At 35.6% G+C, this 412,371-nt stretch overlaps 1 protein-coding gene across 10 annotated transcripts; it reads left to right on the top strand.

The window, feature by feature from the left end:
- The first annotated feature begins 36,450 nt into the window (after positions 1 to 36,450).
- On the top strand, positions 36,451 to 409,419 carry EPHA5 (EPH receptor A5). 10 transcript variants are annotated; one of them, XM_020893703.2, is made up of 18 exons: positions 36,451 to 37,637; positions 67,707 to 67,771; positions 114,605 to 115,268; positions 216,712 to 216,867; positions 220,808 to 221,143; positions 289,903 to 290,027; positions 296,976 to 297,135; positions 307,150 to 307,255; positions 345,924 to 345,989; positions 355,286 to 355,353; positions 356,635 to 356,760; positions 357,473 to 357,658; positions 373,630 to 373,691; positions 375,484 to 375,693; positions 378,793 to 378,942; positions 391,911 to 392,104; positions 396,570 to 396,725; positions 404,827 to 409,419. In XM_020893703.2, exons 1-18 carry the CDS (start codon positions 37,478 to 37,480, stop codon positions 404,930 to 404,932), a joined length of 3,096 nt encoding a protein of 1,031 aa, XP_020749362.2. In that variant the 5' UTR covers positions 36,451 to 37,477; the 3' UTR covers positions 404,933 to 409,419. The 10 variants fall into 10 exon arrangements, with proteins under 10 accessions (XP_020749362.2, XP_020749363.2, XP_020749364.2 ...); XM_020893704.2 differs by having other exon boundaries at positions 307,153 to 307,255; XM_070458344.1 differs by lacking the exon at positions 36,451 to 37,637 and adding an exon at positions 37,929 to 37,949.
- The last annotated feature ends 2,952 nt before the right edge of the window (positions 409,420 to 412,371 follow it).

Here is a 412,371-nt window from a genome sequence, read left to right on the forward strand (position 1 = left end):
CTATCACTTCATGGCAAATAGATGGGAAAAGAATGGAAACAGTGATAGATTTTCTTTCTGGGGACTCCAAAATCACTGCAGATGGTGACTGCAGTCATGAAATTAAAAATGCTTGCTCCTTGGAAGAAAAGTTATGACCAACCTAGAGAGCATATTAAAAACCAGAGACATTACTTTACCAACAAAGTCCATCTTGTTAAAGCTATGGTGTTTCCAGTAGTCATGTATGGATGTGAGATTTATACTATAAAGAAAGCTGATCATCAAAGAATTGATGCTTTTGTGTGGAACAGGACTGAGTGACTGAACTGAACTAAACTGATGCTTCCCTTTTTAAATGTATTTCTTTTGACTGTTCTTCATCCCAAAACACTGAAGCAGTATAATGTAGTGTTTTACATTCTTAGTTCATTCAAGTTTTTGCTTCGTTATAGTAGAACTCAAAAAAGTAATGAAACCTCATAGTGTGGGTTGCTATCACAGCAGGATCCTCTATGACCCACCTCCCAGAATATTGTAAATAAAAGCAAAAATAAACTAATGGGATCTAATTAAAATTGAAAGCTTCTGCACAACAAAGGAAACTATAAGTAAGGTGAAAAGACAGCCTTCAGAATGGGAGAATATAATAGCAAATGAAGCAACAGACATAGAATTAATCTTAAAAATATACAAGCAGCTCCTGCAGCTGAATTCCAGAAAAATAAAAGACCCAATAAAAATAAAAGACCCAAAGAACTAAACAGACATTTCTCCAAAGAAGACACACAGATGGCAAACAAACACATGAAAAGATACTCAACATCACTCATTATCAGAGAAATGCAAATCAAAACCACAATGAGGTACCATTTCATGTCAGTCAGAATTGCTGCTATCCAAAAGTCTAAAAGCAATAAATGCTGGAGAGGGTGTGAAGAAAAGGGAACCCTCTTACACTATTGGTGGGAATGCAAACTAGTACAGCCACTATGGAGAACAGTGTGGAGATTCCTTTAAAAACTGGAAATAGAACTGCCATATGACCCAGCAATCCCACTCCTGGGCATACACACCGAGGAAACCAGAACTGAAAGAGACATGTGTACCCCAATGTTCATCAGAGTACTGTTTATAATAGCCAAGATATGGAAGCAACCTAAATGTCCGTTAACAGATGAATGGATAAGAAAGCTGTGGTACATACACACAATGGGATATTACTCAGCCATTAAAAAGAATACATTTGAATCAGTTCTAATGAGGTGGGTGAAACTGGAGCCTATTATACAGAGTGAAGTAAGCCAGAAAGAAAAACAACAATACAGTATATACTAATGCATATATATGGAATTTAGAAAGATGTCAATGATAACCCTGTATGCGAAACAGCAAAAGAGACTCAGATGTATTGAACACTCTTTTGGACTCTGTGGGAGAGGGCAAGGGCTGGATAATGTGGGAGAATGGCATTGAAACATGTAAATTATCATATGTGAAATGAATTGCCAGTCCAGGTTTGATGCATGAAACAGGGTGCTCGGGGCTGGCACATTGGGATGACCCAGAGGGATGGGATGGGAAGGGAGGTGGGAGGGAGGTTCAGGATGGGGAACTCATGTACACCCATGGCAGATTCAAGTCAACGTATGGCAAAACCAATACAATATTGTAAAGTAAAATAAATAAGTCAATAAATTTTTTTAAAAAGTAATGAAATGTACCCACAGTTTTATTTTTAAAGTTGCAAGTGAACATTGTCCTATGTGGACCAGTCTGTATTCATGTTTATTCTTTTTAGGAAATATGGACATTTATACATTTAGATCTTTAAAGCTGTGTGAGCATCAATTTCATTTATTCCTTCACTAGTGTAAAGATCAATTTAAAATATTTCATCTTGCTTTATATTTTGATTAAAGCAATGCCTTTTGCTCATTCTTAAAATTAAATCAGGAGCTTTGCCTTCCTTTGAGATGCAAAATTAAAACTATATACAAGACATCAATAATTTAGAAAGTCATGAATATAGTTTTTACCAACAATTCATTCTAAGTATTTTCTTTAAACAGACTTATTGGTGTTCAACATAATTCTTAAATTGAGTATTATTTGCTTTTGCTCCTTGCAAAATGTTTACATATTATCATATTTTCTAGTAACTAGTAAAAGTTTTTCATCTGAAGCAAAAGAACATAATTAATATTGAGGATCACTTCCTGCTATAGGCTGAAAGTTTGTGCACCCAGAATTTCAAATGTTGAAATCTTAACCCCCAACGTGATGGTATTAGGAGATACCACCTCTGCGAGTTAATTAGGTCAAGAGAGCAGAGCCTTATGGATGGAATTAGTGCCTTTGTAACAGAGATCCAAAGGCATCTCTTGTCCCTTATGTGATGTTAGGATACAGTGAAAAAACAGCTATCTATGAAGCAGGAAGAAAATCCTTGCTAGGCCCTGAATCTGCTGGCACCTTCATCTCAGACTTCTCAGCCTCCAGAACTGTGAGAAGTAAATGGCTTTGTTGTAAGCCACCCAGTGTATGGTATAAGTTAGAGCAGCCTGAACACTTTCCACCTGGGGGGGGGCGGGGGGGGAAGTTTGTTGACAGGAGGAAAAAATAATAGGAAAAACCAGGAACCATAAACTAATGCCAAAGAAGGAAAGTTAATTCTTGGTATCAGAGAACTGATTCAACAAATATAGACTAAGAGATATTTAATTATATTTTTAATCTGATTTTCAAAATTATACTCCTATATGTTCACATGTACTCCCCAAATAGAGTTTTAAATCACCTTCACAATCCAGTTTTTGAACATTAAAGAGGATTGGAATGGTGGAAATAAAGGGATAAAAAGCATTTCTCATAGTCTTCAAAGTTTTGTCTTATTATGAATCATCTGAATAACTACCATTTTGGAGGACACTCTAGTGTCTGCTGAGAACACTGTTGTTTTGTTGCCTAAAACATGGCTAGCAGGTGGTAGAGATGAGTAAAGGACAGAAAATGGAACACGTGCCACTTGAGAGGAAATGGCTTGCACTAGCTAGTTCTAAAAATTGTTAAATGGCAACTCGGCAATATGTTGTGTTAGAAATTGATAGCCAATTCTACAGTGTCCTAAAAAAATTCAAGTACATTACCAAGAAGCTGTAAGAATTGGTGTTTATATTCTCTACAACACTAAGCTAGTAATATTTAATAATAATTAATGTTATTACTGAGAACCTTTCACTCTCAAAAGCTGTATAAGCTGGCAAGGTGGATTAGTGACACGTTTCATTTTTGTTATATGGAGACCCTATAAAATTCAATTCCTCCCTGAGTCGACTCAGCTTTTCACTTTAATATAAATAAAATTGCGTACGCTGATGCTTACTGAGAGTTCTCCTTTGAACGATTCTTTAAATACTCAGTTGCTGTCTAATGTCCTGGATTTTTTTTTTTCCTCCTCAGGAATTGCTCCAGCAAGGCTGACTTTGACTCTGAGTCAAAGCTTATTTAAAGTAGAAATTAATCAAACCGCTACTTCATGGACAGTAATACCAAAATGTCTTAAAAAGAGTGATAGGAATAGATGGAAAATCAAATTCCAGTGGTCACCATTCTTTCACATTGTCAATCAGTAAACAAACTGCTCCATATGCTTCATTATCTAAGATATTTTTTACTACTATCATCTTACTTAGAGTTAAATTTTTAATTATACAAATTTTAAATGTAATATGTTTTGGGTAAAAGTTTGACAAAGGATACAACAGTAATTGTAAGATGTTTTCTATCAGCAAAATTTTCTGTATGGTATTATAAAGAGAGTAAGTATTAAGAAAAACATGGCGTTGGTTTACAAACTTCTATTGGAAAGATTTTTAATAGCACTCAGGTGTTAGGTACTCAAAACATAGTCATTAAATGCCTATCATATGCCAGAACTCTTATATTATTATTTGCTCTCAGAATTTGACAGCAAACAATGATGTATTTTCTTTAAATTACAAAGTCTCATTTCCATTTAGTTCTTGAACCAAATTTTTTCTTTTCTTTTTTAGTTGCACCACATGGCTTGTGGGATCCTAGTTCCCTAACCAGGGGTGAAACCTGTGGCCCTGACAAGTAAGACTACCAAATCATAACCCCTGGACTGGCAGAGAATGCCAATGAAGCAATTTCTGAACAGGCTTGTTGATTAGTATATGGTCTTAGCAGGAGATAGGATCTGAAGTAAACTTAACTCTAGTTATCACAGTGTACCCCTCTTCTCACTATGAGCCACTGTGCTCAGAGTATTCTAGTGAGTTCATTGTGTTCTTTATTTGTCCTTGACATGATCTTTTTATTTTGATGATTTTGTTCCTAACTGGGGTTAGAGTCTTCCCCCGTAGCTTGGATGGTAAAGAATCCACCTGCAATGCGGGAGACCTGGGTTCAGTCCCTGAGTTGGGAAGATCCACTGTTTGGAGAAGGAAATGGCTATCCACTCCAGTCTTCTTGCCTGGAGAATTCCAAGGACAGAGGAGCCTGGTGGACTAATGTCCATGGGGTTGCAAAGATTAGGACATGACTGAGTGACTAAGCACTAAGTTAGAGTCTAATCCTAAATTTTAGCCTATTGATTTCATCTAGGATTCAGAAATCCTCCCTGGCCAAACCTGATAGTTAGTTCACCCAGAATTAAGATCTATCTGATTCTGAGAACCATTACTGCCTAGGCAATTTGACCACTTACTATAATGCTTGCTTACCTTTCTGACTCTTACTTCTGTTTTGGATAGAGCTCATATTCATCTAAACCATTTAAAGCAAACATTATCAGACTAAGGTATGAAGTCTAAATCTAACTCTCCCTGTTTTTATGAATTTTTTTTATGAAGTTTTCTGCAGCACAGCCATACCCATTTATTCACATGTGAATGTTTTCATGCTACAGTAGAATACTTGAGTAGTATGGAACCCAAAGCTGGAATTATTTTTGTCTGACTGTTTACAGAAAAGTTAGCTGAGCCTTGCTTTAAAGCTTCTATTGAACAGTTGTTGACTGTGAACATGATCTTTCTGACAACAAATTAGCATTTTTACTACCAATCTAAACATTTTCTTTATTTTACCTGCCTAATATCTTCCTGTAGTCCCAACATATCTCCAGAGAAGCTTGCCTGACATATAACATTAAATTATCTCCTTATTGTTCACTGTGAAATGTTTTCTAATAGGTACTCACAGGCATGATTATGGTAAGAACAGTGAGGTCCACAGAGAGACTATTTTTTTCATAGGAATTGATCCTATTTCTTCCATTTCTCAGTGAAATAGAAACCATAAAATCTAATTAACTAATCATGTTAGATTAATAAATATTCTAACAGAAATAACTTTGTGCCTTTTATTACCCTCTTTAGTTGCGTTTCTTTTTTTGCTCTTTTTTCCTAAACAGAGTTGACTTGAAATTGAAGATTCTAGAATTTGGACTGGAGAAGTCATAGTTTAAGGGCTTCAGTATTAGAAACCAATGAGACTAGGTTTGGCTCCCAGCTCCCCTGCTACTATCTGTAAATATATTATCATATTACATCCTGAAATTGTAAATTACTAAAAATAATTTCAAAATAGAAATATAGGGCATTTTCTATGTGATCCATAACTTGGGCTTCAGGGAGGCTATTCAGCTTTTATTTTACATTTTCCAAAGCTTATCTGAAAAACATGATTTTATATTTTAAATACACACATAAATAGATTTCATATATACAACATTTCAAAGGCTGTAAATCATCAGGACACACTTGTCATGATTTGTAACATAAATATTGACCAGCATCACAGGGTCTGGCACAGTGTATGTATCAACAATACCAAATACTTTAAATTTTCCAGAGAATCCTTTTCGTTCATGATTCCATGAATTTGTCAATGGTTTTCTCTTAATTTTGTCTTATATTTTCTCACCCTTCAAGCCAGTGCTCATAAATGTTGTCTCGCCAGCCCAACCTACGTGAGAGTCAATTCAGAGCTCAGAGAATCTAAGCAAGCCAAGTATAAAAAGTAATATTGATTCTTTGGTATCACTATTTTCTCAATTGTATATTGCTACATCTCTCTCATTCTCTAGGTCTAAATTCTGAAGATTAGATCTAAATCAAGTATAGATTTAAGTTTGTTTTTATCTCTCTTCTCTTTGGTGTAATATGTCTTTGAATGTACAGCCAAATGGATAAAACCGATGAACAACCAAAGAAGCAAAAGTAACTTTTGGCCATGGCCTGTTAATTACTTCCCCTTTGAGTAGAACTGGACAATCTCCTTTCCTGTTAAACTTCACCAATCTCCTTACTTCAATTAATATGGGCACAGCAATATAAAATATATTGAATCACAACATTTTATCAATTTCAAGACAAATTAATTCCTGCAATATCTCTGGAATTGGAGATTTATCTTAATATAAATGGATGGTAGTCTGGTGTTGTGGCATAGTTTGAAAATATGTTTTAATTTTCAGGTGCTACATAAAATAATTCTATAGTTTACAATCAATGGCATCTTAGGACTGAATACATGTATGCATATGTGTGTGACAATTTTTGGCCAAGTCCTATAGAATGTAAACTTTGTAATGAGACTGAACCCTATGTCTCTAACATACTTGGCACTTACTAACTATTCTATATCATTAGCAAAATGATTAAATAAATGCTACCCATAGTAACATATGTGTATGCATGTGGTCTCTTTGGAATGCCAATGCCTGCACTTGAGTAGTCTAGTTAATCTTGGAACGTGTTCCCAGCTCTGCATCTTAACAATATAGGCAACTCTCCAAAGCTGAGTATGAACAGAGGAAACTAAGGTCAGTCTATAAATTCTACTTAAATTTTTTTTGTGAAAATGAGAGAAACCTTCAGCTAACTAAATTTGGATCTGCCAAGAATTTTGCAGAGAAAGTGTGATCTGTGTTATCAGGAAGTGTATGTATAATGTCTAATAGCAGTTGTATGAAAAATACTCTGTTGTAAGATTACCACATTTGGTTAATAGGGCAAAAATGTCGTGTTTTGTTTTGTTTTTTTTCTTTTTCTCTGGCTCCCAATTATCATTAGTCTTCATAAAGAACATATCTTAATTCATAAATTTATGTGTTGATGTGTGTTACAGGCTAAATAACAGTCTCCCCAAGATGTCAACACATGAATCCCCAGAATATGAATATGTTACCTTATATAGTAAAAAGAACTTTGCAGATATTTTTAAAGTTAAGAACTTTGAGATGTGGCTATTGTTTGGATTATTTGGGTAGGTTAAATGTCATTACAAGAGTCTACGTAAGTAGGCAGAGAGAAATTTAACTACAGAAGAAGCATGTCAGAGAACAAAGAGATAACATGATAAGGGAAGCAGAGGTTGGAGTGATACAGCCACAATCTAAGGGATATAAGTGTCCCTCAAGGATATTCTTCCTTGGAACCTCCAGAAGGAACTAGCCCTGCAGGCAACTTACTTTAATCTTATAAGTCTCACTTCAGACATCTGACCTCCAGAACTGTAAGAGAATAAACTGGCACTTTTGAAGTCACTAAATTTGTGACAGGTCTTTATAGCAGCAACAAGTAAACTAGTACAACGTGCTACAAAGTTTTGTTGTTAGCACTCTTCCAGTTCTATATACCCGTAGAAGATTCCATCCTCACCTGGATCTGTAGCCACCATTTATAAGCAATTGATGCCTACCTTCTGTCTGTGGGGTAAGGCATCTCCACCTTGGTTTCACACAAAGTTTTAGCACGAAAGTCCCAAATGGAGATTGTCTTTCACTATGTCAGTGCCATCCTCTATATTATTTTTTTTTCAGTGACTGGCACAATTCTAGGGTGTTTGACTCATTGTTTCTTCAAAAATCACATTTAATCAAGCACCAATCTAGGATGTCACATCTTCAGGTTCTTACTGATGGTTGTTTTGCTGGTCTGTACCCACTGTTGGCTCTTAAAAAACAATTTTACAGTAAAAGCTGTGAGGCAGAGATTGTATTCTTCTATGACAGTACATCTCCAGATGGTCGACAATGAAATCAGATTGATTATATTCTTTGCAGCCAAAGATGGAGAAGCTCTATACAGTCAGCAAAAACAAGACCAGGAGCTGACTGTGGCTCAGATCATGAACTCCTTATTGCCAAATTCAGACTTAAACTGAAGAAAGTAGAGAAAACAATTAGACCACTCAGGTATGACCTAAATCAAATCCCTTATGACTATACAGTGGAAGTGAGAAATAGAATTAAGGGACTAGATCCGATAGAGAGCCTGATGAACTATGGACAGAGGTTCATGACACTGTACAGGAGACAGGGATCCAGACCATCCCCATGGAAAAGAAATGCAAAAAGGCAAAATGATTGTCTGAGAAGGCCTTACAAATAGCTATGAAAAGAAGAGAAGCAAAAAGCAAAGGAGAAAAGGAAAGATATTCCCATTTGAATGGAGAGTTCCAAAGAATAGCCAGGAGAGATAAGAAAGCCTTCCTCAGTGATCAATGCAAAGAACTAGAGGAAAACAACAGAATGGGAAAGACTAGAGATCTATTCAAGAAAATTGGAAATACCAAAGGAACATTTCATGCAAAGATGTGTTCAATAAAGGACAGAAATGGTATGGACCTAACAGAAGCAGAAGATATTAAGAAGAGGTGGCAAGAATACACAGAAGAACTGTACAAAAAAAGATCTTCATGACCCAGATAATCACGATGGTGTGATCACTCACCTAGAGCCAGACATCCTGGAATATGAAGTCAGGTGGGCTTTAGAAAGCATCACTATGAACAAAGCTAGAGGATGTGATGGAATTCCAGTTGAGCTATTTCAAATCCTGAAAAATGATGCTGAGAAAGTGCTGCACTCAATATGCCAGCAAATTTGGAAAACTCAGCAGTGGCCACAGGACTGGAAAAGATCAGTTTTCATTCCAATCTCTAAGAAAGGCAATCCCAAAGAATGTTCAAACTACCGTACAATTGCACTCATTTCACACACTAGTAAAGTAATGCTCAAAATTCTCCAAGCCAGGCTTCAGCAATACGTGAACCACGAACTTCCAGATGTTCAAGCTGGTTTTAGAAAAGGCAGAGGAACCAGAGATCAAATTGCCAGCATCCGCTGGATCATCGAAAAAGCAAGAGAGTTCCAGAAAAACATCTATTTCTGCTTTATTGACTAAGCCAAAGCCTTTGACTATGTGGATCACAATAAACTGTGGAAAATTCTGAAAGAGATGGGCATACCAGACCACCTGATCTGCCTCTTTAGAAACCTGTATGCAGATCAGGAAGAAACAGTTAGAATAGGACATGGAACAACAGTCTGGATCCAAATAAGAAAAGGAGTATGTCAAGGCTGTATGTTGCATATTTAACTTATATGCAGAGTACATCATGAGAAACGCAGGGCTGGAGGAGGCACAAGCTGGAATCAAGATTGCCAGGAGAAATGTCAATAACCTCAGATATGCAGATGACACCACCCTTATGCAGAAAGTGAAGAGGAACTAAAAAGCCTCTTGATGAAGGTGAAAGAGGAGAGTGAAAAAGTTGGCTTAAAACTCAGCTTTCAGAAAACTAAGATCATGGCATCTGGTCCCAGCACTTCATGGAAAATAGATGGGGAGATAGTGGAAACAGTGTCAGACTTTGTTTTTTTGGGCTCCAAGATCACTGCAGATGGTGATTGTAGCCATGAAATTAAAAGACACTTATTCCTTGGAAGGAAATTTATGACCAACCCAGATAGCATATTAAAAAGCAGAGACATTACTTTGCCGACAAAGGTCCATCTGGTCAAGGCTATGGTTTTTCCAGTGGTCATGTATGGATGTGAGAGTTGGACTGTGAGGAAAGCTGAGCACTGAAAAATTGATGCTTTTGAACTATGGTGTTGGAGAAGACTCTTGAGATTCCTTGGACTGCAAGGAGACCCAACCAGTCCATCCTAAAGGAAATCAGTCCTGAATCTTCATTCGAAGGACTGATGCTGAAATTGAAACTCCAATACTTTGGCCACCTCACGCGAAGAGTTGACTCATTGGAAAAGACCCTGAAGCTGGGAGGGATTGGGGGCAAGAGAAGGGGACGACAGAGGATGAGATGGCTGGATGGCATCACCGACTCAATGGGCATGAGTTTAGAGTAAACTCCGGGAGTTGGTGATGGACAGGGAGCCCTGGTGTGCTGCGATCCACGGGGTCACAAAGAGTCAGACATGACTGAGCTTCTGAACTGAACTGGTGACAGTAAAAGTGGGACTCTTCTTCAGAAAAATTCTTGACTAAACCCTATTCTCCATAGAATAACAATGAGTTTTAGAATTTTGAATATCAGAAAGGCACAGAACCCACTCAGTCTTTGTTTCCACTCTCTAAATTTAAGAGATGTGTTTCTAGGAAGGCTAATATAAGCTTCCAGAAAAGTAGAAAATGTATAGCCTCCCTGAGACAGAGATTCCCTGACTCTAAGTCAAATCATTGTTTCAGTTCACTCATTGAGTTTCTTTGTGTGTGCTAAGTCGCTTCAGTCATGTCCAACTCTTTGCGACACTATGTACTATAGCCCACTAGACTCCTCTCTCTATGGGATTCTCCAGACAACAATACTGGAGTGGCTTGCCATTCCCTTCTCCAAGGAATCTTCCAGACACAAGGATCAAACCTGGGTCTCTTACATTGCAGGCAGATTCTTTACCCTCTGAGCCACTAGGGAAGCCCCATTGTGTTTCTAAACAATCTCAACCATCTAAAATCCCCATATTCTTTCATGAATTGTTTAGAATCTTCCCAATTTTTCATTTCAGCTCTTTAATTTTTAAGATGATGCATCAGCAAGTTCAAAAACTGAGATAAGCAAGTGGTAAGCCCTGTATGTTCTTTTTTGCCTGTGGTCCAGGTGTCACTTCATTTAATCTTGACCTATTCTAATTATTTCCTAGTTGTATCCTGTAGTATCCCACCTATAACCTGGACAGATTTGTATTTGTACTTTAATTCTGTACCTCTGACCCTCAGACTATGACTCAGACTCAGTGCTTTCACTTTTACTTGGTTTAAGTAGAATTGTTTTAGCTCTTTATGATTTAATTTTGAGTGGCAGATCACTTGGCTGGCATTATGTTTGAATCTCTTTCAGTTCTTGGCATATACACTTTAGAAGCAAGATTTGTTTTAAAAATAATATAACATTCCATATGAACTGACAACAATAGGAAAGGGATCATCTGGACATGCCCCATCTGTAACAGAAACTCATGCCTCTAATGCATATTTAGGAACTACTGATAATTTTTCAAAACTTCTATAAATCTGGGTCATTTGATTGGAAGATTTGATATTGTTTACAAAAAGTGATTTTCCTGTTGATCATGAGGAACATAGAAAGAATATATTCAGCAGTCACTTTTTTCTTTAATTTTTTTATTATTGGAAGAAAAGAGAAATGAAGTACTGCAATTCATAGTAAATTTGTACCTGTTATTGAAAAGGATTTGATGGCATTACCTGTTTGGCTTTGCCTCTGACCTTCAGTATATCCTAGAGTTTCAGAAAATAGTCTTTCTCTAAAAATGAATGAAACTGAAGCCAAAGAATTTCAAGGAAGAGCTTGAGGCCTCAAGGGATAGGCCTGTATACAGATTAGCATGACTGAAAGTTGAACAAAGGGGCAGCCCCAAGCTTACTGCTGACCTTTTCCCTTCACTCCGTGGCATTTATATGAGCTTAGACTGCAAGTATTCCAGAGATGGCAGAAAGCAGATCTGGACACAGTTCAAGCTATACTGATTCTTTTCTGCTCCAAAGAAATTAGCAAGTTATGTTTTTCTTTTTTCCCTGACCCCTGATATAACCAAAAAAGAAAAAAAAAAAAAAAAAAAAAACCACGCACAGAAAAAAAGAACTGTCTCAAGGTAAATATGGGAAACTAAAGATACATTCTATATTCTATATTAGCAAATAAAAATCTAGTTTTTGATAATAAGCTACAAGCAATTAAGTTAATTTGAATTTAACCCTCTTCATTTTATAAAATGGAAATTCTTCTTGGGAAATTATAGGAAAAAAAATTAAGAAACACCAGAACAAAAACTATTAAAATGAAAAGCACTTTTACATTCAGTGATGATATTTCCAATGAAACTCAATTATTAAGAGACCTTTCTATACAAGTATTGTACTTCCGTAATATGAAATGTGAAAGTGTTAGTTGCTCAGTAGTGTCTGACTCTTTGCAACTCCATGGACTTTAGCCTGCCAGGCTCCTCTGTCCATGGATTTCTCCTGGCAAGAATACTGGAAAGGGTGGCCATTCCTTTCTCCTGGGGGCCTTCCTGACCCAGGGATCAAATCTGGGTGCTCTGTGCATTGCAGGCAGATTCTTTATTGTCCGAGCCACTAACAAAATGTTAATAGTAGCAAAATTAACATATCAAGAGTTAGTCATATGCTACCATTTGTGTTGAACTCATTAATTTCTGGAAATTTACTAGCAATTAATTTTAAGTCTTTAAGTTTTCAACAAATCTGTATTAGAGCAAAATTAAATTATATACAAATATACAGATATTATAACACATACATTCACTCACACACAGTCATTAATCTTGATGCATGACAGAAAAACATAAAAACCTCTGTAGTAGATGCCACTGATTTCCTATCCCACATATCTTCACCCTGACTGAGTTCACCAGCAGTTTTAAAAGCTTTCCTTTTGTCTTCTGAGGACTATTTTTATTTATTTATTTTTAATCACTCTATTAAGAGATGTTTGACATATAAAAACCTGTACATATTTAATGTATGCAACACCTTCAGTTTAGGAATAAATATATACCCATGAAATCATCAATGCTCACTGTCAATGCCATAGACACATCCATTACTTTACAAAGTTTCCACCCATCCCTTAGATGATGATGATGATTTTGTATGTGCATCACAGTGAGAACATTTAACATAATACCTACCCTCTTAGTAAACATTAAGAATACAATACAGTATTGTTGAAGACTTCAGTGGTATATAAGAATGTTCTTGGACACAATTAGGAACAACTTGTAAGTTTTAGGGAGTTAATTTCTCTCTGTTAACCTTGAAACAATGGGAAATGGAGTGATCAAAGAATAATAAGATTTTCCTTCCCTGAAGGGATGATTTGTAGCCTGTTCCATACAGTTTTCTAGAGGGTCCTTAGGGATTTGAGTGCACATAGCTTCCAGCAGTAACGTCATTAACCCAGGCTTCTCTTTCCTGCCTAACACTCTTATCTGCACTTCCTGATCCTCTCTCACGCATTCTATACTCAAGTACCTGCCTTGTGTTTAGAGCCATCCAAACTTGACATAGGCTGCCCTGCTGGCCTAGATGGTAAAAAAATCTTCCTGCAATGCAGGAGACCCATGTTTGATCTTTGGGTCGGGAAGATCCCCTGGAAGGAAACGGTAACCGCTCCAGTATTCTTGCCTGAAGAATTTCATGGACAGAGGAGCCTGGCAGGCTATAGTCCATAGGATCAAAAAGAAAATGGACATGCCTGAGGGACTATCATTCACAAAACTTGACTTAATGGAAAAGGGCAAAGATAATTTGTTCATTTGAGTTACCTCTGTTGCTGAAACAATCAGTAATAGAAAACCTGGTGAAATTGAATTCTTGCAGGACTGTAAGATGACTGTAATAGATTGACTGATTTTCAATTTAATTGTTTTACATATGCAGATTCAAAAGTGTTCTATGTAGAATACCTGTACATTCAAACTAAATACAACTACTTTACGTTAAATATACATTCATGTTCAGTGATGTAGAGTAACTACTCACTAAAAAAATAACTAGAGATTCCCTCCATCTAATTTTAATAGGATTTCAACTGCTCATATTTGTAAGTTTTCAAAAAAAGGAAAAATAATCCTAGAAAATATACTTCTGACTCATAACTAATATCTATTTAAAACATGTGTTCCTGGTTTAATCTTCAAAGTTACTCAACTATCTCCAGTGAATTCTGTTCAGAGTAAATTTTATTTTCAGTTTCTCTCTTCTTGCCATAGAGGATAAAGCACTTTCCTAAGGGGGGGAGGGACAAACTGAGGTGATCCATATACCTACCTTGAAATACATTTTTCATTAATTCTTTTAAAATTAATTTTGGATATTTATTATATCCATAATACAAGATCACTTACAGCGTATGAGAGTCAGATTGAGCTGTTGGGATTGCCCACAGCCCAGCTCATTTGAGTAATTGTTAAGTAGTGTAACACCCATACTTTTTATTGGCTAATGCTATAAGGTGGCATCTGTCATTGGCATCCACATATAAACTCACCATTGCTATAGCATCTGTTCCATCACACAGTGTTCTATTTCTGTGTCTCACACATCTAACTAGAGAAGAACAAATAGGCTATTTTAAAATAAGTTGCCAGTGTTTCTAAATGAGAACTCAAGTCATCTTTGCATGAAATGTATGTGACAGGACAGGAATAAACTATGATGTGTGACTTTAAGAAATATTTTTAAATGACTTAATTGATTTATTTATATTTATAGTTTAAGATTCTAAGTTAAGTAATTGGAGGACAGGTTTATCATCTTTTTTAATCATTTTTTTAAAATATGTGTAACAGCTTTCATTTTGGATTGAAGTAGGATAAAAATGTGATGAATTTTTTTGAAACTTGGTAGATTCAACATAGTTAATTCTCTGTGCCAAATACTTCTGAAGCACGATGAATTAGAAATGAAACTTGAATTCATCTCTGTATTCATCCATTCATTCAAGAAATGTTGATGGATCATACTATGTGCTGGGACATAGATATAAAATAATATTTTCAAGAAAACAGTGACAAAAGTGCCTGGTTTCATGCAGCATATCATTCTAGAAGAGGAAGTCAGAGAAATAAGAACAATAAAAGAGTTAATATATATCAAATGGCCAGGTGAAGGGAAATAAAGGAGGATGTGGGGATGAAATTTGAAAAACTGACCTGCTGGTTAGTTTCTAATTCATTGGAAAACTGTTTCTCAAGTGCAACTTATCACTGAAATCAAAGATTAAAGACAAATATAGTCACTTTTTCCATTTAGAAAAGGTGATTAGAAAACATCTTGAATGGTTAAAGGTTTAGTGCTATCCTGGCAAAATCTAGTTAGAGAAATCATTCCTAAGAATCAAAAAACACATGAGTTTGCAATCCAAAAGCAGAGTGTAAACGTTTGTAAAAAATCTCAAACAGGCCAATCTCTAGGAAAGCTTTCTGTTGTGCTTCAACGCAAGCATTATATTTTGATGCAAACCCTATACATAGCTTACAGGACTTAATGGAGAAGAGTGTGTTTTCTTTGTTTAAGAAGTGCAGCATAAATTATTACCATGATGTTAAATTATTCCTTTTACTGCTTTACAAATATTTGAGAACATTTTGCATGAGATAAAATATGTCCAAATATAAATGAAGGCCACTCAATGTGTGAAAGGTAGCAGCATTTTGTGGCACATGGTGTGTCGCTCAAAGAAAGAAAACTCATGACAGAATTCCATTTAGTTATGCAGTATTCATTTCAGACTAAGTAAATATGCCAGAGAACAAGAGCTTTCAGTTTTTATTGTTGTCCCCTGAATGTAAAACACTGCCATTGTTTTATTATGTGTGTATTTTAATTAAACAGTGGCTAAAAATAGTTCTTAAAGTATAGAACATATATCATATGTAATCAAGGAATCATGTCATAGGTAAAGCAAAAAAATTAAATAACATTATATTAAGCTATAGGGAATGTATTCTCTGAAACAATAAATAAGTAAGTGAATCAATCAATGGAAATATTTGAGCAAATGCCACCTCTCACCATAATGTTTAGATATGATCTTTTCTTTCAACAGGGTTATCATGTAGTTATAAAGAAGCAAAGAACATTAACATAATGGGAAAACACTAGAGAGATGACAATCAGGTATTGTATTTAGGACTGAATCTGCATACTCTCTGATGGTGTGTGTATATCTTTGTCATAAGGGTCCAGAGTCCAAAGTCATGGATTCTACCACTGCATTTCATAACAGGGTGATTTTGAGTTTCATCTCTAAACAATCTAATACATAAAAGAGAAATCAAATATATGAAAGAGAAATGGGGCTTCCTGGTAGCTCAGCTGGTAAAGAATCTGCTTGCAACACAGGATTCCCAGTTTGACTTATGGGGTATCTTTTGATTCCTAGGGGTCTGACTGTAACCCTATGGACTGTAGCCCTCCAGACTCCTCTGTTCATGGGATTTCCCAGACAAGAATACTGGAGTGGGTTGTCATGTCCTTCCCCAAGTGTTCTTCCTGACTGAGGGATTAAACCCTCATCTCTTATATCTCCTCCACTGGTAGGTGGGTTCTTTACCACTAACCACCTGAGAAGCCCCAACATGATGTATTATCCAGAACAGATTAACTAATTTAAAAAGCAAACCACTAAACCTCACTAGTTTTACAAAACTAGTTTATTTTTCACTTAAGAAAGGGACAGATCCTCATGGGAGTCCTGCCCTACGTGGTCATCTGGACTCCCTGAATTCTTCCAAACGGTGGTCTTGATTGCCTTTAAATCCTTGAATTCCTCTTCATTCAGTCAATTGATGGTTAAGAGCATAGCCTGGGCATTGAGAACTCAGGAAAAGTGAAAGTAAAAGTTGCTCAGTCTCATCTGACTCTTTGTGACCCCATGGACTATACAGTCCATGGTATTCTCCAGGCCAGAATACAGGAGTGGGTAGCCATTCCCTTCTCCAGGGGTCTTCCCAATCCAGGGATCAAACCCAGGTCTCCCACATTGAGGGCAGATTCTTTATCAGCTGAGCCACAAGTGAAGCCCACGACTGTTGGAGTGGGTCGCCTACCTATCCCTTCCCCAGCTGATCCTTTCAGGGATTGAATCAGGGTCTCCTGTATTGTAGGTGGATTCTTTACCAACTGAGCTATCAGGGAAGCCCAAGAACGCAGGGGAAAGTGTTCATTGTTTATTCCCAAAAGGAGAGCTAATTACTTCTTATTCAGTTATCTGGACCTGAGTCAAGTGGCCATGCATCACTGAAAAGGAGCCTGGAAAATATAGTACAGTTGTGTAAGGAGGAAGAAAGTCAAAACAGAGAAAATATAGTCAAAGATATATTTACACTAGATATAAGTAGATAGTATTAAAACAAAGGAAATTTATTCAAAAGAATATATGTGTTAGAAAGAATAATAACATATATAAAGTAAATAGCATAAAGAAAACATAAAACATCCAGTGTCATCAATGCTATTGTTCTTATTTTCGTATCCTTATTTAAATGAATATAAAAGTTGTCATTATTATTAAAAAGTTTTTCAGTAGACATCATCAGAGCAATATTTTCATTAAAAAATATTCTATCTTTTATTAAAGTATTACCTTTTGAATTGAATTTCATATTTTTTGGTTTGCTACCCACTTATAGAGTATAGCAATGTAGACCATGGCATTTGGATAATGAAATTATTTTTAATCATTTACTTTTTTCCATGTTCTCTAAGTGAATAATGCTGGTTCATTATGTCCCCATTCAAAAATGCAATATGTGTATGCATCTGTGTGATTTTTATTTATTGAAAAACTTTCCTTTCTTACTAATTAGAAACAATAAGAACTTAAAATGAGGTATTTCTTTTAATTTAAGGCAGAAGTGTTATGAAAATAGCAACTTGCTACCTGGAAGTATTTGGAAGTATCAATGATAAAAGCACGATTTACAGTCAATAAAACAATGTTCTTTAAAGATGATGTAGTAGTTGTTAGCATAGCCAGAATGAATCCAAAAATCACAAATTTGACTTATGGTTGTTGTTTAGTCTCTCAGTCATGTCTGACTCTTTTGTGACCCCATGACATGTACCCCTCCAGGTTCCTCTGTCCGTGGGATTCTCCAGGCAAGACTACTGGAGTGGATTGCCATTTCCTTCTCCAGGGGATCTTCTCAACACAGAGATCGAACCTGGGTCTTCTGCATTGGCAGGAGGGTTCTTTACCACTGAGCCAAGGACTGTGGCCTATAACGACCCATGAAAAATCAGTCAACAGTCCTATGCCCTAAACATTAATGAAGTAACAGTAACAGTAATAGTAGTAATAATAATATAATAAAACAACTACATTAAAATCACTCTGACACAGAAGACTCCTCAAAAACAAGATTCATTAGGAAGATCTAGGAAACACTGAACAGAATTATTGTTGATTGAATTCAATAATTAAAACTAAATAACTATTGGTTTTATATCCTGGAAAAGCACTTCTTAGAGTTCCTTTCTTAAGGGCAGTTATCCCTGAGCCTGGGCTACTAGGGAGTAGTTCCAGTCTCAGAAGGAAAGGTACAGCCATGTGCACACATCCCTTGCATCCCTTTTGCTCTGTAGGAGAGGTCTAGTGAGCCAGGGTCTCTCTGGAAATTTCTGGGCTCTGATGGGAACACACCCTGTCTGTTAACCTGTATTCCCGACCTAGGGGCCCCAGGGCGACTGATTCTCCCGAGTGGGCCTTCAAGTGGTTCAGATTGGCAAGAGCATGAACATCCACCCAACTGCTCTTTTCCTACCTCTCACAGAGCCAGCTTTGTTCCACCCATTGGCAGGCTGGAAGGAAGAGGGGCAAAGCCCTTCCCCAGTGGGATTTGGGGCCTACTTCGAGAGGAAAGGCCCCTTTGAAGAGCTGAGCCCAGGAGGGCACCCACTCATGCCAAACACACTCCCGCTGCTTTCTTCCTCATTGGCAGTACTGCTCTCAGCCAGCAATGTCTGTGCTAGGATTGCAAAGGAAACGGGATTTTCATGCCCTCTCACTTGAAATTTGGGGCGCTGAGCAGAGCTGGAGGTCTCCCGTTGTATCAGCAACATTCTGGCTTCAAATAGAGGCTGGCAAGCACACCGCAGCTTGCTGTCTCTTCTTCCCTGAAGGAGGCTCGCATTTCCGCATCCTGCGAATTTCACTCTTTTTAGCTTCTTTTCCAATATAGGCCATTACAGAGTATTGAATAGAGTGAGGATTTTTGCATCTATGTCATTATTGATATTGACCTATAATTTCCATTTTTTGTGATATCTATCTGCTTTTGGTTTTGGTATCAAGGTGATGGTGACTTCGTAGAATGAGTTGGGTAGTGTTCCCTGAAATTTTTTGAAAGTTTCAGACAGGTAAGTGTCAACTCTTCTCTAAATGTTTGATAGAATTCGCCTTTGAAGCCACCTGGTTCTGGACATTTGTTTATTGGGAGATTTTTAATCACAGTTTCAATTTCATTACTTGTGATTGGCCTGTTCATATTTTATGTTTTTTCCTGATTCAGTCTTGGAAGTTTGTGACTTTCTGACAATTTGTCCATTTCTTCTAGATTGTCCATTTTATTGGCATACAGTTTTGTATAGTAATCTCTTATGATCCTTTGTATTCCTGTGGTGCCTGCTGTAATTTCTTTCATTTATAATTTTATTGATTTGAATCATTTCCTTTTTATTCTTGATGATTTGGAAAAAGGTTTATCAATTTTGTTTATCCTCTCAAAGAACCAGAATTTAGGATCTTTGCTGTTGTTTACTTCATCTCTATTTTATTTATTTCTGTTCTGATCTTTATAAGCTCTTTCCTTCTATTAACTTTGGGTTTTGTTTGTTATTCTTTCTCTAGTTGCTTTAAGTGTAAGAATACATAGTTTATTTGAGATTTTTCTTGTTTCCTGAGGTAAAACTGTATTGCTATAAATTTCCTTCTTAGAGTTTAGAACTGCTTTTGTTGTGCCCATTATATTTTGGATTATTGTGTTTTCATTATCAATTGTTTCTAGGTATTTTCTAATTTTCTCTTTATTTCTTCAGTGATCCATTGATCATTTAGTAACATATTGTTTAACCTCCATGTGTTTGAACTTTTTTATAGTTTTTTTTCCCCTGTAATTGATTTCCAATAGCATAGCATTGTGGTGGGAAAAGATGCTTAATACGACTTTAAATTTCTTAAATTTACTGAGGCTTGATTTGTGACCTAAGATGTATTACATCTTGGGTCACAAAAATTGAGAATGTTCCATGTGTACTTTAAAGAGTATAATATTGCCATTTCAAAATCGATGGGCTATGTCAATCTTTTGTTTTGTTTGTTTTTTAATCTCTTGGCTGACCTGAGGAGCACGTGGGATCTTAATTCCCTACCTGGGATCGAATCGTTACCCCTTGCACTGGCAGGATGGAGTTTTAACTACTGGATCACCAAAGAAATCTCTATGTCAGCCTTTTAATTACATCCAATGAGATCTAAATATAATGATGATTTGAAACAAAAATTACTAATTTAAAAGAAATGGTGAACAAGTACAATACTGTATGGTCATTACTTCTTTAGATTGTGTTTAACCCTAATTCCTCCATAATTTTATTCAAATGCATCCTTTTTATATAAGAGGTCAATAAATATACTAGCTAAAGGAGATATAGGAAAGAAGCTGCTTGACTCAAGAGCCTTATCAGTCTTAGGAAAGAATCCATATGGAAGTGAGGATCAGAAAATTAATTACCTTCAAACCATCTGAACTTGTATCTTGTAACCCCAGGCTATGTGTATCCCAGTTGGAAGACAAATGGTCTAAGAAGACTGCCTGAAAACTGGGGACAATCCATAGAGGGTTTGAATATGCAGACTGATACTGGTTCCTTGTTTAGTCCCCCTTTTTTTGGAGGGGGAGTCACATGTCAGAGAAACATGCAAGAGTGCCCTGTGTAAAGAGTAGAAGTTCCACATCCTGGATAGACAGAGTCACACTTAATTTTCTATTTGCTGAGCATTTTCTGGAGTATTGATCCTTGTATGTACACAGTAGAATGAGCTTATACATTGTGCATTTTATAGTTTTAATTAATCAATATTATACTCACAAAATAGCAAAGTGGCCTAAAAAGATTTCTTCCAAGTAAGATTAATTATCCAAACATGAGCAAATATCAGAATATGGAAGAACTAATACTTATCAGTCAGGTTCAATCTTCTGGTTGACAACCTCACATGACAAAAACAGTGATTTATGACAAGAAGTTTGCAAAACACTCCTAACTCATCAAAAAGTCAGTTTTAAGTATAAACATAAGTCTATAATACAAAATAAATTTAATCATTTATAATTATCTGTATTTTGTGATTGTTTACAATGTAGTGCATTTTGAATAGTAAAGAAGTATGTGTAAACAATTTTTAAATAAATATGTTTGGGGATATTTGTCCAAAAATATTTTAATGGTGGGTTGTATTGTCAAAAATCTTTGGGGACTAACTGTTTAGAGAAAGCTCTAGGATTAACTTTTCTGTATTATAGAAAGAACAATAGCTTAGTACCTACTTACTTAGAAATTTTGTCAGCTTTATTTCCTCTACATTTTTCACTAAAAGACAAATAGAAGAAACAGTGGGAGTCTGGGAATAGTCAATTATCAGTAAAGCTTAAGATAACATAATTGTGTTACTCTATATGTATAAATAGCATAAATAATACTTTGAATTTCAGGTAATTCATACATAAATAACTAAAGACAATGATTTTCTTGAACAATAGAACATAAAGATTGGGAGAAGGTACATAATTAAACACAATTTTCTTTTAGGATGAGTCATTTCCCCACACCATTCTTAGCTAACATAAATTTCAACAGAACTTACAAAATATTTGAGTCATGAGCCGAATACATCTTTGTCTTAAGCTGGCATTCCACAGAGAAGCAGAGGCCTCTGAAGACACAAACAAATCTTCACCAGTTTTACAAGTTGGCTTTAGTTATATTCATCAATTCTTTCACAGATACAGAATTTACACTTAAGAATTATGTCTGTGTCCTATAGCTTTGACAGGTGTTCACATTAAGGATAACATAACCATCAATTTATTTGCTTCAGGGTAACAAATATGGTACAATTAATATTTTCATTTCACTGCTGGTCAAATTATAGAAACTTTATTTCTGTAAGCTGTGTGATCTGAAATACTGCTGTGCTTTAATATAATCCATAGGTACCTAAAATGTCTTCTAATTGAGTTTCTTATTTCAGATCTGACAGCTACAGTTCTGACAGAAAGAACACAAAGAAAGTGCTTTATAACTCAAAGTAAAATTCCCACAACTTAGAACACCTAAATACCTGAAAAAGAACCAAAATGAATAAATTAATTTGTCCGCACTTATTAGCAATTCCCAAGCTAGGGTGTATATGAACAGATTGGACTATAAGGTTGAAGCTGAAACTAACTTAAAAACAATGAAAAATTCAATTCCAGAAATGGCTATGAAAAAGAATTGTAAAAATGGATTTCTACTAAGCACACTTGCAGTCATGGTTATAGTAATTTTACCAGCAGTTGTGTGCAAATTTGAGTAGTAATTATATACATGCACTATTTCATTAGAATTTAATGCATATCTTTCTAAAATATGTTATTAACTAAAAGTTAACTGCTTTTTGCTAAAGTGAAATTTTGAGGTGATTTCAGTCTCTCACAGGGATGGAACTCAGGTCTCCCACATTGTAGTCAGATGCTTCACCCTCTGAGCCAGCATGGAAGCCCAACTAAAGGTTTATTTTTTCTTCTCTGCTTTTTACTTTTGACTTCTATTTAAAATCGATACTCAGGATACCATCAAAAATTTTTCAATAAGCTAAAAGGAAAAATGTATTCCACTCAAAACAAACAAATATAAACCAAGGTCCAAGTATTAATGTAGTTTTTGATTTTTAGATTTACTCTTTGATATTACAGTTATTTTGTGATTTCATTAAAGTTAAGCTAAAAAGATTAAAAACAGTTTGCCTATAATTGTGTCCTTTCTCAATTTAGCTATTCTTCCAAAATATAATTCATTAAATACTGTTTAGTGAGAAGACAGGATAAAGTAAAGAATAGAGAGAAAGCACATCATATATTTATTAATAAAATTTGTGTTATTTTAATATATTTTGTGTTGCATGATTGAAAAACTTTGGGTCTTCTAAACGCAAAGATACTTATAAGTTGGCATTATTTTCAGAATTTTGCAAGTAAAAACAGAGGAGTCCAGCAGGCTACAGTCCATGGAGTCACAAGAATCAGACAAGACTTAGTGCCCAAATAACAACAATAATACCAAGATCTTAAGAGTTTGAAACATTCCTAACACATCCAAAGATATATGAAATATACATAATTCCAACACAGAGCAATTATCACAATATCACAAAGTATGATTATTTATGAAGATATATTCCAATGAATAAGAAGGCTAAGACCATTTTAAAAAAACCTATTTAACTCAATTCATAAATATGGTTTTAATATACATGCTCCTCAGATTTTAGTAGACACTAGGCAACAAAAATTACTAGCGCATGTTTCCACCACTAGAGACTTTATATGGTGCGGGAGTTCTATCACCGAATCTAAATGCTACCTTAAAAGTAACACAAAAATTCAATAATAACATTTCAAGGAGAGAGTCATTCATTCTTTAAGGTTGTGGCCAATTGGTAAATAATTGAATAAGTGACAAATGTGTGCAGATCATTATAAAAGGAGAAGAGAGTTCATAGGCAGGAAGCCAGAAGGATATTACATACAATCACATCACTAAATTCACCTATATTTTGTCATTTCCTCTTATATTTCCATCCTTTAAAATGTTTCCTACATCATTTTCAGACTTTCTTATTTGGAAGGTAATTTTTTACAAAAGAACATTCATGAACCAACATTTTCCTTAACCAACAACGTTAAATAGTTTCCCTTATATTCAGCTTGATTATCTTAAATTTCAATAAAATAATTTAAGCGCCTCATATTTATTTAAATAACATTATATTTGGTCTAATGTATGATTTTATTTTATGCTTTCTGGGGTTTCCTTTCAATTCCATCTTTGTTTTACTAATATTTCCTTCTTCAGTGATTTAAAAATTAAGGTGCTATTTTCAATTCAACAAAAAAAATTTTGACAAAAAAAACTGAGTCATATTAATATTAAAATTAAACTGTGTTTAGACTCTCTTACTCATTTTCCTTACTATTCTTCCTTGACATTTTCCTCAGTCATATTTATCTTGAGGTCACAAGCAACATGTTTAAAGAATAGATTTGTCTTTTAAGATTCTTTTTATACTTAAAACATTCTATTTTTGGAGTTATAATTGCAATACTTATTTAAATGCATTGAAACCTTATACTTTTCAATAGGCCTCAGTGTATTTATACATTTATCTTGGTTTTTAAATACTGAATGTTCATAGCTGTTCCTTAATTCATATTTTGCTCAGCAGGTAAAGAATCTGCCTGCAAGCCAGGAGAAGCAGGAGACGTGGGTTCGAACCTTGGATCGGGACGATCCCCTGGAGGAGGTCATGGCAACCTACTGTAGAAGTCTTGTCTAGAGAATCCCATGGACAGAGGAGCCTAGTAGCCTAGGGTCCACAGGGTTACAGAGTCAGACGCGACTGAAGCAACTTGGCATGCAGGCATGCAAAACAAAAATGAAAAACAAAACAAACACATAAATTCCTTAGAGGAAAGTCACTATAGAAATACAGCAATAAAGTCATTATAGAATTTACCAATAAATAGTTTTCTTATAAATCAGAAATCTCAGAAATCAGTGGTCAAAAGTCAAGTACTTCTCTTTGGAGAGGGAAGAAAAGTGAAAGTCGCTCAGTCCAGTCGGACTCTTTGCGACCCCATGGACATACAGTCTATAGAATTCTCCAGGCCAAAATACTGAAGTGGGTAGCCTTTCCCTTCTCCAAGGGATCTTCTCAACCCAGGGACTGAACCCATGTCTCCCTCATTGCAGGAGGATTCCTTACTAGCTGAGCCACAGGGTAAAAAATAATAATCACTTGCCAAATGTGGAATATTTCAATTGAAAAATTTTACAGACCTTATAGAAAACAGGTTTGCAACACCTAGTGCAGATTGAAATTTAATTCTGCAATCCCTCAATTCCATTTCTAAGTATGTACATGTAAATAGACTCTTATAAACATGTGCAAGAATCTTTATTAAATTGCCAACAGTAGGAAAATGGAGAACTAAATTGTGTATTAACCCATATATCAGAATACTGTAAACCTACATAACTTACTGAAAGAGATTAATATTATTGACATGTATAGGAGTTGAAGATATAATGTTGGCATCAAAAATACAAACTGGAGAATACTACATATGAAATGCTGAGTAATTCTGAAATATTTAAAACCACATTAACTATATTGGTTTTTTTTTTTTTTTGGGGGGGGGGTTTTCTTTTACTTAGTTATATACATGTGTATAATTTAAAGACACACACATGAAGCTTGTCAATAAAACAGTGGTTGGTTGTGTGTCTCTGCTCCTCACATTTGTATCTCTAAAATCAACAATTTTCACCCTTTTAGCTGATTTTTTTTGTATATAACACTATATCTCTAAATAACATAGATGTACTTGAGCATCTCAATTTATTTACAGTTCGTACATTATCAATGTCACAATAATAAAGATTTTGGTTTATTTACTAATCCCCCTCCATAACCATCAAATCACATCCTTCAATCACTTCTACTATCAAAATTTTTTATTAGATCTACACTGTGCTTCTCTGCTGGCTCTGATGTAAAGGATCTGCCCAGCAATGCAGCAGACATGGGTTCGATCCTTGAGTTGGCAAGCACCCCTGAAGAAGGAAATGGCTACCCACTCCAGCATTCTTGCCTGGGAAATTCTATGGACAGAGGAGTCTGGTGTCTACAGTCCGTGAGATTGCAAAGAATCAGACACAACTTAACAACAAAAACAAACAAAAAGGTCTACATTTGCCATTTGCATTATTCTTCCTGTGTGACTGCTTTCATTCAATAGTTATCATATAATTACTTATCTTTTCTTTAAACCTATGTTTTCCCTGAATAACTGTCTTGTTCTTTCTACCTATCAGTAAAATAGCTCCAAAAAATTTGTGAATTATATTACTCATCTCCTTGCACTAAAATGTATTTGGCATTCTATCAATTTTATCTCCGGAAAGAAATCTTTCTTCTTGGAATTTGTAAAAATAAGGTAGCTAATCAATTTTTTCACCATTTGATTTATGATTCAACTATCTTGGGCCTCTTACTTATCATTAAGCCACTTGTCTATCTTTCAACACAATTTTCTGTTGTCTCTTTTCCTGTTCTCCTGCTCATTATGACTTTGTGTGTTTTTTTTAAATTTCTGTATAAGTAATTTTAGTAGAGCTTTAGAAGTAATCTAAAGCAGATGCATGCTATCTATCTGCTACCTTTATACAATGCACAACTTCATTGGAATTTTTAATTTGACTTTAAGCAAATCTGGGAGCTGTAAAAGTTTATTCATGGGGAATTAAGGGTATATGAATATTTCATGCAGTTTTTTTGTAATTTTTAAAAGTAGTTTTAATGTCAAATTTAGGTTTCAAAAATCGTATTAAGATGTCTGATCTATATCATGGAGCTCTTGAATTTTCATACTGTTGTATTACTACATGATAATAAAAGTTTTAACCCACTTGAAACGATTAGATAATTCCAAGAGGGAAGATGGACCTCAATTAAAATTCCCAATACAAAATAATTAAGAGAGTTGATTTTTGCTTTTGTAGTGGTTTGCCCACAAAGGAAAATCTTTGCCCACAAATAAATATGAATTTTTCCATAGTGTGCATGGAGAAACTAACTCATAATCCTATGCTCACATGTATGATGATGTTTAAAAAAGATCTCTTTCCCTTTTCCTCAGAACAACCGCCTGACATTTCAAAAGATAAGAAGTACTACTCAGCTTGAATGAACTCAAAAATATCTCTGCAAATGTGTTTGAACTCATCTTTTGAAATGTCAGTTTGGGACAAAGTGATATGATTTACTCATTCAGGTACTGAAATATGTATTGAGAGTCTAAAATTTTTTAAAAGGAATTGAAGAATGTATTTTGAATAATCAAGGAAGTAAACAATTGTGTGACTATTACTTCATTAAAATAGTTATCTATTATTATAATACTTAAAGTTTAAATAAAAGAAAATTATTGTAGAATTTGTATATGAAAATATTCATAAATTTTCTAAAAATTTTCCTACAAGTATACTTTTCTATTTCATATTCTAGTGATTATTTCACTTGCTGTTTTGTCTAATGTTGAATATAATTCTTTTTATAGAGATTTATTATAATATTGGCTATTATTTATCTTGTTTTTGTTGAGTAAGTTGGAGGTGCAATGGGAGTAACTTTAAACTACATGTCTTTAAAAATTAATGATAAACATGGAATAGCATATGGCTCAACAATTACACTCATGAGCATTTACTCCAAAGATGTAAAACTTATTTTCACACAGGAACTTGTACACAAATTTTCACAGCAGCTTTATTTGTAGTGGCCCAAACCTGGAAACCACTCATCTGTCCTTCCTTCAAAGACTGAATGGTTAAGCAAACTGCGGTATATCCATACCACAGATTAATACTAAGCAATTGAAGGGAATGAGCTATTGAAGTACTAACAACTTGGATGAATCTCAGGGAAATTATGCCAAATGAATAAATATATAAATATTTTCATATTTTCAAAATTCCTATTTAATAAATTCAGTCTTAAGAGTAAAAACTATTGATGAATTCTAAACCAAGGGTTTGATTTGTGATGTATGTTCCTGCTTAGTCCTTTTGACGAGTCACTTGCTTTCTCAGAGGCCATCGGTACTGACAGTTAAGTCTATTTTCAATTTTAGCCTAAAAGCCCTGATAGTATATTTAATGGAATCAACTAGTTTTACTAACAAACATTTTCATATTTACCTTATGTCCTTTTGTCACTTTAAAATAGATAATATAGGTAATATATCCTTATAGCTTAATGTTTTTATAAAAGTTTATAAAACTAACATGAAGGAAACATGAAGGAAAAGGGTTACCTCAAAAGTTGGCTCCATATAACTAGGAAAAGCTCTTAGATTTTTTTTTGAGAATGTGGCATAAAATGGGCTGAAGAAAATGACTTTGGGAGTGTTCTCCTAAGCTGAAAGAATGCTCACATTAGCTGAAAAAAATGGAAGTTTAGGTGCTTGAAAAAGGGGGAAGATGAAGCAGAGTGGAAAGAAGGAAGCCAGCAAAATAGACACACAGAAAGAATTTGATGACAAGTATAGCTCTATAGAAATTTTGTGATATTTCAGGCCATAAAAATTTAGGACATTGAAGTAAAATACCAAATTAATTCATTCTGTGAAAAAAATCATTACTTTTCACATATTTTAAGAAAATTAGCTATTCAAAGCTACACATTTTGTAGCACAGTTACAGTGATGTTGCCAAAAGTGAAGTAAGTTCAGTTCAGTTCAGTTGCTCAGTTATGTCCGACTCTTTGAGACCCCACGGACTGCAGCACGCCAGGCCTCCCTGTCCATCACCAACTCCCGGAGTTTACTCAAACTCATGTCCATTGAGTCGGTGATGCCATGCAACCACCTCATCCTCTGCCATCCCCTCTCCTCCCGCCTTCAATCTTTCCCAGCATCAGGGTCTTTTCAAATGAGTCAGCTCTTCACATCAGGTGGCAAAAGTACCGGAGCTTCATCTTCAGCATGAGTTCTTTCAATGAATATTCAGAACTGATTTATTTTAGGATGGACTGGTTGGATCTCCTTACAGTCCAAGGGACTCTCAAGAGTCTTCTCCAACACTGAAGTTCAAAAGCACCAATTCTTCAGCACTCAGCTTTCTTTTTCTTTTCCTTTCTTTTTTTTTTCAACTTTCTTTATAGTCCAATTCTCACATCCATACATGACTACTGGAAAAACCATAGCTTTGACTAGATGGACCTTTGTTGGCAAAGTAATGTCTCTGCTTTTTAATATGCTGTCTAAGTTGGTCAACATTTCTTCCAAGGAGCAAACGTCTTTTAATTCCATGGCTGCTGTCACCACTTGTAGTGATTTTGGAGTCCCCCAAAATAAAGTCTGTCACTGTTCCCACTGTTTCCCGATCTATTTGCCATGAAGTGATGGGACCAGATGCCATGATCTTAGTTTTCTGAATGTTGGGCTTTAAACCAACTTTTTCACTCTCCTCTTTCACTTTCATCAAGAGGCTCTTTAGTTCTTCTTCACTTTCTGCCATAAGGGTGGTGTTATCTGCATATCTAAGGTTATTGGTCTTTCTCGTGGCAATCTTGATTTCAGTTTGTGCTTCATCCAGCCCAGCATTTCTCATGATATTCTCTGCACATAAGTTAAATAAGCCGGGTGACAAAATACAGCCTTGACATACTCCTTTCCTTATTTGGAACCACTCTGTTGTTCCATGTCCAGTTCTAACCGCTAATGAAGTAAACCAGGTGGAAAGAAAAGATGAACAGAACTGCAGTCAACCAAGTGGGGGCGCTGGAGATTCAATCAAGAAATGGATTGAAACAGTCTACATCATGGAAATTATGCCTTCCAGAATTGTCAGAATACTCAGAAATATTGTGGACATGCCAGAGAATAATTAAATCAAACAAATGATCACCTGTAACTAGAATAGAATAGGAGGAGGGGCTAACTCGGAGAAGGAAATGGCAACCCACTCCAGTGTTCTTGCCTGGAGAATCCCAGGGACAGGGGAGCCTGGTGGGCTGCCGTCTATGGGGTCGCAGAGTCGGACACGACTGAAGCGACATAGCAGCAGCAGCAGCGGGGGCTAACTGAAATAACTTTATTATATAATTTATGGTATTGTAGTACAAGTTTACTCATTATCACCATATTTCAGTTTTCTATTCCTATTTCTCCTCTTTTATTTTTTCTTTCTGTGTGTGTGTGTGTGTGTGTGTGTGTATAGGTGCATACACATTTTCTTCTGGAAAGTTTTCCTTCAATTTTTCACTTGTTGCACAATAATAAATGCTATTGGTACAAAAAGAAAATGAAAAGATATGAATTATCTCACCAGTCATATACAAATATCATTAATGGGACATATCATATTGAAAAACTACTTTGTATATGCCTTTATAATTTCAACTATACTATCTTTTTGATGTACATAGATATTCTTCCAGTCATTTAAATGGTTCCATAGTATTTTATTACACAGATGCATTTAGCATTTTTTATTGAACATAAGTATTTTTATTTTTATACATTAAAATAACTTTGTTTAATCATTTATTCCATTTAAATTAATACATTTCCTTAAATTTTAAGAAGTATAATTATTGAATGTAAATCTACCCAGATTTTAAAGGCCACAATAAAATTGTGTAACCACCCTATAAAAGATATTCTGGATTCACTTCTCACCAGTAGAGTATGAGAGTGAGTACTTGAGACTATCAACACCCATTTTACCTAGGAGCCTCTTCCATGGATAGTCAACAAAAGCCTGGTTGCAAAGGTACCCCTTATTTACTTATGCTATTGAGCAATTATATCAATCCCCCCCCAGCAAACTATAGTTAATTATATTATAAAATATGTTCTCATATGAGTGGATTATTATGAATTTCAAGTCAGTATATGCGTTGAATTTAATAAAAACATTTCTCTGAATATGAAAAATAATACAGTTTATTTTTCACATATCAGCAAAGACTTCTGGAGTCCAGAAGGTGATAAGAAAAGTGGAATTTTCAAGCTTGTAACTTTCCGGAGCACACCTTTCCTACTTCTTCAGCCCTCGAGAGTCCTTGTTATTTCAGCGTCTGTGTCTTCACATGACGCCAGTTATCCAAGATGCTGGAGGCAATCAGTGTGGTTCTTCATCAACTTCAGCAGCCCTGGCCTCCCTAGTACACTGCAGTCTGGGAAACCTTCGAGAAAAAGCCAACCACAGCCAACAATAAGAATTGGTAGCTCTTTGGAATCCCTATAATTTATTTGAATATTTTGTTCCTTATTCTTCATTACAGGACCCTCTGTTAACACTCAAAAATACTGGAAGATTTTCTGTTTTCCGTGTTCATTTTTCTGTGGGAAAATAATGAGCACTGATTATGATTTGAACCTGTATAATAAGTGAAGTTTCTGATGAGTCATGATTTAATGCAGTGCTAAGAAAAGAAATAACATATATTTACACTTTAATGAATTAAAATACTATTAATTCATTTTAAAAACTAAACACCCAACTGATAATCAAGTAGATTTAAATAAAATTAAATCTAACTTTGTTAGATAAAACTTTGGGTCATTAATAGAGAAAAGGGATTCTAGGACCTTAAAAAGTCTTAAAAAAAATTGCTCTTATGTTAATTAAATTAAAATGTAACATAAAACAATGAATATATTAGCATTAATTTGGTTGTGAACTTCAAGAGATACTATTCATTGCCTAAATATATTTTAATCAAGTTTTATCTTTGGCATCAAAATAACTGACATCACCATATATCTATCCTTTTCAGGAATTTATGGAGCTCAAAAAGTAACTTCATTTGAGTATCTTATAGTTTCATTAGAGTTTTTAATACGTTTCTAAATCTTAGAATTTCATATTTAAAATCTACCAAGGGTTAAATTTTACTTTGCCTTCCCCCCCAAATTGTTCCAAAGAAAGGATATAGCTAAGTGATACAAATATTTTAAAAATCATGTAAAAAATTGCTAAGATTACATAATATTTTAGGAAACACGTTCTTTGGTTTATGAAATTTTGTTTAGATTATTTTTATAAACACTGCTGCTTGTGTTTTCTACCATGGTTTACATGAGCTTCCTGCCATTTGGCAAAGATGGCACGTCTCAGTCTTGTTATTTTCTTGATTCGGTCCATTCTCTCCACTGTACACATACAAGTTGTATATAGGTGTTTCTGTATATGAGACAGTCTTTTTCTCCACGTAGTGCTCATTTAGGATCCTTCCTTTCTTGTTTTCTCCTATTTATCTATCTGGCCTATTTGGGTAATTCATTTTAGATTCAAATAAATCTGAAAATTGGAATATTTTTATGTATTAATTGTTTCCATTAATACAGAATTCTTGGGTAGTCCTCTTTTTTTTCCTGATCAAATGGTTATCAAATTGATTCTTTACTTGTACAACATTACATTTTTCTCACACAGAATCAGTGCCATGAGTTAAAATTACCACGTCTTACCAGCTGTTGGACTACCTAGGTTACTTACCTCATTCTGTTAGTTTTGACTTCATCAACATGGGACTAACATAGGCATGATGGAGTGTTAGCATTAAGTAAAATAATTAATGTAAAACATCACATGATGCTTTATCATAACAAATTATCAGTAAATACTAGCAAGTCTTCTTATTAAAATTGTTTCTCTTGTTGTACCTTGAATGCAGTGAAGATATATTCAGGTTTATTAATACATTGAATTTAACTACAGTACCTTCACCTATAGAAACTATAGGCTTCATTAGCTCAGTTGGTAAAAATTCCACCTGCAATGCAGGAGGTCCCTATTTGAATCCTGGGTCACGAAGAGCCACTGGAGAAGAGATAGCCTACCCACTCCAGTATTCTTGGGCTTCCCTGGTTGCTCAGCTGGTAAAGAATCCACCTGCAGTGCACAAGATCTGGGTTCCATCTCTGGGTTGGGAAGATCCCCTGGAGAAGGGAAAGGCTATCCACTCCAGTATTCTGGCCTGGAGAATTCCATGGACTCTATAGTCCATGAGGTCACAAAGAGTCAGATGCGACTTTCACTTTCAGGCAATGCCAAAGAATGCTCAAACTACTGCACAATTGCACTCATATCATACACTAGTAAAGTAATGCTCAAAATTCTCCAAGCCAGGCTTCAGCAATACGTGAACCGAGAACTTCCAGATGTTCAAGTTGGTTTTACAAAAGGCAGAGGAACCAGAGATCAAATTGCCAACATCTGCTGGATCATCAAAAAAGCAAGAGAGTTCCAGAAAAACATCTACTTCTGCTTTATTGACTATGCCAAAGCCTTTGACTATGTGGATCACAATAAACTGTGGTAAATTCTGAAAGAGATGGGAATACCAGACCAACTGACCTGCCTCTGTATGCAAGTCAGGAAGCAACAATTAGAACTGGAAATGGAATAACAGACTGGTTCCAAACAAGAAAAGGAGTACGTCAAGGCTGTACATTGTCACCCTGCTTATTTAACTTATATGCAAAGTACATCACGAGAAATGGTGGGCTGGAGGAAGCACAAGCTGGAATCAAGATTGCCGGAAGAAATATCAATAACCTCAGATATGCAGATGACACCACCCTTATGGCAGAGAGTGAAGAGGAACTAAAGAGCCTCTTGATGAAAGTGAAAGAGGAGAGGGAAAAAGTTGGCTTAAAGCTCAACATTCAGAAAACTAAGATCATGGCATCTGGTCCCATCACTTCATGGCAAATAGATGGGGAAACAGTGGAAACAGTGGCTGACTTTATTTTTCTGGGCTCCAAAATCACTGCAGATCATTACAGCTATGAAATTAAAGACACTTACTCCTTGGAAAGGAGTTATGACCAACAAAGACAGCATATTAAAAAGCAGAGACATCACTTTGGCAACAAATGTCAGTCTATTCAAGGCTATGGTTTTTCCAGTAGTCATGTATGGATGTGAGAGTTGGACTATAAAGAAAGATGAGCATCAAAGATTTGATGCTTTTGAACTGTGGTGTTGGAGAAGACTCTTGAGAGTCCCTTGGACTGCAAGGAGATCCAACCAGTCCATCCTAAAGGAGATCAGTCCTGGGTGTTCATTGGAAGGACTGATGTTGAAGTCGAAACTCCAATACTTTAGCCACCTGATGCAAAGAGCTGACTCATTGGAAAAGACCCTGATGCTGGGAAAGATTGAGGGCAGGAGGAGAAGGGGATGACAGAGGATAAGATCGTTGGATGGCATCACTGCATCAATGGACATGGGTTTGGGTGGATTCCAGGAGTTGGTGATGGACAGGGAGGCCTGGCGTGCTGTGGTTCATGGGGTCGCAAAGAATCGGACACAACTGAGCAACTGAACTGAACTAAACTGAACCATTCAGCATGTCACATTGTTAAGGTCATTCTGGACATCTTTTTTTTTTTTTTTTTTTCATGAAAGCTTAGAACAAAAGTCAGATTCAAGCAGTGATCTGGGTTGACATCAGTTACTTTCACCATTTAGAGGCCATAGCAGTTATCCAGAACAATTAGAAGTGCAAATATCATTGCCTTTCTTGTGCAAAGCAGTTGTATGAAGTAAAAAAACAAAACAAAACAAAAACAAAAACTAATTTTCATGCAGTGTCACCATTCAATGTAAGTATGCTGAGTATTTCTAAGTGAAGAAATCAACACATGCTCAAATATAAGATTTCCTTTGAGACTGAGGCCCAAGAGAAAGCACTCTCATTGTCTTCTCTGATTAACCTTCATTAGACAAAAAAAATGGCTTTCATTTCTGTCACTGGGGTTCATGTTACAGCTGTTCATTCTTTCAAAGATATGTAATAAATACTATTAAACAATCATGAGAAAGATGGCTGCTATTTAAGGTAGAGAATACAAAGGATTTTGCATTCTGTATTCTCAGCCCCTTAAGGAGAAGATAGCATAATTCCCACCTTAGGGAACAATGTCTCAGGTTTTCTTTGGCATACCTAGTCTAAACTCTCTTTATCCCAATATATATATTGAATACTTAGATAATTTGTTCCGGTTTTTCATTCAGGAAGTATTGTCACTGTGTTGACTGACATAAAACATAAGCTATGGATATTTGGGGGAGGAAAACCAAATCGTTTCTTTCTTAGAAGAGAAAACATCAGTCTTGAATGTTTGACTCTCCTTGGACACTGAGCAGGGTTTTATATGAGAGATGTGTGTGAGGGGAAGAGGTTGGGGAAATGTTAAACATTTTTAGGAGGTGAAACTTCTGTAGAATGGAGTGCTAGATGTAAAAGCAGAGAAGCATGAGACATTTTAGGGAATACTGAATTGAAAATTTTAGTGTAAAATAAAATAGAAAATTTGTTTAAGCTCTTTGGAGTAGAAGGTTTTCAAAGAAAGGCTGAAGAAATTTGGTAATTTTGCAGTCAAAAGTAAATAATTGGAGGCAGATGAATAGAATAGTAACAGAAATGCCAAGAATAGAAAAAGAGAAGATACAGGACAAAGGAAGAGAAGAGAACTTGAAGATCATCTTCTCCAAATCCCTCATTTTACTGGATACAAGTCCTGAAGAAGTAAAACAAACTCAAAGGCCCATTCAAGTGCCTATGTTTCACGCACAACATTATGATGTGTTCATTGACTTTAGATAACTTCCTTGATAGTCTGTTCGGATATTTTTAAATAGCTCAACTATAAATTTAGGGGGAGGAGCTTACATTCTCAGTGGTCTTCAAATACAAACATAGACTTTAACTTTGCATCTCACTGTGAAGCTTTTTGCCCAACTGAAAGAATGATTCACTGACATTCCTCTAAATTTGCTTCAATCATTTGGAGAACGTTTTAATAGAAAGAAGCTGTTTTTAGATTTCTGGTGCCAAAACATTTCAGGGGAAAAAATAATCGAAGATGAGCTTCCACCTCTTTCCAAAATTGCATCACCGCCGCTTTATTCTTTCATCTTTATTGCAAGTATTTAAACAAAAAACAAATGTCATCAGCTAATCATTATGAGAAATTTATTGTGAATACAAACAAGGCGCTGGATATTAAAGTTGATGAGCAGACCTGTCTTTTTTGGGTGTGGGTGAAAACCCAGTCTTTATAGTAGTTACTATGAACCAAATTAAATGAGATATCTTTCCTTCTAAAATCACACTTTTTTGTAGAAGTTTTATTCGCAGTCTTTTTTTTAATGCTAGTATACTAGAACTGCTCTTCAGATGGACCTTTTTGAAAAAAATTAATGAGAAAATTAAAGAAAAATAAAGCAAGAGTAGACATAATAGAGATGAAACATGGAAAGTTGATTGCTTTCAACGGTTTTTCTAAATTATTTGTGTCTCAATGCAGCAGAACACAAGAAATTATTTTCACTGGAATTAATTTCATAAATCTGCATATCATATAATTCCTAAAACATAAAACACTCCATCAGTGAGATTGATGAATTAAATCATCACTTCTTAAAGTACGCGGCACACCACAATTCTCAATCGCCAAATTCCTTGCCTCCCTGAAATCTCAATCGTAGCTACCGTCTCTGTATTTGGACAGTCTGCCATTTACTTGGAAGAAAACGTTGACTAATTATCTCATTCCAGCCGCCAAAGTATTGAAAGAATAGAGCGGGTCAGTAGCAGTAAGCGGTTAAGGGTGTTAAATAAACTAGCCACGGACTCGCAGAGCCTAGGAATGCTGGGCGGTGTGACAAGGTTGTTGATGCCACAAGCCTGCGGTGGGCAGCAGGCAGTTGGCCAAACCTAGGGCCCCGCTCCTCAGAAGGCTGCCTGCTGAATTGGGGCTGGTTTCCCTTCAGCCTCCGGGGATCCCGGGTCTTGGCAGGCGTCGTCAGGAGAATTCTTCGCCCTAATTATCCGCGGAGGAAGACGCGACTCTCCCGACACCGCTAGGCAACACTCACCGCGGCAGCCGCCAGATCACTTCCCTCCGCGGGTGTGGGACTCCGTCTAAGCAGCTCGCACTTACAGTAGATTCTCACTGGCGAGGCTGCGAGCCGCCGCGGGCGGGGGAGCCGGGAGGAGGAGGAGGCGGGAGGAGGGTGGCAGGCGCAGAGCGGGAGGCCGAGGAGACGCCGGAGCTCCAGACTCAGCAGGAGCGCGCTGTGGCGGTGCAGTTCCGAGCTCGCCAGCCTGGCCGCGCACACGCCGCCTCCTCCCCGGGCTCCGGGCCGCCGCTGCCGCCGGTCCCTCGCTCGTCAGTGCTCACCCCGCAGCTCTTTCCTTCTGCTGGCGTCTTTGAACTCTCCGGATCTTTTCCTCCGCTCGCCTTGCTCGTCTTTCCCCCACCCTGTCTTTTCCCCAACTCCTCTTCCTTTCCTCTTAGCCACCCTGCTTTTTTTCTCCTCTTTTTTATCGAGAATTTCTTCTTGACTTAAGATGACTTGTCTTCCTCACCTTCGTCCATTTCAGCCCTGAAGACTGAAAAGGAGCTTTTATCTCCCTCTCCCCTCCCTCCAGTGGCATTTCAAAGACCTCCATCCTTAAAAGTCTATAAAGAGGCACAGAACGGGACGCGGGACCTTCTCGACACCCTCGAGTCCTGTCCCGAATTGCACTGTCCGCCGTCACTAGTATTTCATTTAACCCCAGCGGAGAGGAGGGTGTGGGGCTCCGGAAGCAAACTTCAGCAGTCCGGGAAGCCCCGCGGTCCCCGCACTGGGGCGAGCCGCGGGCCCGAAGGTGAAGGAGCCTACGGGGAACGGGGAGGAACTGCGAGCCTCTCTCGCGTCCTCCGCAAGGCGAGAGCCGTGGACTGAGCGGCGCGGGACAGCGGCGGCGGAGGCGGCGAGACAAGATGCGGGGCTCGGGGCCCCGGGGCGCGGGACGCCGGCGGCCCCCCAGCACCCCTGCGTCCCTGGCCGGCTGCTCCTCCGCACCTCGCAGGGCGCCCCTCTGGACCTGCCTTCTCCTGTGCGCCGCGCTCCGGACCCTCCTGGCCAGCCCCAGCAACGAAGGTAGAGCCGTGGGGGGTGGGGACCGCGGCGACCCGGGGCGGAGGGGCGAGGCGGGGCCTGGCCGCGCGGGTCCTGGCGGGCTGGACGCGGCCGCCGCGGCCGAAATCGCACCCCTCTTCCGGAGCTAGCAAGGGTCGTCCGCTCTCTCTTAGCCTTTTCCCTCCGGTGCTCAGCCGTCTCCACTCGCATTGTTTGACTTTAGCCGTGGAGCGCTCGGCGCGGAACCTCCCTGCGGACCTAGGCTGATTCGGGGGGCTGGGAAGTTGGAAGCCGGAAGGATAGAAGGCTCCGCTACCCGCGCCGGGAGGCTGGGTGCGGCTGGGTCCCACTTGAAGCTCGTGGGGAAGTGGCATTTCGGGCTTTTAGGAGTGGGAACCGTTTGAAGCGCAGTGACGGGGATCTCGGGAGCGGTGGGGCTTTTAGAAACCGTTATTTGGGGCTGGGGATGGGGAACGTGGTGGGGGTGGCTGGGGATGGGGAACGTGGTGGGGGTGGCTGGATGGTTTTATTTTGGGGTAAAGTGCCTTCTGGGAGCTGTTATTTAGGGCATCGCCAGCTGCTATTCTAGGGTGGGTGGTAAGAGCTTTTATTTCTCGCCGGAGGGGGGATGGAGAAGGACGGACAGCGCCTCACACTGTGGGGGTGTGCCGCACTTTGGGGGTCGTGTGATCGCCCAGACGAAATGGAAAGAAGTCTGGAAGGTGGGATGCAGCTGGAGGCGGAGGGTTCGGGGGAGGGGAGTGTCGCCGCCTGGAAGGTGATGCTGGAACCCACCGAATCGGGTTTCCCTCACGTTTCCGAAAGGGAAAATCTCCGTTCGGGATCCTAGAGTCCCCAGCTCTCCCTCCTATCCCCCATCCCGCGCTCCGGACCCAGAAGACTGTCCCCGCCTAGCACGCGAAGAGTAGGGCCGGCCCGGGAGCGGCACCTGCGCGGCGCTCCTGGCTCCCGGCTCTGAGCTCAAGCCGCTCGGCTCGCCGCCCTCGGCCTCCGGGTCCTCTCCCGCGCCCGGACCGCGCAGCCCTCCAAGGTGGGGGCAGCATCTCAGATCCCATGTGGTTAAGAGAAGATGGGGTCTGGGTGGTCAGCTCCACCACGAAAACATCAAAAACCTACCACCTCGGCGGGAAGGTTGGGGTTTCGATTTGGAGCCCCGGATGCCTCGAGTGAGGCACAGAACCTTAAAAATCTCCTTCCACTCGTGGGTCAGGGGACGCGGGACCGGAAAGATGAAGCAGCAGCGGCGGGGTCGTGTGTGTCCTCGTGACTTGCACGGGTTGTGTGTGCCTTGGCTGTAGGGAAAGGGGCTGAGCTGGTCTCGGAGCGCTGCCAGCTCCCTAGGAACCGTGTGAAAAACAGGAAGGATCGATCCTCCTCTCTCCACCCCATGAGCTTCTGTCTTTACCCTCCAAATTTGTTTTAAAAAATCTGATTTAGGGGTTATATGTAGCGCGGTCTATCTATCAATCCATCTGTCTCTCTGCCTACCTAGCCATCTGCTTACCTGCCTACAATACCCCATGCTTAACACAAGAAGTCTGCATTTTTAACCTCCCTGGTAAAGTTGAAAAAGTGTTTTCTGAAGTCGTGTCCTGATATGTTAGAAGCCCGGAGAATTATGACAGGGTTAGGTGTCCTTTTATTAAGTGTCTTACTCTGTTGAAAGGGGCGACCTGCTCTGGATTTAAAGAGTAACAGTAATATCATTTTATTCTTTCGTGTGTTCTCCTTACGTTTCTTTCTTCCTTTTCCCCCCTTAGGTATGATGAGGGAAGGGGCTTATGCAGAGGTGTAAAGGAGTAGTAGCTCTTGGTTAGGGAAAGGGAAGAAATGAAGTCTCCGGGAGGGTGGCGCTAAATGGGAGTAAGGGGCCAGACTGCAGAGAGAAGAGGCAAAAGGAAATGGAGGGAAGCGGGGTCTTCTGTGGTGTTCTAAGAGGACCTGGAGTCTTGTGGAAGGTAGACGGGCTGATATCACGGACTTAATACCCACAGGTTGAGCTGTCCTTTCCCAGCGAGTGGAACAGCAGAACTTGGGTATCAGTGAGATGGGGATGGCAGGGGTCTAACCAACAGTGAGTGGTACTTTACCAACCAGTGTTCTGAAGACACTAGAAATAAAAGCATGTCTGTTGTTTGGGGCACATTTTGTAACTACACTATTTTACACAATTACAAATAAAATTTTGTTATTTTACATGTACATATATATGTATGTATGTATATATTTGTATGTTTCATCTGTTTCATCCCTTCTCTGCCCAACAGTTTTCTGTTAGTGTAATGCCAGACCTTTACTATTTATTAATATGTTCTTTTTGTTTCTCCATGATGCTGCTGTTCTAATCAAAGAACAAGAATATAAGATATTTATAAGAGCAGTTTATTTTTTTAGAGGTTCAGATTGGAATTTTCAAGTTTGCTTTTGATTGTTTCTGAAGGAACTTTGAAAGAAAGATTTTATGTGTGCACTGACTCCTTTAAAAACTTGTTCTGTACTGTGCTTTCTGAAACCTATAGATGCTTTGTGACTTCTCAGACTGTAGTGTATATATCCATCATATATGAGTATGTTCCCATTATGTGATGAAAAAATTCAAGTCAGGTAAATAAATGGAAGTTTACTTGTATAATTGGTACTCCAGTCATGTTTAAAATTTAAGTTTGGTTGACATAAATCAGCAAAATTGAACAGAAAAAGTCAAATTTATATCTAGACTCTTGGACTGATATGAAATAAATGTTCAAATACACTGGGTAATAGAAATAAGAAGAAAATTTACTCTTTAGCCTGAACTCTCTGATACGGTCAATATATCTTTAGTTGTCTTACTATACATGTTAGGCATGAAAACGTGGAAGAAACCTTTGAGCTACAGTATAATACACAAGACTTTTATTGTAGAATAATTCAGAGGCATATATAAGGCAAAACATTTCTCTAAGATTAATCAGGCAGGACAAATATTAGCAAGTGTGTCAACAAGTGAAAAATTTAGTAGATTTAGTAAATAAAGGAAGCATGTCCACTGTTATGAATATTGGAGGTGGCCTTGAACTTATCTAGTAACTGCCACTTTTTGCTGTTGGGAGATATATTTGTAAACAAGCATTATTTGACAAGTGCTTTTCGCAGCAGGGATTCTTGGCCAATTACTGCTGAACAACTCTGCATTGAAAATGATTCACCCGCAGTGAATCAAGCTTAATTCATTGAAGCTACAGTTAGTAATGTCCCAGTAAAGTGCTTCTGACAGTTGTCAGCAGTTTGTATTTGAAAAGTCCAGTTTCTTGTCTCTGAATGTTTTGTATGTTTGAGGAAGTGGGATGGAGGGACTCTGAGGGAGAAAAAAAAAACCACCACATGAGGAGAAAAATTGAGGGGGGGTGCTGAACTGTTTGAAAAACAATCATAAAATTGTAGATGCTTTCAATGGAAATAAAGAAAAGGAAGAAAGTTTGTTTGAGGGTTTTTTCTTGGTTTCTAATAGGACCAGGCCCATAAAACGATTGGCCGACATAATAGATTTGTAAAACTAAATGGCTTTGTTGTGTGGTCTTGTCATCCGGTTGTAATTCATTTCCTTTTAGATAAAGAGGCAGGACCCCACAGAAAAACCACAGTAAAATTATTCCCTCACCAGGATGCTGCTGAAGGAAAAAAGAGAGCCATTACCCCTGTTTGAATCACAGATTGTTGGAACTAGGAAGGCACCGTGTAGAGTTTTGGCTTTTTGCTTTATAAACCTTGAATAGGGAGCAGAAGGTTGGGTCTTGAAATTTTAAGCCTTTTTTTGAGGTAGACAAAGATCTTCTTGGGTGTCAGGGTGACATGTAAGAGAATTTCATATCCTTATATAAGGTGGAGAAAAGGTTGAGCAATTTCTGCATTTCTAATGGGTGTTCTCCTTTGATTGAAACTCTTTTTATTATAATATTGTCATCTGTAAATATTATTAGTTCTTTATCTAAGTCCACATAGGATATAGTTGGTATGGGAAGAGGATTCATTTTTTTTTTTATGCTTATAAATGTGTTAGTTGCCATTATTTATGTTATTAACATTCTGCTTTACAAAATGTGATCCTTTGGTGTTTTCTATATGAAATATCAAAATGAGGTGATATAGCTATTTATATACAAAACAATCCCAAAACATTTAATTAAACATTAGACTTTATTCATTGTTGCTACTGCAGAGAAAATGTCATTGCTTTAGTTATTTTCACTACACTTTTGTTGATTGACTGACTTGACCACTTGAATCTCCTTTGTTTGGTGTGCCTTTTTTAGGTATTTGCTTGAGTGACCAATTTATTTCTCTTTCATTTGGAAGAAACCTTTTTACCTTTGACTATAAAAAGAAGATATGACAAACATGATTGTTTTAACTAATTATAGTTATTTTTCCTTTTATGAGTCAAATGTTCTTTTTAAAAAAATGTGTTCTTAATATCTTAAAAAACTGCTGTAAAAATTGTTAATGATTCTTTATACTTTATTTTTTCAATTTAAATTAGCAGATATATTTTATTTTATTAATGAATAACTTGAACTTAAGTTAGCAAAGATATGTTATCATTCAAAGATGATTATGATATTTTTAGTAATCTTAAAATACTTTTACTATAGTTTTCATGAAGCAACAAAATTAACACATTCCAATATTCAGCCTTGCTTGTAAATCATCAAAAATTGATTGCAGTATTTGTCCTTTTGTTTTCTTTCCAGAAACAGTGACATTAACTATAAAAGCAATAAAGCAATGTGAGAGCTAAAAATGTAAATTGTTACAATATAAATTCAATGATTCTTGCTGTTCTAGTATCTCTGGCGGGTCAGTATTTATCTATAGAGAATAATCCCTACTGGTATGCTCTACTGGGTAAATGCATATTTAGTCATTTAATCAAAATGTATATAATCAGTTGGATAGATAGTGATTTCTTCAAAGGTGTTATCCTAATATATTGTATACATAAACACTCCTAATGCTATTTTTAATTGACATTGAAAAATGTACCATATATTCTATCACAGACTAAATGGTAAACTTACACTTTTTGTACATGTGTACAAAGGTTGCTAAAAAAATAATTTTTTTAAAAATAAATAGATTTAGTACATAAGTAGATAAATAAATTTAAAAGTTCATATTTTTACAAAAAGTTTAATAAAACATAACTTTCAAATAAACAAAATAAATTTATTCAGTAAGATATATTTAATATAGGAATGAATAACTGGAGATTCTCTGATCTGTTCATAACGCTTTTCAAAGTATTATTATATAGGAATTAGAAAACTGGAAGATTTGATAGTTATTCAGTGTGAAAATCTTAACTGAATTATTGGTTCTATTGAAAATGTTTAAATCAAAATGTAAATGACCCATTTTTAAGTATTTGTTTTTTAACTTCCAAAATAGCAAGAATACTTAGGGGGTCTCCCTTTATCGTATTTTTACTTTTCCTGTTTTAGTTTCTGACTCTCTAGATGTTTGTTTATTCAGAGTTAATGAAATAGATTTTAAAGTGTTTGAACAAAACGAAAATTGACTTTTGAATAAGAAAAATGGTTTAAGAATTTTAAATCCAAATTTTGGACAACAGCTCATTTTTTTATGATACATTTTGGTAACATATACAAGGTGTTGTAACAGAGAACTTTCCACAGAAATAGTAGGATCTGATGTCATAAATTGTAGTAGAAATAGCTATTTATAAATCAGATTACAAATAGTAGTACAGGTATTCCTGAGTATTAGAGTTCAATTGGAATTTGCATTTTTCTTTTGACACTGTAGTTTCATGTGTATAGGTTTTGTTCATTTCCCTCATTCTAGTCACATAAAATAAGAAAAGGCTTTAATTTAAAATTCATATTAAAACAACAGTAGAAAACACTTAATGACTTAAAACATAATTCTGGTCAACAAATCTCATGAGAAACAGAGATTTTAAAATTCCCTTTTAACTTATTTCATTATCATCTTAAAAATTTCTTAGCCTGTATAATGTTATTTAAAGCAAAAAGTAAATAAAAAGAAACCCTGCAAGGTACATAAGAACTGTCTGGTGAAACGTGGGAATTTATGATCTTTCATTTTTTTTTTCTAAAAGTTCAAGTTTGTTGTCTAGTATCTCTAATGAGAATTCCATGTGTTGCAAAGCTATAAAATAAAACTATAATTTAGTAAGTGCACTACTTGGAGTTTTTGAAAACTCTGAGGCTTAGCATGATGACTTTTATTACCAGCTGCCATTTTTTGTTGGTATAATTTTTAATGACTTTTTAATCTTTAGCAATTTAAAGAAAACATAAAGAGACCCTTTCTGTCATTTAAAAAATGTTCAGAAATCCTTTTTAAAAATGTGTGTGACTTTGTTTTTAGGGTCTCATTGACAAGCTTTATTCTAGGTTTTTCTTTTTTTTTTTTTCTGTAGATTCCACAACCTTTAGTCTCTGATCAGTGTGTGTGGTACTTTATTAATATCATCTAAACTATTCTTAAACTCAGAATATACAAAACTTCATTGATCAGAAGTTGACCCTAGGTCATGCATTCCAGTGATTCAGTGTTCTTGGCTTTATTGCTGTGCATTTATTAAGCAGAGTGCAGGAACTTGGCCTGATGATGGTGGTTTGTGCATATGGACTATGTGTGGGGTTTGGGTTAAGATTGTTGTGAAGCCTCTCAAAAGAAAGGGTAGGGAGGGATGTCAAGATGGTATCACTATGAGCTTGGTATTAATAAAAGTACTTGGGTTTTATTTTTTATAACACTAAAAAATACCGTACTTGCAGGCAAACACACACACAGATACACAAATACACATCCTGTTTTGACATTTGTTTTACTGACTCTGAAGATATAAACCCCAGCCTCATGGAAAAAAGAAATAGCTTTAGTTGATTTTATTTCATTCATTTAGTTCTGTTTCTTTTATTTCTAAGTTCCACAGTTTCGTTGAGTCATGCCAAATACTTGTGGCATTCAACACCCCACAGATGAAATAATTGGGATTAAAGTGTCTGTGATGATTCTAATTCTGTTACAGTTGCTGGACTATTGCCCAGGCTGTCTTCTCCATCCATCACACACATCTTTGGTTCTAACTAACTGGGCTCCTAACTTTGTTAAGTAAATGATCTTGTTTAAAAAAAAGAAAAAGAAAGAAAGAAATCAAAGAGCCAAAACTGGAGGGTTGAAATGTTTTGCATATGCTTTGTGAGAAAATGTTCCTACTTGGAAACATGTTTCCGGCTAAGTATTGGAAGATTTAGAGAAAATACAGTCTGTTCTTTCATTCAGAGATGGGTAATGTCTTTTCTCTTCTATGATAATTTCACACTCTATTTTCATCTGTCACATCTCCTTTTCCCCTTTCCCACTCTGTTTCTCTTTCTTTATCTCATTTTCCTCCTTGCTTTTTTTCTCTCTCCCTCTTTCCTTCCCTCCTCTCCTGTCAGATACTTCATTTATGCAAAGTCAGAGCAAAATAAGGGAGTACTAGCTCATTCATGCCTGTGAGTTCCAATACCTCCAAGGGAGTAGGGGTGATCAGACAATATAGTCTTCTGTTAAATAAATCACGGGACACAGTTGCTAATTAGAGAGTAGATTGTAGCAAACCAAGTTGTGTATTTTTGGCAGGATTCTTAAGTCAGAAGTGCAGGAGTTTAGGGTATCGGTCAGTTTTGTGCTACTTCTACAGTCTATGGGGTTGCAAAGAGTCGGACATGACGAAGCAAGACACACACACACAGAAACACACACACACACACACACACACACGCACACAGTTCACTTATTTACTTTGCATTGACTGTCTCTTCCTGTTCCAAGACGCTTGTTAGTGTCTTTTCTGTGGAAAGACAAACTCAGCAGGTAGACCAGGCTGGCACCAGTTCAGCACAGCAGTCTGCAGCAGGCCGACTCTGAGCCAGGTTGTAGCTTTTACCTGTGTGCTGCCTGGACGGGTGCGGCCACTGCCCGGTTTTTTGGATGATGACAGAGGTCTTGCTTCTCTCTACACCCTACGCAGTGTAGTGATGCTGCCGTGAAGTCTCCTAAAGGAGGTACAACCAGCCTTCTGAGAAAACGGGAAACTATTTGGGAACTGCTGTGTCTTGAAGGATTTTAAACATCATATTTGATTTTTCTGGAAGTGGGGGTGGAAGTAGCAACAAAAGAACCATTTAATATGGCAGTTTTGCAGTCACCTTTTTTTTTTATTCAATCCTGCAAAATGAGGCAGGGAAAGGATTAAATGGCATGGAATTACAGAAACATAAAGGAAAATATAAAACCAAACTTCTGGCTTTGAAATTCAAAAAGAAACTAGTTTTGTTTTGGGATTGTGTTTTTTGTATTTTGTGGGTTTTTTTTTTTTTTTTTTCTCCTCTCCATCATTTACTGTCTGAATTCTGTGGACACTTATTTTGTTATTTATTTATTTATTTAGCCTCAGTTCATTTATCTGCTGTATGGTACTGCTTCACATAATTGTTGTGGAGAAGAGACAAGCAGAGATAATTTTCTAAGTGATGACCAGTACACATGTGCAAGTTGTGGGATTATGGCTGGTTAGAATGCTGCAGAGTCCGTTTATGACACTGCTTTTCTTGCCAGGTAAGCGGTAGAATATAGGGAACATCTGGAGCAGCAGTTTAATGGATTTAAGTGTATACTGTGTGAGGAATCATCCTTAAGGAAAGCAGTACAAAAAATGTTAGTTCTGCAAGTGTAGCAGAAATACGGACTTAATGAATACTTTGCTGTGCTGTCAGTGGCATGGAAGTGACCCATGTCATGAGGGCCCTGCAACTTAATTTTAATGAACTTTGCAGTAACTGCTTCTCGCCAGGTAGTACAAAATGGGAACAGGTGAAGACCAGGAAACAAGCCCTACCATGTATGAGTGAGTGTTCTTGAACTATCCATGTCAGATTCCACATACTAAAAGTTAAATGTTAACAATTTTCACTTGTGAAAATAATGTGCAGAGAATGTATGTTGCTTAGTAAAATTCCTAGAGCAAAACAGGTATATAACAAATGTTAGTTGCTTTGGTTTCCCCACTCCTAAATGTGATCTATTTAAGATAAGTTTTCAGAATCTCAGATTAGTGTCTTCTTTGCATTGGAATGGAATCTGGGGCAGGAAAACAATCTAATAAATGAACTGCATATGCAAATTTTCTGTAGAGCTAAAAATCAGTCACATGATGTTGTCCTAATTTTCAGCTGGTTTGCTGATTATTTAATATTGAATGATGGGATTTGGTTAGGAAGCAAAGGAAAAATCATCAGTTCAAAGATCATGGTTGTAAATGTTGCCTTTTACCTGATTATTCCTAAAGGAGAGGTCAAATTTTTCTTTTTTTACATTTCTTCTTTTTTAAATTTTAAACTTATTTATTTTTAATTGAAGGATAAATGCTTTACAGAATTGTGTTGGTTTTTGCCAAACGTCAACATGTTTCTTACTAGCCACAGACGTATCAAGAGATATATTCAAATGTTTAGATATTTACTACTGGCATAAAAAGTTATATATATGTATTTAATATGTATATTTGAATGACCTTTATGATATTATTAAAGTGGATAATTGAGAGACTTAAAAGCTTCCTGAAACATGTCTGACACTATAGTTTGCCACCTTTATTTTGGTTTGAAATATATAATTTTCTGATCTGTTTGATTATACTCAGAGTTTAAAATACTATTTGAAAACACTACCTTTCACATTTTCATAAAGGTTTTAATACAATTCTGTGAAGATTTATCTTTTTTATATTGGTAACATAAACAGATATAAGAAAGTTTAGAATGCATTGTATTTTGATTTCCTTATGAAATGTATATGTGTATCTGCATGCATAAGTACACCCACCTATATAAAATAATTATAGTTAATGTTATTGATATACCACATACCAAACATTGTTTTAAGTGGTTTATATGAATACTGATTTATTTTTCTCACAACAAGCCTAGGAAATATGTATTATAATATTATTATCATTATTCCTATTGTACGCATGAGGAAACTGAGACAGAACAGTTAAATAACTTGCCCAAGTTTACAAATCCAAAAGTGGTAGAAAGAGATGCAGTAGAAAGAGAAAGAGACACGAGTTCGATCCCTGGGTGGGAAAGATCCCTTGGAGGAAGGCATGGCAACCCACTCCAGTATTCTTGCCTGGAGAATCCCAAGGAGAGAGGAGCCTGGTGTCACAGAGTTGGACACAACTGAAGCAACTTAGCATGGTGGAAATCTGCGTTCAAACCCAGACAGTCCAACTCCAGCTCTGCTCTTGTCAACTCCTCTTAAAAAGGGGAGACTATTGACGGGAAGTCCAGATACCCAGTGTCTCTTGCCCTCACCATCCAAATAATGGCCCATATCACAGACAGTGGAAAGTAAAGGTTCATACAAAAATTCACGTGGAGTCCTGAGGCTGTTTGTTTGCATGTTTAATCATCCTTCTAATTCCACCCACCGCTGCCTGACAAAATACTTGATCTTGTCATCCGACTCTTAAGCACTGATTGACCCCCATGTTGACATCTCCCCTCCCTTACCGACTAGCACAAGGTAAAGATCCTTTCCTCCACATTACCTCTTTTTTATTTTAGGCTGCATATTTTTTAGTTTTTAAATTGTTTTCTCTTGCTTTCTTGTGTAAGCAGCCCAATTCTCAATCCCCAGCCCAGGCTACACTCTAGCTGTATATACCTGTAATCCCATTCAGAAACTACAATATTGTATAGTAATTAGCCTCCAACTAATAAAAATAAATGAAAAAAAATAATAATAAAATAAAGAAACTCTCCCAACAATTTTTTCCCTCCTTATATACATAGCAATATTAAATATTTTATAATTAGTTTTATATAGTTTATGTTATTATAATGCTTTATAGTTTACAAAATGTGCTAACCTGCCTCATTCCATGAGAATCTCATAAAAAATCCTGTAAGATAGATTAGATAAATCATTGCTATAAACACAGGAACTGAAACAAGATAATTTGATCTAGTAAAAAATTAGAATCAATTTCAAAGCCAAAGTCTCTTAACTGAAGAATTCAGCATTCCACTTTAAGAGGGAGTGGGGGAGGCTGGTTTAAGAGCAAAAACTCTGGCATCTGGCTGAACCACTTAGAGTTGTGTGACCTTGAAAACCTAGAAAGCCGGAAAATCTCCTTGTGTCTATGTATTCTTTTCTGTATAATGGGAATACAAATAGAGCTGTAAAGATTAGGTTTATGTCAACAGAGTGGTGTATAAAAGTTCTGGTACACATCAAGCATTATATAAGCGTTAAATATTCCACATGTTAAAAAGCAGTGTGGGTTGGCACTCTGACATGTGGCAGGCTCTAGTTTTCTATGTTAGTTAGTGCTGTCTAATACTTATTGAAAAGCAGAGACATTACTTTGCCAACAAAGGTCCATCTAGTCAAGGCTATGGTTTTTCCAGTGGTCATGTATGGATGTGAGAGTTGGACTGTGAAGAAAGCTGAGCGTTGAAAAATTGGTGCTTTTGAACTGTGGTGTTGGAGAAGACTCTTGAGAGTCCCTTGGACTGCAAGGAGATCCAACAAGTCCATCCTAAAGGAGATCAGTCCTGGGTGTTCATCGAAAAGACTAATGCTGAAGCTGAAACACCAATACTTTGACCACCTCGTGCGAAGAGCTGACTCGTTGGAAAAGACCCTGATGCTGGGAGGGATTGGGGGCAGGAGGAGAAGGGGACGACAGAGGATGAGATGGCTGGATGGCATCACTGACTCGATGGACATGAGTTTGAGTCAACTCCGGGAGTTGATGATGGACAGGGAGGCCTGGCGTGCTGCTAATCATGGGGTCGCAAAGAGTCGGACACAGCTGAGCGACTAAACTGAACTGAACTGAACTGAACTGAATACTTAATGTAAATGGAAATACCACAAGAGAAGCAGTTGATTTCAGTTCAGTTACTCTAGCAGCCCTTGTTTACTCCTTGGATAAAGCCTTCAGCATTTCTTCAGTGTCCTCAGGATAAAATCTAAACTCCTTGAACCTGAGTTCACAGCTCTCGGTAACTTGTTCCTGGCCCACCTCTCCTGGCGCTTCCCTCCAAGTCCTTGGACTCCAGGCTCCTGTGGGGGAGCCAGGCTCTCAGTGCAGTTAGGTTCTGGGTGCCCAGTAGGAAACATTTCCTTCCTCAACCTAGGTAACTTTGGTCTTTATGCCTAATTGTAAATTATAAAGCATTCTTTATAATGAACCCTGGGTCAGGAAGATCACTTGGAGAAGGAAATGGCAACCTACTCGAGTATTCTTGCCTGGGAAAACCAATGGACAGAGAAACCTGGGGGTCTACAGTCAAAGGGGTCTCAAAGAGGAGGACAGGACTGAGCAACTAACACTTTACACTTTCACACAGGAAATAACTGGGATGTTTCCAGTGGTCACTATCTCTTTATGTTGTAACCAGTGGCTGTTTTTCACCCTCTTTCTTATGACAAGTTCTCAGAATTCCTATGACTTGAGCCACAATCAACCAACATAAAAACAACTTTTTCTGCTTTAAGAATGACTTATCTTACCTCTAGAAAAATGGTTAATGTAAAACATCTGTTTCTTAATGATTTAAATTTCTGGGGAGGAGGTGAAATTTACTTTCATTTGTTTTAGAGTTCCTGGATAATTTAGACTGTCACTTACTTTATGAAGAACTTTAGATTTGCAACTTGGTAGGAATTCTTAAGATTGCAGGGAAAGGAGTAGTAAAATGCATACCATCAACTTTGTGAACTGAATAACTTTAAAAATAGATTTATAAAGAATAGAGTTTAAAATATAATGATCAATAGCTTTTTAAGTATAGCTTAGTGAAGGTCTAGTTAGTGTGTTTAATTCTAACCAGTGTCTATTTAGGATATTTAACTGCCTATCCCCCTTGAACATATTTTTTATTTACTGTAAAAATTCTAAGAAATATATCAGAAGTGTCAATGGGTTAATATTGTATTCTACTGAGCTATGAATTCTTTGAACTGAATTTTTCTTCTAGATGTTAGGGATAATAATGATAGCTGCTCTGAAAACTATTACCACATAATCTCCTTTAATTCTCACAACAACCCCGTGAGGTGGAAATTATTACTTCAGTTTACTACGATTGGGTTGGGAAGAAATTAAGTAAAATTGCCTTGGGTCCTACAACAAATAAATTGATAGCAAATAAATCAAGTGTGTTTGGTGTGGAATCTCTTAGTTGCACCCACAATCTAGAGATTATATTTAGTTCAGTTCCGTTCAGTCACTCAGTCATGTCTGACTATTTGGGACCCCGTGGACTGCAGCACACCAGGCCTCCCTGTCCATCACCAACTCCTGGAGTTTACTCTAACTCATGTCCATTGAGTTGGTGATGTCATCCAACCGTGTCATCCTCTGTCGTCCCCTTATCCTCCTGCCTTCAACCTTACCCAGCATCAGGGTCTTTTCCAATGAGTCAGTGCTTCACATCAGGTGGCCGAAGTATTGAAGTTTTAGCTTCAGCAACAGTCCTTCCAATGAATATTCAGGATTGATTTCCTTTAGGATGGACTGGTTGGATCTCCTTGCAGTCCAAGGGACTCTCAAGAGTCTTCTCCAACACCACAGTTCAAAAGCATCAATTCTTCGGTGCTCAGATTTCTTTATAGTCCAACTCTTCCATCCATACATGACTACTGGAAAAAAACATAGCCTTGACTAGATGGACCTTTGCTGGCAAAGTAATGTCTCTGGTTTTTAATATGCTGTCTAGGTTGGTCATAACTTTTCTTCCAAGGAGGAACTGTCTTTTAATTTCATGGTTGCTGTCACCATCTACAATGATTTTAGAGCCCCCAAAAATAAAGTCTGTCACTGTTCCCACTGTTTCCCCATCTATTTGCCATGAAGTGATGATACCATATGCCGTGATCTTAGTTTTCTGAATGTTCAGTTTTAGGCCAACTTTTTCACTCTCCTCTTTTTACTTTCATCAAGAGGTTCTTTAGCTCTTCTTCTTTTCCTGCCATAAGGGTAGTGTTATCTGCATATCTGCAGTTATTAATATTTCTTCTGGAGATCTTGATTCCAGCTTGTGCTTCATCCAGCCCAGTGTTTCTCATGATGCACTCTGCATATAAGTTAAATAAGCAGGGTGACAATATACAGCCTTGACGTACTCCTTTCACTATTTGGATCCAGTCTGTTGTTTCATGTCCATTTCTAACTGTTGCTTCCTGACCTGCATACAGATTTCTCAAGAGGCAGGTCAGATGGTCTGGTATTCCCATCTCTATAAGGATTTTCCACAGTTTGTTATAGTCCACACAGTCAAAGGCTTTGGCATAGTCAATAAAGCAGAAGTAGATGTCTTTCTGGAACTCTCTTGGTTTTTTGATGATCCAACGGATGTTGGCAATTTGATCTCTCGTTTGTCTGCTTTTTCTAAATCCAGCTTGAACATCTGGAAGTTCAAGGTTCACATAATGTTAAAGCCTGGCTTGGAGAATTTTGAGCATTACTTTGCTAGTGTGTGAGATGAGTGCAATTGTGTGGTAGTTTGAGCATTCTTTGGCATTGCCTTTCTTTGGGAGTGAAATGAAAACTGACCTTTTATAGTCCTGTGGCCACTGCTGAGTTTTCCAAATTTGCTGGCATGTTGAGTGCAGCACTTTCACAGCATCATCTTTTAGGATTTGAAATAGCTCAAGTGAAATTCCATCACCTCCACTAGTTTTTTCTAGTGATAGTTCCTACAGCCCACTTGACCTGGCATCCATGATGTCTGGCTCTAGATTTATGATCACACCATCATGATTATCTGGGTCGTTAAGATCTTTTTTGTATAGTTCTTCTGTATATACTTGCCACCTCTTCTTAATATCTTCTGCTTCTGTTAGGTCCATACCATTTCCGTCCTTTAATGTGCCCATCTTTGCATGATATATTCCCTTTGTATCTCTAATTTTCTTTAAGAGATTTCTAGACTTTCCCACTCTATTGTTTTCCTCGTTTTTTGCATTGATCACTGATGAAGGCTTTCTTATCTCTCCTTGCTATTCTTTAGGACTCTGCATTCACATGGGTATATCTTTCCTCTTCTCCTTTGCCTTTTGCTTCTCTTCTATTCACAGCTATTTGTAAGGCCTCCTCAGACAACCATTTTGTTTTTTGCATTACTTTTCCTTTGTGATGGTCTTGATCCCTGTCTCCTGTTCAGTGTCACGAACCTCTCTCCATAGTTCATCAGGCACTCTGTCTGTCAGACCTGATCTCTTGAATATGTTTCTGACTTCCACTGTATAATCATAAAGGATTTGATTTAGGTCATACCTGAATGGTCTAGTGGTTTTCCCTACTTTCTTCAGTTTAAGTCTGAATTTGGTATTATGGAGTTCACGATCTGAGCCACAGTCAGCTCCTGGTCTTGTTTTTGCTGACTGTATAGAGCTTCTCCATCTTTGGCTGCAAAGAAGATAATCAATCTGATTTTGGTATTGACCATCTAGTGATGTCCATGTGTAGAGTGTTATCTTATGTATATTTAGTTAAATATGTGTAAATATTTTTATTTGTATTTTTATGCATACCATCATTCTAGGAAGGGATCATATTTTACTACAAAACTGGAAGTTTAGAAAAAATCAATTAATGTAAGAATAATATGAGCAAAGTATATGGAGACATGGAAAACTTGCATCAAAAAAATCTCATTATCGTTAATGCTAAAGCAATTGAATAGAAAACACGTTTTGATTTCAGTTTCATTTTCTGGCAGAAATTTTATCATTTCATCAGGAAAAAGCAGTTTTTTTGCTGACTCTGGATTTTGAGAGAAGTTGTTCACAGTGTTGTTTGTGTTAGGTTATTGAACAATGCCATGAACAGTAATTCTTAACAATTTTCAAAATATGCAGAACTGATTTTCATTTAACAGGTTCTTATGTAAGTCATTGTTGAAACAAACCCAAGGGCAAAATATTGAAAGCGATTTTCAAATTTCTTTTTTTAAAAATAGCTGCAGAATTTCTCATTCAAAAGAAGTAATTGTGGAAGCCCAATGCATGAAGCAGATGGCGACAGAGTTGTCGGGTTTCCTGGTTCTGTTTTTAGCTCTTTGCTCCCTTCGTCTGCTTGTGCCTCTGAGACATCTCTTTAGAACCACAGGAGCCGTTGTGAGCTCAGTGTGAAAACCACTGTGTTAAAATAAAAAAAGAATGTTGTATATAAGATCAGTGTGCTGTGATTCTGACTTACAGCTTTCTAACAATCTTTCTAAAAAAATAAGTTATAATGTCTGGTAAAGTTTGCTTTGAGCCAATGGTTCCTAACCCAGAGGCACTCATTGGAGCCAACCTCAAAACATGGTTAAATATGTCATGTCTGCAGCCTCCTATGCTCACTGAATCAAACTTCGTTAAAGCAAGTCCTGTGGAAATCTGGATGTTTGGAACATGATAATCTGTACTTTTAGAATATACATATATATATACTTCAAAAAATGCTATATAACTGGTTTCTATTATTAATCTCTAAAAGGAACTTATGAAAATATGCTGAGACTAAAGGTCATGTATATTATTATCAGATAACACTATGTACAATAAGGACATGTGAAATGTTAGAGAATTGTAAAAATAAATATTGAAGTTCAAAATTATTCTAACTGTGCTTTGGCACAAAGTCAGTGATAGAACCATTGATATCAGAACTGATCCCCAAAGTGTATGCTTTGATTAGTATTTCCCCTTTACATTCCTAAGTAATATTGCGTTCCTTTTGAATGTGTTCATATAAATCCCCGAATGCCAAATGTTAATTCAGATAATTAAACCCTAAGAGAGTCTGAATCGCAGAATACAGCAGGATTATTTCACAGGTAATATAAATTCAAGCTAGTGTCTATCCTCAGGGCTAAGCAACTGGAAGGTTGAATAATCAACAAGATACTTCCTGTTGTATGCACTGATGTAAAACTCCAAGTAAAAAGTGAAGTGAAAATTTTAGTTGCTTAGTCATACCTGACTCTTTGTGTCCCCATGGACTGTAGCCAGCCAGACTCCTCTGTCTATGGGATTCTCCAGGCAAGAATACTAAATTGGGTAACCATTCATTTCTGTGGGAGATCTTCCCAATCCAAGGATCAAACCTGGGTCTCTTGAATTGCAGGCACATTCTTTACCATCTGAGGCACAAGGGAAATATCCCCAAGGACGAGAACATTTCTTGGTACTTAAGTAGATGCTTAATAATATTTGTGAACAAATGAATGCTCATTCATTGCAGGTGTCCATAGAACTTGAATAGAAGTTAAAGCAGTGAACTAGACTTCTTCCTATTTATATATTATTTGTATTACATATAACTAGGTTGAAAATAATAAATCTCTTCAACAGTAACTTACAATGTAGAGGGTTAAAAAATGTTTGAGGAAGAGGTTTCAGGGTAGATGTCTGGTGTTTGGGTTCGGTGGCTTAATGTCTTGTATGTCGTTCTGTCTTTTTTCACTTTACTCACAAACCTATTTCCTCATGGTTGACCGAAGTCTGGTGCACCTCCAAGCATCACGTCCAGTTCAGAGCAAGAGGAAGGGAAAGAGAAGAGTCAAGAATTATCTCAGCTGCACTATTCCTTCAGCTGAGACAACAAAACTTTTCCAGAAACTGACAAGGGAAATTTCAGATCTATGTAACAAGGCCCCACAGTTCAGTGGAGGCTAAAATTATAGAAACATGAGGATTGTTATTTGCTAAGGCCAGTCATGACCCATTTTCTGGTAGACACATTACCCTCCAAGCACAAGTGGGATTCTAATACCAAGGAAGAAGAAAGGATGTGAGTAATTAATGGGCATAAAATAACATCTGATAGAGTACTACTGAAATGAGAAAATACTTTTGTCTTATTTCATTTTAGTTATCTTTTTCTTTTCCTTTATACACATTGTGAAAGGAGAAGTAGCCAACTACTAGGGTTATATTTTGACCAAAAATGCATTTTAGGCACCAGATTAACTAGGCAAGAATTATTGCTACTAGATCATCAATCTTAGAACTTGTAAAGATACATAATTTTATGAAATGATTTAAAATTACTTTCCTGCTGTAATAAATCTTTCTAGCTATTTTGAAATTGATAATTAAAGCTGGATACTAAAATGTTTGTGTTCAGCCACCTAGTTATTGGACACAGTATTTGCCTGTACTTCTTTCTGTATTGCTCTATATTTTGACTTGCTTTTGAGGACAGATTGTTATCCAAGGGTTTATTGTAATATAGATACCATTTTAGATGACAAAATTTTATACTGTAGAGTTTACATCAGAATTCAGTTTTAACTAAGCCATAAGACTGACATGGGGATAATGACTCAAGTTGCCAGCAAACATTTGGTCCACTTTTCATTTCACAATAAGACTACTAGGCTGTAGATTTGTTTATGCAGTTTTGAAATGCCATCACCTTAAAATTCAAACTGAATTTGTGCAGATTTCTCTCTGTTTTAGTACAAGTTCAGATCTAATCATCTTATCCTACCCTGAAGGCTGGAAAGCTAATTGTTATATAGATTGTTTTGCAATTTGGTATACTTCAATCAAACATTAGGAGTAATTAGGGACTAGGGTAAGGATTCATTCCAAATGAGTCAGCTTGCATACATTTTCCATTTTATGTATGCTTTTTGATATTTAAGAATAAGGTATATTTTGACAAACTTATACTCTGTTTTGTCCCAATGACATGCTTAAAACATAATGAATAATAAAATAAAAATTAGGAAGACAGGATTCATCTTGCCCTTTTGCTTTCCAAGATCTTTCACCTTGTTGGTGGGAATTTGATACTAAATTGTAATTTTTCCAGGAAAAAACTAATGTCTCCTGTTTATACTAATAGATCTGAGAATTTCTATCTTATCTACAGTGCCACTAGAGCATTATGGGAGATGCTGGCTCCTGTAACATGTTATTCAAAATTCATTGATTTAGTAAAAGTCATTGAATATATATAGAAATTAAGAATTTCAAAGGAGGGGACTTTTGGACTCAGTAAGTCACACTGGGGCAGATGTGATCAGAAGTAAGAAAAGGCGCTCCAGAGTTAGATAGATTTAGATTCTGGTTGTGTGTTTGTTGGGGATTCCCTGATGGCTCAGCAGAGAAATCATCCGATTGCATTGCAGGAGACACCGGAGACAGAGGAGGTGCGGCTTCTGTCCCCAAATCAGGAGGATCCTCTGGAGGAGGGAATGGCAACCACTCCAGTGGCCTCAGACCCCTGCCCTGTTTAGCTTTCCTCAACTGCAGTTTCCTTGTTTGTAAAGTGGGGAAAATAGCATACCAAAGGATCATTGTTAGGAGTAAGTGACATAATGATTATTAATTACAGAAACATATAATTTCATTAGTATTAGTCACTGATACTACAAATACGAGAGCTGAAACCCTGAGAGTAAAATCACTTCTACAATCTCACAGAGTTACAAACCAAAACCATAGGAGTGATGAGTATTCTTTGTGCAGTGAACCATTCTCAAAGTGAATTTGAATGTGCGCATTTATTTCAAATGTTGAGGATTTGAGGATTCCATTTTCTAAGAAAGAGCATCATATATTATTTACATACATTGTAGAGTGGAATTAAGTGAGCGTATTCTGTATTATGACAGATTCCAAGCCTGTTATGTCATCTAGTTTGACTTTAATTTTTAGAATAAAAACAATATGTAAAATTAGACAAGTTTGGTTACTGGACCTGACAAGGTAGCTGCTGAAAACCATATGGTTTTGCTCTTTTCACGCTGTGTGTCCTGTGAAGGGAACAGACTGCTCATTAGTCATAATTTTACTGTCAGTGGATTTCATAGTTACCTTTGCATAAACACTCTGTATGGACTACTTGTGGATATGAATTTTCAGTCCCTCTCTGCCATCTCGCTGAGTTTACAATTTTAGAGTATATTAACAATTCAAAACCTTTAGCATGTGTTTCTGATTGATTTCTGCTTCCTTCTGGGTTGCATGCTTCATAGTATCACTGTGCTACTGCTTAGTTTTCAAAGAGCAGTGGCTAAAAGTTCTTTGTTTATGATGATGAAAAATGTTTTGAAACAAAATGAATAGAAAGAGGCAAAAAGAACAAAATGAAAAGAGGTGCATCTGTTTTAATAAACAAAGGCAATGAGTGTTGCTCATAATCAACAATGAGTTGATAAGATTTAGAAAGACAAAACAATCATCTTCTTTGATATCAATTCAAAGATAATCTGATGGTTTAAAATATCACTGGAATTCTTCAAGTCAAATATCTTTAAGTCAGAAGTATTGAGACATGACAGAAGAAGAACAGACTTGTGGAATAAGAGAGACTAAAGTTTGCCTCCAATTTCTTCTACTTAGCAGTTGTATGTGAGGAAGATGTCTTGCTCTGCAAATTACAGCAAATCACTTCCCAATGGATTAAACAGCGTCTGATTATTTCCCATATAACAGAAGGTCCTAAGAGAAGCAGACTTCAAATTTAGGTGGATTAGCAACTCTGAATATAATCTGGACCAAATACTTCTCATCCCTTTGCTCTTCCAACCTAATCTGTAGGCTTTGCTCTCCTGCTGACTTTAGATGGCTGCATAAGTTCCAGGGAATATACCCATATCCAGCTACTTTTAAGGCAGCCTGGAGTGTCCCTTTCTTATATTTCCTTCATAAAAGCTCCTTTCACTTGCAGATCACCTTCACAGCTCATTGGACAGAACTGAATCAATAGTAATACCACATAATTGGAACTGAAATAAGTGCAGAATTGCTAAATTGTGGAAAGAGAAAGAGGGAAAAGCCTGATTAAAACTAAAGAAGAAAATAGAGACCAATTATTCTGGAAGAACTTACATTAAAAACAATAAGACACAACTACAAGCTTTGAAGTAGGAGAGTGTGGAATGACCACATTGGTGGCTTAGCAATGTCTTTCTGGATGCAGTCTTTTGTAGACATTTTCAAGGATCGTGCCTCTCTGCTAAGAAAGCAGTTAGGAGATTTATCAAGTTAAAATTATGGCAAGGATTTGACTGGGCTGGTTCTGCTGTGGAATGAAATAGAGCAGGTAGTTCAGAGAGTTATATGCAGGATAGAGTTAGCATTGGTAGGGTTTGGTTACTGATTCGGTATGGGGGCTATAAGTGAAGGAAGGCAAAGGTGACTCACAGATATCTAGATGGAAGAGCTGATTCTATGCCATTGCGTTCCCTGAAATAAGAGACAATGGGAGGAGGACCTCTTATTGTGTGTGCAGGGAAGATACTTTGTTCATTTCGGGACAGGTTGAATTTGGAATGACCACAAGTCATGTATGTATTAATAACTAATGGATAGTTTTACAATTTGGTTGGACTTTCAGGAGAGAAAGAGATGAAAAAAATATATGGATTTGGACAGTTATTCATATTACATTACAACTGAAGACATGGAAGTTCATCCCTCCTCTGTAGGGATCCTTACATAAGGATGTGTGCTATCACCTCTAAAACCAACCAACAAACAAAAATGAAATATCCTAGCCATTCTCCATCCTGAATAATCTGATTCAGGATGTATGGACTGGTGCCAAGACATTTGTTCTTTACAAAAGGTTCTTTTCTTATTCCCATTTTAAGTCCGAGTCAAGCATCATTGACTCGGACTTAAAATTTGGAGATGGAAATGGTAAATCACTCCAGTATTCTTGCCTGGAGAATCCCATGGACAGAGGAGCCTGGCAGGCTACAGTCCATGGGGTCACAAAGAGTCGGACGCGACTGAGCAAGTAAACAGCAGCAGCAAGAATCATTGATATAGAGTGATAAGACAGTCTACAAAAATAGAGTATTGATCACAGCCAAGGTTTGAAGGATTGATAGAGGAGGAGTAGCTTATCATGGAAACACATAGCCAGAGAAGTAAAAGAAAACCACAGAAATGCACTGTCACTGAAGATGAAAGGTGAGAGAGTATCATGGGGAGTCATGACCATATCCTACCAAAACATAAGGAACATTAGTAACTCACAACCTAGTTATCACAACCTTCAAAACCAATCTTATAGCTTGTAAGATTTTTCACAAGCCATGTTTCATAGCCATGGTTCCTGTGCAAATAGATTCATTTATAACAAGTGTTTTATTTCATGGTTTTTGGGTGTCCTAGGAGATAGGTGGGTGTAATCAAGGTATTAGGTGCCCAGGCTCTTAAATGAGGAACTTGATTATGGAAAGCCATAAGCAAGGCTCATGGTCTGTCATAAAGGCCTCAGGTATTGCCTCATGATTTCTTCCTTCCTTGATTTCCCTGCTAGGATTCTGAATGAGACTGCAAGCTGCCAGTGTTCTGTTGAGGTTTGTGCATTTGCATTCACAGATGTGTTGACTCTTTGCATCCCAAAGGACTGCAGACTGCCAGGCTCCTCTGTCCATGGAATTTTCCAGGAAAGAAATACTGGAGTGTGTTGCCATTTCCTACTTCAGGGTACCTTCCTGGTGTGGGGTTCAGATCTGCATCTCTGTGTCTCCTGTATTGGTAGACTATTCCTTTATCACTTGCACCAACTGGGAAGCCTTCTAGGTTTGTTGAGGTCATTAAATAAAAGAATATATATATATATACATATATATATATATATATGTATATATATATACACACACATATAGATATAGATATGTCTTATATATATATGATAAAGTAGAGTGCATGATATATCAGTTCAGTTCAGTTGCTTAGTCATGTCCGACTCTTTCTGACCACATGGACTGCAGCATGGCAGGCTTCCCTGTCCATCACCAACTCCCAGAGCTTACTGAAGGTCATGTCCGTTGTGTCGGTGATGCCATCCAACCATCCCATCCTCTGTCGCCCCCTTCTTCTCCTGCCTTTAACATTTCCCAGCATCAGGGACTTTTCAAATGAGTCAGTTCTTCGCATCAGGTGGCCAAAGTATTGGAGTTTCAGCATCAGCATCAGCGTATTCAATGAATATTCAGGACTGATATTTTTTTAGGATTGACTGGTTGGATCTCCTTGCAGTCCAAGGGACTCTCAAAAGTCTTCTCCAACACCACAGTTCAAAAGCATCAGTTCCTTGGCACTCAGCTTTCTTTATAGTCCAACTCTCATACCCATACAAGACTACTGGAAAAACTGTAGCTTTGACTAGATGGACCTTTGTTGGCAAAGTAACGTCTCTGCTTTTTAATATGCTGTCTAGTTTGGTCATAACTTTTCTTCCAAGGAGCAAGCATCTTTTAATTTCATGGCTGCAGTCACTGTCTGCAGTCATTTTGGAGCCCTCCAAAAATAACATGTCACTGTTTCCACTGTTTCCCCATCTATTTGCCATGAAGTGATGGGCCCAGATGCCTTGATCTTAGTTTTCAAAATGTTGAGTTTTAAGCCAACTTTTTCACTCTTCTCTTTCACTTTCATCAAGAGGGTCTTTAGTTCTTCTTTTTCTGCCGTAACGGTAGTGTCATCTGCATATCTGAGGTTATTGATATTTCTCCTGGCAATCTTGATTTCAGCTTGTGCTTCATCCAGCCGGTATTTCTCATAATGTGCTCTGCATGTAAGTTAAATAAGCAGGGTGACAATATACAGCCTTGACATACTCCCTTTCCTATTTGGAACCAGTCTGTTCCATGTCCAGTTCTAACTGTTGCTTCTTGACCTACATACAGATTTCTCAGGAAGCAGGTCAGGTGGTCTGGTATTCCCATCTCTTTAAGAATTTTCCATAGTTTGTTGCGATCCACACAGTCAAACCTGATTCATAGTAAACACTGAATAAGTTCCTTTTTCTCATATGCTTCCTTCCCTTTTTTCATAAAAAAGATTACATAATTATGTGGCTGAGAATTGTAAAAGAAATGAATACTCTCCCATTCACTGTAGAAATACAGTTATAGAGCCTTGCTTTCAAGCAAAGATGCCAGAAATTGTGTAACAACTCTCAACCTAAGAAATAATTCTTACCGAATTTACAAATTTGTTTTCTAATGGGAAACACGTGTTTTCTTTCTCTGCACTCCTTTTGCCAACTGTTCTTTGTTCCCTGCAGCAGTTGTCAAATTATAAAATTTTACCCAGAAGCAAGAAATCACATCTGTGCTGAATGGGACCTTGTAGAGAGACTGGGCAGCTGTATATCTGGGGTTTATTCCCACAAATTTGTTAAGTGTGTGTTGTAATTGAATTCAGTAGCTTTTCTGATATTGTTAAATGAAAATAAAAAAGCAGGTATCCATCAGAACTTTACTGTGTTCAATGGGACTTTGATTCAATGCATTTAGAGAAAGAGAATGTCATGCTACCTGCCACTAATCCAAAGTATTTTCTTCAGCTCTGGTGGAAGTCTGACTACCATTGCAATTGTGTTTCTTTGTTAATATGAAGATCATAGGAAAAACAGAAACAATGTAAGATTAAGAATATGTCTTTTGGCTCTCCTTTTACCTTCTTGCCCTCAGGGAATCACACATTCCTTCAAAGCATTACCCATGGGTGGTGATGGGACCAAGTGTCCTTGAGCTGTCTTTTGACTGTTCAAAGTCCTAAAATACATTCTGCTCAAGCTAACATTTTCCTGGAAAATCCAATATTTTTTTTTTCTTTTTGTGGCTAATATTAGAAAGATATTAAGGAGGAAGCAATGGAGTCAAGAGTACTACACAGCAAGTTATAAATATTTGAAACTTAAAACCATTAAAGAGCATATTTGAATAATTAATTACAATTGCTCCTTAATTTTTAGAATGTGTGAAGTTGAAGCCTTAGGATACTTTTTGTGCATATTCCATTTTACTTCTTCTGCCCTCCCTTGTCTTGAATCCTAACAAAAAGAATGGACTAGCAAGTCTCTGGCTTTTCTGCATGTCACTTCTTTAAGAGCTTTTCTCTGTTCAGGAAAGCATTAAAATCATTAGTGTGTAGTAATAAAATTAAAACATATCTAATATTAGTTTGAATTAGTTTCTTTTATAATCTGTTATTTAGTGAGGCAGTTAACTGATTTTTACTTACTAAAAAGTTCCTATATTTGTGAGTCTTTGTTTTTCCCGTGATAACTTTAGGTATTTGCAGTAGACTGAATACTTACTAACCTCTGTAGAGTTATTTCTCTTGGAGAATCAGTCTTCTTAGTTACTGATTAGAGTACCAACCAATATGCCCATCTTCATTTTAAATGTACAGTGACTGAGGGAAAATGACCTTAAAGACTCTCTCAGTTTGATAGTGTGGCTTTATTGTAAAATCTAAATAATTGAATAAAAACATTTTCCATAAAATTTCTGATATCTAATTAATGTCCTTCAGAGTAAATGTGGTATCAAACATTTCCTCTAATTATATTCATTAGTGGTTTCTCCCGGACAAGTTTTAATTAAGTTGTACAATGAAGATCAATACTCATTGTGTATTCATTGCAGTTTACAACAAGCATATATACTGTTCAGAGCAATTTAATTACTGTAATTGTAGTACAGAAGACTGGGCTCCATTACTGCCAAACCCTTTTTTAATAAATTCAGTAATGAAATTGGAAAAGGAAATTCTGAAAGTTCATATTTATTTATATCCTATGTCTAAACTGGTGTTATGTTAGTAGCTTAAGTAATGGAGGATATTGAAGCACTGATAATATTAGTGGCATAAAACTTTTTCATGCATACCATCGTGAATGTTCAGAAATTATTAAAATGTAAATAATTATACTTGTAATAATTATTACATTGGTTACTGAAATAATTTAGAAGTATTGGGTATTCATAATGCTCTTTTTTTCTCTAAATGAGGCTATAATTTTTATTGCTTTCATTTCCCTAGATAGGAGTAGTATTTTGATTCATAAGGAATTCTTCCAAATATGTTAACTTCTGTTAATGAAGATCATGCCTCTGATGTATTGTGCAAGGAATTGTGGAAGTGGACATTTTATAGTAACACTGTAGGTGTATACTAGGGTCTTTCAGCTTTGGTATTGGTGAAATTTGAGCCAGATAAGTCTTTCCTGGAGGGTAGGAGAATTTTGCTGTGCATTGAAGGATGCTTACTTAGTCAGTTGCATGCCTGGCTTCTTCAGAACCATGCGATGCCAGTAGAAAATGTTCCCCTACTTCCCAGTTTTGACAATCAAAAATATCTCTAGACATTTTTAGATACCCATGTTGAAAACTACTGGTGTGTGTTGATTCAGTCACACCCTCCTGATCTGCCCATTGACCAAATGATCCATTCATAAAACAGACAACTGTACATATGCTCTGAGTGCAGGCTATTTTCATAGGTGTGAGTAAAAACATGGTGTACTTTTAAGGGAACAAAACAGTTTTGTGTATTCCATGATTTGGAGATTAGAATTGGGTGTTAATGAAATATTCAGTAATATTACCTCACCCACATTTAGGAAAAGGAGAATCAGAGATGGTTTCCTGGGAAGGCAGTTTCTAAAATACGTTTTGAAGTACAAATGAAGAGTTAGCAGTTCACAAAGGGAGAAGGGTATTTGAGAGAGCTAAAGCAGCATGTGCAAAACTTGGAGGTTTGCGAAAACTCTCATACTCTCTATTTGTATTTATCTTTCTATCTAATTGTATGTAGATCTAATTTTAGATAGTTATTTTCCTTGAGGCATCAAATTCCAATTTACTCTGCATTATATGAACAAAATTATAACATAGTAGTCTGCAGGTAATTACCTAAAACACCTAATTTTTCTTTTTTTCCCTCAATTTCCAGTTCAGTAAAAATGGTATATGTAAATATGTGCTTTGCATTATGAATTTTATGAAATCATCTGTTTCTAGGAGGAAAGCAATTTTAGGCAGCACTGAAAAGTGACATGCATGTATTTCCCATAAACCTCCTAATCTATTTATTTGAAGAAAATCTTTTGACAAGACCAGCAAAAGAAAGGCAGCATGCATTCCTATTGTAGTTATTTTCATGTATTCAGTAACACGTCCCAATATTGAAAACTCCCAATAAATGATATTAGCATCAGAGCTATTATTTTGAGGTCATTCATTTATTTTCATATATGTATATTTTCTAAACCACAAAGTGTAAAAATAGTCATTTTGATTAAGGTTAATTCAAATGAGAGTAACTAAATTTTAGACACATGGAATTGTGTTGATAATAATGAATATTTCAAATTGCACATATTAAGAAGTTTACAAAGAGTGCTGTGTTTCTCATGGCAGGCTAATTAGGAATCCTCGAATTCTTATGCACATTCCTTTGTCGTCACAGAATTAAGTTCAGTTTAGCTGCCTTCACAGTAGAACACCTTTAGTTAGCTCATTTGCTCTACTTTAGTCCAAACAGATATGCTACTGCTCAGTATCAAAGGTGAATAAAATGACTCATAAAGATGAATAAACAGAACTATTTAGGTTCTGCACTCCCCTGATATTTAGTCATGTCTAGACACAGCCCTAATGACCCAGAAAAGACTAAAATGAGGACAAGGACATTTCAGTTTAATGTAGCCTAATTCCCATAGAAACCAAAAGAGCCAACAGTAGAGTTAAAAGAAAAAAATTCAAATATACCTGAAAAATTAGATTTAGTGGGGTGACTGGAAGGTTTGCAAGGTTAGAAGGTGGTGGAATATTTTGAGTTTGTTTGGTTTTGGTTTTTGTTGTTTTAAAACAACAGTTTTTTTGTTTGGGTCAATTTCCTCTAAGCAATAATTATTCTGCAAATTATATAAATAATTTAGGGAAAAAACCTTATTGTATGTAGGTTTAAGTTAATACAAGCATTCTGTAGACATACATTTTTATTGTTAAAGAGCTCAGAACTTAATGAAAATAGACAGTTGTATGTTACAGTATTGAGTATATCTGTGTTTTTTAAGGTTTTTAAGTTTTTTCTTATTTTGCATTAATAATTTAATATAGACTATTACCTTTGTGTGTAACATATGTATGCTTGCATATGTAATATGAAATAAAGCAATGGATAATAAGGGTCATTGTTGTTTCATTGTTAAGTCATGTCCGATTCTTTTATGACCCACAGACTGTAGCCCACCAGACTCTTCTGTTGATGGGATTTTCTAGGCAAGAATAGTGGAATGTGTTGCCATTTTCCTTCTCATAATAAGGGCTAAATGCACATAATTTCTGTAGGACATTGGAACATTCCATTTCTGCTATGATCCAGATTTCCTTGGTCATAATAATTTTATTTTATGTTCTCTTGTACAGTTTTATAACGCATTTCTCAGTCTATCAGTTGTTAAACCCTTAGTACCCTAGGCTTACCCTTGCAGATAAAACTGTCTTTTTATTTATTTCTTTCCTGATTATTTTTTCAATTTTAATTGGAGGTTAATTGTTTTATTGTGTCGATTTCTGTTTTACAACAGTATGAATCAGCCACAAGTATACATATATCCCCTCCTTCTTGAGACTCCCTCCCACTCCCACCATGAACCATTTTTTTGAGAATTGCGGGCATTATAAGATACTGACTCTTGAATGCAGTTAAGGAAGCTTCAGTAGCTCTGACCAGGGTTAGCCTAGTTGTTTCTTTTGGGTGCAACTACCATCCTCATTCAAAGTGGTTCAGCTGCAAAGCACGCCAGGTAGATCCTTTTAGTTTAGGTATAATATATTTGAAAGATAATGTTCTATCATCTAGGTCTAAAACATTTGACCACATTAATACCATTTGTTGTTGTTCATTCTGACTCATTGCGACTTTATGTACTGCAGCGCTCCAGGCTTTCCTGTCTTTCCCTGTCTCCTGGAGTTTGCTCAAACTCATGTCCGTTGAGTCAATGGTGCCATCCAACCATCTTATCCTCTGTCTCACCCTTATCCTCCTGCTCTCAGTCTTTCCCAGCATCAGTGTCTTTTCCAGTGAGTCAGTTCTTTGCATCAGGTGGCCAAAGTGTTGGAGCTTCAGCATCAGTCCTTCCAATGAATTTTCAGGGTTGATTTTCTTCAGGATTGACTGATTTGATCTCCTTGCTGTCCAAGAGATTCTCAAGAGTCTTCTCCAACACCTCAGTTCAAAAGTGCTTAGCCTTCTTTATGGTCCAATTCTCGTCCATATGTCCATAACTACTGGAAAAATCTAAACTACTTTAATTTCATAGGGATAGGTGATAAACCTGTTAAAATCTAAACTCCTTGAGTATCTGTCTATGTATGTATGTGTGTGTGAGTGTGCAAGTTTGTGAGTGTGGGTACGTGTGTGTGTACATACTCTTACATTCCTTCCTTTTGCATTGATGACTTCTGTCTTGGGAATCATAAATATTTTAAAGTACTCAGCCATAATTGAGATATGTCTTTCAAAAATGTAGCCAACAGTTCTGTAAGAAACACATTTTGGATTATGGTTGTATATAAGTAGAAAGTATCTTTGGGAGTGCAACAGGCACTTAACTATAGCAACAACCTTGAGAACTGCTACAATTTTCTAAGCTTGGTAAAGTCTGTAGATTTATTTCTTAATTAAATTTGCAATTTGGATTACAGATTTTGGTTAATATCACAAAAATGTTACAAGCTTGGGAATAGTTTATTGCTATTTAATGTAAATTATTTGTTAATTGCTTCATAACAGCTTTCCAGAAGAAAATAGAGTATACTTAGCTGCAATTTTATGGCTGCAGTTTAATCCCAAGATCTACAGTCTTTAAAAATAAGGACATGGTCCTTTTGAGTTTCCTGTGGACCTTTCATCTTATTCTTTTTTTTTATTAACTCTTTCCCTTTATTCTTGTTTGACCAGAGAAAAAAAAAAGAACATTTAGAGTAATGACTTGTTTGTATACTTTTGCTATAATTGTTCTCCAAATAGTTATTCAAAATCTCTTGTTCTCTTGCATCCTAATAATGCTTTCTTTAAATTGTCACTCTTGTATTCATCATAATGAATACTTAATCTACTTTCAGTTATGGAAACAATATGTGCTTTTAATAACTTTATGGAAATGGTGATGTATTTTTGTATAATTCACACAGCTTTGTGTTCTTTCTTTTTTAGTGAATTTGTTGGATTCACGGACTGTCATGGGGGACTTGGGATGGATTGCTTTTCCAAAAAATGGGGTAAGTCTTTCTGAAATTTTTCCTACAGCTTAAACTACTTGAATAGACATCATCTTAAATATTGTATAGTTGTATTCTCCGGACATTCTTGTCATTAAGAAAAGAGGAGTGTATATGTGAAGAAGAAGGAGGAGACTTCAAATTAGGTCTGATTGGGGAAAGCGGGGAAATTGAGAAGAGATTTTAGTGAACGAACAACAAATGTATTATTTTCCTCTCTGACTGTTTCTCTATAAAAAAAAAAAATGTGAAGTTTTCAGCATTTAGGAGAGTTTTAGGTTGAAGGAATCAACCTAAAACTAAACATTTTTAGTTTAGTTGATTCTAGAATCAACATTTTTAGAATTGATTTATCTGAAAAAGAAAACAAATAAATAAATAAAGAGATTTGCTGCAATATGCCCTTAGCTTGTTTGTATTGACTTAGGAAGTAAAAGTTGATGTGTCAATCAATGACCAGTGTTGAATCAAACGCTGGGAACAGTTTATTATGATTCATTCACTACATTAGGGAATTAAAATATTATAAGAAATTCCTTTGCATTCCATTGTGATTAATATCATTAGTCATCATTCAAAGGTTTTCTTTTAATTCTTGAATTTTTCTCTATTGAGAATTTTCAGAAAAGATGCTCATTGGAAGATTTTTATAACCCACCATTGTTTTAATTAGTAAATTATTGTATGGTATACATTAAAAATAAAGTCTTTGGGGTGAAAATTAGGTAAGGCGTTTTAAAATATAAACATATTGATAATATTTATAATGCTAACCATCTAAAAACACATATTATATAAAAGTATTCCGTATCTTTTGCTTAATGAAAACCACATTCTTTTTTTTTTTTTTGAAAACCACATTCTTATTATCTGATGGAGAATGAAAACATAAGTAAAATACTGTGACATAAAATCATTGTGTTACACAGAAAGCATTAACTGTATTGTGTGACTGTTATATTGAAAACAATGTAGACTTTGATGGAATATTTTTATTACTTAATGACTTTAAACAATTTGAATACTTAAAAATTATATAGTATATACATGAATATATTTTTAAAATTATGCATACTAATAATATTTCATATGACCTTGAAGGTTAATTTCAATCTAATTAAGGAATCAAATATCATAGCGAATCTGGTTATAATAACCAAAATAACCAAAACTTAAAATCTTTTTCCACTTGATGAATATGTTATGTGTATTTGTCGTTTATTTAGAACATTCAGTTCAGTTCAGTCATGTACGACTCTTTGCAACTGCATGGACTGCAGCACATTAGAACATTATTTCTGTGGAAATAGGATGTGTGTGCTAAGTCACTTCAGTCATGCCTGACTCTTTTTGACTCTGTGGACGATAGCCCGTCAGGTTCCTCTGTCCATGGGATTCTCCAGGCAAGAATACTGGAGTGGGTTGCCATGCCCTCCTCCAGGAGATCTTCCTGACCCAGGGATTGAACCTGAATCTCCTGAGGCTCCTGCATTGCAGATAGATTCTTTAGGACTAAGCCACTGGGGAAGACCTGGAAATAGGACGAGTAGTATTAATTGTTCTAATGCCTAATAATACATATGTTAACATCCTCATCTCTGTGTGCTTTCTCTTTTTCATTAAGTTGGTATTTCCTTTTGGTTGTTAAATATTATAGTTACATTTAGAGGTATAATATAAATAAAGTAATACAAATAGATTGTTATGATATTAAAACATGAAGGTAAACCATGTGAAAAAATTCTTATTTAATTTGTAATTGAATATAAAAACACTCAGTTTTGTATTCAGTATAGCCAGTGCCAATATAAAGGTATTCACTTAATCTGTCTTTTATTTTTCTTATGTTCTTCCTTTTTCCATTTTTTTCTTCCTTCTTCCCCTCACTGGCCACCTCTGAGTTATTTTCTTTCTTTCATCTTTAAGTACACCTCCTATACAGGAAGATGTCTAGCTAACCTCCATCTATGAGAACCTGTAAATATATTTTGTTCTCTGTATTTTTTTCACATATCAAAGATGATTTATTGCATAAATATTTTGAATTGCCCTTTCTGAGAAGAGGCTGACATATTGGGATGAAATTAAATTTTTTAAAGCCTCAGAAAATTTGTCACATTCTCTTTGAATTTAGTTTTGTATTTCTCATATTTCCATTCAGTAGTTATTCAGAAAAGTTTGGACAGAGTGTAACTGTGAGGGTAAATCTGATGTAGTTGTTGTTGCAGCTAGATAGTTTTAGGGAAATGACTCAGTTTTAAATGTGATTTCTGTATAAAGCACAATTGACTTCTTTATGAAAACATTCTCTTTTGATTTGGGAATGAGCTATTTCCAGGCATTCTAAAAATCTCGTCCTTACTTTTCATTTCTGTTATAATTGTTTGTATATTGCTAATTTTGTTCAGAGTTTTTCGAAGAGTATTTTTTTCCAAAATGCTTGTAATTTTTTGAGTGGTTTCTTTTGAAACCACTAGCTAATATAACCACACTGCTAATGCCTGGTGTTAATATAGTAGAAAAAGAAATTAAATTAGAAAAACTTAGTGAAATGTGCACTTATCCAAGTATGAGGAATGTGTGTGGAATCCAGGTGTTACATTTTGTGTTAAACTCACCCGAATGCAAATTGAAGAAACTTTTAAAATTATATTTTCAGGAAAATAAGATAAAAGTACAAGCAATTTCAATAAAATTTGCTTGTACTTTTTATATATTGTTATTAGGTTGAGTCATTTATGAATAGATAATTTAGCTAACTGAAATATAGATCATTGACATAATGTTAGCAAAAATTCTTTAGTAAAGATATCCAAAAATTTTCTCTTCCATAAAAGTCATGAAAAAAACTGAAAAGTATTATAAGAATCAGCTTTTCAGGACTCTGGAAATTTACCGAACTCTTGGAGTAGTTCTGGGAACAGTCAAGAGAAGGACTAAATCTTGGTAGAACCGTAAGTTTGTGGCATTTTAAGGTAAGCTGTGCTCTTTCCTGCCTCTTCAGCTCTTTAAAGTAGCCTTTAAAACAAAGCAACAATCTGCCATCAGGGTGAAAATGGTAGTCGGGCAGGTACTAGAGGGGGGTGAGTCAGGCAGGATACTCTTCAAAGCCTTGATCTCAGAGGATTGCCATTATATATAGCCCAATAATGCCGTAAAAGAATACTCTCCTGAGACTGTCTTGACTAGAGTTCCTCCAGTCTCAAAGGCTTTACTTTACTAAGTAAAGAAGAATATTCTGGATTTTTTTTTTTTCTAGAACATTTTCCTGAACTTCAGACCTTAGGAAAAAATATTTTATTCTTTTATTTTTAGACTAATCAAAATAATACCTTAAATGTAGGCCTGAGAATTGGGCAAGTAACTTAGAAGAAACACTTACTCATCCCTGTAGTCATGTACACACACCATACACTTCTTAGAAAGCATCAGTGCACCTGTTGTCCTCTCTCTTCTTTTTTTTTTTTTTTTGCTTTTGAACTTTTAGATTTCTTATGGCAAGCTCATATTTACCACTATACAGTGTTTCTAAAACTTGGCTCAGTTCCTGGCATATCACAGAACTTCAATAAAATATTTGTTAGAAGGATAATCTTTTTTAATTTATGAAATGGGTCATACGTTACTGATATGTAGTTCTACATGTAGATTAAATAAGTGTGACAGAAAGTAGAGCTGGGCAGTGTTGGCTCCCAGTACACATCCTTTCTTTGATCTTTCTATTTTTGTACTGGGATCCACTAGTCCATCAGGTTTTTATGTTTCTTTGTTTTTGACTCTATCTGCATGGATTCATTGTCAGCACTTAAAGACTGGGCGATTTCATGTAAAATCTGAATTTCCAACTTTTCTGTTTAGTTGGAAGCTTCAGAAAGCCAGGGCTGGCAGATTTCCATGACCTCTTCAGCCCAAAGTTGAGCAAAGGCTGCTATTGGAAGACTAAGAAAATTCTTCTGTCTGACTCAGATTCCCCCTGCTTCTCTTCAATTATTTAAGCTGATAGTCTGCAATATTGACATTTTCATGGAGTCGTTTTTCAATATTGCACAAACATTGGGATTTTGTTTCAGGAGGGGCTTTATTTTTTAAATTTTTCTCACTGTTACCTGCTGAGAGAGTTTCTTCCTAGTTTTGTTTGAGTACTTATCTTAGGGCACATCCTTTGAAATTTGGCTTTAGCTTGTACTTTGTAACCACAGTGTTAGACTCTGTGTGTGTGTCTTCACCTTACAGTAGTAATTTGGAGTCTCTTTCCCTTTTTCTTTTCTCTTTTTTTTTTCTGTACATGTACTTTGTTACAGAAAAGTTAACTTTTATGTATATTCACTGCATTCATTCATTCAACAGATATATATTAGGCCCTTAGCTTGTGGCTAGAACTCTTCCAGGCACGAACTATCAAACTATGTGTGACTGACTTAGTTTGTGCCTGGTTTGGTTAGTTAGTTATAGTACTTGTTTAGTTTGGTTAGTAGGTTATATATGTATACATACTAGAGCTATTAATAGTTATAGTAGTGAGAATGAGTCAGAGCCTAACTTCTCTTCTCTGCTATAACCAGGGTTATTATAGTGTTAGGGCAATGTGATAACTGAAATGTTTTTTATTCTTTTCTCTCTATACTTGTACAGAAGTGGCAGAAAGATTACAGTTTTTGCTCAAGGTCATGCAAGTAGTTTGTGACACAGCTGGGAGGAATATGTATGTGTTCGGCACATGTGATAACATGTCATTCTTTCTCATTGTCTTGCCATAAAAAAGTACTTTTATTTATTACATAAATTTATTTGGTACTAACAATGACAGTGTAAAAAGAGATAATTAGTATTTTTTTGCAGATGGAAAAAATGAGGCTGATTCAGTGTAACTGACTTATCCAGGGGTATTCAGTTGGAAAGAGATTGAGACCATTTTAAACCCAGGTCTTCCAGGATACTGATACTCCTACCAGGAGGTGAACTCCTCCAAACAATTAGGTCTCCAGAGACATAAGTTGTTCTGGATAGTTCTTAGACTTCCAGTTTATATAAAAGAGGAGTTGATGCTGAAGAGAAAATTCACCTCAAAGAAAGTTTTAAATGAGCTAGAGTGGGTTCAGTTGTTGCTCAGTTGTGTCCAACTCTTTGCAACCCCATGGATGGCAGCATGCCAGGCCTCCCTGTCCATCAACAACTCCCAGAGTTTACTCAAACTCATGCCCATTGAGTTGGTGATGCCATCCAACCATCTCATCCTCTGTCGTCCCTTTTTCCTCCCACATTCAATCTTTCCCAGCATCAGGGTCTTTTCTAATGAGTCAGTTCTTTGAATCAGGTGGCCAAAGTGTTGGGAATTTCAGCTTCAGCATCAGTCCTTCTAGTGAATATTCAGGACTGATTTCCTTTAGGATTGACTGGTTGGATCTCCTTGCTGTCCAAGGGACTCTCAAGAGTCTTCTCAACACCACAGTTCAAAAGCACCAGTTCTTTGGCAATCAGTTTTTTTAATAGTCCAACTCCCATACCCATACATGACTACTGGAAAAACCATAGCTTTGACTAGACAGACATCTGTTGGCAAAGTAATCTCTCTGCTTTTTAATATGCTGTCTAGGTTGATCATAGCTTTTCTTCCAAGGAGCAAGCATCTTTTAATTTCATGGCTGCAGTCACCATCTGCAGTGATTTGAGAACCCCAAAAAATGAAAGCTCTCATTATTAATTGGTATTAATAGATCATAATACATTTGAAAAAATGTATAACACATGTGTGCATGCTAAGTCATTGTGACCACATGGACTGTAGCTCAACAGGCTGCTCTGTCCATGGAATTTCCCAGACAAGAATACTGGATTCGGTTGCCATTCCCTTCTCCAGGGGATCCTCCTAACCCAGGGATCAAACCTGGGTCTTCCACATCCCAGCTATATCTGTAATTTCCTCTGAATCTTGGAGACCTGTGGGAATCTCAGCTTTCCTGCCTGTTAAGCAGGGATGAGTGGCTATTATGTCATCTATCGTGTAGTGTTGTTGTAGGATAAGATAGGATAATGTACCCAAATGGACCATGTCATCCCTCAGCCACTAAAGAAATAGAAAAGATAATGGTTGATTAAAAAGCTACTTCTGTATCCCTGTTTTCAAGACAGAATCAGAAAGCAATATTTTGGTAGTTAAAAGGAACAGACACTCAGCTCTCTCTTTGGCATTTGACAGTTCAATGAAATAAGTAACTCTTCGCAGTTTTTATACCTTAGCTCCCAAATGTAGGACTCAGTACTCCACTTCACTTAGAATAAAATAAAGAGCGGATTTGTAAACTATTTTTTTTTCTCTGGAACTGGTCTTTATTGTAGACAGAAGCAAAAAGAAACAAGCAAAACGGGGTGACTTCTGGCTTAATTGATGTAAAATATCAATGCATTTGTTTGCATTTGTTGCTGCTGTTGTTTAGTTGCTAGGTCATGTCCAACTATTTGTGACCCAATGGACTGTAGCACGCCAGGCTCCTCTGTCCATGGGATTTTCCAGACAAGAATACTAGAGTGGGTTGTCATTTCCTTCTGCAGAATATCTTCCCAACTCAGGGTTTGAACCTGTGTCTCCTGCATTGGCAGGTGGAAACTTTACTGCTGAACCACCATGAAAGCCCCAGAATATGCATAGTTACTCTCAATTCTAGATTTCACTGCTTATTTGAGTACATATTTTTTCCTACATAGAACCTTTTGTTAGCATTTTATTTTTTTTTTTCATTTATTTTTATTAGTTGAAGGCTAATTACTTTACCATATTGTAGTGGTTTTTGCCATACATTGACATGAATCAGCCATGGATTTACATGTGTTCCCCATCCTGATCCCCTCTCCCACCTCCCTCCCCATCCCATCCCTCTGGGTCTTCCCAGTGCACCAGGCCCGAGCACTTGTCTCATGCATCCAGCCTGGGCTGGTGATCTGTTTCACCCTTGATAATATACATGTTTTGATGCTGTTTTCTCGAAACATCCCACCTTCACCTTCTCCCACAGAGTCCCAAAGTCTGTTCTGTACATCTGTGTCTCTTTTTCTGTTTTGCATATAGGGTTATCATTACCATCTTTCTAAATTCCATATATATGCGTTAGTATACTGTATAGGTCTTTATCTTTCTGGCTTACTTCACTCTGTATAATGGGCTCCAGTTTCGTCCATCTCATTAGAACTGATTCAAATGAATTCTTTTTAATGGCTGAGTAATATTCCATGGTGTATGTGTACCACAGCTTCCTTATCCATTCGTCTGCTGATGGGCATCTAGGTTGCTTCCATGTCCTGGCTATTATAAACAGTGCTACGATGAACATTGGGGTGCACGTGTCTCTTTCAGATCTGGTTTCCTTGGTGTGTATGCCCAGGAGTGGGATTGCTGGGTCATATGGCAGTTCTATTTCCAGTTTTTTAAGGAATCTCCACACTGTTCTCCATAGTGGCTGTACTAGTTTGCATTCCCACCAACAGTGTAAGAGGGTTCCCTTTTCTCCACACCCCCTCCAGCATTTATTGCTTGTAGACTTTTGGATAGCAGCCATCCTGACTGGCGTGTAATGGTACCTCATTGTGGATTTGATTTGCATTTCTCTGATAATGAGTGATGTTGAGCATCTTTTCATGTGTTTGTTAGCCATCTGTATGTCTTCTTTGGAGAAATGTCTGTTTAGATCTTTGGTCCATTTTTTGATTGGGTCATGTATTTTTCTGGAATTGAGCTGCAGGAGTTGCTTGTATATTTTTGAGATTAATCCTTTGTCTGTTGCTTCGTTTGCTATTAGTTTATCCCATTCTGAGGTCTGTCCTTTCACCTTGCTTATAGTTTCCTTTGTTGTACAAAAGCTTTTAAGTTTCATTAGGTCCCATTTGTTTATTTTTGCTTTTATTTCCAATATTCTGGGAGGTGGGTCATAGAGGATCCTGCTGTGATTTATGTCAGAGAGTGTTTTGCCTATGTTCTCCTCTAGGAGTTTTATAGTCTCTGGTCTTACATTTAGATCTTTAATCCATTTTGAGTTTATTTTTGTGTATGGTGTTAGAAAGTGTTCTAGTTTCATTCTTTTACAAGTGGTTGACCAGTTTTCCCAGCACCACTTGTTAAAGAGGTTGTCTTTTTTCCATTGTATATCCTTGCCTCCTTTGTCGAAGATAAGGTGTCCGTAGGTTCATGGATTTATCTCTGGGCTTTGTATTCTGTTCATTGATCTATATTTCTGTCTTTGTGCCAGTACCATACTGTCTTGATGATTGTGGCTTTGTAGTAGAGCCTGAAGTCAGGCAGGTTGATTCCTTCAGTTCCATTCTTCTTTCTCAGTTGTTAGCATTTTATATTGAGGTTCTCAAACTTGTTCAGTCTCAGCTCATTAGAACATAATTCTAACAGTAATACTAAGATCAGGACTAAGGAATAAGGAATAATAAAGTGGTGTTGAGAATTAATTGATTTTATGATTGACTCTATTGTCATCCCTCTGTTTTTTAATGTTTGTAATAAGATTTTGTCTTAAATACTTGTTATTTTTTAAGCCATTTGCCTTATTTAAAAAATTAATATACTTAGTTTTAGGTTTGCATAAAAATGAGCAGAATGTATGGAGAATTTCTATACACAACCTCAATATTCCCCTCACCCTTTCCCCACTATCATTAGCATGTTGCATTAAGTATGTTTGTTACAATTGACCAGCCAAATGTTAATATGTTATTATTAGCTAAAGGCAATGGTTGATGGTTTATATTAAAGTTCACTCTGTTGTACATTCTGTTGTTATTGTTCAGGGGCTCAGTCACGTCCAACTCTTTGTGATCCCATGGACTATAAATTCTGTGGGTTTTAACAAATATATTACAACATGAGTTTACTATTGCAGCGTCGTGCAGAACATTCACTGTCCTCTCTGTACACGCTCTGAAGATGTACCTTCCTGCTAATTACATTAGCATTATTTTGTTCACCTTCTGGAACATTTAATATTGATTAATCTATATAGCCTAAGCATGTGTGTAAATAGCATTGTTTCCTGGAAAATTTTAGTAAGTGTTTCCAAAACATATTTTTACAAGAATAAAATGAATGGTTATCATGTTTGTTTCTAGTGGATTATGCTCTTAGGTCTCAGAAATTCCACTCTTGCTCTTTTTGCATCTGTTGTTTTTACAGTAGATCACAGGCTACACCTGCCTCCCTGCTTTGTTGGAAAGTCTTTTCCCCTGGGTTCTCCGTGCTTCCTGTACACACAGTGGGCAAGCCATCACATTCTCCTGGGTATCACCTCTGAACCTTATTGCAAGCTCCACTTTTGTATTTACTCTCATCTTCCATTCAAAGAGGATAAACGTTCTTTTGGAAATCTCTTCTTGTGCTGATCTTAAGGGTTATCAGGATCATTCACAATAATTTGTTCATTTGAGAGAGGTTTCAGAATATTGACTTAAATCATATTTGTACTAAAATGGTGATAGAGTAATCCTCTCTGCCTAGGGCAGAAAGAACAAGCAGTAGTCGTTCATAGAGTCACTTCAAAATCGAGGTTTATGGCTTTTCTTGTTTTAATGTCTCTTTGTTCTGTTTTCTGATTTCTTTGAGACAGAGAGCCTGTGTATTTACTTCTAAAGTTGAAAATAATTCAAGTTTAGATTATTAAAAAATGGACTGTGAATCCATTGTTAGTATTTTATGTGGATTCTCCTGAATCAAGAGAAAAACTGGATATTCTGTTCTGACACTCAGATTTTTATTAAAAAAAAATTTGGTTTTGTGCATTGTTCCTCCTCCCCAAACTTGAGGGAGAATGATGAGGAGAAGTATTTGAACACTGCAAATCTCAAATATTTTGGTTATGATCAGGGTGAGTTTTGCCAGAACCTTGTTTTGGCTTTGCTTTCTACCAAAGGAGAAGAAAGATAATGACAAGCATTGAGGCCCACACTGAGTGTGGGGAGGCTAATAAAGATTATAATAATGCTGAAGTGTAAAAAAGGAGCACATTAGTGAATATAGAAAAGCTCTTTATTTGGGCAGTGATAGAAAAGAATTCTAAAGGGAATGGGTATTATACTATATAATGCAAATGCCAGTATAATGAAGAACAGTCCTGTTCCAGAGTAGCTTTGTATTCATTATTTTTTAGAAAAACGAAAAGCATACCCAACCCGTAAGGTAATTAAGATAAATAATTTAAGGAATTCAAGATAGTCAGTAAGCATACACTGAAGTTTAGATGAAGCGCAATTTTACATGTAGATTTCCCACATGGAAACTTAGCAATTATGAATAAAGTTTTTTTTTTAAATGTCCAGCTCTGCTTTGGCATAGAAACAAATGTTGTATTTCGTCTTTGATATATACAATTATATTGAATAGATCAGCAGTAGTCCCAGTGTACTCTTGCAAAGTAAGATTGTCATGCATGTTTTAATTGTTTAGTAGATGTTGTTCTGTTTGTACATTTAAAGTCATTGTGTGTGTGTGTGTGTGTGTGTGTGTGTGTGTGAGTTGTTCACAGTCATGTCCAACTCTTTGAGACCCCATGGACTGTAGCCCGCCAGGCTTCTATGTTCATGGAATTCTCCAGGCAAGAATACTGGAGTGGGTTTCCATGCCCTTCTCCAGTAAAGTCACTATAAAACAGTGCAAATATTTTCTTCTTTACAGGCTCTCAAAACACTGCCACATTATAGGAAAACTCACAAATATAAACTGGAAAATGACCTTTATTCATAATACCCTCTTGTTAATCCTTTCTTTTTACCCTAACTGCAATAGACTAGATAAAGACCTCATGGCCTTCAAACTGCAGTTTGAAGTCTTACTTCCTTGGGAACCTGTGGTTCAAAGGCTAACTAATCATTCCCCTATTAGCCAATTGATCATGCTGCAAAATTATTTTTGCCTCCATCCTAACCCCTATCTGGGCTTCCCTGATGGCTCAAATGGTAAAGAATCTGCCTGCAGTGCAGGAGACCTGGGTTTGATCCCTGGGTTGGGAAGATCCCCTGGAGAAGGGCATGGCAACCAACTCCAGTATTCTTGCCTGGAGAATTCCATGGACAGAGGAGCCTGGCAGGCAGGCTACAGTTCATGGGGCCTGGAAGAGTTGGATCAAACTGAGTGGCTTACATTTTCACTTCAGCCCTTATCTATTTTTCCTCCAGATCACAATGTATACAGTTGTGTTATCCTTATTCATCACCTTGGCTAACTTTCTATCCAAACACTTAATTCTTCTGATCCATTTCTTTTGGATGATGTTTTCTACCGTTCTGTGTAATAATCAGGGAGGGAATATAAATGTGAACCTGGAGTAGGAAATGGCAACCACTCTAGTATTCTTGCCTGGGAAATATCATGGACAGAGGAGCCTAGTAGGCTATAGTCCTTGTGGTTGGAAAGAGTAGGACATGACTGAGCACCTACACACACACACACACACACGGAGTTTCAGATTATTGCTAAAGTTTTATATAAGTTAAAGTTAGCTTGCCTGTGATATGAGACAGCTGTGCACACACTTGTATCAAACAGTCATTTCCCAGTATTATTTCTTCCTGCTTCATATTGGGTCCACATATTTTACTTTCCCCCACTATGTATATGGAGATTTCTGGGCGTCAATTTAGAGGTTTCTCTGTGAAATGATGGGCTCCATATGAAATCTGAACCTACAATCATTTTCCTTCTGAAAGAAAATAAAACCTTGTTCTCATTGATATGTGCTCCATTTTCTATATGTGACTATAATGATTTTTTTTTACTCTCATCTTCACATTCATTAATGAAGAGGTTAAATAAAACTGGGTTTTGCAGAGGTCCCCAAGGCCCAAGTACCACGTATTTTCCAAGTGGTTTGATTGCTATTTATCATAACTTTTTTTTTCCCCCTACCCATTCTTCAGCTGTTTTCAATTCATGTGACAGTGCTCCCATGCAAGTCAATTTGAATTAATTTTGCAAGCAAAATGCTTTATGGTTCTGAGTACATAATCTGCCTCTCCCACAGAGAAAAAAATATACTGTAATCATCCAGCATTCCTGTTGATTATTTCCATTAAAGGCAGCAGGGGGAGAGAGAATGCTCGAGACTCCTCTCTCATTTGAAGTTTTGTGAGGTCTTTGCTATTCATTGCCTTATTCTCTCTCTCTCTTTTTTTTTTCTCCCTTTGTGCCATTCAGTGCTTGTACTAATGCAGAAAATGATGGTCCAAACTGTTTAGCCTGACATCTCTGTCTTCTGGAGCCTGGGGCTGCTTTCTTTTTGATCTTACATCCCACCACTCTTCCCTCCATATGATCTGACTTCTGTCTTTTTAACTCCCAAAAGGTTTAATGTAAATTTGTACCTCTTGAACAGATTACATTCAGTATTCCACCTTTCACCCTCCATATAGCCCATCTTAATGCTAGTAATTTTTCCAAGCCCAGTTTAAGTTATACAACATGAAGCTTTCTATTATCACTGCAAAGGTGATCACTTCCTAGTCTGAAAGAATTCAGCACTTCCCATGTATTGAATACACTAAAAATTAGATATTTACAGTGTTACCAGTGTTTGAGTGTGACTATTTTAAGCTTCTCTAGTGTAAAGACCTTTCTGTTGTTACTTGTAGCATGCTGTCCTATGCCTTAAATATATATTCACATTAACAGCATTTGTCACTGACAGATACATAACTAGGCATGAATTTGTAGGAAACAGTGGTCATTCAGACCCAGAAGGCTGTAGATTTTTGTCTAAAATAGAACAGTAAAAAGAGACATCGAGGTTTGGATTTAGACAGTCTTATTTATTTGGCGTTATGCAGCTTGAACCAAGAATATTTTTATTTTACAGCTAATTTTGCTGTTACTGTTTATTTTATTTTTTTTGCTGTTACTGTTTAGTTGCTAAGTCATGCCTGACTCTTTGTGACCCCATGGACTGTAGCCCGCTAGGTTCCTCTGTCCATGGGATTTCCCAGGCAAGAACACTGGAATGGGTTGCCATTTCTTTCTCCAGGTGATCTTCCTGATCCAGGGATCGAACCTGTATCTCCTGCTTGGCAGGTGGATTCTTTACCACTATGCCACCTGGGAAGCTACAACTAATTTCACCAAAAGACTGTTATGTGCCAAACAGTGAGATTACATTGATACACAGGACTCACTTCCTTTCTTCAACTAATCAGTGGATAAGTTTGAAGATGTTCAGTAGCGCAGTGACATAGCGAGTCTGTAGAAATTTTCTGGGACACTCTATATTGAGTTCATTCCAGATTACCAACTTGTAATACGTATTTGCCTCCTTAAAGGCATTATGGTTAACATGGAGACTTTGAAATCAGCTGCTCTAGATTCATATTCTGATACCACCCCTCACTACCTAATGTGTAGCAAGTTAATCTCTCTGTGTGTCTCTTTCCTCATTTATAAATTATGTATAATACTACCTACTGAACAACCTTCTCGTAACGTTTAGAATGAGACAATGATGTGATGCTTAGCACAATGCCTGGTTAACTCAAAGAACCCAAGATCAATTTGAATAGTTGAAAAAATGAAAGAAAAGGATTGGGCACGCTTTCATGAGCTAGGAAGTGGTTGCCGCCTCTCTCCGGTTCGTACTTTTGACTAGGCACTTGTTCATTTTTCTCTCAGCACGCCCGATTTCTTCACTTCACTCGCACATGGCTTTCGAGATCTTCCCTGGTGGCTCAGTTGGTAAAGAATCTGCCTGCAACAGAGGAGACCCTGGTTCATTTCCTGGGCCGGGAAGATCACCTGGAGGAGGGATATGCTACCAACCCAGTATTCTTGGGCTTCCCAGATGACTCAGATGGTGAAGAATCTGCCTGCAATGTGGGAGGCCTGGGTTCGATCCCTTGGTTGGGAAGATCCCCTGGAGGAGGGCACAGAAACCCACTCCAATATTCTTGCCTGAGAGTTCCCATGGACAGGGGAGCCTGGTGGGCTGCAGTCCTTGGGATTGCAAAGAGTTGGACACAGCTGAGAAACTAAACACGCACATGGCTTTCACCCAATTTCAAATTTGAAGGACCAGCTCAGACTGACTGGGAATCTTCTGAATTGCATATAGAAAGATTGTGATCAGTACCATTCAGTTCTGTCAACCATCACTGATTCAAATACGACCAGCTGGTTTGAGGAAGGAGAGTAAAATCAGTAGGCTTGTAGCTGGTGACCGTCTCTGCTGGAAGTGTGTGTATGCTCAGTTACTCAGTCGTGTCTGACTCTTCGCAACCCCATGGACTGTAGCCCACCAGGCTCCTTTGTTCATGAAGTTTCCAGGAAGAGTACTGGAGTGGGTTGCCATTTTTTATTCCAGGGAATCTTTCTGACCCAGGGCTCGAACCTACATCTCTTGAACCTCCTGCATTGGCAGGAGGTTTTTTTTTTTTTTTTAAACCACTGAGCCACCTGGGAAGCTTCTATGAGGAAAGAAGCTTCAAAGAAAACAAAAATGTTGATGTCATCTCAATTAGTATCTTTTGGAAATTCTGATAAGGAAGTATCTCCCCAAGTATTGTTTTCTCACATAAAATTTATTTAGGTATAAAAATAATCAGTAATATGAACTATTTTATTCCAAAAATTTGCAGTGAAATTAGTTGTTCCAGTGCCTAATTTCCATCATGTTTATGCAGCCTGATTTCTACAATGCACGTGGATTTTACCCAGCATTCAGTACTATTGTTTGCGTGGTCTGTTTGCTTTCACTGCTCTTTCATACTCATAATTAATTGCTCTATTTGACTTATTTAAAATCTTACTATTATAGGTCCCGTTATTCTTTTATTCTAAACTTCACTGTAACCAGTGATTCTACATCTTTGGTTATCATGATTCCGTTCTGTAACACAAATATTGCTGTGCCTCCATGCTACTTTCTGGTATACATCTAGTTATTACGAGTAAGAAGACTAATAACATCCTGCTAGCTCATCGTTTCCTTAGAGACCAAGAAAATCACCCTTGTGTTTGCTGACCTGGTTATGAGAGTCCCTATGCTGCATCATAAGCCAGGTCTCTTGCTTAGAAGTTACAGATACAAAAATACGGAAACAAAAGAGGAGGGCAGTCTTTACTATTGAGTAATAGCCTTTACAGCCTTTGACATCAATTAATGCTTTTCTTATGTGGGATTACCTTCTGTGATTTCAACACTTCCGCAGTGTAATTCAGAATGTTTAATGCCATAGGTTATAAATCTGAACTTACTCAGAAAACATGTTCCAATTCAGTGTTATTTCTGAACAGTTGATCTAGAGCATAGATAACGGAAATGTACATATGCTTCATGAATCCTTCATGTATTCCACTCCGCATTATATACATCCGGATGGGACAGCTGCCGGAACTGTTGGAGAAGTTTCATTTTAAACAGAGTTTTGTGCAGTTGGGCATGAATGAACTTTTAATTGATTATAACATGTAAATATGTAATAAGCTGAAGACTCACAGGCTGTGCTTTGATTACAAATTATTTAAATAATGGAGGATTATTCAGTTTGTGTCACAGATAGCTCCAGTCTGCACAGTTAAAGGCAAAATGATGAGTATAATCCTGAAAGATAAAGTCGTTTCATTAAACAAGCTTCCCTGGCTTACTGTTTGCTTTATTTTGATGCCAGATTGAATAATGGGATTTTTAAAGGTAATTTAACAGTGATACTATATTGCATTTTTATCATCTTAGAATTTTGGAATTCTTTTATATTTGTAAGATATACAGATTGAAGTAATTATGATAAAAATACCATATAATTTCAGTCCTAATGTCAGCAAAATTAAAGTGGTTCCAAAAAGTGTTATTAATATGGAGAGTGAAAAGTAGCTATAATGTCATCACATGTTGATAGTGTTTTCTTGCTAGCTAGCCAATCATCAGTAATTTTCATGGAAGCTTTATTCATTAGTGCCCTGAAATTTATTCCTGACTTATACATTTAATATGTACTGTGTATTTTTTGAAAGTAGAAATGAGCATGCAGATACATTGTCATATATGCTGTCAGTAAAACGTTGAAATTAGGATCTTTTATGGAACCTCTTTGCATCATCAGATGGAAAATTAAAGACTTACAGGAGAAAAATAATAAACCACAGGATTTTATAGTTGAAGTTCTTCACATTACTTGATAAATATGATCAATATTTCCAATATACCTAAAAGAACTGTTTTTTTTTAATGAGTTGGTTTTTTTAAAAAAATTAATTCATATAGTATAAGACTATTAAAATCTCCACCACATAACGAACAGCACTAAAAATGAAAACAATGGTAACAGCATGAATTAAAATTGCAAGTTGTTCCAAACCTTAGTTACCTTAGTTTATTCACTCATTAAATAAGAATTGTTCGTATTGTTGCTTTTGTTCAGTTGCTAAGTCATGCGTGAACTGCACAAACCAGGCTTCTCTATCCTTCACTATCTTCTCTTTGAGAGTTGGCTCAAATTGATGTACCCTGAGTTGGTGATGCCATCCGACAGTCTCATCCTCTGCTGCCCTCTTCTCCTCCTGCCCCCAATCTTTCCCAGTATTAGGATCTTTTCCAGTGAGTCAGCTGTTCGCATCAGGTGGCCAAAGTATTAGAGCTTCAGCTTTAGCATCAGTCCTTCCAACGGATATTCAGAGTTGATTTCCTTTAGGATGGACTGACTTGATCTCCTTGTGGTCCAAGGTACTCTCAAAAGTCTTCTCCAGCACCACCGTTCAAAAGCATCAATTCTTCAATACTCAACCTTCTTTATGGTTCAGTTCTCACATCTTTACATGACTCGTGGAAAAGCCACAGCTTTGACTAAACGGACCTTTGTTGCCAAAGTGAGGTCTCTGCTTTTTAATATACTGTGTAGGTTTTTCATAGATTTCCTTCCAAGAAGGAAGCATCTTTTAATTTCATGGCTGCTGTCACTGTTTACAGTGGTTTTGGAGTGCAAGAAAATAAAATCTGCTGTTCTTTCCAGTTATTGATTTCCCTTTAATGGCCATGAAGTGATGGGACCATATACCATGATCTTAGTTTTTTGATGTTCAGTCTTAAGCCAAATTTTTCACTCTTCTCTTTCACCAGCATCAAGAGGCTCTTTAGTTCCTCTTCACTTATGTCATTAGAGTGGTATCATCTGCATATCTGAGGTTGTTGGTGTTTCTCCTGGCAGTCTTGATTCCAGCTTGTGATTCATCCAGCTTGGCATTTCACATGATGTGCTCTGCATTAATATTAAATAAGCAGGGTGACAATATAGAGCCCACCTGAGGGCTCTGCTCTCTTGACTGTATCTCCTGAAGGCCCTCCTTCCCAGTAATATCAGCTCAGGATTTCAACTTCCAGAAGGACAAGCTGGACTTAGAAAAGGCAGAGTAACCAGTGTCCAAATTGCCAGCATTCATTGGATCGTATAGAAAACAAGGGAACTTCAGAAAAACATCTACTTCTGCTTCATTGACTACACCAAAGTCTTTGACTGTGTGGATCATGACAAACGTTGGAAAATTCTTAAAGAGATGGGAGTACTAGACCACCTTACCTGTCTTCTGAGGAACCTGTATGCAGATCAGATGCAGCAGTTAGAACCTTACATGAACAACTGACTGGTTCCAAATTGGGAAAGGAGTACATCAAGGCTGAAGAAGGGCTGACTCCTTGATTGATGTGCTTTTTCCTAAGTTGATATTTACTTTAGTAGACTGAGTAGATTTAATAGATTATCTGAAACAGAAAATGCATATGTCAATGCATAGGTTAAGCCAAAAGATTCTATACTCAAGTAAGTTTCAAAAATATTAAATGAAATAGAATTAAGCATATTTCTCTACTTTTTGCATTATACTAAACCTTTAGAAATGAATGATCATGCTGGTCTCCCAAATAATTTCATCAAGAAGCATTTTACTCACTATTAAGTATGAACATCTTTAGGAAGAATGTTCCGTGGAACACAATTTAGGAAAAAACATTTTTTAAAAGAACTTTAAAATAAACATATCTGGATGCTGTGACAACAGAAATAAGAATAAAGAAATATATGTTTCCCCCTTTGTCATAATGGTTTATGGGACATTGCCTAAGAATCACTTCCTTATGCATGATGAAATTCTAAGGTACCATAATAACAACTAGCTAGTTTGTCCCTGGAAATTGCATTCTATACATAGTTTTTGGATGGGTCACGTTAGACTTATTTTCCATTCTTATTGTGCAGACTAGGTGACCTAGACATGCAAGCCATGGTTGGAGAGAACTTCAGATCTGCTTTTTTCCAAATGTCAGAGAAATTCTATTTTCACTTACATAAATGAGACACAAAATTATTTATTTATCTTATGCTCTAATTATACATCACTATAATGTCATCTGTTACTACATGGTAGAATAGAGAATGAAGCCATATAAAAACCCCACAGTTTTACTGAATGCATGTTTTCTAAAAATATGGAGTAACTTTTCCCTCAACTTGAGCATCACATATGCACACATGGACTTTCTAAATAACACTTTGATTCAAAATTATGTGAGTTTGCATATAACTTTGAAATCATGCTTTTGAAGTTAATTTCTTGAGTAGTTTATTTGTTCTTCATTTCATCCAACAAATATAAATCCATCAAACTACATGCCTAGAATTACACTGGACAATCAGGATACAAAGTAACAAGATTTTCATTGACTTTTGAACAACAACTATAGCTGGAGCCAAATACATAAAGAAGTTCAAGTCTTGTAATGAAAGTTTTTTACACTGAAATTTGAACTCCATATTAAATGCATAACATTTCAATATTCTATCAAAATAATGAAGTAGCTAACAGTGATGTTTTCTGTGGACTCTGGTAAGCAATTTATGTATTTGGTGATATGTTAGTCTTCTACTGTGATCTTTATAAAACCTCAGAGGTTCAAAAGTGTTTTTCATTATTGCGATAAATTCATGTTTTATTTCTCCATGGCCAGTGACAAATTTAAATGTCAAGCCTTGTTTGACATAATGCCTGTTTTCCAAATGTAAATTGTTACTCAAAGTGTGACTTAGGTATATGGTCACTTTTATTGAAATATTTTCTTTTAATAAATATTAAAATAACTGCTAATACACCTGCATACTGCGATTTGGATGTTATCTGTGTCACATTGGTGATGCCAAAATTAGATTTACTTATTTTTAACCATGAATTGAATCAGTTGTTATGTTGTTGATGGTTTCTTATCATGTAGTTACAACCACGGAGACAATCAGATTTTTAAATTTAGCTCATTTTTGCAGTGGCCTCCTTTTGTGAATTAGGTCAAGTAAGTCAATTACTAAATCTTTCTAGAGATGAAAATATTGGTATACCTCATAGAAGAACTGGGAGAATTATAAGCACTGTTTAAATGCTTGATGTCTTAATATTTCTGACTGTCATAGCTGGTATCACTTGATGATTGGAGGACATTAGGTCAAATCCTTTGTTACATAGTATGTGATTACCTCTGTACATGACAACAGGAGCATATGGAACATATGAAAATCCTTCATAGATGTGTGTTTTCTACACACTCAGGTAAAATGGCAATTAATCATCTTTTATTACCTGATATTATGTCATATATATTGTATTTAAATATTAAGAATGTGAATAACTCTTAAAGAGATGGGAATACCAGACCATCTTACATGCCTCCTGAGAAACCTGTATGCAGGTCAAGAAGCAACAGTTAGAATTGGACATGGAACAACAGACTGTTTCCAAACAGGAAAAGGAGTACGTCAAGGCTGTATATTGTCACCCTGCATATTTGACTTATATGCAGAGTACATCATGCAGAATGCCAGACTGGATGAAGAACAAGCTGGAATCAAGATTTCTGGGAAAAATATCAATAACCTCAGATATGCAGATGACACCACCCTTACCACAGAAAGTGAGGAAGAGCTAAAGAACCTCTTGATGAAAGCAAAAGAGGACAGTGAAAAAGTTGGCTTAAAACTCAACATTCAGAAAACTAAGATCATGGCATCTGGCTTCATGAGTTCACAGCAAATAGATGGAGAAACAATGGAAATAGTGAGAGACTTTATTTTCGGGGGCTCCAAAATCACTGCAGATAGTGATTGCAGCCATGCAATTGAAAGACCTTTGCTCCTTGGAAGAAAAGTTATGTCCAACCTAGACAGCATATTAAAAAGCAGAGACATTACTTTGCCAACAAAAGTACACCTAGTCAGAGCTATTTTTTTTCCAGTAGCCATGTATGGATGTGAGAGTTGGGCTATAAAGAAAGCTGACTGCCAAAGAATTGATGCTTTTGAACTGTGGTGTTGGAGAAGACTCTTGAGAGTTCCTTGGACTGAAGGGAGATCAAACCAGTCAATCCTAAAGGAAATCAGTCTTGAATATTCATTGGAAGGACTGATGCTGACCCTGAAACTCCAATACTTTGGCCACCTGGTGTGAAGAACTGACTCATTGGAAAAGACCTTGATGCTGGGAAAGTTTGAAGGCAGGAAGAGAAGGGGATGGTAGAGGATGAGACGGTTAGATGGCATCACCGATCCAATGGATTTGAGTTTGAGCAAGCTCCAGGAGTTGGTGATGGATAGGGAAGCCTGGCGTGCTGCAGTCCATGAGGTTGCAAAGAGTCGGACACAACTGAGTGACTGAACTGAACTGAATCAACTTATATACTGTATATGGTAAATTAGCAGTTTCAGAAAAAAAAATAGTCTCACAAGTACAATGATTCTCTTTATGTGGCTCTTTTTCTGTCATCTCAGTCTATTGTTACATTTAGTAGATTTCCCTGTATAACATTACTCTATATCTCTCTTTTCCATTCAGTGATTTATATAGGAGATATTATACTATAGAGCTTCATATCATAAAGGAAAATCCTGTTTTCTTAGTTCAGTTCAGTCACTCAGACATGTTGTTAGTTATCTAAATCTTAAGTATCTTTAGTACCACAGTTAATAAAAATAATCATGTGCAATAAACACTGAACTTTGCAGTGGTCATTTCATCTGTAATTTTCTCTTTTTTACAGAATTTGTTTATAGATGTCTGTTTATGAAGTTTCTTCCTTTACACATGAAATTATTTTCAATACTTTGTGTCTTTAAAGACATCTGTTGTTGTTTAGTTGCTTAGTCATGTCCGATTATTGCAAACCCATGGGGTGTAGCCTTTCCATGGGATTTTCTTGGCAAGAATATTGGAGTGGGTTGGTATTTCCTCCTCCAAGGGATCTTTCCCACCCATGGATCTAACCCACCCATAGATCTTACCCGATTTCTCCTGCCTTGGAGACAGATTCTTTACTCTGTTGAGCCACCTGGGAAGCCCCCTTAAAGATATATACCTTAAAATTTGTGAGAATGTTGTAAGAGAGGTAAAACCAGGGTTAATTTTGTTAGGGCTTTAAAAGGAAATGCACTGATTGGTAGCAGTAAGTGAAAGTTCTTGCCCCCACCCTTAGTCAGCAAGTCACATATTCATTAATGGGTGGCAGCCACATTCTGCAGTAAAAGAGATTGAATAATGACACATTAAGCTAAAAGCATTCACTTTTTGGTTTTGGAATATCACTAAAATTATTTTTGTATTTGAAATAATTCAATAATTTTTTTTATTATTTTGTAATTATTTTAGCTCTTTCTATTTAACTTTTCCTGAAGCATAACAATTATTTCTATTTTACTTTTACCTCTACATGTTATTTGACCAAATTCTGTTTTCCTAGTTTCTGATCTGCATCATAGTTAGTAAAAATGAAGTATGAGATTAGTTGTTAGATCATAGATTATTTTTTTGTCCATTAATCATTAGGACTAATGGTGCAAATATATGCATTTTTAGCATTTTCTAGTTTTACTTGGAAGTTAGCAATTTTATCAAATCAAGCCTTAAATGTTCATTGCTTATTATAATAGTTGCCATAGTGCTATTTAGCACATGGTTATTAAAACACATAATTCATTTGTTTCTAAGAGCAAGATACTCTGTATTCAAAATCTTTGATGTGATTTCATTAAGAATTTTTTGTTTTATTTTTCTGTCACTCATAATAGACACAATCTATTATATAAGACAGAAATATACTTACCAAGCAGTCACTATGTAGCTACTGACCTCAGTCTTTTTTTTATTGAAGTAGAGTTGATTTATAATACTGTGTTAGTTTCAGGTGTATAGCAAAGTGATTGTTATTTTTTTCAGGCTATATTTCATAATATGTTATTACAAGATACTAGATATAATTCTCTGTGCTATGCAAGTAAACTCTTGTTGCTTATCTGTTTTATGTATAGTGGTTTGTATCTGTCAATTCCATATTCCTAGTTTTTCCCTCCCTCCTTCTCCCCTTTGGTAACCATACATTTGTTTTCTATGTCTGTGAATCTATTTCTGTTTTATATATAGATTCATTTGTATTGTTTTTAGCTTCCACATATATGTGATGTTACATGCTATTTGTCTTTGCCTGACTGCACTTTGTTTAATGTTCCCTAGGTCCATCTGTTTTTGTTGCGCATGAATATATTTCATTCTTTTCTATGGCTTAGTGGTGTTTCATTTGTGTGTGTGTGTGTGTGTGTGTGTGTGTGTGTGTATGTGTATGTGTGTGTGTACACTATGTTTTCTTAAGCCAGTTGTCTGTTGATGGGCACCTGGATTATTTCTGTGTCTTGGCTACTGTAGATGCTGCTGCTCTGAACATTGAGGTGCATGCGTCTTTTCAAATTAGAGTTTACATTTTTTTCTGACTATATACCTAGGAATGGGGTTGCTGGTTCACATGGTAGTTCTATGTTTAATTTTTTGAGAAACCGTTTTCCATATTGGCTGCACCAATATAGGAGGATTCCTATACCAACAGTATAGGAGGATTCCCTTTCTCCACTCCCTCTCCAATATTTATTATTTGTAGACTTTTTGATCATGGCCGTTCTTACCTCATTGTGCTTTTGATTTGCATTTGTCTAATAGTCAGTGACATTCAGCATCTTTGCATATGCTTTTTGGCCATCTGTATGTCATCTTTGGAGAAATGTCTATTTAGATCTTCCCATTTTTTGATTGAGTTGTTTGTTTTTACTGTTGAGTTATATGAGTTGTTTATATATTTTGAATATCAACCTCTTGTTTGTTGCATCATTTGAAAATATTTTCTCTCATTCCAGAGGTTGTGTTTTCATTTTGTTGATTGTTTTTTAAAAAGTTTTTAAGTTTGCTTAAGGTCCATTTATTTATTTTACTGAGCTCAGAGTTTTTATGTCTAAGTCTCCATGGAGTGGCTCTTCTGAATATAAACAGAATTCCAAAATCCTAGAGCCTTCTGCCACATATGGATATTTCAAAAGGCTAAAGAGACAATATTTCCTTTCTAGCACTTATTACAAACCTGAAATTATGTTATATTGTATTATATTAATTTTATGATTGTATGCCTCCTATGATAGTATGTTAAGTATGTCTGCGTGTGTGCTAAGTTGCTTCAGTCGTGTCTGACTCTTTGCAACCCCATGGGCTGTAGTCTAGGCTTATCTGTCCAGGGAATTCTCCAGGCAAGATACTGGAGTGGGTCACCATGCCCTTCTCCAGGGCATCTTCCCAACCCAGGGATCGAACCCAGGTCTTCCACACTGCAGGTGGATTCTTTACCACCTGAAACAACAAGGAAGCCCAAGAGTACTGGAGTGGGTAGCGAATTCCTTCTCCAGGATATCTTCCCAAACCAGGAATCAAACTCTGGTCTCCTTCATTGCAGGAGGATTCTTAACCACCTGAGCTCTGAGGGAAGCCCGATATTGTGTATATTAGTTATTATTACATATTTTGATATAATTTTGTGAGACTTAGGACCTAGGAGCCCAACTTCTTTTAATAAAAAAGAAGATTTTTTATTAAAATAAGTGAAAAGTAGAAAAAAACTTTTTACTTGGAATATGATTTCTAAGATTTATATCTAGGTTAGTTACAAGTTATATGGGAGAGCTACCTTTTCATAAGCTAAAGTGACTAAACCCATGTTATGCAAATCATTTGGTAATAAATTGACATATAATGACTCTGTGCCCTTAAAATTAAATCTTAATACACTCTCTGACAGTTCTCAGCTTTGCTGAGTTTCTGCACGACACACCAATCACTCTGTTCTTATTAATAATTTAAGTTACATGAACTTGAAGTTCAAATACTATGCACAGTTTACCTCAGAAGCCAGACCAGGTGCATTCTGGAAGGTATCATTTATTCTGTCTTTTTTATAGACAAAACCTAACAAGTATCTCCTTGAATTATATAATAGTTATGCCGCTCATCAACCAAATCATCAGCTGATGAGTTTTAAAAATTAAATCTAAAGCATTCCCTAAATCAAAACCCATAAACTACCTGTTATTATCACTATTATTTTATTAAAATAGAATTCTAATAACAAAAATAATGAGAAGCACATAATCCTCAAATAATAATACATTAAATTGAAGAAATTGGGTTTTGTGAAATACCTCTGCATTTTTCTCATTTTTTTAAGAATTAGTGAAGATTTTGTCATGGTCCATTGACTAATATTTGGACATGATTTAAAATTTGTATTTTCATTTACAGACTGGAACACTTCACTTCTTGTCCATGTTTAAAACTCTTCCATGTTTCCTCAAACTTGAATGTAAATTCACCCAGGTCCATATGTGAACATATAAGCAAATTAAAGTGCAAATATTTATCAAGAAAACCTTTCATTGCTATGGTGTTTAGCTTTCTTTCTAAATCAGTGTTTGTACCCAGAGTCTAGTTGGTAGATTTAATTGAAAAACTTTACTTTGTTTACAGTTCATCTTTGAAGAGTATACTAAATAAAATACCATTTAGGGTTGACTCTAACCAAAAAAGTTACTTTTCTGTAGAATAAAGCAATGCCAACACAATACAGTTACACAGGACTAATATGAGGATGCCTAGAGCCAGTTGGGCTCACTGAATTATTTTAACCTTAAGACTCACATCTAAGGTTTAATCGTACTCTTTAGGCTTCAGCAAAATAGAATCTAAGTGAAACTTTAATCTGAGAATTCAATGGACTGTAGCCTCTCCTTTGAACTCACACTACTGATGGTAATGTTAGTGCCTGATGAACTCCCTTTTTTGCCCAGATCTCTAACATGCCCAGAAACACATCCACATACAGATACACTGATAGACATGACCCGATACTGGACAAAGGAAAACACTCAGAAAATGTCTAGGACTAAATATGTTAACATGCTAGGAGTCCTAATAAAATCATCACATGCTGGAACCCTGTGGAAGGGTTTTCTGGGATTGACTCAGTATTTGAATTCTTATTCTTACCCCTCATTACCTGACTTTGCTTTTGGTTCTGTTTTTTTCCTGTACTATGATTTTTGAACCTTTCTCACTTTTTGGTGTCCTCTTTCATTTATTCAACAAAGTAACACTTATTATAAATCTATTTTGTATTAGTACTGTGTACACTGTAAATGGAGAACTGAAAGACAAAACTCCATGCTGCACATAGTCTAATGGAGGAAACAGGCTGTAGCTATTAATTCATAAACATTATCATTCACTTACTATGTGTCAGTGACTGTGTTTGACATTGCAGAATCAAATATGGATATCTTATCTCCACTTTCAAATGGCTTAAAACCTTGATTTTAATATATTTTTTTGTCCCATCCTTCTGGCCACAGCAGCAGTAGCCGTCTCTGGGTCTTAGATGTCTTCCAGATTGGTGCGTATTGTCATGGCCAGCATAAGTGAGAAAGGAGGCAATTTGTGTAAATAAGTGATGTTTCTCAAATGGTTTTATTTCTTTTTTGTTGTTGTTTAACCTCATAAAACTTGACAGCAGTGTTAGTTATTCAAACTGGGCTATATCCTGATTAAGGGGAGGGTCATTTTTCTAAGAATTATGTTAGCAATTACCCTATTGCTTTTCCTAATGAGTTTTGATAGATCTTGGGAAAATGGAGACTTGGTTCTTAGTGATATCCATGTAAGCACTCAAGTGTACTCCTCCTGCTCTTTCTTCTGCCTATCTGTAAGAAGGAAAGACAGTATCACCTTGTGTTTTTTCTACTTTGTTTCCACATATTTGTAAGTTTATACAATTCCATTGTCTGATTCCTCAGGTTTCCTGGGTCATTTTCTGAATACATTTCTTTCAGTTTCTCCTTATTGCTGAAAGTCTGAATTTCTTTTCTATTTAAGCATATCTTTAAACAAACAAAACTGCAGCCAATACCATAGGCCACTTTCATTTCATAGCAATATATGTATAACTATTCGAGTACTGAAATATTATTTTCATTTTCATTTTTATTAATAAAAAAGTTACATAGACCAGCAGATAGGAGATTTTGAGTGATCATACATTCTATATAACTGTCGAGACAAAATGTAAAGAAAATAGATTGAAAAATTTAAAAATTAAAGTGTAACATATCTTTACTAAAATGGCAGTTGTTTTCTCACAGGAAAAAAAAATGATACTGTGAAGGATATCACATTAATTTTATTTTTAAAGAATGAATTTTATTTTTAATATTTTTCAAATAACAATATCCATTTAGATTATAATTGAGTCAAAGGGAACACATTTTTAAAATCCAGCTCAACTTCTTTCTTTGTATTTCTAAATCTGAAGTCTGGACCTCATCTGGGCCTCGTTGAGTACAGTTCAATCACTCAGTCATGTCTGACTCTTTGCGACCTCATGGACTGTAGCACGCCAGGCCTCCCTGTCCATCACCAAACCTTGGAGCCTACACAAACTCATGTCCATTACGTCAGTGATGCCATCCAACCGTCTCATCCTCTGTTGTCCCCTTCTCCTCCTGCCCTCAATCTTTCCCAGCATCAGGGTCTTTTCAAATGAGTCAGCTCTTCCCATCAGGTGGCCAAAGTATTGAAGTTTCAGCTTCAACATCAGTCCTACCAATGAACACCCAGGACTGATCTCCTTTAGGATGGACTGGTTGGATCTCCTTGCAGTCCAAGAGACGCTCAAGAGTCTTCTCCAACACCATAGTTCAAAAGCATCAATTCTTCGGCGCTCAGCTTTCTTCACCGTCCAACTCTCACATTCATACATGACTACTGGAAAAACCATAGCTCTGACTAGATGGACCTTTGCTGGCAAAGTAATGTCTCTGCTTTTTAATAGGCTGTCTAGGTTTGTCATAACTTTCCTTCCAAGGAGTAAGCGTCTTTTAATTTCATGGCTGCACTCACCATCTGCAGTGATTTTGGAGCCCCCCAAAATCAAGCCTGACATTGCTTCCACTGTTTCCCCATCTATTTCCCATGAAGTGATGGGACCAGATGTCATGATCTTAGTTTTCTGAATGTTGAACGTTAAGCCAACTTTTTCACTCTCCTCTTTCACTTTCATCAAGAGGCTCTTTAGTTCCTATTCATTTTCTGCCATCAGGGTGTTGCCATCTGTGTATCTGAAGTTATTGATATTTCTCCCAGAAATCTTGATTCCAGCTTGTTCTTCATCCAACCTGGCATTTTGAATGATGTGCTTTGCATATAAGTTAAATAAGCAGGGTCAGTGACAGTATACAGCCTTGATGTATTACTTTCCCTATTTGGAGCCAGTCTATTGTTGCATGTCCAGTTCTAGCTGTGGCTTCTTGACCTGCATACAGATTTCTCAGGAGGCAGGTAAGGTGGTCTGGTATTCCCATATCTTTTAAGAATTTTCCACAGTTTGTTGTGATCGACACAGTCAAAGGGTTTGGCATTGTCAATAAAGCAAAAGTAAATGTTTTTTTGGAACTCTCTTGCTGGGCCTCATGCTAAGACAAAATATAGTCTTGATCATTTTATTTAGCTTTCTAGAATGTCAGAATGTCTGCCAGAGGCAATCTCAAAAAGGAAATTTAGGAATTTAAATATGTTTAAAATTCTAAAGTTAAAAATATATATATATATATTTATACACACACACACACACACACACACACACACACATACATATAGCTAATGGTGATAAGAGATACCTCATAAAAATTGAGTTGAGACTCCTCAGAAGTGGGCCTGGGATGCTGGAGAAAGCATTTCAATCAGATGATAGAAGAATAGGCTGCATCATGAAAGCGAGGTTTGCTGTTTGTTTTCTTAGTGCAGATGGTTTTACATTTGGAGGATTTGAAAAGAAGAATCTATTTGACAAATATACTGAGAACTCGAGTATTTTGCTGAAAGATCCAAAAGATGAATATATAGTACTGTTCTCTCAAAGAACTTTTTGTTTAGTTTGAGGAAGAAGGCACACTATAAATATCTATGATTTGGTGTATTATAGTCATCTACATTTATTGGACATTTTTACAGAAATCTGGCTAGAAGTTATACTTACCCAAGAGAGGCTGTGTATGTGATGAGAGGGTCAAGAGCAATGAGTCTGAAGTAATGATGCCAGAATCATAGTTACATAATTCATTAACATTCCTAGTTTTCCCTTCTAAATAATAATCACCTACTCATTGGACTGTGGTGAGTATAACATGTGTTAAAGCATGCAAAATATTTAAGAAAGTTCTAGACATGTTTTTCGTTCTTTGTAAATCTTAAATGATGGTTATTATTTCATATTTTTAAAATACATATTTCTGGGTCTCTGGATTCTGTAGGTCATGTATACTACTCAGGAAGTCAGCATTTTTAATAAACCAACAGAGGTGGTAATGATGTAATGGATGAATAAATCAGTGTTTGAGAACCTCTGTTGTAGGTTGTTTAAATTGATACAAAGAATAAGAAAAGTAGGAACTGGACAGTAATATTTTCAATTAAAACAGGAAAAATGAAGATACTTATGAATACACATAGTTTAGAAGGAAATGAGAATAATAAAAATTAGTAGGCTTTACATAGAGAAATATTAAGCTAACGCGTATTATTTATGTAAGTATGACCCTATTAAGTCGAATAGGAATTCTGTGCACATATATACTTAGGAAAACCTGGTGAATATATATACACACACAGATACACCTATATATGCATACACACACACATATACATACCTAAATGAGACTCAGTGCATCTCTTGCTGTTAAATTCTGTGAGCTTTAAGGTATCCTAGGTCAGGAGAGGAGAAGGACAATTGCACCCCACTCCAGTACTCTTGCCTGGGAAATCCCATGGAAGGAGGAGCCTGGTGGGCTGCAGTCCATGGGGTCGCTAAGAGTCAGACGCGACTGAGAGACTTCACTTTCACTTTTCACTTTGCTGCATTGGAGAAGGAAATGGCAGCCCACTCCAGTGTTCTTGCCTGGAGAATCCCAGGGACGGGGGAGCCTGGTGGGCTGCCGTCTATGGGGTCGCACAGAGTCGGACACGACTGGAGTGACTTAGCAGCAGCAGTAGCTAAAGAGAAAAATTAGTTAAAAAATGAGTTAAGATGCTTTAACTAGAAAACAATTACCTCAGTCATTATTTCTTTTTCATTTAAAGGTACATTTTCAAAACCAGGCTGCATAAATAAATTCAGTTATTTAATATCAATATAAGTTTTGTAGTTCTGCGTTCTTTATGGTTACTGATTCTACTTAAGTAGAATTTTGCATTCTATTATAAATACCAAGGCATTTAATGGCTTTCCTCTAATAAAGATAATCTAGATTTTTTTTAAAAATGCTTAAATATATGTTTGATAATAATTGATGAACATTGAAAGAATTTTGGCCTCTCAAATATAACTTGTAATCACCTTCATAGACATAGTTTTTTAGTTATGTATAAGACATTAAGCTATTTGTAATAAATCAGTGCCGATGCCTCTAAAGTTAGGCATTATCAACAGATGTACACATGAAAACATCTTGCAGGTTGTCAATGTGATCAGTTAATTTTTTCAGGGCCCCTTCATGGCAAGCTTCTGTGACTAGGATGACTATATGTTTAACTCATTTATGAGTTGTACTCCCTTATGAATGGAATGTCTCAATATGGGAATACATTTATCTTCTTAGGAATATAAGTGTATACTTTGCCACTGAATGTGAGGAAAATATAAGCTATCAAATTGAGGGCATATCAGTTGTTCTTTAAATATCATGGCAGAAATGAGGTATGTCAGTAGTAAGGCTATATGAAACCATAAAGTAAATACTTAGAGAAAGATCATAAAGAAAATGTTTCTGATTTAATGATGCCACAAGGTGGTCAGCTCTAAAATACAGCTCTAAATTTTTATAAAAATTAATAAATTAAAAATATACTGAGATTTTCAATTAAAGCAAGAGATTTAAGGGCTTCCCAGGTGGCTCAGTCGTAAAGAATCCACCTGCCATTGTAGGAGATGTGGATTCAATCCCTGGGTCAGGAAATGGCAACCCACTCCAGTGTTCTTGCCTCGAAAATTCCGTGGATAGGGGAGCCTGGTGGTCTAGAGTCCATGGGTGCCAAAGAGTTGAACATGACTGAGCAACTGAGCATTGAGATCTAGACAACTGTTTCATTTGCTTTTAGAAAATTTACAGTATGTATTACTTTGTTACATTTTGTAACAGTTACCTTTCTAGTATTTTTCTTTGGATATATATGATGTCCTTTTAGAGTTGAAATTAAATATGGTAAAAATTAGACTCTACTGCTTATTGGATATATATTAAAGAGCTTGCTATTTAATCTTACAACTTGCCTTCTTCATTTGTGCCAATGAACTGGAGTCATTATGGCTCATATACTTCTTTTTGGGGGATAAGTGAAAGGCAATCTCAGTCACAGTGTTTGAGCTTTACATTTAGTTCAACTATTTAGATCTTACCAAGATAGAAATTTCAACTACCATACCATTATAACTTAAACATTCCATTTTATGTGAACATAAAAGAAACTGGTTAGAGCAAATCTCAACATCACCTGAATAAATCCTGCTTTTGTGTACATGAGTCACTGAAGTTTTTAAATGTTATGTTTTGGCCACTAAATACAATTTTGCAGTCTTCTGAGGCTTCCATGGGCTTGTCAGCTGTCACTTTTCTGTGATAATTAGGAAGTGAAATACACAGATAAATGAAATTCACAGTGATTTGGGCAGCCCCCTATTTCACTAGATTCAATTCTCTTCACTATAAAACCTTTCCTGGAGCTGCCAAGTCTTAACAACATTTGACAGAATTGAGTTTAACCTTTTCTTTCTTTCCTTGCCATCTTCTGGTGAGAGTTATTATTGAGAGGAAAAAAAATAGTGGCCAGAGCAAAAGGCTGGCAACATTTCAAGGTTGACATGCCAAGTGTTCTTTGACTAAGTTGCTTTTAGAAGAGGGAGGGAGAAATAGCTCACTCGAGAGTTCTTTCAGTTCCATTGCTGTAGATCCCTGCAAGCCACTGAGTAAAGCAAAGAGTCAGTCAAATGCTTTTGGAATTTCCATTCATTCATTCATTTTTCATTCATTCATTCTTACGTATAAACAATGATACGTATTGAATTTGTACACTTCTCCATGAATAATTCTAAATAGTGGGGATGCACTGATAATTGAGAACAGGTTTCTTTGTCATAAAATGAATCCATTGGAGGAGGATGCATATATGTAAACTGGCAAGAGAGTATAAATTAGGCATTATGAAAAATGTGTCAGTGGGGAAGAGTCAAAATTTAAGCCATTATACAGTATCCCACTAAGTTCCTACCCCTAAGCAATTATCAGTCAGCACCTTAATTGAATTTCCCAACATATGATCTGTGTATTTCTACAGAATGCTCAGGTGTGTCATAAATAGAGTTCTCTGGAAATAAAAGCATGGAGAGTAGTATAACATATAAAACTAAATAAGATAATTTATTGCATAGCTTTACTATAATGATGTGAATACCATACAGATTTATTTTATATATGTGTATACAGTTCTCAAAGCTTTCAATATTAACTTAAAAACAGATACAGTAGGAAGAGCTTCATGGTTGTCTTGCAAATAAACACTTGCTTTCCACGAAATACTTAGTGGGATTCTAGTTGCATCTTTGTTGTTTAATCACTGAGTCATGTCTAACTCTTTTGGACCCCTGGAACTGCAGCATGCCAGGCTTCCCTGTCTTTCACTGTCTCCTGGTGTTTGCTCAGACTCATGTCCATTGAGTTGATGATGCCATCCAGCCATCTTATCCTCTGATGCCCCATTTTCCTTCTGCCTAAAGTCATTCCCAGCATCAGGGACTTTTCCAATGAGTTGTCTGTTTGAATCAGATGACCAAATTACTGTATCTTTATCTTTAGCATCGGTCATTCCAAAGAATATTCAGGGTTAATTTTGTGTAAGATTGACTGATTTGATCTCCTTGCTGTCTCAAGAGTCTTCTCCAGTACCACAATTTGAAAGCATTAAATCTTTGGCACTCAGCCTACTTTATGGGCCAGCTGTCATATCTGTACATGACTACTGGTAGTCATGTACAGAAAAATGTACCTTCGACTAGATGGACCTTTGTGAGCCAAGTGATATCTCTGCTTTTTAAGACTCTGCCTAGGTTTGTCAAAGCTTTTCTTCCAAGGAGAAAGTGTTTTTTTAATTTCAAGTCTGCAGTCACTGTCTGCACTGATTTTGGAGCCCAGGAAAATAAAACTGTCAGTTTTCACCTTTTCTCCTTCAATTTGCCATGAAATTATGGGACTGTATGCCATGATCTTAGTATTTTGAATGTTAAATTTTAAGCCAGCTTTTTCACTCTCCTCTTTCACCCTGTATCAAGAGGCGCCTTACTTCCTCTTTGCTTTCTGCCATTAGTGGTATCATCTGCATATATGAGGTTGTTGATGTTCCTCCCAGCAATCTTGATTACAACTTGTGAGTCATCCATCCCAGGATTTCACATGATGTACTCTGCATATATGTTAAATAAGCAGGGTGACAATATATAGTCTTGACATACTCCTTCCCTAATTTTGAATCAGTCCATTGTTCCACGTCCAGTTCTAACTGTTTCTACTTGTCCTGCACACAAGTTTCTCAGAGGATAGGTAAGGTAGTCTGGTATTCCAGTCGCTTTAAGAATTTTCCACAGTTTGTTGTGATCCACGCAGTCAAAGGCTTTAGCATAGTCAGTGAAGCAGAAATAGATGTTTTTCTGGAATTCTCTTGCTTTTTCTATGGTCCAGTGGATGTTGGCATTTTGACCCCTGGTTCCTCTGCCTTTTCTAAATCCAGCTTGTACATCTGGAAGTTCTTGGTTCATGAACAACTGAAGCATAGCTTGAAGAATTTTGAGCATTTCCTTGCTATCATTTCACAATGAGTGCAATTGTATAGTAGTTTGAACATTTTAGTATTGCCTCTCTTTGGGATTGGAATGAGAATTGACCTTTTCCAGTCCTCTGGCCACTGCTGAGTTTTTCAAATTTGCTGGCATTATTGGGTGTAGCACTTTAACAGCATCATCTTTTAGGATTTGAAATAGCTCAGTTGGAATTCCATCACCTCCACTAGCTTTGTGATGCTTCCTAAGGCCCCACTTGGCTTCGCACTCAGGGATATTTGGTTCTAGGTGAGTGATCACACCATCGTGGTTACCTGGATCATTAAGATCTGTTCTGTATAGTTCTGTGTATTCTTGCCACCTCTTCTTAATATCTTCTGCTTCTCTTAGGTCCATACCATTTCTATCCTTTATTGTGCCCATCTTTGCATGATATATAGGCTCTATGTTTTATTCAGTCTTTCTTTGCATTCTTCAAATTGGATTCTTTTTATTGAACTAGACTCATGAATTTAGTGTATTTTTCCTGTTCACTTGTACTTTTAGCACCATATGATTATATGGGTTTAATAAAACATAATTCATAGCATTTTTGTTTATATTTAAATTGTTTCACTGTATTTAAAATTTTCATGTCCCTGTCATCATTATGTATTTGAGATCATTATATAAATGAATGAGTATTAACTTTTGTATAATGGCATATAGTAAGAATATAGCATTTTATTCATTCTTAGGGAGGCAGTGGTTTTAAATGTTTGGCTGGTACAACACTGGAAGTATCATCTTGGCGTATCTGTCTCCAGTCACATGTGAAAATCCTAGTTTAAAAGTGTTACATTTATCATGTATTGCCAAACAACTCCATAAATTTGGCTACCAATATATTCTCCCTTCAGCAGCATGGATGAGTTCCTGTTTCCTATAACCTTTCTAAAACTTGATTCCTTATCTGCCTACATTTTCCCAAATAAACACACATTTATAATACAAAAAATATCCTGTGTTCCATATAAGCTGCCACAAGTAAAACGGGGAAATACTATCAAAGAGTCTGAGATTTCCAAGAGTAGGGACTGTGTATTAATATCTCGTGAATTAAAAAAAAATTATAGAAGTAGGTTTAATTTACAATGTGGTGCTAGTTTCAGGTGTACAATGAAGAATCAGTTGTATATGTGTACACACTATATAGTAGATAATATGAGAACAGACAGCTAATGTGGACCCACTATATAGGACAGAGAATGCTGCTCAGCATTCTGTAATGGCCTGTGGGGAAAGAATCTACACAAGAGTAGACATGTGTGTGGTGAGGGACGGGGAGGCCTGGTGTGCTGCAGTCCACGGGGTCGCGAAGAATCGTGCACAACTTGACGACTGAACAACAAATGTATATGTATGTACATGTGTCAGTTTGATACCTATTCATTGTATAACAAACAGAACAATCAAAGGAAGTAAGTGACAGTGACCTCATGCAATTATGGATATATCCCTTATTATATACAGAGTCCTGTTTATAGTCCATCTATAAGTAGATATGGAAGTCTCAAATATTAGTAAGATCCTTTAGGCTATAATTCTAAACTTAATTAATATAGCTCTTTATATATATAGAAAATTCATATTTCTGTACTATAACTAGATTTACCTGATGTCTGTATTTCCTACGTTTATGTTTCCTCTTATATTCTGGCGAAAGGGGATTGTGTTGATAAGCAGAGAAAAAGGCAAGTGAAAACTTGGTTTAATTTTAAGATTAAAACCCCAATGCAAAATTAATTTCACTGTTCTCATTTGTGGGTACTGACCTAGGGAAAAAAGGCCTCAAGATGATTAATGGTTAATATAAGAAGATGCAGGAAAAATACTGGCAGAAGATCCAAGTAGAAAGAACAAATATGAAATTTCTGTTTCCTTCTGCTGTAATTTCACTGACGCTTTAAATGGTTTTACAGAAATTGTCTAGAATTCTTAGCTTTCTCAGAAAAATCCATTTCACAGTAATTCTCAAATTAAAAATTCAATAATAATAAAATACAATAAAATATTTAGATTGAGTTGATAGAAAATTTCTATAAGTATGTCAATCATTATCTTCAACTAGCAAACCCTGTTATATTAATACTCTATAGTTTAATGTAGGCCAGAGTTAAATTTGAGTTAAACTAATGATAAAAAACATGTAAAAATGAATGCTAAAAAATTGGAATTGTCATTTTAGAACTATCAAGAGACAATTAAAATTTTCATAGTAAGTTTTTACTAAAGTGTATACTTTTACTTAAGTAGCTGTTTTTTGTTGAAAGAGTTTTGGCCAGAAAAGGCTCAACAAATACAAAGGAAGAAATTTCAGTAGGTCCATGGCTGTTTCTTCTTTTACTTCCACCTCAAAGAGAGCAGCCCTGGGGTTCTGAAAAATAAAGCTGTTCCATATGGAAGCTCCAGCTTCTGACTGTACAATAAAGTAACTATAGACACCCTCCATTTCTACACCTTCCTTAATATGACTGTTGCAAGTGGATGCTGTAAGCTTTAGTACGTATGATGGCAACATAATCACTTAAACTTGAATAAACTCAAAGCTCCAATGTGGCTGTTTTCCAACAAAAACTGAGATGGAGATTTGTGTTGAATAGCCAGTGATTACAAGAACATGATTAACATGAGACATGGAGTTGATTATGGGTGCTGTTTGTAAAGCCTGCACCAGAAATGTAATATCTATTGAAAAATGAGGGTGGTGTAAAGATCGGGACCGCAGACAACGTTGTGTTTTCTGGTATATGTTTTAGGCTGGATAAATCATCCAGTGTTGCAAATGGTTTACTAAAATCTTTTTTCCTTTTTAACTTTTTTTTGCCAGAATAGTGAGTGTATAATTGTATCTGTTTTGCCTACAACATTAAATGCACCAAAGCTAAATCTATTTTCATTAAACTGAATTCCAAGTGAAACAGTTTTTTTCCTCATTTACCTAAACTTTCATATTGCTTCAAAAAGAAGGTTTCCCCATAGAATATTTAGTTGTCTATAACAGGACAGTATTTATATTGAAGAGAGTAGTAATGCCACTCTAAAATTTTAAGTGTTACTGAGAACATGTATATTTAAATAACACTTGAAGGACCATTCTCTAACATCTCACAGTGACTGTCAGAAAGGAATTCTTCATTGTGCGTCTGTGTGTGAGTGTGTGTGCACCGTGAAACCCTGAAACGCAGGAGAAACATGTGACTCGTTAGATCTTAAAATCTCCCATCTTACTAATGCAAGTTTGTCAACTGAGATCACAGTCATCTTTTTGTAAAGATATGAACTCACAGACTAGGTGAACTTTTGCAAGAGTACACAAAAGATTATTTATATTACTACAGTTTTACAAGTTATCAAATTTTGGACTATTTCTTGGTGTAACAGGACAGAAAACATACAGGGTAAGATACTATCACATAAAAACAGAAGTGTCTCAATACATTGTATAAAATGGAACTAAACTAGATCAGTGGCTTATAAATCCATTTCTAGCAGCTTTTTAAAAAATTTTACATGGCACAAAATCACAAATATGCCATATTTAATGGGAGATTTTAATTGAGTTTATTAATTTGCCAGTTTTGGGCATATGTATTCACTTAGCTCATTCTGCCTTTTAAAATTATAATTGACCAATTGATATTTGAATTTGTTTTTGTAAGTAGATTTTTCAAGAAAAAAGTCAATTATAAACTTGATTTATTCAGATATCTTTTATTATTTTATATATGTGAAACTGTTTAATATATATCTTCTTAAAACTGGAATGACAAATATAGAAGCAGTCATGATATATACCTTTTCTTTTTTGTTTTTAGATAATATTCATTACAGTATTTTATAAGAAATACCTTTTTGTTTAAGTGATAAATTTCTCTGTGAATACTTACCTGATATTTTGCTTTTGCTTTTTTCTTTTTTTTCCCTTTATTTTTATTAGTTGGAGGCTAATTACTTTACATCATTGCAGTGGTTTTTGTCATACATTGCTTTTGCTTTTTTCATTCTCTAATTCATTTCTTGTGCACTTGGATATTTTTTAAACAATAAATGAAGAGGGACGTCTCTGGCGGTCCAGTGGTTAAGACTTCACCTTCTAATGTACAGAGCGCAGGTTTGATTCCTAGCTGGGGGGTTAAATCCCGCATGCCTTGTGGCCAAAAAGCATAAAACAGAAGCAGTATTGCAACAAATTCAACAAAGACTTTAAAAATGATCCACATTAAAAAAAACTTTAAAAAATAATAAATGAAGAAAGAATCTGTATGTTTCCTTTTTGAAAAAAAATGCTGACTGCAACATTAGAAAAAAATATGAATTGTTTTTCCAGGTGAAAAAAAATCTCTTCATGATTCTTATTTAGTGTTGTAGACAGATGCTCAATTGTCTATAAATTTCCATCTGAAAATATCCATATAAACTTGAAAGTTTTCATCTCTGTCTTTCTCAGGTGATTTTGTTTCACAAATTGAATTTGAGCCCATAAATATTTGTACTATTCTGTGGGCAATAAAGTAATTGACTTCAGCTTTATTTCATACATAGAAAATTAATTGAGTCATTTCTAGCAATATTGCTATTTCATACTCATGAATTTTAAAGATGTTTTAAACAACACAAACACCTATTTGATGCAATCTTTTTTCCACTAACATATTATTGAGGAAATGTAGCAAGATTATTGATTCAAATGATTTTCACTGAAAGTTGATACATTTTGTCATATTCTATTTTACTGAAAAGCAATAGCTTTTAGATTTAATTTCTGAAACAGAAACTAATACTACAAATATCTTTCTTTTAAAACCATCTTGTCCTGGTGATTATGCATAAAAACTGAGATGTTTCTGTTGCTCAATGGACTTGTGTTGTCTTGATCAAAATCTCACTCAACTGAGCAAGGAAGGATGGGTGCTAGAAGTCCACAACAAAGGCCCACAATTTTATGTTATAAAAACCTAAATACCTAGTTTATCAGGTAATGAAAAACTCTCTCTTATAATGGTTAGAATTGCTTCATGTGCATATGTGTATATGTGCATATGTGCATATGTGTATATGTGCATGTGTATATGTTATACATTAGAATTTTAACCCGTCTAAAGGAGAAAAAATTAATATCAGGGAGCTCTGATCTGAGAGGTTAATTTGGCACTAAAAACATATTGGTCTCTCTAGTTCTGTTTACTCCTCTGTAAAATGATGTGGTTGTGTTCTGTATGATTGTATCATGCATATAGTGCGTAGTGAGAAAATTAATCTTCTCAAATGTAGGTTGACTAGCTGCAGCTCAGATCTGTTGTTCCTATATTATAATATAGCTTTGAGGTTTTCACACGTTCCATGATTATCTTTAAATTATAATAAAGTTTCTTTTAAAGCATTGTGTTATCTCCCAAGTGAAAATTTGGTTTTCTACTTGACTCTCGCTGTTTAAGCATTTGGGCAGCCACTGGACAGGCAGGAGGCTTAGGGACTCATATGTGTGTCCAGCATGCACTGTCTTAATAATACAGTGTTTCTTTTTAATGATGAATGGCTTCTAGTGGACGGTAACATATCAAAGGTAGCAAGAACAGACAAAAAAGTCTGTCCCAACAATAATAGGATTCTCCACTTTTTTTAACCATTAATAATGATCCTGAGTCTCTTATTCTGTGAGGATTTTTCTATTCTATTTTCTCTCAGAAGAAATGTCCTGGGTTGAATGTATTAGGTAATGGCAGATGTCAGCATGCATACAGAGACAGATGAGCTCAGTTGTACATCCAATAGGAAGGAAAAATGTAATGATTTTATATAAGCATAGCAAGTCTTATAAAATGTTATGAGGAATAATATTTTATATTGTTTAGTTGCTAAGTCATGTCCGACACTTGCAGGCCCATGGACTGTATCCCACCAGGCTTCTCTGTCCATAGGATTTCCTGGGCAAGAGTACTGGAATGGGTTGCCCTTTCATTCTCCAGGGGACCTTCCTGACCCAAGGATTGAACCTGTGTCTCCTACATTGGCAGGTGGATTATTTACCACTGAGACATCAGGGAAGCCCAGGAAGAATATTAGTAATCATTTATCGTAATGAGAAACTGAGGAAATAAGAAAATGAGAAAGTAAGCAATTCATTTATGTTCTTACTTGAGTATATTTTACCTAATTTCAATCAGTATAGAAAAATTGAAAAAATGAAATAATGAATCTAAAAAATTTGATATTAAAAGTATAAATTATTATAAAAACATAGAGAAACAAAAGATCTCTGGTTTGTTTGAAATTTCTTATTTTTTATGTGGTATTTCATCTAAATTTTGAAAGAGCAGGAAGCTTCCAGAAATTCTAGACTTTAGGTAAACTTATGATGCAGTAGTAATTGGAATGTGTTGATCACTAGTTAAAAGGGGTAAAATCCCAGAATTCTGAATTTGAGCACAGAGTGAAACCATTTCCCAGGCACTTTCTAAGATATTGGATAGGTGCTACTGTTTTAAAAGCAGCAGTTAATTAGTAATATGAAGCCAGGATATCTTCAGTGATGTTAGCAAACATTCTGCACATACAAAGAAAAAAATGATAAATGATATCTTAACAGTTTTTTGAAGAAAATGAGAAGCCTAGAATTAATTTCTCATGGAGCATTTCAAAATTCATTGTACAGGATGCTGTGATATTAAAGGATAATGGACAGTTCAGTTGCTCAGGCGTGTCTGACTCTTTGTGACCCGATGGACTGCTGCACGCCAGGCTTCCCTGTCAATCGCCAACTTCCGGAGCCTACTCAAACTCACGTCCATTGAGTCAGTGATGCCATCCAACCATCTCATCCTCTGTCATCTCCTTTCCCTCCCACCTTCAATCTTTCCCAGCATCAGGGTCTTTTCCAGTGAGTCAGCTCTCCGCATCAGGTGGCCAAAGTATTGGAGTTTCAGCTTCAGCATCAGTCCTTCCAATGAATATTCAGGACTAACTTCCTTTAGGATGGACTGGTTGGATCTCCTTGCAGTCCAAGGGACTCTCGAGAATCTTCTCCCACACCACAGCTCAAAAGCATCAATTCTTCAGCACTCAGATCTCTTTATAGTCCAACACTTACATCCACATGTGACTACTGAAAAAACCATAGCTTTGACTAGATGAACCTTTGTTGGCAAAGTAATGTCTCTGCTTTTAATATGCTGTCTAGTTTGATCATAGCTTTTCTTCCAGTGAGCAAGTGTCTTTTAATTTCATGGCTGCAGTCACCATCTGTGGTGATTTTTGAGCCCAGAAAAATAAAGTCTACCACTATTTCCACTGTTTCCCCATCTATTTGCCATAAATTGATGGGACAAGATGCCATGATCTTAGTTTTCTGAATGTTGAGTTTTAGGACAGTTAACACTGTATTCAAAGACGCTTTTATGTGATAAAGGCTTGTTGCAAAGTTATGCTTTGGACACTGCAGAGTAAAGCTGGAAGCAGTTGACCCCTAGCTATGTTTTAACATTGCTCTGCCAAATAAAATGATTAAGAGGGTCCTAATATTGTTTGACCAAAAAGGAAAGAAGGTACAGTGCCAGTAACTGATATGCTACATCCTAGGCTTTTAATCTGTATAGAATGATGAAAAAGGCTAGTGAGTGAAAAATAAAAACTGAATATGTTAAAACATTTTATGCTAAAAGTATCTAATTAATCAATACTAAGCTCTTAAGTTATAACTGGGAAAATATAATGCTAAAGAAAGCTAGTTCTACAGGTTAATATGCAAGGCTAAGCTGAAAGTAGTTGTATGATTAGAATAAAAATAGTGTCTTAAGTTCCTAGAAGTTTTCACTGAAGACTAATTTTCAAAAATATGAGCTTATAAACATTCCTTTATTTGAATTTATAAAGTTCAGACAATTTACAGAAAACAAAATTTATTTTTGTTCAAAGTTAAAAAAAAGCAAATCATATAGTCATTTATTTACCATGTGTGAATTATTTCAAATTTCATATTAACATATCTCTGAACTTAGGAGGAATATATATATGTTTGATATTAATTCATTCATTATAAAATATTTACTGAGTTTCCTACCCTGTGTCTTATGGTATCAGATTCTGAGATATAGTAGAGAAAAAGAGAATTGTGTCTTTACCTTCATATCTGTTTCAGAGTATTAATATATAGAGAAAGAGGGAGAAAGAAAGGAAAGATAGAAGGGAGAAAGGAAGAAAAAGAATTAGTCATGGTTAAATCATGTCTGAAAGAAAATGTGAATTTAGTTTCAACAGAGTGGAGTAAAATTAGTGTAGTGAATCAAGGAATCCCACACACAAATCCAGACTTCATGGACAGACATGCGAATATGAAGGCAGAGGCAGAGACACGGGATGGACAGAGGAGTTGCTCAGGGTGGTATTTTGTGAGCTTGAGAAAATCTGGCCTTTGATTTTTCTCATTTCTAAAGTAAACAATGGAAGTAGATCTTTTAAGGCCACTTATGATGTTTTATATTGGATATTAGATGACTGGGATAGAGAGTTTCTGTTCTCATTCTAGATTATGTAACCAATATGCCAGTGGTTAATTCTTGGTTTATGCATCTAGATACTGTAAAAGCTGGGACTAATTCTAGGACTTAAGGCTGATAATCTTTCCTTTATACAAGATCAGTTAAGTGTGTATATACAGGCCTCTGCTACAGTACTTCTGATCACTGTGCTTTAGCCTCAGTAAATTAATCTCTATGTAAAACATATAAACACACAATAATAAAAACAGAACTAAATACCAGGTGTCCCCATAACCTGAAAGGTCAAAATGACTTCGTTCACTTGATGATTCTTCATTTGTATTTGGGGGCATAGTGTAAGGGGAGATTTTAGTCTTGGCTAAGTGTCCTGAGTCAGTATTTTAAACTGTGAATGCACACAAGGTGTTGTACAGGCAAGGGGCTTGGAAATGAAATAAATGCTAAGAATATAAGCGACAGTATGAGTTTGGGGGAAGAAATCAAATAGGCCTGTGAGAAGCAGGCAGGGAGAAAACAGCTCTTAATAGCTTGCGTAGGAAAAGTTGGTAACTCCATGATACACATATGGATATGAAAACCAGTCCTTTTTCTTTTCCACTTCTCTGATGAATGTGGCTGACTTTTGATGCCTGGCCAAACATGGGATTAGAAGGAAACTGATTTGTTTTCAGTGGCCAGTGGGGAAAGAAGCAAGCCCAAGAGTTTGAGAGAGAAATTAAGCCAGCTCAAGCTGGATGTGTAATCAATTCTTTAATATTAAGTCAAAGGAATAGGAATGAGGAGAAAACAAACACAGAGAAAAGTCTAGGTTTAGAGGGTGGGGTTTGAGGAGTAGCAGGACAAGAGTAGAACTAAACCCACTAAATTATGTGCAATGACCACGTGTCCAAACTGCCCAGGCACCTCACTTACAGTAATCAGCAAATACTTTTATTATGCTATGGAAGCATAGGAATTCCAACAGAATTACACTGAAAATATTGCATTTTCTGTCTATGCTCTTCTTTTTTTTTTCATTTATTTTTATTAGTTGGAGGTTAATTACTTTACAATATTGTAGTGGTTTTTGTCATACATTGACATGAATTAGCCATGGATTTACATGTGTTCCCCATCCCGATCCCCCCTCCCACCTCCCTCTCCACCCGATTCCTCTGGGTCTTCCCAGTGCACCAGGCCTGAGCACTTGTCTCATGCATCCAACCTGGGCTGGTGATCTCTTACACCATAGATAATATACATGTTTTGATGCTGTTCTCTCGAAACATCCCACCCTCACCTTCTCCCACAGAGTACAAAAGTTTGTTCTGTACATCTGTATCTCTTTTTCTGTTTTGCATATAGGGTTATCATTATCATCTTTCTAAATTCCATATATGTGTGTTAGTATGCTGTAATGTTCTTTATCTTTCTGGCTTACTTCACTCTGTATAATGGGCTCCAGTTTCATCCATCTCATTAGAACTGATTCAAATGAATTCTTTTTAATGGCTGAGTAATATTCCATGGTGTATATGTACCATAGCTTCCTTATCCATTCATCTGCTGATGGGCATCTAGGTTGCTTCCATGTCCTGGCTATTATAAACAGTGCTGCGATGAACATTGGGGTGCATGTGTCTCTTTCAGATCTGGTTTCCTCGGTGTGTATGCCTAGGAGTGGGATTGCTGGGTCATATGGCAGTTCTATTTCCAGTTTTTTAAGAAATCTCCACACTGTTCTCCATAGTGGCTGTACTAGTTTGCATTCCCACCAACAGTGTAAGAGGGTTTCCTTTTCTCCACACCCTCTCCAGCATTTATTGCTTGTAGACTTTTGGATAGCAGCCATCCTGACTGGCGTGTAATGGTACCTCATTGTGGTTTTGATTTGCATTTCTCTGATAATGAGTGATGTTGAGCATCTTTTCATGTGTTTGTTAGCCATCTGTATGTCTTCTTTGGAGAAATGTCTGTTTACTTCTTTGGCCCATTTTTTGATTGGGTCATTTATTTTAAATTATGGTAATTCGTTGACATGACATTTGCAAAAGTGTCTAAGAATATACCTGTTGTTATCTCAAGTTCTTGGAGAGTGTTGCTTTCTCTTCATCCACTTGTTTCTTCTTTGTAAATAAGATATTTGCTGAAGATGGCAAGATGTCTTCTTTGTATTAAAAGGGAAGACAACTTCGAAGAATTCAGCATTTTATTTCAGCTAGCCAATCTAAAATAAAGGAAATATTTTTGTTTGTTTCTTAGTGTATTTGTCTAAATAGGAGCAGCTATTTATTGGAAATGCATCTATATTACCTTTTTGAGTCTCTGAATGGCTTATGGCCATAATTATTTAAATTAAATTATTCCTATTCATTCATTAGAAATAGAAAATGTGAGCCTTCATTTATATTTTGGACACTTGAAAAGAAAAATAAAATCCCACCGTGATATATTCTAACATCAAAGAAAATTACAGTTTTTCTCTTATTAATTGAGAATATTCAGAGGAGAAACATGCTTAAGCACATACTTAGAAATTATCACCCGAAGCAGTACCTATTAAGCTGTCTTGTCAAGTGCTGCTTGGCTTGCATTTTTAATAATATTTGTGGTACCTTGGACTTTGTACAGACAAAGACTGTTAATTTCTTGCCTTATTATCTTGCAAAATGCTACTATTCCTTTTACTTGTCCAGTTCTTTTGACTTGCTAGCAGGGACCTGTTGGACTATATGATGCAGAAATAGGTCTTTTATAAATGATTCAAGGCCAGGGATTAGAAATATGTTTGTGATTTGCATTGGAGAACTCTTAAAAAATAAGAGAATCTAAAACAGAGATAATGTGGCATTTTGGTTTTCCATTTTCAGGGAAGAGTTTTTTTGATGCTCTTTTCTGATTTATTAATTCAAAGGAAATACATTTAATCTTCTTACAATAAATTAATCATTTTTGTTATTTTCATTTGGTTAGTTGAGATGCTTTTTTCCATGAAATATTAAGCATGGCATTTAGTAACCATTTATAATAAAGAGCATTGATACCTGGATGGCTTCATAAAGAAACTGTAAATAGTTTAATGAGAGACAAAGCTGATTAATAAAATCAGAGGCAAAGTACGATTTATATACACTGTGAGAGGGGGCAAAAGTGAGATTAAATGAATGAACGAAGGTTTCATGTAACACTCTAATGTAAATGTTGTTAGGTAAGATACGGTCTTGATGTCTATCTTGTGATTTGAATGAGCTCATCAGTTTTCCCTCATTAACACCTTTTACTTGTCTTTCTGATGGCAGCTAGAATTCTGAGAGGGGCCATCGAAGGTTACAATTTATGTGCATCCCTTGTGATGCCATTTTTCACATCTGTGTCAGTTGAACAGAATCAAGCAGTAATGCTCCATTTAATTTCATGTCTAAAGAAATGAAGTTCTATGAAGTTTATTATCTATAATATTTAATGTCTGAAATCACATTTTGGATTTATTGAAAGTCAGTATGTACGGTTTCATTGCTGTCTGTGTTTCAGGATAATTTTTAAAGATTTACAACAAAATTGCATGTACTTTTATTCCCATAGATTTTAGACAGGCTTAAAATATTTTGTTATAATAACATCTTTATGAAGAGTAAAAATCTGATTTACACTGTATAAAATGTGGTATGGTACACTGACATTCTCAGAACTGTAGTGTTGATAGTTTGCTAGGAGAGAGAGGTTTAGATCTCTTATTTAACTGAATAGTATTTTGAAAGCTATATAAATCGTACTTAATTTTTCTACATCCTGTATATATAACCATAACTTTTAAGGTCATTGTGCATAAAATAAGCTTTAGTAAGAAAGAATTAATGCATTCTCAGGTTATGTATAACAAAAAATCACAGTGTTTGAAATGACAAGTTTCTCCATATTGCTGCTGCTGCTACTGCTGCTAAGTCACTTCAGTCGTGTCCGACTCTGTGCACCCCATAGATAGCAGCCCACCAGGCTCCTCCATCCTTAGGATTCTCCAGGCAAGAATACTGGAGTGCCATTTCCTTCTGCAATGCATGCATGCGACCCCATAGACGTCAGCCCACCAGGATCCTCCGTCCCTGGGATTCTCCAGACAAAAATACTGGAATGGGTTGCCATTTCCTTCTCCACCATATTACTAGTCTATAATTTGCATATCTCTATTTTCTTTCTGTCTTTAGGTTTATATTTGTGGGAACATGTATGAATAAACCCTTCATAACACAATTTGGGGGGTTTCCCTGGTACATCAGTTGTTAAAGAATCTGCCTGCAATGCAGGAGACCCGGGTTCCATTCCTGGGTCGGAAATATCTGCTGGAGAAGGGATAGTCTACCCTCTTCAGTATTCTTGGGCTTCCTTGGCTCAGCTTGTAAAGAATCCACCTGTAGTGCGGGAGACCTGGGTTTGATCCCTGGGTTGGGAAGATCCCCTGGAGATGGGAATGGCTACCCACTCCAATATTCTGGCCTGGAGAATTCCACATGCAGTCGCAAAGAATCAGACATGGCTGAACAACTTTCAACGCAGTTTTTAAGAGTCCTACCAGATTGGTTCAATGAAATAAACTATTAATTTTAAGCTAATGAATTTTCTTTCAAGTTTTATTACATTGTTGTGTTGTTTGAGAGTTGAGTGTGGATCAGTCATGTTTTTCTCCCTTCTTTTCTTCATTTGCTGCTTTTTTCTCATTGTTATGGTTTTAAAAAATTGTACTTCCTTTTCTACAAACTTTGTTCCAAATATGCATATTTCCCTTTCACTGCTTTTTGTTAATCATATCCCATATTGAATTTTATTTTTGCTCTGAAATACATGGATTTTTCTGGAGAATATCATTCACTTGTGTTCACACCTGAGTTACATTTGAGACAATGACTAATATATTGCTGATTTATTTAATTTGAAAAGGGAAATTATTTTTTTAAATTTTCATTGTATATCTCTTTCTCTCAATACTGTATATTGAGGCTGCAGAAATTTTACATCTGAATTAATTTTCTTTTATTTTTCTGGTTATTTTCTAATCATCTTTTTACTTTTTTTTTCTATTTTATATTCTACAGTGGGAAGAGATTGGTGAAGTTGATGAAAATTATGCCCCTATCCACACATACCAAGTATGCAAAGTTATGGAACAGAACCAGAATAACTGGCTTTTGACCAGTTGGATCTCCAATGAAGGTGCTTCCAGAATCTTCATAGAACTCAAGTTTACTCTGCGGGACTGCAACAGTCTTCCTGGAGGGCTGGGGACCTGTAAGGAGACTTTCAACATGTATTACTTTGAGTCAGATAATGAGAATGGGAGAAACATCAAGGAAAACCAGTACATCAAAATTGATACCATTGCTGCCGATGAAAGCTTTACAGAACTTGATCTTGGTGACCGTGTCATGAAACTGAATACAGAGGTCAGAGATGTAGGACCTCTAAGCAAAAAGGGATTTTATCTCGCTTTTCAAGATGTGGGTGCTTGCATTGCTCTTGTTTCAGTGCGAGTGTATTATAAAAAATGCCCTTCTGTGGTACGACATTTAGCTGTCTTCCCTGACACAATTACTGGAGCTGATTCTTCACAGTTACTTGAAGTGGCAGGCTCCTGTGTCAACCACTCTGTGACAGACGAACCACCCAAAATGCACTGCAGCGCTGAAGGAGAGTGGCTGGTACCCATTGGGAAATGCATGTGCAAGGCCGGATACGAAGAGAAAAACGGCACCTGTCAAGGTAAGAGTTTGCCTGCGGATCTGCAGGGGCTGTCTGCTTCCCTTGGATCATGTTTATGTATATCTTCCAGTGATTATGAGCAAATGACCTTTTACTTTGCTAATTTATGGAGATTATTTCTCTTCAAGTTTGATTTCTCTCCTCTCAGAATTTTAAAACTTATGGCAATGATGAAAGATTTGAAGTTATATTCTACTGGATATGCATAATTAGTACTCAGAGAGTGTCTTACTTGCAGTGTAGTATTTCATATTCATTTTGCTTGCAGGAATTTTATTTTTGAGCAACTCACTTCAAGGGATTATTTCTTGTTTATCTGCTACTCTGTCATGACTCTGTCTCTCTGAAGAGAAAAATAAACTCTTGTTATGTGAAATTCAAACGTAAACTTCGATGAGACTTTTGGCATGCCTTTAACTGCCTTTTAAAAATTCTTTAGGTATAAGTTCTGCCATATGAACTTCATTGGACATATGTGGAAAGTGACAGGACTTAGTTTACCATGTTCTTTGCATATAATAGCTATTACATACTTGCTTTTAAGAATTTACAGGCTAACTTTAAATGCATAATAAGTAGTGCTCAAGAATGTAACTGTTTGGAGAAAGAACCAATACAGAAAGGTCATTTCAAAGCAGTTTGCACTTGGATTTTTTTTCTGTTTTAATTTTTCTCTTAAATTGAAACTTGATCATGCATGCTTCTTTTTCATTTGAAAATACTCTGATTTTGTCCACAGTGTGGTGACTTGCCCTTTAAAACTTGGATCTTTCTCAGTGGCTTCATGAAACAGGATAGTACTTTATGTCAAAGTGAAGAACAGCTTATGAGGAAGAAAACATTTTCCTTAGAGGAAAAAAAAAATAATCCTTATGAACCTCAACTTGTTTTCACCATGATATGCACATACCAAATAGGTAATGAGAGTTAATGTGTCTTAACTGAAGAGAAAACCAAATACTGAGAAGTCCCCTGTGCCCATTGGTAGCTTCAGGTGCAGTTTATTTTCTAAATTCAGTATGTAATGTGGCTCAGCCTTGCTCACGTTTCTTCAGGCTTGACTGTAGATTGACTGTAGAGCCAGGGAAACAACACTAATCTGTAAACCAAACTGACGTTGCTTATTTGTCTCTAGAAATGCATTGCACCGTATTTGCATCAGCTCATGTTTGTATTATCATCTACAATTAAGTGCATGATTATTTCTCCATGTAATCTACAACTCGCTATTCCTTTGTATATAAAGTTTTATTAAATCAAAATTATTTTTCAGGTATGCCTTTAGATTTGTCAAAGAAATGAATCAGATTTTATTTAGGGTTGAATTTAAAGGAAAGTTTTAACTAACATTACTTTAACTTCTCTTTTTGAGCAATCTTCTTGGCATGGGTGAAGATATATGTAACTGTAGAATCAGCAGTGGGAGTTAAAGATAACCCATTGACTACATTGCATTGTTTTCCCTAAAATGCTTACAAAATCTTATTATTTCTAAGAATTTGTTTACCAGTATTAAAAGGCAGCATGCTCTATTTGATTATCTATTTATATCATTTTCATGAATGATATGTGGTAACTTTAGTTCAGAACACAATGATCTTTGTCTTCATCCAGATTGGTACAGGGTATAAAGGACCTTTGCATTCAGAGGATGATTTTTTATTGTTGCTGGGGTTAAAATATTCTGCAGGTGCTTATCATGAAAATACCTGGGGAAAGTAGTATTCTGACAGGATGCTTTTAATGCATGAATCCACTGCGTCTTTCTCCTCTCACACTCTTAGTAGTTGAGGAGTAGAGGCCTGAGAGAAAAAGGAGAGGCTGCTTGGTAGAAGCTTCACTCAACTGGATTCCATCTTAATGTGCTTATTACCCTCCTCTGGTAGGAGGGACGAGGGCAACGGGGTCATGAAGGCAGTAGACTACACAGCCCCTCGCAGTCCCTGCCGCAGAAGATGTTCTGCACAATGTAGTCTGTGTGAACAGTGCCTCTTGGTGTTTTCCCGTGTACCAGTGATATGTGGCCATTCTATGAGGCATTTCAAACATTTATTCTGTAAATAATTTACTGAGTGAATAAACAAATGTTGAAGGTTTGTCTTGGAAAATTAGGGCATCACAGATGGTCCCATATAAATAAATATATGTATTTAAACCTATTCAAAATATGTATGCGCAAATGTAAATGTATGAGTGTGTGTGTGTCATATAAAATTCCACTATAACTCTTTCTTCAGTTTTAATGTGCTATCCACAAACCTCTAAGTGGGGATCTTGCTGTTTTGGAAATATCCTTGGTAGGTCAGAAATCTAAGAATCGTTCTTGACATATCCTTCCTGCTCACTTCTCAGTTTCAATACCTCACAAAGTATTTATAAATTTCCCACCCAGCTCTCATAAAATCATCCACTCTTCTGTTTCCTTTTTTCCTCCAATCTGTAAGCATATCTTGTTGGAAACTTTATTTTTAAATAATGAATAGCTTCTTATATAGTTTTGGGTTTTGAGCCATGTGAGTGTGTCACCTGTACAAAAACACAAATCTGGTATTTGCACAAACCTATCTTCCCAGTCCCTTCCTACTCCCAAGACACTTAAAGTGCTTCAATAGTTTCCTTTTTTTTTTTAAGGATGGACTGGGAGATTGGATTTGACATAAACACACTACTGTATTTAAAATGGATAACTAATAAGGAAATAAGGATCTGCTGTATAGCACAAGAACTCTACTCACTACTCTGTAATGGCCTGTATAGGAAAAGAATCTAAAAAAGTGCACACACATACACATATACGCAATAACTAGTTCACTTTGTTGTACACCTGGAACTAACTCAACATTGCAAATCGACTATACTCAAATATACATGTATGTATATACATATATATATATATACATATATATATATATACACACACACATATAATTGTCTCCTTCAAATAAAGTTTATAAAATAGCCTAAGATCCTGCATGGCTTTGCTCCTATTAGCTCTCTTGGTTCAGTTCAGTACAGTTGCTCAGTCACGTCTGACTCTTTACGATCCCAGGAATTGCAGCATGCCAGGCTTCCCTGTCCATCACCAACCCCTGGGGCCTACTCAAACTCATGTCCATGGAGTCGGTGATGCCATCCAGCCATCTCATCCTCTGTTGGCCCCTTCTCCTCCTGCCTTCAATCTTTCCCAGCATCAGGGTCTTTTCCAATGAGTAAGTTCTTCCCATCAGGTGACCAAAGTATTGGAGTTTCAACTTCAGCATCAGTCCTTCCAATGAATATTCAGGACTGATCTCCTTTAGGATGGACTGGTTGGATCTCCTTGCAGCCCAAGGGACTCTCAAGAGTCTTCTCCAACACCACAGTTCAAAAGTTAGTTATCTATTTTATAAATACTATGTTAAAATTATTAATTTTAAATAAGTAATTTTGTTTACCTTTGTTTACCTTTGTTACCTGTAGGAAACATCATTGGTCACAAAATTGACAAATGTCTTTTAAATTAATCTTTACTTAGTCCTAAGATTCTCAGGCCAAATTTTCAAAGTTTCAAATATTAAATGGTATATGATTGGCATATGATATATTAACTGTTATAGAGGTTATCTTAGTGACTTTTGTAGACCTCAAAGGATCACATGCTAAAATGTGTTTATTTATAAATATAGCCTTATTACATACTTACATTTAATTACTTGGTTTCTTTGATAATCAAAATATGTTGTGATATAATTAAGGCTATAAATATAAGAAGCTGAAGTTGAGTAAACCTATTGTAATGATTATCGTATATTAAGATTTCCTAGGAGGTGACCAGGTAGTTGCTTTCAGATCATTTTCATGTTAGCTGATACACAAGGAGGGCATGATAGACCTGACCCACAGTCTCTTAGCAACTAAACCTTCAAGAAGCAAAATGCTAGGCAGCTCATTAACATATGGCTTCAACCCAGAAGACAACCAAGAAGTGATTCAGGAGTCCCTGTCCATTAATCAATAGCAGATCATGATCTGTCATCTCCATGTCTACTTATTTAATTTCCTTTATAAGAATTTAACTACCTTTTCCATAATTATCTGATTTTAACAAAGTAACCAAATATGCTGGTTTCTGTTATCAACTTAAAATATAGAGTGCATTTATTTCTTGAAGGCTTACTTATATGCCTAAATTTTCTATAATAAACTGCCTTAAGTATTCAAATTTATTTGTTTGAGATATTCTTTATTTCCAGGTACTAATAATATATTAAATCCATTTTACAAGCATGTTTTCATACTTATTATTTATTGTTATTTCTGAGAAAATTCATGCCATTTTTCCCTTAAGAGTCATGTGAAATTTTTCTGAGTACAAAACTGTTAGCAAAAACCCATTTTGGAAGTTTCTGCTTTTTATTGAAGTGAATATGTTTGACAGAAGTAATTGAGTTCGCATGAATCAAATGTTGCCTGCTGAGTTCTCTTGTGATTGTGTTGCTGACTTACTCAGATGCCAAGGCAAGACCACTAATCTTCATCAGTTGCTAGTGGAATGAAGTAGTAATTTGAAATTACCTCTAGATAATTATAGTTTCACTTATATCAAATGGAGGAAAGAGATTTAGATTGTGGGTCACTGCCAAAACCAGTGAGTGAAGAAGGTATATAGTGCATGCTCAAATACAGGGTAAGGGGGGTTACATGCCAAGGGCTGTGGAGAAAAAGCACTTATTAATTGTCCAACTGGGAAATGATTGCACAGCAAGGAAATGTAGTGAAAATACTGAGCTCAAGAAGGAGCCTTGATTCAGAAACAGTAAAGATACTGCAGGGAGTAGTATGTCGATCATGCAGACTTCTGGTGCATATTTATGTTTGAAACAAAATTGGCTGGAAATTTAGAGTATTAGGTGTTCGTGTAATTATGCATTGGAGAGCCTAGTTATTTTTAATTAGGCATGTTACCAAAAAGCATCAAAGGGGTTGAACTTTGGTCCTTTTTGGTATGCTCTTTTATGCAACAGAAGGAAACTAATTTTGATTTAAAAATTTTAACAAAAGGCTGTGATTTTGAAATCACAGAGTGATTGGTGTCAATGGTGTGTGAGTCCATATATGTGTGTGTGTGTGTTCTATTGCTGTGAACCACCGCTAAGACAATTAAGTGATTAAGTCATTTCATCTATTTGCAGGTATTGTGCATGAGAATAATAGGTTTTCTTTTTATCTCCTCACTTGAATAATTTTGGACTAATTCTATTAAAATGTTATGGCTTTTTTGTTAATATTATGTTTAATATTAAAATGTTAGTGTGCTTCCCCCCCACCTCGAATCAAGGTTTGAAAACACTAGTACTATTGGTATTTGGGGCCAGAAACTAGTTGTTTTGAGGGGTTCCTGTTCACTGTAGGACATTTACCAGCATCTTGGCTTCCCTGGTGGTTCAAATGGTAAAGAATTCTCCTGCAATGCGGGAGTCCTGGGTTTGATCCTTGGGTTGGGAAGAGTCCCTGGAGAAGGGAACAGCTACCCACCCCAGTAATCTGACCTGGAGAATTCCATGGACTGTATAGTCCATGGGGTCGCAGAGAGTTGGATACGACTGAGCAACTTTCACTTTGGCCTCTGTCACTAGATTCAGTAGGGTACTCCGTTCCTGATTTTTAATAGCCAAAATGCCTCCATGTATTGCCAAATGTTCCCTGGGGGCAAAATCTCTCTTAGTTGAGAACCACTAACTGAAATATATTCCCTCTGCCTATGTTAACAGATGTGCTGCTGAAACTAAATATATTTATAGACTGGTTACCTATGCCAAAGTGGACAATTTTCTAAAGAATGAAAGAAGTGTACATTTCTTAAAATGGGTGTACATTTTGAAACTTGCCTAATTTAACTTGAATATAGAGACATGGAATATCTGAAAATATGCTGCTGGTGAGAGGCAACATACTCTAGTTTCTTAAGCATGCAGATTCTGGACCAGAATACCTGGATTCAAATCTTGCTGCTTCCGTTTATCAGATATATAACCAATGTCCAAGTTATTATTCCTTGTTTTCCTCATCTCTGTTAATAGCTACCTCATAGCAATCCTATGAGACATTATATGAAAATTATTTAGAATAGTGCCTAGAAAATTGTGCTTATTCAATAAACAATAGGTATGTCTTAGCTCTCTCATTAAAAGTAAAATTATTTACAGGAATATGTATCTGTCTATTGGAAAATACATGGTAGTTTCGACTAAGAAAAATTCTTTAGTTTGTTTAAACTAGAGAGTGTATCCTTGAATAGTATCATTTATCAAAGGATGATCCTACATTTTAATTTATTAGGTGGTCAAAACTGTGTAAATATATTGTAACCTCCTTTATGAAAGATTTGCTCTCCTGTTTGATATTATCACTCATTCTTTAAGTTATTGTACTAGGCACTGTAGTCTATGTATACAGTTCCTATATCCTACAAATGCAGACAGATAGCTTACAAACATACATATGGACTCACACCTACAGTCACAACTTATGAGAGTTGTTACTGGCAGGGTGAGTGTGTAAGTTTAGAATGGTGGTAAGAAAATGTTTCTCTGAAAGGGTGATGTTTAATGTCGATGTGGAAAAAAAGCTGTATGAAGAGGACAAACCCAGAGGGATCGGGTGGAGAGGGAGGTGGGAGGGGGGACCGGGATGGGGAATATATGTAAATCCATGGCTAATTCATTTCAATGTATGACAAAAACTACTGCAATGATGTAAAGTAATTAGCCTCCAACTAATAAAAATAAATGGAAAAAAAAAAAAAAAGAGGACAGGGTACAGCTTAACAAGCAGAAGAAATCTTTCAATGCAGAGATCAATCATATTATATTAATTTTGGATATACCTCTTTTCTTTCTGAAGTCATATTAAAATGTATTTGCATATTAAAATCTGAGAATAAAAGGGAATCTACTCCCTGAAATTACCTGCTAAAAGAGGCTATTCATATACATATTATACTTACCTTAAGGACAGAGAATTCCTGGTAATACCTAGGGTCAAATAGATGCATATCAAATATGAAACAACTCAGTTTATTTCTGAGTAATACTGGTGAATGGCAACTTGCAAATTATTATACCAATTGAGAGAATAACACCTTTTGTTTTTTAAGAACTTAATGTTTCGTTGGTTCAGCAGTTGGTAACTTGTGAATCTTCAACTATGTGTACATAGTTAAACAAAAATAGAGATTTGGCAATGAAGGGAAGGACATAGATGCAGTACACACTCCATAATCCCTCCGAGACAAACTTTTGACATTGAGTTTGCGTTCCTACTTTCTCACTCATACAAAGGGTATACTAGGCAAAGTCTTGAGTCTCCCTTTCCTATCCCATATATAGAATAAAGATAAAAAATAGATGCTATGGCTCAGATTTGCAGTAATAGTAATAACTACTTTGTACATTTTATTTTGAGTCAGTCTCTAGAAAGTCTTATGATGATAGCACATTCCATATTGTTATTGTGCAAAGAAATTTTAGTATTATTGATCAGGAGCTCCATTATGACCTGTTGGATGGAAAATTATTATATTTATGTTCAAGTGGTTCATACAAAAAAATCTCTTGATAGAAATTATTTCTTTAAATGATGTTCATTGAATAGACTGCTTTTGTTATAAGAAATTAATATAGAAATGTATAGAATTAATACAGAAATACAGACATAAATTAATATGGAAAGGTAATTCCCAGAAAAAATGTTTAATGATAAAGGCTTTATATATTGCCATATATGAATTGTTATATTCAGAACTGATTTAAAATCTATAATTTAAATAATGTGCCGGGAAACCAAAAGATAGTCCTTCTGTTTTATTGTTTTTTTTTTTTTTTTTTTATTATACAGATAGCAGCAGAAGGATTGTCACAAAGTTTGATAACGTAAATGAGTATAGCTGTCATGGGAAAATTTGTGTGTACAGGAAAATTTAATGTTGAAAACTCACAGAGAGTGATTTAACAAATATTTCAGTGTTCTTAGATTCTTCAGAGCAAGAAATTAAAAAAGAAATGAATGCAAATGACAAGAAACAAAGTAGCCAAACACTGGCATAAAATCATTAAGTAGACTTAAAACCTCAAAGTTGATCTGAAATGATCAGGAGATTTTTGCTTGCACTAAATAGAGGGCTTTGGGTTTGAAGGTGATACAGCCCTCAGTTCAAATCTCACGCTTCCATTTGGTAGTTATGTGACTGCGGCCAAATACAAAGTCAGATTGAGTCCAACTTTCCTCCTAGATGTAATGTTAAATAGTACAAAAGGGACCTGCAGAGATAACCTTTTGATATAGATTGTAATTATATAACTTTTGACAGTTTCAGACCTAATGAAATTGTTTCCTTTTTTCTTTCTGATAATTACTTCTTGACTTTGGAATGCCATATTAAATATCAATGCTTTCTACTGTTATTTATCGTCAGTAAAAAATGTTGGTAAATTAGGGGAAAAATCAAACCACAGCTAACTAGAAAAAAGGGCACAAAACGCCACTTATGTCCAATTCATTCCAATTTATGATTTACATTTTTGGAGTGTTTTTTTTTTGTATTGGCTTGTAGAAGTTATTCACATGATTTAACATTTCCTCCCACTGAAGAGATTATTGGGACCAGCTTTTATCTAATTCTTCTTTTCTATACACTTTTACAGTGCAACACAATAATTTTAATAATTTGAAACCATATTATTGCTGGGCAAACCTGTAAGAGATTCTTATTCCATTGTGTGGTGCTGGTCAGAGCTCCAGTATTCTTTTTAAGCGCCTTAGTTGACTGTAAAGTGTGGCCCAGATTAAGGAGTATCATGATAGTTTGGATTAAGTTTTGGTGGCTTTTAGTGTTTTGTGTAAATTTGTACTCTAAAACCTCATCCAGGGAAGGCCACAGATTTTGATTCCTAAAGACCAGTTTCTCTGCACCCCCCACCTCAAGAAGAGGTCCTACACTCATAAACCTCTTTGGCTGTCTTTGTGTGTATGACAGTCTTTTACCCAGTGTCTTTTTTTTTTTTTTTCTGTATTCCAATAAAAAATTATTTACATAAACAGGTGACAGGAAGGATTTGGCTCATAGGTTATACCTTACCAATTCTCTGATTTATACCCAAATATGCTGCTGTTCCGTCATTCAGTCATGTCCAGCTCTTTGCAACCCCAGGAACTGCAGCACCAGGCTTCCCTATTTTTCCCTATATCCTGGAGTTTGCTCAAACTCATGTCCATTGTGTTGATGATGCCATCCAACCATCTCATCCTCTGTCACCCCCTTCTTCTCCTGACCTCAGTATTTCCCAGCATCAGGGTCTTTTCCAATGAGTAGGCTCTTTGCCCCAGGCGGCCAAAGTATTGGAGCTTCAGCTTCTGCATCAGTCCTTATGATGAATATTCAAGGTTGATTTTCTTTAGGATCGAACTTGTATAAACAACACAGAAATGATAAGCATATTAATGCTTTGTCTTATTCTAACTTTTCAAATTCTCTTCTCTTTCTTCTCCCCCTCCTCAGTGCCTTCTTAAGAGTGTAGCCGGTTCTTCAAGGTTTCAGACTGTGAAGGGTTTCCCACTTGACACAAGGTTATGGTCTCTTTTCCTGGACTCTGGAATGTTAAAAGACAAGTCTACAGTTTCCCACACTCATCCTCAGCCCTTCTGGCCTGCAGAGAGGCAGGATAGGATCAGCATTAAAGGCAGCACTCCATGCTTTAGCTCCCTCTGTCTTTTCTGCTGCCTGTGGATTTCTATTCCCAGATTTACAAATTTATTGCTGTCTTAACATTTCCCTCATTAAAACAAAGCATAGCAAATGAGTCCTGCCAAGTGGCAAAACAATTTAGTAACAAGTTTGATATCCTTTACTTTATTCAAGAGAAAATAATCCATGAATTGTGGGAGTACAATGCCTCACCACCTGTGGGACCCTTCTCTTGGATTTTGAGCATTGTGAGATTTTTTAGAGCATTAGAAGAGGCAGCATGGAAACAGAAAATGAGTGGCTAAGAGATCTGGATTTCCTTACAAGGCTAGCAGGTCATACTTTCTAGGGTAAGGTGGACTGACTGAAGCTGGGTTGTAGGACACTGGTCGCTCTTTGTTAGGTTTCTCATAAGTGCAGGCTGATTAGGTTTAGATTTGCGAAATGTGCTCGGCTGCTGCGTTGTCCTCCATTTTTTGGGTCCCGGTATATAAACTGACTTTGTGTGTATGTGTGTGTGTGTGCATGCGTGTGTGTGTGTATGCGTGTGTGTATGTGTGTGTGTGTATGTGTGTGTGTGTATGTGTGTGTGTGTGTGTGCGTGTGTGTGTGCGTGTGTGCTCAGTTGAGTCCAACTTTTTGTGACCCCATTGACTGTAGCCCACCAGGCTTCTTTGTCCATGGAATTTTCCAGGCAAGAATACTGGTGTGGGTTGCCATTTCCTACTCCAGGGAAATCTTCCCCACCCAGGAATAGAACCCGTATCTCTTGTGTCTCCTACAGTGGCAGGAAGATTCTTTACCATTGCCTCACCTGGGAAGCCCCAAACTTTGTTCCAGTTAATTTAGTAATTCTAGATGTTTGTACCTAGAGCGTTTCTACCTTTACTTAGAACTTCATGTTGTTGGAACCAGGAGACTTAGGTGAACTCTTAAGTTTCAGTCTGTATTTCCCTAAGTATCCAATGCCCAAATATAAAACTTTTAATTTTGAAAAATTATTACTGACCTATAGGAAGCTAAAATTAGTGAAAGATATATAGGTCCCAGTCTGAAACACTCTCCACCTGTCAGATGCAAAATTCATTGGTATTAATTTTATGATAACATAAAAGCAGTTCCTTTTTTCAAATATACATTTCATTTATGTTTTAGTCAACACACTTTATTTTAGTGACGTGTTAACTGCTGAAAAAAATCAAACATTTACCAAGTAAAGTAACTTTTGAAATGAGAATTGACATTTTAACATGGAAATGGATAGAGAAAAGGATATCTTTTACTTCTTCTGCTTGTTTCTTTAGAATTAAAATGATTTGCAGAACACTGGGAAATAATTTTTCCATTTCTGTACATTCTTTTAACATTCCTTTATCAGAAGTCTTTCAAACTTCTTCAAAAAATAATTATTTAAAAAATTCATTTCAAGAAAAGGACATCCTGGCTTTGAGAAAGGAGTATAAAAAAATTTCTGAAATTTGGAAACAGACTAGTAGTCATACTGTTTCATTTAAAACAATTTCAGCATCAATCATACTGAATGTTACCTGCAAAATTTAATTTCATGTCATTAACCAACTTGGTAATTATAATAAATATTTCATCCTGAATAAAGAAAACAAAAGACAGGAGTTTAGAAGTGCTATGTTAATATGTTATTTATTGAAATAAGAATAGTCATATTTTTTCACAGTACTAAAAATGGAGCCATAATACTGATGAAAATCTTCCTATACTTGTAAACTCTTCATTATACCACAATAACTAAAAAAAAATTATCCCTTTGCAGAAAAAAAGAACTTTAATTTGGGGGTGGGAACAACATATTTAAATTTTAGCACATCCAGTGGCATTACTTTAGCTAATCAGGATTTAACGTATTAGTTGTAAATTTTGTGATCTTCAGTAAAGTGGTAAATTGTGGTTCAGAGGTTGGAAGTAGGGAGAATATTAACCTGCCTAGTATCACACAGCCACTACATTTTAAACTTGACATTAGAATGGTACATTAATTTTAGATTCTCCATTCAACTGTTGTACTTTGAACAGTATGTAGACACCCTTAACCACAAACTGATTTGTAGTTTGTAACCACATATAGCATCCATGGTAATCCTAAGTAAAAATCTCTTATTCTTCTTAATGCCATATTTCTATTACAACTAATACGTTAAATATTTTCTGCTGTACATGTTTAGATTTATGTAGTATACTTCCTGTATGGATTAGCCTTGAAAAATCTACTTAACTGCTTTGGAGGGTTGCACAGAAAGCTGACTGTCTCTAAGCAACTAATAAGATGCTTAGTTTAATTTGTAGGTATCAATCTGTCTATTTGATTTATTTATATATCTAGTTTATACTACTCACAGGAAAAAAGATTAAGTATGCTGTTTACCTAAACTATAATTTATTGCCTTTAAATTAGATTGTACATTAGTCCAGAGGGACATGCCTATTGTTATAAAGCAGGAAGGCATGGAGTCACTAGCCCCAGAATAGTTTTTCTCTAAAATTGTATCACTCATTAGCTTTTACATTAAAAATATGAATTATAGCTATTCATGGCCTCATAACTGGTTTTCTTTATGGAGATGCTTTTGTATCCTTTATTATTTCTGGTCATGGATGTAGAGCACATCTTATCCTCTAGTATTTGATTCTCTTTGTTGTTTAAATCTTTGTCTTCATTTATGGCTGACCAGTAGGGTTCATCCTTAAGAACTCAAGTGATTTGTTGATGTGCTTTGATCTTTTCTGAGCTTGAAGATATCCTGCTCATTCGAGTGCTGTTGATATATAGTTCTTTAAAAAGAAAAGGAAAGGGAAGAAAGAAGAGCCACAGTTTGGGGGAAGTAACAATTAGAGCAAATGATAATTTGACTGATGGATAACTCCATTTCTTTGATGGAATTGTTAGCAGGAGTCAGACATAGAGAATGAACGCTCCAAAGTTCCTGCTGGGTGATTGTGCGGGAACCTAATAATACACTGCTCCGTATGCATAAGGGCTTTTCCTCTGATGAATTCTGAGTGCTGGGGAAAGGATTCTGTTAGGACATTTCTTAAATAAAGAACAGGAGTGTCAAAATTTTATTTTCCATTTTATGGATTGAGAAGTAACGTGATGTGGTTTCCCCCAAATTTCCCAGTATTCTCTCACGCTTCCCTGTAGGCCACTAACTCTAGTTTTTCACCTCACAATCGGGGAGCAACATATTCACTGGCTCCTGTGAAAGATTTCCCCATGTTCACCTAGTCACAGTATTTTCCAACGCTAAAAGCTTCTTTTTTTAGAACCAGACTGACCCGTATTATTTATTTATTTAAAATTCTCTCTAGAAGGTTTTGTGTGTCATCTGTTTTTGCTCTTTTGGTTCAAGCATGATTTAATATGTCAACACTGGTTTGCTTAACTGGCTTTGATTGTCTTCCATACTTTACTCAGAATGAGGCAGTCTCCTTTCAAGCATGTTGCTGCCCAGATAAATGAAATGTCACAACAGTGAGGGCTCCTTGTTTTATGACAGCAGTAGCTTTTTCTTGGACACAGTCAGTGGCTGGAGAGAGAGGGTGGTGAGAGCATTGGCACAGTGATAGTAGAACCCACTTAAGTCAGCCTTCCCTCTTCGGACCCGAACAGACAAGCAGCAACAGACAATGCACTTAAACTTAGGGGAACTTCACTCTTAATTCGGGTGAAATGAAGTTAAATCCAAAATAGAAACGTTTCCCCCCACTATGGACGAGTGGAAAAAATCTGTTAGTAGTTGCCTCAAAATAATACTCAAGGATAGCACCTTATTTTTATGGTTTGATTTCTTCCATGCTTTATTGCCAGGTCCTGAGATGTTATTGCTCTCAGTACATAAAGTTAGAAACTAATCCACAGGAAAAAAAAATGTTTCCACTGTCTTCCACAATAAAGGTATTGTTTATGATTTTGAAACCTGGTTAGATTTTAAAGATTGGGGGCTCGCAAAGCTTAGTACTTGGCACAGAGCAGATCCTCAGTACATGCTAGTTAGCCCTAAAAGTTGAAAGTGATTTCAGTGAAAAATAGCCCTAGGCAAAGTGCTGGAGTTTTGCTTGCTTGTGTTTTTTGAACTAACATTTGCTTGCGTTGCTTTCATCACCCTGGGATATCGGGCTATCCTTCTAGGAGACTTGGAACCCTGGGAGTTGGGCGCATTCTGACCAGTCTGCACTGGGGCAGCTTCTCAGGTCAGGGCCTGTAAAGACTAAGGAGGTTTCTGAGTGTGAGTGTTTGTGAGTGTAAATGTGAACTTTTACATTTCAATTTAAGAGAGAAATAAACTGGGCCAACCAAGCCTGTGGCAAAGAATTAAATGCATGTTACAGGAATGGAGGAGGGCACGATAACCCACTGCAGTATTCTTACCTAGAGAATCTTACGGACAGAGGAGCCTGGCAGGTTAGAGTCCACAGGGTTGCAAAGAGTTGGACACGATTGAAGCGACTTAGCATGCTTGCAGGGGAACGGAGAGTCCATTAATAATAAACTTTGATTAGGGACTGAAAGAAGAAGAAATTAATCATTCAGGAGACAGAGTTAGGAAAAAAAAAAAGAAAAAAAAATCTGAATTTTAGAAAAATCTGATGAAGGTGAAAGTCTTAACCAAGGACAACCTGTATCATCAAGGGGAAGACTGGCCAGAGCAAGCCTGTGATCAGATCTTAGAAGAAAAGTTATTTTCATCTGAAGTCAGAAGATAATGGAATGCAAACTGAGGAAAAAAAAAAAAGTAAGAACCTTGTTCCTAGAAAATACAAAAGTTGGCCAAAGGTAATATTTTGACTTTCAAGTCTGTGTGAAAAGCAATAATATACTAGAAATAATAGAGATTCCAAGAAATAAGGCCAATAAATGACAAATGACAAAAACTGACAATAAATGACAATTCTGAATGCCAGAATTGTCAGAGTATCTTAAATGGGGTGGTAAGGAAGAATAAGGGTTGACACGTGTGCAGAGACCTGCTGTGTGCCGGTACCGTTAAATGTTTTATTCACATTCTCTCTTTTGAGCTTGACAGCATCCTGTGAGCCGTAGTTTCTGGGGTAACTGAAGCACACAGAAGTTAGTTTGAACTAAAACTAGAAAGTGGGAAACTGGCATTTTAATCTCGGTGTGTTTGTTTCAAATCTGTGTTTTCCCATTTTCTTTTATGTTCTCCATTAAAATGCTTTTGAACTGCACTTAATTTTCTCACCCTGACTCGAATCCCTTGTGGGCTAATCTCACATCTATGTGAGCGACCCTGCACATCAGAGGTACAGGCGCCCTGGAGAGACCTAATGGTCACCAGAGTCCCCTGGAGGAGATTCTTGCCCCCATATTCACACCTCAAACGGAAGATACAGAAAGGCATTTGGAGGGAGAAGGATTTGTAGCAACAGGGAATAGAACAAATAAAGCAAAGCAAGACTGAGTGAGAAAAGTGAGAGGAACTTGTAAGAACATGAAGCTCTGACCTTGGAGAGTAGATGCCCTAGAATCAGGAACCAAAGTAGGCTTGATTACATATTTTCTATGTGAATATTGATGAGATGGTTAGATAGCATCGCTGACTCAGAGGACATGCATTTGAGCAAACTCCGGGGGGTATAGTGGAGGACAGAGGAACCTGGAGTGCTGTGGTTCATGGGGTGGCAAAGAATCTGGCATGACAGGATGACTAAACAACAACATGTGAATATTCAAATAGGTGGAAGAAAAAACTTTTTGGAATAAGCCTAATTTATATGCTGAGAGAGAGCGACAGATTGGGTTATAGGTTGAGAACTATAGATGCGTTTTTAACTTTTGCTTTTTGCATACTTGTGCATGTGAATTACTTTGCCTTTTGTCTGCTCTCATAAGTAGTATAGAAAACTTTTTTCTCTTTAATGTTTTAGCTTTTGGAGTAAAGGGCTTCCCTGGTGGTTCAGATGGTCAAAGAATCTGCCATCAATGCAAGGGAATGGCAACCCACTCCAGTATTCTTACCTGGAGAATTCCATGGACATAGGAGCCTGGTGGGCTGCAGTCCATGGGATCACGAAAGGGTGGAATATGACTGAATGACTAAAACTTATTTGGAGTAAAGGGTCATTTTATTGAAGTTTTGTTTGTTTTGCTGCTTTTATTTCATCTGGGGATGGGGTAGGGAAGGAAAAACAATGAAACTGTATTGTATAATGTGAGTGTGGAGATTTTGTAAGGATTCAGAATTGGGGAAAACCTCCGCACCTCATGGACCTGTGTGACCTTTGAACTTCCACATCCACAGAAAAGAAACTAAATGATTCTCTGCCTCCCCGCCACTTCTGATATTACACAGTTTTCAGGTAAAGGATTCTTACTGGACACTTCCATTTGAAGTATATTCATGTCTTTCTTGATTTTTGGAAGTTGAAATGAAATGAAATACAGAGCAAATACAATATAAAAATTTAAAAATGACCAAACATATCTTCATAAACAAAATAGTACAATTAAAGTAATTGTTACTTCTCTGTTGACCTATCTGAATTAAACAGTGAGCCTGATAATAAAGGCAAAATGTCCTTATGTTCTAATGGGTGAAACAGAAATGTTCTGGGAAAAAATAGCATCTATTCATACATTTTTGAACCCCACTAAATGCCAAGTATATAGAAGCAATATAACTCTGACAGATAAAGACCAAAACGGAGGGGATACCTTTGTAACATAGTTTTTAAATGCTTATTAGAGCTTGTTGATTTATAAATGCTAGGTATTTCAAATGTTTTATATTTTCTGTATAGAAAGGTCAGATACACAACTAAATATAATTTCGATCTCCAATAATCCTCACATATCCCCGACCTTTCCAGCGAGGTCTTTCTTTGGTCCTGGAGACCAAAAGATTTGTCTTTGTATTTGTATTCTGTCATTTCAGCTTCTTTGCTACTAAAGTGAATATATCCTGTTTAAACTCAGGAAAGTACTGACTACATTAGCTCTGACCGTTAATTAAAACACATTTGGAACATATTTTTTTCTCACTGAAGTGGTATTTGACCTTGAAAAACTCTGAGGCCCAACTCTCAGACAAGATTTATGTTTTTTCCTCCAATTCTTAATTATATCTTTTTCTAATACAAGCTGCTCTGTCATGTATTGTTTGTTTGGTTTTACTTATGACTAGTTCTACTTATATCCTCTCTTAATTTCCTCTTTTTCTCCTTCTATAATAGGTTTTTCTATTACAAAGTTATTTCCTTCATTTAAATACCTGTACTCTTTGAGAAGCTGTTAATTCTGAAGAGAATGATATTTTGGCTTTATTATTTCTTTTGCCTTACTCTTCCATAAAAGGAAGGATGTTTGGTTTTGTTAACTTAGAACCAAAGGACAGAGAAGGGTATTATTGTGATATGTAAAGACATAGCCTGACATATATATTTGTTTTGTGTGTGTAGGAATTTTTCTCTACAATAAATCCATCCTTTCTGTTCCATCATGGAGATGGTGATAATCTTGTCGATGATGTTAAGATAATAATGATAACATGCCCAGCACTTCTATAGCAAATTTTATGTGGCACAGAGTCTCCTGAATACTGTTTATTTATTATATAATTTGTTCCACAAGTCTTATGAATCATGTATAGTTTTTAAATTTTATGGAAAAGCAAGCAGACTGAGAAAGTTTATGTAACAAGGGTGACAGTCAGCAAGTAGTGGAATTGGATGAATGCCCTGGCCATTTGTTTCAGCCTCTGCTGTTAACTTCTGTACCACACACTTGTTGGGGAGAGACTGGCATACTGTATTTTACAAGCATTTGTTTTATCGTCTCTCCAAAATTTTCTTTGATTTTTCTCATCAAGAGATAACCAGTTCAAAAGAGTAAAGAGCATGTATATAATTATTACATGATTGATAAATATGTAAATAAACTACCTAACAATATTCTCTTAGGATGTTTTTTTGATAAAAATATCAGGAATACTTAAACACTTGATGATTTTCTCTCAAACGGGAATAGTTCAAATGCAAAGAATTTCCATCAAGAATGACACTGACATATTGCAAACTCTGTTTAAAAAAATAAACATACACTTATGACTAAGAGAGCAGCATTTTCACTTAGAAGTATGTTTATAAAGGTAGTAGAGACTCTTTTCTACTAGATACTCAGCTTCTGCTCACATGTAGTATCTCTTGTCCACCACTCCCCCTAATTTTAAAGGTACAATAGAGAAAAGGTTCATGTGTATACATATGCTTTGTCACTTTGGAGCATTTTTTGGAGGGGAGTAAGGAAGCTGTGTGTTTCACCTAAAAATCTAAAAAGATCTTTTTTCTATTATCAACCTTTTGAAAGAAGTTTTTTTTATATAGGGATTTAAAATGTTATTTTAATTTTAAAATACAACTAAATAATAACTTAGATAATATGATTAAAACAAAGATTGTCATTTTTAGTTGAAGATGATTTATCTCTTCTCAGGCATCACTATAACTGTCTATCCAACACAAAGAATGAGGTATTATATTTTGAATAAATTCACAAGAGTTTATTTTTGAAGAAAACCTTCCCACTATAAATTTTAGTTATACCTTATCCATTTAATTCATTTTATTATTTTAAGAAGAAGGGGAAATTTCTTCATTGCACTAGTCAAAGGATTGGATTTAAACTATAGGAATTTACTGAGTCCAGTTAACTTGGTCATATATTGATATTTTAGCTAGATATTTTTTTACCAAATTAATGTGTTGTTAATATTCTATATAATTTACTCTGTAAGTAAACAGGGTATGTTTATTTATACTTAGCATATTCTATTTTTATGCTATGTATCTTGTATGTTATATTATGTATATAATCTGCATTTTGGAAAATGCATTATATTAAAATATAATCTTATTTTTTGTTATTTTATGTAAAAAGTAACATAATCTTTTTCATTTCACAAAATAAAACTTTACATGTTCTGAAGGGTGATAACCATAAGCCATAGGGAAAAGTGCTGGACCACATTCAAATTAGCCTTATTGTTCTATAATATCTTACTGGAGTAAAGGTTAATTAGTACCATAGGCTATATGCATTATTCATCACTGCAATCAGGCTTTTATTCTGCTGGGTCTTTATCATCTGCAAATTGTTGTTCTTCTTATAACAAAACCTTGATAAACTATTGTCATATTTAATTTCACTTAACTATATTGGTGATACATACATTAGTTCATGTACTTTAAATATTCTGAAGATGTCATTCCCATCTAAAAAAGCATAGGAAGATTAAAGACTAATGTCCTTTTTTTTTGTAGGAGGACATAAACTTTGAAGACAAGGAACATAAATTATTGTTGCTTATTGTGGGTTCTTTTTTTAACATTTAATTCATTTTTTCTGTATGGTGTGGAGAAAGATTTAATAACATCATGATTAGTGGGAATAATTTCTCATTAAATACTGATCTTTAAAATAAATTTTCCTCTTATATTTAGAAAATTAATTAATTTCCTCTCTCTCAGCAGAATATAAACTCCCTGAGACCAGGGACTTTCTATAAAAGTAGCACAGAGAACAACGACTGACTTTTACCTTAAAACATACTTTTAATTGACTTTAATGAAGATGTGTGTACATTTGCAATTAAAAATATATCTGTACACATAAAAGTTTAGTAGCACTTTTCAGTTCAGTTCAGTTCAGTAACTCAGCCATGTCCGACTCTTTGCAACCCCATGGACTGCAGCGCGCCAGGCTTCCCTGTCCATCACCAGGAAGAACACCTCGCTTCAGTTCTAGTTCCTGTATTTTCTCTCCTTTTATATAAAGGAGACGAGGCAGGAGGAGAGTGGAGGTAGTTGCAGAGATAGAAATGATGACCCATTATGTAATTCAAAGCTGTAGAATCAACAGAAAGTCATCTAGCACTAGTCTCAATTGTCATTTCCCTTCATTCTACACCACTGCAGACTGAATCTTCAGTAAATACAGGTAAATTGTTAAATTTCTTCATTTTTTTCAGAAATTAGATGCTTGAGATTTCCTGTATACAGCACTGCTGGGAATCAGTTGCAGGAGATGTTGGAATGCAGTTTTAGCTTTTCCTCTTTCCCGAGAGACTTACACAGGTTAGTTTCATAGATATCTCTGTGACCTTCACTTGTCTGGAATCCCGTTATCAGAAAATTTCGGCTGAAACAAGGCACTTCAGTTTATTGCTTTTTGATAATTTGTTCATAAACAGATTCTTTGTTTTTCCCCATAGGTGATGCTTAGGAAAGTCTTTGAGATTGTTTTCTTTTCTTTTCCCAGTTGCCAGTCATTTCTGATACTCAGACAATAATAATTTAGTGTTTGTCCTCCAGAGGAATAGAAAATTAAGATAAATGTTTTCTGAGTATGAAACACCCATTTAAAAAAAAAAAAAAAAAGAAACACCCATTTTGCTTATCTAGTGCATAATTTTGCATCTAATTTAGCTTAAATGTATAATTTAAAATGGAAAGTTATACAAGGTGTAGTTAAAAATACCTATGCCCCTTCCTTAGCTTAAAAATAGAATCATGGCATTTGGAAAATTGGTCATAAATTGTTTGTCTCAACAGAAAATTCTATGCATACCTATAATTTAGACCTATAATCACATTAGCCATCTTTGTTTCAATCTATTAAATTATTCTTTCTTTCAGAATGCATCCAGAATTTCTTTTTATATTATTTTTCCTAAATAAAGTTGGAAATATTTACTGCAACTCAGGTCCTGGTTTTTGAAATATAGTCTATATTCAGGTTCATATACTCACATACTCCCACCCATGTACACACCCACATAATCAGAAATGAGTATTTGCCACCAATTAAGCTAAGCTTTGTTACTTAGAAGAGCTTGTTTAATGTCTATGAATTACAAACGTTATTAAACCTGTTGAACATTTATGACTTCAGCATTTAATACAAAGCCCATTTAGAACTGGTTTGAAATAATTACTATGTCAATAAATTAACTATTTCTAGCCTTTGTTTCATTTAAGGAAGTAAAATGCATTGAAAGCATTTTCTCACTGAAGATTTTAAGTAGAATTTTAGCCCACTGCAGATAAATAAGCAAGAATATAAAGTGTTCCTATGGCTAATGTGGGCTTTCCTGGTGGCTCAGTGGTGAAGAATCTGCCTGTGATGCAGGAGACGTGGGAGACTTGGGTTTGATTCCTGGATTGAGAAGATCCCCTGGAAGAGAAATGGTAACCCACTTCAATAATTTTGCCTGGAGAATCCCGTGGACAGAAGAGCCTGGAGACTACAGTGCATGGGATTGCAAAGAGTCAGACATGACTGAAGAGACAGCACACACACGTGGCTAATGTACTTCAAAACTCATAACCTTTAGTCCACATAATCTATATAAACGTATGGAATGAAAGTTGTACATTAAGTTTCAAGAATTTTAGATAAATGAATGAAGACAAGGACAGTTAATAGTGTTTCAGAATCCTTGACAAAAACATGACTGTGCGTAAGACACTTTACTTGCTGGAGCCTCAGTAATTCATTTTGTAAAGTGACAAATTATTTTAGTATGGTGCTTTACAAAATGGTTATCTTGGAGATTTTCTTCTGGACTTTAAAGATCTTTATTAGGATGTTTATATTTTATGTTTTGATTACTACAAAAATCTTTAAAAGGTGTTTTAGCTCTTTGGGGCTTCTGTAGGGAAGGAGCAGAGAATTGGTGGTTTATAAACAGCAGTCATTTATTTCTCACAGTCTGGAGGCGGGGAAGTCCAGGATGATGATGGTGGCAGGCTTGGTGTGTGATGAAAGCCCTCTTCCACATGTAGACTGCGATTTGTCCCTGTGTCCTCATGGAGTGGAAGGAACCAGAGATTCCTCAGAAGCCTCCTTTTAATAAGGCATTAATGCCATTAATGGGGGCTTCCCCAGTGGTGCTAGTGGTCAAGAACCTGTCTGCCAATACAGGAGACTTACAGAGATGTGAATTCAATCCCTGGGCTGGGAGGATCCCCTGGAGGAGGGCATGGCAACCCACTCCAGTACTCCTGCCTGGAGAATCCCATGGACAGAGGAGCCTGGCAGAATACGGTCCATAGGGTCGCAAAGAATTGGACATGACTGAAGCAGCTTAGCATGCAGGCACACTATCCCGTTAAAGATTGCTCTACCCTCATGATTTAAGCACCTCCCAAAGGCCCCACCTGAAAATACTATCATCTCTGATGGTTAGGATTCCAACATATGAATTGGGGGAGGGGACACAAACATTCAGACTACAGCAAAATGTTATATATGAGTATGTTCTAAATCTGAGTACTGGCAAAACATGCATGTTCTCCAGGTCTACTTATGCACTTTTTTCCAAGTAAACTTTTATGCATATTTAATTAAATATTAATTGGGGCTTCCCAGGTAGCACTAGTGGTCAAGAATCAGCCTGCCAAAATGCAGAAGACATAAGAGACACAGGTTCGATCCCTGGTTTGGGAAGATTCCCTGGAGGTGGAAATGGCAATCCATTCCAATATTTTTGCAGAGAGAATCCTATAGGCAGAGGAACCTGTCGGGCTGCAGTCCGTGGAGTCACAAAGAGTTGGATATGACTGAGCATCTGAGCATAAATGTTAGTTATTCAGAGTAAAGGTAATTTGTTGCATGAAATAGCAAAATCCAAATGAAAATAATTTCATTGTATCAACAGAAGTTTCATAGCATTTTAAATATAGAATAATTTTGAAAGGATTGATTCATCACTGTGTTGAACTTGAAAGTTCCCTGTGTAATGATACAGAGTGCAGTCAAACTTAGTATTTTCTTTGTAAATAAAATATGTCCTAATCTGTCTAAGCTAAATATCATAATCTGTCATATTAATAGTATTGTGAATTTGAGTTTTATTGGTTCTGCATTTTTGTTTGTATTGACTGTGAAATTATTAGATGTTATATGTATGTTAATAGCAAGTATAAGCTAATAATTTTATTTTTAGCTTTTTATTTTTTTTTTATTTTTTATTTTTTTGTTAGTCTTGTTTATCTCACAAGACCTACAAAAATTATGGGAGAAGTGCTCTATAGCCCTCTGCAAGGGCAGGGGGCGGGGGAGAATGACCCTAACTCTATTTTTGGCTTTTTATTTGTATATATAAAGTGAAAGTGTGAAAGTGTTAGGCGCTTAGTCATGTCCGACTCTTTGCTATTCCATGGTCTGTAGCCCACAAGCTCCTCTGTCCATGGTTCTTTAGGCAAGAATACTAGAGTGGATAGCCATTCCCTTCTCCAGGAGATTCTTTTTGACCCAGTGATTGAACCTGGGTCTCCTGCATTATGGGGAGAGTCTTTACATTCTGAGCCACCAGGGAAGTCCATAAATAAAAAATAAAGGAATTTTTAAAAAGTTAAATAAATGCTGAGAGATTGAATTTAAGGGAGAAGTATTCAAGCTCTATAACTCTGCTAACATAAGCTTTATCTCTTCCTGAAAGTGCAATCACTGGATTATTTTCAGGTTTAATACTTTAGCTTATATACATTTATCATCATCACTGAGTAAACTCCGGGAGTTGGTGATGGACAGGGAGGCCTGGTGTGCTACGATTCATGGGGTCGCAAAGAGTCAGACATGACTGAGCGACTGAACTGAACTGAACTGAACTGATATTCTTTTTAGGATTTTTTCTCAATAATAAATGGAGTGAATTAAATTTTTAAATGAATGAAGGAATTCTCTAATCGTTGTTGTACAATTATTATTTGGCCTTGCTTACGTTACTTGCTCTTTAAATGAAAATCACTGAACTGTTTTTAGCACTTTGAGGCATGTGTGTGTCTTCATTGTTAGACTAAATAATGATAATAAGTCCTATGGTTGTTGGTTTGAATTCACTATACTCAGAAAAATAAAAATTGATCATTTCAGTTTTCTTGATTGATTCATATTGGTTGGAGATCAACTCTTGAAAAAGTGGAAATGGTCAAATTTGAATCACCTTGACTGGAACTATTAGGTACTATATGTTTAATCCAACAGAGCTGAAGACTCTTTTAGTCAGACATGGGGGAAAAAAAAATTGATGAGAAGTAAGAGAAATTATATTCCTGATTCTAAAGTTAGGAAATATTTTGAAAATAACAGTAACATATAGCAACATAATCTAAATGTAATTATACTCATTTTTCCAATATTTGTATATCTCATAATATTCATATATCTTGCATTATTTAGGCTGCACTGCCACAACCCTAAAATGGCTGTGTGAAATGGCTCTGTACATACATCCTTCACCCCATTATGTACAGTTCTACATGAAAATACTTTTGTCTTCTAGTTTTTCAGTTAATGAGTTGTAATGGTTTATTTACTAAATCGTGTCCAACTTTTGCGACCCCATGGATTGTAGCCTATCGGGCTCCTTTTTCCATGGGACTTTCCAGGTAAAAATACTGTAGTGGGTTGCCATTTCCTTCTCAGGGGATCTTCCCAACCCAGGGATCGAACCTGGGTCCTCTGCATTGCAGGTGGGTTCTTTACCTACTGAGCTACCAAATACCTGGGGAGAAAAACACTGAGGACATAACTAAGGAGATGAAACAGTAGAAATCTACATCCTCCTGCTAAATTGACTATTTAGTTATTTTTTAGTTAAAGAAAAAGGAATTCCCATAAGAATTTTTTTTAATGATCTTTGAAAAAAAATTTTGAAGTTCCATACCTGCTAGCTATAAAAGTATGTTTTATAAAGCAGTTTCTATCTTAGCAGTTTTATGTAGCAGTTTCTCTCACATTTCAAGATACCAAATAAAGTAACTGTTTCCCACATTCAGCTGTGTTTTCTGGTTTAAGGTCTAATTGAGGATCATGTTAGTATAGGGTTTCATTATATCCAAAAATATGCTCTTACTGGTGTTAATAGTAAGCTTTAGTATTTCAAACCAATATGGAATTCTTTACATAAGAAAGCTATAATTATAGGTTCAGGAATAATGCTAGAATGAGTAAAAGCCAACATTAAGGGCACTTTATGTAGTTTTTCTTGCATATTTTCTTTAGCTTGTTGCCAAATTGTTGCCTAAGTTTTAATACTAAATATAGGCCATGTATTTTTTGGTAAACTTCAAAGACCTGGTTTTCTAATGTATCTGTATTGTTCCCTTTTTTATAAAACATTCAGAAAATGTACACATTTTTCATTGCAAACAGTGAAATCTTTACCTAAATAAAACTGTAATTTACATACATTTTTTATAAATGGAAGCCTTTTCAAGTTTTGCGTTATGTTAATTGATGCTAACATTCTGCACTGAACAGATATTGATGGCTCAGATCACCCAGGGCACGTGTGGGTGAGGCAGTATCTGAGCTGTGGGTCTGTTTCCCCCTACTTCCTGGGACTGCCCAGGTGAACTGCCACTGTCCCCAGCTCCTTCCCCTGATGATGGCAGAGAGTCTGAACACTGAGTTTCTGGGTTTTCAGTCTCCACCTCCACCAGTGCTGTTTGTTACTGACCCTTCCATGGGAGAGACGGAAGAGGAGAAAACCACAGTTATCATTTTTCTGAACGTAAAAGTTTAGAAGTAACAAGTCTGCTTGTTATATGAGTTATGTATATATTACAAAAAAAACCCTCCCAAAACCTGACGGTTGGAGTGGGGTTATTTTAGGAAGAGTTTTGTTGGAGAAAATCATAAATAATCCCAAAAGAGTTAAACATTTAGGATGGGTGTGGAGATTAGATAAAAGATAGTATTAGAGAGTTAGAAATTAGATATACATATAGGTATATTGATATACAGAGATGTCTCAAGAAGTAACCCATTTTGTGTAATTAAACTTATTTATAATTAGCATATATTTAATTATTCAACAAATATTGTTTGGGTGTAATTAAGTACTAAATATTCCACTACAGGAGATATAAGATGAACAAAGAACAAAACGTGCCTAAATTCATGGAAATTATTTCTAGTGCAATTGGTAACATACCACTCTGGTGTGAGAGAAATGTGAAGGGATTTTTTTACAGGTACACTTCAGTTTTGACCCTAAAGTATGTATTTTCCCTGTGACTTTTTTTATTTAATAAAGAAATTGTGGCTGGATATCTACTGACATTTTAGAGTCTAGGTAGTTAGTTGTATTTCTTCATTTATAATGTAATGTTTTTGTCTAAAAGTCTACTTTTTAAAGCAATCTATTTTATTTCAAATTAAAATATAAATAATAGTATATATGCAGAATTTGCTTAAAACATTCCAGCAAAGGAATAGTAAATAAATTGGGCTTACATTATAGTAACTTAAATTAGCTGACTGTGGGAAGACTTTTCCTGCTGTAGTCTCTAAACACCACTCTCTTATGAGCTTCAGGATGCATAGTAACTTCATGTGCTACTGTCATATATACATGAAAAGCAGACTTGTATTATTTTTAATACAAATAAAATGATGTCATTGTCACTGATTTGTAAAAGTCTTTGAAGTGAGCTGCCTAATTATTTCATGAATGAACATAGATAAAAGTGTTAAAGAAGATACCTTGCAAATACTGAGGTCCAGTAGGTTAAAATGGTCTTTTAAAAATAAGAATTCTTACAAATTTTGAGATTCAATATATATTCAGTTAATGAAATTTTACTCTTAAGTAAATATATTCAAATTATGATGGTTAGCAAATTAAACTTAAGTCTGTGATCAGCCAATAAAATAATAATAATTAAAAATACACCTTACCTTCAGATATGATTTTTAGCAAATGTTTCCTTGATTAGAAATAAAATGTACATGCAGACATTCTATTAGCAACAGTGTTAGAAAGATTTATATGTGGTCAAGAAAAATAAGATTTATTTTCATATTTCTGTGGCATGTAAAATTTATCTCTTTCGGCGTGGGAAGAGAATGTCATTCAAACTGATGGACTGGGAGCGAGGTGGCAAGGGACTGAACATTTGCATCAAGTATGAAGTCAAGACCTAAACTCCCAGCGGTGTTACTCCAAATGCCTGCCTGTCCTAACTTCACGAACGTTTCATGTGTATCTAGGGTGAGAGATCTCCCAAGTGAATAGAGTTATCGAGTAAGTGACAATTTTTAGTAGAAAATAAAATATGTCAAAGTCTGTGGTGAATAACAGGACATTTTAGTTCCTTAGTTTTATTTTTTACATTCAGTTATATGAATAGTTTATGGATAACACTTAATATTGGATGAATTAAAGTTGATGGAGATAACTGTATAGGTACTAAGCCTCTTCAGGTGAATAATGACACACTCCGTGTACCACATACTCTGTACTTGTCTTATTGTTATACTTGCCATTTTTTACCACATGGATGGAGAGCTCTGCCATGGGGCTGTTGCTAGAAAAAGTTTCGACCACAGTTGGAAACTGTCATGCCCTTGATTAATTTTGTAAAGTTATTTCTAATAGAGTTCTCATTATCTTAAGATACTGGCAATGAAATTGCTATTGAGTTTTTAATAGGGTCATGTATTTAGAACTATGTCTGCTTATAGACTAGATCCTTTTCTTTTATAAGGTGAGGGGAAGGGAAAGTGGCATAATTCATGTGAGGAAATAACCATTATAATGTTAAATATAATGCTTTCATCCTTTTGCAGAGACTTTTATGGGGGAAACTTTGAGACCCTGAATAGATTTTCTAATTGATAATTTCACAGTGTAGTAGAATATTCAGATGAACTGACATCTCCATATTGAGTTGATGGAAGTAGTAAGTGAAGAGAATAGATGATTCCTCTGTCATAAAGTTGTTGAGGAGTAGGGTTTGGCAGGCTCTCACCCCCACCCCTGCCAGCTACTTTGGATGGCTACTCAGCTTGGTAGTAGCCCAGACATTTAGATTGCTGACCATCCAAGGTGTTAATCAGTAGAGATGCTGTAAAATATGGCCTGCTCAATTACATTGGGAAATAATTCGTCTTGTGATTTCTGTTGAACTTCTCTCTCTGATCTGCTCACTTGTTCTAGCTTGTATGTGCTTTATGTTGATTGCTGTCTCCTAAAAGTTCTCAGTTCTTTATATTGTTTTCCTGGATTTATCCTTTTCTATGGCTAATGATGGTCTTTTCACAATTTAGATCTTCCTTTTTAGGGACAGTGTTTATCAAGATTATGCCCATGTACCAGGCACTTTGTCTTATCCCTAAATGGGAAACACTGTCCGATAAAACCAGGGATTTTAAGTGTTAGAATTTCCCTAACTCTGATCTTGAACTGAAGGTGGGATGCTAGAGAATTCATCTGAAGTTTCATGGGATTTATAGGAAATGTCCATTGGGATGGACTTTCACAGAAACAGTATCTCTGGAGCATTACTGGAGCGTTTTGCCATGGTGTACAGTACTTTCTGAGAAAATGATTTTTAATGGCTGGACAATATTCCAAAATATGAATATATTTTAGACATTTAGGCTGCTTTCTCTTCTTTTTGGAATAAAATTTTAATAAACCTACTGTAACAACTATTTAACTGTGTTTCTAATTTTTCTTTTAATTTAGAGCTTTAAGAGTATGAATGTATTTGCATATTTTCAAAGTTTTGAAATATATTCAAATCCATCTTAAAGGATTGTTGTGGTAATTATTATTACACAAATAATAAATGAGAGTGAAGGACACACTATTTTACTTTTCTTTATTTCTACTTTCTTACACACACATGCTTGTCATATTCCATATATATAAGCTGAGAGAAACTGTGCCAGAGAAATAGATTAATAGCCACAATAGTTATATAAGCTTTGTAGCTAGTATAAGTCACAGAAGTTATGTTTATAAATTTCTGTTGCCTTTCATTGTTACTAAAGTGGTAAAAGTTGATAGGCATGGCTTTTGGACTATCTGAATTTTTCCCTTTATTTCACATATTATTGGGATGTTTCATGCTTGGAAGCTTTAGATGTGGTTAGGATTTAAAGTAAAATATTGAGTTTTAATTCTTTTTCTAGTCCATATGTTTACCTATAGAATGTCTACTGTGGAGTTTGAGTGACATATTAAAGTGATAAAATAACTAAAGTAAGTGTGATGACATTATCATATAATAATAAAATTATTATATCCATAAGTATTACTTGAAAATTAATTTCAGAATGGTTTTGGAAGAAAAATCTTCTGAAGACAAAAGCAATTATTTCTTTGTGCTCTTGGTTTGAGCCTAGAAGTAATATCATTATTTAGGGATAAGATTTAAAGAGAAGCATGAGAAGTTCATCACCCAGTCAGTAAAATCAAACAGAAAACATACTGGGAGGTACAAAACTAAGTTTCATATTTATCCTTATTGAATAATTATTTACTTCCTTCCCTGCTAAAAACTTATTTTCTTTAAAGTCCTAGAAATGGGTCACATTTAACTTATGAAAAAGGATTCACACTTTATTTTGGCATATTCACTAAAATCATCACTAGGATCACAAGTTATTTCTAAAGTTTAGTTCAGCTACTGGACCAGAAAAAAGGTTAGAGAAATAAGCATATCCTAACCCTATCACATCAATGTGTGCTTCAACTGCAGTATATTTATTAATTCAAAAATTAAAAGCGTTAGTGATGAAGTTGATATAAAAAGCATAAATTATATTAATTACTTTGGAGGGTCATATTTTTAACATTGGGTATATATAACATGATTTTGGAAGGCTTGTTCTACTTTATTGATTTTACAATATAGAAATGATGTTTGGAAAGGTAATCTGACTTTGGACACAAATATTAAAATAATATTGCTGCTGCTGCTAAGTCAATTCAGTCGTCTCCGACTCTGTGCGACCCCATAGACGGCAGCCCACCAGGCTCCCCCGTCCCTGGGATTCTCCAGGCAAGAACACTGGAGTGGGTTGCCGTTTCCTTCTCCAATGCATGAAAGTGAAAAGTGAAAGTGAAATCGCTCAGTCTTGTCTGACTCTTAGCAACCTCATGGACTGCAGCCTACCAGACTCCTCCATCCATGGGATTTTCCAGGAGAGAGTACTGGAGTAGGGTGCCATTGCCTTCTCCATTAAATAATATTATGCAACTGTAAAACCAGAATTATGGCTACATAGAGAAATAAAACTAAAGGAAAAAGAAAAGACAAAAGCAGAAAGAACTAAAATGAAACACTAATACAAACTCCTTGTGACTAAAATACATATTTGTAGTGAAAAGCAAGATATACTTAAGACCTCAAAAATCAACCAAGTTGAAAAGTGAGTTCTTATAAGTGCTACAGTTTAAAACAGGAAGTAAAGATTGGAAACAAATAGTAAAAATGCTTTTTGAGACACTGACCTCTTTACATACGTTGAAATTATTCATCCTTCAGTCCTGTTTAAGCCTTGGTGCTTAATAAGAAAAAGTAATGGAACTTATATATTGACAGTTTCATTCACCATCTCCTGTCAGATGCATGAGAAATCTCCAAAATGATACTATAACTGTATTATTCAAATTGTATTAAATCTATTTTAAACCTATTGATTTAGAGCATTTAGGCAATATGAAATTCTTGAATTGCTTTATTTGTCAGTGAGCCATACTTTGCATTTACTTGCTAAGTGGAACATATTGCTTGCAAGTGGGCCACACTGTGCATTTTAATCACTAAGGGATCATTTTTAGTTATTTTAAGATAAAGTTCCTACTCATATTTTTTCCCATTCCACTACTCCAGCAAATCTTCCTGTTTCTTTCTGCTCCTCCCTCCCTTGTCACTTTCTCTCATGAAGAAATGGTTTTAGAAAGAAAATTTCCCTTGAAGAGTAGGGGAGGGGGAAAAAAGAAAGTGAAGAAAATTGGGAGGGAAAAGAGGTGGGAGAGAGGAAGGGAAAGGGGAAAAGAGAGTGAAATCAGTGAAGGTTGTGGTCTTCCTTATTTCTGGTCATATCACAGTCTTTTCAGAAATCATGGCATTCTCTCATTGCTTCTTTCTTTCATTCCTACCGCCTTTTCCTAAATAAATATGGATCATAAATTCCAGTTATTATTAAAATATGATAAAATCACTGGATTTTATGAACTTTCTTTGTATTGGTTTTAACTGAAGAAATTATGGCATAGCAACATATTGAAAGTAAGATTCATACAGTGGTTTAAAATATAGATAAGTGTATACGTGCTCTGTCACTAAGTCTTGTCTGACTCTTTTGCGACCTGGTGTACTATAGCCTGCCAGTCTCTGTCCATGAGATTTCCCAGGCAGGAATACTGGAGCAGGTTGCCATTTCCTTCTCCAGGGGATCATAGACATTTAAATGCTGCCTAGGAATACTATGATTTGTTTCAGAGAAAGCATATTACGGAATACTCATCACTAGCTATGTGTTTCACCTGAGAAGGTGTTAGGCTGTCTGTTCTTTTGCTTATCTTCAGCCTTTGTTATCTTAGAGCAGTGAAACTTAAATAATTGATATGGGTTATTCTGAAAAGGAGAGCTAAGATATTAGTTTATTTCAAGGCTCGGGGAAGTAGGATCAAGAGAACATTCATGTGTCTGTGTATGAGCGTAGACAGGAGGGACATAGCCCAGGGCAGCTGCAGCCAAACAGCAAAGCTAAGACTACATGACTGGGTTCATAAAGCTAGGTGCTGCCTCTTGAATTGCAGTAACTCCATGATCGTTAGTGCTACAATGAGATTGAAAAAAAATTGGTTGATACTTCTGATTTTAAGGTTTTCTGGATCTTAAAACTATATAAGTTGCCTAAGGCACTGATGCTGATGTAGTTTGAAATTAAGGATATTGGTGGAGGTTCAGTCTTAAACTGGGCTCTGTTAGGGAATGAAGCATATCTTGAGAGTAGGAAAGAAGCTGAATTCATGGAGCATTTAAGTTGCAGTCTTGCCCAATGGTCTGGCTTGTTTTCTGGTCTGTAGTGTATACCTGTAGGCCTACCCTCAGACTGAATGGAAATTTCTCACACACACATATACACACACACACAGACTCATTTAGTAAATACTCTGTTGATGACTTGGAAGTATGGGGCTGTATATATTTTGGTTAGTTAGAAAGGGAACTTTCTACAGCATGTAATATTTTGACATTTTGCCAAATGTTTGGTTAAACTCTACACTTAAATGTTTTTAATTAAAAAAAATTAAACTTTTAAAATTAAACCCCACTAGGACTAGAAGATGAAGGTGTGCCAAACGAGAATTGGAAATGATTGTATTAGGCACTGTGTACTAAATTAACTTCCACATAGTCAATTTTGAGTTCAAATGGTAAACTTTCCATGCATATTAAATATAAAGAAATTTTAAAAAATTACTTGTATATTCCAATAAGTGAATTATTTAAGGTGACATTTTTTTTCTTTCCTGTGTGTACTATATTCCCATTTTCATCCATATTTTGAACAGGAGAATAATGTATATCTTTAATCAGCAAAATCATTCTATTTTCATTGCTTTTCATTCATCTGATCCCAATTAAAGTTGTCCCAGAAATGCTCATATTCTCTAAGGAATTGAATTTGAAACCTCAAATACAACATTGTTTTAATAACTTAAGGGGAGGAAAAGTTACTCTAAGTTTTGCTATATTAACACATTAAACTTTCTCTTTATGATCCTTAAATTATACTTCTTAACTTACAATGGTACATTTTTCCCTCTTCATTATAAATCATTCTTTTAAAAGGACATTTTGAAAATAGTTGGGCTAATTCCTATATAACAAAAATAGACATTGAAATTCGTGATAGAAAACCAATTAATGTCACCTTTACAATATATTTACTGCTTTGGCTTTATAAACATTTTGGAATGAGTTTAAAAACTTTTTTTAAAAGTACTTATTTGAATATAATGAGACTAATTTGAATATGTTTGTTTTACTTTATTTAACATTATAATAATATTGTAATAGTTTCACTGGCTACTAATCTTTCTTCAAAGTGTATATCTGTGATATGCATTTATGATATGACAGTTTCATGTTCGCTTAGAAATTTACATGTTTGCACAGTTATTCTCTGAAATAAAATTGGTGATTTGAATGCTGCTTTTCAAACATATAAGCATTTTAGCTCTTTTTTATACTTAGAAAAATTAAGAAAAATTAATGTTTTAAATGTACATCATGATATAGGAAAATAATCATATTTAGTATTAGAATATATGTTGAATCTCAATGATTAACATAGTAAGTTAAAGCTGATGGTCACTAAAGAAACCCTTCTCATGATCTTAAATATAATATAATATTTATAAGATTAAGAAAATTCAGAGGATAGATTTATTTTCTTTCATTACTTGTAAGAAACAGTAATTTCTTTAACAAATGAATATATTTTAGGATATCATTCTTATTAATATGTTATTTCTGCTTTTTAAGATGGGTACTTTGCTGAAATAATTCTTCTGTAAATTGAAAGACAGTCATTCCAGGCCTTCTGTTGGTATTTTCCTTGAGGCGGAATAAAACACAATATTAAAGCATGATGATTAGATATGAAATAAAAATAGGCAGATTTAGTGTTGTGCTAAGTCACTTCAGTCGTGTCCGACTCTTTGCAACCCTATGGACTGTGGCCCACTAGGCTCCTCTGTCCAAGAAATTCTCCAGGCAAGGGTACTGGAGCGGGTTGCCAATTGCTTCTCCAAGATTTAGTGTTAGCAATCAATAAAACTATTTCACATTTAGTATTTAGTTTGGTATTTAAAACATTATTGTGGTCCAAATATAATATATAATTACTTGATATTTTATGACATATCATGAGTAAATCTAATTTTTCATAGCACAAGACAGACTTTTCCATATTTGTGTTAGACACTCAGCCATGTCTACCTCTTTGTGATCCCATGCACTGCTCCCATGGAGCCTGCCAGGCTTCTCTGTCCAGGGTATTTTCCCAGCAAGAATATTGGAGTGGGTTGCCATTCCCTTCTCTAGCGGATCTTCCCCACCCAGGGATTGAACCTGGGTCTCCTGAATTGGAGGCAGATTCTTTACTGTCTGAGTCACCATGTATGGGGATTATTGAATCAAGCACAATATTTTGGTAGTTATAACTATGTTAGGAAAACTAAGATCATGGCATCCGGTCCCATCACTTCATGGCAAATAGATGGGGAAACAGTGGAAACAGTGGATGACTATTTTTCTGGGCTCCAAAATCACTGCAGATGGTGATTGCAGCCATGAAATTAAAAGACGCTTGCTCCTGGAAGAAAGACTGCATATTAAAAAGCAGAGACATTACTTTGTCAACAAAAGTCTGTCTAATCAAGGCTATGGTTTTTCCAGTGGTCATGTATGGATGTGAGAGTTGGACTATAAAGAAAGCTGAGCACCAAAGAATTGATGCTTTTGAACTGTGGTGTTGGAGAAGACTCTTGAAAGACTGCAAGGAGATCCAACCAGTCCATCCTAAAGGAGACCAGTCCTGGGTGTTCATTGGTAGGACTGATGTTGAAGTTGAAACTGCAATACTTTGGCCACCTGATGCGAAGAGCTGACTCATTTGAAAAGACCCTGATGCTTGGAAAGGTTGAGGGTAGGAGGAGAGGGGATGACAGAGGATGAGATGGTTGGATGGCATCACTGACTCAATGGACATGGGTTTGGGTGGATTCCAGGAGTTGGTGATGGAGAGGGAAGCCTGGCGTGCTGCTGTTCATGGGGTCACAAAGAGTCGGACACAACTGAACTCAACAACTGAACTGTGTTGGAGTCCCCAAAATTTTGTATGTCTATTTCTCATATTCAAGCAGAGTAAGTCTATAAAATGTTTCTATGCTTATCCGTTAGCAACTATTCTTAGACTCACACCTTAACGAGTACTTTACTTTCCCAATAAGATCTACTTCTAGCAAAATTTGAAAGTTTTTGAAAAAGACACTCGTCACTTGGAAGTTATGTCACACTTTCTCTAGAGCCAATAAAAAGATTGTGGAGTCAGGAGCACAGATTTTTGCCTTGACAAAAGAGATGGTCTTTTCTTGAAATATAGAATACTTGTGTTTAAAAATAGAAATATATTTTCAGCATTGATTATTCATGATTATAATAGATTTCCATTGTTTTTGTGCCAAGACTTTGAAGTATGAAAACTGGTCAGTACTTCATGATACCTATGAAAAGCCATCAAAAAGGAGGATTAATTTATCAGTTAGCAGAGGATCAGAACAAACTACAAATGTAAATCTGAAAGAATAGGACAGCTTCATGTGATGAGAACATAAATCATAAGAGATTCCCCCTGTCTACCTTCACCATAGAAACTTTCATTGATCCATATTTTGTATTTCACTATGGATAAGTGGAATATACTACTCAAACTCTGGTTAATAAGCACAGTCATAGTCTATATTTAGTGCTTCTTGCAAAATATGCTTATAAACGTATACATTCAAATGTTACATGCTGCCTTTTGTATGAATCACTTTAAAGCATGTTGCATTTTTATTTCATTCAGTTTCGATTGAAGACTGTCATACACCAACAAGAGTATAACTATCATCCATTTGTACTTGAACATTTACTTCCTAGCAGAGCCTTTCTCTTTGTCCTTTTTCCTTAATAAGTTAGAAACTCAGAGAACCTAAATTCTGATGTTTTTCATATTAGCTTACATGTGGCAGTATATCAGATGTTTAAAATCTAAATTTTTGCTGTGATGATGTGTCAGTTTTACATATGGTCATTTCAAGACCAAATATTAAAATTTAAAAAAGGAACATAAATGTTCTGTCATAAGCTTGTTGACTGAAGGAAGTAGGGAGTTCCTAAGAACTTCACCTTTGGTGGTGAACATTCTACCAAGTTAACCCATTATGCCTCATATATTGAAATACTTTAACAACCAAACTGTTTCAATAAATGCAAACATAATTATCTATAATAAAGCAAAAGTTTTTTTTTCTTTTGCTTTCATAGCACAGTAGAAATCAATATTTTCAAGCTTCTGTTAATTGCCAGAATTTAATGAATGCACAAATAGAAAAATGGACTGAGAGTGGGTGAGTGGGTGTAGTCAATGCGTTAATTCTTTTATATTAAGTATGTTTGACTAAGAGGATGATTATTCATAAATGTACATTCCTGAAATTCCCATTAAAAAATGAACCTGCATTATACTAAATAAATGAATAAATAAAGGAATTACCCCCAAATAAAGAAATGTTTAGAGTCTGTGTTCCCAAACCATCACTGTGTATTTTAAGTGGTTTTTTATGTAGGTCACTGTTTTGATAGGAAAAACAATTCTTAATCATTAGTGAGCCATCAACTGCATTTTACTCCCATTAAAGATGTGAATGGTGTAACAGAGACACTCCCTGCAAATGACAGAAACAGGCCTTGATAACTGGCAGATGTCTGTAGCCGCCTAAGAGATTTAGGGTCCCTACACTCAGTGCTGCTACTCTGAATTAAATTGAAGTAGCACTATTCTGCCTCTCTGGATTCTCATCAATGTTTTTTTTTTTTTTTTAAAGGAATGACATAAAAAAAGTAGATGGGTGGACAGAGTGGAGAGCTGGCTTGAAACTGATTTAGGAAATGCTTCACCGTTTACATGGCAGCTTTAATTTCTAAAAATATTTTGTTTTTAAACAAACATTTAAAAAAACAAACAAAAAATGTTCTGTTACAGAAAGGTGTTTCGGAGAAGTCTCACTAGTTTCTTGGAATGGGTTTTTGTGGGACCCTTGAAGTGTCGCTATGTGCATTGCAACTGGATATGACGAGTGTTAAGTGGTGCTCTGCATAATATCTGTATGCATCTGCCAGAGAGAATTGTGTGTTTAATATACACTGCAATTTAATCCATTTAGACTGTTATTATATTATGACATGTACATTGAACATCTTTGTTGCATGAATGGAATCGCTAAACAGAAAGAAGAGACACTATTGTTTTCCATGTTACACAGTCATGATAAAATAGGGGCAGAAAGCTCTTAATTACCATATTTCCATGTTGTAAAATAGGGCCCCCACAGAGGTCTCTTTGTAATGCAAAGGATAGAGAAATTATGAAAGAAAAGTTTGAAAGGATATTTTGAAGGAAGTAGAAAAATTAAGGATATAACCTAAGAATTGGCTCAATTGAACATTACAGTGTTTCTAACATAATCAAAATTGAAGTAAAGATCGTTAAGGGCAAAAAAAGATGAAGATAAAATTAGGCTTCTAGTTATTGTTACCAAAATACAATAAGAAATAAAAATTGTTCATAATTTATTTGAAATTATTAATTGTAGACTTCTTAATTTGAATTAATCTTTTACTCGTATTCTGCTCAATTTTATTTCTATTTTAAATCAGTCTTTTAAGTATGTTTTGGCTATATTTTCACTGCCGAATGTACATTTATTGTATATGTGCATTAATTACTGTTTAGAATTCAGTTAACCTTAAACAATATCTTGTTCTTTTAAAAAGTTATTGTTTTCTGCTACTGATTCTTTTGTCTTGCACATATGCAAGTTTTCTAAATTGTCAGTGAGTATTACTTAAAGTATTATTTATGAAAATAACATAACTATAGATTCCTACATTTTTAGAAATGGAAAGTGACCAAACATATTGAGGTAGATAATTTGTAGTGTGAGCAAAGTGACAATTACAAAAGGCCATATTAGAAATCCCTTATTAGATTTTTCTGAAATATAGTTATAAGTTCAGGAGTCTTTTATTTATACAAGAGTAGAAGTTGATAAAATTAAATGCATTATAAAGAGGGTTATTGAAATAAAATTAGATTGAGTATACTAGACACCAAATTTAAAGTGCTGTTTGCTCAAAATAGCTTAATACCTATGAAAACAACCCAAAATATCTAGTCTTTTTTCTTATGATAATGTGAAATCTAGTTTCAAGGAGAAACTGATTGTGTTTTTCCTCCCCTTACAGTTGAGGAAATTAAGGTAAACCTTGAAGGTCCACAAACATTCACAAACATTCAAGGTTATTTTGAGAGAACCCAAAAGGTCTTCAAAGTCTGTAAGAAAATCACTTGAGAAACACGACCTTAAAAGTTAAAATATAAACTTTAGTCACTTAGTGCCAATGTAATCTAAAACATAAACCCAAAAGTGGCCCTACTTTTAGAACTGAGTTACATTAATTTCTCTAAATTATCATTGAAATAAAACCTCCAAAAATGTTACATTGAAATTATGAACTTCCAAGCTTATTTGATGACAGTGGAGAAATACCACCCTGCTGTTAATTCCTGTCTAACGTGTCTGGTTCTTTCAGACAATGATGGCCAGTGACTTTCAAACTTGACTCAAAATTCCAAGTAATCAAAAGAATCAAGAGCTCTCTTGTATTCAGTTGAAGGTACTGACTTTCTGATAACCACCTAAATAAATCACAGGTATTGATCAGGTTAATTATGACCATTGTCAAACTGAATGGCCACCAGAAATGTCTTGTGATATTACTCTCTGGTGGGAGTCAAGAGAAATATTACTGTTTTGAGAACAACAAAACCATTCTTTTTAGACCCTTTTATCTCTAATTTGCTAGGATATCAATCTTCCTTAAAAATTATTTCCTAGAATGGTTTTTCCCTCCAACCTTTTGTGGTTCATTCTACCCTGTCTTTTCCAAGAAATATACCACAGATCAATACATGTATTTGGCTTTTAACATAATGGAGGTGGACGGACTTGATGATGAGTTGAGGAATTGAAACAGTTTAAATCAATGCAATGTGTCTTAATTTCAGTGGCCTAATGATCCTGTTGCTCTCATTTTCTGCTGTTATACAATGCATATATTTATATACTTATAAGAAATTAGAAGTTGACCTGTGATTAATGAGTCTCTCAAACAGCCTAAATTCAGAAACGTATCTGCCCACTAAGGCGTGCCATTCCTTAGCACATTGTACTTAGTCTAACCCTGCCTGACCTTGCTATGAATGAGGCATCCCAGCAGAGGGACAGTGGGCACTACCCTTATCTTTTGTTTTGAAGAATTTTCTAAAGAGAAATTTGCTTCATACCTAAATAAGCTTTGGCACCTGGAATAAAGTGTTATGTATCCAAGCCTGAAACCTGGGTTTAAGTCCCAGCAATCACTCTACAATTGCCAATACTCTACAATTATTTTCTTTGTAAAAAGGAAATAAGGATAGATTCCCAAATGGATTCTTCCCTACTGTGCTCAATTTATAAAGGTGTTCAATGAAAAAATATACACACATACACATGCACCACACACACATACTTATCTAAAATGAAGACTAATAAAAGAATCAATTGGGACACATAACATACATGAAAAATGCTAATAATATTTTGTTTTTCCATTTTCCATTTCTTTTTTACTAAACAGTTATGGGAAATTTAAATACACATCAAATGTAACTTGATGTAGGTGTGATCTGTTATCATTATCAATAAATGCATTTATAACTATGCTTATACAAAGCTAGTGGAGGAAGATGGAAACAGATTTTCTAAGTGGCACAGTTAAAGAAGAATTTTTGGCTTGGAATTTTTAGAATTATTTCAGTAATTAAGATGTGAGAACACTGCTATGTTTCTTCTTAAGCTCATATTACCCAGCTGTTTACAGCTCCTTTGCTCTTTATTCCTCTTTGAAGTCCCAGCTGATTGTTAGAATTCTGTTGACTTTTTACTCTCCTCCTTGAAATCTTCTTGACTGTCTCTGCCTTTCACCTCCTCATCAAACCTTCTTGTATATTATAGTTATCTCTGGTTTTTGGCCTGTGTCTACACACACATTTCTCTATTACTCTGCCAGGTGGGTTAATGTTTTATGAGATAAACTGTGTATATTTATGAATTTGGTTTGGTGATTTTATTTTTCTCTGTTCTCTTTACTGTAGTAATCTAAGTGCTTAGACCAAAGGGTATCTGTATGCGTGCTAAGTTGCTTCAGTAGTATCTGACTCGTTGTGATTCTATGGAGTGTAGCCTGCCAGGCTTCTCTGTCTGTGGGATTCTGCAGGCAAGAATACTGGAGTGGATTGCCATGCCTTCCTGCAGGGGATTTTCTGGACCCAGAGACTGAACTGGTGTCGCTTATGTCTCCTGCATTGGCAGGTGGGTTCTTTACTGTTAGCGCCACCTGGGAACTAAAATAGAACCATCATAGAAACTAAAATATTTGCTGAATGAATGGTGATAATAATAATTAGAAATTTAATATTTATTAAATAATTATGGGTCAGAATTGATAGAAGCATTTGAGTGAGTGAGTGAAAGTCACTCAGTCATGTCCGACTCTTTGTGACCCCATGGGCTGTATTGGCCAGGAGAATGGCCAGCATACTGGAATGGGTAGCCTATCTCTTCTCCAGGGGATCTTCCCAACTCAGGGGTTGAACCAAGGTCTCCTGCATTGCAGGCAGATTCTTTACCAGCTGAGCCACAAGGGAAGCCCAAGAATACTGGAGTGGGTAGCCTATCCCTTCTCCAGGGTATCTTCCCAACCTAAGAATCGAAACAGGGTCTCCTGCATTGCAGGCAGATTCTTTACCAATTGAGCTATCAGGGAGCTAACTTTAATTTTTCCATGATATTAGTTATAGATCATCATTTGTGCTTCATAATGATCCCCAATATATCTTTTTTCAAACATTCATAACAGAGTTTATGAGAATGGGATGTATAATTACAGAATGAGAGAAAGCCTATATACCCCAGTATAAATAATCTATGAGATATGTTCTGCCAAAATCGCTATTACCATGACACTTTCCCAAGTCTGTTTTCATTTTTATCCCCAATAGTCAAGCCTGGAATAGTCCATATAAATTTTAATGTGTTGATACATATGTCCTGTTTTTGGAATCTATTTCTAAGATTTATCACAACTTACACAAGAAGAAACTACAGGAAATGAGATCTGCATTTGCCCAAATGAAGAAAACAAACAGAATTTCTATTAGTAATTTTTTTGATAGAGAAAATGAAGGAAAGTTCCATATGCAGTTGGAACACGGAAAGCTGTATGATTACTGACCTTAGTAGTTGAGACATGCATGCATGAATGCTCAGTTGCTTTGTTGTATTCAACTCTTTGTGATCCCGTGGACTGTATTCTGCCAGGTTCCTCTGTCCATGGGATTGTCCAGGCAAGCAAACTGGGGTGGATTGCCATTTCTTCCTCCAAGGGATTGTCCTGATGCAGGGACTGAACCCAAGTCTCCTGTATTGGCAGGTGAATTCTTTGCCACTGAATATTTATTTAGACCTTAGCCAGTGCAAAGGAACAAAAGTGGAACTAGTTCCTTTTGTGGGCTAAACTTACTATAGGGCTTTGTTGGTAGTTAAAATTGAGCTGAGAGTTGAAGTTAAAAGCTTATTTGCTAAATTTTACCCGTACTCTGAAAACAGAATTAGAGATAAGAATATTAATTAATATTCTTGTATTAATACTGGAAGTCTTCTAAATTATAGAAAATTGTTCCCTGTGAGACTTGGATAACACATATGTGCATAATTGCACATATGTATATACTTGGATGAGTTATTTTTATCAAACTCAAATATATTGCCAATGAGAGAAATACAGCTTAATCCTTCTAATTCAGTATTTCTCTTTGGCCTGAACTTGTTAGATGTTTATTTTTGTGGAGAGGTGAAATTACGTTGGACACGCTGAGGCTGTTTCTAATCCTGCTGAGTACTCCTGTTAGTGTTCTCGGCATGCGGCTGGACTTCCACTAGTGAGAGGGTGAATTGTCCCCTGCTTAGCCCTGCCACTCACGAACATTTTATTGACATCATAACAGTTCTTGCAGGATCTCTTGAAGCTGTTCCATTTAATCTGACTGGTGGTGAAATAGCACATATCCACACTTGGGCATCAAATTGGCTGTATGCTTTTTCAAAACTGATGTGTCAGTAGAAAGATGTGTTTCATAGGAGAAATGGCTACTAATATCTTATCTAGAGTACAAGTCTTTCTGACATTGTAAAATATCAATAGGATTTGGTGAAGTCTGCACCCATTCATCAGCATCAGGGTGTTCTTTTAGTTACATTTTTGAAAACTGTAGTTGGATTTGGTTTAAGAAAGGTAGTGATCTGAAAAACAACATCCTAAAGTTTTGGCAATCTGTTACATCTTTTCCATTTTTTTTTAGATTATTTGATCAAAGTTTGTGAAAAATAAAAAATAGTTTCTAAATGAATATAATGTGAAAATGTCAAATTAAAAGCATTATCTTCAGATGTTATTCTTTTTTTTTTTTTATTTGACAGTCTGAATATAGCATATATCTCTTTGTTAGCATTAATCTGGCCTCATGGTTTTGAGTTTAAAAGATCCATGCTAAATAATCAATTCCTGCCAGTTGTCAGAATATTTGAATGATTCCTTAAGAGCTTGATGAAGTAGCCCAGCTTTGAACAGTGTGTCGAAATAGCATACTGTGTGAAATTTAAAATAAAGCAAATCTTGTTTGCTTTGAAAAAACAGGTGATCAATTTCCTCTTAACTTTTTGTTTTACATTGATAGCTACAGACAGATAGGTGGGCATTTTTTTAGAGTGAATTTAGGATCTATGAACAATGGTACATATTTAAAACACTATTTTCAAATCAGTGTTTTGAATTACGGTGATGTGTACAAATAAAGCCTTTGGACATTTATTCCCAGTGGATCCCAAGCTGATAGACTTTGTTTATTCATTCTGAGTCTGCGAAACCTGCACGCATGTGTCCACTGCTGTTGAAGATGCACTCAGGAAAAAATGGTTGAGTCACAGAGTATGTTGAGTATTTTAGAAGGACGTAGAAGGACACTGACGAAAATAGACACCTTTGTGTTAATGGGAATGAATTCATGTTGAGACATAAATAGACAAAGCATAAAAACAATCTGTATATTAAATTTAACTTCCTGAAGCGGACAAAAGCAATGTAAAAAAAAAAATCCATTCTTTGTGGTAAAGAGGGAATGTGCTGACATTTTGTTCCTAAATGTGAATTTCTCCCCATCTCTGAAAGGTGAGCACGTGTAGAAGCATAGATACATTTTGTTAAATTTTAAAAATTTCTTTAAAATGTATTAATACTGAGAGTCCAGAGATCCAGGATACCTACATAACCTTAAAACAATTGTTGACATGAGGTAGATTCTCACTAAATATTGACTGTGTAAAAAATAATCAGATGATTCATCTAGTTGTCCTTAAAAGGCTAGAACTTTTTATCAAGTAAAAAGAAAACTCAGCATGGAAATATATTTAGTGATTGAGAAATCTCCGATCATACATACAGGGTAGTTCATTTTTAAATGTGGACTAAGTGCCAGCATTGCTTGGAAAAAAACTAGTCTGGAGCTTAAGAAGGAATCAAATCTAGGGTATGTTTTTATTATAATTATCTGCATATTTATGTTACCAGTGTTTGTTTGCCCAACTATCAGATTTTTCTCAAAGGCTATTTTTTATGTATATTTCCTAAAGTATATCAAATTTAAATAAAAATTAATTTGCACATTCTTAGTAGTCGTTATTTGGTGAATAAAATGGAGGTGACTGTGGTTGATATCACAACCAGTATAGCCAAAAGGACAGCCAACTGAGTAATGAAATCTAATGAAATTAACGAAAATAGTAAAATGGAAATCATATGGGTATTATATTTTAATATACATCCTTATATGAGATTTCAAGTGAGAGTATGTGTCTTGGGGATTTGCAGAAATGCAAATTTCAGAGATTTTTTTCCCCCCCCCTCATTTTCTTGGCATCTTCAAAGGATATATTACATTAGATGTGCAGGGATACAAGAAGAGTACTTTTTGAAATGAACATTGAAATTCCTAGGTACATAATAATTTTTCTCTTATACCAAAGACAACATCTTTTGCTAAGAGATACTCTTACTGAAAATGTAATGAAATTCACTGAGGATTTTTTATTTTTTAAACATATACTTGCTTTCATAGCTTCTCAGAAATGTACCTGATATATGAAATAAAGTTTCACTGGAGTTTTCTGTTAGGATGGTGCATATTTCCATATTACTGAAAGATTTTTCATTTGGGGAACAACAAGTTATTTACATTTTTAGGCAGCTGTGTGTCTCTTTTATAATTGATTTCAAAACTTTGGAGTTCCTATATCTGAACACTTGATTCAGGCACTGCAGTATTTATACAGCCAGAGAGATTAAGGGAGACGGCCTAGTCTTTCACAAATATTTATTTAGCACTTTATGCAAGGTACTGTGGTCCACATTTCTTCCCATGCAATATTAAGAAATTAATTTCAGCTTATTCTTTTACCAGCTATTTGGGCTGGGCCCCAGATTGCCTTGACACAAATCAGAAACTAAATGTAAAGATAAATTGAGGATTACAAAAGATTCTTCTTAAAGTAACTAGAACTTCAGTGGTATGCAATGTGATACAATAATAATTCCTGGAAATGCAACAATTGAAAAAAAGAAGTTTAGAAACAAACAGGACAGTAGGTGTAGGAATCAATATAAAGTAACAATCATTAAAGATACAACTCTTGCAAGTTTGCCTGTTTAGATCAAATGACCTTTCAATGCTGAAAAGGTCTCTAAAGGCAAGAAGGTGGCTTCCACATCCCATTGATTAATTTACTCATTCATAGTCTTATGACAGTTTACCTACTTGATCTTTTTGTTTTAAGTTTTTAATGTAAATTTGTAGTGTAGTAGAACACAGATATTAAAATGCCAGCTCATCCTTAAATGCATTATTGAGATTTTTAAACCTACTACATATCCTCAGAAAACAAAATCTATTAATAGAATACCTAATATTAATTTGAGTCATTTGCCAATTATTATTTTCACCTTTTCTCCAACCACATGTTTTTACTACATCAACAATGGATAAATGTCCTTGAAGCAGGGGTTATCTGGAACTGTGCAAACAAGCAACTAAGCATTACATCCCTGATTTTGGATTCATATTGGTTATTTCTTAAAATATGATTTTTCTGTTAATTGTGAAACCTATTTATTTAGGTAAAAAGAAGTTTGTCTTGTGCTTTTCTGTATAACACACCTAGAAACACATTGTGAAAGAAAAAACATGCGGAGAAAACCCTTGAACATGATTAGTATTTTTGAGAATCTTAATGTTATGATCTGACACTAAAGGACTCTCCACTTTCACGAGTATTTTTGTCTCATAGTGTGAATTAATCACTAATTGCCTTTGTGTGATGAGTTGAAATTGGTCCTTTCTTCCTCATCACTGCCTAAGACATCTCACCTCCCACTTCTTAAAGAGGTCGGGGCACAGGCCTCTTCTTGAATCCTAAATGGGATTTGTCAGTCAAGCGTAGCAAAATCTAATCTCGTCCAAAGAAAAAGAAGAAAACGGACCAGAAAATGATCTGATTTTCCGATTTCATGGCCAAGGTTACCCTGGGAAGTGATGAAAGTGGCATTTAAAGTCCGTAACTAAGGTGGTATGCCAAACTTAGCAGTAATAACAGATAAACCGTGTGGAAAGATACTGCTTTAACAATTTTACAGTTGCTAAGTGTGAAAATTGTAATGTGGTCAAGCTCCAGGAATCCATGGCAGTCAGTTCAAAGAACTGGAACAAAGCTCAACTAGAAAACATTCTTTGCTCCTGTAATTTAAATACTGATGAAGTCAGCGTCTGCTGTTCCGACATTGGGCTACAGGGCCGAACAGCTTCATTAGTGATGTTGGTGTTTTGATCCCCCCTGCTCTGAATGAAAATATAGCATCACTACAGAGACAGGTAGAAATGTACCGAGGCCTGAATCACTGCTCAGCTTGTTTAAGATGAGCATCATTTACAGTGTTGTGTGTTGCAATTCCACTAGTTTGTAGGAGGAAAAGAAAATTGCCAGAATATCCTTGCAAGTACATACTGGATAAATATTTCATTACAATTTTTAGCATGTAGTTTATTAACCAACTAGCTTCTGATGTTCAGAATAATTGTACTATCTGAATGAGAGTATCTACATTCTTAGGACTCTGAAATTGCAATCAGAATCAATCAGTATCACACATTACATTACTGAGTAGTAGTTAAATCAGTATGAATGAAAATAAGGAAGAATACTTTGGTTATTTACTATTGATTGTTGTTTGTGCAATATGTATATCACGAAAATGTTAAACTTCTATGAAAATGCTATGTATGCAACATGCCATAACACATGCTTGACATAAATAAAAATGTAAGCATTGTATAGAACACACACACATTTAGAAGTTATGAGAAGTAGTGATAATTCAGTATAGACATCCATAAACAGTAAATCATTAAGAAAAAGAATATGTTTCTTATCTTGTTCTTTTTCCTGCCATACTCTCCTCTGATTAAGGAGATTTGATTGCTATTTATATAGGATAAACATATATCCCATTTCCAAGAACTGTTGTGGTTTACACTGTTGGCTCAATGTACTTGTGTAAAGTGATTCCTTTCACTCTTAAAAGGGAACTGATTTAGATAATAAATTGCATGCTGACTCCACACCTTTTGTATAGCATTCACACATAAGTAGCTGTTGCCTTTTCTGAGAGTAAATGTAATGTGTTGTGTAACTTAGTAGGAATCTTCACATGATGGCTTTTTTTAAAAGGCTGTTACTTTTGAATTGATTCGTTCATGTTGCACTCAGGAGAGTCTTCAGTAGTCATTCCTTTTAATAGTAACTTAAAAATTACTGGGTATGGGTGTCAGAAAATAATATCTGTTTCAATCATTAGAGTTCACAGAACATACACTCAGGGCCTCAAACATTTTTGAAATGTTATTAAACTATTAATCAAGAGAAATATCCATTTTCACATGTCAAAATGGATTAATATCAGCAGTTTCTTATGCTTCCACATTGATACAGTGACTGGAATGATGAAAAATAGGAGCCTCTTTCTCTCTCTCACCACCCATGAAAAAAAATCCTGAAGAATTCACAACTTGTGTCTGAAAATAACTACTTTTATTTTTTTCTTTCCTTATGTTTCATTAAATTCAGTAAAGCACATAAAAACAAAAATTTAACAGTGATTGTTATTGAAATATTCATCTTTTATGTTTTGAGAAAAGTTTTAATAATTTTTGTGTATTTGTTTTAAAATCAAATATCTTAAACTTATAACATTTATCTGTTAACACTAGCACTATTTAGTCATATACACAGTCTTAAATGCTTTAGTATACTTAGTTTTATAAATAAATATAAAGTCTGCCTTTGGGGCTTCTGAGCAGTAGAGTTCAAAGACACCTTAGGGGATTATTTCTATCCCTTAAAGACGGGATTATTTCAATTTTTGTGTGTCTAAAGCTAAATACTCCTGTTTTCAAAGTTTTAGCATATATATGATTTTTTAAACTTAATTATTTTTATGTACAAATTAAAAATATACTCTAACCTTGATCTAGTTGGCCTATTCATCTCTTCTGTAGCAAGACATACTTTAAACAGGAAATTTAATTCAATGTCTTGTCTTTTCTATTTTCGTTATGGTTTGAGGGTTGTCCTAGAGATTACAGCGTACATCTCTTTCATGTTAAAATAAAGTATTTGTTACTTTAACTTTCTTTCCAGAAAAAAAGATCACCTTACAAACTTAGCACTGCTACTCTTTTCCAAACTGCAGCCATTGCTGTCTTTTTAATTGATTCTGTATTTCAGACAACACACACTCTTTTGGTTATATAAATATTAATTTAAAATTTGCCATATACTTACATAGTTTGCTATTTATCATCATTCTTGCATCTAAGTCCTTTCATTTATAATCATATTCCTGCTGCCAGAGGAATATCTTTTAAAATGCCTTACGATCTGGGTCTACTGGCACTAATTTTTCTCAGTTTGTTTGCTTGAAAATCACCTTGAATACTGAGAGTGTTTTTTGCTGATTCTGAATTCCAGCTTTCCAGAATTTTCCTCTAGACTTGATGTCATTCCATTTTCTTCTTGCTCCCATGGTTTTGATTGAAAATTCAGTTGTTAGTGTACTTTTTCTCATTTGAATGTAATCTGATAGTTTTCTTTGACTGCTATTCAGATTTATTTTTATCTTGACTTTCTGCATTTGTACTTGGTATATACATGAAGAACTGTGAAAGATCTGCTATTTTTAATTCATTTTCAAGCCAATATAATTATCTTGCCAGAGTTTCATGGATACTGGTAGAAGACAGGATACTCCCAGGTCAGAGACAAAGGACTTTATTATCCACTGCATCACCCTTAGCTAGACTATTAGCATGATGCCAATTCCCTGAGCCTTAATTCCCAGATAGAGAAGCAAAGTGCCAGGTAACACCTGCAGAGGCAGTGGGTTGCATTTCATGTGAAAATCATTGTGTTGAGGGAACATGAGAGTTTATAGCTGTACATTTGTTACACTGGAACATACAGAAAAGCCTCATTCTGCTCTAGTGTGAGGCACTTACTCTATTATTCAAGGATGTTTGCTATACAAACATCTAAAGCCAGTCTTGAACAAAGCCAGTCAGTGCTTCTGCTTGTAAGACTTACAAAAACATGAAGCATAGACAGTAATCTCCCTAAATGTATAACCTTATATTTTCTTGCTTGAAATTAATAAACTTTGTTGAAGTTATGGTTTCAACATGTCATTGGTCATGTTTGCAAATTTCTTATCCCTTTTATTCAATGTTACTTCTGACTCATTCTATTTCCCCTCCCTTCTTCTGATTCCACTTAGAAGTGTAGTAGTTCTTGCCAGGGTATTATGTTTGTCTCATCCCTTGTCTTCTACATTTCCCATTCTTCTCTTTTTTCAGTCTGGAATTTTTTCTGTTTATTTATGTTCCAGTCCATTGACTCTTTCTTCTACTTTGTCTAATTTACTGTCACCCCATCCAATTAAGTTCCTATTTTTATTATACTTTAGCATTTTAAAATAAAATTTCCACATTTCTATGAAAAATCTTATTCTTGTATTTTCTTATTGAACATATAGTGTTTTCTATAGCTATTTATAAATAATTGCAGTTATTTAATATCCATGTCTGCTAATATCAATACTGTAGCCCCCATAAATCTGTTGATATTGGTTGTTTGGGGCTTCATAATTCATATTATCCTATTTTGTGGTCCTGGTTATTTTTGATTATGTATATTTTGGGTTATCCTTAATGTCTCAGTGGTAAAGAATTCACCTGAAATGCAGGATATGCAAGAGACACAGTTTTGATCCCTGAGTGGGGAGGATCCCCTGGAGAAGGAAACTGCAACCCACTCCAGTATTCTTGCCTTGAGAATCCCATGGACAGAGGAGCCTGGCGGGCTACAGTCCGTGGGTGACAAAGAGTCGGACACGACTGAGCAACTGAGCATGATTATTTGATTTAAAGGATGAAAGTATTTTCCTCTACAGAGAATTGTTTGCTTTTGACCCAGGATTTATGGTCCTAGTAATCTAAGATCTCAATCCATTTTCAGAAATTGAGGTAATCTGAAGCTGAGCAGAATTCTGTATGAGAATGTCCCTGACTTAACCTAGATTGAGGCTTTCAAGGTCACTTTCCAGTGCAATGCTATTTTCCTGGGATCCCTCAGCCCCTGTTTTTGGGTTGCCCTAGATTCCAATTTCTCTTTCCGTAAGTCTATGTGACTATCAAAAGGACCACTTTACCTTTCAATTAGGGGATCAAAATTACTGCTAGGGACAGTATCCCCAAACATCAAGAGTTACTCTTGAGTATTTTGTTCAGTTTTTTAAACTCTTAAGAGGGAAAATTAGCCTAAATTACCTATTTCATCATAATTAAAAGGAACTCCAAGAGTATTTTACATGTTTTCTCTTACCCAGAATGTTGTATTTACTACAACAATAGGGGAAAAAATTAATGTATTATCAACTATTTTAGACCATGAAATATGTCAGAGAGCCCAGTCAATGTGCAAAACAACTTCCCTGTCTCATTTGCTCTTTTTTATTACCTCCTTTCTTTTGTTCACATCACCAGAATAATAGCAATAAAGTCATTCTTGTTCTTTCTTTTTTCTCCACTTGCCTTTGAATCGTCATTATTTTGTCCAATTGATGTATAGGTAATTGCAGGCAGCTGAGAGGTCAAAGGGTATAAAAAGTCAAATTTATCCCAGAATGCCTTCCTCACTGCCGTCTGTTTACTCCTGTGTGTTTGAAAGGCACTCTTTCCCCCCACTCCACAAACACCTACACAGACTTCTTTCTCTCCTTCTTTCTCTGTGTTGATTCATCACGCCAGGCATTTGTGAGCATCTGTTATTACAGTTTTCACGGTGGTGAACGCTATATTTAAGGTTGCAGTGACATTTCCATTACAGAACTGTTGCTTCCAGTCACATGGGGACTTATAAATGATTATTCTGTTAGGGAAGATGTTGAAATTTTTCAATAAATGCATTATGCAGACAGGTTACTTTGCAAGTTGGGAAACATAGATTTGAATTAGTAAAAAAATTTTAAAGTGTTGCCTACTAAAAATAACATTCTTTCTGGTGATTGAAAGTTGCTCAGTTGTGTCTGACTCTTTGTGACTCCGTGAACTGTGCAGTCCAAGGAATTCTCTAGGCCAGAATACTGGAGTGGGTTGTGGTTCCCTCCTCTAGGGGATCTTCCCAACCCAGGGATCAAACCCAGGTCTCCCACAGCACAGGTGGATTCTTTACCAGCTGAGAGACCAAGGAAGCCTTTTGGCGATTGGTAGAAGCTTGATTGATTTTAATAATATTGCTGTTTGTATTTTGTAGAATCAGACTTTAGGGAACTTGAAGTTCTTAGACATTTTATTTTTTTTCTTAATATCCAGATAAAACTTGGAAAATCAGTGCTTTACGGGTACTTTAGTGTTATGGAGTTAGACTTTCACTTGCTAACTTTGAACACAGTCAGAACCCTGACATTATAAAACATTTCTGCAAACCAGTGGGCAGATGCTAAAAATCTGCAGGTATGTTTCAGTCAGGAGATACTGCACTACAGAGCAAATGAAGAAGTACAGTTTTGTATTTGTTAAAAACAAAGAAGAACCCTTAAAAATAGCTTGTTTATTTTAATTAAGGGAAAAAAATGCATGCACAAAGAGCTGTATCACTTTAAAAGCAAGCGCACCCCCTTTTAACCACAATCCTGTTTTCCACATAACTTTTCTTGATGCCTTTTATTATGTTCAGACTAGAAGGAAATATTAAGGATCTTCCCTAGAGCTCATATGGTAAAGAATCTGCTTGCAATGCAGGAGACCCAGGTTCAGTCCCTGAGTTGGGAAGATCCTCTGGAGAAGGAAACAGCAACCTGTTCCAGAATACTTGCCTGGAGAATCCCATGGACAGAGGAGCCTGGTAGGCTACAGAAGGAAATATTAATGATGGGATACATAAATATTTGTTCAGTGTACAGTATAGCTGCAACTTGATTAATTTTTAAATCCTCTAAGCACCTGGACCACGAATGTGTGTGATTCATGGCAGCCAGAAATGAGTACCCTAACACTCCTGAACTCTTACTCCTCTCCATTTATTCATAAAATGAAAAATAAAAGAGTAAAATAATTTAAAATGTTTACTCAAGTGATTTTGGGGAGGATGGGGTTATTCAAATGAAGCATGTTGGCCTGATCCCACTCAGACCTCATTTATTTATTATTTACATATTGTTGATTCCTAATTTCAGTCTGCGACTCTGAGTTCAGTGGCTGTGACAGAAACCTGATGGTTCAAGAGGCTGTAAATATTTACTATGTGGTCCTCACAGACACCTCTGTTAACGTGCCACTGGGTAAGGTGAATGCGGCATTCTACTGTTCCAGTCCTGCTCTACCGTGAATTGACTGCTACAGTAGATATGTCAAATTCTACCTTCTGTCATGAGACTCTTGTTATGTTGTTGCCAACAGACTTTTCTGTTCCAGACTGTGAGTTGGTCCTAGCAAATGAAATCCTTGGCCTCACATGGAAGGTTATGTGTGATCTATAAAAAAAAGTAGTAGCTTATCTATGGTGCAATGTAATGTCCTTTGTCAAATGGAAAACACCTAGTATTAAAAAATATTTTATTCTTTCCTTTTTCACCTTCTTCTCAATCACAATCACTCAGTATGAGCTCTGGAATTCGTGGTTTTGTGCTTTCTAGTTTATTCATATCCCCTTGTGTAAAATTTTTTGCCACTAGTTATCTTCTATAAACCTCATCTCCCTTCAGGACTTGTAGGTCTAAGAAATGATTGATGCCAATTTGTTTTGTTTTTGATAAGCATTATTCAAGCCCTGGCATCATGGATTGATCGCATCTTTCTGCTTTGAGATGTATTAGTCAAAACAGTGATCTTTGTAGTTATCTGACCAGAATAGTGGGTTACTTTGGAAAAATGGAAATCCCATCTGTTTGGAAGCTGCCAGATACATGGGTACTACCTTCTATGAGTGATTCTATTTGAAATCCTATCCAAATTGTATAAGCAGGGAGAAGAGAAATGAGAAAAAATAAATGAGAAAGTAACAGGTATACACTTATGAAAGAATCACAAATGCCTGGTTCTTTGACGTCATATCACTTTCAATTAGAAGTACCAACATTAGCAAGGCAGAAAAAAACCAATTCTTGGAAAAACTGTGATTCTTTGATGACAAATATATTAATGGGAACAATAGCACCTGCATAGGTTTATGCCTACAGAATTTTTCCATCATGACCAAACTTTCTGTTTTTGTCTGAATGGTATTTTTCTTAAAAGTAGAAAAAGAAAGATTGAATGAAAGGAGGAAAGAAAGGGAAGATTGAGGGAGAGAGATTGGTGCAGGGGGTAGAAAGGACAAGGAGAAAAGGAAGAGAGGGAAAGGGGAAAGGACGAAGGCTAAAGAGAGAGAGAGAGAGAGAGAGAGAGAGAGAGAGAGAGGCATGTAGTTTTTCTCTCATTGTTGTCCCAGGCTCAAGTCATTTTCAGTCTTTTTGTTGAGAAGTCTTCCTTTCCTGACTGAACAGAAATCAGTAACCAAACTTGACACATTTCAGTATAATGACTAAAACTTGAAAAGAATTTTTTCCTGAAAGTGACTGCTATCTGCTTCTAGCATGGGATGGGTTTGAGGCTTAGAAGCTCACACCATTACAAAGACAAAAAGAATCAAGAGAAAAAAGACATCCAAGAGGGATAACTGGATTAAGCACCCTTGACTTTCTATCCTGCAATGTGGCAATCTGAGGAGCCTCAGTGAAACCAAGCAGGTGTTAGATATATTACTGCAGTATTTTAATTATTGTATGATTAGTAATGTATGAGGAACCTGCCAACTTAATTCGTGTTTGCAGGAATCTTTTGCAAGGCTTCTCTTTTAAAAAAAAAAATATGAACCTGTTGACCTGCTTTTTGATTTACCATAATTTTTCAGGTTCTCAACATATTAAACACACACTGAAAAGACACTCTAGGCACCACACTCAGGGCAGAGTAAGCATTTCAGAGAGGACAAAATGATTGTTTATTGAACTATAGAATTGCCAGTGACAAAGGTAGACCAGTGTCAGATTCCATTTATTCATGTGAAGTGTGCAAGACAACTCGATTTTTTTGAAAAGAAATAAATTTTCATGATCATATTTCTTCCCTCTGGAAAATAGAGCTTTTAGAAAACTCCTCAGGATTTGAGATTATATTCTTTGGTCTATACAGTGAAATACAGTGTTATCACATCTTGTTGCTATTCATTCCTTTATGACATTCATGATAAGTGAATGCAAGTTGCTGACATTTGTTTCACTATGATTAATTTCATGCATCGTACTGACTTTGTCAGTATCTTCTTCCTGTCAGTTCAGTTCAGTTCAGTTCAGTCACTCAGTCGTGTCTGACTCTGCAACCCCATGAACCGTAGCACGCCAGGCCTCCCTTTCCATCACCAGCTACCGGAGTTCACCCAAAGCCATGTCCATGGAGTCGGTGATGCCATCCAACCATCTCATTCTCTCTCATCCCCTTTTCCTCCTTCCCTCAATCTTTCCCAGCATCAGGGTCTTTTCCAATGAGTCAGCTCTTTGCATTGGGTGGCCAAAGTATTAGAGTTTTAGCATCAGTCCTTCCAATGAATATTCAGAAATGATTTCCTTGAGGATGGACTGGTTGATCTCCTTGCAGTCCAAGGGACTGTCAAGAGTCTTCTCCAACACCACAGTTCAAAAGCATCAATTCTTTGGTGCTCAGCTTTCTTTATAGTCCAACTCTCACATCCATACATGGCCACTGGAAAAACCATAGCCTTGAGTAGACGGACATTTGTTGACAAAGTTATGTCTCTGCTTTTCAATATGCTCTCTAGGTTAGTCATAACTCTTCTTCCAAGGAGTAAGCCTCTTTTAACTTCATGGCTGCTATCACCATCTTCAGTGATTTTGGAGCCCAGAAAAATAAAGTTAGCCACTGTTTCCACTGTTTCCCCATCTATTTGCCATGAAGTGATGGGGCCGGATGCCATGATCTTAATTTTCTGAATGTTGAGCTTTAAGCCAACTTTTTCACTCTCCTCTTTCACCTTCATCAAGAGGTTCCTTAGTTCTTCTTCACTTTCTGCCATAAGGGTGGTGTCATCTGCATATCTGAGATTATTGATATTTCTCCTGGCAATCTTGATTCCAGCCTGTGCTTCCTCCAGCCCAGCATTTCTCATGATGTACTCTGCATATAAGTTAAATAAGCAGGGTGACAATATACAGCCTTGACATACTCCTTTTCCTATTTGGAACCAGTCTGTTGTTCCATGTCCAGTTCTAACTGTTGCTTCCTGACTTGCATACAGATTTCTCAAGAGGCAAGTCATGTGATCTGGTATTCCCAGCTCTTTCAGAATTTTCCACAGTTTGTTGTGATCCATATAGTCAAAGGCTTTGGCATAGTCAATAAAGCAGAAATAGATGTTTTTCTGGAACTCTCTTGCTTTTTCAATGATCCAGCAGATGTTGTCCATTTGATCTCTGATTCCTCTACCTTTTCTAAAACCAGCTTGAACATCTGGCACTTCACGCTTCACATATTGCTGAAGTCTGGCTTGGAGAATTTTGAGCATTACTTTACTAGCATGTGAGATGAGTGCAATTGTGCGGTAGTTTGAGTAGTCTTTGGCATTGCCTTTCTTTGGGAGTGGAATGAAAACTGACCTTTTCCAGTCCTGTGGCCACTGCTGAGTTTTCCAAATTTGTTAGCATATTGAGTGCAGCACTTTCACAGCATCACCTTTCAGGATTTGAAATAGCTCAACTGGAATTCCATCACCTCCATTAGCTTTGTTCATAGTGATGCTTCCTAACACCCATTTGACTTCACACTCCAGGATGTCTGGCTCTAGGTGAGTGATCACACCATCATGATTATCTGGGTCGTGAAGCTCTTTTTTGTACAGTTCTTCTATGTATTCTTGCTACCACTTCTTAATATCTTCTGCTTCTGTTAGGTCCATATCATTATCTGTCCTTTATTGTGCCCATCTTTGCATGAAATGTTCACTTGGTATCTCTCATTTTCTTGAAGATATCTCTAGTCTTTCCCATTCTGTTGTTTTCCTCTATTTCTTTGCATTGATCACTGAGGAAGGCTTTCTTATCTCTCCTTGTTATTCTTTGGAACTCTGCATTCAAATGGGAATATCTTTTCTTTTCTCCATTGTTTTTCACTTCTCTTCTTTTCTTAACTACTTGTAATGCCTCCTCAGACAGCCATTTTGCTTTTTTGCATTTCTTTTTCTTGGGGATGATCTTGATTCCTGTCTCCTGTACAATGTCACGAACCTTTGTGCATAGTTCATCAGGCACTGTGTCTATCAGATTGAGTCCCTTAAATCTATTTCTCACTTCCACTGTATGGTCATAAGGGATTTGATTTAGGTCATACCTGGATGGTCTAGTCATTTTCTCCACATTCTTCAGTTTCAGTCCGAATTTGGCAATAAGGAGTTCATGATCTGAGCCACAGTCAACTGCTGTTCTTGTTTTTGCTTACTGTATAGAATTTCTCCATCTTTGGCTGCAAGGAATATAATCAATCTGATTTCAGTGTCGACCATCTGGTGATGTCCATGTATAGAGTCTTCTCTTGTCTTGTTGGAAGAGGGTGTTTGCTATGACCAGTGCATTCTCTTGGCAGAACTCTATTAGACTTTGCCCTGCTTCATTCCATACTCCAAGGCCAAATTTGCCTGTTACTACAGGTGTTTCTTGACTTCCTCATTTTGCATTCCAGTTCCCTATAATGAAAAGGACATCTTTGTAGGGTGTTAGTTCTAGAAGGTTTTGTAGGTCTTCATAGAACCATTCAACTTCAGCTTCCTCAACATTACTGGTTGGGGCATAAGCTTGGATTACCATGATATTGAATGGTTTGCCTTGGAAACGAACAGAGATCATTCTGTCATTTTTGAGATTGCATCCAAGTACTGCATTTTGGTCTCTTGTTGACTATGATGGCTACTCCATTTCTTCTAAGGGATTCCTGCCCACAGTTCTCCTGTCAGTAGGACACCCTTATTGAACAATCAATTGGCTATTTTTAATAAATTAAATTGCAGGAATGCTCGCAGATTAAAGTAGTTTTTCAAAAGCACTTATTGAAAAATATATAATAATCACATGTGAATTTTATCATATAATAAGGTGCAACAGTAGTTAGCTTACTGTTTGGGATGTTATATGGCTGTAAAATGGAATAAAAGGTATGGTCATCATTAACATGATACACAGTAGCAATGAAAGAGTGAAGCATTAGCAAAGTGAGTCAGATTTTGAAAACAGTACACTTTCAAGAAACTTTCTTGAAAAGTTTGAAAGGTTATTTTAAAGCTGCCTTGTTTCTTCCAAAACTCTTTATGATATCATTTATTTGAATTCTTTTCAGTGTTCTCCTGATCAAATTTAAGCTGTTTTTAAACTTTTGGAGCAGTTGTTAGAACATGCAATTCCCTTCATCTACTTGCTGTGCGATTTTAACAAACTACTACTGAGCATGATTATAGGAGAAAATGAAATTATACTATGTTTCTTTCTTACATCTGCCTAAAAATAATTAGGGAAGGGTCATTTTTATCATACTGAGACATTATTTCTGTCTTCTTTTATGCTGACACAGTAAATGCCTATCTTCATTCCCTTAATAAAATTATATTTGAACAAATGCTTTCCCCCATCTTTCTTATTTCACCTCCATTTCCTACTTCTTATTTTTCTTTTTCTCTTCACTCTTAACGAATTTTATTTATATTTTAAAGAAACTTCTAGGAGAATATCTTTGACTCATTCCTAGATAGAATAATGATGGAAAAGAAGGACACAAGTGCCATCATCCATAATTAATACCTATCAGAGCTGTGGTTTTATTTATTCTCTTAATAAAAGAGAATACATTTTTAATCTTTCCTAGACTCATGGTCATTCATCCAAGCTATAAGCACCTAGTAGGAGTGACAAGAAATGCTCTTTGGTAAAGCCATTTGTCACTTCCTGCGATCCCCTGGAGTAGCAAATGGCTGCTACTTCTAGGAGAAAGATACTATTATCCTTATTTAGAACTCTGAGACAAATTCATTTGTGGGTTCTGAGATATAACAAATACGTAGAAAGCTCCGTATTTAACATGATACAAGTTAGATGTGGTTTGAAAGTAAAAGAAGCATTGAACCCTTATGTAGACTGTAAGCTTGAGCATATTTTATAGGTTTTTATTTTTGGACATTTTTTAAATTTGGGAATGTATCCTATAGGGTAGGTAAACATTCGCTTGCAGACATTACTAAGTTTCTGGGAGCTAGTGCCACAAGACACAGCATAGTTTTGACATCTGAAATAAACTTGGATTTTTCTGTCATGTATTTTCACTAAATATCTCCTACTTATCATGTTGTTATGTAATAACTCCAAGATTTAATGCTGCATCTTAGTTTTATTCCTTAAATTTAAGATGATAATGTTCCAATTTAGATAGAAACATATGCTAAATTGAGTTTCAGAGAATCATTTGGAAAATAAGTGGTCCATATCCCAGTTTCTTATAACTGAAAATAAATTTTGGTTCACTACTTTGCTTTATTTCGACCATAGGGAAAATATAGATATTCATTCTCTCTCGTGTGAAAAATATGCTCCAATTTTTGAATCCCAAGAGTTTTATGGAAAAAATGTGTCCCTTTAAGTCATAGTTTGACCCAATTAGAATATGAAAATGATTAATTTACTTACCATTTAAAGCATATAAAACTGGGTTGTCATCACAGAAACATCCTTCTAAGATATGCACCAGTTTTACATATCATGAGAAATCAAGTATAGAATACTTGAAACCAAACTTCATTAATTTCAGTTTTCATTTTCCTTTGGGTGACATGCATTGCTGTTAAACTGGGATAAAAATGTAAGATTTTTTATAGATTTCTCCTTCTAAAACATCTACTATATGAACAGTGGATTTAAATCTTTTATATTTTATATTTCTTTTTTAATTCAAATTGTAAGATAAAAATGTCTCATTTTATGTGGATGAAATTGTTGAATTAAGTTTATGCACTTTGGAATTGTTTGTAACTTGATTCAAAGCCAAATTTAATTTATTTCACCAACATTTAAAATATAATTCAGCAGCTTTGCAACAATTTAAGTAAAATTTCTGTCTCAAAAAGTAGAGTAAAATTGACTGCTCAAAAAGCTGTTGGATTAATCTTTCTTGTGTGTGTGGGAAAATTGCTTTTATCTCAGATAATTAGTGAAATATATACGGTTTCATTCATTTAATAGCTCAGTAGGAATGAAACTTCTATATTATGGAACTGGGAATTTATTTTCCTTGAAGATCTTGTCAGATGCAGGAATTTTCTTGCCAGTCAGTATGGAGTCAATTACAAGAGATTTTGATGCCTGTCACACTTCACAAAAGTTAAATGAACTGGAAGAAGTCAGATCACAGTGATAAATTGTTATCTATTGCTTCAAAAGAGATTAGGAGAAGGCAGTTCTTGCCCCCAAACACTGTGGGACAGATATAGAATCTAAGTAATAGGAAGTATACCATGTTACTCAACAGGGGCAAAAAATACAAACAATAATTCATATGTCAATGCACTGATTAAGTATTAAGTATGTTAAAAGTCCAGTCCCATGACATCATGGCAAATAGATGGGGAAACTATGGAAACACAGACAGACTTTATTTTTTTGGGCTCCAAATCACTGCAGATGGTTATTGCAGCCATGAAATTAAAAGATGCTTGCTCCTTGGAAGAAAAGCTATGACCAACCTAGACAGTGTATTAAAAAGCAGAAACATTACTTTGCTGACAAAGGTCCATATAGTCAAAACTATGGTTTTTCCAGTAGTCAGGTATGGATGCGAGTTGGACTATAAAGAAGTCTGAGCGCTGAATAATTGATGTTTTTGAACTGTGGTGCTGGAAATGACTCTGGAGATGGTGTCTGGAGAGTTCTTTGGACTGCAAAGAGATCAAATCAGTCAATTGTAAAGTAAACCAAGCCTGAATATTCATTGGAATGACTGATGTTGAGGCTGAAGCTCTAATATTTTGGCCACCTGATGCAAAGAGCAACTCACTGGGAAAGACCCTGATGCAGGAAAAGATTGAAGGCAGGAGGAGAAGGGGATGACAGAGGACGAGATGGTTGGATGGCATCACCAATTGAATCGATGTGAGTTTGAGCAAGTTCTGGGTGATGGTGAAAGACAGGGAAGCCTAGTGTGCTGCAGACCATGCAGTCACAAAGAGTCAGACACGACTGAGCCACTGAATAACAATGATAATAGTCATGAAGTAGTTTGATATTTTATTGCTATTACAGATAATATTGATTAGTAATTTTAGTTTTTATAAAGCATGTTTCTCTACAGACCTTCATTACACATTTAAACTTTGAAAAGACAAATGAGACTTTGCTTTATAAATATTTTATATAAAATAATAATACCTAAATAGGTTATTTTTATTCCAAGGAGCAAGGTAGGTAAATGATAATATTAGAATATTACTTAGAATTATTAAGAATTAAATTATATCCATGTGAAACCATCTGTAAGAATTAGGCTTCCCTTTTCAATTCATGAGATCAATTATTTGATTACACACATTTCAAAAACTAATTCAAAAATTGTCTTTTGAGTTTGAAAAAGCTTTTTTGTACCTAATTGATGATGGTGGTCGTTGTTCAGTTGCTCAGTGGTGTCTGACTCTTTGCAACCCCATTTACTGCAGCACGCCAGGCTTCCCTGTCCTTCACCATCTTTCAGAGCTTGCTCAAACTCATGTCCTTTGAGTCGATGATGCCATCCAACTATCTCGTTCTCTTCTCCTCCTGCCTTCAATCTTTCCCAGCATCAAGGTCTTTTCTAATAAGTCAGCTCTTCTCATCAGGTAGCTAAAGCTATTAGAGCTTTAGCTTCAGCATCAGTCCTTCCAATGAATATTCAGGATTGGTTTCCTTTACAATTGACTGGTTTGGTCTCCTTGCAGTCCACGGGACTCACACGAATCTTCTCCAGCACCACAGTTTAAAAACCTCAATTTTTAAGCACTTGGCCTTAATTTATGGTCCAACTCTCACATTCATACATGACTACTGGAAAAGCCATAGCTTTGACTATATGGCAAAGTAACGACTCTGCTTTTTAATATGCTGTCTAGGCTTGTCATAGGTTTTCTTCCAAAGAGCAAATGGCTTTTATTTTCATGGCTGCAGTCACTGTCTGCAGTGATTTTGGAGCCCAAGAAAATAAAGTCTGTCCATGTTTCCATAGTTTCCCTATCTACTTGCCATGCAGTGATAGGCCCGGATGCCATGATGTTCATTGATGATGGAAGCAATGCATTTAGACCTCTCTTTGGATTTCCTTGGTGATCCAGTGGTTAAGAATCTGCCTTGCAATGCAGGGCACATGGATTCTCCTGATCAAGGAACTAAGTTCCCACAAGCTACAGAGCGACTAAGGCCATGTGGCACAACTAGAGTCTCTGTGCACAGTGAAAGATCTTGCATGAAACAGTGAAGCTTCCATGTCCTGCTACTAAGACCCAATGCAGCTAAATAAATAAATATGTATTTTTTTTAAAGAGTTATCTTAGTTTTGTCTTATAAAAGTTTTGAAAATTAGAAATTTTGAATATTTTTCTTCTATAAGGTTTATGCAAAGAGCCTATTTACCATGATATATAAATAAACATCTACAAAGTAATGTGAGCACAGAATGAGAACAAAAATTTGCCTGTTTAAAACTGTATGTCTCATCTTAGGACAGAGCATGCAGTGTATCACAACTTTTAAGTGACATGCTCAGCATATTTTTGACAAATTACTGAAAATATTGATGAATTGCTTCATGACTAACATACTCTGTCATATTTCAGTTTATGCTTTTCTGAGCATTTTCATATTTTAATAATTCTCTGTACTAGCTATTTTATTATGTGTATATTTAAAGTAAAATCCTAATGATTAGTTCAGTTAGACTGACTTTTCTGGCCAAAATGTTATTTTGCTATTTTCTGACTCTTTTTCTATAAACCAGATGTTATTGACATTTTTCCTAAATCAGTCATATCTTTTTTCTTTCATTGGACCTATGCTTTATCCTATCTAGAATATAATATACAGTTTAATACTGTGGTACTATTAGTATTATTTAAACCCTCAACCCATTATTAAACAATGGAATCCTTATCATACTCCCTTGACATTTTACATGTACTGAATTTTCCTGTAACTTAAAATAAGATAATTTTAATAGTTTGAACAAATTACACAATAATTAATAATAAATTTCTGACCTAAGAAATTTATAACATTAGCTTTGATGGGCTGAGGAATCAGATGGATATTCATAGTCTAAATAGACACGGTCAATAAATGAATTTATCTGTTTCTCAGCATTCAGAAATTGAATTTTCCTGAAGATCTTTTTTGTGACATAATTGTCTTCAAAATTATTCAACTCTGGGCAAATGGCCACCCTTCTATTCTGTATGTGATTTTAACCTCACTATTGCATCCTCCATGTCCTGCAATTTAGTACATTCTCTCTTGTCATTATCCCTCGTAGATAAACATTGAATATCTTTAATAATGCCAAGGAGAGCAGAGCAGATTATCCAAGATTGTAGTGGCTTCATTAGCAATTATATATTAGTAGAATAAGGAGAAAAGATAGAATAAAAGAAATCCATTACTTGATTTTAGTTCACATGTAGAAATTCATGTTTATCATTTTAAAATCATTTTGATGAGCTTTTATAAAAAAAATTAGTATTTTAACACTCCCTTTCCAAAATCATGTTTAGTAGTGCAGTTTACCATGCTTCCCTGGTAACTCAGCTGGTAAAGAATACACCTGCAATTCATGTAGAACCTGGTTCAATTCCTGTGTCAGGAAGACCCCCTAGAGAATGGATAGGCTACCCACTTCAGTATTTTGCTTGGAGAATCCCCATGGACAGAGGAGCCTTGCCAGCTATAGTCCATGGGATCGCAAAGAGTAGGTCATGATTGAGTGACGAAGCATAACACAGCAGTGTGATTTACCATGAAACTGCCTGTGGTGTTTGAGTTCTGCCTCACAGCAAGGGCAAGTTATTTCCTAGCACTGAACAAAAGAACATAACTAAATAAATTCAGATTTTTGAATATTTTAAGGTATATCATAAGAAACATAATTACAGACTTTGTCTTGGTGCCATTTCCATTGAAATAAAAACAAGAATTAAGGACAAACTTTCTGTTATAAACTTTAGAATCCATATGACCAGTTTATTGCCTACAATGGTCTCTTTTCCAGGAAACATATGTCTATTTAAGCAAGTTTTATTTTAACTGATGTGATATAGCTCTCATCTAGAATAATCTCTCTTCAAAGATGTGAATATTGCATGTATAGTAGAAACATGGGCTTCCCTGGTGGCTCAGTGGTAAAGAATCTGCCTTTAAGCTGGAGACCCAGGTTCGATTCCTGGATTGGGAAGATCCCTTGGAGGAGGGCATGGCAACCCACACCAGTATTCTTGACTGGAGAATCCCATAGACACAGAAACCTGGGGGCTCCAGTCCATAGGGTCACAGAGTCGGACATGACTGGAGGGATTAAGCAGCAGCAGCAGCAGCAGCAATAGAAACACCTCTCTCAGTCTTAGTCAACCTGTGTGATTTATCTGAGACCATATTTCAGATTGTTGGCAGAAAATTATTCATAAAGTAAATAATATGGTTGTACTTGGAATAACATTGATATTTCTACCTTGGATGACATCATCAGTTGCTTTATTACTAGGCTACATGAACAATCTGAAAGTATCAGAAGGGGAAAGACTTTGTAGGTTCAAGTTTTCATATTAGCTTTTTTTTTCTTAAGTTTAATAGAATTTCAAAGAGGTAAAATAATTTCCCTTCAGAACCCTTGTACACTGTTAGCAGGAATGTAAACTGGTACAGTCATTATGGATAACAGTATGGACGTTCCTTAGGAAATTAAAAATAAAATTACCATATGATCCAGCAATCCTGCTCCTGAGTATATAGCCAAATCACTATGTCGATGATATACTTTATTCCCATGTTGCTTGCAGGATTGTTCATGATAGCCAAGGTGAGAAAACTACCTAAGTGTTCATGAATCGATAAAGAAGTGGTATGTGTATATAAAATGGAATATTATTCATCTTTAAAAAAGAGTGAAGTTTGGATTTGCAATAACATGGATTTTGGTCCTTTAATGGACTGGAACCTGGTGGTCTGGAGTAGACAGTGAGAGAGTGAAAGCAGGAAAGAGGCTAATATTTCCTGGGTTACGCAGCCGGCTTTCGCGCTCCAGGGAATCAGCCAGAAATAGAGAGAGAGAGAGAGAGAGAGAGAGAGAGAGAGAGAGAGAGAGAGACACGGGGACCCAAGCTCTGATGGAGCAAAGGTGTTTTAATCAGCATGGTGTGGGCATATATACTGTCTTACAAGGTAGTTATTCTCAGCAGAGATAAAGATTAAAATTCCAGACTTGAAAAACACAAGGCAATCGCTATTAAAGAAATAACAGGGTACTTATCACCATAATGAGAAACTAACAAGGAAAATGCCTGGATTCCTCAGCCCCAGGAAAGGCGTGCCTCTCCTCCTAATTCCTGAGTATTCAGGAATTAATAAGGACCAAAGGATTCCTGACAGATCCAAAACAGCACACAGGACGCCTCCTGTTAAATGCTTCCTGACAATGGATGAATTGGGAAGTCATTACACTGAAATAAGACCGAGAAAGAGATGTGACACGGTATGACACGGTATCACTTATATGTGGAGTCTTAAAAAAAAAGTTAAACTCATCAAAACAGTAGAATGGTGGTTCCCAGGAAAGAAGGAAATAGGGAAAAGTTGGTAAAATGATATAATCTTACTGTTATGAAAAGAGGGTCTAATGTAGAGCATGGTAACTATAAATGATATCACTACTTTATATAATTGAAATGTTCTAAAAGAGCAGGTCTTAAGAGTTCTCACTCCCCTCCAAAGGGTAACTATGTGAAGTAATAGATGTTCATTAATTTGTGTTAGAATCCTTTCACAACATATACATATATCAAATCATTAGGTAGTAAATGTATTGCCATTTTGTCAATTGTATCTTAATAAAGCTGAAAAAGAGAATGCTTCATTTTGTTTTAGCACTGTATTATTGCAGATTAAGTGAAAACAGAAGATTTTCTAAATTAACTTAAACCTATGTAAACAATTTTTACCCAGGTGTTCTAAATTTATTTTTGTAAGCAAATTAGTTTACAACTATCAGGCATATGGATGGTATCAGTGTGATTATCATATTATTGAGCTTTTATTTTGATTTTTAAAAATCTAAATAATAGATACATTTTTATAAATGTAAATAAAATACAACTTTTTATTTCATCCAAAATTTACAATTTCCAAAGAAGTTCATACAGAGCTTATTACTTTCTTAAACTAACTTTCACAGATTAATAGAAAATATAGTACTTAGTTGGGCATTTGAGCCACTTATGTTTATGAGTAAATTAAGCATGTTTACATATAGGCACTTCGTGTGAATTATCGTAATTTCATTACTGATCTTTCTAGAGACATTTCTTAAATGAGGTAAGGCTGAATGTCAGATGAGAAGCATTCATTCTTGTTAGCTAAATTCCTCTCTGTTGCTTTAAGGAAAACCCTGACAGCTCAATTATATGATCGATTATCACAGTTTTAGGTGTAACTCTCTGCCCCTCATCAAATACTAGAAATATTTGATAATATTTGAAAATACTATCTAATGCACTGTTACCTTATCAGATATTAGTATAGGAATGACAAAAACTTAAGTTCTAATTCATACACTTCTTGTGTATAACTTGGAGTGATCCATTTAATCATGCCATTCCAGAGTTTCTAAATATTTAAATAAGGACAAAAATATTCATCCTGCCTACCTTATTTAGTTATGATAAAATGAGGCAGTCTTAATAACTTTCAAAATCTGTGTACCAGTAAAACTAATGTGAAAGTGAAAGCGAAAGTCACCATCCGACTCTGCAACCCGAATTCTCTGGGCCCAAATACTGGAGTGGGTAGCCTTTCCCTTGTCCATGGTATCTTCCCAACCCAGGGACGGAACCCAGGTCTCCTGCATTGCAGGTAGATTCTTTATCAGCTGAAGCACGAGGAAAGCCTCAGAATACTAGTGTGGGTAGCCTATCGTTTTTCCAGTGGATCTTCCTGACCCAGGCATTGCAGGCGGATTCTTTACCAGCTGAGCTATCAGGGAAGCCCAAACTAATGCAAAGCATCTTCCAAATGGAAATACAATATCATATATAAGTTGACTTTTAGCAATTGTTAAATTTTCCAAGAAGCAAATTTTCCAAGGATAAAGAGGAATTGTCTGATCTTGGGTGCTTTTACAGAATCATTTGTCTCACTGTTGATTTTGTGTTTAGAATGAGGATCTGAATTAGAATAATTGAGGTTGTAGTGGGAAGAGGTTGATATTACTAACACATGAAGTTACAAAGGGGAACTTGACTGAGTGTATGAGACAGAATGAGGAAAGGTCAGAATGCCCCCTTTTTAAGCATATGAGGATGGTAGTGTGGTTGTACTCTTGACCAAAATGAGGTAAACAAAAGCACAAGATAATTGAGAACTGGAAAGAATAAATTATAACTGACAAATGGCTATTAAAATGATGAAAGTGTAAGAAATAAAAGTGATTCTTAGAGAGTCCATTACAAAAGTATGCCTGAAACTGGAAAAGTTATCAGATCTGACAGTGTGAATTTGTAAAGTATGTATGTAGAGGTTGCACTTGTTTTATTAACTATGAAATTTTTAGATAGGGAGTGTAAGAGAGAGAGAGAGAGAGAGAGAGAAAGAAGACCAATGACGAATGCAGATAAAAATAAAAGTTATAAAGGAAAAAAAAGGTGTTAGAAGAATTTACTGATGCTCTTAAAGGGTTAACCCTAAATCCAGAAGACTGGAAAAAGAATTTCAAAGTGATGGAGTAAATGAAAAGTACAAAAGTTCAGTAGTGTAAAGCTACTTAGGGATTGTCTATGATATTGAAAATTTCACATTGAAGAAAAGATGGCAATGGATGTTACCTAACTGAATTGAAGATGATAGTATTACTAAAATATCATTAACTTAAGAAAATATTTAAATAAGGCTCTTTCCATAGAGAATAATGATAGTCTAAGTGTCTTCGAGAAGCTTTCATCACTTCATGGGAGATTTAAAAAATCACATTAAGCTTCATTGCTAATGAATCAATTGAAAATAAATGAAAGCTTTTCAACTTTTTAAAATGTCATCTTTATAGAAAATGTTATTTAATTTATGCAGAATTTTAAGAGAAATCCAGTAGCTTTATTTTAATGGCTTATTCATTTGTTTAGCCAACATAGGTTTATTAATCACTACTTTGTGTCAGTTACTCAAGTTTATTTACTTTTCTCCTGTTTCATAGCGTATAGTGAGGAGAAATACTAGAAGACTAGACCAATACATATGCACTTCTGAGCTGTTTGATAAGTGCTATGAAGGGAAAGGAAAACAGGAGGAATTCTTTCACACTGAGACACCAAAGAAGGCCTCATTGAAGAGATGATATTTCAGTTCAGACTTCAAATATGACACAGAGGTTGATTTGCCCTATAAAGAAAACTATACAGATAACCAGCCCAGGTTGGGTACATGAGACAAGTGCTCGGGCCTAGTGCACTGGGAAGACCCAGAGGGATCGGGTGGAGAGGGAGGTGGGAGGGGGGACTGGGATGGGGAATACATATATATACTTTGCATCATTTAGACAGTAATCCTATGGTACAGGCTTAAGGATCCATTAGAATTAGCTTTTGCTGAAAACAAATGAAAGTTCAAAGGCCTAAACAAGTTTCCTTGCTTAAATAAGTGAACTTGTTTTTGTCTCATGCAAAAAAAGTCTGGGACTCATTTGTTACCTCTTTGTCATCAGGTACCAAGATCCCTGTCATTACACAAAGCCATCCTGCCTGTATTGCTTTCCCTCTTCTTTTAATGTTTATTGGAGTATGGTTGATTTACAATACTGTGTTAGTTTCAGGAATATAGCAAAGCGAGTCAGTTATACATATGCTGCTGCTGCTGCTAAGTCGCTTCAGTCGTGTCCGACTCTGTGCGACCCCATGGATGGCAGCCCACCAGGCTCCCCTGTCCCTGGGATTCTCCAGGTGAGAATACTGGAGTGGGTTGCCATTTCCTTCTCCAATGCAGGAAAGTGAAAAGTGAGAGTGAAGTCGCTCAGTCGTGTCCGACTCTTAGTAACCCCATGGACTGCAGCCCACCAGGCTCCTCCGTCCATGGGGTTTTCCAGGCAAGAGCACCAGAGTGGGGTGCCATTGCCTTCTCCACAGTTATACATATACATATACATACACCCACTCTTTTTTATTTTCCCATATTGGCCATTACAGACTACTAAGTAAAGTTCCTTATGCTCTACAATAGGTTCTTATTAGTTATCTGTTTTACATACAGTAGTGTATATATGTCAATCCCGATCTTCCAATTTATCCTCCTCCTTTCTCCCCCGGAAACCATAAGTTTCTTTTCTACATCTGTGACTCTGTTTCCATTTTGTAAATAAGTTCATTTGTACTATTTTTTAGATTCCACATATGAGTGATATCATATGGTAGTCATCTTTCTGTGTTTTACTTTCTTTAGTATGACAACCATGTTGCTGCAAATGACATTATTTTTTTTTATGGGTAAGTAATATTTTATTGTGTATACACACACAGACACACACATGCATATAAATATAAAAATAAATAAATATATACACATACATACACACACACACACAAACACACCCACGCACCATCCACATCTTTATCCTCTTCTTTGTTGTAGGATATTTAGGTTGCTTCCATGTTTTGGCTAAATAGTGCTGGGAATAGTACAGTGAACAAATAGTGCTGCAGTAAACATTGGGGTTCATCTATCTTTTTGAATTATTTTTTTTCTCCAAATAAATGCCCAGGAGTAGCATTTCTGGATCCTATGGTAATTCTATATTTAGTTTTTAAGGAACCTGCATACTGTTCTCCATAATGGTGGTACCAACTTATATTCCCACCAACAATATAGGAAGATTCCGTTCTTTCCACACCATCTCCAACATTAATTGTTTGCAGAATTTTTGATGGTGGCTATTCTGACCCATGTAAGGTGATACTTCATTGTAGTTTTGATTTACATTTCTCTAATAATTAGTGATGTTGAATATCTTTTCATGTGCTTTTTGACCATCTGTATGTCTTTGGAGAAATGTCATTTTACATATTCTGCCTATTTTATGATTGAGCTTTTTTTTTATATTGAACTTGCATTCTTAAAGAATCTCCAGTCTAATCTAAGACCTCTGAATTACCAACCATCAGACCTATATTTAAGCCAGGAAGAAGGAGGAAAGGGCTGAAAGAAAAGAAAGCATGTCTTCCAATTAAGTAAGCCCTTTTTAAAGCACTTTCTTGGAATCACCACACAATTTATGCTTTCAGCTGTTGAATTCTCCCCACCTTGGTTCTGTGAGAAGAGCTGATATATGTGGCTTTATAGCTCGGCACACTTTACACCCAATGTCTGGATTCTGTTCCTAAAATGAAAAGAGAGAATGTTTAGGGAACATAGAGCTGTCTGTGTCCACCATGCTCCTATTCATTTCAGTCCAGTTCAGTCGCTCAGTCGTGTCCACCTCTTTGTGACCCCATGGACTGCAGCATGCCAGGCCTCCCTGTCCGTCACCAACTCCCGGAGTTTACTCACACTCACGTGTATTGAGTCGGTGATGCCATCCAGCCATCTCATCCTCTGTCGTCCCCTTCACCTCCCTCCTTCAATCGTTCCTAGTGTCAGGGTCTTTTCAAATGAGTCAGTTCTTTGCATCAGGTGGCCAAAGTATTGGAATTTCTGCTTCAGCATCAGTCCTTCCAATGAATATTCAAGACTGATTTCCTTTAGGATGGACTGGTTGGATCTTATTGCTGTCCAAGGGACTCTTAAGAGTCTTCTCCAACACCACAGTTCAAAAGCATCAATTCTTTGGCACTCAGCTTTCTTTAGAGTCCAGTTCTCACATCCATACATGACTAGTGGGAAAACCATAGCTTTGACTAGATGGACCTTTGTTGGCAAAAAGTAATGTCTCTGCTTTTTAATAAACTGTCTAGATTGGTCATAACTTTTCGTCCAAGGAACAAGTGTCTTTTAATTTCACGGCTGCAGTCACTGTCTACTATTGCATGCTACCGTTACGCATTGCAATTAATACACTAAGGGCTTGGCCTTAGAGGTTTGGTTATTTATATAAAGTCAGATACTGAAGACAATCACTGAAATTGTGATTGTCTATCAATCTATCATCTAGAAGTTACCTTATACCCATTTCAACTTTCTATTGAGATAAGCTATTATCCTAATATAGTATCTCAATTTAAGGTGAATTTCTGCTATTTATTCAGCAGTTTATACATCATATCCTGGATTTCTGTCTGACCATCCACTGAAAGAATCGTTAGTTCTATGTTGACCATGTTATTCCTTTGCTCACCTGTACAAACACACACAGACACAAATGCACGTGTTTGCATGTGCATAAACAATGGCTCTGTATTTTCCACCAGCTGATTTTTAAATTTGTATTGTTTTCAAAGGCCTTCATCATCATATTTAGAATCAACTGTTTACAGTAGTGACCACAAACTCTATGATCTGTCATTCTGTTTCTTTTACCTCTTTTAAAATTGTACCTTTTTTTCTGTTGGTAGGCATGACTCTAATTATAACTGCTCTATACATTTTCTCTAACTGGCTAAATTACTCTTGGGTTTCATTTTTGCAACAGTTTGTACTAATTGCATTAATTTTCTTTTTAAAAACTCTATGATAGACTTTTTACCCAACTAGAATGTAAGAAATATGAAACCAGAGTTATTTTGCTATGCAATTTCTGTTTCATCTGGCACCTGCCACAAAAATAATACTTAGTATTGTTTTTAATTGTTTATATTTTAATTTATTTCTTAATTATCTTCTTTTATGAAGTGTTAATCTTGAATATCAATGTTTCTAGATTTGTATGATTATAATGTCATTTTGAATTAGAAAAGTTTGGTTTTTAATGGTAGAGTTTAGTTTGTTAATAATACTTAACCAGAAATGTGTAAAAATGGATCACTGAATTCCTTGGAAAAATTCTGTCATTACCATCACTATATTCTTGTAACCTATGGAGTTTAAATTGAGTATATTTTAGAAGAGTAAGGGTAATATATGTCCTTATCATAGTTCCAGTTTTACATGTGCAAGCATACTTGTGTAATTCAAAGGCTGGAAAATTCTTGTCTCAACAGAATTTTGTTAAGCCATGATATCTATTAATAAGCTGTTATATTCATTCATTGTGTATGTATGTGACATATGCACAATGAAAAGTATTAATATTTCTAGTGAAAAGACCAAGTATACTTAAAACACAATCTTTTCTGTTTCTCTGGTTATCTATTTGAAGAGTATGCATAACCTAATATGCTATATCTGTATTTGTATGCAATCATTATGTAAATGCTTGTCAATTTTATGTCAATTGATGTAAAAATGATGTCAGCGTATGAATATAGTTACTATTTCATGTACACCTAATTGGGAAGAAGTATGCTTTGAAAAACTATTTCAAACCCTGGAACAGTGCTTGAGTATTAGGAAGGTTGTGGGTTTCTATAAGTGTGCTTATTAGCATTCTGCAAGTGTTTTCATAAATATTTATTGAGCACCTATTATGTGTCTGATGGTTTTTAGTCACTTTTATTATGTTATATGATATAGCACTTTAATTAAAAAAAAACAAACTTACATTCCTCAGGAAACCATTTTTGAAGTTGTGAGATGGTTTAATTAAAAATATTTTTTTAAACACTAAAACCTCAGAAATCACTCTCACAGTTACCTGATTACTTTCTCAGACCCGTCACTCACTTGACTGTTTATCACTGACATTGTAGCCAAGACGTTAATTGTAATTGCACAGTCACCTGGACAGTCCTGTTATTTGAAGTAGAGTTCCTCTGCTGTGTTGGGCTCGACAGTATATTATTTCCAAGCATTAGTGCCAGGATGCTCTTTAAATCGGCTGTGGAACTGGGGAAGAAGTGATTTACGTGCTTGATTTAGTGCTGCTTTTGCTGTCCGCTTCAGGCCATTTTCCTGTGAATAGCAGAATGTGAACAGATTAAAATTCAGATGCAACCAAAGATGGAAAATGTAGTGTGAAACAAAAGGAAATGATATTAATTCATGTCCTGCATATTTGTTGACAAGGATATACTATGTAAATCACTGGGTGTTCTGAATTAGTTATTTCCCTCTTGAGATTTTTAAATTAAACATTAAAAGGTGAGTTTTGATGAATGGATGTCTACATAGATTACATTTCCTACCTTTTTTTTTTTTAAGCAACCATGGAAACCAAAGACTTTTTACTTCTTCTTAAGGATAAAAGGAAGTTAGAGGAGAGGTGACTTAACCACATTGCTTAAGGGTGCATAAAATGTACTTGAGGAGAATAATTACTCTAAGATAGTAATTTTTAACCTTAGCAAAAATTAGTGCCAAAATTAAAGCACACTGCTATTTTTTTCTTTATCCAATTTTGGATTAATTAGGCTAAATGTGGAGGCTGCTCATTTCTTCCGTGGTGTTTTGGCTTACAACACCTAGTTTTTTTTTTTAGTCAATGTGCAATGCTTAACTATGTTCCCCTTCTTATAAATATATTTATTTGCAAACATCCACAGCAAGATTATATCTCCTAATGTAAGAAACGGCTTAGGAAAACATTTGGCCATGCCATTTACTGGTCTAATGATTTGTTTCAAGCTTATTATAGCTTAAACTTCCACCAACATAATAAAATAGATAAGCAGATAATACTAAACACTTGAGCATTTATTTAATTTACTAAAATGTTAAAAATAAAGATTCCCAGAACTTTAACCCCAGCACATCCTAGTGCTAGCAGAGTTACTACTCAGATTTTCATATCAAACCCTTGATGTTATTGATTGAAAATATAAGTCTGATTTTATAAAGAAATGGCTTTCTTCTTAAATTGTTATTTCATAGGAAAACTGAAACTTCACTTCTCCTGAATCTTAACCCTTTCTAAAAGTAAACACTGTCTTCTAGTTATGTCTTTTGTATGCATGTCTATGTTGGGTGTGGTTGTCTCTCTGTGTGTGTGGGAGGGGAAGTCTGTGGCTTTGTGGGTCTCTATGTTTCTCTAATCCAGTATATAATTATATTTCCTTAGTTTTATGAAATTTAAGTAGTTGGAAATATTTATGTATAATTTCACGACTATTTTCCTACCATCATAATTTTTCATGTTTGATGAATAAATATCTAATATATTTATTTAATTGAAGTATAGCATTTCACTATAAATTGTGTCTCCTTTTTGTACCATTGCAAGGAATAGCACAATAAATATCTTAATACATGGCTCTTGGCATATTTGTGAGTGTTTCTTTAAGAGACATATATAGAGGTGGAATTTAGGCAGATACTGCCAAATTTCTCTTCAAAGTGTGCTTGTCCTTAGCATTATATACGAATTTTATTTTTATCACTTGCTCAAGTGTCAGTAATATCAGTATTTTAAATGGCTGCAGTCTGACACCTGTGAGTTGGTAGCTAAAACATACTTTCCCATGTACACGTAAGAAGGCACATATTCTATATTTGGCGGCAGTAGAGGTTTTTACTGCTCTGAAATTCCTGTTAGTATATTTTGCAAATTTATTATCTGAATCAATTGCCTTTATCTTATTGAAGATAAAGTATAAGATAAGCAGAAATAAAATGACACAGATCCTGCATTTTCCTAAGAAAGTTGAAGTGAGGCAGAACTTTCATTTGATGTAGTTGTCAGTTATGTGATGTGATCTATAAATATGTGAGATACAGCTTTCATTGCAAATTGATATTATAGATCACACTAATTATATTCTCCTAAATGATTTTGAACTATTACAGATATTTTTTCTAAAAACAATGTGAATTCACTAAGGAGAGAAGTACTTCACAATTAACTTGTCTTATTTTAGACTTTATAGGATGTAAGTCTCTATAAAGTGTACATCTCTAAACAAACAGGAAAAATTATTCTAAGAGCATTATCAGTTCATTTCAGTTCAGTCACTCAGTCATGTCCAACTCTTTGCGACCTCATGGACTGCAGCACGCCAGGCCTCCCTGTCCATCTCCAGCTCCTGGAGTCTGCTCAAACTAATGTTCATCAAGTCGGTGATGCCATCCAACCATCTCATCCCCTGTTATCCCCTTCTCCTCCTGCCTTCAATTTTCCCAGCATCAGGGTCTTTTCAAATGAGTCAGTTCTTTGCATCAGGTGGCAAAAGTATTGGAGTTTCAGCTTCAACATCAGTCCTTCCATTGAATATTCAGGACTGATTTCCTTTAGGATAGACTTGTTGGATCTCCTTCCTGTCCAAGGGACTCTCAAGAGTCTTCTCCAACACCATAGTTCAAAAGCTTCAATTCTTCGGTGCTCAGCTTTCTCTGTAGTCTAACTCTCACATCCATACATGACTACTGGAAAAACCATAGCCTTGCTTGATGGACCTTTGTTGGCAAAGTAATGTCTCTGCTTTTTAATATGCTGTCTAGGTTGGTCATAACTTTTCTTCCAAGGAGTAAGCATCTTTTAATTTCATGGTTGCAGTCACCATCTGCAGTGATTTTGGAGCCCCAAAATATAAAGTTTGTCACTGTTTCCACTGTTTCCCCATTTATTTTCCATGAAATGATGGGACCAGATGCCATGATCTTAGTTTTCTGAATGTTGAGTTTTAAGCCAACTTCTTCAGTCTCCTCTTTCACTTTCATCAAGAGGCTCTTTAGTTCTTCTTTGCTTTCTGCCATAAGGGTGGTGTCATCTGCATATCTGAGATTATTGATATTTCTCCTGGAAATCTTGATTTCAGCTTGTGCTTCATCCAGCATGGCATTTCACATGATGTGCTCTGCATGTAAGTTAAATAAGCAGGGTGACAATATACAGCCTTGACGTACTCCTTTTCCTATTTGGAACCAGTCTGTTCCATGTCCAGTTCTAACTGTTGCTTCCTGACCTGCATACAGGTTTCTCAAGAGGCAGGTCAGGTGGTCTGGTATTCGCATCTCTTGAAGAATTTTCCACAGTTTCTTGTGATCCACACAGTCAAAGGCTTTGGCATAGTCAATATAGCAGATGTTTTTCTGGAACTCTCTTGCTTTTTCGATGATCCAGTGGATGTTGGCAATTTGATCTTTGATTCCTCTGTGTTTTCTAAAGCCAGCTTGAACATCTGGAAGTTCACGGCTCATGTACTGTTGAAGCCTGGCTTGGAGAATTTTGAGTATACTGTAATGGTCTTTGTCTTTCTGGCTTACTTCACTCTGTATAATGGGCTCCAGTTTCATCCATCTCATTAGAACTGATTCAAATGAATTCTTTTTAATGGCTGAGTAATATTCCATGGTGTATATGTACCACAGCTTCCTCATCCATACGTCTGCTGATGGGCATCTAGGTTGCTTCCATGTCCTGGCTATTATAAACAGTGCTGCGATGAACACTGGGGTGCACATGTCTCTTTCAGATCTGGTTTCCTCGGTGTATATGCCCAGAAGTGGGATTGCTGGGTCATATGGCAGTTCTATTTCCAGCTTTTTAAGAAATCTCCACACTGTTTTCCATAGTGGCTGTACTAATTTGCATTCCCACCAACAGTGTAAGAGGGTTCCCTTTTCTCCACACCCTCTCCAGCATTTATTGCTTGTAGACTTTTGGATAGCAGCCATCCTGACTGGCGTGTAATGGTACCTCATTGTGGTTTTGATTTGCATTTCTCTGATAATGAGTGATGTTGAGCATCGTTTCATGTGTTTTTTTTTTGCCATCTGTATGTCTTCCTTGGAGAAATGTCTATTGAGTTCTTTGGCCCATTTTTTGATTCGGTCATTTATTTTTCTGGAGTTGAGCTGGAGGAGTTGCTTGTATATTTTTGAGATTAATCCTTTGTCTGTTGCTTCGTTTGCTATTATTTTCTCCCAATCTGAGGGTTGTCTTTTCACCTTGCTTATAATTTCCTTTGTTGTGCAAAAGCTTTTAAGTTTAATTAGGTCCCATTTGTGTATTTTTGCTTTTATTTTCAATATTCTGGGAGGTGGGTCATAGAGGATCCTGCTGTGATTCATGTCGGAGAGTGTTTTGCCTATGTTCTCCTCTAGGAGTTTTATAGTTTCTGGTCTTACGTTTAGATCTTTAATCCATTTTGAGTTTATTTTTGTGTATGGTGTTAGAAAGTATTCTAGTTTCATTCTTTTACAGGTGGTTGACCAGTTTTCCCAGCACCACTTGTTAAAGAGGTTGTCTTTTTTCCATTGTATATCCTTGCCTCCTTTGTCGAAGATAAGGTGAGCGAAGTAAGCCAGAAAGATAAAGACCATTACAGTATACTAACACATAGATATGGAATTTAGAAAGATGGTAACGATAACCCTATATGCAAAACAGAAAAAGAGACTCAGATGTATAGAACAGACTTGTGGACTCTGGGAGAAGGCGAGGGTGGGATGTTTCAAGAGAACAGCATTGAAACATGTATATTATCTAGGGTGAAACAGATCACCAGCCCAGGTTGGGTGCATGAGACAAGTGCTCGGGCCTGGTGCACTGGGAAGACCCAGAGGGATCGGGTGGAGAGGGAGGTGGGAGGGGGGACCGGGATGGGGAATACATGTAAATCCATGGCTAATTCATTTCAATGTATGACAAAAACCACTGCAATAATGTAAAGTAATTAGCCTCCAACTAATAAAAATAAATGGAAAAAAAGAAACAACAACAACAACAACAACAACAACAAAAAAAGAGAATTTTGAGCATTACTTTGCTAGTGTGTGAGATGAGTGCAATTTTGTGGTAGTTTGAGCATTCTTTAGCATTGCCTTTCTTTGGGATTGGAATGAAAACTGACCTTTTCCAGTCCTGTTGTGATAGCTAGGTTGTTTTAGCAGTCTTTCCCCTCTTGCCACTTAATTATAGCCAGTGCAAAGAGAAAGTAAACCCTAAACTACTTGAGAGTTAATACTTTGTCCTGTTGTTGTTTGTGGTCCTGGAGCTTAGAATAGTCATGTCCCTTGATCATGGGTTCCTGGTATGTCTGAGTTATTGTTCTCTCCCTTTTTATTTGTGCCTTTGTTACATTCAAATTTGTCCTAGTTCTGACAGTATATCAGATAGAAGTATTTTGATAAATGAGATAATAACACCTGTCATCAGTGGAATACTTACTCTATGGCACATAATTGGGCCAAATATTGGTGAGTTCATAACAACAAATAAATGAGGGAGATAGCAGTAGATATTTTTTATTATATTTTATATGAGGAAACTGAAATTCACAGAGGATAGTTTGTCCACTAAATGGCAAAATCAAAGAAAGAAAAGTATTGCTCATCTCTATAACCTCTCTGCTTAAGATAGCAGTCAGCTAGCAAGAGATTTTCAAAACATCTTTGTTTGAGAGAAAGATATAGAAGAGCAGATTCAGAAAAATGTTATGGCACTTGTTCAAAGCAAAGAAATAAAAAAATTTGACACGCTATAACTGATAATTCTTACAGTATTCCTTCAATGGTACATTCATGGTTTATTCATGCCAAGGTTCTTCTCTTTGAGAAAATGATGAGTCTGTATGTTTTAATAAGGTCTTTGTGTTTTTATTTCTTTATGTTTTTCATTTGAGGAAGTCTGAATTTTTAAATGTGAAAACTTTAAGGCAGATCACTGCTCTTTAGAGTATAGTAAAGAGCTTTCTAGTGTTTCCAAAGTGTGTAGGAGGTTACTTGAGTGGCCCGTAGATGTCTATCTGTACAGTTTAAGAGCAGGAGGAGACTTGTAGCAAATAGATTGATAACTTCTGTAGATAGCAGAAAGAATATATCATACAAAAATCTTCTTTCTTAAAATATGAAAAGCTATATAGCAGATTCATAATAGATTTGAAATCTGTCTTTCTAGATTTTGTCATTATCATTTCATTGCCTGGGACAAAATAATCAAAAACATGTGAATGAATGGATGAGTGAAATTAAATCATTTCTCTTTCTCAGACACAGTCATAAAGGTGACTTTTAATATAAGTCATAGCATTTCCTGCCAAATTCCACTTCACTAATACAGCTGTTCGAAGACATATCTAGTTAATAGTCTTTTAGTAGATGGAAAATTGTATAGTTGTAAGGTTTAAAAAATCTATCGACTTCAAATACAGGCTCTTAAAGCTCAGGATACATACTGTGGAACTCTACATGGAACTTAGAAGATAATGTGGTATGGAAGTTTCCTTAAGGAAGGAAAAAGTAACGGACGATGCCTCATAAAAAGATGTGACATTTGTATGATGTCTATCATTGTGGAACAGAACAGAACTTTGTTGGATGGATTAGATATTTTAAACACAAAATTCAGGTGCCTTTCCTTTGCTTTGTAGAAATAGCTAACAGCTCTGTAATATTTACTTATGTCTACAGTATTTCAATTGTCATACAATGTGTTTTTTTCCTTGGGAAAATATTTGTGTGAGTACTTGAAAAACTTCTTTATTGATATGGAAAATTACCAAGATTTTATTCATAATTAAAAACTTTAACATTTCTACTCCATTTATTCTTAGGGATTCTTGCCTACAGTAGTAGATATAATGGCCATCTGAATTAAGTTCACCCATTCCCATTCATTATAGTTCACTGATTCCTAAGAGGTCAATGTTCATTCCTGCTATCTCCTGCTTGACCGTGTCCAATTTACCTTAATTCTTGGACCTAACGTTCCAAGTTCCTATGCAGTATTGTTCTTTACAGCATCAGGTTTTACTTTCACCACCAGGCATATCTATAACTGAGCATATTTCTGTTTTGGCCATACAGGTTCTTTCTGGAGCTTTTAGCAATTGTCCTCTGCTCTTCCCCAGTAGCATATCAGGCACCTTCTGACCTGGGGGGGCTCAGCTTCTGGTGTCATATCTGTCTGCCTTTTCATACTGTTTGGAGGTTCTCACGGCAAGAAAACTGAAGCAGTGGCTCAGCTATATATGCTGAGTGTGCTGTCTATGTGTCTGCAAATATTTAACCCTTTATCTACAGGTCATTTTCTGATACTCCATTTGGATAATCCAAGTAAAGCTTGATTGGTTTCAACCAGGCATACTGATACACACACACACACACACACACACACACACATATATATACACACAACAAAGCTTTGATCTCCTAGGAACTTATAGTTTGGAGAGAAAATAAGATACAGAAATAATTACAAAACTGAATGATGTGACAAGTAGTATATAAATGTACATACCACAAATAACATAGAAATACCTCTCTGGTATAAAAATATAAAGCAACAATAATGTGTGTGTGTGTGTGTGTGTGTGTGTGCGTGCATGTGCCCGTGCATAGTCATGTCTGACTCTTTGTGATCCCATGTACTATAGCCTACCAGGCTCCTCTGCACTTGAAATTTTCCAGGCAAGAATACTGGAGTGGGTTGCCATTTCCTCTTCCAGGGGATCTTTCCAACCCAGGGATTGAACTCATGTCTTCTGCATCACCTGCATTGCAGGTGGATTGTTTACCACTGAGCCATAGGGGAAACCCAAAGTATATGATGGTTTAACATTTGAAACAATCACATCTTTGTCCACCTAGTCTTCTTTTGGTAAGACAGCAAAGCATAGCACAGTATCTATTTTGTTCTCTATATTTTGTATCTAACTCCTTTCTCTTTGGACAGAGTCACTTCAAAACATTTTATCTTTTAAGAAATTTTATTCATACCAAGGCGAGGGTGGGATGTTTCAAGAGAACAGCATTGAAACATGTATATTATCTAGGGTGAAACAGATCACCAGCCCAGGTTGGGTGCATGAGAGAAGTGCTCGGGCCTGGTGCACTGGGAAGACCTAGAAGGATCGGGTGGAGAGGGAGGTGGGAGGGGGGACTGGGATGGGGAATACATGTAAATCCATGGCTAATTCATTTCAATGTATGACAAAAACTACTGTAATGATGTAAAGTCATTAGCCTCCAACTAATAAAAATAAATGGAAAAAAAAAAAAGAAAGAAATTTTGTTCATACCTATTTCAGTTTCCCTTCTCTAAATTCTCTTTGACAGTAGCACTCCAGTTGTTTGATAGACTTCCCTAAGTACTGCTGTTGTTGTTGTTTAGTTGTTCAGTCATGTCTGACTCATTGCGATTCCCCGGACTGCAGCATGTCAAGCATCCATGTTCTTCACTATCTCCCAGAGTTTGCTCAAACTCATGTCCATTGAGTTGGTCATGCCATCCAACCATAGTCCCCTTCATCTCCTGCCTTCAATCTTTCCCAGCATCAGGGTTTTTACTCTTGAATAAGCTGTACGTATCAAGTGACCAAAATGTTGGAGCTTCAGCTTCAGCATCAGTCCTTCCAGTGAATATTCACGACCGATTTCCTTTAGGATGGACTTCTTGTATCTCCTTATAGTCCAAGGGACTCTCAAGAGTCTTCTCCAACATCACAGTTCAAATGCATCAGTTCTTCAGCACTTAACCTTCTTTATGGTCCAACTCTCACATCCATACATGACTAATGGAGAAACCATAGCTTTGACTATACAGATCTTTGTTGGCAAAATAATGTCTCTGCTTTTTAATATGCTGTCTAGGTTTGTCAGTTTTTCTTCCAAGGAGCAAGTATCTTTTAATTTCATGGCTGCAGTCACCATCTGCAGTGATTTGGGAGCCCCCCAAAATAAAGTCTGTCACTGTTTCCATTGTTTCCCCATGTATTTGCCATGAAGTGATGGGAGTGCATATCATGATCTTAGTTTTTTGAATGTTGAGTTTTAAGCCAACTTTTTCACTCTCCTCTTTCACCTTCATCAAGTGGTTCTTTAGTTCTTCTTTGCTTTCTACCATACGGGTGGTGTCATCTGCATATCTGAGCTTATTGATTTTTCTCCAGGCACTCTTGATTCTAGCTTGTGCTTCATCTAGCCTGGCATTTCTCATGATGTACTCTGCATATAAGTTTAATAAGCAGGGTGACCTTATACAGCCTTGATGTACTCCTTTCCCAATTTTGAACCAGTCTGCTGTTCCATGTCCAGTTCTAACTGTTGTTTCTTGACCTACATACTGATTTCTCAGGAGGCAGGTAAGGTGGTCTGGTATTCCCATCTTTTGAAGAATTTTCCAAAGTTTGTCACGCTGCAAATAATATAATCAGTCTGGTTTCATTATTGACCATCTGGTGATGTACACATATAGAGTTGTCTCTTGTGTTGTTGGAAGAGTGTGTTTGCTATGACCGGTGTGTTCTCTTGGCATAATTCTATTAACCTTTGCCCTGCTTCGTTTTGTACTCCAAGGCCACACTTGCCTGTTATTCCAGGTATCTCTTGACTTCCTACTTTTGCATTCCAGTCCCCTATGATGGGAAGGGCATTTTTTGTTGTTGTTGTTGTTGTTAGTTCTAGAAGATTTTGTAGGTCTTCATATTCAGCTGAATGTTCAAATTCAGATCTTCATTGCTAGTGGTCGTGGCATAGTCCTTACCCATCAAAAATATAATGCAAGAAAAATACAGTGAAAGCAATGCAGACTGCAGCAAAATATTTGATGTATTTACGATTATACTTGGAAAGGGAGACCAGGTTGTTTTCTGAGTCAATCATTTTGAGTTATATATTGGCATTTCATAGTTCAATATTTACTCTGAAGTTTTCTAATATTTTTGTGGTACTGGCTTAATCACCTTCAACTATTATGATATAGAATCAAAACATCCACCATTTCTCCCCTTCTTTGTTCTAGGTTAGGAAAAAGACACCTTTGAACTTGACAACTTGCCTCTAGGTATTAACCCTCTTACTCAGTAGCTTTCTTTTTCTCAGGAAGAGGTAGAAGCAACTAAAAAAATCAAGAGAAATCTGCAAATTCATCAAAGTTATTTGGAACATCTTTTTTTTTTTTTAATCTCTGTAAAGCCTCAGTTCCACATTAATAGCTTCTGGTCTTTGATATCCAAACTATTTCATAAAGGAAAATATTGTACAGCATCAGATTTGTAAGCTCAACTTAAAACTGTTTTTCTGTTTGCATGTTTGGTTATAAAATGTGGTTTTCATCATACAGCAGAACAACTGTGTTTCTATTAAAACACATTATTTTATCCCAGCTAGGTGGACATCCTGCCACATGCTGTTTACAAAGGACGACAAAGAACTGTAGGAAAATTAGCCAGTCTTCTGCATTACAAGAGCAAAGGGAAATGAAATATCAGGCCAAGTGAAAATGTATTCCTGATCTCTGTTTTCATACTTTGTTCCTTTTAAGCTCAAGCTCCAGGTCACTGTGACAATGTATGATTTCAGTTTATTTTACATGAAGAACCAGGGGACAGAGAAAAAATATTCAGTAGTCATTTTATGCTTTTTATTACTTTTGTGGTCTCCTATATATAATACATACTTTAATATAATTTCTGCTATATTATGTTGTTTGTTTGTTGTTTTATTTGTTATTAGTCACTCAGCCATGTCTGACTCTTTGTGACCCCACAGATTTTAGCCCAACAGTCTCCTCTGTCCATGGGGATTCTCCAGGCAAAAATACTGGAGAGGGTTGCCATGTCCTCCTCCAGGGGATCTTCTCAACCCAGGGGTCAAACCCAGGTCTCCCGCATTGCAGGCAAATTCTTTACCATCTGAACCACCATCATGTTATAGTAATTTTTATACTACATACTATGTATGTATGTCGTGTATTGTATTAAATATATGTTTCAATTATATATTTTGTGTTAGTGTAACTACTGATACTCTTTGATTAAATATTAAGAATAGAGAAGACAGAGTATGAAAAAAATTAAATCCACTATCTGATCCTAAATTAGCAGCCACCTGATAATGCTTTTCTTTTATATTCTTTGCCTCTTTCTCTTAATCATGCTTTTTTTAGACTCCCTTAATATACTCTCAATTCCCAGGGTATCACTTATAGTAAGTGATTTAAAATAAAATGTGGGATATGTGAGACCACCTTATTCATACTGTTGTATAATTTATATTGAATCATTTCAATTGCAATGAATTATGAGAATAGAAACTTGAAATGAAGATTTAAAGAAGGACTGATTGCACAGTGTAAGGAAAGCATTATTGGCAGAGGACAGTGGTGTGATATGAACAGTCAGATGTCAGTCATGAAATAAGTAGGGCCTCTTCTGGTTCCCTTACACTAACTCAAAGTCTTACGTTTACATTAAGGAAGCTTGGAGGTTTCTGTAATGTAAATATTGGATGAGCTGGATGATACTTTAAGTCTGTTCTCTACGAACCATAGGGCTCAGATCATATGTTATTAAAGTCTCCATACTCTGGAAAACTAATTTTGATGGCAGAGATGATTTGCAGAAGGGTCAAGCTTGCTCTTTTAATTATATTTAAATACAGAGAAGTCTTTTGCTTACCAGTATGAAAGATAGATGAAAATGATGAGGAAAGTAAAGTGGGTTTGACTTTGAGCAAGTCAAGTGCAATTATTGAAAATATGTCTGTTTACATAGTTCAACTACAATTATCAATTACTCAGAAAAGCCCAGGAGACTGGGTGGAGGAGCAGAAAATTCTTACCCTTCAATATTGTTGAAGAACTGGGACAAAAAAGAACCTGACCCTATTTGGAAGATACAGAAAACATTAGAGGCAGTGCTGGGACAGAGTTCAGATTTTTCAACATTCCTAGCAAATATAAATCAGTTAGTGAGGTCTTAGAACTTTTTCTGTTGGCTTGAATTCCAAAGATGGGTGTTGTGAAAGTTATAGCTATTCGTTAAATAAAAAGAATTCTCAGATGAAATTTAAAATGAAGGGAAAAATTAAGTTATGTAGTGATTTTCAGAATCAGAGCTTCACAACAAGCTCTGGTAGCTCTAAATCTAAGAAGTACAGACAGTGGGCTAAAAGCTGCTGCTGAACTTGCTGCAGGCTACAAGTACTTTATAACATGTTTATGGCAGGGAATGGGAAATGGATTCGTCAGGGTGGAATGGTAGCTGGATACACATAGAATAGGAAGAGAAATGTTTACTTTTGCTACCCTTTTGGGCAAACCTAAGCAACAGTGACTCAAATGATTAGGACCAGAACAGTTTAGGTTTGCCTTTTCTGTGAGACTTACTTCACAAACTCAGCTTTCTTTAATTTGCAACTCTATTAAAAAAAAAAAAAAGTAAATGTAAATGTTGGAAGAAAATGTTGTAGGTTCTAGGGTATGAAACAAAAACTTACACATTTCAGGTTTCACCTTTTGCTTTTACTCTCAAAGATAACATGATAACTATAGTATATAACCCTAAATTGTGTGATTGAAATTTTCTAAAGAGAGTAGAACTTAAATGTGCTCACCAAAAACAAATTTTTAAAGGTATCATGGGAGGTCTTGTGAGAGTTACTGTGAAAAATAAAATTTACTATAGGAAAAATGATCTGGAAAGCCCAGTATAGAGCAATGCCACATTTAGAAGCCCAGTGGTATGTGAGATAACTGTTACCCCTGGACAGTTACTGTCTTCAGGCGCAACTGTGTACTTTACTAGGGCTAAAAGCTAAAGGAACTATGAAAAGAGATTGAGGATGCAAGAGATTTTGCTGATAATTTAAGGTAGACTAAGAATCACAATAGAAGGTTTTCAGATGTTTCAGAAGTGAGGGCGATGGGATCTATAAAAGGCAGGATGTACATAGTTACAGAGAGAAGACAATTCACGAGGTAAGAGATAAAATGGTAGGTAAAGTGGGTAATATATAAGACAAGACTTAGCATGTAGTAGGCACTCAATAGGGGCTTCACAGGTGGCACTAGTGATAAAGAACCTGCCAACCAATGCAGGAGACATAAGAGACATGAGTTTGATCCCTGCATCAGGAAGATCCCCTGGAAGAAGGCATGGCAACCCACTCCAGTATTCTTGCCTGGAAAATTCTACAGATGTAGGAGCCTGGCAGGCTACAGTCCATGGGGCTGCAAAGAATGGGACACGACCAAGGACCTGAGCACACACACACACACACACACACTGAATAAGTGTCATTTTAACTTTATTATATGGATAAGAATAAAAAGTGGTTTCTCACTGGAATTTTTTATTCTCAGAACAAACTTGTAATACATATTAAAATGATTTCAAAGACTAAACAAAAATTAATTATTGAGAAACCTTTCCAAAATTTTTGAATGGTGTAACAGTTGATTCAGTCAATGCCCTATTTCAAGACATAGTTTTAAATACTTTAAAGCAAACATACAAAATATGTGACATATTCAAAAGTGCTCAGAAATCTTCATGTGAAGTACTCATCCAAAATACATGATTTGTCAAACCTAGGAATGATTCCATTTAAACGCTAGTTTATATACCTAATATGAATGGGAAAGAGTTTATAAAAAACAGAGACTTACCTACTATTTGTGTGCTTAAATAAATGAAAATCTATCAAGAATATTTAGTTTCTCCTTAAGAATAACAGTTGTAATCTCTTATTGCTTCAGACGAGAGCCCTAAAATGTGGGTAGTGCAAACACACATGACATAAATCATCAAAATAAGTTCTCCCAAATGTCATGTTTCTTAACCACAAATTACTATAATTGTTTAAACCACATCATAATTTGAGAATCCCTCTTTCTGTACAGGCTCAGGGCCAAATTTGCATGGCAAGCTTGATTACAGGACTGAAGACTCAGTTCTAGTAAACCATCGTACATCTGGCTTTTGAAAAGTCAGGATTATTTCCCACCAGGTTTCACCAGCAGATTGATTTTTAAGTTTTTCATGCAGGATAGATTTTGAGAAAAGGTATTCATTTACTCTTCATACTTATGATATGTTGATGTTTAAGTGATTACTTATAAGATCTGTATAAAACACTACAGTCTTCATATTTAAAATGTTTTCTAAAAGTTTATTAAATTAACATAGTTCAAGACATTTATTTCTTATACTTATTTTCTTGACATTTATTTCTCTGTATGTTTACCTATTACTGGCAATGCCATACTTATTGATACGTAAACTATTATGTATTTATAGTAACTAGTGTTAATGGTGACTTTAGTACATTTTTAGAAAGAAGCTTTAGTACATTTTTAGAACATTTAGTTATTTGTAGTAAGAAAAAACACAAGACAACACAAGAGAAGACCCTACACATGGACATCACCAGATGGTCAATACCAAAATCAGACTGATTATATTCTTGGCAGCCAAAGATGGAGAAGCTCTATACAGTCAGCAAAAACAAGACTGGGAGCTGACTGTGAAATGGATCATTAACTGCTTATTGCAAAAGTCAGATTTAAATGGAAGAAAGTAGGGAAAACCACTAGATCATTCAGGTATGAGTGAATTAAATCAAATCCCTCACTGTTATACAGTGGAAGTGTGAAATAGATTTAAGGGATTAGATCTGGTAGCCAGAGTGCCTGAAGAACTATGGACGGATGTTTGTAACAATGTACAGGAGGCAGTGATCAAGACCATCCCCAAGAAAAAGAAATAAAAAGCAAACAGGTTGTCTGAGGAGGCCTTACAAATAGCTGTGAAAAAGAGAAGCTAAAGTCGAAGAAGAAATGGAAAGATTCAAATGGAAATCAAATATCCATTTGAATGCAGGGTTCCAAAGAATAGCAAGGAGAGATAAGAAAGCCTTCCTAGTGATCAATGCAAAGAAACAGAGGAAAACAATAAAATGGGATAGGCTAGAGACCTCTTCAAGAAAATCAGAGATACTAAGGGAATATTTCATGCAAAGATAGGCATAACAAAGGACAGATACGGTATGGACATAACAGAAGCAGAAGATATAAAGAAGAGGTGGCAAGAATACACAGAAGAACAATACAAAAAAGATCTTCATGACCCAGATAACTACGATGGTATGATCACTCATCTAGAGCCAGACCTCCTGGAGTGTCAAGTCAAGTGGGCCTTAGGAAGCATCACTATTAACAAAGCTAGTGGAGATGATGGAATTCCAGTTGAGCTATTTCAAATCCTGAAAGGTGATGCTTTTAAAGTGCTGCAATCAATAGGCAAGCAAACCTGGAAAACTCAGCATTGACCACAGGACTGGAAAAGGTCAGTTTTCATTCCAATCCTAAAGAAAAGCAATGCCAAAGAATGTTCAAACTACCACACAATTGCACTCATCTCACATGCTGGCAAAGTAATGCTCAAAATTGTCCAAGACAGGCTTCAACAGTACATGAACTATGAACTTCCAGATGTACAAGCTGGATTTAGAAAAGGCAGGGGAAGCAGAGATCAAATTGCCAACATCTGTTGGGTCATCGAAAAAGCAAGAGAATTCCAGAAATACGTCTACTTCTGCTTTATTGACTATGCCAAAGCCTTTGACTGTGTGAATTACAACAAACTGTGGAAAATTCTTCAAGAGATAGGAATACCAGACCACCTTACCTGCCTTCTGATAAATCTGTGTGCAGGTCAAGAAGCAACAGTTACAGACTAGTACCGTATCAGGAAAGGAGTATGTCAAGGCTGTATATTTTACCCTGTTTATTTAACTTATATGCAGAGTACATCATGTGGAATGCTAGGCTGAAAGAAGCACAAGCAGGAATCAAGATTTCCAGGAGAAATATCAATAACCTCAGCTACGGAGATGACCCCACCCTTATGGCAGAAAGCAAAGAAGAACTAAAGAGCCTCTTGATGAAAGTGAAAGAGGAAAGTGAAAATGTTGGCTTAAAATTCAGTATTCAAAAAATTAAGATCATGGCATCCGGTCTCATCAGTTCATGGGAAATAGATGGGGAAACAATGGAAACAGTGACAGAATTTATTTGCTGGACTTTCAAATCACTGCAGATAGTGACTGCAGCCATGAAATTAAAAGACACTTACTCCTTGGAAAAAAAGCTTTGACAAACCCAGACAGCATATTAAAAAAGCAGAGACATTACTTTGCTGACAAAGGTCCATCCAGTCAAAGCTAGGGTTTTTCCAATAGTTATGAATAGCTGTGGACTTTATAAATAAAGCTGAGTGCCAAAGAATCAATGCTTTTGAACTATGGTGTTAGAGAAGACTCTTGAGAGTCCCTTGAACTGCAAGGAGATCAACCAGTCCATCCTAAAGGAAATCAGTTCTGAATATTCATTGGAAGGATGACCCTGATGGTGGGAAAGACTGAAAGCAGGAGGGGAAGAGGATGACAGAGGATCAGATGGTTGGATGTACCAATTCAATGAACATGATTTTGAGTAAGCTGTAGGAGTTCTGGGAGGCCTGGAGTGCTGCAGTCCATGGGGTCGCAAAGAGTCAGACACAACTGAGTGACTGAACTGAACTGAGGAAGAAGCTTTAAGTATCATGATATATTGAGTATTTTTGAAAAGACAATTTTGCATTTTTCTCTGTTGATTTTTAGCTTCATTTTTTATAAAAATACCATAATGAACTGGAAATAATTTATGTTTTATAGAGAAAAAAGTGAAAATGCTCCCCTTGACAATGTATTACTTAATTTTGACTGTCTTTGACTTAAAAAAAAAAAATGAAAGGTACAAAACTATGTGGCACTTTGTTCAATCAAGTATGGGTTTTCCTTCAGAAACCAAAAGGAGCAGTGGAGAGGGAAAGTGAGACTGAGTTTCTTCTTGGGAAAGGAGGCTGACAGAGCCAGAACCTTTTCAAGAATAAAGATCCAGAAATCCTTCAAGGATAAGGGTATTAGTAGTTTGGGGAACAAACTTATCAATGAACATAATGGGGTCTGAATCTCAGCTTTGTTCTTGGTTATATTTCAGGGGTAAAGTTTACTTTTAAGTGTAAAATGGAGATGATATTATTTATTTGCCATGAATTTCTTGAGAGTTTTAACTGAAGAAATGAAGTTAAAATACTTCTTAGTAAATTTCCCAGAACTTTGATGGCATACTAATTAGTAAATAAAAAGCTGAAAGCTATGCTTTGAGTCTCTTGGTAGTATCCTTGTATCCTAAGCACCCAGCCAAAGATAATCAACACCATCCGGAATTTTGTGTATTGGATGCTAAGTGTAGAGGGCCATCTTCTTTTCTTCATGCACACTCTTCCCAATAGAGATTATATTCAGTTCTGTGGTCTTAAATACTCTTTGCTTCAGCCCAGACTTATCTTTCAAACTCTAGATACATCTATCTGGCTGTATGATTGATACCTCTGCTAGAATGTCTCACCCTTCTCAAATGTAATATGTCCCAAACTGAATTTCCCATATTCCCCTGAAAACCCGCAGCATCTGCAAAATTCTCTATATCAGATGAGAGCAGTTTCACCTTTCTAGTCCTTCAAATCATGCTTTACTCCTTTCTTTATCTTATTTCCCACATCCAGTTAATTAGAGAATGCTGTTTTCTCTACTTTCACCAGTCATTTCACACCACTTCCACTGCCAACTTGGACCAAACCAGCATCATCCTTCTGATTGACTGTAGTAGTAGCCTCTTCACTCTTGCTTCCTGTCTTATCCATCCTGAATGTTGTACTGTGTAATTTCTCTGAGTAAAAGGGAAAGTTTTTACAATTGCCTTCAAATCCCTATGTGCCCACCATCCATTTGACCATAGCCCCTAATACACTTACTTTTACTAACTCTGTCCCAGCTACTACTTCTCTTCTTATGAGGCCACTAATTCCATCATGAGGGCCTCATCCTCATGATCTCATCTACTTACTTACCTTCCACAGGCCCCAGCTCCTAATACCTTCACATTGCAAGTTGGGGCATTAGCATATGAATTTTGAGGGCACAAAAAATACTTAGTCCATAACAAATGCTGCCGTTTCAATATCAATTTTGCACATTTTATGCTGGAAAATATTTCAATGTGTAATATGCTCATGATATTAAAAAATGGAAAGAAAGAAAGAAGGAAAGAAAGAGAAGCAACACAAAATGTGAGGTTCCATAACACACTGCACATGCTTTCCTCAGCCTCTTTCATCTGTAACTTTTAGGTTAGTCATTCATACTATTCAAATTGTAGTTTCTTATAAGAAAGTGTTTCCCTAAAATTGTAATATCATGCTACATTAATTGTAATAAAATTAATATACCCTACATCTCTAGAAGCTCACAAAGACAAAGGTTATCTAGCTACTGAGATGTTTTTGTTGTTTCAGGGAAGGAAAAATTATCATGGGTCCAACTTTAGCCTTATAAAAGTTTATTCCTAAATGTATTAAAAAAGATAAACCTTACAATTGCTGGCAGTTCCTTAAGTTTGAAATTCTAATGAAGTGAATATTTTGAATTTGTTTAGCTGAAGTTGAAACTATTTTCAGACTTGCCTATAGTGTGATAAACAGCTAAGTCTAAGGTGAATGACAGTCAAGACATCTGTAAGATATTCAAGACAGAATCAGGTGGAAGAGGCCTAACACCATCACCGTCATGAAACAAGTAGTGAATATGGTCTTGCCAATAGCGGTCTGGGTTACCTGAGGCTGCATGGAATACACTTGAAATGTTCTCCACAACTCTGAACCCTTGAGAATGGTTAATTAAGTCTATAGTGACTGTTATCCAGGAACAAGAAACATGGTGCCTCAAGGCCTGCTGTCACCAGGATAATGGTGAGAAAGCTTAACCGTGTTAAGCTGAACTTAACTTGCTTAACTTGAACTTAACTTAACTTAACATGCTGAACTTCCAGAATCTTTACTTACTGGCTGGTTGTAAGAACTTAAGCACCTTGTACCTATAAAATGGATGTATTAATAGCACTGACTTCATAGTGTTATTGTCCTAATTAAATTATCTGGATCTGTGTAGAGTTCTACTCACTGACTGGCACTAGTGGGCAGGCTGAATATGTCAGTTTGTTTTATTAGTATGGCTACTGTAATTACTGTTTCTGTGTCGTATAATTAAAAAAGGGAGTGTTTTGTGAGATGGTGGCAGGATGGTAATCATACAGTGACAACGGAGAAGAATATGCTTTAAAACATAATCTAAATTGGATTAAGATTGTAATCTAAAAGTCTAAACTTCCATATTACAAAATAAAGAACTTGCTCTGTAATCATCTTGCGATCAGCCATTTAGTTATTATCTTTCTGGCTTACTTTTTCTTCATGCTCTGGTTTCTGGAAAAAAAAAAAAGCCAAGACCCATTGTGGTTTTGAAATTGAGATCACTGGATAGCTAAGACATAAAAATAAACTGTGGCAGTGATTGAGAAATTGTAGCACTGATCACATTAAGAAGAAAAAATATGTGCGCTAAACATAGATAAATGAAAATAGTGTAATGTATAATGCTATGCAATGTTTTTCAGATTTTGTCTGCTTGAAATTTCTGGAACTAAGGTATATTATTAAAGGACACTCTTTACCAAATTATTTTGGGAATGCATTATTTTCCATTCTGTGAATAAAGAGCTGTGCCCCTAATGTTGACATCTAAAATTGTTTAATTTGAGACCCAGTGGGACACTTGAACACTGAAAATCAGGGGCAAATAGATGGCTGCTTTTGCTAAATTAACTGCACTAGCCAGTTGCTTTTAGTAATTCATAGACTTTCAGTTTAAAAAGACAGCATTTCTTAGATATGGCTTGAATATTTGAAAAATGCTCGATTCAGTTGAATTCTCAATGTATAATTTGGAAAACCTTTTGAACAGCTGTATGTCTTATGTATCCTTTATACTTCCTTCATTGTATTCATGTTCATATAAACTAGCTACGGCCTAGATCCAAGCACACTTCCTCACAAATAATCAGGGTAAGTTTTAAATATTTCTTTTGTTTTAATACAAATTATAGTTTTCAAACACTTACTGCAGTTAATCTCCTTCTAAAAAACTGCGTTATTAATGTTTTAGTTAAACACAAATTGTAATCAGTTTGAGGAGTAGTTCTCTGACAAAACTGAGGAGTAAGTTTTCCTTTGTTGTAGTTGTTGCTTGACTTTTAAGGAGAAAATTATCACTGATTCATTTATACTACATAAGTGGTTTATTCTTTATTTCAAAAGAGTGCATACTTAATCTGTACTTTTTCATCATATCAAAGGAAATATAATTTTGTTACACAGGTGTTATTATCTTCTGAATTAGTTGACTGAGATGTAATGCCCAGTGGTACAAGGCGAAGTGTTCATAATGGAAAGCACTATTTTTATCTTAGCCATCAAGGTAAAGACCCTGGGCCAGACCTTGCATATACTTTCAAAATAAATGCTATATTGCAGTCTGTTCATTTTAACAACATAGATACTCCTTTTTAACTTAAAGAAGTATTAACTTCTTTAATATTCTTTTTAATCCCTGGTTAAAATTTAATATCTGATTAAAATTTTAAATTAATTTTATCAAATTTTTAATGAGGTGGAAAATGTATAACCAAGTATCAAGTATTTTACACATTTAAACTCTCATACATATCCTACCACACTGTTACTGAAGCATACTATTTGGGAGAACAAAAGGCTCAACATCTTATCCATTGAAATTATAGAGATACCAAAAAGTCCAGTGAATTAGTAATTAAAATACAACTTTAAAATTTTCTATAGCAGTTTTTTATTGGAGAGAAATCCAGTTAATCAAAAATTAAAGGGAAATTATAATCTTTGCTTTGAAAGATGCCATGGATTCTGTTATTTTCAATAAATGTCCATCCTTATATAGACAGGTTATAAAAGTCTTTGAAGAGTTGCTGAGGTTCTATAGCTTTTATTTTAGTGGAGATTCAGTGAGTTAAATACAAAATGGTCATTTTGCTATTTACAACTCTACACAGTTTGGGGGTCATCCGTCTGTCCATTTCAAACCCCCAAAGGGCTTCATGGATTTGTTACTATATCCCAAGCATATCCATGTTGCCAAAATGGAGAGATATATTATCATATCACTGCATAATGTCTTTTCATGAATAATTCACAGGACTCTTGGTATTTAAACTTGTGAAACTGAAATTAGTTTAGAATAACAGTTTAATCTTAGAAAACCATATCCTGGTTAAGGGATAATTTTAATTAAGTAATAATTTAATTAGTGTAATTTACTTGAGGATTAAAAATATTCCATCCCAGTTTATTTAGTGTATAGATTTTATCTATACATACTTCCTCAGTATGTATTTGAAATATTTTAAATTTTAAATTTTTTATTTAAATTTTAAATATTTTAATGTTACTAGCTATTAGTTATGAAGTATGTAAGTTCTAAAATTAGAAATAAAATAGGATATGATATTGGTACATAATACATTTTTTACTAAATCTCAAGATACTCTGTTCTATTGTGACCTCTAGAGGAGGTGCCTTACCCTAGACTATGAGAGGAAGTTAAGTTCAGTATTAGTATTGATCACTGACCCTACATTATACAGTACTTCTATAAATGAATAGATTAGGAAACATAAAAATCTGAAAGTAATACAATCGTAAACAATTTCTAAAGTCACACATATATATTTTATTTATAATGTATAACATAAAATATATTTTATAAATATATAAAATACATTATATACAATTTTATATAATTATAATTTATAATATATGTGGATACATCTTACTGAGAGACAAGTTTTTTGTTTACATACACATACAGACATACTCATAGGATGTGTATACACATACATAGTGCTATAAAAAATATTCAGACTACTAGACAATCATACTCATCTTCCATACTAGTAAGGTTATGCTCAAAATCCTTCAAGCTAGACCTCAGCAGTACATGAACCGAGAACTTCCAGCTGTTCAAGCTGGGTTTAGAAAAGGCAGAGGAACTAGAGATCAAATTACCAGCATTTGCTGGATTGTACAAAAATCAAGGAAATTTCAGAAAAACATCATTTGTTGTTTCACTGACTGCATAGAGCCTTTGGCTGTGTGGATCATAACAAACTATGGAAAACACTTAAAGAGATGGGAATACCAGACCTTCTTGCCTGTCTCTTGAGAAACCTATGTGCGGGTCAAGAAGCAACAGTTAGAACCTTATATGAAACAACTGACTGGTTCACAATTGAGAAAGGAGTATGCCAAGGCAGTTTATCATCACTCTGTTTATTTAATTTATATGCTGAGCACATCATGCGAAATGCCAAGCTGGAAGAGTTACTAACTGGAATCAAAATTGCTGGGAGAAATATCAACAACCTCAGATATGTACATGATACCACTTTAATGGCAGAAAGTGAAGAGGAACCAAAGAACCTCTTGTTGATGGTGAAAGAGGAGAGTGAAAAAGCTACCTTAACTTAGTATTAAAAAAAACTAAGATCATGGTATTTGATCCATGCAAATATGGTCCATGCAAATAAGATCCATGGTATTTGATCACTTCATGCAAAATAGGAGGGGAAAAGGTGGAAGCAGTGGCAGATTTCTTCTTCTTGGGCTCTAAAATCATTGCAGACAGTGACTGCAGCCATGAAATTAGAAGACAGTTGCTTCTTGACAGGAAAGCTATGAAAAACCTAGGTAGCATATTAAAAAACAAAGACATCACTTTGCCTGGAAATGTCAGTATGGTCAAAACTAGTCAAAACTATGGTCTTTCCAGTAATCATGTACGGATGTGAGAGTTGGACCGTAAAGAAGGTTGAATGTTGAAGAATTGATGCTTTTGAACTGTGGTGCTGGAGAAGACTCTTGAGAGTTCCTTGGACTGCAAGGAAATCAAATCAATCAAACCTAAAGGAAATCAGCCCTGAATATTCATTGTAAGAACTGATGCTGAAGCTGAAACTCCAATACTTTGTCCAGTTGATGTGAAGTGTCAACTCACTAGAAAAGATCCTAATGCTGGGAAATACTGAAGGCAATAAGTGAAGGGGGATATAGATGATGAGATGGTTGGATGGCATCACTGATTCAATGGACATGAACTTGGGCAAACTCTGGGAGAGGTTGAGAGACAGGGAGGCCTGGTATGCTGCATGCAGTCCATGGCATTGCAAAGAGTCAGAGATGACTTGGCAACTGAACAACAACACATAGAGGATGCTACTTTCAAATTGTCATTTTGAGTGTCTTTTAAAAATGTGTGCTAGGTTATGCTAGTGGTAAAGAACCCGCCTGCCAATGCAGAAAACTTAGGTGATGCAGGTTCGATCCCTAGGTCAGAAAGATACCCTGGGGAACACATAACAACCCACTCCAGTATTCTTGCCTGGAGAATCCTAAGAACAGAGAAGCCTTTTAAAGGGCTACAGGCCATAGGATTGCAAAGATTTGGACACGACTGAATGATTTAACACACAAATATGTGCCAGTCAATGTATAAGCAATAGCCACATGACTGAGTTATTTAATGGCATGATGGCGATGATTAGGTTTTACTTATATTTATATGTCCAGTACTGTTTATGACACATAGGCTTGGCTTACTACATATATTGATTGAATGAATATGTAAAGGATATATAGCAAATAATTTTATTCTTTATATATGAATATAGATATTTCTTTGAGCTTCTATCTATACTTGGTGAGTCTAAATTATATACATTCTTACATATTTATATACTATATATAGAGAAATTTAAAGTAGTTATCAACAGTATTTTTATTTTTCTCTGGTATTGTTTTCAATATTCTGATTAGCTCTATTGCTTTCAGTCATTGAAAGTTATTTAGAAACTTAATTCTAAATTAGGATCTTTCTCATGTTTCTCTTTGTAAGTATTCAAGAACTGTTATATAGTTTAAAATCTTATTTTAATGAATTAGTGTTTTAACACAATACCTATTTTTTTATACTGAATGTAAATTTCAAATGTAAGAATGAATCTGCTATTATTGTTAAATTTTGGTGTAAATGTTATTGGAAATATTTTGAGTTGTAATTTTCTTCTAGCATGTTGTTTTATGCTGTTTTTCTTAAAACATCTTTTAAATTTTGCCTGAATTATCTTGTGGACACTTTATTTTGAAAAATCTATTTAAATAGCAAATTTGACATAGCTTATATCCTCTGACAATTTACATATCAAAGAATGGTGGTAAAAACCTTGTTCATAGTGATTTTTTGTCTTTCTTAATAAAGTATAATGGGATAAATCCAATATGTTTTGAACTTTACTTGTATCTTGAACTCTACAGACAGCAGTTTCTGCATTTTTATTCCCATTGCCTTATATATATATATATATTTAAATAATATATTTTAATTCTAATGGAGAGAATTCTAATATTATAAATTACTAAAACAATATTTTTTACATTAATTTAAATTATTTTTCCTGTTTCCCATGCTTATTGAGTATTGATTTCAAATTGCAAAATTGATTCACTTAAGAATCCCAAGAGTGATTAATCTTTAAGACTGAAATATTTTGGAAACTTTAAAAGTAATTTAGTTGAGAATAGTTGAAAAAATCCTAGCTTATCAACTCTCCATTTTTGGTAATTTTGAAGACTGAAAGAATTCCTAATCACTAGGCAGCACCTTTTCACACTTTTAACAATTGGACAGCCTTTATTCATTTGAATTAGAGTAGGAAATGACAACCCACTTCAGTATTCTTGCCTGTAATATCCCATGGACAGAGGAGCCTGGTGGATTACAGTTCATGGGGTTGCAAAGAGTCAGACATGACTGAGTGCACACACACACACATTCATTTGAATATTGATGACTTGCATCTTATGTTTAAATCTGAAAACTGTATTTTAATTGATGTCTATAGCATCCTTGTTCTTAAACTGATTATCTATGAGAGTTAGTGTTGGTAGTTTGTACAAATCTTCTAAAGTAGTGAGTGAAATTGTAATCCTATATTTTTTTACTTGCCAGAGCTTAATATTTAGACATTTCTCATTAAAAAATTTTTTTTATGTTCCTGCCATACCATTTAGACCCTGAGAAAGAAACATACTATTTATACCCATAAATACTGATGAATATATACTCAATACAAAGAACTACGCTTCGTATGATGAAAACCAAATGAACAGTTTTCAGTCTCCAGAATGTTTATACGAGTTGGGAGCAGATGAGAAAATCTACACATAAAATTTTGTCAAAATAGTTTCTATCTTCCATAAAAGAAACACTAAGCAAATGGTTCAAAGGTCTAAAGGATGTGTAAGGAAACATGTAATCATGGATTTAGCGCAAGCATCTTAGGAAACATAGAACTTAAAATGAGCATTGAAGCATGGACAGAATAGGAACTTTAAAACTAGTTTCCATTCCTCCAGAGGACTGCTAAGATAGCCTCATGAAAATTTTAACATGGGGTGTGTTTCTTTGGTCCTGTTCCTTGTTCAACTTGAATGGACTTGCATAGTATTTTCAAATATTTAGGTAATGTACAGGAGTTCTATGAAACAACATTGCTCCAGAAGCTTCCTTTGTTTTGAATGAATTATATCAAGTTGGAATTTAGAAAAATTTTACTTCTTACCTAAATAATTTTTGTTGAATATTGTCAAGATTAAAAAGTAAAAAGTAAATTTTACTTTTTTTTGACTATTATTTATTTTCTGTCTCTTAAATGTGTTGTTGCTTCAGAATATAGTGTAGATTTTTTTTTCCCCCATCATTTTTTTTTTTCCCCCATCATCACACACATATTCCCTGCCACAGTGCTTGGCAGAAAGAGCACCCTCAAAAAATAAATACACACAGAGTCTTCTCAGATGTGTTCAGATTAAATGCAAGTCTCTTATCAAGGACTACAAGCCTTTTGTACCATCCCTGTTCTCTCAATCTACACTTCTTGTCTTTTGACCTGGAATGCTTTTCCTTCAGTATTCAAAGGCAGATAAAGAAGTTTCTCAAGTTCTGGAAATTGCAAGTCAGTCAGTGTTGATGGAGATAGTGAGTGTGATAGGAGATTGCATTTAAAGGGTTTCTTAAATATTGGTTGGAAACTTGTAGGCTGTGCTAGTATTTTGTAGTTAAATTAACAGGAGTTTCCAAAAAGAGGACATGGTCAAAGGCTGTGGAGAAGTATAGCATCAGAGGGCTGCCTTCTTAACAAAGGGAGTGGTATTGTTGTGGAGTGTGTCAACATGTGACTTAGAATGAGGAATTGGAGATGCATGTGTGGAAAACTGATTTAAGAAGTTAGGTTCCGCATGGAAACCAAACTGTTTGGTATTTTAATTGCTATGGGGAGAAATGAAGTCAAGATTGATTGTGTTGTTGCTGTGTGTTTTGTTTTTGCTTCACTTTCTTTCCATTGAAGGGTTCTGGAAATTGTATCAGGCTCCTGTTAATGACAAAGAGAGGGAGGGAGGAGAAAGGGAGAGGCCAAGAGAAAGAGAGAGGGGGAGGTTGAGAGAGAGAGGGTAATTGAGAGTACCCCTGATTTTGTAAAAGGGGGATAGTAGACACTTGGAAGATGACTCTAAGAGAGAGTACAGATGGGGCTCCAATTCAAATGAGGATATTTTTATTTGCTAAGAGCAAAGACATGTGTTAGTTGCACAGTCATGCCCAGCTCTTTGCGACCCCATGGACTGTAGCCTGTTAGGCTCCTCTGTCCACTGGATTCTCCAGCCCAAGAATATTGGATTGGGTAGCCATCCCCTCCTCCAGGGGATCTTCCTGACCCAGGGATAGAACCCAGGTCTCCTGCATTATAGTTAGGTTCTTTACCATCTGAGCCACCAGGCATATTACCAAGAGCAAACATACATTTCCCTTTTAATAGGAATAAGGTCCAAGTACTTACAGATTTGACGATTTGGTGGTAGAAAAGTAAGAAATTTCCTCTCTGATGACTTCTAGTTTCTCAGCACACATGCGTGTACCATGAGAGTCACAAAGGAATAGAGCTTAAAAGGAGTTAGAAGAAAGAGGAACAGCTCCAGAATACTCATGCTGATTCTGAGGACTGATGCTAACTAAAGAAATAATACCAAGATTGAAGGCAGGAGGAGAAGGGGACGACAGAGGGTGAGATGATTGGATGACATCATCGACTAAATGAACATAAGTTTGGGTAATGTCCAGGAGATAGTGAAGAACAGGGAAGCCTGGCGTGCTACAGTCCATGGAGTTGCGAAGATTTGGAGATGACTAAGCCATTGAACGACAAGACAATTGTGTAGCAACATTGCATGTCCCACTTGGATTTAGAGCCATGATTTGAAGGCAATGGATAATTAATGATTTTTTGATATTTTTTCTTGAAATACATTGAATCCTACAGTTTTCCTCTCTATACTTCTACTTGGATTTTTTTAGCCACCTCAAATTAAATGATACTTTAAACATAATTACTATCTCCCCAAACACATTTCATATCTAGTGTTCTCTCTCTGAGAAAATGGCACCAGTATTGGCTGTGAAGTTTAAGCCAAACACCTTCGAGTCATTGTTAAGATTTTTCACTCATACATCTGATCTATTAAATGTATGATGAAATCTTGCTGATTTTACCTCATATTCATCTCCTGAATTTACCTACTCTTATCTATCATCACTCATGGTGATACTAGTGATTGGAACCACTCTTGTCTGTTTCCAGACCAATGCAACAGAGACAGAAGGGCCAAATGCCTCCATCCATGCTTCTTGTCAATCCATTGCCCATGCTAGAGAGAAATGGTCTCTTACACACTACTTTGATCTTACTATTAACATTTCCCTGCTTACAACATTATAATGACCTGTTTTGACCCATTAATTAAAAGTTCCAAATATTACAAACCATGATGTGTTTCTGACCTGGTATCCTCTTCCCTAACATCATCTCTGCCTCTCTGTTGCCTCTGTCTCCCTGATCAACTTTTTAGTGTTTTCCATCTTCCTACTTGTTCTCCTCTCCTTTGAAAAGATTTTACCCTCTAAGGCACTGCAGTACTCCTCCTCAACTTGGATAATTTTCCTGATCTTTACGTATCAGTGGAGACAGCTTCCTGAAGTGTTCTTTGGCATTCCAGTCTAAATTAGGTGTCCATATTCACTTCCCTGCTCTTTCTCTTTCCTGCATAATCATATTTATAGTTACACATGCGGTGGCTTTAATACTCATAAAGGCAGGGCCAAATCTATCTTTTTCACCTTTGTAACCCAGTGGTAAGCAAAATTTCTGGCTCACCACCTGCTGAAAGCATTTTGTTCAACTTCTCTACTGAAGAGAAGGATACGATTTTCCACTTTTTACTTACATTTATATCATTTCCTATTTCTGAACTTCCCATGGAGGATTGAAAAGCAGTGTTATATATGATAGTATATAAAGTTTTTAAATTAAAAGGAATTCATTAAAAAGAAATGACTTTTGTTTCATGAATGATAAATGAGTTCCAAATATGCAGAATGTGTGGATTGACAGTTCATGTCTTTGAAAGAAAATTATGTTTGAAGTGAGAATGGTTATACTGAAAAGGATAAAAGAAGAAAAATTGGATAACTTAGCTAAGAATGGTACTGGCTGCTACAGCAATCCTATTATAAGAAAAATAATATTTTAAATCTTCTCCTAATCATTTAACTACAAGAATGTCCCTAATACTATCAAAAAGCTCTTCTTATCTTTCAAATACCTTCACATTCAGTCTGAATTTATAAGAGCATTAGGTTTTACTATCGCTATAATTAGATCTAGTGAAAAATACCTTCTCATTTTTGTCAATTCCTGATTATTCATGGTGATGGCAGAAAGCCTTAGCATGGATTACTGAAATCCCAAATCATTTATAGCACATGAAAATTAGCCCTATTTCATTATGTCTATCAGAATTTCCATGGAAATACAAATTTACTTTTAAGCTTTAGCAAATGTTCATTGATGCTTGAGTAAATTCTCTTGAGTATATATAGTGGATTTTTAGAATAGGAAAAAAAAACATAAATAGTTGATTAGTTTTAAGTTAACTAAGCTCCAAAAAAGTAATCAAACCATCAGTTTTATGGTCTTCACATGGTTCATAGTAGACAATCGGAATATTTGTTTGGCTTTATTACTCATTGAGAAGAAAGAGAAAGATAAAAGCTTAGGGAATACAGAATAAGGAAACTTAGTTTGTTAACATTTACTTACCTGACCACTAACTTAACAAAAATATCAGAGATTTTCTTCATGTGATTCTGCGTAGTTCAGTTACATTTTTCTTGCCATGTCATTCACTCTGGTGTGCATTACATAACAATATGTGAATACTTTCTGTAGTCAAACACTGTGATAAGTATTGTAAATGCAAAATTGAATAAGGCACATTTTTCCCCTTTGTAGAGTATTATAATTTTTGTGGTATAAACATGACTGATACCAGAATAGATGAATGTTGGATTAGTAAGGATCTCAATGAAAATTTCTAAAATGGAGTAAAAGGGGGAAAAAAAACAAACCCTGAAGACTGAATCCTCTTGAAATTATTATAATATATATTAATAGTAATGTGAATGATATACTAGCTCAATCATGCGTTCTCTCCATTCTAATAGAATTTTGTGAAGGTTTTATCATTCCCTGTTGGCTAAGTGGGTAAAGAATCCGCCTGTGGTGTGGGAAACACAAGAGATGTGAATTCAGTTCCTGGGTTGGGAAGATCCCCTGGACGAGGAAATGGCAGCACACTGCAGTGTTCTTGCCTGAAAAATCCCGTGGACAGGGAGCCTGGCGGACTACAATCCAAGGATCCCAAAGAGTTGGATACGACTGAGTGACTAAGTACACAGTTAGTTGACTTATTAATTTAACAACAAAATTTTGAGCAACTATTGTGTACCATGCCATTCTCTGAGCATAGTGGAAATTTTGTTTTTTTTCAACATAAGTTGTTTTAATAATAGCATAAATGAAAGTTATATTCAAAGCACTTTGTTTAAATACATATGATTATCTTTATAATATTTATTGTAACATAAGAATCATTGTAAATATATTCTGATCATGTTTGACTTAAATACTTTAAATAAATATTTGATTATCTGAATGAATAGCCTGTTATTTATGATTGAGAAACTTATGAAAAAAATTTGAAATGAATGAAAGGATGGTGTTACATGAAATCTGTGTATAGTAGTCAAAATAATGACATTATTCACAAAGCAAACACTGCATCTGTTCCAGGGAAAAGCTTAGTCTCTTATTTCTTTTGACAGTGTGCAGACCTGGGTTCTTCAAAGCCTCACCTCACAGCCAGAGCTGCAGCAAATGTCCACCTCACAGTTACACCCATGAGGAAGCTTCAACCTCTTGTGTCTGTGAAAAGGATTATTTCAGGAGGGAGTCTGATCCACCCACAATGGCATGCACAAGTAAGGAAACCCATGGATCTTTGGTGATGCTAACCTTCACCAGTTTGAAGAAATAGTATGATGGAGCCTGTTACATTCTATTACTGTTTCCACTAAAACAGGCATAATGTTTAATTTGCCAATATAGGATTTCACCAGAATCCAATCTTCTTGAGTAAACATTAAGAAATTCAAGTCTCTTTTATCATTTACAGTGGGAAGCATCCGTTTTCCCTTATTTCAAGTTCAACATCTGGACCACAAATACAATTTTTTTTTTTCACTTTATGATTTATTTGAGTGCTCATGGTGGCCAAGCATGACTTTGACAAATCCATTCCCCTGTTCCTGGTAAACCGGTTTTTTTTTTTTTTTTCCTCTTCTTGCAAGCCAACTTTCTGATCACAAAAATATCCAGTACATGGTACTTCTATATTCTTATTGTAACCTGCCCCAGTAAGCTACAAAGAACAAAAAGAAGATCATTTATAAGACAGGAAACACTTAAACGCACATGGAGTGCTGAGGGCTGGCAAATCAAATTAAGAGTCAAATATAAAACCAGCTGTCTACTAGGATGTTCAAGTGGTTGTATTTTTTAGCAGTGAGTGTCCTTAACTATTATTAAGTATATGGTCAGATAATCTTAGAATAGATGAATAATGAACATTTTATTCCAACATTTGCAATGGGTATCTCCATATCTGTCAGTGTTTTGGTGTGTTTTTTTTTTTTTCCTAGTGTGCCACATATTTCTGGGAAGGAAACAAATTTACATGTTAGTTTGCTTGATGACAATACTTCTTTAGTTTTTCTATCTTTGTCTCTATAGCAAATCAAACAAAAACAAATGAAAGGAAAGAATAGTGAATCCCAACTCCCCTTATCATTCGTTTTCCATGATGTCCCATTTTGTACTCTTTTAGATCCCTATAGGTTGTAGTTGCCATCAAAGATGAAGACAATTTTTTTGAAATTTAGTACTCTCTGGTATCATATATAAAGACATATGGTTTCTTTACTTAAATAATCACAACTGAAATTTTATCTGAATTTCAGTGCCTGAATTTCATAGTGTCAGTGAAATGTATATTCATTATTTCTCAAATCATTGATATTAACTTCACATTATTAAAGATCATTCTTTATCACATTCTGATACTTTTATGGGTTAGATGGTTACTAACTATAAACAATTCCTCTTCACATAGGTAAATGACATTAGTGTATACCTTTCTTAAGAGGATACATTTGAATGGAGGAGATATAAAGTGTGATTGAATGTGATGCATATTGGTTGCAGTGGAAATTGTTTCAATTATTCAGAGCAAAGTAAAGCCCAAATAGTGGGGGGGAGATGTTGGCCGACTGTACTTTGGTGAATTAGAGAAAATCATATCTTGACTTATTTCAATTTCATCGATTTTATAGGTATTCTTTTCTTTAAGTAGTCCAACCATGATCAGTCCCTTTCTCAGCATGAATAGGAGCCTCCCATTCTGTAAAATTACTAGGTTTGGGAATGGGTGAGACCCCATGCTCTGGTGCCAAGGACTGCTTAGCTCTCGTTTAGGACCTGAGGTTTATATTTTCTCTGTATCCAGGTGTGTGCATTTCTAATACGGTGTCTCAGAGGAACACTCATTTGTATGCATTTCTCAAAAAAGACAGGGAGTCCTGTAGAAGATCGTCCTAATGAATAGTCTGTGAGAGTGTGTGTTCTGTTCTTAGTTGCATTCACAATACCACAAATACCACATATGATGATACCCTTCAACAGATAAGATCACTTGATTTATGTCTGTTTGGCTCTTTGGTATTAAATTTATGGTTTCAACTTCTTTTAGTATTTTTTTCTGGTACTCTGGAAAACCAAATGCAACAAACCTATAGGAAAAGAAAATCAAACAAAATTCAGATTCTAATGAATCTGTTCAAACTGAGGGTGCCTTTCCCAGCTCTACTTGGGTTCATAAATCACGATGTATTAGCAGGATGGTGGAATGTCATTAAGTTATTTTTCAGTGCATCTCAGTCTGAGCCTTCACTGATTACCTCTTCTTTAGGGCTCCCCTTGAATAGATAAGTTTCATTTTGACTTTGAGAGGCATCTGTGCCCCAGCTCACATGCTGAGGGCCTATTGGTAGCAGAGTCAGAAGAAGAGTTAGACCAAGATACAGTTTTACAGATTTAGAGGAAAGGTGGTAACTGTGGGTATAGTTACACTGGCAGGAAAAAAAAACTCAGAATTTTGATATCTTCTGAAATAGACCTATTCCAAGTATATTTTACCTTTTTCTCACAAGGGAACCTGTAACATTTTGATCTCAAATTACATTTTTGCCATAATTTTCCACTATTAAGTAAGCTAAAGGCAATAGTAAAAAGAGTTGTATTTCCATCGTAAGTACTTGTTTCAATTTAAAAGTGACTTTTTTATTGGAGTGTGTGAGACTGTATGGGAAAATTCACAGGATTCAACCACAACTACAGCAAAGGTAGAGATTTTTTAATCAAAACTGGTGATTTTTACATTATGGAGTTCTTTAAGTGACATTTTATGAATACTAGGTAGCTTTCTTATTACTTTTAAATTTAGTCCTCAGCAGTCATGGCTTAATAAATGTTAGGTAGAAATTAATATTTACTTCTATGTTTAGAACAGACAGCACATATTAAGATAACTAAGCTATGTCATCCTGAGTAGGTTAATTTATGCTTATGAACATTCATAGTCCATTTTATTCCCTATTGGGAAATCCTTGCTAAGTAATTCTGAAACAAATAAAATGTGTTTTCTCTTCAAGAGCATCTGATCATATAATATTAACAGCGGACTGAAGCTGTAGGTCTGAGTCTCTACAAATCTACTCTAGAGTCAGACAATATGCAGTTAATTCTTTTGTAGACACTATTTTTAGAGCATTTTTAGGTTCAGAACAAAATTGATAGGATGATATAGAGATTCCCCATATATCCCTCATCTGCACACATTCATGGCTTGTCTCATTATCAACACCCCCAACCAGATTAATGCATTGGTTACAATTGGTAGGTAACCAATTTTAGTTCTCTTTAGTCTGCTGTTATTTCAGAAATACAGTATTATACACATGAATAGCATTTGATATTATATATAAATTTATTATGCTGATTTTTCAAGGTCTGAACACATTCATTCTTCTTCTTATTGTATTTTGGAGAATTATTTTTAAAATAAGTTTTAGATTTTCAGTTAAGTAAAATGCACAGTTTTGTCAAACCACAATGTTAAAACCATATCAAAGTAAGCAAAATTTTATTACAGTTTGTAATGTTGATCAACTACTTAAATTCCAGTTTTTTATTGTCATATGAGGGAGGCTTCAAATTCTGTTGGTGGCTTATCAGTAGATATGCAACTTACTTTGAGATAAACTAAGGCTGTTTTTGTTTTTCCTTTTTACTTTCTGTAGAATTTGTAGTCAACAGCCACATTAATAAATCCTCTTTCTACCTGTACTCATTGCTTAGTAATCCTTCATGTTTAATTCCTAGCTTTCAGGGAACAAGTATCATTGAGGACTTAATCACATCGATCCCCAAGGAGAATTTTTCCTTGGACTTGCCAAAGAACTTGCCAATATTTGAATACATAATTTTATCTACATTTTTTGCATGCACAGTTTTATTCCATAGTTCTTTATGTATACACTAAGCAAAACATCTTCTTTAACTGAACTTGTTACATTGCCAAGATAAGTCATTTCTATAGTATTTAAACCCCACTATTGTCCCTACAAAACTATAACAAGATTTTTCAAAGATTATTACAAATTGATAATTCTTGCATTCTACCCTGCTTAAAACAATGATTGCAAAGCTATTTTTTTTTTCCTTCAGACCAGAAATTTGTGTAGTAACCATTGCCTAATTTTATCATCTCAAAATTTGTTTTTTTCACTTTACTTTGCAAACCAGGACCCCCCTCAGCTCCTCGGAATGCCATCTCAAATGTTAATGAAACTAGTGTCTTTCTGGAATGGATTCCTCCTGCTGACACTGGTGGAAGGAAAGATGTGTCATATTATATTGCATGCAAGAAGTGCAACTCCCATGCAGGTGTGTGTGACGAGTGTGGCGGTCATGTCAGGTACCTCCCCCAGCAAATCGGCCTGAAAAACACCTCTGTCATGGTGGTGGATCTGCTCGCTCACACAAACTATACCTTTGAGATTGAGGCAGTGAATGGAGTGTCCGACTTGAGCCCAGGAGCCCGGCAGTATGTGTCTGTAAATGTAACCACAAATCAAGCAGGTAAGTGTGATGTCCAACCAAATCATGTACCTTAGGACACACTCTGTCAGTTATCTCCCCAGCTCATGGCTAAGTTGCCTGAGATCTGAAAAAGAACTTCCCATTATCCAGAGGGTTAGGTCTTAGAATAGAATGAATACATCTTGAGATGCTTTTTTTTTTTTTTTAAGTTTTAGGCAAATAAAAGCTAAAGTTTTGTAGCAGACACATCCATGGACAGAAAACAAAAGATAGACTTTATTTTTTTTTTTTTTTAATTTTTATTAGTTGGAGGCTAATTACTTTACATCATTACAGTAGTTTTTGTTATACATTGAAATGAATTAGCCATGGATTTACATGTACTTTTTAGTTGAATTTTTTCATTAAAAAATATATTTATGGCTCAAATCCATTTGTGAAAAAAATTTTTATCTCATAATTTTGAACAGTGCAATTATTATAGCTCAGATCTACATTTTTGTTGTTTTATTCACTTCAAGTTTTTTCTTTAATTAAGTTAGCATGTAATAAGGCAGGTTTATTAGTTTGGCACTACATCTGAATTTTCTTTGCATATTAAAATAGGGTTTTCTTATTATTTCTATTATTATTATTGTAAATGCATAAGACAACTTTTCTTTGATAAATCCATTTATCAAAATTATAGTAACTGTGAGCCATTGTACAACAACCATACATATGAAAATATACATATGTTCCATATGAAGAACTTGGAAATATTAAGGAGTAATTATTAAGGAGTATGGAAAATAGTGCTGCTTAAATGACTAATTCCCCTAAAATTTCTGCTCAAATATTTAATTTTAAGTAAATCCATATAGAGGAATTCTTGTCTGGTAAACTACAAATCAAGCTATGAGTGAATTAATAACTCATTCTATTATGTGGCAAGAACCATTCAAAGCCTATGAGTAGTTTATAACTGGTTTTTGTCAATAACAGGTGCCTGTGTAGGAAGGGGTTTAAATGCAATGTTCCTTCTATTCCTTGGCCTCAGCTCTCAGTTCATGGGAATAAACCGGTCACCCCTTAAGTACCTCAGGTGGACTTTGCTTGGTGAAAACATCTTGCCAGTAGAACTCATAGTGTGATGGGATGTGTTTGACTGGATTAGGTCAGACTTAATTCCTGTAATGTTAGTATAAGTTTGTAGGTAGTGGAATGATCTGATTGACAAGAAAATGTTGTCTGTAATCAAGTTTTGGTCAAAATAATTTGAATTATTGGGTGTGTCAAGGTAAATGAAGTGGTTATCTCTTGAGAATAAGAAAAACACATATCATTGGCTTCATAGTTGTTTTGACTAATAAAACTGAGAGGAACATTCAAAAGTAACCCAGAGGATATAAAGATATTTGAATTATTCACTAAGCATCATTCTAAGCACTCATGTTCTCATCCATGTTGAATGAATCCACAGCCTTTTTTTAATCCCGTGGAAAAAAATAAATAAACACTGTACACCTCTATGCCACTTTCCTCAGTGAAATTTTTATATTTTACTCCATTTAGTTCCTAACCTAAGGTTGAACTAATAAAAGTTCGAAAAAGAGGTAGACAAAATTAGTGAAAATTAGGTTTTCCTTCAGTATAGACTCAGCTTTGGGCATACTAGCATACATTAATTTTTCATCACAGTATCTAGATTCCACAAGTGCTCTGTGAATGTCAACTGTCTTCTCACATCAGAAAAATACTGGGATTAAACTTTGGCTTTCAACCTTCATATGCAATATCTTTCAAACTTACTTGGTTCTAAGTGTGAATCTTCCATTAACATACTGAAAGCATATTGAACAATCATGAAGAGTTGTCATCCCCTGGGAGCACATTATTTAAGCTTTCCTAACCATCTTTGAATGATGTTTCTCTGATGAACTAGATAACTATTTTTTAAATGATATTATTAATAAATATTTGCCCCAGGTCTTTTTTACTTACTGGCCTGTTAGGACTGCACAGTATGTTTTTTGAACTACAAATACTTTAAATATCAAGAAAGAATAATTTTTATCCAGCTATTCAAGGCATGGCTATCATGTAAAACAAACATTTGTATTCAGAGCAGAAACTTTGTTGACTTTTGATTTGCTGTTTTTCCCCCAAGTTTTCAGAGTGTACATACTGTAAAATCCTTACAAACCTACCAAAAAAATAAAAACAAGATAGAGATTTTCGCAGCATCTGACATTTCAGACCAACTAAATATCAATTTCACAAAAATTATTGACTTCAAGTAACTCTTAGATTTAATGCAGTGGTGCTGGACATTTATCAAGAACCAACATTATAGAAAGTGGGCTACAGTAGTTGGATTTAATTTCTGAATATTTTCTCAGCCTTAAATTACAGAAAGTTATCTGGACCATAGGTGGTTTTTATACAAAACTTCTTTTAACAGATTTCAACTTTAGTTTCAATCTCTATGGAATGTTTTTTGAGAAATGCATTTGTTTCTTAATTTATTTGTTTCAAGTTTATAATTTGTTCTGTCATTTTCTGATTGATTTATATTAGTGACATCAATGTGATATATGAACAGCCCAGATTCAAAATTATGTTTAACATGTACAAGAAAAAAACAGTAATTTTTCAAGATAAGAATCTTACATTAATCTAGAAACTGAAATTGATTAGGTAACCCTGGCTGATCGGTCTATAAAAAGAAATAATGATTTTGTGCTGAGGATAGTGATTAAATGATTAATTTATGGATGTTTATACAGCATTTAAGACATTTTTCCAGCTATTAAATCATTATGGAGTCTAGCATTTTGCTTTTGCGAAAAGTCATCTGAATTCAAATGATACGTTTTTGCATGTAAATTAATAGTCAAGTCAAAAGATGAAGTTTTAAGGAAAGCTAAATACTACAGTTAGTTGGAATTTATGGGATGGGCCTTGTAGAATTCAACAAATAGTACCGAGATTGACAAAGAATTGCAAAGTTGTTGTGGGAATTATCACTGTCAAGAAATATAAACACACATGAAATGGGAAAATTGAGGGGGGAAAAAGTAATTTACAAAAAGGTAAAGGAATATTGTGTGTGAGAAGGGGAAATGATAGAAAAAAATGTGAATACATAAATTATATAAAGAACTTTAATAGTCCAATTGCAAAGTGGATAAAATCATGGATATACAAACCATATTTTATTAAGCTCAAAGTTAGAAAAAGAATAAAGTTCATGGAGCTCCTCAAGTTTCTTGTGATTTGGAAAAATTGATGCATAAAATTTTTTTTTACAAAAAATGCATTTAGATTATTTACATGACAACACTTCTATTGTTCATTCCTATTGTATTATCATTTATTTTGTCTTACCAGTGTAGGTCATCAAAAATATAACTGCTGGATAGATGGATAGGTAGATGGAGAGTGATATGTCAACATAATATGAAAATTAAAAATCCCATTGAAAACAGTTACTTTAAATGTTTCACTATCAGCTCACAAAAGTGTGCATTTATCATATTCCTCTATAAACTTATTTTTTAGGATTTTACTTTAAAATAATTTTGCACTGGGCATACTTTAATCAAGAACTAAATCATGACACTCTTTAATATATCAAATGTGTATTTTATCCCCAGGAACAATAAGCTTATCCCAACTAAAAAATGAAAAGTATTCCTACTTTAATAAGCCAAGGTACAGAATCCTAATTCTGAGCTAAAATAGATCAAATTTTAATTGTTTTGAATTAGTCTTAGACTCTTCAACTTTTTCATCAAAGGGCTAGATTAACATGATATGAGTTACAAAGTGTAACAAACACTTTGGAGGGAATGTCCCAACCTGTCCCAGCTATCAGAAATATCACTAAGAAAGGTGAGTCCTTTATTTTGAAAGGTTTTATTTCTTGATTCTTCCAAAGGTATCTGGGAGCATGATAATTCCATTTCAGGTACTTTCAATTTGATGCAATTTGCATGGTTGTTCAGAATGATGTCTTACAGGATGTGGCAATGCCCAGGGTTCCTGAAACTAAATTATGCCATAGAGTTGGAAATTTAAGAGAATGCTGATGGTAAAAGCACACAAGTGTTTCTGAGAAGAGGGAAGCAAACATTTTCTGTTGATCTCTGTTTATTGAGGTGTTGAAAAGTAAGTTCATTGTCACTTGCTCAGTCATTGCTATGATAATTCTGAGGGTCTTTGTTGACTTTCTTCCGTGGAGAGAACTTACTGGCTATCTTTGTAATCACCACTACATTAAATATATTGTTGTTTACCAAGATTAGTTTGTCTTCTATACAGACTGAACAAGGTAATTTAAATTTGCATAGGTAATACTCAATATTTTTACTTTTATATATATATATATATATTTTTATGGTGGCACTAACTGCTGCATCCCCCACAGATCCACTAGATATGTGTGTTTACTCCTTTTGGTGGGAGGAAGAGTAAAAAGAGGAAGCTCTATGATTTAATTTAGTTTGGTCATTACTGTAGTTTCACAGCTTTTACTGCATGGGGCTCAGAGACAAAGAGATGTTTTAGAGTTGAAGAGGAAATCTTCCAAGTATACACCTATGACTGGTGAAATAAAGAATTGAATGGCGGCATCAATGTGCCAGTTGTAATGTGGGCTCAGGACAAAATCTCATTCATTACATTACCATCATGACCTCCACTCAGATCATGGTTTCTTAGGGGTATTTTGGATCCACAGACATTAGTGTTAGCTCTATAATCTGTTAAAAGTATATTCTGTATGCTAGTAAATCTAAATTTAGATCTTGAAATCTAAAATTTACAATCTGGGTGGTAACACCCCCCACCCCTCATTTATCTAGAACTGGCCATAGATTTCCCTCAGATAAGCTGAAAAGGAAAATGTACAATATTAATATATGTTACTATTGCACAGTACTCCATAAGCACAGTTTACTCTTCATTTAATAGGGTCAGTGAGCTTACTCGGGTCTGGGTGTTGGTGAGACACCATGACTAACACTAAATTTTGATTTGTATTTCTTAGACCTTGATATCATTAGTGGTATAGATGAGAGGGTCCATTGTTTCAGTTGCTTAATGCCTTGGTGCTAGACTTTTTACCATTCACATTTTCGCCTATTATGAAATCCATGTCCACTTTCCTTCAAGTGGTAAAGTGCTGACACTTGGTCTCTGCCGTATCTGATCCCTAAGAAATTAAGAAATCACTCCACTGCATCTCCAGCCTCTATGTTCTTAAGAAAAGAGAAATTTTAGAGATTTTGATAATAAAAGTGGCACTGTTCTCATCGATTTATTTTTTATAATTATGGTGAAGAACATGTCTTCTGAGTCCTTTCTGAAGTTGTAATTAGTGGATAGTTTCGTAGGTCTTGGCAAATAAATCCATTTCAGTGTTCTTATTTTAGTAGGTCATTTAATTCCTTCTTCGTTAAAACAAGGAATTCCTAGTATCTGAACTATAAAAAGATAGTTCGCCTTTCAAATCCAGATCTTGGCCAACTAGTTGAACAAGCATTTAGCATTTGTGCTAGCTAGCTACCTAGAGAAGCATGTTGGATCTCTAATCATGCATTTATACCAGCTTCAATTTCACTCCTCTGTAAGGAACACATAAAATCCATTTTCACACACATATTCCATATGCTTCTGCAGATTTAAGTTATAGAGTTTTGTGAGACATATTCAGGAAGTTTTTTGTCCCCAGCATTGACTGCATAATTGGCTCCCAAGAGGATGTTGGGATCTTGAGTTCAGGTGGAGTAAATAAGTTTGAGCAAGAATACATCCTTCTGTCACTTAATGATCTTAGATAAGGTATTGAAGACATCAAGGAATAGCTTCCTCAGCCAGGTGTGGAAGAACTTAATGGTAGCAAGAGAGACTCAGTAAGTTTTAGAAGCTGAGAATACTTTCAGTCATCTATTTTCTCCCCCATATCCACATTCCAGTGCTCAGGATTTCATGTTTTCCAGTCAGTGGCTTCATTTTCTCATAAGGCAAGGCAGTATGTCCATAATTTTAGTAGTTCAGGAATTCTGTGGTCTAAGACTTGGTTTTTGATGCACAGTTCTGTCATCCATTTACAGCATGAAGACTCTGATCATCTCAATATGAATTGAACAGAGAAATTTAAACTTTGAGACACTAATTTTATTTCTTAAATTCTGCAGTGCAACCAGACTCATCCTGTCCTTCCTATATTTCTTGTTTTTCTCATACTTTTATAGTACTGAGTGAAACTGAAGGTCACTCAGTAGCATCCAACTCTTTGCAACCCCTAAGACTATAGCCCACAAGGCTCCTCTATCCATGGAATTCTCCAGGCAAAATACTGGCATGGATTGCCATAACCTTCTCCAGGGGACTTTCCTGCCCCAGGGATGAACCCAGGTCTCCCTCGTTGCAGGCAGATTCTTTACCATCTGAGCCACCATGGGCAAGAGTACTAAAGCAGATGAAATTTGGTCACCAAAAATATCTTCAAGAATCCCTTTATTTGCAGTGACCAGACGTGGTAAGACATAGCCACTATATGCCTGCTGTTGTTAGATTAAAATTAGCAACATCCTTTAAAAACTACATAGGTTCTTGCCACACTGAAATTTAACCAGTCAAACCACAGGTCCAAACTCCCATTCTTTTATTGCCTGCAGCACTTCTCTTTTGGGAACGATTTTTAGGTTTTAATGTGTATTTTCTTAGTTCTAAACAAAATTTACTCTGAGTGGTTTAAACAGAAGAGGCCTGTAATAAGGGGTATTAAGTGGCTTATACAATCATTGAGAAAAATAGATTCAAAGATTAGGGCTAAGTTTCAGGAGAAATGCCCAGTACTCTACCACAGATCTGGCCTGAAGAAGCAAAACATGGCCACTGCCGCTGTCAAACAATAAATGGCAGGTACTTAACCTTATTGCAGTTGGTGCTGCCATTAGTAGCATTGCTGCTTCAGAATCTCAAACTTGAAACTGCTGAAAAATCTTCAGATTTGCCACCATATTCAAACTATGATATCCATGAATTTGTTCAATTTGAATGAAAATTTCTGCCTGTAATTGTTAACCAAGTTACCTCCGTTATTCTGAAGAAATATGTTTTTTTTTTCAAATAGTTAAGATTTGTCCACCCTATCTTTCTCTCTCTCTTCCTTCTTCCATTCCTGCCTCCTGCCCTTTCTTCTTTCCCCCTCCATCCTTCCTTTCTTCACTCTTTCCTTCCTTTCTTCTTTATTTCCTTCATTCTGTATTTTCTTTTTACTTCAGATGATGAGAGTTAATGATGATATCTCTTAACTCACACATTACCATGTTTGAACTATGCAGGTTCAAACATATAAACTATGTGGTTTATATATTGATATTTTTTATGTACTGCTTCTATCCCAAATCCATTTGCCATTTTCCTAAACAATAGCCTTTGCATGGATTGCTTATTTCTCTGCATAAATATTCTTATTAAAAATTTATTTAGCATCGGATGCATAGGTTTTTAATTTCACATAATAGTTATATTAAATATCTCATTCTGATAACTCATTTTTTTCACCATAATAAAAATGTTATTTTTCTAGATCTACTTAATGTTGTTTTTGCCATCCAATGAGCTGTCATACACACACTGCCCTTTACATACCAATTCACCCAGGGACAGAGACCCAGATCTTCTGACTACCCAATTTGTGAGCATTCTTTATCCAATTTAAAGCCTTAATATAGTGATTTTCATTCAGTTAATATCTATAAAACAGAATAATGCTTAGTACATAATAAGGCATTGATAAATGTTACTATAGTAGTTTATAAAAAACTTTTCAACAGTGTGAGTTCATGGAAAATTTTCTCAGGTAGTGCTAGTGGTAAAGAACCCACCTGCCAATGCAGGAGACGTAAGAGATGCAGGTTTGATGCCTGGGTCATGAAGACCCCTGGGGGAGGGCATGGCAGCCCACTCCAGTGTTCTTGCCTGGAGGATCCCATGGACAGAGAAGCCTGGCGGGCTATAGTCTATAGGGTCACAAAGAGTTGGACATGACTAAAGTGACTTAACATGTATGCACAGAAAGAATCCTATGAGATAAATAAGGCTTCCCAAGTGGCTCAGTAGTAAAGAATCCATCTGCCAGTGCAGTAGAAGCAGGAGATGCAGATTCTATCTCTGGGTTGGGAAGATCCCCTGGAGAAGGAAATGACAGCCCACTCAAGTATTCTTGCCTGGAAAATCCCATGGACAGTGGAGCCTGGCAGGCTGAAGTCGATGGGGTCACAAAGAGTTGGACACAACTTAGTGACTGAATACACACATGAGATAAGTAAGTTTTAAACGTTATGAGTGTTATATAGACAAACTCATTGGTGAAGTAAAATGAGTAGAGAAAAATACTTTAAAGTGAAAAATAACATAGAATCAGTGATGCCTCAGGTAACAACAATGACAAAAACCTACTTCAAGCTTATAGGAATAATTAATGAAATTTCATTTTTCCAATGATGACTCTATCTTCAATGATTTCTTAAAATACTGAGTTTTATATTAGCGTTGAAATTTTTCAAATTCAGTAAAATATCCAGAACAATTAACATAAGGAAATAAGCAGAGAATAACAGCATCAAAGTAAGAGCAATGCTTTGTATATAAGAAACAGTCACATAATTTTTGTTTTTATCAAAATGTATTTGGACAGATAGAAAATTTTTAGCTCCATTATTTCTATTTAAAGATGAATATTGATTTGTCAGTTCTTGAGGTTTCTAAGGAAGACTATCTAGAGACAAAATAAATGTTTTCTGTAATTACATATCATGAATATCTCTTCATTGGTGTCATACTGATCTGTGACCAGGTTCATTTACTCGTTATAGCTACCAACAGAAATCCTTTAATTTTGCCAGCTGCAACTGCCCATTCCCATTGAAACTTGGCTTAAGTGAGGCACACATTCTGAGCTTTTCCTATGCTTATTTCTGCTTGGAAAACAGTTCAAAGATGAGACACTAATGTAATGAATTTGTCCATATTTCATCTCTGGTTTATTTAATAAGGATTAGCAGATGGGGGTGGAGTATTTTTAGAAGTCATCAAAATACTTTTTTGGTTCACTGACAAGAATCTTTCTAGAGACTCCTCTGGTTTCTAAAAAGACACTTCAGGGACTTCTGTTCCTTCTCTTTCTCTCTTTGATCTCTTGTGGTAACGATGACAAAGATGATGATCGATGATGGCTAGCATGTTTCAGCACTTACACTGTGCGTATTGCTATGCGAAGAACTTTATTTGCATTTTCTTATTTAATCCTAGCAATATCTTCATGACATAATATTATTATTATTCCCATTTTTAGGATGAAGAAACTGAAGTTTAAAGATGTGAAGTGATTTGCCCAAGGTCACAAATCTAGTAAGTGAGGGAATAGGAATCTTAAACCAGGAAATTCTTACTCTAGAACTAGTGTGCTTGAATCACTAGTCAGTATTGCTATTTCCTCTGCCTGAAACCTGTTTCTTACTATATGTCATTGTCCTAGATAGCTCAGTCTTCAGATCTGCTTAAATCATTGTCTCCTTAAGAAAAGTTTTCCCTGATCTACAGTTTGGGCTTTCCTCTCTATTGTAACCTGGAGTACAGGCAATATAAGTATTTGCTTTCTTATCTGTTTTACTGGAATCTTCCCCTGGGAGTCATAATAGTGCCTAGAACCTGTGTTTCTTAAGATATTTCAAAGAATAATGAGTTCAATTGTTTATTATTTTAACTAATGGTATAATTTCAGTTATTGGTATGGTGTGTAATATGTTTACAATTTTTTTTTTGAATTCTTCAAATGCCAAAATTTTTGCTTTCTTATTTATGTTGGGTGCATCTCCCCATCCTATCTCTTAAATTAAGGATCCAGACACAGAATCCTAATTGTAATGCATAGGTTTAGGTGTTCCAAAACTCTGAAATAAGACATTATTATTTAAAGTCTATTGGCTAGCTGGCTTTCCTACTTTCTTAATCTCTCTTTCTTTAGACACTCTATAATCTTGACAATAAGATACACTGTGAATGGTTGAACTCATTCCAGAGAGGAATTTTGTATAATGAATACTACGCTGCTTAAGAGCAACGCATGGTGTTTTCAATCTATAGTTTGTATTTATGGACTCATGGATTGCACAGCCTGGATTTTTTTATTCATTGTATCCAAGGGAGGGTCCAAGAATCTGCATTTTTAACACATACACACACACATCCTGCTGCAGGGTGTTTGGCCCACACTTGAGAAAAATTACGCTTATAAGAGGTTGATATTTGTTTCGTGTTCCTCCTCTCTAGTGAGATGGTGATACCTTTTAATCTGGTTTCCTTGATGTTGCTTTTCTAAAAAGCTCTAAAGCTGTTTAGAAAATACCTGCTGACATTCTGTATTTACACCAGCAATGATTTTGTTAGTACTATTCTCTTTCTAGCTAATGTAGGTACTCTATTCTGCTTACTACTCACTTGGAAGCTTTTAAACTAGCTTTGTGTAATTCTTATTGCAAACCCACTATCTAGTTAGCAGAATCGTGCTCAAAATTCCATTTCAAGTGTGAACTATCAAGTATTCTCATGGTCCAGTACAGAATTGTAGCAACTCAGCATTTGAAATGTTCACTCATTCATATCATTGGCATGTATGCTAAGAACAAATTTGTGTAAAGATGGATATTGTAAATTGATATGGATAACATATCAGTTTGTTTAAAACCTCTCTCTGAAGTGCTCTTGCTCTTAAGTCCTTGTGATCAAAATTCTGAAAGCATCCCCAATGACCTGATGTAGCATAAGAGTAAAGACACAGATGTGAAATCATGTTTAAGTCAAGCATATGCATGAGTCCTCTATTAGGTTCTAAATGAAGTTTACTTAGAATACTAAAACTTTTTTTGCACAGCGTGCTGAAATGACTTGTTCATGTGATTTTTCTGAAATTGACTGCCATTCATTCAAACATTATTTATTCAACATCTCCTGCATTTATTATACTCTGTTGAGCATTCTGAAAGATATAAAAGCAGATTAAAAAGTCCATCCTACTCCAATCTTAGAAGTTTATTTTTCCTCAGAAGAAGTAAAGAATTGAAGAATAAAGTCTAATAAAATAAAATGGAAGAGAATTGATGATAGCTTGCCTATTAAGCTCAACAGCAATAGCATCAAATATGAATTAACTTACTGACTTCACAGTTTTCTCTTTATTTTGCTTTCTTTATCTCATATACATATCTATAGAGGCATTTATTCAAATCCACTTAGGATATACAGTTGCATTTATTTAAAAAAATGATACACTATTTTGTAACTGCCCTTATGTCTATTTTAATAGACATGCCTTGTTTGGTGAACATAATACCAGCATAATCAATCTTTGCTGATAATGACCTATTTTTGAATGATATAGTAACACAAAATGAACTGAGAAAAATATCTTAAGATTTTTGACTATTGGGAGTATTTTAATTTATTCTGTTATATCTAATTTTATTAATATTTGACCGTCCATTTAATGCTTTATTGGAATTCGGTCAGAGCAAATTACTGATTCTGTAGCTTGGCACAAAGACACCAATATCTTCTTTGTCAAAACAAGCATCAAGCTTGAGGAATTTATTTGAAGATGTGAAATGTTTTCCATTAAAATTACTTTGAGTGCTGGCTTTTTGATCTCACTTTTTACGAATTTCTTCCATTAGTAAGAAAAGAGAGGCTAGTTTGTTGAATTTTCAAGCCTGAAAGGCCTGAGGATATGACCTGTACTGCAAACCGATGTTTAAACTGCAGCTCAAGCAATGATTTCTCTTAGGCTTGTGATATGAACCAAAAACAAATACAGTATTATTCCAACCAAGGTTTTCTCTCTGCTTTTATTATATCTATGTATTTAAAGTATATGAATTTAGAGGATGTCTATCTAATTTTTAAACAATCGTTACTTTTCCCTAATGAAGTAATAAATGATATTTAAAGGTGAAAAATTTCATTATTTTATAAATTACTAAAATTTCAGGCTATAACTTCTGTCATCAACCATCTACTCATATTAATAAGACCTCACTTGCTATTACTTATGCTTAGTTAACCCTTTATATGCTGAGATATAGAAAGACATAGTTGTCTTTCAGAAGAGTCCTTTGTAGACAGTAAATCAGTAGTGTTTTAAAGTTATTATTGGTAGTAATGGACATGGTGGTGGTAGTTTAGTAGTTTACAGTATTTCCCCCTTACCTGTAGAGAAGGCATTCCCCAACCCCCAGAAGATGTCTAAAACCTGGGATAGTATGGAGCACTGTACATATGTACTGTGTTTTTCCTATATGTACATGACTATGATAAAATTTAATTTATAAATTAGGCACAGTAAGAGATTAATGGCAATAACTCTTAATAAGAACAGTTATAGCAATATACTGTAATGAGTTATATCAATATAAACTCTTTCTTAAAATATCTTATTGTACTATACAAATCTTTTGCTTTTTGTGATGATATGAGATGATAAAATGCCTCTTTGATGAGATAAAATGAATGACCCAGGCATTGTGATGTGGCATTAGGCTGCTATTAACCTTCTGATGATCTAGTTTAAGGAAGATCATCTGCCTTAGGTAGTCCTGGATCATTTAGCCTTAAAGATGTGGATTTCTGGATGTCAAGAGCAGAGGATGTCAATGGGTGGAGATCCTAGGTGGGATGGAGCGGGTCGGTGCAAGATTTTATTAATATCACACTACTCAGAACAGTGGGAAATTGAAAATTTATGAAATGTTAACTTCTGTAATTTTCCATTTAATATCTTTGAACTGATGTTGACTAGGGGTGTCTGAAACCATGAAAAGTGAAAAGGTAGAAAAGGTTGTGGGGTGGATACTACTCTATGTTTTTTTGGCAAACTTTACACCATTACAATTTATGTATAATGATAAGGGGCTTCCCTGGAGTGAGGATAAAAGGATTCAAAGAGTAAATTAATAATTTTAAACATTTTCGAATAAGATGTTAATATCAATAGTCTTACTGCATGCTCAGTCATGTCCATTTGGTACACTTAGAGGGAGCTAAACAGTCAGTTTTAATTGGGATTTAAGTCTATTTTTCCATGGATTTGGACTAGATATATTAGTGACTTGCCTCCTGAAACTATGAAATCACACACTTACGTAACTGGTAGATATCATGTAGTGTATATTTTTTCCTCTACTTTCTAAAGCACTATTGTTATTTCTAGTCCTACCGTTACTTTTCCTTTACAGAAAAAAAAAAAAAAATCTATCCCTGTATGTCACTGTGCTGCTTTTGGTGAAGATAGTATTCACAAGCTTGGTTATTACAAGATAGCAAAGAAAATAAATATTCTGTTAACCATTTAGAAAATCGCTTGCAGACTTCTTTAGTTACCTCTACATGAGATGAGGTTATTCAGCTCAACATTGTATGAACTTTGAAAAGAACTAACCATACTGTTTTGAAAAAAAAAAAAAAAACTATTATTTTGTTAGAAAGTCACATCAATGATGCAACTAGACTCTAGTTTAACAACAGTCTACTCTCCCTTAATTTTCTTATTTGTTTTTGTCTTAGTAATATCAATGGTTTTTTTTATATTTAATCAGAATATATTTTAAATTCTTAATTGAATACTCCTTAAACTTACTTTAAATATACTGACAATAATGGTCATGATGATTATAGCAAAAACATGTATCACTAGATGCCAAGTTCTAGTTTTATAGAGATATATTAACTAAATTTTCTAGCAAAATATCTAAAATATTTTTGGTGAAATTGAAGATAGAGACAGGGTTTGCCTTTTATCCCTGAATCTGGTTCTCTTTACCAAATAGCTATTAAATTTACATTCTTCACATTCATCCAGTCCTGACCTTTTGTATTGAGAAACTCAAGGTATTTCAGATTTTCTCTAATCCAACCACGGCTTTGGTGTTTTAATTATCCGATACAAAGAGTTTAATTATCCTATATATGAAATACATCCTATGTGTATTTTTTTCTTACATAATATTTTCTAAAATACAAACAATCAAAGTTATCACCCAGTATATTATTTACTTCTCACACCAGCTCATTGAACTATGTAACTCGTATCCCTATTTTACACACTATTTCCTATTTTAACAGATTATAGTTTTAAACTCATAGTTGTTTGACTCTACAGCAACCAAAAGGCTGCAGATAACGTAAATTCAACTAGAATGCACTTAAGCAATGCAGGGAACGTATGTTATCATTGAAAAGCACAAATTTTAGAAATGATTTGATCATGGATCTCGCTCCATGTCGCTGAGATTTTTAGAGCCTGATCCTCTTCTTGGTCTGTTTTGACTCAAGAGAAAAATGGCTGAAGCAATGCCAGACATTAGTTGTGTATAACACACCATACAAAAAGGAAAGAAAATTTCTCTTCCTCAATTTATCAGCCAAAAGTCCTAGACTTCAAGTGCAAAGGACAGAATGAGAGAGAGATACCACAGAATCCATCTCTGTGATAAGGGGTTGGGAATAGACAAGCTGTCTCATTCCCCATGGGCTCCCCTAGGGATGTCCTCAGGGTCCTTATCACGAACCCAGATGTACAGTCAGTCCCATCAAAACTCTAAGAAAACTGTAGCACAGTAAAGGGTAGATAGATGGATTTGAGGATTAAAACTCACTTATTTTTATATACACCTATATGAACCCATAATTCAGTTATTTCCAACCCATTCCATTGCTAACACTTTGATCCAAACCACTGTTATTTTAAATGATTATGATAGTCTCCTTATGAATGCCTTTGCTTACCCTTGGACTTCCAGAGTTTATTTTCTGCAAAACAGCCACAGGTCTTTAAAATACATCAAATGATACCAGTTCCCCGCTCAGAATTTTCTCATGACTCCTTGGATCTTTCTCAGAGTAAATGACACAGACCTGAAGGATCTATAGGATCTTTCTTTGCCTATAGGATCTTTCTTTGGCTGACTTCATCTCCCTGTGCTTTCTCATTTACTCACTTTATTAGATATGCTTGCCTCCTTGTTAATCACTGAAATTTCCATGCATGTTTACACCTCAGGCTTTTTCCCCTTCCTGTTACTTCTACCTAGAACCATCTTCTCCAAAATTACCATATGGCTTCCTACTTTAGCATTGTTGTTGTTGTTCAGTTGTTAAGTAGTGTCCAACTTTTGCAACCCCAGGGACTGCAGCACACCAGGCTTCTCTGTCTTTCACTATCTCCCAGAGTTTGCTCAAACTCATGTCCATTGTGTTAGTGATGCTATCTAACCATCTCATCTCTGTTGTCCCCTCCTTTTGCCTTCAGTCTTTCCCAGCATCAGGGTCTTTTCTGGGGAGTAGGCTCTTCGCATCAGGTGGCTAACGTGTTGAAGCTTCAGCATCAGTCCTTCCAATGAATATTCAGGACTAATTTCCTTTAGGTTTGACTGATTTGATCTCCAGGCAGTCCAAGGGACTCTCAAGAGTCTTTACCAGCACCATAGTTTGAAAGCATCAGTTCTTCAGCACTCAGGCTTCCTTATGGTCCAAGTCTCACATCATACATGACTACTGGAAAAACCATAGCTTTGACTACATGTACCTTTGCAGGCAAAGTGATGTCTCAGCTTTTTAATACGCTGTCTAGGTTTGTCATAGCTTTTCTTCCAAGGCATAATAAATGCCTTTTGTATAAATATCTCTTCAGAAATGTCTTCTGACCATCCTATTTATAAATGTGTGCTTATGCTAGTGCACATGCACCTGCACTCACACACATCCTTCATCTTGACCTTTCTTACCCCCTTCTCAGTTTTATTTATTTATTATATTTGCACACAACATAGCACTTTCTAACACTATGTAATTGACTTTGTGTATTTTTTTTGTTTCACCCTGAGAATGTAAATTCTCTTAAGTGCAGGAATATTACTACTGTTTCTTGCCAAGAAATGCACCTGCATGTAGAAAAAATATGAGAATTATTTGTTGGAAGAATGAATGAACAAACAAATGACTGAAAATCTTTTTACAAATAGGTATTGTCTTAGAATACCTGCTTGGGCTTAGAATAGGTATTCTAATAATACCTATTTGTACCTATTGGACTTCCCTTGTAGCTCAGTCGGTAAAGAGTCTACCTGTAATGCAGGAGACCTGGGTTCAATTCCTGAGTCAGGAAGATTCCCTGGAGAAGAAAATGGCAACCCACTTCAATTTTCTTGCCTGGAGAATCCCATGAACAGAGGAGCCTGCCAGGTTACAGTCTGTGGGGTCACAAGAGTCAGACACGATTGAGCTACTACTAAGCACATTGTCTTAGAAAATTCCAGACTTTATACAGCAAAATAGTTACATCTTTCTAATTCTCAAACCTGCTTTAAAAGATGTCATTTGATTGGGTGATAGCATGGGACGCCACATAGGAGATAGCCCCTAGATCCCTGTTACCTTTACTTTGTTTGGGTAGCTCCTACTCAATATTTATTTCTCAGCTAAGATGACTTCTTTCAAGAAGCTGTCTTTGAATCAACAAATCTGAGATAGGTGCTTCACTTCAGTGTTCTGAAACACTTATCACTCTCATGCAAGTATGCTTTCCTTTCTCATTTATTCACCTCCCTAGACTATATGCTCCTTGTTGTTGTTTAGTTGCTAAGTCATGTCCAACTCTTGACGACCCCATGGACTGTACCCCGCAGGGCTTCTCTGTCCATGGGATTTCCCAGGCAAGGATACTGGAGTGGGTTGCCATTTCCTTTTCCAGGGGATCTTCCCTGACCCAGGGATTGAGCCCATGTCTCCTGCTCGGTGGGCAGATTCTTTGCCACTGATCCACCTGGGAAGCCCATAAGCTGCTTGAGGGCAGAGATTGCGTACGTTTACCTACGACTGAAGTCTCACGGACTGGTGTAGTTCCGACATACAGCAGGAACTCATACATGGTTAGATAAATAATGAAATTAGTTGAAATGTTATTAATTTTTAAAAATCGGGTTATTTTTATAAGTCATATTATTAATAGAGAACTGATCTCCTCTCGATACTAATACCAAGTCATCCTGACTCTTCAGGAGCCCCAAAACAATTTTTCTTTCCAGATGAAATTACCCTAATTTTGCCAGCATTCCTATTTTGTCATAATCTCTGTTTTAAATAATATTTCCTGTTTTTTTCCTTAAAATAGTGGAAATACTTCTTCAAGTGTACATTAATGGACTTGAGAATTTAATTATTTCATAAGTTGTTACATCAAAATCTTTATTAGGTAAAACTATCACAGCTTTTGGTTTTTCAGTTCTTGTGTGATTGTAAATTGTTATTTATTTAGATTAAGTTAATAGAATGTCTTAAAAGTTCCTGGTTGTCCTTTGTGTTGCCTTATCAGTTCCTGGAGACAAATTTCACATATCTTCTCTGTTTTCTTCTTCTGTTTTTTTTTTTTTTTTAATTTCTAGACATGCTAGTCATTTTAAATTGGTTCTGAATAGAAGAAAAGTTGTAGAAAAGAATCTATATGTGGAAAGACAGATGATTTTTGAAACTTAATTATTTAAAATGAACAAAGCTGAATCCCAACCAATGCACATTTGCAAAACTCCTACACTGTGTATTTATAATGAGTTACTACTTTATTTAGTATATGCTTGGATTTTCTTTCTTATTTTTCATGATACTCTGAAACTACAATTTTTTTGGTTTTCTTAGAATAGGTGAAAGGCAGTGTGGGGTCTCTAAGTAAATTCCCATTTCATATTGTTATTATCTTAATGGAGTTGGAGTTTTTAGATGAAGGAAAACAAATAGAATAATGAATAATTTGCTTAACCTTAATTGCTGAGAAAAATTTATAGACAGATTTTAAACTCAAAATCAAGAAGCATTTTTCCTTATTTGCTAAATCATCTTTAATGTTTACATTTTAAGGGTTGTGACCTTTGCTTTTTATTCCTTCTTAGGATCTCTGTACATATGAGCAACAATATTAATACCAAAAATATTCCTTCCCCTGCCAAGAGAAATCTATTTGTGCAAAATAAAAAACTAAATGACAAAAAAAAATTCTACAAAGACTTATATATGATTTATATTGTAGGTGATTTTTTGGCAATGTCTGACTGGACTTACATTTAACTGAATAGACTTATTTTAAATGAGGACAGTAGAAAGTGAAATAATTGTCATATCCAACTTAATACTTGGAAGATTTTATGCTGTGATGTGGATGTTTGGAATCCCTATTCAGTGCTCTTCACACTTAACCTTGTGGATTCTTTGATGTTCTTTCTTTTTAATGGTGCAAACACTGGTATAAAGAGCTTCCTATTACTTAAAAGATTCTTTATGAATAGCAGTGATATTTCTCATAACTTTTGTTATGAGAAACTCATGACTGTGACATATTCAGTAAGTAAAATCCAATTTAAGTAAAAGAATTTTCTTCACTGGTATCACTGAAACCATGAATTCCATGCCTAACATAAGATTATAAGAGATTGATTTCATAAAGTTTTGTCTTGTGAATGTCATTACTAAATGCCCAAGGGAAGAGTCGTCTGTCCTGAATGGTCTTCCAAATAAAAAGCTGCCTGGGATATAGAATCTGTGAGATTCTCAACACATCCATGAGAACACATACATTGCAAGTGGCAGAGAGAGTTTATCTTCTTTAAAACAAAACAAAACAAAAGCTGTTACCAATACTGTTTAGTTTCAATGCAAATATAAATTATATGCCTATGTTTGCATTCATAATATAACTTCTTTGTCAGATACTGGATTAAACATTAGTAACAGCTTCAGCAATAGAAATACAAACTGATATCTCTGTGTACTATACACTGTCCTCCTGGGAAAATATTAAAAAATATATTATTTACTTAAAAACAATGGCTACTAAGTACAGTTTTATATTCTCAAGATTGCATTAATTATCATAAGTTTTTTAGAGACCTGGCTAAAGAGTTTGTTTCCTTCTGTCTATATGAAGGCATAGAGATTTCTGTTTAAGCTTCCAGGTCCTGGAATAAAAATAATAGCTATAGTAGAATATAAAAACACTTAAAGCTCCTTCCATTAAGAGATGAAAGCTCTTTTTCCAACTGTTCAGTCTGGGTGGGCTTATGATATTCCTTGAGTAATAGAATGTAAGACAAATGAGGTGTAAATTCTTTAGCCCAGACCTCTAAAGACTGGTAGCTCCATGCCCCACTTCTTGAAACCCTGAGATCATACTTTGCTGAGGAAGCCTGTTCTAGCCTTCTGGAAGATGAGAGCACCTTGAGAGTGCGGGCTCTGCCCTTCCCATAAGAAACCCTAGACTTGAGAACGAGGATGTCTGGGACAAGCCTAGTGCCCAGACATTCGATGAGCTGAATGCAGCCATGTGACTAAATCCAGACAAGACCTGCAGAAGTATCACCCAGCCAATGCCTAGACTTGTGGACATAGTAGATCATTGTTGAGCTAAGTCGCCAAATCTGGGGGCTCTTTCCTTACAGAAACTGGAAATTAATAAAATAACCAGCATCTGTGGTATACTTCAAAATGCCTTAAAATGCTCTGAATACATAATGAATGTCACTTCATTATCACCTTCATCATTCCTCATTTACTGAGAAAAATTTTCACATAGAAAAATTGAATCCACTTACATAGAATTGTATGTGCTTAGTCGCTTCAGTTGTGTTTGACTCTTTGCTACCCTGTGGACGGTAGCCCAACAGGCTCTTCTGTCCATGGGTTTCTCCAGGCAAGAATACTGGAGTGGGTTGCTATTTACTCCTCCAGGGAAGCTTCCCCACCCGGGAATCAAATCCACATCTTTTATGTCTCCTGCATTGGCAAGTGGGTTCTTTACCACCAGTGCCACCAGTAGATAAATCAGAATTTGAACCCGGACAGTTTTGTTTCAGGAACATCATATTAATCATTAATTAATCATTATATTAACTATTAACTATTTATTAACTATATATTAACTATTAACTAAATATATTAACTATATTATATTAATTAACCATTAATTATTCATTATATTCATTCTCAAAAGATAATTCAGAAATCAACATAGGTGATTTGTTCTTAAAATACAACAGACCAAACTTCTCTGGTAGCCCTGTTTTATGTAAGAATTGTACTGTTTATCTGTTTGCCTATCGGTCTGTCTACCTGATACCTGGTTTCTCTGATAGTTCAGTTGGTAAGGAGTCTGCCTGCAATACAGGAGACCCAGGTTGGATTCCTGGGCTGGGAAGGTCAGCTGGAAAAGGGATAGCCTACCCACTCCAATATCCTTGGGCTTCCCTTGTGGCTCAGCTGGTAAAGAATCTGCCCGCAATGCGGGAGACCTGGGTTCAGTCCCTAGGTTGTGAAGATCCCCTGGAGAAGGGAAAAGCTACCCAGTCTAGTATTATGGCCTGGGAATTCCATAGACTATCCATGGTGTCGCGAAGAGTCCAACATGACTGAGCAACTTTCATTTTCACTTTTCTTTCTGTCTACCTTTCTCTCCATCAACTTCAGTGTGCACATGTCCATTCCTCCCATAATAGGCATGCTCTACTTGGTTAGCTGCATAATTATTCAATATCAATTACATTCTGTCACTTTATCTCTGAAAGTCTAGCCTGAGTTACTTTTATTAAAATATATCTGCTTGGCTTCTGTCTCATAGTCCCTCTACCTGACTATTGATCTCAAAAAGTCATTATTTAACAGTTATTTAGTATATTCCAGGCACAAGGCTAAATAATTTGCATTCGGTAGTCATTTAATTCTCTAGCATCCTACGTGGAATCTTCATTTGAAGCTAAGAAAACTGAAGCCCATGGTGTTTAAGAATTATTCAGTACTATAGTTATTGATGAAACTGAGATTTGAGTCATGTCTGGCTATCTCTAGTCAGATAAATTCATATTTGGAAATAAAAATATATTATAAAAATATGCATTTCAAATTTGACTGTATAATATTAAAATTCTACATAGATAAATATAACTCTGTACCCCTATATACTTAATTTCACTAAACATATTTTATCACCAGAATCAATGTACATATCTGTAAATATGTTATTTTAAAAATTAAAACATGTTTATTTACTTTCAAGATGTTAACATTACAACAAACAATAAAACTGGAAAGGTCAAAAAGACGTTATTTATGAATTTCTCAGGCTGAAGTTCAAGGTAATTCCTCACAGAGGGTAGATTATTTAAAATAGGATTTGTGTAGGGGTTTCTATTGACAACAGTAGTTCTCAATAAAACCCATTTTCTCTTTAGTTACCAAACAAATAATTTATGTTGACTAGAATAGCTGAATATTTTAGAATCATCAAATACATTCATAGTTGATTCTTCTAGTTCAAGATACTTAATTCCTTAGATTTCTTTTATAAAAGTTACACAGTCCTCAATGTTGGTTCTAATAGTGTTAGTGTTTCTTTCATCCCCATTCTAATAAAGAATAGACTGAAAATGCTTAAGCAGGTGAATTTGGGGTTTTATTTTATTTTTCCTATGTTTGGAAAATTTTGTAATGGTATGCTGTATACTTTCCTCTTATCTTGAATGTGAGAAGTTACAAGAAGATTTGCAGATAATCATGTCTTAAAAGTAAGCCATATATGACTAATTAAGATCACTGATTCATTCCCTTATTACAAGCAAAAACCTTATCTACAGTTAATCGTTCTTACTTATATTGAGCAGTTGATATTTATAAGTTGATTTATAAGTATATCAAAATACTTATAAGAAGTATGAAAATACCCAGAAAGTAGTGATTTTTCCATGATATATCACAATTGAGGAATATTTGGAAAGTAGTTTTCTATAAATTAGGGTTAATTTTTTAATTGCTATTTTGTTTTTCCTTTGGTTTTCATTGTAGTGATGGAGTATGATAATTGGCAAGTATAAGATCACAAATTTTGAGTTGGAGCCCATTTGTAAGATACAGTATTTCTCCTAATTTATTTCTAGATAAAATCTGAATTAGGAATTAAAGTATTGAACATGATTATTATATTCCTAGGATATGCATGGTACATAGTTGGCCCCTATTTAATCTCCAGTGGCAAGAAACACAATAACTCGGATTTCTGATTATGCTCATCATTCACCTTGTTTGCTGGAATTAGAATGTAAAAATGTAACTGATTCCTAGTCTCTTGAAAAACCAGATGTGCAAATTCACATGCATTTCCATTGTTTGGCCTACACACTTGAAATTAATGAAAGAGAAAGACTTTTTTTTATATTTAAGAGAGTAAATTCATATTATGAATATAGTAAGTCACTTATTGATGGTGATATTAATCTCATATTCTAAGTGGAGCAAAATGGGCATAAATAAATCTTATCAGTGGATGGCTAATTAAATAAGTGATTGAACAAATTCATGTATATATGATATTTACATTAACCTCATTTCTATTAATACATGTAGTCTATAATAATTTTGATACCTACTATTAGAAAGACCTTATTCTAGGCAGTTTTCAAAATAGGGAAATCATAATCCTGTCTTCAGTAAGTTCTTCAGTTACTCAGTCACGTCCAACTCTTTGGGACCCCAGCACGGCAGGCCTCCCTGACTTTCACTACCTCCTGGAGTTTGCTCAACTCATGTCCATTCAATCAATGATGCCATCCAGTCATCTCATCCTCTGTTGTCCCTTTGTCTTCCTGCCTCAGTCTTTCCCAGCATCAAGGTCTTTTCCCATGAGTCGACTCTTCGCATCAGGTGGCCAAAGTACTGGAGCTTCAGCTTCATAATCAGTCCTTCCAATGAATGTTTAGGTTCTTCAGTGGGTATAGAGTTTAAAATGAGTAATTATATACATACATACATATATATATATGTGTATATATACACTGTATATACACACACATAGATACAAGTAACTATAAGATAAAGTTAAAAGTAGTTCTATTAAGGAGATTAGTAAATCATTGTGGACTTTCAGAAGAAATAGTAATCATTTCCAGATAATAGGATAAAATATCTCCTATTTCATGAAATACTGTTTGAATAAGGTCATGAAATGTAGGTAGAATTTGGACATATTGAGGTTGAAAAAACATGCTAGACTGTGGAGAAGCATATTGAGTAAAAGCGGAGAAGTATTGTAAAAGATGCATGTGAAGAACTTCAGGTGGTCCAGTTTGATTGTACAGTATGTGAGACAGTGGGATTATAAATTTGGAAAGATAAGTTGGTGCATGATTTTGGAAAGCTTTGATACCAGAATAAGAAGATTTAATTTTCTATGTATTGAAGACCCATTAATATTTCTTCATATGAAATTAAATTCATTCCTTCAAATTTAAAATGAAATAATTGAAAATAAAAATTTAAAAAATGAAATATTATTAGAATATTAGTTTATATAGTCATTTATCATGTTATTGGGACCTCCTTGAAGAAGATTTTTCTTAAGCAACCTTCCTTATAATGAATCTAAATAGCATGCATTTGTATGTTACATTGGCATCTCAAATAATCTAGGACCCTGATGAAATAGATATAGTGTTGGTCAAAGTATCTACATTTGTAATAATTATGCCTACTAATTCTGATGTAGTAGGTGTTGAGCTATGCTTAGAAAACCACTCTTTTAGGCCATGATACTCCTCATTAAACAGAAAAACAATCCATTGTAGAAAAGCACATTGATTTGACATTATGAATTCTTGTATCCTCTTCTGGGATATACATTTAGAAATGATTGTTAGCAAATATTAGTTTATATGGGCTTCCCTAGTTGCTCAGATGGTAAAGAATCAGTCTGCAATGTGAGTGGCCTGGATTTGATCACTGGGTTGGGAAGATCCCCTGGAGGAGGGCATGGAAACCCACTCCAGTATTCTTGCCTGGAGAATCTCCATGGACAGAGGAGCCTGACAGGCTACAGTCCATGGGGTTGCACAGAGTCGGACACGACTGAAGGACCAGGCACACATTAGTTTACATATAGAATATATTCTCAAATCAAAGACAAATCGATTTTAGCAGCAGAAGACATGGAGGGTGATGTTATTATTTATGTAATATGTAAATTATAAAGTTCTCACTATGTTTCCATAAATTCAACCTTTCAGTTCTTACAGTGACACTATATATAGGCATAACGTTTTCTTCATTTAACAGATGAGGACACTGCATTTAGAGAACTTGCCTAAGTCATGTATTAAATCCAGTACACACGCCAGGCAGGCTGATACCATACTCCATTCCATTAACCAGAGCAAGATGCAGTTTCTCCAGTGTGATCCTCCCTCTTCCATTCTTACAGGAGAAATGAATATGGTATGTTTATTTCAGTTCACAGATGAAATTACATGTAGCTTATTAAAATAGTTTAATAGTAGTATTAGTGTATTCTGGAGGTCAGTTCTATGATTATCATTTCTCTCCATTCTTTGTTGGTTTCACTGATTTACATTACACCCTAATAAAACAATGAAATTTATCATGTGAATGATATTTATTGCTACAGTGAGATAGCAAATAGACTCTTGGGATTATGCATTTTCATGTATTAAGCAGTTTAATCAGATTGAGAGGAACAAAGTAATGATTTCATGTATATCAATGTGCTTCCATTGCTTGGAATGGAAAGGAAATTTTCATTTATTACAAATCAAGTTTGAGAATGTGGGTAGGTGGCATATTATAAATCAACTAATAATGTATGTTTATTTTACATGCTTTTTTTCCTCCCATAGCTGATGTACTTCAGTAGAATCATATTTGACTAATATAATTGTTTTTATGCACCTTTTATGTTGATTAAATTTTTAATTAAACATTTCCAAGACCCATTAATTACTTGGCTCCCTTCAAGCTCTCCCATCAGAAGTTAAGCAGCATATGTGATTAGTTAAAAACACAGTGTTCTTGTGACACACGAATCAGTTTTAACATTTCATCAGTGATTCTAAAACAAAGTGCATGTTTTTCCTTTTTACTGGTCTTTGACAAATTGGAGAAAACAGAACAGCTACCACACTATGTTTAGACTCATAGAGTATTTTATTCTACTATTCCCTCCTTTCCTATTCCCAAGAAGGGAAAGAAGCTTGAAGAGCAGGAGAAAGCAGGATTCAGAAACAGAACCAGAGAAACTAATGCTGTGAAGTCTGCCAGGGTGGGCACAGGCTGTGAAGACCAGACTCTGGGATAGAAACTCCCTTGGCTGTCTGAAAGTCTTTCTTTGAGTGCCAGACTGGCAGAGCCCTGTTCAGCCCACTCTTCATTGTCCCTATTTTCAAGCAAATTTGCATAGTAGTTATTCATACTGATTCATGGTTTTCCTTCTAACAAGTTTCTTTCTCCTCCCAGCTTTCCTTTGGCAGCCTTTACTATCCATTTGAGTAGGAAAAATAATGCCCTTCTGAATGGCCCTGAAATCTGATCTTTCCTTGAAGAGGTGGGAAAGAAGTCTTTCCAAATTTGATTCATAAAAATAAAGATGTGTAGTTTTGTTTTTTTTTTAACCATATGAGGTCTTTAAACAGAACAAGTCCTAGACTTTTAGACTGAGTTAACATTTGTCTAATGGGTGTCTGACATTGATCTGAGCTTCTAAATACACACTGGAAAGATTTTACATTTGATGAATTACCTTTCTTCCATGTTTGCAGAGGGTCCTTTGAACATTGCATAGGGCCAACACTTTTCATGATGCAGAATTTGTTCTTTGTCTTTCAGAATTTTCTTCCTGTCTAGTATTCAGTTGTTTCAATACATATGAATATATAATATTTTTCTTTTTGGTCATCATTAATTTCTTAATCTCTTTTTTACCATAAAATTTATGTATCTTTATTTCCAACACTTCCATTGCTGCCATACTTTTACAGTCAAATACATGAGATTAAAACATTCTTGACATATTTTATAATTATGCAAATGCCCAGGAAATATGAGCAACAATTAGCAAGCCAATGACTTCTACTCAAACGATTGCTCACAACTGCTATTGCTGAGAGAATTTAGTTTTATGTTCATATCAAGTTCTTGAGTCACAATTACATGACCAAGGTTAGCTTGATAGAAAAAGCAATGATGTGATCACCTAATTCTATCCCTGTCTTATTCTCTTTTTCTCTACATGTAAACCTCAGTTAAATGTTTTCTCATTATCGAAAATTTTTGAGTGACCTTGGTGAAATTTTGCTTTAAATATAAAGTTACAGCATCTTTACACTTACCTGTTTTAAAAAAATCTAGAATCTGAAGTGTTTTCAATGTGATAGAAAAGCCATACTGTTTTTATGTAATAAGTATGCTGTTCACAGTCATCTGAATTTAGATATTATTAATTCTATAACTTTAATAATTTTTTCTCAAATAGCTGGTTATTTCTAAAACATTCTGTGCCTTTCCAAGGCAATTTTATTTGATCTAAAGTGTTGGCAGAGAATTAAAAATCTTAACATTAAAAAAAAAACTTAACATTAATTCATTTTCACATATTTTGGAAAGAAAGTTAGATAACAGATTGACAGGAGTGTTTAAAATTTCATTCTTAGGAGGTGTAGAATTTTACTCTGCTACTTATATAATTTTTACACATAAAACCACTTAGGAATATTTCTCCACCATTATGTTAGTATTATTAAGTAAACATAAATTTTCATATCTGCTGATACGGTACAATTAGAAAAATAGCTTACATTATGAGTATTATGACATGATTAACCATGAAACACACTTTTGCAAATCTGTGTTCATTTAACTTATAATACTTCCGTGGAAAGAAAAGACATTTGAAATGACAGCACATTTTTTCCTTTACAGTTCAAAGATTATTCTCATCTATTACCACAAACTTTCCCCTTAAAATTTTTCTGAATTACTAGAACCATTGTTTATATGCATAAAGGTTGAAGAAATAAGTTCCTAAAAACTGTTGTTCAGTGAAAATGGAAAACATAGAAAGGAAAAAGAAAAATGAACGTCCTAAGAAAACTTTTTCCTTTTCTGGAGGGAATTTTTCTTTCTTCTTATTTAAAAATATTTAGTATTTTACTAAAAATATATAAATGCTAAATAAAACACAGAATTAATATGGTGCAACAACTGGTCTTATTTATGAATCACTTGAGCACTCTAATTTCCTCCTTGCTTCTGCTGTACTTTCTAATTTAAAGACAAATATTAGTCATTTTAGTTTCTTTGTTTGCATTCACAGAAAATGACACTGTTTAAAAGTTGTTTTAAATGAATTCGTAAGCACTAAAACTTTGCTGTCTAATTTTTAATTTATGAGATCTCACAGCCATGGAGTATTGATTTCTTTTGCTTTATTTTGTTTTATAGCTGGGCAAGGTGGTGTACATTGTTTTAAGCAGTGGTCTTCTCTGTCACAAGTTTATTTGGAATAGCTACCCCTTCCCTCCCTTTGCAACTGTGTATATGTGTGTGTGTGTCTGTGTAAAGTAATGAAGAACATTGCAGATAAGTTTTCTGACATACCTTGACAATTAAAAATTTTTATGAATTACATTTTCACTAACTTTACGAATGGGAATGTTAATTTATTTGATATGACAAAAATTCAATATTTCATGTGGAAAGAAATGTATATTAATCTCTGTTTAATTAATTGTACGGTAATTGATTATGAATTTTAACTGCTGGCAGACTAAGTAGCAAGTACTGAAGTGGTTAAAAAACTTATATATAAAATATACATAAACAAGAACAACAGCATTTTGAAGAAAATCTGAAAGTACATAAAACTTTTCAATAAAATTTTGTTTTTTTCCTCTCCATACCCCGTTATCCTAATGAGTCAAAAATATTTCACTGGATCTTTTTCTCAACCTACTCACCTCATCTTTACCTGTACAATAATTTTAAAGAAAGGAGATATGAGCTTTAACTATCAAAAGAATGTGACTTTGTGATAGATATGTTAATTAGCTTTACTGTGGTGATCATTTCATAAAGCATACATGCATCAAAACTTCACATTGTACACTTTGAATATATACAATTTTTATCTGTCAGTCATGTTTCAGTAAAGCAGAGAAAATATCGCTAAGTTAAAAAATAAAATGACTGTTGGAAATTTACAGGAGAAAATGATAATAATTAAACTAGAATAAAAAAAAAATCCTTCTTGCAGCAGTCTTCTGAATGTCTTGTGTCTACTTCCTCTTTCAGACACCTTCTGTTCCTGCTCACATTTAGGAATCCTTCCTTCTAAATGACAACAAAACCCAGTCAGTCATAAATATCTGATGTTGCTGATTTATATGTATCTGACCACAATGTCAGCCCTACTTAGATTATTCTGGGATTCTTGCTAGACAGGGGGAAAATGAAATCTCATATTAAGAGCTCTTGAATGTGGTTATGAAAAGTTGCCATCATTTTAATAATACTTTTGATAAAACAGTTTTTAGCCATGCTCAGGACTGTATTTTATTTGATTTCTATTTTATATTGTTTAAAATATATAATTTTATATATTTGCAATTTCATAACTATAAATTCAGTTGTTATAGAAGTGCCATTTTATTCTCTGAATGTCATATTTAGTTGTAACAATTATATTTTTAAATATGCCTTTTGTGAAAACTTTGAATTAATATGCCTAGTATATATATAGATGGTGATTTGAGTATAGTTGGCATTATATTCTAAAGACAATTGTGGTTTTTTATTTTTTTTCAATCTTGCTTAAAAATTTTTAAGTACTGTGCCTTTTGGATAGTCAGTGTATGTAATGCAAAATATCGCACAGAAGCAAGCTATTTTTCACTCAAAAGTGATTGAAGCCACCTGTTCCTATTAGCCAGACTTTATCATGGAAAGATGGGCACTTCTGAACAGCCTCTAGGGTGCTTCATAAGTCTTTGAAGTACCATTAGAAGGGCTGTGATGAGGAATAAGGTTTCACTGTTCATGCTCCAGGCATTAGTCAAAACAGTCTCATGCATGAATACCCTTTTGAGACTTATAAAGTTATATTTAAAGAGGCAAATCACTGCTCTTCTTTCAATTTTAAGAGAGAGGACAGAGGAGGAAAAACCAATGTAGGATTTGTACTGATGGATTCTTTGCTACAATTACTCTGAGGTTGTTACAGAGTATTACACTATGCTCTGACTTTAGAAAGTGAACCAGTTATTTGGAAAAATAATGGGGAAATCAATATGTAGCTAACTTCCTTCAGTCAAGAAAAATGAACTGATGTTTTAGTACGTCACTTTCATTTTTTAATCCAAGGTTTGGTCCAGTATTTTAATTAGTCTCCAGTTTTAATGATTTGATATAATTTGTAACTAGAAAAAGATGTTATTTCTAATATTTCATCTAATCACACACTTTCCATTCTGTCTTGAATGTGCAAGTGAAACAGGTGACTGTCGGATTTTACATTGGTCTAAATGTCTGCCCTTCCATGTGGAGTGCTGTCTCTGGATCTGGGTTTATGGGACTCTTAAAAGTGCAGTAATAGAAGTGTTCGGTGTTCCACTTTGTAATAGTGAAACAATTCAAAGAAACAAAGTATACATAAAATGATTTAAGATGCTAGAAGGCTAAAACATAGATATTTTTCCTCTCCTTAGATTAAATTCTCTTTCACTTTATGCAAAAGAGCAATAAAATTTCTGTAGTTAAATTCTGACTCCTCTTCCTTCTCTCTCACCGTCTTCCCAGAAGAAACCATGATAATAATATTGTTTGAATGCATGTTTAAATTTTACTAAAACTAGGCATTAATGTAAAAATCCACACTTTATTTTTTAATATACATTTGTTTATGGCTGTGTCAAGTCTTAGCTGTAGCTCACAGTGTCAGTAGGTGCCTCGTGGCATGTGAGATCTTAGTTCCCCAACCAGGGCTTAAATGCGCATCCCCTGCTTTGGAGGGCAGATTTGTAACCAGGAGAAACCAGTCCCAAAATCTGTACTTCAAAATGTGATGTATCATTACTTTTTCACATCTTGCTTTTTATTTAAATATTTTTAGGGTAGTTTTTATTTCACAGTAAGATTGAGAGGTACATATAATGATCTTCCTATTCCCATGCATGTGCCACTTACCCTGTTATTAACATCCCTTGCCATCGTTTTACTTTTGTTGTAATTAATGAACCCACTATGACTCATGGTAATCATCCAATGTCCATAGTTTATCTAAAGGTTCACTCTTGATGTTGTACATTCTAGCATCTTGCTTTTTTAGTGCTTTTGAGACTTGTCTACATTGATGTCTGTATTCACTTGCTGGGGCTGACCTAACAAAGTATCACTAATTGAAGAAATGTATTGTCTTATGGTCATGAAGACTAAGATTCCAGAATCAAGTCATTGACCAGGCCATGCTCCCTCTGAAGCCACGAGGGAAGGATCTGTTCTAGATTCTGGTAGTTGTTTTGGCTGGGGGCAGTGTGGCCCTACTATTCATCAGAGGCTCTCCCTGTGTATGTTAATCTGTCCGTGTTCTCCTTTTTATAAGGACATTGCCATTTTGGACTAGAGACAGCCCTGGTGACCATATTTCCAAAGAAAGCAACATTCACAGGTTCTAGGTTTCAGAAATTCAACATTTTTGGAATGGCTATAACAATGCCTACATATGAACTTTGCTGAATATAAATGCTATATGATTATACTATAGTATAACCATTCTTTCACTGAAGAATAGTTTGATTTTGTCAACTTTGTTTTCTATTACAACCATTGTATGTTTCTTCTTCTGCCTAGAGGTTTGTTGGGCCAGATATATTGACTTGAAATTCTTGTATTTTAAATTTTCTGCTGTTTTTAAGTTTAAAAGTGTGCTAAAGTATATACTTTCAAAAATGTGAATCAGTGCAAAGGCTCTTTTCTCCCAGACTCCCTCTAATGTAATTTTGGGTATTAAGTGCATCTATTTTTGTTTTCATTAAATTTTTATGGATTTTTTTTCAAGAGTACTAAAACTTTTTATATGATTCTGGGCATTTAGGTTTACTATATGAATAGCCTAGTGATTTTAAAACCATTTATTATGTTGAGATATTCCTTTGTAAAATTTATATTCACTAGATAGAAAGTTTTTGGTTTTAACCCATGCATATCTCTTTTATTAAACTATGATCTATTTTTTTTATTTTGTTACACATTATTTTTTTATTTTCAAGTTTTATTTTCAGTCTTTTCTGCATTGTTTGTAATTTCTGTGTCAATATAAAAAACCCTTTCCTGGTGTGTGCTGCAAAATAGTCTCATATGTTTTCATCTCAAAATATGTATATGTATTTGTATTTTCAAATAATTTAATTTGTCTATAATTTGCTTTATGATATAATATGATCCTGGGATCATTTAGCACAAATGATTTGCTTTCTCATGTCATTTTTTATGGGCTTTTAATAATGACTCTATAATATATAGCATATTTGTATATACATGACTCCTTTCCTAAATGCTTAATTGTGTTTCTTTTTTTATAATTACAATGGAATAATTATCACTTGGTAATATATACATATTGTTTGTATCCTCTTTCTTTTTTGGTGGTTGGGGCAATGGGGTGATTGTGGATTTTCTCTGCATTTGTAGTAGTTTGACAATAATTTTTGTTATTTCTGTTGATACACTTTTGTTGTTCTGTAGACTAGCCTGTTACCAGTGTACATTGTAGTTTATTTGTAGACTGTCTTCTTTCTTCTTTGAAGTCTTAAATTTTTTGTCATTGTGTTCTTAAAGTTTCCATGTGACAAGAAGATAATGTTGAGGTTATTTTCTTTAATAGTTCTTAGAACACAGTTGTTGAAATGGGGAGATACAATAGTCACCTATTTTGGAAATTGGTCATCATTATCTCTCGAACTCTCGCCTTCTGGCTCTTCCTGCTGCCTTCTTTTGGGACTTCTTTATAAAATTCTAATTTTTCTCAAGTATTCCATGTCTCTTTTCTCTTACAAGTTATTTTTTAATATTTGTCATTTTGTTGTATTTCCTCAGATCTGTCTTCTAGGATTTTTCTTTGCCATTCCTTTGGAAAAGAAAAATTTATTCAGAGAATACTATAAATTCCTAGCAACTTTTTAGATCACTTTCTGTCCAATCCTGCACCTTTTGTAAGTCAATGGAATCCTCTGTAGCAGAGAATTCAACATTTGCAACTGTTTGTGTTGACAAGGAATGGATTATGAAGGCACATTTTTGACTTAAGTTTGTCTGATTAAAAATAATAGTAAGATTCAGCAGTCTTCTAGCTTTTGTCAATTTTTGCTTAAAGAGAAACTAACAAAATTTTGTCACCCTCAAGTACAGCCTTCAGAATTAGAATGTGTGTGTATGCATGTATGTGTGTGTGTGTGTGTGTGTATATATATATATGTTCTCCTCTTTCTGTCTATCTCATAGATGTCTCCTCCAAAACTACCTTTTCAGAGAAATCACTGGGACAAAAGGAACAATACATTTCTTTGACCTTGATCATAATGATGGTTGCAGAATATTGAATTCAGTAGCATTTATTTATTTTCAGAATTACATGGAATATCTAAGTGCATATCATAATCTCCACCAAAGAACATGTATCCAATTAGAGACTATTTTCGTATTCTAACTGGTATATTACCCCCATGCGCAGTTTTAATTCATTATTTGCAAGGTAAACAAAGGAAGCTTTTAAAAATGCACCCTTGGCACTATCACTCTTCGTGGCCCCTGTTTTTCTCACTAGCCTCCTTTCTCACTCTCCAGACTTAGAACTTGTGTTGCTGCCGTATTGAAACAGCATTTGCTCTTAAACACACACCACACACACACAGACATGCACACACAATGTGCTCTTGCTATCTATAACATACTTCCCTACACTCCCTCAGATGGCTAATTTCTAGACGTTCTTCGTATCTTGCTTTATGAGTCATTTTCTTTGGTAAAACTCACCTAATTTTCCAAGTCAGGAAGAAGGACTCTCCTTCTGTTTTCCCGTGGGACACTGTTCCACCACTGTACTAGCTTCCACAGTGCAGCATTTAGCCTCAGTTACTTGCCTGCATTCCTCTCTAGAGTCTAAACTCAGTGGGGTCTGTAATTGTGTCTTCTTGTGTATTGCCGTAGTGTCCTAGTACTTTACTCATCACCATCCCTAATACAATGTGGGAAAATATTTATTTATTAAATAACTAAATAAATGAATGAGTAAAGATTTACTGTTATAACATTCTTTGCCAAATAAAGTTTCGCCTTATACTTCTAAATGTTGTATAAAATAAGTCACACTGAAACAATAAATTTGATAATAGTAATATATTAAAAAAGTAATAAGTAAATGATGCAGCTTAAATAATCAACAAATATATTCATTGAATGCCCTATAAGCCATGTTGAGAAGTTCGTTCTTTTAGTAAAAGTAACCTGAGTATGTTAAATGAGGGTTGATGTGATCTGAGTTTTGTTTTACTAATATCCCTTTGACAGCTTGGTATCTAATGACTATGTGGCCAGCATGAAGGAAGGGGTATAAGTTAGGATATTATAGGATCCAATAAGATGTGTTAGATGTTATTGAGCTGGATGACCGTGGTTGCAAAGGAAGTGGAATGTTTTGAATGTATTTAATAGAAGATGGAAGGATTTCCATTCCTTGAGCTACTAGAAAAATTGATGGAAGAAATTGCCAGTCTTGTTTCGGTGGCTGTTACCCTTATGTGGATTTGAAGTAGTGGATATGAAGCACAACTATTGGAACTAAGATTAATATTTTTATACTAGAACATTAATCCCTTTGTTAGTTTGAATGATGAATACAGTGACAACAAGAAGGTCACTGAGTGTATGAATCACCTGCCAGGATATAGGAAAAAATGCTAGAATTTTAGAGATGGCACAACTAACTTCTTTTAAACTTTCAGGTTATGGCTGGAGTACAGAGATAATCTTTTGTGTGGTGAATTGAACTGCTTGTAATAAAAAAATGATGAACCTTTACTTATATATTAATGTTTCATTTTTATGGCTAATTCTCTATGGAATAGCAAAATTTTGGTCTGCAAAGCAGCAGTTTCAGATGTAGTTGACTTTCTCAATAATAAATTTGCTTGAGAATATTCAAAATCTTGTTGGCATGTTCACTATCCAGGAAGCTGTGTAATCATAAATTTTCTTATAAAGCAGTAATATTTGAAGGCCTCTTGTTATTCAATACTTATTTTAAACTGACTTCTTCCATCTGTGATTATCAACACTCCTTTGCATTGATAAGTAGATTGAGTAGGTAACATTTCCTGTTTTAAAATGTTAATGTATTTGTTCAGTAATGAACTCTATAGCCACATGATGCATTAAAAGAAGAAAATCTGAACTATTCTGAATAATTTGTATATGAATTTAAATATATATATATGCATCACAATTTAAATCATCAATCTAAATGGTAAACTCTGAAGTGTTTTTAAAAATATTGATTTAAAGTGACTGCATCTTTGGTTTGTTGATATTCTATAAAAATGTATGTCCAAAATATGGAAGGGAAATAAGAAACATTTGTGAAGTAGGAAAAAATCCAATGGAGATACTTTATTCATTAGAAGTATAGTATACATTCTAAATAGAAAAACTGACAAATGTATACAGCTTTTCTAAAATCCATCAATATCTATTTGCTTGTTTTTCTTTATTAGTTCAACAAAATAAAATGTGTTAAATGACTAATCCAAACAAAAATTAGGAATAAAGACCTATTTTATAGTTATTGATGTGGAAAACAAATGTCTAAGGATGGAAGAACTTAAAGCTTTTGAGAAAACCAACACATATACTCCTAAAAGCACCCTAGCAATTTTCTTTTTCAATAAATAGTGGTGAGGTGGCCAATGAAGTGATAGAGCAGAACTACCATGAAAGAAGGTAAATATGGGCTACCGTGGCAAGGAAAACAAGCTCTTTACATGTGTTCCTGACCCAAATTGAGAAAATAAGTCTATTGGTTATACATTACCCATTTTAGCTAAACTCATGAGAGTTAAACTGATATATGTGATATTTCTAGACCTGAGATAAAAACAACCAGGAAACGAGCAAAAACATGATAACAACAACAACAGAAACAGAATGGTTTTGAATGCTATGTAGAATTGAACTGTCACTTCACCTGTCTAAAATTCACACCTCTCATTTGGAATACCAAAACAATATGCATATTCTGTAGCTATAATAAAAAGACCATATCTGTAAGTCTCCAATCAGTGTGCTGTGCATAGTAAACATTTATAGAGCTTTGATTTCCTCTTCTCTACTGAGACTTTATGAAGACCAAATAAAATTATTCAAATAGAAGCTCCCAGTATCTACAGTTATAATATTATATTGGGCACTACTATATAATAGACATTGGCTAGATTAGATAAATATGGTATCTTTAATCTTTGTAACAACTTAAAGACAGGCATTATCTTAATTTTATAGAGATGAAAAGAGGTTCAGAATGGGTAATTTTTCGTAAATTACTCAGCTAAAAAGTGGCAGAATTGAAATTTAAGTTTGTTTGTGTTATTCTAAAGCTGAAATTCCTTTCACTATGATATACAGCCTCATTGCTGGTGGCAATATTAGCAGGTCCTTACTTAAGCATACAAGTCAACCATGAAAGTCTTCAAATAAGAGTAAACAAAACAATTACGAAGTGATGTTTACTGTTTTAGTACAGATCAAGGCTATAGAAAGCCTGCACACATACATGCGTATTCCTTATTGTCCCCAAGTCCTCCCTCCACCCCACACAACATGAAGAGTCTAGAAACAAACTTTTGCTAGGGGAAATAGGCTCCGAAATTTATTTCAAATGGAATTCCACCATATTATAGTTAGTTTTGTTATCCCTGTGCTGAGACCCAGCAAAAAAAAGATTTTGTTTTTGCCAGATTGCTTCCTATCAAGAGTCTACCACCTGGAGGCGATTGAGGGAGACTGGAAGAAGGGAAATTATCCTCCTTATTTGCTTGTTGTTTCAAGCACTTCTCCTCTAGACTTTGTCTCCACAAAAGCAGTTGGTTTCAGGCTCTAATCTTGTAGGCATTCCAGAACCAGCCTCATCATACCCCTTCAGAGGCTCTGCTGCAAACTGCTGAGGCATTAGCAGCAACCAGACTTCTTGGTTCTGATATCCCCAGTTTTCTGTCTCCGCTGGAGGGATAATAGCTGCTTTTGTAGGATCTACCAGTGGAATACATCAGTGTTTCCTTTTATCTATTTCAGTATTACAACCCCAGTATAAACAACTCCCTATGTTAAATTCCCTCCATTGAAATATCTAGTATGGTTTCTATTTTTCTTTTTATTATTATTATTATTATTTATTTGTATTTATTTATTTATTTTTTTTTCTTTTCATTTATTTTTATTAGTTGGAGGCTAACCACTTCACAACATTTCAGTGGGTTTTGTCATACATTGACATGAACCAGCCATGGAGTTACATGTATTCCCCATCTATTTTTCTAATTTGACCCCAGCTAATACAATTATAATAGTTTGTGCAGATAAAATTCATGCACATTTTAGAAAAACTTGATCAGCTTTATGTAATTCAGGTTGAAAGATTTATACATGGATCCATTTAAAGAAAAGAACAAAAAAACACTAATGAAAAGCAGACACAGCTATGAAGTACAACAGCTCAGTCTAGACAAGTTGAAAATAACTAGGGCAAACCCCAGGATACTGCAGCAGAACTTCTTATCCACTACACCTGACATTTCAGATTTACTCTTCTAAAAAGCAAGTCACTGAGGTGTTTGAAGTTTCTAGCATTGTACTTTGAAAGGAACTGTTGGAAAATATAGTTTGTTCAATAGGGACTTTAAAGCATTTCTGACTTCTGAAGTTCACTGTATAAACGTTGCTGATCTGGTGAACTCAGTAGAGATCTGAGACTTGAGATTGTCATCCCTAGTGTTAGACAGTGACTGTGTGACTACAGACAAGTCACTTACCCTCCTCTACACCTCAGTTCTTCTCACCCTATGGGGCATTGCCAAATAACAATGATTTTCTACGCAATGCGAGGTGACTGCAAAATTTCTTGTGGCCATCTCTAAGAAAATATATGACTGTGGTAGGCGTAATTTTAATCTGCTCTATTGCTTCTATAAATTCAAAATTTTTTAAAAATGTAGCAAGTTATATATGTAGTATCAATGACTATTATTATTTGAATGTGTGAGTATGCATGCATATGATAAACCCAGTTCCTCCACACACAGACACACACGCATACATTGACTACTGCACAGGGCAATGCTAACTTAAAGATTTGTGTAGTCATTTCTCTAGTCAGATACATGGAAATTTTTTCAAGCTGAATGACATTGGAAATTTTCCTTAGAATTTTTACTTAGCCTATTTATCCATTATATGAGATAATATATGTATTATCTAATTCATGTGATTATACAGGAGCTTAAATGAGGTAGTTCATGTAAAATGCCTAGCAGAGTGATGACTTACCAGTGAAAGCTTACAACCTATGTGTTAGAATAAACAGATCATATGTCTGAAGTTACATTACAAAATTATATAACCAGTAAGTTCAATTGAGTTGGTTAAGCAGTGCGTTTTCTTGATAGTTCCTTTATTTGGCTTAGACAATATTTCTGAATTGGAGACAATTTTTCCACTCTGGCAGCTTGATTTTCCAAATGTTCCAAACTACTATATTTTTCTTAATATTTTTTGCAGAATCTTTCAAGACAGTGCTTGTAAGTAACATACATTGTTTTCTTTTTGAGTTGTCCTGTCTTCCATAAATGGATGTACCTTAATTACTCTTCTGTGACATGCAAATTCATTTTTCTCCTCCTCCTTCTCTCCCTTCCTTTTTCCTTTCCTATCCATGGAATTCTCTAGGCCAGAATACTGGAGTGGGTAGCCTTTCTCGTCTCCAGGGGATCTTCCCAACCCAGGTATTGAACCCAGGTCTCCGACACTGCAGGTGGATTCTTTACCAGCTGAGCCACAAAGGAAGCCCAAGAATACTGGAGTGGGAGCCTATCCCTTCTCCAGCAGATCTTCCCAACCCAGGAATTGAACCAGGGTCTCCTGCATTGCAAGCGGATTCTTTACCAACTGTACTGTCAGGGAAGCCCTTAATTACTCTTCTGTGACAGCAAATTCATTTTTTTCCTCCTCCCTTCCTTTTTCCTTTCCTCCTTCTATTACATTTTTTCTTTTTTCCCTCCTATCTCTTTATCTTTTACCTCTTATCAATAATGCCAGAGCAAGTATTACTTTATACATATGTTTACCTACTGGTATAAATTTCTCCAGTTATACACATCCTAAATTCAAGATGTTCTGTAAACTTTACTTTTCAAAAAGCATGTGGTTTTATAAGTAAGTCATAGAAGGATGAAATTGGTTATTTTTCTTACACTGTTAATAAGTTGTGTTTAAATTCCTTTTAATTTTGCAGAATTAATGAATGCAGCTTTAATTTACCTGAAACTAACCACTTTTTTCATATTTATTGGTCATTTGCATTTTTCTTCATTTAATTACTCTATATTATTTGCTTTTAAAATACAGTAATAAATGTCTTAATGATATCATATACTATGGTAACTTGAAGCTATTAGAAAATCAATAAGCAGGTATATTGACCAGCAGTATTAATCTCAAAGTTATTAACTTTGTGTATCTTATAAACCTCCAAGTTATTAACATATACGTATACACAATGGATATATTTCTGATAGTTAAATTGAAGAAGCAATAAGTGACTCAGAGCAAAATGACATTTGGTTGAACAATTATCAGAGGACTGCACAGACAAGGACAGACAGAAGCCTCAGCACTCTTTACTTATACTGAGCTTGATGGGTCATGCACCTCGCTCTCCATGAGATTCCTCTTCTCTTCCTTCCCAACTACCACCTTCTCCAAAGACACCCACAGAGAGATGGCTACCAGAAACGGCTCCTGAAGCCAGACTTTGCCTTTACCTCTGTCTCTCCCCCTCTCTTTTCCTTCCAAACATGAGAATCCTCCACATGGTAGTACACTTTAAAGATATCCCTTGCTTTGCATATGTCTGAGTGAATAACAAAACTTTGAATTATAATTGCTAGATTTGGTGAGATGACTTTTCCCATCCAATAGCCTTAAAAAGGGAGGGCTCCACAGATGTAGCATTGGGCAGAGTTCGACCTTAACGTTAATGAATCTCAAAAAATCAATATAGGACATAAAAGTGTTGAAATACCATGGAAAAAATTGTAGTATATTTTTACATTATGAAGTAGTGAAAAATAAATTGGTATCTCTTCTTAACAAAGACAGAAATTTCTACTCTGTGTTTGTTTTTCTTCATGATGTTTTAGGATAAACTTTAATTAAACTGTGCAAAAACTAAATTCATATTTTCCATAATGTTATTTTTCTGCATAAATAGTACTAAAATTATGTAGACATCACACTAATGTTTAGTATTTATCCAGATCTCAGGATCACCTCTGTAATCTCATCTTTCATTATAAGGTTCCCCCATTAGTATATTTCTTAAATATATTTATTAAAGAAACTTTTTAATGAATGAAGAGAATACATTTGATAACATCTATGCAAATTTTTACTAATATTCATGTTGATAATGTGCAAATGCTTCATGATGTTAATGGTAACATTTCTGAAATTAGAAATAATTTGTTCAGATAATCATGTAAAGAGTTATTAAGAAATAAAGAACTCTATAATTTAAGTATCTGTATAAATAAATATTCACTCATAAAGAGATCATAAGAGAATGTCTCATGATATTAGTGGTCTTTCCAAAAATAAATATTATTTATTTTTTGATAGCTAAGATATAAGCAAATAGCACAGCCTATAAGTATTACAAAAACACAAATGAAAATATATTAAAGTATAATTAATACCAAAGTTACACACATGACAAAAACTCTAACAAAACTGACCAAAAAATGTAAACATATTTTCTACTTATAAACATCAGGGGCATCTATTTTATCTGAGTCAATTAAATACAGATAACCCCAAGCATTTAGCTTTCCTTTTGGTAAATGCAAACATAAAAGAAAATAGACTAAATATAACCATGCTGTGTACAGAATAAACTATGTCACTGGAATTGCTAATAAATCAGAAGAGTTTTTGAAAAAGATCATGAATCATCAGTTCAAACTAGTAAGATGACAAGTTAAAACACCCTGTTATCTGATTTTATGGTTACTTAATCATTGATTCGTATACCTTTTCTTCCTAACTCAAGTGCTTTTATGTCACTTAATGTCAGCATCTTGTAATTCTGCCTAGATTTAGGAAAGAGTTTTCAACCAGCTCTTGCAAGATAAGAACTCACAGACTATCAAGAATTTTAAACAGTGATTATGTCTCATGGGAAAAAAAAAAACTTTTCAGTGTTGAACAAAGATTGTGCACATTTAACTTAGAAATACAACATGCACTGACTAATGTAAATTCTTGTTACATAGGAAATCTAGGCAATGTCACAGTGCTCAATATCTGGGTAACCTGTAAAAATGTTAAGTAGTTTTTAGATATCTGAATGCTTAAGACATTTCAAGTTTTCCTGCCTCATCTGGGACACAGTTGTTATAATATCGTGTAGTACTGTCAGTAGTTACGCACGTGGATTCTGAACCACGATTCTATGGGTTTGACCAAATCCAACGCTACTTGTAGCATCTCTTTGACTCAGTATTCCTGTCTGTAAAATAGAAATGGTGATTATGAGGCATCAGTCTCATAGGTAGATAGATGTTTTATCTGGAATTCCCTCTCTTTCTCTATGATCCTTTGAATGTTGGCAATTTGATCTCTGATTCCTCTGCCTCTTTGAAACCCAGCTTGTACATCTGAAAGTTCTCAGTTCATGTACTGTTGAAGTCTAGCTTGAAGGATTTTGAGCATAACCTTGTACCATGTGAAATGAGTGCAATTGTGTGGTAGTTTGAACATTCTTTGGTGTTGCCCTTCTTTGGGTTTGGAGTGAAAACGGATCTTTTCCAGTCCTGTGGCCACTGCTGAGTTTTCCAAATTTCCTGACATACAGAGTACAGCACTTTAATAGCATTTCTTTTAGAATTGAAATAGCTCAGTTGGAATTCCATCACCTCCACTAACTGTTCATAGTGATGCTTCCTAAGGCCCACTTGACTTCACACATGGGATGCCTGACTCTAGGTGAGGATCACACCATCATGGTTATCTGGGTCATTAAGATGTCTTTAGTATATTTCTTCTGTGTATTCTTGCCACCTGTTCTTAATATCTTCTGTTTCTGTTAGGTCCATATGGTTTCTGTCCTTTATTGTGCCCATCCTTGCATCAAATGTCCCCTTGGGTATCTCTAATTTTCTTGAAGAGATCTCTAGTCTTTCCCATTCTATTATTTTCCTCTGTGTCTTTGCATTGTTCATTTAAGAAGGCCTTCTTATCCTTCCTTGATATTCTCTGGAACTCTGCATTCAGTCGGGTGGATATTTTTCCCTTTCTCTCTTGCCTTTCCCTTCTCTTGTTTCATCAGCTATTTTTAAAGCTTCCTTATACAACTACTTTGCCTTCTTGCATTTATTTTTCTTGGGGATGGTTTTGGTCGCTGACTGCTGTACAATGTTTTCAACCTTTGTCCATAGTTCTTCAGGTGCTCTGTCTATCAGATCTAACCCCTTGAATATATTCTTCCCCTCCAGTGTGTAACAAGAAGGGATTTGATTTAGGTCATACCTGAATGGCCTAGCGGTTTTCCCTTCTTTCTTTAGTTACAGCTTAAACTTTGCAATATGGAGCTCTAGATTGTTTGTAATACTTATACAGTAAAAATGCTATGTAAATTTTGTTAGTGCATGACAAAGTTAAGTTTTGCTCTTTGAGACTTTCTGATTTTTTTTTCCCTAACATTTTCTGACTTGTTGGTTGAATCTGTGGATGTAGAACCTGCACATGGATATGGACAAGGAGGGCTGACTGTACAGCTTGTATAATTCCACACACTGAATTCACTGAAACATACTAAACTGAGATAACTGTTGCAAATCTCACAGCTACACCAAAACCTTTGCTGTGTAGATCAAAACAAACTGTGGAACATTCTTAAAGTGATGGGAATACTAGACCATCTGACCTGTCTCCTGAGAAACCTGTATGAGAGTCTAGAAGTAACAATTAGAACCAGGCATGGAACAACTGTCTGGTTCAAAATTGGGAAAGTAAGACAAGGCTGTGTATCATAGCCTGCTTATTTAAATTCTGTGCAGAGTGCATCATGCAAAATGCTGGGTTGGAAGAATCACAAGCTGGAATCAACACTGCCAGGAGAAATATCAACAACCTCAGATATGCAGATGATACCACTCGAATGGCAGAAAGTGAAGAGGAACTAAAGAGTGGCTTGATGAGAATGAAAGAACTGAATGAAAAGCTGACTTGAAACTCAGCATTCAAAAAATTAAGATCATGGCATCCAATCCCATCACTTTGTGTCAAATAGGAGAAGAAAAAGTAGAAGCAGTGACATATTGTATCTATCATCAGATAAAATCCCACCATACTCCCAACATTTACATATTGAATTGATCAAAAATTAAATTAGTTGCAAATCAAATTGAGGCTTCCCTTGGGGCTCAGCTGGTAAAGAATCCACCTGCAATGGATGGATCCCACCTGCAGTGGGAAACCTCGGTTCAATCCCTGGGTTGGGAAGATCTCCTGGAGAAGGAAAGGCAAATTAATAATTAATCACAAAGGCCCACTGATTCATTTCTATTACATATTTTTCAAACCTCTCATCTCTGTTACCATGCCAGCCTAGATAAGGGTGCTGCAATCTTACTGGAAGATGTCAACAACCAACAATAGTTGAGTGTTCCGCTCACCTGTAAAGTACAAGCCCCTTGACATGCACACAGAGATCTGGACCCTTTCCCAGTCTGTGCTTCTGGTCTCATATTCATTCACTATGTTATCAACACATTTCATGCCAACGATCCACAGTTTTCTGTGTAACATGGAGCAACATTTAAAAATTCTGGAGGCCAATGGTAGAGACATATATCACAGAAATAAACTCAGAATTCTAGTTGAGGAGGTGAAAGGAAATTTTAAACAAACAGCAAAAAAAAAAAAAAAAGGTTGAGATGGCTTATATTTGAATGTGGCTGTAGTCACTAACACTGATTTACAGTTATCCCTCTGGATATGTAGAGGACAGTTTCCAAGAATCCTCCTCAAATACCAAAATCCACATATGCTCAAATCCCTTATATAAAATGGTGTAGTACTTGCATGTAACCCAAATACATCATCCCATATACACTAGATCATCTCTGTAGTTGCTATTCATCACTAAGTCCTGTTTGACTCTTTGTAACTCTGTGGACGGCAGCACACAAGTCTCCTCTGTCCTCTGTTATCTTCCGGAGTTTGCTCAAATTCATGTCCCTTGAGTCTGTGATGGTATCTAACCATCTCATCCTCTGTCACCCCCTTCTCCTACTGTCTTCAGTATTTCCCAGAATCAGGGTCTTTTTCAATAAGTTGGCTCTTCACATAGTTGGCCAGAGCACTGGAGCTTCAGCTTCAGCGTCAGCCCTTCCAGTGAATACTGAAGGTTTATCTCCCTTAAGATAGATTGACTGGTTTGGTCTCTGCAGTCCAAGGGACTCTCAGGAGACTTTCCAGCACCACAGTTTGAAGGCATCATTTTTTTGGCATTCTGCCTTCATTATGGTCCAGCTCTCACAACCCTGTATGGCCACTGGGAAGACCACAGTCTTTACTAGCCAGACCTTGTTGGCAGAGTAATGTCTGTGCTCTTAAAATCACATTCTAGGTTTGTCATCGCTTTCCTGACAAGAGACATTTGTCTTATGATTTCATGGCTGCAGTCACCATCCACAGTGATTTTGGAGCCCAGGAAGAGGAAATCTGTCACTACTTTCACCTTTTCCCCTTCTATCTGCCACACAGTAATGGAACCGGATGCCATGATGTTAGTTTTTTTTAATAGTCTTAACCCAGTTCTCTCACTCTCCTCCTTCACCCTCATCAAGAGGCTTTTTAGTGCTTCTTCACTTTCTGCCTTTAGAGTGGTATGATCTGCATACCTGAGGTTGTTGATGTTTCTCCCACCTATCTTGATTTCAGCTTGTAACTCATTCAGCTCAGTATTTTTCATGATGTGTTGAGTGTATAAGTTAAACAGGGTGTCAACAGACATCCCTGTTATACTCCTTTCTCAATCTTGAACCAGTCAGTTGTTCTATACAGAGTTCTGACTGTTGCTTCTTGACCCGCATACAGGTTTTTCTCAGGGGACAGGTAAGATGGTCTGTTGTTCCCATCTCTCTAAGAGCTCTCCGTAGTTTGACATGATCCACACAGTCAAAGGCTTTAGCATAGCTGATGAAAGAGAGATAGATGATTTTCTGAAATTCTCTTGATTTCTCTATAATCCAGTGAATGTTGGCAATTTGATCTCTAGTTCCTCTTTCTTTTCTAAACCCATCTTGGACATCTGGAATTTCTTGGTTCACATAATACTGAAGCCTAGCATGCAAGATTTTAAGCACGATCTTACTACCATGGGAAATGAGTGCAATTGTCCAATGGTTAGCACATTCTTTGGTACTATCCTTCTTGGAGATTGGGATAAGGATTGGCCTTTTCCAATCCTGTGGCCACTGCTGGGTCTTCCAGATTTGCTGACATAATGAATGCAAAACTTTGATGGCCTCCTACTTTAGGGATTTGGATAGTTCTGCTGGAATTTCATCACAGAAAAAGTGATGACAAATAAAATGACAGAGGCAGTAGGAAAAAGGGGCAACAGAGGATGAGATGGCTGGACGGCATCATCCATGCAATGAACATGAATTTGGGCAAACTCTGGGAGATGGTGAGGGACAAGGAGGTCTGGTATGCTGCAGTCCATGGGGTTGCAAAGAGTTGACCATGACTGGGGGACTGAACAATAGCAATTATCAGCTTCCCAAGTGGCACTTATGGTAAAGTACCCAAATGCCAGTGCAGGAGATGTAAGTGACACGAGTTCGATCACTGGATTGGGAAGATGCCCTGTAGTGGGGCATGGAAGCCCACTCCAGTATTCTTACCTGGAAAATTCCATGGACAGAGGAGCCTGGAAAGCTATAGATCATAGGGTCACAAAGAGTTGGACATGACTGAAGTGACTTAACATGCACCCATGCATAGGTAGCATGATGTCCTTGAGTTTTTCAACAAGGTAGATACTCATTTTCTTATCATAAACAAGGGATATTATGGGGTGGTGATTATAGGGTTTGAGTTTGAGGAGTGTTTGCCTTGTAAGTCCCTTGGAAAAAGAATAACAACTTATTTAAGAGGTGGGAAAGCAGTCATTCACCTTTTTTTTTTTCTGACTGTCCATTTTGTATGATCCTGTGGCTTTCTTCCCATGCCAGACATCCTACATACTTTGGCAGAGATATTTTTCTGCTGCACACTTTCCTGAGGGTAGTTCCTGTGCCTCCAATACAATTAAATATCAGCGTGACCTATAAAGTCCTTGGTATTTTGGTCCTAGCATGAGTATTTAAGTTTATTATATGAACACTTGTTACACAGTCATTTTAATGACCCCCTAGTTTACTGCCTTTTGCTGTTTCACACATTTGAGTCTGTAGATGTTTACTTTGGTTACATTTCCTTTCCCTGTTATTTCCTATCCATTCATAGCCTATCATTCAAGTTCCAGCCAAATTTATTATCCACAGGTCACTGTGATCTCTGTTCCTGTAATTCCTATAAATTGTCTTCTTAATTTGAACAATATTGCCTTCAGGCACTGCCAGCACCAACAATAGCTGTGTTAGCAAGAACAATCCAAATGTTTCTAGAGTGATTCCCATGTACTATTGCTTGCACTGAGATTGGGGGTGAAAATTTTTAATCAACTGGTCACTGTTTTCAAGAGTTCTAAATCTATTTGAAGGCACTGAATGTAAACCAAAGATAAAATATTAATAACAACAACAATACCAACTATCCTAATTATAAAATCAGTGATACAGCATTAATCTGGTTTTCAACATTTATTTAACTTTTTTTTCTGCTCTTGCCCACCATACATATCCTTTATAACAGGGGTTCCCAACCTCTGGGATCTAATGTTTGATGATCTGAGATAGAGCTGATGTAATAGTAATATAAATAAAGTGTGCAATAAATGCAGTGTGTTTAAATCATCCCCCAAAATTCCCCCTTCCCTGATCTGTGGAAAAATTCCATGAAACTTATCCCTGGGGCCAAAAAGCCTGGATGCTTTATAATATCAAATATCACTGAGAATAATATAGCTTCTTCTTAACTCATAGTTTTTATATTTATATTCCTTCAACCCAAAGGGTCCTTGTTGCTTTCATCCAACAGAAAAATTTCCACTTCAAGTTTTAGCCCATGTGTTTCATTATTTGGGGCTTCCCAAGTGGCTTAGTGGTAAAGAATCCACCTACCAATGTGGGAGACACAGGAGACATGAGTTCGATCCCTGGGGTCAGGAACATCCCCTGGAGAAGGGAATGGCCACCCACCCCACTAGTCTTGCCTGGAAAATCCCATGGACACAGAAGCCTGGCGGGCTACAGTCCATGTGATCACAAAAAGTCAGACACGACTGAGCGACTGAGTACACATACATTTCATTGTTTAAATCTTTTCATATGCTCTTCAACTCCACATGACTATTTGCTGTCTTAATTTTGAAATATGGCCTTCAGCTCATATTTTAGAAGACAAATGTTGGAGGGCATGCCAAGCAAAATGAAAATATGAAAACATGCATAATATATATGTATTCACACTTATGTTTACATCATTTTTCAGGTTTATATGTTATATATATATATATGTCTAATAGGAAAAACTTATTACCACTGTTATAATTTATATAAAATTTTTTATATTATATATATATATAAAATGTTTTTATATATAAAATGTTTTTATATATATAATATGAAGAAGTAAATGACCTTACTGACTAGTTTAACTGATACAGGGAATTCACATAGGCAAAAATAGATGGAAAATATGAATGTGAGACTTTTGTAATAATCTGAGTTTAGTGGAATATTTTGAGTTACTGGAATGATTATTCTTGGTAACTTTTGTTCATTAAATATATAGGTTTATGATAAATTGATAGCATTTTAAATGTAAGCATCAAAAGAGAATTGACTTGTGGATGTTGCTCACTGCTGTTTTCCCAGCAATGAAGACAATGCCTGCCACATGGTAGGCTCTCTGCAAGTATTTAATTAAATGGAAGAATGATCCTACCATGGTGTTTTATGGACAGATAAATACTGTTTTTAATTCTGAGACTAGAGGACTTCATTTCTGACACTTTTTTTAAAAAATGCAGCATGAAACCTTTGAAATTTGATAGGACATCACAGGAGAGTAAAGGGAAATGGATGCTTAAATTTTAGCTCTGTAAATTCATGATTTTTTAATAAAGTGATTTTAATGTTGCATTAATATGGGAACAACTCCCTGTGACTTTGTAGGATAGGTGAGAGAGAGAGAGAGATAATCTCAGTTTTACAGATAAGTATACTGAGGCACTGGTAGGATTTCTGACCTCATTACATTTTGAAAGAACTTGAGCTGAATTCCAGATTTTGGAATTAGATTTTATAATGGAAACAATAGGTTTGAAATCCTATGAATGACTTTGTAGTTAGTGGAACTGATAATTTTGCTTCTGTATCAGAAATTTGGGCCATTCCCTAATTATTGGGGATTTCAAAAATTGCAATCTTACTTGGCACATCTTGTAAAATAAAATCAACTTTATTTTAATATTTAATGAAAATGAATAGACTCTCATTGTTGCTTATGCATTTTCCAAAATATGATGTATCTTATTTAATAAATTGAAGAACAAATGCCTAATAGTAATATTTGATGACAGACACTCTTAAGACCCATTTGGAAAGGTTTCCTATAACTTGTTAAGAAGGATGGCCACTGAGTACAATAAACAATAGGCTCTGATTGGAAGGAAGCCAGAAGTTCTTTTGAGGATCTATAACCCTGTATAAGAGCTTTACTTGCTTTCTTTGCAACAATATTGTGAACTGAAATTGTGGGATAAGTTTGAGAAAAGTGTTTTAGTAATGCATGGGTGGAGAGGGAAAGTGAAAGTAAAATAAATTATAACAGTGGTAATAAGTTTTTCCTATTAGACATTGCTTTTTATGTTTTATCTTGTTTACACATTCATGAAATGTCCCTTTCACTATATTTAGGCACACTTACAGAAATTAGCACATCATTCATAAATTCCTGGCAGTGAACACTGTAAAAAGAGATTCCTTTCCTCCCCTACCATGTTATTGTGATGGAAATACACAGATCAAAAGCCTGCTACCATTTATTCCTGAAGGGATAAAAAGAAAAGAAATAAGTACTAAATTACAGGGAAAAAGCAACCTTTGGCATTATGTAATTGATCACAAAGTCATTAAACTTTCCAGGTCCCAGTAGGTAGGAGTTAGTTAAGGGTAGATAAGCTCCTATCTACATGGTCGTTAATTATGGTTGTAGTAATTATTGTATTAGTATAGTCTCATGGTGATTTTGCTGTTTAAAATGTATACATTTTAAATATGTACAGTTCATCTGAATCTAAGAATTTCTCATGGAATATTCATATTCAGAAATGGAAAAAAAAAGAACATCTCAAATTAGTCAACTTTTGATACACATGCAGTGCCAGATTATCTTTGTTTTATCAGAATCTGTGAATTGTTACCTCCCTTATTCTCTGTGAGGATGATTTAGTAATAAGGAGATATAATCACTGGATCCTATAAGTAAAATGGAGTTTCAAAATACATGGGAAAGAGTCAAGATTTAACATGAGTGTGCCCCCAAGAAACTGTTTATCACTAAAGATCTAAACCTTGAAGTAGTTGGTCGGGAAATATGGAAACATTTCTCCAAACAAATTCAGTGTTGTCTGAAGAATATAGATCATTCAGTCAAAATTATTTATATATAGTTTCAGATTTCCCACATTAATTTCATCAAAAATTAAACAATTTCTCCCTCAAAAGATGAAGCTGCCCCAAATGACCTACCCTTCCTATAGATAAAGGAGAAAGTAAGACAGTCTCATCTAAAACTGTTTAGTTCACCAAACAGACATAACTTGAACTTAAATACAGTTATTTCATCATTAACTGTTGTTATCTTTGTCCAATGAGAATTTTATAATGTTCACCATCAGGTAAAGAAAATGTTTGAATTCAATTCTAGCATTATAATAAATTTTTAGGACCCCAAAATTGGAAAAACAATGATTTAAAAATTTACAGAATAGGTAATTTTTGTTAATGCAGGCATTTAATTGGACTGGTGCTCAAGACATATAACTCTGTGTCAAAGCTTATCTGGTTAGTTCAGGATAGATTTTTTCCTTCCAGAGCTTCATTACTATGCTTTTGTAATGTTTTAAAAGTGTCAGAGGGAATAATAGAAGTAGTCTGCTGTAATATTTTGATTTCTTAGTTTCTCCTACACTTGACAAAATAATCTTTTGAAAATGAAGAAGACCATATAAATGCTATTAGGACTATTATGCCTTTAAGCCATACTTCTTAATCTTAATACTGCAGATATTATCCTTGGCCCCTGTCAGTGAGGTCTAATCAATGCAAATCCTTCCACTCTGGACAGAGAAACCTCTACGAGGGGATACAAATTGTGTACCAGACCTAAATTCCTATTACACAAATCTTAAATTCTCAAATTCTCAGTTACAATAAGTTGGGTTTCAATGTGTGCTAATAAAACATTCATGAAATTGCCTGGGGTGTATATTTAACTTGTGACCAATTGTTAGAATTTGGTTATTATAAGTGATTTGCTCTTTCTTTTATGTGGTTATTATATGTAATATTGGCTCTGGTAAATTACTTTACTCACATATATGATAGTTTGCACACAAGGAATGCAATGAAGGAAATATGGGAATCTATATTTTTGTGTGCTTTATTTTAATCGCTGTATCTTACCAAGGCATTGTGTCTGCTTGGAGCATTTTCTGGAAGAAGCTGAGAAAGTCACATAAAATCTTCCTGAAGAACATGCCCTAAATTGAGTACTTTGTGGTCATATAAAAAATAGTCAACATTTTGGTTTCAGTATTGAACTTTGTTAGTGAGAACAGTTGCAACATAATGTGAGGCAACAATTTTATGATTGTGATATATCTATATCCATGTATTTATTGATGAACACTTATGTGGTGTCCATATCTTGGCTACTGTAAACAATGCTGCAATAAACACTGGGTGCATATATCTTTTTGAATTAGTGTTTTTGTTTTCTTCAGGTAAATATTCAGAACTGAAATTGCTGGATTATGTGGTAGTTCTACTTTTAAGTTGTTTGAGGGACCTTCATAATGTTTTTAATGCCTGCTGTACTGATTTGCATTGCCACCAAGAGTGCACATGTGTTCCCTTTTCTCCATATTCTCACCAACACCTGCTATTTCTTGTCTTTTTGATAGCAGCCATTCTGACAATCTAAGAGGAAATCTCACTGTGGTTTTGATTTGCATTTCCCTGATTAGTGATGTTAAACATCTTTTCATGTGCCTACTAGCCGCATAGCCAAAACAATCTTGAGAAAGAAAAACCTGGAGGTAAAAATGAGCCCTGATTTTATTTTATGTTTTTCTTTTAACTTTAATATGTTTATTCAGCAAAGCTCTTCTAGGCAATGTGGCATTTCACTTTTTTTAAAATTAATTAATTAATTTATTTTACTTTACAGTATTGGTTTTGCCATACACTGACTTGAATCCACCATGGGTGTACATGTGTTCCCCATCCTGAACCCCCCTCCCACCCCCCTCCCCATCCTATCCCTCTGGGTCATCCCAGTGCACCAGCCCTGAGCATCCTGTATCATGCATCGAACCTGAGAGAATGGCATTGAAACATGTAAAATATCATATGTGAAATGAATCTCCCTGATTTTAAACTGTACTACAAAGCTATAGTAATCAAACAATAAATCAATGCAACAGAATAGAGAGCCCAGAAATAAATCCATGCTCATATGTTCAATTAATCCATAACAAAGGAAGCAAAAATATGCAATGGGGAAAAGACAGTCTCTTCAGTAAATGATAATGGGAAAACTGAAAAGCTACATGTAAAAAAATAAAACTAAACCACTTGTCATACAACATGCAAAAATAAGCTCAAAATGGATTAAAGTCTTAGAATGTAAGAATTGAAACCATATAATTCCTAGAAGAAAATATGGGTGGTATGCTCTTTGACACTGATCTAAGCTATGTTTTCTTGGATCTATCTCTTCAGGCAATGGCAACAAAAGAATAAATAAACAAATGGGAATACATCAAGTTTAAAAATCATTGGATTCTGTTTTTACAGATTAAGGGACATGTCTATATTATCAAAGACATTTTTTAAGTCCCTGCCAAAATATAGAAAACAATGTTATAGTATTAGTAATGAACTAAGAAAAGGCTATTTGTCTTAAATTGTACTCAATATTTCTTTATTTTGCTCTAGGTTAGATACTTAAGAACCTTTATATGATGCTTGGGAATTATTAAGTAAAAATTTTTATATACAGATATGTATATGTTGTTGTTAGTCAGTCAGTCATGCCCCACTGACTAACATTTTATTGCATACTTTAAAAATTAACTTTACAAAATACCTCATTATATATAAAAGCAGCAGATGATATATATTTAGACTCAGATATATCTGGCTTTAAATTCTAATTCCATCACTTATGAATGCTTAGCACTTAAAACATAGATGCACTACATATATGTATGTACATATTTATGCATGCACGTGTGCTCAGTTCTGTTCGACTCTTTGCAACCCTGTGGACTGTAACCTGCCAGGCTCCTCTGACCATGGGGTGTCAAGGCAAGAATACTGGAGCATGTTGCCTTTTCCTACTCCAGGGGATCTTCCTGATCAGGAATCTACATCTCCTGTGCATTACAAGTGGATTCTTTACCTCTGAACCACCAGGGAAGCCACTTTTGCTATGCATTATAAATATACTTTTCATATATAAGTTAATGAATTTATTTAGTGTTTTTACCTACTTTCTCACAAAATAAGACACAATCTGTTCCAGGCAGGTATAATAGCTCTTGTAGGAAGTAATAAGTAATGGACTAATGGCAAATGAATAAAGGAAAATGATTATGAATTTAATTGAAATGGATACTCAACCCAGAAACCTATGGATAGTTAAGATGATTCTCAATGAGGGTAAATGAAATATTCTGACTTTTGTTTCCACTAATTAACTAGAGCTATTCCCTATAAAAAGGTACAAATAAACTTTGCTTCCAGTAATTTTGAATGATTTTATTTGATCACAAATTGCTGGCCTGTTTTGTTTCTTTATCTCTGATAATTTTCTGCATTTACAATCATCATGTTTAACAGTGTACTCTGTATAACTATGTCTTTGAAAAGTGCATTAAATTATATTTATCACAATACTTAATAATTTTCACCTACCTTAAATTCTCTTTGTATTCACAGCATTTTGCATAGATAGAATCAAACTTGTAATGTCATGAAGACTCTTTTTAAGAACACTCCCTTATAGATTTTAAATAAAAGTTTATATGTAAGTAAAGTAATATTTATCAGTTTTACCCATATATTTGAAAAACAAAGATTCCATTATGTTTTTAATGATGTTATTACATCTTCACTACTTGAAAAAATATCTTGTAACAGTTTCCCGTTTCATTGACTTTTTAATTGATTAATTTTTCTTTATTGGGTGTGTGCTTGTTCTTTTTGTAGTTACAGAAGATGCAAAGATAAATGAGGCACTCACTGTACTCAACAGTTATATAGTTTCAGTTCAGTTCAGTTCAGTTATGCAGTCATGTCTGACTCTTTGTGACCCTGTGGACTGCAGCTCGACAGGCCACCCTGTCCATCACCAACTCTCAGGGTTTACTCAAACTCATGTCCATTCAGTCGGTGATGCCATCCAACCATCTCATCCTCTGCCGTCCCCTTCTCCTGCTGCCTTCAATCTTTCCCAGCATCAGGGTCTTTTCCAGTGAGTCAGCTGTTCACATCAGGTGGCCAAAGTATTGGAGTGTCAGCTTAGGCATCAGTCATTCCAATGAATATTCAGAACTGATTTCCTTCAGGTTGGACGGGTTGGATCTCCATGCAGTCCAAGGGACTCTAAAGAGCCTTCTCCAACACCACAGTTCAAAAGCATCCATTCTTCTGCACTCAGCTTTCTTTGTAGTCCAACTCTCAAATCCATACAGGACTACTGGAAAAACTGTAGTTTTGACCAGACAGACTTTATTGGCAAAGTAATGTCTCTGCTTTTTAATATGCTGTCTAGGATGGTCATTACTTTTTTTCTAAGGAACAAGCATCTTTTAATTTCATGGCTACAGTCAGCATATGCAGTGATTTTGGAGCCCAATAAAGTAAAGACAGACACTGTTTCCGTTGTTTCCCCATGTATTTGCCATGAAGTGATGGGACCAGATGCCATGATCTTAATTTTCTGACTGTTGAGTTTTAAGCCACCTTTTTCACTCTCTTCTATCACTTTCTTCAAGAGGCCCTTTAGTTCTTCTTTGCTTTCTGCCATAAGGGTGGCGTCATCTGCATATCTGAGGTTATTGGTATTTCTCCTCGCAATTTTGATTCCACCTTGTGCTTCATCCAGCCCAGCATTTTTCATGATGTACTCTGGATAAAAGTTAAATAAGCATGGTCACATACTCCTTTTCCTATTAGGAACCAGTCTGTTGTTCCACGTCCATTTCTAACTGTTGCTTCCTGACCTGCAAACAGATTTCTCAAGAGGCAGGTCAGGTGATCTGGTATTCCCATCTCTTTCAGAATTTTCCACAGTTTTGTTGTGATCTACACAGTCAAATGCTTTGATATATTCAATAAAGCAGAAGTAGATGTTTTTCTGGAACTCTCTTGCTTTTTCTATGATCCAATGGATGTTGGCAATTTGATCTCTGGTTCCTCTGCCTTTTCTAAATCCAGCTTGAACATCTCAAAGTTCATGGCTCACGTACTGTTGAAGCCTAGCTTGGAGAATTTTGAACATTACTAGCATGTGAAATGAGTTCAACTGTGTGGTAATTTGAGCATTCTTTGGCATTGCCTTTCTTTGGGATTGGGTTGAAAACTGACCTTTTCCAGTCCCGTGGCCACTGCTGAGTTTTCCAAATTTGCTGGCATAGTGAGTACAGCACCTTCACAGCATCATCTTTCAGGATTTGAAATAGCTCAACTGGAATTGCATCACCTCCACTAGCTTTGTTCATAGAGATATTTCCTAAGGCCCACTTGGCTTGGTATTACAGGATGTCTGGCTCTAGGTGAGTGATCACACCTTTGTTATTATCTGGGTCATGAAGATCTTTTTTGTATAGTTCTTCTGTGTATTCTTGCCACCTCTACTTAATATCTTCTGCTTCTGTTAGGTCCATACCATTTCTGTCCTTTATTGTGCCCATCTTTGCATGAAATGTTCCCTTGGTATCTATAATTTTCTTGGTGATATCTATAGTCTTTCCCATTCTATTGTTTTCCTCTATTTCTTTGCATTGATCACTGAGGAAGGCTTTCTTATCTCTCATGGCTATTCTTTGGAACTCTGCATTCAAATGGGTATATCTTTCCTTTTCTCCCTTGCCTTTTGCTTCTCTTCTTTTTACAGCTATTTGTAAAGTCTACTCAGACAACCATTTTGCTTTTTTGCATTTATTTTTCTTGGGGATGGCCTTGATCACTGCTTCCTGTACAATGTCATGAACCTCCATCCATAGTTCGTCAGGCACTCTGTCTATCAGATCTAATCCCTTGAATTTATTTCTTACTTCCACTGTATAATCATAAGGGATCTGATGTAGGTCATACCTGAATGACCTAGTGGTTTTCCCTACTTTCTTCAATTTAAGCCTGAATTTGGCAGTAAGGAGTTCATGATCTGAGCCATAGTCAGCTCCTGGTCTTATTTTTCCTGACTGAATAGAGCTTCTCCATCTTTGGCTGCAAAATTATAATCAGTCTGATTTTGGTATTAACCAGGTGATGTCCATGTGTAGAGTCTTCTCTTGTCTTTCTGGAAGAGGGTGTTTGCTATGATCAGTGCGTTCTCTTGGCAAAACTCTATTAGCCTTTGCCCTGCTTCATTCCATACTCCCAAGGCTGAATTTGCCTGTTACTCCTGGTATTTCTTGACACCTGCTTTTGCATTCCAGTCCCCTATAATGAAAAGGAAATCTGTTTTGGGTGTTAGTTCTAGAAGGTCTTGTAGGTCTTTGTAGAACCGTTCAATTTCAGCTTCTTCAGCATTACTGGTCAGGGCATAGACTTGGATTACTGTGATATTGAATGGTTTGCCTTGGAAATGAACAGAGGTCATTCTGTCTTTTCTGAGATTATATAGTTATCTTGTTTGGAGGCAGGTAAATAGATTCTTAGAGGAATGGTCTAACTTTCTATATCTGTTGTAACTAATTTTCCCAAATTATTTTCAATTTTATGATCACTCACCTAACATGTGGTGCTGTTGAATGCAACAGCCAAGTCACTAGTCTCTGACGTATTAGTTTTTCAGTAATTAAATTAGGAAAGAAGGACAGGAAGAGGAGGGTTTAAAATTTTTTCTATATGGTAACTAAAAAAAATGACCTCACATGCAAGTTCAATATTAGCTGAGATTTCTTACCACTTGGAGAATATGTGGTTGGAGTCACTAAAATTGGCCCCATGGTAAGAGCTGAAGAATTGAGTATCTGATAATGTTACTAACTTGGAACAGAATATCTTGATTTGGATTTTGTCTGTATTTTAAAAGGCTGAGTAGCTTTAATCATTAATCTTGTATTTACTCAATGCCTGTCATTGCTGCTAGCAATTATGCTATTTAAAGATACTGTAACTGTGATGTATATGAGGCCAGCTGATAAGCACTACTCAAGTCTCTCTGGTTGTTTTGTAGCCTTAAAGTTTAATATCTTCTTTCTACCAGCACAACTTCAGATTTTATTAATAAAAGAATCTTGTCAGATGGCCCCAGAGAGTATATTTAAGAAAGAAGATGTGATGGCCTTGAACTTTAATGTTATAACAAATCTAATCTGGTTCTTTAAATAGTCAATAGGTAAATAGCTTACTATCATGATCTTTGTTGAAATAAATAATCCCTATTTTTATATGGCTATTAATAAATACAATTGAGACCAATAGGAAGTAGACAGAAAAAAATAGGCTTTTTTTATATTTATGATGTGTTTATTTTTCTTTTCAAAGTGCTAGATCAGATTTGTTTATATTATGAAAACCTTGAAGTAATTAAGAATTGAATTAAAGTTACCACTTAATGGTTTATATCTGTCTGTGGCTTATTCTGTGGTTAACAAGACTTTACATAATGTGGATTTATAAGAAGAAATTAGTTTTCCTTTTATAAAAACAACATGAATTATAAGACTGTTTTTTATTGACCTAATAACTATTTATCTACCTATAAAACTAATGGCCATATCCTATACTTGAGGTGTAATATTGATAAATGATATTGAAAATTATACATGGGACTGTATTACCTTGGATATAATGTATATTAAGCATACTGTGTTGATTAAAGTTTTCTAGCTGTGCCATGTCACTTGTTATAAATAACCCCTCTTTATTTTGAAAGGATACTGTAAAAGTTATTTAAATTCTCTTTCTTATTAAGTGGATACTGTGGTTAAGATTAAATAGCCATTGATACAAACACCACTGTGTGTACTAAAAATTCTATTATAAGGTAATAAGAAGTAAGTCTAAAAGAGTTTATTTGGTGTGGGATTAATTCATAAAGAGGCATGCATCATTTTACACATTGTTACATTTAATATTTGTTTTGTAATCTGCATGATTGTTTCAGAAAAATGTTGACTATAAAAGCCAGTGATATAGTTCTTTATTTTTATTATTGCCATTTTCTTTTCTAATTAGCATCATTGAGCATATGACTTCAAAATGGTATTTGAAGCATATGGTTAATACTATTAAGTCAGATCACATCAAAATTACTTCTTTGCAATTAAGTTGCTTTTATTTCCCACTGAAAACAATTAATTTTCAGTATCTTATAGTTTTCAAGTCTTTTTAAGAAAGCAAACTGTACCTAATGGGACATTTCAGGTCATAGGTACTTTTTATTAAAAATGATATTGTTCCCCTAGAACTATTGACATTTAAAGCTTGGTTTTTTTGGAATGGTCCTTTCTAAACTTCACTGAGATCATATATCAAAAGATCCACTTGCATGCTATTAAGATGGAGTGATTGTAGGTTTCATTTGAATGAGCAGACTGAAATTTTATTTTGAGCAAGAAACCTCAAAAATGCCTTTTTTGTTTGAAAGAGACCATGTGTACCAGATGTGGTGAGAATAAACTAGTTATTTCTCTTGGTCTGGTGGTATCAGATGACAACATAGTACTAAATATATATTAAGTATAGAATAAATGTATACATATACACTAATATAATTTATATACTACATAGAATATGAAATATGTGATATAATACTCAAATGCCATGTATATACTTTTAAAATATCTTCCTACTTTTCCATTTTGATAATTTCAGATTGTCAATACAATACAAAGACAAAAATATCAAGTCTGTAACTAGGTTGTAGTCATTAATTTTTATATTTATTTCAGTCTATATAAACAGCAAAGAAGTAATTATCCATATATTTATCAAAGGCACTAAATATGAATTTTGTAAAAATAATTATGAAAATAGATTTTATCTATAAAATAGATTGAAATATTACCCAAAATTATAACTTTTGGAATGGTTTATTACCCTTTTCTAACTAATTCACATTTTGATAAATATCTTAGAGGGTCATTGGGCACATATACTTTTCATTTCAAACACACACGTGTACATATACTTTAATGTGTTTGTTGCATGTGTGCTAAATGGCTTCAGTCATGTTTGACTCTTTGAGACTAAAGAGATCCTGTGTAACATAATATGCCAGGCTCCTCTGTCCCTAGGATACTCCAGGCAAGAATACTGGAGTGGGTTGCCATGCCCTCCTCCGGGGGATCATCCCAACCCAAGGGATGGATCCATATCTCTTAGTCTTCTGCATTGGCAGGTGGGTTCTTTACCACTAGTGCCACCTAGGAAGCCCTTATTGGTGTGTAACTGATATATAATAAACTTCACATAAAGTGTACAATTTGATAAGATTTTGCATATCTACATACTTGGGAAACATTAGCACAAATAAGATACTGCTAAAAAAAAAAGATAGTGCTTATATCCATTTCTCCCAACATGTTTACTCATGTCCCTTATTAATCCAACCAAAAAATATATATATTGTTAATGTCATTTGTGTAAAACTCTAAAAAATGCAAACAAATCTATTGTAATAGAATGTGAGCAATTGTTTATTCACCTCTTTACTTATCAATATTTGCATGTGCATAATATCATCCAGAAACTGTTCCAAAAACTAGCAGACAATACTGAAATAAGGCACAAGAATTTTCAGATTTTACAGAGATTATAGTCTGGTTGGACTAAAACAGATTACATATGAATGCACAAACACATCAATTTACAAAGTATTAATAGACTGTTTCTTTTTATATTTTCCCAACCTATTAACAAACAGTCCACAAATGAAGAAAGGCAAATATTATATAAGACATCAAGATAGCAAGGTAACAAGAGTGAGCCAAAGGTTTAAGAAGGTAGCAGTTCACAAAACAACACTGATCCAGCTTGTAGCCTAAGGTTTCCAAGTCTATATGATTTTGTTAAAAGAACTGATTCCAGTATGTTTTCCTTTAATGCTTCCCCAAATTACTAAAAAACTGATTCAGTTAAATTGTTCATTGAAAACAGAGAATCCTTGGCCCCAGTCTGATCTCCTGAGTCAAAATTTCCTGGAGTGAAGACTAATAATCTGTGTTTTAAGAAAAACTGGCCCAGACTCATCTGGATAAGAAAAATCACCTAAATATGATGAACTGTGTGTGGAAGAGAGGAGTGGTAGGTTTCAGCCAGCAGATACTGACTTTGATATCCATTGGCCTGATTTTGCCAATGGAATTAATTGTAAGATGCATGTTTTTTAAAGCTTGTGTGTAAATGAACACATGGCTTGTGTGGAGGGACTTTTGGAGGCAAGTAAAAGAAGTTCCAAGTTCCATCTGAAGAACTTTTAACATTTTCATGGACTGTCACAGACTGAAAATATATCCATCAGTTCAGTTCAGTCACTTAGTCATGTCCGACTCTTTTCAATCCCATGAACTGCAGCATGCCAGGCTTCCCTGTCCATCACCAACTGCCGGAGCTTGCTCAAACTCCATCGAGTCAGAGATGCCATCCAACCATCTCGTCCTCTGTCATCCCCTTCTCCTCATGCCTTAAATCTTTCCCAGCATCAGGGGTTTTTCCAGTATATATCCATATTTTCTTATTTATCTTTCTCAGTGCTTTAAGATTAAAATTTTATGTGAATAGGTCAAATGCATAGAAATGTATTATTTAAAAAACAAATACAAGTAACCAATACTTGGGACTTTCCAGGTGGCTCAGCAGGAGATGCAGGAGAACCCAGGAGCCCTGGGTTGGGAAGATCCCCTGGAGGAGGACATGGCAGCCCACTCCAGTATTCTTGCCTGGAGAATCCCAAGGACAGAGGAACTTGGCAGGCTACAGTCCACAGGGTCCCACAGAGTCAAATACGACTGAATCCACTTATCAGACATGCACACACTGTACCTGATACCGTAACACAGAATCAGATTACAGTCTGGTAAAATGTTTGTATCAGTGTTCCTATTTTAAAGATAGAATAAACATTCATAGTTGTTAGGTTATTTAAACAAGGTCACTCAGCTAGGAAATGGCTGATTGCCAAAAGAATTTGAAACCAATTTTGCTTGATTTCAAAGCTGTCTATACCATGGCCCCCTTTCCTATCTGAGAACACTAAACTAGGTTCTGTATTTGAAAAGTTAGGATGCCATGCTCTTTTACATAACAGATAGCAGACTTGTTTTATCATTGCTTGTGCCACTGAGATGTTAAAGATTTCTGCATTATGTAAGTATCAGTAAGTCAGACAGACACTGATTGGCAATTCTTTAATAATTAGAAATATATACTGAAAATAAAGTAATTGTGTGGCGGATGGTGGGAGCCAGTGTTGAAGTTGGAGATTACAGATAAATTAAAGAGGCTAGAATAACCTGTGTGATTGCTAATTAGAGTTAGTGGCATCAGTGTATATTCATGTTTAGCTTTATATATGTGTGTGTGTGTGTGTGTATGCACAGAAATAGCTCTTGCTACATTTAGAAATGTTTATAGATATACACAGGTTAACATACATGCATTTATTTCCTGGTTTTGTCAGCGAAAGGGCCAAGAAACAAAACTCCAGTAGCAAGAAGCATGCTTACGATCCAGACCTTGGTGTCCAGTAGAATTCTCCAATGTAGGAAACCAGTGTTCCTAGGAGAAATGACTTATTCTAGGATTGAGGGCAGTAAATGAAACAAGATGAGTCTGAAGCATCTGGTCTTGTAGTGCCAAGAGGTAAGAAAGTGATGTAGAATACAGTCAGAAAACCCATAATGATAGAGGTATGTCAAAAAGACATAGAAGCTAACTGAAAGAGTAATCAATGACCAAAACTTTAACAATTTGAATAAAAAATAAAGCATTAGATCATAAGCTAAAGTATTAAAAAAACCCATGTGTCTGTACTCCACAAGAATATAAATAAATCATGAAGCAAACACATAGGGTTCAATAGATAATAATTTGGGCAGATACTCCACGCTCAAGGAGGTAGACCATTGCTCCATCTTCCTTAAGTGTAGGCTGCACATAGTCACTTTCTTCCAAGCGTATGGAAAACTGGGAAAAGAATAATTTTACTGTGAAGAAATCTAGTGCTACCTCTGTCAGGTCATCAAAGTTAACCTAATATTGATGAGTTATGCCTGTACCCTTGATAGGATGTCATGGAAAAAGCACTTTACCTCTGTACCTTCCTCCAAAAATAACTTATATCTCAAGTCTAATCATGAGAAAAACATCATATCAATCCCAGCTGAGAGATACTTTACAAAATACCTGACCCATATGCCTCAGCACTGTAGAAGTCATCAAATCAAGCAGTTTGAGAAACTATTAAAGCCCAGAGGAGCCTGAGGAAATGTGATGAATAAACATAATATGGTGTGCTGAGTGCGATCCTGGGAAAGAAAAATAATAATAAGTATACCTAAGGAAAGTGGAATAAAATATGAACTTTAAGAATGTATCAGTATTGGTTCGTTAGTTGCGGTAGGTCTACTATACTGTTGTGAGTCGTCTCTTTTTTAAAAATACTTATGGGTTATAGCTGATTTACAATGTTGTGTTTCTGCTGTACAGCAGAGTGAATCAGCTATACAGATATGTGCACCCACTGTTTTTTAGGATGCTTCTAAAACATCCTGAAACCAAAATAGAAGACATTAGGTGTGGGATATATGGAATCTCTCTTTACTACCTTAATAATCTTTATATACATATAAGCTTTTTTTTAATTCAATTAGGTGAATGCTGGGAGAAATGTCAATAAACTCAGATATGCAGATGACACCACCCTTATGGCAGAAAGTGAGGAAGAACTAAAGAGCTCTTGATGAAGGTGAAAGAGGAGAATGAAAAAGCTGGCTTAAAGCTCAACATTCAGAAAACTAAGATCATGGCCTCGGTCCCATCATTTCATGGCAGATAGACGGGGAAACAATGGAAACAGTGGCTGACTTTATTTTTCTGGGCTCCACAATCACTACAGATGGTGATTGCAGCCATGAAATTAAAAGAAGCTTACTCCCTGGAAGGAAAGTTATGACCAACTTAGATAGCATATTAAAAAGCAGAGACATTACTTTGCCAACAAAGGTCTGTCTAGTCAAGGCTATGGTTTTTCCAGTGGTCATGTATGATGTGAGAGCCAGGCTATAAAGAAAGCTGAGCACCACAGAATTGATGTTTTTGAACTGTGGTGTTGGAGAAGACTCTTGAGAGTCCCTTGGACTGCAAGGAGATACAACCAGTCCATCCTAAAGGAAATCAGTCCTGGGTGTTCATTGCAGGGACTGATGTTGAAGCTGAAACTCCAATACTTTGGCCACCTAATACAAAGAGCTGACTCATTGGAAAAGACCCTGATGCTGGGAAAGATTGAGGGCAGGAAGAGAAGGGGACCCTACAGGACAAGATGGTTGGATGGCATCATCGACTTGATGGACATGGGTTTGGGTGGACCCTGGGAGTGATGGACAGGAAGGCCTGGCGTGCTGCGGTTCATGGGATCGCAAAGAGTTAGACATGACTGAGCGACTGAAGTGAACTGAACTGAGATGAATTAGGGAAATGTTACTGTCTAAAGGATAAACATCTTCCTTATTTTACTGATACTCAAAGTTCACTTCCAATATGTAAGCTACAATACTTAGAAGCAATTTGGAATGTTTCCACATATCTGTAAGGCGAAACTTAGAAGCTATGCAAATTATTTTGTTCTAGTCAACTTTATTTCTCTGGTATTTTTGTTCTTACACTATGCTGTGCGTGCTTAGCTGCTCAATTGTGCCCAACTCTTTGTGACCCCATGGACTGTAGCCTGCCAGGCTCCTCTCTCTATGGGGATTCTCCAGGCAAGAATACAAGTGGCTTGCCATGCCCTCCTCCACGGGATCTTCCCAACCCAGGTATCAAACCCAGGGTCCTGCAGGCAGATTGTTTACTGTCTGAGACACCAGGGAAGCCCTAGTATGGTAATATTTATGATTTAACATCATCCAGCAAGTTTTACAGGCAGTAATTCTCTGTGCCATCATTCTCAGTTTGTTCCAGGCTTACTTAATAAAAGGTCGAGTGGATAAAGAATGAACAACAGGTAAGGGAGATAAATGAAATAAATTAAACATGTCCCGATGCTGACAAATCTTGTTACAGTTATTTTAATATACATATTATCTCTAAAATACTTTGCAGTTGGGTAAGAGTGCTGCCATTTACAATTTGCACATCATCATTATGCCCCAGGAGCTGTCAGTGTTCCTACTTTGATCAGCTTTACCCAAATGACAAAGAGATCATCTCTTCACCAAGCATGTTATTCTTGAACTACTCTGAGCTGAGAAGTGGTCTCCTCTCCTCCTTCCATTCTGAACCATGATTTAAAGGGCACTCATTAGTCTCTGAGACAACCAAGCATGGAAAACAATGGTGTTTATGAAATCAGTTGTTGAAAGCCTTATGCTTTGAAAGGCTTATGCTTAACTTTGATGGATGTAAGTAAATAACAAAGAATTCCATTTCAGGATGATTATGTCTGTGTTGATATTTATTTAATAGCTTCACTTTGAAATGGTTCTTTATTTTATTGAAGTAATAGATTATTTTAAATAAAATACAAGTTCCCAACTAATAGGATCCTAGTATATGCATGTAAGATGACATAAACTTGGTTTTGAATGATATTTGATGATGTTTGTATTTCTCATTCATTCATGCATGTATCCATTCAACAGATATTTATGAAATATCTATATGCCAATTAATTTTCTGGTGCTGGCAATATAGCAGTGAACTATATCAAATCATTCCCTGCCTTCATGGAGCGTACATTTTAAATGCAGTTTTGAATAGAAAGTTGGCAATACCATCAGTTCATTAAGTGAAAACTGAAACCTATCTATAAAAACTACATCATCCAAAATGAGGATGTCTGCAATGTAGTGAAATGAGTGAAGAACTTTAAAGACAGTCTTTGGATCTTTACTAAAGTATAATGAAACATATATCGTGGTAATGGGACAGTGAGTGTAGTTTATGTGATTCATAAAGATACACACTATCGAACACAGTATATTAAAAAAAATTCTGTTATCTTCCTGAATTCTCTCTTCCTGTTTCTACTTCAGTAAATTTGCTACTTTGCTGCAAACACTATGATGAACTAGGGGGCCTATATCTTGCTCTTCCTTCTTTCCCTTTATACTGGATGGTTTGTCCGTAGTACTGAAGATGGCATGACTTTTCCCTCATGAGGGAATCAATAGGGACTTTGCACTTATTCCAGAATGTGACTGTGAGAACCACCAGTCAGTAAATTGGCTGCTTTGCTATAAACACTATGATGACCTAGGGGGCCTATGGCTTGCTCTTCCTTCTTTCCCTGTATTCTCGATGGTTTGTCCATAGTACCGAAGATGGAATGACTTTTCCCTCATGAGGGAATCAAAAGGGACTTTGCACTTATTCCAGAATGTGACTGTAAGAACCACCAGTCAAATAAAGGGTTTACATGAAAGTAAATAAACTTCGATTTCAAAACTACTTTTAAACAAGTTTGGCTTTATACACACACTTTGTGTTCTGTAGTGTGTATGTGTGCTCAGTCCTATCTGACTCTTTTTGATCCCCTGGACTGTAGCCCACCAGGCTCCTCTGTCCATGGAATTTTCCAGGCAATGATACTAGAAATGGGTTGCCATTTCCTTCTCCAGGGGATCTTCCGGACCCATGATCATACTCAGGTCTCCTGCATTTTGGGCAGATTCTTTACCATCTGAGCCAGGAGGGAAGGCCCAAAATGAAAGTTGATCAGTCGCTCAGTTGTCTGTGACTCTTTGTGACCCCCTGGACTGTAGCCCACCACATCTTCTGTCCATGGAGTCGTCCAGGCAAGAATATTGGAGTGGGTAGTCATTTCCTTCTCCAGGGGGATCTTCCCAACCCAGATCTCCTGTGTTGGAGACAAGATTCTTTACCATCCAAACCACCAGAAAATCTGTGGAGCTGGACAGAGGGAGGGGACATATGCAAACCTATGACTGATTCTTTTTTTCTGTTGTTTCATTTATTTTTATTAGTTGGAGGCTAATTACTTCACAACATTGCAGTGGGTTTTGCCATACATTGACATGAATCAGCCATGGAGTTACATGTATTCCCCATCCCGATCCCCCCTCCCACCTCCCTCTCCACCCGATTCCCCTGGGTCTTCCCAGTGCACCAGGCCTGAGCACTTTTCTCATGCATGCCACCTGGGCTGGTGATCTGTTTCATTATAGATAATATACATGTTCTCTCTAAACATCCCACCCTCGCCTTCTCCCACAGAGTCCAAAAGTCTGTTCTGTACATCTGTGTCTCTTTTTCTGTTTTGCATATAGGGTTATCATTACCATCTTTCTAAATTCCATATATACGCATTAGTATACTGTAATGGTCTTTATCTTTCTGGCTTACTTCACTCTGTATAATGGGCTCCAGTTTCATCCATCTCATTAGAACTGATTCAAATGAATTCTTTTTAACGGCTGAGTAATATTCCATGGTGTATATGTACCACAGCTTCCTTATCCGTTCGTCTGCTGATGGGCATCTAGGTTGCTTCCATGTCCTGGCTATTATAAACAGTGCTGCGATGAACATTGGGGTGCACGTGTCTCTTTCAGATCTGGTTTCCTCCGTGTGTATGCCTAGGAGTGGGATTGCTGGGTCATATGGCAGTTCTATTTCCAGTTTTTTAAGAAATCTCCACACTGTTCTCCATAGTGGCTGTACTAGTTTGCATTCCCACCAACAGTGTAAGAGGGTTCCCTTTTCTCCACACCCTCTCCAGCATTTTTTTTTGATGTTTGACAGAAAAACAACAAAATTCTGTAAAGTAATTAGCATTCAATTAAAATTTTTTTTAAAAAAAGAATAGAAGATAAAGCTGAAATTGTACATTCTCTGAACACCACAAAGCCCTATGATTAAAAGAATAAAAGTACATATTATAGTATCAAAGTCAATATAACCTATGGGTTTATAAGGCACTAGACAGTTACCAGATCTTGCTCTTACAGATAGTTGTTTCTATTTTAATTTTATTGAAAGACATGTCACTTTTAATAGATGAATTTGCTGACATAATATAATACATAATAAAAAATAAAAGATTCCTCTGTATTTGATTTTTTACCACCACTCATTTATTCCATACATATTTATTGAACCTTCCTCTGTTCAGGTGCTGTCCTAGAGCTAGGATTCAGCAACGGATGAGAATAACAATATCACTGCCCTCATAAAATTACGCTCTACTTAGAGGATTGAAAAAAGAAAATAGGAATAGGAAGAATTCATATAGAAATAAGATAAGATATGAATATCAGATGATAGAAGTGCAAGAAATAGGGAAAAATTAAATTGTGAAGATCAGAGGATGTGGCAAGATAAGGGGGGCTAAGGGAGAGAGCAAACAGCAAAGGTCTCAGTGAGAAATCCAGAAGAGGGAGCGAGCTCTGGAGTCAGAGTGAGAAGCACCTCTGAATATGAGTATGCAGATAGAAAATCCTTAGGCAGGAGTATGTCAAGTGCCTGGGGCAGCCAGCCTAGAGAAGGCAATTGTAACCCACTCCAGTATTCTTGCCTAGAGAATTCCATGGAAAGAGGAGCTTGTTGGGCTACAGTCCATGGGGTCACAAAGAGTTGGACACAAGTGAGCAGCTAACACTATGCAGGAGTGTGTCAGAAGTGCGTGGGGCCACCAACCTGGGCGGAGCTGCTGAAGAAGTAGCAAGAGGTGGTGAGGTCAAAGAAGATGCAGAGAGCCAGACCGTATTGATGCTTGTGTGTCTGTCCACATTTGGGTTTTACTCTGCAGTGAGACCCAGAGATACAGAGGAATGACGTGATCTCACTTCTGTTTTTAAATGATGAGCCTCTTCCCATCCCTTTTACACTAGCGTGGAGCCCCGCAAATAGTTCTAAACTTGGTTCTTGCTGTCTGTTGCTCAAAATGGTGCCTCTGATTTGATTACATTTTCTGAGAAACGGAAAATATAATTAAACATGACAAATTACAGTGTATTATTTTGACTGAATACTGCTGGAAATTAAAATAGAAGTACTATGCATCCACATGTATATGGATGTAACATATAGGGCTTCCCTGGTAGCTCAGCAGTGAATAATCTGCCTGCCATTGCAGGAGACACAGGAGACCAGAGTCTGCTGCCCGAGTCACAAAGATCCCTTTGAGAAGGAATTGACGACCCACTGCAGTATTTTTGTTTGGGAAATCCCATGGTCAGAGGGGCCTAATAGGCTGTAGTCCATGGGGTCGCAAAGAATTGGACACAACTTAGAGACTAAAACAGGAACAACAATATAGCATATACATTGCTATTTCTTTTTGTTAGCTGCTCAGTTGTGTTTGACTCTTTGTGACCCCATGGACTGTATGTAGTCCACTAGGCTCCTCTGTCCATGGAATTCTCCAGGCAAGAATACTGGAGTGGGTTGCCATTTCCTTCTCCAGGGGATCGTCCTGACCCAGGAATCGAACCTGAGTCCTCCAGCATTACATGCAGATTCTTTACCATCTGAGACACAAGGGAAGCCCAACATATATATACATAAATTTTAATCTCAGTAGATATATAATATTGTTCACGTAAGGCTATACACTACCACAGGGCTATCACATAGTGGCTATACAATACTCATTTTGGCTGACATCTTTTCCATCTTATTACATGTACATTATAAATACATAAAATGTGCATATTATGTATTTCTCTGTCTCTCCACTTACATACACTCATGATGTGTGTGGATGTGTGTGTGTGTGTGTGTGTGTGTGTGTGCGTGTGTGTATATATATATATATATATACACACATAGGCACCCCGGGGGGCACAAATGGTAAAGAATCTGCATGCTCATGATAATTTTTTGCTTTGTCTTCTATAAAATCTGAAAACTACAAAAACAAAGGTTATCTACATGAAGAAAATTATGTCAGCACCTCTTTATGGTGTCAAACCCAGAGTCTATACAAATCTCATCAGTTTGATAAAAAATGGATGCCGAGTCAAATATTCAAATGTGTGGGAGTTCAAAATACTCAGAAAGTAGCATTTTTTCCCTATTATTATCAGATAAACAGTCATTTAATAGACATGGGTAAATAACAATGGACATCCTAAGCAATTGTGATTTCTAATGAAATATTTGGGGAAAATGGATGTGAAGGGAAATGCTTCTTTTATTTGCTATTGTTTTATATATACTACACATATTTAAGCATAGTTTTAAGAAAGACCTCCACTATATTTAATATATGAAATTTCAATGATTATAGGACTCATATGATTTCAAAAATAAGAAATTATGAAAGTCTTAATGTTATAAAAATATGGTAATAGGGATAACCATGTACATGTTAGTGTTATGGAATATGTTGTAGAGTCCATGAATTTTAGAAACATAGAATAGACATAAGATCATTAAGAACATCTTTATTCTATAAAAAGAAGATAGCTTGTGTATCTAAACTTTATAGAGAAAATGTGGACTTAAGATTCTATGTGAATATAATTTTATTATAGAAATTTCTCAGGATATAAGTTGATTTATATTTTTAAAGCAATTCTAAATCTATAAAAACTCATATATAAAGAATAACTGTTTCCAGGTACAATGAAAAGTTAAGTGTTTGGTATGTTTATTATATTACCTTCAAGTGTGCCGATACACATGACAGGCAGGTGTAATTTGAAGACTCTATTAATCATGCTACTCTCCATTTTGCAGCCCCCTCTCCAGTCACCAATGTGAAAAAGGGGAAGATAGCTAAGAACAGCATCTCCTTGTCTTGGCAAGAGCCAGATCGCCCCAATGGAATCATCCTGGAGTATGAAATCAAATATTTTGAAAAGGTGGGACTAACAGAATAAAAAATATCCTTTCTTCCTTTTCCATGTTAATTTTAGCAACCGCAGTTATACAATTTGTAGAGAAACATGTTACAATTTTAGGTGTAAATCCATGACAGTTGATTTGCAGTCATGATTATGAAGGCCCGACGTGTATAGTGAGTGCTTTATTTGTGTTCTGTTGCTGCCAAATGGTTCACGCTGCCGGAATACTGCAATGTAATCTAGCATCAGCTTCACTAGGCTTCACAGCATTGAAAGATAAAGTCACAGAACATTTTCAAAGTGTCCCAAATGATGAAGCTGTTAACCTTCAGTAGTGACTGCAGTGTACTACAGGGAAAAACACAATCTCATGGCCAGTAACCCTGCATAATACCTATTCTATTTGGAAGTATCAGCAGGTAGCATGTATGTATACCTGATAATTTTAGAAAACCTATGACAAAGGTCTTAACACTGTAGCATAAAATTTATTTTAAAATTTGAGGGCATAAAATTGGAAGTGTATGCTTCGCATTCCCTATAGTTTCTTGATTTCCCTCTTCTTCCCTGAGTTGTTGTTTTGCCATAATAGTTGTTGAAATCTAAAGGCAATAATCATTCTTTTTTCTCTTTTCTGAATCCATGACCAAGTGAGCTACTGATAAAGGAATAAACAGGTAGAAACTAAAGATGCACTTATAATTTCTAAAGCTGAACTGGTGTATTTGGCTTAGATATATTATGTTAGATTAGCATTTTCTAACCTCCACTCCCATCTTACAGTAAGTTCCCTACATATGAACCTTTAAATTGCAATCTTTCAAATATGTGAATATACCCTTGTATACCAGCTGTTATACTGTACTACTGTACTTTTCAAAGTATAGTACTGTAAAATTAAAAATGTTTTATTTTTGTGTTTGTTTTTTATGTATTATTTGTATGAAAGGTATTATAAACTCATTATGGTACAATACCATGTAGGTGATTTGTGTTAATTGGGTACCTAGGCTAAATTTGTGTGTTAGTCACTCAGTCATGTCTGACTTTGCAGCCCCTTGGACTGTAGCCTGCCAGGCTCCTCTGTCCTTGAAATTCTCTAGGCAAGAATACTGGAGTGGGTTGCTATTTGCCTCTCCATTGAATCTCCCCTACTCAGAGATCAAACCTGGGTCTCCTGCATTGCAGCAGATTCTTTAGTGTCTGAGCCACTGCGGAAGCCTAGGCTAAATTTATTGGACTTAAAAACAAGTAGGACTTACAAACGGGCTGTCGGAACGGAACTTATTTGTATGTAGGAGACGCACTGTATTGTGCTTTTTGTACAGACTAGATCTGAATGACATGCACTATCTAGAACAGCTTGAGTTGTAATAGAGCAGGGATAAAAATAGATGAGTGTTCAAACCAGACTCTAAGAGGTGGGTTGGAGACCCTGGCCCAGAAGTGTATGTTCTATGGAAGTAGGAGTAGAAAAGATTGCTGACATAATACTGAGAAGCAGATCACAAAATGGAAGGGAAGCCACACTTATCCAACTGCTTCTCATAAACTCCCAGAGATATCACTCCTCTCTTAGGAAAGAGTGAAGAGGGTGGAAGTTTAAAAACTCACTTTGCAATACCTAAGAAATTGTCCAAGTTGGATGCTAGAATTAAGAAGGAGAATAAGCATTTTCCTTATACTAATGCAAAAGTGTCATGAGAAATACTGATCTCCTATTAATGAAAGTTACTTAAAATTTTAATTCCATATATATGATAGATAAGCATTATAAGTAAATACACTGAAACACATTGAAGTAATTCATAGCATTTTTTGCTTGTTTCATCATGGATTCAACAATTTTCTGTGTAAAGATATAACAGAGAATGAAACATAGAGTTTATGTGGGGTGAGTGGGGCTATCTACATCTTTTTTCTAGGTTTTGAATGTCTCTACAATGTTCATATATTGATTTTATAAATGGATAAATAACTCAGTTATTATTTTGGAAATCATTGTCTAAGAATGACATTGGTAGCATTAAATGTAACTAAGTGGATTATTAGGGAACATAAATGAAGATATTGATATTTCAGAAAAAAAATAATGTCAAATAACATTATTCACCAAGAATGTTCTAAGAAAATACTTCGATACAAAGCTATGTCGGGATAAGGTGTACAGTGTTTGCTGAAAAAGATAGAGTAAATCAAGTAAAATGTTACAACATTAATATACTTCAGTGATTCCTGTTTCTCTGGGAGTCATGGTCCAAACTGAATTGCTGTTGCTAGAAGTCTTCAAATACATGCTGTATTCAAAGTTAATTTGTTAAATTTAGTTTTACATTTCTTTTTTCATGTTTTTGTAAACTTTATCACTGCATACTAATTCAAAGCTAGGCAAATATATGAATTTATGAATTCTTTTGTAAACATTTTAAGTTTCCAGACTTTTATTGTAATTAAAGTTAACTTTAAAATAAGTTGAGATTCATACTGGCATTTTAGAATAGCTATACACCAAAAAAACCTATATAATTGAATAGGGGTTTCCCTGATAGCTCAGCTGGTAAAGAATCCTCCTGCAATGCAGGAGACCCTGGTTTGATTCCTGGATCAGGAAGATCCTCTGGAGAAGGGATAGGCTACCCACTCCAATATTCTTGGGCTTCCCTGGTAGCTCAGTTGGTAAAGAATCCGCCCACAATGCAGGAGACCTGGGTTTGATCCCGGGTTGGGAAAATCCTGTAGGGGAGGGAATGGCTACCCACTCCAGTATTCTGGCCTGGAGAATTCCATGGATTGTTATAGTCCATGGGGTCACATATAATCCATATACCCGAATATACATATCTTAGATGCAATAAAGTTTTTCAGCAGGAACAGTAAACATTTGACAATTATTTATTTTCCTGCCTGGTTTTTCTTTACCTGAAACAACTATTCATAGCTGAACCTATGAGTTTAGTGGGGTTTTTTTGTTGTTTATTTTTTTTGTCTTTAAGGAAATTGTCCCTATTTTTTTTCCCCTTATGGGCGACCTTTGATTGTTTTAACGCTTGCTTCTCAGCATATGCGTGAGTCTCATACATGATATTCCTTAGGAGCAAGGATTTATCTTTTTTTTTTTTTTTTTCATTTAAGCTGCTGCTTTTGTTAAAACAAATAATTACTCAACAAGTGGTAGGGCAAAGCCCTTGTCTGTTAATATTTATTCTAATTAATCATATCCATGTTGTGGAAATATGTTTGTTATAGTCCATTTTATGTAATATTTGTTTCAGTAACATTTGGCTTTATGCTTAATATTTTATATTTAATGCTGTGTTAGTACACTCTATTATCTGTACAACTCGAAGTAAGAAAAAATGATTTTGGGAAAAAAGATTTCTATTCACATATTCAATGAATGAATAAAAGTTACCTAAAAGTTTGCTTTAAAAGCAGCAAAAACCCTTATATATTATTTTGGGGAAGTTATCATTATCTTTTGGTCAGTGTTTTCCTTTTACAGAGAAGATATTAATTCCCAGACTTTTGCCAAGTAAAATTATTGAGCACACCAATAAAATACACAAAAAGTTTTGCTTTTTTTTAACACTTTAAAAAGGAAAAAAAAAAGAGGGGGGATAATGAGCTTTGATATCATGTATTGAGGTGGGGGTCCTGATAGTTTGCCAGGGCTTATTTTAAATCTTCAGAATGATACCACCATTTTATTGGATGGCTCTTGGCCAGACACAGGTGGCAGAGCTTTCCAGGGCTCACACACTTGCCAGCTGGCATTTCTGCCTGTGATTGCCCTGCTCTAATAGAGGTCATTGGGCCTCTCTGCTCCTGCATGGTGATGGGCCCACTGCCACCTCTTAATTAAAGACAGGCAAAGGGAAGCTGCCCTTTGGCAGAGTGTTTGCCAGCTGGCTCCTTCTGCGAAGGCCGTCCCCATGCTGCCTGTGAACAATGTTTGCTAAGCAGCTGGGGAACGTAGCTCATTTGCTCAGCTGGGACATAAAGGCAGCAAAAGCCACTGCCCTAACCAAGGACTTGACAACACTTGGTCGTGGGTGTTGAAGATGTGTGCATAGTTTGTGACATGGTGGAAATTCTCAGTATGATTTAAAGAAGTGGAACAGAAGCAAATTTTAGAAGATACTTAAATGATTTAAAATGTGTATTTATGGGTTTTGATCTCTTAGTATAAGCTTCACTAAGTCCCCTTGATAACTTACTCAACTAACTCAGAGAGACAATGTACCGTTAGATCTGTGATGAGGAAACATTGAGACATACATAATGTTACTAGATAATCAGATGGAATGTTGTATAATTGTGTTCAAGTGATAGCAGATTATACTTTATTGAAGAAACAACATTCCAGTTGCCTTGAAGTGTTTTTTTCTTTTTTGATGAAATTATCCATTTCTATTTTTCTAATACCTAGAAGTTACAATCATATAAGGTTTTTAACTTTTTTTTTCTTTTGAGTAGAAGAACTTGTCATCATGTTATAGGGGCAAATCAAAACTGTAATGTCCAGAAGATTGTGCTAGGTGTTGTGTATATTATCTCTATTTCTGTGTCCTCACAAAGCTCATAATAAATAATTTCATCCTATTCTAAAGAAGAAAAAAACTTAGGTTGAGTTGCATACTCACATTTACACACATACTTTAGTTAATAATGGCTAGAATTCTAACCCTGGTATTTCTATGCTTTTTTCATTAGGAAGAACATCTTACTTTACATATAAATGTTTATACTTCATATAAAAATCCTAATTATATCAAACATAAGAGAATCTTTAGTTTTGTCTAGATTTTTTTCACCAACTCAAATTCCCTTCAAGCAAATTACAAATAATAGTGAATATATATTTTAGCATTTCTTACTGAAAATGTCTGATTCAATCACAGCCAAGCTGTGAAGTATATTATTGAGAAAGTCTTGCCCACTCAGTCACAAACTTGTGTATACCCAGAACATCAGTAACTACAATAGCTTATAGAAGCTATTTACCCCTTTTTAAAGGAACACATCAAGAAATCATCTACTTTTTTACTGCTTTACCTCTAGCACATAGAAGAGTAGACAAGAGGAGATTTTAAATATTTGTGAGAGAAAATGGCTAACATTACTAGGTAAAGTTTATACACTTTAATTATCTACTTTAAATTCTTTGCAAAATTGTAACAAAATTTCCTAAACACTTTAAAGACTAGGCATTTTAATTAATATGTTCATTAAAAATAAAAATAAATTGTTTATGTAAAGTAAATCAGAAAAACCCATTTGGATTAGAATTTAAACCATATTTACCCAGAAAGAAATTTGGATATACTTAACCCTAAGAAAAATTTATATGTTTGAATGTATTAAATGAAGGATGGTGAACTACTTTAAGAGAAGCATATTTATACATTGTATATTTTATTTTTGGTAGCATAGAACTTGGTTAGAAGTTGACTTTGATGTGTCAGACAAGAAAAAAAAATGATTATTACATTAAAACTTATTTTACGTGCTTTCACATGCATTATCTGTTTCATTCTTACATCTCTGTGAGGATATCCAAGTGCCAGTCTCTACCCCAATTTTACAGATAAGGAAACTGAGGATAAAAATAAAAATGGGTTTCAGTGTCCACATTAAAGATACAGCATAGCATGCTGTAGACTTCAAGGGACAATGAGTGTGGTTTGCATTTGTTTTGTATGTTCATAGCATTGTCAACATCAAGTAATCCAAATGATAAGTTTGGAGTAGAGAATTCCCAAACTCCCTACTGAGTTTGGCATATTCTTCTCAAGAGTACTTGAGAAGTGAATATTATATTCATGTTTTCAATTGTTTTCTCATTTAGAAAAAATAAATCCTTTATATGTTGGTCCCCTTAGAGCATTTTTAAAAAATACATTTTTCTGCTTATAAAGACAATATTCACTGAAATATTTAGAAAACAATGATCTTTAGTCATTAACCAGTTATTGTAAGTAAAGATCAATTCTTAAAAAGGTATAAAAAATGTTCTAACTATAAACTATCTTTAATTCATCCTATAATATCAATCATAAATGTAATACATTTCCTTAAGGAAAAGACAAGTTTAGCCAAGAATCACACATAAAAATATAAAGGAAGAGAAAGTTCAAAACAGGAACTGTGTTTCAAATCCTTAAAGATCTAAATTTTTTTATTTGGCATCGTAAACTTCAGAGATAATGAGGAGTTATAGATGGTTTGCCTGGAATTTTGTTACTAGTCAAATCAGGAATAGTTCCTCTTTGTTTCACTTTCTAGAACTATCTTTCCAGTGATTTTTCCCTTTCCTCTTCCATCTCTGTTCACTAGTAACCTGGCCCAAACACATAGAAGTGAAAAACTAGAACTTTTTTAAAAGGAAAAAAAAAAAAAAACTTTGCTTATTTGCATTTTTTCTTTAAAATGTCATTTCAACATAGTGAACTGAAATTAAACTTCTCCAGTGAAGTACTCATTTCTTCTCCCAACACCTAAATATAATTAGAAATAAAATTCACTAAAGATAAAAGATATATGTCTTATCTGGCAGTACATTGGACATTGTAACCTTTCTCTGTAAACAAGCATCATATTAGATGCACTCTAATAAGTCATTTATGAGAAAAACAAGCACACAATTAACAATACTAAAATAGAGTCTGTAAAATAGTGTGTCTTTTAGAAATTGTATTTTTAAAGTTTACATATCTATTTCTGCCCAGGGCAAGCGGTGGATGGGTGGAAAACACATCCACCATCTTTGAGTTCTAGAAAATAGCATTCTGTTTAACTAGCACTCCTAGGATATGTAGGATTTTTTTTCTCTAAAATTATCTTATTTGCACTAATATCAAATCTGTTAGTTTCTGAATCCTTTTCTCATCTCTGACTCTAAATTTTGCCATCATTAGTAATTCATACGTTGTCTTCTTTTTATCTTATCTACATGTATGACCCAAGGACCAAGAGACCAGCTATACAATTATCAAATCTAAAGAGACATCTATAACTGCGGAGGGCTTGAAACCAGCTTCGGTGTATGTCTTCCAAATTCGGGCACGCACAGCAGCAGGCTATGGTGTCTTCAGTCGAAGATTTGAGTTTGAAACCATCCCAGTGTGTAAGTCATTTTAATTACTGTCAGCTCATGTCTCTCTAATGGTTAGCAGAGAAGAGTCAGTGGATCAATACTCTCCCTGGGCATTCTGTCAGTGTCCTGCTCCTCCTCCGTCTCCCAGGCATGACCCCTTCAGGTGGGAAGCATCTGTCGTACTATTACGGTAGGTGAGCGGGTTAACACACGGCGGTCCCCACTCCTCATTGCATTTGGTCTACAGGGAGATGAAACATCAGGAGATGCTTAAGAACTGTTTAAACCTTGCTTTTAAAGACTCTTTCCACTGCTGCCATACTTTATTGAATTATTGCCATTTACTTTTTACTTGTTTTATTGAACTACCCTACTAAGCTTAGTCTTTCTATGAAAATTCCACAGGGAACTTTCATTAAGTATTGAGTTTGGCAAGAAAATGGTGCTTTCAAGAACCAATCTGATTGTTTAAAAAAAATCAAAATCTCTGGCAGCAACTCTGAGTCGATGGTCTGGAAATATTTCTGTAAAAACCTTTCTTGTGCCTTTTTTTTCCCCAAAAAATAGTAAAAATAGCAGAAAGACTTTTCTTTAAAGTCAAGCAAAATATTTAGATTTACTTGTACTAAAGCACACATTAAAAGCAGATGTAGCAGAAGGCAATAGTCTGCTGTATTTATAGATGAAAAAAAAGACACTATTAAAGTCTTGTTAGGAAGAAAATAACAGTAGTGTGAAGTGTCAAGTATGTGTAAATGTATATGTTTGAACATATGCAATACATATATATATACATTTTAAAGTCAAGTTATATAAGAATTAGTGATTGTAAAATGAAGAAATTAAGATGCATATTTCCTTCCTTGGAATACCAACATAAGAGCGTAGTTATCAGATTTACTTTGAAATGATTAGAATTATTAAATTTAAATTTTTTAAAATCTATATAATACAGATCTTAAGAAAATGAAGATATACTTCTGCTTAAAGCATGTTTAACTGAATTATCTAGAAAATAACTTTTATTATTTTAACAGTAACTTTCTAAGTATTGCTTCACTTGATTTTATATAGATTAGAGTGCCATTGTGGAAAAAAGATAAATTATTTTCTTTCCATTCAAGGATAGTCCCTTGTCTGAAGTTTAATTGACCTATTAAAATTTAAGCATTTGATACTATTTAGAAAAGTTTTTAAATATGTTTGATATGAATAGATGTAATTAGAAAATTTCCATAATATTGGCAATGAATTAATTATTTTCTCTCGTACCTTGCACACTGATCCGGCTTTATGACAAAATGTGTGTTCAATACCCTGGCCACCCTCAAAGGCCTTGTTTCTATTCATGCTCATGTGGTTTACCAACTCTGGGAACAAAGCCATAGGGTACATTGTGTTTCACAGTATGCTCTAGTGAGGGGACAACTCTACAAATGAAAAGTGTCACTTTAAAAGATTACAAAATTATACTTAGTTTTAAGAGATTGGCATGTTCAGCAATTAGTTTTTCTTTAGATTTGATAAACTCCCCCACCCTTTTTTTTGGATAGTAGTTTCCAGGATGCCAATACCCATCAATCTGATCATTGAAACAAACAATGTGAGGTCATTTTCCATATAGTTTTACAGAATCTCACCTGAAATTGTCTTCTTTTAAATTTTTCCTACATAATTTCTAGAGTGAAAGAAATGTTGCACAAATGTTTTTATTACAAAATCAGATTTTAGTGTTATTATTACTAGATAATGAAACTCTTTTAGGGACGTATTCTGTACTCCGTCTTAACTTTAGTGTGGAATTTTATATTTACTTGAGTATGTGTACATGTATATGCAAGCATTTTAAGAATGAATTCTTCTTTGTATCAAGTATCTGTTACATACCAATCCCCTTTGACCTTCATGTAGAAACCTGTATACAGTTCAGCAAGAATGTGTTGAGCCTCTATTATACATTGGCTTTGCTAGACTCTAGAGAAATTAACATGAGTAATACATGGAAACTTCTCTCTAGGTGATAGAAGTACAGTCTGTTTAATTCTGAAAATTAGAATGTTTGTGTCAAGGACCGTTTAGAATAGTGTGCGTGTGTTCAGTCACTCATTCATGTCTGACTCTTTGCAATACTAATAGTTTTGTTCATTATTTTTAAATTTGTTATTAACTCCCTACACATCAAAAGATATAGTTAAAATAAGACTTCATTTCGACTTCTATAGCATTTGTGTTATATGCCATTCATTTGACAACTGTTTGTGTAATATTTTGTGAAAACACTTCAGTTGTTTTATTGAGGAATTATTTACTTGATATTAAAATTTAATGCTTCATATACTACTGTATTATTTCTAAAACAGTCTTCAAATACAACATTGCGGGATTTGTGGTATTTTCCCTGGTGTCTCAAACAGTTAAGAATCTGCCTGCAGTATAGGAGACCTGGATTCAATCTCTGGATCAGGAAGATCCCCTGGAGAAGGGAATGGCAACCCATTCCAGTATTCTTGCTTGGAGAATTCCACGGACAGAGGAACCTGTTGGGCTATAGTCCAGGGGTAGCAAAGTATCAGACACGACTGAGTGACTTCCACACATATGTATAGTAAATGTTGGGCCTGTTTTCAGACTCAGTTTAAATGAATAATATCAGTAATTTTAAGTATAAGAATTTGTTGTCCCCAATAGAAATTATCTGTTTAGGCTTGTAGGTAGCAGAGAAGCAGCGTGTAGGTAAATTAAATTTTCCCTCTTAAGGGAGATCTTTAGAGGTCAGTGTCTTGGAAGAGACAAGAAGAATTATAACAGTGGAGTTACGTAAAGCAAAAGAAGGATATGGAGTTATATTTAACCATGGAATTCAGACTTGATTGGGCTCTTTAAAAGTTTAACATTTCTAAAATGTGGGAGGTGGGAACGGATTAGTCTACAGAAAAAAATGAGGAAGACTCATTATGAACATGACTTTGTAAGGAAGTTAAAGAGAGCTCTTTAACACTTTGCAAAGTTATAATATAACTAGGATATTGGAATTGATGAAGTCTTACATTTTCTTGTACTCCTTTGTATGTGAGTGTGCAGACATGTGTATTATGTTATGTACAATCTGGTCACTTGTGAGGGTTTGTGTAGCTAACATCACAGTCAAGATATCAAATAGTATCAACCTCACAAGGATCTCTCTTCTTGCCCTTTTATAACCACAACCACCACCTTCAGGAACAACTCTTGTCCAATAACTAATCTCTGCTGCTGCTGCTGCTAAGTAGCTTCAGTCGTATCCGATTCTGTGACCCCATAGACGGCAGCCCACCAGGCTCCCCATCCCTGGGATTCTCCAGGCAAGAGCAGTGGAGTGGGTTGCCATTTCCTTCTCCAATGCATGAAAGTGAAAAGTAAAAGTGAAGTCGCTCAGTCGTGTCCGACTCTTAGCGACCCCATGGACTGCACTAATCTCTGGCAACCACTAATTTCTTTAAAAAGAATGTGTTTATTTACTTGGCTGCGCCAGGTCTTAGTTGTGGCATGGGATCTTCATTGCATCGTGAGAAATCTTTCATTGTAGTGCATGGCTCCTCTCGTTGTGGCCCCGCAAGCTTCATTGCCCTGCAGCATGTGGGATCTTAGTTCCCCAGCCAGAGATCAAACCCACGTCCCATGCATTGCAAGGCAGATTCTTAACCACTGGACCATCAGAGAAGTTCAGAACTATACATTTCTAATCCACATTTCTAAAATGTTGACATTTTTAAAATGTTTTGAAAATGGAATCATACAGTACATTCCCTTTTAGTTTGGAATTTTTTCCCATGCAGTCTAATTCCCCATAGATTCATCCAGGTTGTGAATATGAAGTCTGTTCCTTTTCATTGTTGAGCAGTATTCCATCATATTCATTGGGAGGACTGATGGTGAATCTGAAACTCCAATAATTTGGTCATCTGGTGGGAAGAACTGACTCCTTGGAAAAGACTCTGATCCTAGGAAAGATTGAAGGCAGGAAGAGAAGGGGATTAAAGAGGATGAGATGGTTGGATGACATCACTGACTCGATGGACATGAATTTGAGCAAGCTCCAAGAGTTGGTGATGAACAGGGAAGCCTGGTGTGCTGCAGTCCATCAGCTCGAAAAGAGTCAGACACAACTGAGTGACTCAACTTAACTGATTCCATGATAAATATGTACCATAGTTTCTTTAAACATTCACCTATTGAAAGATATCTGGGCTGATACCAGTTTTTGCTATTAACATTAACAGTTTTGCTATTAACATAAAAACGCTATGAACATTCATGTATATATTTTTGTCTCAACCTAAACTTTATTTCCTTGGATAACTATTGAAGAGTACAGTTACTGGAGTTGTATGGTAATTGCACATTTATTTTCATAAGAAACTGCCAAACTTTTTTCCAAAGTAACTGTACCATTTTACATGCCCACCGCCAATGTATGAGTGATCAATTTCACCACATTATTATCAACATTTGTTATTGTCACTATTTTATTTTGTCATTTTTGGACAGGTGGGTAGCAATATCTTGATGTTGATTTAATTGAAATCTCTAACAGCCAATGATGGTCCAAATCTTTTCATGTGCTTATTTGTCTGCCATGATGCTTTGAATTTCCATACTAATTCCTGTATACTCATTACAAATCAAAAGTTATAACTTTGATCAGCTTATCCTGATCAAGAAAGTTAATAGATATGTATTTATGTGCGAGAAAATCCTAAATTCTCAGCCTGGCCTTAGAAAACCCTTGTAATCTGTCTCTAACAAACCTGTTTAGCCTCAGTGATTAAACTCAGTGATTCATGTATGTTGCAGTTTCTCTAGAGAATATTTATGTAATATGGATTTGCAACCAGAAGTGAGGAAGCAAAATAAGGGAACACAGCACAATTTCTCAATAGATGCTATCTTAAAGTTTCCAGAGATGATGCAAATATATAATAATTAGCATAAAGAAGCATTATTATTTACTAAAGAACATTAATTTTCATAGTTAACATCCTTTTAATAGTAATATGTTTCATTGCTGCAAAGTTTGCTTTTAAGCATTCCCAAAACATTCCTTTGCTATTTTTCGAGAACAGATTATTAACCAACTAATTCTTAATAAACATATATAAGAAAATAGGCAATATTAATGACTAAAATTCATATCTTTAAATACTAAAATTTTAACAGTATGTAAAAGGATAATCATAAATCATACTGTGCTTACCATTTTTTGACCATTGATAGAGAATGAACAATTGTGAAGGCATTGACAGTATCCTATAAATTCTGTTTATTTTCAATTTAGTTGATGTCTTTGGGGATATTATTGATGCTGTCAGGGCAAACAAAGGAATAAATAATAAAAGTCTTAATGAATTATCTCGAGTTAATTTGAGATAAAAATTAATTAATAAGTGCAAATGAAATAATCAATACTTAAAGCCCATCAAGAAACTTAAAAAATACTACAAGCTTTTAAAAATAAATGTAAATATATTTTAAAAGTTCTTCCTCACAGCTCCTTTGTTAAATTTTTCATTATACAAAAAGATATGATTTCAGTGGGCACTAGATATAAACATGTAAATGTGAATGTATGTGATTTGACGTTACTTGCAAAGTATTTTCATAAAATGTACTAATTTAAATATTTTTAAAAATTTTTGGCATGCCATTAGTAGTTGTTTTAATGCAAAATACTCTCCCATATTTTAGCACATTAAGTTAGACTTCTTGGAAATTACTAAAAAAGAAACTCAGCACCCATTTTTTCCCTCAAAATTAATACTTTGGTTAGTCTGAAATTGTCCGGTTTTTATATTTACTTCTGATTAATCACGCCTATTTCTGTCAATACCTTATTTCTCAGAGTCCCAAACTGGCACATTGAGACCAGAAGGATTTGTTACAGTCAGATTAGAAGGACTATTGAATGCCCTTCTAATTTGAGAGTATTTTTCCATAGGCAGTAGGTATCTATTAATATTTTGTTTGGAGAAACATGATCAAAGTGATATTTTTAGATGTTTCATGTGAGTACCTAGAAGTCAAAAGAAGCACTTAAAGGACCTATGAACCATACTCCAGCGAATTTGAATCAAAACACCTATGAACCATACTACAGCAACTTTGATCAAATAGGTAAATAGTTAATGGAAGAAAAAAGTAATACATGGGGAGAAACATAGAAGAGAAACAAAACATATTTGGTAATTAAGACTAAATAGGAGTCAAGAAAAATTCAGTTCTACTTAAACCAGAAAGAGACAAAACTAGTCTAGTTTGTTAGACTGAGTTAGGTTTGTTTATTTACATATGCTGTGCTTAGTCACTCAGTTCTGTCCAACTGTTTGGGACCCCATGGTCTGTAGCCCACCAGGACCCTCTGTCCATAGGGATTCTCCAGGCAAGAATACTGGAGTGGGTTTCCATGTCCTCCTCCAGGGGATCTCCTCAACCCAGGGATTGAACTCAGGTCTCCCACACTGCAGGTGGATTCTTTACCATTTGAGCCACTAGCGAAGCCTGTTGATTTAGATACAATTTTTAAATGCCTTTGAGGGTGGATGTGGTCTAAGGGTCAATTTATTATTATTTTTTATGTATTTATTTTTGGCTGCGCTGAGTCTTCGTTACTATGTGCACTTTTCTCTAGTTACGGCAGGTGGAGGCTGCCCTGTAGTTGCAGTAAGTACACTTCTCACTGGGGTGGCTTCTTTTGTTGCAAAGCATGGGCTGGAGGGCACATGAGCTTTAGTAGCTGCAGCCTGTGGACTCAGTAGCTGCAGCTCCCAGGCTTTAGATCACAGGCTCAATAGTTGTAGCCAACAGGCCCTGTTGCTCCATGGCATGTGGGATCCTTTCAGATCAGGGATTGAACCTGTGTCTTCTGCATTGATTGGTGGAGTCTTTACCACTGGGAGCCCCCCAGGGAAGCCCAAGAATCAGTTTTTTAAACATGTTTATTTTTAATGTGAAAATAAAATCCAAATAAATGGAAACAGTATTTTTTTTAATAGAATGATCCTTTGATGAGAAATAAGAGTTGGAGATATAAATGTGGAACTCCTCAGCTTATGTTGTTCAGTCACTCTGTCATGTCTGACTCAACTTTTAGCTAACTGATGCCATGAGCAAAGACATATCTATGAGAGACAGGAAGAAAAAGAGGTAAGATGGAAATAGAAAGAAAGAAAGAAGTGAGCAGGATAAAGAACCAGCATTCATCAAGAATTGTTCACACGTAAAATATGGGAAGAGAATTCAGCATCAGTAGAACTGACAAAGCAGTGTTTCAGAGCAGGAGAAAGAGAAATCAGCTCATCTCATGTATGGAAACCAAGAGGAGAAGAGTTTTAAAGATGGAGTGTATGTTCAACAGGGTCAAATACCTCATTACAGTGTATGGTAGGGTAAATGGGGGATTACCTGATGGCTCAGATGGTAAAGAATATGCCTGCAATGTAGGAGACCTGGGTTTAATCCCTGGGTCCAGAAGATCCCCTGGAGAAGGAAATGGCAACCCACTCCAGTGTTCTTGCCTGGAGAATCCCGTGGACAGAGGAGCCTGGTGGGCTTCATAGTCCATGGGGTCACAAAGATTCGGACATGACTGAGCAACTAACACTTTGACTTTCACTTTGTGAAGTAAATGGAGAATTTGCATTTGACAGATATCATATCATGCATAGAACTCAAAGGCAGAAGAAGAAAAGTTTCAGAAAAAAAATTAATAATGTTGGTTCTTAGAAGATGCTGTTTTTCAGTCACTAATTCATGTCCAACTCTTTGCGACCCCGTGGACTGCAGTTTGCTAGGCTTCCCTGTCCTTCACCAGTTCCCAGAACTTGCCCAGACTCATGTGTGTTGAATCAGTGAGGCTGGTTCTAAATGAGTCAGTCAGGATGCTGAAAAATAGAAGAGAATAAAAATGATGGATAAAACAGGAGATAATATGTATATATTATATCTCCTGTTTAAATAAGCCTGGCAATAGTTGAAGCACTATGCTAAGAGTTATCTCTAAGCAGAAATATAATGATCCCTGGAAATTATCCCTCTCTGGGGATTAATGAAATGAGACTTTACAAGGTTAAATAATTTGCCTTAATCCATATGTATAGTAAATGCTGGAACTGTTTTCAGACTCAATTTAAATTAATAATATCAGTAAGTTTAGGTATAAGAATTTGTTGTCCCCAAGAGAAATTATCTCATAGGTTTGTAGATAGCAAAGAAGCAGACTGTAAGGAAATGAAAATTTTCCCCCAGAGGGAGATTTTAAAGATCAGCGCCTTGGAAGAGACAGGAAAAAATTCAAACAGTGGAGGTAGGTAAAGCAAAAGAAAGGTATGCTGTTATATTTAACCGTGGAATTCAGACTTGATCAGTCTTTTTTATCTATAGAATTTAACATTTCTAAAATATAGGAGGTGGGAATGGATTAGTCTACTGAGAAAATGAGGAAGACTCATTATGAGCATGACTTTGTAATGAAATTAAGAGAGGATCAAAAGCTTTGAAGTCCAAATGAAATAACATTGAGATTATTTGGACCAAGTCTTCATGGTTTTCTCAAGAAACAGTGCCACCTGCCTAAAGCAGATTTAAAGAACTGAGGGGAAAAAAGTAATTTGAATTTGCAAATTAATAAAGCTAATCTTGGGGGAGGCTCCTACCTATGATAGTGGGGTAGCTTTGCCCTACCACGTTTATACTGCTCACTGGTAATAAATTCTCTACCATGCATCTCAGTAGCAAAGGACAGGAAAGAACAGGGTAAAGAGACTTTGTATCACAACTCTTGTTATCCAAGAAAAGGGAGAGGAAGAGTACAGATTTAGATTGTAAACAATAGTTTTTCTCATCCATGAACCAGTTGTTGTCAATATTGGATTCTTGAAGATTGATCTGAAAGGGTGAAAATGTAGATCTGTGTAAGAAGGTTGTCAGAGAATCAGTCAATTTTGGTTGAAAGAATCAATGAAGAGATGACAAGCCTAGAACAGGAAACATTTGAATGTCCAAAACTATTGATAGGACCAAGATCAGGTAAGAGATTGTAAAAAAAAAAAAACAGGAAGTACAGTTGTTATTAGTTTTGGTGACTTAAAATTTGTTATCATAGAGGTGAACTTATCTAAGTTCACTCGGAATTTATCAAAATATAAAGTAACCCAATAAACATGCTAAGTATCCCACTGAGGGTTTATTGAGAACATTAATAAATATATTTTGCTCTATAGATTTCTTATTTTAATCAACTTAGTTTTAGTTATCAGCACAAAAGAAAAATTTGTTTTTAGAAGCAACTGTCTGATTATGTCCATATTCCTCTTATTATGGTAATTGTGTTATTAAAATATAAAATATTCCATCTAAATACACGTATTAAAAAAGATCATGTAAACAAATATAATCTTAATGTAGACTTAAAATTCTAAATGATATCGATATTTTTGAAAATGTGGTCCTAATAATGGAGGTATATTTAGTGATTATATTCTTCTTGAAATATTGATTTTTAAAATTATATTGATAATAGTGATATCATATGAGGTCATAGCCACATCATTTTGGACATTTCAACTGATGTCTCTAAGAAAAAGTCCTATCTAAGATAATGAGGCATTTTTTCCTAGAGAACAGCCACATGCAAACTCTAAAAATATCAAATCACATATACTTAATATCTCCTATTTAGGAGGTGTTTGAAATTACAGACTAAGTTCCAATTTTTTTCTTGCAAGCCTAAGATTGCTAAATGAATACTATGTGAACAATGACATTCATTTTTTATGATGACAGGGAAATAATCAGTGACTTAGTTGGTCTTCCAGATTTCCATTTGGAAAATAAATATTTTCTCCTAAAAATGTCTTTTCAATTACACATGGTTGAGAAGAGATATTAGGGGGAAATCTCAGCCAAGTGTGGGTGAATTGCTTAAACTGTGCATTGATTACTATTAAGCAGCTCTTATTTGAATGCATATGATCACTTTAACCACAGGCTCCATTTTCTGTCTCCTATCAGCAGTTGCAGCCTCCAGCGATCAAAGCCAGATTCCTATAATTGCTGTGTCTGTGACAGTGGGAGTCATTTTGTTGGCAGTGGTTATCGGCTTCCTCCTCAGTGGAAGGTAAGACAGGAAGCTGTGCCTCTGAACTTCTGCAGCTGATCTCTGCCTTACCTTGATCTGACCGTTTGACTGTTAATCACATCCCAAAACAAATCAGGCAAGTGATATATCATTAGATAGCCTCTATGTAGGATATATTTCTTAAGCTTTACCTTGTCCGTGTGAGTGCTAACTTTCAAGCACACAATTTCTCTTTGCCAGGTATATTCTCTTCACATGAATAGTATTAACTTGTTATTATTTATTATGTTGTTAATATAACCATATCTTTTCCTGATATAGTTTATTTTAACCTGTTTTTTTTCCTCTCAAAAGTATTTGTCAGTATATCCTCTCAAAGGTTTTAATTGTAGTGTTTAGGAAGGCCTGTGTCTCTGCCTATTGTTTGAGAAGAATAAGACTAATAATTCCAGTTTAGCCAGCATTCTATCCTAACAGGGTGATGGATACTCTGACAAACAGGCATTTTGAGAAATCACCACCCCATTTTTATGACTGCCTTTAAATTCAGCTTCTGAGTGATTTCAACCTGAAAATATCAATCAGAGTGTCTACTGATTTAAAGTGAATTTTATTGAATGTTATATCAATAGATACATTAATATGTGCATTAAATATCTACATTTTTCACTTTGAACAAAGAAGCAGAGCCTCCAATAAGAGTTCACGGGGAAGGTGTTTCCTGACATAGGTCAAAGCATAATCAATCTTTCTAAAAATAAATAAATAAACGAAAACATGAGTGTGTTCTATTCCTGCAACAAACATATTTCCGTTTTTCATCCAGGCCACTGTTAGAAAGGATATTCAGTAATGAGAGCTGTCCATTTGAAAATGCTCTGATGTGAGACTGTTACAGAAAACCTGATAAGTCTTCATGAAAGTATTAAAACCTAAAGAAATATTTGAAAATATACTATGATTCAAAAAAGTCAAGAAATCAATATTCATATTGGTTTTGTACTGTTTTACTCATTTACTTTTGACTCTCCGGCACCTATTCAACCAATAAATATGTAGAATTAGACATTTTCAGTTATCCTGCATATTGTATTATGAAAAGATTTATGACTACTTTATTTTCATAAAATAAATTTCATAAAACACTGTCACTTCCTTTGAACATCCTTTTTCTTTCCCCCGAATTCTCTTTCTTCTAGTTCTTGTTCATTTATGAGTGTTCAAAGTTTTCTTAAGAAATCATTGCTTGCTTTTACTATTAGAATAGCAGTGGTTCACTTTCAGAATTGCTAGCTGGGAAGCAGTCTGTGTTCTATTGAGGACTGCCAGCCCTGCTCAAGCCAGAACCTGGCTGGATCGTGCTCCAATGATCTATTCTCTCTGAAGTCACTTAGGGAGAATGCTCTACTTTTGTCCTTGCTTTCTGGAAGAGAATCTAACTCCACCAGTCCTGTCATAAAAACTTTGCTTAGATTTTGATCAAGTAAAGTAATTGATTTGAGTGAATTATAACTACTAAAACAACTATGATGATATAATCTGTCTTTTCTACCCAAAAGGGTGGTTGACTATCATACATTTGCAGAGCTGGTTTGTGATATCAGTTATTTACTTGTGACTGAGATGCTGGTTGGCCTATTTCTTTCCAGTAAATCCAGAAGTGTTACTCAGGTATAGGCACATGGGAATCATAAGAAGACATTATTTGTCTGGTCCACTGAATAAAAATGGAGGAAAGGGGCAAGGTCTAGAGATCAATATGTTTGTGTGTTTGAAGATTTATTAGAGAGCAGATAAAATACAAGAAGCATTTTACTGTAGACTTACAGTTTATCTATGTAACCTAAGTATTGTTAATGTGAATTTACTGATGACATTCAGCTAGGGATCCTCGCTGACCTATATATGAATCAAACACTTTCCCCTGCCCCCATTTTTTCCTTAATATATATAAAACTGACTTAAAAGCAATTCACTTCGTTACATCTGCAGCATTAGACAAAGTGAGAGAAGTTTCAGTATACCTACTGCTTGGTAACTGAAGAACAGTATAGCTTTAGCATGCATGCACACACGTATACAAATCCATATGCATTAGAAACTACCATACAAGAATAACTAAATTTTAGTGTCTAGAAATATTTACTGTATTTCTCAGTTGAATTAAAATTATATCTACCCCTAAGAAGAGAAGCTTAATTTTCAGCATTATTAAACCCAAATCTTGATAATTTTGGATATAGTGTATTGCAGAAGTATATTACTTTTTAAAAAATAGCAGCAATTATAATTTGGACACTGTTATGTTGAGACTAGGAATTTACAGGTTAAAGGAAAACACACTTTACTAAAAATTAATCTGAGATTTATATTTCTTTACCAGCAAATTTTCTGCATGAAACTTTAATTGCTTCATTTTATTGGATGTGCATTCTTGAATTTCAGGGAGCATTTGTCTTATGATAGAAATATCTCTGGCTATTTTATTTTACTTTTCATGAGCTTAAATAGACTTTTTTAGAAGTTAAATGATACGAGTCTAAAGGGACTTTTCATATCTCATTCAAGGCAATTTTTTGTTGGGACTAAGAAAATCTTATCTACCTTGTAGTACCTGGAGTATACGGAATTAATAAAGTTTTGTCAAATTAAAGAAAAACTAAATGAAGAGATATGGGCAAAACCTAACAAAAATTTGGGGAATTATCTTTAAAACACTAGCAAATTACTGAAAAAAGTCTGTACTAGGAATGGTCAAAGGACATTGACATTGAATTATACATATTTCTCCTTATGCTAGAATATGTTTGATGAACACAAAAATATAGTAGCATTTAGACTCCACCCTCACTTTGAACTTCTCTTTTATCACCTTTTAACTTCTTGAATATTTTATAAACCAGATATTTGCTCCTGGTTAAAAGCTCTGTTAATTACAAATAATTTAACTTCTCAGTGGTGATAAAGACTTAAATTTGATATATTGCAAATATATTACTATCTGTATGTGATATTCACTGAAGTTTATATCATCATTTGGGCATGGGAGAACGTATGTCTTGAAGGTACATCAGTCAGTTCAGTTTAGTTGTTCAGTCTTGTCCGACTCTTTGCAACCCCATGGACTGCAGCCCCACCAAACTTGCCTGTCCATCAGCAACTCCCGGAGCTTACTCAGACTCATGTCCATTGAGTCAGTGATGCCATCCAACAATCTCATCCTCTGCCATCCCCTTCTCTTCCCGTCTTTCCCACCATCAGGGTCTTTTCTGATGAGTCAGTTCTTCACATCAGGTGGCCAAAGTATTGAAGTTTCAGAGATAAATAAAAGACTTTTAAACCAAAATCATTTTTTTTTCATGGTAATTTTTTCCTTTTGGAAAAAATGGTGGTATGATTCATTAATTCAAGAAGTATTTGGCTTCTTATTAAATGCCTGTCATAAATCTTCTGTTAGGAAAAACAACGGCTTGGTGCTAAAATATGCTGGATCTAGAAACTTTTCTTCAAGCTCTTTTGTAGCCAAATAAGATAATTGTACAGGCATTTTGAAGGCAGCTATTTAGTTCAGACGAGTGCCAGAGCTCTGCCCACATTTTATATAAAAGCACAATAACTTCTGAAATGAATCCTTTTTATAGGATATGAAGTATTCTAAAACCTTCAGAGAAGCATTTTTGCCTAGTGGAAGCAACACAATAATAATATTGATAATAGTAAGTTTAATATTTTCTAGATGAATGTCATATGACCTGCTAGTAGGCACTGTTCCAAGGACTTCAAATGTAATACCTCACAGCTCCTATGTCTCATTATTAGCTCTATCTCCAATTTATACTTCATAAAAGTTATCTCCTTGATGTTTCTTGAATATTGTAAAAATAGCCTACCTGTAAGGCTTTTGCACCAACTCTTACTGTCTAAAATTCTTTTGCCCCAGAAAGAAACAGGACTTTCTCCTTCTTTCTTTGCTTAACCTCATTCTCTCAATTGAGTTTTCTGTAATAATGGCCCATGATTTCTTCTTCTGTGCATCAGATCTTCCTTACCCTGACTTGCCTCAGCATAGCACCCATTGCCATTATAGTATACATATTAATATTTGTGCGTATATTTTGTCTTCCCTGGTGGCTCAGTTGGTGAAGAGTCTGCCTGCAGTGCAGAAGAAAGTGTGTATATTTGTATCTATTTGGTTTATTTTCTGTCTCCCATACTTGAATATAAGTTTCAGAATGACAGGGATTTATATCTGCAGGTTCCCTCACCTTAGGACAATATCTCGGACATAAATTATACAGTTAGTTGATAAGGGCCTGGTTCTTGGGCACATCTCTAACTCTAGAGATCCTTCCTCTTCACTATTTAACTTTCCTATAACTTATATCATTCAACTGTATGATTTTGGTGAAACTCTGAACTCCTATATGTGAAGCCAGTGGGTTTCTACTGCTAAAAATAATAGTATTAACATTTAAAAACTTTCTAAACTGATATAATATGAATAAAATAACCCTTAGAAATTAATGTCAGTGATATTTTGACCCTAAAGTAAACTAAAGAACATATTGGGTTAGGGACTTCACTGGTGGTGCAGTGGATATGGAAAACTCAGCAGTGGCCACAGGACTGGAAAAGGTCAGTTTTCATTCCAATCCCAAAGAAAGGCAATGCCAAAGAATGCTCAAACTACTGCACAATTGCACGGATCTCACATGCTGGTAAAGTAATGCTTAAAATTCTCCAAGCCAGGCTTCAGCAATACATGAACCGTAAACTTCCAGATGTTCAAGCTGGTTTTAGAAAAGGCAGAGGAACCAGAGATCAAATTGCCAGCATCTGCTGGATCATTGAAAAAGCAAGAGGGTTCCATAAAAACATCTATTTCTGCTTTATTGACTATGCCAAAGCCTTTGACTGTGTGGATCACAATAAACTATGGAAAACTGTAAAGGAGATGGAAATACCAGACCACCTGACCTGCCTCTTGAGAAACCTGTATGCAGGCCAGGAAGTGACAGAACTGGACATGGAACAACAGACTGGTTCCAAATAGATAAAGAAGTATGTCAAGGCTGTATATTGTCACCCTGCTTATTTAACTTATATGCAGAGTATATTGTGAGAAATGCTGGGCTGGATGGAGCACAAGCTGGAATCAAGATTGCCCGGAGAAATATCAATAACCTCAGATATGCAGATGACACCACCCTTATGGGCAGAAAGTGAAGAGGAACTAAAAAGCCTCTTGATGAAAGTGAAAGAGGAGAGTGAGAAAGTTGGTTTCAAGCTCAACATTCAGAAAACTAAGATCATGGCATCTGGTCCCATCACTTCATGGCAAATAGATGGGGAAACAGTGGAAACAGTGTCAGACTTTATTTTTTTGGGCTCCAAAATCACTGCAGATGGTGATTGCAGCCATGAAATTAAAAGACGCTTGCTCCTTGGAAGGAAAGTTATGACCAACCTAGATAGCATATTAAAAAGCAGAGACATTACTTTGCCAACAAAGGTCCATCTAGTCAAGGCTATGTTTTTTCCAGTAGTCATGAACGGATGTGAGAGTTGGACTATGAAGAAAGCTAAGCACTGAAGATTTTGAACTGTGGTGTTGGAGAAGACTCTTGAGAGTCCCTTGGACTCAAGGAGATCCAACCAGTCCATCCTAATGGAGATTAGTCCTGGGTGTTCATTGGAAGGACTGATGCTGAAGCTGAAACTCCAATACTTTGGCTACCTCATGCGAAGAGTTGACTCATTGGAAAAGACCCTCATACTGGGAGGGATTGGGGGCAGAAGGAGAAGGGGCTGACAGAGGATGAGATGGCTGGATGGCATCACTGACTCAATGGACACGAGTTTAAGTAATCTCCAGGAGTTTGTGATGGACAGGGAGGCCTGGCGTGCTGCAGCTCATGGGGTCTCAAAGAGTCGGACAAGACTGAGCGACTGAACTGAACTGAGGTAGAGCCCACGGGCTCTGATATGTACTGAGAGATTGAAGGAGGAATATCCGTGCAGAGGTGACAGAGAAGGTGTGATCCGTGAAGAGGCAGGAGACCAGATGATTGTTGGATTCCTAAAGTGGGACTGGTCACCACCTTGAATCCATCCCCCATGTTAGAGCTCTTGACCTGCATCTTCACAGGTGACACAGGCTCTGACAGGAACCTGATACACAGCCCCACAGAGTAAATCAGTCAGCAGCACTGAGACCTTAACTAAGAACAGTATGGGAAGGCATGCTTCATGGCAGCACATTTAGAGCTTATGCCTGAATCTGAAGTAAAGTCAATCTCAGACAAAGCACGCGGCCTAAGAATGACGAGAGAGGCTCCCACCCAGTGTCTTTTTTCATATCCCCCACTTCATCTCTCAATATGTAAACCTCACTCACATGTCAAGACTCACATCAACTGTTAGTTCTATCATAAAACCTTCCTCAACTCCTTTAGCCAAAGTATTCTCTCCTTCTGGTTAAGCCTCAACAATGTACCAGTATTTCTCATGGAATGTAATGCTTTCAACCACAAATTATAGTAAATATGTTCTCTCTTCTGCCCGCCAGTAAGTATTTAGAGGATAAAGACTTCTGTGGCTCTCCCACATAACCTCATTGAATGAATGACTCATGAATTATTGAATTAAAGATAAACTGGGCATCAACCTCTATTTGAAGTGCTTTGTCTCATTTTTCCCCTATTAATGTTCATAGTTTGGAAAATAAAAAAATGTTAGTAACACTGACATAAGCACAGTAAAATGCCTAAACCATAAATGTGCTTTTTTCCTGAGTAATGAAACTTTTGGTGTCATCCAGAAAATAAATGCAATGATGTCAAAGAAATATTGCATAGGAATTAAGAAATCTTCACTAGCTTACATTATTTATTTAACATCTGGACATGCTAATGCCAGTATAGTGACATACCTGGTGATATCAAACAGTGTCCAGTTTTATAAATGAGAATATAACATCAGCATGATTGTACTTCTCTCTCAGTGTCCTTAAGTTATGGACATCGTGCATCTGTTGATATATTTGGCACATTAACAACTAGGATTATGTACTTTCAGAGCTTGATAAGTTTTGATAAAAGTAAGTATTACACAAAATATTTTAATCAGATACTACTTTATTTTGAAATAATTGTAAATAGACAAATATTTGTAATCACATGCAATCACTGATTTTAGAAAAGAGCTCATTAAAAGCAAATTCAACATTTTATGAATTAGCAATAGATGTGACATTATAAAACTCTAATAAATCCAAGCGTGTGTATTGATTTAATATCTGGGAGTTGTTATCCCTTCTATTTTCTCATGATTACATGCTTTTTTCTTCAAAGGCTCTGAATCAAAGATAATGAGAGACCAGATCATAATTTATTAATAACAGGCAAATGGGGATCAGGGCACAGTAGTGCCACAAAGACTGGGAGCATAGCAACAACTAATTGCCCACTGTGGGAAGTTAATCATCCTGGGAAACTGAACCCAAGAGGGTTACTGGCTCAATTGCTCAACGTTATTGAATATCCCACCTGCGACTTCTCACAGATCAAGCATGTAAACATCACTGCAACTCTCAGGAAGTTATACTGAGGCAAACGTTTGAAAGGAAAACCTCTCTTCATGGTACTAGAGGCAAGTTAATGACATTGATTTGCAAAGATGAAAATTATTTTAGCAAGAATCTGGAGGTTCATATTTCAAGTACTATGAAAGAAAAGACGGGTCAAAAGCCTAACAACAAGAGCCAAATACACTTTCTTTTTTGGTTTTTTGAATCTCTGTTTGCCTGAAGCTCCATTTCTGTGAGAACGTGATCCCCATCTCAAAGAGCGAGCATGCTGTCATACCAGAAGATGCTGGGCTCTGGAAGAAAACCCTTCTAGGTTTCTGGGAATCTCACCACATCTTTCAGAGTCCACGATAGCCCAGGCTTTCATAGTAGCCTGAGAGCCAGTTCTGCAGACAAAATCAATAGCATTGCCCTATGCCAAAGGGTAGGCCATCTATTCAACAAAAAAAAATCAGTTGATTTCCTGAGCCATGTCTAGGAATATACTTACTGCTGAGGAATGAAGCAAATGAACAATAAAATGTTCCAAATGATTTTAAACACCAGGATAAAGCTACACTTGTTCAAGACCTGTGCTCTTTTTTAAAACTTGTGTGAACCTGGAAAGTAATAAATGTTTCTAATGGAATAGCAACTCAGACTCAAACAGCTGAATTCTTTTTTTTTTTTTTTCATTTATTTATATTAGTTGGAGGCTAATTACTTTACAATGCTGTGTGGAAGTGTTGAATTCAGATCTGTCTGATGGCTGTGATGGTTATAGTGCTACAATACATACTATATCCCAGTTATCTTTCTTACCAAATTCTTTTAATGATCCTTCATCCCCTGCTTCTTTCTTATTTCTTTCTCTCCTGATCTTCCTAATCTCACAGAAAAATGACAAACTTCTGTATCCGATCTTTGGCAAACATTTGCTGTCAACAGTCTATAAGCATTTTCTACTGTCTTGGAGTCATCAGTATTGCAGATAACAATGTTAATATTGTGTTTTTATTATTATTTTATGTCTAATTATATGCTTCCAATGATTATTTATGTAAAGACTTATCTTTTGTTCCTGTTCTTGCGGTCTGCTGCTGAGTTGCACATCTCTGTGATGGTCATGAATTCTCTTGAGTCAGGGTCGATTGAAAGGCAAGTCAGATCATTGAGTTTTTTGTTTTTATTTTTGTTTTCACTTTCTTTACACACCACTTCTTTCATACTGATTGGCAAGATATCATCAAATTGGCAAACTGAGACATCTATGTGTTGATTAGTGGAAAAAAGCTTCTTTGTTTCTTTTCTTTATTTTTTTTTTTGTCATTCTTAGGCCCACTACATAAATCCTGTTCAGTGTTCCTCCACATCAAATATTCCATTGGATTCAAATATTCCCTCATATCTCACCAATACCACTTCTCCACCTCCAAGAACTCTCCACTGACACTGAGAAATCCTAGTGTTGCTTTCACATTCTTATGCCTATTTCATATGATTTTCCTGAGGCAAATCTAATAGACATTGATTTGAACTGATTCTATTCATTTATGATGTACACATTTTGCCAGCATTTAAAAAAAAATCTTATCTGTGGAGTTCAATTCTGGCCATATAATTTTGATTGTTTAGTACTTTAACTTGCTGAAACTTCACTCAGTGCTTCCCCCTGTTTAATGCAAAGATCTATTTTTTTCAAAGTATAGAGATGTAGGACACATAAGAATGTAAAAGATAATCATAACATACAGTCATAGAGCAAAGAATTAAACAAATATCTTTAAACAAATATCTTTAAAATATGTAAGAATATAAATTAAGTGAAATATTTCCATACTAACATGAATTTACTTTTTGCCTAGATATACTAGAATTTACCACCAATCCTCATTGCTGAAGTTATTTCTGAGATCTCCATGTGTGCCAACAACACTATGCTACATTTTTAAGGATACCAAGTTCAGCATAAGTGTTCCAACAGCTATTAAATTTGTAGAATTTTTCTGATGTTCTTAATTTGCTGCAAGTTAAATTATCTGGAAAATGCCAATCTATAGGTCCAGCCTTCCTCAGAAAATTTTAAGATAAAAATTAGTCACCCAAATGCCTCATTTCTATCTCATCATGCCAAAGATGATATAAAATCTGTTATCATCAAGCCAGCGTGAGTTTAATGTTTATATGATAAGTGATGTTGAGCATTGTTTGTATACACAGTTTGATGACACAAGTATATGATTGATCAGAATTCTAAATTTCCATGACTTTGTATGTTTTCTAATGCATAAGGACCTCTTGATATATTTTGACATTGGTATCTGACTTTCTCTGACCTCCTTCTGGTCTAGCTGTTTCAAACATACTTATAATGGTCTGCTAGATTCACCTCTTCTCTAGTCATTTAGAATATAAAGGGACGGGACAAACTGGACCTTTCCTTGAGTCTTAATGATTTATAAGGAATCATTCCAAACCTGTGGTAATGTATACTGTCACTCACTATGAGGGAAAGAGCTACTTTGAAATTGAAGTTAATGTCAGTTTTACCATCTAGTATTTTTCTACCTGAGTCCTGAGGCTTCTAACTCCTCATCCAAGAAATTGAAGTGGAAGTCCTGTATATCTCAAATATCTATCTGAGCCTATGCAGTTTGGCCCATTGCCAGGGTGACTGGGTCCTGCTCGTGTGTCTCCAACTCTTTAAAACTACCCTCACTCTATGAGTGGAGAAGGAAATGGCAACCTACTTCAGTGTTCTTGCCTGGAGAATCCCAACGATGGAGGAGCCTGGTAGGCTACAGTCCATAGTGTCTCAAAGAGTCGGGCCATGACTGAGTGACTTCTGTCTCTCTCTCTCTCTCTCTCTCTCTCTCTCTCTCTCTCTCTCTCTCTCTCAGAGAATTCTTAAATAGTCCAGCTTGGAAATCTATTAGGGGTCACCTCAGTACATTGAACTGTTCCAAAATTGAGAAAAGAGTTCATCAAGGCTGTATGTTGTCACCCTGCTTATTTAACTTATATGCAGAGTACATCATGCAAAATGCAGGGCTAGATAAATCACAAGCTGGAATCAAAATTGCCAGGAGAAATATCAACAAACTCAGATATGCACATGATAACACTCTAATAGCAGAAAGTGTCGAGAAACTAAAGAGCCTCTTGATGAAGGTAAAAGAGGATATTGAATGAGCTGACTTAAAGCTCAACATTCAAAAAACTAAGATCATGGCACCTTGTCCCATCATTCCATAGCAAATAGATGGAGAAAAGGTGGAAACAGTGACAGATTTTATTTTCTTGTGCTCCAAAATCACTGCGGACAGTGACTGCAGTCACAAAATTAAGAGACTCTTACTCCTTAGAAGAAAAATATGACAAAACTTGACAGCCTATTAAAAATTAGACACATCACTTTACCCACAATGGTCCATGTAGTCAGAGCTATGATTTTTCCAGTAGTCATGTATGGATGTGAGAACTGGACCATAAAGAAAGCTGGGCACCTAAGAATTGATGCTTTCAAATTATGGTGCTAGAGATGACTCCTGAGAGTCCTCTGGACAGCAAGATCAACCAGTCAAACCAGTCAATCCTAAAGAAATCAACCCTGAATATTCTTTGAAAGGACTGATGCTGATGCATCAGTACTTTGGCTATCTGATGTGAAGAATCAACTCTTTGAAAAAGACCCTGGTGCTGGGAAAGATTGAGGCCAGGAGGAGGAGGCAACAGAGATTGAGGTGGTTGGATGGCATCACCAACCCAATGGGCATGAGTTTCAGCAAACTCTGGGAGATACTGCAGTCCATGGGGTGCAAAGAGTCAGACACAACTTAATGACTGAACAATATATGCATATTTGAGTTCAAAATGTGTAGTTTTATTTTCTATTTTTCTTTGATTAAAATTATAATATGAAAATTTCCTATGTGGTTGAAAATATTTTAAAAATAAAAATTTATTGCCCCTTCAATATTCTAGTATCTGACTTTTCCCATTTATTTTCCTTTTGTTTTGTTTGTTTGTTTTCTTTTGTTGTGTTGGTTTAGGGGAAGGGAGTTGCTATTTTAGCTCTAATATTCTTAGAACACATTTGTATAATTCAAATTAAGGGACAGTGAATATGAATATTTTAAAGACTGTTGATACTTATTGATAAATGGCCCTTCTAAAACATTGTACCAATTAGCATTCCCCCCAACAGTGCATGGAATTGCCTGGTGGTTCACAAACTAGTTAGTCTCTGCTAATTTAATAGGAGAAAAATAGTCCTGTGTTTTTAATTGCATTTTTTTTATATTTTTGAGATTTAATAGGATCATTTATATATTTGCAATGAGTATATTCATTAGTTAATTTGCTACCTATTTTATAAATTGTGTGTACATGCTCTTTACCCATTTAGCCCAGTGAGATCTTAGCTTTTCATATAGTGAAAATATATCATTAGAAGTAGCAAAATTTGCTTGCTTTTTAATAATATTAATTTTGCATGAGGTACAAAAAATATAAATTTTATGTGGTTGAGTATCTAAATTGATATTCTCTATAGACTTATGTAAGTACCAGCAACATTTATCACCCTCTTCTTATTCTGTTTTAGGTCTCTACATGTAACATTTACTAAAAAAAGTATCTATGTAGATATTCTTTTATCTATACTACCTCTAGACTATCAAACCTATTCTTCTAGTTTATATCAGGATCATGTTAGTTTAAATATTATAACTTAGCAACATTTTTCAATATTTGTTCAGGAAAATTCATACTGGGAAATCACATATTGTCACAACTATAAATATTTGATGTATTTTGCCTGCACATACGTGTACACACATATATGTGTATATGCCACTGTGTGTATCTACAGCAATTATCATTATTACCTACTGTTATATATGTGTTTAACACATTAAAATAGTTAACATTTGTCACTGTTGTATTTAATTTTAAACATAACTACCATAACATATGATTTGGAAACTACTGACTAGTACTAATAGGCCAAGTATATATTTACATGGAATTTGAATAGTTTGATATGAAAATAAGCACTTAGCTTTCTTTTAAATCATTTCCATAATTAATTAAATTCTCATAATTTTTATCACAAAATACACACATTCCTTGTGTTTTTATAATTTCAGTGTACTTCCCCAGTTACTTTAATTATATGTGAGTGATGTAATTAAACTGAAAGATTAGTCCCAGTTTTCCTACCCAACAAATTTAATAATGATAGGTGTGATTCAACTTTGGAAAATTATTTGACAGCCACAATGCAGAGAGCTAAATAAATTAGAACTTAAATATTTGGCTTATTTCTTTGACTAATCTCTTTCCTTTTTTGGATCCACTCATATTTTTAATAAACATTACACTTTCATTAAGACAAAAGAGTGTTTAAAGTAAATGTTATATCACAAAACTATGCTTAAAATATTCTAATTTTTTTTTTGGCTGGCTGGCAAAATTAGCATCACTTTCTTTGCAACTTTGCTTCCCTCTGCTTTTTCCTTTCTACTTCTCTCAAAATAAAACCTAAAATAGGTAAACACATGACAATTCTACACTCCTCTCAAAGAAGCCTTGCAGATAGACTTGATTCAGCTGTGAAATGATTGGGAAGAAGTTGTTCAGTGGAAGGAGCTTGTAGAAACTTTCAGCTTCTAGAAATGAAGGTGATTGATGTTTGCTCATGGAGGTATCATCCTACAAGAGAGACACATGATTCAGTAATGTGTGCATGCATGCGTGTTAGGTCACTTCAGTTCTGTCTGACTCTTTGCAAACCCATGGACTGGAGGCCACCAGGCTTCTTGGTCCATGGGATTTTACAGCCTGGGAAGCCCTCAGTATTTTGTATATCAACACTGTTCTTGTGCCAGAACAAAGCTAAGATAATGGTTGATTGCAAAAATGACTCTATGTAATTTCCCTTTATTGAACCAGTAAATATTATCTCTTTTGTGGTAAAAAAAAAAAAAAGACAAATGAGAATAAGCAAAGGCTATTTATTAAGCTTGCTATGATAAGGAATCAGCCACCAACACCTGAAACTGAGACTCAAAAGCAGGCAGCGGAGTATAAAAGCTTTACAGTGAAAAAAGGGAAGGCTTCAGGTATGCCCTAATCGGAGGTTTTAGCCTGGGATAGCCTGAGATAGGCTAACAGGAAGTAGGTCATCCTATGTGATTAAGCTTCCTCTGTTGTTCAGTGGCTCAGTTATGTCCAACTCTTTGCAACCCCATGGATTGGAGCATGCCAGTCTTCACTATATCCCAAAGTTTGCTTAAACTTGTGTCCACTGAATCGATGATACCATCCAACCATCTCATCCTTTGTCACCCCCTTCCCCTCCTTTCCTCAATCTTTCCCAGCATCAGGGTCTTTTCCAACAAGTTGGCTCTTCTCATCAGTGGCCCAAGTATTGGAGCTTCAGGTTCAGTATCAGTCCTTCCAATGAATATTGAGGATTGATTTCCTTTAGGGTTGACTGGATTGAGCTCAAGAGTCCAAGGGACTCTCGAGAATCTTTTCCAGCACCACATTTTGAAAGCATCAACTCTTCAGTGCTCAGCCTTCTTTATGGTCCAGCTCTCTCATCCGTACATGACTACTAGCAAAACCATTGCTTTGACTACACAGACCTTTGTGGGCAAAGCAATGCCTCTTCTTTTTAATAGTCTGTCTAGGTTCATCTCAGCTTTTCTTCCAAAGAGCTTGAACTTAGTCGCTCAGTCGTGTCCAACTCTTTACAACCCCATGGACTGTAGCCTGCCAGACTCCTCTGTCCCTGGAGATTCTCCAGGCAAGAATACTGGAGTGGGCTGCCGTTTCCTCCTCCAGGGGTTCCAAGGAGCAAGTATCTTTTGATTTCATGGCTGCAATCACCATCTGCAGTGATTTTACAGCCCAAGAAAATAAAGTCTCTCACTGTTTCCATTGTTTCTCCATCTATTTGCTGTGAGATGTTGGAACCAGATACCTGTATGCCAATATACAGTGTATACTAATATACTACTGCCTTTTGGTTATGTAAATTTGAATAATATTTAACTGAGTCGCTTCAATCGTGTCAAACTCTTTGAAACCCTACTGGCTGTCAGCTGCCCAGCTCCTCTGTCCATGGAATTCTTCAGGCAAGAACACTGGAGTGGGTTGCCAGTTCCTTCTCCAGGAGATCTTTGGAATCGAATCCATGTCTCCAGCCTCTCCTGCATTGCAGGCGGATTCTTTATTGCCAGCCACCAGGGAAGCCCTGTTAAAACTTAAATGATGAAATGTATGAAAAAGTGAATAGTTTGATTTTCCCATTTGAAATATCACACTGGGCAGATTTTAGCAAAAGTACTTCAAGGATCATGTAACCTCTTGTTAAGGGCTCGCTTGATTTTTCTGACCTTGTGCATGTGTGCTCAGTCACTTTAGTCATGTCTGACTCTTTGTGACCCTATGGGCTGTAGCCTGCCAGGTTCCTCTGTCCATGGGATTCTCCAGGCAAGAATTCTAGAGTGGGTTGCCGTTTGCTCCCCCAGGGGATCTTCCCAACCCAGGGCTTGAATCAAAGTCTCTTGGGGCTCCTGCATTGGCAGGGGGATTCTTTACCACTATGCCACCTAGTAAGCCCTTTATCTTTACTGTGAGGGATACACAAATATTGTTACAGAAATTGTGAGTTTGAGCTGGACCTGGAAGATGAAGAGAACTTTTAAGAGTTTACCAGGAGAGTATGTGATGGAGAAGGAATATAAACATGAATGCATTTGGCATGCTGTAGGCACTGTGACTTTTTAGACCAATCAGCAAGCCCTCCCAAAACCTCTACCTGAGTCTTCCCCTAGCCTCCCAATCCTTCCTTCCCGCTTTTTTAATGGCATGACTTCTCATATGTAAATTAATATACATATATGTATATATGAAGTACATACATATAACTAAAAATGTATGTATAGTTCTATTTTACTCTAGCTCAGGAACACTTCAAAGAGAAAATATTTTATAACAAAATATTCATCTTTTCTTGAAGGCTTTCCTGAAAAGTCTGGAGAAAACTGAGCTTTCGTTGTACACAACTTTGTATAAGTCTGTGAGTCAATAGCTCAGAGGGCAAAGTGAAGTCACTGAATAATTTTACAGTTTTGTTATTTCGTTTGAAATGTTATGACTTTGAGATAGTAATTAGTATTGGAATATAGAGGTGCAAAATATCTGTCATTAATCATTAATCTTAAATTTGACAAAAGCCTGTAAATTTAAATGTTAGGAAAAGAAAACTTGTGGTTTAAAAAAAAAAAGATATGATGAAATTTACAGTTACTTAACAAACTAGCCTTGTGTGTAAATAATAGAAATTAGCACTGTAAACAATTTGCAGGAGAATTATTTAAAGGAGTTACCAGAGAACAAATTGTTTTTAAGCACCTTCAGGTACTTTAGAAGTTTTTATTAATATGCAGACTGTTAATATGCTAATTACAAACCTTTTCTTTTGTATTCATTAAGTGAATTCCCCTAATACTGTTTTAAGACCCATCATTCAATACAAGTATTTGTTGCATACCTAATGGGTCAGTGATTGTCAAACTGGAAAAAAGAAACTAACAGGTTTTGAAAAATAATAATGCTTTCGTCCCACAGTCAAAATGTTTTAATTTGTATTGTTCTGGGGAGAAGCCTGGGAATTGTGTTTTGTTTTGTCTATTTTCTAAAACTCTGCTATTGACTCTAACCTATAGCCAAGTTTAGAATCATTATATAATGTGAGCAGAAAACATTTTTTATATAATGTCTTATTCTTAAGTCATACCACATAGATTCTTAATAAATATTTGAAGATAATGAGAATGATCATGTTTGCTGTAGCAAATAATTTACAAGAGTTATTTGATGAATTTCATTTTGAGTCCCCAAATGTATACTGGAATAAGTAAACTGGATCTAACATGTTCAATAACCCTTGCTCATTTCATCAGTTCTTTTACCTGTGGCATTCATGGACAAGCTCATTTTATAATGATCTCTCTGACCCATTAGAATGATTAAAAGAAGTGCAGTGAATAATCATTAAAGTATAGCTTGGGAAATAAACCAATTGAAGTATAGTCTAAAGATTACTTGCCTCAAGTTTTCTTTCTGCTTTTGAAGCCAAATCCAGCCTCTGTCCTCTGCCAGCAAATTAAATGTCAGAGATAGAGTTTTGGGTGAAGTAGAAAAGAATAGCTTTTTTGCTTTCCCAGGCAAAGGATACCTCAGTGGGCTAATGCCTTCAGAACTATGTGTCCTGACCTGGAGGGTTAGTGAGTTTTATAGCAATGGTTCAAAGAGGGTGTGATCAGCTTGTGGATATTCATCTGGTGGTGAAGTGTGGGAGCCAGAATCAAATCCTTCTGGTTCCAGCTGGTCTGGGGTCTGTGTGCTGGTGTGCAGCAAACCATTAACTTCTGCCACCTGTTGGGGGTTTCAGCATCTGCATGAGTGCATGCTAAGTCACTTTAGTCATGCCCTACTCTGTGCAACCCTGTGGACTGTAGCCCACCTGGCTCCTCTGTCCAGGGGATTTTTCAGGCAAGAATGCTGGAGTAGGTTGCCACTGCCGCCTTCAGGGGATCTTCCTGACCCAGGGATCGAATCTGCATCTCCTGTATTACAGGCAGATTCTTTACCGGCTTAGACAGTAAAGAATCTGCCTGCAATGCAGGAGACCTGGGTTCAAAATGGATTTGGAATGCCAGGGAGGTTTGTAATTTCCTGAGTTCTGTATCATCACAACAAATATTTGAAGTGACAGATGGACCAGTATTATAGCCCCATGTGATTTCCTCGGTTGGACTAGTGTTACAGCTCAGTTTTCTTTAGAAAGCAAAGGAAAACACATCCTGGAGGCATGATGGTGGACTGACCCAAAAGACTTGAAGAGAAGAGAAACCCCCCACCCCTACCCCAGCCTAATTTTGGCTCCTCTTTTTATGTTTTTTCTCCTCCCCCAAGCCTGCCCTGTGCAAATTGGGCTAGCCAAGAGGGCTGTTTATTTTACCTGAGGTTCTCACTCCCGTCCTCGAACCTTCTTCCTTTGTTCTATTTTCACGAGCTTTTCCCTTCTTTATCTTTTAGCCACCACCATTCTGGAGTCCTTTTTCCTATTCTAACTACCCAACAGGAAGATCCCCTGGAGAAGGAAATGGCAACCCACTCCAGTATTCTTGCCTGGAGAATACCATAGACAGAGGAGCCTGGCAGGCTACAGCCTGTGGGGTCGCAAAGAGTGGGGCATGACCGAGGGATGACACACTTCCTTTACTGACCAAGCCATCTGGGAAGCCTTCAGTATCTACAAAACACAGAAAAAAAAAATTTATGCTTTCAGTATGGCAAATGTCTCAAGTGTATTGTTACGTATATCCTCTGAGGGGGAATCAGGACCTTGCCCCAAGTCTACCTTATTGTTTCTTGTCTATTCCTTGCTTATCTCCACAATGCCTTCCTTAGCATAATTGAATCTGCTTGTTGGAATTCAGGAAAGGTCAGGGAGGCTGAATGAACCCTATTTCCCATAATCAAAAAATGACACTATAAGCTTTTTGTGTCCAGGAGCCCCATAGGGTCCTAATAGGTATTACTTTCATGTAGTTTGATGTTTCTGGTCCTAGTAATTGTCTTTAGAGTAAGAAATGAGATGAGTTCCTGATTCCAAAGTTAGAGTGAATTTGTTTATTTTTGTCACTTTGTCCTTATGACAAAGGATGGAACACTTAAATTTGTAGGATTTGGGGGGTGTTTTTATTTTAGATATCCTTGATTATGTATGACTTATTTAAGGTTTACCTGAGTCACTTATATGATTTTGTCGGGGGAGTTGTAATTTCCTTGGTTCTGTCTCGTCGCAACAAAAATTTGAAGCCACGGATGGACCAGCATTACAGCCCTCAGATGGACCAGTGATATAGCTCCATGTTACAGCCCAGTTTTATTTAGAAAGTAAAGGAAAATACATCCTCGAGGCATGAGGGCATGCTGACCCAAAAGAAGTGAACGAAGCGAGGCCCCCAGCCCAATTTTGGCTCCTCTTTTCACATGTTTTTTTCTACTCCCCCTGGGCCTGCCCTATGTAAATTGGGCTGGCCAGGAGTGCTGTTTGTTTTACCTGAGGTCCTCACTCTTCCTCTGACCTTCCTTTGTTCTATTTTTGCAGGCTTTTCCTTTCCTTGTCTTTTAGCAACCACCATTCTGGACCCTTTTTTTCTCTTCTACCTAACAATTTGATCTCAGTTTTAGACATGCATTTGAGTAATATAGTAGAACTGTATCATTGAGTATTTTTTTATGGCACCCTTCGTTTAATACTTTGAAACAAACTGTCGCATATTTTGCTATAATAAAGGCTAGACTCAGAAAAAGGCAATTTAGTTGTTGTATGTAATTTATTGTGAACAGAATTTATCTGATGCTTTTAACCTGGTAGCTAGCTAATAGTGAAGGAAGAGATAAAGATGCATAACTGGATCCCCCATGCAAATATATTTAAATTTTCAACAGAGGGAGAGGGAGCTGAGAGTAGGAGAGGGATAAAAATGAAAGGAGCTGGAAGATATGAAAGAAGAAATTGTGCTTCCGCTACACCTTGATGCAGTAACTGGTGCCCACATCCTACCTCCACAACTTGTTATGAGTGCCATCTTGGAAAAGTGGTTCCCTGTGTCAACTGAAAGATGTACAACTTGAGAGTTGTGAGTTAAGTTTTATTTGGAGCAAAGTGAGGACTGCAGCCCAGGAGGCAGCATCTCAGACAGCTCTGAGAGACTGCTCCATAGTGGCAGTAGGGGAAAATCAATATATAAGATTTTGGTGAAAGGAAAGTTCAATACCATGACACTCATTTTACAAAAGGTTTTTTTTTTTTTTTTTTTTTTTTGTCATGAGGATCTGATGTACCCATGAAGGGATTTAGTGCTTCTCTAAATAGGAGGAGATGAAAGGATTGAGATCATAAAACCTGTTCCTAAAAACATCTAGCTATCTAAAGACCTGTCCCACCAGCTTCCCTGGAGCACAGAGTATCTCACTCCACCCTGAGCTCCCTCATGGGTTGTTGAAGGTCAACAGAATAGCAACATGGGGTTCAATCTCCACAGAGGCAGATGGCAAATGCCTTTGTTGTTTAGTCAATGCTCTTGATAAGTGCCAATTTGTAGTTTATGTGGCCCCCTTGTGGTCATAAATCCAACCATACTTTAGGGGCATTTCATGACCTATTTGGTCCCGCTTTGCTGGGAAGGCTCGTTCCAAGTTCTGAAGAAGGTTTTTGTTGATAGGCCACTCAATGTGCTATTATTGGACTAGGTCTTAATAGTCAAAGATGTCTGGACACCTGTCTTCTAGGTATGGTCCAGGAAAGTATTCGCTTTGTTGCATTTTCCCACATCTAGAGTTACAATGTTAAAATCATTGATCATATATTGAGCTATACATTTGATGAACTGCTTCAAGTCTAGTCATCATTTTCATGGAGGCTCAGTCATACCCTTGGTAATACAAGAAATAGTAATCTTGTGAAACAAGCAAAATACAAATGGTAGAGTTAATAACATTATTGGAATTCAGTTCAGTTCAGTTCAGTCACTCAGTCGTGTTGGACACTTTGCATCCCTGTGCACTGCAGCATGCCAGGCCTCCCTGTCCATCACCAGCTCCCGAAGTCCACCCAAACCCATGTCCATTGAGTCAGTGATGCCATCCAAACATCTCATCCTTTCATGTCCCCAACTCCTCCTGCCCTCAATCTTTCCCAACATCAGGGTTTTTCAAATGAGTCAGCTCTTCGCATCAGGTGGCCAAAGTATTGGTTTCAGCTTCAACATCAGTCCTTCCAGTGAAAACCCAGGACTGATCTCCTTTAGGATGGACTGGTTGGATCTCCTTGCAGTCCAAGGGAGTCTCAAGTCTTCTGCAACAACACAATTCAAAAGCATCAATTCTTCAGCACTCAGCTTTCTTTATAGTCCAACTTTCACATCCATATATGACCTCTGGAAAAATCATAGCCTTGACTATACAGACCTTTGTTGACAAAGTAATGTCTCCGCTTTTTAATATACTTTCTAGGTTGATCATAACTTTCCTTCAAGTAGTAAGCGTCTTTAAATTTCATGGCTGCAATCACCATCTGCAGTGATTTTGGAGCCCAAAAAAACAAAGTCTGACACTGTTTCCACTGTTTGCTCTTACCATTAAGGGATGGGACCAGATGCCATGATTTAAGTTTTCTGAATGTTGAGCTTTAAGCCAACTTTTTCACTCTCTTCTTTCACTTTCATCAAGAGGCTCTTTAGTTCTTCTTCACTTTCTGCCATAAGGGTGGTGTTATCTGCATATCTGAGGTTATTGATATTTCTCCCGGCAATCTTGATTCCAGCTTGTGTGTCCTCCAGCCCAGAGTTTCTAATGATGTACTCTGAATATAGGTTAAATAAGCAGGGTGACAATATACAGCCTTGACATACTTCTTTACCTATTTGGAACCAGTCTGTTGTTCCATGTCCAGCTCTAACTGTTGCTTCCTGACCTATAGATTTCTCAAGAGGCAGATCAGGTGGTCTGGTATTCCCACCTCTTTCGCAATTTTCCACAATTTATTGGGATCCACACAGTTAAAGGCTTTGGCATAGTCAATAAAGCAGAAATAGATGTTTTTTCTGGAACTCTCTTGCTTCCTTGATGATCCCGAGGATGTTGGCAATTTGATCTCTAGTATCTCTGCCTTTTCTAAAACCAGCTTGAACACCTGGAAGTTCACATTTCACGTATTGCTGAAGCCTGGCTTGGAGAATTTTGAGCATTACTTTACTAGTGTGTGAGATGAGTACAATTGTGCAGTAGTTTGAGCATTCTTTGGGATTGCCTTTCTTTGGGATTGAAATGCAAACTGACCTTTTCCAGTCCTGTGGCCACTGCTGAGTTTTCCAAATTGCTGACATATTGAGTGCAGCAGTTTCACAGCATCATCTTTCAGAATTTGAAATAGCTCAACTGGAATTCCATCACCTCCACTAGCTTTGATCATAGTGATGCTTCCTAAGGCCCACTTGACTTCACATTCCAGGATGTCTGGCTCTAGGTGAGTGTGAGTGATCACACTATTATGATTATCTGGGTTGTTGAACAGTCTGTGTATTCTTGCCACCTCTTCTTAATATCTTCTGCTTCGATTAGGTCCATACCATTTCTGTCCTTTTTTGAGCCCATCTTTGCATGAAATATTCCCTTGGTGTCTCTAATTTTCTTGAAGAGATCTCTAGTCTTTCCCATTCTGTTGTTTTCCTCTAGTTCTTTGCACTGATTGCTGAGGAAGGCTTTCTTATCTCTCCTGGCTGTTCTTTGGAACTCTGCATTCAAATGGGTATATCTTTCCTTTCTCCTTTGCCTTTCACTTCTCACTTCTCTTCTTTTTACAGCTCTTTGTAAGACCTCCTCAGACAGCCATTTTGGTTTTTTTGCATTTCTTTTGCTTGGGGATGGTCTTGATGCATGCCTTCTGTACAGTGTCAAGAAGCTCTGTCCATAGTTCATCAGGTTCTCTATCTGTCAGATCTAGTCCCTTAAATCTATTTCCCACTTCCGGTGTATAGTCATAATGGGTTTGATTTAGGTCTTACCTAAATGGTCTAGTGGTTTTCCCTACTTTCTTCAATTTAAGTCTGAATTTGGCAATAAGTTGTTCATGATCTGAGCCAGTCAGCTCCTGGTCTTGTTTTTGCTGACTGTATAGAGCTTCTCCATCTTTGGCTGCAAAGAATATAATCAGTCTGATTTCAGTGTTGACCATCTGGTGATGTCCATGTGTAGAGTCTTCTCTTGTGTTGTTATAAGAGGGTGTTTGCTATGACCAGTGTGTTCTCTTGGCAAAACTCTATTAGCCTTTGCCCTCTTCATTCCATATTCCAAGGCCAAATTTGCCTGTTACTCCAGGTGTTTCTTGACTTCCTACTTTTGCGTTCCAGTCCCCTATAATGAAAAGGACATCTTTTTAGGGTGTTAGTTCTAGAAGGTTTTATAGGTCTTCATAGAACCGTTCAACTTCAGCTTCTTCAGCATTACTGGTTGGGGCATAGTCTTGGATTACCATGATAATAAATGGTTTGCCCTGGAAATGAACAGAGATCATTCTGTCATTTTGAGATTGCATCTAAATAAGTACTGCACTTTGGACTCTTTTGTTGACCATGATGGCTACTCCATTTCTTCTAAGGGATTTCTGCCCACAGTAGTAGATATAACGGTCATTTGACTTAAATTCACCCATTCCAGTCCATTTTAGTTCACTGAGTCCTAGAATGTTGACATTCACTCTTGCCATCTCCTGTTTGACCACTTCCAATTTGCCTTGATTCATGGACCTAACATTCCAGGTTTCCATGCAATATTGCTCTTTAAAGCATCCTCAAAAAAAAAAAAAAAATCATCAGACTTTACTTCCATCACCAATTACATCCACAACTGGGTAATGTTTTTGCTTTGGCTCCATCCCTTCATTCTTTCTGGAGTTATTTCTCCACTGATCTCCAGTAGCATATTGGGCACCTACCGACCTGGAGGGTTCCTCTTTCAGTATCCTATCATTTTGCCTTTTCATACTGTTCATGGGGTTCTCAAGACAAGAATACTGAAGTGGTTTGCCATTCCCTTCTCCAGTGGACCACATTCTGTCAGACCTCTCCACCATGACCCATCTGTCTTGGGTGGCCCCACACGGCATGGCTTAGTTTCATTGAGTTAGACACGACTGTGGTCCTGTGATCAGATTGGCTATTTTTCTGTGATTATGGTTTTAGCATGTCTGCCCTCTGATGCCCTCTCGCAACACCTACCGTCTTACTTGGGTTTCTTTTACCTTGGACATGGGGTATCTCTTCACAGCTGCTCTAGCAAAGAGCAGCTGCCGCTCCTTACCTTGGACAAGGGGTATCTCCTCACCGCCTCCCTCCTGACCTTGAATGTGAAGCAGCTCCTCTTGGCCCTCCTGCACCCGTGCAGCCGCTGCTCCTTGGACACGGGCTAGCTCCTCTTGGCTGCTGTCCCTGACCTTGGGCATGGGGTAGCTCCTCTCGGCCACTCCTGGTCACTGCCCCGGACCTTGACTAGCGGTAGGTCCTTACGGCCATGCTTCTGCGTGGTCTGTCACAGCCAGCATGCTTCTGGTGTTAACCATGTAGATCCACCCCATAACTGTGGGAGTTCTCCTTTTAATAGATAAGAGGTTAATTTTTTATTGAGACATAGCTTGTCACTCCACTTGAGTTGGAATTACCCTAAGAGAAAACTTAAATCTATGGCCAGCATCAGAGCAGGTATTATTAATTGGCCAGGTGAGAGGTTCCCATCCAGTAATATCATGAATATATAGAACAGAACTGAACATTCATCTAAAATAAATTTCCTAGGGGGTATCCAGTCAGAGCTCTAGCAAGCAGAAAGCCACCAAGGCAACCCAGAAGTGCTGGACACAGGTAACTGGCCACAACCCAACAATTGGATTGAGTTTTAAACTAGCAAAGAATCATGTCCATGATCAAAAACATTTGGTAGATGGGAATAAGTCCAAGGAATCAAGAAAACCTTATAAATGATCATACAAATCAGATCAATCTTGGGCAAGCTGTCTACTTCTGATGTTTTCTTCTTTTTGTCCTAGTGTAGTGTAGTTTCCTATGTGTGAGCGTTGTTTTAAGGTAAATTTGAGGTCACCAGGCCTCTCTATAGACCAGTCCAGCTTTGGAAGTGGGAGTTAACCTAAGAACAAATTTCCCTTCAGTTTCACTGGGCATGAGCTAGTTAAGAGTACCTGATAGAAAAGTCCTTCCATCCAGGTTGGAGACAGTTCCTTAAATTATGTCTTCTTCCAGTCTTGGTTACAGGTCATGTGTGAGGCATCTGATCTTCATCCAAAGACAAATTACTGAGATAAGCTTCAGAAACAACCCTAGAGTGTCCTTTAATAATTCAATTAAATTTTACTTTAATATACCCTAACAGCAAAGAACTATCCAGGAAATGAGTCTTAGTAGATACAGACCTCCATTAACAAACTGGGATTTAACACATTGAACCATCTTTTTCTCCCTAAAATCATAGTCACTTTTACCAAATATAACCAAATTGAGACTGTTTGTAAGTAATATAGGTCTGGTCTCAATAAACTTGGCCTGATGATTTATATAACCATAATTGATCATAGACTTTTTTTCTTTGCTGAGACTTTTATAAAGTCTCAGACTAAGCTTTTAAAGTAAAACCTTTAGGGACAGAAGAGTCATGCCAAAGGCTTATCATAGATTTTGCCTAACAGATGTAAGTGAATTCCTCACTTCTTAAGGTCTCCAAAATTTATTGAGATTTCTGTACCTGTTAGTGAGATAACCTTCCTAACTTATCTGATAAAGTTACTAGAAACTAAGAGCTTCCAGTCTCAAGAGGGCTCAGGTAGAGAGAAAAGATAAATGTTTCAGTTTGTTTGTAAAATATAATTTTACCAAATTACCATCATAGTTAGTTTGAGGAGAAAGTTTTTCTTACACCTGGAAAATAAAGATTCAACCCAGTAATTTTTCAGGTAGAAACCATAAATGTTATAAGCATATTTGCCTGTTCATTCAGTCCTTTTGTTCACCTTTGTAAAGTCATCAGGTTTTCCATTAGAATCCTTACCTAGTTCAGAAACTGGTATTTATCCAAAAGTCCTTTCTATAAATCTTCTTTAAGAGGAAGCATATTTGCAAAACTTGGTTAGTGTTTTGACAATATTTTGAGATAGTAGCTAGAATTATGACTGATAACTTTGTACTCAAATATATCAGAATTTTAGGAACTTCATACAGTTTCTAGGATATCTATATTAATAACATTCACCATACAATATTGGAGAAGGTGATGGCACCCCACTCCAGTACTCTTGCCTGGAAAATCCCATGGATGGAGTAGCCTGGTAGGCTGAGGTCCATGGGGTCGCTAAGAGTCAGACACGACTGAGCGACTTCACTTTCACTTTTCACTTTCATGCATTGGAGAAGGAAATGGCAACCCACTCCAGTGTTCTTGCCTGGAGAATCCCAGGGACGGGGGAGCCTGGTGGGCTGCCGTCTATGGGGTCGCGCAGAGTCGGACACGACTGAAGCGACTTAGCAGCAGCAGCACCATACAATATAATCCGAGACATTCCTCACTTGACAATATTTCCCCTGTAATTCTGTTTACAAAGTGAACCTCATTAGTGTAGTATCTCTCTTTGGGATGTTTCAGGGGCCCTCTGAAGCATCCCAAAGTTAGCTGGAAATCTTCATTAGAATGCTTTAGGAAGTTTTGTCAACAAATATCGAAAAGTTTAGAGCACTCAGTCAGATAGGGTTATAGGTCATTGTGAAACAATAGCCATTTACTTAGTCAAAGTAATAATAAAGAATTTTATTTTATTTTATTTTTTTAATAAAGGATTTTAGAACAGATCATTTAAGAGATAAAGAAACTTAAATCTATTATCAAAAACAGTTCAATATCTGAAAAAACGATGTCCTCTAAATGAAAGAAAAGCTAAATTCAAGTTTTTGCACCAGCTACTTTATTTAAAAGGTAACCTTAGTTAACCTTATTTAAACTTATTTTAAACCATATACAAAACTCTTTTCTCATGGTTCACTTCCACAAACATTCTTATGGCTTTCTGTACCCATTACTTTGTTCCTCCATCCTGAAAAGCCACCTGTAAGTCAGGCTTACACCTTTTCCCTTCACAAAATGCAATTCCATTCCTCATACCTTCTGTACTGGAAACACACTTCCTACTTTCCTTAAGCAACCAAGAACTGACTTTTATATTAGCATTTTATAGATTGGTGAGCATAAATACCAGTGATAATTTCTAAAACCTTTGTTTTCTCAGGGAGAACATTTTAGGATGGCACCAAACATCATTTATTTTTATCCCAAATCTCTTTAGTTTCTCTGTAAGAGGAAATTAGTGTTTAGTAGTAAATGTTTCAAAATCTTATTTTATTTGAAAATGACTTAGCTCTTCAATAGACTTCCAACACTTAGTTTAGCACAACCCTTAGAAGTTCAAGTTACCCCATTCTAGAGAGACTATTTAGACACATATTCCTAAAAAACATAATTATTTTTAATAGAGTCTATCTAAAGGCTCATATCTCATTTACATTTTTTAGAAGTTTCCTCACTCAAGGTAATTTCCTTGCTGACAAACTTCTAATGGATATAATAATATTTAACTTATATTAAACCTAGGTACAATGAAAATGTAGCTTCCCTTGTAGCTCAGTTGGTAAAGAATCTGCCTGCAATGCAGGAGACTGGGGTTTGATTCCTGGGTCAGGAAGACCCCCTGGAGAAGGAAATGGCAACCCACTCCAGTATTCTTGCCTTAGAGAATCCCATGGTCAGAGGAGCAGGCTACAGTCCATGGGGTTGCAAGAGTCGGACCCGACTTAGTGACTAAACCACCGCCACAATGATTATATTCTGCTTTATGTTAATTACTCTTAGACATGTCTACATTAGTTAGATCAACAAACAAACATTAATATCAGGTATTTAGTTCTATATATTTCCCAGTTCACATGAACCTGAAATTCATTTAGGTTAATTTCTCTTGTATTTAGAATTATTTGATTTGTAAGTGTTTACCTTTTTTTTTTTTTGGCCACTTAGATTAGAGCTCATTTATAAACTGTTCTCAGCAATCAGCAATATTACACCCCCCCCAAAAAAAAAGACACACACTGAGACATACATACATCCAAACAGACACAACGAGAGATCCTATAGCTTTGTTTTCCAAACTTGGTTATGAATCAAATGTCACAATATGAAAGTCACTAGTTGTAAACAAGTGGATAGAATAAGATTTTAAGAGGCTTCCCCCCCCCACCTTTGTTTTCCTTTTGGTTTCAGGAATTAGAGATAGTCTAGATAAGTGATCCAGAGAGCTCTGGTCTAAAGGTATAAGAAGACTTATTTCCTCAGGGCAAGAATTCTTAAAGAAAATTTTTTTCTTTAAGCTTTCTCTGGAGTCTAAAGAATATTGTGACCACATTGTCAAAAATCGATGTTTCTGAGATCAAAGTTTTATAGCCGAAATTTAAATCAGATAGTGCTCAATTTGGCCCTGATAACAAGGACAGATTGGTCCCAGCAGGGATTGTCCCTTTGGGGATATAGGGGCCTTAGTTTTATCAGCCCCAGACTGTTGATTACAGGAGGAAGTCCTGAACATAAGGGAACTTCAGTTCATTTTCCTATCCTATGTCAATAAAGATTTAATATTTTTAGGCCATTTTTCATGTCACTGGATCATAGCTATAGATTGACCAGTCAAAAAAAAAAAATTCTCTTTTTTTCCCCCAAGGAGTTCCCAGGTGGAGTGTGGAACCTTAGAGTGAGTAATCCCCATATTAGCTCTAAGTTCGTACCAGATATCTGTGCGCTCAAACCAAACCAACAAAACCAAACCAAACCAAACCAGAACTTCACCTGTCAGAAGTCATGCTCCAAATGAAACAAAAGGCAAAAGAGATGCCCAGAAATCAAAAGCCAAGTGGCAGGAGTGCCCCCAAAAGATGGTAAAGTGATGCTCAGAAATATAAAGCCAAGTGGCTTAAAAGCCAAACGTGACTTCCCAATTCCACTAGACCTGTGACCTGGCAGAGTCAGTAGTACCCACTATTTTTGGTTCTGATATAGTTTCAAGCAATTTCCTGTTGGTTTTCTGCAAATAATTTACTCTATCATTTCCTCTTTTAGAAGCTTCTAGATACCAGTCAAGGTAAGCATAGACAGACTTTTCTAACTGTGCACGCAAAAATATAAATTTTGAAATATCAAAAGAAACCCAATTTGGCCATTTTAGGTTGAGATCTCTTTTAGTATAATTTCTCCAGTTAACTAGGTACTTCTATGTATGAGCTCATATATATTGTACATGAATCTGGCTGGAGTGTTAGTCAGAGACTGACTTTCTGACACCCCTTTGTTTCTGTTTTTGAGAGATTCTCTTTCTCATTTTAAGCTGAATTTGTCAGGGATAAAAATCACTCGTGACCTTGTGTAGTGGGCCCATGTGCTACTTGTGAGCTTAACTCCTCCAGGAGTCACCCCAGGCTCGTTTCCCCTCGTTTTACATGTCAGATTCTGCCTCCAGCAATCTAAGATCACTGTGGCTGCTCAGGTCGCAGAATGGCCAGTTCTCATGTGCGGCCCCTGGGCGAACAAGTATTTTAATTAGTGAATGGGTTTCCCTATGGGACCACTGCATGGAATGAGGACTAGGCCTGCACCACTCCCGTAAGTTTCTCAATCACCCTAGAAAACTGAAAGTGGCCAGGAGGAGTCATGACCCTTCTCTTCAGAACAAAACTCTCATGTATTTTCCTCACTTTTATCCTGACAAATTCTATAATGGCAGTCAAACTGAGGAAAAGTGTCAAATCAGCCTGTTACTTAACCACTCAGAGAAGACCATTCAGTCCCCTACAACAGACCAAACAGCATCTTTCAGCTGAGCCCCCAGTATTCCTCAATTTTTTTTTCCAATTGAGCCCCCCTTCCCAGTTCTTGGGAGGAGGCTACAGTCCTCACTTTTCCCCACCTGAAACTTAACTTGCAACTCTCAAGTTGTACATCTTTTTTTAGTCGACACCTGTCTCTGAGTTCTAGAACTCGTTACTTTAGTATGAATCCTACCATAGGATTTTTCAGGCTTGAAACAGGAAACAAGGAGAAAGCAAGTGTGCTGGAAAGACAGAGTCCTGTTGTGTGTATCTCCTTTAATTTCACACTACAACCACAATCACAGCACTTCTGTTACTAGATGTCTGGGCTTATATTTTCCACACCAAGCAACTTCCTGTGAAGTTCCCTAGTGTCCTGAATTCAACTCAGTTTGACACTAAACAGAGTTAGCACAGACCACACAGATTAAGGGCTCAGTCCCAGACTCTCCCTTACTTCTGACGCAAGCATCAGTACGAGGTCCCCAGCTTACTCATAGCTTCTGTGTCTAGGCCACAAATCAAAGGTTCCCATGATTTCCCTCCTTAGATTAGATTATTTGCTAAAACAGCCCACAGAATTCTGGAATGCACCCACTTATATTTACCAGTTGATCATATAATAAAAGATTTGATGAAAGATACAGATAGACAGGTGAAGAGATACATAGGAAGAGGTCAACATGGGTCCCAAGTGCAGGAACATCTATCCCGTGGAGTTGCAGTACCCCAGCCTTCCAGTTTATGGGTGTATTTTGGGGATTTTTGTGGATAATGAATCATTAACTCCATAATTAATCATTAACTCCATTTCCAACCCCTCTCCCCTCCCTGGAGAATGAGAGGTAAGTCTGTAAAGTCCACATTTCTAATCATGATTTGTTCTTTCTGGCAACCAACCCACCAAGAAATCACCTAATTAGAACCAAAGACACTCCTATCACCCAGAAAATTGGAAGAGGTTTAGAAGCTTTGTGGCAGAATCCGGAATTTAAGACCAAATATTAGGACAAGAGATGCTCCTAGAACTCTTATAACTTAGGAAATTGCAAGCATTTTAGGCGCCCAAGTCAGGAACTGGAAGTTAGAACAAAAGATTCCCCTAGTGCCTCTATATATCAAAGGTTCGAGGAGTTCGTCAGGAGCCAGGAGCTGAGATATATATATATATAAAGTCAGTCTTATATATATGTATATATATACATATATATATATGTATATATATATATAAGTCTTCCCAGATGGCACTAGTGGCAAAGAACACACCTGCCAATGCAGGGGACATAAGGGAAGCTGGTTGGATCCCTGGATGAGGAAGATCCCCCTGGAGGAGGACATGGCAACCCACTCCAGTATTCTTCTCTGGAGAATCCCATAGACAGAGGAGCCTAATGGGCAACAGTCCATAGAGTTGCAAAGAGTTGGTCATGACTGAAGTGACTTAGCACACATGCATATTTCTTACTATTTCAAAGCAAGATGTGAAGAGTGCCAGGTTTGTAACTTGATTAGCTAAGACTAGGAAGTCAAGAAACACCTGAAGTCACAGGCAAATTCGGCCTTGTGGTACAGAATGAAGCAGGGAAAAGGCTAATAAAGTTTTGCCAAGAGAAAGCACTGGTCATAGCAAACACCCTCTTCCAACAACACAAGAGAAGACTCTACACATGGATATCACCAGATGGTCAACACCGAAATCAGATTGATTATATTCTTTGCAACCAAAGATGGAGAAGCTCTATACAGTCAGCAAAAACAAGACTGGGAGCTGACTGTGGCTCATATCGTGAACTTCTTATTGCCAAATTCAGACTTAAACTGAAGAAAGTAGGGAAAACCACTAGACCATTCAGGTAAGACCTAAATCAAATCCCTTATGACTATACAGTGGAAGTGAGAAATAGATTTAAGGGACTAGATCTGATAGACAGAGAGCCTGATGAACTATGGATGGAGGTTCGTGACATTGTACAGGAGACAGGGATCAAGACCATCCCCATGGAAAAGAAATGCAAAAAGGCAAAATGGTTGTCTGAGAAGGCCTTACAAATAGCTGTGAAAAGAAGAGAAGCGAAAAGCAAAGGAGAAAAGGAAAGATATTCCCATTTCAATGCAGAGTTCCAAAGAACAGCCAGGAGAGATAAGAAAGCCTTCCCCAGAGATCAATGCAAAGAAATAGAGGAAAACAAGAGAATGGGAAAGACTAGAGATCTCTTCGAGAAAGTTAGAGGTACCAAGGGAACATTTCATGCAAAGATGGGTTTGATAAAGGACAGAAATGGTATAGACCTAATTGAAGCAGAAGATATTAAGAAGAGGTGGCAAGAATACACAAAAGAACTATACAAAAAAGATCTTATGACCTAGATAATCACAATGGTGTGCTCACTCACCTAGAGCCAGACATCCTGGAATGTGAAGTCAAGTGGTCCTTAGAAAGCATCACTATGAACAAAGCTAGTGGATGTAATGGAATTCCAGTTGAGCTATTTCAAATCCTGAAAGATGATGCTGTGAAAGTGCTGCATTCAATATACCAGCAAATTTGGAAAACTCAGCAGTGGCCATAAGACTGGAAAAGGTCAGTTTTTGTTCCAATCCCAAAGAAAGGCAATCCCAAAGAATGCTCAAACTACTGCACAATTGTACTCATCTCACACACTAGTAAAGTAATGCTCAAAATTCTCCAAGCCAGGCTTCAGCAATACGTGAACTGTGAACTTCCAGGTGTTCAAGCTGGTTTTAGAAAAGGCAGAGGTACTAGAGATCAAATTGCCAACATCGGCTGGATCATCAAAAAAGCAAGAGGGTTCCAGAAAAACACATCTATTTCTGCTTTATTGACTATGCCAAAGCCTTTGACTGTGTGGATCACAATAAACTGTGGAAAATTGTGAAAGAGATGGGAATACCAGACCACCTGACCTGCCTCTTGAGAAACCTGTATGCAGGTCAGGAAGCAACAGTTAGAACTGGACATGGAACAACAGACTGGTTCCAAATAGGAAAAGGAGTATGTCAAGGCTGTATATTGTCACCCTGCTTATTTAACTTATATGCAGAGTACATCATGAGAAACACTGGGCTGGAAGAAGCACAAGCTAGAATCAAGTTTGCCAGGAGAAATATCAATAACCTCAGATATGCAGATGGCACCACCCTTATGGCAGAAAGTGAAGATGAACTAAAAAGCATCTCTTGATGAAAGTGAAAGAGGAGAGTGAAAAAGTTGGCTTAAAGCTCAACATTCAGAAAACTAAGATCATGGCATCCGGTCCCATCACTTCATGGAAAATAGATGGGGAAACAGTGGAAATAGTGTCAGACTTTATTTTTTTGGGCTCCAAAATCACTGCAGATGGTGACTGCAGCCATGAAATTAAAAGACGCTTACTCCTTGGAAGGAAAGTGATGACCAACCTAGACAGCATATTAAAAAGCAGAGACATTACTTTGCCAACAAAGGTCTGTCTGGTCAAGGTTATGGTTTTTCCAGTGGTCATGTATGGATATGAGAGTTGGACTGTGAGGAAAGCTGAGTGCTGAAAAATTGATGCTTTTGAACTATGGTGTTGGAGAAGACTCTTGAGAGTCCCTTGGACTGCAAGGAGATCCAACCAGTCCGTCCTAAAGGAGATCAGTCCTGGGTGTTCATTGGAAGGACTGATGCTGAAGCTGAAACTCCAGTACTTTGGCCACCTCATGCGAAGAGTTGACTCATTGGAAAAGACCCTGATGCTGGGAGGGATTGGGGGCAGAAAAGGGGCCAACAGTGGATAAGATGGCTGGATGGCGTCACCGACTCAATGGGCATGAGTTTGAGTAAACTCCGGGAATGGTGATGGACAGGGAGGTCTGGTGTGCTCCAATTCATGGGGTCGTAAAGAGTCGGACACGACTGAGCAACTGAACTGAGCTGAAGATCCACTGATGTTTCAAAACTCACCTCTCACCTACCAGGGAGTAGTACTTGGCTAGGACAGGTGTTTATTTCTTAATAATTTTATTTATTTACTTATTTATTTATTGTGCTGGGTCTTCATTACTGCATGGGCTTTCTCTAGTTGCAGTCACTGGGGGCTCTTCTTCATTTCAGTGCCTGGTTTCTCTTTTTGTGGAGCACAGGTTCTGGGGCACACTGGCTTCAGTAGTTGCAGCACATGGGCTCGGTCACTGTGGCTCCCCGGCTCTAGGACACAAGCTCAGTCACTGAGGCAATGAGCTTAGTTGCTTTGTGGCATGTGGGATCTTCCTGGATCAGGGATCAAACCCGTATCCCCTGCATTGGCAGGCAGATTCCTCACCACTGAGCCACGAGGGGCGTCCTGGGACAGTTTTTGATGAGGGATCCTGAGGTGTAATATCAAGACAGCTATTACTATTGATGAGGGATTAGAAGCTTTTTAGTAGGAAGGAAGCAGACTACTGGAAAATATTTAAAAATTACTGCATAAAACTATATTCTATTCCAATTTGCTTACAAAATGACTAAAGCATAGTGGTTGATTTACACATATAATCTGATGAATGTGTGGTAAATGTGTGTTTCCCCTAAGAGTTACTCATAAACACACACGCACACATCTCTTTCCAGCCATTTTGCATTACCTTCTCTTGGAGGGTGGAATAATTTTCTGTCTTTTTATCAAGAGTATGGGGACTGAGGTGCAGAGTTTGGGAACCATATATGTTATCATTATGCTTTTTATCTATTTCTCAGTTTTTGCAAAAGATGTTTTCAGTTTAGTCTAGTTTCACCAGGAAATCAATAATGAATCTAAGAAGGGTGACAGTAACTTAAGACACAGATGCAAAAAGTACTGCAGTATGAGATTTTCTGAGAAATGTATAAAACAACTTGTCAGTGTTAACTGAACAATATCCTAAACTTCTTTTGTTGTAAATATGTTACATATTTAAGTTATTTTTAGCATTTTAAAACTGATGTGGTGCAAATGACAGTATATTGTGATAAGCATTATAATTGAAATTATTTGAGTTCTTTGCTTTTCTTAAAATTAAATGAAGTTACCACAAAAATTGAAATCAGAGAGAACTAAAATTGTCTCATAAAAATGCAAATTCATGAAATGCTCGAATACAGTAACTCTTAAAGATTTTGTATGCTTTTCTGTCATCATTTTGTTTCTCTGCACACTAATTTTTACCTGTTTAAAAAATTTAATATTATACTGTATTAATTTCATTCCTTCATAGACTCCACAGATAGATTTTATGAACTGCAAGATATTTATTTGTTGGTCATTGGCTCCTTTAGTCTATAGCCAGCCTCATGCATATTGTCTGCCCCTGACTTTTTGCCATAAGACCATTATATTAAAATAATATGAGTTTAAACATTTTTAAAATGCTGACTGTGAGCCCAGGACAGTGCAGAAAGCTTTGCATATATAATCAAACTTATTCTTCAAAGCAACCCTGTGTGGTATAGTTTCTATTATTTATCTCATTTACATCAGTGACTAGTTTACCAAAAGCTATACATTTATTAGTGAATACATTGGTGATTGCTGCTAATTTAATTACAGACTCCATGATCTTAATCATTTTGCTACACAATCAAAAGGTAAGGACATTTTTGTTGCTTTTAATAAGTTTTGGAGGATTGTTTTCTAAAGTATTGGTGGTACTTTTCACTGTGACCTTTGAGGGCACAAATTACACTCTCTTCTCCAGCACTAAGTTCCATCATTTTTGTTGTTATTGTTTTATTTAAAATGGATAAATTAAGTAATTTCATTTCCTTTTTTTTAAAGTAAACTGAAAATACGTTCTATTTAATTAAAATACTTTTGTGGAATTGCTTTCTGCCTCTTTCATTTATCTTTTAGGATCATTGTTTTTCTTATCCACTTGTATGATCTCTTGTTTAAGAATTTAAGTCATCATTTATCCACAGCCTGTAGTCTTGCTCTCTGATCTAGTATCTTTGAGGATTTCTTCCCTAGACTTATAATCACCTTTCTTCAGTAGACGGGAGGTTATCTTACATTGACACACAGTACGTTTATTGATCAACTCTGTGTAAGACCTTGCTAAAGTAATTTCATTTGAATCTTCTTTGGGTCTGGAAAGCTTCCCTTATCACATGTTAATCTTCAGAAGGACAAATCAAAATATCTTGTTAAAACAAAGATCTACCACTTTATATTAAGTCTAGAAAGGCTAAACTGTTTTAAACTTGGATAATAATGATCTTGTTATAGCTGCATGCAGTTACTTACAGACTCCAGGTGCTAAAATCTGATGGGAATGCAGATGGACTCTGTGTCAAACCATAGCTCCCGTAAATTAGATTGGCTGCTATTTCCAGCATATTTTGGTTTCTGTTTCTAAATTATTTCTGAGACTTGTAAGCATTTTAAACCTGTACTTTGAGTATTTATTGATTAAAGAAAGAACATGTTTTTTTATACCATCTGGTGCTGAAGTGTTACTGTGACAGCATCCTCAGAGTTTATTTAAAACAAGTAATTTGAGGGATTACTATTCCACTTCAGATATTTATAGAAAAGGAGCTTCAGTTTTAATTTTCTTAATGATATATTAATGCACAGTATGCTCTGATCACTAAACCCTCAGAAAATATATTCCGTGGAAATGATTTTTTAAATTACACTAGCCATCTGTGTTTATGTGAGTTGGTCTGAATGGAACTAGATCTTAGGTATGTTATAAATGGAAATACTTAGTATGGTAGTACTATATGAATCACAAAAAAATAAATTTCTCTGAGATAATGAGAACCTATTCTATCACTTTGATTATGATATTACTAAGAGCAATAGCTATTACTTTTCTCCCAAAGCATACAATGTGCCAGACACTGATCTAAGTGAATACATATATTCTCTCACTTTACAAAACCTATGAGATAGAATCAATTATTATCTCTATTTTATGCCTATAATCTGAAACACAAATAAGTTAACTAGGGCATTTATTTATGCCATCTTAAAACAAGTCAAAGAAAATATCAGTACCAAATCTAAAACAATAACAGAAAAAAACAGAAGTGTGAGTGTTTGATTTTACATGATTTCAGGTTTTTGATTAAACTTTTTAAAAACTATAAATTTGAAGTATAATGATAAGTAATATAATTTATAGTCTTCAGAAGTAAAATTTGCAGTGTTATAGTGAAGTGTGTGTGAGTATGTGTGTGTGTGTGTACTAATTTGTAAGAAAAAAGCGTTATTATATTTTTTCAAAGGAAGAGGACTGAATAAAATGCTATTATTTTTGAAATCATGAGTATTTTTTGAGTCTTAGAACATTGATCAAGCATTAAACAAATCCTTGAAGGTAATGACCATTCACAGACCAGTTCTTGCTTTCCTAACTACAATTCTATATGAGTTCATAAATTCTGCACACTCAACTAGAAAGATATTTATACTTTGTTAGATATGACATCAGCTTTTTTTAACTGTTAAAAAACAATTGTGTATATTTTTCAACAATCTAATATTATTTATTATTTATTGATTTGGAAATGTACTATTCAAAATCAGCACATATATTCAAATGTTCCACATTAATAACTATTAATAAATTGAGGTAATTGTGCCATTGGTGGCTCACTCATGTCCAGCTCTTTGTGACCCCATGGACTATAGCCCACCAGGCTTCTCTGTCCATGGGATTCTCAATGGACTGTAGCCCGCCAGGCTCCTCTGTCCATGGGATTCTCCAGGCAAGAATACTGGAGTGCGTAGCCATTCCGTTCTCCAGGGGATCTTCCCAACCCAGGGATTGAACCCAGGTCTCCTGCGTTGCAGGCAGATTCTTAACCATCTAAGCCACCAGGGAAGCCCTATTGTGCCATTAAGTAATACCAATTACAGTGAAACTACTTTTGGTTCATTCAGTATGTTTAAACTGTGAGGGGGAAAAAAAAAGATCAAGGAATCATCCTCGTCTCACAAAACTAATAGTTTAAAAGAAGAGGAAGGAAGACTTTATAGTGCCAGATCATTTTAGGCTTTTCAGGCCACTCATTCTCTGTTACAACTACCTAAGTCTGCCATGACATCAGGCAGGACTCCTCCGGGAATGACAAATAATGAGTGTGGCTATGTTCCAATAACGCTGTATTTACAGATATAAATGGTGTGCTAGATTTGGCCCATGGGCTATAATTTCCCACCCCTAAATATGAGTACTTATATAAGCAGAAGCAATAGGAAGGTTAACATAAGGAAGGTTATATAAGATATCACAGACATTAATGAAATAAATGTAATGTTAAGGAAGTATATCAAGATTTGCCAAAGTATTGTACAGATGCTTTATCTATTCTTATAAATATTTTAAAATTTGATATACTGAATTTTGACTTTTAATGCCTCTACAGTGAAAATAATTATTTGGAATATTTTTTAAAATACAAATAATCAAATTGGAAATAAATGTCACCATTGCCATTTTAGTGACAGCCAAATTCTCAGACACTTAGTAATGGGAAAAACTGAAGTACTGTCTGTGCTCCAAAGAAACTATATGGAACTTTGCTAAGTTTTCCTTTGAGAAAGTCCATTGGAATTTGATTTGGAAATACTTGTCTAATTTTGCTAGCATTTCCAAATACATTGGATGTATTTTCTTTTCCTTATTTGATATAAAATGAGTAGATATATTTCATAATTAAAGTTCAAAATAAGCAGAGTTTAGATAAAAGTCTTGGCCTGCTGGTAGGTGGTATCATTACTGAGCTCATCCCACAGTTGTCTTGAAATCACTCTAAGGGAAATTTATAAAAACTGGAAGTGAATGCATTGAAACACTAAATAATTTTGTGTTCTATTCTGCCAATAGTTTATGTGGTTTCTAACAATAAAATGCATTATATTAAACAATTTACTTAGTATTTTCTGGATTTTTTTTTTACTATGAATATGTGGAAAATTAAAAGAATATTGAATCTTGCAATATCCAGAAAAGTGCATGTATTGTATATATAGGTTGATTTTTATATATAGCAATAGCTCTGTGAATATATTATGGAGATGCATTTTTAAAATCTGAAATATAAATTAAATGGTCACTATCCATAAATGATTGGTGAAGTCATGTAAGCACAGCATTTTCAATAGTCTATGATAAATGATGCCACCACTATAAGAAATCAGTGGGTCAAATGAGCAAGGCGTTATTCTCCATCTTAAATATGTAGGTTCTACTAAAAATATTTATTTACAAGGCTGTTTAGAATGTCTTTTGAATATAAATTGTGCAGGAATTTCTGAGGAAAGACATATTCAAGTAGGCTTATGGCTTTATTTGTTTGTTTTAATTGGATAATCAAATACTTTGACTCATTATATTTCCTATCAAGTAAGCTCTTTATGTATAATAAAAAGAACAATTGAATACAGCTTGGTATTTCTTGAATCCATGAAATGCTTCTTAATTTGAAGGGCATTGTGGAAAACTTAATTGAATGTATGTAGGATTTTTGCTTTTAAGCAGCAAAGCAGACACCCGTCTGAACTGGTCGTGTCTGCATGCTGTGTCGAGGGAGTGGGACCTCGTCCTCATCTTGGGCTCTTTGTTTGCTTTGCAGTTGCTGCGATTGTGGCTGTGGACGGGCTTCTTCCCTGTGCGCTGTTGCCCATCCAAGCCTCATATGGTTAGTGTTCCCCGCCTGCCTTCACTCCTGCGTGCTGTCCCACCTATATGTATTATCGTCAGCATCCTTTTTTTTTTTTTCATTTGTATACATTTTAGTAGTCAGTGCCCCAGTTACAGTTTAAAAGAAGAGTAGAATGACACTGTTCGGGAAAGAATCTTGAGTGATTTCCCTACGTATACTTTCAAATAAAATATCCGTAAAGTGTATCACCCCTATGTCAAGCATTCATACTTCTCTTCCAAGACGTTTACTGTGGTCCTTATTTAAACCAGGAAGTTGTAAGATTTTAACATTTGTTTTACATTGAACATGTCACTGTTTATGTTGTTCCATTAAGATTAAAACCATATTATACATGGAAGTAGAATGCTACTTCTGTCAAGGTGAAGTCACTTTTTCTGTCTCCCAGAACCATGAAATGAACATAAGTGGTATATTCTATTTCCATAATCATCGTGGATATATGTTGCATTGGAGAACAGAACTGCATTTAATTTTAAACGGCTAACTTAATAGTTTTAAGCTTGAATTATTTCAGATATTATAAGTGATATTTCTAATTTGGTACTAATGAAGTAAAAAATATCCATATTTTGGGGGTCAGTGTCCAAATGGGATAGTCTTAATTATTTACAAATACAAATCTTAAATATATATCTGGGTTATAGCTGTAAACTTGTAGGCTAGAACATAAGACCAAAGAATTCTCTTTACACATTGAGAGAGTGGTGTGTGCTCACTGTCATGTCTTATTCTTTGCGACCCCATCAGCCCACCAGGCTCCTCTGTCCCTGGGATTTTCCAGGCAAGAATACTGGAGTGGGTTGCCATTTCCTGCTCCAGGGGATTTAGAGGGACTCCTACACCAGAGTGCGCTAACTTGTAAAAACTGCCAGATAATTTCTGTCTAGATTAAGGAGTCTGGATCCCTCCACTACTATATGCTATTATTTGTAGGTAAAATTTGCCAAGAAAAGAACTGAAATACATTTTAGAGAATTAGAGGATTGTCTTGGGCCTTTAAAATTGTTACTTTTATTCTCTAAGTGTAAATTAATTTTTGTTGATTCAAAAAATTGTGTGTGTGATTGAGTGTGTGTAGATGTGAGAAGTGGTGGAAGAGGTACCTATGATCTTCTGAGAACAAGAGAGTGTAAACACAGACTGATAAGAGTCATTCATCTTTTTTTAAATCTTGTGAATTTTTTTTTATTTGAAAGAAAATTTTGAAGTTAATATGAAAGTACAAATTTGTTCCTGGGACTTCAGTGACAGACCAAAAACATAAAAGCCCTGAAGTCTAGCTGGCAGTGGCTGAAGTATGATATAAATGGCTTGAAACTGTGATTTTATTTTTTTTTACTGCTTTATAAAAAACTTAAAAATGGTCACTGAGTTGCTTATTCAAACTTGACTCTCAAATATGAATATTATAAGAGATAAAATTCACTGAAGCAAAATAGATAGAATTTACATCTTGGAGAAAAAATGACATCCTTACATACCTTGAACTAAACCTCAAAGATATCTTAAATGGGTATATGAACATTAATGAAGCCATGACTTAGAAAAGTATTGGTGAAAACTAACTTTAGCTGGATTTAAATTTCTTGATGTTTTTAAAAATAGTATCTTTTTCTACTGTGTAGTTGACTTCAGGAAGTTTGTAAAATGAACAAATAAAAGAGGAAAAATAGAAAGGTGGAACACTTCCTTCACAAGGAACACACCAGGAAACCTAAGAAAACACATTTTTTTCCCTAACATCTTCCCTTTTTTTCATAACATCTTTCTCTAAGTCAGTAATTTTGACTCAATGGGTGTGTTTGTGTGTGTGCATTTATATTTGTGTGTGCATGTGCATTTGAGTGTGTCTGTAGCACAACAAAACAGAAGTTATTTAGCCACAAATGGACTTAGGTACCCAATAAAATGGTAACAGTTTGTGTGCAAATATTTATGGAAGAGCTGTAACTTTTTAAGGCATTCTTAGTAAAACAAAACAAAATAAAGCAAAAGAAGCAAACTTTTAATTGAGTTTACATAAATTAGACAACCAGAAATTTGTTCAAAATTATTGGTTGGGAAGAATGGAAGCTAAATATGTTTTTATTCTCTGATTTCTTAACTTTCATTTCATAATTTCTAGACAGTTAAAAATAGTTTCTTTAGATTAAAGCCTTGAGGAAAAAACAACCTTAGATAGTGGAAATTAAGGGCTGAGAAGAATTTTCCTACTAGAAAATACTATGAAATACTATGAAACTTATTCATAGTAAAGTACTATGAAACCTTGACCTAAAATCTTGTCTCTTAATTTTGATTGTATAATCATGTTTGGATTTGTCAATTATCACATAAATAATTTCCAAGGAGCATTCTGTCATCATTTGTGAACCGACATATTTACAATTGCAGGACAGACATTGGACATTTTGAGATTTTGGAATCTTGTTTTTCATTTTTATGAAAGACTACTCATGAATGTGTGTGCTTGGTTTTGACCTTAATATAATGTAATGCTTATACATGAAAATTGCCAATTGTAAATATACTGGCTTTTAAAAGTATTTTAATATACCTTGTGGAAATCTCAGAGTCTGAAAGGCATAATTTCAAAATCACTCATCTAGATCCTTGGTTTTGCAAATCGGATTTATGAAATTTTCTCCAGGGCTACGGAGTTCTGAGTTTTACTATTGTAGTTCCCACCACAAAAACATGTTTCATTATTTTGCAAATGCTAATTATATGTTGCTATCTTGATCCCAAATTATTTTTTGTCATTCTTAGTTGCTTACTTTGTTGTGAAATCGGTAAACATAGGCATAGTGTTAATTTTTACAATATTCTTGCTTTGATTAAAATCTATACAGTTATGGATGATATTTCTGTAATTAGTCTTAATGAAACTCAGATCCCTAAATTTTAAGCACTCTATCCCCAAGACTGCGTACATTTTTAACAGAAGTATTTTTTTTTTAAATCACAGCTGGATTGAGATTCTAGTCCTCCCACCCATCCAATCTGTTTTTACAGGCATCGAATATTGAATTGATAATCTTCAATGTAAATGATATATTAACATATGAAATATATTAATATTTATAAATATGAAGTTTCTAAAATAAAGTTATTACTTGACCCTTGATATTCATTTTTGTCTATGAATACAAAAACATATATATATATGTGTATAAAACATCATCTTTATTATAAGTTCTGAAATATCCCATAGTCCCAAGGTGGCTTTTTCTTACATTTCTTGAATTCAAACCCATTAGACTATTTTCTTCATTCATTAGGTTTCAAAGCTTTCCAGTGCTTTTGTAGCATTTACTCCTTCTGAGGGGTGCACATGACAAGGAAAATGGAGTTCAGTATTCTGAAAATAGAGTTGATAAATTCTTATTTTGTTGATTTACCTACTCTGATTTTTAGGAAATCAGCCTCATTCTTTTAAAAATCATTATTGCTTATTTTTAATAATATTTAAAATCAGAACTACAAGGGATAAACTCCTTTCATAATTCAGAAAATAAAGCTGAAATAAACATTTTTCTGACGAAAACGGTTGTGAATTGCATTGAAACATTATTTTCTTAATGTTTCAAGGAACTATTTTTCTTTAGCTTAATTAACTGAAAGTTTCTTGACATTTGAAGTGAACAAGATTTTCTTTTTACATACATTTCACAGATTATTTCATTCATTTACAACAGATTTCTGCCCAGGAGATATGTGGCAATACTATTCTATCTTATAGTTAGGAAAATACATAGAGAATAAATCATCCCTTATAATTCTAGACCCCCATTTAATGTGCTCATGGCAGACAAGTGTGAGGCTTTTCCACACAATAGAGAGATAATATATTAAATTCCAGTTGAAGGCTTGCTATATAAAATGTAACTATAAATTGGTCCCAAACCCCTTTTTACAATACCTGTGACACCTCAGACCATAGGAGATATTAAATGGGACTACCCTAATTGAGAAAATCATTGGTCATATGAACTAGTTCATTTATCCATGAACTAGTTTAAAAATTAGTAGGAAATTTCCTACTCTCGCATTAGAACATAATTTCTTGAAAACAGGGAGACACAATCTTTACATGTCATACTTTATAAAGTGTATTTCATGTCAAAATTCTAAGGTAATTAAAATTTAACTCAATAATGAAAAGTCAATAGTTCATCTTTGAATTCTTTGAAGTATTTCAGATTATTCATATCTTCCCATTATTGCTAATTCTGGAAGGATTTGAACAGCTTATTAATGAAACAAATTACAAATTCATATGTACTGCATTATTTTGGAAGTGTTGTTTATAAGTTTTTTCCTTTGTCTTTTAGAATATAGAAATTAAAAATAATATACAAGGCACAAAAAAAGACCTCTAAGTTCACTTCTCACATGCCGTCAGCCATAAGGAGGTTACTAGCCTTGGTAGAATGTGAGATGGGAACACCGCTGTGTTTGCTCGGCTTCTGCAGTATACTCATCACTCTCATTTCCTGGGCAGGAAAAGCGTGTTTCCCAAAATGAGTATATTTCCTTTTAAAAGTGTATCTGGGAATTTTCAGTAAGTGATAATACGTGAGTTACATTTTTATGTAACTTATATTATCTGTAAGGAAATCAAAATCCTGTACCTTGTATACAAATGCTAGTCGGACCGCCTATATATCTATCCAGTGACCCATTTTACTGCATTTGCACTCACATTCTTATAGATCTGTGGTCCTGAAAAATAAAGCAATCTATTTTAAGTTTTTATTAAGTATTATTAATAATAAGTTAATATTCACATGCTTCTTTATTTTATGGGGGATGAGTTACCTGAACTTTTATTAAAACTACCTTTTTTCAGTTGGAAAGAAACTTGAAGTGAAAAGGTCAAACTATTTTCCCACAAAACTGTAACTTTTTTTTTTTTTAAGATTGCCAGCAATAAAATTCTTAAACACAACATTATGCAGTGGCTGAGGTCATTATTATGTCAGAACAAGAGTGTGTGCATATATGAAGAAATGTGCTTTGAAAAGAGGATGCAATACAAGGAACTTTTCTATAAGCAAGACATATTGACTCTAATGTTTGCTGCAACATTTGCTTTTGAATATTTTTACTTTAAAGTATGGTAAAGCATTTCTTAATCCATCTGGACAATAGAGGAGCAGCTGTAGGCATGTCCGTTTCTGAGCCAGGTACTGCATATGCTCACTCTTTCAAAAACATCAAAATGCAAAACCATTACTTCTTTCACCATTGCTTCCTCCCCACTATATTTAAAATTAAAGGGAAAGAGTGTTTATTCAGTGTTCGTTTCAGTAGGCTAAAGTAAGGAAAAATCTGATTTTGTAGAAGTTATTGTGGAGTAAGGATCTACAATCTCCTTTTGTTCTTTCGTTCACTCATCTCTCCTCATTGTTCATTATAGTGTCATTTTGAAAGTTCTGATTCTGTTCTTCACTTGGTACTCCTTGAGGGCTTCACATTCCTACCTTTAATTTATTATCTAATCCTCAATTTACATCTGAGAACTAAATTACTCATTAGTACCTACATCCATTCATAAAGATTATTGTTTACTATTTCATGTCTATGGAAGTTTCAAATACCCAAATTTAGATTTAATGACTTGGACTGTTTTTAAGAGCAACATTAATATCATCAAGGTTGTGTTATTAAATCTTTAGGATAGATATGGGGAAAAATAGATTTATCTCCAAATTAACTATGAAATCACTTATATATTATATAAGAAACATGACTCAATGCCTTTTAATAACTTTTATTAATGAGTATAAACTATGCCTACATTTAATGTGATTTCTCATGCCCCTCTAGTGCCAAAATAAAATAATATCATTTTCTAGAAGAAGATATGCATTAAAGGGTAGAGGATGATTCCTCTAATTACATTAAGATATTTTTAGCACAATGATATCAAGATCCATTAAAATTGTGATTGAAGCAAAATGAAGAAACTGTATCTTTTCTGTTCAGGAGAAAAAAAAAAGTTCCAGAAGATAGCAGTTTAATTTATATATGGAAGGGCATACTTATTGACTGTGTCTGATGGGTTAAAATGATGTATCTGGACAAGGTACAGAACATGGTACTGAATGAAGAGGCTTCCTGCACGGCTTTGTTAGTGAGGCTGAACCACTGCTTGAGTGCAGTCTCTGCCAGCTGCACTTTTACTTGGCTGTATCTTGTTGAGGTTTGTTTTAATGGTGCTTTGGGGGTTTCCAGAACTTAATTTTATATGTTAATGTGACATGCAGCCGTATATGTTATAGAACTCCAGAGAAACCCATAGTCAGAAATAACTCCTTCCTATTGCCCTCCTGACTCTCACCCTAGGTATTAAAATGTTAACTGCTCCTCAACAAGGTATTCCCAAATCATTTTTTAGATTAGATCCAAAGTTTTATTTCCATTTTCATATAAGGAATTTGCATGCAATTTAAATATCCATGAGGCTTATTTAATGATAAAGGCTATTCGAGGATACAAGTTTCAAAGCTTAATTTTTTTCTGAACGTAGGAGAGTTGAAGGTGGAGTGGATGTTTGTTTTCTTATGTAAACTGCAAGAACTTGTATACTTTTTAAGTCTCTTTAGAATTCCTCTAATGAAGTTTTCTGTCAGTGTTCTTTACATAACGTAAATCTCAGGATGATTTCTCACAATTGTATGTAGAATATTGTTGAAAATAAAAAACAGTATCAATACCTTCTCTGTAAAGGTACATACATCGATTGAAAGAAGAATGTAAAAAAAAAAAAGAAGAATGTAATACCTAAAATTATGAACAATATTAAAATAACAAATATCAGCTTGAATAGATAAACTATTACTTCAGGATGATATCGTTTATTTGTTTTTTCTCTCCATTTCACTGTGGTGAAGTGATTCAAGATGTCTTGCATCTACGTGTTTTGAATACAGTTTGAAAGACCACCAGATCCCCATGGTGTGATGCTCCTCACCTAAGTACACTATATGTATTAAACACATTATTTCAAGTTTATTCAAATTTTGCTAGCCAGCTCTTTAACATGATAAAATTAAGGTAACTATATTTTTTTTATCAAAAATGGCACAAAAACAGGTTTTGTAATCTATTTTGTATGTGTAATTATACACTAGGAAAGATAGAGAATACAATAGGTTTTATTTTTATATAAAAATGTATACATATTTAAGAAACATTTTAGAATATGAAACCAGGAACAGTCCCTCAGTGCATGTCAGCTGGCCCCTTCCCTTACATCCAATAGTAGTTTTCAGTCACCTTTTTAATAAAAATATTTTGTCAATCTGACATTTCAGCTATATTTTCTTTACACAAAAATAAATGAAATTTTGTTCTTGATAAATGCAATTTTTTCTAAGAGTTTGTGAATAATAAATTCACCTCCTTAGGAGTTTCACTAAAAGTAGTTAAAATATTTTTATTTTGGTTAATTGTTTTAATGTTATATTGTTGTTCATGTACTTCAGTATTCATCAGCCTATTCTCTCTCAAACACTTGTCATTATGTAGACTCAATCAGAATATCATCTACTCATTCATTTATTCATTTCATCAATGTGACAAATATTTTTGGTGCCAAGTCTGATCTAGGTGCCAAGTGACCAGAAATTTATAGATGAACAGTAGTTGATGCCATTTAAGAAATTAACAATAAAACAAGAGAGCCAAAAAATATTCTCAAATGACCACATTGTATTGTCGACTGGAAATCTCTCCATGAGAGGAATACTGAAAACTACTGGGTTCATAGTGAGGAAGATTAAAATAAGCAGGGGTAATGGTGGCGGAGGATACATAAAGAAGGCAACAATTGAACTGGACTTAGATTAATTGGAGATTGTTAAGAAGAGCCTCCTAAGTGTAGGAACCAGTATACAGGAACATATGGAAGCATGGAGAAGTATCCTGGAGATGATGTAGGAAGTGTGCATTGGGGCTACACTTAGGAATCTTTACTTTTTTATTGAAATGTTTTCAGGAGCGAGGTAACATAATAGAAGAGTACCTTATTTATGGTAATGTGGCTGCAGCCATGTCTACTATAGTTCAGGAAAGCAGTTATAGAATGCAAGGGCATCAGTTCAGAGGCACTGATAGTAGTTCAAATGAAAAAGAACAGGCTTTAATTGAAGAAGGGGTAGAGCTAATGAGATGGAAGAGATGGACCATAAGATTTTATGTTATATAATGCTTGGGATTTGATAACAAATTTATTGTGAGGTACACAAGCATAGGACTTTGATCAGGTACCAAGGCCATGGAAGTGTTATTAAGAGGAAAAGAAGGTAGCAGATCAAGATTGAAAGTAGAGAGAAAGGTACTGTTTTTTTTTTTTTTTTCCCCGCCCCAATCTGTTGAGTGTGAATGCCTGGGGAATATTCCTATAAAGTAAATCTACAGAGAATAAAAATATAACTCTCGAAAGTATAAAATCAGAGGGATAAAGATATTAATTAAGTTGATGAAAATGGCTAAATCAACAGGAGAGAACCAGAGAAGTCTGGGCAGAGGACATGGGGAATTGTCCTTATAAATGAAAAGAGCAGTAAGAAACATCAGAAAAGGATTAGTTAGGGATATCAATTAATCATGGATTAAAAAATTAAGGAAAAGTGATTGGATTTACAAATGAATATGTTATCAGTGAACATTAGAGGGGAAGCTTTTTGTGAGTAATAAGAACAGATTTTAAAGGACTTACAAATTAGTAAGTAGAGAAAAACAGGCAAGACTAAAATTTGGGGAGTGGAGCTGAGAGGGGTAGCAGACCTTGGGACTTGACAGTGATCTCCGAGTGGGTGTGAGGGAAAAAGAGCCAGCAGAGAAACTAAAGACTCTAAAGCAAGAGGAAAAGAAATTAAAAAATGATAATGTAAGGTGCTGAAGGGAGGAGCTATTGAATCAGACACATATTGGGGCAGTTCATCTGAAAAAGGCAGGGTTCTCAGAAGTGGTTAAAAAAAGCAAAAGAGGAAGGGAACAGAGAAGTGTCTGGTGTGTGGTGTATGGTAAAGTGATATTTAAAAATAGATTTGGAGAGCTTCAGACTTCTCAGTGAAATCTGGGCAGGAATAAGGGATACTGTCTGCAGAAATACGATTCATCCAAGAGTATTGGTGTTCCATCCTGCTGGTATGAAAATCACTTAAGATTGCAGTCATTTCAATTGTGTTGTGTGCTTCTGGGCTTGATGTGATTCACCACTTGGGAGATGTGGCTAATCATAACTTACTCTGTTCCAGGCGGTGTGGTTACAGCAAAGCCAAACAAGACCCAGAAGAGGAAAAGATGCATTTTCATAATGGGCACAGTAAGCAAACTGTAAAAAAAAAAAAAAAAATTAAAAGAAAAATGAAAATAAAGCAAAGTAGGGTAGACTTTATTGTTATTTTGGCTTCTTTTCAGGCAAATATTTGTAAAAACTGACCAAAAATATTGTGTTAAAAAGTGTTTTTGGTACATTCCTGGGCTTGCGGTGTTGCTGGCTGACCCTGGGCAATAGCTTAATGTTTTTTTCAGTTCTTTAAAGCAAACTCTCCTTACAATAATGAAAACAAAAACTTTTTGCTTTATAAAAAGTTGTTATACATCAAACTGTATTTCCAGGCCAATTCTAATTCCTAGCAATAGTCAATAGAAATATATCATTAGATAAAATCACCAGAATAAATGAATATATTTTTCTTTTTTTTCCTAGCATTTTGGCAGGAATTTCCCTGAGCAGATCCTGTAACAGCAACCTTGGTTCAAATGACTTGAAAAAGACTACACTTTTAAGAAATGCAGAAAATCAAGTTTTATTCATGAGCTTTAAAAATTAGCCTAAATGGGTTCTAATTTTATTATTTTAATATGTTCATTTTTAGATAGAGTACAGTGTGAATTGATTTGCCAAGTAAATGACAAAAAGAGTGGGATTTTTTTTGTTTGTTTTTGTCTTTCTGCCATATCAAAGTCATGAAAGAATTTTTGAGTCCATTTTCAGTACTATCTTGTATAATGTTATTTGTTCTCAAAAAATATTGTTGAGGGTGATATTGGTAGTCTTTAAAATGTGATAAAACTGAGGCTTATAAAATATAAGAGACTTGTATAATGCCCTGCAGTAAAAATAGAGTGAATTTCTTTTTTTCTTTTGACTTCTATGTCAGTTTTATAGGACCAAAGCACCAGAAAATCTGTTTTAATTTATTTTTATAAAAACTAAATCATCTGTGATGAGGATGTAAGTAAAGCATAATAGAACAAACTGACAACTAAGCCAATAGCATTTCATTGTTCAGTTTGGTAAGCAAAAGTGTCTTAGTTTGCTCAGAGACTGACTCCCTGAACATAACTGCTAAAAGATGTATTTATTCAAATATGTCCTCACATATGTACTTCATGGGTATGCCAGCAATCCAGATTTCTACAATTATAAAAGTGAGATAGTTGTACAAATGACTCCTATAACTCATCAGAAGAGTCTGTCCTTGCAGCTCTGCCACTTCTAGAAATTAGGGATTTAAGCCATAGTTACACGTTAATAACGTTTATAATTTCATTCATCTATCAAAAGCACTTCTATTTTAATGCCCGTTTATTTTTGCAGTTAAACTGCCAGGAGTAAGAACTTATATTGATCCACATACCTATGAGGACCCCAATCAAGCTGTCCATGAATTTGCCAAGGAGATAGAAGCTTCATGCATCACCATTGAGAGAGTTATTGGAGCAGGTAAGACAGTGTGTTTAATTCAAACTTTTAACTTGTGTTTATATTATAGAATGTAATATATCAATGTTCTGATCTAACTCAAGATGTTGTTAATCTTCTGTAATTGTCTTGCTTTCAAAGTGGTACATAATTGATTGTATTTTACTACTACCCTCTACATAGCTCATACTTAAACCTGCAAATGTCTAGCTTATGAAAAAAATAAACCAGCAAAAATAAATATTCAAACATGGTGTTTTACTATCTACTATTTTTTATATTTCATACATATGTAATTTGTAATGCCCAGAAAGATTTACAAAATTTAAGCATCCAATTATTTTGTGTATGAATCATCTCTTCACTAAGATTGTTTCCTTTTTGTCCTGCTATGATCTTTTCTTATTTTCTCATTAGTGTCACTGCTAGAGTAGAAAGCAAAGGAAGAAGGAAGTGGTTTTCAGTCAGTTGCTTTTGGTTTCTTTCTAATGTTTCCATTAAGGTTTCTATATGTAAGACAGATGAAACTAATAACCCCCAATGTGTTTCATGATCACCCATAGGTGTTTTTTTCCCTATGGACAATTAATGTCTTTCAGCAATGACAAGGAAATTTGGACTCCCATTTAATTTTGTTTTGTCTAAACCTTACTATTCTAAGAGAACTTTAGAGTACTATTTTAGAGTAAAGATGTTTAATGCATTTATGTGTTTTCTACATCTTTATCACAAGGTGAATTTGGTGAAGTTTGTAGCGGACGTTTGAAACTTCCAGGAAAGAGAGAATTACCTGTGGCGATTAAAACCCTTAAAGTAGGCTATACTGAGAAACAGCGCAGAGATTTCCTTGGGGAAGCAAGTATCATGGGGCAGTTTGACCATCCTAACATCATTCACTTAGAGGGTGTCGTGACCAAAAGTAAGTACAGTGGCAAACTATGCATGTGTGTGTGATCATAAATATCTGAATTTCTTCTACTAGGTTATTGTTAATTTCAGGATACACAGAACACTGGGCATAATAATTCGATTAAGAATTTCTCTGATATTCATAATATGTGTCCTGTACTTCAGTGGTTTCTTATCAAAGCTGATCTTCAATGAACCTGAATTTCTGTTTATTATTTTAAACATATTGGATTAACTCACTTACTATGAATTCAGCACCAGAGAAAATGTTTCCAGATAAAAGAAGCAGTGAAAGTATCATTTTTTTTTTCCTCTTGGCTCTTTCACTTTTTATCCTAATGAAATATTAACTTCAAAGTTTTGATTGAGGCACTGAAGTTTAACATTTAATAGGATTACTGTAACCCCAGGTGCCTGCCACCTTTTAAGTGGCTCTTTATAGCCAGGTGTATTTCTTTTATTCCTTTTTTTGGTTGAGATATTTTAATAGTGCTAAAGAAAGCAATAACCTCAGAAGACTGGGAACGTTCCTTAAGTCTAATTATTTTGTTAAAGCAAATCCTGTTTTTACTCAAAAATAGCTAAAATTTCACATCTGTCAAATTCTTGTTAATTTCTTGTAAATATGGTTGTGTGTTGAGTGTTCCAATATAAGGATTTCAAACAGTTTTTCAGTCGTTCAGTAAAGTATTTATGTGACTCATAACTGAGGCCTTTATTTTCTTTTAATCCATTTTCTCTTTGCCATTCCTGTGTATTCTCTTTCCTTCCCTTATTCCTCATAACCTACATACCACTTTGTAGAATCATCTGAAACATTTGGCGAGGAACACTCTTTAAACTTTTTTTAAACATTGGTTCAACTTCCACCTGCTATTAATCCAGTTTTAAATGATATATGCCAAATATGCATAGCGGCAGTGTATGTTCAATAAGTGTTCTTATTCTACAAAGTAACTTAATTGATTGGATATCCATTTCTACCATTTTGCTTTTAAATGTGGAAAACAAAACAAAAACAACAACTGCAATAAAGATGGCTTTTTCACAATAAAGAGGAACAAAAGAAACAAAAAAAAAAGTATCTGATTTATTACCAGTTAATTCTCAAATCATGATTCATTCACAGTAGGTCACAGATGAGAATACAGAAGAAAAAGACCTTAGCTAAGAGTATAATGTTGATGCTTGACAGAGCTTTTGAATCAGCCTGTTTTGCTGGAAGATTGGTTTTCTCTATGAATCAGATAGATACACATCTCCAATAAGAATGCCTATAGAATTAAAATTCTATAGAATTTTATAGAAATTTTATAGAAATGAAATTATCTGCAGACATGTGGGTTTCTTCAAACTTAGATGTGTTTCTTTCCTCCACTTGATGCCTAAAAAAAGGTAAGGGGCAGGGGCAAGAGGCAAATGAGACACACAATAAATATTTTTTGAAGGAATAAAATAGATTTTACAAAAATCATGTCCTATGATGAATGGGGAGGAATATTTTAGGTTAGAATGTGATGTGAGGGAGAGTGTCACAGGGCCAGTAAAATGAAATCAGAACTTGAACGGGGCTATATTCTATCTGAAAGGAAGGACTTTGGAAGGACATTAGTGATAGCATATACTGGGATAGATGCTGTGGAAACAGGAGTTAACAGTGATTGAGTGGTCATTTGCTATGCAAAAAAGGTATTATCTATTATAAAACATACTTCTTAATGACAGTCACAGTATAATAATATACAAAATCTTTGATTTATTTTATGTCTTCCTTTCATCCTTAATATGACTGTTAAATTCCACTTCCTCGAATAAACACTGACCATGACTTCCTCAAGGGTATATGTAAAACTAAGGCCTATATGTAGGCAGCCAATCTACCCTGTAATGAGTTAAGCTGTAATGTGTAGAAGAGTGACAGACCACTATTATGATCACAGAAGGCAGTACCGCATAATGGTCAAGAACATGGGCTATGAATTGATTTTAATTTTGCTTTGCCATGAACTACTATGTAGCTTTGCACAAGTTAGTGATACATTCAGAGCCTGAGTTTCCTCACTAATGACATGGGATAAGAATGCCTCATAGTGATGTTGCAAAGGTGACTTGAATTAATACAAGTAACGTTTAAATGGGCATGACACAGAGCAGGTAATTAATAAATACATGGTTATTACTTTTCCATTTATCTCTCTTTCTGTGCTCTGAAATTCTCCGTATCCATGTCATTCCTAATCCATTTTAATTGATATGTTACCCTGCCTACATTGCCTCTTTCTCTGAAACCTAACTACCTTTGCAGTTCCTTCAAAACCTTATTCAAATTCCATCACCACCTCCACAAAATAATTCCTCATCACTTAACCCTGAAATAATCTCCTTCTTTTGAACACTGTGCTAATGTAAGGATTTTTGTAAATTTCTACAGTGTTCCTTACTTTGTCCAAACCTCTTATTCAGATCTTTCACTTATTTTTTTCTCTCTTGCATATATATTTTTAGCTCCCTGGCTAAAAATATTTGCTTCCTTGAAGAAGCAGAAACATCCTAAATATTTATGTAAACCCACCACACTTAAATCTGAACCAATCCATGCCACTTTAGTTAAAACTTTGAACCTCAATGTCACACACACACACAAAATCATACCTACCTTATAAAAATTGTATGCAGATGAAATTAAGATATGTTTGTGTGTGAATAAAATTAAAGATAATTGTATTAGTGAATAAGTATTTATTTTAATCTATTTAAGTAAATTCATCATATAATAATAATGTTAATGGCTCAGTTGTGTCCGACTCTTTGCAATCCCGTGAACTGTAGTCCACCAGACTCCTCTGTCCATGGAATTCTCCAGGCAAGAATACTGGAGTGGGTTGCTATTCCCTTCCCAGGGGATCTTTCCAACCCAGGGATTGAATCCAGGTCTCTTGCACTGCAGGCAGATTCTTTACCATCTGAGCCATCAGGGAAACCCCCAGATAATACTCGACAAGATCCAAAAATTACTATAGCTAATATTCACCTACTTTTATAGACCCTTAATTTATTACAGAACTTGTTTTATGTGAATGGTTCTGGCTGAGACAATAAAAGACAACTAAACTTCTCAAAGTAAGACAACTGAATTTGTCCTATACTATTTTATATGCATTTGAGACCTTTGTTTTTGGAAGCAAATGTCATCATCAACAAATGATCATCTTTAAATTCTGTAAAGTCTAGTTTAAAAAACCAGGACTGTGGTTGAAAATACAGACTTAACATTTCCAATCTTCTAATCAAATATTCTCTTTGATGTTGCTGCCATGAAGCTACACATATGTGTAAAGCAAAATGTAAATATTTAAAATATTTCTTTGTCTTATTTGTTCTATATGAGTTGAAACTTTTTCCCCTTAATAAATGTAGCTCTTGGTGTTCAACCTAGGAAGTCTTCAACTTGTTTTTAATTTACCATGTTGCAACTCACTTTATTTGTGTCCTTAATTTCATGCTCTCTGATCTGATGCTAATTTATTCAGCAATTATTCTCAACCTGCAGCACACAGATAATGAGACATAAGTGCAACTAAATCTTGTGATTTTTCTGATTGAAGCAGAGGTGGGGAGCCTGAAGTAGCACTGCTCAGGGTGGTGCCATCATGAACCTTCTTTCCTGTATCACTACCCCACCTGCCAGAAACATGGGCCCTCATTCAGATTCCTTCTGTGATTTGTTGTTAAACAGGACACATCATAAACAGATATATATTCTACAGAGGCTTTATGACAAATGATGTAAAAACCCACAGTTCTTGGCTTAATTGACTCATTCACAATGCAAGATGCTTTAATATAACATACACGGAGCCAGCTTTTACTATTTAAATAGATTCAGGAAACAAAATTTAAGAGGGAAATTATAATTTATCCACTTTGCACTCTTGGTTCTCTAAGATTTATTTTTTTCACCCGTGGAAATATTATCAAAATTGAATAAATAACTATTTCAATTATGCCTTAGAATTATTCATAGTTATATCGTGTGTGTGTGTGTGTGTGTGTGTGTGTGTGTGTGTGAGTTAGTTGCTCAGTCATGTCCAACTCTTTGTGATCCCATGAACTGTAGCCTGGCTGTCCATGAAATTCTCCAGGCAACAATACTGGAGTAGGTTACCTGCCATTAGGGATCTTCCCGACCCAGGGGTCGACCCCAGTCACCCACATTGTAGGCAGATTCTGTACCATCTGAGCCACCAGGGAAGCCAGTTATATTTTAGTTCTCCTGTAAAATTAATAAATTTAAACAAAATGCTAGAGAACAATGAAAGAAATGTCTCCCTATTTTTCTTTCTGTGTCTGAGGAGATAGCACATGCAATGACAATTAATTGTTTAAATTGTGAGACAATTCTTACTTATTATATAAATTTGTAATTATCTTTCAAATATAGTATTTTCTATCCTATAAAGTCCATTTTATTTTATTGGCCCTTATTATATATTGCCCAGGGCTATTCCAGCAGTCTTCAAACTAGTCTTTTGCCATTTTGGTATTTTCCAATGGACATCAGTCCATTCCATACATTTTACAAAATCACTTTTCTCTCCTGCTTCATCACCAGGAGCAAACAAATCAAGCAGAATACATTTATTTTGATACTTGATATAATTTGGTCATATCTCCATATTACACTATTTCTTTTCCAGAATCTCTACCTAGTTCTTGTTCTTCCCCTTGGTGACACTTCATTCAGCTCTAGTATGTCCTCTCCACTTTCCTCAGCTCTACTTGACCTTCAAGATTACTCAAATATGACATTCTCCATGAGACCAGCATGATTTATCTTAATTTTCCCCTCTGTCCTCACTGTCTGCCTTGCATAGGGTAAGCTACTCAATAATGTTGAGTAGCTGAGTAAAGGGAAGCATCCGAGCTCTACATTTGTTTTATTTTGCTCACCTCCAGGTTGCTAGATCAGGACTTCCACAATGGCCCAGTAAATAAAGAACCCACCTGCAATGAAGGAGATGCAGGTTCAATCCCTGGGTTGGAAAGATATCCTGGAGGAGGAAATGGCAACCCACTCCAGTATTCTTGCCTGAAAAATCCTATGGACAGAGGACCATGGCGGGCTACAGTCTATAGGGTTGCAAAGAGTCAGACACCTGAGCAACTGAGCACATATGCACCCGTTTCTAGACCAGCACTCAGCATGTGTAGGATTTCATGTATTTGTTGAATGAATGAATTCTCAGCCAGAGACAATCTTACAAACTCTAGTTGTGTTTATCTGCTGCCCATTAGATCATAGGTATCTCTTTATAAATATATTATCCTACTACATGATGAACTTCTTGAAATTGATATGTTTGCAGTGCCTCTAGTGTCTGTCATAGGACCAGACACATTAGGTAATCTTAACCCTTTTTTTGAAAAAGACCAGATTGATTGGGCTTCCCAGATGGCTCAGTGGTAAAGAATCTGTCTGCCAGTGCAGGAGACATGAGTTCAATCCTTGATCTGAGATGACCCCACATGCCACGGGATAACCAAGCCCATGTGGCACAACTATGATCTGTGCTCTAGAGTCTGGGAGCTAGGCTGAAACTGTCACCCTAGAGCCCATCCTCCACAACAGAAAAAGCTACTGAAGTCAGAAGTTCATACAGCGCAATTAGAGAGCAGTCCCCACTCACTGAGAACTCAACTAGAGAAAAACCTATGCAGCAACAAATCCCAGAACAACCCAAAATAAATAAATAAAATACGTTTTAAAAGATGAATAATATTATTAAATGACTCAATGACTAAATTGCAGTTATCTAAAAATTTTAAATGAGTTAAAGTGATAAAAAGTTTATAGTTTTTTTTTTTTTTGGACTATAATAAAGTAAGGTTTTTTTTTTTCATTTATTTTTATTAGTTGGAGGCTAATTACTTCACAACATTGCAGTGAGTTTTGTCATACATTGACATGAATCAGCCATGGAGTTACAAGTATTCCCCATTCCGATCCCCCCCTCCTACCTCCCTCTCCACCCGATTCCTCTGGGTCGGGTTAATTAAATTAACTATTTAAATAGTTTAATTTAAATAGCTTTGTTCTATAAAACCATGAGTGTTTTAGGAAAAAAGTTAAAAGGCATACAGAGGAAAATGCATGAGGATCTTTTCACAAGACCTTGCATATAGCAGTTATAACCACTACACAAACATATATTTCAGAGCTAAAGACACACATAGGTTCAAAGGAAAGGACGTTGTTGCTCTTTAGCTGCTAAGCCGTGTCTGACTCTCTAGAGACCTCATGGACCTCAGCCCCCCAGGCTCCTCTGTCCATGGAATTTCCCAGGGAAGAATACTGGAGTGGGTTTCCATTTCATTCTCCAGGGTATCTTCCCAATCCAAGGATATAACCACTACTGATCATTAACATTATTTTAAGAATGTGCTATGTTAATACTTTTTACATATTGTCTCCTTTCATGTGCACAACAATGCTATCCTGAAGATAATATTTGTTCTCAACTTTCAGATAGGAAAATTTAACCATAAAGAGGTTAAATACCTTATCTGATAGCATAAATATAGCGTAGGATAATACCAGATTTTAAAATGATTCTATGTGACTCCAAAATCCAAACTCTTAAACAGTGTACATTACTAACTTCATATATCATTATTCACTATACATGTGACAAGAAACATTTCTTTATTCAAAAGGTATTGATTGATCACATACTAAATGTCTATCCTTATTAATCAGTAGGATACAGTGGAGATTAAACAGATTTCCTGCCTTTATGGAGCTTACCTTTGAGTTGGGGAGACAGAAACTAATTGAACAAATACATTTACAATACATTAAATGAAAAAAGTAGCGTTAAATTAGGAGATGATGGATTGTTTCTATTGAGAGTTGTTGGTTTCTATTTTAGAGAAAGATCTGTCTAATAATGCTTGAATAAATTGAAGGTGTGGGCCTTACAGATATGTGAAGACAGTGTAGTATAGAAAGAAGGACCTGCGAGGCTTGAATGGAACTTGCATAGAACGCTCAAGAGACCACAGGGCCAATGTTGCTACAATGGAATGAATGAAGGGAGTCTGGTAAGAGCTTAATTTGAAGATGTAATAGGAGCTTAGATGGTGTGTGAACATTTTGGTCCCTGCAAAGACTGTCTCTTAATCTGAGCTTTGAAGCCAAGATGTGATGGAATCTTATTTCTACATTAATAGGATTAGTCAGGATGCTGTGTTGAATAAAGATGGTAGAAGTCAGTGTTGAAATGGAAAGAGAGTGAGGAGACTACTGTCATTCACATCTCATCAGGGTTAGATCAGGGTAGTAATCTAACAAGACGGTGAGTAGTAGTTGAATTCTATAGTGAATTAGATGTGGAACATGAGATAAAGAGAAGAGTCGATGATAATTTTAAATTACTGTTGTCCTGAATCCCTTAAAAAAAGGAATTGCCATTTATGGGGAAAACTGCAGGAGGAGCAAGACTGTGGTTGGTAATCAGTAGTTCCATTGTGGACAAGTTACTTTTGAGAGGCTTATAAGCATCTAGTTGTATAAGATTGAACTCTAAAAGTATAAATGAAAATGTTTGCAGTATGAGTATGCTTCTATTTTACATCTTCCGTTTCACAAAATGAAACAATTCTATGAGCCATTATCAGGATAAACCATGGTGGAAATAAATTTAACACTGAAGTAGAATGGATGCCAGGTATCTATTCTTCTATTACATCTTCAAGTTAAGCTCTTACCAGACTCCTCTCATTCATCCCCTGCCCTTTCATGAACGTTCTTTGCAAGTTCCATTCAAGCCTTGCAGGTTCTTCTTTTTACAACATGCTGCCCCCAGATACTTGTTATGCATTTTGAGGGCATAGAAAGAGGTATAATAAATAAACAAAATATTTATTAGATATTTACAAGTGCTGTCTCTGCTGCTGCTGCTAAGTTGCATCAGTCATGTCCAACTCTGTGTGACCCCATAGATGGCAGCCCACCAGGCTCCTCTGTCCCTGGGATTCTCCAGGCAAGAATACTGGAGCAGGTTGCCATTTCCTTCTCCAAGTGCTGTCTCTGATAAAATCTAAATCTTACTCACCAGAAAGATAGATACCTGTAGAAAGAGAGATTTACTGACTCAAAGATTGACTATTAGCAAATCAAAGCTTGTGATTTAAAGTAAATTTCATTATTAATAAAAGAAAGCTGTCACAATTTTAATTCTTAGATTCCTCAGCTCCTGTGCGAAGTTGATAATCTCTGAGTTCACAAGTAATTATCCACCTTCACTAATGTCAGGCAAGTTCTAATTCATTTTTGACTTGATAAATGAGCAGCTAATGAAAAAGTTTATATCAATGTAAACAATATGAAATAAAAGAGGATATTATGGGAAGCTTGAAACTTCTGCTTAATGGAAACATTTAGCTTTTCCACACTCCTGTCTCAGGTAAGGTATAGAGGTTTTTGATTTTATAAGCTTTCCCAAAATTAAAATTACATAATTTTATAAATGGAATTAAAATAATCTCAGTGCCCTGCTAAATTCTGATTGCCCCATACAATCTCCTCCCTTCCCACTTCACTGCTAATAAGCATTATCTATTCCCATTTTCTGTTTGACACCTAATAATTGAATCGTGATATTTGTTATTCCAAGCTTCCCTTGGAATAAAAATAAAAGTAATTTTAAGATGCTACAAGTATTAGTGCACTAAATGGCATACCAGCCAAATATATAGAATGGCATAGCAAAATAAAATTACAGATGTGTAAATATAATAATATGCTCAGACACTCAGTCGTGTCCAACTCTTTGCCACCCCATGGATTGCAGCCCACCAGTCTCCTCTGTCCATGGGATTTTCCATGCAAGAATACTGGAGTGGGTTGCCATTTCCTTCTCCAGGGGATTTTCCCTACCCAGGGATTGAACCTCTGTCTTCTGAATTGCCGGCAGATTCTTTACCAACTGCGCCACTATAAGCATAGGCTTACTTTTAATTATTTACAAATCTTATAAAATGTTTCTAAGAAAAGCCGAGTGACAGCTATTTTCCAGTGAATTATGATGTTTCTAAGTTAAGTGCTACCTTATATCCTTAAGTGGTACCATGTGTTTCCTGATGCACTCATGGTTTCAGAAAAGCAGGTTGGTATCAATGCAAATAAAAGAATAAGCCCAGATTTAGCTACAGCTCTTGTGATGTGGCCTAGTTTAGTGTTTCTCAAAATATTATGTGCCTCTGAAGATACTGCTAGAATGCAGAATCTGTTTCCGTAGATTGGTTTGGGCTCTGAGATTTTGCATTTCTAACGAGCTCTCTTTTCGGTGATAGCTATGCCACTTGTCAAGGGCCATGCTCTGAAAAGCAAGGGCTAAGTCAACATTCCCCAAAGTTTATTTAACCTAATTTTGAGATAGCTTATGAAAAGAGACTGCTTTACCAGAAATGATGTGTTCTCTCTTTTCTTGAATTTTGTTGGACATAAGCAACAAAAAAACATCAGTAAGGCAGCAGATAAGTTTTGTTTTATTGTGGCAAGAGAAACCACATATCATGATATCTACCCTATTAAAATTTTAGGTGCAGATTACACAGTACAGTTTTGTTCATTGTAAGCACAATGTGGTATGGCTAATCTCTAGAAACTTCTTGTCTCACAAAACTGAAACTACATACCCATGAAACAGAAATCCCTCCTTTCCCCTCCCAAGGCACTTACAGCCACCATTCTGCTTAATTTTTCTATGGGTTTGAACACTTTAGATTCTTCATATAAGTATTATGGAACCTGAGACCTATCCACTTCACTATTGAACACTTCAGAATGCCTGGATTATCCATAAGTAATGATCGTATGTAAGAATATGTTATTTATTGAGAGCGACTGAATTCCCACCAGATCTACCATTAATGCATGAGCCGGTTGGTGTGGCATAGTCATGATTATCAAACTTAATACAACACAAAAGACTATCTTTTAAGTTTTAAAATGAAATTTAAAATAAATGTTGAAATTACAGGCATCATAGTGTGGAGGGAAGGAAAACAGCTTTCATAATCAGGTAGACGTGAATTTGATTCCCAGCTTTGTTTTTTATAACTTGCACTAATCAACTCAGGTAATATATTGAATCTTTTTAAGCCATACTTTTCTCTCTGAAAACAGTCATTTGTAATATCAGTGTTACAGAATCTTGATGACAGTTAAAATTAACATCATGACTTGTAAGAAGTGGGTACTCAATAAATCAATAAACTGTAGCTGTTTTATGATTATCAATACACAGTGATAAAATATGACCTAGGCAAGTTCCTCGAATAATCTGTTTCTATTACTGTTTAGACTCTGCCTGAACTGGGTCCTTAGTAAATAACATAAAGTAATATAAAAACTCCACTCTCAGATTAAAATCATGTTTTAACATGCTTTATGAGCTCTTTTTATATTGATTTTTTATAATATGCTTTCAAAATTATTGGCAAATCTACTCTTTGTCTGTACTTCAGCTGGATAATGGAAAATGATTTATGCCATTTTATTGAGTTTACAATGGTTAGAGTAAGCCACATTAATTATTGCTATGTCATTTTTGCAGGCTAGCAGGATCTGAGACAAAACATAAGCCAAACTAAATATAATTATCATCAAAATGACTCAAGCATAAAAAATAATCAGATGGATCGTGAATTTTCTTATTCTTGTCAACAAAAGAAGGTCATGCTTATTTGCAAATATGCATTTTTATTGCTTTTCCCCCATTTTCTGACGGAGAAAGCAATGGCAACCCGCTCCAGTACTCTTGCCTGGAGAATCCCATGGACGGTGGAGCCTGGCGGGCTGCAGTCCGTGGGGTCGCAGAGAGCTGGACACAACTGAGCAACTTCACTTTCACTCTCATGCATTGAAGGAGGAAATGGCACCCCACTCCAGTGTTCTTGCCTGCAGAATCCCAGGGACGGGGGAGCCTGGTGGGCTGCTGTCTATGGGGTCACACAGAGTCGGACACAACTGAAGCGACTTAGCAGCAGCAGCATTTTCTGAAATATGAGAGGCATTTTAGGTCCCTATCATATTTTTCAAATAACATTTTTGCTATTGAAAATTCAACCTACACTGTCATAAATAATGTATCTGACTTTTAATATTAGGTGATGAACCCCAGAAAAACCTTATAGGAGAGAAACCAGGTGTCTTTCTCCCTAAAAAAATAACCACTTTTTGTTTCCAAATATATACTATTTAATAACAGAAAGTTTTATGATCAGTTCATTCTCTTTAGATTATGAATTCTTTCATCTAAGCTCAGTGAACTTGGGTTGAATTTAAGGAACAAATTTGCCTAAGAAAGAGATTTTTTACATAGGGATTTATCCAACTCCTGCTCAGGAGACCTTGGGAGAACGGTAATAAATATTTGCACTAACCCATAACTGTAAGAAGAGGGTCTAAAAAATTAGAGGACAGATGGAAAGAAGAAATTCTAGGAAAAGAGAACAGAAGGAAGCTGAAGGTTGTACAGTAGTAATATTGGGGTAGAGGAGATAAACATAGATATTGACAAAGCCTTCACTTTGATGGACAAAGCGTCTGCTCACATGGTAGGGACTGAGAGATGCTGATGAAGGAAAGCTTCGACTATATCCGCTGGATATCTGCTGGAATTCAGTTCTTCCAATTTCGATTAATCTCTGACAACTCCCTCAGTGGATTTCTGTAAATGAAAGGCAAAGAGCTTCACAGGGCAGATTCCTGTAAACACAGTCTGATTCCTGAAAACGTAGACATTTTCCCTAGTTTGTTCAGAGCTGGTGTTCAGTAAGTACACATTCTTTGATTCTAATACCTATAAATTTTTTTAAAAATACTTTCATACTGTTTTATAAAAAGCTAAAGCCAGGGTTACCCGCATGTCCCTTTTGTATGCCTACTCGGCTTCATCTCTGAGTACTTCTGAATTCTTCTGAATTCCTGAAATCAGACAGATGAAGGAGTGATGTCTGGTATAGCAGGATGTTTCAATATTCCAGCATTGTGGCTGGTGGAACTTTGGACATGTTGGTCCCTGTGCCTAAACAGTTATTAATTAATTCTGGACTTTTGAAAGAAAAGGGGTTTCAACATTAATGAAAGTCAGAAATAAGCCCTAGGATAGAATGAGACCAAACAACCCAAAGCAGAATTTTGTCTATTTAGTAGTTTGTCTGAGGTCCATTGAATGGGTGTGGTGGTGTCATTAAAATGAGGTTAATCTGGGAGGGAAGAGCTGACTCATTTGAAAAGACCCTGATGCTGGGAGAGATTGGGGGCAAGAGGAGAAGGGGATGACAGAGGGTGAGATGGTTGGATGGCATCACCTACTCAATGGAGATGAGTTTGAGTAGACTCCAGGAGTTGGTGATGGACAGGGAGGCCTTGCATGCTGCAGTCCATGGGGTCACGAAGAGTCAGGCACGACTGAGCAACTGAACTGAACTGAACTGAATCTGGGAGCATATCTCAATTCATGAATTTAGATTACAATAATCCTAAGGAGAAAAAGCATTTGTAATCTTTTTTTTGTTGTTTATTGCCATGGCCATTTACAAATACAACATGAGTCACTCTTTTTTTTTTTCCCTGGTATTGTATTTCCAGTCATTTTAAAAATCAGTGTTCCCAAACTCATCTCTGTCATTTCCTGAATTAAAAAGGAAAATCCAGGCCTCTAGCTGTGTTTGAAGTTGATGAGCTCTTTCATGACAAGATACAGGATGCCTCTTCTTCCTGGAGTCCCTGTCACCTTTTGTTACAATGCTGACACTTTCAAAGTTCAAGTCAAATGACATCTCTAATGCATATTTTCTACATATGGGGTGTTTTACCTAACATAGGTATACTACAAATATATGACAAATTATTTTAGACAAACTTTTTTTTATAACTTTTACAAACTTTAAAGAGGAGGAGAGACATCAATCTGCCTTTATAGTATTACTTGTCACATTGCATTCAAAGAATAATATTCTGAAGTGTTTTAACAGAAGATAATTATCTGAGTGAGAAATTAGACTGAGCTATTGGTGGCTCAGCAGTAAGAACCCGTCTGCAATGCAGGAGAAACAGGTTCGATCCCAAGGTCAGGAAGATACCCTGGAGAAAGGCACAGCAACCCACTCCAGTATCGTTGCCTGGAGAATCCCATGGACAGAGGAGGCTGACAGGCCACAGTCCATAATGTCACAAGAAGTCAGATACGACTAAAGTGACTTAGTACACGCGCATACACCTTATTATACTAAATAGAGAGTTTTAAGTGATTTTGGAATGAAAACTCCTTTTTCTTCCTAGAGGGTTTTTTTTTTTGTATGTAATTATCTTTTTATATCTGTTTGCACTTCAAGGTAATGTTGATTGAATAAATTTAAAAGTTCTAATTCTATGACCTGAATGAATCACTTCTCAAGTAAAATACAGGTACCTTTCTGGAGAATGCCATTAAGGTAATTATAGCGCATTTCATAATTGATAGGCCTCATTTCCCTTATTATATAAAAAGCTAACTAATAGACATATAAGATAGAATTTTTCTACCATAAGATCTTTTCCCACTTACTTCAGTTTAATTTAGCCCTAAAATTGTATGTAGTATACATTCATTAAAGAATAAAGGGACATGTTTTAAGATATAGTGAGATTAATGTAGAGTGATAAAACTAACAACCTTGTTTTAGGTATTTTTTCATATAGCAAATATTTTTGATCTTATGTTTTTCATCTTATATTACAGACATATTACACACAAAATGCCATAGTTTTATGAGGGTAAAATATGATCTATTCTCTTGGTCAAATTACATCTAGCAATGACATTTATGCACAAAGTTGATAAAGTTTATAAAATAATGATATATAGTAAATTTAAGTTCTAAGTGATGGGCACATATTGGATAGCAATATGACTTGGGGGATACTCACAATAACTCTGTGAGGCAGGTGCCATTAGTCTTCCCATTTTAGAGATGAGAAAACTGAGGTATGCAGATGAGAACTGATTTGCCTAAGATCATATGATAGTAACTGATTTATCTGGGATACAAAGCCAAGCAGTGTGGCTTCAGAGTCTGTCCAGCTACAGTTTTATATGAGACGTGAATAGAGGAGGACCTCATCCGTCAGAACAATGATTACAAGAGATGTTTCCAGACAACAAGAGGAACTAGAACAGGGTTTTGAAGGGTGGAAAAGTTTGGATTGATAGAGATTGTAGGTATGTGGCATAGAGGGCAAAGAGAGGTAGCCATAAGTAAAAGTATTACAAGAACATGGAAATAAAGTTGGGAAAATGCAACATATATTCCAGGGATCATCAGTAGGGCAGTTAGACTGGATGAGAGTTTCTATTTAGAACTCTTGAGAAACCTGTATGCAGGTGAGGAAGCAACAGTTAGAACTGGACATGGAACAGCAGACTGGTTCCAAATAGGAAAAGGAGTACATCAAGGCTGTATATTGTCACCCTGCTTATTTAACTTATATGCAGAGTACATCATGAGAAACGCTGGGCTGGAGGACGCACAAGCTGGAATCAAGATTGCTGGGAGAAATATCAATATGCAGATGACACCTCAGATATGCAGATGACACCACCCTTAGGGCAGAAAGTGAAGAACTGAAGAGCCTCTTGAAAGTAAAAGAGGAGAGTGAAAAAGTTGGCTTAAAGCTCAACATTCAGAAAACTAAGATCATGGCATCCGGTCCATCACTTCATGGCAAATAGATGGGGAAACAGTGGAAACAGTGTCAGACTTTATTTTTCTGGGCTTCAAAATCACTGCAGATGGTGACTGCAGCCATGAAATTAAAAGACGTTATTCCTTGGAAGAAAAGTTATGACCAACCTAGACAGCAAAGATATTACTTTGTCAACAAAGGTCTGTCTAGCCAAGGCTATGGTTTTTCCAGTAGTCATATATGTGTGTGATAGTTGGACTATAAAGAAAGCTGAGCATAGAAGAATTGATGCTATTGAACTGTAGTGTTGGAGAAGAGTCTTGAGAGTCCCTTGGACTGCAAGGAGATCCACCCAGTCCATCCTAAAGGAAATCAGTCCTGAGTGTTCATTGGAAGGACTGATGTTGAAGCTGAAACTCCAATAATTTGGCCACCTGATGCGAAGAGCTGACTCATTTGAAAAGACCCTGATGTTGGGAAAGATTGAAGGCAGGAGGAGAAGGGGACGACAGAGGATTAGATGGTTGGATGGCATCACTGACTCAATGGACATGAGTTTGGGTAAACTCCGGGAGTTGGTGATGGACAGGGAGTCTTGGTGTGCTGCGGTTCATGGGGTTGCAAAGAGTCGGACACGACTGAGCAACTGAACTAACTTGTGAGAAAGATGAATTTGTTTGCTGGGTATTATTATTTGGCACTTCATATCATTACTCTATTAAAATGAAATTCATCCTTAAACTCATTGTCTACATAAATGGACTTTATTATTGAAAAATTTTCTTGTATCTTAAATGTCAATCTTTATCATTCTTGTGTTACTGTCTTCTCACTGACTCCATTTAGTATATACTAAGATATCATCATGCCTGGAATTTACTTGCTACTCAAAGAAGACTGTTATATATATATATATATATATATATATATATATATAGTTTGCACACTAAAATAAAAGCTTCCAGGGGAAGGTGGCACTACTGGTAAAGAACTTGCTACCAACTCCGGTGGACACAAGAGACATAGGTTTGATGCCTGGGTCGGGAAGATCGTGAAGATCCCCTGGAGGAGGGCATAGCAGTCCACTCCAGTATTCTTGCCTGGAGAATGTCATGGAGAGAGGAGCCTGGTGGGCTATAGGGATGAAAAAGAGCTGGACATGACAAAAGCGACTTAGCATGCAAACTTTTCCTAGATAAGACTACAAGATAAAAAAGCAGCAGTTTATACCACTGTGCTCTTTTCAGGTAAACCGGTGATGATCGTGACAGAGTATATGGAAAATGGTTCTTTAGATACATTTTTAAAGGTAAGATTTGAGATAAATGCAACTATTGAAAGTGTTATTTATATACCAATTGTGATGTTGAAGTGGAAATCCAGTCACCTTAAAGCTAAATTTTAAATATAAATATCTGGAGTCAGGATAATTGTACTACAAAAATTAACTTTGGCTTGAAAATTGGCTTGAAACTTATACACATCCAAATTACATGTCTCTAGGGTTTTATTTAATGTATGTTAATGTGCCTCCCCCGAAAAAAATAAAGGAGGGAAGGAAGCAAGGAGGATAGCAATGAAGGAAAGGAAAAAAAAGAGAAGCTTTTATAAGTACTTAACCCTCTCCGAAGTAAGTTTGACAGAGAAATGCAAATATCATATGGTATTGCTTATATGCAGAATATAAAAAATGGTACAAATGAGCTTGTTTACAAAACAGAAATAGTGTCACAGATGTAGAAAACAAACTTATGGTCACCAGTTGGGGGAAAGGAGGATAAATTGGGAGATTGAAATTGATGATATACATGCTATTATATATAAAATAGATAACTAATGAATACCTACTGTATAGAACAGAAAACTCTACTCAATACTCTGTAATGGCCTATTGGGAAAATAATCTAAAAAAGGGAAGATATATGTATATGTATAACTGGTTCACTTTACACCTGAAACTAACACAAGATTGTAAATTTCTTTTGGTAACTTTTTTCATTGTAATTTTTCAATCACAATAAAAAAATTTTTAAATTTTTTCAAAATGTGTAATATCAGGCAGAACAGGGAAAATGTCTATAAAAATCTGTGAAAATCATCTATACTAATGAAAGAGTCAGACGGACTCATAACTCCCCTGCGGGCCAGCCACTACTTTTACTTCTGTATTTGAAGAATCATTATGTGATAATAGATGGTAGTCAATGTTAGATCTTCTGGGCTTTAGGAAAAGAATTTACTATGCAAGTCTCCAAATGTTAAACGTTGGCTACTCATTTTATTAGTAAATAGTATGTACTGAACAATGTAACATGTTTGCAGGCCTGATTAAACCTGTAGACTGGCAAGCTTTCATCTTCAGATAGCAACGACTGTCATTGAGTAGAAAAGTGAAGCAACAGTGGCATTAGTTACCACCATAAGAATATGACAGGGGTCCAATGGTAAGGCAAACGTCTCTTCCAGTCTCCAGCCTCTACCAGACTCTTCTGCCAAAGTTCTTGTACATATATTTAAGTTTATCAGCCCCATAAGGTCACATCATTCCTTTATTTTGAAATAAGCATCAGTTGAGCCTTATTCTTGCATCTGCACCAAATCCAGTGCCTGCGAGCCTCCCAGAAATACTAACATTCCCGTGGTCATTGCTCAGTCCCTCCCTCCCTCATCTGCTACTGCAGAATCTCACTTATTTCCTCTGGCCACTTCTTTACCCCAATATGCCTATCCAAACAGTTTCTTTTAAATCAGTTCTAAAATGTGCAGTGTTAACTAAATTAGAGTGATGAAAACGCTCTTCTGATGACTAAGAAAGGAATTACAATGCAGAAAAGAGCAGCAATACATAAGATTTTGGTCGAGGGTTTTCAATGCCTCTATCTGCTTTCACCAAGCAGAGGACACTTTGTATACACTTGGTAACTGATACAGTTATCAAGTTTACTGTCTTGCTTAATTTTTTTTCCATTCTCCCTCAGATAGAAATTGCAATGTGAATTTGGTAGTAGTATGTATTAATTTAGGGATTGAAGGAAGATCCTTATGTATCTTTCCCCAGTGATAGGTGTTGCAGGACTAATATTTCTGTATAATCTTTACAGAAAAATGACGGGCAGTTCACTGTGATCCAGCTGGTTGGCATGCTGAGAGGCATCGCTGCAGGAATGAAATACCTTTCTGACATGGGCTACGTGCATAGAGACCTTGCTGCCAGAAACATCTTAATCAACAGTAACCTTGTGTGCAAAGTGTCTGACTTTGGGCTTTCCAGGGTCCTGGAAGATGATCCTGAGGCAGCCTACACCACAAGGGTAAGATCTAACAGAATGCATTTCTGAAATGCTACACTGGAGACATTGAATATTTAAAGATTTTAAAAGAAATAGCCAAAAGAAAAAGAAATTCCTCCAATATAGGAAGAAAGAGTGAGGAAACAGAGAGGGTGGCTAAAAAAGTCCAAATAACTTTCCTTGTTAGATGTCAGAAAGTTCAAATATTAAACTTAGATAAGCTGAGTATTCACCTAATGAGTCTTAATTGTTTATTTTTTTTCTACGGATACTGAAAATAAAAAATTTTGGTTCAGAGTGGATACAACTGATAAAAATCATATAGAGTATTAAAAGTTAAAGAATCTCCTGTATTAAAAGTAATCAATATATACATATATTAACATACAATATATGTATGTAATATGTGCTCATATTATATATCTGAATATATTCATATTCTTTATATGTGAATATATAAACATGTATAGTATTTGGGGTAGCATCAACCCTATACCATAGTTTTTTCATGTACAAAACAAATACGTAAATAGCTAAAGCTGCCTTCTAAATATTCACATGGTAGGGAATAAAAGAGCTATTCCTTCAGAAAGTTTTGATTTACTGGAGGTATTTTAATGCCTAATTGCTTTTCTTTTATACTATGTAAACTGTTAAGCCCACTTCTATGGAAAATTGGTCACTAAATCATATTGTCAAAATGAGCATAAATCAACACCCTTTTCCAGCAAAATAATTGCTTCCTGAATCATTGTAATATAATTGACAGTTCTTTCTGTAGAAAACTATGGGTAATGATGCAACAGAATTTCCTGGGCAGTCTATGTACCTTACAATAAACTAAACTTGTTCTAAATCTTTTGAAATTCATCAAAACATCCTCAATGTTTAAACATCTTATGAAGGCAGGAATTTTATCATTATATGTTTTTCACTATACAATGTGGTTAACTTTTGTTTCAATACAGAATACTTTTGCCTTCACTTATGCTAAATGTTCACATTTTCTAATTTAATTCAGTGTTTTAAAATTACTTCTTTTAGTCTATTTTAGATTATAAGGCTGTTTTTTTTTTTTCATTGTGTTGTGATTTATGGATCATTAAGGATTATACTGTGCTGAAGGTCAAGAGTAACTTACCTAAGCAAACAAAACTTTCCATTGGTCAGCTTAATAAATCAATAAATTAATTGGTGGGATTTTCCTGTCTTCTAGACCTAATTACTATTGTCATTATTTCTGTTAACTGAAACCTCAAGTAGGGATTCTCCTGGGATTAGAGTTACACTTAATAAACTTGGCCTAAACAGGATTGAGTTTATAGAAAAATTTGTTCCCAGTATGGTTGGTTGGTGTCTTAGTTACTAATAAATGCATGAAGTGAATTTGTTAAGGTCTGTGTAAATGTGTCATGCTAGTGGTGAAGGAGGGGGAAGGACGCCAAAATGAGGCCCTCAAAATTTACTCCTCTGAAATGGGGTGTGGTTACACTTTGTGGAAAATCCATATACTGAGAGATGAGCCAGTGAGGGAACTTCAGATAATACTGATGTACAATATGATGGTCAGAGGACCAGGAGAAGACTTCCAGGCTGAAGATTAAAATAATCAACAAATTACAGTTTGAAGAGAAATCATAAGGACTTCCCTGGTGGCTCAGAAGGTAAATAATCTGGCTGCCATGCAGACCTGGGTTCAATCCCTGGATCAGGAAGATCCCTTGGAGAATGGCAACCCACTCTAGTATTCTTGCCTGGAGAATTCCACGGACAGAGGAGCCTGGTGGGCTGCTATACCACAAGGGGTCACAATGAGTCAGACACGGCTGAACAACCATTTATATATACAAATATTATTATATATGTTAATACATATATTATTATGTATACATATGTGTGTATACATATATTATATAATAATACATATAATATTATATATAATAGTAATATAGGCCGTCCCAATGCCACTTAGTCGGCCTAATGATGTGATCTTGCCTATGAATATTTAATTAACAAAAATATATTTCATTAGAGTCTTCTTAAAGTGGTATTATCATATTTCTAAGGAGCAAATAATTCAAAATTAGCTTGAAGAATTCAAATTAACGTCAACTCACAGAACAATTTCAATCATTACATGAAATTATTATTTCTTCATATGTCTTGAAACTTGGGTTCATAAAGAGCAATTTAAGTCCCATTTTCTTCTAGTAGGTGAATTGAATTTTTTTCTTCCTGCCATACAGGAAAACATATTTTAGTTTCTTCCAAAAAAATATTTAAAACCCACATTTTTCTCTCAGTCTCTATTTTAAGGTATATTTGCTTATAGATGAAATATTTGGTTGCATGGATTTTTCTTCTTTTAAAACTTAAGAGAAAAGAGTTTACACTGAAATGGGTGAGATATAAAATTGTTTATTTTGTAGACTAAGAGAAAACTTACCAAATATAGTTTTTATCATGTAAAAACCCAAATTTGCCCCCATAATATAATTTTAATAATTTTTAATTTGGTTGACTCTAATGTAGATACTTGCCTTTTACTTTTAAATATAAGCAGTTTGATCAAATATACACCGAATTATGACAACAAAAAATAAGAGAAATCAAGTCTAAAAGAAATTGCACAGTGCCAGGAGAAAGTATAACTAAGTTTTTTTTTTTAATATATCTGATTTTCATGCTTGTCTTATTAACTTTGAGACTTATCAGGGTTGCATTCAGCAATCAAAAATTTCTATTTACAATCCCTATATTAAAGGAAAAACTGATACCCTGGGAATTTGAGTCCTTTATTTTCAAAGTATACCTTATTGATTTGCCTTACTGCCTGCTTTCCCCACTTAAAGTTGCCATCCTGATACTGTAATTGAGATGTGGGTCCTGTATGTGTTCCAGCAGTCAAACAGAATTTAAACTAGAAGGCTTCTGGACAGCCAATTAGTAGTCAGTCTACAAGTGCTTATGGGCTTGAGATGTGTGAAAGGAGACTGCATGCTGTCAAACAGATTCACTTAAAAATGCTACATCTCTTTCTACATCTTTTCAGAGAGGCAGAAGTATCCCTAGATACATTTGAAGTATGTGGGAATTTTATTTATTCTTTTTCAATTTTAGGGAGGCAAAATTCCAATCAGATGGACTGCCCCAGAAGCTATAGCTTTCCGAAAGTTTACCTCTGCAAGTGATGTCTGGAGCTATGGAATCGTGATGTGGGAGGTTGTGTCTTATGGAGAAAGACCCTACTGGGAGATGACCAACCAAGATGTAAGTACAGAACTAGTCCCCTTAAAATTTGAAATGAAATATAGTTCTCTGAGTCACGAGATTTTTATACACACACACACACAAGTAAACGTGTGTATATGTGTGTATATATATGTGTATTTCTGAAAATGACAGATACTTAATTTGCTTAACCTCTGATCTGTTTTGTTTTTATTAAAATCCTTTATACAAAACCTCAAAATAAGTTAGCAAAAGGAAAACAAGTTATTGTTATATAAAAGCTTAGTCCCTTGCCAGGACAGTTCTAGCTATACTATCGTGATGTTTCACTCATTTCATGTCAGTGTCATTTTCAAAAATGAAAAAAGAGCCATCAAAGAATGAATACTGACAGGCAAGTTTTTTTGACATGCACTTGATAAAAGGAGCTAGTACTCCATATGAAAAGGATGAATGATATTGATTTAACAGTGGATGCTCTTAGAGAATAAAAAGAAATAATCTATGTTTCTTTACATTTAAAAATATAGGAAGGGTTGTATTGTCGGTTTAATTTTGTAAAAAGAAAAAAAAGCTGTTTTTTTCCCCATATGGAGAAATAATTCAAGCTTAAAATAATAGAATCCTGGAATTAAAGACCCCAGAAAAGAATCTTCTATTCAGCTTCAGAATGATGCTTGACACATGACTCTCTGGTTTTTGCCTTTGTAATTTTCCATTGTTACTATTCAGTACAGCCCTTTCTATTTTGAATCACATTGAAATTTGATATTTTTCTTCAAATAAACAATTATAAAAGCTAACATTTATTAAGTCCTTACTGTATCAAAAACAAAAACAATACTGTATGCCATATACTGTTTTAAATGATTTAACAACTAATAGCTCATTACTTCTTTGTAGAAAAAAACAGCATAATGAACAAGCTTAGCTCAATAAATGACCATGATGATTTAAAACATTTCTTGTTTTCCCCAATTACTCCTTTCGCCCATGCTCTCTAAAGTCTCCCTCTCCTACGCCTTTAGGGATTATTACACAGGTACTGTAGCTCTCAGCTGCATTCTGGTGAATCAGCAGTACCATGCTAGTAATTAAGATTCACTTTCAGATAAAAAAAAAATCCAAGTCCAGTCTAAATAGGAGTCAATCCTACATCCATTTCAAAGTGTATTCTATAACGGCAGGGTCAGCCTGACACCAGGTAGCAAGATTGGGAAGGAAGGATTGTCAGATTTTTGCCTTCCTCTCTGAGAGAGATCCTTGTATTCCAGCCGATGTCCGAGAATTCCCACACTGCCTGCCTGCTCCCCACCTCATGGCCTCTTATGATGCCTCACACATGTCTGCTTCACCAGAGGACAGCACATTCTTCTTGGTTGGTCTACCAGTGTCCCCTCTTAATTAGATACTATTGCAGGGTGTCCTGGCTTCCGTGCTAGCTCAGCTGGTACAGAGTCCGCCTGCAGTGCAGGAGAACCCAGTTCAATTCCTGGGTCAGGAAGATCTACAGGAGAAGGGATAGACTACCCACTCCAGTATTCCTGCCCTTCCCTATTGGCTCCCCTGGGAAAGAATCCGTCTTCTGTGCTGCCCTAGCCAGCCTGCCTCCTTCAGATTCCCTAGGTGAGAAGCCAGGGTCGCCCTCTGGCTTTCCCAAGAAATATTTAACAGCATTCTTCTTGGATAGCAATAGGAAATTAGGCTGATTGATTCCTGCCTCTCAGCGAGCATGCTGCAAGGCAGTGATTCTCCCTTGCTTTTTTTCATCTACAACTGCTACAACTAGTTTTCTTTGTGCCCTGTTTGCTTGACTTAGTTAAGGGATGCTGACTTTTATGTTTCTCTAAATTTGAGAGAAAATATCATCTACTGTCATCAACTTTATGATTTTAGGGCCAGGACTGTGGCCAAAGTGATGAACTCACTGCACGTTTAGCAATTCATCAGAGGGATATTATCTGTGTCCCAGTTAATACACTGGAGAGATTAAATGACTTTCTTTAGGCCACAAAAATATGAAAAGTTATGCCAGAAATTTCAGCTTGGCGCTTCAAAATTGTATACCTAACCTCCACACTGTTTCCAGTTGAATCAGTCTTCTAATTGAATATAAAATATTCAATTCACTATGTAATAATTACTATGGATTAATCTAGTCTAGACAGAGACCAGACCTATTTTATTATTTGCTACACTCTCCAGATAAATGCCTAATGCTAACTTGAAACATATGGTTTGGCTTCTGACTTCTCTCAAGGCTCATGTCAATGCCACTGTTTCCTTTAGTCTTTATGAAAGTATTTCATTCTGTCATGGCAGTAAGGCTGCTCCCTTCTCTCGAGGAAAACATTTATTCTTTATTTGGTGTTATAACTCCTTCTCACTCTTGAGATATATTTAATTCTGATTTTGTCACTCGAAATTATTTTTAGTCCTTCCCAAATATGTGTATAATATATGTAGCATTATTACTCACATTATTGACCATTATGCCTGACATAGCTTTATCTATCACAAATACGATAGATCAAAGTAGAAGATAATGTTAGGTGAAAGCTCATATGCGTTTCTGCTGATCTGGACTCTGCTTGCTCATGCTCCTATGGACTGGTTGATATATACTGGTACACCTTGGCTGTGTTCCACGTGGCCCTCCTGTCAGAGACCAGCGGGCTAGCCTAGATATGAGCTCATTTGCCCTGTGACTAAAGGGTGAGAATAAGCCCAACTGCACTTCAGCCTGCACATTCCATTGTCCAATCCCATAATCAGAGGATCAGTCCAGTTCCCATAGTCAGCTCATTGTGAATGGACAATCTAAATTTACATGGAAAAAGATGTAGAAACAGAGGTGTGAAGGATTGGGAACGAATATTTTTCCTGTTTTCAGCCATTAGAGCATCTTGATACTTTTTCAGATAACTTTATTTAAAACTATTTAGAAGATACGAGGAAGTGCTAATATAATATTTTCAGAACACAATAAAAATAAAAGCTAATATTTTGGCTTTGGTTGGGTTTCCTAAGAACCTAAATGAGGTTTACAGAAAATCACTATACAATTAAAGATCTTTCTAAAATGTCTGCCTTTAATAGAATGTCCAACACATGCTTTGCATTTTCTCAGCAAGTTAAATATTAAGTTTGGTATGCCTCAATTTCTTATCAAAATTTGTATCCAAGAACCATGGCAGATCTACTATATTTGAAAATCATGATCACTGAATATTTCTTTTGAAAAATGATTCTCAGAAAGCAAAATAGAAGTACTGATTTGGCAGTTTTAAATGATGTATTCTATCATCTCTGCATTCTAGATATTGTCTGATTCTAAAAGGGCTTTGCTACCATGAAAATGTTACGTTACCAAGACATGCAAAATAATCTAAATCTCTCAGAGGAGCCCTTCTGCTGTGTCAGGGAGACAGAATGCTGCAGTAAATTTCTTTTGATTTAGGATTGCCTCCATCATCACAGAGAAAAGCCATGACAACATATAATAAAAATCAACTAAGATGACGAATATGATTTTAAGTAAATATCAGGCCATGAACTCTGATTCAAGTTTGGGAAGCTAAGATTATATCCTGTAGTCAGTAGAAGCTTCCTTATTTACAACGAACATTTTAAATGTCAACATTTTTCAGAACTTAAAAAGAAACAAAATAAGAGGGCATAGATTGCATTTTTATATTTAGTGACAATCTCTTTTACTCATTGGGAAAGACCCTGATACCGTTAAAGATTGAAGGCAGGAGGAGAAGGGGTCAACAGAGGATGAGATGGTTGGATGGCCACATCAACTCAATGGACATGAGTTTGACCAAACTCAGGGAGTTGAAGAAAGACAGGGAAGCCTGGAGTCCTGCAATCCATGGGGCTACAAAGAGTTGGACATGACTTAGCGACTGAAAAACAGCATGAATACATAGTTAAGCACATAAGTTACAAAGTGTTTTAAAAACTTTTTAAAGCAATACATTAAAAAAAATTTTTAAGCACTCAGGTTTCATTTTTTTCTCTCCTTTTATGTTTTATCTTTTAAATTTTTAATTAATTATTTTAATTGGAGGCTAATTGCCTTTAAATATTATGGTGTTTTTTGCCATACATCAACATGAATCAGCCATAGGGCACATTGGTCCCACCATCCTGAACCCCCCTCCCACCTCCCTCCCCACCCCAAACTCTAGGTTGTCCCAGGGCACCAGCTTTGAGTTCCCTGCTTCATGCATCAAACTTGCATTGGTCACCTGTTTTACATATGGCAATATACATGTTCCAATGCTGTTTTCTCATTCAAATTTCTAACACCATTACTGTTAGCCTAAATCTTACCAGGGAGGCCTGACGTGCTGCGATTCATGGGGTTGCAAAGAGTCGGACACGACTGAGCAACTGAACTGAACTGAACTGAAATCTTACCTTTAAGGTGGCAAATATCTTTGACTCCAAAAGGATGTGAACTCACCTTGTACTGGATGCGCCTCCCTTTCTCTTTCAATTTTTTGTTTGTTTGTTTCAGTTTCTGATGGGATAGAATGATGTGTGTATATGTATATAGCGTTGCTGAAGTTTTTAATGGCAAAACAAAAAAGAACAGTTTATGGTAACATGCAGCATACTATACTTAACTAAAGTATGAGGAGTTTAGTTCTCACCCAAATACTCCAAATTACCAATATTTGACAGCAAATTATTCTTGGTCTCAATGAGTCTGCTAGACAAATGATTATTGTTCTTCTAAGGATAATGCTGCCTTTGGTTGGAAGTAATTAGTTTAGGGACTGGTAGGTAACTTCAGGGAAATTCTTACCCTTTGGTAAAAAGTGAGACATAAAAAAATATCAGTCTAAAATTTCTATACCTTGCTATTTAAAAACAACTAAAACAAAAATCTTAAATTGAAAGAATAGAATAATCTTTGATTCTATAACTGTCGGTCAGCTTCAGTTATTAAAAAGGAAATGGATTCGAACAGAAGATTTCTAAGATCTTTCTAATCTCTGGAATTCTCTAAGATTGATGTATGAAGAAAAATACATACTTGATACATTTTTAATAGCTATTGGAAACAGGGAAGAAATACTAGGGAAAAAAATCAGTCTATATGAAACTATTTCTATGGCATTTGAGATAATTTCCAGAAATTATTAAGCTCTAGTCACTTTGGAGGAGCTTCGTATCTATGAAGTAACTGAAGGACTCATCTGTGAAGGTTCAAGTAAATACCAAGCAACATAAGCATTGACAGTCAATGTAGAACCTAATTCTTCAGAGCTCATGCTGATGCTTGAAGTTTGCCTACCAATTTCCTGCCACTCACTTATCCAGTCTACACTTTCACATCTCCTGTGATGAAGAATGCACTGTCTTTCAAAATAGCTCATTTTAATTCTGGATATTAATTTTTTTCTTATGGTGGAAGAAGTCTGACTCCATGTAGTAATAGCCATACCTGTCCCAAATTATTTTCTGGGAAGGTAATAATTTCTCATTTCAGTAGAGTGACTCAGCACTTAGATAGAAAGATCTACATAATTGCATGCCAGAGAGACTTAGATGTGAATCTTCCCACAGCCACTTGTTACTTGTGTGAATGTGTGCAGTGGTTAACCTTCTGGAATGTCACATGTTTCACTTGTAAAATGTGTATTTATTCTTATTTTGCAGATATGTGTTAAAAATGAGTGCAGATAATATACATATATTTTGTATCTTAGTACCTATGATATCCCCAATTCAATGGACATAAACTTGGGCAAACTCCAGGAGTTGGTAATGGACAGGGAAGCCTGGTGTGCTGCAGTCCATGGGGTTGCAAAGAGTCAGAGATGACTTGGTGACTGAACAACAACAATCTATGATATCATGCCTGGACTAGTTTAGATCTCCAAGAAGCCTATGTCAAGAGGAAATTCCATATACATTGTATTATTAAAGGGAATGCTTGTGAGGAAAAAGAGGAAGGGATGAGAGGAAGCTGGGAGAGATGTCAGACTGTGATGCAAATCTGGTCCCAGATAGAGATCAGAGGAAGGATGGTGGAGGCCAGCATCTGAGACCAAAGTGTACTTCTAAGAGAGGTTGCCAAGGCTGCCACGGAGTCCCCAAGCCAACATTGGCTGTTGTAGGAGTCTCATAGGCATGCATCTATCTTATCAGTACCATATTCAGTAATTGACTGGGAGTAATCTATACAAGGGTTTTCCTGATAGCTCAGTTGGTAAAAAAATCCGCCTGCAATGCAGGAGACCACAGTTTGATTCCTGGGTCGGGAAGATCCATTGGAGAAGGGATAGGCTCCCACTCCAGTATTCCTGGGCTTCCCTTGTGGCTCATCTGGTAAAGAATCTGCCTGCAGTGCAGGAGACCTGGGTTCAATCCCTGGGTTAGGAAGAGCCCCTGGAGAAGGGAAAGGCTACCCACTCCAGTATTCTGGCCTAGAGAATTCCATGGACTATCTAATCCATGGGATCACAAAGAGTCAGACATGACTGAGCAACTTTCACTTTCAATCTACAGACCATGGCCTTGGTGTAAACATGATGATGGATTTTAGAGGTGTTAGAGTTAAGGTCTGTAGGTCAGTTACCATGCCTGCAGGTGAAGATATGTGAGACAGATTTTTGTGGTTGCCATGCTCCACTTTTTTCCAACACAAAGCAACTTTTCGATCCAAGTTCCAGAAGCATCTGTTCCATGGTTCTGTAGGCTTTTCTTTCTTAAGGAAAATTCAGAAGAGGCCAATTACAGACCAAGCTGTAACCCCTCAGCTGATCTCAGGACCTCATATAGTTCTCAACCTCTCCCTCCTCCAGCATCCACTCTGACTTCCCATCACCAACAACCTGGCAAATCATGGTGGCTTAACTGGTAGGCTGAATCAATCTTTCATTCTTGGAGGTAAGCATCTTCTGTTCACAGTTGTTATAAAGAAGTAACAAGAGAGCCCCTTCGAGTTTTACCTGGGGTCCACACAAATTTCTCCTTGCCCCAACTGTGTGAAAGCAGTTCAAATGCTTCCTGCTTTTCAGTATCAGTAACCTTGGTCATCATGGTGAAAGAAACCTCTTCTCTTGTGCTTGTGCCTGGGCACAGGTAATCCAGAGTGCCCTGGATCACATCTATAACCTGTTGTCACCTGGCAAGAGTCACTGGGAATAAAGAACAATGTAGAAATTTCTGATTTAATACATAAACTGCATCCCGAATAATGACACCTAATCCTATCAAAACGTTGCCTCCATGTTTGTGGTTCATTGGTAACTTTAAAAGCCTTCCAGCATTCTGTGAGGTTTGTTGCTTCTGGATAATGAACTGTGTATAGTGGTTGCTGGAACCAGCACATAATAGAGAATTTTCAGAACATTTCCACCTGGATGAGATTGTGTCAGTAGCTTGCAGCTGAAATAAAGGGAGTGTTTATATTGGATAAGTATTTGATTCATTATATTCTTTGAGGGCAAAGATGTAGAAGCTCTATACAGTCAGTAAAAACAAGACCTGCAGCTTCTTGTGGCTCAGTCATGAGCTCCTTATTGCAAAATTCAAACTTAAATTTTTAAAAGTAGGGAAAATCACTAGGCCATTCAGGAGTTTGGAATGTTAGTCGCTCAATCATGTCTGACTCTTTGCAAACCCACAGACTGTAGCCTGCTAGGCTCATCTGTCCATGGGAATGCCCAGGCAAGAATACTGTAGTGGGTCGCCATTCCCTTCTCCAGAGGATCTTCCTGACCCAGGTATCAAACCTGAGCTCCTGCATTGCAGGCAGATTCTTTACTGTCTGAGCAACAGTGAAGTTCCAGTCCCAGGTATGACCTAAATCAAATCCCTTACAATTATACAGTGGAAATGACAAGTAGATTCAAGGGATTATATCTAAAAGACAGAGTGCCTGAAGAACTATGGTTGGAAGTTCATAACATTGTACAGGAGGCGGTGATCAAAACTATCCCCAAGAAAAAGAAATACGAAAAGGCAAAGTGGTTGTCTGAGGAGGCTTAAAAATAGCTGAGAAAAGAAGTGAAAGGCAAAGGAGAAAGGGAAAGATATAACCAACTGAATGCAAAGTTCCAGAGAATAGCGCAGAGAGATAAGAAAGCCTTCTTAAATGAACAATGCAAAGAAACAGGAAAACAATAGAATAAAAAAGACTAGAGATCTCTTCAAGAAAATGGGAGATACAAAGGGAACATTTCATGGAAAGATGGGCACAATAAAGGACAGAAATGGTATAGACCTAACAGAAGCAGGTGGGAAGAATACATAGAAGAACTATACAAAAATAATCCTGATGACCCAGTTAACCACAATTGTGTGGTCAGTCACCTAGAGCCACACTTCCTGAAGTGTGAAGTCAAGTGGACCTTAGGAAGCATTACTATGAACAAAGATGGTGAAGGTAATGGAATTCCAGATGAGCTATTTCAAATCCTAAAAGATGATGCTGTTAAATTGCTGCACTCAATATGCTGGAAAATTTGGAAAACTCAGCAGTGGTTACAGGACTGGGAAAGGTCAGTTTTCATTCCAATATAAAAGAAAGGCACTGCCAAAGAATGTTCAAACTACCGGACAATTGCACTTATTTTGCATGCCAGTAAGGTTAGGCTCAAAATTCTTCAATCCAGACTTCAACAGTACATGAACCAAGAACTACCAGATATTCAAACTGGATTTAGAAAGGGCAGAAGAACCAGAGATCAAATTGCCAACATCCATTCATCATAGAAAAAGCAAGGACTTAAAAAAAAAAAAAGCCATCTGCTTCATTGACTATGTGAAAACCTTTGTTGTGAATCACAACAAACTGAGGAAAATTCTTAAAGAGTTGGAGTACCAGACCACCTTACCTGTCTCCTGAGAAACCTGCATTCAGGACAAGAAATGACAATTAGAGCCGGACTTGGAACAACTGACTGGTTCAAAATTGGGAAAGAGTATTTCAAGGTTGTATATTTTCACCCTGCTTATTTAACTTCTATGCAGAGATATCATGTGAAATGCCAGGCTGAATGAATCACAAACTGGAGTGAAGATTACCTGGAGAAATACCAACAGTCTCAGATATGTAGATGATACCACTCTCATGGCTAAAGTGAAGAGGAACTAAAGAGTCTCTTGATGAAGGTGAAAGAGGAGAGTGAAAAAGCTGACTTAAAACTCAACATTCAAAAATCTAAGATCAGGTCATCTAGTACCATCACTTCATCGCAAACAGAAGGGGAAAAAGTGGAAAGAGTTGCAGATTTTATTTTCTTAGGCTTCAAAATCATTGCATAGAGTGACTGCAGCCATGAAATTTTTTAAAAAGGCTTGCTCCTTGCAAGAAAAGCAATGACAAACTTAGTGTATTACAAAGCAGAGACATTATTTTGCCAACAAAGGTCCTTATTGTCAAACATATGGTTTTTCCAGTAGTCATGTATGGATGTGAGAGTTGGGCCATGAAGAAGGCTGAACGCTGAAGAGTTGATGCTTTTGAATTTTGGTGCTGGTGAAGAGTCCCTTGGACAGCAAGAAAATCAAACCAGTCGCTGCTGAAGGTAATCAACCATGAATATTCATTGGAAGGACTGATGCTGAGCCTGAAGCTCCAGTACTTTGGCCATCTGATGTGAAGAGCCGACTCATTGGGAAGGACCCAGATGCTGGGAAAGGTTGAAGGCAAAAAGAGAAGGTGACAGAGGATGAGATGGTTAGATAGCATTACTGACTCAATGGACATGAATTTGAGATAATGAAGGACAGTGAAGCCTGGCATGCTGCAGTTTGGGGATTGCAAAGAGTCAGATATGATAGCAATTGAACAACAACAACAAAGCAATGTTATAAATTTTCCCCTCAAGAAGAGAAAGTTGTTAAATATTTACCAGCATGTCATTATGTATGTGATAAGCTCACAGACCCTTCACTATGATGTGGATATTCTAGTTATATGATATGCTAGATGTGAGTTCACATTTGTGGATCAGGCATTCCAACCTATAATACTAACTAGAGCTCTGTGGGTAGCAAAAGCAAACCATACCCAAAAAAAGTATGTACCTGAAAGATGAACCCACTGATTCTTGCGTGATGGAAAGGGCCCATCAAAGTCACCACCAGGTAATTACTGCCTTATCATAATAGTGCTCCATGTTGGGATTTATTTATTGGAAGGAGAGGCAGCATTCTTTAAATTGTGTTCAGACTATTGATTTACATGTCAGTGCCAAGAAAATGCATAGCATATGACAATATTTCAGATATAAAGTCTGAAATGGTACCAGGTTGTCTAAAAATTCTGGCTGTCTTTTTATTTATTTTTTATCTTTTCATTTGTTCTTCTCAACCATGTACATTAAGAAATATAATCATAATAACAAAGTCAATTAATTAGATTATGATTCATTGGCCATACATTGTAAATTTTATGGTAAAATGAACAGCCTACATAGAACTTTGGTAGATTTCTATCTTTTCACAAACCACCAGAGTAGTAACGCCATTCATTTCTCCCTCAAGCTATGAAGGGAACAATAAGTAAAAATTAAAAAAAAAAAAACTGCACAATGTCCAAATATAAAATGTAAAATTATAGCACTAAATCTATTTTAAATATAAATTCTAAAGATGAATTTAGAATTAAATTCAATGACCTAATTCTGGGCCAAGTTCTAAGTTAACTTAGAGACAGAGTATTATATCTATATATAAAATTACAGCTGAAAATAAAATTAAGTAATAATGTCTGGAAATAATTTCTCAGATCAAATAACTTACAAATCCTTTTAAAACTAAGGAATTGGTTTAATTTATTCATTTCATGATCACATATAACAGCGGTCCCCAAGCTTTTTGGCTGCAGGGACAGGTTTCATGGAAGATAATTTTTCCATGGACTAGGGTATGGGGTGTTGGGGGAGGAGGAAAGAGGGCACATGATTCAAAGATATTACATTTATTGTGTACTTTATTTCTGTTATTATTACATTAGCTACACCTCAGATCATCAGGTTTTAGATCCTGGAGTTTGGGGACCCCTGACTTTTAAGACCAGCTCATCAGAGAAGGAAAGAAAATAATTTTTAAAAATAGATGTCAAAGGAAAAAAATAGGCATAATTAGTATCAAGTTTTGAGGACAAGCACATTATAAGATATATCAGGTTTTACATAAATATGAATGACTATTTTCACTGCATAGTAAAATATTTCATGATATAAACTCTATTAAGGCATTTAATTCTGCTACATAGACATTATTCTAAAATAACCATTGTCTTTATAAATAATGTGGAGTCTTATAATAAGCAAATTAATAAATGAACTTTCATTAATATAGGAGTGCAAATGGCACTTTTAATTTTTACTATTCATTTATCTGATCACTAGTGATAACAATTTCTCAGAATTGATTTAGCACTTTTTTCTTTTGTAAATTTTTTATTAGTACCTATTTCTCATTTGTTGTTTTATTATTTTACTTCTCAATACTGTGTGGGATTTTAATACACAAGATATGTTAACTATATGTTATAATTTTTAAACTATTTTCTACTATGATTTGCCTTTTAACTTTTTGTATTGTTTTTGAGTCAACTAAAGCAGTAGATGACTCTCAGAGTCCTTGAGTTCTTTTTGTTTCTTTGCCTGAACTTAACTATTGGTGCTTCTCAGGAACCTTTATTTTGTGTCCTTCCCAGGGAGCTATAAACTACACCCGACTTCAAGCTGTGACCAAGTGCTGATGACCCTCACATTCATATTATCAGCCCAAATATCTCCTGTACTCTAGCCAGATTCCTGCAAATTGCCATCTGCAGTTGCCTAAACTTACTTCAAATAAAACAAGCTCCAAATTATACCTGTCAACATTTCCCACCCCCATAAATGTTCTTACCTAAAATTAACAGCAAAAATCAACCAGCATGAAAGGCTTGAACTTCTTTTCTCTCTAAAATTTTCTCTACTATCCCCTCTACCCCTGTGTGATAAATGTCTCTGAAATCTGCCATTTTGTCTTCCTCCATCTGCCCCTGCTTTTTCAGATGTTGTTTCCTTTATCATTAGAAGACTGATTTCTCTCCAACCCTTCAAGATTGTCTTTATAAACTCTCTTTTCTAATCCTATTTTTTCTAATTGCCAGGTCAAATCTTAACAATCGTTAAGAAAATATTCAAATAGGATTTGAGAAATATGCTCATCATTATTGGGTTTTGGTATCATTTAAATATTAGAATTTAAATAATTGAATAAAATATATATTATTGTTTGATAACATAAACAGTTCTCTTCTGGAGTTAGATATTTTGATGGCAGCAGCAACATTAAGAATGTTTTTGATTAAAAAAAATCTCACAATTAGACTGATGCTTATATGTGTGGTTGCATTTTAAATCAATGATGTTTGTAATGCTCACACTACTAAACAGTCATTCCAAATTCCAGACTGAAAACAGTAGATGATAATAAACAGCCAGACCTTGAATATTATTAAATGATACATGAGACAGTTATGCTAATTTAGCCTTTGACTTATCCATCATTTGCCATCCAAAAGTCTCTTTAGAAGTAAAATTGTGCTTCTATTATTTTAAAAAATGTGATTCTACACATAATTTTTCTTTAAAAAGACATTACATTTTCAGAGAAATCAGTAGAAAAGTTAATCTCTATTTGATTCCAGAATGTGAGGATAAATAAAGTATGAACTATTTGCTTTTATGTCAATTAATTTTACAAATCATTCTTTATCAAGATTTTAGGTAAAAATGATTACCATTTATTTTCTTTATCATAAGTGAGGAAAGCCTATCTTATATTGTATGATAGCCTATTGTTTCTCTTCATCATATTTTGCAGCAAAAGGAGTAATGGGGGGTGTTAGAGGCAGCGATGCTGGTTGTTATTGCAAGAGTAAGAGTAAGGATACAACTGAGCAGTGGGAGATTTCTCAAGCTATTCTGTATTTAATCTGTGGCATTGGGGGACCCGTTCTCTTTCACTTTACACAGGTGATTAAAGCCGTAGAGGAAGGCTATCGTCTGCCAAGCCCCATGGACTGCCCTGCTGCTCTCTACCAATTAATGCTGGATTGCTGGCAGAAAGATCGAAATAGCAGGCCCAAATTCGAAGAAATTGTCAACATGTTGGACAAGCTGATCCGTAACCCAAGTAGCTTGAAGACACTGGTTAATGCATCAAGCAGGTACAAGGCCAGACTGGAGAGATTTTTCTGAATATTGCAAATTCAGATTAATGCCACAGATATCAAGTTAATGAAATTATTTTTGTACACATACTAGCCTATGAACCAACATTACACTAATTTATTTGAATATGGTTTTTGCATAATTTTCTTTACATGAATGAAATATAAATGATTAAATTATACTTAAAAACACCTATACCTAATCTAATAGTATAACCTACCAGTTTCAGATAAATGTTAACTGTAGCCAAATTCAGGTAATATTTTTTAAAAATCCCCAAATATATGTACTCTTAGTGCTTTGAACCCCACATAGGTTTGGATGAGGAGACATATAAGATTATAAGATCATGGGGAAAAGCCAGTTAAGCACTGATAAAATTTTAAACCAGAGATACATAACAATTACTCTTGATTTCCCTAGCTAGATTTCTCAACCTGTCATATTCATAAACATCAACAACTCCTTAAAGGATTCTTTCCTCTTATCCAGTTGAGTATGAATATTTGGATAATCATTTACTGTGTAGTTTGAACAGGACTTGAAATTAATAAATGAGTAATCTTGTGGAAAAAACTTGTGTGAGCAAATGAGCATTTTTTAAACTTTTCTGAATGCATGTAAATGCATTTAAATAATGTTACCTTATATAAAGAATTCTTAACTCTTTTACTTGGAAAATTACAAAATTATCCTCTCAAAAAGTATATCATTTTGATTATGTACTAGGAAATATAGCAGATTATTATTTTCATTATATATAAGGCAGTTATCATTCTCTACAAGAAAAGGTATCCTGCTGGTAGCTGAATTGACTGCTCATAGTATGAACCAAATGAGAAACAATTTATTGATAAAGTTACATAAGTTCTGTGACTCTGGTATAAACATTCGTTTACTAGACAAAGAGTCATTTTTAAACACAAATGAGGAATGAATCTTCAAACTCTGTTCAGGCATCATTAGCTTTCTGTGGTAGCAAATGGAGAATGCATCTTAGAGATCACTCCTTATGTTATTCCCAAAATAACTGCTTTTAATTTGTTTGCTGTCATCTAAAATATTGTATTTCTCTCTAGTTGTTTGAATTATGTTGTCATAAGTTGATGTAAGGAAAGGAAATCATAAAGATAAATTTTAAGTTCTAAATTGTATTAATTTCAACATCATCATTGTAGGTTGGGAGCAGTGAAAAATATCCAACAAATTTTCATATTACTTTATATATGTATTACATAGAATTCAGATTACTAGGTTTCATTTTAACAGATTTAGCTTAAGACTCTACGGCCAACCCTTTGTATGTGTGGACGCAGAGGGCTGAATCTACTACATCATTTTATATAAGAAACTTGAGCATCCATGGATTTGGGTATTAACTGTGTGGAAGGCCAGTCCTGGAATCAATCAGCTGCAGTTAGTAGGGGGAGAGCTGTATAACTCTCTACCTGATTTTGTATTCATTCATCTACAGGTCCTGGTTCTCAAAGGTGTTAGTTCCTGATTCACTGTCTCTTTCTCTCTGTTCCTACACATGTCACAAAATTAGGTGAATTGAGTAACCATGTAGATGATATTCAAATATTTCTCAATACCTTGAAATTTTCTCCTTCATTGATTTTGGTCTCTAACCCACCTTGAACTCTTTTTCATAGTCATCTTCTAGATTTTGCTATTATCCCAAATTGCATCTCTTCTATTATCTCAACTTCAAGATCCTGTTCTCCAAATTCAACAAATCTTTGACTATTTATTGACTACAAATTACTACAAAATATCTATTTATTCATCCAATAAATATTCATGTGTGTATTCTGTGTCAGGCTGTGGAGTAGGTGCTGAGTATGCAGAAATGAGCAACAAACTCTTGCAGGAGAGAGAGATGAAATAAAATAAAAACTTAAAAAAAAAAACTTTAGTTTTAGAGTGGAGAGTGAGAGTAAAATTTAGTAGAATAACTATAAGCTAATGTGCTTGTGCAGATAAGACATGATGATGTCTTGAACTAAGTTGGTGACAGAGAGAAGTGGTCAGATTTGCAACAGATTGGAAGTAGAATAGATAAGAAACACAATTAGAGATGTGAAGGGACTGAAGACAAGGAAGGAGCAGACAGTTGTATCATAGACTATAAGAAGGAGGACTTCAGGAGGAATTGGATGTGTAGAAGATGAGTAGTGTGGTGTTGGATGTGTTGTGATTAGAAACCCAAGAACTAAGGAGTCATGAAGTAGACATGTGAATATATGAGCGACTTAGGCAGGAGATGAAAATCAGAGAAAAATAGATGATGTTTGAAGCATGCAAGTGGGTAAAACTCCCCAAAGTTAAGTTATAGCCTGAGTAGAGAAGATGTAGGGCCGTGTCCTGGCTTCTTCCAAATTTTAAAGTCAAACAGAAGAGCAAGCAAAGGAGATCGAAGAGAAGCATACCAAGTTATGGAAGCCACAAAAGAAAGAATAGTGATTCAAAAAAGGTTGAGATAAGGTAAGATTGCAAGGGGGGGATGGTAGTAGTGGTGATTGTTGAATGTTTCTGAGAGGTTAGTCATGCGACCTATTGAAAAATCTTCACAGATTTTGACATAATTGAGATCATTATTCACCTTAACCAGAGAAATTTTTATAAAATTGGTTTGGAAGAAACTACACCAAAGTAGGTTGAAGTATAAATGGGATGTGAGAAAGTGCAGAGAACATGAGTAGAAAGAAAGGTATTTGTCATGTACTAATGGTTGAAACATATGCAGGTCAGGAAGCAACAGTTAGAACTGGGCATGGACCAATTCAGACTGGTTTCAAATAGGAAAAGGATTATGTCAAGGCTGTATATTGTCACCCTTCTTATTTAATGTATATGCAGAGCACATCATGAGAAATGCTGGGCTCAAAAAAGCACAAACTGGAATCAAGATTGCCAGGAGAAATATCAATAACCTCAGATATGCAGATGACACCACCCGTATGGCAGAAAGTGAAGAGGAACTAAAAAGCCTCTTGATGAAAGTGAAAGAGGAGAGTGAAAAAGTTGGCTTAAAGCTCAACATTAGGAAAACTAAGATCATGTCCCATCACTTCATGGGAAATAGATGGAGAAACAGTGGCAACAGTGTAAGACTTTATTTTTGGGGGCTCCAAAATCACTGCAGATGGTGATTGCAGCCATGAAATTAAAAGATGCTTACTCCTTGGAAGGAAAGTTATGACCAACCTAGTTAGCATATTACAAAACAGAGACATTACTTTGCTAACAAAGGTCTGTCTTGTCAAGGCTATGGTTTTTCCAGTAGTCATGTGTGGATGTGAGAGTTGGACTGTGAAGAAAGCTGAGTGCAGAAAAATGGATACCTTTGAACTGTGGTGTTGGAGAAGACTCTTGAGAGTCCCTTGGACTGCAAGGAGATCCAACCAGTCCATCCTAAAGGAGATCAGTCCTGGGTGTTCATTGGAAGGACTGACACTGAAGCTGAAACTCCAATACTTTGGCCACCTCATGCGAAGAGTTGACTCATTGGAAAAGATACTTATGCTAGGAGGTATTGGGGGCAGGAAGAGAAGGGGACAACAGAGGATGAGATGGCTGGATGGCATCACCGACTCGATGGACATGAGTTTGAATAAACTCCAGGAGTTGGTAATGGACAGGGAGGCCTGGCGTACTGCGATTCATGGGGTCACAAAGAGTCGGACGTAACTGAGCGACTGAACTGAATTGAACTGAATGATTGAAGTGTACTGAAGTAAAGTCCCACTGATGGACATTTAAATTGCTATTGATGTTTCTTTAGCAAAAAAGTGTGCATGTATTTTTTGTTATTTTCCTGATTATTTTCTTAGGATACATTTCCAGAAATCATCATCATCATTTCATATATTATTGGTCAAGGAGTGTAAATTTAACATAGTTAAGAGAAGCACATAGTTTGATTAATTCTATTTTGTTTTCTTATGTATTAATATTAAGGGTTACATTTTGCTTTTCATTTCTACTACTCCTACATGAGTTAAGAAGCACTCCTATGTAAGAGCATAAAATAAAAGATAACTAATTTCTGGTCTTCTAGGAAATAAGATTAAATTAGCACAAGTTTCTCTAGCAAAGTCTAGAAGCAATTGACTTTACACAAATTATCCTGCATCTCTCTATTTGGTAGCAATTTCTGTATTTTACAAACAAAACCACAGTAGGAAATAAATACATCTAAATTACTAACATGGAACTTTTAGCTAATGTTTTGTGTTACAGAAAATTCAGTTATCAAACCATTATAAGTCATTATTAACTATGAATAGAAAAAATCTGAGTAGGCTGATTTTTGCATTCTGTTTTTTGAATTATTTTCTTCCTTGTTAGCATTTGTATATTTTTCTCCTATAAATATTCTTATAAACTCAAAGATCCATTGGTAATTAGTTAATATTACAATAAAATTTTTTAATATTTGTGTTTTTTGTGTTTTAGAGTATCTGATTTATTGGCAGAACATGGCTCACTGGGATCTGGGGCCTACAGATCAGTAGGCGAATGGCTAGAAGCAATCAAAATGGGCCGATATACAGAGATTTTCATGGAAAATGGATACAGTTCAATGGACGCTGTGGCTCAGGTGACCTTGGAGTGAGTAATTTTTCTGATAATTTTTACATAATTGCTGGGGCGAGAAAAATTGTTCAGAAACCAATCTGGATGAGATCAAGGGAAATCAGTTAACCTTTGTCCGTGTATGGCAGCTTTCAAAGAAGCATCTTCATTTTTAGCCTGTATTGTTAACAACTGCATGATTAATGCTACTTGTGGCCAGTATCTTTGCTTCTTTGCTTCAAACAAATAGTATTTGAGTATTTGATTGACTGGAATAACATCTTGGCAAAATACTGGTACTTTGTGTTGTAGAAAAGATGTTTTCTTGACAAAAGTTTTTCTACTGATACTTGTGTTATATGAATGTAAATACAAAATAAACTGTAAGCACAATTGGTGCTGCTAGCCCTATAACAACGAAACATACTCTTTAAGTTTCGGCTTGGGTGAATACCCAGATAACAACAGCTTAAACAAAGCTTCCTGGGCAGGAATCTCATCCTGTTTACTCTATCAGTGGTGCATCTTATATTCTTGCAATCCAAGGATATAGTAGACCCTGCCTTGATTTTTGCTATTTGGTACAATCTCAGTGGAAACCAATTGTGCCCTCTTCTTTTTGCACGTTTAAGACAAAATCTATCAGATCTTATTATGTAAAAATCACTAGAATTAAAAATTGAATTATTTAAGGTTGTAAGTTGTTTGAATTTTATTATATACTCTGTATGTGTCATTATTTTAGCCTAATATTTGTAATTTGTGAAAACTAACTGTTGTTATGGTGGTTACATCTGGATTACATTAACACAAATGATGTTTTAACCTATGAATATAATAATAACAGTTCAAATTGCCTACACATTCAAAGGTTAAAATATTGTTGTAAGTTTTAAAGCATGGTAGAACTTTCTAAAGCACTAAACCACAGTCTTTCTTCCATTACATCACATAATATGAACACTGAGCACTTGGTTCTCACCATTTCTACTCTGGCATTCTCTGGTTCATTGAACTCATTGCCTATCCACAGAAAAGGTAACAGGGTACCATCACTGATCACCAATTAATGTCACTTTCTCAGAATTTCTCTTCTTCATAACTATAACTAAAAGGACCTAAAATCACTACTTAGCTGGCTATCTTAATTTATTGAATATCATTCTCACCATCACCACTAGATCATATCTACTTGAGAGCACATATACTTTTCCCATTATTTCTTTGGACACTCGAAAAACTCATTAGTACTATATTTGAAATAGTAAACAGAAAAATTTATTGATAATTTAAAACTATTTTTACATGATTGCTATTTAATTTTTCAGTAAAAATGGTCATTTTAATTTATTAAAGTCATTTGTCATTTTATATTAAAATGATACTGTAGGTATTTCTTCTACCCAATGTCAGATTACTTGTAAATATATAATAAAACTATTTGCATTAAACCATGTCTCTCTTTTTATTAAAATAGCACATATACATGTATATATTTATATCCACTACTTTTTTGTTTCTCCTTAACAGAATAGTTATAATCACTAATAATGGCTTTTGCATTAATTCCTCTGTTTTACTTTCATTGGGGCCCCCAAATACTATAAATATGTTGAATATTTTACATTATGGTTTCACTTTTTTTTATTTTGAATAATTCCTTTCTGTTTGCTTTTCTATTGTCCCTTCCGTTTCAAAACTCTCTCATTTTGTATGTTTTCTTTCAAGACTTAATAGCTTCTTTCATCTTGTGATGGTCTGCAGCCTGCTTCTATTTTCCTGTATTTTTGTCTGGTCAAATCTTCTCTACATGGGTCAGTTTCTTCTCTCTCTGTTGCTTTGATAGCATGTTGCCTTCTGTATTGCCTCCTTTCAGATATTTTATGTTTTAATTTATTTACTCTGACCTAAGAATAAGGTGAAATTAAGAGATTTGCCAACATCTTCCTGTTCAGAGAATGTTGGTCTCAATGTGTCAATTGCTTCAGTTTCCTGGGACTATAAATACCACATTCCTTACTAGGAACTGAGCCAACCAATCTTAAGTGAAGCCGATTTATTGGAGAATCCACCACATGTCTTCTTCTTTATTGTGTTTTTGACCACATTTTCCCCCTATTAGTAAGAACATATTTATCAAAATGTTATGTTAAATAACTCACAGAAGAATGAGTGATCAGTTACTTGTTTGGTCAAGAATATAAAAAAAAAGATTATATGTGCATTTTGCTTGCTCTTGACCAAAAAAAAAAAAAAAAAAAAGCCAGTCATTTTAAGGACTATGACAAAGGAACTTAAATATTAGTAAAGACAAAGACAAAATCTTAAATAGTTAAAGATTTATTTCTACATGGTCTTTGTTGTTGTTTAGTCACTAGGCCCTGTCTAAATAATAATTTTATGTAACCTGTATAAACTATAATGAAATAAGATATACAAGTATTATTGCCAGAGTATAATTTTGAAACTGCGAACTGGAAGAATATATTCATACTTGTAAGAAATGCTTGGAAAAAAGTTAAAATTAATTAATATAAAGCAAAAGACCAAACTGCCATATACACACATAAGAAAAATATGTTATTAATATAATTTGTGCCATCAAATTTGTTCTTATGATGGATTTTGAATAAGGAAGAGGAAACAATTATAATTTTTCAGAACCACATACTTTGGTGACAATTTCCTTCATAGAAGTTTAATTTTATCTATGTTTTTTTGGCTAGCACATATATGTAAGGCTTGATGTGGAATAGAAATGAAATATTTTAAGAACTTAGAGCTAAAATGTATTCAACGAAAGTGGCTTTCAACTTCAGATGTTTCTGTCTGCTGTTCTCTGTGCCTAAACTTGGCTGTTCTGCGTACGGTGCTCATATGACAATTATTGTAGCAGCAATGATGCAATCTGTACTGTGGTGTTTAAGTGCAGGGAGTTATGGTCTGCAGGGGGATCTGTGAGCTTGAGGTGAGTTTCACACTGAATCCAAATATTGGAAATAAGGACAGTATCACAGCTGTTTTTTAAACTTCTTGTCAGATCAGTACTGTCAACTTTTGATTATTCAGAAAATGAATAAAATCCGGTAAACTTTATTTTACCAATCGTGTGTAAGCTGAAGCAATTCCTATTTACTTATTTATTAAATTAGGGCCTTGAAATATTAAAATTAAGTGTCACAAATCTAGAGCCAAAATTTGTGCACACTAACTCAAATGGAGAATTCCATGCACTGTATAGCCCATGGGGTTGCAAAGAGTCGGACATGACTGAGCGACTTTCACTTTTACTTTCAACCCCAATTTAACTTATCGATAAAGTCATTAACTTATCGATAAATTTATTATATGCCTAAAGAACACATATGAGTACTTACTATCCTCTGTGTTCTGCGTAAGTAAGCTAAAACATCCAGTGTGACTCTTACAAGGTCTCAGTCATTGAAACTTATAGCTAGGTCATGGTTAAGTCCTCTCTTGCCAAGATATATGTATACCTTGTACAGTACATGTATAATGATTATCAGGATTCTTTGAAGTGAACCAAAAAAAAAATCCCAAATATACAATTGCATCATAAAACTATGACAATAAGAATAAACACTGAAATTTAGTGAATGTTCACTAAGCTCTCTTCTCCCTTCTCCTATCCAGCCTGTGTTGGTGGGGCTAAGTAACCAGTGATATGGCTAAAAGATGTGTAAAGCAGAAGGGAGAAGAATGTAAGGGAATGTTTCCTCTACCAGTGGATAAATTACATCCTGAATAATCAAGAGTTGGCTCCAACATCAACTAAACCTCTTGTTTAGTTTCTATTTTTCATTCTGCCATTTAACACCATAATACCAGTGTTTCCCATTATTTTATATTAGGAAATAACATTTGAAAAAAAGATTGGAATGTTGTCACAACAAGGGCAATTCATTTATATTTACAGCTTTTCTAAAACTAATCATGTTTTGTTGACAGAATTAAAACTTTTTTATGTAACAATATTAGTCAATCATGTTTAGATTCATAAGCCTATGCTGAAATTTAGTTTATCATCATTCAATTGGCTTTGGGTATTACTTAAGATTACACGTGGTCATGATAAAATTAGTATCATATATGTAAAGGGGACACACCTAAAACTTTCCCTTGCTACAAAACCTCCTATATAGATAAATGAAATGATTAAAATAACACATTTTCAAGTATTTTTTTCAAAAATAATTATAGAGTAACACCTTTATCATGTAATGGAAAATACTTTTATTTTTATCAAATTTCTCACATTATTACTGTTAAATAGACCATTTAATAGGTGCTTTAAGAAGTAAAATGGAAATTATTGGAAATCATAAAAATGTGAAACAAAGCTACATTAAAGAAAATACCATAGTGTATTTATCAATATTGGAATAAAGTTACTTAACCTTTACAGGAAATATTTTCCTAATACCTTTTTAATTCTCATTTGTGATTTTAGTAGGAAAATATTAAATGGAATTTTTAAAGAAAAAACTTTGCTCCTGAGAACAGATTTAACTGCATGAATAATCTTGTTTGTCCCCACATTTTCAAAATCACATTGTGTAAAGGTAAATGTACACTGCAGCATTATAATCATGCTACTTTCTAAATCTCTGCACATTAATTTGACAGCTTTTGAAATGACAGGTCAGACCTCAAAAACAGCATTCCATTAAAGACATGTAATTTATGACAGTATGTAAAACTGAGTGCTGTATTTTCATAAATCCATTTATCCCATGGAAAGAGGTGTAGATAGAGGTGGGAGGTGAAATGTAAGAAGAGAGAGGAGAAGGATAGAGAATTTCACTGGTATGAAATTCTGTATGAATGTTAGGGGATTATCAGGTCATAAGATGACCCTAAATAAAATTTTGTGCTTGGAAAAATTTAAACAAATTTAACTTAACATCTAGATACATGAAATGTTCTGAAGAAGGTCAGGTTTTATTTGCCTATAAACACAAACTTTCTAACTGTATTAATCAAATACAATTTCTTAAAATATTCATTCTTTAGCATGATATAGATGTCATGAAAAATGTAAATTCCCAAAGCACTGAACCAGATTCTTTCTTGTGGTTATTTGCAGAGAATGAAGTTATATGTAGATATATTAACAGATAAAGACAGTGGAAACAAAAATAAGTCAAACTAATGATTTAATAAGAGGCAAAGCAACCAAGACTTGGAATATGGAATACATACACACTTACGCCCATGCACCACACTCCAGAAACACACACACTTTAAGGTTTCAGTATTATACATGCAAAGTTCACCCTGTTTGAGGAGGAAAGTCTAATATTTTTTCAGGTCTTTCAGAATAACTATAATAGCTATTTTCAAAAACTCATTCTTAATAATTGGATTAGCCATATGGATTCTGCAGTTTAAGTATGTATATATTAAATCATTGCTTTCAAACCTTTGTCAGAACCACATGCAGGTTTATAAAACATGATAAAACATGTTTTAAACTTTATTTCAAGTTCTAATTATTAACATTCTCTAGTAGAGATTGACTGCTTTCAGGTTAAGAAATTTTATCCCCTTTTCTCCTGATGTAAGTCCAAAACTTGGTAGTGAGCACTCATAAATTGTCTTCATAATTCATAATACATGTTATATGCGGAAATATGACAGTGTTAATTAGCCCATAACTGTAGTTGCCATGAAGTATAGACTGGATTACCATAGATTCAGTCAAATAATCATGTGTTTTGTTTCCTTCATTAAATATCTTCTTTCTTTTGGAATTCTGGATATTTGATGTTATATATACAGATTTTTCATTTCACATATTAATAAATTTCTGCATGTAATTTAAAGTTTTTTGCTCAATATTATATCTCAGAGAAATGAGAAATTGTTTTCTCATCCATAAAAGGAAATTAACAAAAATCTATATCATGTTGCTTCTATATTTTCATAGCATATAGGAAGAGGACATCTTAATTGTTACCTATTTTATTATATTTATCGCAATGCTTCTTAGCCAACGGAGATTTTTCCACTCAAGGGACACTTTGCAATGTCTGGAGACATTTTGTCTTGTTACGACAAAGGGCCAGTGGCCATCCAGTATTTCTGGTATTTAGTGGGAACAGGTAAGGCATGCTGGTAGATGTCCTTCAATTCACAGGGTAGCCCCTACAAACAAATAATTATCCAGCCTGTAATGTTAACAGGGGCAAGGCTCAGAAACCCCGGTTGAATTGAAAAAAGACAAGATTAAACACAAATCTCTTTTGTTCCTATGTTAGTCTGCCATTAGCTATTTTACAATCTATTCATGCCTAGTGAAAGTCAGTCTGTCTGACTCTTTGCGACGCCATGGACTGTCTATGGGATTCTTCAGGCCAGAATACTGGAGTGGGTAGCCATTCTCTTCTCCAGGAGATCTTCCCAACCCAGGAATCAAACCCAGGTCTCCCTCTTTGTAGGTGGATTCTTTACCAGCTGAGCCACCAAGGAAGCCCATTCATAACTAACAATAGTGATTTTGTTTAAACCGAAATTTTACTGGTTTTTAAGTTTTGTTGATGATTGTCTTCCTTGCCTCATTATTCTTAATTTTATTATACTCTGGTGTCTTGTAGCTATAATAATTTCTAAATTAAATGTTTCACATTTACATTCAAATGAAGAAATGTTTCCACCATAAGTGTTCATTGCTTTTTCTTTAGCTATTTGCCATTTGCTAAAACTCTCATAAGAAATCAACAAAACATAAAAGGAAAAAGACACCTGATGTATTACTTTCTGGTGCTACTAAGTCGCTTCAACTCTGCTGTTCAGTTGTGTCCAACTCTTTGTGACCCCATGGACTAACCGTAGCCCACCAGGCTCCTCTGTCCATGGAATTCTCCAGACAAGACTACTGGAGGGGGCTTTCCTCTTCCAGGGTATCTTCCTGACCCAGGGATCAAATCCACATCCCTTAGATAAATAATATTTCCAATACTAATACACATAGAACTTAAGTACCCATTTATTAACTTTCTATCCTCTGACAATTAAGAGATTTTTTGAGCGTCCAAAACTATTCAGTTTTACCTATAATTGCAGTGCAATTGTATCCAATTCTAAAGAATTCTAAGACAGTCTGAAATTAGTACATTTACTGATGCAAAAATATTCTCCTTTTAGCATAATGTGTTAAGCAGAGTAATTATCTAAGGAAATCTAACATGGCAAACATTTTAAAATCTTGTCATTGAAACATCTTGAATCACTAGTGCTCAGTTTTTTAATAATTAACATTATTATTTGTCAAACATATCTGAATTATTATATTTGTCAAATGCATATTTTGGAAAAATAGAATTCCTAGATATTCTGTGAAACAATATTTAAAAACCATGAGCTCTGGCTTTGAATGCCAAAATATGCTATTAGTTTAAGAATCTAAACATTTGTAAGTTTATTTTGAATAATAAGCTTGTTAAAAAGAAATAATATAAAAATCTTTTTTGAAAAGATCTCTTGATAGCGTGTAATCTTCAGAATGCTCTAAACGCCGATAGAACCAAGATATATTTGATAAAGAAAGAAAGCTGTGCTACTTTGGATTCCAAGTAAAAAATAAAATATTTTCAGTGTTATCAAAGCAATGTAGTGATGATTATCCCCTGAAGATACCCAATATACAAGATGATTGTGCTGACTTGAGTCATTTGAAAAGTTTGGTCTTCAACTGCTTAGCTATGAAATTTTTTAAAGTATATTTTATGCTTCTTTTAGTAAAATAAAAAGTGATCATCCATATTGTAGGTCCATGTTTTCAAAACCATGCAATGAAATTGTACCCTTTAATTTAAATATTTATTGGGAGAATGTGCAAGTTTGTTTTTTCCCTGCTCTGTGCCATCCGAAAAATCATCCAAAAGGGGAGGGCAAGTATGTATATCACTTCTTGTTGTAAATATTTTTTGACTGCAAACAGATTTTAACATACAATTTTAGAGCCTGCGTTTGAAAATTGGACCCCGTATATCTAAATTGGGACTGTAATCTAATTAGCTTCTGCAAAAGGTTTGCCTCTTTGCCAACGTGAGGTATTGTACTGTGCTACAAACTGAGTCAATACATACATCCAATGTGTGCTTTCTTCATGCAGGGATTTGAGACGGCTTGGAGTGACTCTTGTTGGTCACCAGAAGAAGATTATGAACAGCCTTCAAGAAATGAAGGTGCAGCTGGTCAACGGGATGGTGCCATTGTAACTTGTTTATTGTCACTTCGTCAAGTGAATGACTCTGCACTTTGTAAACAAGCTCTGAGATTTATTTTAACAAAAAACAAAGGGGAAAAAGGGAAAACTCAGTGATTTCTAAACATTAAGAGAGCATTTGTTTCAGCCACAGAATTTGTAATCAGTGTTTTACTAAAATCTCTTTATCTTCCTCTTGCTGTCTTCATTTTTCATGAAGCAAATATAACCTGCATGGAATAAGAACATGAAGTTTAAACACTATCTTGTATTACAACAACAAAATCCTTCTCCCTACTTCTACAAAATTTTATACATGAAATATATAACTATATATAGCACCTTTTTAGACTGAATGAAGGCAGCCCCTTTCAAAACTTCCAAGAATCTACTTGAAAGGAAAGTTTGATAGCCATCTGTAGGCTAACAAAAGCTGCAATTTACTGACGTTTACTTCAAGTCTTAATTGTCTACATAAGTGTATTGAAGAGCAATATGGTTAGATAATTTCTAAATAGATATCTTCTTTTGTAATTTTAAATGCTGTTACACAGCGTTAAGTTATAGAAACTAGTGTATAAATATGTTGCTTGATCAAGGACAAGTACAATACAGGGTGTATATTTATTTTTCTGTGTTATAAAGTTTACTTTTAGTTGCTCTTCTAGATACTACTAGGTAATAAATGTGTATATACTGTATAATTTGCTGTATACCCAGGAATCAATTTACGTTGAAGTTTTGTGTGTGTGTGGCTTGCACATATGTGTATTACCATTCAGCTTGCATTGTTAATAGTATTTTAATTTTAGCAACATTCAGGAACAAGCATTCCAGGGTATATTAGAAATAGGAGAAATAGGGAAGCAGTAAGACAAAATCTAACAAAAGCTTGTGTCTTTTTTCCTCTCATGTGTCCAAAAGCTGCTAAATCTCTCTATTCAGTAACAGGAAATGTCTATAAGGCTAAATCCCCTTTGGTGTTTTAAAAACATTTTGTGATATCTGTGACAATGCAGTTCTTCTAGCCATTAATCTTACACCCCTGTAAGAAATTTCACCTTTCTGAGTCCCAGAAAATATCTTGTCAAGCAAAGTTGACACCAAAGGGCACATTTTCAGCAGGATGTAGAAGGATTTAACTGTGCAGACTTCTGTTAATATTGTTAAATCCAGGACATAGCACCAAGCATTACTCCTAAGTGTTAATCCTTTGTAACCATTTCCTTTGTGGCCCAGCTCTAGAAATTTTGATACTAAAGCAGCAATGGAAGGATGTCAAATACATCCATTTTTTTTTTTTCCTTTTGGAATTTTCTCTACGGCAAGGCTTGACCAGTTTTATTTGTTGATGGCTGTTTTTTCCTTTGGTAATTTTATCTTGTATTCAGTTACATTGAATTGATCTTGAGGAGCCAATCTAAAGTGCTATTCAATTGGCCTTATTAAGAAATATAAAATGTCCTCTGTACATGCTATGAACCAAACTTGGTGAAGAGTGATATTTGTGCTGTGATACAAATTAAACCATTTTTTAGAACCTGAACAAAACTGCGCTCCTTGGTGGAATAATCAAGTTCTTTTGTATTGTTACACTTTATAAATAGTGAAATGACATGATTATTCAAGGAGCACAGCATTTAAACAAAATACAGCCTACTTCAGATTGTCAACAGCAATAGTGTATTGGAGTAGCCTGGGTTAGTGACATCTGTAAGGAACATACTTGCATTATATTGTCAGTATTCCCTCTCTCTCTCCCAAACACCTCTTTCAGTCAAACATTAGCATGTAAAGGAATAAATTCTTCCTTTTACCCTACCCACCTTCACTTAAGTGGCTCTTTGCTAAAGAATATAGGGGGAGAAAGGGGGAGAGTTTTAAACAATTTCAAATGATATACTGAGTCCTGTCCAAGTAGAGCTATAATTCTTTATATACTGTACCATGGGTCCACACAGACTATGCTTAATTATATTAGTTTAGTGAAATTTCTGAAGAAACTAGAGATGGATACAACTTTGTTTTGATGAAATCACAAGTAAGCAGGCATCACTTTTATGAAAGATGCATTTGTTCATTTCAGGAAAAATAGTAAACTAGTTCCTTTTGTACAAAATAATCAGAGATTGTGTTGCACTTACTGAATTTTGTAAAACCAATCTAATCTAAGTGATAAAGTAACAATTGAGAAACTTGAAGTAAGAATATATTTGTCGATTAAAAAGGTAAACTACCATAAAATTAAATTTGATTTGACTGACCACAGTTACTTATACATAACAAATATATTTAAATTGTTCTCCAGCTTTATCTGTTCCAAGATGATTGCAAGGTCAGGATGGAGTGTATCTAAGCAACTGGAATTTGATGTTTTAATGAAGGTTTTCTCTTTTTCACAAGAGAATATTTTAAATTAATTTTAATTAAATTTGTTTACTTCTTTTGCCACCTTGATGTATATTTTCAAAAGTAAATTGAGATGAAAGTTAAATAGACACATAGCTTTCATCCCTATCTCACTTTGGTTGAGATTTTCTAAGGAATGTCAATATGATTTTATATGATGTACTCCTCCTTAAAAAAGAGAAAATAATTTATTTCTAAAATATTTGTTCACCACTGGATATGTCACCAATTGGGAAGTGCCAATCTCATCTATAAATGTGAGAAGTGGAACAAGGAGAGAAGCAGCTTTTGTGAAATACAGTGAGGCAGTAACCCAGGGCAAGATTTGACAAATCTTGATTGTGTGATTTCTTATCCTTTTGGTTAATATTGTCACCCAGCAGACGACCGAAAGTAAAACACAGATTCAATAATTTTAGTACATAAGATAGATTTGTCAAATTAAACGTAATGTTATTTTAACAATAGCAATACCTTTAGACCATAAGTCTTTCTCAGTGTTTAACTTTGAAAAAGGTGTACAAGCAGGAAATAATTTTCAACTTACTGATACCTGTTGAAGTCGCTCAATGACTGCTTTTATCAATCATAATTTGTTTTCTAATCTTGCCATTTGCTCGCATGTAAAAATGACATACTCAGTTTCTCTCCTTGGCCATTAGAAATGTGTGCATTGTATGTTAAAAGGTGAAAATTTTGATTTTCCCATTTAAAAAAAATTGATGTGCATGTGTTTTATTTCTTGTGTTTTAATCACCAAGTCAGTATTCTGAAGTTGTAGGATTACTGTAAAAATTATATTCTGATACTCTATCTAAACTTACATGTGATCAGCATTCTTAGTTTTAGAGTTGCCAAAACAATACATAACACCCTTAACTCAGTTTGTGAGAGTTCTAACCAGTGCGCAATGGTGAAGAAATAGTTTCCTATCTCAAGTTTAAATGGAAAATTAATATCATTGAGCACTTAATGTATTTGCATGTCTGCTATTTAATCTCCATGTGAAAGTTAAAAGATTTTTTTTAACCACCATTCTTTATCCCATGTAAAGTGGGCTCTCAGAAGCACAAGCAGAGATACTTACCTATGGAAGACATTTTTTACTGTAATCGTGCATTGGATGGCAAATGCCAGTTGAGTCAGATGTTAGAAATTTACTAGATGTATGATGTTGAGTAGTAGAATAAGACTCTTTTCTCATTTTGTTCTTTCTAAAAATAAGAAAAAAAGAAAGATAAGTATGATAGTAAACTGTCTTTGCTTATGTCCTGCCAGATGTGTAACCTCAAAATAAAAGTAGGTACAATAAGATGATGATGATGATAATGAATAAACAAAGTGCTAGTTTTATCTGGAATTAATAACTAGAATAAGTCATCATTTTTTCAACTCTGAGGCACAGCTGGTTACATTGAATATTTTCTCTATTATGCTGTTAATTATATAGCAATGTATCAAAGAAGAAATAGATAAGAACTTTCTTTTCATTTCTTGTTGATTTATGAAAAAGTCTTTTTACACATAGATGATTGAATGTTCTTGTTCAGAATGACCACATAATTATTGCTTAGGGAAAGACACCAATTCTTTTTTAAAAAGAGTCTTTTATAATAATCAGAATTGAATGTCATTTTTTTCTTCTAAATGTAAGTGAAAAAAGTTGATGGTGGCAAAATACATCATGTTTATTCAGGCTGGGCTGTCTTAACAGTAGAAGTCTCAGTGGTCAACATACTTGTTCTTCTTTAGACTGCTATTAGTTTTATAATTAATTATTTTAAAGTGTGTAAATTTCATTTATAATAGTCTGAGGATAAAACTTAGACTCAGTCATTTGTTAATGTGTTCATTTTAATGTTTTAGTTTCAGGCAGGTTATAAGCAACTGTATAGAGTTATTTTATTCTGTGTTAGGCACTGGGATAGCTCAGATCCATGCCTCAGCATTAATTCAAGGAAGAACTAGCATTTCTGTATTTTTTTTTCTCCATTTGAAGTTCTCTGTGCATTTGGTTTGTGTACATGTTTTTTGTAGTGTAAGATACAAAATTTTATATTTTTTCAGAAAATAAAAAACCCTTTGAATATAGTTAATTCCAATTGTCATGCTTTCTCTTCCCCCAAAAGACTTTAAACTTGCAGTCTTTGTATAATGATTTCAGTTCCTTCTGATAAACATGTTGAGATTTCTTATGCTAAATATTAAAATGCAATCAGCATCCATTCCCTCAAAGACATATTCTTGAATCTTTGCATTCAAATATTTTTTGCAACTAGAGTTTGACACTGAGATTATTGGACATGAACATAATTATATGAAACCTAATTAGAAGTTTGTGACAATGTTACACAACAGTACTAAAAAAAAAAGGCAGAAAACTGTGTGTACTGTCTGCAAAAAGACTTTCTGATGCCTTTCTCATCAACAAGCATGTGCTTGTGGCATATGGTGGTGGGGTTGCATTCTTGCAGGACTGTCATTAAATGCAAATGCTCCTCTTCTTCTCTGTGTATTGTATCATGCTGGCCTCCTTCTGTAAAGAGCATAGCAAACAATCTACTGTATTCAAGGGAATATTTGTATTTGATTTGCATTTACATTCATAAAAAGTAACATCACCATGCCTATGGAAATAATCCCTAACCCTTTTGCCTGTGCAAAAAAATAATAATCACTATGACAAGGGATAATATTTGACATTTGCTTTACTCTCATGTGAAGACTATGAGTACTTTCTTAGCAAGTAGTCTAGTCTTGTTCTTGCTGTGCTACAGAGGTATAAAGATCTTGTGATAAGAGAAATTTTCCTGCAAGTAGACACTCTTGACCAGGTTGAAATGATGGGGTGGTGGTGGAAAAGCTGATTAGCATGTAATAAGAATGCACTATTTTGTATTACAGTTTTTTACACTTACCTTTGAGGTACATGTTATTGTCTCTGCTTTACTGATAAGGAAACAATGACTCAAACCAGTTAAGAAATTACCCAAGGTATGACTTCTCTTCAAAGACAGGATGAAACCCACATTTATTTGAGACCAAACCCATGTACTGATAACTTTCTACCACACTATTCTGATTCCACATTGTGCCATGTACATAATGGATTAATTTAAACCAACCTGCTAATTTAATGGATGCCAGAACTAAAGGTTAGTGATAAAAAATGATGTTCACACATTTCCAAAGCAAAATGTAAACCTTGGCTGGAAACCAGAATCCTATGGATTACATTTCTAACATACTCAGTTTTTAGAATAAACCAGATTTTGGGAGTCAAAAAACTTCTTGTTTTTCCTTATTTGGATTCTTCCACTGAGTAGTAACACAATCTAATTCAGTATGTTTTTTTTTTTCACCTACAAGCTTAGGAAATTGTAATAACTATATATTACTAAATTCCATCTATGATATCTTAACTTCCCTATAAAATGTTGAAGTCTACAGGTGATTTACTACCAAACTTACTATAAAATAAGTTTGGTATTATTTCTGAAGATCCACAATAGCCAAATTTAGGAGTTTTATATAAAATATTAAATGCATTTGCTTGAACTTAGCACCTAAAATTAATAAATTTGGATAAAGTTGGCAGAAATGCTGAAATATAGATGACTTTTTTCATAGCAATAGTTTTTAACTCATCCCTCCACTTTTTTAATAGTTATGACAAATATGTTGGGATTATTAATTTCAATTTGAGGTTTCTTAGTAATCCTACATTTCCAGAAAGTAAAACTCTTCATTCAATGCTCACAACAGTTCTTTGAGACATTTATTCTGTTTCACTTTTGATCAAAGGCAGAAATGGAGCTTGTGCAAGGTTAAGTGATTTTAATCCAGATAACATAATATATCCCTTCTCTCTTTTAAAGTTAACCTCTTTGCCCCTGAATTTCAGATGATGCTCTCCTGCATGTTTTTTAATCTGCTCCATCCATTGGGCCTGCTCCTGAAGCTGTCCATATCCCTGACTCTTTCTACTTCATCCTCTACATCATTGTGAGGAAGGACGCAGCACTGTGGTGGTCTGGAGCCAGCACATTGTAACCTGATCTGTCACTTCATAATTGTGTGAACTCGGGCAAGTCATTTAACCTCCCTGCCTTCAGGAATCTCAACTATTAGTGAGGAAATAATGTGACTGTTAAAATAACCTAAGAATATTGACACAGAGAGTGAATGTAGTATCTGTTACGCAATAATGCTTCAGTAAATATTATGCATCTTTATATATCCTACCCTATCATCCCTTCACTATCAAGACATATAAGGGAATAACCTTAACTTTCTTATCTCTTCCTTTAATTTCACTGAAATTGTTCCTTTCATTCAATATTTGTTTTAACCTAATATTATCAAAACTTTCAACATATAAAATTTGATAAAAGTTTAATAAATTCACTTGTCATGTAAACTAGCTTCACTTATTATAAACTCAATGCCTATCTTGTTTTGTATGTAACTTCACTATCTCTCCTATATTAAAAAGAGGAAGCACAGAAGTTATATCATTTCATAAATAAATATTTCAGTATGCATGTCCACAATAGATAATTTTAAATATGTAATCATAATATTATTATCATACCTAAAGTTTCATAATGTTTTGAAATATTTTCAAATATCCAATCAGTATTCCCATTTTATCATACCTTTTATTTACAGTTTCCTTAAATGAATATCCAAATGTTCCCTTAATTTCTTATAAATTGGCATTTGGACTTACAGATTGAGGAGAGTCAAACTCAGATTTGTTTTTTTTAAAGAATGCATCATAGATTTCATGTACTTGCATCACTACAGCTTTTGCGTTTTCGTACCATTCATGAGGTTCTTCAGGTGAGAATAATGGAGTGGGTTGCCATTTCCTCCTCCAGTGGACCACATTTTGTCAGAACTCTTCATAGTCAACAAGAATCTGAAACGCAGTACTTGGGTTCAAACTCAAAAATAACAGAATTCAACATCACAGTAATACAAGTCTATACCCCAACCAATGTTGCTGAAGAAGCTGCAGTTGACTGATTCTATGAAGAC

This window comes from Odocoileus virginianus, chromosome 29 (genome assembly GCF_023699985.2).
Source record: "Odocoileus virginianus isolate 20LAN1187 ecotype Illinois chromosome 29, Ovbor_1.2, whole genome shotgun sequence".
In the NCBI taxonomy this organism is placed as follows: domain Eukaryota; kingdom Metazoa; phylum Chordata; class Mammalia; order Artiodactyla; family Cervidae; genus Odocoileus; species Odocoileus virginianus.

What these genes read in the sequence shown, in the direction of transcription:
- EPHA5 (XM_020893703.2), top strand. Translation starts at nt 37,478, where the DNA reads ATGCGGGGCTCGGGGCCCCGGGGCGCGGGACGCCGGCGGCCCCCCAGC. An exon ending in AGAGGGTGTCGTGACCAAAA is followed by an intron (nt 357,659 to 373,629) that starts GTAAGTACAGTG and finishes TGCTCTTTTCAG; the next exon opens with GTAAACCGGTGATGATCGTG. An exon ending in AGGCAGCCTACACCACAAGG is followed by an intron (nt 375,694 to 378,792) that starts GTAAGATCTAAC and finishes TTTCAATTTTAG; the next exon opens with GGAGGCAAAATTCCAATCAG.